We start from the raw sequence: 553,558 nt of genomic DNA on the forward strand, positions 1-553,558 counted from the left end.
TTGGGGTCAGATGCCAGCCCTGCACTTTCCTCCTCTCTCCTTGTCTAGGTGTTCCGTGTATACGAGGGCCAACAGCCAGGGACCTGCAAGGTGAGTGTCTTGGCCCTCACCCAGCCATCTCTCTCCAGGACCAAATCCACAGGTTTTCAGTGAGGCAAATGATGCACGTTCGGGTGAACAGTCTCCATGACAGACTTCACTGGGGCGAGAGAAATAGTTCTTGACCAGACTTTACAACCTGGGTCCAGGGTAGAGAGGGGACAAGAGCAAATGATGGAGACAGTAGTGTCACAGGTGTGTGAAATGTTTGTACAAGATTTTGTGGGATATGAAGTGGGGAGCTATCATTTTTATCTAGGAGGCAAGATTCAGGAATGGCTGCTTGGAAGGAGTGGCTGGTAACCTGGGTCCTGGAAATGAATTGTTTTCTCCAGGTTTGGAAGGGGAATCAGCTGTAAAGACGTTCTTTCCAGGCCCAAAAGTAGTGTGAGCAAAGGTGGGGTACAGTACAGTCTGCAGCGCTCAAGGAGCTGTGAGCATTTGGTTTAGTTGGAGCGGTGATCAGGGCCTGCCCAGGCCAGTCAGGAACGTGAACGCCAGGCCACTGAAGCATTTTAGGTGGAGAGAGGAGTCATCTTTGCATCTTAGGAAGACTGCCTCAGTCTGCCTTTTTAAATTAATTAATTAATTTCTGGCTGTGTGTGTCTTCGTTGCTGTGTTCGGGCTTTCTCTAGTTGCAGCGAGTGGGGGCTACTCTCTGTTGCGGTGCACGCGCACGGGCTTCTCATCGCGGTGGCTTCTCTCGTTTCGGAGCACGGGCTCTAGGGCTTTAGGTGCGCGGGCTTCAGTAGTTGTGGCTCTCGGGCTCTAGAGTGCAGGCTCAGTAGTTGTGGCGCACGGGCTTAGTTGCTCCGCGGCATGTGGGATATTCCCAGACCAGGGCTCGAACACGTGTCCCCTGCATTGGCGGGCGGATTCTTAATCACTGCGTCACCAGGGAAGTCCTCAGGCTGCCTTTTAGAGAGTTGATCGAAGAGTTAGATACTGGTAACAGGATGGAAGCTTTACAATATAAGGCTAGAATCTGAGCTAGATCAGTGGTGTGGGGGGAGGGGTGGAAGGAGAAGATTCTCTGTTGCCCCCTCAGTACCTCCTTCCTTCGGCTTCTGCACAGGGTTCCAAAAGATCCCAGGTGTCCACCCTGTCCAGATGGAAAAAGCCCAGCGCAGGCCAGCAAGTGCTGGATAGTTTCTTTCGGCCCCACATCCCCTGCTGATGCACCCAGCCTCAACAGTGCAACACAGTGATGCCTCTGGAAGCCCCCACCCCCTAAGAATCCTGTTTAATAAAGTGCTGATTTTTGTAGTCATTCTGGAGACTTTCCACCTTCTCCTTAGCCCCTTCACTCCTCACCTCTGAGGGACCCAGGAAGTGGTAAAGTCCTGCTTGGTCCTGACTTCCACTGCTGAGCTCCTAGCCAGCCCTGGGCAGATGGAGGAGGGGAGTGTTCTGTCCTGAGTGATCTGTCCTCCTCCAGCCCCAGAAGAGAAGGCAGCTGCAGGGAGCCCCTGCCAGTGGCTGACATCCAGTGCTCTCAGTCCATGTCTCTGGTCAGCTCTGATTGGAGTTGTGTTATCACCCTAGAGCAGGTGGTTGAGCTCAGCTCTGACTCAGCCCCTCCCACCTGCAGTGGCTGGTCCCTAGGGAGAGGGGAATCACAGAGGAGGATTTGTTTTGTCTTAGACTCCTACCTCAAATAATAAACCATTTATTTAGGGATACATTACATATGCAGTGAAACAATACAGAAAAGCAGAGGGTTTTTAATCATAATATTGGGAGGGTGGTGGAGAGAAATGGGGTCAGAGAAGGACACAAGGAGGGTTCAAAAATATTGGTTATGTTCTATTTCCTAATTGTGTAATTCCTTTATTCTTTACATTTTGCATATATGTTAGATATAGACAATATGAGAAACGTTTCACAGTTTAAAAAAAAGTCCCATCTCTTTGGACCCCTGTGAGATTCAACTTCTGGCACGATGAGATGGAGGCCACACCTGGCTCCTAAAGACAAAGCCTTTCACTCCAGGCCTCTGTGGGTGTCTCTCAGTTCCAGCAGGCCCTGTGCTGGACTCCCCAGTGCTCCAGGACAGGCAGCTACACGCAGCTTCAGCCCTTCTCAGGCTTCCTGGACCCTGGCAGCTTGCTCCTGCACGGACTGCCACAGGGCCCGAATGTTGCCCTGGCCAAATCCAGTGGCCCCCTGCCTCTGAATCAGCTCCAGGAAGAAAGTGTCCTCTGCAAAGAGCGACTTGGTGAAGACCTGAAGCAGAAACTTGCCTCTGTCACCATCTAGCAAGACCCCCTGTTGGGCCAGCAGGCTAGGCTCTAGCCCTGCAGCCAGGATCTGCTTCTCCTTGCCTGGCTGCTGGTAGTAGGCCTCAGGAGGAGTCAGGAGCTGACCCCCGGCTCCTACCACACCCTCAGTGGCTTTCATGATATTTGGTGTGTATAACCCCACGTGCTGCAGTCCAGGTCCCCCGTTCCGGGCCAGGAACTGTTCCACCTGGTCCTGTCGGCTGGTGACCCCCAGCAGGGACTCGGCCAGCACGAGGGTAGGGACAGCACTACCCATAGGGGCCCGCAGGGCGGTGAGCCTCAGCCCCCCGGGCCCGGACTCTGCTGCCACCTCCAGGCCCAGCTCCGGATCCTCACCTGGGCTCAGCGGCAGGTGGTGAAAGCCTAGACAGTCGTGGAACCAGCGCATCAGTTTTGGGGAGCTGCTGGGGGTGCAGGCCAAGGTCAGGTGGTCCACGTGGCTGACCCAGCCCGGGCCAGGTGCGGAGGGCACAGGCCTAAAGCCGGGCAGAAAGGGCCCGCAGAAGCCAGTGCGGTCCAGCAGCGTCAGGCTGAGGTTGCCGGCCGGCGAGCTGATCACGGCGTAGGTGGCGGCGCCCTGCTCATCTCGCACGCTGACGGGGGGCACCGGCACGCTGCAGCCGAGCGCCGCCAGCGCCCGGGCGGCGGCGCCCGCGTCCGCCACGTCGAAGCACAGGTTCGTGGCACTGGGCACCGCATGATGCGGGTCCAGGCCGTACAGCGGCTCTGCGGGCCCCGCGCCCTCGTTCACCAAAAAGACCGCGTCGCCGCTCCGTAGAGCCAGCTGCCGCCAGCCGTCTGCTTCCCGCACCGCTAGGGGCTGGAAGCCGAAGAGGCGCTGCAGATCCCGGGCGAGGGGCAGCCCCGCCGGCACGTGGAAAGCGATATGGCACAGACGGCGGGCGGGCGCGGCCATGGCGGTCTGGATGGCGTCCCCGGCCTGTCCCTCCCCTGGGGACAATCACTTGTCCGGGACTCGGAGACTCTCAGTCCCTGGCTTGTCGTCAGAAGCCGGTGGAGTCCAATTTTGCCTGCAGACCGCGTTCCTCGATCTTTTTCGGGGAGAAGCCACAAACGGACCACTTGGGGGCTTGCGGTTCCCTCTGCTGAAGCACGCCAAACTGGGGCTGCCTGGAGACCACCGAGTCTGAGCTGCGGCTCTAGAGAACCACGCGGAGCCAGTACAGGGGCGGGGCGAGAGAGGGGGGCGGAGCCAGTGACTGCCATTCTCCACCCTCTCGCTCAGCCTGTGTGGCCGAGAGTACACCGGGGACACAGGACTGATCCTTCCCATGACCTCTGGCTGGGCCTCACTCTTGGGCACTGACCTTCCCACGGCCTCTGGCTGGGCCACACACCTTTGGGCACTGAGCCTCCCATCCCCGGACCCTGGAGATCACAATAGCTGCCTTCACTAGGTTCCAGGCACTGGGTTCCTACTCATGCCCCAACCTCAGAGCAAAGGGAATCGGTCCTAGTCGGGGGAAGAGTCCGAATTTTCCCTCTACAAGCACGGAATTTCTTAGCAATTTCATGTTTTAGCTTAAAATTTTTGGAGAATTTTGCTTTTAATTGCCTAATGTTCCTTTAAAACTTAAAATAGAATAAAATGCTTTAAGTTACAGATTTTCACTTTTTCCCCAAAATGGTCCAGAGAAATTTATGTTATAGGAAGATAGACCATTTATTTAGCTCCTAAATGCATCTCTCTTTTGGGAAATCTTTCAGCTGCACCTTTTCAACCCCACTTCTCCCTTAACATTTTTTACGCCCTTGTCCCAAACAAGATTTGGAGAAAAAACAGTCGCTCAGGATCTGAAAGGAACAGCTGCACAGGCATCCTTTCTCACCCTCCTGACTCTATTAGGACTAGAATAAGTCCTCTTTGCTCTTTCCAGCTTCCTGACTGGGTATTAGGCCAGAGGAGCTTTCTGGGGGCATTTCAGGCCTTGCCACTGAGAACTGTGTGAGATCACTGGATTGAGGAAATTCGGAGTCTTCTGGAACTTCACCTGGTAGCTCTTGAAGGGTTTGGAAGGGCATTCCACGAAGAGCAAATGGCATAAGCAAAAGCTCAGTGAGGAATGTGAGCCAAACCCTCAGAGGAGCAATGGAGCATAAGGTTGGGGAGACAGTTGGGATGGATGCCTGTGGTCTGAGGCAATGCAAAAGAGATTCATTTGTCAGGCAGCCTGGTGTGATGACTTACTGTTGAGTTTCATTGGCAGGAGGGAGAAGGATGTGATGAGGGGACAGGGCTTAGAAAAACACCTGGCTGGGTGTTGAGGCCTACAGCCAGGAAGGCAGTACCTGGAGCAGTGGTGAAAGGTACTTGGTGCTACTCTGCACTCCAGTGAATTGGAGAACATGGACTCCAAAAGCCAGACAGACCTGGGTTTAAAAATCTACCTCCAACACTTACTAGCACATGTATAACTTTGGGCAAATTGCTTAACTTCTGAATCTTAGTTTCGTCATCTATAAAAATGGGAATAATAATAGTACCTACTTCATGGGATTGTTTTGATTAAATGAAATAGTATGTGGTGCAGCCTGGCAAAAGATCCAGGTTTTAGCCTGTGAACCTGGGCCTGACTGTGGGGTCAGGGCATACAAAGGGCTACTCCTCCGTAGTCCTGAGCACTGGGAAGGCACTGGGAGGGCTCTGGCTTTGGTGGTGGATTCTGGGGGAGGGGGCCCTGGGAATAGGGATCTGAGAGGGCTGGTACAGAAAAGACAATGCTCTGCCCCAGCTATCATGATTGGGGCCCCAAGGGAGCAGCTTCCAGGCCTTTGGTCCGGGAGAAGGAATTTCCACTCAAGGGCTCCAGGTATGGACAGAGGGAACAGAAACAGGACCCCTGACCAATCACTTCTGACCTGGGGGAGGGTAGATTTCTGGAAGCTAAGTGGGGGTTGTCTTAAAGAAAAGGATGGGGCTTCCCTGGTGGCGCAGTGGTTGAGAGTCCACCTGCCGATGCAGGGGACACAGGTTCGTGCCACGGTCCGGGAAGATCCCATATGCGGCTGGGCCTGTGAGCCATGGCCACTGAGCCTGCGCGTCCGGAGCCTGTGCTCCGCAACGGGAGAGGCCACAACAGTGAGAGGCCCGCGTACCGCAAAAAAAAAAAAAAAGAAAAAAAAAGAAAAGGGTGACCTTGTCTGGGGTACACTGCCCAGCAAGGGTACTGTACTTGACTTTGGCCCAGTGCACAGACGGCTCTGGAGACCAGTTGGGGTTAGAGAACTAGACTCTACTTCCTGCAGCCCTGCTGGCGTCTTGGCCGTGACCTGCTGGGATCAGACTGGTGTCCTCCTGCGATCGGGACCCTGCGGAACTTTCCCAAGATAGGTCCTCCGAGCCTGGCCGCGGTTGCACTCCTCCTGGAGCTATTGATAACGAGGGTGGGCGCGCAGGTCGAGACCTGAGTGAACCGGCCAATACCACTGGAGGGCGCGCGCGCGGGTCGGAGAGTTTAGGTGGTGACGCCTCTCCTATACATCCGCCTTCTACAACGACAAGGTCAGCAGAGGTGGAGGTGGGGGCTGTGGAGGGCGGAGGAGTCGAACTCTCGGAGCTCGCAGACCCGAGGCACACTCGGCCCCTACAGAAATCCTGACCCCCGCCCGCTCCCCGCTCCTTCCCCTCCCCTCTCCCCTCTCCTCCGCCCTCCCTCTCCCAGCCGCAAAGGAGGCCCCAAAGCTCACACCTTTCAGGGCCCACCCCTCCCCTCCCCTCCCTCCCCCTCCCTCCCCTCCCCCTCCCTCCCCTCCCCCTCCCCCTCCCCTTCCCTTCCCCTCCCCCTCCCCTCCCTTACCTCACCCCGCCCCTCCCCTCCCTTACCTCACCCCGCCCCTCCCAAGTTCCCTCCTTCCTTCCTTCCCCTGAAATCCGCTCCCGGAAACTCCCGCTTTTCTGGCCGCGCCCATCCGGAGCTCCCTCCCCGTTCAGGAGGCGACCTCGGATGCTCCCTCCTTTCTGGCCTTGCCCTTGCCCTCCCTCCCCGTGATTCCGTTCTTCTCCTTGAGCCCTTGACTTTTTATAAGGAGTGACCTGGAAGACCTCAGAGAAGGTGACTTTGTGTGTTTGTGTGTGTGTGTGTGTGTGTGTGTGTGTGGTAAAACACACATAATATTCACCACGTTACATTTTTAAGGTACGGTTCAGTGGTATTAAGTACATTCATGTCGCGCAACCATCACTTCATCCATATGCTGAACCCTTCCTCCACAGCTGACCATGTACCCTTTAGATAGCTCGCCACTCTCCCCTCCCCCCGCCCCTGGCAACCACTGTTCTATTTTCTGTCTCTGTTATGATTTTGACTACTCTAGGTACCTCATGTAAGTGAAATCGTGCAGTGTGTGTGTGTGTGTGTGTGTGTGTGTGTGTGTGTGACTGGCCTGTTTCACTTAGCATAATGCCTGTAAGTTTCATCCATGTTGTAGTATATGTCAGAATTGCCGAGAAGGTGACTTTTGAGTTAATTCCTGAAGGAAGTGAAGGGGCAAGAGGAACAAATGTAAAGGCCCTGAGGCAGGAATGGGGCTGGTGTATTGGAGCAAAAGTCCAGTGCAGCTGGAATAGGATAGGGAGGAGGGGGAATCGTAGCCATAAGGCAAACTTTGGCTTTTACTCTGAACAAGATAGGAAGCCACTGGAGGTCACCTTTAAGCTGAAGGGTGACCGGATCAGACTCCACATTTCTATTGAACCTCGCTGGCTGCTGAGTTGATAATAGGATGGAGGGTAGCAAGGGCAGAATGGGGAGGCCAGTGAAGAGGCTGTTGCTTCTAACATTGTCTGGAGGACTAGGGAAGGCTTCCCAGGAGAAGCTGAGACCAGAAGTTTGAGTAGGAATTGACAAGGTGAGGGGTACCTTTATGTGTCGGAGGTTGGGAGTGAAGTGTTCCAGGTGGAGGACCCGGCTTATACAAAGGTGTGGAGGTGAGAGCAAGTGTAGTTGATTGGCAATTGTTAGTACAGTTGGCCCTTTTTTAAAAAAAAGGTTTGGCCGCACTGCGCAGCATGCAGTTTATTAGTTCCCCTGACCAGGGATCGAACCCGCATCCCCTGCAGTGGGAGTGTGGAGCCTTAACCACTGGACTGCCAGGGAAGTCCCAGTTGACCCTTGAATAACACGGGTTTGAACTTACATGCGGGTCTACTCACATGCAGGGTTTTTTTTTCAGTAAATACATACTACAGTAGTTCATCATTCGTGGTGCAGTTGAATCCGAGGATGCGGAACTGCAGGTGTGGAGAGCCGACTCTAAAGTTATATGCAGATTTTACAGGGATTTCCAACTGCACAGGGGTTGGCCCCCTAACCCTACCACCCCCCACCACGTTGTTCAAGGGTCAGCTCATTAAACCCCTAGATTGGGAGCTTCCTGGGGAAGAGATATATTTTCATTTCCATAGGGCAGGGCCTCTACAGGCGCTCTGAAGACCTGCTGATACCACCCTCTCCTCCCCTGTCACTGTGAAGTAAGAGTGCCACCTGGGTTAGACTAACCAGGGCTCTGGGTCTCACCAACACTCACATCATCAGTGAGCTTGCTTTACTGATTTTCCTCTCTCTCCTATATATCTTCATTCTGTCCCTTTTAAGAGAGATCATCAGGTCTCTTTCATCTTAAAAAAAAACAAACCAAAAAGCCCTCCCTCTATCCTGCTTACTTCTACAACTATTTTTGTATAATTCTCCTACCGTTCACAGCCAAACTTATAAAAATAAGGATTTTTAAAAATTAAAGTATAGTTGATTTACAATATTGTGCTAGTTTCATGTGTACAGCAAAGTGATTCAGTTATATATATATATATTTTTTTTCAGATTATTTTCCTTCATAGGTTACTACAAGATATTGAATATAGTTCCCTGTGCTATACAGTAAATTCTTGTTGCTTATTTATTTTATGTATAGTAGTTTGTATCTGTTAATCCCACACTCCTAATTTATTCTCCTCCCGACCCCCGTCCCTTTCCCCTTTGATAACTATAAGTTTGTCTTCTATGTCTGTGAGTCTGTTTCTGTTTTGTATATATATATTCATTTGTGTTATATTTTAGATTCCACATATAAGTGATATATATTTGTCTTTCTCTAACTTCACTTAGTGTGATATTCTCTAGGTCCACCCATGTTGCTGCAAATGGCAATATTTCATTATTTTTATGGCTAATATTCCATTGTATATATGTGTATATATATATATACATATATACCACATTTTAAATAAAAGATATTTATTTATTTGGTTACACCGGGTCTTAGTTGCGGCAGGTGGGCTCCTTCGTTGCGGCTCCAGGGCTCCTTAGTTGCGGCATGCATGTGAGATCTAGTTCCCTGACCAGGGATCAAACCCGGGCCCCTGCAGTGGGAGCGCGGAGTCTTATCCACTGTGCCACCAGGGAAGTCCCATATACTACGTTTTTTTTTAATTTAACATTTTATTTCATGGAACTAACATATACAAAGTAAAAAAAGTGTCTGAGAACAAAAAAATGATTTTCCGAGTACTTTTTTCTTTCTAGTGTATCATTTATTTAATAAATATTTGTTTTACTCATACTACTTATGGGGAACTTTGCTATCTGCTAAGAACACACACACACACTTGGCATTGCCCCTACTTTTAATTTAATTATGGATAATGGCTATTTGTAATAAGAACAAAGGCTTCTATGCTTAACATACATTAACTCATTAAACAAAAATACTATAATCATGTCCACTTTGTAGTTGGGGAGACTGAGGCAAAGAAGAGTTAAATAATTTGCACGAGGCAGACAGCTGGTAAATGGAGAGGATGGAGTTTCAAATCTGGCTTAGTTTTTAGTTTTTAGTCTCTTAACCATTATAGTGCATTTATTCTCTTAGCTCCCCGCCCACCGCTGGCGCCTCTCCGCTTGTGGGATCTTAGTTCCCCAGCCAGGGATTGAAGCCAGGCCCACGGCAGTGAAAGTGCTTTCTTAACCACTGGACTGCCAGGGAGTTCCCTGCATGTATCGTTTTGAATTAGAGTTTTCATCTTTTCTGGATATATGCCCAGGAGTGGGACTGCTGGATCATACGGTAGCTCTATTTTTAGTTTTTTAAGGAACCTCCATACTGTTTTCCATAGAGACTGCACCAATTTACATTCCCACCAACAGTGTAGGAGGGTTCCCTTTTCCCCATACCCTCTCCAGCATTTATTGTTTGTAGCCTTTTTGATGATTTGATTTTTGACCATTGTGAGGTGGTACCTCATTGTCATTTTGATTTGCATTTATCTAATAATTAGTGATGTTGAGTGTCTTTTCATGTGCCTATTGACCATCTGTATGTCTTCTTTGGAGAAATGTCTATTTAGGTCTTCTGCCCATTGAAAATTAGTTTTTAAAGACATAAATTATGTAAAATTTCACTGTACATGCTTGCAATAAATATCTAAACATATAGGGACTTCTCTGGTGGTCCAGTGGCTAAGACTCCACGTTCCCAATGCAGGGGGCCTGGGTTTGATCCCTGGTCAGGGAACGAGATCCCACATGCCTCAACTAAAAACCCCACATGCCGCAATGAAGATCCCGCGTGCTGCAACTAAGACCCGGCGCAGCCAAATAAATAAAAAAAAATTTTTAAAAATCCAAACATGAAAAAACATAAAATCAAAAGTAAAATTCTCCTTCGCTGACTACCCTGCAGAAATAACCACTGTGAAGAGTTTCTTGTGTATCCTTTTTAAGCATTTTCTATGCATTTATACAAGCATATATGGCTGTCCTTTTTCCTTGATGCATCCAGTCTTTTTTTTTTAATTAATTTATTTTTTATTTATTTATTTTTTTGGCTGCATTGGGTCTTCGTTGCTGCACGCGGGCCCCCTCTAGCTGTGGCGAGCAGGGACCACTCTTCATTGTGGTGCGTGGGCCTCTCAGTGCAGTTTCCTGTCTTGTTGCAGAGCATGGGCTCTAGGCATGTGGGCTTCAGTAGTTGTGGCACATGGGCTTAGTAGTTGTGGCTCACGCGCTCTAGAGCGCAGGCTCAGTAGTTGTGGCACACGGGCTTAGTTGCTCCACGGCATGTGGGATCTTCCTGGACCAGGGCTTGAACCCGTGTCCCCTACTTTGGCAGGTGGGCTCCCAACCACCGCGCCACCAGGGAAGTCCTGATGCATCCAGTCTTGATGTATCCATTTCAATACATATAAATCTAGCATGTTATTTTTTTAAATTTAATTTATTTTTTTATACAGCAGGTTCTTATTAGTTATCGATTTTATGCATTAATGTATATATGTCAATCCCAATCTCCCAATTCATCCCACCAACACCACCCCCAGCATGTTCTTTTTAACAGATATATAATATCCTGTTGTGTGGCTGTTTTATAGCTAATTTAACCAGCCCCCTGTTGAGTATGCAAATTGTATTTCACTTTAGCTATTTATAAAATGCCACAGTAAATATCCTCTCTGTAAGTCTTTGTGAATGGGTGAAGTACATTTGTAGGCTAACTTCTTGGAAGTAGAATTGTTGGGGTAAAGGCTGTGTGTCTTTTTAATTTTCATAAATTCTGCCTAATTGCCATTCAAAAAAGTTGTACCTAATTACACTCTCACTGATAACTTTGATAGTTTAGCCACATTTATTGAAAGAGGTGTCTACAGTTGCTTTCTCCACCTCTTCACCTCCTGCTTACAGCACAACTCACTCTAACTTGGCTTCTCTCCACCACGTCACTTTAAAAGGATCTAAGGAGAGGTTGACCGCTCTCTCCTTTCTGAAACACTCTTGCCCTGGCTTTTATAATACCATACTTGCCTGGTCTTCCTCTGCCCACTTGTGAATGTTGGTGCTGCTTAGGGCTTCAGTTACCATCTGCATGCAGATGACCCCCACATTATATCCTTCTTCCTAATCTTTATCCACCTGCTTATTTGCCATCTTGATGGGCACGCATGTCCCACAGGCACCTCAGATTCAACATGCCCAACATCCTCCTCCTCTGGTGCTCCCTTCTCAGCAGCTGTTCCACTGCTGTCCAGTGGTCCTAGCCAGAAACCTGCAAGTCATTTTTGAACCTCACTGTCCCTCAACCTTCACCTCCAGTCAATCACCATGTCCCTGCCCGTTCTATCTCCATAATCCCTCTCAAACTATCACATCTCTCATCATCTCCCCACACTACCCAAGTCCAGGTCCTCACTGTGTACCACCTGGACACTGCAATGACCTTCTAATTGCCTCCCTGGCTTTAGACTTACTACTCTCCAAACCAGTCTCCACCCTGTAGCCAGAGTGAGCTTTGAAAAATGCAGATCTGATTATGTTACAGTCCTGCTTAAAACCCTTCACTAAGTTCTGATTGCACTTAGGGTAAAGACAAATAAATCTCCCCTGGCTGATTAGGCCTTGGCAACCTAACTGTTGTCACCACTAACAATTGTTAGTCACCAACTGTTGTCACTACTAATCCCCTCCTTCATACTGTAATTAGTTTCTTGAATGTTTTATGCTCCTTCCCACTCAGAGTTTTTGTCTTTGCTGTTCCTTCCTGCCTGGAATACTCTCTCTTTCCCTCCTGCCTTGACCTGGCAAACACCTTCTCAATAAGTAGGTCTCAGCATAAATTTAACTTGTTTGAGGATGCCTTCCAAGACCCTGAGACTTATGCCCAGTGCCTAACACAAGGGTTGGTACGTGTTGAGAGCTCAATAAATATTTACTAATGAACAAGCAAAGGCCTCAAGGGCCAGGTGGGTGATTACCAGACTGCAGTTTTTCACATGACCTCTGGGTGTCACCCTTGGCCTCAACTTAACCAGGTCTTGGCTGGGAACCCAGAAGGAAGGGCAGATTTGATGCCCAGCCTGGCCCCATCCATCCAGCAAACTGGGAAAGGTTATGGGAAGCCCAGCTACTTCCTGGGTCTGACACGTTCTCCATCTGCTGTGGGTCAGCTGGCTTGATAGGGTGACCGATCATACCAGTTTTCCCAAGACTGAACTGCCTGTGCTCCCAGGATGTGGAAATTTTAGTTGTAAATCTGGGACAATCCCAGGCAAATCAGGAGGATTGGTCACTGAACCGTGGACAGGGGGGTTGAAACCCCCACCAATGCACTAGACTAAGGTCTAGGCCCAGTAGGAGAGCTGGCTCCAACCCAGCCAAGCTCCTTGCAGCAACACCACTGGTGGGCTGACCTTGTAGCCTGGTGGTTGTAAGAATTTAGGGAGAGAAAGTATATATACTTTAAAGGAATATAAAGAGACCAACTTATGTCTGACAATGTCTACCATTTATTCAGTGCTGCTGGGCATAACATACTTATACATATCTTTTCTAATCCTCACAGAAACCCTAAGAGTACAGAAGATTGTTTTCCTTTCAGAGATTAGAAAACTGAGACCAGACTCAAGTAACCAGACCAAGTCACGCAGCTGTTAAGTAACATGGTGAAATTCAAACCCTTATCTGTCCGAGTACAAAGCTTCAGCTATTTTCACTGAATCTTTAGCCTGGCCATTTCCTTCCTTCTCTAGTCACCATTTGAGAGCCCCAGGAGTGTGAGTAGGAGGCAAGAGGCAGGTGTGGGTGGAAAGGGTTGAGGAAGAGGGTCTGTGATCAGGGCCTGAGTGGGGGGTAGGGGATCCACATAGCATTGACAGCTTGCCTGTCCACATCAGAGAAGTCTCTGCTGTCTTGAACTAGGTGTGGGCATAGCCTGGGGACTTCAGGGAGGCCCCTTCACAGGCTGTCATCCTGACACCAGGCTGTATATTCATCAAGAAGCCAAGGTTCCAGGATGAACCCAACCAGGCCTTATCTGATTGCAAATGGACATCTGGACATGAGAGAGGCACAGGGGAGGGGCCATCAGGAGCTAGCCATAAACTCAAGAGATAAGTGAGGGGTGGGGGGATGGGTGGGGATGTGACAAGGGTCATGGTAAGTACAGTGCCTTGCCCAGAGTTTAGGCTCAGTGAGTGTTGCAATTAATGAGATAGCCAACTGCCCCTCTTTCCTAGAAATATTTGTAAGGCTGAGTTTTATTTTTGCCCAGATGGTTGTTTAGGAATTGAACTGCTTTTGAATACAAAACAAGAGTTGGTTGTGTAGAAGCATGAGCAGAGGCCTGACTTTGGTTGTGTGGAAGAATGGGCAGAGGCCTGACTAGGCTGTGCAGTGGTCAGAGCCCTGATGAACACTTATTGGTCTGGCAGCCAGATGCCCACTCCACAGGAGGTGTGATAAGCCAGACTCTGGGATTCCTTTACATTAAAAGACAAAATGCAGGCATCCTTCAAGAATTTTAAGTTCTCCGGCAGGAAGGTGCTTTGGGCTGTGCTGTTTTACTTTATTTTATTGGTGATGTCCAAAGATTTTTAGGGTGCAAGATCTGTCCTGGATCATCTTGGCCTCAAACATGCCAGCCCCTGGCACTGGTGTGGCCTGGCACCCCATGGCCAGGTTCTTCCCTGTGGCTCCACTCTGCCAGCCAAGGCATCAGATGGGTGGTACTTGAGCAAGTCTTACCCAGAGTTGGGCCATGTCTCTGCTCTTCCCTAGCTGGCTTTCCAGCTTCCACTAGAGAACTGGGCCTTGTACATTCTAGGGAAGGCTGAGGATCTGGGCGTAAAGCAGGGGCAGAGAGAAGAGGAACCTTGCTTAAGCTGCCTTGTCCACAGGATTCCTCTTTCCTTCATTCTGAAAATACCTAGTTCCAACTGTGATGAAAGGGAAGAGGAATTTGTGAAAGTTACCAATACTGTACCATCACATTGATGTGGGACCTCTTGCCAGGAGCTCATGGAAGACAGTGACCTGGTGCAGTGGAAAGCACAAGACTTTAGGGTCAGTCAGAATTGGATTCTGTTACTTTCTTGCTGGGTAACCTTGGGAAAGTTACTCAACCTCTCTGAGTCTTGATTTCCTCAATTGATAAATAGGGATAATAATAATAATAATGATAATGTCTACATCATATGTTTGTTTTGAGGTCTAAATTTGCTGACCAATGTATATAAAAATATAATATTTATTGAGTGTTTATTATGTGGTAGGTCATGTTTAAGTGCTTTATAAGCATAATATGAACTCACATAACCCTATGAGTTGTGTACTTCCATTGTCCGTGCTTTATAGATACAAAACTGAGACTCAAAGAGCGTGAGTAACTTGCCCACACTGGTAAATAGCAGAGCCAGGATTTGGACCCAGGCAGTCAGGCTCCAGTTCACATGTACTTAACTACCAAGCCATGATGCCATATGGAGTAGGGCTGAATAAAGAATAGCTATTATGATCATAGTAATTTAGTATTAAATGCTTTTTATATCCATGGTGTTAAGTGTTAATTATTAGCATATTTGGATGCAACGTTTATCCCTTTTGTTCCTATTTCTTCCACAGCCATGGCAACAAAGGGCCTTGTGCTCACTACAGCAGAGCATCCTGTCTTTGTCCAACCCAGCCCAGAACATCAGTCTCTGCAAATAACAAAAGATGTGGCCACTCGGCCGCCTGTCGGTACCCCCACCAGAACACTGAGAAAGGTTGAGCCCTCTCCAACTGGAACTGAACTAGGAGAGCAGCAGACAGGTACTACATATTGGCTGACTGGGAGCAGGGCTTACAAAAGAGAGGTCATGCTTAATAAACCTGATTAATTTCTTTGAGTGGCAACAATGTAATCAGACAGGAGTGAAAGGAGGGATAGTAATTTATCCTAATTCCAAAGCACAGGAGTGCAGCTAAAACCAACACACAGATTTTATGGAGATGCTGCTGGGGCCTGGAGGGTTCTGGTGGCATTCAGCCTTGGGGACAGCCAGAGGGAAACTCAGTGAGTTGCTCACAGTGACCTAGTGAAGAGGAAACCCAGAGCAGGGACAGAGCACAACCTGCCTAAGCCATCTAACCTAGACACAAATCTGCCTGTTAATTCCCTTCCAGTGGCTTCCTGCCACCTATATATAATAATGTGGATGATAATAAAACAATGATGGCTGCATTTATTTGATATCTACTATGTGTACGGTACTATACAAAAAGGAAACTGAGGCAGAAAGCTTAAGAAACCTACCCAGTCACATACGTATTAACACACAGCTGGGCCTCCAACCCAGTCTGCTCTCACATTCCAGTCCATTTGCAACTGTGTTTAATGATGCATCTCTTCCATCAGACAGGAAGCCCCTCTGTAGCAGGAACTGATTCAACCTTTGCTCCTTTAGCCCTCAGTAGATGGAAATGCTGAAGCTCCTACGTCCTCTGTGCTTCTCTTTCTGAACACTCTTCCCTGGGTGAGCTCATCCTTGCTTTTGGCTTCAGGTCCCACCTCCTGGAGGAAGACTTCTAGAGAAGAGAGTCTAGAAGACTCCCTAACCTCTGACACACCCCAGATGAGCACCCCAGTCTGAGCCCATCGTATAAATTCCTTCCTTCTTGCCAGTAACTGGTTTAGGAATGGAGTTATACCCAGTGAGACTAAGAGGACACTTGCTGGGGGGCTTCTGGGAAAGGTTTTCTCACTCCTAGGAGAGAATCAGTGGAAGCGACATGCCCAGTGGCTCTCTTCCTGGGAATGTTGTCAAGTCTAGATATGTCCTGGACCTACTGAAGCTGGTGTGCTCCCAAGCTGAGAATGGAGCCAACAGCAGGGATGGCAGAGTGGAGAGCTGGAAGGAGTCTTTGTCCTTGAGGGCATGAGTGCCCTGCCATCCCTGGAGGCCACCCTAATGCTGAACAAGGGAAATTAAATATTGTCACTGCTGAAGCTACTGAGAGTGGGCTTTCTGATATTTTGTGGTAGAAAGCATCCTTACTAATATAACCAGGGCAGCATTACGACTTTTGTGGGCCCCTTCCTACAGAACAATTTCTTTCTTTTTTTTTTTTTTTTTTTTGCGGTATGCAGGCCTCTCACTGTTGTGGCCTCTCCCGTTGCGGAGCACAGGCTCCAGACGCACAGGCTCAGCGGCCATGGCTCACAGGCCCAGCCGCTCCGCGGCATGTGGGATCTTCCCGGACCGGGGCACAAACCCATGTCCCCTGCATCGGCAGGCGGACTCTCAACCACTGCGCCACCAGGGAAGCCCAAACAATTTCTTTTTTAATTATGTTTTATGACTGCATTGGTGTAAAGATGAATATATTAATATTATCTATTAACACATCTTTATTAAAACTTTTTTCTGGGACTTCCCTGGTGGCACAGTGGTTGGCAATCTGCTTGCCAATGCAGGGGACACGGGTTCAAGCCCTGGTCTAGGAAGATCCCACATGCCGCGAAGCAACTAAGCCCATGTGCCACTACTACTGAGCCAGTGCTCTAGAGCCCGCGAGCCACAACTACTGAGCCCACGTGCCACAACTACTGAAGCCCACGCACCTAGACCCCGTGCTCTGCAACAAGGGCAGCCACCGCAGTGAGAAGCCTGCACACCACAACGAAGAGTAGCCCCCGCTTGCTGCAACTAGAGAAAGCCTGCGCCCAGCAACGAAGACCCAAGACAGCCAAAAAAAAAAAAAAAATAGAAGTGTCTTTAAAAAAAATAAATAAAATAAACTTTTTTCCTGATTTAAAGGAGATTAAAGCTTTTTTTTTTTTTTTTTTGAGGAGCCCTAAGAGTATTGGGGCACTAATAGGCCTACCCATGCCTAGTAGATAGACTGGTCCTGGATACGACTCCCAAATAGTCATGTCCAGGCCATACCTCCCTTTTGACCTTCAAACCTGCATACCCCACTGCTTATTGGATAGTTCCACTTGAGTGTCTTACCTCAAATTGAGCATACCTAAGGCTGAACACACAGTTTCTCCCACACCTTTTCTTTGTCCAGTGTTCCCTGTCTGAATGAACTATGTACTGACCAGCTAGTTGTACCAGCCAGAAACGTGGGACCTCAACTTCTGCCTCACCCTGTGTCCAATCTATCACCAAATGCTGTCACTTTCCCTCTTAAAGGGCTCTTAAAAACATTTATTTATTTCCCTCTCCATTCCTTTTTTTTTCTTTTATTTATTTGACCGTGCCATGTGGCATGCAGGATCTTAGATCCCCAACAGGGGATTGAACCCGTGCCCCCTGCAGTGGAAGCACAGAGTCCTAACCACTGGACCACCAGGGAAGTCCCTCCATCTACACTCCTACCTCCACTGCTATTGTCCTAATCCATGTTACCTGGATTACTGCCATGGACCCTAATGCTCTCCCTACACTCTCCCTGTAATCTTTTATCTACACTGTCCTCAGAAAGAGTTTTTTCAAACTGCAAACCTGATTCCGTCATCTCCCTGGTTAAAACCTGATGGCTTCCTGTTGCTCTTATGACATAGACCCAAACCTTCAGCAAGGCCTCCGAGGCCCTGCCTAGCATAGCCCCTGCCTCATCTTACCCTTCTCTCCTCTTACTCTGGGCTTCAGCCACATGATCTTCCCTTAGCACCTCAAACGCAAAGGCTCCATCCTGCCATTGGATCTTTGCACATGCTGTTCTTCCATTTTCTAGTCCTCCCTCAGCTCAAATGTGCTTTCTCAAGGAGGCCTTCCCTGACTCCTAGGAAGGTCAAGTGTCACTATGTGGTATTGGGCAAGTTTCTTAATTGCTTGGTGCCGCTGTTTTCTCATCTGTAAAATGAAGATGATAGTAATGCCTAACTCAGGTTTGTTGTGAGGATTAAGTAAAATGCTGCATGGGAACCACCCTGAGGTCGGACTGGTGCAGTGCTCTGCTTGGACAATTGTCCTGCCCTCTGGCTAGCTTTCTAGATGAGGACAGTAGTGGAGAGACCCCGCCCCCACCTCCACTAACTCTAGTTCGTGATATTGGGGTGAGACAGACCCTAAAATGTTAGGGCTTCAAGAAAGAGCATCTACACAAGGGCACTCAAAGATTTCTGAGTGTCTTGAATGAGACCAAGGAGCTAGTTGTGCCAGGAAGTCATTGACAATGCCTGAGGTTAGGGTGGGGTGCTCAGAGAGACATCAAGGGAACCCTCAAAGGTCAAGGAGAGAGGAAAGGTCAGTGGGAGCACACCACAGTTTTGTCAGATCTCTGAGTGGCCCAGAGCCCTGAGAATGAAGGACATTGGTTACCATGGGGTCTCTATGTTGGGTAAACCTAGGCTCCCATCCCACCCTGTCACTTGTGGGCTGGAAGATGGGGAAATCATTTCACTTCTCCTTGCCTCAGTTTCCTTATCTATAAAATGGAGCTAATAATTTATTTTTTAGATTGATAGGAGGATTAAATGGGACTGTATTAACTTGCTTGGGCTGACATAACAAAGTAGCACAAACTGGGTGGCTTTTTATTTTTTTGCGGTACGTGGGCCTCTCACTGTTGTGGCCTCTCCCATTGCGGAGCAGAGGCTCCGGACGCGCAGGCTCAGCGGCCATGTTTCATGGGCCCAGCCACTCCGCGGCACGCAGGATCCTCCCGGACCGGGGCACGAACCCGTGTCCCCTGCATCGGCAGGCGGACTCCCAACCACTGCGCCACCAGGGAAGCCCTAAACTGGGTGGCTTAAACAACAAATTTGTTTTCTCATAATTTTGGAGGCTGGAGTCTGAGATCAAATTTTCTGTAGGATTGATTGCTTTTAAGGGCTCTCTCCTTGGCTTATTGATGGCCATCTTCCTCCTATGTCTTCACATGGCCTTTCCTCAGTGTGTGTCTCTGTCCTAATCTCTTCTTATAAGGACGCCAGTTATATTGGATTAGGGCTCACCCATATGACCTCATTTTAGCTTAACTACCTCTTTAAAGACCCTATCTCTAAATACAGTCTCATTTCAAGGTACTGGGCATAAGGACTTAAGCATAGGAATTTTGGGGGCACACAACTTAGCCCATAACAGCAATGTAGACATAGGTTAAGTAGCCAGCACGCAGCAAGGGCTCAGTAATGCTAACTCTTTTTTCTCTGTCATGGTAAAAGCAGACAATGGCAATGCACTCAGCCCCAGAACTCCACAGATAAATGTGGCTTTAAGCCATTTGGTGCCTATGACTTTCCCAAACACTGGAGGCAAGGACTTTGCTCTTCCTCTCTCCTCCTTGGGCTGGGAATTTTGATAAATCACATCGTGTCCAAAAGCAATTGGGAACTCTGGGAGTTATTTTTAGTATATTGACTTAGCTAAAAAAATCTAAAACATTACACTGCCAATCACCAAAGCAATTCTACTCTGACAGTATCTGCTTGCAGCCTTTGCTAAAATGAACCTATAATTGATTTGAGTAAGGTAGCCCAAACTCAACCCACTAACTAATCAGTGTTTACCAAGTGTGAGTTTTTGTGCCAGATGCTGTGGAAGACACAAAGAAATCCAGGACACAGTCCCTGCCTCAGGACCTAGAGGCTTTGATTGGGATGTTAGCTCCTGTCTGGAAAAGAGAATAGAAAGCAGCCCCTGATGTGAGTGAAATGAAGGATCAGATAGAGTTTGATGTGCCTGTGGGACATCCAAGTGGAGCTGCCCAGGGGCCGGTTGGATGGACACCCGTGGAGCTCCAGAGGCTGGTCTGGTGATATAGGTGTGGGAGTCATTATAATAGAGATGAAGCCACGGGGAAGGGTGGTAGCTTTGAGGGATGGTATGGTACGTGTGGAGAGAAGAGGGCCAAAACTAAGTCCCAGTTTCATGGGAGAGAAATCTGACTGGCCCAGCTTGAGTCCAGTCAGCTGGGGTTAAGGGGTTAGAGTCAAGTCAGATAAACATGGCTTCCAGGGCCCCAGGGCTCCAGCTGTGTAGGTGGATTGGGGAAAGGCGATTCTCAGGGAAGGCAGTTGGTGAGCTGAGTTGGCATCAAAAAGATGGTTACCAGAGAGAGCATGCACTGATGGAGTTGGCACTCACATTTAGTAAACACTCAACAAACATATGCAGAATCAGTGAGTATATTAGCAAATCAATGAATTAATGAAGGGATGAGTAATCCTGCCACAGACTTTTTGGTAACACTATTTTTTCTTTTTTTTGGCTGTGCCACGTGGCCTGCAGGATCTTAGTTCCCTGACCAAGGATTGAACCTGGGCCCCTGGCAGTGAAACTGCCGAGTCCTAACCACTGGACCACCAGGGAACTCCCAGTAACACTATTTTTTAAAACTGATTTGCAGTTCACACACTATAAAATTTTCAGGAATTCCCTGGCGGTCCAGTGGTTAGGACTCAGCGCTTTCACTGCTGGAGGCCCGGGTTTGATCCCTGGTCGGCGAACTAAGCCATGTGGTGTGGCCCCCCAAAAAATTAATTTTAAATTGTACAGTTCAGTGGTTTTTAGTATTACCACATATATTTGATTTCGTGCTTCCTTCCGTGAGACACAGATTTGAGTAGAGTCCTCTGTGGACATAGAGTACCAGTATGACTTCATGTTTAGTTTCCCTTACACAGAAGGCAGTTTGAGGAAAGGAACCCCCTTCCCTTCTTTGGAGGATGCCCAAGGACAGGAGCTGGAGAAGGCCCAATGTGGGAAAGCTACAGAAGGGCAGTGAGGAGTCCCGAAGTTGCACACAGCATCGTTGCACAGTGTCACTGCCCCCAACCCATCTGTGAGGCTGCAGCAGGCAGGATGTGCAACCAGCTGGCCCTGGACAAGGAAATACCCATGGACAGCAAGACCTTCCTCAACAGTGGAGGCTGGGACATTCAGAGAGCATGGACGGGCTTGGAAAGAGTTCGTATTTATTCCTTTATCCCCTCCGTTGGAAGAGTAATGGACCCTCAAAGATATTCACATCCTAATCTCTGGAACCTGTGACTGTGTTCTGTTATATAACAAAGGGGAATCAAGGTTGTTAATTAGCTGATTGATTATCCTGGTGGGTCCAGTGTAATCACAAGCGTCTTTAAAAGTGGAAGATGGAGGCCAAAGAGGAATCAGAGTCAGAGAGGGAGGTGTGACAATAGAAGCAGAAGCTGAAGTGATTCTGTGTGAGAAGTGATTCAACCATCGCTGGCTCTGAAGATAGGAAGGAGCCACATGTCAAGGAATGGGGCTGCCTCTGGCAGATGGAAAAGGCAAGGAAATGGATTCTCCCCATTTCCACAGTCCTGCCAATCAGTCAGTTGATTTTAACCCCGCGAGACCCTTGTCAAACTTTTGATCTCCGGAACTGTAAGATAACAAATTTGTGTTGCTTTAAGCTACTAATTTTGTGGTAATTTGTTACAGCAGCAATAGGAAACTAACACACCCTCCTAGACAACTAAAAGGGACAACAGCAAGATTCACTTTTAGATCTTCGTTTCTTTTTATTCCTTTTGAGTAGTCTCTATTTTCTCTAAGATCTGCTCTTTTGTCCTCCTGGTCCCCATTTTCCACTCTAGGCAGAGGACCTTTTGGGATGTTGCTGAGTCCTTGATCCCAAGAACATGCCTACCCAAATCCATTTGTCCTTCCAAGGCCTGTCCCCAAATGCCACCTTCTGCTTGAAGCCCTCATCATTTTCCCCGATGTATACGATTTCTCCCTCTCAATCTCTGCACCACACCCCTCGCTGTGACACCTGTACATTCGTGACTCGACTCTTCTAGGAGTCTACAATTATTTTTCCTTTGCTATTTTAAAATGCCAGGGACTTCCCTGGCAGTTCAGTGGTTGAGACTCCACACTTCCACTGCAGGGCGGTGTGGATTTGATTCTTGTTTGGAGAACTAGGATTCTGCATGCCGCATGGTGCGGCCAAAAAAATAAAAATAAAGCCAGCCTTTGTAATCAGGGGCAGTCATGTATGGATGTTCCTCATTATCTGTGGGGGATTGGTTCCAGGACACCCCCCGCCCCGTGTGTACCAAAATCCATGGATGCTTAAGTCCCTTATATAAAATGGCAGAGTACAGTCAGCCCTCCAATTCCACGGATGTGGAACCCGTGGCTTTTGGGGGGCTGACTGTACTTGGTCCTCAGTTTGGAGAGAGAGCTCAGCACAAGATAAAGAATGAGATATGTTTCCTTAGGACTCTAATTTAGCTGTTTCTTGCCCCTGCCAGCAGATGAAGTCAACCACCATGAAAAGACAACAATTAATCCCATGCTGAAGGCCAGCTAGTGGCTGATTCACTCACTGTGTTGGCTATCTCTTGTGCTCACCTCATATCCTCTTGGTCCTGTTTTTTTTTTTTTTTTTGCAGTACGCAGGCCTCTCACTGTTGTGGCCTCTCCCGTTGCGGAGCACAGGCTCCGGACGCGCAGGCTTAGCGGCCATGGCTCACGGGCCCAGCCGCTCCGCGGCATGTGGGATCCTCCCAGACCGGGGCATGAACCCATGTCCCCTGTGTCGGCAGGCGGACTCAACCACTGCGCCACCAGGGAAGCCCCTCTTGGTCCTGTTTTGACACCATCATTGCTGGGGAAGCAGCTTCACACATGTGTCATGTAACAGCACCTCACCTAAGCTCCTCCAGGCATCTCTCTTTCCTTCTCAGGCTTCTGTAGGAACCACCTGGCACTCACACTGGTGCTTCTGGAAGTGTGAGGGTACTAACAACTCATGAGAAAACCCTTGACCCAACAGGATAGGAGTTGAAGGATAAATTCTCCCCTCCTCTGGCCTATGGGCAGACAATTTTGAGGTGGTTTTCACAGTTCTTCAGAAGGTTCCAGCACGATCAAGCCCCAGTTTCCACAGCTGTGATCAACTCAAGTATGGACCCTTGAATTAGCTTTCCCTTCTGTGTTTCCCTATCCCTAGTCACCCCCTTTGGTCCCTGGGATTACTTCCTGTAGTGAACTACTTGCCCCTGAACAGTAATCTCAGGCTGTACCTTCTGGGGGAATCCAGCCTAAGGTGTCCACCTTGTGGCTAGAGTCATAGCTGTACCACATGACTGGACTGACCAATAGGTGAACAGCCCGAAGGCATTTTGAGTGTCAGCCTTGTAGGTCTGACCCAGATACAGAGTCTGTAGGAATCACTTATCTTCATATATCACTTCATCTAGATGCAGCAGCCTCTGAGGTCCCTTTTTCAAACACATTTTAAGGACCAAGTAAGCCATCGACAATTTCAACAAAGGCAGAAAGAGCCCCAGGCTATTCCTTACTATTTTGGAATCTTCTGTATTTTATTGCATGTATCAGGTACTCAATCTAAGTAAACTGAAATACCATACCTATTACACAGTTCCCTTCACGTGTTTCCAGAGAAACGTGTTTCTATTCCTGCCTAACACAAACAGTATGGTGAAATAATAATAATACTTTTGAGTATTTATTATGTTCCAGAACGAAGTGCTTTATGAACATTATCATAGTTATTGTTAACAACCTCCCCTTGTAATAGATACTATTATTAACGCCATTTACGGATGTGAAAATGGAGGCTCTGAGAGGTTAAGTAATTGCCTGAAGTTGTACAGCAAGTAAGTAGTAGAGCCAGGATTCAAATTCAGCATTCTGACCCCAGAGCGCAATGACAATGATCTACTGTCGTGAAAAGAAAGACTACTGGAATAGATCAATGGAATAGAATTGAGAGCCCCCCAAAAACCCATACACCTGTGGTCAATTGATTTTTGACAAGGATGCCAAGAGTATTCAGTGGGGAAAAAATAGTTTTTTCAGTAAATGATGCTGGGGCAGTTGAACGTCAACAGCAAAAGAATAAACTGGACCCCTAACTCTCACCATATAAAAAATTAACTCGGGGGGCTTCCCTGGTGGCGCAGTGGTTGAGAGTCCGCCTGCCGATGCAGGGGACACGGGTTCGTGCCCCGGTCCGGGAAGATCCCACATGCCGCGGAGCGGCTGGGCCCGTGAGCCATGGCCACTGAGCCTGTGCGTCCGGAGCCTGTGCGCCGCAACGGGAGAGGCCACAACAGTGAGAGGCCCGTGTATCGCCAAAAAAAATAAAAATAACTCAAAATGGATCAAAGACCTAAATGTAAAACTCTTAGAAGAAAATATAGTATAAATATTCTTGATGTTGGATGAGGCAATGGTTTATTGGATATGACACCAAAAGCTCAAGCAACAAAAGGGAAAAAAAGCCCAGATAAATTGGACTTCATCAAAATTAAAAATTTTTGTGATTCAAATTACATTCCCAAGAAAGTGAAAAGACAGCCACAAAATGGAGAAAATGTTTGCAAATAATATATCTGATGAATCTAATGTCCAGAATAAATAAAGAACTCATAACTCAAGAACAAAAAGACAAATAACCCAATTTTTTAAATGGGCAAAGGATTTTTTTCTGTGTGGAAGAAACCTAAATATATTGATAGGGCTTAAAATTTTTTTTAATTTATTTTTTAGTGTGATGTACTTTATTTCCTAGACTATTCAAATTTATTGGGGTTTGGGTCAGTTTTACATTATTATTTTTTATTATTTATTTATTTTTATTTGGCTGCACTGTGTGGCTTGTGGGATCATAGTTCCCTGACCAAGGATTGAAGCTGGGCCCATCCAAGCCCTAACCACTGGACCGCCAGGGAATTCCCATTACATTATTATTTTTTTATTGAAGTATAAGTATAGTTGATTTACAATATTATATTAGTAACGGGCAAAGGATTTGAATAGACATTTCTCCAAAGCAGCTCAGTATCATTAGTCATTAGGGAAATGCAAATCAAAATCACAGTGGGATACCACTTTACATCTCCTAGGATGGCTATAATAGTTTTTAAAATGGAAAATAGCAAGTGTTGATGAGGGTATGGAAAAAATTGGAACCTTCATACATTGGTGGTGAGAATATAAAATGGTGCAGCTGCTGTGGAAGACAGCAGTGTTGTAATAATAATAATTGCTATCATTTTTTGACCACTCTCCATGTGCCAGGCACTGGGCTGATTGCTTTAAATGCTTCATCTCTTTAAATCCTCAAAAAAGCCAATGAGGTTCAGTATAGGAAACAGAAACCATTCAAATGGAACAAAAAGGAACTTAATGTGGGGAATTAGATGCTTACAAAAGAGCACCTGTAGGATGAGAAAAATCTAGGATAAGCCTCAAGGAATGATCCTCAGAATACTGAAGAAGTGACTTGCCACGGAAGTTACTCTGTCACAGTAAGGTAGGTGGGGAATCAGAAGGCTGTCACTGGAATCATTGAGTTTGAGAACACATAATTGTAGATGTATTCTGAGGACCAGGAAGCTGCTGTAGCTGTTGCCACAATGGCTGTTTAACTCATCAAGCTGATGACTGGACATTGGAACAAGTAGTCCAGTTATCACCTTTGCTGCTACTATTTTTTGACCCCCACTATGCAGACTGGAACTGGAATAGTGCTGTGGTAAAACTCCATGTTACCATAACCTTGAAAACAGCCAAAAGCCTAAGTTGACTTCCATTTTATGTAAGTGCGTTAATTAATGGAACCCAATTCTCACATCCAGAACCCTAGCTGCAAGGACATTTGGGAAACATAGTTATCTCTGTGGTACAGAAGGCATGCTAGAGGGAGACAAAAATGGATTATGAGTGAAATTGACTAAATCCTGATGTATCTGCTCTTCAGGTAAAAAAATGAAAGGCTTATAAGCATCAACTACTTTGTCCAAGGTCATGCAGTCAGTCGGTGGCAGGGTTGGGATTTGAATCCAGATCTGTTTTCCCAAGACCCATATACCTTAGAAGACTATCTCTGCTGGGTTTCTGTTTGTGAGTGGGGAGTGGGAGCACTGAGCCCATGGTGAATAGACACTTTCCCAGCATCCTGACTGAGCATAAACCATTGTAATAGGCACGCAGTTATCATGTGTACCCTAGAGCACATCAGAGGTGGCATGTATGACGCTCTCTAGAGAGAAGTGCTCAATAATTTGTAAAGGATATTGAAGAAAGTGTGCAAAATAATTTTCTTTTTTTCTTTTCTCATTCAAAAGACAGCAGGCTTTGTGCTTTGATGCTTTGGGAGAGGTTTGGCACAAACCTTCCTGGCTTCTCTTTCCATTGAGAGAATAAGGCTGGAGGAAAGAGACGTGTCCCCCAAACTAAAAAGAGATTCTGTTGGTGTGGAGGAAGGAGAGGCCTGTGTTTTCCCCAAGTAAAAGGGCCTCTACCCTCCCCTCCAGAGGTGGCAGGACTCTGAGGGCGTGGCTGTGTGGTCATCCCAAGACTATGGGCCTAGGCATAGTCCTATACCCCAGGCAGGGCAGGAAGCAGCCGAGTGGCAGATCTGAGAGGGTTTGTGAGCTGTGCCTTCACAGAGACAAGCCATATGGGCAAGGGACTGATCACTGATGACCAGAGGGGACTTCTGGACACTTTGGCCCTGGAATCTTCATGTAACCCCACAAAGGTTACACAGGTTAAGTTTCCTACATACCCATTAGGAAGTTGCTTTATAGAAAATAAAGAAATGTGACATCTCTTTGAGGAGACAGAGACTTACCAGTACAAAAAGGCTTTATACAGATCTTACTCTCCTCCTCAGACTTCACTACAATCCCAACCCCCCCAACAACTCAGCAAAAGGAAGATTTATATGTAACTATTTAGTAGTATTGGATCATTGCTGTTTTCTTTCAAGTACTGTATGTCTCTGAAATAAAAGAATAAAAATAGGCATATAATGGAAAAACAGAATGCTCTCTATCCATTTGTATAAGAGAAGGAATAGTTTCATTACTTTTTTGTTTATGGGTACCGTTTTGTTACTTTTCTTTCATTTTTAAAAAATGGGGATGAAATTCATATAACATACAATTAACCGTTTTGAAGTGTCCCTTTCGGTGTCATTTAGTGCATTCACAATGTTGTAGACAACCACCTCTCTCTAGTTTCAAACTTTTTTATCACTCCAGAAGACACCCATTGAGCAATCCCTCCCCATTCCTCCTCTCTTCCAGCGCCTGGCAACTACTAATTTGCTTTAATGTCTTTATAGATTTCCCATTCTGGATATTTCATATAAAATGAACCATGCAGTGTGTGCTGGTTTCTGTCTGGCTTATTTCATTTTGCATGCTTTTGAGGTTCATCCAAGTTGTAGCATGTATCAGTGCTTCATTTGTTTTTATGGATAAATTATATTCCATGGTATGGATATACCACAATTCTAAAAATCCATTCATTCACCTTTTTGGCTATTGTGAATAGTGCTGCTGTGAACCTTCATGGACAGTTGTCTGTTGAAGTACTTGTTTACTTTTTCTTTTTTTTTTTTAATGTATTTTTTTTAAAGTCTTTACTGAATTTACCACAACACTGCTTCTGTTCCATGCTTTTTGGTTTTCTGGCCGTGAGGCATTCTGGTATAAAAACATTTCCAAACTGGAAGTTTTTCTGAGAAAGAGACAAAAAGCTCCAGTCCAGACGAGACATTTGCAAACACTAACACATGAAATATATAGTTCCACTTTACATTCAGATGGCCACCCACCTCATGTACTAGTGCTGGCTACACACATTAAAAATCTTTCATGGCTATGGACATGGTGTTCTTGCTCTTCCTAGCATTCTCTGCCCAGAAGTCTCCTCTGCTCCCTTACATCAGCATCATTAAAAAGAATTGCCCATTAACATCCTCAGGTGAGTAATTGTTGCAAAAAATCGTTAGTGGCATTAACTTTAGAAAGATTGTCAAAAGTGCAGTAGGTGTAGTTCTTGACTTACTTACAACCTGTACTTTTGTACATTACACTTCGATACCTCTAAATAAAGCATTTTGAATGTTTGCACATTTGCTGATAAGTGAGCGTTTTGATCCATCACGCAACGCCAAGCAACAGTTTGGTCTTTCCATTTTTGCTGGTGCAGTAATATTTGTCCAACTTTGAATTTTTTATGTATTTTACTGGTATTTTATATAAATAGGTGGAAAATTGAAATTGCTGATAGTGGTGATAAAATATAAACATATTGCAATTGAGGTAAAATAGTTACCATTCAGTTAAGCTGGAAGTGCTGACTTTATTCTCATTTGGATGAGAATGTAACTCAGTTCATTTTGTGTTGATTTGGATGGAAAAATAATTAAAGAATAGGTAAAAAAATGCTGGAAATATATCATCAGATATGTAATTTGAGATTTTATATATATTTATACACATATATATTTGCACATTAAGAATAGATGTCTTTCTCTTCCTTGATAAATAGAAAGTTAAATTTTCACACATTTGATTTTTATACAAGATTTTATGAACAAATCATGTATGAAAGTAGATTATTTACTGCTTACACTTTTTCCTGGGACACCACTGATCAAAACAGGCAAGGAACCTTGAGGGGAAAGTCAGAATTTTTCAGATCCTAAAGGCACAATAATAATAATAATAGTAGTAGTAGAGTAGTAACTCCTGTTTAAGCACTTGCTGTGTTTCAGGCTCTATGCTTGCTGTGTCACAAGTCTAAAATCATTTCATTCTTACAATCCTTAGTTGAAATCCTTAGTTATTATGTAGCCTCCCATTTTATAAAGTAGCATCCTAGAGTTCATAAAATTGAAATGACTTGTCCAAAGTCACAGCCAGTATGTAGAGGAGTTTATTGATTCCAAAGCCCATGTAGTAATCACTACCTTGTTTTACTTTCCTGTTTGCTCAATAGTCAAGTTTGAACAAACCTCTTTTAAAGTCAGATTATGACCAGATGATAAAACCTGTGTGAGAAAAAAAAAAAACGGCATAAGTCTCTGTGTCTTGTACGGATAGATGAAACATTTTCAGGAACAAGAAATAATAAGCTTTGTTATAACACCTCAAAATAATTTTAATAAAAGTATTGAAAAGGGAAACAACAGAACACCCAATATATTATGAGTTAATGATAGGACATTTTGCAGAAGACTGGGACCAATGAAACATTTGCTTTGCTAACCTGCAATGTATATAGGAATGCTATAGGTAAATAGAACCAACAACACAATAAGTGATTATCAAAATATTACTGTTATGTTGCATAGTTATCTGTCTCTACCTTAAGAGTGAATCTGATGCAACATTGTAAAACAACTATACCCCAATTTAAAAAAAAAGACTGAGTCTGAATGAATGTTTGCATTCCTTTTTTCTAAATTGGTCTCTTACTTACAATGTGAAAGCAGCCCTTTTCCAAACTTATCTGGAGAAGAATTTGTAAGAAATGGAAGAACTGTGTTATTAGCTAATAGCCACTGTTGCAGCTATTCCACTTGCAGAGGCAGAAATGCAAACCCCAAATGTTGACCATATGACAACATGCCAGAAAGATTTTGAAAATGGTGTACAGACCACAGGGAGGCAGCTGGGTTTCTGACGAGCAGCATACTCCATCAAAAGCCATTTCCATTCCTTCTGGAAATACATCAATTAAAGGAGCAAAGGAACATGAGGGAGGAAAGAGCAGCATGTTCCAGTCTTGGCTAACCTTCTACTTGGAGGAACCAATGCAAATTCTAGAAATAACAGCAGCAGAAGCAGAAACTGATGGCAGTAGTAACTCAGAATATGAGATCCATTAGATTAAGTCTGAATCAATCTTGCTCTATTTTTCTTGAAGATCTTTTCTAGAAACGAATGCTGTTTGTATTTGACAGTTGAGAAAACATAATGAATGTATTTATTCAGTCAGTAAACATGTACCAAGTGATGGGGATGGTGATGCTTGAGTGAGACTTGAAGTTGGGTAGGATGTGTGGCCCATGAAGGGGGTTGGGAGGAGTGTGGAGGCTGTTCCAGGCAGAGGGAACAGTATATGCTGAGGCACAGAGGCAGATGTTGATGTTAAAGGAATGATTTTCTCTCTGGAGTGGGAAGAAATTGATCTTCAGAAAAAAAAATCATGGCTCATTTTCACTTTCAGGAGATGGATAGCATTTCATGGCACAGATAGGTCGTTCTTTTGGTTGAGGAAAACAATGTGTGAATCTCAGGGGAGGGAAGAGGAATGGTCAGGGAGAGAGGAGGGCAGAAGAGGTGAGATGAAGATGGAAAAGTTGTTCTGCCAGAGAAAGTAAGAAGTGAGGGGAATTTGGAGTTTGGGGGCAGCCTGGGGGAATTGGCCTGGACAACTTGGAGAGACTGGAACAGTAAGAAGAAATGAAAAGATGGCAAGGCCAGGTCCAAGAAAGATACTTGAGCAAAATAAAGAAGTCCTTGTGAACTGGAGAACAGGACAATCAGTGATAAGGAGAACACGAGTTCTTCCCAAGGAATATACAGAACACTGCCACAGACTTCTACATTCTGTGGGGCAGTGGCTTGAGTAATCTTTATTTGGATATTAAAGAGTAACCCCAGCAGGCAGGAGGACTCAGCGTGGTTGCCAAGTGACATCGTATTCTTATATTTGTAAATTTTGCTGGCTTTTTCTGACTGGCAAACAATACTTTGTTCTTAAAGTTCTGCAGTTTGTGGGCTCCATTTTTTTATATTTAAAAATAATTTAGGGCTTCCCTGGTGGCGCAGTGGTTGAGAGTCCGCCTGCCGATGCAGGGGACACGGGTTCGTGCCCCGGTCCAGGAGGATCCCACATGCCGCAGAGCGGCTGGGCCTGTGAGCCATGGACGCTGAGCCCGCGCGTCCGGAGCCTGTGCTCCGCAACGGGAGAGGCCACAACAGTGAGAGGCCCACGTACCGCAAAAAAAAAAAAAAAAAAAAAAAAAGGAAAAAAAAAATTAAATTAGTGAATTTGTAATTTATGTTCTGAATTTAAAATGTTTTAAAACATAATATGTAAAATAAAATAATCTTTACTTTTTGGCTGCACTGCACAGCATGTGGGATCTTAATTCCCCAGCCAGAGATTGAACCCATGTCCCCTGCAATGCAAGTGCAGAGTCTTAACCACTGGACCGCCAGGAAGTCCCTAAAATGTAATAATCTTGAACAAATAAAATTATATACAAGTTTATGTTCTTAACCCAACAAAAATGAATTTCATGTATTTAAAACATTTTCCCCAATGTCTGGTTAAAAAGCACCTTCTCTCTTATTTAAATATTTCTTCGGAATTTGCAAGCCTAACCTGCAGGCTGAATCAGTTCTCTGATCTAGAGGAAGGGCATTACAGGCGAAGGATGAAGCAAAATACCTGTTACTGTGTCTCCGCTTCATTAGTCCCTTAAAAGAGACTGAACCATCCAGGCTGCATGCTCCAGGGACTATAAAACAGTGTATTCTCTATGTTCTTCGTCCTCTCCACTCCCAGTCCAACCTGTCCCTCCTGTTTGATTTGGACAGACCAGTATTCACTCCCACTTCTCTGGCCCTGGACTCTTGTTCTGTCTTCAATGCCATGAAATGAGTAAGTAGAAAATGTCAAGTAGACAGAGTGTTCAAAGCTCAGAAGGGAAGTCTAGGTTGGAAACATAAATTTGAATTATTGTTATATAGCTAGTTATTAAAGATATGGGTGTGGATGAAATTGTGTAGAGAAAGAAGGTTGAGTGAGAAGGGAAATGCAATAAAAATATTTACAGTCCCAGTCAGGGAAAATGAGTCGGCAATGGAGAAAGAGAAGGAGTAGGTGCAGAGGTGAGAGATCAACCAGAAGAGTGTGGTGCCACAGAAAGTAAGAGAAAGTGTTTCAGGAAGGAAGGGGTGACCAGCTGAGTCATACTGCTGAGACATCTAGTAAGATGGACCCTGGAATGTGTCCATAGGACTTGGCAATGTGGAGGTTATTAGTGACCTTGGTGAGGGAAATTTTGGTGAAGTGGTGTGGGTAGAAGCCAGGTTGAAGACTATCAAAAAGTGAGTAGAGGGCTTCCCTGGTGGCGCAGTGGTTGAGAGTCCACCTGCCGATGCAGGTGACACGGGTTCGTGCCCCGGTCCGGGAAGATCCCACATGCCGCGGAGCGGCTGGGCCCGTGAGCCATGGCCGCTGAGCCTGCGCGTCCGGAGCCTGTGCTCCGCAACGGGAGAGGCCACAACAGTGAGAGGCCCGCGTACTGAAAAAAAAAAAAAAAAAAAAAAAGTGAGTAGAGGGCTTCCTTGGTGGCTCAGTGGTTAAGAATCCGCCTGCCAATGTAGGGGACACGGGTTCGATCCCTGGTCCAGGAAGATCCCACATGCTGCAGAGCAACTAAGCCCGTGCGCCACAACTACTGAGCCTGCACTCTAGAGCCCGCGAGCCACACTTACTGAGCCCATGTGCCACAACTACTGAACCCTGTGCTTCTAGACCCCGTGCTCCGCAACAAGCGAAGCCACTGCAGTGAGAAGCCTGTGCACCACAACGAAGGGTAGCCCCTACTCGCTGCGACTAGAGAAAGCCCGCATGCAACAATGAAGACCCAAAGCAGCCAAAAATAAATAAATTTATTTTTTTTAAAAAGTGAGTAGAATGCAGAAAATTGAGAAAGTATGAGAAGATAATTCTTGAAAAAACTTGGCTGTTGAGGGGAGAAGAGAAATAGGGCAGTAGGTGGAAGGGGTATTGGATCAAGGGAGGGATTTCCTATTTTAATGAGAGGATCCTAGCCTTCTGAGTTCTGATGGAAACAATTCAGTAAAGGATGTATTAGTTAAGATAATTTTAGCTGCCAGATAAACCTTCCCAATTACGCATAATGGCTCAAACATGATAGAAATTTATGTCTTTTTTTTTCTTTTTTTTGCTTCTTCCTCGTTCCTTGTCAGAGTTCAGGGAATGTGATACGTTTTATTGATAATACAAGCTTTAAGGAGTTTTGTTTTTTGAATTTTATTTTATTTATTTTTTTATACAGCAGGTTCTTAATAGTCATCCATTTTATACACACCAGTGTATACATGTCAATCCCAATCGCCCAATTCATCACACCACGCCCCCATCCCCCTGCCGCTTTCCCCCCTTGGTGTTCATACTTTTGTTCTCTATGTCTGTGTCTCAATTTCTGCCATGCAAACCTTTCATCTGTACCATTTTTCTTGGTTCCACATATATGAGTTAATATACGACATTTGTTTTTCTCTTTCTTACTTCACTCTGTATGACAGTCTCTAGATCCATCCACGTCTCAACAAATGACCCAATTTCATTCCTTTTCATGGCCGAGTAATATTCCATTGTATATATGTACCACAGCTTCTTTATCCATTCATCTGTTGATGGGCATTTAGGTTGCTTCCATGACCTGTCTATTGTAAATAGTGCTGCAATGAACAATGGGGTGCATGTGTCTTTTTGAATTATGGTTTTCTCTGGGTATATGCCCACTAGTGGGATTGCTGGGTCATATGGTAATTCCATTTTTAGTTCTTTAAGGAACCTCTGTACTGTTCTCCATAGTGGCTGTATCAATTTACATTCCCATCAACAGTGCAAGAGCGTTCCCTTTTCTCCACACCCTCTCCAGCATCTGTTGTTTGTAGATTTTTTGATGATGCCCATTCTAACTGGTGTGAGGTGATGCCTCATTGTAGTTTTGATTTGCATTTCTCTAATAATTAGTGATGTTGAGCAGCTTTTCATGTGCTTCTTGGCCATCTGTATGTCTTCTTTGGAGAAATGTCTATTTAGGTCTTCTGCCCATTTTTGGATTGGGTTGTTTGTTTTTTTAATATTGAGCTGCATGAACTGTTTATATATTTTGGAGATAGATTCTTTGTCCGATGATTCATTTGCAAATATTTTCTCCCATTCTGAGGGTTGTCTTTTCATCTTGTTTATGGTTTCCTTTGCTGTGCAAAAGCTTTTAAGTTTCATTAGATCCCATTTGTTTATTTTTGTTTTTATTTCCATTACTCTAGGAGGCAGATCAAAAAAATATCTGGCTGTGATGTATGTCAAAGAGTGTTCGTCCTATGTTTTCCCCTAAGAGTTTTATAGTGCCCGGTCTTACATTTAGGTCCCTAATCCATTTTGAGTTTATTTTTGTGTATGGTGTTAGGGAGTGTTCTAATTTCATTCCTTTACATGTAGCTGTTCAGTTATCCCAGCACCACTTATTGAAGAGACTGTCTTTTCTCCATTGTATATCCTTGCCTCCTTTGTCATAGATTAGTTGACCATAGGTGTGTGGGTTTATCTCTGGGCTTTCTATCTTGTTCCATTGATCTGTGTTTCTGTTTTTGTGCCAGTATCATATTGTCTTGATTACTGTAGCTTTGTAGTATAATATGAGGTCAGGGAGTCTGATTCCTCCAGCTCTGTTTTTTTCCCTCAAGACTGCTTTAGCTATTTGGGGTCTTTTGTGTCTCCATACAAATTTTAAGATTTTTTGTTCTAGTTCCATAAAAAAATGCCATTGGTAATTTGATAGGGATTGCATTGAATCTGTAGATTGCTTTGGGTAGTATAGTCATTTTCACAATATTGATTCTTCCAATCCAAGAACATGGTATATCTCTCCATCTGTTGATATCATCTTTAATTTCTTTCACCAGTATCTTATAGTTTTCTGCATACAGGTCTTTTGTCTCCCTAGGTAGGTTTATTCCTAAGTATTTTATTCTTTTTGTTGCAATAGTAAATGGGAGAGTTTCCTTAATTTCTCTTTCAGATTTTTCATCATTAGTGTATAGGAATGCAAGAGATTTCTGTGCATTCATTTTGTATCCTGCAACTTTACCAAATTCATTGATTAGCTCTAGTAGTTTTCTGGTGGCATCTTTAGGATTCTCTATGTATAGTATCATGGCATCTGCAAACAGTGACACTTTTACTTCTTCTTTTCCAATTTGTATTCCTTTTTCTTCTCTGATTGCTGTGGCTAGGACTTCCAAAACCATCTTGAATAGTGGTGAGAGTGGGCTTCCTTGTCTTGTTCCTTATCTTAGAGGAAATGCTTTCAGTTTTTCACCATTGAGAATGATGTTTGTTGTGGGTTTGTCGTATATGGCCTTTATTATGTTGAGGTAGGTTCCCTCTATGCCCACTTTCTGGAGAGTTTTTATCATAAATCGGTGTTGAATTTTGTCAAAAGCTTTTTCTGCATCTATTGAGATGATCATATGGTTTTTTTTTTTTTGATCATATGGTTTTTATTCTTCAATTTGTTAATATGGTGTATCACACGATTGATTTGCGTATATTGAAGAATCCTTGCATCCCTAGGATAAATACCACTTGATCATGGTGTATGATCCTTTTAAAGCATTGTTGGATTCTGTTTGCTAGTATTTTGTTGAGGATTTTTGCATCTATAGTCATCAGTGATATTGGTCTGTAATTTTCTTTTTTTGTAGTATCTTTGTCTGGCTTTCATATCAGTGTGACGGTGGCCTCATAGAATGAGTTTGGGAGTGTTCCTTCTTCTGCAATTTTTTGGAAGAGTTTGAGAAGGATGGGTGTTAGCTCTTCTCTAAACGTTTGATAGAATTCACCTGTGAAGCCATCTGGTCCTGGACTTTTTGTTGGAAGATTTTTAATCAAAGTTTCAAATTCATTACTTGTGATTGATCTGTTCATATTTTCTATTTCTTCCTGGTTCAGTCTTGGAAGCTTATACCTTTCTAAGAATTTGTCCATTTCTTCCAGGTTGTCCATTTTATTGGCCTAGAGTTGCTTGTAGTAGTCTCTTAGGATGCTTCGTATTTCTGTGGTCTCTCGTCTACTTCTCCTTTTTCTTTTCTAATTTTATTGATTTGAGTTCTCTCCCTCTTTTTCTTGATGAGTCTCCCTAATGGTTTATCAGTTTTGTTTATCGTCTCAAAAAACCAGTTTTTAGTTTTATTGATCTTTGCTATTGTTTTCCTTGTTTCTATTTCATTTATTTCTGCTCTGATCTTTATGATTTCTTTCCTTCTGCTAACTTTGGGTTTTGTTTGTTCTTCTTTCTCTAGTTCCTTTAGGTGTAAGGTTAGATTATTTGCTTGAGATTTTTCTTGTTTCTTGAGGTAGGCTTGTATAGCTATAAACTTCCCTCTTAGAACTGCTTTTGCTGCATCCCATAGGTTTTGGATCATCGTGTTTTCATTGTTGCTTGTCTCTAGGTATTTTTTGATTTCCTCTTTGATTTCTTCAGTGATCTCTTGGTTATTTAGTAACGTATTGTTTAGCCCTCATGTGTTTGTGTTTTTTTCCCTGAACTGATTTCTAATCTCATAGCGTTGTGATCAGAAAAGATGCTTGATATGATTTCAATTTTCTTAAATTTACTGAGGCTTGATTTGTGACCCAAGATGTGATCTATCCTGGAGAATGTTCTGTGTGCACTTGAGAAGAAATTGTAATCTGCTGTTTTTGGATGGAAGGTCCTATAAATACCAATTAAATCTTTCTGGTCTATTGTGTCATTTTAAGCTTCTGTTTCCTTATTTATTTTCATTTTGGATGATCTGTCCATTGGTGTAAGTGAGGTGTTAAAGTCCCCCACTATTCTTGTGTTACTGTCGATATGCCCTTTTATAGCTGTTAGCAGTTGCCTTATGTATTGAGGTGCTCCTATGTTGGGTGCATATATATTTATAATTGTTGTATCTTCTTTTTGGATTGATCCCTTGATCATTATGTAGTGTCCTTCCTTGTCGCTTGTAACAGTCTTTATTTTAAAGTCTATTTTATCTGACATGAGTATTGCTACTCCAGCTTCCTTTTGGTTTCCATTTGCGTGGAATATCTTTTTCCATCCCCTCACTTTCAGTCTGTATGTGTCCCTAGGTCTGAAGTGGGTGTCTTGTAGACAGCATATATATGGGTCTTGTTTCTGTATCCATTCAGCAAGCCTGTGTCTTTTGGTTGGAGCATTTAATCCATTCACGTTTAAGGTAATTATGTATGTGTATGTTCCTGTGACCATTTTCTTAATTGTTTTGGGTGTGTTTTTGTGTGTCCTTTTCTTCTCTTGTGTTTCCCACTTAGAGAAGTTCCTTTAGCATTTGTTGTAGAGCTGGTTTGGTGGTACTGAATTCTCTTAGCTTTTGCTTGTCTGTAAAGCTTTTGATTTCGCCGTCGAATCTGAATGAGATCCTTGCCAGGTGGAGTAATCCTGATTGTAGGTTCTTCCCTTTCCTCCCTTTAAGTATATCATGCCACTCCCTTCTGGCTTGTAGAGTTTCTGCTGAGAAATCATCTGTTAACCTTAAGGGAGTTCCCTTGTATGTTATTTGCCATTTTTCCCTTGCTGCTTTCAATAATTTTTCTTTGTCTTTAATTTTTGCCAATTTGATTACTATGTGTCTCAGTGTGTTTCACCTTGGGTTTATCCTGTATTGGACTCTCTGTGCCTCCTGGATTTGGGTGGCTATTTCCTTTCCCATGTTAGGGAAGTTTTCGACTATAATCTCTTCAAATATTTTCTCGGGTCCTTTCTCTCCCTCTTCTCCTTCTGGGACCCCTATAATGCGAATGTTGTTGTGTTTAATGTTGTCCCAGAGGTCTCTTGAGCTGTCTTCATTTCTTTTCATTCTTTTTTCTTTATTCTGTTCCACAGCAGTGAATTCTACCATTCTGTCTTCCAGGTCACTTATCCATTCTTCTGCCTCAGTTATTCTGCTATTGATTCCTTCTAATGTAATTTTCATTTCAGTTATTGTATTGTTCATCTCTGTTTGTTTGTTGTTTAATTCTTCTAGGTCTTTGTTAAACATTTCTTGCATCTTCTCGATCTTTGCCTCCATTCTTTTTCCGAGGTTCTGGATCATCTTCACTATCATTATTCTGAATGCTTTTTCTGGAAGGTTGCCTATCTCCACTTCATTTAGTTGGTTTTCTCAGGTTTCATCTTGTTCCTTCATCTGGTACATAGTGCTCTGCCTTTTCATCTTGTCTATCTTTCTGTGAATGTGGTTTTTGTTCCACAGGCTGCAGGATTGTAGCTCTTCTTGCTTCTGGTGTATGCCCTCTGGTGGATGAGGCTATCTCTGAAGTTTATGTCTTGAAAACTTAGAATCTAAAGCATCAGATTTGCTCCAGACTGTAATTCAGGACCATGAACTCCTACATCTTGTGACTCACTCACCTTGAACAAGACTCCTATGGTTCCAAGCTTGTTTGCATCAGACCATGAAAGGGAAAGGAGCATGAATGATATCCAAGGGATGTTTTTATGGGTCTGGCCTGGAAGTTGCAGCTATCACTTCAGCACAGATAACATCAGTCACACGGAACCATACTCCATACCTAACTGCCAGAGAGGTTGGGAAATTTAGTCTAGCTGTGTGCCCAGGAAGAGGAAGTAATGGGTTTGGTGAACAGTTAGCAGTCTCTGCTATAGAGGGAGAAGTTAAAGATGTGTGAGATGGTGTGGGGGTCGGAGGAGGGGATAATAGAAAGAGTGAGCTTTCTGAGAAAGCAAGAGAGGTAGAAACTAGGCTCGAGAGCCCATGAAGATAGATTTTTTTTCCCAGCCAGGAAAAAGGGGTAGGGTGGTCAAGGGTATTTACAAGAGAATCATCACAAAGATAGAACAAGGAGGGTGCTGCTGAACAGAATGGAGCAAAGCTAATAAAGTTGGAGGTTCTGATAAGGCCAAGAATGGCTTCCATGGGGATTCTTACATAAATAAGCTGGAATGAGAGGGTCTTGTGATGTTTGCCCTCTCAAAAATGAGATGTTTGAACAAGTTATTTAGGCAGTGATTGGATTCTGATGATGACAAGGTCCATATGTAACCATGGACGTGGGAGGCTGAGATGGAACGGAGAAAATAGTCATTGACAGTGAGGAAGTCAAGGAAACTGAGAGCCCAGGGCATTTGAAGGTTTAGCTGTGTGGGTACCGGTACTACCCAGAAGGGTAATAGGAGTTGTAAATAAGAGGAAGTCTTGAATCATATGCCAAAGTCTTTAGAGGATGGAAAATGATAGTTTTGTTGTCGGGGCGGGGGGAAGATGGTGGTAAACCTGGGTGAGGTGAAACTTCAAAGGCACATAATTTTTCTTTTACAAGAGGGAGAAGTAGTAAAGGTCTGGAAGTTGTACATGGTGGTGAGAAGGACATTGATTTCACTTTCCAATTTTCAGTAGATGATCAATTAGAGAGGAAGCTTTGGCAGCAGGCAAGGGTTGGGGAGGGGGAGAGAGAGAGAGAGAGGGAGCGATGTGGTACTCCCAAGGGACTACCAGGCTTTAGTTAGGCAGAAGGTAGAGGTTCCAGTCTAAGAAAAACTTGGGAATGTAGGTATCTAAGGGAGTTTATAGGTTTCAGAATGGAAGTTCAAGAAGATACAAAGGAATGATTGGGGAGCAAGACCAGGAAGGAGTGCTGGATCAGTTGAGGGGATATAGAGAATAGGTGAGAAGGAGAGTTCCAAAGGTAGGGTGACCCTTTTGGATCGGATTCGTCCTGAGAATTCCTTGGTGAAAGAAGTACACACCGACTGAGCATAGCTGGGAGCCTTCTTGTGGTGATTTGGCAATAATACAGTACTGTGGCCCCTGCAGCTTCACATGGGGGTGCAGCACGTGGAGGGAGGTTAGACGACTCAGGGCATCTGCCCCCAGGTTCACGTGGAACAGCCACTCAGACCCAGAGCTTGACTCATGGTAGGTCCCTGCCTCTCTCACCACCCTCCTCTCACTTCATTGCTCTCTCTGCTCCAGACACTGCAACCACCATGTAGGTCCTCCATCCTCGCATGTTCTTCTCTTCTCACAGGAGAACATGCCCTTCTCTCTGCTCGCTCTCTCTTTTTTTTTTTGTGGCCTCGCGGCATGGCATGCAGGATCGTAGTTCCCTGACCAGGGATCGAACCCACACTCCCTGCAGTGGAAGCACAGAGTTTTAACCACTGGACCACCAGAGAAGTCCCTCTCTGCCCTCTCTTATTCATCCTTCAGATCTTGACTAAAACATCCCTCCTTCAGGACACCCCAGTCTCCCCTATTATTCTCTCTCATCACATTGTGTACTTTTCCTTCACAGAGCTTATCACAATTGTAATTTTGCAATTTTTTGTGTGCTCATTGAATTAAAGCCTCTCTCCTTCTCTTGTCTGTAAATTCTACGAGGGTCATGTCTGTTTTATACACATGGTATTCTAGTATTTGCACATAATAGGTGTGGTGGTTTTAAAATATGTCCACAAATGCTTTGACACTCCCCTTTCAAGGCAGAAGTCTAATTTTCCTCCTCTTGAATGTGGACCAGACTTAGTGACTTGCTTCTAACAAATAGAATGTGATAGAAGTGACAGTATATGACTTCTGAGGTTATAGACAGAATATGGCTTCATCCTGGTGCTTTCTTGCTCTTGGATCACTTGCTCAGGGGGAGCCAGGGCATGCTGTGAGGTCACTCAAGAAACACTGTGGTAAGGCCCACGTGGAGAGGAACTGAGGTCTCCCACCAATAGTCAGCACCAAGTTATCAGTCATGGGAGGAAGGCACCTTGAAAGTAGATCCTCCAGCCCTGGTCAAGGCTTCAGATAGATGCAGCTCTGACCGGCATCTGACTACAACCTTATGAGAGAATCTAAGACGGAACCACTGCAACAAGTTGCTCCCTATGTGAGATAATATATGATTATTATTGGTTTAAGCATCTAAGTTCTGGGGAAATTTGTAACACAACAATAGATAACTAATATAATAGGTTTTTAATGAATACTTACTGGATGAATGAATCAGCAAATTCATGAACACCTTTGTTGTTTGTTTTCTTTTTTTTTTCTGGTTTGGCATCAATCAATAATGACATCAGTAATGATTCTAATTGGTGCCTGAAACTTCCTGTTACATCTTCTCTGCATTTCACTTTGTATATATACCTTTTCATCCTTATGAATGGGAGAAAAAAACGCAAACGAGTCAGCAAAAATACTTAACCCTTAAAGACTGCATTTATCTGAGTGATTTCAGTATAAGGAAAGATTAATTATATTTGCTCTTCCATTACACACTACCAAAGATTAGTTGGCATAAAAGTAAAGCAGGGGCTTCCCTGGTGGCGCAGTGGTTGAGAGTCCGCCTGCCGATGCAGGGGACACGGGTTCGTGCCCCGGTCCGGGAAGATCCCACATGACGTGGACCGGCTGGGCCCGTGAGCCATGGCCTCTGAGCCTGCGTGTCCGGAGCCTGTGCTCCGCAACGGGAGAGGCCACGGCAGTGAGAGGCCCGTGTACTGCAAAAAAAAAAAAAAAAAAAAAAAAAGTAAAGCAGACAAGGCAAAATTCTTAAGGATCTTCAAATCATGATGAAATTTTGGTCAAGAGAGGTTTTTTTAAAAAAAATAAATCTCTAGGGTGGTTAAAGACTCTGGCTCCCAATGCAGGGGGCCCAGGTTTGATCCCTGGTCAGGGAACTGGATCCCACGTGCATGCTGCAACTAAGAGTTCACACGCCACAACTAAGGAGCCAGTGAACTGCAACTAAGTAGCCAGTGAGCCACAGCTAAGGAGCCCACCTGCTGCCATTAAGACCCGGCACAACCTAATTAATTAATTTTAAAAAATCTCTACTGTAGATTTTTTTACACAGTTTTTATGTCAATAAAGTTGACTTACATGTTACTGCATGCTTTGATCAAATGTTTGCACCTTTTGGGTTTAAAAGGCCAAGTACTTAAGGGTCATTTACCATTGCAACTGCTTTGTTTTTGCCTATGTCAGCAGAACCCCCAGGATCCTTTCAGTCTCACAGAGACAGAGGGAATTTTCAAAGGGAATCTTGACCTAGTAGGATGTAACATTCATTGTTCCCTGTTATAGCCGCAGCACAAAAGCAATGGCTGGCACACAGCAGGCATTGAAAACATATTTGTTGAATAAGTGAATGAGTGAATAAATCTCTTCACTTGTCATAATGATTGAGATGTTACAAGCTGTTTCAGTTGCCTAAGTAGGCAAGAATACACAACTAATAATGCTATCTGGCAAAAAGAGAGGAAGTCTGAATTATGTAGCATCAGTCTGACAAGTGCAGTGAACTACTGTGTTATTGTTTTCTCATATTTACATTTTCTTCACAAAAATATAATTTTTGTTTTACAACTGTGTGGTCGATTAGGGGTGTGGCAAATTCTGTGGACTGGCTCATTCATCATCTGTTCCAGTCTTATTACAGTGTGTCTTCCTGGAATGAAGAGACTGAAAAGTTTAAAACTACATTTCCCAGACTCCTTTGCTGCTAGGGTTCAGAATGAGGCAAAGGTTCCTTCATTCAAATGCATTCACCGGGAACCTGAAAATGAACAGTTAAGAGGGAGAGTTTGAGGCATCTGTTTTGCTGGTTCTGATGGTTTAGAGGGAAGCAGTTTGATCTGGACCTTGAAAGTAGATCCTCCAGCCCTGGTCATGGCTTCAGATAGCAGAGGTGATGGCTCCCTAATTTGGCAGGTAACTTCCTGGTATGGAAGAGGTGGCAGGATTCCAGAGCTAGTGCCTATGAGCGGTTACTCCCTGATTCAGCAGGTGGGTCTCCTGTTTTGGTAGGAGCAGCAGCCTCCTTCACAGCCCAGTTCTGCCAGGTGCACTGGAGAACTCACCCATGATGATCAGCCTGGAGTCTGTTTCCTTAGCCCATCTAGCAACATTGTAAGCCATTTAATACCTTGCACTAAATCCCTTTCTGCCCAAGTGAATAGTTTTCTCTGCCGCTGAACCCTAACCAAAGCAAGGGGCCAAGAATTATTATACAAGTGACAAAATGACGTATTACTATGTGGATCATTAGAATATGGATGTACTTTAATATTTATGAAATACCACATACTCTATTGTCAGGAAGATCCAGTTTCAAACAAAAATATGTGCTCTTGCTCAACATCATTAATCATTAGAGAAATGCAAATCAAAACTACAATGAGATATCATCTCACACCAGTCAGAATGGCCATCATCAAAAAATCTAAAAACAATAAATGCTGAAGAGGGTGTGGAGAAAAGGGAACACTCTTGCACTGCTGGTGGGAATGTTAATTGATACAGCCACTATGGAGAACAGTATGGAGGTTCCTTAAAAACTAAAAATAGAATTACCATACGACCCAGCAATCGCACTACTGGGCATATACCCTGAGAAAACCATAATTCAAAAAGAGTCATGTACCAAAATGTTCATTGCAGCTCTATTTACAATAGCCAGGAGATGGAAGCAACCTAAGTGTCCATCAACAGATGAATGGATAAAGAAGATGTGGCACATATATACAATGGAATATTACTCAGCCATAAAAAGAAACGAAATTGAGTTATTTGTAGTGAGATGGATGGACCTAGAGTCTGTCATACAGAGTGAAGTAAGTCAGAAAGAGAAAAACAAATACTGTATGCTAACACATATATATAGAATCTAAGAAAAAAAAAAAGGTCATGAAGAACCTAGGGGTAAGATGGGAATAAAGAAACAGACCTACTAGAGAATGGACTTGAAGATATGGGGAGGGGAAGGGTAAGCTGTTACAAAGTGAGAGAGTGGCATGGACATATATACATTACCAAACGTAAAATAGATAGCTAGTGGGAAGCAGCTGCATAGCACAGGGAGATCAGCTCGGTGGTTTGTGACCACCTCGAGGTGTGGGATAGGGAGGGTGGGAGGGAGGGAGATGCAAGAGGGAAGAGATGTGGGAACATATGTATATGTACAACTGATTCACTTTGTTATGAAGCGGAAACTAACACACCATTGTAAAGCAATTATACTCCAATAAAGATGTTTAAAAAAAATGTGCTCTTGCAACAATCTATACATTGATTCAAAAAAAAATCCTACAAAATTTGAATTCTACTGAAGAACTTTTTTGTTACTTACTAATGCTATTAGGACTGTAGTTTGCATGCTACAGAGTTCTACTGGATTTAAGCAAAAGAAAAATGAATGTATATAATGTCCTCTCCTAGAACCCAAGGGCAAGGATGCAGCTGGACCTCAGGGATGACCTGGAGCCGGTGATTGCAGTGCTATTGAAAACCCAGGAAACCCCTCTCACCAGCTCTCACCATTGTTTCTCTCTGAATATATGCTTCATTCTTTCTCTCTACTAACTTTCTGTGTATTCCAATAAACAGAGTTAAAAAAAAAAAAGCTCCATCTCCACGTATGTATCCTCCATTTAAGAGAACAGATGGACAGACTAAAACAGGAGTCTCCTAGACCTAATTCTGGAATCTTAAGGAAAGGCTATGAGTAGTCCACTTTAGTCAGGTACCCAGTGCAGCCAAGTTCACAGCTTAAGGAGGCCTTCACCTTGTTTTCCATGTAAAGGGCAGCCCTGGAGCACAACATTCTGTGGACTAGAATGTGAATGATGCCCCTTGGAGTTGTGCCACCACCCTGAACCAACCTGCTGGAGTCTGGAGTCAGAGTCCCGTTATGAGAGCCTGGTAGTGGGTGCTCTGCTCCTGGCATCATATAGATTGTGGGGAGGGGGAGGTAGATCTGGAGGAAGGGGAAGTTACCACATAAGAGGGAATTATTGGGCGCTCAGGTGACAAGCTCACTGATGTCCATTACAAGAATGATATGCTGATTTTAACTATATTAGATAAAGGGTAGGTAAACTACAGCCCACAGGCCAAATCCAGTCTGCCCCAGGTTTTTGTAAATACAGTTTTATCGGAACACTGTCATGCCTATTTATTTGCATGTTGTCTATGGCGGCTCTTTTTCTGTACTGGCAGAGTTAAGCAGTTGCAGCAGGAATCATACAGTTCACAAAGCTACAATATTTACTGTCTGGCCTCCTACAGAAAAAGTTTGTTCACCCCTGTATTAGACCCCTGCTACTCAAAATAAGGTTCCCCAAGCCAGCAGTCTCAGCATCACCTGGGAGCTTGTCCGACCTTCACTTGGAACTACTGACTCAGAACCTGCTTTTTTTTTCCCCATTGAGGCATTTTATTTGCATTGTATGTATTACATCCCTAGAAAAAGAATCCCGAGATTTTCCCTCCCGTGTGTTTTCGTCTCGCTTCTTCGTGGTTCATGCTGCCGGCTAAGGTTATCAGTATAATGAAACCAAACTGCCTGGATGGGAGCAGGTTATTCTGCCATTTTTCTAGATCTTTGAGGTGTATATCAAATATGGGGCTGATCTCCACACTTGTGTAACCTGCCTGTGAGGTTCACGACAATTTTCCAAGCCCTGTGATCATCAGTGTTTTCAAATTGGCCAATATAACCACGCTTCATCATCACAGCTAGAAACTGGACGATGGCTTTGGAGCACAGCCTAATAAGAACCTAGCATTTGCCTCTCTTTTTGGCATTGTTGATGCTCTTGAGAATATCAGTCAGAACATTCATGTGCACCATTATGACGGCACAGAAAGATGGCAGGCAGAACCTGCATTTTAACAAGAGCCCTAGGTGACTTGGAGGCACGTTAAGGTTTGAGAAGCACTATATTAAACTCCTCAGTGGCACAATCAATATTATTGAAACTTTTGTTTCACACAAGCCCCCTTTAACCTGTGGGGCATGATGCAATCTCCCAGGCACATTAGACTAGTGTGCCACCATCTCAGGATTCGATTCAGTGAGGTTTTTTTGGACTGTGTCAGGGCAGAGTATCATTGCAATCAGCCAGAATCAGTGCAGACAAAGGGATACCTGGCTACGGTTTGTTAGGTACCTACTCATTCATTCAATTATAACAAGTATTTATTGAGGGCACACTCTGTGCCAGGCATTGAACTACAAATGGTGAACAAATTGGCCCAGTCTCAGCCCTCACAGCTGTGAGGCTTTCACACATCACCTCATTTAATTCTTTCTATAATCTGTGAGGTGGGGACTTCAATCCCCATGAGTACACTGAGGCTCAGAGAGGTTAATGACTTGCTCAAGCTCATGTGACTGGTGAGTGGCGGAGCTGAAAATAGAACCTATGTCTATCTGACACCACAGTTTATGCTTTTTCCTATGTGGCACTGCTAGACATGGTTCTAGGAGATTATAATCTAAATTAGGTCTACAGCCAGAGAGCCAGTGTTCTATAGATAAGAAGCAGAGTACTCTTATCTCCCACTTCCCAGATACAGCCAAGGTGATGCTGCAAGATTGGGGAAGGCTGGAAACTAGAGGACCTTCTCTTCAAAGTGGCAGACTTGGCACCTTTATCTGTGAGAAAGACAGATGACTTTGGTTCAATTACTTCTTCCAGACACTTAGAATGAGGGATTCACCTAAGGTCCTAGGGTAGGACAAGAATAGCACTGCCCTGCACTCCAAGAGACTCTCAGGATGAATCCCATTCACTGGTGTCTCCCTGCCTTTCTGACCCTCCTCTAACCTGTTCTATACATCCCCTCCACTGACCCAGCCCTTCTTCCTTGCCTTGCTTCTCCATCATTCCATTGTACCCTCTTGAACTTCCATTCTGAGACCGACAAATATACCTCTCCTATGTCCCTATATCCTCAACTAGAGGAGAGAGATGAGGTAGGGAGAAGGAGGTGAGAGAGGCGGGAGGGACCACAATGGAGAGAGATCTTGGGCTAGGCCCGGGTAGTGAGGGAAGGGACATGAGGTTGAGGAAGTGGCTGGATAGGGGGAGGGGGAGGGAAGTGCAGGAATGACAGGCATGGAGTAGGGTGCCGTCTGCTGGAGCAGGAGGAAGAAAGCAGTGAGAAGCCTGCAGGGATGAGCGAAAAACAACAGCAAGATTATCATCCCATCCCCATCTCAATAACAGCAACCTTGTGAGATAGGTACTATTACCAATTCTAATTTATAATTGAGGCAAGTAATAACTAGATGGATTGGGTAAATGGTTCGAAAGCAGATTGAAAACAGAGGCAGGCTGGCTTCAAAATCTGTGCTCTTATCTACCATTTTATATCGTTTCACAAGGGCACCTCACGGAAAGCAGAAAGACGTGTTTCTCTTCAGATATCTCTGGTCCCGGACTAGCCTGCTTGCTTTCATTTCAAGCAGTGCATTTGCATTTTATTAATAAGCAGAAATTAAAAAACAATTACCTCAGTTTATTGTCACAACCTAAATCAAAGCACCCAGCATATGCAGTGGGTTTTTTTTTTTTAAAGAAAACTGTCAAAATTTAAATATCTAAATGTAATAAATTACTGGATTTGTTTTTCTAGCTGATTTCTGGTTCACACTGAAGAAGAATTTATTCTGACACTGTTACAACTTTATGTATCTTGATTTGACCTGTATATAGTTCTCAGTTAATGGATAATACAAGGTTTCCTGGGAGGTGATGAGGATTAATCAGATCAAATATAAGAAGGACTTCCAACCATTCAGCCCGTTCAGCAGACATGCAATGAGCAGTTCTGGTGTGCTGTGAGCAAGGAAGACAAGGAAGACCAGGGCATCAGCTCTGAGCTGTTCAAAGTGGGCCAGGCAGACCTGCAATTAGAATGGCTCCAGGATAGTATGAAGAAGCCTCCAGGAGTTGGAGCAAAGCAGGTGGAAGGAGGGAGCACAAACTGTGCCTGGGCTTGAGGGAAGGCTTTGCTGATGCTGCACAAGGAAGACCCTCTGTCTTAGTCTGTGCTCCCCTAAGTAGCCCCGGAGAAAGCACAAGGAGCTTATTTGAGGGTAATCCCAAGAAGTATGGTGAAGGGGTAGGAAAGTGAGACAGAAAAGGTAAGAAAGCCAATAAAATGTTCATTCACAAGATGGTTACAGCTATGGGCAACTAGGGCTCCATCCTGCTGGGTGCCCTTGGAGGGAATGTGTAGAATGTACCTCCAAATTGTCCCATCAAAGGATGAGGAAGCTGGGGTATTTTCCACCAACGGCCACCCCGCACTGGTTGAGGATTGCTCCTGAGGGTGCTAATTCCCTATCACCTCAGCCTGCTCCCCACATGGGCCAAGTCCTCCTGCAACAAGATAAAGCCTTCAGGCCAAGAGATGCCGGTGTGTGTAGCATAAGGCATCCATAGTCTTCAGAAGCTGCAGGTGCCTTTGGGCTGAGCCAAGGGCACATAGATGGACCACCAATACCTTTGGTTACACCCTCAATTAGTGTTTTTTTGTTTGTAACATCTTTATTGGAGTATAATTGCTTTACAATGGTGTGTTAGTTTCTACTTTATAAAAAAGTGAATCAGCTATACATATACATATGTTCCCATATCTCTTCCCTCTTGCATCTCCCTCCCACCCTCCGTATCCCACCCCTCTAGGTGGTCACAAAGCACCGAGCTGATCTCCCTGTGCTATGCGGCTGCTTCCCACTAGCTAGCTATTTTACGTTTGGTAGTGTATATATGTCCATGCCACTCTCTCAGTTCGTCCCAGCTTCCCCTTCCCCCTCCCCGTGTACTCAAGTCCATTCTTTACGTCTGCATCTTTATTCCTGTCCTGCCCCTAGGTTCATCAGAACCCTTTTTTTTTTTAGATTCCATATATATGTGTTAGCATACAGTATTTATTTTTCTCTTTCTGACTTACTTCAATCTATATGACAGGCTCTAGGTCCATCCACCTCACTACAAATAACTCAATTTTGTTTCTTTTTATGGCTGAGTAATATTCCATTGTATGTATGTGCCACATCTTCCTTATCCATTCATCTGTCGATGGACACTTAGGTTGCTTCTATGTCCTGGCTATTGTAAAGAGAGCCGCCATGAATACTGTGGTACATGACTCTTTTTGAATTATGGTTTTCTCAGGGTATATGCCCAGTAGTGGGATTGCTGGGTCGTATGGTAGTTTTATTTTTAGTTTTCTAAGGAACCTCCATACTGTTCTCCATAGTGGCTGTATCAATTTACATTCCCACCAACAGTGCAAGAGGGTTCCCTTTTCTCTACACCCTCTCCAGCATTTACTGTTTGTAGATTTTTTGATGATGGCCATTCTGACCGGTGTGAGATGATACCTCACTGTAGTTTTGATTTTCATTTCTGTAATCATTAGTGATGTTGAGCATTCTTTCATGTATTTGTTGGCAATCTGTATATCTTCTTGGGAGGAATATCTATTTAGGTCTTCTGCCCATTTTTGGATTTGGTTGTATGTTTTTTGATATTGAGCTGCATGAGCTGCTTGTAAATTTTGGAGATTAACCCTTTTTCAGTTGCTTCATTTGCAAATATTTTCTCCCATTCTGAGGGTTGTCTTTTCATCTTGTTTATGGTTTCCTTTGCTGTGCAAAAGCTTTTAAGTTTCATTAGATCCCATTTGTTTATTTTTGTTTTTATTTCCATTTCTCTAGGAGGTGGGTCAAAAAGGATCTTGCTTGTCACAAAGAAAGAAAACTACAGGCCAATATCACTGATGAACATAGATGCAAAAATCCTCAACAAAATACTAGCAAACAGAATCCAACAGCACATTAAACGGATCATACACGATGATCAAGTGGAGTTTATTCCAGGAATGCAAGGATTCTTCAATATACGCAAATCAATCAATGTGATACACCATATTAACAAATTGAAGGAGAAAAACCATATGATCATCTCAATAGATGCAGAAAAAGCTTTTGACAAAATTCAACACCCATTTATGATAAAAACCATGCAGAAGGTAGGCAAAGAGGGAACTTTCCTCAACATAATAAAGGCCATATATGACAAACCCACAGCCAACATCATCCTTAATGGTGAAAAACTGAAACCATTTCCACTAAGATCAGGAACAAGACAAGGTTACCCACTCTCACCACTATTATTCAACATAGTTTTGAAAGTTTTAGCCACAGCAATCAGAGAAGAAAAAGAAATAAAAGGAATCCAAATTGGAAAAGAAGAAGTAAAGCTGTCACTGTTTGCAGATGACATGATACTATACATAGAGAATCCTAAAGATGTTACCATAAAACTACTAGAGCTAATCAATGACTTTGGTAAAGTAGCAGGATACAAAACTAATGCACAGAAATCTCTTGCATTCCTATACACTAATGATGAAAAATCGAAAGTGAAATTAAGAAAACACTCACATTTACCATTGCAACAAAAAGAATAAAATATCTAGGAATAAACCTACCTAAGGAGACAAAAGACCTGTATGCAGAAAATTATAAGACACTGATGAAAGAAATTAAAGATGATACAAATAGATGGAGAGATATACTATGCTCTTGGATTGGAAGTACCAACATTGTGAAAATGACTCTACTACCCAAAGCAATCTACAGATTCAATGCAATCCCTATCAAACTACCACTGGCATTTTTCACAGAACTAGAACAAAAAATTTCACAATTTTTATGGAAACACAAAAGACCCCGAATAGCCAAAGCAATCCTGAGAATGAAAAATGGAGCTGGAGGAATCAGGCTCCCTGACTTCAGACTATACTACAAAGCTACAGTAATCAAGACAGTATGGTACTGGCACAAAAACAGAGATATAGCTCAATGGAACAGGATAGAAAGCCCAGAGATAAACCCACACACATATGGTCACCTTATCTTTGATAAAGGAGGCAAGAATATACAGTGGAGAAAAGACAGCCTCTTCAATAAGTGGTGCTGGGAAAACTGGACAGCTACATGTAAAATAATGAAATTAGAACACTCCCTAACACCATACACAAAAATAAACTCAAAATGGATTAAAGACCTAAATGTAAGGCCAGACACTATCAGACTCTTAGATGAAAACACAGGCAGAACACTCTTTGACATAAATCACAGCAAGATTCTTTTTGACCCACCTCCTAGAGAAATGGAAATTAAAACAAAAATAAACAAATGGGACCTAATGAAACTTAAAAGCTTTTGCACAGCAAAGGAAACCATAAATAAGACCAAAAGACAACCCTCAGAATGGGAGAAAATAATTGCAAATGAAGCAACTGACAAAGGATTAATCTCCAAAATTTACAAGCAGCCCATGCAGCTCAATAACAAAAAAACAAACAATCCAATCTATAAATGGGACAAAGACCTAAATAGACATTTTCCCAAAGAAGATATACAGATTGTCAACAAACACATGAAAGAATGCTCAACATCATTAATCATTAGAGAAATGCAAATCAAAATTACAATGAGATATCATCTCACACCGGTCAGAATGGCCATCATCCAAAAATCTAAAAACAATAAATGCTGGAAAGAGTGTGGAGAAAAGGGAACCCTCTTGTACTGTTGGTGGGAATGCAAATTGATACAGCCACTATGGAGAACAGTATGGTTCCTTAGAAAACTAATAATAAAACTACCATACGACCCAGCAATCCCACTACTGGGCATATACCCTGAGAAAACCATAATTCAAAAAGAGTCATGTACCAAAATGTTCATTGCAGCTCTATTTACAATAACCAGGAGATGGAAGCAGCCTAAGTGTCCATCAACAGATGAACGGATAAAGAAGAAGTGGCACATATATACAATGGAATATTACTCAGCCATAAAAAGAAACGAAATTGAGTTATTTGTAGTGAGGTGGATGGACCTAGAGTCTGTCATACAGAATGAAGTAAGTCAGAAAGAGAGAAACAAATACCGTATGCTAACACATATATATGGAATCTAAGAAAAAAAAGAAAGGTCATGAAGAACCTAGGGGTAAGATGGGAATAAAGACACAGACCTACTAGAGAATGGACTTGAAGATATGGGGAGGGCGAAGGGTAAGTTGTGACAAAGTGAGAGGGGGCATGGACATATATACACTACCAAATGTGAAATAGCTAGCTAGTGGGAAGCAGTCATATAGCACAGGGAGATCAGCTCGGTGGTTTGTGACCACCTAGAGGGGTGGGATAGGGAGGGTGGGAGGGAGGGAGACGCAAGAGGGAAGAGATATGGGAACCTATGTACATGTATAACTGATTCAGTTTGTTATAAAGCAGAAGCTAACACACCATTGTAAAGCAATTATACTCCAATAAAGATGTTAAAAAAAAAAGAAAAGGATCTTGCTGTGATTTATGTCATAGAGTGTTCTGCCTATGTTTTCCTCTATTCAATTAACGTTTGAATGAATGAATACTGAATCAGAAAATGGAGTTGACATTTGAGCTGGGTCAAGGAATGGAAGCTGAGTGCAGTAGGGCCAGAGTGGAAAGGTAGGACAGACTGCTATAATGGAAAGACATGTTTTAAGTTCAGATGAACATGGATTTAAATCTCAGCTTTACCATTTCCTGAGTGACCTGGAATATTACATTTAAACTCAACTTTCTCATTTGTAAAATGAGAATAACAATATCTACTTCATAAGTCTGTTGTCAGGATTAAATACAACAGTATCTGTAAAGTTACTGGCACATGGTAGGTATTCTATACATAGTGGCCAGGATTGCAGTAGGCTGTCACAAAATGGCAGTTACAGTTGTTAATCCCTGGGAGCAGGACTGATGCAAGCAAATATTTAGTTCAGGGAGCAAGTGAGCTATGTCTTGGGCATAGTGACCTGTTTCGCTTGGCTAGAGGCTGGAAATACAGGTTGAGGCCTTGCACGTCTTTTTTTTTTTTTTTTTTTTTTTTACATCTTTATTGGAGTATAATTAGTTTACAATGCTGTGTTAGTTTCTGCTTTATAACAAACTGAATCAGTTATACATATACATATGTTCCCATATCTCTTCCCTCTTGCGTCTCCCTCCCTCCCACCCTCCCTATCCCAACCCTCTAGGTGATCACAAAGCACTGAGCTGATCTCCCTGTGCTATGCGGCTGCTTCCTACTAGCTATCTATTTTACATTTGGTAACGTATATATGTCCATGCCACTCTCTCGCTTTGTCACAGCTTACCCTTGCACGTCTTTAAGACTCAGCTCAAATGGTACCTCCCCTTCACTTCTCACCACTGCATTCAGCCTTTGCTCCCACCTCCTATTGACACTGCTCTTACTAAGGCCAGCTACACCAATTTAACAGTCTATTTCAAAAGGTCCTTTCTTCCCAACTTTAACAAATTATGAAATATCACTGCATGCAAAAGACAATAGAAAATAAAATAATGCTTCTCCATGTGTTCCACTATCCAGTTAAAGAAGTGAATTATTACAATATGTGAAGCCCTCTTGTATCCCTTTTTTCCTCCAATCTTCCTGCTCTTTTCCGGAGGTAACCAAATTCCTGAGTGGATTTAGTATTTAATATTCACGTGTATATTTTTATAATCTTACTACATAAGTATACCAAAGTAATGTACGGTATTATTTTACATATATTCAAACTTTATGTAAGTGGTATCATACTATACTTATCCTTCTGCGACTTTTTTCATTCAACATTCTAGGTTTGAGATTTATCTACATTGGTGTACATCCTCTGCTTTAGTCATTTTACTGCTGTGTAGCATCATTCTAAATGTAACTAGGGACTTACCCGGTGGTCCAGTGGTCAAGAATCTACCTTCCAATGCAGGGGAAGTGGGTTCAATCCCTGGTTGGGGAACTAAGATCCCACATACCATGGGGCAACTAAACACACATGCCACAACTACTGAGCCCATGCGCCTCAAGTAGAGAGCCTGCATGCTGTAAACTTCAGAGCCCACACACCACAACTTAGGGAGAGAAAACCCACATGCCACAACTAGAGAGTAGCCCCGCGGGTGGCAACGGAAGGTCCTGCCGCAACGAAGATCCCGTGTGCTGCAACTAAGACCCGACACAGCCAAAAATAAATTAAAAAGATTAAAAAATATACAAATGTAACTAATACTTTGAACAGGCACAACATTTGGGAGGTCACGTTAAAGCAGCTTTATTTTCGTTTCCCACTGACCCCTTAAATTTATTCTACAGAGTTACTTCTTCCCTTGCTCCTAGATAAAATTTAGGGTGGGCCCCCTAAGTTTTCTGATCACTCTTGGGTAGTGAAAAGTGTTCTGGTCCCTTTAGTTACAAAACACAGTCTCAGAAGGCATTTGAATCTGTGTCATGTGGTGCTTTGGTGAGTTCTTTGGAGACTCACCTGCCCATAATGGAGATCTGTCACTGGCATTTCTCTGATGTGGCAAAAACACCTTTCTCAAATCTGGACAGCCGCATGTAAATCAATGAAGTTAGAACACTCCCTCACACCAAAAATAAACTCAAAATGGCTGAAAGACTTAAACATAAGACATGACACCGTAAAACTCCTAGAAGAGAACATAAGTAATACATTCTCTGACATAAATCGCAGCAATGTTTTCTTAGGTCGGTCTCCCAAGGCAATAGAAATAAAAGCAAAAATAAACAAATGGGACCTAATCAAACTTATAAGCTTTTGCACAGCAAAGGAAACCATAAACAAAACGAAAAGACAACCTACAGAATGGGAGAAAATGTTTGCAAATGATGCAACTGACAAGGGATTAATTTCCAAAATATATAAACAGCTCATACAACTCAATAACAGAAAAACAAACAACCCAATCAAAAAATGGGCAGAAGACCTAAATAGACATTTCTCCAAAGACATACAGATGGCCCATGGGCACATGAAAAGATGTTCAACACTGCTAATTATTAGAGAAATGCAAATCAAAACTACAATGAGGTACCATTTCACACTGGTCAGGATGGTCATCATTTAAAATGTCTACAAATAATAAATGTTGGAGAGGGTGTGGAGAAAAGGGAACCGTCCTACACTGTTGGTGGGAATGTAAGTTGGTACAGTCACTATGAAAAACAATATGAAGATTCCTTAAAAAACTAAAAATAGAGTTGCCGTACGATCCAGCAATTCCACTCCTGGAGAAAATATATATCTGGAGAAAACTATAATTCAAAAAGATACGTGCACCCCAATGTTCATAGCAGCACTATTTACAACAGCCAAGACATGGAAGCAACCTAAATGTCCATTGACAGATGAATGGATAAAGAAGATGTGGTATATATACAATGGATATTACTCAGCCATAAAAAAGAATGAAATAATGCCATCTGCAGCAACATGGATGGGCCTAGAGATTATCATACTAAGTGAAGTAAGTCAGACAGAGAAAGACAAATGCCATATGATATTACTTATATGTGGAATCTAAAATATGATACAAATGAACTTATTTACAAAATAGAAACAGACTCACAGACATAGAAAACAAACTTATGGTTACCAAAGGGGAAAGGGGGTTGGGGGGGATAAATTAGGAGTTTGGGATTAGCAGATACAAAGTACTATATATAAAATAGATGAACAACAAGGTCCTACTGTATAGCACAGGGAACTATAGTCAATATTCTGTAATAAACCATAATGGAAAAGAATATGAAAAAGTATGGCTCACACGTGCATTCTTTGCCCAGACCAACTCCTAGAGCACAGGTCTATTCTAACATGATTCCCGTACCTCTCCTCTTTCCATCTCCAGTTCCCAAGCCTTTTGTTACCCTCAATGTGGTACAAAGTAAAGAATTGAGACTGGTTTTCAAAAATCTTTTTGACAAGTCCTGCATAGTGATTCTGCATTTCACTTTGGAATGAGACTAAAACAGTTCAATTTTAACATCTGTCACATATTTGATAAAGATACTATATTTATCCAGTCTCCTGATTATCATTTAAATCATTTGCAATGTTCTACTGTCATGAATAATGCAACAAGGAATAGTCTTGACTTCTTTTATTCATATCTCACATGTACATATACATGCAATTTTATTTTGCATATATATCTAAGAGTATAGTTGCTTGACCAGAGGTATGTATATCTTAACTTTTACTAGATATTGTCAGATTGTTCTAGATGGTTTTATGAGTTTTTACTCTCTAGAGCAATGTATGAGAGTTCCAATTTCTCCACATCTTCTCCAAAACTTGCTCTTGCTAGACTTTTAGATTTTAGTCAATTTGATGGTGATGAGGTTCAGGGCAGGCCACCCCCAAATATGCCACTTTGGCATAATGATTATTTTAAATTAAATTGAATTACTTAAGAAACAGCTGATGCAAAAAGGACACTCTGGGGGACTTCCCCGGTGGTCCAGTTGTTAAGACTCTGCGCTCCCATTGTGGGGGGCCCAGGTTTGGTCCCTGGTCAGGGAACTAGGATCCCACATACTGCAACTACAGAGCCCACACACTGCAGCTAGAGAAGCCCACGCACCGCAATGAAGACCCAGTGCAGCCAAAATAAATAAATAAATAAGAAAGACACTCTGACCCTCCTTTGTATCCCTACAAACGGAAAGTAAATCTCCCAGGTGAAAGGTACCCACCCTGTACCAGGAGGTAGAGAGAAATCCTCATCATCAGCGATAGAGAATTTAGAGCCAAGAAGGCTGTATAAACAAAGCTTGTTACTTCTTTACTAAATTACTACCCCAAGACCAAACTTCTTTGTCTTGTCAATGCTTCACAAATTTATTTTTTTTCTGTTTGTTTGTTTTTGTTTTTTGTCTAAAAAGTATAAAAGTTGCCTTCTTTGGTCATGTCTTTGGGTCCTATACTTATGACACCTCTGTATATAAAAAATTAATTTTTTTCTCTGGTTAATTTGTCTTGTGTCAATTTAATTATTAGACCACTCAAAAGAACCAAGAGGAGTAAGGGGAAACTTTCCCCTCCCTGACAATGGTATGTTAACATATTTCACTCTTGTTTTAATTTTAATTTTCAGATTTATTCATCATTTATTTTGTGGTTAGAACTTTTGGAGTCTTCTTTAAGAACTCTTACTGTACCCTGAGGTCAAAAATATTCTAGATTGACCCCCTTTTTTTTTTTTTTTGGCTGCATTGGGTTTTCGTTGCTGCGCGGGTTTTCTCTAGTTGCGGCGAGCAGGGGCTACTCTTCACTGAGGTGCACGGGCTTCTCATTGCGGTGGCTTCTCTTGTTGCGGAGCAGGGCTCTAGGTGCGGGGGCTTCAGTAGTTGCAGTGCATGGGCTCAGTAGTTGTGGCACACGGGCTTAGTTGCTCCGCAGCATGTGGGATCTTCCTGGCCCAGGGACCTAACCCGTGTCCCCTGCATTGGCGGTCAGATTCTTAACCACTGTGCCACCAGGGAAGTCCCCAAAAAATTCTCGCATAGTTTCTTCTCAAAGGTTTATATACTTTTTTTTCGTATCAAGTCTGATCTACCTAACATTGATAGGGATCTAATTTCCCCCCATATGTGTAACTAATTGCTCCCAAAATATTTGTTGAATAATCCATCATTTTCCCCCCTGATTTGTAAGTCCACCTTGCTATATATTAAGTTTCCATTTAGGTGTTGGTCTCTTTCTGGGCTTTTTATTCTATTTCCTTGTGGACATTTAAGTCCTTACCTTACTAGACTTCTTGGCATTGGATCCTACTGACACTCTCCTAAACATTACTCTCCTGACCTCAGTAATCGTTCTTGTCTTTTCTCCTTTCTCTGATTGCCATGTACATGTTGGTTTTCCCCAGGGGCAATTCTCTGTTCATGGCTTTTCTCACTCTACACCCATGGAGAAAAATCTTTTTTGCCTAAAGCTAATTCAAGGAAAACATGTTTACTGACTGCATTTAAAAACTACACTTTTTGTTTTGCAATAGTTTTAGATTTGCAGAAATTTTACAAGGATTGTACAGAGACTTTTTGTAGACCTTCACCCAGTTTCCCCTACTGTTAACATCCTATGTCACCATGGTGCATTTTTTACAACGAACTAACCAACATTGGTACATTACTATTAATATAAGTATAACTATAAGTTATATATAACTATATATATAACTATAACTATAAAACTATAAAACACTTTATTTGGCTTTCACCTACTTTCCCCCAAAGCCCTTTTTATGTTCCATGATCCCATCCAGGATATTACGTTACATTTAGTCATCATGTCCCCCTAGCCTATTCTGGCCTGTGGCAGTTTCTCATACTTTCCCGTCCTTGATAACTTTGACAGTTTTGAGAAGCACTGGCCAGGTTTTCTTGCAGAATGCCTCTCAGTTTGGGTTTGCCTGATGTTTTCTCATGGTTAGAGTGTAGTCATCGGTTTTGGGGAGAAAGACCACAGAGGTGAAGTGCCATTCTCATCACATCATATCAAGGGTACCTGTTTTTAACGTGACTTATCACTGATGACGTTAACCTTGACCGCCTAGCTGTGTCAGTGTTTGACAGGTTTCTTCACTGTAAAATTGTACCCCAGCCTCTACCTCCATCACCCCTTTCTAAGTGCATTTTAAAAACTCAAATGGAATGAAAAATGAAATAAATCATCATTCAATACCATGGAGAAAAAAATTATCATAATTTAGGTTACTCACTTTATTGACCAGAAGATTGTCACAAAGAAATTGACATTCCTTTTTATCCATTAATATTTTAATGTCTGGGCATATTTGATTTATCACTTAGCCTGCTTTTAACTGTACCTGTATGCTGATGACTCACAAATCTTTCCCAGTCTTGACCTCTCCCCAGATCTGCCACTTCATGTATTCAAGCTCCTGCTAAATATTTCCCCTCTGATGTCTCAGAGACACTTCAAACTCAATATACCCCAAACTGAACTTTTCATATCCCCTCCATTACTCTCCCATCTTCTCCTTCAATGTTCTCTTGCTCAGTAAATGGCACCAAGTCTAACCATTTGCCCAAATCATAAATCCACCCTCCACCTCATAGGCTGAGTGACTTTTCTAAAACATAAACCTGTCTATAGCACCACCTCCTTGGTTATAATATTTAATCCCATTCTAGGCTTCTGTTTCCCTCTTTGGTCTCATCTCTTAGCACTCCCGGTCTGTCCTTTACCCTCCACGAGTAACAAAAGGCATGTGGTTCTTTGCACAGGTCCTGAGGTTTTGTGCCTCTGTGTTTTATTCAGGCTGTTACCCTGCCTGGATGAGTTCCCTCCTCCACCTCTGCCCTATATCTTCTTAACCTTCAAGACTCAGCCTAGCCATTTCCTCTTTCTAAGCCTCAAGGCATCTTACCCCATTCAGTCTCTCCCACTAGACTATGACTCCTGAGGGTGGGGACCATATGTGATTCATCTTTGTACCCGCCTCCCTCTCAGCTCAGCATAGGGCCTGCCAATCAGACTGAAGTCGCTCAGAAAATGTTTGTGACCAAGCCGGTCTTCCATTGTGCTCCCGGGACACTTAGAACAGTCCTTACCTCCTACCGTAATTATTAGTCAAAATGCCTGGCGTGCCACTGGAGGGGAGCTCCAGGAAGACAGGCTGAGTCTGATTCATCCTAAAGGCCCAGTGCATGGAATGCTTAATAAGTGTCTGTTGGATGAATGCTTAGAGTAGGAACATTAAAAATTGAATTGCTATGACTCTTCAACAAAACTTCAGCCAAACCATACTAAGGGAATTTTTCTTTGTCAGGAAGGCATTACCCAATCCACTTAAGTACATAAGAAATACATAGCTAAACATGGTGTGAAAATGGTTAAATAGGTAATGTGAGCATCACTGGGTAAAAAAATTTAAAGCTAAATTATTTCTCATAAAAGTAACATTACAAAGTAGGCATCAGGGCTTCCCTGGTGGCGCAGTGGCTGGGAGTCCACCTGCCGATGCAGGGGACACGGGTTTGTGCCCCGGTCCAGGAAGATCCCACGTGCCGCGGAGCGGCTGGGCCCGTGAGCCATGGCCGCTGAGCCTGCGCGTCCGGAGCCTGTGCTCCGCAACGGGAGGGGCACAACAGTGAGAGGCCCGCGTATGGGAAAAAAAAACAAAAACAGAAACAAAATAGGCATCAATTTCCTTTAGCCAGCTACAGTAATCCACAATAAGGTAGAATTAATCTATGCCTAAAGCATTACTCTTCAGAAAAAGTAAAAAGGTAATTGAAAAGTTGCAAAATTCAGCAACTGGAATCAGGAGTTCTCCAAGAATTAGGTCTAAAGGAGACTGAGAATCCAGCACTCAGAAAAGGAGAGGTTGGGCATGAATGGGAGGAGATGAGGGTAGGGGTGATGTAAGACTAAGTAGAAGAAAGTTTGGCAATCAGGACAAGAAGGAAATAGTTTGACGGTGGAAAGTGCCTGGCAAGTAAAATGAGAACCTGGCAAGGGCAGGACAGGTGACAAATCAGTTACAACAGATCTTGCCTGCCATTGTCTGGGCTTCGGAAATAAGTTGATGAGGTTTGGATTTAATAAATATTAAAATTCTAAGAACACTTAAGAACTGCCGAGGGAGGGTGTGGAACAATCATCATATGAGTAGATTTCTAAGGCTAGACTAGAACCCATCTATTATGGATGGTTTGAGACCAACACATCCATCCTGCTACCACAGAGAGAATTTAATGACCCTGCAGACCTTCTTTTCAAACTTCTGAAAGGCTGGGGTGGGCAGGGAGGAAGGTTAAATGGTGCTAACTTTCATTCTTCTGTTTTATCATGGATTCCCTGCTATGATTATTGTATTAATTCAGGTACAACTGACAAGCATTTTCTCTCTAAACAAAAGAAGAGATTTTTTTTTTGACGAATCCTTTCCAATTTTATTTTTATTTATTTATTTTTAGTTTTTATTTTATATTGGAGTATAGTTGATTCATGATGTTGTGTTAGCTTCATGTGTACAGCAAAGTTATACATATATCTATTCTTTTTCAGATTCTTTTCCTATATGGGTAATTACAGAACATTGAGTAGAGTTCCCTGTGATATACAGTAGGTCCTTGTTGATTATCTAGTTTATATATAGTAGTGTGTATATGTTAATCCAAAACTCTTAATTTATCCCTCTCCCTGACCTTTCTCCTTTGGTAACCATAAGTTTCTTTTCGAAGTCTGTGAGTCTGTTTCTGTTTTATAAATAAAATCATTTGTATCATTTCTTGGATTCCACATATAAGTGATATCATATGATATTCGTCTTTCTCTGTCTGACTTCACTTAGTATGATAATCTCTAGCTCCATCCATGTTGCTGCAAATGACATTATTTCGTTCTTTTTTATGGCTGAGTAATATTCCACTGTATATATGTAACACATCTTTTTTTTTTTTTTTTTTTTTTTTTTGCGGTACACGGACCTCTCACTGCTGTGGCCTATCCCATTGTGGAGCACAGGCTCCGGACGCGCAGGCTCAGCAGCCATGGCTCACGGCCCCAGCTGCTCCACGGCATGTGGGATCTTCCCGGACCGGGGCATGAACCTGTGTCCCCTGCATCAGCAGGTGGACTCTCAACTACTGTGCCACCAGGGAAGCCCTTTTTTTAAAAAACATGTTTATTGGAGTATAATTGCTTTACAATGGTGTGTTAGTTTCTGCTTTATAGCAAAGTGAATCAGTTATACATATACATATGTTCCCATATCTCTTCCTTCTTGTGTTTCCCTCCCTCCAACCCTCCCTATCCCACACCTCTAGGTGGTCACAAACCACCTAGCTGATCTCCCTGTGCTATGCGGCTGCTTCCCACTAGCTAGCTATTTTACGTTTGGTAGTGTATATATGTCCATGCCACTCTCTCACTTTGTCACACCTTACCCTTCCCCCTCCCCATATCCTCAAGTCCATTCTCTAGTAGGTCTGTGCCTTTATTCCCGTCTTACCCCTAGGTACTTCATGACCTTCTTTTTTTTTGTCTTGGATTCCATATATATGTGTTAGCATACAGTATTTGTTTTTCTCTTTCTGACTTACTTCACTCTGTATTACAGACTCTAGGTCCATCCATCTCACTATAAATAACTCAGTTTCGTTTCTTTTTATGACTGAGTAATATTCCATTGTATATATGTACCACATCTTCTTTATCCATTCCTCTGTTGGTGGTATTTAGGTTGCTTTCATGTCTTAGCCATTGTAAATAGTGTTGCTATGAACATTGGGGCGCATGTATCACTTATTTTTAACATCTTTATTGGAGTATAATTGCTTTACAATGGTGTGCTGGTTTCTGCTGTCTAACAAGGTGAGTCAGCTCTAAGTATACATATATCCCCATATCCCCTCCCTCTTGCATCTCCCTCCCACCCTCCATATCCCACCCCTCTAGCTGGGCACAAAGCACCGAGCTGATCTCCCTGTGCGATACAGCTGCTTCCCACTAGCTATCTATTTTACATTTGGCATGTGTATATGTCAATGCTACTCTCTCAATTCATCCCAGCTTACCCTTCGCCCTCCCCGTGTCCTCAAGTCCATTCTCTACGTCTGCATCTTTATTCCTGTCCTGCCCCTAGGTTCGTCAGAAACTTTTTTTTTTTTTAGATTCCATATATATGTGTTAGCATACGGTATTTGTTTTTCTCTTTCTGACTTACTTCACTCTGTATGACAGACTCTAGGTCCATCCACCTCACTATAAATAACTCCATTTTGTTTCTTTTTATGGCTGAGTAATATTCCATTGTATGTATGTGCCACATCTTCTTTATCCATTCATCTGTTGATGGACATTTAGGTTGGCTCCATGTCCTGGCTATTGTAAATAGTGCTGCAGTGAACATTGGGGTACATGTCTCTTTTTGAATTATGATTTTCTCAGGGTATATGCCCAGTAGTGGGATTGCTGGGTCATATGGTAGTTCTATTTTTAGTTTTTTAAGGAACCTCCATACTGTTCTCCATAGTGTCTCTATCAATTCGCATGTATCTTTTTGAACTACGGTTTTCTCTGGATATATGCCCAGGAGTGGGATTGCTGGATCATATGGTAGCTCTATTTTTAGTTTTTTTAAGGAGCCTCCATACTGTTCCCTATAGTGGCTGCACCAGTTTACATTCCCATCAAAAGAAAAGATTTAATTGTTGGTCTTTATTGCTGTCCACTTTTTGTATACAGTCTTTGCCCTACATTTACATACCCATAAGAGTAAAATTCCACTTGATAAGTATATTTGGAATTTGCAGTAACTTGAACAGGGGCTGGGTTAAAGTTGAACTTTGCTTAGCAAACCCTTTCCATCATGGATTAAAATTCAGATTTAAACAAAATTTGGGAGTACATAGGATCACAGGTATCCTTGAACACTTTGAGAGCACTGTTTCTTGATAGGAAACGGAGGTGATGGTTACCCTCTGCAGCAGCATTTTAGGAGAGATTGTCTGTTCCCATGTTTATCTTCCCACTAGACTCTGAACTCTACAAGGGCAGGGGCTCTGGTTTATTTGCTGGGTGTTCCCACCATTCAACCCAGGCTGGCACATAAAGGGTGTACAGTGAGTTTTCTGATAAAATCAGTCAATCAGTAGAAAACCTGCTGGGATTTGGAAGTCCTGTCTTAGGACAGGATGAGAACTATCTTATTTTAGGGAGTTTTACTAAAGTTTATATCCGGGTTCCAGCAATTACTGACAAATGTGTGATCTAGGATCTTCACTCAACCTCAGAGCCTCAGATTTCTCATCCGTAAAGTAAGGATAGTGGTAGTACCTATCGCATAGAGTTATTTTGAGGTTTCAGTGAGATAATGCAGTGTCCTATCAGATACCAAGTCTTCTATAAAGCAGGGTCTCTCTACCTCAGTGCCACTGACACGTGGGGTGGGACAATTCCTTGTTGTGGAGACTGGGCTGTGCATTGTAGGATGTTTAGCAGCATTTCTAGCTTCTACCCTTAGATGCCAGTAGCATCCCCAACCCCCTTTATGACAGCCAAAAATGTCTCCTGATTTGCCAAATGTCTCCTGGGAGGTAAAAATCACCCTTAGTTGAGAACCACTGCTATAAAGTTACAGTAATTGATGTGTAATTGGTGCAAGGATAGACAAATAGATCCATGGAACAGAAGAGAGAGATCAAAAACAGACTCCTGAATATATGGAACGTGATATACGATAGAGATGGAATTACATATCAGTGGAGAAGAGACAGACTGTTTAGTAAATGGTGTTGGAGCAATTGACTGAAAAAATTTACAGTTCTATCTCATACCATTCATAAAAACTTATAGAAGAAAATAGGGGAGAATATCTTCATTATTTCAGGGTAAGAAGGATTTCTTAAACAGGACACAAAAAGCACAAAACATGAAGGAAAATGTTTGTATCTTTTATGTCAAAAATTATGTAGGTCAATGGCATCATAGACAAAGTGAAAATCTAAGTGGAAGAAATTATTTGTGACCTGGTATCCAACAAAAGATATGTATTTAGAATATAATGATAAAGTACCAATCAATACCTAAAGGTTGCTGTATTAGTTTCTCAGTCATGCTGTAACAAATTACCACAAACTGAGTGGCTTAAAACAGCAGAAATATACCCCCATAGTTCTGGAGGCTAGAAGTCCAAAATCAAGGTGTCAGCAGCTCTGGTTCCTTCTGGAGGCTCTAAGGGAGAATTGTTCCATGTCTCTTTCCCAGCTTCTGGTGGTTGCCAGCAATCCTTGGCATTTCTTGGCTTATAGCTGCATAACTCTAAACTCTGCCTTTGTTTTTACATGTTCTTCTTCTTGTGTCTCTGTCTGTGTCTTAACACAGGCTTCTTAGCACACTAATCATTATATTTGGGGCCACCCTGACCTAGTATGACTCCATCTTAACTTGATTGCATCAGCAATGACCCTACCTCCAAATAAGGTCACATTCTTAGGTTCTGGCGGACATGGAGTATTTATTTACTTATTTATTTATTTATTTATTTTTGGCTGCCTTGGGTCTTCATTGCTGCGCATGGGCTTTCTCTAGTTGTGGCGATCAGGGGCTACTCTTCGTTGCGGTGCATGGGCTTCAGTAGCTGTGGCTCGTGGGCTCTAGAGCGCAGGCTCAGTAGTTGTTGTGCATGGGCTTAGTTGCTCTGCGGCATGTGGGATCTTCCTGGGCCAGGGATCGAAACTGTGTCCCCTGCATTGGCAGGAGGATTCTTTTTTCTCTTTTTTAAAAAATGTTTATTTATTTATTTTCTTATTAGTCATCCATTTTATACACATCGGTGTATACATGTCAATCCCAACCTCCAAATTCGTCACACTACCACCGCCACTCCCTGCCACTTTCCCCCCTTAGTGTCCATACTTTGTTCTCTACATCTGTGTTGCAATTTCTGCTCTGCAAACCGGTTCATCTGTACCATTTTCTAGGTTCCACATATGTGCGTTAATATACAATATTTGTTTTTCTCTTTCTGACTTATGTCACTCTGTATGATAGTCTATAGGTCCATCCACGTCTCTACAAATGACCCAATTTCATTGCTTTTTATGGCTGAGTAATATTCCATTGTATATATGTACTACATCTTCTTTATCCATTCATCTGTCGATGGGCATTTAGGTTGCTCCCATAACCTGTCCATTGTAAATACTGCTGCAATGAACATTGGGGTGTATGTGTCATTTTGAATTATGGTTTTCTCTGGGTATATGCCCAGTAGTGGGATTGCTGGATCATATGGTAATTCCATTTTTAGTTCTTTAAGGAACCTCCATACTGTTCTCCATAGTGGCTGCATCAATTTACATTCCCACCAACAGTGCAAGAGGGTTCCCTTTTCTCCACACCCTCTCCAGCATTTGTTGTTTGTAGATTTTCTGATGATGCCGATTCTAACTGGTGTGAGGTGATACCTCATTGTAGTTTTGATTTGCATTTCTCTAATAACTAGTGATGTTGAGCAGCTTTTCATGTGCTTCTTGGCCATCTGTGTGTCTTCTTTGGAGAAATGTCTATTTAGGTCTTCTGCCCATTTTTGGATTGGGTTGTTTGTTTTTTTAATATTGAGCTGCATGAGCTCTTTATATATTTTGGAGATAGATTCTTTGTCCGATGATTCATTTGCAAATATTTTCTCCCATTCTGAGGGTTGTCTTTTCGTCTTGTTTATGGTTTCCTTTGCTGTGCAAAAGCTTTTAAGTTTCATTAGGTCCCATTTGTTTATTTTTGTTTTTATTTCCATTACTCTAGGAGATGGATCCAAAAAATATCTGGCTGTGATGTATGTCAAAGAGTGTTCTTCCTATGTTTTCCCCTAAGAGTTTTATAGTGCCCGGTCTTACATTTAGGTCTCTAATCCATTTTGAGTTTATTTTTGTGTATGGTGTTAGGGAGTGTTCTAATTTCATTCTTTTACATGTAGCTGTCCAGTTTTCCCAGCACCAAAAGACAGAAGAGACTGTCTTTTCTCCACTGTATACCCTTCCCTCCTTTGTCATAGATTAGTTGACCATAGGTGCATGGGTTTACCTTTGGGCTTTCTATCCTGTTCCATTGATCTATATTTCTCTTTTTGAGCCAGTACCATATTGTCTTGATTACTGTAGCTTTGTAGTATACTCTGAAGTCAAGGAGTCTGATTCCTCCAGCTCCGTTTTTTTCCCTCAAGACTGCTTTGGCTATTCGGGGTCTTTTTTTTTTTTTTTTTTTTTTTGCGGTACACAGGCCTCTCACTGTTGTGGCCTCTCCCGTTGCGGAGCACAGGCTCCAGACGCGCAGGCTCAGCGGCCATGGCTCACGGGCCCAGCCGCTCCGCAGCATGTGGGATCTTCCCGGACCGGGGCACGAACCCGCGTCCCCTGCATCGGCAGGCGGACTCCCAACCACTGCGCCACCAGGGAAGCCCTATTTGGGGTATTTTGTGTCTCCATACAAATTTTAAGATTTTTTGTTCTAGTTCCATAAAAAAATGCCATTGATAATTTGATAGGGATTGCATTGAATCTGTAGATTGCTTTGGGTAGTATAGTCATTTTCACAGTATTGATTCTTCCAAACCAAGAACATGGTATATCTCTCTATCTGTTGGCATCATCTTTTATTTCTTTCATCAGTGTCTTATAGTTTTCTGCATACAGGTCTTTTGTCTCCCTAGGTAGGTTTATTCCTAGGTATTTCATTCTTTTTTGTTGCAGTGGTAAATGGGAGTGTTTTCTTAATTTCTCTTTCAGATTTTTCATCATTAGTGTGTAGGAATGCAAGAGACCTCTGTGCATTAATTTTGTAACCTGCTGCTTTACCAAAATCATTGATTAGCTCTAGTAGTTTTCTGTTGGCATCTTTAGGATTCTCTATGTATAGTATCATGTCATCTGCAAACGGTGACAGTTTTACTTCTTCTTTTCCAAATTGTATTCCTTTTATTTCTTTTTCTTCCCGGATTGTCGTGGCTAGGACTTTCAAAACTATGTTGAATAATGGTGAGAGTGGACATCCTTGTCTTGTTCCTTATCTTAGAGGAAATTCTTTCAGTTTTTCACCATTGAGAATGATGTTGGCTGTGGGTTTGTCACATATGGCCTTTATTATGTTGAAGAAGCTTCCCTCTATGCCCACTTTCTGGAGAGTTTTCATCATAAATGGGTGTTGAATTTTGTCAAAAGCTTTCTGCATCTATTGAGATGATCATATGGTTTTTATTCTTCAACTTGTTAATATAGTGTATCACACTGATATATTGTGATCAAATATTGTGATCATATATATATCACATTGGCATATAGTTGCTTATAGTAATCTCTCATGATCCTTTGTATTTCTGTTGTAACTTCTCCTTTTCATTTCTAGTTTTATTGATTTGAGTCCTCTCCCTCTTTTTCTTTTCTTTTTTTTTTTTTTTTTTTTGCGGTATGCTGGCCTCTCACTGTTGTGGTCTCTCCTGTTGTGGAGCACAGGCTCCAGACGCACTGGCTCAGTGGCCATGGCTCACAGTCCCAGCCACTCCACGGCATGTGGGATCCTCCCGGACCGGGGCACGAACCTGCATCCCCTGCATCGGCAGGCAAACTCTCAACCACTGCGCCACCAGGGAAGCCCTCCCTCTTTTTCTTGATGAGTCTGGCTAATGGTTTATCAATTTTGTTTATCTTCTCAAAGAACCACTTTTAGTTTTATTGATCTTTGCTTTTGTTTTCTTTGTTTCTCTTTCATTTATTTCTGCTCTGATCTTTATAAGTTCTTTCCTTCTGCTAACTTTGGATTTTGTTTGTTCTTCTTTCTCTAGTTCCTTTAGGTGTAACATTAGATTGTTTATTGGAGATTTTTCTTGAGGTAGGCTTGTACAGCTATAAACTTCCCTCTTAGACCTGCTTTTGCTGCATCCCATAGGTTTTAGATCATTGTGTTTTCATTGTCATTTTTCTCTATATATTTTTTCATTTCCTCTTTGATTTCTTCAGTTATCTCTTGGTTATTTAGTAATATATTGTTTAGCTTCCATGTGTTTGTGTTTTTTACGTTTTTTTTCCCTGTAATTGATTTCTAATCTCATAGCATTGTGGTCAGAAAAGATGCTTGATATGATTTCAATTATCTTAAATTTACTGAGGCTTGATTTGTGACCCAAGATGTGATCTATCCTGGAGAATGTTCTGTGAGCACTTGAGAAGAAATTGTAATCTGCTGTTTTGGGATGGAAGGTCCTATAAATATCAATTAAATCTTTCTGGTCTATTGTGTCATTTTAAGCTTCTGTTTCCTTATTTATTTTCATTTTGGATGATCTGTCCATTGGTGTAAGTGAGGTGTTAAAGTCCCCCACTATTCTTGTGTTACTGTCGATATGCCCTTTTATAGCTGTTAGCAGTTGCCTTATGTATTGAGGTGCTCCTATGTTGGGTGCATATATATTTATAATTGTTGTATCTTCTTTTTGGATTGATCCCTTGATCATTATGTAGTGTCCTTCCTGGTCTCTTGTAACATTCTTTATTTTAAAGTCTATTTTATCTGACATGAGTATTGCTACTCCAGCTTCCTTTTGGTTTCCATTTGCGTGGAATATCTTTTTCCATCCCCTCACTTTCAGTCTGTATGTGTCCCTAGGCCTGAAGTGGGTCTCTTGTAGACAGCATATATATGGGTCTTGTTTTTGTATCCATTCAGCAAGCCTGTGTCTTTTGGTTGGAGAATTTAATCCATTCATGTTTAAGGTAATTATCGATATGTATGTTCCTATGACCATTTTCTTAATTGTTTTGGGTTTGTTTTTGTATGTCCTTTTCTTCTCTTGTGTTTCCCACTTAGAGAAGTTCCTTTAGCATTTGTTGTAGAGCTGGTTTGGTGGTACTGAATTCTCTTAGCTTTTGCTTGTCTGTAAAGCTTTTGATTTCTCCATAGAATCTGAATGAGATCCTTGCCAGGTAGAGTAATCCTGATTGTAGGTTCTTCCCTTTCCTCCCTTTAAGTATATCATGCCACTCCCTTCTGGCTTGTAGAGTTTCTGCTGAGAAATCATCTGTTAACCTTAAGGGAGTTCCCTTGTATGTTATTTGTCATTTTTCCCTTGTTGCTTTCAATAATTTTTCTTTGTCTTTAATTTTTGCCAATTTGATTACTACGTGTCTTGGAGTGTTTCTCCTTGGGTTTATCCTGTATGGGACTCTGCGCCTCCTGGACTTGGGTGGCTATTTCTTTTCCCATATTAGGGAAGTTTTCGACTATAATCTCTTCAAATATTTTCTCGGGTCCTTTCTCTCTCTCTTCTCCTTCTGGGACCCCTATAATGCGAATGTTTTTGCATTAGTGTTGCCCCAGAGGTCTCTTGGGCTGTCTTCATTTCTTTTCATTCTTTTTTCTTTATTCTGTTCCGCAGCAGTGAATTCCACCATTCTGTCTTCCAGGTCACTTATCCGTTCTTCTGCCTCAGTTATTCTGCTAATGACTCCTTCTAGTGTAATTTTCATTTCAGTTATTGTATTGTTCATCTCTGTTTGTTTGTTGTTTAATTCTTCTAGGTCTTTGTTAAACATTTCTTGCATCTTCTCGACCTTTGTCTGCATTCTTTTTCTGAGGTCCTGGATCATCTTCACTATTATTATTCTGAATTCTTTTTCTGGAAGATTGCCTATCTGCATTTCATTTAGTTGTTTTTCTGGGGTTTTATCTTGTTCCTTCATCTGGTACATAGCCCTCTGCCTTTTCATCTTGTCTATCTTTCTGTGAATGTGGTTTTTATTCCACAGGCTGAGGACTGTAGCTCTTCTTGTTTCTGCTATGTGCCCTCTGGTGCATGAAGCTATCTAAGAGGCTTGTGGAAGTTTCGTGATGGGAGGGATTGGTGGTGGGTAGAGCCAGCTGTTGCTATGGTGGTCAGAGATCAGTAAAACTTTAATCCGCTTGTCTGCTGATGGGTGGGGCTGTGTTCCCTCCCTGTTTGTTGTTTGGCCTGAGGTGACCCAACACTGGAGCTTACCCGGGCTCTTTTGTGGGGCTAATGGCGGACTCTGGGAGGCCTCATGCCAAGGAGTACTTCCCAGAACTTCTGCTGCCAGTGTCCTTGTCCCTTGGTGAGCCACAGCTGCCTCTACCTCTGCAGGAGACCCTCCAACACTAGCTGGTAGATCTGGTTCAGTCTCCCCTGGGGTCACTGCTCCTTGCCCTGGGTCCCGATGCACATACTACTTTGTGTGTGTCCTCTAAGAGTGGAGTCTCCGTTTCCCCCAGTCCTGCCAAAGTTCTGCAATCAAATCCCACTAGCCTTCAAAGTCTGATTCTCTAGGAATTCCTCCTCCCATTGCCAGACCCCCCAGGTTTGGAAGCCTGACGTGTGGCTCAGAACCTTCACTCCAGTAGGTGGACTTCGCTGGTATAAGTGTTCTTCAGTTTGTGAGTCACCCACCCAGCAGCTATGGAATTTGATTTTATTGTGATAGCACCCCTCCTAACGTCTCATTGCGGCGTCTCCTTTGTCTTTGCATGTGGGGTATCATTTTGGTGAGTTCCAGTGTCTTCCTGCCGATGATTGTTCAGCAGTTAGTTGTGATTCCAGTGTTCTCGAAAAAGGGAGTGAGAGTATGTCCTTCTACTCCGCCATCTTGAACCAATCTTGGCAGGTGGATTCTTAACCACTGCGCCACCAGGGAAGTCCCTGGACATGGATTTTTGAAGGACACTATTCAACCCAGTACAATCTGCTCTTTGAACCTCCAAATTCACATCTGTGCCATGTGCAAAATACCTTTACCCCATCCCAACATCCCCAAAAGTCTTAACTCTTTCCAGCATCAACTCTAAGTCCCACACCTCATCATCTTAATCATCTAAATCAGGTATGGGTCAAACTCTGGGTATGCTTCACCATGGGACAAAATTCCTCTCCATCTGTGGACCTGTGAAGCTAGAAAACAAGCTTCTTGGGCTTCCCTGGTGGCGCAGTGGTTGGGAGTCCGCCTGCCGATGCAGGGGACACGGGTTCGTGCCCCGGTCCAGGAAGATCCCACATGCCTCGGAGTGGCTGGGCCCGTGAGCCATGGCTGCCGAGCCTGCACGTCCGGAGCCTGTGCTCCGCAATGGGAGAGGCCACAACAGTGAGAGGCCCGCATACCGCAGAAAAAAAAAAAAAAAGAAAAAGAAAACAAGCTTCTTCTTTCCAAATACAAGGGTAGGACAGGCATAGGATAGACACTCCTGTTCCAAAAAGGAGAAAACTGAAAGAATAAACAAGTCACTGATCTCAAGCAAGTTCAAAAACTAGCAGGACAATTTCCATTAGTTTTCGAGGCCTGAGAATCGTTATTTGTGTCTCTGTCTGCCCTCTGAGCCCAAGGAGGTCTCTTCAGCTCCTGATTCTGGGTGCATCTCTCTGGTCTCTCCCTCTGTGTTCAAGGTACTGTCCTTGGAATCATTCTTCCTTTTACTCAAAGGATAGCATATATTTGCAGCTGAGTAATTCTGGCAGCTCATTTCCTGCCTGTAGAACCCCTGAAGTCTGACAGCCTTCCTTCATTTCATTCTGTCTCTGTCCCCTTCAGTCCAGGTTGGCAGTACTTCTGTTGATATGACATTCTCAAAAACCTTTGTTAGTCTTCTGTGTATGTCAAGGGGATCCATGCCATTACACAAGAGGGTTCTCCACAGATCCCTCATGGATAACCCATCTGTATTCCTGGATTCTGCTGAGGTGGTTGATTTGATCTGTAAGTCACACATCTAAGCTCATCCACAACAGTGTGTCCAGCTACACCCTTGGCTCTGTTCCCAGAGTGTACATGTTATCTGAATATGCTGAAAATTTTCCAAAATCATCAAGTGTTTGTTCCTTTTTGTTTAATAGTTCTTTCCTCAATTTATTTCTTTCTGCTTACATTTTACTGTAAGCAGCAAGGAGAAATCAGGTCACACCTTCCACACTTTTTCTTGGAAATCTCTTGAGCTAAATATGCAAGTTCATTGTTTACATTTCTACTTTCCACCCAATAGTAAAACACAATTCAGCTAAGTTATCTGCCATTTTATAACTAGGATTGCCTTTCTTCCAGGGTCTAATAACAGGTTCCTCATTTCTATCTGAGACCTCACCAGAAGTACCTTAACCTCTGTATTTCTAAAACAGTCTCTTCATGGCAATCTAGGCTTTTTCTATCATGTGCCTCAAAATTCTTCTGCCCTCTACCCATTACCCAATTCCAAAGCCATTTCCACAATTTTAGGTATTTGTTACAGCAGCATTCCACTTCCTAGTACCAAAATCTGTATCAGTCAGGGTTCTCTAGAAACACAGAACCAAGAGGGGAGATTCTCTCTCTTCCCTCCCATCCCCCATATATGTTACTCCCACATTAGTGGGTGTAACCTCCTTTCCTTAAAGTCAACTAGTTGTAGATATTAACTACATCTACGAAATATCTTCACAGCAATACCTAGATTAGTGTTTGATTTAAAAACTAGGTGTTATAGCCTAGCCAAGTTGACATATAAAACTAACCATCACATAAACCTCGGAAAAATGGACAAATAATAAGAAGAATGGCTGATTCATAAAGGGGGAAACTGAAATAGTCAATAGCACAGTAAACTGGTACAACCACTTGGAAATCTAGTGAAGTTAAAGATTCCTGTGTAATTCAGGAAATAGGAGCTGTATCAGAAAACAGGAACCATTCTATGTTTTCCAGGTATGAAAGGTTTAATATATGAATTAGGGGCTTATACAACCATTAGAAAAGCAGGGGAGTAAAGGTTGGAGAAACCACTATCAAAGATCAGGAAAGTGGGGCCACATTTTATATAACCATTATTCTTCAGTAAAGCTGTTAATTAAAAAAAAAATCAGGAAAATGCCACCAAAAGTCTCACCTTGAAACATCAATAATTGAGTAGTTCTCAAGAGCTTACTAGGAAGATGCTATAATTCTCAATAACCTGAGAAGCTTCTACCAATTTTCTTAGCCCGCAGCGGTGAAGCAGAAGCAGATAGTTTTCAAGAGCTCCCTGGGAAGCTACTATGGCTCTCATGTCTGCCCACATATCTGCTGTAATTATCTCCAGAGAATAATGGTCTCCCCTCTTCTGCTCTCCATTTCATCTTGGAGAACTTACTATTTACATGCCTCAGACCACTAGACCCCTGGAAAATTCGTCAACGTAACAGTCTCCTGAATTTTTATGTTTATTTCCCACCTTCTGGCACTCATGTGTCTTATAAAAGCATCCAATGTATTTGATAAGCAACTTCTTGTTCATTAGGTACAGTCAGCAAGATGTCATCAAGACAGTGAATCAACTATCTATGGAAGTTGGTTAGGTGATATGGAAAGGAGATAAGATCAAAGTCTCTACAGTGTAGATTATGACAGAGATTTGGAGAGTTGTCAGACTTGAGGCAAGATACTGAAGGTGTAACTGTCTCTCCCAATAAAAGTGCACTGCTCTGGTTGTGTTTGCACATGCACACACATTCATGTGTCCCTTCCCTGCCCCCATGCACACCAGAGAGGGAGAGAGAGAGAGTGAGCGCTACCTTATCTCTGACAGTTAAGTGCTCCACTTGGTCTCTGTCACTCTTATCACACATTGAATTCAGGGAGCCCATTTCAATGATAGCATCACGCACTGTCATTTCTTTTTTTTTTTTTTTTTAACATCTTTATTGGGGTATAATTGCTTTACAATGGTGTGTTAGTTTCTGCTTTATAACAAAGTGAATCAGTCATACATAAACATATGTTCCCATATGTCTTCCCTGTTGCGTCTCCCTCCCTCCCACCCTCCCTATCCCACCCCTCCAGGCTGTCACAAAGCACCGAGCCAATATCCCTGTGCCATGCGGCTGCTTCCCACTAGCTATCTACCTTACTACGTTTGTTAGTGTGTTTATGCCCATGACTCTCTCTCGCCCTGTCACAGCTCACCCTTCCCCCTCCCCATAACCTCAAGTCCGTTCTCTAGGAGGTCTGCGTCTTTATTCCTGCTTTACCCCTAGGTTCTTCTTGACATTTTTTTTCTTAAATTCCATATATATGTGTTAGCATACGGTATTTGTCTTTTTCTTTCTGACTTACTTCACTCTGTATGACAGACTCTAGGTCTATCCACCTCATTACAAATAGCTCAATTTCGTTTCTTTTTATGGCTGAGTAATATTCCATTGTATATATGTGCCACATCTTCTTTATCCATTCATCCGATGACGGGCACTTAGGTTGTTTCCATCTCCGGGCTATTGTAAATAGAGCTGCAATGAACATTTTGGTACATGACTCTTTTTGAATTTTGGTTTTCTCAGGGTATATGCCCAGTAGTGGGATTGCTGGGTCATATGGTAGTTCTATTTGTAGTTTTTTAAGGAACCTCCATACTGTTCTCCATAGTGGCTGAACCAATTCACATTCCCACCAGCAGTGCAAGAGTGTTCTCTTTTCTCCACACCCTCTCCAGCATTTATTGTTTCTAGATTTTTTGATGATGGCCATTCTGACTGGTGTGAGATGATATCTCATTGTAGTTTTGATTTGCATTTCTCTAATGATTAATGATGTTGAGCATTCTTTCATGTGTTTGTTGGCAGTCTGTATATCTTCTTTGGAGAAATGTCTATTTAGGTCTTCTGCCCATTTTTGGATTGGGTTGTTTGTTTTCTTGTTATTGAGCTGCATGAGCTGCTTGTAAATTTTGGAGATTAATCCTTTGTCGGTTGCTTCATTTGCAAATATTTTCTCCCATTCTGAGGGTTGTCTTTTGGTCCTGTTTATGGTTTCCTTTGCTGTGCAAAAGCTTTGAAGTTTCATTCGCACTGTCATTTCTGACTTGTAGAGAATGGACAATACAGAGCCTTTCAAGGGTGCTAGTGCTCCCCTCACCAATAGAATTTTCAGAGTCTGGGTGAAAATAGTGTCCTATATTTTTAGGACACTGCTGTAAGTGACCATTTTGCCATCTTTAAAACAGAAGTCTTATCTGTTGCCCTTTCAGACCACTTAATCTGGCTTTCATTCCTATCATTTCAATGCTCTTACTTAAGATTACCAATAACCTGGTGTTACTAAATCCAAGGAACACTTCAACCTTTAGCAGCATATAACTATTTCTGTTCCTGGCTTCCATGTTGCCATTCTCTTTTGAAGAGATGTACATCTCTTCCTTGTACATCTTGACGGTTTCTTCTCTGTCCCAAGGCTGGCTCTTCCTCCAATATTCATCCTCTAATGTTAGGGTACCTTAGGACTATTTTCTCAGCTCTTGTTTTTCCTTGCCACAGTAACCTTTCTCCTTAGGTCATCTCATACATCTCAGGTCTTTACGTGGGTTGTTCTCTCTTCCTAGAATACTCTTCATTCCCTTGTTACTTGGCCAATTTCTTGTCTTCAGATGTCAGCATAAATGTCACTGCCCCAGAGGAGATTTTCTTGATGCCTTAGGCTAGGTTAGGAACACTTTTCAAGCACTCAGTATTTCCTCTTTATAATAATTACATTTATAATTACTATTCCATGTTTCATTTCCCACTAAACTGTAAGCACCTTGAGAACAGGGGTAGTGTTAATACCTAACATAATCCCTGGCATGTGAGTGGGGCTCAATAAATATTTATAGATTATTCATAGATGAATATGGAAGTAAAGGTCAAATTTGATTTAGTTCAAATTGTTGAATAACTGTGGCTCAACCTTATTTGTTGATTAATCTATACATTACCTATAATTTATAATAACTCCTTTTTCTTGTATTCTTATATACTAAGTCTCTTTCTAGGCAATATCTTCAATCCCATTGCTCTATTTGCATGTAATTATGCCAACATCATGCTGTTTTTAAAAAAATAAAGGTTTATTTTGGAATAATTTTAGATTTACAGAAAAGTTACAAAGAGAGTACAGGGAGTTCCCACATACCCCTCCACCTAGTTTCCCCCACTGTCAAAATCTTACATTACTGTGGTACATTTGTCAAAACTAAGAAACTAACGTTGGTACATTATGGTTAACTAAATGCTAGACTTTGATTTTCACCAGTTTTTCCATTAATGTCCTTTTTCTGTTCCAGGTCCAATCCAGGGTACCACATAGCATTTAGTTGCTATGTTTTTTCAATCTCTCTGGTCTGTGATAGTTTCTCAGTATTTCTTTGTTTCTCATGACCTTGATGGTCTTGAGGAATACTAACTAATTATTCTGTAGAATGTCCCGCAATCTGGGTTTGTCTGATGTTTTTCTCAAGATTAGACTGGGCTTATGGGCTTTTGGAAAGAGTATCACAGAAGTGAAGTGCCCTTCTCATCATACTCTATCGGGGTAAATGACACTCATATGACATCTCTGATGGTGTTAAGTTTCATCACTTAGTTAAGGTCAGGTTTGCCAGTTTTCTCCACTACAAAGTTACTATTTTTCCCTTTCCCTGTCCTGTCCTTTTATAGAGGGTCAGTAAGTATAGTCCACTCTCAGAGTAGAAAGGGCAGGAATTAATCTATATGTCCTAAAGGTGGGATTTGCATTTACATAATTATTTGAAATTCTTCTGAAAGGGAGACTTATCACTGTATTAATTATAGCTTTTACCACATTTAAAGTTTCTGTGAAGGGGTAACCGTCACTCATTTTTAATTTTATATTCCCGCAGAAGATAGTCAAATTATCTTTAAATCATGTTATAATTTAAAAATTAATATGATGATTGATTAGAATTGCACTTAACAATATATTAATTGGGGAAGGACTGAAATCCAGGAGTACGGTACCTGTCTCCATTTAGCCAAATCTTCTTTTAGATCTCTAGGAATTATTACGTGCTAATAACTAAGTTCTGGAAGCACATAAGCAGATATGCAAGAATCTGTTTTGTAGTTAGACACTGCAGTCCCGTGGCTTGATGGTCATTCTGAAGATGATAGAAATGATGTCCAGGCCACCCCAGGGAAGAAACTTATCAGAGATATAAAGTTTGATGTTGTTACTGAATTTTGCTACATCAAAGTAAAACATACAGAAAACAAGATTATGAAACTCAGAATGAAGTTTGGGGAAAAGGCTGCCCAAAAAATCCATTCAGTGAGGTCAGGGACCAGAATTGATTCATCTTTGTATTCCCCACTCTAGCACACGCTGGCACACATGAGCACTTGCTGAATGTCTGTTGAATAAATGAACAAATCAGTGAATAAATATTCACTTACAGTCTTGGCCTTAAATCGTTGGCCACACCAAAGACATGTTTTGATCATTGTTATGATACAGCAGCTTCCATGGATGATCCATTTTACATGCTCATATTATTTGAATGACTTGTCTGATTTTTCATTAGCGTCAAGCGTATTTCACATGCAAGTTTAAATGATGACAGAATCACTAAAAATGGCATAAATTTAACAGCATTAAACGTATGCCTACTACCAGCCCAACATATTGAGATATAATTCTATAGAAAATTGTGTTTAAAAAGCAGCATCTAAGATCACATCCAAACGGTTATTTTAATGATAAAACAAATCATTTGCACATGGTAACAGGCATATATTGTTTATGCTGCTTAGCATCCATTTTTTCTTTTTCCTAAGAGCACATATGTTTAGTTTTGAAGGAAACCACTTCTCACCAGTTCTCAGCCATGTGTTGGGTCCTGATAATTCAGGTCAGTCTGAACATCACCTCGCTGGCAATAGTGGTTGGCTCAGGGCTGGACAGGTAACCCAGTCAGAGCCCATTTGCTAGGGCTTGTTGAGGTGTGAGGATGTGGGATCTAGAACTTCTGCAGCTATTTTGCCAGCACACTGGGAGGGCCTGGAACTTGCTAAGGTCACCATATGGAGCCTGAGGATAAAGCAACACAGTGGTAGGCAGAATAGTGTAGTTGAAAGAAACCTGGTACTTACTTGGTGACTTAGTTCAAGCTGCTGGGTCAAGCCTCATGTGAAACTAGACTTATCAACAACCCCTTTATTGTTTAGTCATTTGCAGGTGAAATACCTGATAGATATACAGGCAAGGACTTGAAGGGAACAGGGGAAAATGAAGAGAGTTTTCATTTGTTGCAGTGCTGAGACAGAGAAATTTTTTTCTTTCCTTGACTTCTACTAATGTTCTTTATGTGACTGACAAGGGTTTCTGGATGTTAAAAACAAAATCTTAAAAGACAAAAGGTCATAATAGGCATAGTATTATAAATGTTGTACATTTAAAATATAGCATTTACGTAAATATTATGACAGTTCTCTTAATTCTAACTATATTAAGCATGAACAAGTAGGAACAAGCAGGAGGCTCAGTGTTAGATCACATGCCCTCAGAATGAAAGCAAAGTTACACAAGTGCATATAGTGAATATATAGTTTACCAGTGGCCTTACCAGTATTCGACCCTTTTCGAATCTTAATGGAAAAAACAAAGACTGTAAGCACTAAATTTGGGTTTGTCAGTACACTGGAAGAATAGAATGCAACTGCACAGCAAACATTTCACAAGTAACCATGCTTCATTTTGCTCTCAGATCCCTGCATCGCTGACACCTCTGCTGAACACCAACTCCAGCTCCCAGGAGTCAAGGGCTGAGCCTCGCTCTCTGGCATCCTCCTTTATGAGGTATGATCCAAAGTAGTCCCTTACCCCTTTCAGCTGTCCGAGAGCTGCATTTCAAAGATACTTTTGGTTTCTGATTACTTAGGAGAAGAGGGGGAATACAAGACAGAAGAAAGACTCCAGGGACAGAAAACGGAGGGAAAAGTGACAAGAGCCTCTTTAAGTAGAAATGCTTAAAGTGAAGGACACTAAGAAATGACAAAAATACTTTGTCTTTATAAAGACTAAGCAGTTTATAAAAGCAACACAGGCATCTTTGAAATGTTACTGGATTTTGTTAACACTGTCTCCAAAATACAGTATATGTAAATTCACCTAACAGAAGTAACCCTAGGACTGAAGAAAAGACAAGACCTTGTCATTTCAATTCCTCATTTTGTATATATGGACATTAGCCAAGGTGCCTTTAGGTGTGCTCAGTAGCAAAGCCACTCTACCCACTCCAAGGGCTGTGTCTGTCTCATTTATGGCCATGATACTGGACACTTTGAGGTTACATCTTTGAGTTTGACCCATTCGGTTTGATTCGAGCACCAAAGCCTTTATCACTTCTCAATGAATTAATATTTCTATTATTATTTATGTTTAAAACTTTTAAATATTTAGGCCCTGTACAAAAACCCCACAGCAAGAACCTGCACTCTGTTTGACCTAAAACTTGACTAAAATAGTGAATGGTTTTAGTGAATCACTGAGTTTGGAAAGATCTGAAAATGTGAGTTTTTTTCTGGTTTGTTTACAGAAGTTTCATGTATTTGACAACATAATTATATCATTTAGCTCATGCCTCCCCTTAACCCCTTCAGCACTCAGACTTTCCCTCTCAAAACAGCACATAACAACACTTTAGATTATATTCAAGTATTTGAGAAGCATTTTTTTTTTTTTTTTTTTTGGTGGTACGCGGGCCTCTCACTGTTGTGGCCTCTCCCGTTGTGGAGCACAGGCTCCGGACGCGCAGGCTCAGCGGCCATGGCTCATAGGCCTAGCCACTCTGCGGCATGTGGGAGCTTCCCGGACCGGGGCACGAACCCGTGTCCCCTGCATCGGCAGGCGGCCTCTCAACCACTGCGCCACCAGGGAAGCCCAAGAAGCATTTTTTGATTGCCCATTTTGCCCAGTCCTTGACTTCTAAGTATTCACAGTCTGCTAAACGATATGGACAGGTAAACAGACAATTTCCATACAAAGCGACAGAGATAGGAGCACTATGCTCTCTTAGCCCAGGAGAGGGAAGGCTTCCCAGGCCACAGGACAGGATAGAATAAATGGGAATTACCCAAGTAAGGAAGGGGAGAAGGGTCTTTTGAGTCAGAAGAAGCAGCATGTACCAGACTCGAGAATTAAGTTCACAGAAATCGTGGGTACTTGTTGCTAATTTAGCAAGGCCAAATCGTAGCTGGGGGAGGGGGGATAGGGTAGGTCAAGGGATAGTGACAGCACTTTACTCATTGTTTTTTAAACTGCACAAGACGCATGAATGGGTCATTAAAACAACATATTTTTTGAAAAAGGATAGAATAGAAAATATCAGAATGCTTCACATGCAATAAAGGTAACTACTGGTAAGTGAATCTGTTGTTTTATAGTTATACGTGTGTGTGTGTGTGTGTGTGTGTGTGTGTGTGTGTGTGTGTGTTGGGTCGCAATGTAAAATATATTTCTCACTGTGGGACATGGCCAAAAAAGTTTAAAAGTCACTGTTTACAGTATAGTACATTTTATTTATAGTTTACAAGGTGCTTTTAGGTATCCCATTTTTATTACACGGCCCTGCCTCCATTTTTATTTTTATTTATTTATTTAATTTATTTATTTTTGGCTGCGTTGGGTCTTCACTGTGGTGCGCGGCCTTCTCATTGCGGTGGCTTCTCTTGTTGCGGAGCACAGGCTCTAGGCGTGCAGGCTTCGGTAGTTGTGACTTAGTTGCCCCGCGGCACGTGGGATCTTCCTGGACCAGGGCTCGAACACGTGTCCCCTACATTGGCAGGCGGATTCTTAACCACTGCACCACCAGGGAAGCCCCCTGCTTCCATTTTTATTTGCCATTTACTCATTCCTTAAATATTTATCACGTGCATATTTTATGCCCAGTGCTAGGGAACTCTCTGAGAGGAACTCACAGTCTATGGGAGACAGACAAGTAAAGAGATAATAGAGAATTCCCTGGAGGTCCAGTGGTTAGGACTCCATGCTTTCACTGCTGAGGGCCCAGGTTCAATCCCTGGTTGGGGAACTAAGATCCCGCAAGCCGTGCAGCATGGCCAAAAACAAAAAAAAGTAAGGAGATAATAATAACAGCTACTGTTCATCACAATCCTCAAAGTGTGTCTTGTGAACAACTGACTTTGGAATCCCCAGGGGGAAGTGCTTATTGAAACACAGGTAATGGGCTGTACACCAGACCTGCTGCATCAGACTCTCTAGGTGAGGATCAGGGATCTGCATTTTTAATTAGAGGTTCTCAAGAAAGTCTTATACACCTTCAGTTTGAAAAAGATCCATTTCCTGAGTGTGTGCTGGAAGCCAACGTTGTGCTCAACACGTTGTGCTCAGCCACAAGGATCTTTTTTCATTTCCTTCAAAGATCCAACACGCTTGCCACACAGAGGCTTCCCACATACTGGCCTTTGATCTGGAATACACTCACGCTTTCCAGGCCAATTTTAATCTGTCCAACAGGCCTTCATTTTTTGTTTGTTTGTTTATTTATTTAGGTCTCTACGCGTGGCTTGTAGAATCTTACTTCCCAGACCAGGGATCAAACCCGGGCCCCTGGCACTGAAAGTGCTGTGTCCTAACCACTGTACCGCCAGGGAATTCCTAGGCCTCAATTGAAATGCCACTTCCTTGGGAATTGTCCCTAATCCCCTAGGCTTCAGTGGGGACTTTGGTTATATGCTTCCTGGTGGCGGATGCTGAATGGCTGCTCCCCCTTTAAAAAAGGACTGTTAAGAATAAGGTCAATTGACAACCTACAGCTGTTAACTCCTTCAGTTCCACCTCAGCTTGTGAGAGGGGGTTACCGTCTTCTCTGGTAGCCCCAGCCAGTGACTAAGACCGCGGTGTAAAAGCCTGGCCATTTCCATCCACTATGGGGTCCTGTAATGTGCAGCCTTTGCTCCAGAGCTCCCCGTGGTCCTGGCAAAGATTGTGACAGATATGTATTGTGGTCCTCATGGCTACCCCTGCCCAATCCTGCTTCCTCCTTTTCCTTTTCATAGGTTTTACTCCCCAACAAAACTTTCGCCGTCCTGACTACATCTCAGCATCTACTTACTGGAGGATTCAGCTGCCACACTTGTCTTGGTGTGGCTGGAAGATAGAAACTGAAGGGGAGAGACGTGAGACCAGGCTGTAGAGGTAAGCAAAGACGGAACAGGCAGGGCTTTATAGGCCATGGTGAGTTTTTTTTTAAAATAAATTTATTTATTTATTTATTTTTGGCTGCGTTAGGTCTTTGTTGCTGTGCGTGGGCTTTCTCTAGTTGTGCTCTCTAGTTGCGGCAAGTGGGGGCTACTCTTTGTTTTTTGTTTTGTTTTTTTTCGGTACGCGGGCCTCTCACTGTTGTGGCCTCTCCCGTTGCGGAGCACAGGCTCCGGACACGCAGGCTCAGCGGCCATTGCTCACGGGCCCGGTCGCTCCGCAGCATGTGGGATCCTCGCGGACGGGGGCACGAACCTGCGTCCCCTGCATCGGCAGGCGGACTCTCAACCACTGCGCCACCAGGGAAGACCGGGGGCTACTCTTTGTTGCTGTGCCCAGGCTTCTCATTGCGGTGGCTTCTTTTGTTGTGGAGCACGGGCTCTAGGCTCACAGGCTTCCGTAGTTGTGGCACACAGGCTCAGTAGTTGTGGCTCGCAGGCTCTAGAGTGCAGGCTCAGTAGTTGTGGCACATGGGCTTAGTTGCTCTGCGGCATCTTCCCGGACCAGGGCTCGAACACATGTCCCCTGCACTGGCAGGCAGATTCTTAACCACTGCGCCACCAGGGAAGTCCAATGCTAAATATTTTTCACTTTACCGTTAGGGCAGTTGGAAGATACTGCATGTTTTTAAGCAGTCTGGGGAGGAGTGGGGAAAATCATCAAATATAAATGTAGAATTACCACTCTGGCTGTTGTGTGTAGGAAGGGCTGGAGGACTGTGAGACTGAAGACAATTGCTGGAGCCTAAGAAGAGGGGGTGGTGTCTTGGACTGGGATGAACCAGAGATAACAAAGATTTGAGAGATATTTAAAAGGTAGAATCTCCACTATTTGGTGTTTTATTGGATGTGAGTGGTAAGGTAAAAGTCAAGGATGCCCAGACCTCTCTCTGGCTTAAGCTATTGTGTGCAGAGTGGTGCCAGATATTGAAACAGGGAGTCCTGAGGGAAGCCAGTATGGGAGGAAAATCAAGAGTTCAACTTTGGACATGCAGAATTTCAGATGCCCATGGTACACCCAGGAGCACTATAAAGTAGAGAGTCGAATATATGGTTTTGGAGTATGAAGGGAGATGCAGGCTGGTTATATCCATTTGGGTGATCTCAGCATATAGTTGGGAGCAAATGAGATCACCCAGGAGAGGTGCAATGTGTTGAGAGAGGTCTAAGACACTGACCTTAGAAACTCCAGCATAGAGCATTCTGGTAGAAGACAGAGGTTAGCAGATGAGACTTAGGATAGGGAATATGGTGTCACAGAAACTTTGAGAGGTTTTTGATTAAAAGGGGATATCAAATGCTGCTGAGTGTCCAAGCAAGGTAAGGACTGAAAAATATCCTTTTGTTTTAGTGACATGGAGGTCATTGGTGGTCTTAGTAAGAACCATTTCAATGAAGTGGTAGAGATGGAAGACAGACTGAAGTGGGCCAAAGAGTGACGGAAATGGAAGAAGTTGAGACAGTAAGTGTCACAACTCTTTCAAGAAATTTGTTTCTGGAGGAGGAGGGAAAAAGGCAGTAGTTAGGGGGAAATGTGGAGATAAGGTTTTTTGTTTTTTGTTTTTAACATCTTTATTGGAGTATAATTGCTTTACAATGGTGTGTTAGTTTCTGCTTTATAACAAAGTGAATCAGTTATACATATACATATGTTCCCATATCTCTTCCCTCTTGCATCTCCCTCCCTCCCACCCTCCTTATCCCACACCTCTAGGTGGTCACAAAGCACCGAGCTGATCTCCCTGTGCTATGCGGCTGCTTCCCACTAGCTATCTATTTTACATTTGGTAGTGTATATATGCCCATGCCACTCCCTCACTTTGTCACAGCTTACCTTTCCCCCTACCCATATCCTCAAGTCCATTCTCTAGTAGATCTGTGTCTTTATTCCTGTCTTACCCCTAGGTTCTTCATGAGCTTTTTTTTTTTTTCTTAGATTCTCTATATATATGTTAGCATACGGTATTTGTTTTTCTCTTTCTGACTTACTTCACTCTGTATGACAGACTCTAGGTCCATCCACTTCACTACAAATAACTCAATTTCATTTCTTTTTATGGCTGAGTAATATTCCATTGTACATATGTGCCACATCTTCTTTATCCATTCATCTGCTGATGGACACTTAGGTTGCTTCCATGTCCTGGCTATTGTAAATAGAGCTGCAATGAACATTTTGGTACATGACTCTTTTTGAATTATGGTTTTTTCAGGGTATATGCCCAGTAGTGGGATTGCTGGGTCGTATGGTAGTTCTATTTTTAGTTTTTTAAGGAACCTCCATACTGTTCTCCATAGTGGCTGTATCAGTTTGCATTCCCACCAACAGTGCAAAAGTGTTCCCTTTTTGGAGACAAGGTTTTATGTTTTGCTTTGTTTTTAGGAGAGGAGAGACTTGAGTGTGGTTGAATGTTGACAGGAAGGAGCCAGCGCAGAAGACAGAGGAGAAAGTGGTAATCAAAGGCACAAGATCTCTGAGAAAGTGGCATGGTGGTGGGGACAGGGCTCTAGGGCCCAGGAAGAGGGACTGACACTGGAGAGAAAAAATGTCACCCCTTTCTTTGGAACAGGAGGGAAAGAGAAAGGCGTGGATACAGATTCTGTTGAAGCTGTAGGTTCAGTGGTGGAAGGTGACTAGGGGACAGGGCAGGTGGAAGTTTGGAGGAGAGTGGAGGAGGAGGTTTGAAATCATCTTTAGATAGTGAGAAATGAGCTTTTTGATGGACTACCAGGGGTCTTATCAGGAAATGAGGCAAGCCCAGCTAATTTTTAAAACTTTTTATTATGAAAAATTTTAAGTATATACAAAGTAAACAGAATCGTATAATGAGCTCAATGTAACTATCACCAGCTTCAACTATTAACATTCTACCAATCCTGTTTCATCTTTGCTTCCACCCACTCACTTCCCATTGTTGTTTGACTATTTTGTTTTTTGCAATTATTTTTAAGGCGAGATTTACAAATATTGACATGCAAAAAAGTTAATTACATAATTTTGACACATACACCTGTATAACTCACACCTCTAATATAGAATGTTTCAATCTCCCCCCAAATCTCTATCCTCTCTTTTCTCCATCAATCCCTCCCTCTGTCCCCCAGAGGGAACCACTGTTCTGATTATTTTCACTTTAAATTAGTTTTATCTATTCCAGAACTTCTTACAAATGGAATCATACAGTATGTACTCTTTTGTGTATAGCTTGTTTTGCTTAACATTATGTTTGTGAGATTTAACCATGTTGGTGTATATATCAGTAGTTTGTTTCTTCATATTTCTGAACAATTAAAAAAATTGAAGTATAGTTGATTGACAAAGTTGTGTTAATTTCTGCTGTACATCAAAGTGATTCAGTTATGCACATATATACATTCTTTTTTATACTCTTTTCCACTATGGTTTATCACAGGATATTGAATATAGTTCCCTGGCTTTGGGTGAAATAAATAGTTTGCATAGACAGAGGCCCTGTAAGAAAATTTTTTCCAGTACCCTGAACTCCCTAGGGGCAGCTCTGGCTGGAGCATGACTGTCTGCCTTAGAGGAGGAGAGAAACAGCATATCAGAGGAGTTCTCGTCTCTCCTATTGTGATATCATTCATTCTGGCAAGAACCACTACACTCTGTATCTTTCTGAGACCTGAGAGAAGTGTAGTTGACTATTGTTCCCCATCACTACCACCAACAGAGCCTCTGAAATGGGTCACTGTATTAAAATAATTTATTCCAAGGTCACACTGCATCGTTGGTCAAAAATTTACCCCTCATTTCTATTTAAGTACACATGATAACATGACCAAAGTACATTTCAGGAAAACTGATTTCTTACCCCCCTGCAGCATGCCATCTGTTGCACAAGAACTAGTTATATATCTGAAGTGTGCTTGGGCCCATTTCAGTTTTATGCTGACTTTCTATCACATTGAACTTCGAAGACTTTTTAAGTCTGTGAAGTTGAGATGGGAACCATTGTGAAAAGTTAATGTGAATGTTCTGTTTACTCATGGCTTTTATATAATTTATTCATGCTCTTTTAGGCTAGCAAAATTATTCCCATGTTACTTTAGTATTTCTAATTAACCAAAGTGAACATCACTGGTGAGTGGCAGGGCCTATCAACTGAAGGATGTTCCCAGGAGGAAAGAGTAATTTTATTTCGAGGTCTGAATAGGTATTCAATGTATATTTTAAAATATTCATTCTCATGGAACTTGTGGCCACAAGCAAACTGCATTTGAGGTAACTACAAAGGAATTAGCTGGCTAGATATTTTTTAGTAAGGAATTCTGATGTCTTCATGGTCAACACTCCAGTCGCCATATAGGTAACATGTTGAAAGGACATCTGCATGGGTAAAAGTGAGAGAGTTGTGGTTGGAATATAAGAAGGAAAACTAATTCATAATTTAGTTATAGGTAGATGCAGGAAACTAAAGAACATGGTTAAGGTGCCCAGAAAATATGTATCCTCTAATGTGTAATTCATAGAGTATAACATTAGCCAAAAAGAAGGTATGAACATATTCAATTCACAGATTACAGATGTACCTTTTATTCCAAAATTTTTTGATATATTCTCTGATGAATACGTTACTTGTCTATTTTTCCCTCTTCAGATCTCTCACTTTAGCCCAAGCCTACTGAAAATACATGATCATTCCTAGAAATTTCACATGACTCGATTATGTTTCTAATACTACTTCTCCCATAGCACTACTTCTCCATTTCTATTTGGACCTAAAGCAACTGCTACTTATCACTAAACATGATTGTGAGTGAATTTTAATAAGTGTCTTTTCTTTAAACTCCTCTCCCCCAAATTTTAGCCATTAGTCCAAAATCAGAGTGTTCTTCTTCAACAGGGCAACTGAGACAAATTTAAACCTCTACTCAAATAAATTCCATGTCCCCTTATATTTTCAGCATTTAAAAAAGTCATACTGGGAATTCCCTGGTGGTCGAGTGGTTAGGACTCTGCGCTTCCACTGCAGAGGGCATGGGTTCCGTCTCTGGTCGGGGAACTAAGATCCTGCAAGTTGCCCAGTGCGGCCAAATAAATAAATAAATATTTAAAAAATTAAAAAATAAAAAGTCATATTGATTTGGGAAAGTGTGACGAACACTGATGGGGACAAGTGGCAAGAGTGGGTAGTATATATTAATGGCAGTGAGAGACTGCTTCGTGCTGCGATCTGCTTTAGGTGGTGGTAGCAGCCCAGAAGGAAGGACCAGAGAGAATTTCCTGAGCAGTGATCAGCCTCCTACCATCCCCTTCTTCCTCTGGTAGAGGGGTGGGCAAAGCCTTAGGTAATGAAATTATTTTTTCTTAATTAAAATTTTTTTCTTTTTTTAAGCCTCTTTATTGAGTTTAATCCTCTTTATTGAGATTGACATACAGAAAGCTGTACATGTTTAATGTATACAACTTGATGAGTTTGGAAATGAGTATATATCCATGAAACCATTGCTACAGTTAATGTCATAAACATATCCATCACCTCCAAATAACAGGACTCTGAGGTAACTAGCCTAGTTTTGTTTGAAAACCTGACAATAATGTGACCAGGGACAGATGCCTTGCGTGGGGATACGCATCTTCCGTAAGGACCACCACAATCATACTTGGCTGCCGCTAAAACCATAAGTAGGATCAAATCTCGGTCTGCTCTAGGGAGTCTGGTATACAATATGACCCAGAAAGGAGTAGCTAATGCATCAAATGAATTATTACAAGGTTTAGCTAATATATATAATGTAACAAATGCCTGGGAACATGTGTAGGAGTAGATTCTAAGGGTATCAGGCCAAAGAAAGCAAAATGTTAACTAGATCAGGAAGAATTCATTGATATGGGGCTGCTAGCTAGAGATTCCAGGTTTTGGGGGGTTTTTTGCTTTTGTTTTTCTAAATTATACATATATAGAAGCATAGTTGATTTATAATGTATCAGGTGTACAGCAAAGTGATTCAGTTATACATATATTTTCTTTTTCAGATTCTTTTCAAGATTCCAAGTTTAATGTGTTAATTTATGCATATGAAAGTGTCTCTAATAGCTCAGTGGATTGGTGGACTAAAATTTTGATTCATTGGTGGCCTGTGTTTAATGAGGGTAAGACACCAGAGCTTCAATGGCATGAAATAAAGAAGGAAATCCAAAGACTTTAGGAGATTAGTAGGTTGGAGTGGATTTATCATGTGCAAACTGCATACTCATCCCCCCACTATAATTCCTGAAAAGACCTGGAAGGCACTCCTGTCACTAAGGCATTGAGAAATTAGCGAGAAGAGAAATACTAAGGCACTGAGAAATAAATTAGAGAGGTCTGTGGTTACTTTCCTTTGTGGGAAATGTATGACCATGTAAGATACTGCCATTGAGAGAACTCCCTGACTTCACCAGAAATGATATGGGCTCTCAAGTAGCAAAGGTCAAGTGACAGCACTTAACCATAAAAGACAAGTTAGGTGTGTTTACTATAGAGGGGAGCAGTAATAAGAATTCTTATCTGTAATAAGAATGCTTTGGCTCATAGGGACCTTTGGTTGTGGTTAATTGATCATGATGTCCTTTGGAGTGAAATAGATGAACAGCCTGGTCTATGTCTGGTGGTCAAAACCTGACTTTGAGTTACCACAATGGAGAGTCATGGCCTCTTATTCAGTTTCCAACCTTAAGCCAATACACAAATGTAGAGCTCCTTAATTGAATGGGAGGGTTCTTTCCCTTCAGGAATGATTCTGCAGCATTGCTGCATGAATACATCATAAATCTCCCTCCAGGCCTTCTCCAAAGGGACCTTTATCCATTTGCTTGAGTGGGTGTGCACTGGAAAAAAAAGGAATATCCAGACCTTTCAGATGTTAATGAACACTGACTCTGAATTGATGCTAATTACTGGGGATCCAAAATGACACCGCAGCTCACAGTGAGGGCTATTGTGGTAGGTGATAGATGGAGTCTTGGCCTAATTTAAGGTGGGACCAGTTGGTCCACAGATACATCCTATGGTTATTTCCCCAGTTCCTTAATTGGAATAAACATGTTTATGAGAGTCATTGTGGTAGAAAGGCTAACGTTCTCTACCAAATTAGCAAACGAGAAGCAAACTGCATACCTGTAGGAACTGTAGATATGAGTGCCACGATCAAAGACTCCAAACATGCTGGGATGCTGATACCTATCACACCTGCATTTAATATACTTCTTGGCCTCTGCAGAAGTTGGATGGACTCTGGCAAATGACTGGATTTTCAGGTTGGGAGACATCATCATGAAAGAATGGGATTCTGTCTTCTAGCATGCAGCATATGCTCTGAATCAGAGACCATTATGTGGTGCTGTCTCCTTCATAACCAGAATCTAGAAATAAAGGGGTGGAAGTAGGAGTGGCTCCTCTCACAATTAATACCTAATAATCCACTAACAGGGTTTTTGCCTCCTCTTTCAGCTGCTTTGAGCTCTGTTGGTTTGGAGATCTTTGTTCCTGATGGGGAATACAAATACAACAATAGTTCCATTGAATTAGAAGGTGAAACTCCATTTGGCTATTTGGGCTTCTTATGTCACTGAACCAGCAGGCAGGTAAAAGAATTGTTCCACTGGATGATTGCTCCCTGATTACCATCGGTAAATCAAGTTGTTGCTACACAGTGGAGCGACAAAAATGATTCTGGAACCAGGGTATTCCCTGGGGCTACTCTTAATACTTCAACACCCAAGTAAAAGTTATGGAAAACTATAGCAATCAAAAAAGGGCTGGACTCTTGAGCCTTCCAGAATGAAGGTTCAGGTCACCCTACCACATAAAAGACTGGAATGGTTAGTGTGGTTAGTGGAAGAAGGAAGTCATAGATATCAACTATGGCCTCATGACCAACTTTCGAAATGAAGATTGTGGTAGTTTTGCCTATTTTCTCTTTACTTATTATGTGCATATTTATTAATATATTTAACTACTTTATTATTCTTTATTCCTCTCTTTATTATTTTCTATACAAATTGTTGGAGGTTAACTTTACGATTGTGTCTTTAGGTAGCAGAATATTCAGTGAAACTGACTGAATTTGAGGAGTAATTAATCTGGCCAATAATGGATATGACTGTTTAAACTGTGTCTCCTTATTTTGGGGAGAACGTGAGAATTCCACTTGTATGAAAAATAGCTGTTGGGACTTCCCTGGTGGTCTGGCGGTAAAGAATCTGCCTTACAATGCAGGGGATGCGGTTTGATCCCTGGTTGGGGAACTAGGATTCCACACACCGCGGGGCAACTAGGCCCATACGCCACATATACTGAGCTCACGCACCTCAACTAGAGCCCATGTGCTGCAAACTACAGAGCTCACGTGCTCTGGAACTCGTGCGCCGCAACTACAGAGCCCACAGCGCCCTGAAGCCTACGTGCCACAACTAGAGAGGGAAAACCTGCACACCACATCTACAGAGAAGCCCGTGCACCACAACAAAAGATCCCGCCTACCTCAGCGAAGATCCTGCTTGCCACAACTAAGACCTGACGCAGCCAAAAATAAATAAATAAATAAACAATAAATCTTAAAAAAGAGTAGCTGTTGCTTTATTGTTGTATGGAAGTTTGAATGTGGGAAGAAGGGTGCATGTGGAAATCAAAGGGATGAATTGTGCCAGTTATTAATTTTTTGCTTCTCAGATCCAAATGCACTCTTCTTTGTTCTGTTTTTGACACTGGACTCTATGAGCATTTCTACTTTGTCTGTTGGCTTGATATTAGCCTTTGTCAACAGAGAGTTCTGGAGGGACACTGCAAGGCCATTGGAGATAGAGACTTCATTTCCTGGTTCCAGTGAGCTGGTTTTTGACCACATGAGGAGGGCTGGTAGTGCTCATTTCAGCAGTCCTCACGGACCAGCTATGACCTGCATCCTCAGCATATTTCTCTTCCCACCCAGCAGGCTGCTCCCACTCTCCAGCTACAACCAAGCTGTACCCTACAGCAAGTTTTTCCACCACCTAGCTGGTCACTCCTGTAGACCAGATTCAGCCCACTTGCATAGTTTGGCAAGTTTCTCTGCCATCTACTGGGCCAGTCCTATGAACCAGCTCTGGTCTGCTACTTCCAGCAAGTTCCTTCACCACCTGCAGGCCTCATGTTCCTGCGGCAGCCAGATCCTCTCCAAAAAAGTCTGAGTCTTAGCTTAGGAGTGGGACTCTTCTACGGTCTTTGTTCTTTCTCAGCCTTAGAGATAATAACTGCTTTTTGTACTTTGCGACTTGTGTACCCCTTAAGTCCTCTTTTACCCTTTTAATAGTTAACCTTTTACCAATTAGTAAAAGGTTATTAGTTAGTAAAATATTAAATTTTCCCTGTTCTAATTACTCGTGTGGTTTCTGTTTCCTTACCGGACTCTGACTGATAGAGAGGAAATTGAATTCTTGTGTCCAAATTAACAGCTTGAAATGGATCAGTCTTAGTCCTTTAGTGTCAAATTTTAATTGCTTGCATCTATCATCATAACTGATGTTTATTTCTATTTTTAATACCTATGTATTTGGCTCTTATGCTTCCTTGACATTTCCTTTATTTACTTTTTACTTCTTTTATTAAACTGAACTTCCAATTCTAAAAGGATAATTTGGTGCAGAGACAATGTACTTGCTGTTTTATTTATTTTATTAATAAAATAAAACAGCAAGAATTGCTTAATTCTTTGTCCTTAATCTAGCAAGAACTCTCGACTAACACTGCATAGGTTCACATAATATCTCTGTCATTTACCAACCATGTTACTTTGGGCAAGTTATTTAGCTTCCAAATCAGTTTCCTCATCTGTAAAAATACATATAAAAAATTTAGCACCTTACTGACGCATAGTAAGAACTCAATTTATGTTAGTTACTATTATTTTTCTCTACATTTCCCACCTATCTCCAGCCTCTTATCTGCCTTGGGACATTTGAAGACATTGAAAAATGTTTCCAGCCAAATTCGGTGGTTTGAACTTGAAAGAACTTGAACTCAGCTCATGTTTGAGTTCTGGCATATACATATGTCTCTGCAGGACAGGATTGGAGGGAAGTTCATAGAGCTTCTGAGAGAAAAACATCATGAATGAAGAAGTCTGGCCCAGGGGCCTAAACCGATCGATAAGCCCTGGAGAGTGGTGGCAGTAGTGGTTGCAGGTGTGGGGAAAGTCTGACCATAATTTAATCCAGCCCTTTCCAACACCTTCTGGAGTGCCTGTGTGTTCTGGAAAGCAGAGGGCTGCATGGAAGAAAGTCCTGCATACTAGGGGTCCATCAGCTATGCTGAGCTTGGTCCTTGGAAGCAGGGTATGCTCTCCTATTGAATGGGCAAGAGGAGGACCACTGGAGCTTGGGACATGGGCAGCATTGTCTGGGTAGCTTGGAGGCCAGCAGTCTGAAGGTAGGCAGCTACGATGCAGACAGTTGACTGTGAGCAGCAAACCAATGGCAGATAGAACATACTTTTATCTTCTAATACTATATACACAATGCCTTGTATTACAGTTACTTGTGTTTACAGGTCCTCATTCCTTCCCTTCACTCAATCCTTAATAAACTAAAATCTGGTGTATGGCCCACGACAATATTGCAACTGAATCTCTTAATCAAATACAATTTTTTTCTATCTTTATCCTGTGTTACCTCTTCAATGCTTGTTTGTTTGTTTTGCCTTTCCTTCTTTTCATTCTTCATTTGGCTTGTATGATCCCATTCTCTGCTTCTTGTATGGCTCCACTCTCCTTTGCTTGCTTCTCCCTGTGTGTCCACCCCTTAGTTGTTGGTGATCACTTGGTTTCATTCTAGTTTCTCCCTGTCTGCTCTGCTCCCCATGTACTTGCTCTGGGTGATCCCATTTCTTCTATAAGACCCCAGTTCTTACCCTAACCAAATTCTCTCTTGTCCATTTATGCCTCGATGTCTCATAAGCACCTCATGCTTAATATGTTCCTACATGAACTTGTCATCCTTTCCTTTAAATTTCCTACTCCTGAATTTTCTATTTTGGTTATTGACTTTAACTTTTATTATGAAATTCAATTTAGAAACCTGGAAAACATGTTTTTTTAGCTGCACTGCACAGCTTTTAGGATCTTAGTTCCCTGACCAGGGATGGAACCCAGGACCTCGGCAGTAAAAGCACAGAGCCTTAACCACTGGATTGCCAGGGAATTCCCCTGGAAAACATTTCCTACTTTATTCTCCATTAAATTGTCTTTATTGCTCCAAGTCTGCCTAGTCCACCTCCTAAATAGCTCTTAAATCTGCTTTAGTGCTCCTCTCCTTTTTAACCATTTAATTTTAACCATTTAAAATAGCTTTGGAACTGTTCTCATTGCTATTATTCTCTCTCCTCTCCACACCATTGTTCATCCTATTACCACCTTTCCCCCACTTAATATATTGATACAGTCTAGTCATTTCCTACTTAAAAATCTCTGCTGGCTCCTAAGTGCCTACAAGATAAAATTTTAGCTCCTTGGAATGACTTAAATCGTCCTTTACCAGGTGGTACTAACCCTCTCATGCTCCAGTCACATAAAACTTTTTACCATGGCTTTTTCAAATCTAGATATTCATGTACCTCAATTCTGGGAAATTTTCTTGAGTCATTTTATTAATGATTCCCTACCCTCTACTTTTTCTGAGATGTCTATTATTCTGATGTTGTGCCTTTTGGACTGGTCATCTGATTTTATGATCTTTTCTCTCCTACTTTTCATCTCTAACTCATTTTGCACTATTTTTAAGAGATTTCTTTAAATTTATCTATTAATATTTGGATTTTGGCTATCATGTATTTAATTTCCAAGAGGTTTTTCTTTTCTTTTTTTTTTCAATTGAGGTATAATCTACATACAACATTATATTAGTTTTAGGTATATTCAATATTTGTATATATTGCAAAATGATCAACACAATAAGTCTAGTTGACATCCATCACCATACATAGTTATAGAAATTTTTTTCTTGTAATGAGAACTTTTAAGATTTATTCTTAGCAACTTTCAAATATGCAATACAGTGTTATTAACTATAATCACCATGCTGTACATCACATCCCCATGACCTATTTGTTTTATAACTACAGAACTTTGTAACTTTTGACTCCCTCTACCCGCAAGAGGTTCCCCCCTCCCCTGAATGCTCCTTTTATTGATTTGTTTATTAATGACATCTTATTCTTGTTTTATGGATGTGTTATTTTCTCTTGTCTCTGAGGAATTTTCTTCTCTATGCAAAGACCTTATTTTCTGAGAGATGTTTTTTCTCTGGGTGTATTTGGTTGTTTTGATTTATGTCTTTCATGTTAGAGGCTTTCTTTGGAGATATGACAATTCTTGGTTGTCTGCTCATGATTACAAGTTGAAGAGCTGATTGGAAGCTTGAGCGTGAGGTGGGGCTTATTGACTTTGAGTCTCCCTGTGGACAGATCTGGACAAGCCATTTGTTGGGGAAACCCCTGATGTTAGTGTATTTAGGTCTTTCTCTTGGGATAGTCAGATTCCCCAGAGAAGAGTCTTGCATTTCCTGTCTGAGGATTAGAGGTCCAGTGGTCACCAATGTTCTGAGAGCAGTGTGGGGGATGGGCTAGAGGAGTCTCAACATTTAGTATACAAAACATATGGTCATCTGATCTCCCTGTTTTTGCAGGGTACCCAAGCTCTTAACTGTGCCTGGCATTCCCCAATCCAGAGATCCTCATCATATCTTCTCCAGAAAAATCAGCCTCCAGGATTTTGCTGTGGCAAAGGAGGAACAGTTATGCATTCTCATGGAATTTGGGAGAAGATCTAGGGTAGTAATCACTTCTCAAACAGCTTTTATCCAACTCTCCTTTATCCCTAGTTTCGGAAGTACTTGGTGCTGCCAGTTTTCCTTAATGCCTGGACTGTAGGGTATAAAAGAAATAGTGGTGAGGAGATATAGACTTTATTATTATTATTATTTAAAAATTTTTATTTTTGGCTGTGTTGGGTCTTCGTTGCTGCACGCAGACTTTCTCTAGTTGTGGTGAACGGGGGCTACTCTTCGTTGCAGTGTGCGGGCTTCTTGTTGCGATGGCTTCTCTTGTTGTGGAGCACAGGCTCTAGGCGCAAGGGCTTCAGTAGTTGCCGCACGTGGGCTCAGTAGTTACGGCATGCGGGCTCAGTAGTTGGGCTTGCACGCTCTTGAGCGTGGGCTCAGTAATTGTGGCTCACAGACTTAGTTACTGGGTGGCAGGTGGTATCTTCCCAGACCAGGGATCGAACCTGTGTCCCTTGCATTGGCAGGTGGATTCTTAACCACTGCACCACCAGGGAAGTCCGGAGACTTTTAAGTATATCACATCTATTTAAAAAGTGTGATAATGAAAAGAGAGTATGAAATATAACAGGAGTTAGGGATGACTGAGGAGCCAAATGAAGGCTACTGTTCCCTTAGAATAAGAGATTTTGTACATAATTGAAAGGCAGAGTGAAAAGACCAAGGGGAGAGAGAGAAATTGAAACATCTGAAACACCTGAAAAATAGGGGAAAATTGTGGCTGGAAGATCCTAAAGAACCTAGAGAAGGTAGGTTTGAGGATATAGGCAAAGAGCTTAACCTTGGTAGGAAGAAGGTTGAAAGGAAAGCAGAATGCTGTAATCTTTAGAGATGAAAAGGAGGACAGATGGAGGAAACCAGCCCAATGGCCTATTGTTTTTGGTAGAATAGGTGGATAACTCATGAGAATGGCAAATAGAGTCTTGATGAAGAAGATTTGGAATGGCTACAATGAGAAGTAGATCAGAGAATTAACCAAGTTAAAAAATATTTTAGGGACTTTCCTGGAGGTCCAGTGGTTAAGACTCCATGTTCCCAATGCAGGGGGCCTGGGTTCTATCCCTGGTCATGGAACTAATCCTGCATGCTGCAACTAAAGATCTCACATGCCGCAACTAAAGATCCTGCATGCTGAAATGAAGATCCCACAAGTGGCAAAGAAGATCCCGTATGCTACAACTAAGACCCAGCACAGCAGCCAAATAAATAAATATTAAAAAAAAAAGAAACTATAGTGCAGTGATTAAAGCAGGATCCTGGTTCCTCCTTAAGAGATATAAACAACAGTATCTTTGAGTTCTTCTGCAGGAACTAAAAGTCCCCAGCCCAGGTGGAGGATGGCAACTTCAGGCTGAGCATGATTCCTGGAGCACTGCCCTGTTACCTCATCACCAACCAATCAGAAGAAAGTCATACACCCTGCAACCCTCACTCCAAATTTTGCCTATAAAAAAATTTCCCCCCAAACCATCTGGGTTTTTGAGCATCAGCAACCTGTTCTCCTTGCTTGGCACTACAGTAAACCTTTCTCTGCTCTAAACGCCAATATTTTGATTTGTTTGGCTTCACTGTGCATTGGGCACATGAACTTGTGTTCAGTAACACCTTGGTAACAATAGCAGTTACGCTGATAGTCCAAAGCAGGAACACAGCTATACACTGCAGGAGCTTTTGGCTGAATGATCAGAAGAAAAGAGATTTGGGATTTAAAACTTTTGGTTAATAATCATACCAGGCAGAAGGGAAGAGACAAGAGATAGCAAGAAGCCAGCATCCTTGTTTTTCCTGGACATAGGACTGTCTCTGGGTTCTTTAATATGATCTCTCCTTCCTTTCTCTCTCATCCCTGGATCCCTCCTTGACCTGCATTCTGTTCTCACCTGCTGGGCAGCATTTTCAGGCTGCCTTTTCAGCAAAGAGAGCCTTCACTGTTACAGAGACTATGGAGATTTCTGAAGACGCAATGCCACTACAAGCCTGTGAAAACTGAACTTGAAGTGAATAGGTGAAAACTGGGCATAGTACTTCTCTAACGGTGTTGATTCTCATCTTAGTGGCCTCTTGGATTGGCTTCTAAACAACAGCAATGGCTCCATCATTATTCAAATTGCAGTGAAATTTTAAATAACTGTGGTTGAGGTGATGTAAGTGTTGCTGCAAAGCAGGGGAAATTGAGTAAAAATCTTTTATGCTCTTTGAGATATCACAACAGTTTTTTCACAGAATGTTTTGGAGGTGGTACATGGTGATTAAGGGCAAAAGCTTGGAGTCAGTCATGTGGCTTTGAGTTATAATGCACCAATGTGATCTTGGACAGGTCAGCCTCTTCAAATCTGTTTCTTCATCTGTCATAGCTGAAATAGGTTAATCTGGTTGATATATGAGATAACATAGTGAAATGCTTAGTATTGATATATTGTGTGGCACATAGAAAGTGCTCAATAAAGGCCAGTCAGTATTATTATCATTTTAACCTGTAGCAGAATCTTAACTAAACTAACTGATCTGACTTTAACAAGGTGACTGTCTGCTTGGTTCACTTCCTATATATCTACGTGGCTGGGGCCTCCTTTAATCCACCCGTATGTTCACCTATGTTCCAGATCTCAGGACCCATTCAATTGATAGATATGGTTATATCAGAAGCCCTGGGCTAGGAGCTCATTGACTTGGGTCTAGACCATCTTGTTCTTGATCTCTTTTTGTATATGGTTCCAGTGATTATTCCTTATTCCTTTTCAGAAACAGGGGCAGACCTAAGTTTTGTGTGGCCAGGAGCCTATGCAATCTTAAGAAAAAAAACACAAAATTATGAATATAAAATTAAGTACAAAAACAAGTTGAAATCACTTCAATTAAAAGTAATAATCTTTTGCCCAAGTTTTAGGCCTGAGCCAGTTTTTAGACCTGGAATCTATGGACTGAAAGGTGACTGAGTTCCCAGGAAGAAGGACCCTGCCACATCACAGCAAATATATGCAGTAATAATTCCCCCAACTCATTCTTTAAAGAGACCTATGAACATTTATTTGAATAACTGTATACTGGGAAAAGAGGAATAACCAGATGTTTTGAGGAATTTTGGACACAGAGTTTGAATTCATATCGATACCCAGAGACGTGAGGTATTATCATGATCTCCATGTTACAGTGGAGACATATGGGTGTCAGGTAATCAATGGAATCCTGGACAAGTTCCTCACTACAGTGGGTCCACAGGAGACAAGGACTCATCCAGGCATTTCTAGTCATCTCCCTGGTCCTCAAATGTGTAATTGGAGTTGATATACTTGGCAGCTGGAGTATACCCCACATTGGGTCCTTGGCCTGCAGTATAAGAGTTATTCTAGTAGGAAAGGCCAAGTGGAAGCTTCTGAAAATGCTGTATGCCCATGTATCCTTAGTATGTGTGTGTGTGTGTTGGGGGGGAGCGGGTGGATGGAGGAAATTAGTGCCACCTTTATTTTTTATTTATATATATTTTATAGAGCAGGTTCTTATTAGTTATCTAGTTTATACATATTTGTGTATATATGTCAATCCCAATCTCCTAATTCATCACACCACCACCACTCCCCTTGGTGTCCATATGTTTGTTCTCTACATCTGTGTCTCTATTTCTGCCTTGCAAACTAGTTCATCTGTACCATTTTTCTAGATTCCACATATATGCGTTAGTATACGATATTTGTTTTTCTCTTTATGACTTACTTCACTCTGTGTGACAGTCTCTAGGTCCTCCCACCTCACTACAAATAACTCAGTTTCGTTTCTTTTTATGGCTGAGTAATACTCCACTGTATATATGTACCACGTCTTCTTTATCCATTCGTCTGTCGATGGGCATTTAGGTTGCTTCCATGACCTGGTTATTGTAAATAGTGCTGCAGTGAACATTGGGGTGCATGTGTCTTTTTAAATTATGGTTTCCTCTGGATATATGCCCAGTAATGGATTGCTAGGTCATATGGTAGTTCTATTTTTAGTTTTTTAAGGAACTTCCATACTGTTCTCCATAGTGGCTGCGTCAATTTACATTCCCACCAAAAGTGCAAGAGGGTTCCCTTTTCTCCACACCCTCTCCAGCATTTGTTGTTTGTAGATTTTCTGATGATGCCGATTCTAACCAGTGTGAGGTGATACCTCATTGTAGTTTTGATTTGCATTTCTCTAATAATTAGTGATGTTGAGCAGCTTTTCATGTGCTTCTTGGCCATCTGTATGTCTTCTTTGGAGAAATGTCTATTTAGGTCTTCTGCCCATTTTTTGATTGGGTTGTTTGTTTTTTTAATATTGAGCTTCATGAGCTGTTTATATATTTTGGAGATTAATCCTTTGTCCGATGATTCATTTGCAAATATTTTCTCCCATTCTGAGGGCCGTCTTTTTGTCTTGTTTGTAGTTTCCTTTGCTGTGCAAAAGCTTTTAAGTTTCATAAGGCCTCATTTCTTTATTTTTGTTTTAATTTCCATTACTCTAGGAGGTGGGTCAAAAAAGATATTGCTGTGATTTATGTCATAGAGTGTTCTTCCTATGTTTTCCTCTGAGAGTTTTACAGTGTCCGGTCTTACATTTAGGTCGTTAATCCATTTTGAGTTCATTTTTTGTGTATCGTGTTAGGGAGTGTTCTAATTTTATTCTTTTACATGTAGCTGTTCCGTTTTCCCAGCACCACTTATTGAAGAGACTGTCTTTTCTCCATTGTATATCCTTGCTTCCTTTGTCATAGATTAGTTGACCGTAGGTGTGTGGGTTTATCTCTGCGCTTTCTATCTTGTTCCATTGATCTATGTTTCTGTTTTTGTGTCAGTACCATTTTGTCTTGATTACTGCAGCTTGGTAGTATTGTGTGAAGTCAGGGAGCCTGATTCCTCCAGCTCCATTTTTTTCCCTCAACATTGCTTTTGCTGTTCGGGGTCTTTTGTGTCTCCATAAAAATTTTAAGAATTTTTTTGTTCTAGTTCTGTAAAAAATGCCATTGGTATTTGATAGGGATTACATTGAATCTGTAGATTGCTTTGGGTAGTATAATCATTTCGACAAATTGATTTTTCCAATTGAAGAACATGGTATATCTCTCCATCTGTTTGCATCATCTTTGATTTCTTACATCAGTGTCTTATAGTTTTCCGAGTACAGGTCTTTTACCTCCTTAGGTAGGTTTATTCCTAGGTATTTTATTCTTTTTGTTGCAATGGTGAATGGGAGTGTTTCCTTAGTTCCTCTTTCTGATCTTTCGTTGTTAGTGTATAGGAATGCAGGAGACTTCTGTGTATTAATTTTGTATCCTGCTACTTTACCAAAATCATTGATTAGCTCTAATAGTTTTCTGGTGGCATCTTTAGGATTCTCTATGTATAGTATCGTGGCATCTGCAAACAGTGACAGTTTTACTTCTTCTTTTCCAATTTGTATTCCTTTTATTTCTTTTTCTTCTCTGATTACCGTGGCTAGGACTTCCAAAACTATGTTGAATAATACTGGCGAGAGTGGACACCCTTGTCTTGTTCCTGATCTTAGAGGAAATTCTTTCAGTTTTTCACCATTGAGAATGATGTTTGCTGTGGGTTTGTCATATATGGCCTTTATTATGTTGAAGTAGGTTCCCTCTATGCCCACTTTCTGGAGAGTTTTTACCATAAATGAGTGCTGAATTTTCTCAAATGCTTTTTCTGCATCTATTGGGATGATCATATGGTTTTTATTCTTCAATTTGTTAATATGATGTATCACACTGATTGATTTGCGTATATTGAAGAATCCCTGCATCTCTGGGATAAATCCCACTTTATCATGGTGTATGATCCTTTAAGTGCGTTGTTGGATTCTGTTTGCTAGTATTTTGTTGAGGATTTTTGCATCTATATTCATCAGTTATATTAGTCTGTAATTTTCTTTTTTTGTAGTATCTCTGTCTGGTTTTGGTATCAGGGTGATGGTGGCCTTGTAGAATGAGTTGGGAGTGTTCCTTCCTCTGTAATGTTTTGGAAGAGTTTGAGAAGAATGGGTGTTTGCTCTTCTCTAAATGTTTGATAGAATTCACCTGTGAAGCCATCTGGTCCTGGACTTTCGTTTGTTGGAAGATTTTCTTTTTTTTTTTGTGGTACGGCGGGCCTCTCACTGTTGTGGCCTCTCCCGTTGTGGAGCACAGGCTTTGGACGCGCAGGCTCAGCAGCCATGGCTCACAGGCCCAGCCGCTCTGCGGCATGTGGGATCTTCCTGGACCGGTGCACGAACCCGTGTCCTCTGCATCGGCAGGCAGACTCTCAACCACTGTGCCACCAGGGAAGCCCTGTTGGAAGATTTTTAATCACAGTTTCAATTTCATTACTTGTGACTGGTCTGTTCATATTTTCTTCTTCCTGGTTCAGTCTTGGAAGGTTATACCTTTCTAGAATTTGTCCATTTCTTCCAGGTTGTCCATTTTATTGGCATAGAGTTGCTTGTAGCAGTCTCTTATGATGCCTTGTATTTCTGCAGTGTCCATTGAAACGTCTCCTTTTTCAGTTTATTGATTTGAGTGCTGTCCCTCTTTTTCTTGATGAGTTTGGCTAAATTGTTTATCTTCTCAAAGAACCAGCTTTTAGTTTTATTGATCTGTGCTATTGTTTTCCTTGTTTCTATTTCATTTATTTCTGCTCTGATCTTTATGATTTCTTTCCTTCTACTAACTTTGGGTTTTGTTTGTTCTTCTTTCTCTAGTTTCTTTAGGTGTAAGGTTAGATTGCTTTATTTGAGATTTTTCTTGTTTCTTGAGGTAGGATTGTATTGCTATAAACTTCCCTCTAAGAACTGATTTTGCTGCATCCTATAGGTTTTGGATCGTCGTGTTTTCATTGTCATTTGTTTCTAGGTATTTTTTTATTTCCTCTTTGATTTCTTCAGTGATCTCTTGGTTATTTAGTAACATATTGTTTAGCTTCCATGTGTTTGTGTTTTTTACAGTTTTTCCCCTGTAACATATTTCTAATCTCATAGTGTTGTGGTTGGAAAAGATGCTTGATATTATTTCAATTTTCTTAAATTTACTGAGGCTTGATTTGTGACCCAAGATGTGATCTATCCTAGAGAATGTTCTGTGTGCACTTGAGAAGAAAGTGTAATCTGCTGTTTTGGGATGGAATGTCTTATAAATATCAGTTAAATCTATGTGGTCTATTGTGTCATTTAAAGCTTGTGTTTCCTTAGTAATTTTCTGTCTGGATGATCTGTCCATTGGTGTAAGTGAGGTGTTCAAGCCCCCCACTATTACTGTGTTACTGTCAATTTCCTCTTTTATAGCTGTTAGCATTTGTCTTATTTATTGAGGTGCTCCTATGTTGGGTGCATATATATTTATAATTGTTGTATATCTTTTTGGATTGATCCCTTGATCATTATGTAGTGTCCTTCCTTCTCTCTTGTAACAGTCTTTATTTTAAAGTCTATTTTATCTGATATGAGTATTCTACTCCAGCTTTCTTTTGATTTCTGTTTGCATGGAGTATCTTTTCCTATCCCCTCACTTTCAGTCTGTATGTGTCCCTAGGTCTGAAGTGGGTCTCTTGTAGACAGTATATATATGGGTCTTGTTTTTTTATCTATTCAGCGAGCCTGTGGCTTTTGGTTGGAGCATTTAGTCCATTGACATTTAAGGTAATTATCGATATGTATGTTCCTACTACCATTTTCTTAATTGTTTTGGGTTTGTTTTTGTAGGTCCTTTTCTTCACTTGTGTTTCCCATTTAGAGAAGTTCCTTTAGCATTTGTTGTAGAGCTGGTTTGGTGGTGCTGAATTCTCTTAGCTTCTTCTTGTCTGTAAAGATTTTTATGTCTCTCTCGAATCTGAATGAGATCCTTGCTGGGTAGAATAGTCTTGGTTGTAGGTTCTTCCCTTTCATCACTTTAAATATATTGTGCCACTCCTTTCTGGCTGGTAGAGTTTCTGCTGAAAAATCAGCTGTTAACCTTATGGGAGTTCCTTTGTATGTTATTTGTCATTTTTCCCTTGTTGCATTTTTTTTAACATCTTTATTGGAGTATAATTGCTTTACAATGGTATGTTAGTTTCTGCTGTTTAACAAAGTGAATCAGCTATTCATATATATATATCCCCATATCTCTTCCCTCTTGCATCTCCCTCCCTCCCATCTTCTCTATCCCACCCTTCTAGGTGGACACAGAGCACCTAGCTGATCTCCCTGTGCTATGCCGCTGCTTTCCACTAGTTATCGATTTTATATTTAGTAGTGTATATATGTCCATGCCACTCTTTCACTTTGTCCCAGCTTACCCTTTCCCCTCCCCGTGTCCTCAAGTCCATTCTCTAGTAAGTCTGTGTCTTTATTACTGTCTGGCCCCTAGGTTCTTTTTTTTTTTTTTGACGTGTGAAAAAAAATTTATTAATATCAACGCTAGGAAAGAAACAGCTTTGACAATTATCTCTTTAAAACACGGAAAGAGCTCCCAGTGACCAAACCTGGAACAGTTTGAACAACAAATAGTGTGGTTTTGGATTATAGAAGTTACCTTTTTGTAAGAGACACTTATATTTATACTTTGGGATAGGAGAGGGTTTCTAAAGGAGTAAGACACAACAGCACTAAACACAAGGGGAATTTTTTTTTCTTTTTAAACACCTTTATTGGATATAATTGCTTTACAATGGTGTGTTAGTTTCTGCTTTGTAACAAAGTGAATCAATTATACATATACATATGTCCCCATATCTCTTCCCTCTTGCGTCTCCCTCCATCCCACCCTCCCTATCCCACCCCTCTAGGTGGTCAGAAAGCACCGAGCTCATCTCTCTGTGCTATGCGGCTGCTTCCCACTATTTTACGTTTGGTAGTGTATATATGTCCATGCCACTCTCTTACTTTGTCCCAGCTATGCTTCCCCCTCCCCGAATCCTGAAGTCCATTCTCTAGTAGGTCTGTGTCTTTATTCCCGTCTTGCCCATATGTTTCTCATGAGCTTTTTTTTTTTTTAAATTCCATATATATGTGTTACTTTATGGTATTTGTTTTTCTCCTTCTGACTTACTTCACTCTGTATGCCAGACTCTAGGTCCATCCACCTCACTACAAATAACTCAATTTCATTTCTTTTTAAGGCTGGGTAATATTCCATTGTATATATATGCCACATCTTCTTTATCCATTCATCTGTCGATGGACACTTAGGTTGCTTCCATGTCCTGGCTATTGTAAACAGAGCTGCAATGAACCTTGTGGTACATGACTCTTTTTGAATCATGCTTTTCTCAGGGTATATGCCCAGTAGTGGGATGGCTGGGTCGTATGGTAGTTCTAATTTTAGATTTTTAAGGAACCTCCATACTGTTCTCCATAGTGGTTGTATCAGTTTACATTCCCACCAACAGTGCAAGAGGGTTCCCTTTACTCCACACCTTCTCCAGCATTTATTTTTTGTAGATTTTTTTTTTTTTTTTTTTTTGCGGTACGCGGGCCTCTCACTGTTGTGGTCTCTCCTGTTGCGGAGCACAGGCTCCGGACGTGCAGGCTCAGCAGCCATGGCTCACGGGCCCAGCCGCTCCGCGGCATGTGGGATCTTCCCAGAATGGGGCACGAACCCGCGTCCCCTGCATCGGCAGGCGGACTCTCAACCACTGCACCACCAGGGAAGCCCCTATTTTTTGTAGATGTTTTGATGATGGCCATTTTGAATGGTGTGAGGTGATACCTCATTGTAGTTTTGATTTGCATTTCTCTAATGATTAGTGACGTTGAGCATCCTTTCATGTGTTTGTTGGCCGTCTGTATATCTTCTTTGGAAAAATGTCTATTCAGATCTTCTGCCCATTTATGGATTGGGTTGCTTGTTTTTTGGATATTGAGCTGCATGAGCTGTCTATATATTTTGGAGATTAATCCTTTGTCAGTTGCTTCCTTTGCAAATATTTTCTCCCATTCTGAGGGTTGTCTTTTCGTCTTGTTTATGGTTTCCTTTGCTGTGCAAAAGCTTTTAAGTTTCATTAGGTCCCATTTGTTTATTTTTGTTTTTATTTCCATTTCTCTAGGTGGTGGGTCAAAAAGGATCTTGCTGTGATGTATGTCATAGAGTGTTCTGTCTATGTTTTCCTCTAAGAGTTTTATAGTGTCTGACCTTACATTTAGGTCTTTAATCCATTTTGAGTTTATTTTTGTGTATGGTGTTAGGGAGTGTTCTAATTTCATACTTTTACATGTAGCTGTCCAGTTTTCCCAGCTCCACTTAAGGTAGAGGCTGTCTTTTCTCCATTGTATATTCTTGCCTCCTTTATCAAAAATAAGGTGACCATATGCGTGTGGGTTTATCTCTGGGCTTTCTATCCTGTTCCATTGATCTATATTTCTGTTTTTGTGCCAGTACCATACTATCTTGATTACTGTAGCTTTGTAGTATAGTGTGAAGTCAGGGAGCCTGATTCCTCCAGCTTCATTTTTCTTTCTCAAGAATGCTTTGGCTATTCGGGGTCTATTGTTTTTCCATACAAATTGTGAAATTTTTTGTTCTAGTTCTGTGTAAAATGCCTTTGGTAGTTTGATAGGGATTGCATTGAATCTGTAGATTGCTTTGAGTAGTATAGTCATTTTCACAATGTTGGTTCTTCCAAGAACATGGTATATCTCTACATAGTTTGTATCATCATTAATTTCTTTCATCAGTGTCTTATAGTTTTCTGCATAAAGGTGTTTTGTCTACTTAGGTAGGCTTATTCCTAGGTATTTTATTCTTTTTTGTTGCAATGGTAAATCGGAGTGTTTCCTTAGTTTCTATTTCAGATTTTTCATCATTAGTATATAGGAATGCAAGAGATTTCTGTGCATTAATTTTGTATCCTGCTACTTTACCAAATTCATTGATTAACTCTAGTAGATTTCTGGTAGCATCTTTGGGAATCTCTATGCATAGTATCATGTCATATGCATACAGTGACAGTTTTACTTCTTTTCCGATATGGATTCTTTTTATTTCTTTTTCTTCTCTGATTGCTGTGGCTAAAACTTCCAAAACTATGTTGAATAAGAGTGGTGAGAGTGGGCAACCTTGTCTTGTTCCTGATCTTAGTGGAAATGGTTTCAGTTTTTCACCATCTAGAATGATGTTGGCTGTGGGTTTGTTATATATGGCCTTTATTATGTTCAGGTAAGTTCCCTCTATGCCTACTTCTTGGAGGGTTTTTTTTAAATGGGTGTTGAATTTTGTCAAAAGCTTTTTTTGCATCTTTTGAGATGATCGTATGGTTTTTCTCCTTCAGTTTGTTAATATGGTGTATCACGTTGATTGCTTTGCATATAATGAAGAGTTGCATTCCTGGGATAAACCCTACTTGATCACGGCGTATGATCGTTTTAGTGTCCTGTTGGATTTTGTTTGCTAGTATTTTGTTGAGGATTTTTGCAGCTATGTTCATCAGTGATATTGGTTGTAGTTTTCTTTTTTTGTGACGTCTTTTTCTGGTTTTGGTATCAGTGTGACAGTGGCCTCATAGAATGAGTCTGGGAGTGTTCCTCCCTCTGTTATATTTTAGAAGAGTTTGAGAAGGATAGGTGTTAGCTCTTCTCTAAATGTTTGATAGAATTTGCCTGTGAAGCCATCTGGTCCTGGGGCTTTTGTTTGTTGGAAGATTTTTAATCACAGGTTCGATTTCAGTGCTTGTGATTGGTCTGTTTATATTTTCTATTTCTTCCTGGTTCAGTCTCAGGAGGTTGTGTGTTTCTAAGAATTTGTCCATTTCTTCCAGGTTGCCCACTTTATTGGCATATAGTTGCTTATAGTAATCTCTCATGATCCTTGTATTTCTGCAGTGTCGGTTGTTACTTCTCCTTTTTCACTTCTAATTCTATTGATCTGAGTCTTCTCCCTTATTTTCTTGATGAGTCTGGCTAGTGGTTTACCAACTTTGTTCATCTTCTCAAAGAACCAGCTTTTAGTTTTATTGATCTTTGTTATCGTTTCCTTCATTTCTTTTTCATTTATTTCTAATCTGATCTTTATGATTTCTTTCCTTCTGCTAACTTTAGGGGTTTTTTGTTCTTATTTCTCTAATTGCTTTAGGTGTAAGTTTAGGTTGTTTATTTAAGATGTTTCTTGTTTCTTATGGTAGGGTTGTATTGCTATGAACTTCCCTCTTAGAACTGCTTTTGCTGCATCCCATAGGATTTGGGTCTTCGTGTTTTCATTGTCATTTGTTTCTAAATATTTTTTGATTTCCTCTTTGATTTCTTCAGTGATCTCTTGGTTATTTAGTAGTGTATTGTTTACACTCCATGTGTTTTTATTTTCTACAGATTTTTTCCTGTAATTGATATCTAGTCTCATAGTGTTGTGGTCGGAAAAGATACTTGATGTGATTTCAAGTCTCTTAAATTTACCGAGGCTTGATTTGTGTACCCAAGATATGTTCTATCTGGAGAATGATCCATGGACACTTGAGAAGAAAGTGTATTCTGTTGTTTTTGGATGGGGTGTCCTGTAAGTATCCATTAAGTCCATCTTGTTTAAAATATCATTTAAAGCCTATGTTTCCTTATTTATTTTCATTTTGGATGATCTATCCATTGGTGAAAGTGGAGTGTTAAAGTCCCCTACTACGATTGTGTTACTGTCAGTTTCCCCTTTTATGGCTGTTAGCACTTGCCTTAAGTATTGAGGTGCTCCTATGTTGGGTGCATAAATACTTACAATTTTTATATCTTCTTCTTGGATTGATCCTTTGATCATTATATAGTGTCCTTCTTTGTCTCTTGTAATAGTCCTTATTTTAAAGTCTATTTTGTCTGATATGAGAATTGCTACTCCAGCTTTCTTTTGTTTTCCATTTGCATGGAATATCTTTTTCCATCCCCTCACTTTCAGTCTGTATGTGTCCCTAGGTCTGGAGTGGGTCTCTTGTAGAGAGCATTTATGGGTCTTGTTTTTGTATCCATTCAGCCAGTCTATGTCTTTTGGTTGGAGCATTTAATCCATTTACATTTAAGGTAGTTATCAATATGTGTGTTCCTATTACCATTTTCTTAATTGTTTTGGTTTTGTTATTGTAGGCCTTTTCCTTCTTTTGTGTTTCCTGCCTAGAGACGTTCCTTTAGGATTTGTTTTAAAGCTGGTTTGGTGGTGCTGAATCCTCTTAGCTTTTACTTGTCTGTAAAGGTTTTAATTTCTCCGTTGAAATTGAATGTGATCTTTGCTGGGTAGAGGAATCTTTGTTGTAGGTTTTTCTCTTTCATCACTTTAAATATGTCCTGCCACTCCCTTCTGGATTGCAGAGTTTCTGCTGAATGATCAGCTGTTAATCTTATGGGGATTCCCTGGTATGTTGTTTGTTGTTTTTCCCTTGCTGCTTTTAATATTTTTATTTGTATTTAATTTTTGATAGTTTGATTAATATGTGTCTTGGTGTGTTTCTCCTTGGATTTTTCCAGTATGGGACTCTCTGTGCTTCCTGGACTTGATTGACTATTTCATTTCCCACATTAAGGAAGTTTACAACTATAATCTCTGCGAATATTTTCTCAGACGCTTTATTTTCTCTTTGTCTTCTGGGACCTATATAATTCGAATGTTTCTGCATTTCATTTTGTCCCAGAGGTCTCTGAGACTGTCCTCAATTCTTTTCATTCTTTTTTCTTTATTTTGCTCTGCAGTAGTTATTTCCATTATCTTATCTTCCAGGTCACTTATCCATTCTTCTGCCTCAGTTATTCTGCTATTGATTCCCTCTAGAGAATTTTAAATTTCATTTATTGTGTTGTTCATCATTGTTTGTTTGCTCTTTATTTCTTCTAGGTCCTTGTTAAACATTTCTTGTATTTTCTCCATTCTATTTCCAAGATTTTAGATCATGTTTACTATCATTACTCTGAATTCCTTTTCAGGTAGACTGCCTATTTCCTCTTCATTTGTTTGGACTGGTGGGTTTTTACCTTGCTGCTTCAGCTGCTGTGTATTTCTCTGTCTTCTCATTTTGCCTGACTTACTGTGTTTGGGGTCTCCATTTCTCAGGCTGCAGGTTCGTAGTTCCCGTTGTTTTTGGTGTCTGCCCCCAGTGGCTCTGGTTGGTTCAGTGTGTTGTGTAGGTTTCCTGGTGGAGGGGACTGGTGCTTGTGTTCTGGTGGTTGAGGCTGGATTTTGTCTTTCTGGTGGGCCGGACGGCATCCAGTGGTGTGTTTTGAAGTGTCTGTGAACTTATAATGATTTTAGGCAGCCTCTCTTCTAATGGGTGGGGTTGTGTTCCTGTGTGCTGGTTGTTTGGCATAAGGTGCCCAGCAGTGTAGCTTGCTGGTCATTGAGTGGAGCTGGGTCTTAGCATTGAGATGGAGATCTCTGAGAGAGCTTTCGCAGTTTGATATTACATGGGGCTGTGAGGTCTCTGGTGGACCAATGTCCTGAACTCAGCTCTCCCACCTCAGAGGCTCAGGCCTGACACCTACTTGGAACACCAAGACTCTGTCAGTCACCTGGCTCAGAAGAAGAGGGAGAAAAACAATAAATAAATAAATAAAATAAACTTATTAAAATAAAAAATTTCAAAAAATTATTTTAAAAAAGTAATAAAAGAAAGTAAGAAAGAGCAACCAAACCAAAAAACAAATCCACCAATGGTAACAAGTGCTAAAAACTATACGAAAAAAACTCAAAGAAACAAAAAAAACCACAGACAAACAGAAGCCTAGGAGAAAGGGTAAAAGCAAAGTTTTACAGACAAAATCATACAAAGAAGCATACACATACACACTCACAAAAGGAGAAAAAGGAAAAAAAATATATATTAACAAAAGAAGGAAGAGAGTAATCAAATCAATAAACAAATCTACCAGTGATAATAAGCTTTAAATACTAAACTAAGATAAACATACAACCAGAAACAAATTAGATGCAGAAAGCAAACCCCAAGTGTACAGTAGATCCCAAAGTCCAACGCCTCAATTTTGGAATGATTTGCTGTCTATTCAGGTATTCCACAGATGCAGGGTACATCAGTTTGATTGTAGAGATTTAATCCACTGCTCCTGAGGCTGCATGGAGAGATTTCCCTTTCTCTTGTTTGTTAGCACAGCTCCTGGTGTTCAGATTTGGATTTGGCCCCACCTCTGCGTGGAAGTCGCCTGAGGGCATCTTTTGGGAAATCTGAGGTCTTCTGCCAGCATTCAGTAGGTGTTCTGTAGGAACTGTTCCACATGTAGATGTATTTTTTTTTTTTTTTTTGCGGTACGTAGGCCTCTCACTGTTGTGGCTTTTCCCGTTGCAGAGCACAGGCTCTGGATGCGCAGGCTCAGTGGCCATGGCTCACGGGCCCAGCTGCTCCACAGCATGTGGGATCTTCCTGGACCAGGGCACGAACCCGCGTCCCCTGCATCGGCAGGCGGACTCTCAACCACTGCGCCACCAGGGAAGCCCTGTAGATGTATTTTTGATGTATTTGTGGGGAGGAAGTTGATCTCCATGTCTTACTCCTCTGCCATCTTGAAGCTATTCTCTCTCTTTTTTTTAAATAAATATATTTATTTATTTATTCTTGGCTCTTTTGGGTCTTTGTTGCTGCGTGTGGGCTCTCTCTAGCTGTGGCGAGCTGGGGCCGCTCTTCATTGCAGTGCATGGGCCTTTCATTGCGGTGGCTTCTCTTGTTGCAGAGCACAGGCTCTAGGCACTCAGGCTTCAGTAGTTGTGGCACATGGGCTCAGTAGTTGTAGCTTGCGGGCTCCAGAGTGCAGGCTCAGGAGTTGTGGTTCACAGGCTTAGCTGCTCCACGGCATGTGGGATCTTTCCAGACGAGGGCTCGAATCTGTGTCCCCTGCATTGGCAGGGGGATTCTTAACCACTGCACCACCAGGGAAGCCCAAATGTGATATAGTCTTAAGGTGGAATATTTTACAGCACTTAAAGGAATTAGACCTCTGTGTGTCAGTATGCACAGGAAAAAGAAAGTTAGCAATGTGATGGTAGGCAGCTGTAATAACATTTAATTAAATGAAATACACACAAAACAATGTTACATATGTACACACACGTAATTTACAAATGGACTCCAAACTCAGGTTGTACTTGCTCCCAGTGATGCTATATGGAGGTGGTTAAAGTGGACTTCTGATATGTTAAGTAATAATTATTAATTCTGAGTGGTGAGTATATGGGCATAGATTGTGCTATTCTTTGTGCTTTTCTATAAAGTTTAATGTCTTCCAAATAAGGAAAAATCACCTAGTTAAATCAAACTTGTAAGAATCAAACTTGACTCTTAGTAAATATATTTAGTAACATTTCTTCATATATCCCAACTCTACTAACTATATTTTCCAGCAGTTGAGTAAATCAGAGTAATGTATTCATTGATTCAGAAAGCAAATTTTTTTTTTTTTTTTTTTTTTTTGGCGGTACGCGGGCCTCTCACTGTTGTGGCCTCTCCCGTTGCGGAGCACAGGCTCCGGACGCGCAGGCTCAGCGGCCATGGCTCACGGGCCCAGCCGCTCCGCGACATATGGGATCCTCCTGGACCGGGGCACGAACCCTGTCCCCTGAATCGGCAGGCGGACTCTCAACCACTGCGCCACCCGGGAAGCCCAGCAAATGTTTTTTGAGCATCTTCCATGTGCATGCATTATGGTGAGTGTTGGGACAGGCCTTTATATAGAAATATTTTCTGCCCTTACATAGCTCATAACCTAATCAGAGAGAAAGGCATTAAAGGGATACTCATGCCCCAAATAAACTCTGATAAGTTCTAGGAAAGAAAAGATTGGGTGCCATGAAAGTCTATAATTGTGGTACCAGATTTAAGGGGCAGTAGGGATTATGCTACTTCACAATAATCCATTTAGATATTTACAGATATAAATCAATTAACAGATGTAAACATATTTATTATCTACTACACTGAATAAGCACTAGATTTGAATTACTTCTAATAAATTATACGTATAGGCATTATTACTAGCTCACTTTTACAAATGACTTGAGTCATGATTAGCGTCACACAAGTAGCAGGGGTGATTTACACCCAATTCTGACTCTACTGCCTATGCTCTTTAATTCTGAGATTACAGCAGAAGCAAGCTACTTTGGCCCATGTCCATCTCCAGTAATTTACTCCCTTATCCTTATTTTATACTACACTCTAGAACTCTCTCATTTTAAAGGGAGAACGCAACTGAAGGAACTCTCAAGACAGTTGTTGGAACATTTTAACGTTTTAGAGATTAGTTTGTCAGCAAATCTGAAATAATAAATTTTCCTGACTGAGCAACATACCGTTGCTTACAACTCAGTTTTGTTTATTGAGGAGTTAGTGGTGAAGTTGCTGTATGTCAGGCAGAGGATAAATTATCAAGAAGAAAATAGACATGATCTTTGCTCTCATAGTGTTTACAGTCAGACATTACATAAATATATAAAAATATGTGTGCAACTTCTTATAATTAACATGAAGGTGTAGAAAGACTGAGCCAAGTGAGGAAAACATAAAAGACCTAATTTAGACTGGAGGCAGGGGATCAGAGAACTCTACCAGAAATCACACAGAAAAGTTTTTTTTTCCCCCCTAGGATGCAAGGTGCTAAAACCCTTTAATATCCACGGAGGCTGCAGCCGCCGTGGCGGTGAGATCTTGGCGCCCCATTGTCCAGTCGGGGGCTGGTGCGACTTTGCCCGGCTCCGGAGGGGACCGCCGACTTTATTCTACATTGCTGTGGTGTGAGGAGAGTTTTCATCACTGGAACTTTCCGATTTTTTCCAAGTGCCTTCCTAGCGTCTTTCTGCCAGATCTTTCGCTCCGCTGTGACCGTCGCGCGTCTGGTCAATCTACAGAGGACCCCGATTTTGAGTTTTCTCTCTTCCTCCGCTCTGCAAGCCTAGCACTTCACAGCGGCTCCTCGCGTGGCTCGCGCCCGGCCGTTGCACTTGGCCACACAGTCCACTCCTCTCCCTCCAGGCGGCAGGTGGGTTGGAGGTGAGCGAGCTGCCGAGGGTCCGGCGCTCCTCGCCCTTGGCTGGCCTCTAGGTTGAGGTCGGCCCAGGGCGAGCGCTCGGTGCGCGTTCTGGGCCGTCTGCGCCTGGCGCGCGCCGCCGGCCCGCGCTCGCTCCCGTCCCTCCTCGCGCTCGCGGCGGCCCGGACGGCGCGCGCCGCCTCTCTCTCTTCCTCAGTCCGCCCCCGTCGGCCCTCGCGGAGCGCGCACCGGACCGGCCTAGGCTGCACACTCAAGCCGGCAGGCTCGCGGGTTTGCTCGCCCCGCCCCCCCCCCCCCCCCCGGCGCCGCAGCTGGGCGCTTGCGCGGGGCGCGTGGCCGTGGCCAGGGTCTCCGCCGCAGCCGGTGCAGCCGCTGCTGCTGCCGCTGCCGCCGCCTCAGTCAGTCAGTCAGTCCCCAGCAATGGCGGAAGGAGGTGAGCGAGAGGAGCTGCTCTCGCCACCGCCGGTCTCTCCGGCCAAGCGCCTGTGCTCGTGGCCCAGTCCGCAGGCTCACCACCCTCGCGGTTCGCCCGGGGCGGCCGGCGGCGGGGTGGGGGGCGTCGGCGGCAGCTGCCTGCCCCTGGGGGCCCGCCCCCACCTGCAGCCCGAGTCCTTGCTGGACTGTGCCGCCAAGACGGTTGCGGAAAAGTGGGCGTACGAGCGGGTGGAGGAGCGCTTCGAGCGGATCCCGGAGCCCGTGCAGCGCCGCATCGTCTACTGGTCCTTTCCGCGGAATGAGCGGGAGATCTGCATGTACTCCAGCTTCCAGTACCGCGGCGGCCCTGGCGCCGGCTCGGCTGGTGGCGCCGCGGGGGCTTCGCCGGCCGAGGAGGGGCCGCCGCCACCCCCCGGGGCCGCCGCTCCGGCCGGCTCCGCCCCCGGGGCCGCCGCGGCGGGGGCGTCCCCGGGACTGGGCTCAGGGGCAGGAGCCGCCGGCGGCGGTGGTGGCGAGGGTCTACCGTTCCGCCGGGGCATCCGTCTGCTGGACAGCGGCTCCGTGGAGAATGTGCTGCAAGTCGGTAGGTGCTCGCTTGACTCCTCTCGGGTCCCCGGCTTCCTCTTCCGCAGGTGCCTTCTCTTTGCACAAGCCCTGGGCCAAGACCCCGGCTTTCTGCCCAACTCCTGTTCTCCGGTGAAAGGACAAACTAGTCACATAAAAAACTTTTCTTAACATTTCGTTCAGGTCCACTGCTGCTCTTTCCTCCACCAGCCCAGTGCCCGCTTTTCTTTTTGTTTGAAGAGCGAATAGATCTCTTTTTTACTCTTCGTTCTACACCCCAGGCCAAGGCAAGAAGGATGGGGAGGTATGGCTTTCTGGATGTAATAATTTCTGAAATGCGTTTTTCTAATTTAAGTTTAGAGAGGAGAGAATTGTTAGTGAATCTGGAGCAAGCGGTCTTGCAGGGAATGTTTGAAGGACAGGCTGTCAGTCTAGTCTTCGCAGATTGAAGCTGGGTATAATTAACTTTAAAAATGGAAAAAATCAACAAAATACTGTGCATTTCAGACAATTTTAATTACCTGCTTTACTATTTCCCCCCCCGGACCAGTGATACTTGGGAATCTAGGCTGTGGACTTAACAATAACCGAAGATGGAAATGTGACAGCTTCTCTTTTCCACACTCCCACCCAAGGAAAAAAAAAGGCACAATCTGGAGTGGGGGTGGGGTCTATCTTCCTTGTCAGACTGGGGTAAATCAAAAGCTGGTCACATTGGGTTTTTCAAATGCTTCTCATTTAACAAGTCTTCATATTTGCTTTTGTTTTATCTTTTTGTTTGTGGAAAAATGAAAAGGATTTCTTTCTCTTGTACTCCTCCAGAGCTTCTAGTCAGTTTGTTCATCTTATTAAATATACAAATACAGTAGTCCTGATTTGTGGAATGGTTAGGAAGAAAGGGAAAAAAAATGACATTGTTTAACATTGACTTGCTATGTGGGAAGTTAAAACACTGATTTTTTTTTTCTATTTGGACTGTTACAGCATTTTGGAAGTGCATCTTATCTTTATGCATTTTATTGTACAGTATATGCTCATATTTATTGAAAAAATATTGATTTTTGAAAGGAGTTGGAGAGAGGTTGTTTTTAGAATTAAACAAGCACAGGAACACACATACACAGGAACCCTAGACATCTAGCTGTCTTCTCCCCAGGTAAAACTGACATATTTGAAATTTTCTTTTCATTGTAAGAGTAGTACATTGTGGTGTTTCATAAGGTAGTCTACTTCTGATTATTGAGAGTCACTGAACCCTGTGTTTCTTTTTAAAACAACATATACCACAATTTGTTTTGCAAATGTGAAGTGTAAATTTATCTAAATTTATGCTGTGTCAGAATATAGTGACAGTAAGTTGAGAAAGTTTTGTTTATTTGAGGCTAGTCCTTTGTGTGTATTTTTGAAATAATTAATTGAATAATCAGATGATTAAGGTGTACAGCTTTAATACTGAAAACATGAAAATGAATATAGGCATTTCTTTATTCGTCTGTAGACCTTATTCTTTGTATGAGTTTCTATCAGTTAACTTTTAAGATTCTTGTTTAAAATATTTTGAATTGAAAAGTGTCAATTTAAGTGGTCATTTTATAGTAAGAAATATTGGGTTTGAAAGAATTTTCAAACTTTGGGGGCAGATGAGAGAGAGGAAGAGGTTTAAAGAGGTATATATTTTGAAAGTGACTATAATGTCAAGTTACAAATGAAATCAGATTTTGTGGGTGATCCAGGTCATATTTAAATCAGATATTTTTCTTTTATAATAAGATAGTTGGCATGCTTATTAGGGTGATGAGCTCTTGTATGATAGTTTTAGGGACTGGAGAAAGGACATATATAAGCATATTTTCTGACTCTTACTTTGGATTTCATAGATGAAGGTAGGAGAATGAATTAATCACTTTTAAGTAATGCTATTTGAGAACCATGAGCTATGTAATCTTTATTTTTCTGACTTTAATTATGCTAGTAAGCGTGGAAGAGAAGGATATTCCATTCTCTATCGTTCTGAGTTCTGTATCTTGGCATGAACCATCTTTTAATATGTAAAGTTAGAGACCCATCCCTCATCTCTTAAACCTAAAATGTGAGTATGTGACTTAATCTAGATGATAGGTTTTATAAAAGTATTGCCAAGAGATGAGTGAAAAAGTGATTTGTATGTAGCAAGATGGTAATTATGTTCTTCACTTTATAACTTCACTTCAAACTCAATATAATTACTCAGTGATATTAATAAAAATTCTACATATTTCCTTACTGTGTCCAAGCCATAGTTGTAACCTCAGAATTGGGAAGTTACTAAAGGCTGATACTTTAGGAAGGAAGGGATGTTAGGGTATTTCTATAACAACATCTTTTAAAGAAAAGATTCATAAGGGGATTTAAATAAGGAAAACAAGAATACCTTAAAATAAATAAATAAATTTAAAAATAAAGAGAACAGCACAACACAAAATTTGAAGGAAAAAAATTAGACAACAACAAAAACTTGTACAAAGTGTAGGTATATTAAATTCGGTAACTTCTGATTACTTTCCACATGGAATCTGGTAATAGGGAGTCATGGCCTGGTTGAAAAGCAAATGCTCTGTAGAAAACATCAGATTTGGTATCAGAACTAAAACTTTCCCAGCTTGATGTAAGCAAATGGGAGGACTAGGTTGTTATGCTCAAAGGATACATTTCTTTTCCATGACAGTACTGAATCAGAAGTATTGTTCCTTTTAAAAGGGGAAAATTGTAAATTAGTGTTTTCATGGATGTCTGTAAGTTTGAAGCTCTGTGAATAGACTTTTCTGATCTCTCAGTATTATGAGGGTAATAGAGTTCAGGTGTTTTAAGCATCTGCATTTTTAACCTGTTTAAGAAGCCCATGGAAATAGTGGTAGTATAAACCTTGGGAAAATACTTACTCAGGAATCTGCAGATGGTATAAGAATGGTACAACTATAATTTACTAATAATTTTAAGATGTTGACCCTTTTTTGCTATCCATCGTATTTTAAATGGATTTCTCTGTGTTTGGTAAAACTTAAAGGAGGTTTGTGTCTTCTCAGGGAAATCTGAATTGATTGAGGGAAAAGAAGCATTAACAGTTTTTCTCTTGTATGCAGAAATATTATATTTACTTGAATATTTAGATTTTCAAAAATTGGATAAAGGCATACAGGGTCCTTCAGTGCTGGTATTTCTTAATTATATAAATATTCAGAAATTATCATAGATTCTGACAGTTGAGCCCCATATTTTTAGCCTACATGTTTTCTAATAAGCACATAATTTGTATGTGGATAGTCTTCAAGACTAGAGCCACAATGCTAAGTACTACTTTATGTGGAAGAAGTGTAATTACAAAGTTGATAATAATAAAAAGGTCCATTTCAGGAAGTTATCCATAGCTTAAACGTTAACTAGTAAGTTTATAATTATAAGCATGTATATATTATCAATAAACATCTATGAAATTTTTCTATAGTACAAACTTTTGTGAAATACAGCAGTAACAAGTATTACAGGTATTGATTTTTATATATAATTTGTTTTTAATCTCTGTTATTTAGGGGAACAAAAGATATCCTCATCTAAAAAGTTTTATAGCATTGTGTGTAAGTTAGAATAGATATAAAATCATAATAAAATTTCCATGTGGGGAAAAATGACTTACTTATATGTGAGATATTCCAGCAGGGAAAGCAGCTGCATACCTTTAAGGATAAGTGGTAACATTTTTTAGAGTAGAAACTTACCAAGTTTTAAAATCACATTGCTCTTTTATTTATTTTTTTTGATCAATGAATTCTCTCCTTCCTCCTCCACCACAGTGCCTCACACACACATCTTAATATTTAGTAAATGTTTGTTAATTTCCAAAATATACAAACAGCTCAATATCAAAAAAACAAAAAGCCCAGTCAAAAAATGGGCAGAAGACCTAAATAAACATTTCTCCAAAGAAGACATACAGATGGCCAACAGGCACATGAAAAGATGCTCAATATTGGTAATTATTAGAGAAATGCAAATGAAAGCTACAATGAGGTATCACCTCACACCAGTCAGAATGGCCATAATTAAAAAGTCTACAAATAATAAATGCTGGAGAGGCTCTGAAGCGAAAGGGACCCTCTTACACTATTGGTGGGAATGTAAATTGGTGCAGCCACTATGGAGAACAGTATGGAGGTTCCTTAAAAAACTAAAAATAGAGCTGCCATATGATCCAGCAATCCCACCTCTGGGCATATATCCAGACAAAACTCTAATTCGAAAAGATACATGCACCCCTATGTCCATAGCAGCACCTTTTACAATAGCCAAGGCATGGAAATAACCTAAATGTCCATTGACAGAGGAATGAATAAAGGTGTGGTACATATATACAATGGAATATTACTCAGCCATAAAAAAGAATGAAATAATGCCATTTGCAGTAACATGGATGGACCTAGAGATTATCATACTAAGTGAAGTAAGTCAGACAGAGAAAGACAAATATCATATGATTTCACTTATATGTGGAATCTGAAAAAATGATACAAATGAACTTATTTACAAAACTGAAATAGACTCACAGACATAGAAAACAAACTTACGGTTACCAAAAGGGATAGTGGGGGTTGGGGGGAGAGATAAATTAGGAGTTTGGGGTTAACATTACAGACTACTGTATATAAAGTTGGTAGACAACGAGGACCTCCTGTAATAGCACAGGGAACTATATACAATATCTTGTAATAACCTACAATGGAAGAGAATATGAAAAAGAATATATATGTTCGTGTGTATAACTGAATTGCTTTGCTGTACACTTGAAACTAACATAACATTGTAAATTAAGTATACTTTGGTAAAAAAAAGTTTGATGAATAGTGAATGTTTAGAAGTTTAAAAACAGACTTCTCAGTATTCTAAAACTAAGAGAGATACATGAATTTTTATAACGAGTGCAGTGTTAGAAGACATGGGGAAAACGCCATACTTGCGCATATAATAAGCTGATAACAGTAAGTGGTATGAACGTTGCAACAGTGTGTATCTTTTATGTTGACTGTCTGTTTTATGTGAAGAATGGTGATTTATCAGTTTCTTCAAAACTTCAGATGAATTCTTATTGAAAGTGACTTTCTCAAGGAATAGAGCTTTAGATTTTAAAGATAATGAATAAACTAAAGATAGTGGACTTTTAGAGGTTATCTTTATTTTAGGAATTAAAAAAATGTATTATTGAATGTGAATACAAAGTCTAAATTTTGAAGTGAAAGGGCCGGAAATTTACTTAAGCCTATGTGAAACAATTTCTTTGCTCTTGTTTCAGTAATGGCTATTAAAAATCAAGACACTGAGACTTCCCTGGTGGTCCAGTGGCTAAGACTCTGTGTTCCCAATGCAGGGGGCCTAGGTTCGATCCCTGGTCAGGGAACTAGATCCTACATGCCACAACTACAGACCCCGCATGCCACAACCAAGAAGATCCGCATGCCACAACTAAAAGTCCCGCGTGCTGCAACTAAGACCTGGTGCAGCCAGATAGATAAATAAATAAATAAACTATTAAAAAAAAATCAAGACATTAACCGTCAGTATCTTATGGTTGATGGCTATATATATACACACACGTGTTAAAATGTATAGCGCTGTACCCCCAAAAGTCACATTTACTGTATTATTTTAGAAAATAATTTTTAAAAATCAAGATGTTAATATGTCAGTAAATTAATGTATAAGAGAAATACTGAAAATGCTGTAGTAGTTTCCTATGGCTGCTGTAACAAACTGCCACAAACTGGGTGGCTTAAAACAACAGAAATTTACTGTCTCACAGTTCTGGAGGCTGGAAGTCTGAAATCAAGGTATTGGCAGGGTCATGCTCCCTCTGAAACCAATGGGAAAATCCTTCCTTGCCTCTTGCTAGCTTCTGGTGGTTTGCCAGGAGTCTTTGGCATTCCTTGGTATACAACTGCATAACTCCAATCTCTGCCTTCTTTGTCACAGGCGTTCTTCCTATATATCTCTATCTTCACATGGCCATTTTATAAGGACGTGGATTATTGGATTAGGGGCCTACACTGCTCCAGTATGAGCTCATTTTACCTAATTACATGTGCAACGACCCTATTTCCAAAAAATACATCACGTTCTGAGGTACTGGGGGTTAGGACTTCAACATACCAATTTTGGAGGACACAATTCAACTCATAACAGCTTCTCATGCTTGTTTTTTGTTGCATAACAGAGTTTCATGTGAATTTTAAACTTTTATATGTTGGATATAGCTTAAATTAGAAATCACCAAATTCACTTTATTAGGTAAGCATTCTTTCAATTTAATTGATTCAATTTGCATGATAATTATTTAATATTTTTAACACATGTGGGACTTTTTTTGACAAATAAGTGGTCATTTAAAGGTTAAACCTGTCATCCATCTTTATAAAAAATGATGACTGTGCAATATAGCACTCAGGGTACATGCATGGATGAACAGATTACTGTGGGATTTTTTTCATGCATAGCATTTATAACTCGTGTATAGAAATAGGTAACCCTCAGTTGTCCAGAGCCTCTTCAGCATCTCCTCCTTCAGTCAGATCACCAGTGGCTTGAGTGTTCTGCCAGTTCTGCATCATCCACTGTACAAGAAGGTATGAGACCTCGCTGATAGCTTAAGGGCATAAAGATTGCAGTGCTTGAAGCTTATCGTGGAGAAACAGGAGGACAAACTGGAGATGCTGTACAAGCTCATCCTGGTGGAAAACAAGAGCCTGAGCTGAGGGGCACCTTGTATGGACTTTCTCTGTCATATGTACAAGGAAGTTCAGCAGCTACTGAGCTAGAGCAAGTGGGTAAACAGAATAGGGTCCTAGGCCAGCTTCCAGAAAGTACCCCAGGAGAGCAGAGAAATCTGGACAGTTGCATATCTTATAAGTCATGTAAGCTGACCTCAGTCTCTTTGCTGGGAGGGGGAAGTTTAAGGAGATACTTTCTTTTCTAGGCTGAAGTATCCTACCACTCTGTCATGTCCTACTGATGGAAGGTGCCCCTAATCCCATCACTTTATCTTGCTTTTCCTGTGGTAATGCATGTAATTTCTCAGTTCACTTTATGTGATTTGGTGTTGGGGAATTTGGAGGCACTCAGACCCTGGCAATTTTATGTGCCCCTTTGGACCAGCCTTCAAGAAGAGAGGGGCAGGCAGGAAGGAGTGGGGATCCCAGGATTACTACAGGGGGAGGGCCTGCTAATTTAGCTCTGTGTTAGCAACAGCTTCCTCTATTAGGGATAAAACATACACATGCACAAGAGCTGGGGTATAGACCATAGGTGGTGGAGAGAAAAATGATCCGTCCTTCTTGGGCCTGGAAGTCAGCAGCAACATCAGAGTGGTTGATTAGCTTTCCCTCTCTGCTTCCACTCTTCTTTCTCTCTCCTGCAATGACTGGTGATCACCCCATGGATAGAGATGCATTGTCAGAGATGAGTAAGTCTGGGAACTGAGTTACAAAATAAATTAAGATCTGGGAGAGATACCAGCCTTCTTTCCAGCTGGAGAGGCCCCAACACTGAATGGTTCTGTAGGGAATCTGATCATCAACTTGCAATACCTCACAGAGCCAGCCCATTTCCCACTCTGAGCTCCTACTGGAAACACTGCTTCTCCAAGCTGGGGGTTCTTGAGGAGAGAGGCAGAGGTGCCTGGAGCAGGTCTCTCCTGCCTGGACACCACTTGGGCTTTGGTATTGACAGAGTGGCTGACAGTTATCTTCCAACCCAAACTGGCTGGGACAGGACAAGGGCTAGCCTTGATGGTGGCCAGGCTCACCTGCTCCCAGCCTGGGATACCCCTGCTCTGGACCTCTTATTTCTCTTTATTGGTTTATTTTTCAATGCATCTTTAATTTGTAAAGAAATGAAGATATAAAAGAAAAAGAAATAGGTAACCCTAAAAGCATATGAACCATGTCTTAACCTTTTTCCAAACCCCAAGTTAATATGGTTCGGAATTGTGTTTGATATTAGAAATAGACTGCAGTCTATTCCAGATTACTTTTATGTGAATTTTCTACCTTGTGGTTTATTTATAGGGTTATTTCTTCCCTCATATAGGCAGCATGCTTCTTGGCCACTTTTAGCCTGTCATAGAGCTGGTATGCCAAGGAAATCACACTCATTTTAACATTAGGTTTAGCATTATATTATCATATGCTAAATTACTCTGATACTTTTCATAATCACATGTAGCCAACTGATTAATTTTTGGTTCTCAGTATTGAGAAAAATTGTCCTCCCTCTTAGAATGTATAATGTGATATGCTGTAAATTGGTACTCAGTACATGCTTATTGAATGAATGAGTAAACTGTTGTATAATTTAAAAAATATTTATGTAGTATGGAAATCTCTCTTCCTTGATTTATATGTAACTGGAACCTAGGAGATATACTGGCAAGATATATAAATAAAATAAAGATGTAATTTCTGCATGTTTTTGATTTTAAAAACATATATAGATTAAAAAATACCATTGAAGGTTATTATTAACTAGTTCTTGATTCATTCATTGAACATTTAGCCACTTGTTTTGTGTAAAGCTCAGTAAATAATTGTTCACTTATTTTGAGTAGAAATCATTCCAAAATACTTTGTTTTTCCCTACCTTAGAATACAAACCCAAGTTGGGCACCAAAGCCTATGCTTCTAGAACTGCATTATATTGCTGTCTGTATGTAGGTGGGAAGTTGTAAACTGAGAGGGTACTTGACCCTAAGAAATGCTCTGAAACCTGCTTTTGAAAAGCTTTTTCGGTCATTTGCTTCTTTCTCATTATAATGGAGTGATGAATGTGGTAAGCAAGGCAGTATAACATAGTTACCTTCTTTAAAAATACATTGTTGAATCAAAAGATGAAGTACCCTCTACCTAGTGGTTTTCTTACCTTAAGAACAGTTGTTTTCATATTTATTTAGTCCTTAGGGAAATGCAAATTAAAACCTAAGGAAATACTATACACACACTAGAATGTGTAAAATAAAAGACTGACACTGCCAAGTACTGACAAGGATGTGGAGCAACTAGAACTCTCTTACATTGCTGGTGGGAATGCAAAATGATACAGCCACTGTGGAAAACAGTTTCTTTCTTTTTTAAAAAAAATTTATTTATTTTATTATTTGGCTGCATTGGGTCTTTGTTGCTGCGCGCGGGCTTTTCTCTGGTTGCAGGAGCACCGGCTATAGGTGCGTGGGCTTCAGTAGTTGTGGCTCACAGGCTCTAGAGTACAGGCTCAGTAGTTGTGTCGCAAGGGCTTAGTTACTCTGTGGCATGTGGGATCTTCCCAGAGCAGGGATCAAACCCGTGTCCCTTGCATTGGTAGGCGGATTCTTAACCACTGCGCCACCAGGGAATTCCCAGAGAACAGTTTCTTATAAAATTAATCATACTCTTAATCATAAGATTCAGCAATCTATTACTAGGTATTTACTTTAAAGAAATGAAAACATATGTTCATATAAAGATTTGTACTTGAATATTCACAACAGCTTTATTCAGAATAGCCCTAAACAGGAAACAACCCATATGTCTATGAAATGGGTGAATAGATAAAGAAATTGTTGTATATGCATATAGTGGAATACTATTCAGCAATAAAAAAGAACAAACTGATGGCCTAAAACATGGATGATTCTTAAAAGCATTATGCTAAATAAAAGAAGCCAGACCAAAAAGAGGACATACAATACAATTCCATATACATGAAATTTTAGAAAGCCTTAAGCTATAGTGACAGAAAGTAAATCAGTGGGGCATGAGGAAACTTTTTTGGGTAATGGAAATGTTCTATGTTGTGATTATGGTAGTGGTTACATGGCTGTATTCATTTGTCAAAACTTAATTTTATACTTAAAATTGGTATATTTTATTAAATGTAAATTATGCCTCACAAATTGATTTTAAAGGAAAGAGTGGTGGGTTCCAATCTTGGCTTCACATTAAAATCACCTGGGGAGATTTTTAAAAAAATTGTGCCAAGGACTCACCCCGAATTAATTAAATAAGAATTTGTTGAGAATAAGGACTGAACTTCAGAATTTTTAAAAAGTTCCTTGGTTGTTTTATGTGCAGCCAAGGTTTGAAAACACTGTTCTAGAAAAATGATCACCTTTATTAGTGTTGTCAGTGTTTTTAAACTTATCATAGGCAGTCAAAACATTATGTAATATTTATTACACAAATGCTATGGACTACGTCAACTTTCTTTTCTACTTCAGTCTATTTTCTTTTATCTATCTTTAGGTTTATTAATGGATTTCAAGGAAAATTATTCTCTTACTACTTAAAATGTGTGTCTGTGTTTTGGAAAGGTCTTATGCAAAAGTGTATAAATTCTTACTGTCAAAAGACACTTGTATAAATGTAATGCCAACATATAATTTTATTCATGTTTGTTCATTCCTCCATTCATTTATAAAACTTATATTTAACATTTTTAAATATTCTGTGCAAAATAGAATATAAATTCTGTATTTAAGGAGTATACAGTTTAGTATAGGATACATGTTAAAATAGCACTTAACACAGTGTTCTGTAATAATAGAGGTAGTTACTGTGGAGGCAAAGGGTAGAAAGTGATTAGAGAAATGAGGACAGCTGGATAAATTGCTCTATTTTAATATTTTAATTATAAGTTTAAAAATTATGTCTAATATTGCAATATTAGATTGAAAACACTATTTATTGCTTACAAGTTAGATTGACCCTTCATGAAATTCTTTCTATATTGGCATTTCTCTGCCCTATAATACTCTAGCCCATAGTTGATTCAAAGGGGTAACATTGGCAGGCAGGAAGATGACAAAAATACTACAGATATTCTTTTTTTTCAGAATAAATTTTATAGATTTCTGTCTTTAGAATAGCTTTGTTTTATCTTCATAGGATCCTTTTTTTCTTTTTTAAAAAAATTGTTGCTTTTTTAAGGTACAAATATGATAGAGCTAATCAGTAAAATAGATTTTGGTCCATCCATCCATTCATTATCTTGCATTCTGTAAGCAACAGGAGAATGTATTATGCCTTTGAAAGCCTTTGGAGATAATTACATTTTTTTCCTATTCATTCATGGTTTTACTGAATGCAAGCCTGCCACGTTAATACATTCAGGAAGTCAGCCTGTTTTTATTTTGCTTAAATCTATCAACACCTGGTAAACGGACATGACTGTCGAGCATCACCAACATACATTGATGTTAGTGGTATAAAATCCTTCCCCATGTTATGGTTCTTGTGAAAAAATACTTTTGCTAATCTCTTCTCTCACTCAATATTATATTATTATTTTTAATTAAAGTATAGATGATTTAGAATTTTATATTGTTTCAGGTGTATAATACAGTGATTCAGTTTTTTATAGATTATACTCTCAATATTATTGTACTCTTTACTGTCATGTATATTTGCATTTATCTACTATATATTATATTATTATACATTATATATTATATAATATGACATGTGATATATATGTGATTATATTATATATTATCACATATATGCAGGGACTATGCAGCAGGTAGCCTCAGAATTCTGGCTCCTCACTATGTCTCAGTTTCCTCAACTATAAATGGACCAGAATGATGGTCCATTTGTTTTTTACTCAAAAAGAATTGTTTTGAGTATAAATTAATTAACATGTTAAGTATTTAGAACAGGGCCTAGCACTTATCAGGTATTACGTAAATATTCATTCACTATTATTCTTGTATCAAATTGTTGAGAGTATTCCATACTTGTTACCTTTCCTTCTTTAACTTTCTTGCCACCTCTGAAGCCTTTTCAATCTGACTTTTGCTTTTGCTCACTATATTAAAATTGATCTCTTAAAGGTCACCAGTGACCTCATGATTGCCAGACACGGTATCCTTTTTCCAGTCCTCATCCTTCATGACCTCTGTATAGCATTTTCTGTAGTCTTCTGAACCTTCCTGTTGAAACGTTTCTTCCTAGATTTTTGTTTTACTTCACCATTCTGGTTTTCCTTCTACCTTCCTTCTTTATTCTCTTACCCCACAAAAGTAGGATTACCTTCTTGCCCCAAGTTTTCTAATTAAGCAATCTTATTTATTTCTACAGCTTCAATAACTATTTTAAGAACATGAGTTAGTATCATATAATGGTTTCAGATTTGTTTCAAGCACCTCTACTTATTTTCAAATGAAATCTTACATAATATTCCAGTTTTTGCAGCAGAAAAATTTGAGATGTTTGGGGAATTGGGATGGGGCCCAAAACTCAGGCAGCTTGGCCAGCTTCTTCCCTTTGATCCCTGAAGCACTTCCAAATAATCTTAATCTTGGGATTTGTAGTCCGGAGATCTGCCTGAGATTTCTCATCTGAACAAGTGTTAGGATTTTTGTGAGATTCTAAAGAAACTAATATACATGAAAGTACTTTATAAATGTCACTGTGCAAATACTATGACTGTTAAGTGTACATCATTTTTCTCCCTCTTGAATTCAAGATCAGCATGTATAGTTGCCTGCTAGATATTTCTAAATGGATACCCTAATAGCCACTCAAAGTGAATATGTCTGATAAGGGATTAATGTTCAGAATATGTAAAGAACTCCTACAACTCAACAACAAAAAGCAAACAACCTGATTAAAAAATGATCAAAGGACTTTGAATAAACACTTCTACAAGGAAGATATGCAAATGGCCAATAAGCATGTGAAAAGATGCTCAACATCACTCCCTGATTATTAGGAAAATGCAAAAAACCACAATGGGACATCATATCCATTAGGATGACTGTTATAAAGAAAAAACCCCCAGAAAATAACAAGTGTTGGTAAGGATATGGTGAAATTGGAACCCTTGTGCATCACTAATGGGAATATAAAATGGTGCAGCTTCTGTGGAAAATGTTATGGTAGTTCCTCAAAAAACTAAACATAAAATTACTGGATCCAGCAATTCCGCTTCTGGGTCTGTGGCCAAAAGAATTGAAAGCAGGAACTCGAACAGATATTTGTACACCCACGTTATAGCAGCAGTAGTCACAATTGCCAAAAGGTGCAAGCAACCCAAGTGCCCAACGACAGATGAATGGATAGACAAAATTTAGTATATACATCCAATTTACTATTATTCAGCCTTAAAAAGGAAGGAAATTCTGACACTTGGTACAACATGGATGAACCTTGAGGACATTATGCTAAGTGAAGTAAGCCAGACACAAAAGGTCAAAAATTATATGATTCCACTTATATGAGCTACCTAAAATAGGCAAATTCATAAGAGACAGAAAGTAAAATAGAGGTTACCAGAGGCTGGGGGGAGAAGGGAATGGAAAGTTATTATTTAAGGGGTACACAGAGTTTTATTATGGGATAAAGAAAAAGTTCTAGGGACTTCCCTGGTGGTGCAGTGGTTAAGAATCCGCCTGCCAATGCAGGGGACACAAGTTTGATCCCTGGTCTGGGAAGATCCCACATGCTACGGAGCAGCTAAGCCCATGTGCCAAAACTACTGAGCCTGCGTTTTAGAGCCCGCAAGCCACAACTACTGAGCCTGCGTGCCACAACTACTGAAGCCCGTGCACCTAGAGCCTGTGCTTCACAAGAGAAGACACCGCAATGAGAAGTCCGCACACTGCAACGAAGAGTAGCCCCTGCTCGCCGCAACTAGAGAAAGCCTGTGTGCAGCAACGAAGACCCAGTGCAGCCAAAAATAAATAAAATAAAATAAATAAATTTATAAAAAAAAGAAAAAGTTATAGAGATGGATAATGGTGATGGTTGCACAGCAGTGTGAATGTACTTAATGCCACTGAACTGTACGCTTAAAATGGGTAAAGAGTACATCTTGTTTATATTTTACCACAAGAAAAAATGTTTTAAAAAAGGCTACATGTCATATGATTCAGTTTATATGAAATGTCCAGAATAGGCAAATCCTAAAGACAGAAAGTAGATTCGTGGTTTTCAGGACCTGGCGGTAGGGAAAGTAATTGCTAATGGGTATGGGTTTCCTTTTTGGGTGATGAAATGTTCTATATTAGATAATGGTGATGATTGCTCAAATCTGTGAATATACTAAATACCACTGAATTTTACACTTTAAAAGTGTGAGTTTTGTGATATATGAATTACATCACAATAAAGCTGTTATTAAAATAGCAAATATTCCAAATAGGAAAAAAAAAACTTCAAAGACATTCTTTTTCTTAGGAAATGAGGTCTAAATTCCTAAGCCTTATTATTAGAGACTGGGGTTCAAATTTCAGTTCTGCTACTTTCTAGCTGTGTAACCTTGGATGACAAGTTACTTAACCCTTCTGTGCCTCAGTTTCTTTGTCTCTAAAATGGAGACACCATCTCAGAATGTTTATATCATAGTTAAATGAGATAATGTATTCAAAGTCAACTTGGAGTTTCTTACACATTGTAGCGTAGTACTATGAATATTAATTCTCTTTGTTTTAACCTTCCCTGCCTCTTAATAGTCTATACATCTGTTCTTAAAAGTGCCTTTTCCTTATCTACTTAGTTGAAATTAAACCTTCCATTTTAGTCCTATGCATTATTCAGCAATTGTTTATTAAGTACATATTATGTGTTAGGCTCTTGTCTAGATGCTTGGAGATATGGCAGTGAATAAAAGAGAGTTCCCGCTTTCATGGAGTGTACATTTTAGTTAGGGGACAGACAGCACTTTCTACTTTCAGCTTGTGTTATAATTATTTATTACTAGGTATGATTTTCTCTTCCAGTCTGTAAGCACTTCTAGGGCAAGGACTGTATCCTACAATATATTCAGCATCCAGTACAATACCTAGTAGAATTCATAATGGACTTTTAAGAGGTCTTTGTGGAAATGAATTGAAACCATTATCTTTTTAATTTCTATGATTTTCATAATAGTGATTCCCAACACTGCTGCTTTATATTTTACTCACGTCACTTGAGGAACTTTGTTAAAATACATTCTGGGGCTCCACCCTTGTAAATTCTAGTTGACTAAAATTGGAATGGGGCTCAGGAATCTGTTTCTTTGACAAGCTCTCCAGGTTTAAATGTTTGGGATCCAGTATTCCATAGTACTTAGCACAGTGATTTACATGGAATATGCTTAGTAGATGTTGATTGAATTGCTCTATTGATTGATTTATACACTAGTTTTTTCCAAACCAGATTTGGAACTTGTGGGTCAAATTGAAGAAAATGGATAGAGTGGTTATAGGAAAGCATTATATGAAAAAGTCATTAATCTTAGCAGTACTGCATTTGCTATTAGGAAAACCACTAATATCTATCCATTGTTCTTTTTATTTATTTATTTGAGTAATTTTTAAAAATAAATTTATTTTATTTATTTTTGGCTGTGTTGGGTCTTCGTTGCTGTGCATGGGCTTTCTCTAGTTGCGGCGAGCAGGGGCAGCTCTTTGTTGCGGTGCGCGGGCTTCTCACTGCGGTGGCTTCTCTTGTTGCAGAGCATGGACCCAAGGAGTGTGGGCTTCAGTAGTTGTGGTGCATGGGCTCAGTAGTTGTGGCACACGGGCTTAGTTGCTCTGTGGCATGTGGGATCTTCCCGGACCAGGGCTTGAACCCATGTTCCCTGCATTAGTAGCAGATTCTTAACCACTGCACCACCAGGGAAGTCCCTATCCTTTGTTCTTTTTATTTCTTTATTATTTTATTTTTTATTTATTAAAAAAATTTTTTTTTACATCTTTATTGAAGTTTAATTGCTTTACAATGGTGTGTTAGTTTCTGCTTTATAACAAAGTGAATCAGTTATACATATGCATATATTCCCATATCTCTTCCCTCTTGCGTCTCCCTCCCTCCCACCCTCCCTATCCCACCCCTCTAAGTGGTCACAAAGCACCGAGCTAATCTCCCTGTGCTATGCGGCTGCTTCCCACTAGCTATCTATTTTACGTTTGGTAGTGTATATATGTACATGCCACTCTCTCACTTTGTCCCAGCTTACCCTTCCCCCTCCACATATCCTCAAGTCCATTCTCTAGTAGGTCTGTGTCTTTATTCCTGTCTTACCCCTAGGTTCTTCATGACAATTTTTTTTTCTTATATTCCATATATATGTGTTAGCATACAGTATTTTTCTTTCTCTTTCTGACTTACTTCACTCTGTATGACAGCCTCTAGATCCATCCACCTCAGTACAAATAACTCAATTTCATTTCTTTTTATGGCTGAGTATTATTCCATTGTATATATGTGCCACATCTTCTTTATCCATTCATCCGATGATGGACACTTAGGTTGTTTCCATCTATCTCCTGGCTATAGTAAATAGAGCTGCAATGAACATTTTGGTACATGACTCTTTTTGAATTATGGTTTTCTCAGGGTATATGCCCAGTAGTGGGATTGCTGGGTCATATAGTAGTTTTATTTTTAGTTTTTTAAGGAACCTCCATACTGTTCTCCATAGTGGCTGTACCAATTCACATTCCCACCAGCAGTGCAAGAGTGTTCCCTTTTCTCCACACGCTCTCCAGCGTTTATTGTTTCTAGATTTTTTGATGATGGCCATTCTGACTGGTGTGAGATGATATCTCATTGTAGTTTTGATTTGCATTTCTCTAATGATTAATGATGTTGAGCATTCTTTCATGTGTTTGTTGGCAATCTGTATATCTTCTTTGGAGAATGTCTATTTATATCTTCTGCCCATTTTTGGATTGGGTTGTTTGTTTTTTTGTTGTTGAGCTGCATGTGCTGCTTGTAAATTTTGGAGATTAATCCTTTGTCAGTTGCAAATATTTTCTCCCATTCTGAGGGTTGTCTTTTCGTCTTGTTTATGGTTTCCTTTGCTGTGCAAAAGCTTTTAAGTTTCATTAGGTCCCGTTTGTTTATTTTTGTTTTTATTTCCATTTCTCTAGGAAGTGGGTCAAAAAGGATCTTGCTGTGATTTATGTCATAGAGTGTTCTGCCTATGTTTTCCTCTAAGAGTTTATAGTTTCTGGCCTTATATTTAGATCTTTATTCCATTTTGAGTTTATTTTTGTTTATGGTGTTAGGGAGTGTTCTAATCTCATACTTTTACATGTACCTGTCCAGTTTTCCCAGCACCACTTATTGAAGAGGCTGTCCTTTCTCCACTGTACATTCCTGCCTCCTTTATCAAAGATAAGGTGACCATATGTGCGTGGGTTTATCTCTGGGCTTTCTATCCTGTTCCATTGATCTATCTTTCTGTTTTTGTGCCAGAACCATACTATCTTGATACTATAGCTTTGTAGTATAGTCTGAGGTCAGGGAGCCTGATTCCTCCAGCTCCATTTTTCGTTCTCAAGATTCCTTTGGCTATTCGGGGTCTTTTGTGTTTCCATACAAATCGTGAAATTTTTTGTTCTAGTTCTGTGAAAAATGCCAGTGGTAGTTTGATAGGGATTGCATTGAATCTGTAGATTGCTTTGGGTAGTAGAGTCATTTTCACGATGTTGATTCTTCCAATCCAAGAACATGGTATATCTCTCCATCTATTTGTATCATCTTTAATTTCTTTCATCAGTGTCTTATAATTTTTTGCATACAGGTCTTTTGTCTCCTTAGGTAGGTTTATTCCTAGATATTTTATTCTTTTTGTTGCAGTGGTAAATGAGAGTGTTTTCTTGATTTCACTTTCAGATTTTTCATCATTAGTGTATAGGAATGCCAGAGATTTCTGTGCATTAATTTTGTATCCTGCTACTTTACCAAATTCATTGATTAGCTCTAGTAGTTTTCTGGTAGCATCTTTAGGATTCTCTATGTATAGTATCATGTCATCTGCAAACAGTGACAGCTTTACTTCTTCTTTTCCGATTTGGATTCCTTTTATTTCCTTTTCTTCTCTGATTGCTGTGGCTAAAACTTCCAAAACTCTGTTGAATAAGAGTGGTGAGAGTGGGCAACCTTGTCTTGTTCCTGATCTTAGTGGATATGCTTTCAGTTTTTCCAAAAAAAGGGAAATCGACAGTAACACATTGATACTAGGGGACTTTATCACCCCACTTTCACCAATGGACTGCTCATCCAAAATGAGAATGAATAAGGAGACACAAGCTTTAAATGATACATTAAACAAGATGGACTTAATTGATATTTATAGGACATTCCATCCAAAAACAACAGAATACACATTTTTCTCAAGTGCTCATGGAACATTCTCCAGGATAGATCATATCTTGGGTCACAAATCAAGCCTTGGTAAATTTAAGAAAATTGAAATTGTATCATGTATCTTTTCCGACCACAACGCTATGAGAATAGATATCAATTACAGGAAAAGATCTGTAAAAAATACAAACACATGGGCTTCCCTGGTGGCGCAGTGGTTGGGAGTCCACCTGCCGATGCAGGGAATGCGAGTTCGTGCCCCGGTCCGGGAGGATCCCGTGTGCCGCAGAGCGGGTGGGCCCGTGGGCCGTGGCCACTGGGCCTGCGCGTCCGGAGCCTGTTCTTCGCAGCGGGAGAGGCTGTAGTGGTGAGAGGCCCGCATCCCGAGGAAAAAACAAACAAACAAACACATGGAGGCTAAACAATACACTACTTAATAACGAAGTGATCACTGAAGAAATCAAATCAAAAAATACATAGAAACAAATGACAATGGAGACACGATGACCCAAAACCTATGGGATGCAGCAAAAGCAGTTCTAAGAGGGAAGTTTATAGCAATACAATCCTACCTTAAGAAACAGGAAACATCTTGAATAAACAACCTAACCTTCCACCTAAAGCAATTAGAGAAAGAAGAACAAAAAACCCCCAAAGTTAACAGAAGGAAAGAAATCATAAAGGTCAGATCAGAAATAAATGAAAAAGAAATGAAGGAAATGATAGCAAAGATCAATAAAACTAAAAGCTGGTTCTTTGAGAAGATAAACAAAATTGATAAACCATTAGCCAGACTCATCAAGAAAAAAAGGGAGAAGACTCAAATCAATAGAATAAGAAATGAAAAAGGAGAAGTAACAACTGACACTGCAGAAATACAAAAGATCATGAGATTACTACAAGCAACTCTATGCCAATAAAATGGACAACCTGAAAGAAATGGACAAATTCTTAGAAATGCACAACCTGCCAAGACTGAATCAGGAAGAAATAGAAAATATGAACAGACCAATCACAAGCACTGAAATTGAACCTGTGATTAAAAATCTTCCAACAAACAAAAGCCCAGGACCAGATGGCTTCACAGGCAAATTCTATCAAACATTTAGAGAAGAGTGAACACCTATCCTTCTCAAACTCTTCCAAAATATAGCAGAGGGAGGAATACTCCCAAACTCATTCTATGAGGCCACCATCACCCTGATACCAAAACCAGACAAGGATGTCACAAAGGAAGAAAACTACAGGCCTATATCACTGATGAACATCGATGTAAAAATCCTCAACAATATACTAGCGAATAGAATCCAACAGCACATTAAAAGGATCATACACCATGATCAAGTGGGGTTTATTCCAGGAATGCAAGGATTCTTCAATATACGCAAATCAATCAATGTGATACACCGTATTAACAAATTGAAGGAGGAAAACCATATGATCATCTCAATAGATGCAGAGAAAGCTTTCGACAAAATTCAGCACCCATTTATGATAAAAACCCTCCAGAAAGTAGTCACAGAGGGAACTTTCCTCAACATAATAAAGGCCATATATGACAAACCCACAGCCAACATCATCCTTTGTGCTTTTTAAATGCTAGTTCTTAACATAGTGTGTCCAAAATGATTCTCCACATTTTAATAGGTAGTACGTTTTTGAAAAAGCACTGGAAAAGTCTGAAAGGATTTACATCAAACTTATAAATAATCTCTGTGAAGAGAAAGGGGAATAGGGATGACCAAGCGGAAATTTAATCTGTATTGTTTTAATTATTTTATAGTGAGAACCTATTTACATATTCCTTATATAGTAATGTAATTAAAATAAGTTAAAGACAATATGATTTATTCAGCTGCATTTTGGTCAGCATCTTTGTCTTTTAAGTTAACATGTGTTGGACAGATGTCATTTTACCTTTATAAACGTGATTTATTTTAGGGGTTCTTAACCTGGCACCTGTAAAATGGCTTTCAGGGATCCAGGAACTCCTGAAATTATTTTCAGATTTTACAAATGCATATGGACATTTTGCAGAGAAGACAGTATATAACTTTCATTTGATACTCAAAGGGATCCGTAACTCAAATAAGTTCAGGAACCACTAATTTATGCAGAAGAATCTGCTTTATTTGATAAAAATCCTGCAATAAGTTCCTCTATTGCCTTTGAGTCTTGATATGTATAATATGGGTGGATGTGATTCATTAACCATTTTTATTCTACCCATTTCAGGTTATGAATAGGATAGTTACTTTATTTTCTTATAGGTTAACACAGATCTACTGTTTGCTATTTCTACTGAATATTTCAATTTTGTCATCTCTTATATATTCTGTTTTGCTACTTATCTAAATGCTGCTAAGTTCCTTTTTTTTTTTTTGTTTTAACAGAATGATGGCTTGACATTATTGTGCCGTAGACAGCTAAGTTTTAATGATTTGCACTAGCTGAAATAATATCCTGTGAGGTTACTGAATAGAGTAGATCAGAGCTACCTCTTTATCGAATTTTCCTATGGAATCAGATTTTTTAGGTTATGTTTCCTGGGAAATAGACTCTGAGATGGAGATTTGCCTGCAGAAGGTTTATTGAGGAACAATACTTGTAATGGAGCGAGGGAAGCAAGATTAGGAGGGCAGAGAGATTGAACCGATGCAGTTGCAACTGAGACTTTAGTCAGTCCTTTTGGGAACTCTGGAGCTTGGATGACACTTCAGAGCTGTCTGGAGTTAGATGTGGGCTGACCTGACGGCGTAACCTTGGGTGGCGTAGTTTCTTTCTGTGGAAGAGATGGAACTACACAGTTCTCCTTCCCAGTTGCAGAAGGTGCTTTAAGCAGATGGCTTTCAACTGTCAGCTGGTTCAGGGTCTGCCTCAGCTACAGAGAGCTGCTTCACCTGAGGTCACAGTCTTCTAGGGGCAGCTTGCAAATGGCTGAGCAAGGTGCGGGTATAAAGGTCTAGCTATTTTTGACAGGCAGTTCTTGCTCCAGGGAACTGTACCTGGTTGTCAGGCCTGCCTTACAGTTTGACTTCTTCCTCTTCTCAGTCCTGCTTCTGTTGCCTTTCCTTCACAGGTATTGATTTCTAATAAGCATCTTGCATCCCAAATTCCCTCTCAGTATGTGCTTTCAGAGAACGCAACCCATGATACTTTGGTTGAGGGCAGTTTGTGGAGGAGGACTTGGCTGTGAGCTACTAGCAGCCAACTCTCCTGGCAGTTAGAGGAATGAATGCCTTGGTCTTGAAGGGAGTATCTGGTCACTGTATTCCTTGTGCCTCTTGGATTCATTTCATATAGTAATTTCACCCCATGTGGAAACAAATTCTCCAACATTCTGTTTGGTCTCTTATAAAATGTGGGGAATTTACAAGAGTGAGATTAGCAGATGAATTACAACCTCTTCCACTACAGCTAGTCTCCAGATAACAACTGATATTCACTGTCTCCCTCCACTAATTTCCAGTCTAGATTCTTGGCTAGCATCTCTTCCTGTCTAGGTGGCTTACCAGATGGGGTGACTGTCATGACTGAGGAGTCTGAGCCTAGTTACCATGCCCTTTTTAGGTCTTGGCCACTATACTTGTTCATTTACTGTCAACATTGGGCAAGGGGGAGTATCAAGAGATGCTCCAGTGATAACCTTGATGCTAAATGTCATGTACTTTCTGATCTTAATTTTCTTTGTGTTGGTAAATCTGCTTAATTTCATAAACACCATATGTTGCTAATGTAGCACATTATATTTATGCGACATTAAAATCAGATCTATTATGTGGGTTTTAAAGATCAAATATAACCTTGTTGAATCTGCTTTATTAATGTTTCTTTGATACATTATGGGAATGATTATTGCAGAAGTTTGTAGATTTTCACCTCTTGTGTTGTCCCTTGCAAATATTATTAATATATCATCAGGATAATTAGCAACAAAAGAAGTTACTTATCCAAAATCTTATGTTTTTACTTGTAGTATTTTAGTATAGTTTTATTTAGAACTTTAGTTAGTAGTGAGTAGTTTTTTTAGCACTTTCTCCCCATTACCTATTCACTTAGAGATTAGAACTGAAAAAATGAGAAGGAGTTGGATTTTAACTTACTGCAGTTATATAGCCATGTGATAATTATGTCATTTAGCAAACCATCAAGACAAGTTAGCATTGCTGGGAGGTTTTAGTAAGGAACCTTCCTTCTGCTCTGAAGCCAAGGCTGCTTGATGAGGCCTTGAAGGTGAGAGGGTTGGCAGTGTCCCTGAAGAGACTTAGTATTTTGGAAATGGGGGGCTCTCTTAGCAGACTTCCTTCCTTCCTTCCTTCCTTCCTTCCATCCTTTCATCCTTCCTTCCTTCCTTCCTCCCTCCCTCCCTCCCTCCCTCCCCTCCTTCCGTTTTTGCTTAACACTTTTGGTAAGATATAATTCACATACCATACAACTCACCCATTTAAGGTGTATATTCACAGATATGGGTAGCCATCACCACAGTCAATTTTAGAACATTTTTATCATCTTAAAAGAAACCCTAGGGGACTTCCCTGATGGTCCAGTGGTAAAGAATCTGCCTTACAATGCAGGGGACGTGGGTTTGATCCCTGGTCAGGGAACTAAGATCCCACATGCTGCGGGACAACTAAGCCTGCAAGCCACAACTGCTGAGGTTGTGCACCTCAACTAGAGAGCCTGTGTGCTGCAAACTACAGAGCCCATGCTCTCTGGAACCCGTGTGCCGCAACTACAGAGCCCACGCACCCTGGAGCCTGCACGCCACAAGTAGAGAAGAAAACCTGCACGCCACAGCTAGAGAGAAGCCTGCGCACCACAACGAAGAGCCCGCATGCCGCAAGGAAAGATCCCATATGCCTCAACGAAGATCCCCCGTGCCGCAACTAAGACCCGACACAGCCAAAAATAAATAAAATAAATAAATAATAAATCTTAAAAAATAAAAAAAGAAACTCTATACCCTTTAATAGCACTACCCAATCCTATCATCCCCTCTAAGCCTAAGCAACCACTAATTTCTGTCTCTATGCCTATTCTGGACATTTCAGATAAATGGAATCATATAACATGTAATCTTTTGTGACTGGCTTCTTTCACTTAGCATAATTTTTCAAGGTTCATCTGTGTTGTTGCACACATCAGTACTCCATTCCTTGTTATGGCTGAATACTACTCCATTGTATGTATATACTACATTTTGTTTATCCATTCCTTAGTTGTTGGACTTTAGTGTAGTTTCCCTTTTGGTTAAGAATAATGCTGCGATGAACATTCATGTACAAACTTTTGTGTGGACATATGTTTTCATTTCTTTTGGGAATAGAATTGCTGGGTCATATGATAACTCTATGTTTAACTTTTTGAGGAACTGCCAAACTATTTTTCAAAGTGGCTACACCCTTTTATAATCCCCCCAGCAATGTATAAGGATTTCAGTTTCTCTGCGTGCTTGCCAACAATTGTTATTACCTATCTTTTTTATTATTGCCATCCTAGTGGGAGTGAAGAAGTATTTCATTATGGTTGATTTTGATTTGCAATTCTCTGATGACTAATGATATTGAGCATCTTTTCATGTGCTTATTGGTCATTTATATATCTTCTTTGGAGAAATGACTATCCATATCCTTTGCCCATTTTTAAGTTGGGCTGTCTTTTTATTGCTGAGCTGTAAGTGTTCTTTATTTATTCTAGATAGTAGTCTCTTATCACGTTTATGATTTGCAAACATATTCTTACACTTTGTGGACTGTCTTTTCATTTTATTGGTCATATCCTTTGAAGCACAGAAGTTTTTAGTTTTGATGAAGTACAGTTTATTTTTTTCTTTGTTGCTTGTTTTCTTGATAACATTTCTAAGGAAGCATTGCCTAGCACAACAACATGAAGATTTATTCCTATGTTTTCTTCTATGAGTTTTATAGTTTTAGCTCTTCTACTTCTATGTTCCATTTTGAGTTGATTTTTGTATATGGTATCAGAAATGTCTTCAACTTCATTCTTTTGCACGTCACTATCCAGTTGTCCCAGCATAATTTGTTTAAATGACTATTCTTTCCCCAGTGAATGGTCTTGGCACTCTTGTTGCAAGTTAATTGAAAATTAATTAAATTTATTTCTGGACTCTCAGTTCTGTTCCATCGATCTATATGTGTGTCCTTATGTCAATATCACACTATTTTGATTTGTATTGCTCTGTAGTAAGTTTTGAAATTGGAAAGTGTGAAATTGGAAAGTGTGAGTTTTGAACTTTGTTCTTTTATTTCTTTCTTTTCCCAGCTTTACTGAGATAATTGACATAACATTACACAAGTTTAAGGTATACGATGTGATGATGTGATACATGTATATATTGTGAAGTGTTTACCACATTAAGGTTAGTTAACACATCCTTCACCTCACATAATTACCATTTTGTTGCTTTTATGGTGAAAATGTTAAAGCCCTTTCTCACAGCAACTTTCTTTCTTTTTTTTACATCTTTATTGGAGTATAATTGCTTTACAATGATGTGTTAGTTTCTGCTTTATAACAAAGTGAATCAGCTATACATACACATATATCCCCATATCCCCTCCCTCTTGCGTTTCCCTCTCACCCTCCCTATCCCACCACTCCAGGTGGTCACAAAGCACCGAGCTGATCTCCCTGTGCTATGTGGCTGCTTCCCACTAGCTATTTTACATTTGGTAGTGTATATATGTCCATGCCACTCTCTCACTTCGTCCCAGCTTACCCTTCCCCCTCCCTGTGTCCTCAAGTCCATTCTCTACGTCTGTGTAGAGAATGTCCTGCCCCTAGGTTTCTCATGTCCTTTTTTTTTTTTTAAGATTCCATATATATGTGTTAGCATATGGTATTTTTCTCTTTCTGACTTACTTCACTCTGTATGACAGACTCTAGGTCCATCCACCTCACTATAAATAACTCAATTTTGTTTCTTTTTATGACTGAGTAATATTCCGTCATAAATATGTAATATTCATAATACTCATAAATATGAGTAATATGTACAATATTCTATTGTACATATGTGCCACATCTTCTTTATCCATTCTTTGTCCAATTGATGGACAATTAGGTTGCTTCCATGTCCTGGCTATTGTAAATAGAGCTGCAATGAACATTGTGGTACGTGCAACTTTCAAGTATATAGTACAGTATTGTTAACTATAGTCATCATGCTGCACATTAGATTCCTGGAACTTACTCACCTTATAACTGAAAGTTTGACTAACATATCCCCTTTTCCCCCACCACTCAGCCCTTGGCAACCACCATTCTATTCTCTGTTTCTATGAGTTTGATGTTTTTAGATTCCACATATAAATGAGATCATACAGTATTTGTCTTTTTCTGTCTGACTTATTTCACTTAGCATAATGCCCTCAAGGTCCATCCATGTTGTCACAAATGGCAGGATTTCCTTCTTTTTTATGACTGAATAATACACACACACAGACACATACACACACACACACACACACACACACACACACACACACACACACCCCACATTTTCCTTATCTGTTCATCCCTTGATGGACACTTAGGTTGTTTCCATGTCTTGGCTATTATAAATAATGCTGCAGTAAACATGGGAGTGCTGGTATCTCTTCGAGATAGTGATTTCACTCCTTTAAATATGTACCCAGAAGTGGGATTGCTGGATCATATGGTAGTTCAGATTTTAATTTTTTGAGGAACTTTCATATTGTTTTCCCATAGTGGCTATACCAGTTTACATTCCTGCCAACAGTGCACCATGGTTCCCTTTTCTCCACATCCTGGACAGCATTTGTTATCTCTTCTTTTGATAATAGCCATTCTAACAGGTGGGAGGTGATATCTCATTGTGGTTTTGATTTGCATTTCCCTGATGACATTGAACACCTTTTCATGTACTTGTTGGCCATTTATATGTCTTCTTTAGAAAAATGTTTATTCGAGTCCTCCACCCATTTTTTAATCAGACTGTTTGTATTTTTGCTATTGAGTTGTATTAGTTCCTTACACATTTTGGATATTAACCCCTTATCCAATATATGGTTTACAAATATTTTCTCCCATTCCATAGTTTTCCTTTTCATTTTGTTGATTATTTCTTTAGCTGTACAGAAGGTTTTTAGTTTGGTGTAGTCCCACTTGTTTATTTTTGCTTTTGTTGTTTGTGCTTTTGGTGTCATATCCAAAAAATCATTGCCAAGACTCAGGTCAAGGAGCCTTTCCCCTATATTTTCTTCTAGGAGTTTTACAGTTTTAGGTCTTAAGTTTAATTCTTTTTTTTTTTAAATTAAAAAAAATTTATTTTTTTATTTATTTTTGGCTGCGATGGGTCTTTATTGCTGTGCGTGGGCTTTCTCTAGTTGCGGCAAGCAGGGGCTACTCTTTGTTGTGGTGTGCTGGCTTCTCATTGTGGTGGCTCCTTTTGTTGCAGAGCACGGGCTCTAGGTACGCAGGCTTCAGTAGTTGTGGTACGTGGGCTCAGTAGTTGTGGCTCCCAGGCTCTAGAGCACAGGCTCAGTAGTTGTGGCTCACAGGTTTAGTTGCTCTGCGGCATATGGGATCTTCCTGGACCAGGGCTCGAACCCGTGTCCCCTGCATTGGCAGGCAGATTCTTAAGTTTAATTCTTTTTGAGTTAATTTTTGTGAGTGGTATAAGATAGGGGTTCAGTTTTTCTTTTGCATGTGGATATCCAGTTTTCCCAACAACATTTATTGAAGAAACTATCAGTAAATATAAACGATTTTACCCATTGAGTTTTCTTGGCTCCCTTGTCAGATATCAATATTAGTTGACCATATATGCATGGGTTTTTGATTTTCTGGGCTTTTGATTTCCATTGGTCTGTAGGTCTGTTTTTATGCCACTACTATATTGTTTTGATTACTATTGTTCTTCTTTTTCAAGATTGTTTTGGCTATTCCGGTTCCCTTGAGTTTCTGTACGAATTTTAGGATCAGCTTGTCAATTTTTGCAAAAAAGCCAGCTGCGATTTTGATAGGGATTGCATTGAATTTGTAGGTTAATTTGTACAAATCAGTATCGCCATTTGTATTAGTTTTCTATTGCTGCTGTAACAAGCACCACGAACTTGGTGGCTTAAAACAACACATATTTAATATCTTATAGTTCTGGTAGTTAGAAATCTGAAATGGGTCTTTCTGGGCAAAACTCAAGTTGTTGGCAGAGCTTTGTTCCATCTGGAGGTTCTAGGGGAAAATCTCTTTCCATGCCTTTTTCCAGCTTCTAGAAGCCACATCTACATTTTGTGTCTCATGGCTCCTTCCTCCATTTTCATAGCCTATCACTCCAACCTCTGCTTCCATTGTCACATTTTCTCTCTCTGACTTTAAGCCCCTTGCCTCCCTCTTTTTTTTAAAAATTAATTAATTAATTAATTTTTGGCTGCGTTGGGTCTTTGTTGCTGCATGTGGGCTTTGTCTAGTTGCGGTGAGCGGGGATACTCTTCATTGCAGTGTGCATGCTTCTCATTGTGGTGGCTTCTCTTGTTGCAGAGCACGGGCTCCAGGGCCTGCAGGCTTCAGTAGTTGCAGCCAGTGGGCTCAGTAGTTGTGGCTCATGGGCTCTAGGGCATGCAGGCTTCAGTAGTTATGGCACATGGGCTCAGTAGTTGCGGCTTACTGGCTCTAGAGAGCAGGCTCAGTAGTTGTGATGCATGGGCTTAGTTGCTCCTTGGCATGTGGGATCTTGCTGGACCAGGGCTCAAACCTGTGTCCCCTGCATTGACAGGCGGATTCTTAACCACTGTGCCACCAGGTCCCCTTGCCTCCCTCTTATAAAGGACCCTGTGATTACATTGGGCTCATTCATATAATCGAGGGAATCTCTATATTGCAAGAACCTTGATTTAATTACATCTGCAAAGTCTCTTTTGCCAAGTTCAGAGAATCAGGATGAGGACTTTCTTTTAGGGGGGGCATTATTTTGTCTATCGTACCATTTTAACAATATCTTGGGGTATTTTCCTATTTATTACATCCTCTTTAATTTCTTTCAACAATATTTTGTAGTTTTCTAAGTACAAATTGTCTACTTGCTTGGTTGATACTCCTAAGTATTCATTTATATACTATCATAAATGGAATTGTTTTCTGAATTTCATTTCCAGACAGTTCATTTCTACTGTATTTAAATACAATTGATTTTCATATATCGATCTTGTACCTCTTTGTTGAACTCATTTATTAGTTCTGTCAATAGAGATAATTTTTCTTCTTCCTTTCCAATCTGGAACCTGTGGTCCTTATTTTTGCAAGTCACAAAACTCAGTGTTGTTTGTGCCATAGAATGTACTGGACTAAGGGAGATTTCCTGCTTTTCATTGAACTTGGAAAGGCTTTTTAATGTGCGATTAAATTATGTTATTAGAGAATGCAATCCTAGGGAAGCAAGAGTGAAAGTAAAGGGAGTGAGACAGGAAATGAGGGAGAAGTGATATAAAGGTGTGTATAGAGCCGGTTACCATTTGGTATCAAGTGGCAACTGATTGCTCAATCTCCCTGAAGTGCCATATAGAAAAGGGATGGAGAATATCCTCTGGCTCCCATTTTGCATTTAACAAGTTCAGAACTGGGAAATATTTTGCTATTAAAGGTATATTTTGCATATCCTTCTCTAACTTTAACCATTATTGATTTTACAGTTTGGGTTGTAGGGACTGTAGGATTATAGGAATTTCGCTATTGCTGTTGCTGTTCTGCATAGCCTCCAAACTTAAATACCTTAAATTCCCTGGGTATGTGATGTGGTTTTTTTCAGTTACAAGATGAGAAAAAGGGATTGGCCATAGTTCATAGCCTTGTTATAATCTGTGACAACACTTAATGGCTGGAAGCATGAAATAAAGTAAGAACAAAGATTAAGTACATTTAAGAAAAACGTTTTTTTCTTTTTCGGTATCATATTCTTTTCTCTTTCCTATTATTTTTCTGTACTATTTATTTTCTATTTTCAAGATAGGTTTTGGGAGCATAAGGAGTCGTAGTATAGCAAAATAGCTAGTTGTAAGATATAATAAAATACTTGCTCTTCCTCTTTCCTCTTCTCTCTAGTCTCTGAACCCTTAACCTTTTCTCTCTTCTGCCTTACTTTCCTGAAAAATTCAGTCCAAACCTTCGTGAAGCAAGAGAGAAAAGGAAGTTAGACAGGGAAAGAGGGAACAAAGCAGCACCAAGTGGCAGCAGCCTAAAAGGGAGTGTTAGAGCCCAGCAACTTAGATGGCCCATAGATTATTTGGGAATCCAAAAACGTCAGACTCATAGAACCGGAGAGTAGAATGGTGGTTGCCAGGGGCTAGGGAGTGAGGGAGCAGGGAGATGTTGGTCAAGGGGTACAAACTTTCAGTTGTAAGATGAATAAGTTTTAAGGATCTAATATATAGCATAATGATTATAGTTAATAATACTGTATTGTATACTGGAATTTGCTAAGAGAGTAGATCTTAAGTGTCCTTACCATACATACACATACACACACAGACACAAATGGTACTATGTGAAGTGATGGATATGTTAATTAACTTGATTGTGGTAAGCATTTCACGATGTATATGTATATTAGATCATCACATTGTATAACTTAAAAAATCGTGTTGTACAACCTAAATATATACAATTTTTATTTGTCAATCATACTTCAATGAAGTTGGAAAAAAATTAGAAAGTATTCCCCCTTCCAAAAAATTATTTGAATTGTACTTGCACTTATTTTGCAAGTTTGAGATTATTTCAAAATAAAAGGAATATATAACGATATTTAATCTCATATGAACTTTATTTAATAATGAGTGCTTCCATATTACCTATTTACTTTGAGCTGTTTAAGAGAATATTTTTTGTTTCTTAGCTTAACATTAAAGTTAAAGTTATTTGGATAATTGAGTCATTTTTAATATTTTAGTTTTTTTTTGAAGACCACAGAAAAAAGCAATTGCCTTTTTTTCTATGTTTGGGAAATAAATCTACCTGTAGAAAAATAGGAAAAAAACAAAAACAAACAAACAGAACAACAGAAGGTGACAGTAGGAAATGTACCAGAAAAAGAAAGAGATTATCACATTAACTGTAAATGAGGTAAATTTTTGAAATGAAAAAGTGTACTTTTCAGTTTTCTGGGCATTGGGGATGTTGAATTGTAGTTAGATACATAAACCCTAAGGGGCTAATATGCATAAAAGTCATAGGCAAGGTATAGCTGCCTCCAAGAGCAAAGTATATAATGCTTGACCCTTAGTAACTTCTCAGTTCTTTCTCTCTCATTTGTCAAACTACAGGACAATTAAATATACCCTGATAATATAGGCAAATAGTAAACTGGGTAGAGGTGTTTGATATTTAAAATAATCCAAATATTACTAATATTACCAAACCACCTGCCACTAAAAAAAATAATAATTCTAACCGACAATGGAACAAAACTGTCCACATTTTCACACAATTCCACCCTTCAAAAATATAAAGAAAAGTACATGGTTTTAGCTATTTAATATAAATAAGAAAAATCTTGTTTCCTTTGGCATCTTTAGAAAGTAACTAAACTACAGCAAAAGGAGGTGATTGTATAAAGAAATTTATACTGAAGCAAACATATAGGGGAAAAACCCAGCAACTTGTGTTTAGTATGCAATAAAATCAACTACAAGAGTTTATTATTCACTAGGAAAGCCTTACAAGTTTTTGGAAGAACCGCCACATCTTAACATTACAATATATTTAATAATGGTTCTTTTATTTCTTCTAAGATTATTGAGAAGTCAAATGAAGTTATGCTGAATTTATGGTTCAAAACTATTTTCCAAACACTTCACCATTATAATTTAGGATAAGTAACGCTTGAAGAAAGCAAGCCTTTTATAATATGACTTTCAATATATAGCCTTACTTTAATTCATTCTGATTCCATTACATTTTTGTTATTTTTCTATTGGCCGTGAATATTTAATAAGAACTGTGTTTCTATGTATAGAACAGCCTACACAAATCCATTTCACCCTTCATAAAATGGTCACATTAGTGTTTGAGCTTGCAAAACTAATAATTTTCAAACTTTTGAACTTAGAATGAAATGTTTAGAAAGTCTGACTATGTACAAGAGAAGGTAAAGTTTTCAATTCTCATATTATCAGAAACATCATAAAGAAAGCTAGATTTATAACACACTTCTATTCCTATGTGCATTTGAAGTATGTAGAGTAAAATACCAACACAGCTTTCATGTGTCAATAGGGGGAAATGCAAGCAAGAGTGACTTTTAAAGGATCCAGGGGGCTTCCCTGGTGGCGCAGTGGTTGTGGGTCCGCCTGCAGATGCAGGGGACACGGGTTCGTGCCCCGGTCCGGGAAGATCCCACATGTCGCGGAGTGGCTGGGCCTGTGAGCCATGGCCGCTGGGCCTGCGCGTCCGGAGCCTGTGCTCCGCAACGGGAGAGGCCACAACAGTGAGAGGCCCGCGTACCGCAAAAAAAAAAAAAAAAAAAAATTATTTATTTATTTGGTTGTGCTGGGTCTTAGTTGCAGCTCACCGGCTCCCTTGGTGGCAGCATGTGGGTTCCTTAGTTGCAGCAGGTGGTCTCCTTAGTTGCGGCTCACAGGCTCCGTAGTTGTGGTATGCATGTAGGATCTAGTTCCCTGACCAGGGATCGAACCTGGGCCCCCTCCATTGGGAGCACGGAGTCTTAACCACTGTGCCACCAGGGAAGTCCCTCATCATCATTTATTTTAAATGATACTTGGTTATCATTCAAATGATAAGCTAAAGTTTTGAGTTTTTAAAAAATTATGTCTTTCTTGGTTGTATAAACTTATAGTCTTATGATTTTTAAAGCTTTGTACATATTGTTAATTAGTATACCAATAATATATAACTTATTTTGCATAACAGTGGCAACAATAATAGTAATAACTAATACATATATAGTGAACATTTACTATTGCTAGCTTTGTGCTAAGTGTTTAACATGTTTTAACTTATTTCATTCTTAAAATAATCTTTTTGAGGTGTGTATTTTATTATTCCAATTTTACGGATGAAGACATGATTCCCACATAAGAATTTGTCCAAGGTCACACAACTAGTTAAGTGGCAAAGCTGAGGTTAGAACCAAGGCAGTCTGGTACCTGTGTCCAAAATCTTAATCATTATGCTATATTCAATTATGCATAGTGAAAAATAAAATGAATAACTTAAGTCCAAAATAGTGATTGAGAAGGGCAAAACAAATCAATTAAGTGAAAACATTATATACTGAAATTATTTTTCCTTTCCTGTCCATAAATAAGAAAATTCAGACATAGATTTTATATATAGACTATGACAAATCTTTATTGCTTTTAATGACACCCATTCTTGCCTTATACATTATATCACATCTTTAATGCATAGACTTAAAAAAAAACTAGCTGCTGCTGTACTAGAACAATAAATCTATTGTTGAGCCTAGTATATTAAATTAATATATCATGGATCTATTATATATTCCTTTTTTGTTTTTAATTTATTTTTTCCATATTGGGTCTTCGTTGCTGCGCGAGGGCCTTCTCTAGTTGCAGCGAGCAGGGGCTACCCTTCGCTGCAGTGCATGTGCTTCTCACTGCAGCGCATGTGCTTCTCACTGCAGCGGCCTCTCCCATTGCGGATCATAGGCTCCAGGCACGCAGGCCTCAGTAGTTGCGGCACGCAGGCCCAGCAGCTGTGACTCGCACGCTCTAGAGCGCAGGCTGAGTAGTTGTGGCGCACAGGCTTCATTGCTCCGTGTCATGTGAGATCTTCCCGGATCAGGGCTTGAACCCATGTCCACTGCATTGGCAGGCGGATTCTTAACCACTGCCCCACCAGGGAAGTCCCTCTTTTTTTAAAAAAAAATTATTTATTTATTTGGCTGCCCTGGGTCTTAGTTGCGGCACACGGGAATTTTGTTGCCATGTGCAGGATCTTTTTAGTTGCAACATGTGGGATCTAGTTCCTTGACCAGGGATTGAACCCAGTCCCCTGCATTGGGAGCTCAGAGTCTTAGCCACTGGACCACCAGGGAAGTCCCCCTATTATGTATTCTTACAAGATTAACTTTTTCTCCAGTAGTATAAAATGGTTGAAATTAGTGATAGTTATAATTTTTTTTTTGCGGTACACGGGCCTCTCACTGTTGTGGCCTCTCCCGTTGTGGAGCACAGGCTCCGGACGCGCAGGCTCAGTGGCCATGGCTCATGGGCCCAGCTGCTCCGCAGCATGTGGGATCTTCCTGGACTGGGGTCCCCTGCACCGGCAGGCAGACTCTCAACCACTGCGCCACCAGGGAAGCCCGATAGTTATAATTTAAATGAAGGAAATAATTCACTTTGCAGTACAGATAGAAAAACAGAGCTTCCCTGGTGGCGCAGTGGTTAAGAATCCACCTGACAATTCAGGGTGCACGTGTTCGAGCCCTGGTCTGGGAAGATCCCACATGCCGCGGAGCAACTAAGCCCGTGCACCACAACTACTGAGCCTGCGCTCTAGGGCCCGTGAGCGGCATATACTGAGCCCACGTGCTGCAACTACTGAAGCCCACGTGCCTAGAGCCCGTGCTTGGCAACAAGAGAAGCCACTGCAATGAGAAGCCCATGCACCACAGCAAAGAGTAGACGCTGCTCGCCGCAACTAGAGAAAGCCCGTGTGCAGCAGTGAAGACCCAATGCAGCCAAAATAAATAAATAAATAAATAAATTTAAAAAGAAAGAAAGAAAAACAGGTGACTTCATAAATGGGGAATATATTGTTGATTTTCTTCACCTTATTTTTAATTGTCTTTATGATTTACCAGTAGCAATTTAGTTAATTTCAGTTTTCATTACATTATGGAATTTGTTAGAAAGCAGTAGAAGGAAGAAAAGAGGCCGAACATTTAGAAGTGTTACTGATGAGTGGTTTATAAAACTCATTTTAAGAGTGATTTATGGGAATTCCCTTGCGGTCCAGTGGTTAGGACTCTGTGCTTTCACTGCCAGGGCCTGGGTTTGATCCCTGGTTGAGGAACTAAGATCCTGCAAGCTTCACGGCCCAGCCAAAAAAAAAGAGTGATTTATATGATGGTCGTAATCTAAATATGCAGTTCATTTGCTAACTGCTCCAAACCCTGTGATCCTAGAGGTTCTGGGAAGATCATAAGGACATGCTGTGGGAGAAAAAAGTGTGCAACAATCTTCATAGCTCCTTTTATGGCAGAATATTTTCTCCCAGAGTTCAGCTGCAGGAGGTAATATATCTGAAGTGCTTGTTGAAGTATAAAGTTCTGTATTGATATTAGTTGTGACTTGTCTAAGGTCATGTGTGGTATATTTGCTACAGAACTGTAAGTTAGAAATTTTTTCAGTTGTCTGCAAAGTAAAATGTATCATATTTTTAAAGAACATATTCATTTTAGCTCACTCCACTAAGAATATATTTGTAGTACTAATTTGGCACTGGGTTCTTCAGTTATTATAATGTTGCTTTTAATGAACATATATGCTATTTATTACAGCTGAGGTTGGCATTTTATCTCCTTTTTTGGGCAGATTAATTTTTTTGAGAGGAAAGTACAACTATTAATATTCACTCAACAAGTATGGTCAAAATAAAGTATAGGGTAGCCCCCAAACAGAATCCTGTTTGTTCATTTTTTTTTTTTTTTGCGGTATGCGGGCCTCTCACTGTTGTGGCCTCTCCCGTTGTGGAGCACAGGCTCCGGACGCGCAGGCTCAGCGGCCATGGCTCACGGGCCCAGCCGCTCCGCGGCATGTGGGATCTTCCCAGACCGGGGCACGAACCCGTGTCCCCTGCATCGGCAGGCGGACTCTCAACCACTGCGCCACCAGGGAAGCCCTGTTTGTTCATTTTTACAACCCTTTGGGTTACATTTTGGATTTAGCATTGAAGGCATCATCTTTCCTTTAATTTGAACATTACATCTGTGTACACACCTGTAAGCATTCTTATAATATGAAAAGCTGTCCCCCTGCATTTTTGGATATTATGAATTTGGGCAGATTTTAAAAAGAATTTTTAGGCTGAAAAATTCATATAATGAAATTTATGTTTCTTTAAAGCAGCAGTTGAGTGTAAAAGGTAAACGCTTACTTGAACAGCCTCATTTAAATATCTTTTACCTTTTTTGTGTTATAAAAACAACTGTAATTCCTAATTTGTAAAAATTTTCTTAAAATAATTTGCTAAGCAGTTGGTTAAATTTCTTTGAAAGTATATTTGTTGAATTATTCATAATTAACTAAAAGTGGTTACAGTGATATAATGTTCCATACAGCATATAATATTCCTCACCATTTTTCTTGATAGTATTGGTTAATGTTCACTCTCAGGAAGCCCCTTAGATCATGCTTTATCTCCTTTGTATTTTTGTGATCCTTATGGGGTTATGGAATATAATAATATGACCTTCTATCTTATAAAAATAGACTGAACTATTTCTGAAAGAAGTGTAATAGTCAGCAGAGCTGCAGCAAGAGAGGCTTTCACAGGGTTGATAGGCTGTGAAACTGTTGAATGGACTTTGGTTTCAAAGACATCTGTTCTAAATTAATCTTGGTCAGATACATGCCATTGTAGACAATTCAAATGCAATTGACTTTCTGACCTTAGAACAAAGAAATACCATACAATAATTTTTTTCAGTATAAAATTAATTTTTTTGAGTCTTAGTTGCTGTGGTATAGTACTGGAGCTCACTGAAAAGACAATGGAGGAGGGTATTTGACATTTTATTGATTTTTTAAGGAAAGCTTGATTTTAGGGAATTGAAAATGTGTATGGAGGAACGTAGGCCATTCTGGAAGCTAACATGTAGAAGTTGTTCCATTGGCAGCATTTTTAAATAACAGTTAATTGTTTGAATAAATCCTTGTGTTGAAATTTCTTAGTTCTACACAATGTTCTTTGTTTTTTTTTTTTTGGCTGCACTGGGTCTTCATTACTGCACTCAGACTTTGTCTAGCTGCGGTGAATGGGGGCTACTCTTCATTGCAGTGCGCAGGCTTCTCATCGTGGTGGCTTTTCTTGTTGCTGAGCACGGGCTCTAGGCATGTGGGCTTCAGTAGTTGCAACCCATGGGCTCAGTAGTTTTGGCTCACGGACTCTAGAGTGCAGTCTCAGTAGTTGTGGCGCATGGGCTTAGTTCCTCCGCGGGATGTGGGATCTTCCCAGACCAGGGCTTGAACCTGTGTTCCCTGCATTGGCAGGCGGATTCTTTTATTTTTATTTTTTTTAACATCTTTATTGGAGTATAAGTGCTTTACAATGGTGTGTAAGTTTCTGCTTTATAACAAACTGAATCAGCCATACATATACATATGTCCCCGTATCTCCTCCCCCTTGTGTCTCCCTTCCATCCTCCCTATCCTACCCCTCTAGGTGGTCACAAAGCACCGAGCTGACCTCCCTATGCTATGCAGGTGCTTCCCACTAGCTATCTATTTTACATTTGGTAGTGTATATATGTCCATGTCACTCTCTTACTTCGTCCCAGCTTACCCTTCCCCCTCCCCGTGTCCTCAAGTCCATTCTCTATGTCTGAGTCTTTATTCCCTTCTTGCCCCTAGGTCCCTCATGACCTTTTTTTTTTTTTTTTTTTTAGATTCCATATATATGTGGTACCATATGGTGTTCTTTCTTTCTGACTTCACTCTGTATGACAGACTCTAGGTCCATCCACCTCACTAAGATAACACAATTTCGAGTCTTTTTGTGGCTGAGTAATATTCCATTGTATATATGTGCCACATCTTTTTTTGCAGGGTGGGTGCATGTATCTTTTATTTTTTTATTTTAATTTAATTTTATTTTTAAACATCTTTAATGCAGTATAATTGCTTTTCAATGGTATGTTAGTTTCTGCTTTACAACAAAGTGAATCAGTTATACATATACATATGTCCCCATATCTCCTCCCTCTTGCGTCTCCCTCCCTCCTACCCTCCCTATCCCACCCCTCTAGGTGGTCACAAAGCACCGAACTGATCTCCCTTTGCTATACGGCCGCTTCCCACTAGGTATCTATTTTACGTTTGGTAGTGTACATATGTCCATGCCACTCTTTCACTTTTTTTTTTTTTTTTTTTTTTTTTGCGGTATGTGGGCCTCTCACTGCTGTGGCCTCTCCCGTTGTGGAGCACAGGCTCCGGATGCGCAGGCTCAGCGGCCATGGCTCAGGGGCCCAGACGCTCCGCAGCATGTGGGATCTTCCCGGACTGGGGCACGAACCCGTGTCCCCTGCATCGGCAGGCGGACGCTCAACCATTGCGCCACCAGGGAAGCCCCCACTCTCTCACTTTGTCCCAGCTTACCCTTCCACCTCCACGTATCTGCAAGTCCATTCTCTAGTGGGTCTGTGTCTTTATGCCCATTTGCCCCTAAGTTCTTCATGACCATTTTTTTTTTTAGAGTCCATATATATGTGTTAGCATATGGTGTTTGTTCTTCTCTTTCTGACTTACATCACTCTGTATGACAGACTCTAGGTGCATCCACCTCACTACAGATAACTCAATTTCGTTTCCTTTTATGGCTGAGTAATATTCAATTGTATATATGTGCCACATCTTCTTTATACACTCGTCTGTTGATGGACATTGAGGTTGCTTCCATGTCCTGGCTATTGTAAATAGAGCTTCAATGAACATTTTGGTACATGACTCTTTTTGAATTATGGTTTTCTCAGGGTATATGCCCAGTAGTGGGATTGCGGGATTGCTGGGTCATATGGTAGTTATATTTTTAGTTTTTTAAGGAAACGCCATACTGTTCTCCGTAGTGGCTGTATCAGTTTACATTCCCACCAACAATGCAAGAGGGTTCCCTTTTCTCCACACCCTCTCTAGCATTTATTCTTTGTAGATGTTTTGATGATGGCCATTCTGACTGGTGGGATGTGATACCTCATTGTAGGTTTTTTTTTTTTTTTTTTTTTTGGCGGTACACGGGCCTCTCACTGTTGTGGCCTCTCCCATTGCGGAGCACAGGCTCCGGACTCGCAGGCTCAGCGGCCATGGCTCACGGGCCCAGCCGCTCCGCGGCATGGGTGATCTTCCTGGACCAGGGCATGAACTGGTGTCCCCTGCATTGGCAGGCGGACTCTCAACCACTGCGCCTCTCATTGTAGTTTTGATTTGCATTTCTCTAATGATTAGTGATGTTGAGCATTCTTTCATGTGCTTGTTGGCAATCTGTATATCTTCTTGGGAGAAATGTCTATTTAGGTCTTCTGCCCATTTTTGGATTGGGTTGTTTTTTTTTTTGATATTGAGCTGCATGAGCTGCTTGTAAAGTTTGGAGATTAATCTTTCTCAGTTGCTTCATTTGCAAATATTTTCTCCCATTCTGAGGGTTGTCTTTTCGTCTTATGTTTTCCTTTGCTGTGCAAAAGCTTTGAAGTTTCATTAGGTCCCATTTGTTTATTTTTGTTTTTATTTCCATTTTTCTAGGAGGTGGGTCAAAAAGGATCTTGCTGTGATTTATGTCATAGAGTGTTCTGCCTATGTTTTCCTCTAAGAGTTTGATAGTGTCTGGCCTTACATTTAGGTCTTTAATCCATTTTGAGTTTATTTTTGTGTATGGTGTTAGGGAGTGTTGTAATTTCATTCTTTTACATGTAGCTGTCCAGTTTTCCCCGCACCACTTATTGAAGAGGCTGTCTTTTCTCCAGTGTATATTCTTGCCTCCTTTATCAAAGATAAGGTGACCATATGTGCGTGGGTTTATCTCTGGGTTTTCTATCCTGTTCCACTGATCTATATTTCTGTTTTTGTGCCAGTACCATACTATCTTGATTAATGTAGCTTTGTAGTATAGTCTGACGCCCTGGAGCCTGATTCCTCCCGCTCCATTTTTCTTTCTCAAGATTGCTTTGGCTATTTGGGGTCTTATCTGTTCCCATGCAAATTTTGAAATTTTTCGTTCTAGTTCTGTGAAAATTGCCTTTGGTAGTTTGATAGGGATTGCATTGAATCTGTAGATTGCTTTGGGTAGTATAGTCATTTTCACAATGTTGATTCTTCTATTCCAGGAACATGGTATATCTCTCCATCTCTTTGTATCATCATTAATTTCTTTCACCAGTATCTTCTCGTTTTCTGCATACAGGTCTTTTGTCTCCCTAGGTAAGTTTATTCCTAGGTGTTTTATTCTTTTTGTTGCAATGGTAAATGTGAGTGTTTCCTTAATTTCTCTTTCAGATTTTTTCATCATTACTGTATAGGAATGCAAGAGATTTCTGTGCATTAATGGTGTATCCTGCTACTTTACCAATTTCATTGATTAGCTCTGGTAGTTTTCTGATAGCATCTTCAGGATTCTCTATGTATAGTATCATGTCATCTGCAAACAGTGACAGCTTTACTTCATCTTTTCCAACTTGGATTCTTTTTATTTCTTTTTTTCTCTGATTGCTGTGGCTAAAACTATGTTGAATAATGGTGAGAGTGGACAACCTTGTCTCGTTCCTGAACTTAGTGGAAATGGTTTCAGTTTTTCACCATTGAGAACGATGTTGGCTGTGGGTTTGTCATAAACGGGCTCTATTATGTTGAGGTAAATTGCCTCTATGCCTACTTTCTGGAGGGTTTTTATCATAAATGGGTGTTGATTTTTGTTGAAAGCTTTTTCTACATCTATTGAGATGATCTTATGGTTTTTATCCTTCAGTTAATATGGTTTATCACATTGATTGATTTGCGTATTTTGAAAAATCCTTGCATTCCTGTAATAAACCCCACTTGATCATGGTGTATGATCCTTTTAATGTGCTGTTGGATTCTGTTTGCTAGTATTTTGTTGAGGATTTTGCATCTATGTTCATTAGTAATATTGACCTGTAGTATTCTTTCTTTGTGACATCTTTGTCTGGTTTTTGTATCAGGGTGATGATGGCCTCATAGAATGAGTTTAGGAGTGTTCCTCCCTCTGCTATAATTTGGAAGAGTTTGAGAAGGAAAGGTATTAGCTCTCCTCTAAATGTTTGATAGAATTTGCCTGTGAAGCCATCTGGTCCTGGGCTTTTGTTTGTTGGAGGATTTTTAATCACAGGCTCAATTTCAGTGCTTGTGATTGGTCTGTTTATATTTCCTATTTCTAACTGGTTCAGTCTTGGAAGGTTGTGCATTTCTAAGAATTTGTCCATTTCTTCTAGGTTGACCATTTTGTTGGCATATAGTTGCTTGTAATAATCTCTTATGATCTTTTGTATTTCTGCAGTGTCAGTTGTTGCTTCTTTTTCATTTCTAATTCTATTGATTTGAGTGTTCTCCCTTTTTTCTTCTTGATGAGTCTGGCTAATGGTTTATGAATTTTGTTTATCTTCTCAAAGAACCAGCTTTTAGTTTTATTGATCTTTGCTATCATTTCCTTTATTTATTTTTCATTTATTTCTGATCTGACCTTTATGATTTCTTTCCTTCTGCTAACTTTGGGGTTTTTTTGTTCTTCTTTCTCTAATTGCTTTAGTTGTAAGTTTAGGTTGTTTAGTTGAGATGTTTCTTGTTTTTTGAGGTAGGATTGTATTGCTATAGACTTCCCTCTAAGAACTGCTTTTGCTGCATCCCATAGGTTTTGGGTAGATGTGTTTTCATTGTCATTTGTTTCTAGGTATTTTTTGATTTTCTCTTTGATTTGTTCAGTGATCTCTTGGTTATTAAGTAGTGTATTGTTTAGCCTCCATATGTTTGGATTTTGTCCAGATTTTTTCCTGTAATTGATATCTAGTCTCATAGCATTGTGATCAGAAAGATATTTGACATGATTTCAACTTGCTTGAATTTACCAAGGTTTGCTTTGTGACCCAAGATATGATCTATCCTGGAGAATGTTCCATGAGCACTTGAGAAGAAAGTGTATTCCCTTGTTTTTGGATGGAATGTCGTATAAATATCAATTAAGTCCATCTTGTTTAATGTATCGTTTAAAGCTTGTGTCTCCTTATTTATTTTCATTTCGGATGATGTGTACATTGGTGAAAGTGGGGTGTTAAAGTCCTCTACTATGATTGTGTTACTGTTGATTTCCCCTTTCATGGCTGTTAGCATTTGCCTTATGTATTGAGGTACTCCTATGTTGGGTGCATAAATATTTACAATTTTTATATCTTCTTCTTGGATTGATCCCTTGATCATTATGTAGTGTCCTTCTTTGTCTCTTGTAATAGTCTTTAGTTTAAAGTCTATTTTGCCTGATGTGAGAATTGCTACTCCAGCTTTCTTTTGATTTCCGTTTGTATGGAATATCTTTTTCCATTCCCTCACTTTCAGTCTGTATGTTTCCCTACGTCTGAAGTGGGTCTCTTGTAGACAGCATATATACGGGTCTTGTTTTTGTATCCCTTCAGCCAGTCTATGTATTTTGGTTGGAGCATTTAATCCATTTACATAAGGTAATTATCAATATGTATGTTCCTATTACCATTTTCTTAATTGTTTTGGGTTTGTTATTGTAGGTCTTTTCCTTCTCTTGTGTTTCCTGCATGGAGAAGTTCCTCTAGCATTTGTTGCAAAGCTGATTTGGTGGTGCTGAATTGTCTTAGCTTTTGCTTGTCTGTAAAGGTTTTAATTTCTCCATCAAATCTGAAAGAGATCCTTGCTGGGTAGAGTCATCTTGGTTGTAGGTTTTTCCCTTTCATCACTTTAAATATATCCTGCCACTCCCTTCTGGCTTGCAGAGTTGTTGCTAAAAGATCAGCTGTTAATGGCAGGTGGATTCTTAACCACTGCGCCACCAGGAAATTGCCTACACACTGTTAAATGTGTCTTTTAAAAAAAAAAAAAAAATGAATGTAGAGTGGATGTGAAATATATATGATCTGTGAAGAAAATGATTGCTGTATTATGAGATAAATGTAATTACTTTTCAATAATCATGTGACATAATGTAAGTGCAGTACTGTGCTATAAATATTGGCAATTCTCCAGTCATTTTTAACTTAATAAGAAATTATTTCAGGGACATTGAGTATATAACATGTCTTTTAAAAATTAATACTGTCTTCTAATTTATGTAGTTACCTATTCTTAGGACTTAAATATTTACTTCCTAAATGTGATTTGGTATGTTTTTGAGTGAGGTGGGAGGGATTATGATTAATCCCTTTACTCTTGAGGATTCAAAAAGAATTATTTCTTAAAATAGCTTTGTTTTTAAAAAAATTACATACTAATTAATTGCAAGAAAATATAAAAGTACAGCAAAAAAAGGTAAAAGTCATCTGAACATCCTTCCAGATAACTTTTCCAACAACAGAGCAAAATAAACAAATGAGACCTAATCAAACTTACAAGCTTTTGCACAGTAAAGGAAACCATAAACAAAATGAAAAGACAACCTATGGGGTGGGAAAAAGTATTTGCAAATGATGTGACTGACAAGGGCTTAACTTCCAAAATATGCAAATAGCTCATACAGCTCAATAACACAAAAGCAAACAACCCAACCAAAAATGGGCAGAAGACCTAAATGGATATTTCTCCAAAGAAGACATAGAGATGGCCAATGACCACATGAAAAGATGCTCAAGAACACTAATTATTAGAGAAATACAAATCAAAACTATAATGAGGTACCACCTCACACTGGTCAGAATGGCCATTATTACAAAGTCTACAAATAACAAATGCTGCAGAGGGCATGGAATAAAGGGTACCCTCCTATACTACTGTTAAGAATGTAAATTGGTACAGACACTCTGGAAAACAGTATGGAGGTTCCTCAAAAAACTAAAAATACAGTTACCATATGATCCAGCAATCCCAATCCTGTGCATATATCTAGAGAAGACTCTAATTCAAAAAGATACAAGTACCCCAAGTGTTCATAGCAGCACTATTTACAATAGCCAAGACATGGAAGCAACCTACATGTCCATCGACAGTTGAATGGATAAAGATGTGGCATACACACACACACACACACACACACACACACACACTGGAATACTACTCAGCCATAAAAAGAATGAAATAGTGCCATTTGCAACTACTTGGGTGGACCTAGAGATTATCATACTAAGTGAAATAAGTCAGAAAGAGAAGGACAGATACCATGTGATATCACTTTTATGTGGAAACTAAGATAGGACACAAATGAACTTATCTATGAAACAGAAACACACTCACAGAAATAGAGAACAGGCTTGTGGTTGCCAAGGGGGAAAGCAGGGGGAAGGGATAAATTAGGAGTATGTGATTAAAGATACAAACTACTATATGTAGGGACTTCCCTGGTGGTCCAGTGGTTAAGACTCTGTGCTCCCAATGGAGGGGGCCCAGGTTCGATCCCTTTTCAGGGAACTAGGTCTCGCATGAGCAACTAAAGATCCTGTGTGCCGCAGCGAAGATCCTGCACGCCACAAGGAAATCCCGCACACGGTAACGAAGATCCCGCGTGCCGCAGTAAGACCTGGCACAGCCCAGTGAATATTAAAAAAACAAAAACAGCGCTTCCCTGGTGGCGCAGTGGTTGAGAGTCCGCCTGCCGATGCAGGGGATGCGGGTTCATGGCCTGGTCTGGGATGATCCCACATGCCGCGGAGCGGCTGGGCCCGTGAGCCATGGCCGCTGAGCTTGCGCGTCCGGAGGCTGTGCTCCGCAACGGGCGAGGCCACAGCAGTGAGAGGCCCACGTACTGCAAAAAAAAAAAAAAAACAAAAAAACAGAAAAACCACTATATGTAAAATAGATAACAAGGTCCTGCTGTATGGCACAGGGAACTATATTTAATATCCTGTAATATTCCATAATGGAAAAGAATATGAAAAAGAATACATTTATGTGTATAACTCAATCACTTCACTATACACTAGAAAGTAACACAGCATTATAAATCAACTCTACTTCAATTAAGAAAAAAGCAATTGGATTAAAAAAAAGTCCTATCAACAGTGAAAAAAAGAAATTCCAAATGTGTCACTAGCTCCTTGGTCTTGATTAAGTTACTTACTTTATTTAGGCAACAACATCCTTGTCTGTAATATAGGGTCATAATACCTACCTCTTAGAATTGTTGTAAGGATATTTAATGAGAGGTTACTATATGCCCACCTCTGTGCTACATGCATTATCTCATTTCGAGGAGTAGAAGCATTCATTTCCTGGGGAAACAAATGTGGGAAGGACATTCCAAGCAGAAGGAACTAAATGTACAGCTTACAAGGTAAAAGAATGTGTGAAACAATGTGGTGTTTTTGAGAAGTGATGACTATAGCACGTGTGTAAAGGGAAAGCATAAGAGAGATGATGGGAATTGAAAGGAAATTTAACTTGAACCCAGATCATTAAGGGTCTGTCTTTCTAAGGAGTTTAGAATATATCCTGTAAAGCAGGTAGCACAAATTCAGTTGTTTATGGGGAGCCAGGCAGGTAAGGTACTTGAATGAATTGAAGTGGATAAGGACTGTGGTAAACTGGAAATCACAAATCACATATGCCCTGTCTTATCTAGGTGTCCTGTCCTCTGCTCCAGCACAGTTTTCTATGTGGAAATTTGGGCCTAGTGTTGCTGAATTTTCTGATTTTTTGAAGAGAAGTTACATATCCATATTTTTAATATGAAATCATATTTTCAAAGCACCTGTGTGTGTGGAAAAAAACTCTTCATCTTTTTTTTTTTTTTTTGGCGGTACGCGGGCCTCTCACTGTTGTGGCCTCTCCCATTGCGGAGCACAGGCTCTGGACGCGCAGGCTCAGCGGCGATGGCTCACGGGCCCAGCTGCTCTGCGGCATGTGGGATCCTCCCGGACCGGGGCACGAACCCGCATCCCCTGCATCGGCAGGCAGACTCTCAACCACTGCGCCACCAGGGAAGCCCCCTTCATCTTTATTTTTTACTCAATCTGTAGGCTATCAGTTTATGGCCTCTGCTGTAGACAGATGGGAAGCCATACAAGCTTTTTAATAACAAGGGTGGTGACATGGCCAGATTTGATCTTGAGATAGATCATTCTCGCCTCAATGTGGAGAATGGATTGGTGAGAATAAAGAATGGACGTAGAAGGCTATTGTAATAGATAGAAAAAGTGAGAGAAGTGGCTAGTTTAAGGCAGTGGCATAGGGCTGGAAGTGGGAGTGGGAGATGAATTGAAGAGCTCACTTCAGTGCCATGCTTCCCAATATTTTCATTTCCACAGACCATTGTGGATTTACTGTTTGGAAAGATTTATGTCTTGCAAGTAAGACATAATAAACAACAATAACATAATAAACAACAATAACAACTAATATTATTGATCACTTACTATGTGCTAAAAGTATTCTGTGCTAAGGGCTTTATACACTTACTTAAGCCTCATAGCAGTGATATAAGATAGATAATATTACCATCTCCATTTTACAAATGAAAGGAATGAGATTTAGAAGAGTTAACTTGCTTGACTAGTAAACCAAGGGGGCAGAATTTAGATCCAGAACCTGAAATTTTTTATAGAACAAATAAATATAGGTACAATAAAGCAAGTTCTGTACTGTATAATAACAATTATAGTAATTACTAGAACTAAATTAGCTTATTTATAGGAAGTTATTAGCACAACTTTTACATAAACATTATTATGTTGAAGTTTTTCTGTAAAAATGTTTTTTGGGTTAAACCTATTTTTATGTGAATTTCTGTAAGAGATGAGATACAACTAACTCTGGTGTAGATGGGATTTAGTATAATTGTATTTGCAATAGCATGTTATTTAAATTTTCCACATGCTATAACAGATGACTTAGCACAACACAATTTGAATTTTTCACCTTATTCTTTTCAATTTTACCTCCTGATGAATTTCATTTGATTTAGCTACTTTTAGGTTCAGCCTTATTTTGAATATGTTACTGAACTAGAATAAAAGAAAGATATATTACTCTCTTCCCAGGAGCCCTAATTCTTTATGGTTTCCACTATTGCCATGATTTTTACCATTGTGAAAATTCAAATTTTTATAGAGTTTTACAGTGTAAGAATTGCAGTTCAGCTATTTAAGGCAGCAATTGCCATATTATCATAGAACTAAAATCAGAAAAGAATGGAGCTAACATTTATTGAAAACGTTTTATATGCCAGATATGTCTAAATCCATTCATCACAACAACCCTATAAAGGTAAGTGGTGTCTCTGTTTTACAGATGGAAAAAAATGCCCCCAAAGTTAAATACCTTGCTCAAATTCCCACAGCTAGTTATAGGTAAAGCCAGGATTTAAATCCAAATCTATTTGATTTCAAATAGAGAAGTTCTGTAGAATTACTTAAAAACTATAAGCAACTCAGTCCATAAATACTTGTCACCTGGGATAATATTTGCCAAACTAAAGATGACTAAAGATTGGCATCGAGATATATAAAGAACTCTTGCAATTCAGTAATAAGACAAGCAACCCAATATAATATGGGCAAAAGATGTAAACAAACACATCACAAAGATTATGCTATAAAAATGGTTAATAAGCACAATAAAAAGCACTCAACATTATTAGTCATCAGGGAAGTGTAAATTAAAACCACAATGAGATAGTATTACTACATTCCCACCAGAATGGCTAAAATTAAAAAGCCAAATATGGGTAAGGATGTGGAGTAATCAGAAGTCTTACACATTATTTTTGGGAATATAAAATGGTATAACCACTTTGGACAATGGTCTACAGATACACCTACCCTATGATCAGAAATTCCACTCAAGTATTTACTCAAAATAAATGAAAGCACATTTCAAAAATGTCAACAAAGGGACTTCCCTGGTGGTCCAGTGAGTAAGACTCCGCACTACCAATGCAGGGAGCCTGGGTCTGATCTGTGGTCGGGGAACTAGATCCCTCATGCATGCTGCAACTAAGAGTCCACATGTCCCAACTAAGAGTCTGCGTGCTGCAACTAAGAGTCTGCATGCTGCAACTAAAGATCCCACATGCAGCGATGAAGATCCTACATGCTGCAACTAAGACCCGATGCAGCCAAAAAAAAAAAAAAAGATGTCAACAAAAACCATGTACAAGAATGTTCATGGCAGCTTTAGTTGTAATAGCCCCAAACTGGAAACAGCCTTGTTGTGCATGAACAGAAGGATGGCTAAATAAACTGTTATATTCATACAATGGACTACTACTCAGCCATAAAAAGGAGCAAACTGGGGGTGGGATGAACTGGGAGATTGGGACTGACATGTATACACTACTGTGTATAAAACAGATAACTAATGAGAATCTACTATATAGCACAGGGAACTCTGCTCAGTGCTCTGTGGTGACCTAAATGGGACGGGAATCTTTAAAAGAGGGGATATATGTGTACATATGGCTGATTCACTTTGCTGTACAGAAACTGACACAGCAGTGTAAAGCAACTATACTCCAATAAAAAAAAAATAAAGTCAGCTTTGTTTGACAGTAATTTTTTTAAAAAAGAGCAAACTACTGATATGTGCAACAACATGAGTACATCTCAAAAATATTATGCTATGTGAAAAAGCCTCACTCAAAAGAGAGCATGTTGTTTGATTTTATTTATTTATTATTTATTTATTTATTTTTTAACATCTTTATTGGAGTATAATTGCTTTATAATTGTGTGTTAGTTTCTGCTTTATAACAAAGTGAATCAGTTATACATACACATATATCCTCATATCTCTTCCCTCTTGTGCCTCCCTCCCTCCCACCCTCCCTATCCCACCCCTCTAGGTGGTCACAAAGCACCGAGCTGATCTCCCTGTGCTATGCGGCTGCTTCCCACTAGCTATCTGTTTTACGTTTGGTAGTGTATATATGTCCATGCCACTCTCTCACTTTTTCACAGCTTACCCTTCCCCCTCCCCATATCTTCAAGTCCATTCTCTAGTATGTCTGTGTCTTTATTCCTATCTTACCCCTAGGTTCTTCATGACCTTTTTTTTTTCTCTTAGATTCCATATATATGTGTTAGCATACGGTATTTGTTTTTCTCTTTCTGACTTACTTCACTCTGTATGAAAGACTCTAGGTCCATCCACCTCACTACAAATAACTCAATTTCGTTTCTTTTTATGGCTGAGTAATATTCCATTGTATATATGTGCCACACCTTCTTTATCCGTGTTGTTTGATTTTATTATAGGAAGTTCTAAAATAGGCAAAACTAATCAATCATTAAAAAAAAAAATCAGAACACTGGTTGCCTCTGGAGGGGATTGAGTGGTAAGGGGCATGAGAAAACTTCCTGGGGTAATGGTAAGGTTTTATATCTTTGATTGCTTTTTAAAATTTCATTGTTCGGTGCAAGTGCATATAAGTACAATGGATTTTTGTGTATTGATCTCGTAACCTTGCTGAACTTGTTTATTTTTCTCTAATAGTTTTTGTGTAGGTTCCTCAGGATTTTCTATATATAAGATCATTCCATCTGTAAATAGAGATAGTAGTTTTACTTCTTCCCTCCCAGCTTGAATGCCTTTTATTTCTTTTCTTTGCCTAGTCACCCTTTCTCAGTCACCTTTGCAGTCTGTTTCTATTCTATCCAACCTCGGTATAATTAACTGCATTCTGGGTGTGTCCACTTACGTATCTCTTTAGATCGTCAACCTCACTATGTCCAAGACTGAACTCATTGTTTCTGTCAAAGTCTTCTTCCTCTAGAGTCCCCTGTCTTGGTAGTGACATCACATCCAACTAATTGTTTAGCCAGAAAACTGAGAATCATCCTTGACTCCTCCATTTTCCTTACCCATCATATCTAATTCACCACTAAGTCCTGATGGTCCTGCTTCCTAAATCTCTTGAATCAGTCTAAAACGTATCCTTTCTGCTACCACTACCCTTGGCCAAACTACCATCATATCTGGCCAGGACTGTTGCACTTGCTTAACTGGTTCCTCCAGAAGCTACTCTTGACTTTCACTTACCTATTCTTCACATTTTTGTCAGCATGATCTTTCTGAAAAGACAAATGTGATCATGTCACTGCCCTACTTAAAACATTCTTAAGCCTTCCTGTTCAAGTCCAGCATGGACTGAGTCCCTGCCTGCTTGCTTCCCATTACTGTTTGAATTAAGATCAAAATACGGTCTGTGAGGCCTTGCAAGTATGGCCTCTGCCTACTTTCCCAGACATTGTTACCCTGGCTTTCTTTTGCTTCCTTGAACCAGATACCTATTGAACTTTAAGTACCAAAGGGCAGGGATCATATACCAGTGTATACTCAGGGCCTGACACATGGTTAGGTACCAGTAAATGTTAGTTGAGTAATTACAGATTATGTGCCAAGGCGGAGATGGATATGTTCATTATCTTAATTGTGATGATGGTTTCATGTATGTATGTCAAAACTTTTGTCAAACTTAATATGTCAAACGTAACCTATTGCACACTTTAAACAGGTACAGTTTATTGCATGTTAATTTTTTCTCAATAAAGCTGCTAAATAAACACCTATGTTCCTTTTTAGGGTCTTGGCACATTCTTTTTTCTTTTTTATAGATTTATTTTATTTATTTATTTGTTTGTTTGTTTGGCTGTGCTGGGTCTTCGTTGCTGTGCGCGGGCTTTCTCTAGTTGCGGCGAGCAGGGGCTACTCTTTGTTGAGGTGCGCGGGCTTCTCATTGTGGTGGTTTCTTTTGTTGCGGAGCACGGGCTCTAGGCGTGCGGGCTTCAGTAGTTGTGGCACATGGGCTCAGTAGTTGTGGCTCGCAGGCTCTAGAGCGCAGGCACAGTAGTTGTGGCGCACGGGCTTAGTTGCTCCGCAGCATGTGGGATCTTCCCGGACCAGGGCTCGAACCCATGTCCCCTGCATTGGCAGGTGGATTCTTATCCACCGCGCCACCAGGGAAGCCCCAGCACATTCTTTTTATTTGTAATCTTCTTTTGCTCTTCTTTGCTCACCTAATTCCTACCTATTTTTTAGTCTTTGCTTAAATATATTTCTTCAGGATCTATCTTGGAATCCCCCTTCATATCCCCCTAGATTAATTCTGCCTATTACATATCCTATCCTTCAGAGCATTTCTCATAATTATGCATAATTATGTAGTATTTGTTTAATGTCATCTTTTCACCTAAACTGTAATCTTCATGAGGATTGGGACCATGCCTTTCTTGTTCATTAATGTATATCCTAGGGATGTATTATAGGCACTGAAATATTTGTTGACTGAATTAACAAATATGTATCCATTTATTTATTCTGCACATATCCATTGAGCCCTACCAGGAACCAGGTACTATTCTAGGTTCTGGAGTTACAGCAGTGAACAAAACAGACCAAAAAAAATCTCTGCACTCATGGAATTTACATTTAAGAGTCAGGACACAGGGCTTCCCTGGTGGCGCAGTGGTTGAGAGTCCGCCTGCTGATGCAGGGGACACGGGTTCGTGCCCCAGTCCGGGAAGATCCCACATGCCACGGAGTGGCTAGGCCCGTGAGCCATGGCCGCTGAGCCTGCGCATCTGGAGCCTGTGCTCTGCAACGGGAGAGGCCACAACAGTGATAGGCCTGCATACCGCCAGAAAAAGAAAAAGAGTCAGGACACAGTTAAATAGTCAGGTGGTGGTAAACACTGTGGAGAAAAATAGAGCAGGGAAGGGGAATAAGTGGTGCTGAGGCATGTGGAGAATTGTCTCATTGCTCTTAGAGACCTATAGGGATTAGAATCTGGTCATTGAGGGATGACCTAGGAGCTCTGGACTCCTTGGAGTGGTGGGGCATAAAGGGCATTATGAGATTAGTTTTGAAGGTCTCAAGGCAATTAGTGGAAGTTGTGAGTGTTGAACAATGGGAGGATCAGGAATCTTGCTAGGATCACACAGAATCCTTGGTTCCTTCTGTTCATCCTGCGAACAGTGATGTGGAAGTTTAGGTGTTGTATCTAGAGCACACAGAGTACTGAATGCTTCCCTTGATTGTTGCTGATAGATTTGTAAAGTACCAACCACCAGCAAGATTCTTTGGGAAAAACAAAAACAATCTACCTGACTTTAATCTCTCCCTGCTCTCAAGGAACTCACAATCTAGTTGACAAGACGTATATGTAGAAAAATAATTATGATATAAAATAGAATATAGTAAGAGTAATAGCAGAAATACAAATGTTTTACAGGATTGAAGAAGGCGAGAATAATTGCAAAGGTGTAGGGGCAGAAAGGAAGCTGGAAGGTAAAACAAGGTAGAGGAAGGACAAGATTTCAACCAGCAGAAATGATAGGAAGTTGCATCTTAAGCAAATGAACGTCTCTATTTGGATGCTTTTATTCTACCCCAAACTCAGCATGTGTGTGTGTTAAGCCAGTTATTCCCCACAAACTCTGATCTTTCTCCTAATTTCCCTGTTTGTGATCATTCTCCCTAATATTCAGACTATAAATGTTATAACCACCTTTGTTTCTCTCTTCCTCTAAAATAATAACCACCACAATGACTACCATTTATTGGTTAATCGCAGTGATCCAGACTCTGCTAAATCTTTCACATACAACTGGGTGATCTGCTACATAAAACTCAAAGTGAAAATGCAGTCTGTGTCTTATTCTCTAACAAATTAAAGCCAACCCAAGTCCCTATATGCTATATTTAGCAGAATATCACCCTTTCCCACATAATATCTGAAATATAGGCATTTCCCTTTCCACTGTATTGTCTGAAAGCTTCAGAGGGTTTGTTCATTCTAATCAGAAGGTGTATCTGATTCCCACTTCTAAGCAGGGAGGAATCTTGGTGACTCTCAGTCTGGTATTATTGTTGTTCTTTCTTGCTAGGTGGTACAGGTGTCAAATAGTCATTTCCATCATCTGGTGCTGCTGGTCCCCAAACAGCAAAATTTCACTGGCAAAAGCTTTTGGCCAAAGCTGGTAAGCTCCTTTCAAATGATGATGATTCCATGGAAAATTTACTGTCTCAGTGCTCCAGGTGACTTACGGTATCCCTCTTTATATACTTTTAGTTCCCAATCCTTTCAGGCATACAACACAATCCATTCTTTTATGAGACTCTGTTGTCACAGAGAAGTGCCTAGCTGAGTTTGAGTACCCTCTCAATGCAGAGCCCACAATCAATGTCTTTTTATGAGAATCCCCCATGAATTAAGCAATTTTTCCCCTACCATCCAAATGCAAAAGGCCTCTTACGAAGTTCCTCCCAGAAATTCTTGGTTTGTTTAAGCCAATTAATTCTCCCTGGTAACCAGGGATGGAGTGTGTTATCTTTCATTGAGTCTCAAGGTATTTTGCTAAACTCTAATCACTAAACAAATCTTCCAGCTTTCTTTATATTTATATAAAAAGTTAAACTACTTAAGTGACCCTTTTTAGGATAAAGGTCAGTTTCTCTCTATTAAAAAAAATTATTACCTACAATTCTTAAACGTTGAGGTGCATAAGCTCTCTTGGGTTATTACCCACAGTTGCATATTACTGGGCACCCAATTCCAGAGATTCTGATTGATTAAATCTAATGCCTGGTTATTCTGAAGCAGATGGTCTGCAGACCACCCTTGGGAAATACTGGACGCTGTCTCACACACTCTTGTACTTGATGCCACTATAATACAGAATTACTTGTCCCTGACCTCCCTCCTTCACCTCTTCCTCATGCCCTGCACATGTACATGTTCGTATATCTGTTTGGATACCATCCTTTCAAATCTTTCCCTCCCTGTGTATGTATTTTTGGGGGAAGAGAGGGCGTAGTATCCTCATCATTCTGCCAGACCTCTCTTCATTCTTTAAAACTATCCAGATGTCACCTTCTCTGTGACTCCCACATATAGAAAAGAAAAAAAAAAAAAAACTCCTTTCTTATGTGTTTATTTACATTACATTGTAAGTTCCTTGAGGGCAGGGACACTACAGGGTAGGAAACAAATGACATCAGGCTCTTAACTATTCTGAGAAATAAGATAGAGCCCAGAGTAAGTGATGTTGTATTTGAAACCTGAAGTTTGAATAAGAGTTAACCAGATTAAGAAGTATAAGGAAAGTATCTCAAGTAGAGAGAATAGTGTTTGCAAAGTCCTAGAGGTGAGAGAGTGACATGTTTGAGACTGAAAGAAATTTAGTAAAGTTGAAGAGTTTGGCTAGGGTTAGATCAAAGAGGGCCTTGTAACAGTCTTCAGCCAATTAGAAAGCTAACTGCAGTTTGGAGAAAGAATTAGAATTAGGGTCAGAGTGGAGGCAGGGAGGTGGGTTTTGTAAAACTATAAGCTGTTAGAAAATAATATTTATCTGGGCTCATGGAACCCATGAAAAAAGTGGTTGGATTCTACATGTACATGGAAAGTAATGAACTTTGATCTGATATTGGGAGGGTTGCTGGTAAGGCAGCAGTTGGAGACAAGGATGACTGCCAGGTTTCTGGCCTTATGGTGGTGCCATTACCAAGGTAAGGGGGCTGGAGAAGGGAGGGAAAGTATTTGGATAGTTGAGGGAAGTGCTGGGTGGGAAAGATGTTGAATTTAGTCTTTAACATGTTGAATTTGAAATATCTACGCGGCATCCAAGTGTAGATAACAAGTGGTATTTTGAAGAAAGAGGATGAGGTTTGATGCTGAGAATGGGAGAAGAAGTTGATGAAGAAAACATAATAAGAATGCCTGACAATATTGTGAGCTCAAATAGAATTGGTGAACCTGAATTTTCAATAGCACCAGTCAATCTAAATGTGTGATTTTTTACTCATCAATGTCTGTCAATCAGGTATGGAGAAGGCGAATAGTTCTAGGATTAAGGTTTTGCCAGGTAGCTGTCAAATAAAGGTAGTTGAGTAACAGGTTTTAGGATATTGACAAAAGAGCAATTAAAATAATGGACCAAGGAATCTAAGCTGGATGATAATGATAATTTCATTTATCATTATTTATTAAGTGCTTACCGTGTACCAGGCACCTAGGAGAGGAGTGAAGAATAGGTAGAGAAAATTAAATTGATTTTTTTTTTTTGCGGTACGCGGGCCTCTCACTGTTGTGGCCTCTCCCGTTGCGGAGCACAGGCTCCGGACGCGCAGGCTCAGCGGCCATGGCTCACGGGCCCAGCCGCTCCGCGACATGTGGGATCCTCCCGGACCGGGGCACGAACCCGTGTCCCCTGCATCGGCAGGCGGACTCTCAACAACTGCGCCACCAGGGAAACCCTTAAATTGATTTTTATTAGAAGTGTCATTTGTCTTTTGAGTTTATGATGTTTGGAACCATGCAAAAATGTTTTCATTTTTATGTAGTCAAATTTAACAATATTTTCTTTTATTCATCTGGATTTTGAGTTATAGCTTCTCCCTACATCTGCATTATAGAGAAACCTATGCATTTTTTTTCTATTACTTACATAGTTTCACTCTTTTACATTTAGATCTCTGATCTATTTGAAGTTTATTCTTGTGTATGGTATGAAGAGTGGATCTAATCTCTTTTTCAGTTGTCCCAACACCATTGATTAAAAAGTCCATCTTTGTCCTTGTGATTTGAAGTACCGCCTTTATCACATACTTGCGAACTGAGTCAGTTTCTGGACGTGCTGTTTTATTCCATTGGTCTTTCTGTGTACTCATGTGCTGGTACTATGCTGCTTTACTTTTAAAGACTTTGCAAGTTTTATATCTGGTAGTAATTTCTCCTCATAGCTTTCCTTTTTCAGTGTTTTCTTAGCTATTCTTTTGTGTCTGTTTTTCCATATGAACTATAATATCAACTTATCTAGCTCCAGAAAAAAAGCTTGGTATTTTTATTTGGGTTGCATTAAATTATGTTCATTTAGGGAGCACTAAAATCTTGGTGATGTTAAGATATCCTAAGAATGAGATACATCTTTGAACAAGCACTTTTGTTCTTTCCATAGTGTTTTATGGGTTTCTTCATACATTTCTTAAGTTTATTCTGAGTATTTTGCTTTTTTTGTTGCTCTTGTAATGGAGTTTTTTCTTACCTAGTCTATTTTGTTAATTTTTTTTCAAAGAGCCAGGATTTTAATTTATTAATTTCAATAACTAATTTCTGTTCTCTACCTTATTAATTTCTGCTTTCATCTTTATTATTTACTTTACTGTGTTTTCTTTCTGTTTATTTTTTGTTCTTTTTCTAGCTTTTTGATATGGGAATTTTATTAATTTTCATTATTCTTATTGATATAGGTGTTCAATGCTATGAATTTTTTTCTTTTGAACAGTGCTTTAAATGGATCCCATAGATTTTGATATGTAGTGTTTTGTTGTTGTTTTTAAAAATTCTCTAATTTCTGTTTGTATTTCGCCTTTCACTCAAGAGTTTTTTAACAGAAGGCCTTTTCATTTTTAGGTCAAAGGGACTTTTTGTTTCTTTAATTATCTTGCCTTATCAGAGCATGTTGTTTTTAATGTTGCTACTTTATGGAATTTGCTGATGTTTTCTGATCACTTTTTGTGAACATTCCATGAGCGCTTGAAAAGAAGATATATTCTCTATTATTAGAGTGTAGTGTTTTAATTATATCAGTATCTCCATAAGATCTTATTGATTATATTGTCACATTTTTCTATATCCATTCTTGTTTTTGTTCACTTCACTTGTCTTTTACTAAGAGTGCTGTTAAAGCTTTCCACTAGTAGTGGTTTCTATCAATTTCTTATTTTATCTCCTGGTGTTTCTGCTTTATATGGGTGGTTTTTGTCTTTTTTGCTGGGTAGATATAGAGATCTGTTATGTCTCCTTTTTAATTTTGGCTTTTAGCATTATAAAATATTCTTCTTTGTTTCATTTAATCATTTTCACCAAATTCTGCTTTGTCTAATATCAGGATTGCTTTTTATTTTTTCCATTTGCCTGTTATATCTTTGCTTATTTCTTTATTTTCAGTATTTCTAAATCTCTGTGTTTTAGATGTATGTAGCATAGATTTAGATTTTATTATGACCCAATTGAAAATCTTTCTCTTTCAATAAATGAATTAAACCCATTTCCATTTATTGATGTAACTAAAATGTTTGATCTCAGTGCTGTTGTATGAGTATTTTATGTTTTAATTACTGCTGTATTATATTTCCTGGGAGTTTTTCCTATGTCTTTGTTATTCTTTTAAGATTTCTTTTGGTATATGGAAAGGTCTGTTTTTTTGTTCTAGTGATTATTTTTATGTTTATACCTTTTACCATGACCACAATCATCTTTTTTTAACTTAACTTTTACTTTGTGGTTTGTCAGTTGTAAATGGTATCCTTTGAATCTCACAATTACCTTTACAGTAGTTAATGATCTTATTTTACTGTCCACTTTCTCTGTTCCTTTTCCTCACATAACATATAATATTTCTATACTATTTTAAGTCCTAATTTTTAAAAATATAGAAGCTTTCCCTTTTTAAAAATTGACATGAAATTCACACAACATAAGTACCCATTTTAAAGGATACAGTTTAGTGGCATTTGATGCATCCACAGTGTGTGCAACCACCACCTGACTCTTGTTTTCAGAACTTTTTCATGAACCCAGAAGAATACCCTGTACCGATTAACTCATCTCCCCCATCCTCTGGAAACCTCTAATCTGCTCTTTGTCTCTGTGGATTTGCTCACTCTGGATATTTCATATAAGTGGAATCATACGATATGTGACCTTTTGTGTCTGTCTCCTTTCTCTTAATGTTTACGAGGTTCGTCCAGATTGTAGCATTGTGCCTTTTTATGGCTGAATAATATTACACCGTATGGATATACCACAGTTTATCTACTCATCAGCTTATGGACATTGGATTGTTTCCACCTTTCAGCCATTATGAATAATGCTGATATAAACATTTTTGTACAAGCTTCTGGATGGAAATATGTTTTCATTTCTCTTGGATATATACTTAGGAGTGGGATCGCTGGGTCATATGGTGATTGTTTTCAACTTTTTAAGGAACTGCCAAATTGTTTTCTACAGCAGCCACACCATTTTATATTCCCACCAACGATGTACAGGGGTTCCTATTTCTCCACATCCTCTCATCACTTGTTATCTTCCTTTGATTTGATTATAGCTATCGTAGTGGGTATGAAGTGTTATCTCACTGTGGTTTTGATTTACATTTTCTTAATGATCGATGATGTTAAACATCTTTTCATGAGCTTGTTGGTCATTTGTATGTCTTCCTTTTTTTTTTTTTTGTGGTACGTGGGCCTCACTGTTGTGGCCTCTCCCGTAGTGGAGCACAGGCTCCAGACACGCAGGCTTAGCGGCCATAGCTCACGGGCCCAGCCGCTCCATGGCATGTGGGATCGTCCCGGACTGGGGCACGAACCCGTGTCCCCTGCATCGGCAGGTGGACTCTCAACCACTGCGCCACCAGGGAAGCCCTGTATGTCTTCTTTATGGCAGCTTTTCTATGGTAGTCTAAAAGTTATTATGTCATTAATTTGTGCTTTAAAATGATTTATATGGGAAAATGAACAAAATATTGTTTTGTAAAGAGTGTGATAGACTTGAAATAGATTTATTACAAAGATACGTGTCATTTTTCAATATAAACAAATGTTTAACTGTTTATTTTCTGTACTCCCATGTGGGCGCCCTGGATGATACACTTGTTATAAATAAATGAAAGCAAGATTTAATTCATATAGTACTGTTTTTTATGTTCTTTTATTCTTAAATTATTGATTTAATTTGGTTGCTTTAATACATTTTGTTAGGAAGGTTTCAAAAGGCTGTATAATCAGTCTCATATTTATATAGATATTGCTGTATAACATGTGACAATATGTAAAATTACTTTCACCAATGAATCATAAATATAACAATGTTACAGTGTTTATGTATGCCTTATATGAGCATAGTTACTCCATAAAGATTTATACTAAATTGTATATTTAGTTGATGACATTTATCATTAAGCCTGATAAAGTAGTGTCAGTTTTCAGTAAGTACTTATAGATTATTGTGTTTTTAACAGTTATGTATTTTGAAGAGTTTGTTTTCTTTTGTCACTCCCCTAAGCAGCTGTGACCTCGTAGTGTGTTGCTATAAATTGAAGGGAGAAAAAAATTAGTATAAATATTATAGGACAAGTACTATAAAGATTACAAGAAAAAGTGTCTATTTGGTGTATTATAAAAGGTTTCAATGTCTACCTTTGAGAAACGAGGGTCTACTCAACATTACTTATCCAAGGGAGGCTATCACTGTATATCGCTTTGTCTGCTTCCTTTTAGAGAACCTCATGATGCTCTAGGATATGCAGTTAGCAAAGCTTTGGATCTCACAAAAGCTTGAATACATCTTTGATTGGTTATATATTAAAGGAAATAGCCCACAGCATGGTGCCAGACAAGTGTAGAGCCCAATCAATTTGATCCTTAAGCAGGGAGAAGAATTCTATTCATCATTAAGAGGTTAGACTGTAAAATGTTGTAATTATTTCAGCCTAAATTGGTTTAAAGCTATTTTTTTCCAATAAAACTTCTCTTTAAATTTTGAGGCAGGAAGACAGTTTTCATTTTGACGACCTTTCCTACATTGCGTTTTTCTTCAAGTCCTCCCACCCTACCCTGTGGCCTACTCTGTTTGCTGTTCAAATCTGAATCATAATGTGCATCTGCAGGGATCCTGAATCATGTGACTGAGTGAAGTGTCTCTTGTCATTTATTAATGTTCTTTGAATATCTAATTTTGACATAGTATTTGGCTATATCATGAAGAAATTTGCTCCTGCTCTTGACTATTTCAGAGGTGGGTGCATATGTAGAATTTTTTTTTTTCTTTTTCATCTATACACAATTGTTTTTGTTTTTGTTTTTTAGTTACAAAATGGAACAAAGAGCACATTGGGCCTTGACAGGGATCCTTTTACTTGAAGGACCACTCCTATAATGAATGATTTTTATTCAAGTGAATATTCATATATTTCTCTGACTCTAATTTGTATGAAATGACAGACCGCAGACCATTTTATTTGATTACAGTCCCTTCACCTTCATTATCTTTTATGTCTATTTAAACTCTGGACTTGCCATATCCATCTTGACCCTCCCCCACATCTCTGTTTTTATTTTCTTTCATTGCAATTTTCCTCTTTTCTCTTCTGTGGGCATTCACAGATTGTTTTTGGAGTTCATTAAAAAGGGAGTGTGTTGTCTGGGTAGAAAATTACATTTGCATGCTTGAGAGAGGCCTAAGGGTTTTTGTGGGGTTTGGCAAGGATCCTGGCTTCTTTTTTCTTTTGGGAGGGAGGAATGAGAAAAGGGGGTAATGATAAGAGATTTTTGGAAAGGAGAAAAGTAAGAGTTGTTGAGGTGATTTCTTTCCTTATTTTTTTCCTTCCCATTTTATATATATCTAGCTCATTTTCATTTTTTTTTCCTGCATGTATAAACCACTTGACTAACAATGGAAGAGATTAGAAGCCTTTCTTAGAACTGTTTTTGAATGCACAGTAGAGTTCTGCAAAGCAGAAACCTCTCCTATGATGGTAATTGTACATTTTCTAGTGAACCTGGCAAGTTGAAATATGTATACCTATATATTTTTTCTCCTTTTCTTTGTGGTAAATGCAGGGGGTTTTGTGTAGGAAAATCGTTTCTTGAATTAATATGACATTTCATTTAAACTGGTATCTACATCTAGTTACGTTTTGAATTAGGATTTCCCACTTTCAAAACACAGGTTTTTAGGTATAATATTTAGCACTTTTTGAGGTTGATAATGTTTTTTTATTAAAGGTGATGTCATTTGTTATTTAGAACTTGTCGTTTGTGCCCATTGGGATGTTAGGAAACCATGGAACATTTATAATAAAAGGACTATATTTTATAGCAATGAAAACTCAGAAGAATTTGTCTAAGTTCATAGTTAATACATGTGGGTAGTGTAGGACTGAGGATAGTTGTGTGGGTCAGATTGATCAGGAAATTCAGGAGTTACTTAGTGCTGTATTGGATATTCATAGGAAAATAAGTTGATTTATTGTAGAGCTGGCCCATAGAGTTGAATTCTTTTTTTTTTTAAATCTGACTGACTTATTATGTACTATAACCATTCAGCAAATATTTTTAATTGAATACTGACTCTGTTCCATAGGGATTAGGTCTAGAAAAATGAGTAAGATGTAATAGTTGTCCTTAAGGAGCTTATAGTCACTATTACTTTGTATATTTGCAACTGTGTGTGTATGATATCCATAAAGTCTGGAAACAGACACTTTTATTTTATATATACATGTTTTTAAGATCCAGGAAGCCCTTGTGAAAGGTATATTTCCCTATGTTTCCAGATTTTATGGTTACCATATGGAGAGAGAGAGAGAGAGAGAGAGAGAGAGAGAGTGAGAGAGAGAGAGAGAGTGTGTGTGTGTGTGTGTGTGTGTAAACAATTAGTTATAGTATAAGTGCTAGAAAAAAGCTGTATGCAAAATAATTTGAACTACATCAACTTTTCATTCTCTATTGGATGTTCCCGTTAGCATATAAACATACTTTTATTTCTTGCTTCTTAAAAAATTCTCTTCTCTTAACTCTACTAAATTCTGTCAACTATTGTTCTATTTCTTTCCTATCCTGTTTACTTGTTAATTCCAATTTTTCTCTTCCCATTTTCTCTTAAACCCATTTCAGCCAGTGTTGACCATTCTATTCCAAATCTGTTCTCATCAAATTCACTGATGACCTCTACATTGCTAATTGTCATTTCTCATTCCTTGTCTCACTTGATTATCAGTAATATTTGATATAGACTACTCCCTCATCCTTGATTTTCTTCACAAGGTTTCCAGGATACCACACTCTCTTAGTTTTTCTCCTACTTCATTGGTATTTCCTTCTCAGTCTCTTTTGCTTGTTCTTCCTCTTCTTTTTTGTCGCTCAACTTTAGAAAAGTATTTTAAAAAATCACATAGTAAAAAAAAATGGACTCTTCTTTCTTTTGATATATACAGTTCTATGAATTTTAACACATGTATAGATTTGTGTAACCAGTACCATAATCAGGGTACAGAACAATTCTATTACCCTAAAAATCTTCCTGATGTCATCCCTTTATAGTCACACATTTATTGCCTGGAAACCACTGCTGTTCTCCATCATTATAATTTTCTCTTTGAGAGAATCTCATATAAATGGAACTATACGGTATGTAACTTTTCTAGACTGGCTCCTTTTACTCAATATAATGCCTTTGATATTCCTCTAAATTGTTGCATGTATCTTTTGTTTCTTCCTCCTTGTTAATGAGTAATATCCTTTGTATGGATGTACCACAAATTGTTTATCCATTCACCTGGTGTAAAGGACATTTGAGTTGTTTCCAGTTTGAGTTGTTTTTGACAGTTGTGAGCATAACTGCTATAAACACTGATAATCAGGTTTTTGTGTAACATAAGTTTTCATTCTCTAGGGAGAAATCCCCCCCAGGAGTAGGATTTCTGGGTAACATGGGGGGTATAGGTTTATAAGAAACTGCCAAATGCTCTTCCGGAATGCCTGTACCATTTTGCATTCCCACCAGCAATGAATGAAAGTCCCAGTTGTTCTGCATCCTCTCCAGAACTTGGTATTGTCAATATTTTTTTCTTTTTCTTGTTTTGCTTTTTGTTTGCTTGTTTTGTCATTGGCCATTCTCATAAGTGTATATCTCATTACTGTTTTAATTTGCATTTCTCTAAGGGCTAATGATGTTGAACATCTTTTCACGTGCTTACTTGTCATTTGCATGCTCTCTTTGGAGAGGTGTTCAAATCTTTTGCCTAGTTTTAAATTGGGCTCTTTGTTTTCTTATTTTGAGTTTTGACAGTTCATTATGTATTCTGTATACAAATCCGTTACTGGATATGTGCTTTGCAGGTATCTTCTCCCAGTCTTTTGCTTGTTTTTTCATCCTTTTAACAGCATCTTTGGTAGAGCAAAGGTTTTTAATATTAATAAAGTCCAACTTGTCAGTTTTTTCTTTTGTGGATTGTGCTTTTACTGACATGTCTAAAAACCCTTTCATATAGAATGGGTAAACAACAGGGTCCTACTGTTTAGCACGGGGAACAATATTCAATATTTGGGGATAAACCATAATGGAAAAGAATATAAATAAGAATGTATATATGTGTATAACTGAGTCACTTTGCTGTACAGTAGAAATTAACCCAACATTGTAAATCAACTATACCTCAATAATAATAATAAAAAAAAACCTTTGCCTAACCCCAGGTCACAAAGATTTTCTGCTATGTTGTATTCTAAATATTTTCTATTTTTACATTTTACATTTACTCTGTAATCCATTTTGAGTTAATTTTTGTACAAAACATGAGGTTTAGGTTATGGTTCTTTTTGGTTTTTTTTGCATGTAGATGTTCAGTGTCCAACCCTGTATGTTGAAAAGACTATCTTTTCTCCATTGAATTGCTTTTGCATCTTTGTCAAAATCAGTTGGTCATATTTGCATGGCTCTGTTTCAAGACTCTATTCTGTTTCATTGATTTATGTGTCAATCCCTTTACTATTACCACACAGTCTTTATTACTGTAGCTTTATAGTAAGTCTTAAAATCACTTAGTGTGATTCTTCTAACTTTATTCTTATCCTTCAGAATTGTTTTAACCACTCCAGTTCCTTTTTGAATCAATATTATATTTAAAAAAATTTTGCTAGTATTTTGATGTGTATTGTATTAAGCCTATATATCAATTTTGGGAAAATTGAAATATTTATTGTGTTGAATCTTTAGTCTGTGAACACAGTATCTCTATTTATTTAGATCTTCCTGGATTTCTTCCATCACTCTTTTGTGGTTTTCAGCATACAGATTCTGTACATGTTTTTTCTTTCTTCCTTCCTTCCTCCCTCCCTCCCTCCCTCCCTCGCTCCCTCCCTCCCTCCCTCCCTCCCTTCCTCCCTTCCTCCCTCCCTCCCTCCCTTTCTCCCTCCCTTCCTTCCTTCCTTCCTCTCTTTCTCTCTCTCTCTCTCTCTCTCTCTCTCTTTCTTTCTTTCTTTCTTGCTGTGTTGGTTCTTCATTGCTGCGCACGGGCTTTCTCTAGTTGCGCCGAGTGGGGGCTACTCTTCTTTGCGGTGCACGGGCTTCTCATTGCAGTGGCTTCTCTTGTTGTGGAGCATGGGCTCTAGGTGTGCGGGCTTCAGTAGTTGTGTCACACGGGCTCAGTAGTTGTGGTTCACGGGCTCTAGAGCACAGGCTCAGTAGTTGTGGTGCATGGGCTTGGTTGCTCCACGGCACGTGGGATCTTCCCAGACCAGGGCTCGAACCCATGTCCCCTGCATTGGCAGGCAGATTCTTAACCACTGCGCCACCAGGGAAGTCCCCAGATTCTGTACATGTTTTGTTAGGCTTATCCACATATTTTACTTTTTCAAAGTTCTTATAACTGGATATTTTTAAAAATAATTTATTTATTTATTTTTGGCTGCATTGGGTCTTCGTTGCTGCGTGGGGGCTTTCTCTAGCTGCAGTGAGCGGGGGCCAGTCCTCATTGCGGTGCATAGGCTTTTCATTGTGTTGGCTTCTCTTGTTGTGGAGCATGGGCTCTAGGCGCGTGGGCTTCAGTAGTTGTGGCACGCCAGCTCAGTAGTTGTGGCTCACGGGCTCTAGAGCACAGACTTAGTAGTTGTGGTGTACCAGCTTAGTTGCTCTGCAGCATGTGGGATCTTCCTGGACCAGGGCTTGAACCCGTGTCCCCTGCATTGGCAGGCAGATTCTTAACCACTATACCACCAGGGACGGACCAATATAATTGGATATTAAAAAAAAAATTATTTTCCATTTGTTTGCTAATATAAAGAAAGTTGATTGATTTTTGTATGTTGGCCTGTATCCAAGTCCTTGCTAAATATATTGGGTTGGCCAAAATGTTTGTTTGGTTTTTTCTGTTAGATGGCTCTAGCGGCGCTTAGTTGGTGAATTTTTGTGTAGCCATTTTAATATTGAAGATGGAGGAAAACGAGCACAGTTTCAGCATATTATGCTTTATTATTTCAAGAAAGGTAAAAATGTAACTGAAAAGCAAAAAAGATTTGTTCAGTGTATGGAGAAGGTGCTGTGACTGATCGAATGTGTCAAAAGTGGTTTGCGAAGTTTCGTGTTGGAGATTTCTTGCTGGACGATGCTCCATGGTTGGGTAGACCAGTTGAAGTTGATAGGGATCAAATCAAGACATTAATTGAGAACAATCAACATTATACCGCACGGGAGATAGCCGACATACTCAAAATATCCAAATCAAGCGTTGAAAATCATTTGCAGCAGCTTGGTTATGTTAATCACTTTGATGTTTGGGTTCCACATAAGTTAAGTGAAAAAAACCTTCTTGACTGTGTTTCCACATGCAATTCTCTACTTAAACGTAATGAAAACGTTCTGCTTTTAAAACAAAGTGTGACGGGCGATGAAAAGTGGATACTGTACAAGAATGTGGAACGGAAGAGATCATGTGGCAAGCGAAATGAACCACCACCAACCACACCAAAGGATGGTCTTCAACCAAAGAAGGTGATGTTGTGTATATGGTGGGATTGGAAGGGAATCCTCTATTATGAGCTCCTTCCGGAAAACCAAACGATTCATTCCAACAAGTACTGCTCCTAATTAGACCAACTGAAAGCAGCACTCAACGAAAAGCATCCAGAATTAGTCAACAGAAAACGCATAATCTTCCATCAGGATAATGCAAGACCGCATGTTTTTTGATGATCAGGCAAAAACTGTTACAGCTTGGCTGGGAAATTCTGATTCATCTGCCATATTCACCAGACATTGCACCTTTAGATTTCCATTTATTTCGGTCTTTCCAAAATTCTCTTAGTGAAAAAAATTTCAGTACCCTGGAAGACTGTAAAAGGCACCTGGAACAGTTCTTTGCTCAAAAAGATAAAAGGTTTTGGGAAGATGGAATTATGAAGTTGCCTGAAAAATGGCAGAAGGTAGTGGAACAAAATGGTGAATACGTTGTTCAATAAAGTTCTTGGTGAAAATGAAAAGTGTGTCTTTTATTTTTACTTAAAAACCGAAGGAACTTTTTGGCCAGCCCAGTACTTATTAGTCGAGGAGGGTTTTTTGGTAAATTCTTTGGGAGCTTCTATATAGACAATCATGTCATCTTTGAATGGTTTTATTTCTTCCTTTCCAATATATATGCTTTTTTTTTCTTCCAGTTTTATTGAGATATAATTGACATACAGCACTGGATAAGTTTAAGGTGTACAGCACAATGATTTGACTTACATACATTATGAAATGATTATCACAATAAGTTTAGTGACCATTATCTTATATAGATACAAAATTAAAGAAATAGAAAAAAAATTTTTGTGATGAGAACTCTCAGGACTTACTGTCTTAACAACTTTCGTATATAATACATAGCAGTGTTAATTATATTTATTGTGTTGTACATCACATCCCTAATACTTACTTATCTTATAACTGTAATTTTGTATGTTTTGACTGCCTTCATCCAGTTCCCCCTCATGACATTCCCTGCCTCTGGTAACTAAAAGTCTGATTTTTGTTTCTACGAGTTTGTTTGTATATTTGTTTGTTTCTTTTTGAAGTATAATTGACCTACAACACTACGTTAGTTCCTGTTACACAACATAGTGTTTTTTTTCTATACATTTCAAAATTATCACTATGATAAGTCTAGTTACGATATGTCACCTTATAAAGATAATATTGGTACTTAGTTACTGACTATATTCCCCACGCTGTACATTTCATACTTGAAACTCATTTATTTTGCTGCTGGAAGTTTGTAGGTCTTAATTTCCCTCACTTCTCTCCCCTGCCCCAGGTAGCCACCTATTCGTTCTCTGTATCTGTAACTCTGTTTCTGTTTTGTTAAAATTGTTCATTCGTTTTGTTTTTTAGATTCCACATGTAAGTGAAGTCATACAGTATTTGTCTTCCACTGTCTGACTTATTTCACTTAGCATTTCACTAGGTCCATCCGTGTTGTTGCAGATGGCAAGATTTCATTCTTATTTATGAATGAGTAATATTCTATTATATATATAATATATATGAAATATATATACACACACCACATCTTCTTTATCCATTCATCTATTGATGGGCCCTTGGGTTGCTTCCATATCTTGGCTATTGTAAATAATACTGAGATGAACACAGGGGTGCATAAATCTTTTCTAAGTGTTCTAGTGTTTCTGTTTTCTTTGGATAAATAACAGGAGAGGAATTGCTGGATCACATGGTAGTTCTATTTTTAATTTTTGGAGGAATCTCCATGCTGTTTTCCATAGTGGCTGCACCAATTTACATTCCCATCAGTAGTGCATGAGGGTTCCCTTTTCTCCACATCCTACCTAACACTTCTTATTTGTTGCCTTTTTTAAAAAATTTATTTTATTTTAATTTATTTTATTTTTGGCTGCATTGGGTCTTTGTTGCCATGCGTGGGCTCTTCTCTAGTTGCAGCAAGCGGGGGCTACTCTTCATTGTGGTGCACAGGCTTCTCACTGCGGTGGCTTCTCTTATTGCAGAGCACGGGCTCTAGGTGCGCGGGCTTCAGTAGTTGTGGCATGCGGGCTCCAGTAGTTGTGGCACGTGGGCTCAATAGTTGTGGCTTGAGGGCTCTAGAGTGCAGGCTCCATAGTTGTGGCACATGGGCTTAGTTGCTCCACGGCATGTGGGATCTTACCAGACCAGGAATTGAACCCGTGTCCCCTGCATTGGCAGGCGGATTCTTAACCACTGTGCCACCAGGGAAGCCCTATTTGTTGTCTTTTTGATAATAGCCATTTTGACAGGTGTGAGGTGATAGCTCATTATGGTTTTGATTTACATTTTCCTGATGATTAATGGTGTTGAAGATCTTTTCATGTGCTTGTTAGCCCTTTCCAATATGTATGCTTTTTATCACTTTTTCTTACCATGTTATACCAGTTAAGATTTTCCATTCTGATGATAAGAGTATACATTCTTGCCTTGTCATGGATTTTAGGAGGAAGGCATTAAATCTTTCATCATTTAGTATGATTCTAGCTGGAGGATTTTTGTAGATAATACCCTTTATCAGGTTGAGGAAATTTCCTTCTATTCCTGGTTTGCTAAGAGTTTTATTTTTTTCTATTTTTTTGTCATGAATGGATGTTGTATTTTGTCAAATGCTTTTTTTTCCTATATCAATTGATATGATCGTTTAAAGGAATCTAGACTGTTAATACAGTGGATTACATAGATTGAATTTCAAATATTGAACCAGCCATGCATTCCCAGGATAAAGCCCACTTTGTTGTGGTATATTATTCTTCTGTATTCAATATACTAACTTTTTTATTTTTAATATACTAACATTTTGATGGGAAGGTTTGTGTCTGTGTTCATGAGGGATATTGGTCTGTAGTTTACTTCCCTTCCTCCCTTTTTCTTACCTTCCTTTCTCTGATTTTATTTGCCTTTAGTACCAAATAGTGCTGGCCTCATAAAATGAGTTTGGAAGTATTCCCCCCTTTTCTGTTATCTGGAGGAAATTATATAAAACTGGTGTTATTTCTTCTTTGAATGTTTGGAAGAATTTGCCTGTGGAACCATCTGTTCTTGGAAATTCATTTTTCAGAAGATTTTTTTAAAAAAACATCTTTCTTGGAGTATAATTGCTTTACAATGGTGTGTTAGTTTCTGCTTTATAACAGAATGAATCAGCTATACATATACATATATCCCCATATCTCCTCCCTCTTGCATCTCCTTCCCACCCTCCCTATCCCACCCCACTAGGTGGTCACAAAGCACTGAACTGATCTTCCTGTGCTATGCAGCTGCTTCCCACTAGCTATCTATTTTACATTTGGTAGTATATGTAAGTCCATGCCACTCTCGCACTTCGTCCCAGCTTACCCGTCACCCTCCCCATGTCCTCAAGTCCATTTTGTAGTAACTCTGCGTCTTTATTCCCCTCCTGCCCCTAGATTTCTGTGCATTAATTTTATATCCTGCTACTTTACCAAATTCATTGATTAACTCTAGTAGTTTTCTAGTAGCATCTTTGGGATTCTCTATGTATAGTATCATGTCATCTGCAAATAGTGACAGCTTTACTTCTTCTTCTCTGATTTGGACTCCTTTTATTTCATTTTCTTCTCCAATTGCTGTGGCTAAAACTTCCAATACTATGTTGAATAATAGTGGTGAGAGTGGACAACCTTATCTCATTCCTGATCTTAGTGGAAATGGTTTCAGTTTTTCACTATTGAGAATGATGTTGGCTGTGGGTTTGTCATAAATGACCTTTATTATGTTGAGGTAAATTTCCTCTATGCCTACTTTCTGGAGGGTTTTTATCATAAATTGGTGTTGAATTTTGTCAAAAGCTTTTTCTGCATCTATTGAGATGATCATATGGTTTTTATCCTTCAATTTGTTAATATGGTGTATCACATTGATTGATTTGCATATATTGAAGAATCCTTGCATTCCTGGGATAAATCCCACTTCATCATGGTGTATGATCCTTTTAATGTGCTGTTGGATTTTGTTAGCTGGCATTTAGTTGAGGATTTCTGCATCTATGTTCATCAGTGATATTGGCCTGTAGTTTTCGTTCCTTGTGACATCTTTGTCTGGTTTTTGTATCAGAGTGATGATGGCCTCATAGAATGAGTTTGGGAGTGTTCCTCCCTCTGCTATAATTTGGAAGAGTTTGAGAAGGATAGGTGTTAGCTCTTCTCTAAATGTTTGATAGAATTTGCCTGTGAAGCCATCTGGTCCTGGGCTTTTGTTTGTTGGAAGATTTTTAATCACAGTCTCAATTTCAGTGCTTGTGATTGGTCTGTTTATATTTTCTATTTCTTCCTGATTCAGTCTTGGAAGGTTGCGCTTTTCTACCAATTTGTCCATTTCTTCCAGGTTGTCCATATTATTGGCATATAGTTGCTTGTAGTAATCTCTCATGATCCCTTGTATTTCTGCAGTGTCAGTTGTTACTTCTCCTTTTTCATTTCTAATTCTACTGATTGAGTCTTCTCCCTTTTTCCTTGATGAGTCTGGCTAATGGTTTATCAATTTTGTTTATCTTCTCAAAGAACCAGCTTTTAGTTTTACTGATCTTTGCTAACATTTCCTTCGTTTCTTTTTCATTTATTTCTGATCTGACCTTTATGATTTCTTTCCTTCTGCTAACTTTGGGGGATTTTTGTTCTTCTTTCTCTAATTGCTTTAGGTGTAAGATTAGGTTGTTTAGTTGAGGTGTTTCTTGTTTCTTATGGTAGGATTGTATTGCTATAGACTTCCCTCTAAGAACTGCTTTTGCTACATCCCATAGGTTTTGGGTAGATGTGTTTTCATTGTCATTTGTTTCTAGGTATTTTTTGATTTCCTCTTTGATTTGTTCAGTGATCTCTTGATTATTAAGTAATGTATTGTTCAGCCTTCATGTGTTTGTATTTTTTACAGATTTTTTCCTGTAATTGATACCTAGTCTCATAGTGTTGTGGTCAGAAAAGATGCTTGATACGATTTCAATTTTCATAAATTTACCACAGCTTGGTTTGTGACCCAAAATACGATCTGTCCTGGAGAATGTTCCATGAGCACTTGAGAAGAAAGTGTATTCCCTTGTTTTTGGATGCAACATCCTATAAATATCAATTATATCCATCTTGTTTAAAATATCATTTAAAGCTTATGTTTCCTTATTTATTTTCATTTTGGATGATCTGTCCATTGGTGAAAGTGAGGGGTTGAAGTTCCCTACTATGATTGTGTTACTGTCAATTTCCTCTTTTATGGCTGTTAGCATTTGCCTTAAATATTGAGGTGCTCCTATGTTGAGTGCATAAATATTTACAATTGTTATATTTTCTTCTTGGATTGATCCCTTGATCATTAAGTAGTGTCCTTTTTTGTCTCTTGTAGTAGTCTTTATTTTAAAGTCTATTTTGCTTGATGTGAGAATTGCTACTTCAGCTTTCTTTTGATTTACATTTGCATGGAATATCTTTTTCCATCCCCTCATTTTCAGTCTGTATGTGTCCCTAGGCCTGAAGTGGGTCTCTTGTAGACAGCATATATATGGGTCTTGTTTTTGTATGCATTCAGCCAGTCTATATCTTTTGGTTGGAGCATTTAATCCATTTACATTTAAGGTAATTATCGATGTGTATGTTCCTATTACCATTTTCTTAATTGTTTTGGGTTTGTTATTGTAGGTCTTTTCCTTCTCTTGTGTTTCCTGCGTAGAGAATTTCCTTTAGCATTTGTTGTAAAGCTTATTTGGTGGTGCTGAATTCTCTTAGCTTTTGCTTGTCTGTAAAGATTTTAATTTCTCCGTCGAATCTGAATGAGATCCTTGCTTGGTACAGTAATCTTGATTGTAGGTTTTTCCCTTTCATCACTTTAAATATGTCCTGCCATTCCCTTCTGGATTGCAGAGTTTCTGCTGAAAGATCACCTGTTAACCTTATGGGGATTCCCTTGTATATTATTTGTCGTTTTTCCCTTGCTGCTTTTAATATTTTTTCTTTGTATTTAATTTTTGATAGTTTGATTACTATGTGTCTTGGCATGTTTCTCCTTGGATTTATCCTGTATGGGACTCTCTGCACTTCCTGGACTTAATCGATTGACTCTTTCCTTTCCCATATTAGGGAAGTTTTCAACTATGATCTCTTCCGATATTTTCTCAGTCCCTTTCTTTTTCTCTTCTTCTTCTGGGACTCCTATAATTCGAATGTTGGTGCATTTAATATTGTCCCAGAGATCTCTAAGACTGTCCTCAGTCTTTTCATTCTTTTTTCTTTATTCTGCTCTGCAGTAGTGATTTCCACTATTTTATCTTCCAGGTCACTTATCCATTCTTCTCCCTTAGTTATTCTGCTATTGATTCCTTCTAGAGAATCTTTAATTTCATTTATTTTGTTGCTCATCATTGTTTGTTTGCTCTTTAGTTCCTCTAGGTCCGTGTTAGACATTTCTTGTATTTTCTCCATTCTATTAACAAGATTTTGGATCATGTTTACTATCATTACTCTGAATTCTTTTTCTGGTAGGCCGCCTATTTCCTCTTCATTTGTTTGGTCTGGTGGGTTTTTACCTTGCTCCTTCATCTGCTGTGTGTTTCTCTGTCTTCTCATTTTGCTTAACTTACTATGTTTGGGGTCTCCTTTTTGCAGGCTGCAGGTTCGTAGTTCCCATTGTTTTTGGTGTCTGCCCCCAGTGGCTAAGGTTGATTCAGTGGGTTGTGTATGCTTCCTGGTGGACGGGACTAGTGCCTGTGTTCTGGTGGATGAGTCTGGATCTTGTCTTTCTGGTGGGCAGGACCACGTCCGGTGGTGTGTTTTGGGGTGTCTATGCCCATATTATGATTTTAGGCAGCCTCTTTGCTAATGGGTGGGGTTGTGTTACTGTGTTGCTAGTTGTTTGGCATAGGGTGTCCAGCACTATAGCTTGCTGGTCGTTGAGTGGAGCTGGGTCTTTGTGTTGAGATGGAGATCTCTGAGAGAGCTTTCACTGTTTGATATTATGTGGAGCTGGGAGGTCACTGGTGGACCGATGTCCTGAACTCGGCTCTCCCACCTCAGAGATGCAGGCCTGACACCCCATCGGAGCACCAACACCCTGTCAGCCACACGGCTCAGAAGAAAAGGGAGGAAAAGAAAGAAAGAAAGAAAGAAAAAATAAAATTAAGTTATTAAGATAACAAATTTTAAATTATTAAAAATAAAAAATTAAAAATTAATTTAAAAAGAAGAAAAAAAAGAAAGAAAGAATAGAGCAACCAAATCAATAAACAAATCCACCAATGATAACAAGCACCAATGAAAACCATACTAAAACCAAAAACGGACAGACAGAACCCTAGGACAAACGGTAAAAGCAAAGCTATACAGACAAAATCACACGAAGCATACACATACACACTCACAAAAAGAGAAAAAGGAAAAAAATATATTATATATCTATATATTAAAAAAAAAGGAGGAAGAGAGCAACCAAATCAATAAACAAATCTACCCATGATAATAAACTCTAAATACTAAACTAAGAAACATAAAGCCAGGAGCAAATTAGATGCAGAAATCAAACCCCAAGTCTGCAGTTGTTCCCAAAGTTCACCGCCTCAATTTTGGGATGGTTCGTTGTCTGTTCAGGTATTCCAGAGTTGCAGGGTACATCAAGTTGACTGTGGAGATTTCTTCCTCTGCTCCTGAGGCTGCTGGGAGAAATTTCCCTTTCTCTTCTTTGTTCGCACAGCTCCTGGGGTTCAGCTTTGGATTTGGCCCCGCCTCTGTGTGTAGGTCGCCTGAGGGCGTCTGTTCATCACTCAGACAGGAAGGACGAGGATAAAAGAGCAACTGATTCGGGGGCTCTGGCTCCCTCAGGCAGGGGGAGGGAGGGGTTCGGAATATGCGGCGAGCCTGCGGCGGCAGAGGCCAGCGTGACATTGCACCAACCTGAGGCGCACCCAGGGAAGTTGTCCCTGGATCATGGGACCCTGCAGTGGCGGGCTGCACAGGTTACCGGGAGGGTAGGTGTGGATAGTGACCTGTGCTTGCACACAGGCTTCTTGGTGGCTGCAGCAGCAGCCTTAGCATCTCATGCCCGTCTCTGGGGTCCACGCTGATAGCCGCGGCTAGCGCCCATCTCTGGAGCTCGTTTAGGTGGTGCTCTGAATCCCCTCTTCTCGCGCACCCCACACAATGGTCTCTTGCCTCTTACGCAGGTCCAGACATTTTCCTGGACTCCCTCCTGGCTAGCTGTGGCGCACTAGCCCCCTTCAGGCGTGTTCACGCAGCCAACACCAGTCCTCTCCCTGGGATCTGAGCCTCAGTGCCCAAACCCCACCCACCCCGGCGGGTGAGCAGGTAAGCCTCTCAGCCGGTGAGTGCTGGTCAGCACTGATCCTCTGTGCGGGGAATCTCTTAGCTTTGCCCTCTGCACCCCTATTGTTGTGCTCTCCTCCATGGCTCTGAAGCTTTCCGCCCCCCGCCCACCGCCCACCGCCCACCCGCCATCTCCACCAGTGAAGGGGCTTCCTTTCCTAGTGTGTGGAAACTTTTCCTCCTTCACAGCTCCCTCCCAGAGGTGCAGGTCGCATCCCTATTCTTTAGTCTCTTTTTTTTTTTCTTTTGCCCTTCCCAGGTAGTGGGGAGTTTCTTGCCTTTGGGGAAATCTGAGGTCTTCTGCCAGTGTTCAGTAGGTGTTCTGTTGGAGTTGTTCCACGTGTAGATGTATTTCTGATGTATTTGTGGGGAGGAAGGTGATCTCCACATCTTACTCGTCCGCCATCTTGAAGGTCCTCTTTTATTCAGAAGATTTTTAACTGCACATTCAATTTATTTAATAACAGGACGATTGTGGTGACTTACTTACTCTTTGGAGGGTTTTGGTAGTTTGAATTTTTGTGAGATTTATTTGTTTAAGCAAATTTGTTGAACTTGTGTGTATAGAATTATCCCTAGTTATTCTTTATTCTTTTAATGTCTGCATGGTCTGTGGTGATAATCTCCTTTATTATTACTGAAGTTGGTAGTTTGTGTCTTCTTTTTTTTCTTTGTCGGTCATGGTAGAGATTTACCCTTTTTAAAAAATCTTCCAGAGAATGAGCTTTTGGCTTTGTTGATTTTTCTCTATTGTTTTTCTGTTTTCAAACTTGCCAAGAGTTTGGAGATTTTCCTTATTTTTCTATTATTTATTTCTAATTTAATCCATCATGATCCAAAAACGTACTTTGTATAATTTAATTCTTTTTTTTTTTTTGGCCGTGCCACGCAGCTTGCGTAATCTTAGTTTCCTGACCAGGGATGAAACCCAGGGCCCCAGCAGTGAGAGTGCCAAGTCCTAGTCACTGGACTGGCAGGGAATTCCTTGTCTAATTTAATTCTTTAAAAAATTGTTAAGCTTTGTTTTATGACTTTGGATATGAATTATCTTTCTTTCCACATGCATTTGAAAAGAATGTGTTTTGCTGTTGTTGGGTGGTATTTTATAAATCTTAATTCCATCTGGTTGGTTGATAGTGTTGTTCAGTTGTCTATATCCTTGCCCATTCTCTCTACTAGTTCTACTTGTTACTGATAGAAGAATGTAGAAGTCTCTGATTATAATTATCATTTTTTTGCTTGTATTTTGAAGCACTGTTGTTTGGTGAATAGACATGTAGGATGGTTATTTTCTTGGTGAGTTTACTCTTTCATTACTACAGAATATTCTTCATTATTGGTAGTATTTTCTTTGTCCAAAGTCTATTTTGTCTTAGGTTACTATAGCCATGCCAGGTTTATTTTGATTAGTATTTACATAGTATATCTATTTTCTATTCTTTTACTTTTAATCTTTCTGTATGTATCCTTATATTTAAAGTGAGTTTCTTGGAGTCAGTTGGATCTTGTTTAAATCTTATGGAGAATGTTGGTAGCCTAACCTAGTTACGTTCAGGCCCCAAATTTCAACCAGGATTCTCAGGAATCATTTGACAGTGATTGCAATGTCAGTTTCATTTTTAAAGCCAGTATGTGTGCCACTCAGTGACCACCTGGGACTTGGGCAGTGTTCTATTTGTTAGTTCAGTTCTCAGAGTCTTTCGTATGCTGCATGGAATCAGGTCTATACCTTTTTTGCTTGGGCTGAGCCCATGAGTTCATAAACAACTTTATGGGGTTGCTCTCCTGAGTTTCTCCATCTCTTTATTCTTCCTAGTGCTTTCTGGTTATCTGGTGCTCCTCTTTTCGTTCTCCAGCCAGAAGTTTGGGGCACTAGTTAGCCTAGTGACATTATACACAGTGTTCTGCTGTATACTTCCATATCCAGGACCAAGCAGTATGAGAACAGAGAAAGGAGAAAAACAGTGGGAGTTAGTCTTACCCTCTTAGAACCACAGCTTCACCAAATACAGAAGAAGATCCTTTCTTTAGAATTTTAGCTTCTAATGATTCCCATTACCACCAGTGTTGCTGCTGCTGCCTTTACTGCCATCACTGTAGAACTGCCTGGGAGTTGGGTTGAGAGAATGGAGGAAAAAAAAGAAAAAATGAGGGATTTTCACACTCCGTGTCTGAGCATTAGGAGTTTTCTTTACCACTTTGAGCCAGAACAAGAGAACTTCTCTTGGAGCTCTGTGTACACCAGTACTCACTGCTAGGTTTTTTGATGTGTTGAACTCAGGCTATAGGATACTAGAGGGAAAAAAAGGATAACTTTGAGTTCTTGTCTTCCTCAAACTGCCTGCTAATAATGGCTTCTCACAATCCTCAAATACTACTTCATGCATTCAGTCTAGGTGTTTTTTTTGTTTGTTTGTTTTGTTTTTTTTGCCATACGCGATGTGGCCTCACCCGTTGCGGAACACAGGCTCTGGACTCTCCCGTTGCGGAACACAGGCTCTCACTGATGTGGCCTCTCCCGTTGCGGAACACAGGCTCTGGACGCGCAGGCCTAGCGACCGTGGCTCACGGGCCTAGCCACTCTGCAGCATGTGGAATCTTCCCGGACCGGGGCACGAACCCGTGTCCCCTGCATCAGCAGGCAGACTCTCAACCACTGCGCCACCAGGGAAGCCCCAGTCTAGGCTTTAAGGCTTTCAGTAGGAGAGATAGAGTGAAGTATTACTCTCCAGAACCAACCCTGATCATTTTTTTAAACCTATTTATATTTTCAATGGTTCTTGTAAGCAGCATATCGTTGGGTCTTGCTTTTTTTTTTAAATTCTTATTAGTCATCTGTTTTATACACATCAGTGTATACATGTCAATCCCAATCTCCCAATTCATCACACCACCACCACCACCCCCCGCCACTTTCCCCCCTTGGTGTCCGTACGTTTGTTCTCTACATCTTTGTCTCAATTTCTGCCCTGCAAACCGGTTCATCTGTACCATTTTTCTAGGTTCCACATATATGCGTTAATATGCGATATTTGTTTTTCTCTATCTAACTTACTTCACTCCGTATTGTAGTCTCTAGGTCCATCCACGTCTCTACAAATGACCCAATTTCGTTGCTTTTTATGGCTGAGTAATATTCCATTGTATATATGTACTACATCTTCTTTATCCATTCATCGTCGATGGGCATTGAGGTTGCTCCCATAACCTGTCCATTGTAAATACTGCTGCAATGAACATTGGGGTGCATGTGTCATTTTGAATTATGGTTTTCTCTGGGTATATGCCCAGTAGTGGGATTGCTGGATCATATGGTAATTCCATTTTTAGATTTTTTAGGAACCTCCATACTGTTCTCCATAGTGGCTGTATCAATTTACATTCCCACCAACAGTGCAGGAGGGTTCCCTTTTCTCCACACCCTCTCCAGCATTTGTTGTTTGTAGATTTTGATGATGCCCATTCTAACTGGTGTGAGGTGATACCTCATTGTAGTTTTGATTTGCATTTCTCTAATAATTAGTGATGTTGAGCAGCTTTTCATGTGCTTCTTGGCCATCTGTATGTCTTCTTTAGAGAAATGTCTATTTAGGTCTTCTTCCCATTTTTGGATTGGGTTGTTTTTTTTAATATTGAGCTGCATGACCTGTTTATATATTTTGGAGATTAATCCTTTGTTCGTTGATTCATTTGCAAATATTTTCTCCCATTCTGAGGGGTGTCTTTTCATCTTGTTTATGGTTTGCTGTGCAAAAGCTTTTAAGTTTCATTAGGTCCCATTTGTTTATTTTTGTTTTTATTTCCATTACTCTAGGAGGTGGATCAAAAAATATCTTGCTGTGATTTATGTCAAAGAGTGTTCTTCCTATGTTTTCCTCTAGAGTTTTATAGTGTCCGGTTTTACATTTAGGTCTCTAATCCGTTTTGAGTTTATTTTTGTATATGGTGTTAGGGAGTGTTCTAATTTCAATCTTTTACATGTAGCTGTTCAGTTTCCCAGCACCACTTATTAGAGACTGTCTTTTGTCCATTGTATATCCTTGCCTCCTTTGTCATAGATTAGTTGACCATAGGTGTGTGGGTTTATCTCTGGGCTTTCTATCTTGTTCCATTGATCTATGTTTCTGTTTTTGTGCCAGTACCATATTGTCTTGATTACTGTAGCTTTGTAGTATAGTCTGAAGTCAGGGAGCCTGATTCCTCCAGCTCCATTTTTTCCCTGAAGACTGCTTTGGCTATTCGGGGTCTTTTGTGTCTCCATACAAATTCTAAGGATTTTTTGTTCTAGTTCTGTAAAAAATGCCATTGGTAATTTGATAGGGATTGCATTGAATCTGTAGATTGCTTTGGGTAGTATAGTCATTTTCACAATATTGATTCTTCCAATCCAAGAACATGGTATATCTCTCCCTCTGTTGGTATCATCTTTAATTTCTTTCATCAGTGTCTTATAGTTTTCTGAGTATAGGTCTTTTACCTCCTTAGGTAGGTTTATTCCTAGGTATTTTATTCTTTTTGTTGCAATGGTGAATGGGAGTGTTTCCTTAGTTCCTCTTTCTGATCTTTCATTGTTAGTGTATAGGAATGCAAGAGACTTCTGTGCATTAATTTTGTATTCTGTTACTTTACCAAAATCATTGATTAGCTCTAGTAGTTTTCTGTTGGCATCTTTAGGATTCTCTATGTATAGTATCATGGCATCTGCAAACAGTGACAGTTTTACTCCTTCTTTTCCAATTTGTATTCCTTTTCTTTTTCTTCTCTGATTGCTGTGGCTGGGACTTCCAAAACTATGTTGAATAATAGTGGCGAGAGTGGACACCCTTGTCTTGTTCCTGAACTCAGAGGAAATGCTTTCAGTTTTTCACCATTGAGAATGATGTTTGCTGTGGATTTGTCATATATGGCCTTTATTATGTTGGGGTAGTTTCCCTCCATGCCCACTTTCTGGAGAGTTTTTATCATAAATGAGTGTTGACTTTTGTCAAAAGCTTTTACTGCATGTATTGGGATGATCATATGGTTTTTATTCTTCAATTTGTTAATATGGTGTATCACATTGCTTGATTTGCATATATTGAAGAATCCTTGCGTCACTGGGATAAATCCCACTTGATGATGGTGTATGATCCTTTTAATGTGTTGTTGGATTCTGTTTGCTAGTATTTTGTTGAGGATGCATCTATATTCATCTGTGATATTGGTCTGTAATTTCCTTTTTTTGTAGTATCATTGTCTGGTTTTGGTATCAGGGTGATGGTGGCCTCATAGCATGAGTTTGGGAGTGTACCTTCCTCTGCAATTTTTTGGAAGAGTTTGAGAAGGATGGGTGTTAGCTCTTCTCTAAATGTTTGATAGAATTCACCTGTGAAGCAATCTGGTCCTGGACTTTTGTTTGTTGGAAGATTTTTAATCACAGTTTCAATTTCATTACTTGTGATTGGTCTGTTCATATTTTATATTTCTTCCTCGTTCAGTCTTGGAAGGTTATACCTTTCTAAGAATTTGTCCATTTCTTCCAGATTGTCCATTTTATTGGCATAGAGTTGCTTGTAGCAGTCTCTTATGATGCTTTGTATTTGTGCGGTGTCTGTTGTAAGTTCCCCTTTTTCATTACTAATTTTATTCATTTGATCCCTCTCCCTCTTTTTCTCGATGAGTCTGGGTAACGGTTTATCAATTTTGTTTATCTTCTCAAAGAACGAGCTTTTAGTTTTATTGATGTTTGCTATTGTTTTCTGTGTTTCTGTTTCATTTATTTCTGATCTGATCTTTATGATTTCTTTCCTTCTACTGACTTTGGGTTTTGTTTGTTCTTCTTTTCTAGTTCCTTTAGGTGTAAGGTTAGATTGTTTATTTGAGATTTTTCTTGTTTTTTGATTTAGGCTTGTATAGCTATAAACTTACCTGATAGAACTGCCTCCCATACGTTTTGGATTGTCATGATTTCATTGTCATTTGTCTGTAGGTATTTTTTGATTTCCTCTTTGATTTCTTCAGTGATCTCTTGGTTATTTAGTGACGTATTGTTTAGCCTCCATGTGTGTATGTTTTTTACGTTTTTTTCCCTGTAATTGATTTCCAAACTCATAGCGTTGTGGTCAGAAAAGATGCTTGATATTATTTCAATTTTCTTAAATTTACTGAGGCTTGATTTGTGACCCAAGATGTGATCTATCCTGGAGAATGTTCCATGTGCACTTGAGGAGAAAGTGTAATCTGCTGTTTTTGGGTGGCATGTCCTATAAATATCAATTAAATCTGTCTGGTCTATTGTGTCATTTAAAGCTTGTGTTTCCTTATTAATTTTCTGTTTGGATGATCTGTCTATTGGTGTAAGTGAGGTGTTAAATTCCCCCACTATTATTGTGTTACTGTCGATTTCCTCTTTTATAGCTGTTAGCTGTTGCCTTATGTATTGAGGTGCTCCTGTGTTGGGTGCATATATATTTATAATTGTTAGATCTTCTTCTAGGATTGATCCCTTGATCATTATGTAGTGTCCTTCCTGGTCTCTTGTAACATTCTTTATTTTAAAATCGATTTTATCTGATATGAGTATTGCTACTCCAGCTTTCTTTTCATTTCCATTTGCATGGAATATCTTTTTCCATCCCCTCACTTTCAATCTGTATGTGTCCCTAGGTCTGAAGTGGGTCTCTTGTAGAGAGCATATATATGGGTCTTGTTTTTGTATCCATTCAACAAGCCTGTGTCTTTTGGTTGGAGCTTTTAATCCATTCACGTTTAAGGTAATTATCGATATGTATGTTCCTGTTACCATTTTCTTAATTGTTTTGGGTTTGTTTTTGTATGTCCTTTTCTTCTCTTGTGTTTCCCACTTAGAGAAGTTCCTTTAGCATTTGTTGTAGAGCTGGTTTGGTGGTGCTGAATTCTCTTAGCTTTTGTTTGTTTGTAAAACTTTTGATTTCTCCATGGAATCTGAATGACATTCTTGCCGGGTAGAGTAATCTTGGTCGTAGGTTCTTCCCTTTCATCATTTTAAGTTATCATGCCACTCCCTTCTGGCTTGTAGAGTTTCTGCTGAGAAATCAGCTGTTAACCTTAAGGGAGTTCCCTTGTATTTTATTTTTCTCCTGCTGCTTTCAATAATTTTTCTTTGTCTTTAATTTTTGCCAATTTTATTACTATGTGTCTTGGCATGTTTCTCCTTGGGTTTATCCTGTATGGGACTCTCTGCGCTACCTGGACTTGGGTGGCTATTTTCTTTCCCATGTTAGGGAAGTTTTCAACTATAATCTCTTCAGATATTTTCTCGGGTCCTTTCTCTCTCTTCTCCTTCTGGGACCTCTATAATGCGAATGTTGTTGTGTTTAATGTTGTCCCAGAGGTCTCTTAGGCTGTCTCATGTCTGTTCATTCTTTTTTCTTTATTACGTTCCACAGCAGTGAATTCCACCCTTCTGTCTTCCAGGTCACTTATCCGTTCTTCTGCCTCAGTTAGTCTGCTGTTGATTCCTTCTAGTGAAATTTTCATTTCGGTTATTGTATTGTTCATCTCTGTTTGTTGTTTAATTCTTCTAGGTCTTTGTTAAACATTTCTTGCATGTTCTCAATGTTTGCCTCCATGCTTCTTCCGAGGTCCTGCATCATCTTCACTGTCATTATTCTGGATTCTTTTTCTGGAAGGTTGCCTATCTCCACTTCATTTTGCTGTTTTTCTGTGGTTTTATCTTGTTCCTTCATCTGGTACATAGGCTTCTGCCTTTTCATCTTGTCAGTATTTCTGTGAATGTGGTTTTTGTTCCACAGGCTGCAGGATTGTAGTTCTTGCTTCTGCTGTCTGCCCTCTGGTGGATGAGGCTATCTAAGAGGCTTGTGCAAGTTTCCTGATGGGAGGGACTGGTGGTGGGTAGAGCTCGGTGTTGCTCTGGTGGGCAGAGCTCAGTAAAACTTTAATCCACTTGACTGCTGATGGGTGGGGCTGGGTTCCCTCCCTGTTTTTTGTTTGGCCTGAGGCGACCCAACACTGAGCCTACCCAGGCTCGTTGGTGGGGCTAATGGTGGACTCTGGGAGGGCTCACGCCAGAGAGTACTTCCCAGAACTTCTGCTTCCAGTGTCCTTGTCCTCACGGTGAGACAGAGCCACCCCCCACCTCTTCAGGAGACCCTCCAACACTAGCTGGTAGATCTGGTTCAGTCTCCCCTGGGGTCACTGTTCCTTCCCTTGGGTCCCGATGCACACACTACTTTCTGTGTGCCCTGCAAGAGTGGAGTCTCTGTTTCCCCCAGTCCTGTGGATTTGCAATCAAATCCTGCTAGCCTTCAAAGTCTGGTTCTCTAGGAATTCCTCCTCCCATTGCTGGACCCCCAGGTTTGGAAGCCTGATGTGGGGCTCAGAACCTTCACTCCAGTAGGTGGACTTCTGTTGTATAAGTGTTCCCCCAGTTTGTGAGTCACCTACCCAGCAGTTATGGGATTTGATTTCATTGTGATTGTGCCTCTCCTACCATCTCGTTGTGGCTTCTCCTTTGTCTTTGGATGTGGGGTATCTTTTTTTGGTGAGTTTCAGTATCTTCCTTTAGATGATTGTTCAGCAGTTAGTTGTGATTCTGGTGTTCTCGCAAGATGGAGTGAGAGCACGTCCTTCTACTCCTCCATCCTGAACCAATCTGTGTCTTGCTTTTTAATCCATCCTGATAATCTCCTCCTTTTTATTGAAATGTTTAGACCATTTTTGAAGATCATTGATGTGGTTGTGATTAAATGTATCAAATACTATTTGTTTTCTCCTTGTCCCATCTGTATTTTGTTCTCTTTTTCTTAATTTTCAGGCTTCTTTTTGGTTTGAGTATCTTTTATGATTTCATTTTGTCTTTTTTGTTGGCATATTAGCTATAACTCTTTTTGTGCTTGTTTGAGGATGTATAGTGTATACCAAGAGTCAGCAAAGTTTTTCTGTAAAGATCCAGGTAGTAAATATTTTTCTGTAAAGGTCCAGGCAGACTGTAGTATCACTGTCACAACTATTTGACACTGTCATTGTTGCACAGAAGCAGCCAGAGACAATACGTAAATGAATGACTGTGGCTGTATTACAATAAAACTTTATTTACAAAAACAGGTGGCAGGGCAGATTGGGTCTGTGAGCTGTAGTTTGCCAGCATATGGTTATACTTTTAATTTAACACAATCTACATTCAAGTAGTACTAAACTTCATCACTTATAGTATTAGAACCTTACCACAGTATACTTCCATTTCTCCCCTACCAGCCTTTGTGCTATTGTTTTCATACAATTTACTTTTACATACGATACAAACTTTATAATACGTTGTTATTATTTTTTCTTTGAACAGTCAATTATATTTTCAGGAGATTTAAATAGAAAATTAGGTCTTTGGTTTATCTACATTGTTACAGTTTCCAGTATGCTTCATTTTTTGTATGTAAATGCAGGTTTCCATCTGATGTAATTTTCCTTCTGCCTGCAGAACTTCATTTAAAATTTCTGCTGTTGATGAATTCTTTCAGCTTTTGTAAGTCTGAAAAAGTATTTCACTTTTATTTTTGAAAGATATTTTTGTTGGGTATATAATTCTAAGTTTATTTATTTTTACTTTCAGTACTCTAAAGATGTTTCTTCATTCTCTTCTGGCGTGTACTCTTTCTGTCAAGAAATCTATGCTCATCCTTTTCTTTGTTCCTCTGGGTCTCATTAAGATTCTTTCTCTCTTTCTTTCTTTTTATAAAAATAACAGCTTTCTTGAGATATAATTCAAATGTCATAAAAGTTACCTTTTTATCAATAAAAAGTATATAATTTAGTGGCTTTTAGTATATTCACAAAGATGCACAACTATCACTGTGAATTTTATTTGTTTATTTACTTTTTTATTTTTATTTATTTTTGGCTATTTTCGGTCTTTGTTGCTGTGCGCAGGCTTTCTCTAGTTGTGGCGAGCGGGGGCTACTCTTAGTTGTAGGGCTTTTCATTGTGGTGGCTTCTCTTGTTGCAGAGCATGGGCTCTAGGTCCGCAGGCTTCAGTAGTTGTGGTGTGCGGGCTCGGTAGTTGTGGCACACGGGCTTAGTTGCTCTGTGGCATGTGGGATCTTCCTGGACCAGGGCTCAAACCCATGTCCCCTGCATTGGCAGGTGGATTCTTAACCACTGCGCCACCAGGGCAGTCCCACCATTAATTTTATAACATTTTCATCATCCAAAAGAGAAACTCTGTGCTTATTAGCAGTTACTCCCACTACTCCCCCTCAGGCAACCACTGATCTAATATGTGTCTCTGTGGATTTGCCTTTTCTAGGCACGTCATATATATGGAATGATACAATATGTGGTTTTTTGTGACTGATTTCTTTAAGCTGGAACACTGTTTCCAAGGTTCATTCATTTTGTAGCAGAACTTCACTCCTTTTCATTGCCAAATAATGTTCCATTATATGGATTTATCACATTTGTTTATCCACTCATCAGTTGATGGACATTTAACTTGTATCTGTTTCTTGGGTTTTATGAATAATGCTCATGTAAAAGTTTTTGGTGGGAATGTAAATTGATACAGCCACTATGGAGAACAGTATGGAGGTTCCTTAAAAAACTAAAAATAGAACTACCATACGACCCAGCAATCCCACTACTGGGCATATACCCTGAGAAAACCATAATTCAAAAAGAGTCCTGTACCAAAATGTTCATTGCAGCTCTATTTACAATAGCCAGGACATGGAAGCAACCTAAGTGTCCATCAACAGATGAATGGATAAAGAAGATGTGGCACATATATACAATGGAATATTACTCAGCCATAAAAAGAAACGAAATTGAGTTGTTTGTAGTGAGGTGGATGGACCTAGAGTCTGTCATACAGAGTGAAGTAAGTCAGGAAGAGAAAAACAAATACCGTATGCTAACACATATATATGGAATCTAAGAAAAAAAAAGAAAAGGTCATGAAGAACCTAGGGGTAAGACGGGAATAAAGACACAGACCTACTAGAGCATGAACTTGAGGATATGGGGAGGGGGAAGGGTAAACTGTGACAAAGTGAGAGAGTGGCATGGACATATATACACTACCAAACATAAAATAGATAGCTAGCGGGAAGTAGCCGCATAGCACAGGGAGATCAGCTAGGTGGTTTGTGACCACCTAGAGGGTTGGGATAGGGAAAGTGGGAGGGAGGGAGACGCAAGAGGGAAGAGATATGGGAACATATGTATATGTATAACTGATTCACTTTGTTATAAAGCAGAAACTAACACGCCATTGTAAAGCAGTTATACTCCAATAAAGATGTTAAAAAAAAGTTTTTGTGTTAACATGGTTTTTAAAAAATTAATTAATTAATTACTTTTGACTGTGTTGGGTCTTCATTGCTGTGCGCAGGCTTTTTCTAGTTTTGGCGAGCAAGGGCTACTCTTCATTGTGGTGGGCAGGCTTCTCATTGCATGGCTTTTCTTTTTGCAGAGCACGGACTCTAGGCGTGCAGGTTTCAGTAGTTGTGGGCATGGGCTTAGTTGTTCCAGAGCATGTGGGATCTTCCTGGACCAGGGCTCGAACCCATGTCCCCTGTGTTGGGAGGCAGATTCTTAACCACTGCAGCACCAGGCAAGTCCCTTAACATATGTTTTTATTTCTCTTGGGTAGATACCTAGGAGTGGAATTGCTGGGTCAGTATGGTAACTCTATGTTTAACATTTTCAGAAACTGCCTGTTTCTGGAACTTAACTGCACTATTTTATGTTTCCTTCAGCGTTCCAGTTTCTCCACATGCTTGTTATCACTTACTGTTGGCTCTCTTTTAATTTTAGTCATCCTAGTAGGGGTGAAAGTGGTATCTTATTGTGATTTTGATGTGCATTTTTCCAATGGCTAATGATCTTTAACATCTTTTTTTTTTTTTTTTTTTTTTTTGTTGGCGGTACGCGGGCCTCTCACTGTTGCAGCCTCTCCCGTTGCGGAGCACAGGCTCCGGACGCGCAGGCCCAGCGGCCACGGCTCACGGGCCCAGCCGCTCCGTGGCATGTGGGATCTTCCCGGACCGGGGCATGAACCCATGTCCCCTGCATCGGCAGGTGGACTCTCAACCACTGCACCACCAGGGAAGCCCTCTTGAACATCTTTTCATGTGCTAATTAAATATTTGTATATCTTCTTTGGAGAAATATCTAGTCACATCTTTTGCCCATTTTTAACATTGAGTTGTCTTTTTATTGTTGAGCTGTAAGAATTCTTTATATATTCTGTGTACCAGTCCTTTATCCCTTATATGATTTACAAAAAATTCTCCCATTCTGTGTGTTGCCTTTTTATTTTCTTAATAGTATGCTTTGAAGCCAAGAAGGTTTTAATTTTGTTGAAGTCCATTTACCTATTCTTTCTTTTGTTGCTTTTGTTCTTTGTGTCATACATGTCTAAGAAAACATTGCCTAACCCAGGGTCACAGAGACTTACTCCCATGTTTTCCTTTAAGAATGTTGTAGTTTTACAGACTCAAAGACATAGAAAACAAATTTATGGTTACCAAAGGGGGAAGGGGGAGAGTTAAATTAGAAGTATGGGATTAACAGATAAAAACTACTCTACATAAAATAGGTAAGCAATAGGTTTTACTGTATAGCACAGGGAACTATATTCAATATCTTGTAATAACCTATAAAGGAAAATAATCTGAAAAAAATAAGTTACTGAATCACTTTGCTATACACCTGAAACTAACACAATATTATAAATCAACTATACTTCAATTTAAAAAAAGGATGTTTTAGTTTTGGCTCTTGCTTTTAAGTATATGGTCTACTTTGAATTCCTTTTGGTGTATGGTATGAAGGCATAGTTCAACTTCATTCTTTTGCATGTGGATATCCAGTTTTCCCAGTGCCATTTGTAAAAAAGACTTTTTTTTCTACATTGAATGGTCTTAGCAGCCTTGTTGAAAACCAATTTACCATAAATGTAAGGGTTTATTTCTATGCTCTCACCTATATTCCATATCTATCTATCTATCTATCTATCTATCTATCTCTTTATGCTAATATCATACTGTCTTGATTACTGTAGCCAAATAGTAAATTTTGAAATTGAGAAGTATGTGTTCTCCAATTTTTTTTTTCTTAAGATTGTATTGGCTATTGGGGGTGCTTTGAATTTCCGTATGAATTTTAGAATTAGTTAATTTCTCCAAAAACGACAGCTGGGATTTGGCAGGGATTGTGATGACTGTGTGGATCAATTTGGGTAGTATTGCCATCTGAACAATACAAGACATAAGCAAAAATCCATTTATGGTGCCTTTTACATTTACCTAGGCAGTTACCTTTATCAGTGTTCTTTATCTTTGTGATCATTTGAATTAATGTCTAGTGTCCTTTCATTTCAGTCTGAAGGACTTCCTTTACTATGTCTTATAGGGCAGATTTGCTAACAGTGAATTTTGGTTTTGTTTATCTGTGACTGTCTTAATTTCTCCTTTTTTTAAATGAAATTTTTATTTTGGTAAAATACACATAACAACATCTACCATCTTAACCATTTTAAACTATACAGTTCAATGGTATTAAATATATTCATGATTTTATGCAACCATCACCACCATACATGTTCATTAAATCTTTTCGGTTTGTAAAACTGAAACTCTGTACGCATTGAACAAAGACCCCCATTGCACCCACCTCCCTAGCCCCTGGCAACCACAGTTCTACTTTTTGTCTCTATGATTTTGACTGCTGTAAGTACCTCATATAAGTGAAAATACACAGTATTTATTTTTTTATGACTCATTTTACTTAGCATTATGTCCTCAAGGCTCATCCATGTTGTAGCACATTGTAGTCTTTCCTTCTTTTTAAAAGTTGAATAATATTCCATTGTGTGTGTGTATGTATGTGTGTGGGTGTGTGTGCATATATATATACATATATAATACAATATAATATAATATATATGGACACACACCACATTTTGCTTATCTATTTATTGGTCGGTAGACACTTGGGGTGCTTCCATGTTTTAGCTGTTGTGAATAATGCTGCTATGAACATGGATATACAGATACCACTTTGAGAAGTGTAATTGCTGAATAATACGGTAATTTTTTGTTGTCTATAAGACACTCATTTGAGATAGTTGATATATAATATTGTATTAGTTTTAGATTTATAACATAATGATTTGAAATATGTATGTATTGCCAAATGAGTAACTAGAATAATTTGTTAAAATCCATCACCACAGATAGTTACAAATTTTTTTTCTTGTGATGAGAACTTTTACTCTCTTAGCAGCTTTCAAATGTACAGTACAATTTTGTTAACTATGGTTACCATGCTATACATTACATTCCCAGGACTTATTTATCTTATAACTGGAAGTTTATACCCTTTGACCACCTTCACCCATTTCACCCATTCCCCTTACCCCCTGCCTCTGGCAACCACCAATCTGGTCTCTGTATCTTTGAGATTTGGTTTCTTTTAGATTACACATATAATCATACAATATTTGTTTTCCCCTGAGTTATTTACCTAGCATAATGCCCTCAAGCTCCATCCATGTTGTCGCAAATGGCAGGATTTCCTTCTTTTTATAACTGAATAATGTTCCATTTTGTGTGTGTGTGTGTGTGTGTGTGTGTGTGTGTGTGTGTATCACATCTTTATCCATTCCTCCATTAACGGACACTTAGTTATATCAATGTGTTGGCTATTGTAAGTAGTGCTGCAGTGAACATGGGAGCTGTTTTTGAGATAGTGGTTTCATCTTCTTTGGATGTATACCCAGAAGTGGAATAGCTGGATTGTATGGTAGTTCTATTTTAAACTTTTTGAGGAACTTCTCTACTGTTTTCCATGGCGGCTGCACCAATTTACATTCCCACCGGCAGTGCACAAGGGTTCCTTTTTCTCTGCATCCTCACCAACACTTGTTATTTCCTGTCTCTTTGTTAATAGCCATTCTAACAGGTCTCATTGTGGTTTTGATTTGTATTTCCCTGATGATTAGTGATATTGAGCACCATTTCATGTACTTGTTGTCTGTTTGTGTGTCTTTGGAAAAATGTCTATAAAGAGCCCTTGCCCATTTTTTAATCAGATTGAATTTTTGCTCTTGAGTTCTTAATATGTTTTGGGTATTAACCAGATATAAACAATTGCCTTAATCAGTTGTTTTATTATGTATTATAGAATAGTTATTTTTCTAAGTCCATCATTCCTTCTACATTTATCAGCTGGCATTCTGCAAAGAGAATGTTTCCTGATAAGTGCTGGATAGTTCCTACTAAAACATCATTGTTACTGCTAATTTTTTCCCCTTTAATTAAAAAGTTCAGATAAGGACTTGGTGTGATAGTTACCTCCAGTGGTGGCAAATGAGGTTTTTCTTTTTTTTAAAGTATCTCTGTGGATGCATAGGTTTTGTTTTTTGGTTTTTTTTAATAGATATTTATTGGAGTATAATTGCTTCACAATACTGTGGTAGTTTCTGTTGCACAGCGAAGCGAATCAGCCATATGCATACACATGTCCCCATATCCCCTCCCTCTTGAGCCTCCCTCCCATTCTCCCTATTCCACCCCTCTAGGTCATCGCAAAGCACCCAGCCAATCTCCCTGTGCTACGCTGCTGCTTCCCACCAGCCAACTATTTTATATTCGGTAGTGTATATATGTTGATGCTACTCTCATTCGCCCCACCTCCACCCTCCCATCCCATGTCCTCAAGTCCATTTTCTGTGTCTACCTCTTTATTCCTGCCCTGCAACTAGGTTCATCAGTACTTTTTTTTTTTCCCCTTTATATGTGTTAGCATACAGTATTTGTTTTCCTCTTTCTGACGTACTTCACTCTGTGTGACAGATTCTAGGTCCAGCCACCTCACTACAAATAACTCAGTTTCGTTTCTTTTTATGGCTGAGTAATATTCCATTGTATATATGTGCCACATCTTCTTTATCCATTCATCTGTTGATGGACATTTAGGTTGGCTCCATGTCCTGGCTATTGTAAATAGTGCTGCAGTGAACATTGGGGTACATGTCTCTTTTTGAATTATGATTTTCTCAGGGTATATGCCCAGTAGTGGGATTGCTGGGTCATATGGTAGTTCTATTTTTAGTTTTTTAAGGAACCTCCATACTGTTCTCCATAGTGGTTGTATCAATTTACATTCCCACCAACAGTGCACAAGGGTTCCCTTTTCACCACACCGTTTCCAGCATTTATTGTTTCTAGAATTTTTGATAATGGCCATTCTAACTGGTATGAGGTGATATCTCATTGTAGTTTTGATTTGCATTTCTCTAATAATTAGTGATGTTGAGCATCTTTTCATATGCCTCTTGGCTATCTGTATGTCTTCCTTGGTGAAATGTCTATTTAGCTCTTCGGCCAATTTTTTAACTGGATTGTTTGCTTTTTTGATATTGAGCTCCAAGAGTAGTTTGTATATTTTGGAGATTAATCCTTTGTCTGTTGTTTCATTTGCAAATATTTTCTCCCATTCTGAGGGTTGTCTTTTTGTCTTGTTTATGGTTTCATTAAGTCCCATTTGTTTATTTTTGTTTTCTTTTCCATTACTCTAGGAGGTGGGTCAAAAAAGATCTTGTTGTGGTTTATGTCAGAGAGTGTTTTTCCTATGTTTTCCTGTAACAGTTTTATAGGGTCTCGTCTTACATTTAAGTCTTTAAGCCATTTGGAGTTTATTTTTGTGTATGGTGTCAGATAGTGTTCTAATTTCATTCTTTTATATGTAGCTGTCCAGTTTTCCCAGCACCATTTATTGAAAGGCTGGCTTTTCTCCTTTCTATGTTCTTGCCTCCTTTGTCGTAAATTAGGTGCCCATATGTGTGTGGGTTTATCTATGGGCATTCTATCTTGTACCATTGATCTATATTTCTGTTTTTGTGCTGGTATCATACTGTCTTGATTACTGTAGCTTTGTGGTATAGTTTGAAGTCAGGGAGCTTGATTCCTCCAACTCGGTTTTTCTTTCTCAAGATTGCTTTGGCTATTCGGGGTCTTTTGTGTTTCCCTAAGATTTAAAAAATTTTTTGTTCTAATTCTGTGAAGAATGCCATTGGTAGTTTGATAGGGATTGCACTGAATCTGTAGATTGCTTTGGATAGTATGCTCATTTTCACAATGTTGATTCTTCCAATCCAAGAACATGTTATATCTCTCTGTATCATCTTTAATTTCTTTCATCAGTGTCTTATAGTTTTCTGCATACAGGTGTTTTGTCTCCTTAGGTAGGTTTATTCCTAGGTATTTTATTCTTTTTGTTGCAATGGTAAATGGGGATGTTTCCTTAATTTTTCTGATTTTTCGTTGTTGGTGTATAGGAATGCAAGAGATTTCTGTGCATTAATTTTGTATCCTGCAACTTTACCAAATTCATTGATTAGCTCTAGTAGTTTTCTGGTGGCATCTTTAGGATTTTCTATGTATAGTATCATGTCATCGGCAAACAGTGACAGTTTTACTTCTTCTTTTCCAATTTGTATTCCTTTTATTTCTTTTTCTTCTCTGATTGCTGTGGCTAGGACTTCCAAAACTATGTTGAATAAGGGTGGTGAGAGTGGACATCCTTGTCTTGTTCCTGATCTTAGTGGAAATGCTTTCAGTTTTTCAGCATTGAGTATGATGCTTGATGTGGGTTTGTCATATATGGCTTTTTTTATGTTGAGGTAGGTTCCCTCTATGCCCATTTTCTGGAGAGTTTTTATCATAAATGGGTGTTGAATTTTGTCAAAAGATTTTTCTGCATCAGTTTAGATGATCATATGGTTTTTATTCCTTCATTTGTTAATGTGGTGTATCACATTGATTGATTTGCATATATTGAAGAATCCTTGCATCCCTGGGACAAATCCCACTTGATCATGGTGTATGATCCTTTTAATGTGCTGTTGGATTCTGCTTGCTAGTATTTTGTTCAGGATTTTTGCATCTATGTTCATCAGTGATATTGTTCTAGAATTTTCTTTTTTTGTGGTATCTTTTTCTGCTTTTGGTATCAGGGTGATGGTGGCTTCGTAGATTGAATTTGGGAGTGTTTTTCCCTCTGCAATTTTTGGAAGAGTTTGAGAAGGATGGGTGTTAGCTCTTCTCTAAATGTTTGATAGAATTCATCTGTGAAGCCATCTGGTCCTGGACTTTTGTTTGTTGGAAGATTTTTAATTACAGTTTCAATTTCATTACTTGTGATAGTTCGTTTATATTTTCTAATTCTTCCTGGTTCAGTCTGGAAAGTTGTACCTTTCCAAGAATTTGTCCATTTCTTCTTGGTTGCCAATTTTACTGGCATTTAGTTGCTTGTAGTAGTCTCTTATGATGCTTTGTATTTCTGCAGTGTCTGTTGTCACTCCTCCTTTTTCATTTCTAATTTTATTGATTTGAGTCCTCTTCCTCTTTTTCTTGATGAGTCTGGCTAAAGGTTTATCAATTTTGTTTATCTTCTCAAAGAACCAACTTTTAATTTTATTGATCTTTGCTATTGTTTTCTTCGTTTCTATTTCATTTATTTCTGCTCTGATCTTTACGATTTCTTTCCTTCTACTGATTTTTGGTTTTCTTTGTTCTTTCTCTAGTTGTTTTAAGTGTAGGGTTAGATTGTTTATTTGAGATTTTTCTTTTTTCTTGAGGTGAGAGTGTATTGCTATAAACTTCTGTCTTAGAACTGCTTTTGTTGCGTCCCATAGGTTTGGGTCATCATGTTTTTGTTACTTGTTTCTATGTATTTTTAAATTTCTTCTTTGATTTTTTCAGTGATCTCTTGATTATTTAGTAGGTCACTGTTTAGCCTCCATGTATTTGTGTTTTTCACAGTTTATATCCTGTAATTGATTTCCAGTCTCATAGCTGTGGTCAGAAAAGATGCTTGATACGATTTCAAGTTTCTTAAATTTTTTGAAGCTTGATTTGTGACCCAAGCTATGTTCTCTCCTGGAGAATGCTCCATGTGCACTTGAGAAGAAATTGTATTCTGCCACTTTTGGGTGGAATGTTCTATAAATATCAATTAGATCTATCTGGTCTATTGTGTCATTTAAAGGTTGTGTTTCCTTATTAATTTTCTGTCTGGATGATCTATACATTGGTGAAAGTGGGGTGTTAAAGTCCCCTACTATTATTGTGTTACTGTTGATTTCTCCTTTCATGGTTGTTGGCATTTGCCTTATGTATTGAGGGTGCTCCTATGTTGGGTGCATAAACATTTAAAATTGTTATATCTTCTTCTTGGATTGATAATTTGATCATTATGTAGTGTCCCTCCTTATCTCTTATAACAGTCTTTACTTTAAAGTCTGTTTTATCTGATATGAATATTGCTACTCCAGCTTTCTTTTGATTTCCATTTGCATGGAATATCTTTTTCCATCTCTTCACTTTCAGTCTGTATGTGTCCCTAGGTCTGAATTGGGTCTCTTGTAGACAGCATATATATGGGTCTTGTTTTTGTATTCATTCAGCCAGTCTGTGTCTTTTGGTTGGGGCATTTAATCCATTTACATTCAAGGTTATTATCGATATGTATGTTCCTATTACCATTTTCTTAATTGTTTTGGGTTTGTTTTTGTGGGTCTTCTCCTTCTCTTGTGTCTCCCACTTAAAGAAGTTTCTTTAGTATTTGTTGTAAAGCTGGTTTGGTGGTGCTGATTTCTCTTGGCTTTTGCTTGTCTGAAAAGCTTTTGATTTCTACATCAAATCTGAATGAGATCCTTGCTGGATAGTGTAATCTTGGTTGTAGGTTTTTCTCTTTCATCACCTTTAGTATATCCTGCCACTCCCTTCTGGGCTGCAGAGTTTCCACTGAAAAATCAGCTGATAACCTTATCGGGATTCCTTTGTATGTTATTTTTTTGTTTTTCCCATGCTGTTTTTAATATTTTTTCTTTGAATTTAATTTTTGTTAATTTGATTAATATGTATCTTGGTGCATTTTTCCTAGGGTTTATCCTGGACTTGGGTGACTATTTACTTTCCCATGTTAGGGAAGTTTTCAACTATAATCTCTTCAAATATTTTCTCAGAGCCTTTCTTTTTCTCTTCTCTTTCTCTTCTTCTGGGACCCCTGTAATTCGAATGTTGGTGTGTTTAATGTTGTCCCAAAATCTCTGAGATTGTCTTCAATTCTTTTTTCTTTATTCTGCTCTTCAGCAGTTATTTTGACCATTTTGTCTTCCAGCTCACTTATTCATTTTTCTGCCTCAGTTATTCTGTTAGTGATTCCTTCTAGTGTATTTTTCATTTCAGTTATTGTGGTGTTCATCTCTGTTTGTTCTTTAGTTCTTCTAGATCTTTGTTAAACATTTCTTGTATTTTCTCAATTTGTGCCTCCATTCTATTTCCGAGATGATCATCTTTACTATCATTACTCTGAATTCTTTTTCAGGTAGGTTGCCTATTTCCTCTTCATTTATTTGGTCTTGTAGGTTTTTACCTTGCTCCTTCATCTGTGACCTTTTTTTGCCATCTCATTTTTTTTTTTTTATGAGTGGGATTGTGTTCCTGTCTTACTCGTTGTTTGGCCTGAGGCTTCCAACACTGGGGTTTGTAGCCTATTGGGTAGAGCTGGGTCTTGGTGCTGAGATGAGGAACTCTGTGAGACCTCACTCCGATGAATATTCCCTGGGGTCTGAGGTTCTCTGTTAGTCCAGTGGTTTGGACTCAGAGCTCCCACCACAGGAGCTTGAGTCCGATCCCAGTCTCGTGAACCAAGATCCCTCAAGCTGCCTGGGGTGGCAAAAATAAATAAATTTAAAAAATAACAAAGTAAAGAATAAAATTACACTAGGAAACTAATAGGTAAGTTAGGAAGAATATAAAAATAAAAATATAGATGAATCAACAACTGGAAGGTACATCAGTACCACAATAGTGAAAAAGAAGAGCAGGGAAAAGAAAGAAAAGGTGGGGGGAAGGCCTTGACTGTGGAGGGTGGGGCCTAAATAAGGGAAAGGTTTGGGTGGTGGACGGGGCCAATGCTCAGGAGCCACAGGGCTGGAAAAGTCCCTCGGAGCTGTGGGGGGTGGAGCTTAGGCTCAAGAAACAGAAGGGGCCCCGGCGTGCCCCCCACCCCTGGTCTCAGAGTGCAGGAGACCTCACCTGGGAGCCCAGCAGGCTTCCTGGGCTCAAGTGGGCAGGGCAGTCGTCCTCTGCTCCTCTCCCACTCCTCCTGGATGGCCCCTATTGCCTGCCACTCATGATCTCCCTGGGTCCCCCCAGGACCCACACAGTCTGGAGGGTTTTTGGAGGGCAGGGGATCAGCCTGGGAGCTCAGCAGGCTCCCCAAGCCCGAGTGGGTGGGGCAGTTGCCCTCCGCTCCTTTCCCGCTGTTCCCAGAGAGTCCCTCCTGCCTGCCTCTCCTGATTTCCCTGGCCTCAGAGGTGCCAATCCTGTCTGGCCTCCACGTCTCCTACCCACCTCGGGCCCCCTACATCCTACTGGTTCACTTTGGAGTTCCACCTGTCTCCTTGGGCGTCAGAGTCCCCCACCAGCAGCCAGCAGGTGCCCTAGCTGTGGGGAGACGCTAACTCTGCGTCTTCCCACACTGCCATATTGGCTCCGCCTCCTAGGGTTCGACACATAGGTTTTTAAAAATATTTTACAGTCATAGTCATTTTTCTTTTTGATATTCATATTGTCCTTTATTTGGCTAATGGAAGTCCTTTCCAGCTGGCTCTCGTCTTCTTTTAACACTTGTCTTTGAGTGCCTCCTTGATTTCAGGCAATAAAAAATGACCCAGAAAAAAATTGGCACCTTCCCTGCCTAGTCCTGGAATTCACCATGGAACTCTGGTTACTTTTGGTGAGAAATGGTTTTTAGAAGCAAAGATCTAGGTGCTTTATATGCTTGTTGCCTCTGTGACATCATTTTTTCTAGGCCTTTTCACTACGCTGGGAAATAAGTTTTAAAATAATGAATTCACATTGATATTTCTAAATCATATTTAATATTACAGGTTTTTTTCTTTAATTTCTCTAATTTTACATTTTATCTTTTTCTGTTTCACAGAAAAGCTTGGTTCTCAATAACATTAATATGTTTACTTGCTTACTTTATCTCCAGTATACATAAAGAGGTTTTAAAATTTTTGTACCAATATTACTTCTAACAATAAAGTTACTGTGTGAAGATTTCCATACAGTTACTTCTTTCTTTAATTTATATCCTACTACGGATAAATAGAAGGAATTCATGTTTAAAAGTTACTTACGTGACTTCCCTGGTGGCGCAGTGGTTAAGAATCTGCCTGCTAATGCAGGGGACATGGGTTCGAGCCCTGGTCCGGGAAGATCCCACATGCCACAGAGCAACTAAGCCCATGTGCCACAACTACTGAGCCTGCGTGCCTAGAGCCTGTGCTCCGCAACAAGAGAAGCCACCGCAATGAGAAGAATGTGCACCGCAACAGAGTAGCCCCCACTCATCGCAATTAGAGAAAGCCCACGTGCAGCAACAAAGACCAACACAGCCAAAAATAAATAAATAAATAGTCCTGTCTACTGTATTTAAAATGATAACTTACCTTCCAATTATTTTTTATCCCCAACCCTAATATTCTTTTTCCTTTTTTTTTCCTTTGTGTAGCACCTACGATCTTCTAACATACTGCAGTTTACTTATTCATTATTTTTATTGCCATTCTTTTCCTACTAAAGTGAAAACTCCACACAGGACAAAATATTATTTCTTTAGAAATCTTTGAAAGCATCAGAAAATACCAAGGCAGGGCTTCCCTGGTGGCGCAGTGGTTAAGAATCCGCCTGCCACTGCAGGGGACTTGGGTTCTAGCCCTCGTCCAGGAAGATCCCACATGCTGTGGAGCAACAAAACCTGTGTGCCACAACTACTGAGCCTGCGCTCTAGAGCCCACGAGCTACAACTACTGAGCCAGCGTGCCACAACTACTGAAGCCTGTGCGCCTAGAGCCCATGCTTCACAACAAGAGAAGCCCATGCACTGCAATGAAGAGTAGCCCCTGTTTGCCGCAGCTAGAAAAAGCCTGAGTGCAGCAACAAAGACCCAATGCAGCCAAAAGTAAATAAAATAAATAAATTTTAAAAAATGTTCCATCTCAAAGATCACCAGACAAATGCAAATTTAAAAAAAAGAATAAATTAAAAAAAAAAGAAAAAACCAAGGCAGTGAGCATTTATGAGGTAGAAGATCTGGTAGAAGAAAGAAGCCAAGGGAGGTGAGCCCAACGTTTGGGGCCACTCAAGGTGATTGCTCTTTTCTAAAGTCAATGGCAAAGAGACTGAGAAGCTGAATAGAGCTTTCAGCGGTCTCATGGTACTAAAAGAACAAAAATTGAAGGGATGCCAAGGAGGAGAGGCCCTGGTAAACACCCCTGGCTTTTGACCTGAAGAGCTACACCCTAGGAGTAAGGGTAAACCAGAAATACGCTAGTATTCTATGATCATAGAAGGCTGTGTAGGCTGTAAAGGGTGTATTAAACTGGGACTATTTTCTGATGTACGTGGCTTGGACTGGGATCGTAATAATTTGACCAAAGAGAAGAAGTCAGATTTATGTTATATGTTGGATGTGTATTGGAGTTAAGAGCAGAAAGGAATTATTATAGTTATTACCAAAGGTTGATTTCCCTTTTTTGCTGAAAATGCACTATCCTCATTCTTTCTTCTCTATCTAAATCATAACAGTTTCTCAAATACTACTCTTTTCAAGAAGCACCTTACACGTCACCTTTTTCGACTTTTTTGCTCCCCAGCAAGTATCCAGTGAAATAGATCCTCTCACTGTTCTTTGAACACATCTACTCCCCCAACCCCCAGACACATACTTCCTTATGATGGACATTTTTCAGAATTATTTTAGCTGTCCAGCTGTCCACTTTAGAGGGAAATCCAAATATGTAAAGTTTTAGTTGGAGAGAATAACTCAGAATCCACTTCAGAAGCGAAAAGAGCTGGATTCTTCCTCTTCTTTCATTCCCCTGGCAGCTAGGATGAAGGGCATGACTTAGTCTTAGCCAATCAGTTGTTGCCACCTGAGAATGTGAATAGCAAGCTATAAAGTTTGTGAGGCAAACGTCGTTTTAATTTTAAGCAAATGTAGTGCATTTATATGTAACTGAATCACTTTGCTCTACAGCAGAAATTAGCACAATATTGTAAATCAACTATAGTTCAATAAAATAAATTTTAAAAAAGAAGAAAAAAATAGAGTAATAAGGGGACTTTTTTTAGTATAAAGATAATATATATCACAATTAGTTCTTAATTATGCATTCATGGATTGATCATTCAGTGTATGGATTAACCAGGTAATTTGTTTCTGATTTCCTTTCACCTCCCTTCTGTTGTTTACGCTTTGCTTATTTCATACCTCCAAAAGAGGTTGGGCAGGAAAACAGATCAGATGAAAATCAAAAGGATAGCAATTTTTTTCTGGTTAGCAACTGTGTTCAGAAATTTTATAAGTAAGAATATGAAACTATGACTGAGACTAGTTTTAAAAATTTCCAGTTGTTTTCAGTATTTGCTGCTTTAATATTCATTGCCTAGGTTGTTTCTTATTATAGAAGGAGGGTATTGGAATTTTAGATTAGTGAAGGAAGACATCAGTGATATTCATTATATATCCTTAATTTTTAAAGTTAGAAAATACCAATGCCATATTGTTCTGAAATAAGAATAGGGTGGATTCAGGCAGTTATGAATAATATGATAGCTGTGCTTTTATATATTGCTAATAAATGGAATTTTGATTTTTCTTTTCTTTTCATCCCTTCTCTGTGTACTATTTTAGCTGAAGGTATTGGTAAAAAGGTTTCTCTTATTCATCTATTATCTGCCTAGGAGTTACACATAAAACCTATTTGATAGATTATTTCATTTGTTAGTATCTTACTGTCAGGGGAGAAACTCAGAAGAGCACTAATATCATAGTGAAGGTTTGCCCACCTCAGTGCCACAATTTATATTACCTAGATTATCTGTTTTGCCTTTTGCTAATACTTTTATTGCTTAAAGTGTTCTCCCTTTAAAAACATGGCTAGTTTCAAACTTATTAAAAGTGGATCTTAGAAAGTACTAACATTTACTTAGGAATTTCTCCTATAGAGTGTTTGAACTTTACTTTAGATGTAAGATCCTAATACAGCATTTAAAGAAATACTCCAACTGAACTTTCCTCTCTATATTATTCATGTAAGGCATGGCTCTGTAGACCCTTATATAATACCTCCTTCTTTATTTTTATATATCAGTATTTTTATTTTATTACTATGATTTTTATTGAAGTATAGTTGATTTACAATGTTGTGTTAGTTTCAGGTATACAGCAAAGTGATTCATTGTTTTATATATATATTCTTTTCCAGATTCTTTTCCATCATAGGTTATAACAAGATATTGAATATAGTTCCCTGTGCTATACAACAGATCCTTGTTGATTATCTATTTTATATATAGTAGTGTGTATCTGTTAATCCCAAACTCCTAATTTATCTCCCCCTTTCCCCTTTGGTAACCGTAAGTTTGTTTTCTATGTCTGTGAGTCTATTTCTGTTTTGTAGATAATTTCATTTGTATCATTTTTTAAGATTCCACATGTAAATGCTATCATATGATATTTGTCTTTCTCTGTCTGACTTACTTCACTTAGTGTGATCATCTCAAGGTCCATCCATGTTGCTGCAGATGGCGTTATTTCATTCTTTTTTACGGTTGAGTAATATCCCATTTTGTGTGTGTGTGTGTGTGTGTGTGTGTGTGTGTGTGTGTGTGTGTGTGTGTGTATGCCATATCTAAATGTTGATGGACATTTAGGTTGCTTTCGTGTTTTAGCTATTGTAAATAGTGCTGCTATGAACATTGGGGTGCATGTATTTTTTTGAATTAGAGTTTTCTTCTTTTCTGGATATATGCCCAGGAGTGGGATTGCTGGATCATATGGTAACTGTGTTTTTAGTTCTTTAAGAAACCTCCATACTGTTTTCCATAGTGGCTGCAGGTGGTGCCATTTCTTGAGGTGGAGAAGAATGGAGAAGGAGCAGATTTGGAGGGAAGCTGTGCCAGGAATTAGGGTTAGGAGAAGGCACAGTAGTACAGATTTGCAAAGTATGATGTGCCTGTGAGGCATCTAAGTGGTGACATCGGGTAGGCAGTTGAATATAAGGATTTCAAGTTTAGAAAAGTGTCCTAAATTATAAATGTAAATAATTGTGGAATAGTCAGTGTAAACCTGGGGCTTCAGTTTAAAACATACAGTTCAGGGCACAGTTGAATAAAACATCTCAGCATACTTGTGTACTTCATCATCAGAAAACTTCCACTCCTGTGACTTAACCTTGGCTTTACTCTGGTTTAACAAGAATTCTTACTTCTCACTCGTAGGGATGAAAAGCTAAGAAAAAGTACTGCTCTTAGTTGATCTTCTATTAGTGGGTCCCACTAGAGGCTATTTCTTTCCTGCTACCCTAGCTCAGGTTTTGCTTGCTTCCCCTCATCTTTCAGCATCCTGCTCTTTCCATTTTAAACCAAAAAGAAAGGAAATGATTTTGTTTACATATACACTGTTTTCCTGAGATTACTTTCTGCCACTTTTTCCAGTCTGGATGGAAATTCTTTCTTTCTTTTTTTTTCCCCATGTTTGCTTTATGTCCCTTTGATTTTTTTTTAACATCTTTATTGGAGTATAATTGCTTTACATTGTTGTGTTAGTTTCTGCTGTATAACAAAGTGAATCAGCTATACATATACATATATCCCCATATCCCCTCCCTCTTGCGCCTCCCTCCCACCCTTCCTGTGGAAATTCTTTCTTGAATTCTTTTCTGCCGCTTCCTGTCCTTTGAAGGCTGGAACTGTTACAAAAGCTTATTGGCATCAGACACAAAAGATTATTCATTAACTTTTCTCTAAGACCTACAGCTCCCTCCAAGCCTGATTCTAATTTTTTTTAAAGGACCCATCCCTTTCTTTCTTCTGAAGAGACATTTTAGAATACATTTGAACAGAGCATGCACAATTTTTAAACAATTGCTTTATATGCCATATTTAGTTTGAAAGTTATTTTCCCATAGAAACAGTATTGTAAATGGTGGTTTGGTTTCCCCAGCTAACTCCAAAGCCTTTTAAACTTGTGCCACAGTGGTATTTCATTTATAATTGATAATAGCTATATCCTTGTTTCTTGGGCACAGTGACACATTTCACATAAGTTATTCTAGTATTGCATAGAGACAGGACTGTACCTAAACGGCCCCAATAATTTAACTTTGTACACTAGCAGCATAGAATCATAGCCTGTACGAGCTAGAAGGGACTTTAGATATAACACAGTCCAAACTACTTATTTTATGAGGGAGAAAACTGAGATCCTTAGAAACGAAATGACTTGTCTTCAGCAGCATCTTCTTATCTCACATCACTGAAACTTGCATATGTTGATTCCTTCGGTTAGAATTTCCAGATAAACTCCTTAATATCCATCAAAATTCAGTTCTGTGAAACTTTCTGCATCAACCTTTGTCTCTTTGGATATAGTGGGTCACTCTAATCTCTGTGTTGTCTCCGTACATTGTATATAACTTCTATAGCACTAGTTAGCTGCAAGTTGTGTGACCTTGTATAACTCACCAAATATCTCTGTACTTTAGTTTGTTCATCCATAAGATAATAATAATCATACATCATAATACCTCATAGGATTGATATGAAGACAAAATGAGTTAATGTATGTAAAGGGTTTATGACAGTGTCCGGTGCATAGTAAATGGATATAGCTATTATTATTATCATAATGCATTGTGATTTTTTACTTGAATACTTGTTTTACCTTCTGGCCTGTCAACTCATCAGCTCACCAAAGTCAGAAATATTATATATTACTCACTTTGTAAGCATTATATAAGTTTTTAATGAAACCTTTTACTTGGAGATGATTGTAAATTGGCATACACTTGTAAACAATAATATAAAGAAATCCCTATGCCCTTTACCTAATATCCCCCAGTAGTAAACCTTGCAAAACTATAGTACAATATCAAAACCAGGATATTGACATTGAGACAGTCAAAATTCAAAACATTTCTATCACCACAAGGATCCCGCGTATTGTCCTTTTATAGCCACACTCACTTCCTTCTCATATCCCTTTCCAAGCAACATTCTTAATCCCTGGCAACCACTGATCTATTCTCCGTTTCTATAATTTCATTATTTCAGGAATATTATAGAAAAGGAATAACATAATATGTAACTCAGCATAATTCTCAGAAAGTTCATCCAAGTTGTTGCATTTATTAATTATTACTAAAATTATTGTTGTGTTTGACAGTATGGATATACATACTAAACATGGCATGGATGCTACATGGTATGGATAAATATACTAAAGTTTAACTATTCGTCCATTGAAGGACATCTGAATTATTTCTAATTCCTAGCTATTACGAATAAAGCTTCTCTGAACATTCATAGACAGGTTTTTGTGTGAACCTAAGTTTTTATTTCCCTAGGATAAATGAATGCCTAGGAGTGCAATTGCTAGATCATTCTGGACATGGTGGTTGCATGTTTAGTTTTTAGAGAAACTGCCAAACTGTACCATTTTACAGTCCCACCAACAACTTAACAGGTGATCCATTTTCTCCACAGCCTCACCAGCATTCGGTGATATTGCTATTTTTTGTTTTACCCAGTCTGATAGGTATATAATGATATCTCATTGCAGTTTTAATTTGCATTTCCCTTATGGCATGTGATGTTGAACATCTTTTAATGTGCTTATTTTCCATCTGGGTATGGAAAATATTCAGATATTTTTGCTGAAATATCTGTTCATGTCTTTTTCCCAGTTGATAATTGGATTTTTTTAACAGTTGAGGTTTAAGAGTTTTTAAAAATATATTCTAAATACTAGTCGTTTGTTGGCTATGTGATTTGCAATATTTTCTCCTAATCTGTAGCTTGTCTTTTTATCCTATTAACAGGTTCTTTCATAGAGCAAAGGTAATAATTTTGATTAAGTCCAATTTACAATTTTTCCTTTTATGGATTGCCCTAAGAACTCTTTGCCTAGCTCTCAATCCTGAAGATTTTATTTTTTTCTAAAAGTTTTATAGTTTTACATTCACATTTAAGTCCATGATCCATTTGGAGTTAATTTTTGTATAAGGTGTGAGGTTTAAGCCGAAGTTTATTATTATTATTTTTTGCCTGTGGATATCCAAACATATCATTTGTTAAAAAGACTTTCTTTCCCCTATTGAATTGCTTTTGCACCTTTGTGAAAAATAAGTTAGGATTAGAGCGATATTGAAGAAAACAAGGTTAATATACAAAAGTCAATTTCTTTCCTCTAGACCAGCAATGAGCAATTGGATTGAAATGAAAAATACAACACTATTTACATTAGGAAAGAAAGAGAGAAAGAAATAGAAGGAAAGAAAGAAAAAGAAAGAAAGGAAGAAAGAAAGGGGGGGAGGAAAGAAGGAAAAAAGAAAGACTTAGGCATAAATCTAAGAAAATATATACAAGATCTATATGAGGAAAATTACAAAATTCTAAAGAAGGAAATCAAAGAAGAACTAAATAAATGAAGAGAGATTTCATGTTCATGGATAAGAAGACTCAGTATAGTTAAGATGTTAATTCTTTCCGACTTTGTCTAGATTCAGTACAAGCCGAGTCAAAATCCCAGCAAGTTGCTTTGTGGATGTTGACAAACTGATTCTAAAGTTTATATGGAAAGGCAAAAGATCCAGAAATCTTTAGTTAGAGGACTGACACTACCTGACTTAAGATATACTATAAAGCTACAGCAATCAAGACAGTTTGAGGGACTTCCCTGGTGGTCCAAAGGTTAAGACTTTGCCTTCCAATGCAGGGGGTGCAGATTCGATCCCTGGTTGGGGAGCTAAGATCCCACATGCCTTGTGGCCAAAAAACCAAGACATTAAGGAAAAAAAGAGAACAGAAGCAATATTGTAACAGATTCAATAAAAGACTAAAAAAATGGTCCACATCAAAAAAAGAACTTTAAACAAAAATTTTTTTAAAAGTTTGATATTGGCAAAAGAATAGACAAACAGATCAGTGGAACAGAAGAGAGAGCTCAAAAATAGACTCACAGAAATATAGTCAGCTGATCTTTGACAAAGGAGCAAAAGCAATTCAATAGAAAAAGGATAGTCTTTTCAACAATTGGTGCTGGAAAACCTGGACGTTCACATGAAAGAAATGGATATAGACAATGACCTTATACTTTTCACAAAAACTAAACCCAAGTGGATCATAGACCTAAACGTAAAATGCAAAACTATAAAACTCCTAGAAGTTACATAACAGAAAATGTAGGTGACCTTGGGTTTGGCAATGAGTTTTTAGTTATAACACCAAAAGCATGATCTATGAAAGAAAAAAATTGCTAAGATGGATGTCCTTAAATTAAAATCTTCTGTTTTGTGAAAGACACTGTTAAGAGAATGACTAACTAGATAAGCCACAGACTTGGAGAAGATATTTGCAAAAGATATACCTGATAAAGGACTATTATCCAAAAAATACAAAGAACTCTTAAAAGTGAACAGTAAGAAAACAGACAGCCCAATTAAAAAATGGGCAAAAGATCTGAACAGATACCTCATCAAAGAAGATATACAGATGGCAAATAAGCATATGAAAAGATGCTCAACATCATATGCCATAGGCAACTGCAAATTAAAGCAACAATGAGATACTACAGCACACCTATTAGAATGGCTAACATCCAAAACACTGACAGCAACAAATGCTGATGAGGATGTGGAGCAACAGGAACTCTTATTCATTGCTGGTGGGAATGCACTTCCAACAACTTTGGAAAATGTTTTTACAAAGCAAGACATAGCTTTATCATACAATCCAGCTATTGTTTTCCTAGGTATTTATTCAAATGAGTTGAAAACTTATGTTCACATAAAAGCTAGTACAGGAATGCTTATAGCAGTTTTTTTCATAATTGCTAAATTTTGGAAGTAACCAAGATGTCCTTCAGAAGGTGAGTGGATAAATAAACTTTGGTATATCTATACAATGGACTCTTATTCAGTATAAAAATGAAATGAGCTATCAAGCCATGAAAAGACGTGGAGGAACCTTAAATGCTTATTGTTAAGTGAAAGGGCCAGTCTGAAAAGGCTATAGACTGTATGATTCCAAATACTTGACATTCTGGAAAGGCAAATCTATAGAGACAGTAAAAAAAAAAAAAAATCAGTGCTTGTCAGAGGCTTGGGGAGTGGTGGTGGCTGGGGAGGAAAGGGTGAATTACTGGAGCACAGGGTATATTTAGGGCAGCGAAACTACTCTTTATGATACTGTAATGATACATACATGACATGGTGCATTTGTCAAACTCACAGACCTATACAACTCAAAGACTGAACCTTAATGTAAACTGTGAATTTTAAAGCATACAAATAAATATCAGTTGGTCATCATATTTGTATGGGTCTATTTCTGGCTTCTCTATTCTGTTCCATTGATTTATGTGTCTATCTCTCTAATACCTCACCATCTGGATTACTATAGCTGTGTAATGTCTTAAAATAGGATAGACTGTTTCGTCCCAATTTATTCTTCTTTGAAAAATTTGTTTTAACTATTCTAGTTCCTTTGCCTTTACATTAAAAGTTTAGAATAATTTTGTCTATATCCATAAAAAATCTTGCTGGGACTTTTATGGGATTTACAGTAACTGCATTTAGGGAGAATTGAAATCTTTACCGTGTTGAGTCTTCCAGTCCATGAACGTGGAATCTCCTTCCATTTATTTAGGTCTTTTGTGTTTTCCTTCATCAATGCCTTGTAGTTTTCAGAATGCAAGTCCTGCACATGTTTTATTAGATTTACACCTAAGTATGTCTCTTTCTTTCTTTCTTTCTTTCCTTCTTTGTTTCTTTCTTGAATTTTATTTTTCTTATAGAGCAGGTTCTTACTAGTTATCTATTTTATACATGTTAATGTATATATGTCAGTCCCAATCTCCCAATTAATCCCACCACCAACCCCCCCAGCCCCCAACATTCCCCCCTTGGTGTCCATATGTTTCTTCTCTACATCTGTGTCTCTATTTCTGCCTTGCACACCACTTCATCTGTACCATTTTTGTAGATTCCACATAGATGCGTTATTATACGATATTTGTTTTACTCTTTCTGAGTTACTTCACTCTGTATGACAGTCTCTAGGTCCATGCACATCTCTACAAATGACCCAATTTTGTTCCTTTTTATGGCTGAGTAATACTCCATTGTATGTATGTGCCATATCTTCTTTATCCATTCATCTGTCAATGGGCATTTAGGTTGCTTCCACAACCTGGCTATTGTAAATAGTGCTGCAATGAACATTGGGGTGCGTGTGTCTTTTTAAGTTATGGTTTTCTCTGGGTATATGCCCAGTAGTGGGATTGCTGCGTTACATGGTAATTCTATTCTTAGTTTTTTTAAGGAACCTCCATACTGTTCTCCATAGTTGCTGCATCAATTTACATTCCCATCAACAGTGCAAGAGGGTTCCCTTTTCTCCACACCCTCTCCAGCATTTGTTGTTTGTAGATTTTCTGATGATGCCCATACTAACCGGCGTGAGATGATACCTCATTGTAGTTTTGATTTGCATTTCTCTAATAATTAGTGATGTTGAGCAGCTTTCCATGTGCCTCTTGGCCATCTGTATGTCTTTTTTGGAGAGATGTCTATTTAGATCTTCTGCCAATTTTTTGATTGGGTTCTTTGTTTTTTAATATTGAGCTGCATGAGCTGTTTATACATTTTGGAGATTAATCCTTTGTCCATTGATTCATTTGCAAATATGTTCTCCCATTCTGAGGGTTGTCTTTTCATCTTGTTTATAGTTTCCTTTGATGTGCAAAAACTTTTAAGTTTCATTAGGTCCCATTTGTTTATTTTTGTTTTTATTTCCCTTACTCTAGGAGGTGGGTCAAAAAAGATCTTGCTGTGGTTTATGTCAAAGAGTGTTCTTCCTATGTTTTCCTCTAAGAGTTTTATAGTGTCTGGTCTTACATTTAGGTCTTTAATCCATTTTGAGTTTATTTTTGTGTATGGTGTTAGGGAGTGTTCTAATTTCATTCCTTTTTTTTTTTTTTTTTTTTGCGGTACGCGGGCCCCTCACTGCTGTGGCCTCTCCCATCGCAGAGCACAGGCTCAGTGGCCATGGCTCACGGGCCCAGCCGCTCCGCGGCACGCAGGATCCTCCTGGACCGGGGCACGAACCCACGTCCCCTGCATCGGCAGGCGGACTCCCAACCACTGCGCCACAAGGGAAGCCCTAATTTCATTCTTTTACATGTAGCTGTCCAGTTTTCCCAGCACCACTTATTGAAGAGACTGTCTTTTCTCCATTGTTTATCCTTGCCTCCTTCGTCATAGATTAGTTGACCATAGGTGCGTGGGTTTATCTCTGGGCTTTCTATCCAGTTCCACTGTTTTTGTGCCAGTACCATATTATCTTGGTTACTGTAGCTTTGTAGCATAGTGTGAAGTCAGGAAGCGTGATTCCTCCAGCTCTGTTTTTCTCCCTCAAGATTGCTTTGGCTATTCGGGGTCTTTTGTGTCTCCATACAAATTTTAAGAATTTTTTGTTCTAGTTCTGTAAAAAATGCCATTGGTAATTTGATAGGGATTGCATTGAATCTGTAGATTGCTTTGGGTAGTATAGTCATTTTCACAATATTGATTCTTCCAGTCCAAGAACATGGTATATGTCTCCATCTGTTTGTGTCATCTTTGATTTCTTTCGTCAGTGTTGTATAGTTTTCTGAGTACAGGTCTTTTACCTCCTTGGGTAGGTTTATTCCTAGGTATTTTATTCTTTTTGTTGCAGTGGTAAAGTGGAGTGTTTCCTTAGTTTCTCTTTCTGAGCTTTCATTGTTAGTGTATAGGAATTCAAGAGATTTCTGTGCATTAATTTTGTATCCTGCAACTTTACCAAATTCATTGATTAGCTCTAGTAGTTTTCTGGTGGCATCTTTAGGATTCTCCTAGTATAGTACCATGTCAAATGCAAACAGTGACAGTTTTACTTCTTCTTTTCCAATTTGTATTCCTTTTATTTCTTTTTCTTCCCGGATTGCCGTGGCTAGGACTTCCAAAACTGTGTTGAATAATGGTGAGAGTGGACATTCTTGTCTTGTTCCTGATCTTAGAGGAAGTGCTTTCAGTTTTTCACCATTGAGAATAACATTGGCTGTGAGTTTGTCGTATATGGCCTTTATTATGTTGAGGTAGGTTTCCTCTATGCCCACTTTCTGGAGAGTTTTTATCAAAAATCGGTATTGAATTTTGTCCAAAGCTTTTTCTGCATCTATTGAGATATCATATGGTTTTTATTCTTCAGTTTGTTAATATGGTATATCACATTGATTGATTTGCATATATTGAAGAACCCTTGCATCCTTGGGATAAATCCCACTTTATCATGGTGTATAATCCTTTTAATGCATTGTTGGATTCTGTTTGCTAGAATTTTGTTGAGGATTTTTGCATCTATATTCATCAGTGATATTGGTCTGTAATTTTTTTTTGTAGTATCTCTGTTTGGTTTTGTTTTCAGGGTGATGGTGGCTTTGTAGAATGAGTTTGGGAGTGTTCCTTCCTCTGCAGTTTTTTGGAAGAGTTTGAGAAGGATGGGTGTTAGCTCTTCTCTAAATGTTTGATAGGATTCACCTGTGAAGCCATCTAGTCCTGGACTTTTGTTTGTTGGAAGATTTTTAATCACAGTTTCAATTTCATTACTTGTGATTGGTCTGCTTATATTTTCTGTTTCTTCCTGGTTCAGTCTTGGAAGGTTATATCTTTCTAAGAATTTGCCCATTTCTTCCAGGTTGTCCATTTTATTGGCATAGAGTTGCCTGTAGTAGTCTCTTATGATGCTTTGTATTTCTGAGGTGTCCGTTGTCACTCTTTTCTCATTTCTAATTTTATTCATTTGAGTCTTCTCCCTCTTTTTCTTGGGTCTGGCTACAGGTTTATTAATTTTGGTTATCTTCTCAAAGAACCAGCTTTTAGTTTTATTGATCTTTGCTATTGTTTTCTTTGTTTCTATTTCATTTGTTTCTACTCTGATCTTTATGATTTCTTTCCTTCTACTAACTTTCGGTTTTGTTTGTTTTTCTTTCTCTAGTTCCTTTAGGTGTAAAGTTAGATTGTTTATTTGAGGTTTTTCTTGTTTCTTGAGGTAGGATTGTATTGCTATAAACTTCCCTCTAAGAACTGCTTTTGCTGCATCCCATAGGTTTTGGATCGTTGTGTTTTCATTGTCATTTGTCTCCAGGTATTTTTTGATTTCCTCTTTGATTTATTCAGTGATCTTTTGATTATTTAGTAATGTATTGTTTAGCCTGCATGTGTTTGTGTTTCTTATGTTTTTCTCCCTGTAATTTATTTCTAATCTCATAGCATTGTGGTTGGAAAAGATGCTTGATATGATTTCAATTTTCTTAAATTTACCAAAGCTTGATTTGTGACCCAAGATGTGATCTATCCTGGAAAATGTTCCGTGTGCACTTGAGAAGAAAGTGTAATCTGCTGTTTTCGGATGGAATGTCCTATAAATATAAATTAAATCTATCTGATCTACTGAGTCATTTAAAGCTTGTGTTTCCTTATTAATTTTCTGTCTGGATGATCTGTCCATTGGTGTAAGTGAAGTGTTCAAATCCCCCACTATTACTGTGTTACTGTTGATTTTCTCTTTTATAGCTGTTAGCATTTGCCTTATGTATTGAGGTGCTCCTATGTTGGGTACATATATAATTGTTATATCTTCTTTTTTTGTTCCTTTGATTATTATGTAGTGTCCTTCCTTGTCTCTTGTAACATTGTTTATTTTAAAGTCTATTTTATCTGATATGATTATTGCTACTCAGCTCTCTTTTGATTTCCATTTGCATGGAATATTTTTTTCCATCCCCTCACTTTCAGTCTGTATGTGCCCCTAGGTCTGAAATCGGTCTCTTGTAGACAACATATATATGGGTCTTTTTTTAAAAAATTTATTTTTGGCTGCATTAGGTCTTTGTTGCTGTGCGCGGGCTTTCTCTAGTTGTGGCGAGCGGGGGCTACTCTTCATTGCGGTGTGCACGCTTCTCATTGCAGTGGCTTCTCTTGTTACGGAGCACGGGCTCTAGGCATGGGGGCTTCAGTAGTTGTGGCTCACAGGCTCTAGAGCGCAGGCTCAGTAGTTGTGTTGCACGGGCTTAGCTGCTTCGCGGCATTTGGGATCTTCCCAGACCAGGGCTCAAACCCCTGTCCCCTGCAGTTGCAGGTGGATTCTTAACCACTGTGCCACCAGGGAAGCCCTATATATGGGTCTTGTTTTTGTATCCATTCAGCAGTGAGCCTGTGTCTTTTGGTTGGAGCATTTAATCCATTCACATTTAAGGTGATTATTGATATGTATGTTCCTATTACCATTTTCTTAATTATTTTTGGTTTGTTTTTGTAGGTCCTTTTTTTCTCTTGTGTTTCCCACTTAGAGAAGTTCCTTTAGCATTTGTTGTGGAACTGGTTTGGTAGTGCTGAATTCTCTTAGCTTTTGCTTGTCTGTAGAGCATTTGATTTCTTGGTCGAATCTGAATGAGATCCTTGCTGGGTAGAGTAATCTTGGTTGGAGGTTCTCCCCTTTCATCACTTTAAATATATTGTGACACTCACTCTCTTCTGGCTTGTAGAGTTTCTGCTGAGACACCAGCTGTTAACCTTATGGGAGTTCCCTTGTATGTTATCTGTCATTTTTCCCTTCTTCCTTTTTTTTTTTTTTTCGGTACGCAGGCCTCTCACTGTTGTGGCCTCTCCCGTTGCGGAGCACAGGCTCCAGACGTGCAGGCTCAGCTTGTCCCCTTGGTGAGCCACAGCCACCCTCTGCCTCTGCAGGAGACCCTCCAACACTAGCAGGTCGGTCTGGTTCAGTCTCCCCTGGGGTCACTGCTCCTTCCCCTGCGTCCTGATGCACACACTACTTTGTGTGTGCCCTCCAAGAGTGGAGTCTCTGTTTCCTCCAGTCCTGTCAAAGTTCTGCAGTCAAATCCTACTAGCCTCCAAAGTCTGATTATCTGGGAATTCCTCCTTCCATTGCTAGACCCCCAGGTTGGGAAGCCTGATGTAGGGCTCAGAACGTTCACTCCAGTGGGTGGACTTCTGTGGTATAATTGTTCTCCAGTTTGTGAGTCACCCATGCAGTGGTTATGGAATTTGATTATATTGTGATTGAGCCCCTCCTCTCGTCTCATTGCGGCTTCTCCTTTGTCTTTGGATGTGGGGTATCTTTTTTGGTGAGCTCCAGTGTCTTCCTGTTGATGATTGTTCAGCAGTCAGTTTGTGATTCCCGTGCTCTTGCAAGAGGGAGTGAGTGCACGTATTTCTACTCTGCCATCTTGAACCTCTTTCTTTCTTTAATTTTAATCAATACTATATTTTTTTTTTTTTTTTTTTTTTGCGGTACGCGGGCCTCTCACTGCTGTGGCCTCTCCCGTTGCGGAGCACAGGCTCCAGACGCGCAGGCTCAGCAGCCATGGCCCACGGGCCCAGCCGCTCCGCGGCACGCGGGATCCTCCCAGACCAGGGCACGAACCCGTGTCCCCTGCATCGGCAGGCGGACTCCCAACCACTGCGCCACCAGGGAAGCCCAATCAATACTATATTTTAAGTTTTTATTGTTCATTGCTAGTATAGAGAAATACAGTTGATTTTTTAATATTTATCATGTGTTATGTGACATTGCTGAGCTTATTTATTCACCATTGCTTTGTAGAATAAGAGTGATGAGAGCTGACATCTCTCCTTGTTCCCTATCTTAGGGGAAAGCATTCAGTCTGTCACTATTAAGTATAATGTTAGCTGTAGGGTTTTTATTTTTATTTATTTATTTATTTTGTCTGCACTGGGTCTTTGTTGCAACTCTTGGACTTCTCTGGTTGTTGTGTGTGGGCTTAGTTGCCCTGCAGCATGTGGGATCTTAGTTCCCTGACCAGGGATTGAACCTGCATCCCCTGCATTGGAAGGCAGATTCTAAACCACTAGACCACCAGGGAAGTCCCAAGACATAGGGTTTTTGTAGATGCTCTATTTTATTGAGGAATTTCTCCTTTGTTGCTACTTTTTTTCCAAGAGTTTTTATCATGAATCTGTGTTGCCTTTTGTCAAATACATTTTCTTCATCAATTGATAATGATTGTGTGATTTTTTTTTGGCCTGTTAATATGGTGGATCACATTAATTGATTTTCAGATATTGAATCATTTTCAAATATTGAATCAGCTTTGCATCTCTGGAATTAACTCTTCTTGGTCATGGTGTATAATTCTTCTTATATAGTGCAGAATTCTATGTGCTCATGTTTTGTTGAGAATTTCTGTGACATAGATACAAGAGTTATTGGTTTTTAGTTTCCTTTTTTGGTACTGTCTTTGGTTTTGGTATCAGGATAATACTAGCTTACTAAGATGATGTGTAAAGTGTTCTGTTCTCTTACATCTTCCTTATATAATAGATTGTATAGAATTGATGTTAATTCATTTTTAAATATTTGGTAGCATTCCCCAGTAAAAACTTCTGGGCATAAAGATTTCTGTCTGGGAGTTTTAAAATTAAGAATCCAATTTTCTTAACAATTATAGGGTTATTTTAGTTATCTGTTTCATATTGGATAGCAGTTTGTGCTTTTCAAGGAGTTGGTTTTATTTCATCCATGTTGTCAAATATATGTATGTAGAGTTGCTCATAGTATTCCCTTATTATCCTTTTGATGTTTGCATGGTCTGTAGTGAAAGTACCTGTTTCACTCCTTATACTGGTATTGTGTCTTCTCTGTTTTTTCTTTGTCAGTCTTGCTAGGGATTTGTCAATTCTTTTGATCTTCTCAATGAACCAGCTTTTTTTTTTTTTTTTTACTGATTTTTCTGCTTTCAGTTTCATTCATTCGGCTTTTATCTTCATTATTTCCTTCCTTCTGTTTTTTGGGGGTTTATTTTTCTCTACTTTTTCTAGATTCTTGAGGTGGGAACTTACGTTAAGAGTCTTGAGCTTGTTTCTAGATAGAAGAAAGAGCCAATTGAAACAGCAAGCGTAAAGTTACCATATGAGAGAGGATATAATTGATGGAGCATCATCATTTAGGGAATGGGAGGAGATGGGATCTAGATTTCAAGTACTAATTTTGAACTAGATTGCGTAGGGACATGGGTACTTTTTTATTTATTTTTTTCACCTATGTAACAAAAATTTATGATATCTACCATGTAACCATATATCAGTACAACCGTGAACAGGACAGAGTCTTTGCCCTTATGGACCTACTAGTCTAGTGTTAGTGGTGTGATAGGAGTACCATGGTAGTGGAAGTGCAGGATGCATGAAAGCACATAATAGAGACATAATTGAGACCACTGTCTTTATCTAGGACTCAGATATAGCTTCTCAAAGGAAGTGACATTTAGCCATGACTTGAAAAATTAGCCCAAGTTACCCAGGGAAAGGGGTGAGAGAGAGAGAATTTTCCAAGAGAAGAAATAGCTTATGTGATGGCCTGGAAGCAAGATAAAGAGTAGGGTGTTCAGGGAACTGAAAACTATTAGGTAAGCTGGAGCGTTGGGTTTTAGGGAGGGAGTGATATGAGAAGATGCTAGGGAAAGGTCAGGCATTTGCAACTGTCACTTTAAGGATTTTGGATTTTGTCTTAAGGGAAAGAGGTTTTGAAAGAGACTGTTGTCACATTTTTCTTTTAGAAAGGGAGGTTGGTAGTATAGAGGGAAGCAAGACCAGAGGCAAGGAGACCAGTTAGGAGACAGTGCAATAATCCAAGCAGGAAATAATGTCTGCCTGGACTAGGTTATTGTCAATGAGAATGGAGAGAAGAGGTCAGATTTGAGAGAGATTTGACATGCTGACTGATTGGATAATGGAAATAAGGAAAAAAGGCATCAGGAATGATTCCTACCTATAAACAAATTGAATGGATAAACAAGTTTGGGATGAAGAAGAAGATGTTTTAAGACTAAGTCTGTCTCTGTAAGTTTAAGTCTCTATGGAAAATCCAAGTGGTGATGAAGTTGGTTATATGAGTTTGGTAAATGAAACCATGGGATCGTGAGAGAGAGGTTAAGAGGAGAAGACAACTTAGGACAGAGGAATAGTAAAGGGATAGGCAGAGGAATAAGAGCCTACAGAGGAGACTGTTGAGCAGAAGCCAGTGAACAAGGATAGCTGACTATATGAGAGGAAATAATCCCAAGGGTTAAGGTAAAAGGTGACAGAGGTGGAACGGTTGGATTTAGCTCTGAAGAGAAACATCTATTTTAATAAAAAGAAAAATGAAAAGGAGGGCTGCAGATGGAGAAAATTTATGAGCTTAGAAGCAGAAAGCTGGTGACTCCTGTTTCTTTGTGAAGTGTGAGGTAATGTCATTTGTCACAAGTGAGATAGGATGTGGGAGGTTGGAGGTTTGAGGATGGTGGAGAGTGTTTGAAACAGCCCCGGGGGAGTAGGATAGAAAGCTGGATATGGAAAACATAGAATGGTATGAGGCAGAATTGACGGATTATTTGAGGTTGTAGCTATAATTAATATTTCAGGGTTAATTTGCACAGTGTGTGATTTTTGACAGCAATGTTCAGCAACTCTGAGTGGATTTAGAAAGGGCAAGCAATTAGATTCATCTAGAGTTGGAGTTTTATCAGTTTGGTAAACTAAAAGGATGGTTGTGCAAAAGAGAGCTTAGGGCAATAGAAAAGGATGGATGTGATAAAGTTAATTTTGTGCTTAGAGCAGTAGGAAATGACTGTTAGCTTCTAATTTCTCTGGGAAATAGGAGGTGAGATTATCAGCTAAAAATGAGAAAACCAATAGTTTTGAGGTTCTGAGTGAAAACTGAATTTTAATGTTTAGAAAAGAGTAAAGTGCAGTAACTGAAAGGGTGGGCCTGAGTGCTTATCTTCTGTGCTCAAATACAGGAGCATAAATGGTGGATTATGTAATCATTACAGTCCCTGTAATCTCAGGGACTCCTGTGATCCAGTGAGCATTATCATAAGATTTGGGATAAGAACAGGGGTTTAGGGTGCTGGTGAAGTAAGGAGGACTATGAACTTGGAGAAGAAAAATGGGTAGGAGAAAATGGTCTTAATTCCAGATTCAGCTTTTCTCAGGTTGTGATAGATGCTAAAGAATCGCGTCATTTCCCTGTTTAAAGTTCTTAAGTGGCTTTGTTTTGAACTATTGCTACTTTTCTTCTAGTTTCAGTTAAAATATCATCTCCTTAGGCTGTTCTTCAACTATCTAAAGAGGTTACTCTGCTCTCCTCCACTCTGTACAACCCTGAATGTAGAGCACATTGTTTCTTTTATAGAACTTATTACAGGAGGAAATTATTTTATTTGTCTATTCATTTATTGCCTGTCCGTCTCTATTACACTATGAGCTCCATGAGGGCAGGACACTGTCTTATTTTCTACTATATTATACTATGTACCTAAAATAGTGCCTAGCACATAGTTGTGCTCAGTAAATATTTAAGTGATTAATTCATTAATTCAAGAAAATCAGTAATATTTTGCCTGAGTTTTAAATTTTTCTTATACTGAATTAGGATGTTAGTATCAAATTAAGTATCATCTACAAATTACCGGAATAGTTAGCAGTGATATAGCCACAAAATGTTTTTAAGGAATGAAATCATCTTTGACTAAACTATATTTCTTAATGGCAATACCTGTGGGGTTAGTTGTACTTTAAAGCATTTAATATAAATAAATCTTCACATGCAAGTATCATAAGAGGGATATTGATTTAAAACTTTAAAATCAGTGGTTATATAGATTTACAACAAGAATTTGAAGAGATTTAATGCTGCAAGTGCAGGCAAAGGAGGATAGTAACCTGAGTATTTGAACAAATATATTACTAGTGGTGTTTTTTTTGCCAAGCAACATATAACAGTGCGAGTTACAAATTGATGGTAGCTGGGAGCCCACTGCAGAGCACTTCATACTTCTCATTCACATAAAATGTTTGATATAAGCTCTCAGTTTCATAGTTTGTGAAGGCAAATGAATTATCTTGTTGTTGTGCAGAGAGACTGTATACTTGGATAAGCTGATGAGCTGAACCATCCCTTAAAATACATTTATAGTGATCTTAGACATTTTAAAATACTTGCTTTTGTGAGTAGTATTGACTCAAAGTCCATTGCACATATCTACCTGTCTCTTGTAATTAATAGGGATGGTCCCTCAACCAGCGTTTGAATACTACTCTCCTCTACCTTCAACCAGCACTCCTACCAGTGCCCGTGTGTGACCTGCTCTTAGATACAGCGCTCAAAAAGTGTCTGTCCTAAATGATTTGCATGTGTTTTTCATACAAGTTGGTTTAGATTGAGCTACCACTCTCTTCTATGAAAGCTACTGAGTGTTTTCTGTGATCTCTGCTGAATTTAAACCAGGCCACTTCAGTTACAGTGACCAATCTCTATGCCAGTATGCACTCATACAGCACAACCCTATTGGTTAAACTTGTGTAGGAGGTGATTGAGAATGGGATCCCTAAGTTACTTTTATAAGGTGAATTTAAGTGGACAGTCATATAACCAGGGAAAGTTTTATGGGATTTAATCCCTCTATGATACTCTGAATTATCTGCTAATGATCCCCTCTAGCAGTTGAAAGACAGTTTCAAAACCAGTGATTAGTACAAACGGTGACTACATTTCTCACTTCAATTATTGCCCAACCTTCACCTTCCCACCCCATGCACATTCTTTTGTATCATGCTCCTTCTGATTAGGATCTTAGTCATGAAGATTAGTTATCAAACTTATAAACATCCATTTTCCTGACTTTTGAGCTTCCTTTGGCCCTCATGCAAATAAAACACAGCCTGCCTTCTGCATAGACCTTTCCTATGGATCTCTAACTACTTAATAAAATGACTTGAATTTCCTCAGTGATTCAAATGTTTTTATTGAATGTATTATCTTTGGCTTATTTAACTGTAAATATTCTTAACTATACTAAATATAACTCCTCAAAATAAAGTTCTTTTATTATGTTCCTTTTTTTTTGTTTTTGTTGTTTGGGGTGAGCCACGTGGCTTGTGGTACCTTAGTTCCCCTACCAGAGATTGAATCCGGGCCCTCGGCAGTGAAAGCACAGAGTCCTAACCACTAGACTGCCGGGGAAATTCCTGGTTCTTTGGTGTTTTGTACATATTTTTCAAACTCTCCCATCCAAAGGGGGATGTGAACCAGGGTGAGGAGCAAATGTAACATAGTATTCTAACTTATCCCTTGGAATTCATGTTGCCAAGCAGTATACCCTTGCTGACCGCAATGAATAGTGTCATCCTTTTTATTTTTTTAATAGTCCTAGACAGTCAAAGCTAGGAGATAACTAAGTATGTATATATGTATTTATTTATTTAAGTTCCCAAGGACACTGCTTATTATATTCAGAGGTTAGACTATTTGTTCAGTGGTTTTTCTACCATACCTTGGTGCCTTGAGTTGTATTCTGGCCTTGTCGGAGATGTTTATTCTGCAGCTTAACATTACTGAAGAGAAGCTTTGTCAGTAAATCTTGAAGTGGTTTTGTTTTGTTTGCTGTTTTCATTAGAGCCTACTATCTATACTTGCAGCTTCAGACTCTATACCTGTGTCATTAAATAAGCATTTACTAGTAAGGAGGAGAAAGGAGATAGTTCTTGAGGTGCTTCTCTGGGTAAAAAACTAATTACCATACTGATAGCTCAAGTGCCGGGTATAGATTAAAATCTGTACTCTCTTGGAGAAAGATATGAGGAATTGAAACTAGTTCCTGGGACTTCCCTGGTAGTGCAGTGGTTAAGAATCCACCTGCCAATTCAGGGGACACAGGTTCCAGCCCTGGTCCAGGAAGATCCCACATGCCGCGGAGCAACTAAGCCCGTGCACCACAACTACTGAGCCTGCACTCTAGAGCCTGCGAGCCACAACTACTGAGCCCACATGCCACAACCACTGAAGCCTGCGCGCCTAGAGCCCATGCTCCATAACAAAGAGAAACCACCACAATGAGAAGCCCGTGCACTGCAACGAAGAGTAGTCCCCGCTCGCCACAACTAGAGAAAGCCCACACACAACGAAGACCCAACACAGCCAAAAATAAATAATTAAATAAATAAATTTATTTAAAAAGAAAATAGTTCCTTATTTCTAATTTTGTAAGTCATGGAAGCAGTAAAACTCATTGCTGTAGTATACAGAACTTCATTGAACAGAATGATACAGGATGAATATGTTTGGCTACAAAAAGAAAAGTCATGGAGTACAAACGTGCTTTGTACAATACTTAACCAGTTGTCAGTTGAAAAGAGAGCAGAACTATGCATTCTTGTTCTACCAGTTATTGATTAAACAGTATTGAAATATCAAACTAAATTTTTTGATTTGCCCACATCTTCTTTCAATTCTGTCAGTTTTTGCTTCATATACTTTGGAGTACTATTATTAGGTACATATACATTTATGATTTTTTTTATCTCCTGCTGTATTGATCCTTTTTGTCATTGTAAAAATTTCCCTCTTTATCTCTAGTAATACTCCTTGTCTTAAAGTCTATCTTGTTTTATACTAATATAGCGATTCCACCTTCCTTACAATTATACAGAACAATAGGTAATAAACCCAACTTCTACCAGGCAAACTGGTTACTCTCATTATAGTGCTTTTCATGCAATTCTCCTGCCCCATGCATGGTCTTCTCCTCAACCTTCATGCAGAAGGATAATTATTTAGGTTGATTTCTTCAATGAAACTGGCATCATATGATACTCTGAACTTCCATGACTCTGCACTTGCTCACCACCACATCCAGGATAGCCTAGAGAAACAGTACATTGATTGCTTGAGTCTCTTCCTCTGTACCTAGGAGTACAGATGTACCACGCAAGGGAAGCCCCAGTCCTGGGGTGCCAACATTCTACCTGTATCTTTACTTCAAGGATGTATAGTGGCTTTTGAATGTTTTTCCATTATTAAGGTGAAAATTCTCCATAATTAACACCACCCTTGACATCCTGAAAACAAGGTATGAATTCTCTTGGATCCCATCTATAACTTCAAGATGCTGATGGTCCTTATAATTTCTTCCTCTCTGTAGCTCATCCTGTCCCACAATACTTGCAGATATTTTATAGATGAATATTTTTAGAAATGTGGGGAGAGCAGTTCTTTCAAAGAACTTCCAGAGCAATGGCCTACTGCCCCTTGTATATTTCTCTCACTAATTGATGTGACTGAGTCAGTTATTCTCAGCTTATCACATCCAGTATGCCCATTTATGACACATATTTTATAAGGCTCCCTTTATTCTTTTAAAACTGAATTCATAGATAATATAAACTACTTATCACATAATTTCTGAAAAATAAGTATAATATCCCAACAATATGTAAAGCAAAGATAATTTATAACAACATGATATATTTCAATATATAAATGCTTGGGCATCTGAAAGACATTAGAAAACATGATAAAGTATTCACATATTTGTACCTATTTATAATTTAATTCATTAGTATATTTAGCACTTACTATGTGCTAAGAATATAGCAGAGAATGAAAGAGATTTAAAAAAAAATGACAAAGCAACCCTGTACTCATGGAGCACACATTCTACTGGGGAGAGATAGATAATAAATAAGAGTAAATGAGGTGATAAGTGCTAAGGAGAAGAAGTAGCCCTAATGAGGAAGATGAATTTATAGTTAAAAATCATCCCACTAAAAATTTTGGGTGAACACAAACATTCAATCTATAGCAATACCGAAGAAAATTGAAAACACGTGTACACACAAAACCTTGTACATGGATGTTAACAGCATCATTGTTCATAATAGCCCCAAAGTAGAAACCACCCTAATGCCCATCAACTGATGAATAAATAAACAAAATAAGGCAAAAAAATAGTGGGATATTATTTAGCAATAAAAGGAATGAAGTGGATACTGTAAGTGAAAACACAGTCCGTATAATGGGAGAGAATATTTACAAATCATACATCTGATAAAGGCTTAATATTCAGAATATATAAAGAACTCCTACAACTCAAAACAACAAACCAAAAAACAACCTAATTTTATTTATTTTGTTTCATTTTTTTATTGAAGTATGGTTGATGTACAGTGTTTACAGGTACAATAAGTAAGTGATTCATAATATTTTAAGTTTATGTTCCATTTATGGTTATTATAAAATATTAGCTATATTCCCTGTGTTATACAATATATCAAAACAACCTAATTTTAGAATGGACAAAGGATTTGAATAGACATTTGTCCAAAGATATACAAATGGTCAGTAAGCACATGAAAAGATGCTCAACATCGTTAGCCATTAGGTAAATGCAAAGGAAAACCACAATGAGGTACCACTGCACACCCACTAGAATGGTAATAATAATAATAGTAGGGCTTCCCTGGTGGCGCAGTGGTTGAGAGTCCGCCTGCCGATGCAGGGGACATGGGTTCGTGCCCCAGTCCAGGAAGATCCCACATGCCGCAGAGCGGCTGGGCCCATGATCCATGGCTGCTAAGCCTGTGCGTCCGGAGCCTGTGCTCTGCAACAGGAGAAGCCACAGCAGTGAGAGGCCTGCGTACCGCAAAAAAATAATAATAATAGTAATGGAAATATAAGTGTTGGTGAGTATATGAAGAAATTAGAATATTAATACATCGCTGGTGAGATTATAAAATGATGCATCTGGTACGGAGAACAGTTTGGCTGTTTCTCAATAATGTTAAACATAGAATTGCCATACAACCAGCAGTTCCACTCCTAAGTATTTACCCAAAAGAATTGAAAACAGAGAATCAAATACTTGTAGGTCAGTGTTCGTGGCAGCATAGTTCACCATAACCAAAAGGTGGAAACAACCCAAATATCCATCACCTGTTGAATGGATAAACAAAATATTGTATCAATCAAATATTATTTACACATAAAAAGGAATGGAGTATTGATAAATGCTACAATATGGATAAACATTGAAAACATTATGCTAATTGAAATTATTATGCCAGTCACAAAAGGACAGATATTGTATGATTTCCACTTATTTGAGGTGTCTAAAATAGATAATTTCTGAAGACAGAAAGTAGAATAGAGATGACCAGTAGTTGGAGGGAGTGAGAAATGGTGAGTGATTATTTAATGGGTACGGAGTTTCTGTTTGGTATGATAAAAAGTTTTGGAAATAGGTAGCGGGGTGGTTGAACAACATTGTGAATGTACTTAATGCCACTGAACTGTCCACTTTAAAATGATGAATTTTATGTTATGTGAATTTTACTTCAGTTTTTAAAAAGGAATGAAGTATTATTACATATTAAAACAAGGATGGGGCTTCCCTGGTGGCACAGTGGTTGAGAGTCTGCCTGCTGATGCAGGGGACACGGGTTCATGCCCCGGTCTGGGAGGATCCCACATGCCACGGAGCAACTAAACCCACGTGCCACAAATACTGAGCCTGCGCTCTAGAGCCCACATGCCACAACTACTGAAGCCTGCGCACCTAGAGCCCATGCTCCGCAACAAGAGATGCCACTGCAATAAGAAGCCTGTGCACCACAATGAAGAGTAGCCCCCCTCCCTGCAACGAGAGAAAGCCCACACACAGCAACGAAGATCCAATGCAGCCAAAAATTAAAAAAAAAAAAAAAGTGTGGTGTTGGTGTAAAGATATAAAAATAAATCAGAGGGCTATGGCCCAAGATGGTGGAGTAGAAAGACCCTGAGCTCACCTCCTCTTACAGGCACACCAAAATCACAACTGTTTGCAGAACATCCATTGATGAAAAAGATTGGAACTTAGCAGAAAAGATCTACAATTAAAGGTACAAAGAAGGAACTACAACAAGATGGGTAGGAGGGGCAGGTTTGTTATATAGTCAAGTCCCATACCCCCAAGTAGGTGACCCACAGATGGGAGAATAATTACAATTGCAGAGATTCTCCCAAAGGAGTGAGAGGTCTGAGCCCCACATTGGTCTCCCCAGCCTGGGGGTCCTGCAGTAGGAAGAGAAGCCCCCAGAGCATTTGGCTTTGAAGGCCAGCAGGGCTTACTTTCAGGAGTTTCAGAGGTCTGGGGGTAAAAGACTTCACAAAGAGTGCATACAAAATCTCACATGCTCTGGGGCCCAGGGCAGTAGTGATAACTTGATAGAAGCCTGGGTCAGGCCCAACCTGCTGATCTTGGAGAGTCTCCCAGAGAGGTAGAAGGCAACTGCAGCTCACTGTGGGGACAAAGACAATGGTGACAGCCATTCTGGGGAGATCCTTCTACCCTGTGGACACTGGTATGAGCAAGTACCATTTTGGAATCCTCCCTCTAGCTTATTAGTACCAGGGCCTAGCCCCGCCCTGACCCAGAGGTCTGTAGGCACTCGTGCTGGGACACCTCAGGCCAAGCAACTCACTGGGCATGGACACAGCCCCACCTATCAGCAGACAGGCTGCCTTAAAACCCTCTGAGCCCTCAGCCACTTCTGGACACAGGCTCGCTCCCCAGAGTTTCGAGGACCGGGCCCCACATACCAGTGGGCAGGCACCAACCTCAGAATCCCTGCCCCCCAGCCTTACCCTGCAGGGAGCTTGTTTTAGCATCAGGACAAGCCTCACCTAGCAGGGGCAGACACTAGCCACAAGAAAACCACCATCTGTGGACCCAGTCTGCCCACTAGCAGACCAGACCCTCCCCTGGGGCTGGCTGGGCTCCAGCCCTGCGCACCAGCAACCCTGCTGTAGCCTCAGGCCCAGCTCTGCCCACCAGTAGGCATATACCAGCCACAAGAAAACTACAGCTCCACAGAATGTGGACCCAGTCCACCCACTAGCAGGACAGATCCTGCCTTGGGGCCAGTGGGGCCCTAGTTCCACCTTCTAGCAAGTCAATGCAAGCTTCAAAACACCAAGGGCCCCACAGCCAACTAACTGTGTCAGTAACCAGCACCACCCATCAGTGATCTGACATCAGGTCTGAGACCCCTGAGCCCTGCCACCAGACCCCAAGACCCGGCTCTCCTGCCAGCTGGCCAGCACTAGCCCCAGGACCTAGCTTCACCCACCAGTGGGCAGGCAGTAGCGCCAGGCTCTCCTGGACCCTGACTCTGCCCACCAATAACTCAGCACTAGCCCTGGAGTTCCACAGTCAGCCACCTAGTGACCTGGTCCCACCTATCAGTGGCCAGCAGCCTCCACACAAGGCAGGACCTAGCAACCAACTGGACTAGGGTCTAACAAAGCCTACCAGACTGCCCACATAGTCAGCCCACCACAACAGAAAGACCCATGCAGCCCTCATAGGGAGAACCCCTAGAGCATATAGCTCTGGTGAAGAGAGGGGAGTGCACTGCTGGGATGCATTGGACCTGTCCTACAAAAGACCACTTTTCCAAGGTTGGGAAACATAATTAACCTATCAGATAGATAAAAATAGAAACAACAATTTAGGCAAAATGAGGGGAAAGGGGAACATTTTCCAAACAAAGGAACAAGATAAAACCCCAGAAGAAGAACTAAATGGGGTGGAGATAGGCAGTCTATCTGAGAAAGAGTTAAGGATAGTGATCATAAAGAGGAGAAGAATGGATGCACAGAGCAAGAGGTTAGTTTTTAACAAAGAGAAAATATAAAGAACAACCAAACAGAGATGAAGAATGCAATAACTCAAAAGAAAAGTACATTAGAAGGAATCAACAGTAGACTAAATGATACAGAGGATCAGATCAGTGAGTTGGAAGGCAGAGTAGTAGAAATCACCGATGCTGATCAGAAAAAAGAATGAAAAGAAATGAGGACAGTTTAAGAGATCTCTGGGAAAACAAGTGCACTGATATTCACATGATAGGGCTCCAGAAGGGGAAGAGAGAGAAAGGGGCTGAGAGCATAACTGAAGACGTAATAGCTGAAGAATTCCCTAACTCGGGAAACAGACATCCAAGTCCAGAAAGCACAGAGTACCATACAGGATTAACCCAAAGAGGACCACATCAGGATACATTGTCATTAAAATGGCAAAAATTAAAGTTGAAGAGAGAATGTTAAAAGCAGCAAGGGAAGAGCAGCAAGAAACGTACGAGGGAAGTCCCATAAGGCCATGAGCTGACTTTCCAGCAGAAACCGCAGGCAAGAAAGGAGTAGCACAATATATTTAAAGTGAAGAAAGGAAAAACCTACAACCAAGAATACGCTACATGGCAAGACTCTTGTTCAGATTTGATGGAGAAATCAAAAGCTTTACAGACAAGTGAAAGCTAAAAGAGTTCAGAACCACTGAACCAGCTTTACAAGAAATGTTAAAGAAACTTCTCTAAGCAAAAAGAAAACAAAAAGGTCACAAATAGAAACATGAAAATTACAAAAGGAAAAAGCTCATCTATATCTACAATAAGCAGTTAAGGGATACATAAAATAATTTGATGTAAAATATGATATCAAAAGCACTAATTGTGAGGGGAGGAGAGTACAAATGCAGGGTCATTAAAATGCATTTGAAATTAAAAGATCACTAACTTAAAATAATCATATATATATGGTACTGGCACAAAAACAGACACATAGACCAATGGAACAGAATAGAGAGCCCAGAAATAAACCCATGCACCTATGGTCAATTAATCTGTAACAAAGGAGACAAGAATATACAATAGGGATGAGACAGTCTCTTCAATAAGTGGTGCTGGGAAAATGGACAGCTACATGTAAAAAAATGAAATTAGAGTATTTTCTAACACCATATACAAAAAATAAACTCACAGTGGATTAAAGACCTAAATGTAAGCTTGGAAACCATAAAACTTCGTGAAGAAAAAGTAGGCAGAACACTCTTTGACATAAGCGGTTAGCAATATTTTTTCGGATGTCTTCTAAAGCAAAGGAAATAAAAGCAAAAATAAGTAAATGGGACCTAATTAAACTTAAAACCTTTTGCATAGAAAAAAACAAAAACACTAATTCGAAAAGATACACGCACCCCAGTGTTCATAGTAGCATTATTTACAATTGCCAAAATATGGAAGCAACCAAGTGTCCATCAACAGATGATGAATAAAGATGTGGTATGTATGTGTGTGTGTATGTATATGCACACACACACAATGGAATACTAATCAGCCATAAAAAAGAATGAAATTTTGCCTTTTGCCACTACATGGATGGACTTGGAGGGTATTATGTTAGGTGAAATAAGTCAGACAGAGGAAGACAAATACTGTATATCATTTATATGTGGAATCTAATAAGTAAAACAAACTAGTGATTATAACAAAAAAGTGATTATAACATCTTTTCATTTACCTTCTGGACATTTGGATATCTTCTTTGGAAAAATGTCTATTCAGTTCCTCTGCTCATTATTTAATCAGATTATTTGTGGTGGTGGTGTTGTTGAGTTGTATGAATTCTTTATATATTTTGGATATTAATGCCTCATCCAATCTATGGTTTGCAAATAATTTCTTCCATTCTATAGGTTGCCTTTTCATTTTGTTGATTTTCTTTTGCTGTGCAGTTTATTAGTTTGATATAATCCCACTTGTTGATTTTTGCTTTTGCTTTTGGTGTCATATCCAAAAATTCATTGCTAAGACCAATGTCAAGGAGCATCTTCCCTATTTTTCCTCTAGGAGTTTTATGGTCTCCAGTTGTACGTTTAAGTCATTTAACTCCATTTTGAGTTAGCTTTGTGAGTGGTGTAAGATAAGGATCCAGTTTCATTTTGTATGTAGTTATTCAGTTTTTCCAACAACATTAATTGAAGACACTGTCATTTCCCCATTGAGTGTTCTTGGCTCTGTTGCCAAATATTAATTGACCATATATGCCGTTGTTTATTTATGGGCTCTCTATTCTGTTCCATTGGTCTAGGGGGGGTTTTTTGTTTTGTTTTTCTAATGTCAGCACCCTACTGATTTAATTACTATAGCTTTGTAGTCAAGTTTGGAATCAGGAAATGTGATGCCTCCAGCTTTGTTCTTCTTTCTTAGGATTGTTTTGGTTATTTGGGGGATCTTTTGTGGTTCCGTACAAATTTTAGTATTGTTTGTCCTATTTATGTGAAAAATGCCATTGGAATTTTGATATGCATTGCATGAACCTATAGATGACTTTGAGTAGAATGGAAATTTAACAATACTAATACTTCTGATCCATGAACACAGGATATCTTTTCATTTGTTTGTGTTTTCAATTTGTTTAATCAGAGTCTTTTAGTTTTCATTGTATAGGTCTTTCAACTACTTGGTTAAATTTATTCCTAAGTATTTTATTGTTTTTGATGCTCTTGTGAATGGGATATTATTCTTTATTTCTTTTTCAGGCATTTCATTGTTAATGTATAGAAATGCAACTGATTTCTGTGCATTGACTTTGTATCCTGCAACTTTACTGAATTTGTTGATTAATTCCAACAGCTTTTTGTGTGTGTGTGTGTGGTACACGGGCCTCTCACTGTTGTGGCCTCTCCTGTTGCAGAGCACAGGCTCCGGACACACAGGCTCAGCGGCCATGGCTCACGGGCCCAGCCGCTCTGTGACATGTGGGATCTTCCCGGACCGGGGCACGAACCCATGTCCCCTGCATCGGCAGGCGGACTTTCAACCACTGCACCACCAGGGAAGCCCCCTCCAACAGCTTTTTGATTGAATCTTTAGGATTTTCTTTATATAAGATCATAGCATCTGCAAACAACAGCAATTTTATTTCTTCCTTTCCAATTTGGATGCCTTCTTAAAAAAAAAAATCCTGTTTTATTGCTACAGCTAAGACTTCCAGTACCATGATGAATAAGGGTGGTGAAAATGAGCAGGCACCCTTATCTTGTTCCTGATATTAGAGAGAAAACTTTCAACCTGTGATCACTAAGTATGATGTTAGCTATGGGTTTTTCATATATGGCCTTTATTATATTGCAGTGTGTTCCTTCTATACCCAACTTGCTGAGGCTTTTTATCATGAAAGGATGTTGTACTTTGTCAAATGTTTTTTCTGTATCTATTGAGATGATTACGTGATTTTTATCTACATTCTATTAATTTGGTTTATTACACATATTGATTTGCATATATTGAACCATGCTTGCATCCTGGAGATAAATACCAGGTACTGGTGATGGTGTATGATCCTTTTAACGTGTTGTCAGATTTGTTTTGCTAATATTTTGTTGAGAATTTTTATATCTGTATTCATCAGGGAAATTGATCTGTAGTTTCTTTTCTTGTAGTGTTCTTATCTGGGTTTGGTATCAGGATAATGCTGGGCTTGCAAAATGAGATTGGGAGTGTTCCCTCCTCTTCAGTTTTTTGAAAGAGTTTGAGAAGGGTTGGCACTAATTCTTCTTTAAATGTTTGGTAGAACTAACCAGTGAAGCTATCTGATCCTGGGCTTTTCTGTGTTGGGAGGTTTTTGTTTAGTGATTTAATCGCCTTACTCATTGTTGATCTGTTCACATTTTCTATTTCTTCATGATTCAGTCTGTGGGTTGTGTTTCTAGAAGTTTATCTATTTCTTCTAAGCTATCCAATTTGTTGGCATATAATTATTCATAATAGTCTGTAATGATCCTGTGTATTTGTGTGGTATGGGCTGTAATGCCTCCTCATTCATTTCTGATTTTATTTATTTGAGTCTTTCTTTTTTTCTTAGTGAGTCTAGCTAAAGATTTGTCAATTTTGTTTATCTTTTTTTTAAAAGCTCTTAGTTTCTTTGATCTTTTCTATTATTTTTCTAGTTTCATTTCATTTATTTCCACTCTGATCTTTATTTCCTTCCTTCTGTTAACTTTGGGCTTCATTTTTTTTCTTGTTCCTTGAGGTATAAAGTTAGGTTTTTTCCTTGAGATCATTCTATTTTCTTAATACGTGTATTTTATCACTGTAAAATTCACTCTAAGAACTGCTTTTGCAGCATTCTATAAGTTTTGGTGTATAATTTCATTTTCATTTGTTTCAAGGTATATTTTTATTTCTCTTTCGACCCATTGGTTGTTTAGGAGTAAGGTAGTTTCTACATACTTGTAAAATTTCTAACTTTCCTTTTGATATTGATTTCTAGTTCCATGCCATTGTGGTCAGAATGATTTCAATCTTCTAAAATTTGCAAAGCAAAATTTGTTTTGTGTCCTATCATGATCTGTCCTGGAGAATGTTCTGTATGCACTTAATGTGTATTCTGCTTTTTTTTTTTTTTTTTGGCCATGCCATGGGGCATGCAGGATCTTGTTCCCCGACCATGGATTGAACCTGTGCCCCCTGCACTGAGAGTGCTGAGTTTTAACCACTGGACCACTGGGGAAGTCCCTGTATTCTGCTGCTTTTGATAGAATGTTCTATAAATGCTGTTTGGTCCATTTGGTCTAATGTATCATTCAAGTTCAGTGTTTCCTTGTTGATTTTCTGTCTGGATGATCTACTCTTTGCTGAAAGTAGGGTACTGAAGTCCCCTGGTATTATTGTATTGTTGTCTGTCTTTCCCTTTAGATCTGTTAGTATTTGCTTAACATATTTAGATACTCCAATGTTGAGTGTGTATGTATTTATGATTGTTATATCTTCTTGATGAATTGACCCCTATATCCTTATACGATGAACTTCTTTGTCTCCTCTTACCTTTTTTGGCTCAAAGTCTGTTTTGTCTTATTTAAGTATAGCTACGCCTGCTTTCTTTTGGTTTTCACTTGCATGGAATAATTTTTCACTTTCATTTTAAGCCTATATGTGTCCTTATAGTTGAAGTGAGTCCCTCATAGGTAGCATATAGTTGGGTCTTGTATTTTATCCATCCAGCCACTCTGTGCCTTTTGGTTGGTGAATTCAATCCATTTACATTTAGGGTAGTTATTGATATGTAAGTACTTACTAATACCATCTTATTAATTGCTTTCTGGCTGCTTTGTAGTTCCATTGTTACTTTTTTTTTTCTCTGTTTTGTGCCTACTTTAGTAAATTTATGATTTTCCATGGTGGTATATTCTGATTTCCCTTTCTTTATCTTTTGTGAATCTACTCTAGGTTTTTGTTTTGTGGTTACCATGAGGCTTACATAAAACATCTGATAGATAAAACAGTCCATTTAAAGCTGATAGCAATGTAACTTTGATCACATATAAATGCTCCACCCTTATGCTCCCCCCTTTTATACTTTTGGTATCACAATTTACTTCTTTCTGTATTGTGTATTCCTTAATAAATTATAGTAGCTATAGTTATTTTAAAAACTCTTTTCCTTTAAACTTTATGTTGTTAAGTGGCTGACATACCATCCTATTACCGTTAGTATTCTAAATCTGACTCTGTATTTACCTTTACCAGTTTGTTGTGTATTTTTGTATGTTTTTATGTTACTAATTAGTGTTTTTTCATTTCAGCTTGAAGAACTCCTTTCAGCATTTCTTGCAAGGCAAGTCTATTGCTGATGAAGTCCCTCAGCTTTTGTTTGTCTCAGGAAGTCTTTATTTCTCCTTCATTTCTGGATGATAACTTTGCTGGATAGAGTATTCTTGGCTGGCAATTTTTTTGTTTCAATTATTTTGAATATGTCATTCCATTCTCTCCTGGCCTGTAAAGTTTCTGCTGAGAAATCATTTGATGTTCTAATGGGGATTCCTTTGTATGTTACAGTCTTCTTTCCCTTTGCTGCTTTTAGGATTCTCTTTTTGTGTTTGTTTTTTGACAGTTTCATAATGTATATTGAAGAAGGTTGTTTTGCATTGAGATAGTGAACCTAGTTGTCCAATTTTCTCCTCAAATTTGGGAAGTTCTCAGCTATTATTTCTTTAAATAAACATTCCCCATTTCTCCAGTTATTCTAATAACTGAACATTGTTGGTGTCATATGGATCACATAGGCTTTCTTTCCTCTTTTTTTCTGTTGTTCCCTTCTGACTATCCTCTAGATCACTTATTTCTATTTTCTGTTTGGTCTATTCTGCTGTAGATTCTCTATTGAATTTTTCATTGCATTCATCAGATTCTTCAGCTCCAGAATTTCTGTTTGTTTCTTTTTTATGATTTCTATCTCTTTGTTAAGTTTCTCATTTTGTTTAGGTATTGTTTTCCTGACTTCATTGAATTATCTTTTCTGTGCTCTCTTCTAGCAAATTGAGTTTCCTCAAAACAACTATTTTGAATTTTTTATCATTTAGATTGAAGAATTCTGTATCTTTGTATTCAATTATTGCAGGATTATTGTTGTCTTTTGGTGATGACATGTTTCCTTGATTCTTCAGGTTCCTTGGAGTTCTGTTGCTGCTTTCCCATTTGGAGTAGCAGACACTTCCTCAAATGTTTACTAGTTGCCTTCAGGAGGGATATACTGTTTGTTGGTCCTGTTGTATCTGGGGCTTTCTCCGACCTTGAATGGGTACACCTGTTTCACACTTCTTGCTCATTCTTGTGGCAGAATTCTTAAGCTTTTATGTCTTCTCTGATTTTTACAGCTCACAAAGCCAATTACTGGAAACCTCTCTTTTATTTTCCAGAAGGTGGTGCTACAGCTTAAGTTTGTGGCTTCTCTTGCGCACAGACCCTGGTCTCATTATCTGAGTCCATTCCACTGGATCTCACTCTCACTGGGCTCTCATTTGGGAATATGCAGAAGGAGCTAACTGTGGAGATGGGGGCTGTGGGTTTAGCACTTGGGATCTTGGGGTGCCTGTGGGCCAGGTGGGGAGATCATTAGGTGAGGTTCTCCCAGTAGCTCATGGGTGGGCAGATAGCAGGAACCATGTCCCTTTTAAGCCCTTTGATATTCTTTTTTTTTTTTTTTTTTTTTTGGTGATACACAGGCCTCTCACTGTTGTGGCCTCTCCCGTTGTGGAGCACAGGCTCCGGACGTGCAGCCTCAGCAGCCATAGCTCACGGGCCCAGCCGCTCCACAGCATGTGGGATCTTCTCGGACCAGGGCACAAACCCATGTCCCCTGCATCGACAGGCGGACTCTCAACCACTGCGCCACCAGGGCAGCCCCCCTTTGATATTCTTAACTGCCTCTTTCCTAGTCTCCTCCTTATCCCCAGACGTGGAGGTCCAACCTCAATACTCTGGGTACTGCTGAAGAGAAACAGGTTTCTCCAGCAGTGTCTGTACAGCTAGAGTAGCTAAGCACTCACTCATCACTGTCCCTTCCCCCTACTGTATCGCCTTGGGAGAGTGATAACACTGGCAAAGTTCTAATTACTCTCTCTGTTGCATCCAAATTTGTTTTTTGTTTTGCTTTGTTTTGTTTTTGCTCCAGTGTAGTTCTAAAATCTCCCCTCAGGAGGTCTGGACTCTGCAAACATTTTCTTATCTGTGGGTGAATTCCACATTAGCACTCTTTGGGTTTTCCCCAGCTGTAGCTAAGAGGGTCTGGGACCAGTTTGCAGAACTCCTCATTGAGTTCTGTCTGCCTGTTACCTGATGCACAGGTAGGCGAGACTCCTTCCAGGTCCCTTGGGATATGATGTTGGATCTCACAACTCCCAGAGGATTTGTGGATGGATGCTGACTTTTTCTTGTTAAAAGGGGGAACAAGAAGGAGCAACATCTTATGCTCCCATGATGCTGATGTCACTCTCAGGGAAAGTCTTTCGACCTTGAGTTAGGCAAAGATTCTTCAGTACCTCAACAAAATCATGATCTATAAAAGAATATAGTGTTAAATTGGACTTTATCAAAATTAGAAACTTGTGCACTTTGAAAGACATGATTAAGAGAATGAAAACAATCCACGTACTGGGAGAAAATATTTGCAAATTGCATACCTAATCAAGGACTTGTATCCAGATAATAGAAAAACACTCAACTCACTAATGAGAAAACAAACTACCCAATTATAAAATAGGCAAAATTTTGAGTAGATACTTCACCATTGAAGATATATGGATTGCAAATATGCACATCAAAAGATGCTCAAGTTTATAAGTTATTTGAGAAATGAAAATTAAAATCACAGTGAGATACCACTACACACCTATTAGAATGACTGAAATTAGAAAGCCGGACTATACCAGTTGCTGGCAAGAACATGGGACTCTTATATTTTGCTGGTGAGAATATAAAATACAACCACTTTGGAAAACAGTTTGGCAGTTTTTTTTTTAATAACTCCTTTCCAAAATTGCACTGGAAGTCCTAGCTAATGTAATAAGACAAGAATAGGAAAAAAAAAAAGAGCTATACAGTTGGGAAGGAGAAGTAAAACTGTCTTTATTCAGAGATGACATGATCATCTACTTAGAAAATCTGAAAGAATCAATTAGAAAAAATAACCTCCTGTAACTAATAAGCAGTTACAGCAAGGTTGCAGGATACAAGATTAATAACCAAAGTTGATCATTGAACCTGTATACCAGCAATGAACAGTTGGAATTTGAAACTAAACACAAAGTACCATTTCCATTAGCACTCAAAAAAATGAAATACTCAGATTTAAATATAAAAAAATATGTAGGAGATCTATATGAGGACAACTATACAATTCTGATGAAAGAAATCAAAGTAGAACTAAATTAATGGGGTGATATTCCATGTTCATGGATGGGAAGAATCAATATTGTCAAGATGTCAGTTCTTTACAACTTGATCTAAGATTCAACACAATCCTAATCAAAATCTCAGTAAGTTATTTTGTGGGCATTGATGAACTGTTTATAAAGTTTATATGGAAAAGCAAAAGACCTAGAACAGCCAACACAATAATGAAAAAGAACAAAGTTGGGAGAGTGACACTACTCAACAGCAACACTTATTATAAAGCTACAATGTTAAGACAGTGTAGAATTGGTTAAAGTATATAGACAGATCAGTGGAACAGGATAGAGAGCCTAGAAATAGACTCACACAAATACAGTCAACTCATCTTTGACAAAGTCAATAGAGTGGTGCAAAATAGTCTTTTCAACAAATGGTGCTGGAACAACTGGACATCCATATGCAAACAAACAAACAAAACAAAACAAAAAAAACTAACATGGATATTACACCCCTCACAAAAATTAACTCAAAATGGATCATGGACCTCAGTGTAAAGTGGAAAACTGTAAAAACCCTAGAAGATAATGTAGTAGAAAACCTAGGGGACCTCAGGTATGGTGATGACTTGTTAGATAGAACACCAAAAGCACAATTCATGAAAGAAAGAATTGATAAGCTGTTTTTCATTAAAATTAAAAACTTCTGCTTTGTGAAATACACTGTAAAAAGAATGAGAAGGTGAGCCACAGACTGGGAGAAAATATTTGCAAAATATTGAATGCATATTTTAAGAGAAAGAAACCAATCTGAAAAGACTACATACTATGTAATTCCACGTATATGACATTCTGGAAAAGACAAATCTATGAAGACAGTAAAATGATCAGGCTTTGGGGGGGAGGGGGGGATGAACAGGCATAACACAGAGGATTTTCAGGGAGTGAAACTACTCTGAAAGTAGTAGTATGGTACTATGTTATACTGTAGTATGATGGTATAATGTGGATACATGTCATTACACATTTGTCAAAACACATAGAATGTACAACACAAGAGTGAACCCTAATATGAACTGTGAGCTTTAGGTACAATGTATCAGTGTAGGCTCATCAGTTGTAACAAATTACCACTCTGGTAATTTTAATAGTGGGGGAAGGATTTTAATAGTGCGGGAAGCTTGCATATGTGAGGTAGGGTGTAAAGGAGAAATTTCTGTACTTTCTGCTCCATTTTGCTGTGAACCTAAAACTGCTCTAAAAAATAAGGTCTATTTTTTTAAAAAGTTAAACAGACATCTACTGTATGATACAACCATTTTTCTTCTAGGTATTACCCAAGAGAAATGAAAGTATATATCTATACAAAAACTGCCACACAAACATTCAGAGCAGTTTTATTTGTAATAACTGAAGACTAGAAATAACCCAAACGTCTCTCAACAGATAAATGGATAAACAAAAGTGTGGTATTTCCATACAATGGAGTACGTAGTCAGCAATATAAAGGAATGAACCTTGCTGTTGATACATACATGGATGAACCTCTAAGTAACTATGCTGAGCAAAGTAGACCAGACAGACAAAAAAGAATACATACCGTAGTGGCTCCATTTATGTAAAATTCTGGGAAATACAAGCTAATTTACAGTGACAGAAAACAGATCAGTGTTTACCTGCAATCCAAGGAGAGGTAAGGAGGAACATAAGTTAGGTACTACAAAGAGGCATGAAGAAATTTTGAGGGTAATGGATATGTTCATATCTTGATTGTGGTGATGGTTTCACAGATATTTACATGTGTCAAAACTTATCTAATTGTACCCTTTAAATATGAGCATTTTACTGTAGGTCAATTATACCTCAGTAAAGCTATTAAAAATAAACTTAAAAGTTAGGAATGTTATTAACTTACATTTTTTGAAAGACAGTTGTGTTATAGTATCTGTATACTTGCATTACATATTTTTGTTCTTTAATCCTCACAGTAATCCTCTGAGGTAGTTCTTATTTCCATCTTACAGATGAGAACACTGAGGATAAGGTTAAATTAAAATGTCCAGTCCTGATCACATGCTGACTTCAGACTATACTACAAAGCTACAATAATCAAAACACTATGGCACAGCACAAAAACAGACACATAGATCAATGGAACAGGATAGAAAGCCCAGAAACAAACCCACGCACTTATGGTCAATTAATCTATGACAAAGGAGGCAAGAATATACAATGGAGAAAAGACAGTCTCTGCACTAAGCAGTGCTGGGAAAACTGGACAGCTACAAGTAAGAGAATGAAATTAGAACATTTGCTCACACCATACACAAAAATAAAGTCAAAATGGATCAAAGACCTAAATGTAAGACTAGATATACTATAAAACTCCTAGAGGAAACCATAGGCAGGACACTCTTTGACATAAATCACAGCAATATTTGTTTGGATCTGTGTCCTACAGTAATGGAAACAAAAGCAAAAATAAACAAATGAGACCTAATTAAACATAAATCCTTTTGTACAACAAAGGAAACCATAAACAAAACAAAAAGACAACTTTTGGAATGGGAGAAAATATTTGCAAATGATGTGATTGACAAGGGCTTAATTTACAAAACATACAAACAGCTCATACAGCTCAATATCAAAAAAACAAACAACCCAATCAAAAATTAGGCAGGGACTTCCCTGGTGGCACAGTGGTTGAGAGTCTGCCTGCCGATGCAGAGGACGCAGGTTTGTGCCCCAGTCCAGGAGGATCCCACATGCCGTGGAGCGGCTGGGCCCCATGAGCCATGGCCACTGAGCCTGTGCGTCCGGAGCCTGTGCTCTGCAATGGGAGGGGCCGTGACGGTGAGAGGCCCGCGAACCGGAAAAAAAAAAAAAATTAGGCAGAAGACCTAAACAGACATTTCTCCAAAGAAGACATGCAGATGGCCAACAGGCACATGAAAAGATGCTCATCATCGCTAATTATTAGAGAAAAGCAAATCAAAGCCACAAATGATGTATCACCTCACACTGGTCAGAATGGCTGTCATCAAAAAGTCTACAAATAATAAGTGCTGAAGAGGGTGTGGAGAAAAGGGAACCCTCCTACACTGTTAGCGGGAATGTAAATTGGTGCAGCCACTATGGAAAACAGTATGGAGGTTCCTTAAAAAACTAAAAATAGAGTTACCATATGATCCAGCAATCCCACTCCTGGGCATATGTCTGGAAAAGACAAAAACTCTAATTTGAAAAAAATATATACACCCCAATGTTCATAGCAGCACTATTTACAATAGCCAAGACATGTAAGCAACCTAAATGTGCATCGACAGATGAATGGATAAAGAAGATGTGGTATATATACACCATGGAATATTACTCAGCCATAAAAAAGAATGAAATAATGCCATTTGCAGCAACATGGATGGACCTAGAGATTATTATACTAAGTGAAGTCAGACAGAGAAAGACAAATATGATATCACTTACATGTGGAATCTTAAAAAAATGATACAAATGAACATATTTACAAAACAGATTCACAGACATTGAAAACTTATGGTTATCAAAGGAAAGGAGGGAGAGATAAACTAGAAGTTTGGGATTAACATATACATACTACTATACATAAAGTAGATAAACAACAAAGACCTACTGTATAGCACAGGGAACAAATAAATTCAATGTCTTGTAATAATCTATAATGGAAAAAAATCTGAAAAAGAAATATATATATGTGTGTGTGTATATATATATGTAAAACTGAATCACTTTGCTATACACCTAAAACTAACACAACATTGTAAACTATACTTCATTGTAACTATACTTCAATTTTTTAGAAATGTCCAGTTCTGGACAGTAGAGTAGTCCTAAAATTTCAAATTTACTCAGTCAAAATTAGAGGAGTCAGGATACAAACTCAGGCCACTTTGACTTCAGAATCTGTTTTTTTCATTACACCAACTATTTTTTATTAGTAGTAGAACCCTTTTTTTAAAAGATAACATATTATATAGGACCATTGTATGTAATATCAGTAAAATAAGATCTGCTCTGGTTGAAACAGGGAACTTTCCTGCACCTCCCTTGGCAGCTCTTGAAGCACTTCCTGTGGAAGTCAAAAACTTTAGAGAAAGTAGTAAATACTATATGAATACTTATTGACCTACTAATTCTGGGTGAGTCACTGTTTTTTAATTAATCAAAGATTAATGAAAAGTGATAGTTGAGTAGGATCCACGTGTTGGCATAATTCTCTCTTCTCCTCTACGGAGTTGAAAATACAAAGAGAGGAAATTAAAGAGACTATCCTCAAACTTAGTTGTGACCTTTCTTATTGACGAGGGAACTCAATTTGTGACTTTTCTGAGATTACTCAGTTAATTAGTGGCAAAGCTTGGATAAGAAATCAGATTTCCTGAATTTTACACATGATATTTTAAAAATTCATTTCAGATTAATAATAAAATGAGTTCATACAGTCTCCCTTGATTAAAATATTGAAGACCTTGAAAAAATATACTGAAAGGTATACCAACATATTTTTAGGTGATTATCATATAATTTACTTCTTACTGTGAAAAAAACTTTCTTGTTCCCTTGTTCTGCAGTAGCTGTAAGAGTGTACTAAAACAAGTGTTTAGTATTATGAAAATCACCTAACGTAGAAAAATAGTCCTCTGTGTTAATAATTTGGCATTAATTGGTATCCAGTCTTATCTATAGAAGTCTTTCTACCTTGAGCAAATTCTTTATTCTTCAATTATTATTTAACAGTTTTATTTTATTGAAAAAGGAACCATAAGTCCATGATTTTTTAAAGTTTAAATCAGTCATACTGGAGACATAGTTTTTATATCAGTTCATTTTGGAAAAGTGACCTTGTAGCATTCAAGTCAAATAAACTAGTTGTCCTCTGTTTGTGAAAGTAATTCAGTTTCCATAGTGCCTTTACTCTATCTGAGAAATATAAGGGAGGAGTTTAATACTAGATTAAATATTTGTCAATGCACTTTAGAAGTGTAATTTGGGGGGAAACAAAGGATGCCGAGTTACTTTTTTTTTGGCTTTTATTCTTAGTTTATTGTTTTATAAGCTTCCATGTTATTTAAATGTTACAGCAAGCTGATATTATTTTTTTCTTTTTTAAAATGTGCTTTTTCTTTTTTTTAAATTGAAGTATAGTTGATTTAGACGTACAAGTGTACAAGTACACTGTTTCAGATGTACAGCAAAGTGATTCAGATATAAATATGGAAACATTTGCAGAGGATAGAGCATGTTTTCTATCTTTAAGTGGTTTTATAATTCATTGTTTCTTTGAGATTAGGAGAATAGCTTGTTTAAAATATTGTTGAAATATATTAGCACCAAATATATACAGGACTGAAAGACTAATCTACAAATTGGACTCCACGTTTCAGCAAAAACTAAGCCAGTTTGGAAAATGAGTAGAAAAGAAAGAGGAGATGAGGTGAGGTAGCTGGCCCAGAATCATATTGCTACAGTTAGTTGCAGAAGCAGAACTAGAAGCTCCAGCTTCCAGAGACTACCGGTATTCCTTGGCTTACTTCCTCCATTTTTGGAGCCAGCAGCATTGCATCTCTCTGACCTTTTTTCCATAGTCACATCTCCCTTTCTGTCCTCTTCTGTTTCACTCTTTACTTTTAAGGACCCTTGTGATTACATTGGGCACACCTGGATAATCTCCCCATTTCAAGGTTCTTAATCACATTTACACAGTCCCTTATGCCATGTAAGGCATAGTCACAGCTTCCAGGGATTAGTAAGTGGGCATTATTTGGGGGAGGGGGGCATTATTTTACCCGTTACAATACTCATCACTATCCTATACTTGGTCTTCTTTGATGTCGCAGACACCAGTACTTTTACCTCTAATTCATTCCATTTCAGCTACCCACTTCCATCTCCATTATATTTAACTCTTCCTTTGAAATCTTAAGGTTTTAATAATCATGGTCTCTGGCCATTACCCCCATCCTTTTGTCTTTTCATTGTTTACTCCCACTACATGTATTGTACACTTGGTTAGAGGCACAGGGTTGTAGTGGGGAAAGGATGGACTTTCTGGAAGAAGAATTTTGAAAGGTGTCCTTAGGTTTGATCCAGGTCCTCCTATTTACAAATTATGTGGCCTTGCGAAAAGTCACTTAAGTTTACTGAACCTCAAGATATTCATATGGAAAACGATACTAATTATTATGGGGTTGTTGTAAGAAGATAGATAGGTATCTAGCTCATAAAGGACACTCAGTTTAAGGGAGCTCTTATATTTCTTTCACCTTATCAAGTGCTCCATTTTATCCGTCTTGTAAAAACTTGCTGTCCAGTTAAGATACATGGCCTCCTGAGAAAATACTGGATAGTCAGATGGTAACATGGTTTTATAATCTGTCCTTTAGAGTCCTAGTCGTGGCATATTTTAGACTGTATCAGAACCACTTGAAAGGCTTATTTAAAATGCAGACTATAGGCCCCAGGCCAAGAGATTTTGAGTCAGTGTATCTGAAAAGAGCCCTAGGAATATGCATTTTATCCAACACATTCTTGAAATGCAATTAGAGTAGTGGTTTTCAGCAAACCAACCTATCTGGGGGACTTAGATGTGGTCAATGTATTTTCTTAAATTAAGTATTCTGATCTTTTTTCTTTTTATCCTATTCAAAGGAACAGCTACTTAGATGTGGGGAAAGTTTAGTAAATTTTAGTTATAGATATGATGACACTAAATGAGGGCTAGTCACGCATGCGGCATGTTGGATCTTAGTTCCCTCGACCAGGAATCAAACCTGTGCCCCCTGCAGCAGAAGCGTGGAGTCTTAACCACTGGACCACCCCAGAAGTACCCTGAGGCTAGTCTTAAGGTAGAGTCCAACCTGGCTGAACAAAAAAGCAGAGCTGCCTTAATTAGGATCCAGGGTAGAGTATGTTTGATATGCAGCATGCCAGTTCTTTAGCAAGGGCTTGAGTTTTTTGTTTATTTTTATTGAAGTATAGTTGATTTACAATATTATGTTAGTTTCCAGTATACAACGTAGTGATTCTATATTTTATAAATTATACTCCATTTAAAATTATTATAAGATATTGACTATATTTCCTGTGCTGTACAATATATCCTTGGAGCTTATTTATTTTATACACATTTGTTTGTACCTCTTAATCCCCTACTCCTATCTTGCCCCTTCCCTTTTCCCTCTCCCCATGGTAACCACTGGTTTGTTTTCTATATGTGTGAGTCTGTTTCTGTTTTGTTATTTTCATTCATTTGTTTTATTGTTTAGATTCCACATGTAAGTGACAATATATGATATTTGTCTTTCTATATCTGACTTATTTCACTAACCTTCCCAGTCCATCCATGTTGTTGCAGATGGCAAAATTTCATTCTTCTTTATGGCTGAGTAATATTCCATTGTATATATTTACCACATCTTCTTTATCCATTCATCTACTGATGGACACTTAGGTTTCTTCTGTATCTTGGCTATTGTACGTAATGCTGCTATAAACATTGGGGTGCATGTATCTTTTTGAATTAGTGTTTTTGTTTTCTTTGGATATATGCCCAGGAGTGGAATTACTGGATCATATGGTAGTTCTGTTTTTAGTTTTTTTTTTTTTTGCGGTATGTGGGCCTCTCACTCTTGTGGCCTCTCCTGTTGCGGAACACAGGCTCCAGACGCGCAGGCTCAGCGGCCATGGTTCACGGGCCCAGCCGCTCCGTGACATGTGGGATCTTCCCTGACCAGGGCATGAACCCGTGTCCCCTGCATTGGCAGGTGGACTCTCAACCTCTGCGCCACCAGGGAAGCCCTGTTTTTAGTTTTTTGAGGATCCTGTTTTCCACAGTGGCTGCACCAATTTACATTCCCACTAACAGTGTTATTAGGGTTCTCTTTTCTCCCCATCCTCGCCAACATTTGTTATTTATGGTCTTTTGATGATAGCCATTCTGACAGGTGTGAGGGGATATCTCACTGTGGTTTTGATTTGCATTTCCCTGATGATTAATGATGTTGAGTGTCTTTTCATGTGCCTTTTGGCCATCTGTATGTCTTCTTTGGAAAAATTGGTATTCAGGTCTTCTGTTCCTTTTTTAATTGGGTTGTTTTTCTGTTTTGATGTTGAGATGTATGAGCTGTTTATATATGTTGGATATTAACCCTTATCAGTCATATCATTTGCAAACGTTTTCTCCCATTCAGTAGCTTATCTTTTTATTTTGTTATGGTTTCCTTTGCTGTGCAAAAGTTTTTAAGTTTAATCAGGTCCCATTTGTTTATTTTTGCTTTTGTCTTTTTTGCCTGGGAAGACAGATCCAAAAAAATATTGCTATGGCTTATGTCAAAGAGTGTTCTGCCTATGTTTTCTCCTAGGAGTTATATGGTTTCTGGTCTTACATTTAGGTCTTAAATCCATTCTGAGTTTATTTTTGTATATGGTGTAAGAAGATGTTCTAATTTCATTCTTTTACATGTAGCTATCCAGTTTTTCCAGCACCACTTATTGAAGAGACTGTTTTTTCCCTATTGTGAATTCTTGTCTCCTTTGTCACAGATTAATTGAACATTGGTGTCTGTGTTTATCTCTGGGCGCTCTATTCTGTTCCATTGTTCTATGTGTCTGTTTTTGTGCCAGTATCATACTGTTTTGATTACCACAGTTTTGTAGTATAGTCCCTGAAGACAGAGAGTGTGATACCTCCAGTTTTGTTCTTTTTTCTCAAGATTGCTTTGGCAATTCAGGGTCTTTTGTGGTTCCATATAAATTTTAGGATGATTTGTTCTAGTTCTGTGAAAAATGTCATGGGTATTTTGATAGAGATTTCATTAAATCTGTAGTGTTTTGGGTAGTATTGACATTTTAACAATATTCATTCTTCTAATCCAAGAGCAAGGAATATCTTTCCATATCTTTGTTATTATCTTCAGTTTTCTTCATAATTGTTTTATAGTTTTCAGAGTATAGGTCTTTCATTTCCTTGGTTAAGTTTGTTCCTAGGTATTTTATTCTTTTTGATGTGATTTTGAATGGGATTATCTCCTTTCTCTTTGTGATAGTTCATTATTAGCGTATAGAAACGCAACAGATTTCTACATATTAATCTTGTGTCCTGTGACTTTACTGAATTCATTTATTAGTTCTAACAGCCTTCTGATGGATACTTTAGGGTTTTATATATAGTACCATGTCATCTGCAAATAATGACAGTTTTACTTCTTCCCTTCCAATTTGGATGCCTTTTATTTCTTTTTCTTATATGATTGCTGTGGCTAGAACTTCCAATACTACGTTAAATAGAAAGGGCAAGAGTGGGCATCCATACCTTATTCCTGTTTTTAGGGGAAAAGCTTTCAGCTTTCCACCATTGAATATGATGTTAGTGGTGGGTTTGTCATAAATGGCCTTTACTGTGTTGAGATATATTCCTTCTAAACCAACTTTGATGAGAGTTTTTGTCATGAATGAATATCGAATTTTGTCAAATGCCATTTCTGCATCTGTCGAGATGATCATGTGATTTTTATCCTTCCTTTTATTAATATGGTGTATCACGTTGATTGATTTGTGGTTATTGAGCCATCCTGGAATAAATCCCACTTAATCATGGTATGTGATTGTTCTATATAAAACAATTGTTGAACTTGGTTTGCTAATATTTTGTTGATGATTTTGGTGTCTGTATTCATCAGAGATATTGTCCTGTAATTTCCTTTATTTTTGGAGTGTCTGTCTGGTTTTGGTATCAGGCTAATGGTGGCCACGAAGAATGTATTTGGGAGTGTTCCCTCCTTTGGGAGTGTTCCCTCCTCTTCAATTTTTTTGGAATAATTTGAGAAGGATAAGTATTAGCTCTTCTTTATATATTTGGTAAAATTCTGCTGTGAAGATGTCCAGTCCTGGACTTTTGTTTGCTGAGAGTTTTTTGATTACTGATTCAACAAGGGCTTGAGTTCATTCTACTTCTGAGTGGCCATCCATCACCCAGAGCTCCTTCTAGCTTGCTTTCCCTAATGTCCTTCTTTTCCCCTTTACTTTACATTTTTTACTTCTATGTCTATAAGATGGAGAAGAAACAGTGCTAGACTAAATTCACATTCTCGTCCTGCCACTTACTAACTGTGTGACCCCAAGAAAGTTCTTTAATCTCTGTAAACCTTAGTTTTTTCATTTGTTAGATGAAAATAAAAATAACAGTGCAAGTACTTATTATGTTAGTTCCTTTCTTTTATTTCTTCCTTGCCTTTTTTCTTCTTTTTTCTCTTCTATATACCTCTTAACCTCTTCCCAACCTATAGTTGTGGGTAGTAGCCATCAGTTTAGTCTCCAGTTTGACTGTCATTTATCACCCCGATTTACAGGAGACTAAAAGAACGCCACATTTAGAAGAAATCTTAGACGTCATCTAGACCATCCACATCAGAATCAATGCTAAGAGGAGAAATTGTTCTTGTCTTCTTCACTACTGCATTCCCACAGTGCCTGGCACAGAGTAGACAGTCAATAATGTAATTTAAATGAATGAATGGGGACTTCCTGGTTGTCCAGTGGTTAATTAAGAATCCACCTTCCAATGCAGGGGCCATGGGTTTGATCCCTGGTCAGGGAACTAAGATTCCACATTGCCACGGGGCAACTAAGCCCACATGCCGCAATGAAGAGCCCGCGCGCCACAGTAAAGACCCAATGCAGCCAAAACATTAAAAAAAAAAAAAAAAAAAAAAAAAAAAGGGCTTCCCTGGTGGCGCAGTGGTTGAGGGTCCGCCTGCCGATGCAGGGGACATGGGTTCGTGCCCCTGTCCGGGAGGATCCCACATGCCGCGGAGCGGCTGGGCCCGTGAGCCATGGCCGCTGAGCCTGCGCGTCCGGAGCCTGTGCTCCGCAACGGGAGAGGCCACAACAGTGAGAGGCCCACGTACCACAAAAAAAAAAAAAAAAAAAAAAAAAAAAAAAAAAAAAGAATGAATGAAAAAATGAACTTTATCATATGATTCAAAATCTCATTTACTAATCTAAACTTACTATATCCCCTTCAAGTACCAGACAGTGAGATCAATGCTAGGGATTATACGGTACTCATCACTATATTTTTAACACTAAGTATTGGATCTTGCATGCAAATGATGATTGGCATTAATAAAATAGGTGGTCACATTTTCCTTAGTATTTCCAATGACAGGGAACTTTTAATCTTTCAAGGTAATCAAATAAAAAGTAACCAGCTATTTCGTTCATTCAGTCTGACATTTCAAACGGTGATGTAGTGATCCATTAGTGTCTGAGTGAAATATGAGGTTTATCCATGGTCTTCTTACAACTTCAAGACTCCCAGTCATCTTCTGGTACCCCAGAGCTGATCATAAGAAAGTCCACAGGGATCCCACATGCCACGGAGCAGCTTAGCCCACAGGCCACAACTACTGAAGCCCAAGCGCTCTAGGGCCCATGTGCCGCAACTACTGAGCCCGTGTGCTGCAACTACTGAAGCCTGCGCACCTAGAGCCCATGCTCTGTGACAAGAAAAGCCACCGCAATGAGAAGCCTGTGCACCGCAACGAAGAGTAGCCCCCGCTCGCTGCAACTAGAGAAAGCCCGCATGCAGCAACAAAGATCCCATGCAGCCAAAATTTAAAAAATAACAAATAAATTTTTTTTAATTTAGAGAATGTTAAATAATGATTTAATGCAGAAGACATCTCTGACTTCTAAGGGCTTAGTCTCCAACTTGGGTTCTTAGAACAGAAAGATGAAAGATTGTAGGAAGAATGGAGCTAAAATAGCACCTATAAAACTTTATTGGTTTTATTTGCTAGATGTCTCCCTAGAGTAGACTGTGCACTCCTTAAAGGCTAGGATTGGCCAAGTGCCAGACACAAAGTATATATTTAGTGTGTGTAGATGATTAAGCAAGCCACCCTGTTAAGATGATTAATTAAGCAAGCCACCTTGTAGTTCTTATTCTTTGTAGTGTCTCACCAAGCCTCAACTGCTATGATTCAGTTGCTGTGATGAGGAATACTTTGCTCCAATCAATAATAACAACACCGATAATAATGGCTAACATTTCCATAGTGCTTACTATATGCCAGGCCCTCTACTAAGTGTTTTTATATGCATTAAAACTAATTTAAGGGAATTCCCTGGTGGTCCAGTGGTTAGGACTCCACCCTCTCACTGCCGAGGGCACGGGTTCAATCCCTGGTTGGGGAACTAAGGTTCCACAAGCCATGCAGTGTGGCCAAAACAAAAAAGAAAAATAACTAATTTAATACTTATAACAACTCTATGAGGTAGTTATTAGTCTTATTCCCCATTTTACAGATGAAGAAACTGAGGCACAGAATCATAAATAATTTGCCCAGGGTCCCATAGCTAGCAAGTAGCAAGGCTGGAATACAATTTAGGCTTCCTGATTCCAGAGTCTGTCCCTTAACCACCCTTAACTACAATACTATTCATCCCTCCAGTTGTGCTTTTTTGCCTGCCCAACATTCTTTCCCTTACCTTGTCTTCTGATAATGCTGTCCTTCATTCTTGTGAGGGAATCATTCCATGTGGTTCAGATAGGGTTGACCACTTCCCTTCTTACCACACATGAGGGTATGTGAGAGGCCCGGCTGATTGAATACCCCACCTCCTGACTAGGATGACTGATTCAGGATTCAATCAAATGCATGTGCTTTTGACTGGTAGTGTTAATCATGAGGGTTCCACAAGTCTAAAGCAGCCAATGGGTATTTATTCCACAGTTAACAAATATTTTTTGAATGCCAAGCATTATAGGCACGTAAAAAACATTAATGAATGAAGTAAATGTCCCTTCTCTTGTGGTGGCTTACACTGTAGCAGAGGGAGACAATTATTTATGCATAATAAGTAAATTGCATAGTGTGTTAGAAAGTAAGTGCTGTAGAAAAAAGGAACAGTAGAATAGGGTTTGAAGGAATTTGGAGTGCTGGGATAGCAGTGGGGAGATGGAACATTTTCAGTATTTAATGGGGTGATCTGGTAGACCTCATTGAGAAGGTAACATTTGAGGAGACTTAAAGAAGGGAAGGATATTAGCCAAGCAGATATTTGGAGGGAACGGCTAAAACAAAGGCTTTATGGTAGGACCGTGCCTAATGTTTGAAGAGCATCAAGGACTACAGCAGGGTAGTAAAAAAAGAAGTCGGAGAAGTAGGTGGGATCCAGATCACAGAGAGCCTGTGTAGACCGTTATAGGAATCTCAGCTTTGAATGAAATGGGAAACGATTGGAAGTTTCTGAGTAGAGGAGTGTCAAGGTCAGACATATTTTTAAAGGACTTCTCTGACTGCTGTATGGAGAATAGATTTGAAGAAGGAGTGGAAAGGTAGAACAGGTAGACCTGTTAGAAGGCTAGTGAAATAATCCAGGCTTGGACTAGAGTAGAAATAGTGGAAATGTTGAGAAATGGTCAAATTTTGGAAATATTTTATAAGTAAAACAAGTATGATTTCCTGATGGATTGGATGTAGGATGTGGAAATCAAGGATGACTGCAAGGTTTTTGGCCTGAGCAATTGGAAGGATGAAGTTTGCCATCAATTGCGATGGGAAGGCTACAGGGGAAACAAATTTTGGATTTGTTAAGTCTGAGATGTTTATTAAGACCTCCAGGTGTTTATGTGGACCTCCAAGTAGGGAGTTGGATGTACGAATCTGGAGTTTGGGAGAGAAGTCTTTATCTGAGATATAAATTTGAAAGTCATTGGCATATAGATGTTATTTAAAGCAAAGGCACTAATTGAAATAACCAAGGGAGTAAGTCTAACTAGAGAAAAGGACCATGGACTGAGCCCTGGAACATTCTAACATTAGAATTGGGGACAAGAGGAGGAGTCAGCAAAGAATATTAAAGGGGGGTGGCTCAATAAGATAAAAGGAAAACCAAGACAGTGTGGGGTCCTGGAAGCCCATGAAGAAAGCATATCAAAGATGAGGAAGCTGTTAATTGTGTCAAATGTGAGATAAGGGCTGAGAAATGCCTATTTAATTTAGCAATGTGGAGGTCATTGATGACTTAGATGAAGTCATTTTTTTCACTGGAGAGGTGGGGGCCCCTGATTGGAATGGATTCAGAAAGCATGGAAGGAAAAGAATTGGATACTATAAACAACTCTAGTCTTGCTCCAAAGGGAGCAAAGAAATGGGACGGTGGATAGCAGGGAAAGTAGAGTCAATAGGAGGTGCCTTTGTTTTTAAAGATGGGGAAAATTACATCAGGTTTTTATGTTGGTGAGAATGATCCATTCTTGCCATCATGAAAGCAGTCAAGACAGATTTTTTTCATGACATCATCTGAATCACTGTATCCACCCATACCTATAGTTGGAGTCACCCACTTTAACTTCCTGGTTAAATGAGTGAAGACATTTCCTTTTTTGTTTAAGCAGTGTGAGTTGAATGTCTGTCACTTTCAACGAAAAGAGTCCTAAACTGCTTTTTCTTCCTGTCTTCAAGATGGTCTTCATAATATTTTTAAAGTTAATTTTTCCTGGGTTTCTATTATTATTTCTATTATTTATTTGCTACCTATTACTTACATTGATATACATGCACATCTTCTTGTAAATAAAAAATGTTTTGCAGTTTTACAAATTGAAAATGAAATTATTATAGAGAAACTTGGAAAAATCAGCGCTATCCTCTGTTTAGTTAAAACATAGTATTTTACCGTGGTTTTATTTTGTATCGCTCAGTGTTTTATTTCAAAGCAAACATCCATTTAACCACTACCAGAACAAGAAATAGAATATTGTCAGCACCCTGTCTCACTCATACTGCCTCTCAGTCACTGTCTCCACCCTCCACACAAATAATAACTACTACCCTGGATTTAATGGTAATCAGTTTCTTGATTTTCTTTGTTTTCCCACTTAAGCATATAACCCTAAATACTACAGTTTAAATTTGCATGTTTTTTTAAACTTTATATAGGTGTACTCAGGCAGTATACTTTTTGTCTAACTTACTTTACTCAGCATTACATTTATGAGATTCATTCAGATTGTTAAATGTAGTAATACTGTCGTATAATCCACAGGTATCATGATATAGCATATTTTCAAGTCTCCAAAAATTTCTCTCAGGTGGCTTTTTGTCAATTTCCCCACCTGCCAAGAGGCAACCACCGTTTTAATATTTTTCACCTTAGATTAGTTTCCCTGTTCTAGAACATCATATAAATGGGATTATGTAACGTGTCGATATTGAGCATTATATTTGTGAGATTTGTTACATTATTCTGTGTATCGGTAGTTCATTCCTTTTTAATGCCAAGTGGTATTTGATTGTATGAATATACCACAATTTATCCATTCTTCTTTGAATAATATTTGAGTTTTTTCAGACTTTTTACTGTTGTGACTGTAGCTGCTATGAACATTTTGATACAAGGGCATGTGTACGTTTTTTTATATTTCTGTTGGCTAAATACCTAGGAGTGCAATTGTTGGGTCAAAGTATACAGAGATGTAAGTAATTATTATTTTGGAATTCATCAGTTTATTTATGGTTATTCCCACTAGCATTATATCAAAGTTGCTCACTTCTTGGCCAACATTCTGTGATGTCAGTCTTTCTAATTTTAGCCATTCTAGTGAATGTGTTGTGGTATCTCATTATGGGTTTAATTTACATTTCTCTAATGACCAGTGATGTTGAGCACTTTTTCATGTGTTCATTAATCATTTCTATATCTTCCTTTGTGAAGTAGCTGTTCAAATCTTTAGCCCATTTAAAAAAAAATTATTTATTTGGCTGCGCCGGGTCTCAGCTGCCACTTGCGGGATCTTTGTTGCGGCCTGCGGGATCTAGTTCCCTGACCAGGGATTGAACCCAGACAACCTGCGTTGAGAGCATGGAGTCTTAACTGGTGGACCATCAGGGAAGTCCCTCTTTTGCCCATTGTAAAAAGTTGGGTTGTGTGGGTTTTTTTTTAACTGTGTTTTAGGAGTTCTCTATAGATTCTGGGTACAAGCCCTTTAGCAGATGTGTTTGTCAGATATTTTCTCCTTGTCCATGTCTTGCCTGTTCATTTTCTTAGTGTCTTTTGTAGAGCAGAAAATTTGACAAAGTCTGATTTATCAGTGTTTCTCATGATTACTACTTTCTCAATAATGTTTTTGTAGCTTTTCTGACAGCCTCATCTATATCTTTAGTTAGATTTATTTCTCAATATTTGAAATTTTTATGCTGTTGTAAATGGTATTTTACAATTGCATTTTCTAATTGCTGCTCTGTCAAAATACAACTGATTTTTGTGTATTAAATTGCTATCCAGTAACCTTAAATTCATTAATTAATTTTTTGTAGATTCTTTTGGATTTTCTACCTCCACAATCATATCCTCTACAAATAATGGGAGTTTTTTGTTTTTCTTTCTAATCATTATACTTTTACTTTCCCTGCCTTTCTGCACTGGTTTGGACCTCCAGCCCAAAGTCAAATAAAAATGGTGCTAGTAATATCCTTTTCTTGTTCAATTATCTTTTAAAAATAACCATCACCACCAAAAACAAACTTTCAGCATTTAGTTTGATGTTTAATGCAAGTTTTTATTGATACCCTTTATCAGATTAAGGAAGTTCCCATGTCTTCCTATTTGCTTACAGTTTTTATCATGCTTACAGATTGAATTTTATCATTAGTTATTCTAAACCAAGAGGTTTTATCTGGACATTTAGTTTTCTGTGTTGCAGAATTTACTTAACTAATTTTTAAGTTGTCCTCATAAAATCTTTATTTAAACTATACCTCCAGGTGTTGATACATGTGGATACTTAGAGTGGGCTGAAGCCTCTGACTTCTGTGGTTGAGATTTTGGTGTCTGGGGTTTTGCTCCTTCTAGGATGTTGCTCCAGCTCAGCTTATTTTTAACTAGATGTACTCTATATTACACTTTACTTGTGCCTTAATGTAATCCAGTGAAGTAAATAGATTAGTATCATTTAATAGGACAGTATGATGGAAGGAGTAGCTCTCTCATTAGGGCTTGCCTACGATAACCCAGCTAGTGAGTGGCAGGACCCAGACTTAAATACATAGCTTTTGATTTAAAGCATAATGTACTTTCCATCATACCACAGCCACCTCTACTTGTGCCTAAGTGTTGGTTAGTTTGGAGAAAAGAGACTAGTTTAGAGACTATTGGAGGTAGTAATCTGGATAAGCAGTAATGCGGGCCTGAACCACTAAAGTGGTTGTAAGGATTAAAAAAGGAAATAGCATGCAACTTGTATTTTTGCCATTCCCTTTACTATTTTTCTATAACTTTTTCTCATTTCTATCATAGGAGTTTTTTACCATGTATTATAATTATCTATTTACATGTCTCTCTTTTTTTTTTACATTATAATATACTCAAGGACTGTGTCTAATTTTGCATCTTTATTGCTCAACTTTAGCACATTGTTTAGAAGATGTTATTTGATTGTCTATTTGCTTGGCAGAGTGCATGAATGGATAGATTATAGAACCATTTTTAGAGAACTTTGTAAACTTTGTATGTAGGAGGCAAGGAAGAGAACAAGTTGTAGAACATTCGACCAAAGTTCAACACTGAATGACCAGGATTTTTTTTTTTTTTTTTTTTTTTTTGCGGTATGCGGGCCTCTCACTGTTGTGGCCTCTCCCGTTGCGGAGCACAGGCTCCGGACGCACAGGCTCAGCAGCCATGGCTCACGGGCCCGGCCGCTCTGCGGCATGTGGGATCTTCCCGGACCGGGGCGCGAACCCATGTCCCCTGCATCGGCAGGCAGACTCTCATCCACTGCGCCACCAGGGAAGCCCAGGATGTTTTCTTTAATAGGATCTGGGGAATCAGAGGAGTATAATTCTGGGGGGAAGGGTGATGAGTTCAGTTTGGAACATGTTAAGTTTAAGTGACTTCCTTAGGAGACGTTCAGCAGGCAGTTGCAAATGTAGATCTGGAGCCTAGAAGATTTTTAGAGATAATCCTTTTGGGTGTTCCAGCAAAAGTAACCATTGAAATTACTTGACACTATGCTAGTTCTCACCATCGCTTCTCTTCTATAAGTAACTTTAACAGCCTCCTAACTAATCTCTCTGCTTCTGTTCCAGCCTCTCTTTCAATTCATCCTCCACATTCCTACCAGAATGATCTTCCTAAAACATAAATCTGATCATGATATTGTCTTATTAAAATAATCTTTTAGGGCTTCCCTGGTGGCACAGTGGTTAAGAGTCTGCCTGCCAATGCAGGGGACACGGGTTCGAGCCCTGGTCCAAAAAGATCCCACATGCCGCGGAGCAACTAAGCCCATGCGCCACAACTACTGACCCTACGCTCTAGAACCTGCAAGCCACAACTACTGAGCTGGCGTGCCTAGAGCCCGTGCTCTGCAACAAGAGAAGCCACCACGATGAGAAGCCCGCGCACTGCAACAAAGAGTAGCCCCTGCTCGCAGCAGCTAGAGAAAGCCCATGCACAGCAACAAACACCCAACGCAGCCAAAAATAAATTAATTAAATAAATTTATTAAAAAATATAATAAAAATAATCTTTTAATGCTCTTCCTTGCTTTCAGAAAAGAATCAACACTCTTTACGTGTTTCCTTTATAGTCTCATCCCTCCTTACCTCTTTGGACACGTCTCTCTATCCTCTTCTTTACACTCTATCCTGGAGCCATACAAAACTGCTCGAAGTTCCATGTAGAGGCCACCATTATAGAAGAGTAGATGGTGGAGATGGTGGTGATACTACTACTAATAGCAGTATTTTTTCAACAAATGTCAGGATTATGCCAGTCATTATTTTAAGGATTTATATATAATAATAAAATAGCTAACACTTAATACAGCACATACCATGTAGCAGCACCTTTCTAAGAGCTTAACACTTTGCCACATCAACCAGAGAAGGGTGTCTTCTTAGGTTCAGTTAAACATTCAGACTCAAGACTGTAATAGGCAAAAAAAAAAAAAAAAAAAAAAGACTGTAATAGGCTACACTTGACATTAATCTACTCAAAAGTATATAGGACATTTCAAAACTTAACTGTAAAGCTACATGAGTCAAAATAGTGTGGTATTGGCATAAAGACAAACATGCAGACCAATGGAATAGAGTATAGATCCCAGAAATAAACCTTCACATGTATGATCAAACAATTTTTGACAGGGGTGCCAAGACCATTCAATGGGGAAAGGACAGTCTTTTCAACAATTGGTGCTGGGAAAAATGGATGTCCACATGCAAAAGAAGGAAGTTGGACTCTTACCTAATACCATATACAAAATTTGACTCAAAATGGATCAAAGGACCTAAATGTAAGACCTAAAACAATAAAACTCTTAGAAGAAATCATACGACAAAAGCTTCATGGCATTGTATTTGGCAGTGATTTCTTGGATGTGACACCAAAGGCACAGGTAATAAAAGAAATTGGATTTTGTAAAAGTTAAAAATTTTGTACATCAAAAGACACTATCCACAAAATAAAAAGGCAATGCACAGAATGGGAGAAAATATTTGCAAATCATATATCTGATAAGGAATTAATATCCAGAATATATAAAGAACTCCTAAAACTCAACAACAAAAGACCAAACAACTTGATTAAAAAATGGGCTAAGGACTTGATGGACATTTCTCCAAAGAAGATATACAAATAGCTAATAAGCATATGAAAAGATGCTCAACATCACTAATCATTAGGAAAATGAATGCAAATCAAAACTCTAATGAGATACCACCTCACACCCAGTAGGATGGCTATTATTAAAAAACAAAAAACAAGTGTTAACAAGGATGTGGAGAAATTGAAACACTCGTATACTGCTGGTAGGAATGTAAAATAGTACAGCCGCTCTGGAAAATAGCATGGAATTTCATTTAAAAAATTAAAAATAGAATTACCATATGGCCCAGCAATTCCACATCTGGGTATATACCCAAAAGAATTGAAAGTAGGGTCTCAAAGAGATATTTGTTCACCCTTGTTCATAGCAGCATCATTAGCTAAATAGCTAAAATGCATAAGTGGGACTTCCCTGGCTGTCCAGTGGTTAAGACTCTGCGCTTCCACTGCAGGGGGCATGGGTTCGATCCCTGGTCAGGGAACTGAGATCCTGCATGACACAGGGCAAGGCCAAAAAAAAAAAATGCAAAAGGAACTCAAGTATCATTGATGGATAAATGGATAAGCAAAATGTGGTAATACACAAAATGGAATGTTATTCAGCCTTAAAAAGGAAGAAAATTCTATAATATGCTGTAATATGAATGAACCTTGAGGACATTATGCTAAGTGAAATAAGCCAGTCCCCAAAAGACAAATACTGTTTGATTCCATTTATATGAGGTACTTAGAGTAGTTAAGATCATAGAGACACAAAGCACAATGGCAGTTGCCAGGGGCTTGGGGGAGGGAAGAATGGAGAGTTATTGTATATTAAGTACAGAGTTTCAATTTTACAAGGTGTAACAAGTTATAAGGATGGATGGTGGTGATGTCTGCACAACAATGTAAATGTATTTAATACCATTAAACTGCACACTTAAAAATGGCTAAGATGGTATATGTCTCTTTTTGAATTATGGTTTTCTCAGGCCATATGCCCAGTAGTGGGATTGCTGGGTCATATGTACCACAGTGTTCATTGCAGCACTATTTACAATAGCCAGGACATGGAAGCAACCTAAATGTTCATCGACAGATGAATGGATAAAAGGAGATGGGACACATATATACAATGGAATATTACTCAGCCATAAAAAGAAATGAAATTGAGTTATTTGTAGTGAGGTGGGTGGACCTAGAGTCTGTCATACAGAGTGAAGTAAGTCAGAAAGAGAAAAACAAATACTGTATGTTAATGCATATATCTGGAATCTAAAAAGAAAAAAATGGTACTGATGGGGACTTCCCTGGTGGCACAGTGGTTAAGAATCCTCCTGCCAATGGAGGGGACATGGGTTCGACCCCTGGTCCGGGAAGATGGCACATGCTGCGGAGCAACTAAGCCCATGTGCCACAACTACTGAAGCCCATGCTCAGCAACAAGAGAAGCCACCGCAACAAGAAGCCTGCGCACTGCAACAAAGACCCAACATAGCCAAAAATTTAAAAAATAAGATAAATAAATTTTTTAAAAGTCAATAGATTGGTTTTAAAAAAAAAAGAATCCACCTGCCAATGCAGGGCACACAGGTTCGAGCCCTGGTCTGGGAAGATCCCACGTGCCACGGAGCAACTAAGCCCGTATGCCACAACTACTGAGCCTGCGCTCTAGAGCCCGCGAGCCACAACTACTGAGCCCACTTGCCACAACTACTGAAGCCCACGCGCCTAGAGCCCATGCTTCACAAGAAGAGAAGCCACCACAACAAGAAGCCTGCGCACCGCAATGAAGAATAGCCCCTGCTCTCTGCACCTAGAGAAAACCTGCGCAGCAACAAAGACCCAACACAGCCAATAAATAAATAAATAATTTTTTTTAAATGGTACTGATGAATCTAGTGTCAGGGCCGGAATAAAGACGTAGACTTAGAGAATAGACTTGAGGACACGGGGTTGGGGGGAGAAGCTGGGACGAAGTGAAAGTAGCATCAACATATATGCACTATCAAATGTAAAATAGTTAGCTAGTGGGAAGCAGCAGCATAGCACAGGGAGATCAGCTTGGTGCTTTGTGATGACCTAAAGGAGTGGGATAGGGAGGGTGTGAAGGAGGCTCAAGAGGGAGAGGATATGGAGATATATGTATGCATATGCCTGATTCGCTTTGTTGTACAAGAGAAACTAACACAGTATTGTGAAGCATTTATACTCCAATAAAGATCTATTTTTAAAAAATGGCTAAGACGCAATGTTATGTGTATTTTAACACAATTTGAAAGAAAACGAAGTATATAGGATAGGATCCAAAGCTTGCAAGCAAGACAGCATCAGGCATTCTTCTTCAGTGAGAGCTTGTAGCAGTTTATAGAGCTGTCTGTACAGCAGTTCAGGAGCTAATCTTTGCCCTCATTCCTCTAGGTGATGCTCAAGTATAAAGAAATGAGATCCACATTGGACAGGTCTAGGAGGTGCCCTGCCTTAAAAGGCTCATGTCCCCAAGGAGTCAGTATCTCTTATAGCAGTTCCATAGGCATCGTGTTCAGGGTTCCCATAAAGGTTGTGCCAAGTTACAAGAGTCACCACTCCAGGGAGCCCAGAGATTTGGCATACAATTAGGTATTTATAATTCTTCCAGTTCTAACCAATCAGGTGTCATTTTTAACTACAATGTTGCTTAGGAACATAGTTGACATTTTACCTTTTCCAGGTCTTCAGGGGACATAGCTAAAATTTTAATCAAAGGTCAGGGCTTCCCCGGTGGCGCAGTGGTTGAGAGTCCACCTGCCAATGCAGGGGACACAGGTTCGTGCCCCGGTCCGGGAGGACCCCACATGCCGCGGAGCGGCTGGGCCTGTGAGCCATGGCCACTGAGCCTGCGCGTCCGGAGCCTGTGCTCCGCGACGGGAGAGTCCACAACAGTGAGAGGCCCGCGTACCGCAAAAAAAAAAAAAAAAAAAAAAAGGTCAAAGTCTCATCAAGAAAGGGAGTTTTGTTAACCCTTTACCCACACACATATTAACCCATTTATACCTCACTACAACAAAATAAAGTAGTTAATATTATTATCCCTTTTTACAGATAAGGAAACTGAAGTACAGAGAAGTAATGTAACTTACTCGGTCACACAACTATTAATAAAGATGCTAGAACATGAACCCAGGCAGTATGACTCCGGCATGTACACTCTTAATCATTGTGTTAGGCAGAATAATAGCCTTCCAAAGATGACCACCTCTCAGTCACCAGTGGTAAAGAGGAATTAAGATTACAGAGGATTAAATTTACTCATCAGCTGACCTTGAGATGGGAAGATTATCCTGGATTATCCAGGTAGTCCCAGTGCAACCACAGTGGTCCTTATAAGTGAAAGAGGGAAGCAGGAGATACAGTGTCATATTGACACAGTGGAGGTACAGCCATTACTAATGCTAAAGATGGAGAAAGAGGCCACCAGCCAAGGAAAAGGCAAGAAAATGGATTTTCCCCTAGAGCCTACAGAAGGGTTGTAGCCTTGCAGACACTTTTTTTTTGGCCTCACCAAGTGGCATGTGGGATCTTAGTTCCCCAGCCAGTGACCGAACCCGTGACCCCCTACAGTGGAAGCGCAGAATCTTAACCACTGGACCACCAGGGAAGTCCTGCAGACACTTTGATTTTAACCTAGCAAGACCTGTTTTGGACTTCTGACTTCCGGAACTGTAAGATAATAAATTTGTGTTGTTTTAAGCCACCAAGTTTATAGTAATTTGTTACAGCAGCAATAGGAAACTAATACAATCACTGTATTACTGCATCTCACATACTATACTTCTTGCTGCCAGGCCATCCCACATTGCTGGTTTGCTTCTGCATATGACATTCTGCCTCCTTTGCCCACTTCTGGAAGCCCTTTTCCGGCCCCCTCTTCAGTCTAGATTGGTTGTTTCACCCCTGTGTTTCCATCTCACTCTATAGCACTTCTCATGTTGCATGTCAGGTAATGTAGATTTTAGCTACCTGTCCACCTCCTTTTCACCTTTCCAGATTTAACTCAAATGTCACTACTGCCTGGAAGTCTTTCCTGAACCCTAGCCCCTCAGCCTGGACTAGTTGTTCCTGCTCTGTTTTTCTTTAATACCACTTAGTGATCTTTGTCATAACATTTACTTTCTCAATTATAAATGTTTACTTGTCTGCTCTCCCACTAGACACTGTACCTTCTTATCTTAGTATCCTTGGTACCCAGCCTAGTACCTGCACATTTAAGAGCTTAAATAAAGTTTGATGAATGAATCAATGAATCAGTTATTCTATCACTTAGAATTGCCGTTGGAATATTGTATTCATCCTGAGGTTGAAAATCTATTTTTTCTTCATCAGAGTATGAAAAATAAAAAAAATAGCTCACTGTGGCTGCCATCACAAATATGGTAATAACCCTGCTGATCTGAGGTTTATCCCTTTCAGCATTCATTGCCTCAAATGATCATTAAATTTTAGCACTATTTCCCTAGATAACAACCTGATTGTTTTTCTTTTTCCCTTCAGTTTTGCATGAGGAAAAAATCAAATATTTTACCTGGCATAATGTTTTGGTGTAGACTGGGATTCCACTGTACAGTCTTAGACCTTTGAGCCAAAGAAACTTCTTTGGCTCTTAGTCTTTGTGGACCGTCTAGATTTTTATCTTTTAGCTACCTCTCAGGTAAGAGTATTTCTATTCATCTTCCAGGACTCTGCACTTCCATGCCTACAAAAACATTCTACAGCCCTCTTCTTCACTGTATTCTTGGTTTTGAGAGTCCCGACATGAACCACAGAGGAACTCTTGAATATAGACCTGGGTTATATGGGAGAAAATTTCATCTAGCTTTTTTGTTTCTCCTACAGGCTTCTCAGTAAGCAACTTTGCTGACTCACAGAAGGAAGCTTTTCTTTTCCTTGATGTCTATACCTTCTGAGTTCTAATGTGCTATAATTCTGAGACTAAGCCAGAGTACATTGGACTTTAGCTCAGATCATGACTTTTATAAACAAATTTAAACTCAGTTTAAAGAAGAGAAAAATAAATTACATCACACAGAGCATAAGAACCCATAAATGCACAATTCACAATTTAGATATTCCAAAGGTGATTCAGGGAATCTTTCTAAAGAAGTATACACGAGGAGGAATATTCTGGTTAGCAGTTTTGTTCTCTGTCTTTGGGGTTGGAGCAGCAAAGGAGTTAAAAGTCATATGAGAACAGTGGGGACGGGACTTCCCTGGTGGCGCATTGGTTAAGAATCCGCCTGCCAACGCAGGAGGCACAGGTTGGAGCCCTGGTCCGGGAAGATCCCACATACCGCGGAGCAACTAAGCCTGTGCACCACAACTACTGAGCCTGCAAGCCACAACTACTGAGGCTGTGTGCCACAACTACTGAAGCCCAGGTGCCTAGAGCCCATGCTCCGCAACAAGAGAAGCCACTGCAATGAGAAGCCCGCGCACCGCAACGAAGAGTAGCCCCTGCTCAGCGCAACTAGAGAAAGCCCGTGCGCAGCAACGAAGACCCAATGCAGCCAAAAATAAATATAATAAATAAATAAATTTTTAAAAATTAAAAAACAAAAGAACAGTGGGTGCAAGGAAATGCTGGCCAATTGATGGGATTGTACAGTAAGAATGTAATTTTGATTCAGAAGAGTTGCTGACACTAGAGATTTTTCCAATGGAGAACTGCTCCTTGGATCCAGTGGATGGTATGAATGCATTTAGAACCCTGAGTGAAGACCTAATGAGAATGTCTTCTTTTTGATTGGTGTTTATATGGAATCAGGTTACTGTAGAATGTGGAAAAATGCTTTTCTCCAGTTTCTAAACAAAATGAAAAGCATTGTCCTAATTGAATTTGTTTTGACATCCTTGCTGCCCCACACAGGTCAAGTCTCAAGATGGAACAAAATAATAAAGCTAGAGGGTAATATGAGGCCTTGACCAAAATATCGTAAATGTTAGGAATGGTGTTCTTACTAGCACATGAAACCTTTAAATAAAGAATGTTGTGTGGGATATACATTCATCTCCATATTAAAAAGACCATGTTGGAAATAAAATGTCATGGAGTTTAATAACAATGAGGATTAAGATTGCCTGAAAATTAGTCTTTTGATTGCTGTAAGAATTTGATTACAGTTCAAATGATATTTATGCATAGGCATTTTCTTTAAATCATTTGAGGTTCAGGCTCAGCTCAAAATGAGGGGGTCTTTAGATATTGGAATAAAGGAGTTAACTGCAGTTATAGTCGGAATACTAACATAATAATAACATTTTTTGAGTATTTATGGTATGCCAGACACTATTCTAAGTGCTATATATTACCTCATTTTAGTATAATTTCAGTATATTCTGATGACTTGATTCAGTGTATACAGTCTCAAAGAAGTAGCCAGAAGTTTTTCCTCTTGGAAAAGGATATCTGGGTAATTTTTAATTCTTTAATATAAATCTGAATACTCTTTCGAAGACCCTCAAAAATAAACAGTTCATCACTCAATATTGTGGTTGATCAAAAACACCTATGGGTATCCTTTTCTTTTTGTGTTTTGTTTTTTTAAAAAATATATTTATTTAGCTGTGCCGGGTCTCCATTTGCGGCACGCGGGATCTTCGTTGCGGCATGCAGGATCTTTTAGTTGCGGCATGCAGGACCCAGTTCCCTGACCAGGGATCAAACCCGGGCCCCCTGCATTGGAGTGTGGAGTCTTAACAGCTGGAGCACCAGGGAAATCCCTCCTTTTCCTTTTGAAAAACAATTTATTGTTTGATTTTTATTTTCCCCCATTGATGTAGACTACTAAATGGAGTAAAGTAATTTCTGAAATCATTTTACAATTGTATGTTGCCCTTTTCTCTGTTCAAATCAATAACCCAGGTGGTAATTATTAGCCTGTAACATCCCTTTTGGCAACATGTGTACCTTGTATATGTACACATTGTTTCTGCGGATAACTGCTTAAAGGGTGTAATATTTTTTCCCAATCTGTGAACTGAGAAGCGAATCTGATCTGCAGTTCTGAATAGACTGATTGTCCATCAATATACAAGACAACTTGTTCTATAAGTCTTCTGCTCCACAGAGTGGTTGGGGTAAGGGGAATGAATTTATCATGAATTTATCATTTTTAAAGTGATTATGTTTTATGCATATTAGATTTGTAAATGAATCTTCCGGACAAATCATTCCCATTTTATTTTTTCTAAATAAAATGTTTCTAAAATAACAAAAAGATAATTTAATCTTTTAAAATATACACCTAATTCCCTTAATAGAGATCCAAGTAAAAGAGTACTGGAAAACTAGGTAATGCACGGGTATCTCTAAGTGAGTACCTGGGCTTGGGAAGCCTCATTGTTCTTTAACTGTGTTGCTGGGACAGATGGAGAGCGGAGACCATTGCTTGCTGAAGCTGATGCTGAGAAGGGCCTATGGCTGTTCTTCAGAGGTTAATACAAGGAAAACCTCTTGATTTGCCAGAGGAGTCTGGGAGGGGAGCAGATGGCCACAAGAAGGGCCCTCCAGCTTACTCAGCTGCTCTGAGAAGCTTAGGGTGACCTCTCTAATACAAACAAACCAAATAGCTCTCAGGGTAATAGGGCAGCATCATTTGTATTCCCGAATAACAATACTGCTCCTCACTTTACAATCTCTTGCACCCTCACCCAGTCTGTGGGCGCCATCTGCTTCTTGTGAACTTATATAGGTGCTGGCTCTGGCCAGTTGGGATCACTATTGAATGATAACAAACACATTTCTCTGGGAAATATGTTCTTTACAAATTACTTTCACATGAATCTGGTAGGCATATAAGTATTACAATGTCTATTTGCATAATTAAGAAACTGAGGCAAAGAGGAATTGAGGGGTATTGGAATTAGACCTCAAGCACCCTGATTCTTTAGCTCTGTATATAACAGTGTGAGTCCACAGAGCCATTCCAGTGCTCTTGTTTAGGCAGTAGTTACCCAGCTTTTGAGTCAGGTTTTCTAGAAGGGAAATTAGTTATTTTGAGGATGTCACTTGCACTGTTTTAAGCCTTTGTGTGACTACCATTTTGCTAGGTGACAGAAAGGAAAAAGAGTGGCTGCTAGTATACTGCTTTGGCCTTCCAGGAGACAAGAATTAAGTGAGAAAGTCTAATCTATACTACATAGTTTCATCAAAACCAAATTTATTCAAGAGGAAAGCATTCTCATTCAAAGGAGTTACCTAGTTTGTATATCTGTGTGTGTGTATGCACTTAAACTGACTATAAGAAAAATTATTCTTTTTGTAAACCACAGCTCTCCTTTTCCCTGCCATTGGCTGAAACTACATTCATTTTCATGCATTAGCACCTGCTCAAGGGTCTGGTGAATCAAAAGAGCAATGAGCAAAGTGGTTTTAATTGCCCAAGCTTTACTAGAGGCTTTCTTGCCCTCGGAAACACAAAAGACTTTGAATGGTGTCAGAGGGCTGTACTGAGAAGTGCTTTCCTTTAGAACTTTCAGATGATTCACTCACTGTGCTGAGACATTGTCTTGTACAGATAAATTCATAAACCTATCTTCCTTCCAACTGTGAGAGCATCACAGAGCACTTGTCAGTTTCAGTTGCCTTGAACAATTGCCCAGGAAATCAGGCAAACATCAGAGTTTACTGACTTGTCATTAGAGCATCTTTGTAGAACTGTGCTTGCTAATTACTTTTATAAAATTTTGTGTACATAATTTAAACTGCATAGTCATATTCCATATATTGTACTAGCTAAGAGTGCAAATCCCAACTCAACCTTTTACAGAATGTGTGCTCTTAGACAAGTTCCTTTACCTCTCTGAGCCTCAGTTTCCTCATCTGAAAAAGGTGACTAATAAATAAACCTATCTTGTAGAGCTGTTGTGAGGGTTTAATTAGTTAATACATGGAAAGTATCAATACTTAGAACACTCTCTGGCACATAGTAAATATCCAGTAATTGTTAACTAATAAATTGCTCATAGTTTATATTTTAGAAAAGCGTTTGAAAATTGGCAGAAGCATAACAGCTGTCCATTTGAGGCATAAATATGAATTATGGAAAATAATCTTATGCTTCACTATTATTAACTTGTTACTTTGCTCACCATCCCAGCAAAATTGTTTAATTATTCACTGATTTTTTTAAATCATAAAATCAAGAATTTTATAAACATGCTTAATTCTCTGTGAATCATGAATGTGGATATATAAATTAAAGATTCAGTTTAGTGTTCATTTATTCATTCATCCATAAACAAATACTTATGAAACCCTTAAAATGTGCCTGAAATGGAAATATAGAGGTGAAAAAGACATAACCTCTGCTTTCAAGGAGTTCACAATCTAAAGGGAAAAGGCAAATATAAAAACTATTAATTACACTGATGTCAAGTGCTGTAAGAGATATGACTGATAAAAATTGAGAGCTCAGGAAGAAGCATTTAATTCTCCAGGGAGATCAGGGAAGATTCCCCAGTGTAGGTATCATTTGAGTTGAGAATTAAGGATAAGGAGGTGAGAAGGTCACACCTGGTATGGGGACATACAGGCTAAGAAAACACTACATAGTCAAGAATCTGCAAGTAGTTTAGTGTGTTTAGTGCTTTGAGAAGTTGCAGGAAGCAAGTCTGAAGAGATATAAAGAGGCCACATCATAAGTTTGAACTTTACCCTATAATCAGTGAGGAACCATTTGAAAGATTTTAAGGAAACATTTTTATAAATGTTTTTTCTATGCCAGACTCTGTGTTAGATACCAAGACTGTGAAATGAATAGGTCACAGTTTAGTAGGAATGACATGATTTTGTTTTAGGAAGATCATTCTGCTGATGTTATGGCAGGTGGGTAGAGGGAATAAGACTTGCAGGCAGGAAGATTAGTTAATCCAAACAGGAGATTATTATGATCTTGGGCTGAGGCAGTGTTAGCGGAGTTAAAGGAGAGGCACTAGAATGGAGAGATACTTAGGAGGCAGAATCCACAGGATTTAGTGAGCCTCTTGGATATGGGGCAGAGGCAGGAGCTAGGATGCATCCCAGAGCCATGGCTCCTGCCTGCTTCTCCAGCCTCATTGTATATGCCCCTTTACCCCGCTCCCTGTTGGCTTTCCAATGCTGGTCTTCTTTCCGTTCTTTGAACATTCCATGTTCCTCTTGGCCTTAGCACCTCTGCATAGCCTTCTTTTCCCCTCTGCATATGTACTTTTTGTTTTCTACCTGGAGTCCTCTTTACCACTACTCTGCATTCCCCATCCTTTCACCTAGTTAATTCTGATTTATTCTATAAAATTCTGCTCAAAATGCTAAACCAGGTCAGGTCTTCCATATTATATGCTATTCTATCATTCTGTACTTCTTCACAAATAAAATTAAATAATTTTCTGTGGACTTAGTTGTTTAATATCTGTCTCCCCAGCTACACTATAAATGCCATAAAGTCAGGGATCATTTGGTCTTTTCACAGATGTATCCTTGGGACCTAACATAGTAGATCTTAAATAGTTATTAGTTTAATGAATGAATTAACCTTAAGATACTTTTTAAAAAGAGAGAAATTAACATCTTTATGTGTTTTGGTTCTTCAAATTTCTTGTAGTCTCTAAGGGGAGACATGTGCTGTAACTTTTGGGTTACCAGATTGAATATATTTTGCATATTCTCTGCCATTTGTCCCTGTTAGGATTCCATTTTTCTATCAGTTTGGTAACTTAGTGTCGTAATAACTGACTGTATGTAAACAAAGGATGAAAATTGAATTAGTATGATTTAGCAATGTACTAATTTTTACAAAAAAAAGTTTAAGGAGCAGTACCAAACATCACTCCGATTTTCCTAAGCCAGGAAAATGAAGTTGGTGTTTGGGAAACACTATAATAGAAATAAAATGTGGTTGTTAGGAGCTTAGACTCTGAAGCCGGAATGCCTGGGTTCAAATCCTAGCTCTGCCATTTACAGGCTGTGTAAACTTAGGCAAATTGAATAATTTCTCTAAGCTTCAGTTTCCTCACAAAAAATGGGGATAATAGTACTAAACACATAACATTGTGGTGAGGATTAAATGATGCAATGTTTGTAAAAGAACACATGGTAAGTGCTCAAAAACTGTTAGTGATTAAAAGTTATTTATTTTGGTTCTTTTTAGATCAAAGTAAGCAATTTGACTGTATTCAGGAAGTATATTAATTTGAAGGAAACTCTTCACAAGTTTATTTTTCCTAGTCTTTAAAGCCTAAAATGTTTCAGAATGTGAATTTATGGTCATTTTAATTTCTGTTATCATGACTATAATCGTGTAAATGATTACAAGCTGCAAATTGCATAACATCTCTGAGCCTATTCTTCATCTGTGAAATTATTATCTCTTTGGTCCTTTATTAGTTGATTCTGGGTAAAATGCTCTCTTGTGAACTAAACTGTAAGCTCCATAGGCACAAATGTTAAAGTTTCTTCATTTAATATGATTCAGTTTATCACTTTGCTGTACACCTGAAACTATCACAACATTGTTAATCAACTATACTCCAATGTAAAAAACAAAAAAACATGATTCAGTTTAGCAACTGGGGCACCAGATAGAGTTTCATATGGAGGTGATATTTGAGCAAAGCCATGAAGAACATAGGATTTCCTTATTTGGGAAAGAGACATTTTATTTATATTTTCCTCATATAAAACTGGTCCTTGGTACTTTCTGTTTAGTCCAAGGTTGGGTCCAGCCCATGCCCTGGATTCCCCAGCACTGATGCTGGAAAAGAAATGTTAAGTAAACAATTTCAGTCTTTTCAATTTCCTCTTGTGCCACCGTTTAGTTTAGAAGGCAGGAGAATAAGAGCTCTTAAGCCATGAGCACTCCTGGAGTTTTTTGTGGGGGCTGCGTTGGGTCTTTGTTGCTGTGCGTGTGCTTTCTCTAGTTGCGGCAAGTGGGGGCTACTCTTCGTTGCGGTGTGTGGGCTTCTTATAGCGGTGGCTTCTCTTGTTGAAGAGCACGGGCTCTAGGCGTACAGGCTTCACTAGTTGCAGCACTTGGGCTCAGTAGTTGTGGTGCACGGGCTTAGTTGCTCCACAACACATGGGATCTTCCCGGACCAGGGATCAAACCCATGTTCCCTGCACTGGCAGGCGGATTGTTAACCACTGCACCACCAGGGAAGCCCCCACTCCTGGATTTTTAACAATTTCTTGCTAATCTTGAAGTTCTCAGAGCTCTTGTTGCACATTTAAGCATGACAAGCTCTAGCAAGGACTGCCTGCAAAGAACTCAGTTATTAGGGGCCTATGAGGCCATTTCTGCACACTTTTTGAATCTTTTCCCACTCCTAAATGGTACTTGGAGCATGTTGAAGGCAAGGAAAACATGGCACACTTATAGGATAACATTCTGGTAGGGGCTTACCTCATAGCAGGCATTTACAGAAGGTCATTTTTTTCCTGGAAGCTGAGACATCAGAGCCATTGTGATATGTAGTGGAGTACTGCAGTACAATTTTTTTCTAAAATTTCTAAACAATGTAGAGGCCAGGTAGGAAAGGTGCCTCAGCCACAGAACAGGAAGTTGAAATTTTTTCAAATCTTTTTCTCAGGGCAAAGCTAGCTTTGTGATTTGGGGGTGGGTTGGAGGGATGCAGTGCTTGCAAAACTAAACAGGAACTCCTTGAAAGTATATGGTGCATTCAGGGCTCACTCAGTGTTAAAGCACTTGAGGGTTTTTTTCCCCCCTGTGTATGAAGTTGATAGGGCCACAAGGGGAGCAGCTGCCTGATTGACTGACTGTTTCTTCAAAAAGCCAGGTCTCTACTAGACCCACCATCCCTGACTGCTTTGCACCAAAAGACATGCTGTAAGGAAGAAGGAAATATGGGCATTTGACCTTTACGGCCTACGGGAGCCACTAGTGAAGCAAGCACATGTTGCTTCCCTATGTGCCTGACTACTCCCCCTCCCACCAGTCCATCCATTATCTTAATCATTTCAAGACTTACAACTGATAAAAAGAGACTGTTTTAAAGTCTTTGGGGCATTTTGATAAGCAGGATGATTTCACAATATATGTGTTTTCTTTTTATATTTTAAGAAAATGTGAATGAAGGATCATCACAAAGCTGATATTCAGGAAAACTTTGTCTATAAAGTAGTTGTTTTTCCCATGAGTTCTAAGCAATTTTTGTGGTTGTTTCTGTCACATTTTTTGTTAAAAGTCCACCATGTTCCAGGCACTGAGCTAGCCATTTTATGTTTTTTTCCTTATTTTACAGTTTAAGGTGTTAAGAGTCAGAGAATGTGAGAGAGCCAAATTTCTTTTTTAAAGTAAAGCCACCCAAGTGAAATAATATCAATAGATCAAGGCAATGATCATCAATGACTACTAAAACTATTAGGTGAAAAGTTGACGAGGAACTTTATAATGGATGGAGCAGGCTAACAACACCTGAACCCCGTGCTGAATTCTAACAGCACAGGAAGAAAGATCATCGGGCATGATGTGTCTCCTGATGTGATGTATTAGAAAGTATGCAACACAACCTGTGAAGTAATTTTACCAAAACTCTGAATCTGGTCAAGTCTCTCTAGAGCTAACTATTATTTTTCAGTAAATAATTGAAGGGGAAGAGGAAGGAGAAGGAACTTGTAGCTTAAGAGACATTATCAACCAAATGTAATATCTGGACCTTGTTTGTATTCTGATTTGAACAAACTTTTCCTGTTTTTTGCTCTGTTTTGTTTTTGAAGTCAGTTGTGGAAATCTGAATACTGGATATTTGATATTAAGGAATTATTAATTTTTACTTCTTGTGGGACTTCCCTGGTGGTCCAGTGGTTAAGACTCTGTGCTTTCAATGCAGGGGGAGCAGGTTTTTGATCCCTGGTTGGGGAACTAAGATCCCACATGCTGCACGGGGTGGCACACACACAAAAAATAAGTTCTTGTCTTTTAGAAATGTATACCAAGTATTTACCGGTGAAAGGATATTTATGGGATTTACTTCAATATAATTAATTGAGGAGGACAGGGAAGGAGCTGGGAGAGGGTAAAGGTTAAACAAGTTTATCTTTGTATTGATAATTGTTGAAGCTGAGTGATGGATGCAGAGGACTCATTATACAGCGTTCCCTCTACTTCTTTGTTTGAAAATGTCCAAATAAAAGAGTTAAAAGGCAAAAAGAGCACACAGTGGATATTCAATAAATACATGCTGATTCAATAGAAATTTTTAATTTTTTATTTATTTATTTTTTATATAATGCAATGTTTCTTTTTTTTTAACATCGTTATTGGAGTATAATTGCTTTACAATGGTGTGTTAGTTTCTGCTTTACAACAAAATGAATCAGTTATATATATACATATGTTCCCATATCTCTTCCCTCTTGCGTCTCCCTCCCTCCCACCCTCCCTATCCCACCCCTCCAGGCGGTCACAAACCACCAGGCTGATCTCCCTGTGCTATGCGGCTACTTCCCACTAGCTATCTACCGTACGTTTGGTAATGTATATATATCCATGCCTCTCTCACTTTCTCACAGCTTACCCTTCCCCCCCCACCATATCTTCAAGTCCATTCTCAAGTAGGTCTGTGTCTTTATTCCTGTTTTACCCCTAGGTTCTTCATGACTTTTTTTTTTCTTAAATTCCATATATATGTGTTAACATACGGTATTTGTCTCTCTCTTTCTGACTTACTCCACTCTGTATGACAGACTGTAGGTCTATCCACCTCATTACAAATAGCTCAATTTCGTTTCTTTTTATGGCTGAGTAATATTCCATTGTATATATGTGCCACATCTTCTTTATCCATTCATCCGATGATGGACATTTAGGTTGTTTCCATCTCCGGGCTATTGTAAATAGAGCTGCAATGAACATTTTGGTACATGACTCTTTTTGAATTATGGTTTTCTCAGGGTATATGCCCAGTAGTGAGATTGCTGGGTCATATGGTGGTTCTATTTGTAGTTTTTTAAGGAACCTCCATACTGTTCTCCACAGTGGCTGTATCAATTTACATTGCCACCAACAGTGCAAGAGGGTTCCCTTTTCTCCACACCCTCTCCAGCATTTATTGTTTCTAGATTTTTAGATGATGGCCATTCTGACAGGTGTGAGATGATATCTCATTGTAGTTTTGATTTGCATTTCTCTCATGATTAGTGATGTTGAGCATTCTTTCATGTGTTTGTTGGCAGTCTGTATATCTTCTTTGGAGAAATGTCTATTTAGGTCTTCTGCCCATTTTTGGAGTGGGTTGTTTGTTTTTTTGTAATTAAGCTGCATGAGCTGCTTATAAATTTTGGAGATTAATCCTTTGTCAGTTGCTTCATTTGCAAATACTTTCTCCCATTCTGAGGATTGTCTTTTGGTCTTCTTTATGGTTTCCTTTGCTGTGCAAAAGCTTTGAAGTTTCATTAAGTCCCATTTGTTTGTTTTTGGTTTTATTTTCATTTCTCTAGCAGGTGGGTCAAAAAGGATCTTGCTGTGATTTATGTCATAGAGTGTTCTGCCTATGTTTTCCTCTAAGAGTTTGATAGTTTCTGGCCTTATATTTAGGTCTTTAATCCATTTTGAGCTTATTTGTGTGTATGGTGTTAGGGAGTGTTGTAATTTCATTCTTTTATATGTAGCTGTCCAGTTTTCCCAGCATCACTTATTGAAGAGGCTGTCCTTTCTCCACTGTAGATTCCTGCCTTCTTTATCAAAGATAAGGTGGCCATATGTGCGTGGGTTTATCTCTGGGCTTTCTATCCTGTTCCATTGATCTATCTTTCTATTTTTGTGCCAATACCATATTGTCTTGATTACTGTAGCTTTGTAGTATAGTCTGAAGTCAGGGAGCCTGATTCCTCCAGCTCCGTTTTTCGTTCTCAAGATTGCTTTGGCTATTCGGGGTCTTTTGTGTTTCCATACAAATTGTGAAATTTTTTGTTCTAGTTCTGTGAAAAATGCCAGTGGTAGTTTGATAGGGATTGCATTGAATCTGTAGATTGCTTTGGGTAGTAGAGTCATTTTCACGATGTTGATTCTTCCAATCCAAGAACATGGTATATCTCTCCATCTATTTGTATCATCTTTAATTTCTTTCATCAGTGTCTTATAATTTTCTGCATACAGGTCTTTTGTCTCCTTAGGTAGCTTTATTCCTAGATATTTTATTCTTTTTGTTGCAATGGTAAATGGAAGTGTTTTCTTGACTTCACTTTCAGATTTTTCATCCTTAGTGTATAGGAATGCCAGAGATTTCTGTGCATTAATTTTGAATCCTGCTACTTTACCAAATTCATTGATTAGCTCTAGTAGTTTCTGGTAGCATCTTTAGAATTCTCTATGTATAGGATCATGTCATCTGCAAATAGTGACAGCTTTACTTCTTCTTTTCCGATTTGGATTCCTTTTATTTCCTTTTCTTCTCTGATTGCTGTGGCTAAAACTTCCCAAACTATGTTGAATAATAGTGGTGAGAGTGGGCAACCTTGTCTTGTTCCTGATCTTAGAGGAAATGTTTTCAGTTTTTCACCACTGAGAACGATGTTGGCTGTGGGATTGTCATATATGGCCTTTATTATGTTGAGGAAAGTTCCCTCTATGCCTACTTTCTGGAGGGTTTTTATCATAATTGGGTGTTGAATTTTGTCAAAAGCTTTCTCTGCATCTATTGAGACGATCATATGGTTTTTCTCCTTCAATTTGTTAATATGGTGTATCACGTTGATTGATTTGCATATATTGAAGAATCCTTGCATTCCTGGAATAAACCCCACTTGATCATGGTGTATGATCCGTTTAATGTGCTGCTGGATTCTGTTTGCTAGTATTTTGTTGAGGATTTTTGCATCTATGTTCATCAGTGATATTGGCCTGTAGTTTTCTTTCTTTGTGACATCCTTGTCTGGTTTTGGTATCAGGGTGATGGTGGCCTCGTAGAAGGAGTTGGGAGTGTTCCTCCCTCTGCTATATTTTGGAAGAGTTTGAGAAGGATAGGTGATAGCTCTTCTCTAAATGTTTGATAGAATTCGCCTGTGAAGCCATCTGGTCCTGGGCTTTTGTTTTTTGGAAGATTTTTAATCACAGTTTCAATTTCAGTGCTTGTGATTGGTCTGTTCGTATTTTCTATTTCTTCCTGATTCAGTCTTGGCAGGTTGTGCCTTTCTAAGAATTTGTCCATTTCATCCAGGTTGTCCATTTTATTGGCATAGAGTTGCTTGTAGTAATCTCTCATGATCTTTTGTATTTCTGTAGTGTCAGTTGTTACTTCTCCTTTTTCATTTCTAATTCTATTGATTTGAGTCTTCTCCCTTTTTTTCTTGATGAGTCTGGCTAGTGGTTTATCAATTTTGTTTATCTTCTCAAAGAACCAGCTTTTAGTTTTATTGATCTTTGGTATCGTTTCCTTCATTTCTTTTTCATTTATTTCTGATCTGATTTTTATGATTTCTTTCCTTCTGCTAACTTTGGGGGTTTTTTGTTCTTTTCTCTAATTGCTTTAGGTGCAAGTTTAGGTTGTTTATTCGAGATGTTTCTTGTTTCTTAAGGTAGGATTGTATTGCTATAAACTTCCCTCTGAGAACTGCTTTTGGTGCATCCCATAGATTTTGGGTTGTCGTGTCTCCATTGTCATTTGTTTCTAGGTATTTTTTTATTTCCTCTTTGATTTCTTCAGTGATCACTTCGTTATTAAGTAGTGTATTGTTTAGCCTCCATGTGTTTGTATTTTTTACAGATCTTTTCCTGTAATTGATATCTAGTCTCATACCGTTGTGGTCGGAAAAGATACTTGATACAATTTCAATTTTCTTAAATTTACCAAGGCTTGATTTGTGACCCAAGATATGATCTATCCTGGAGAATGTTCCATAAGCACTAGAGAAAATTGTGTATTCTGGTTTTTTTTGGATAGAATGTCCTATAAATATCAATTAAGTTCATCTTGTTTAATGTATCATTTAAAGCTTGTGTTTCCTTATTTATTTTCATTTTGGATGATCTGTCCATTGGTGAAAGTTGGGTGTTAAAGTCCCCTACTATGAAAAGTCCCCTTTTATGGCTGTTAGCATTTGCTTTATGTATTGAGGTACTCCTATGTTGGGTGCATAAATATTTACAATTGTTTTATCTTCTTCTTGGATCGATCCCTTGATCATTATGTAGTGTCCTTCTTTGTCTCTTCTAATAGTCTTTATTTTAAAGTCTATTTTGTCTGATATGAGCATTGCTACTCCAGCTTTCTTTTGGTTTCCATTTGCATGAAATATCTTTTTCCATCCCCTTACTTTCAGTCTGTATGTGTCTCTAAGTCTGAAGTGGGTCTCTTGTAGACAGCAAATATATGGGTCTTGTTTTTGTATCCATTCAGCCAGTCTATGTCTTTTGGTTGGAGCATTTAGTCCATTTACATTTAAGATAATTATTGATATGCATGTTCCTATTCCCATTTTCTTAATTGTTTTGGGTTCATTATTGTAGGTCTTTTCCTTCTCTTATGTTTCTTGCCTAGAGAATTTCCTTTAGCATTTGTTGTAAAGCTGGTTTGGTGGTGGTGAATCCGCTTAGCTTTTGCTTGTCTGTAAAGGTTTTAATTTCTCCATCAAATCTGAATGACATCCTTGCTGGGTAGAGTAATCTTGGTTGCAGGTTTTTCTCCTTCATCACTTTCAATATGTCCTGCCACTCCCTTCTGGCTTGCAGAGTTTTGGCTGAAAGGTCAGCTGTTAACCTTATGGGGATTCCCTTGTGTGTTATTTGTTGTTTTTCCCTTGCTGCTTTTAATATGTTTTCTTTGTATTTAATTTTTGACAGTTTGATTAATATGTCTTGGCATATTTCTCCTTGGATTTATCCTGTATGGGACTCTCTGTGCTTCCTGGACTTGATTAACTATTTCCTTTCCCATATTAGGGAAGTTTTCAACTATAATCTCTTCAAATATTTTCTCAGTCCCTTTCTTTTTCTCTTCTTCTTTTGGAACCCCTATAATTTGAATGTTGGTGCGTTTAATGTTGTCCCAGAGGTCTTGGAGACTATTCTCAGTTCTTTTCATTCTTTTTTCTTTATTCTGCTCTGCAGTAGTTATTTCCACTATTTTATCTTCCAGGTCACTTATCCGTTCTTCTGCCTCAGTTATTCTGCTATTCATCCCATCTAGAGTATTTTTCATTTCATTTATTGTGTTGTTCATCATTGTTTGTTTCATTTTTAGTTCTTCTAGGTCCTTGTTAAATGTTTCTTGCATTTTGTCTATTCTATTTCCAAGATTTTGGATCATCTTTACTATCATTATTCTGATTTTTTTTCAGGTAGACTGCCTATTTCCTCTTCATTTGTTAGGTCTGGTGGGTTTTTACCTTGCTCCTTCATCTGCTGTTTGTTTTTCTGTCTTCTCATTTTGCTTATCTTACTGTGTTTGGGTTTTCCTTTTTGCAGGCTGCAGTTTTGTAGTTCCTATTGTTTTTGGTGTCTGTCTCCAGTGGCTAAGGTTGGTTCAGTGGATTGTGTAGGCTTCCTGGTGGAGGGGACTAGTGCCTGTGTTCTGGTGGATGAGGCTGGATCTTGTCTTTCTGGTGGTCAGGTCCACGTCTGGTGGTGTGTTTGGGGTGTCTGTGGACTTATTATGATTTGGGGCAGCTCTGTGCTAATGGATGGGGTTGTGTTCCTGTCTTGCTAGTTGTTTGGCATAGGATGTCCAGCACTGTAGCTTGCTGGTCGTTGAGTGAAGCTGAGTACTGGTGTAGAGATGGAGATCTCTGGGAGATTTTCGCCATTTGATATTATGTGGAGCTGGGAGGTCTCTTGTGGACCAGTGTCCTGAAGTTGGCTCTCCCACCTCAGAGGCACAGCACTAACTCCTGGCTGCAGCACCAAGAGCCTTTCATCCACAGGGCTCAGAAGAAAAGGGAGAAAAAGTAGAAAGAAAGAATTAGTAGAAGTAGGAAGAAAGAAAGAAAGGAGGGAGGGAGGGGGGGAGGGAGGATGGAAGGAAGGAGGGAAGGAAAGAAAAAAGAAAGAAAGAAGATAAAGTAAAATAAAAGATAAAATATAATAAATTCATTAAAATAAAAAAAATAATTATTAAGAGAAAAAAAACCAAAAAACAACAACAACAACAACAAAAAACAGACGGATAGAAAACCCTGGGACAAATGGTGGAAGCAAAGCTATACAGACAAAATTTCACACAGGAGAATACACATACAAACTCACAAAAAGAGGAAAAGGGGAAAAAAAATCATAAATCTTGCTCTCGAAGTCCACCTCCTCAATTTGGGATGATTCGTTGTCTAAAGGAGAGAAGGAAGGAAGGAAAGAAAGAAAGAAGATAAAGTAAAATAAAATAAAGTTATTAAAATAAAAAGTAATTATTAAGAAAAAAAAGTTAAAAAAAACCAGACGGATAGAACCCTCGGACAAATGGTGGAAGCAAAGCTATACAGAGAAAGTCTCACACAGAAGCATGCACATACACACTCACAAAAAGAGGAAAAGGGGAAAAAATCACAAATCTTGCTCTCAAAGTCCACCTCCTTAATTTGGGATGGTTCGTTATCTATTCATGTATTCCACAGATGCAGGGTACATCAAGTTGATTGTGGAGCTTTAATCCGCTGCTTCTGAGGCTGCTGGGAGAGATTTCCCTTTCTCTTCTTTGTTCTCACAGCTCCCAGGGGCTCAGTTTTGGATTTGGCCCCGCCTCTGCGTGTAGGTCGCTGGAGGGCGTCTGTTCTTCGCTCAGACAGGAAGGGGTTAAAGGAGCCGCTGATTCAGGGGCTCTGGCTCACTCAGGCCTGGGGGAGGGAGGGACACGGAGTGCGGGGCGAGCGTGCGGCGGCAGAGGCCGGCGTGACGTTGCACCAGCCTGAGGCGCGCCATGCGTTCTCCCGGGGGAGTTGTCCCTGGATCACGGGACCCTGGCAGTGGCGGGCTGCACAGACTCCTCCGAAGGGGGTATGGATAGTGACCTGTGTTCGCACACAGGCTTCTTGGTGGCGGCAGCAGCAGCCTTAGCATCTCAAGCCCGTCTCTGGGGTCCGCGCTGTTAGCCGTGGCTCGCGCCCTTCTCTGGAGCTCCTTTAAGCAGTGTTCTTAATCCCCTCTCCTCGCTCACCAGGAAACAAAGAGGGAAGAAAAAGTCTCTTGCCTCTTCGATAGGTCCAGACTTTTCCCCGGACTCCCTCCTGGCTAGCCGTGGCGCACTAACCCCCTGCAGGCAGTGCTCACGCCGCCGCCAACCCCAGTCCCCTCCCTGCGCTCCGACCGAAGCTCAAGCCTCAGCTCCCAGCCCCGCCCGCCCCGGCGGGGGAGCAGACAAGCCTCTCGGGCTGGTGAGTTACGGTCGGCGCCGATCCTCTGTGCGGGAATCTCTCCGCTTTGTCCGCATCACCGCTGTTGCTGTGCTCTCCTCCGCGGCTCCGAAGCTCCCCCCGCTCCGCCACCCGCAGTCTCCGCCCACGAAGGGGCTTCCTAGTGTGTGGAAACCTTTCCTCCTTCACAGCTCCCTCCCACTGGTGCAGGTCCCGTCCCTATCCTTTTGTCTCTGTTTATTCTTTTTTCTTTTTCCCTACCCAGGTACTTGCAGGGTTTCTTGCCTTTTGGGAGGTCTGAGGTCTTTTGCCAGCGTTCAGTAGGTGTTCTGTAGGAGTTGTTCCACGTGTAGATGTATTTCTGGTGTATCTGTGGGGAGGAAGGTGATCTCCACGTCTTACTCTTTACAGAAATTTTTTAAAATTAGGCTTCTACATGTTTGCTTAAATCAGATTATTGATGGCAGTTAGGTTTGCAATGGGAAAGAAATACTACATTGAACCTCTATGTAGCTTTATTCTCAGGAGTAATTAATCTTGAAAAAAGTGTTACTAGGTTATAATAAGGGAAAAAGGAACTCCCAGCAAGGAAACTTCCACGGAGCCACCCAGAACCTTCTGCCTTTCAAATGGGTTTAGGCCCGGAGCATGAGCTATACCACTGTTAATACAGCTGATGGAGCCCAAAGATTTACCTAACTCAAATGAACATGATCCCAAGAGCATCATGGACCTTAATCAAAGCCTCTAGGGAGCCATGTCTAACTAGCTTTTGAAAAATATTTTTCAGAAAGTTTCTCAGTTGTTTTAACATTGACCTGCTGTGGAGACAGATAGAATCTAAATTGATATTCAACATTTTGTCTGTAATTCCAGATTAACCTAGAAGTTCAAACCATTACCAATGCTATAAAAATTGAAATTGTAGAATTTCAGTAAACATAGAAGTTATTTTCTAATAATGTTTCTAGTTTTATAGTTGTTTTACAGTTTGTATAAATGTGGTATTGATTGCCATACAACACAGTATTATACAGAGGCAGTATAATGTAATAGTTCAGAGTATGGGCTTTTGAGCCAGACTGCCTGGCTGTGTATCTTGGTTTTGCCACTTACTAGCAGAATGACCTTGAGCAAGTTACTTAACCTCTCTGTGCTTGTTTCCTCATACATAAAATGGGAATAATAATAGTAACCAGTCAGGGTTTTCCAGAGAAACAGAATCAGTAGGAGATAACTGTATATACATATATAGTATATGTTTCCAGGCCATCAGGCTGGTAATTCTTGGTCAGAATCTGATGCTATAGTCTTAAGGCAAAATTTCTTCTTTCACAGAGAAACCTCAGTTTTGCCTATAAGGCCTTTCAGCTGATTGAACAAGACCTACCCACATTATTAAGGACAATTTCCTTTAGCTAAAGTCAGCTGATTGTAGATGTTAATCACATCTACAAAACACCTCCACAGCAACACCCAGATTAATTAGTATTTGATTGAATAACTGGGTTCTGTAGCCTAGTCAAATTGACACATAAAGCTTACCATTATACCTACTATCAAATTCATAAAAATTGTGAAAATTTAATGAGTTAATGCATGTAAAGTACTTAGAACAGAGCCAAACACATAGGAGGCACTCATAAAGGTTAGCTATTATTATATACTCTTTAAATCCCAAAAGTACTCTGGTTCTAGAAAAGATAATAAGATTTAGTGATAGTTACTATGAAATCATAATATATCTGTGCTAGATAGAACCTTGGAGGTCTTCTAGGCCAGCCTCTCATCTTAAAAATATGGAGGCCAACGTCCAATCTGTTTTTTGTTTGGTTTTTTTTCCATAAATTTATTTATTTATTTATTTTTGCCTGTGTTGGGTCTTCGTTTCTGTGCGAGGGCTTTCTCTAGTTGCAGCGAGCGGGGGCCACTCTTCATTGCGGTGCGCGGGCCTCTCACTGTCGCCGCCTCTCTTGTTGTGGAGGACAGGCTCCAGACGCGCAGGCTCAGTAGTTGTGGCTCACAGGCCCAGTTGCTCCGTGGCATGTGGGATCTTCCCAGACCAGGGCTCGAACCCGTGTCCCCTGCATTGGCAGGCAGATTCTCAACCACTGTGCCACCAGTGAAGCCCCAATCTGTTTTTCATAGTGCAGCCATAGTGATTTTGCTTTTTCACAGTAAGCAGTATACAGAGAAAGCCCTCATGTGGCTTACATCTTAATAAGATACCCATAGTTTCTGTCCCAACTCTAACCAATATTCTTATTCATTTTCATGCAGGAAAGGAATGAGAGAATTGGGTTCAGAGACTGTGCTACAGGCCAAGTGCCCCCAAACAAGTAGAAATATTTATACTCAACTTTTAGATTCAGAGGCTTGGAACCTAACGTTTTCCCACATTGGCATCATTGTCTTATTTGAAATTTTAAAGTAGTTCTTCTAGGGACTTCCCTGGTGGTGCAGTGGTTAGGAATCCGCCTGCCAGTGCAGGGGACGCAGATTCTAGCCCTGGTCTGGGAAGATCCCACATGCCACGGAGCAACTAAGTCCATGCACCACGACTACAGAACCTGCACTCTAGAGCCCGTGAGCCACAACTACTGAGCCTGCGTGCCACAACTACTGAAGCCTGTGTTCCTAGAGCCCGTGCTCCACAATAAGAGAAGCCACTGCAATGAGAAGCCCACGCAACACAACGAAGAATAGCCCCTGGCTCACCGCAACTAGAGAAAGCCTGTGAGCAGCAACGGAAGACCCAACACAGCCAAAAATTGATTAATTAATTTAAAATAAAAGTTAAAAAATAAAGTAGTCCTTCTATGGGGTCTCTTTTCATCAGGACTTAAGTCATTTCTCAAGAATATACTAAATACTCCTGAGGGCCTGAGGGAAATAAAAAATGTACTTTCTTAGCCCCTGATTTTCAACCACTGTGAAACTTGGCCACTGGGGAAGTTGTCTCATGCCCTTGACATGAAGACCCATTAACAGAAACTGCATAAAAGCATGAATAATAAATCTGTAGGACATTTACAGTTTGACAAAGCACTTTTAAGAGCTAGGCAGAGCAAGGATTATTATCCCCACCTTATTAAGGAGGAAGCTTAGGCTCAAAGTTGTAAAGTGAGTCAGTCGCCCAAAACTACATAGTAAATAACAGATCGTGGCTGCCTAATTCGTAGTGTAATGTGCTCTCTGTTGTGTTATTCTACTGGCTATGTCCAGGGGATAGAAATCTGGAGGAGTTACTTCTCAACTCTGCAGAAGGTTCTCTTCCTTAGTTCTAAAGTGAAGGCAGTCTTTAGCCATACTTAATCACATTTGAATATAACTTTTCTACTTTGCTTTGAACAAATGACAATCACTGTTTTTAAATCTGCAACTAAGTTTAACTGAGAAAAAGCCTCTGTGAAGTTTTAAAAATATACCTGAAAGCTATGAAGTTAGCAAATTAATTTTGATATTTTTCTTACTCTGGAAATTAATATTAACTTTTTCAGTAATGTGCACCTTTCTTTGGATTGGACCTAAATATGCCTTTAGTAATGTTAATTTTGCTAGATTTTATGGGTATGCTTATAAATTTAGGACTTATTCTTACTTTAATTAGCCATAATTATCTGAAACTTGAACTTTGGAATGTTTTTTCTCCTCATTTTTTAATTCCGCCAGGTCACGATGGTAGCTCTGAAACTAACATATGCACCTTTTATTATTTGGCAAATATTTCTCCAGCAAATATAAGATTATTTTAAATTGCTTTCCTATTCACAGTGTGGAGTGCAGTAAAACAAGAAAATCTATGAAATTAGCTTCACCATTGTTCCTGTCTCTATACCGTTTGGTATATTATATTGTAATCATTTATTTGTCTGTGGTTTTTGAGGATAAGGACTTTGTCATGGCATTTTCAGAGGTAGTGTAGTATAAGTAAAAGAAAATAAACTTTGGAGTCAGTCACACCTGGTTCCAAATCCTAGGTCTATCACTTTCCAGCTGAGGGCCCTTGGGCAAATTTCCTTCACCTCTGAGCCTCAGTTTACATACCTTTAAAATAAGGAAAATAATACCAACTTCATAAGGTTGTTATGACAAATTATTAAATGCACCGGACACAGTTCTGCTACATAATAGGTGCTTCACAAATATTTGACATTCCTCTCCTTTTCGTGTTAGCATCCCTAGGCTAACAGGGATACTTAAAAAAAAGTTTGTTACTGGGGCTTCCCTGGTGGCGCAGTGGTTGAGAGTCCGCCTGCTGATGTAGTGGGACGTGGGTTCGTGCCCCGGTCCGGGAGGATCCCACACGATGCGGAGCGGCTGGGCCCGTGAGCCATAGCTGCTGGGCCTGCGCGTCCGGAGCCTGTGCTCCACAACGGGAGAGGCTGCAACAGTGAGAGGCCCGCGTACTGTAAAAAAAAAAAAAAAGTTTGTTACTTAAAGTTTTGTTAAACCTTTGTTGAATGACTGAATGTTTGAATACATATTTTGTCAAAGAAGAATCATATTTAAAGAATAAACAGTTATTATAGAATGAATTTTCTATTGAATTTAACTTTTTTCAATTTAGTTGTAACTTAAAAATGTATTCTCTCTACATTTCAAAATTATTGGTGCTGTGTGCTAGTGAGTGGAGGTTAACACTGCATAGTCTCACTGCACCAAGCTCTCTGCTTTCTGCGTCTTACGAGGCTTCTTGCCTTTTAGGTATTCCATGTGGTTACCATTTTGGAAGTGTTTGTTTTGAGGAAGAAATGTTGCCCTTATCTTCCTTGTCTTTCCTTGTGGCATTCTTTTGGTTTCTCTCGTTTATAACGCTCACCTTACTCTAGATTGTACTGACGTTATTTGTAGACTTGTCTTTGGCCACAAAGAGCTCAAAATCTACTACCGAGGTTCTTAACTTATTCAAGGATCTTGAATAATCTTTTTGAGACTATGATAAAAGGTATGAAATGTACTCCCAGAAGAATGTACATATGTACAAACAAAAGTTTTCTTATTAGTTCTGGAGGTTCATGGACTCCAGGGTAAAGACTCTTTTTCTAGATTGTGTGTTTCTTAAGAGCAATACCTGGGGGACTTACCTGGTGGTCAAGTGGGTAAGACTCCACACTTCCAATGCAGGGGGCCCGGGTCCGATCCCCGGTCGCGGAACTAGATCCCACATGCCTGCCACCACTAAGAGTCCACATGCTGCAACTAAGAAGCCTGCAAGCCGCAACGAAGAGCCTGCGTGCCTCAACTAAGACCCAGCGCAGCCAAAACAGATAGATAGATAGATAGATAGATAGATATTTTTTTTTAAAAAAAGCAATACCTGGGTTTCATTGACCTTTGACAGAGCCTACTGTGTATGTAGGAGATACTCAGCAAATAGTTTCTGAATTTATGAATTTAAATGCAAAATGAAAACCTTCAGGTTTCTTACTACAGAATCTCTAAACATGTCTTTTTTGTTTCCTTAGGCTTCCATCTCAGTGGCACAGTAACTGAGCCGGCCACTACTTCTGAACCAGCAGTGACTTATAAAGTTGCCATCAGTTTTGATCGATGCAAAATCACTTCAGTGGCGTGTGGCTGTGGGAACAAAGACATATTCTACTGCGCCCATGTGGTAGCGCTCTCACTCTACAGGATCCGTAAACCAGACCAAGTCAAACTGCGTCTTCCTATCTCAGAAACCCTTTTCCAGATGAATAGGGACCAGCTACAAAAGTTTATTCAGTATTTAATCACGGCACACCACACTGAAGTTCTTCCTACTGCACAGAAGCTGGCAGATGAGATTCTATCCTCCAACTCCGAAATCAACCAAGTAAACGGTAATTGTACAACATTTTTGTTGCTAAAAATATATTTTGTTGCTTTATTGCATGTTTAGAGATTGGGATACATTTGCCATTGTAATCACTCAACCCTAATCAGTTCATTCTATCCAAACTATTTATTAACTCTGTTTCTTAAAGCATTCCAATTGTCCACCTCATAAAGGTTTGGCAGAAAAGGACAGAGAATGTTAGAGTTACATATTGATCTAGTTTATGGACTTCATTTGTCCTTACAATCCCTGCCCCAGGAGCCTGGGATATTCAGGAGTGAGAGAAAGCATAAAATAATTAGTGCCATTCAGTGAACTGAAATGGATATGAGAATTCCTTAACATTTCAGGAACCTGCATAGCATCAGGGTTATTCCAAAGAGCATCTGCTAGCATTGTGTTTATGAGCTATATAATGGGAGGGTTTATGGATGGAGAAAGATATTATGTTCACTTACTCATTCAACAAGGATATGTTGAGTACCTACACTGTGCAAGTGGTAGCGCTGATTGTTGGAGCATAAAACAGACATGGTTCCTGCCTTCAGATAGCTTATAATCTAGTAGAAAAGACAGCTAAGTCTGAAATAAATGCTTGCATTTATTATGAAGCCAGGTTGTAGATATTTAATCACAGGAAACCGTTGAAGAATTTTGAGAAGAGGAGCTATATGAGCCAATTTTTCATTTTGTTGGTTAGGTCCTACTATGTTCCAGGCATCATGCAAGAGATTTTATACATGTTTATATATGTTAATTCATTTAGTTTTCAAAACTACCCTGTGAGGTAGGTATTATAACCATTTCCATTTTATAAATAAGGAAATTATTTATAACCTAGGCTCACCTGATTTCAGAACTCAGGTTTTTAATGCTTCTCTGTACTACCTCTCTATTTTTAGAAGAAACTTTGGTATTAGTGTGAACAAGGCAGTGAGGCCAGATGAATGGCCTGTATAATACTATAGTATGTGCCAAAGGGCCTGCTTTTCCTAGTTGCCCAATAGAGCTAATCAAGTCCTACACACAGCCTCACCACTCCTCAGAAATAAGGATAGTCAGACAGGCTTCCAGGAACTCTCGCTAACTAGCCGAAATAATCTTCTGTTGTTTTATCCTCAAAGTTGTAGTGTTTACATGGTAACTGAGCTCTATTTGAGAGATACTGTTAAAGAGTAACTATATATATATATCTTCTTATCCCACATAGGGAGCCTGTTCTATTTCTCTGACCTCCTTAAGTCTAGAGTTCTTAGGGACCTGAGTTCAGCTCCAGGTCTGTAACACCACAGCTGGATTATGGCCTACTTTCATGCATCATTCCCACTAGCTCTTTCTCAGAATTTTTGCCTATATCCAAGCTCTCTTGCCTTTTTCTTGAACTAACCACCTTGGTTGAGTGCCTGTATTGCACCTGCCTTGTTCATCACCACTGTCACCAAAGCAACCCTCTTTCCCCTTTACCACTGTGCTGAAGCAATCTTTATTCCTTGTTATACCTCCCATCTCAGCATCTTATTATATGTCTGAAATTAGTCTAAGTTGCCAGAGTGAACTTGAGATGTTATTCTCAACCTTCCCCAGGAACTACTACTTCTGTACCTGTGTTTATTCCAGACTAATATTAGCTTTCTACCCCAGGTTCCCTAGTATTCCACAAGGTCTTTCTTAATATATTTCTAATAACCAGTGCTGATATAGGCAGTGATACTTAAAATGATGAGGGCGAGGAGTGGAGATATCTTAGAGGCAAGGTGGACTGGATTCAACATCCAGGTGTGTAGGATGGGTGGGGAGTGAAGAAGAGGAAGATGAGAAAAAACTCAGTTCCAGAATGTCCAGCTACGATGGCTGGATTTGACAATAATGTTGCCATTCACTTAGGGAACATAAGGGGAGGGATAAATTTAGGAGGAAGACGAATTCAGTTTAAGTTTGAGGTGCTTGTAAAACACTTAGGTGAAGATTTCTGATACAAAATTGGGTGTTGGATCTGGAGCTAAGGACAAAAGTCAGAATTTTGGAGTTATTAGCATAGAGATGATCTTTGAAGTCCTGTTTCTGTTCCCTGCTAAATCTATAAACACCTAGAACATCTTCCGTCTCCTCTTTCTCAAGCCCTACTCTTCACCAAAACAGACTTTAAAAAGCAGGAATAAAATTTCTAAAACTGCTAGCTACCTGCTTTTTTTTTTTTTAATTTTGGTTGTGTTGGGTCTTCGTTGCTGCGTGTGGGCTTGCTCTAGTTGCGGTGAGCAGGGGCTACTCTTTGTTGTGGTGAGTGGGCTTCTCATTGCAGTGACTTCTCGTTGTAGAGCACGGGCTCTAGGCGCATGGGCTTCAGTAGTTGTGGCACACGGGCTCAGTTGTTGTGGCTCATGGGCTCTAAAGTGCAGTCTCAGTAGTTGTGGTGCATGGGCTTAGTTGCTCCACGGCATGTGGGATCTTCCCAGAGCAGGGCTCCAACTCATGTCCCCTGCATTGGCAGGCGGATTCTTAACGACTGTGCCACTAGGGAAGCCCTAGCTACCTGCTTTTAATCCCAGGAATGGATCCAGGTATTGCTCTGCTCCTCATGTCCCTGAAAACTTTTATTAGTCCCTGTAAGTGGTTTTAGCTAGACTTTGCCTTGTCCCCTTTGGATTGGTGATTCGATTTGGACTATCTTTCCAACTCTTCATCTAGCACTGCTCCATGCTCTGTTTGTGATTTTCTCTGGTAACTCCATACCCCGAGATTCTCTGGCATATAGCATCCAGGCTAGGTCTTCAGTTGCTGTTTATCCATACAGAGAGTTTGGATACCAAGAGAAAATTATGATAACTTGAGGAGTTAGGTCAGGAACCATGTCTTACAAATTTCTGAGTCTCCATCACCAAGCATGGTACCTGGAAAATAATAAGGATTTGTTGAATGAATACAACAAATCCTTATTATTTGTTGTATTCATGCATATACAGGTGAGGAAACAGGGGCCAGTGTAGGAATTAGCAAAGTAGAATGAGAAATGAGGAGAAGCTAGCAAGTAACTATAAAATTGAGTTTTAAGTATAAAACTGAGTTTTAGGAAGTAAATGGTCAACAATGTTGAATATTGTGGAAGATACAGACCAGAACTAACAAACATAGAACAGCAATTTGGGGGAAATAGAGACTATGCAGAGGGAAGAAAACCTTGAAAAATTATTATTAATATCATCATAGGAATAGAAGATATTTTAACCATGAAATAAAAACTGGATACTATAAAAAGAAATTCACAGAACAGAAAGAACTAATGAATATTACAAATATAATGGCAAAAAATATATAAAACTAAGTGATGGAAAATAAAGGTAAGGAAAGTTCCTATAGAGTAGAGCAGAAAGACAAAGAGTTTTTTTTAAAAAAAGATGAAGAGATGAAAAACAGGAAGAAAAAAGGCTGTTAAAAATTAAGAGAATGGGGCTTCCCTGGTGGCACAGTGGTTGAGAGTCTGCCTGCCGATGCAGGGGACATGGGTTTGTGCCCCGGTCCAGGAAGGTCCCACATGCTGCGGAGCGGCTGGGCCCGTGAGCCATGGCCGCTGAGCCTGTGCGTCCGGAGCCTGTGCTCCGCAACGGGAGAGGCCACAACAGTGAGAGGCCCAAGTACCGCAAAAAAAGAAGAAAAAAAAAATTAAGAGAATGAGTCCTGGAATTCCAATGTTTGAAAAATAGGGATTCCAGAAATAGAAAACAGAGGTAAGGAATTCATCAATAAAATAATTAAAGAATGTTTTCTAGAACAAAAACGTGTGAGTTTCCAAAGTGAAAGGATTCTACTAAATGCCCAGCAATGGGAAAAGAAGAATCTTCTGAATAAATAAGGCTGGATCAATTGGAAATTCATTCTGGGGAAAAAAAACTTGATTCCTACCTCATGCGATACAGAAAAATTAATTGCCAATGAATTGCAGACATAAACGTGAAAAGTAAAACAATAAAGCATATAGGAGATAATATGAAAAAATATTTTCATGTTCTTGAGGTAAAAAAAATTTAAGTAGGAAAAGATTGATAAATTGAACTACATTAAAATTTTTAAACTTCCGTTTATCAAAAGGCACCATTAAGAGACTAAAAAGGCACGCAAATAGTGGGAGAAGATATTTACAATACATACAGCTGACAAAGGGCTTGTATCCTAAATACCTTAAGAACCCTTACAAATAGTAAAATGGACAGAGACACAAAAAGGCACTTGGCAAAAAGGTTATCCAAGTGGTTAATAAACATACTAAAAGGCACTTTAACTAATTAGTAATCAGGGAAATGCAAATTAAAACCACAGTGAGATTCCACTACATAGCCACCAGAATGGCTAAATTTTTTAAACTATCAGTATCAAGTATTGGTGAGGATATTGAGCAACTGGAAATAATATATTGCAGGTAGGAGTGTAAATTGTTACAGTCACTTTGGGAAACTGTTGGGTATCATCTAACTCAAGTTGAACCTGTGTGTACCCTACGACCCAGAAATTCTTCTCCTAGATGTCTACCCAATGGAAATGGGTAGCATAATATGTGAGAGCCTGAAATAGAAACAATCCTAATGTCCATCAGTAGTAGAATGGCTTAATAAATTAATACGTTCATGTAATGGAATACTATATATCAATGAAAATAAGTTGTTTTGCTAAACATAATAATATGAGTGAATCTTACAAGCATGATGTTGAGTGAAATAAGCCAGACACAAAAGAATAAATGTTGTATGATTCCATTTATGTAAAGTTCAAAAACAAGTCCCTAGTGTTAGAAGTCAGGTTAGTGGTTAATTTGGGAGAAGAGGAAGGGAGACGGTGTTTGCAAAGGGGCTCCTAGGCTGCTGGTAGTATTCTATTTTCTTGACTTCAGTGATAGTTATTATAATCACTATGTGATAATTCATCAAGCTTTACAATTAAGATTTGTGCACTTTTCATAATTCATATTTCAATTAAAAATTTTAAATTTAATTTTAAAAGCTGTGTGTGTGTGTATGTATGCATATGTGTATACACATATGTGTATGTACAGAACAAAAAGATGGGAAGAAAATACACCATGATATTAACAAGGGAATTTATGGCTGGAGGCACTATGAGTGGATTTTTATTTTCTTTATTCTTTAGTATATTTTCTATGATAAGCATGTATTGTTTTTATAATTTAAAAAAGGATGTTTAAGAATGAAAGAAAAATTGATTCCACAGACTTATCAGTTCCCTTGGAGCCTCAACCCACATGATAGTTTGTTTAATAATTATTTATAAAAACATCCTCTCGGGCTTCCCTGGTGGCCCAGTGGTTGAGAGTCCGCCTGCCGATGCAAGGGACACGGGTTCGTGCCCCGGTCTGGGAAGATCCCATATGCCGCGGAGCGGCTGAGCCCGTGAGCCATGGCCGCTGAGCCTGCACGTCCGGAGCCTGTGCTCCGCAAAGGGAGAGGCCACAATAGTGAGAGGCCCGCATACCGCCAAAAAAAAAAAAAAATCCTTTCATTTTATCTTCACTTGTTACCGTTTGTCTTATAATCCTGTGGAAATTTTCATACGAAAATGTCAAAGTATCATTTATATTGACCAAGTCCACTTTACCACTACTGAGGGTAATTAGTTTCATACTCATCTCTTTTTATAAAAAGACTAAAATGTTCTAACCAGTGAACACATATAGGGATATTTTTATCTTTTGTTTTTAACCAAAGGATCATTTTTTTTTAAAGATTTTGCCTGGGAGTTAGTGAGAGAGCTAGAGAAGCTGGTTGTGAACTCCAGGCCTGGTTTATCTAGTTAAAATTATCTTTGCTCTTATTCGTTCATTCCTAAATGCTGTACCCTTCTCTGCTATCTGACCTTTAATGTTGCTATTTCTTAAAAATTAATCTTAAATTTTCTCCTCTTATTCTATATGATCTCTGCAGGCAATCTCAGCCACCTCCTTTACCTTAATGTCATCTATGTATTATGACTCACAGATTTACTTCTCCTATATCCAACTGACTATTCTATATCAAAGACATCCGCAAATCAACATATCCAAACATGAATTTATCTTCTTCCTCAAATTTGCACAATAAATAGCACCACCATCTAGCCACTGTATTATGATAGAACACTTTTTTTCTCATAATCCACATGCATTCCAGTGCAAGACCTGTTAGTATTACCTCTCAAGTATCTTTCATCATTTTCCACTTCTCTCTGTTGATACTCTCATCACCCTAAATAAAACCACTGTAATCTCCCACCTAAATTGCTACTATAGCCTTCTAACTGATCTTTCCATATCCACTGTTGCTCCCTTCTATTCCATTCTCCACACAGCCATCCAAAGTAACTTTTCTATAACTACAGATTTTGTCATATCACTTCTTGTTTAAAATCCTTCAATGGCCTCCTGTTGCACTTAGGGTAAAATCCAGATTTCATACGGCCTACAAAACCTTGCATGATCTGGCTTTTGCCTTCATTTTCACATGATATTCCCTCTTCTTGCAATACTCTTCCTATCCTCTCCCCCTTGTTATAGATGTACTTAATTACCACAATGATTTATGGCTTCATGCTTTTTTTGAGCAAAAACTACACACAGTATTTCCTCCACTCTCTGCCAGGCTAACTCTTATTCATTCCTCATTATTCACTTAAATGTCACTTTCTCAGGGAAAACTTATTTGACCTTTCTTTACACACAGATATGTACCTGGGTGATTATTTGCTTGACATTCCTTTCCCCAACTAGTCTATCAGCTCCACAAGGACAGGGACTATATCTGCTTATTTAACACTGTCTATCCAGTGTTTGGCACAGGCCCCTGGCACATAGGAGGCTCTCAATAAATATTGAATAAACGGAAATGTCCTAGAAAATCCTTCTCAGGCCTTTTGGGTTTTTTCCCGCCATGCCTCAAGGCTTGCAGGATCTTAGTTCCCAGACCAGGGATCCAACACAGGCCCTCAGCAGTGAGAGCCCGAGTCTTTACCACTGGACCGCCAGGGTACTCCCATGACTTTGATTTCTTCAACAGCCACACCAGCTCCATATAGACTGTTACCTGGACGTCTCAAATACTGACTTACTCCCTTTTTTTTTCTGCAAGCACCCATTTTGGCAGCTCAGTTTCTTGTCTCCTGGATTCCTTATAGACCAGAAAACATTTACACAGTTTACCATCCTTTCTTTCCTATCAGATAAACAAACCCTTTTGAAGTTTTAGGTGAAATTTTACTGTTAATAACTCTCTAGGCTTTGCCTTATCCTAGCCTAATGTAAGGTACCTAATGCCGTGCCTGGCACATAGTAGGGGGCTAATCACTGCTTGCCGTTATTATAATTTTGAGCTCTCATTTTCAAAATCCCCTCCTGGTATTCCAGCAGTAATTGCGCTATCCCAGAAGTTTTCCATCGTGTGCACACTAGGTATTAATAAACTGCCTGATTTCTTCCACAGCTGCTGCTACTACCACCAGCTGGGCCCAAAAGATTCACCATTTGCTCCATACCCCTTCAAATCCTTAGAGGGGGTGTCACTCCACACATCCAGTCTGTTGACTAAGGCCATCTCCCCTGGGAGACTGGGTCCTGCTCCTGATTTTTCTTTTTCTAGTTGAACCACCCAAGGGTAAGAATTGGTATTCAAACCATCTCTGCCCCTTGCTTTCGGAGCACCATTGCTATTCTTTTCTCATCAGCAAGGTACTCAGAGGCCCAGTCCTTGGTTTATACCTAGTTTATCTTATTTTATCTCAGTTCCATCTCTGTAGAGCTAGTGAAAACTAGAATCAGAAGTGAGACTCTGTAATCTGCATTTTTAACAACAAACCCCACGTGATTAACATTTGAGAATCACTGTACTGGTGAGAACTCTTGTTATTCTCACTGTGCGGAAAATGCGTTATTCTGACTTACCCTATATTCTGTGTGGTAGAATAAACCAAGAAAGGATATGGCTATTTTCAGACACACCATCCAGCTTACATTCAGGGCCTGAAACCAGGTGGTAGATCACAGCAATATGAGGCTAGAGGCCAAAGTATAGCTTTGTAGTGAAGAACAAGACTTTGAAGAGAGACCAACATATAGATTTTAACTCATATACTTTCAATCTGTTACATTACTTACCTGTATAAGCTTTAGTTGTTTTTGCTTTAAAATTAGGATAATAATACCACCTCATAGAGTTGTTAGGAGAGTTCACTGGAATATACTCAACAGATATTCATTGAGCATCTACTATGTGACAGGCACTGTTCACATGTTGCAAATGTACCAGGAAATAAAACAATTTATGCCCTCAAGGAGCATACATTCTAGCGGGGATGTGTATAAAGAGTGCTTAGACTCTGGCGTGGAGGAAGCATTCAATAAATGGCTGTTATTAACAAATATATAAGGATAAGGAGTGTATTTGTTTTTCTTTGCCACTTTCAGTTTACAGAAGAAGTATAGGATATATTATTTGCCCACCTGGAACTTAGATTAAGGTGGTCAATAGGACATTCTATAAATATTTTGTTTGTTTGTTTGTTCATTCTATAAATATTAACTCAGTGCTGTAATGATCCAGGCACTGTGAGGTATAAAATGAGTCTGTACACTAGGCTTTAAAACCTTCAATCTAGTTGGGAATATATGAGAAGTGCACAATTCCAACGTAAAAGATAATGCAACAGGTCTTCCGAAAGGCCAAAGTGATCTTTTCTTTTTTAATATATATATATCTTTAACATCTTTATTGGAGTATAATTGCTTTACAATGGTGTGTTAGTTTCTGCTTTATAACAAAGTGAATCAGTTATACATATACATTTGTCCCCGTATCTCTTCCCTCTTGCATCTCCCTCCCTCCCACCCTCCCTATCCCACCCCTCTAGGTGGTCACAAAGCACCAAGCTGATCTCCCTGTGCTATGCGGCTGCTTTCCACTAGCTAGCTATTTTACGTTTGGTAGTGTATATATGTCCATGCCACTCTCTCACTTTGTCCCAGCTTACCCTTCCCCCTCCCCATATCCTCAAGTCCATTCTCTACTAGGTCTGCGTCTTTATTCCCGTCTTGCCCCGAGGTTCTTCATGACCTTTTTTTTTTTTTTTAGATTCCATATATATGTGTTAGTGTACGGTATTTGTTTTTCTCTTTCTGACTTACTTCACTCTGTATGACAGACTCTAGGTCCATCCATCTCACTACAAATAACTCAATTTCGTTTCTTTTTATGGCTGAGTAATATTCCATTGTATATATGTGCCACATCTTCTTTATCCATTCATCTGTCGATGTACACTTAGGTTGCTTCCATGTCCTGGCTATTGTAAATAGAGCTGCAGTGAACATTGTGGTACATGACTCTTTTTGAATTATGGTTTTCTCAGGGTATATGCTCAGTAGTGGGATTGCTGGGTCATATGGTAGTTCTAGTTTTAGTTTTTTAAGGAACCTCCATACTGTTCTCCATAGTGGCTGTATCAATTTACATTCCTACCAACAGTGCAAGAGGGTTCCCTTTTCTCCACACCCTCTCCAGCATTTAATGTTGTGTAGATTTTTTGATGATGGCCATTCTGACAGGTGTGAGATGATATCTCATTGTAGTTTTGATTTGCATTTCTCTAATGATTAATGATGTTGAGCATTCTTTCATGTGTTTGTTGGCAATCTGTATATCTTCTTTAGAGAAATGTCTGTTTAGGTCTTCTGCCCATTTTTGGATTGGGTTTTTTGTTTTTTTAATGTTGAGCTTCATGAGCTGTTTGTATATTTTAGAGATTAATCCTTTGCCCATTGATTCATTTCCAAATATTTTCTCCCATTCTGAGGGTTGTCTTTTGGTCTTGTTTATGGTTTCCCTTGCTGTGCAAAAGCTTTTAAGTTTCATTAGGTCCCATTTGTTTATTTTTGTTTTTATTTCCATTTCTCTAGGAGGTGGGTCCAAAAGGATCTTGCTGTGATGTATGTCATAGAGTGTTCTGCCTATGTTCTCCTCTAAGAGTTTGATTGTGTCTGGCCTTACATTTAGGTCTTTAATCCATTTTGAGCTTATTTGTGTGTATGGTGTTAGGGAGTGATCTAATCTCATACTTTTACATGTAGCTGTTCAGTTTTCCCAGCACCACTTATTGAAGAGGCTGTCTTTTCTCCACTGTTTGTTCTTGCCTCGTTATCAAAGATAAAGTGACTATATGTGCATGGGTTTATCTCTAGGCTTTCTATCCTATTACATTAATCTATATTTCTGTTTTTGTTTCAGTACCATACTATCTTGATTACTGTAGCTTTGTAGTATAGTCTGAAGTCAGGGAGCCTGACTCCTCCAGCTCCGTTTTTCTTTCTCAAGATTGCTTTGGCTATTTGGGGTCTTTTGTGTTTCCATACAAATTGTGAAATTTTTTGTTCTAGTTCTGTGAAAAATGCCAGTGGTAGTTTGATAGGGATTGCACTGAATCTGTAGATTGTTTTGGGTAGTAGAGTCATTCTCACAATGTTGGTTCTTCCAATCCCAGAACACGGTATATCTCTCCATCTATTTGTATCATCTTTAATTTCTTTCATCAATGTCTTATAATTTTCTGCATACAGGTCTTTTATCTCCTTAGGTAGGTTTATTCCTAGATATTTTATTCTTTTTGTTGCAGTGGTAAATGGGAGTGTTTTCTTAAGTTCACTTTCAGACTTTTCATCATTACTATACAGGAATGCCAGAGATTTCTGTGCATTAATTTTGTATCCTGCTACTTTACCAAATTCATGGATGAGCTCTAAGAGTTTTCTGGTAGCATCTCTAGGATTCTCTGTGTGTAGTGTCATGTCATCTGCAAACAGTGACAGCTTTACTTCTTCTTTTCCAATTTGGATTCCTTTTATTTCTTTTTCTTCTCTGATTGCTGTGGCTAAAACTTCCAAAACTCTGTTGAATAATAGTGGTGAGAGTGGGCAACCTTGTCTTGTTCCTGATCTTAGAGGAAATGGTTTCAGTTTTTCACCATTGAGGACTATGTTGGCTGTGGGTTTGTCATATATGGCCTTTATTATGTTGAGGAAAATTCCCTCTATGCCTGCTTTCTGGATGGTTTTTAATCATAAATGGATGTTGGATTTTGTCAAAAGCTTTCTCTGCATCTATTGAGATGATCATATGGTTTTTCTCCTTCAATTTGTTAATATGGTTTATCCCAATGATTGATCTGCGTATATTGAAGAATCCCTGCATTCCTGTGATAAACCTCACTTGATCATGGTGTATGATCCTTTTAATGTGCTGTTGGATTCTGTTTGCTAGTATTTTGTTGAGGATTTTTGCATATGTGTTCATCAGTGATATTGGCCTGTAGTTTTCTTTCTTTGTGACATCTTTGTCTGGTTTTTGTATCAGAGTGATGGTGGCCTTGTAGAATGAGTTTGGGAGTGTTCCTCCCTCTGCTATATTTTAGAAGAGTTTGAGAAGGATAGCTGTTAGCTCTTCTCTAAATGTTTGATAGAATTTGCCTGTGAAGCCATCTGGTCCTGGGCTTTTGTTTGTTGGAAGATTTTTAATCACAGTCTCAATTTCAGTGCTTGTGATTGGTCTGTTTATATTTTCTATTTCTTACTGGTTCAGTCTCAGAAAGTTCTGCTTTTCTAAGAATTTGTCCATTTCTTCCAGGTTGTCCATTTTATTGGCATATTGTTGCTTGTAGTAATCTCTCATGATCCTTTGTATTTCTGCAGTGTCAGTTGTTACTTCTCCTTTTCCATTTCTAATTCTATTAATTTGAGTCTTCTCCTTTTTTTTCTTGATGAGTCTGGCTAGTGGTTTACCAATTTTGTTTATCTTCTCAAAGAACCAGCTTTTAGTTTTATTGATCTTTGCTATCATTTCCTTCATTTCTTTTTCATTTATTTCTGATCTGATCTTTATAATTTCTTTCCTTCTGCTGACTTTGGGGTTTTTCTGTTCTTCTTTCTCTAATTGCTTTAGGTGTAAGGTTAGGTTGTTTATTTGAGATGTTTCTTGTTTCTTAAGGTAGGATTGCATTGCTATAAACTTCCCTCTTAGAATTGCTTTTGCTGCATCCCATAGGTTTTGGGTCTTCGTGTTTTCATTATCATTTGTTTCTAGGTATATTTTGATTTCCTCTTTGCTTTCTTCAGTGATCTCTTGGTTATTAAGTAGTGTATTGTTTAGCCTCCATGTGTTAGTATTTTTACAGGTTTTTTCCTGTAATTGATATCTAGTCTCATAGCATTGTGGTCAGAAAAGATACTTGATATGATTTCAGTTTTCTTAAATTTACCAAGCCTTGATGTGGCCCAAGATATGATCTATCCTGGAAAATGTTCCATGAGCACTTGAGAAGAAAGTGTATTATGTTGTTTTTGGATGGAATGTCCTATATATATTAATTAAGTCCATGTTGTTTAATGTATCATTTAAAGCTTTTGTTACCTTATGTATTTTCATTATGGATTATCTGTCCATTGGTTAAAGTGGGGTGTTAAAGTCCCCTACTATGTGTTACTGTCAATTTCCCCTTTTATGGCTGTTAGTATTTGCCTTATGTATTGAGGTGCTCCTATATTGGGTGTATAAATATTTACAACTGTTATATCTTCTTCTTGGATTGACCCCTTGATCATTATGTAATGTCCATCTTTGTCTCTTGCAATAGTCTTTGTTTTAAAGTCTATTTTGTCTGATATGAGAATTGCTACTCCAGCTTTCTTTTGGTTTCCATTTGCATGGAATATCTTTTTCCATCCCCTCACTTTCAGTCTGTATGTTTCCCTAGGTCTGAAGTGGGTCTCTTGTAGACAGCAGATATACAGGTCTTGTTTTTGTATCCATTCAGCCAGTCTATGTCTTTTGGTGGGAGCATTTAATCCAACTACATTTAAGGTAATTATCGATATGTATGTTCCTATTACCATTTTCTTAATTGTTTTGGGTTTGTTATTGTAGGTCTTTTCCTTCTCTTATGTTTCCTACCTAGAGAAGTTCCTTTAGCATTTGTTGTAAAGCTGGTTTGGTGGTGGTGAATCCTCTTAGCTTTTGCTTGTCTGTAAAGGTTTTAATTTCTCCATCAAATCTGAATGACATCCTTGCTGGGTAGGATAATCTTGATTGTAGGTTTTTCTCCTTCATCACTTTAATATGTCCTGCCACTCCCTTCTGGCTTGCAGAGTTTCTGCTGAAAGATCAGCTGTTAACCTTATGGGGATTCCCTTGTGTGTTGTTGTTTTTCCCTTGCTGCTTTTAATATTTTTTCTTTGTATTTAATTTTTGATTGTTTGAATAATATGTGTCTTGGCGTGTTTCTCCTTGGATTTATCCTGTATGGGACTCTCTATGCTTGCTGGACTTGATTAACTATTTCCTTTCCCATATTAGGGAAGTTTTCAACTATAATCTCTTCAAAGATTTTCTCAGTCCCTTTCTTTTTTTCTTCTTCTGGGACCCCTATAATTCGAATGTTGGTGTGTTTAATGTTGTCCCAGAGGTCTCTGAGACTGTCCTCAATTCTTTTCATTCTTTTTTCTTTATTCTGCTCTGCAGTAGTTATTTCCATTATTTTATCTTCCAGGTCACTTATCCGTTCTTCTGCCTCAGTTGTTCTGCTTTGATCCCTTTGAGACAATTCTTAATTTCATTTATTGTGTTGTTCATCATTGTTTGTTTGCCCTTTAGTTCTTCTAGGTCCTTGATAAACGTTTCTTGTATTTTCTCTGTTCTATTTCCAAGATTTTGGATCATCTTTACTATCATTATTCTGAATTGTTTTTCAGGTGGACTACCTATTTCCTGTTCATTTTTTAGGTCTGGTGGGTTTTTGCCTTGCACCTTCATCTGATGTGTGTTCCTCTGTCTTCTCATTTTGCTTATCTTACTGTGTTTGGGATCTCCTTTTTGCAGGCTGCAGGTTCGTAGTTCCTGTTGTTTTTGGTGTCTGTCCCCAGTGGCTAAGTTGGTTCAGTGGGTTGTGTAGGCTTCCTGGTGGAGGGGCCTGTGTTCTGGTGGATGAGGCTGGATGAGGCTGGATCTTGTCTTTCTGGTGGGCAGGTCCACGTCTGGTGGTGTGTTTTGGGGTGTCTGTGACCTTATTATGATTTTAGGCAGCCTCTGTGCTAATGGATGGGGTTGTGTTCGTGTCTTGCTAGTTGTTTGGCCTAGGGTGTCCAGCATAGTAGCTTGCTGGTTGTTGAGTGGAGCTGGGTCTTGGCGTTGAGATGGAGATCTCTGGGAGAGTTTCACCGTCTGATATTACGTGGATCTGGGAGGTCTCTTGTGAACCAGTGTCCTGAACTTGGCTCTCCCACCTCAGAGACACAGCCCTGATGCCTGGCTGGAGCACCAAGAGCCTGTCATCCACACAGCTCAGAATAAAAGGGAGGAAAAAAAGAAAGAAAGAAAGAAGATAAAATAAAATAAGGTAAAATAAAATTAAATGAAGTTATTAAAATAATTATTAAAATCAATTTTTTAAGTAATAAAAAAAAGAAAGAAGAGAGCAACCAAACCAAAAATCAAATCCACCAATGATAACAAGTGCTAAGAACTATACTAAAACAGAAAATTAGAAAAATACCAACGGACAGACAGAACCCTTGGACAAATAGTAAAAGCAAAGCTATGCAGACAAAATCACACACAGAAGCATACCCATACACACTCACAAAAAGAGAAAAAGGGAAAAATGTATATATATATCATTGCTCCCAACGTCCACCTCCTCAATTTGGGATGGTTCGTTGTCTGTTCAGGTATTCCACAGATGCAGGGTACATCAGGTTGATTGTGGAGATTTAATCCGCTGCTCCTGAGGCTGCTGGGAGAAATTTCCCTTTCTTTTCTTTTTTCGCACAGCTCCTGGGGTTCAGCTTTGGATTTGGACCCGCCTTGCGTGTAGGTCGCCTGAAGGCGTCTGTTCTTCGCTCAGACGGATGGGGTTAAAAGAGCAGCTGATTTTGGGGGCTCTGGCTCACCCAGGCTTGGGGGAGGGAGGGGTACGGATTCAGGGTGAGCCTGCAGTGGCAGAGGCCATCATGACATTGCAACAGCCTGAGCCGCGCCGTGTGTTCTCCCGGGGAAGTTGTCCCTGGATCATGGGACCCTGGCAATGGTGGGCTGCGCAGGCTCCCAGGAGGGGAGGTGTGGATAGTGACCTGTGCTCGCACACAGGCTTCTTGGTGGCAGCGGCAGCAGCCGTAGCATCTCATGCCCGTCTCTGGGGTCCGTGCTGATAGCCGCAGCTCACGCCCATCTCTGGAGCTCCTTTAAGCAGCGCTCTTAATCCCCCTCCTTGTGCAACAGGAAACAAAGAGGCAAGAAAAAGTGTCTAGCCTCTTCGGCAGCTCCAGACTTTTTCCCGGACTCCCTCCCACCTAGCTGTGGCGCACTAGCCCCCTTCAGGCTGTGTTCACCCAGCCAACCCCAGTCCTCTCCCTGGGATCCGACCTCCGAAGCCCGAGCCTCAGCTCCCAGTGCCTGCCCGCCCCAGTGGGTGAGCAGACAAGCCTCTCAGGCTGGTGAGTGCTGGTCGGCACCTATCTTCTGTGCGGGAATCTCTCCTCTTTGCCCTCCACACCCCTGTTGCTGCACTCTCCTCCGTGGCTCCAAAGCTTCCCCTCTCCACCACCTGCAGTCTCCGCCCACGAAGGGGCTTCCAAGTGTGTGGAAACCTTTCCTCCTTCACAACTCCCTCCCACTGGTGCAAGTCCCATCCCTATTCTTTTGTCTCTGTTTTTCCTTTTTTCTTTTGCCCTACCCAGGTACATGGGGAGTTTCTTGCCCTTTAGGAGTTCTGAAGTCTTCTGCCAGCGTTCAGTAGGTGTTCTGTAGGAGTTGTTCCACATGTACATGTATTTCTGATGTATTTGTGGAGAGGAAGGTGATCTCCACGTCCTACTCTTCGCCATGTTGAAGCTCCCCGCAAAAGCAATCTTGAGAAAGAAAAATGGAGCTGGCAGAATCAGGCTCCTGGACTTCAGACTACACTACAAAGCTACAGTAATCAAGACAGTATGGTACTGGCACAAAAGCAGAAATATAGATCAATGGAACAGGATTGAAAGCCCAGAGATAAACCCACGCACATATGGTCACCTTATTTTTAATAAAGGAGGCAAGAACATACAGTGGAGAAAAGACAGCCTCTTCAATAAGTGGTGCTGGGAAAACTGGACAGCTACATATAAAAGAATGAAATTACAACACTCCCTAACACCATACACAAAAATAAACTCAAAATGGTTAAAAACCTAAATGTAAGGCCAGACACTATCAAACTCTTAGAAGAAAACATAGGCAGAACACTCTATGACATAAATCACAGCAAGATCCTTTTTGACCCACTCCTAGAGAAATGGAAATAAAACCAAAAATAAACAAATGGGACCTAATGAAACTTAAAAGCTTTTGCACAGCAAAGGAAACCATAAACAAGACCAAAAGACAACCCTCAGAATGGGAGAAAACATTTGCAAATGAAGCAACTAACAAAGATTAATCTCCAAAATTTAGACACAGCTCATGCAGCTCAATATCAAAAAAAGAAACAACCCAATCCAAAAATGGGCAGAAGACCTAAATAGACATTTCTCCAAAGAAGATATACAGATTGCCAACAAACACATGAAAGAATGCTCAACATCACTAATCATTAGAGAAATGCAAATCAAAACTACAATGAGGTATTACCTCACACTAGTCAGAATGGCCATCATCTAAAAGTCTACAAACAATAAATGCTGGAGAGGGTGTGGAGAAAAGGGAACCCTCTTGCACTGTTGGTGGGAATATAAATTGATACCGCCACTATGGAGAACATTATGAAGGTTCCTTAAAAAACTAAAAATAGAATTACCGTATGACCCAGCAATCCCACTACTGGGCATATACCCTGAGAAAACCATAATTCAAAAAGAGTCATGTATCACAATGTTCATTGCAGCTCTGTTTTCAATAGCCAGAACATGGAAGCAACCTAAGTGTACATCGGCAGATGAATAGATAAAGAAGATGTGGCACATATATACAATGGAATATTACTCAGCCATAAAAAGAAACGAAATTGAGTTATTTGTAGTGAGGTGGATGGACCTAGAGTCTGTCATACATAAGTCAGAAAGAGAAAAACAAATACCGTACACTAACACATATATATGGAATCTAAAAAAAAAAAAAGGTCATGAAGAACCTCGGGGCAAGACGGGAATAAAGATGCAGACCTACTAAAGAATGGACTTGAGGGTACGAGGAGGGGGAAGGGTAAGCTGTGACAAAGTGAGAGAGTGGCATGGACATATATACACTACCAAACGTAAAATAGCTAGCTAGTGGGAAGCAGCCGCATAGCACAGGGAGATCAGCTTGGTGCTTTGTGACCACCTAGAGGGGTGGGATAGGGAGGGTGGGAGGGAGATGCAAGAGGGAGGAGATATGGGGATATATGTATATGTATAACTGATTCACTTTGTTATAAAGTAGAAACTAACACACCACTGTAAAGCAATTATACTCCAATAAAGATGTTAAAAAATGCAACAGGTGTTTAAGAGAAGTAATTATAAAGTACTAAGAAGAGTGTTACTGCCTTTTTATGCGTATGAGCATAAGATGGACATAGATTTGATGGTGGCAGTTGGGTATATAGCTAATTCAGTGAGGGGGTAAAAAAGTCCTACCAAGTGAACTAAGCAATAGGTGAATTTTGGCAGCATTAATCTCTCTGTATACTTACTTTATGGTTTCCATTTCTCATTGCAGCCGTGACTGTAGAGCTGAGGCAGTATTGATGAGAAGTAGTGTTTTCTGGCCAAAGAACAGGTTGTGGGGAGAGGAAAGGAAGTAAAGGATAAAAGCATAAGTAAAGTCATAAGGAAATGTCATTGACTTCTGCGAATACTAAGTTTCTAGCTGAAACATAGCGTAAGTATAGGAAAGGCAAGGTTAGAAACATAGTGTAAGTATAGGAAAGACAAGGTTAGAAATGAAGGAGCCTGACTGGGGAGGGTCCTGAATGCTAGGCTGAATTTGGACTTCATTTATTAAGAATAGTTTATCACTGAATACTTCTGAGCAGCGAAGTGATATGATCAGAACTCGGTTTAGAATACTACATTTGAAGAAAAGTAGCATGTAGTAGATTCCATAAACTGGATGCTTATAGTGTTAATTAGTATTTATAGAATAAATTAATATGTGAGCCCTCCTGATTCCCTGGAGAATAAAATGCACTAAAAAAGCTTAGCAGGGGCTTCCCAGGTGGCACAGTAGTTAAGAATCCGCCTGCCAATGCAGGGGACACGGGTTTGAGCCTTGGTCCAGGAAGATGCCACATGCCACGGAGCAACTAAGCCCATGTGCCACAACTACTGAGCCTGCGCTCTAGAGCCTGCGAGCCACAACTGTTGAGCCCTCGTGCCACAACTACTGAAGCCCGCACACCTAGAGCCCATGCTCCACAACAAGAGAAGCCACTGCAATGAGAACCCTGCGCACCACAACGAAGAGTAGCCCGCACTCACTGCAACTAGAGAAAGCCCATGCACAGCAATGAAGACCCAACGCAGCAAAAATAAATAAATAAATAAATTTATTTTAAAAAGCTTAGCAGAAGAGCAGCTTTTCTCTGCGGATTTCATTTAAGCAAGCCTTTGATCTAAGAGTACAAGAAGGTTGGTAGACGTACTGATGAAACACAACATGAATTTGTAACCAACTGCATGACCACACCTATAGAATATTGACTTACAGTCTTTTGTCACTTGGAGACAGGGTTCTAAAAACTTATCATAGGACTTTGTCTTTGAGGTGACAGAAGAAGATTCAGTTTTCATTCCACAAATATTTCCTAGGTGCTTGTCATATTACCAGCACTGTGCTATAGGTAATTCAACTGTGAGCAAGGAGCTAACAGGCTACTAGGGGAAAGGGATGCATAAATAACTAAAACTGTGTTTTAAGTGATGTTGCTGAGGTGAGCCCAGATATGAAAGATATCTTGAGTGCAAATTTATAAAATTATATCACCATGTATATAACTCCGCCTGTGCTTCAGGGGCAAGTTTCTTTTTTCTTTTTCTTTTTCTTTTTTTTTGTGTGGCTGCATTGGATCTTCGTTGCTGCGTGCGGGCTTTCTGTAGTTGTGGTGAGCGGGGGCTACTCCTCGTTGTGGTGCGCGGGCTTCTCATTGCAGTGGCTTCTCTTGTAGCAGAGCATGGGCTCTAGGTATGTGGGCTTCAGTAGTTCTGGCTCGCGGGCTCTAGAGCACAGGCTCAGTAGTTGTGGCACACAGGCTTAGTTGCTCCGCGGCATGTGGGATCTTCCAGGACCAGGGCTCGAACCCATGTCCCCTGCATTGGCAGGCGGATTCTTAACCACTGGGCCACCAGGGAAGTCCCCAGGGGCAAGTTTCTAGAAATTTAGAAGTGTTGACACCACTTGAGAAGCTACAATTTTATAGTGAACTTTAAAAAGAGAATTTTTTATTTTCTAAGGAAGTATTTTTTAATTTTAAAATAATATGTGTGCTTTAAGGCTTATTTGAACTTCATAGAAAAACAAAAAAGAAGAAAAAATGTCATTCTCTTAGGGAAAAAAAATACATCACTATTTTCATGTTTGTGTATTTCCTTCTGGGCTTTTTCCCCCAGGATGGTATTTGTAGACTTTGGAAGAGGATACAACTGAGAGTTTAGTGAACATGAAACTAGCATTAGCTCTCTTACATTTGTTTAGGCCCACACAATTGACAAAGCCCAGATTAAGGCAGAATACCCATCTGTTTCTGAATATATTCACAGAGGGCCCCTCCTGCTGAATGTGTAGGGTAGGAACTCAAGGGATTCATTTCATCATTCCCATTCCTCACAGGTGCCCCTGACCCCACAGCTGGGGCCAGCATTGATGATGAGAACTGTTGGCATTTGGACGAGGAACAGGTGAAAGAACAAGTGAAGCTCTTTCTCTCCCAGGGTGGTTACTATGGCTCTGGAAAGCAACTCAATTCAATGTTTGCCAAGGTAAGATATGAAAAGTTTTTTTTTTTTAAGTAAACTGGGCTCACCACACTTTTGGCTTCATGCGTTGTAGCTAGCTCACTTGACCTACCTGTACTGAATGCTTGAAAACTAACTGTGGGGAGGGGAGCTGAGCAGAGCAGACTTGAGCAGTTTGCATCCAGGGACCCCTACTGCCTCACCCTGGCAGTCCTCTTCCTTCTGCTCAGCTCTCTAAGTGAGTTAGCATTCCTGGGGGGATTAGTAATGAAGCTACCTTCCCTCTGCTTTGAACCCAAGGCTGCCCGATGAGGCTTTAAAGAGACTTAGTATTTTGGAACTGGGGACTCTCACAGCAGGCTTTCTCTCTTTTTTTTTTTTCTTAACACCTTTAGTGAAGTATAAATCACATTAGCATAAAATTCACCCATTTTAAAAAGTGTACAATTCAATGGTTTTTAATATATTCACAGATATGTACAGCTATCACCACAGTCAACTTTAAAACATTTTCATTATCTTAAAAAGAAACCCCATACCCTTTACCTATCACTCCCCTATTCCCCATGCCCCACTCCCCCAGCCCTAAGCAACCACTAATCTACTTTCTGTCTCTATAGATTTCCCTATTCTGGACTGGCTTCTTTCTCCTGGAATAGTATTTTAAAGTATTTAAAAACACATCCATGCTATAGCATGTGTCAGTACTCCATTCCTTTTTATGGCCAAGTAATATTCCATTATATGGATACCACACTTTTTGTTTATCCATTTGTCTGTTGATGGGCATTTGGATTGTTTCCATTTTTTAGCTATTATAAATAATGCTGCTATAAACATTCTTGCACAATGTTTTTGTGTGGACATATATATTTTCATTTCTCTCTAGGCATGGAATTGATAGGCCATATGGTAGCTCTGTGTTTAATCATTTGAGGAATTTCTAGACTGATTTCCAAAGTGGCTACATCATTCTACATTCCCGCCAAACAATGTATGAGGGTTCTGATTTCTCTGTATCCTTGCCAACACTTATTATCTGGCTTTTTGATTCTAGCCATCCTTGTGAGTGTGAAGTGGTATCTCATTGCCCACAGCAGCCTCTCTTGATACATGCAAAGAACTTACATACAGAACAAGAGGCCTTCTTTTTGGCTCTTTGGATATGCTGTGCTTAGTTACTTCATCTTCTCCTCCCCGTCCTCCCCTTCTTTCTCCTCCTACTTTGTCATGATGTGCAGTCACCAACTCTTGCCCCTCCTTATGTGTCAGGTTCGAGAGATGCTGCGGATGAGAGATTCCAATGGAGCCAGGATGCTGACGCTAATAACTGAGCAGTTTATGGCTGACCCACGACTCACACTCTGGAGGCAGCAAGGAACAACCATGACAGATAAGTGCAGGCAGCTCTGGGATGAGCTAGGTAAGTCCGCATATCTCAGAGAAGTGCTCTGTCTATCCTATCAGCTTGCCCCCTGGCAATAGTGTTAGTGAACACTTGCCATCAGTCATTACATGGATCTTGCTAAGTGAACTTTAGCCCAATTGGCAGAAGATTTAGGCTCTACAGAGGCTACCCAGAGTAATTCTGAACTCACTTGTGTTTCTTCCACAGCATTGTGCTTTGCTATTGACATCTGCATTCTGTTCCAGATGTTACCACATAGAAGCCTTTGGTGAGAGAAAACCTTTTGCCTTGGCTTCTGTTCCATGGCATTAGCTTGGCTCTCCAGATACTTACCAAACTCACTTTTCTTGCTTTCCCTGGATCTGCTTTTCTTTATCACCCCCAGACAAACCTCTTAGACATAAGGCAGTTTCCAAGACTTGGGCCTTGGACTTCCATTCTTTCTCTATACTCCTTTGAGAACTCTTTTTTTCCAATAGCATGGCTTCAGAGTTTCCTTTATGATGATCTCATCCTCATCTTCTTTCCACTTATCTGAGTTCCAGTCTCATATTAGCAACTGCCCTATGACCATTTCTCCTGAAAAAAATCTCCTGATCACCTCAAACTTGAGAAACCCAAAAATGAAATCAGGGCTTCTGTGAAAAGAGATTCCCCTGAACCTGGCATTGGCACCACCATTTCTTACTCTACCAAACTTGTTGTCAAGCACTCATTTTTTGTTCATTCCCTACATCCAGTCACCAAATTAATTTGATTCCTTGACCTTCAGAATGCAATTTAGTGTCCATTCACACTTTTTACTTCCCATCACCACTGATCTGGTTGAGGGCCTTGGGACTTTTTTTTTGGGAGGGGGACTTTTAGATTAAATTAGACCTGTGGCCTCCTGACTGGCTTCTCTGTTCTAGATTCTTCTCATCAAGGCCATCTTCTTTAGTCATTATTTCTCTTTATCATTCCCCTGTTCCAAGGCTAGTTTTGCAGGGCTAATACTCAGCTCCTCCCCCTGTTTGCAGAATCCTCCATACTCTGAACTCACTATCCAGTCATGGCCCCACTCTTGGGTTATACTGGAAAACTTCCATATGACATATTCTAAAAGCTGTATTATAGCTTCTCCATATTCCCTCCAGCCCAGAAAGCAATGACAAACTTTCCACTCATACAAAATAGCACAAGAAAAAAACTAAAGTTTAGGGGCTTCCCTGGTGGTGCAGTGGTTGAGAGTCCGCCTGCCGATGCAAGGGACACGGGTTCGTGCCCGCGTCTGGGAGGGTCTGGTCTGGGAGGATCCCGCGTGCCGCGGAGCAGCTGGGCCCGTGAGCCATGGCGCTGGGCCTGCGCGACCGGAGCCTGTGCTCCGCAGCAGGAGAGGCCACAGCGGTGAGAGGCCCGCATACCGCAAAAACAAACAAACAACAAAAAAAACAAACTAAAGTTTAGGATTTTAGTGAATTCCCCTGAAGCATATACATTATAGTCTTAGGGCTAAAAGCCATGGGGAATGAGGCTTAATGGCTCTGGGACTATACTTGGTTACTTTGGGGCTACTGAGTGTGGGATTTTGATTTGGGTGCTAAGGCTTCTTGATATCACCTGGGGCACTAATGGCTTTGGAGTTCTCATTAATATTGAAGAGCTACATTATTGAGCGTTATGTGCCAGACTCTGTGTTAAAGATTGTACACACATTGTTTCATGTAATTCTGATAACAAACCTATGTTGCAAAGAAACAGAGACAGCTCTGGTTACTTCTGGATACAGAATAAAATAAAGAATTATAGAAAACTGTCTCTCTGACACAATCACACTTTCTGAAGTACAGGAATGTTGAACTATTAGTCTAAAGTTACTGGTCCAACCAGTTGTGACCAGGGTCACAATGCATGGCAAGTTGGGAACAGCTTCTTACACTCTTTCCTCAGAAGGAATTGTAGGCATGGACTTCCTTCTAGGGTAACATAACAGCTTAGGGGAGACAGATGAGCTCCAAAAAGTTACTTGTTCAAGGTCACACACTAGTAAGTGGTGGCTCTAACACCGGAACCCCAATCTGTCTGAATCCAAATCAAACATCCTTCTGCAACATCTCCCTCAATTTCACCTTGTTATGTACTATTTTCCCCCAAAGTGCATGTTTCTTAAGAATTTGAAATTAGCCTTCAGAGAGTCAGTTTCATCTGAGGCCTGAGTCTCTTGGGAATAATTTCTGTGACAATCATGGGATTGTTTTGTGGATTTGGGCTTGGCCTTTGGGGCAAAGGTAGGTGAGAGGAAATAAGCAGAGCTAGATCCCAGTGCTTTTAATGCTTTTGTCATATACTTCGGTTCATTATGAAAAGCTCTTGATTGTGATATTTTCATATCTACGAAATTGCTGTATCAACCTTCCAAGAAACTCTCAGCATTCTGCAAAGACAGTGGTTCCCAAACTTCTCAAAATAACCTGGAGTACTTGTTTAAACAGATTGCTGGGCCCTGTCCCCAGAGTTTCTGATTACATAGGTTGGAGTAGGGCCTGATAATTTGCATTTCTAACCAGTTCCCTGGGGATGCTGATGCCACGGTTCCAGAGACCACATTTTGAAAAACACTGCACTAAGAGAAGCCTTATTGGGTCAGACACTAGAGCAAGTGTATTCATGCTTCCCTTAATTACTCTGAGGGTTCCTTACTGGTCACAAGGCCTGCTCCTCTGGGGAGGGCCTCGACAGGGATTGTAGGAATTTAGAGGAGTGGGCTCACTACCTTCAGTTCCTGAACCAGAGATAACAGAAGCAATCAGACATGAAGTTTTCTTATCTCTCCGTGTCTGTACACATATGCCTTTTTTTTTTTTTTTTTTTGCGGTACGCGGGGCTCTCACTGTTGTGGCCTCTCCCGTTGCGGAGCACAGGCTCCAGACACACAGGCTCAGCAGCCATGGCTCACGGGTCCAGCCGCTCTGCGGCATGTGGGATCTTCCCGGACCAGGGCATGAACCCGTGTCCCCTGCATCGGCAGGCGGACTCGCAACCACTGCGCCACCAGGGAAGTCCCCACATATGCTTTAAAAAATCTTCTTTTAAAATCTATAAAGTATCTGCTCCCATAAAAGGCCACTCCTTACATACTTGCTCTGGTTCCTATGCCATTTCCTTTTCTCAAGAATTTTGCTCCTCAGTTACTCCTTTCTCTGGCGTCATTAATTTCTCCCTCAATACTGGATCAGTTCCATCAGCATACAGATATGCTCTAATAGTTTCAGTCTCAAAAAAACAAGTGCCTTTGATGGTCCCATCCCCCTTTAATTACTGCCCCATTTCTCTTCTTCCATTCAAAACAACACTTTTTTTTTTTAACATCTTTATTGGAGTATAATTACTTTACAATGTTTTGTTAGTTTCTGCTGTATAACAAAGTGAATCAAGCTGCACGCAGTTCCTCCAGCCCGAGGACAACGGCTGCCTGGGTCCCAGGAAGCGCAGTGCCCAATCTGAGCTTCTACTCCAGGTGGGCACCCTCACAGCCTTGTCTCTCAGGGCCCGGCTAAGGCCTGCGTTAGAGCCTTATGGAAGGTCTCTGGGCAGGGCTAGGGGGGCCTAAAGGATGTAGATTGCCACGTGGATGTGGCATAGGGGGTGCAGTCACCCTGCTTCTCTGGTTGTGTGAAGACTGCAGAGCGTGCAGACAGACCTCCGTTGTGGCTGTTCAAGAAAGAAACCCGGGAGCACCCAGTGAATTTACGGACTAGTGAAAGTAATGGCCATTTACTGAGCACCTGTGAATCAGGTGCCACCAGGAGGCAGCACAAACTTGTTTTGGGATCTCACTCTCAGTGCCTGCAGTCATTCCGTCACTTCCTAAGGTACTGTTACCCATCTGAACCAGTACCCAGCAGCCTTCTGTTTCCCCAAGAATCTTCATGTAGAGTGTATATGTTGATAAGGAAGCATCAAAGCCAATATTTTACCAGTTTTACAAGCTACCCCCATTTTCAACCATTAGCTCAAAAAAGGAAGCAATGAGATCAAAACCATTCAGTGAGACAGACCTATCAAGGATTTTAAAGGCTTGATGGTTATTTATCAAGATCCTGGATTGAGAAATCCATGCGTGGATAAGTTTTTGACTTGATTTTTGAACAGAATATCATTCTTTCCCCCAAACGTTATCAGTCATGAGGTTGGAAGAATAGAAGAAATCAGAGTATGTCACATGTAGTAAGGCCATGTGGCTGACAGGGTCTTGGTGCTCGGGCCGGGTGTCAGGCCTGCGCCTCTGAGGTGGGAGAGCCGAGGTCACGACATTGGTCCACCAGAGACCCCCTGGCTCCACGTAATATCAAACGGCGAAAGCGCTCCCAGAGATCTCCATCTCAACACTAAGACCTGGCTCCACTCAACAATCAGCAAGCTACAGTGCTGGACACCTTATGCCAAACAACTAGCAACACAGGAACACAACCCCACAGAGAGTCTGCCTAAAATTAGCATGGAGGCTGCCTAAAATCGTAATAAGGTCAAGGACACCCCAAACACACCACGGGATGTGGTCCTGCCCACCAGAAAGACAAGATCCAGACTCATCCACCAGAACACAGGCACTAGTCCCGTCCACCAGGAGGCCTACACAACCCACTGAACCAACCTTAGCCACTGGGGACAGACACCAAAAACACCGGGAACTACGAACCTGCAGCCTGCAAAAAGGAGACCCCAAACACAGTAAGTTAAGCAAAATTAGAAGACAGAGAAATGCACAGCAGATGAAGGAGGAAGGTAAAAGCCCACCAGACCAAACAAATGAAGAGGAAATACGCGGTCTACCTGAAAATGTATTAGGAGTAATTATAGTAAACATGATCCAAAATCTTGGAAATAGAATGGAGAAAATACAAGAAACGTTTAACAAGGACCTAGAAGAGATAAAGAGCAAACAAACAATGATGAACAACACAATAAATGAAATTAAAAATTCTCTACAAGGAATCAATAGCAGAATAAATGAGGCAGAAGAACAGATAAGTGACCTGGAAGATAAAATAGTGGAAATAACTACTGCAGAGCAGAATAAAGAAAAAAGAATGAAAAGAATTGAAGACAGTCTTAGAGAACTCTGGGACAACATTAAACGCACCAACATTTGAATTATAGGGGTCCCAGAAGAAGAAGAGAAAAAGAAAGGGACTGAGAAAGTATTTGAAGAGATTATAGTTGAAAACTTTCCTAATATGGGAAAGGAAATAGTTAATCAAGTCCAGGAAGCACAGAGAGTCCCATACAGGATAAATCCAAGGAGAAACGCTCCAAGACACATATTAATCAAACTATCAAAAATTAAATACAAAGAAAAAATATTAAAAGCAGCAAGGGAAAAACAACAAATAACATACAAGGGAATCCCCATAAGGTTAACAGCTGATCTTTCAGCAGAAACTCTGCAGGCCGGAAGGGAGTGGCAAGACATATTTAAAATGAGAAAAGGGGAAAACCTACAAACAAGGTTACTCTACCCAGTAAGAATCTCATACAGATTCGACCGAGAAATTAAAATCTTTACAGACAAGCAAAACCTAAGACAATTCACCACCACCAAACCAGCTTTACAACAAATGCTAAAGGAACTTCTCTAGGCAGGACACACAAGAGAAGGGAAAGACCTACAATAACAAACCCAAAACAATTAAGAAAATGGTAATAGGAACATACATATCGATTACCTTAAATGTAAATGGATTAAATGCTCCCACCAAAAGACATAGACTGGCTGAATGGATACAAAAACAAGACCCGTATATATATGCTGTCTACAACAGACCCACTTCAGACCTAGGGACACATGCAGACTGAAAGTGAAGGGATGGAAAAAGATATTCCATGCAAATGGAAATCAAGAGGAAGCTGGAGTAGCAATTCTCGTGTCAGACAAAGTAGACTTGAAAATAAAGACTATTGCAAGAGACAAAGAAGGACACTACATAATGATCAAGGGATCAATCCAAGAAGAAGATATAACAGTTGTAAATATTTATGCACCCAACATAGGAGCACCTCAATACATAAGGCAAAAGCTAACAGCCATAAATGGGGAAATCAACAGTAACACAATCATAGTAGGGGACTTTAACACCCCACTGTCAACAATGGACAGATCATCCAAAATGAAAATACATAAGGTAACACAAGCTTTATATGATACATTAAACAACATGGACTTAATTAATATTTATAGGATATTCCATCCAGAAACAACACAATACACTTTCTTCTCAAGTGCTCAGAGAACATTCTCCAGGATAGATCATATCTTGGGTCACAAATCAAGCCTTGATAATTTAAGAATATTGAAATCATATCAAGTATCTTTTCCAACCACAATGCTATGAGACTAGATATCAATTACAGGAAAAAATCTGTAAAAAATACAAACACATGGAGGCTAAACAATACACTACTTAATAACCAAGAGATCACTGAAGAAATCAAAGCAGAAATCAAAAAATACCTAGAAACAAATGACAATGAAAACACGAAGACCCAAAACCTATGGGATGCAGCAAAAGCAGTTCTAAGAGGGAAGTTTATAGCAATACAATCCTACCTTAAGAAACAAGAACATCTCAAATAAACAACCTAACCTTACGCCTAAAGCAATTAGAGAAAGAAGAACAACAGCAAAAAAAAAAAAAAAAAAAAAACCCAAACTTAGCAGAAGGAAAGAAATTAGAAAGATCAGATCAGAAATAAATGAAAAAGAAATGAAGGAAACGATAGCAAAGATCAATACAACTAAAAGCTGGTTCTTTGAGAAGATAAACAAAATTGGTAAACCACTAGCCAACTCATCAAGAAAAAAAGGGAGAAGACTCAAATCAATAGAATTCAAAATGAAAAAGGAGAAGTAACAACTGACACTGCAGAAATACAAAGGATCATGAGAGATTACTACAAGCAACATATGCCAATAAAATGGACAACCTGGAAGAAATGGACAAATTCTTAGAAAAGCAGAACTTTCTGAGACTGAACCAGTAAGAAATAGAAAATATAAACAGACCAATCACAAGCACTGAAATTGAGACTGTGATTAAAAATCTTCCAACAAACAAAAGCCCAGGACCAGATGGCTTCACAGGTGAATTCTATCAAACATTTAGAGAAGAGCTAACACCTATCCCTCTCACACTCTTTCAAAATATAGCAGAGGGAGGAACACTCCCAAACTCATTCTATGAGGCCACCATCACCCTGATACCAAAAACAGACAAAGATGTCACAAAGAAAGAAAACTACAGGCCAATATCACTGATGAACATCGATGCAAAAGTCCTCAACAAAATACTAGCAAACAGAATCCAACAGCACATTAAAAGGATCATACACCATGATCATGATCAGGAATGCAAGGATTCTTCAGTATATGCAGATCAATCATTGGGATAAACCATATTAACAAATTGAAGGAGAAAAACCATATGATCATCTCAATGGATGCAGAAAAAGCTTTTGACAAAATTCAACACCCATTTATGATAAAAACCCTCCAGAAAGTAAGCACAGAGAGAACTTACCTCAACATAAAAAACGCCGTGTATGACAAACCCACAGCCAACGTTGTTCTCGATGGTGAAAAACTGAAACCATTTCCTCTAAGATCAGGAACAAGACAAGATTGCCCACTCTCACCACTATTATTCAACAGAGTTTTGGAAGTTTTAGCCACAGCAATCAGAGAAGAAAAAGAAATAAAAGGAATCCAAACTGGAAAAGAAAAGTAAAGCTGTCACTGTTTGCAGATGACATGATACTATACATAGAGAATCCTAAAGTTGCTACCAGAAAACTACTAGAGCTAATCAATGAATTTGGTAAAGTAGCAGGATACAAAATTAATGCACAGAAATCTCTGGCATTCCTATATACTAATGATGAAAAATCTGAAAGTGAAATTAAGAAAACACTCCCATTTACCACTGCAACAAAAAGAATAAAATATCTAGGAATAAACCTACCTAAGGAGACAAAAGACCTGTATGCAGAAAATTATAAGACACTGATGAAAGAAATTAAAGGTGATACAGATAGATGGAGAGATATACCACGTTCTTGGATTGGAAGAATCAACATTGTGAAAATGACTCTACTACCCATAGCAATCTACAGATTCAATGCAATCCCTATCAAACTACCACTGGCATTTTTCACAGAACTAGAACAAAAAATTTCACAATTTGTATGGAAACACAGAAGACCCCGAATAGCCAAAACAATCTTGAGAATGAAAAACGGAGCTGGAGGAATCAGGCTCCCTGACTTCAAACTATACTACAGAGCTACAGTAATCAATACAGTATGGTACTGGCACAAAAACAGAAATATAGATCAATGGAACAGGATAGAAAGCCCAGAGATAAACCCATGCACATATGGTCACCTTATTTTTGATAAAGGAGAAAAGACATCCTCTTCAATAAGTGGTGCTGGGAAAACTGGACAGCAACATGTAAAGAATGAAATTAAAACACTCCCTAACACCATACACAAAAATAAACTCAAAATGGTTAAAGACCTAAATGTAAGGCCAGACACTACCAAACCTTAGAAGAAAACACAGGCAGAAAACTCTCTGACATAAATCACAGCAAGATCCTTTTTGACCCACCTTCTAGAGAAATGGAAATAAAACCAAAAATAAACGGGACCTAATGAAACTTAAAAGCTTTTGCACAGCAAAGGAAACCATAAACAAGATGAAAAGACAACCCTCAGAATAGGAGCAAATATTTGCAAATGAAGCAACTGACAAAGGATTAATTTCCAAAATTTACAAGCAGCTCATGCAACTCAGTATAAAAAAGTCAAACAACCCAATCCAGAAATAGGCAGAAGACCTAAATAGACATTTCTCCAAAGAAGATATACAGATTGCCAACAAACACATGAAAGAATGCTCAACATCATTCATCATTAGAGAAATGCAAATCAAAACTACAATGAGATATCATCTCACACCGGTCAGAATGGGCATCATCAGAAATCTACAAACAATAAATGCTGGAGAGGGTGTGGAGGAAAGGGAACCCTCTTGCACTGTTGGTGGGAATATAAATTGATACAGCCACTATGGAGAACAGTATGGAGGTTCCTTAAAAAACTAAAAATAGAACTACCATACGACCCAGCAATCCCACTACTGGGCATATACCCTGAGAAAACCATAATTCAGAAAGAGTCATGTACCACAATGTTCATTGCAACTCTGTTTACAATAGCCAGGAAATGGAATTAACCTAAGCGTACATCGACAGATGAATGGATAAAGAAGATGTGGCACATATAAACAATGGAATATTACTCAGCCATTAAAAAAAATGAAATTGAGTTATTTGTAGTGAGGTGGATGGACCTAGAGTCTGTCATACAGAGTGAAGTAAGTCAGAAAGAGAAAAACAAATACTGTATGCTAACACATATACATGGAATCTTTAAAAAAAAATAGTGGTCATGAAGAACCTAGGGGCAAGACGGGAATAAGGACGCAGACCTACTAGAGAATAGACTTGAGGATACGGGGAGGGGGAAGGGTAAACTGGGATGAAGTGAGAGAGTGGCATGGACATATATACACTCCCAAACGTAAAATATATAGCTAGTGGGAAGCAGCTGCATAGCACAGGGAGATCAGCTCGGTGCTTTGTGACCACCTAGCGCGCTGGGAGGGAGGGAGACGCAAGAGGGAAGAGATATAGGGACATAGGTATATGTATAACCGATTCACTTTGTTATAAAGCAGAAACTAGCACACCATTGTAGAGCAATTATGCTCTAATAAAGATGTAAAAATAAATAAATAAAATAGATAGCTAGTGGGAAGCAGCCGCATAGCACCGGGAGATCAGCTCAGTGCTTTGTGACCACCTAGAAGGGTGGGTGGGATAGGGAGGAGGGGAGGGGGATTCAAGAGGGAGGGGATATGGGGATATATGTATATGTATAGCTGATTCACTTTGTTATAAAGCAGAAACTAACACACCATTGTAACGCAATTATACTCCAATAAAGATGTTAAAAAAAAGTGAATCAGCTATACGTATACATATATCCCCATATCCCCTCCCTCTTGAGCCTCCCTCCCACCCTCCCTATCCCACAAAACAACACTTCTTGAAAACCTTGTCTGCAGTCACTCTTTCTATTTGCTTACCTCCAGTTCTCTCCCGAGCCCACTGCAATTGAGCTTCCATTGCTCATTGTTGCCACTCTACTGACAAGTAGCTCTTGCTACAGTCACCAGTGACTTCCATATTGCAGTGGCCACTTCTCTGTTGTTATTTTACTTGACCTCTTAGCAGTTTTCAATAAAATTGACCATACCCATCTTGAAACGTACTCTCTTAGCTTTCATAACCCCACACACCCTCCTGGGTTTCCTCCCACATTCTGACTACTTTCTGTCAGACTGCTTTGTAGGCTCCTCTTCCTTTTCTCAATCCTTCTAAATATTGAGTATTCTGCAGTACCCACTGCCCTGTCTACATTCTGTACCTAAGTGATCATATTCAGTCCCATGGCTTTAAATATAATCTAGATGTAGGCAAGTCACAAATTTATGTCTCTAGTTCTGACCTTTCTCTTGAGCTGTAGGCTCAGTGTCCAGCTTCCCACCATGTCTAAGAAACATCTCAAACTTAACATGACCATCACAGAACTCTTATTTTTCCCGCCAAAGCCTAATTTTCCCCATCTCAGTACAGGGTCGTGAGATGTATCTAGCTGCTCAAGAAGAAAATCTGAGTCATCCTAGGTTCCCTCTGTTTTCTACCTTCTACACCCAATCCAAGTCCTGTTGACCCGCACAGTTGGAAGACTGAATAAGATAATATATATAAAGTGCCTATTATAATGCGTAGCCCATAAAAAGAAATAGTCGCTATTATTTATTATTATATTTAATATATAATAATTATGTAAAATTTTAACTTCCATAGTACCTACACTTGGTTAGAGTTTTTGATGCTTTGTTTTTTAAACATCTTTATTGGAGTATAATTGCTTTACAATGGTGTGTACGTTTCTGTTTTATAACGAAGTGAATCAGCTGTACATATACATATGTCCCCATATCTCTTCCCTCTTGCATCTCCCTCCCTCTCACCCTCCCTATCCCACCGCTCTAGGTGGTCACAAAGCACGGAGCTGATCTCCCTGTGCTATGCGGTTGCTTTCCACTAGCTATCTATTTTACATTTGGTAGTGTATATATGTCCATGCCACTCTCTCACTTTGTCCCAGCTTACCCTTCCCCCTCCCCGTATCCTCAGGTGATGCTTTTCTTAAGTTGCTGGAAAATCTGCTTTTGGATCATGGTAACACAGTCCCCATGTAACACATGCCTGTTACATGTAGGCACCTGCAGGATTTTTTGCCTTGTCTCTTTCTTAGAGATGCAGCAATCTCTTGAGTTTGTTTTAAAACAAATCCATAATGACTTAATAAAACAGAAAACTCATTTTAAACTTACAGGAGAAAGTACTCACTTTCTAGGGATCCCCTTTTTAATATTTCAGTGCCTAGGAAATGGTAACTCCTTGATGACTGTAGTTAGTTCCCTGCTTTTTTTTGCCTCTTAAGCCTCTCTCAACTCACCCAATCTGTTTTCTGTTCCTGTTATCCTATTGATTTTGCCATTCATAAGGCCAAGTTTAATGGCCTCTCTTTGGTTCTCGTCATACTTATGAAGATTAAATGTGAAAATCTTTTACTTCACTATAAACAAAAAGCACATCTTAAACTGTAAAGTAAATGTTTCTTACTAATACTGACACTCTGCCTCATTAGACATTGCTAATTGGCTTGTGTGTCACTAATTTCTCCTGGTTCTTCCATCTCTCTTATCTTTCTTTCTTAATCTCTTTTGCTTATTCCTCCTTCTCCTCTGCTCATTACTTAAATATTGGTGCTTCCTCAAAATTGTGTTCTTAGCGCTCCTCTTCCCACATCTTAAATGATGAGGTTTTCTTATCTTTTTTGTTTGTTGGTGGGTGGGACCCTATCCCTACATTAATTTTACAAGAACCAGCAAACAGTGTAACACAGACACCATAGGAAAAGACTACAATGTGAAGAAAAAAATTTTTTTCTTGAGGTTTATACAGGCCTTTAGCACTCTTAAATTCTAAAAGTAGAGAAAGTAATTTTTATGATCTGAATATTTGTGCATCTTTCTTACTGTCACACGGTTAGAAATTTTTTACCTCCTTTACCTCCTATATATTAGGGATTTCCTGCCACCTGGTGTTCAGAAAGGACACTGTAATTGGTAGGAACTCACAGTCCCAATAGTACTAAAAGCTAACATGCTAGATTACAAAAATTTTCTTCCAAAACGAAAAAACATCCAACAGACTTAATATCCAAAGAAACTAAAATGACTCATGAGAACGTCTTTGTCTTTGCTTATGTCCTTTCTCCTGTTTGGGTATATACCGTCCCTCGATCTCTCCGCCCAAACCAGTCCTATTTATCTCTTGTTCTTCTTTCAAAATGAAGTAATACATGTATACAGGTTAAAATGTCAAAGAGTTCTACAAACTTTATAATAAAAAACAATATTCCTATGCCATATTCCTTCACATTGTCAGTTCCTACTTCTCAGAAAGAGCAATTTTTAATTCTTTCAGCTGCTTTTTCTAACATGCCTCCACATTTCTAAATAACTGTTCTTTCTTGATTTTTTAATTCTAGGTATTCTTTTTTTATTCCTACAATAAAAGATGAAGATTTACCTCTCTAAGGGTCACACCATTATGTTCTTTCCCAAACAGGCTTTCTCATTCTTTTCAATGTGGATAGGTTGAGCATGTTCCACCTCTTTAAGTTCTGCTCCTTTTTGATTCACAGTTCTGTCTTTAAATAATTTCTTTCTTCTTGCATTTTACTATAAGCAGTCAAGAGAAACCAGGCTGCTCCTTCAACACTTTGCTTAGATATTTCCTCAGCTAATTTTTTTACTCACAAGTTCTACCTTCCACAAAACACTAGGACATGAACACCATGTCTGGATTATAAGCCTGTCACAGTTTTCTCAGAACCAAATAGGGAAAGAGGGTTGGATGGTGGGGGTAAGTGTGTCCATTTGTACAATATGTATATTTTTCTTACTCCCTCAGTTTTTCGCATGGAAACCTCACCCTCAGTTGTACACAGTATTCCCAATCCAGAGCCTCTCCGAATCTATCCTTCCAGTGAGTAAAGCTCTGGTTTTCTTCCAGGAGAGAGAATGAACAGGCACTGAGCTACCCTGAATAGAGGAGGAAGTCTGTGATCCTGAGACCTTTGACAAACCTCTAACCTGTTCCACTATATTTCGGCCCCACTTTCAGTGGGGCTCTGCAGCATGAATCAGTCTGCTGCTGGGCTTTCCTAACTGCTGATGGCATTTTCAACTTTCTTCTGCTATGTCAGCTATCTCTCATCCACATGCCTTCCAGATTCCCAATTTTATGACTCTTCTCTTTCATCTCTCCCATTCTATGTGTCTATGTGAGTTTATGCCTGTTCTTATCCCTCTACTTTCATTTTAGTGAAGTATCAAGAGGGACTGATGATGAGCATATGTATTTAGTTAGCCATTTTTTAACTAGGATTAACTCATGTTTATTCTTCAGGGACAAACTCAAATGTTATAACTTTTCCTGACCCCATCTACAGAGTTAATTGTTCCATCATACATATTCTCATAGCATTTTATATGTGGTTATAATAGCATTTACTATGCTTTAGTATAATTATTTTTGAGGGACTCCTAATTATAATCCCCTTAAGAACCATCATTATATAATACTATTATATTACATAGTGTAGTTTCTTTTTCATTGTGGATTTGAAAAACTGATATGAGCCAATAGAAATGAATTTTCATCACCTCTAGTTAGTACCTGAAATTGAGGCTTAAATGGTCTTTTAAAACATTCCTATTTGACTTTGAGGGGCCTTGAAATAGTGTCTGAATATACTGCCGTCTATGTATGTAATACCATCCCAAAGGATGTTTAACTTAAGACACTCTGCAGCCAGGCTTATTGTTAACTTGAGATTAAGAATACTTCTGTCTCAGCCACATAGCCAACTTTGAAAATAAGAAGCAGGTTTGCTTGCAAAGAAGGGTGATGTGGTCAAAGAAACAGTACTCATTGGTTATGTGGAATATGTGATACTCTGCTATAGTGACAGAGAAGATCCAAGAATGTGATAGTTTTAAGGCATCACAGCTGATCAACAGTATCAAAATCCAAGTACAAATAAACGATTTTCCCTGGAAAAGGGAAATACTAAATTCCACTCTGTGCCAAATAATATGCTAGGCCCTTTACATTATGGTCTCAGTTTTACAGTTGAGGGATTTGAAGCTCAGAAAGTCTAAGGTCAACTAAAATCCTTTTCTGAGCACCTTCCTTCTTATGCTAAATGCCCTTCCTCTGTGCTATTATTGTACCCTGTATATATCTTTATCTTAACACTTATCATATTCAAATGACACTGTGTTTATTTATCTATCTCCCCCATTGGACAGCTCCTCAAGGGTAGGAACAGGGTCTTATTCTCCAATACAAGGTCTTGAACAAGAACTCTCTCAATAAATGTTTGTTGGACTGCAGATCTGAGCTCGGAATTCAAGCCCAAATATGTCTTGTTCATCATCACAGGCATATATCCAGATATCAAGATAGTCACTCTGCTTTAAGAAACCTTTGGGAAGGAAAAATAAGCATTTCTGAAAACTTTAGCAGATTTGGTTTGGGGGCTGGTTTTTCTTTTTTCTTTTTTTTGCAGTGTGTGAGCCTCTCACTGTTGTGGCCTCTCCCGTTGCGGAGCACAGGCTCCGGACGCGCAGGCTCAGTGGCCATGGCTCACGGGCCCAGCCGCTCCGCGGCATGTGGGACCTTCCCAGACCGGGGCATGAACCCGTGTCCCCTGCATCGGCAGGCGGACTCCCAACCACTGCGCCACCAGGGAAGCCCAGGGGCTGGTTTTTTTTTAGATTTGGTTTTTTATATTGAGAAAAGCTGATATTTTGGAAACTTTTCCTACCAACAAAAAATGGAAGAAAAGAGTAAACTGAAAAATTAAGGCTTAGACATACATCAAAGGAGAGATGTCAAGAATGTGGGTTGCTTTCTTTTCCAGGGGCGTTATGGGTGTGCATCATTTTAAATCCACATTGCAAATTGGAGGAAAAATCCTGTTGGCTGCAGCAGCTGCAGAAGTGGAATGACCTGGATGTCTGTCCCCTGGAGGATGGGAACTATGGGCATGAGCTGCCCAACATCACCAACGCACTGCCCCAGAATGCCAGTCACCGTTCAGGTGAGCCAGATATCATTTTAGCGTCTTCATGCCTGGAACTCCAAAAGGTCGGAGGGTAAAGCCTGAGAACAAAGGTGGCTGGACAACTTTTGGACTGTCAGAATTGTCATCCTAAATAAGAAAAGCCTGTTCTTTTGTTTGTCTTGAAATGCCAAACCTTAAATAAGGGTGAGCTTGTATCTTTGACATTGAGGATGCTGTCCTTTTCCACATCTAGAGTGTCCTTACAGTGCCCAGCATAAATTCCTAGAGCCCTCTTCATGAATCCTCTTTACCCTTCAAGTTTTTCATGACTAATGGATCTTGGCCTCAGTTGGGGTTGGTTTTAGCTCAGAAGACCTACCTCAAGGGAATGATAGAAGACCTGGGAGAAAAAAAAAAAAACAACTTAAAAAAAAGTCCTGACAATTGCCTTTCTTACTTACTTTTCTCTGTTTTCCTCAAATTTTTATACAGCAGATTTCTAGGAGGGGGTCATCGTTCCGAGATATGGCTAGGACTCTTGCTCCATTTTAAGACAAATCCAGTACAGTGATATTATACCCTCTGACTTTTGAGCCCACTGACCAGGTATCACTGGACATCGACATTCACATCAGCTTTAGTGCATGTAACTCAGGCCATTTGCTGTTGGCAATTGATTGCTCTTTAGCCCATGGGGATCCTTTATTGGTAGATTTTTATCAGACATTGATTTTACATGTCCTCCCTTTTATTTTAAGTGATAAATCTACTGATATTTTTAACCTCTAGGAGGAAATCACTTAAATTATTGTTCTTGCTTGGTCTTCATCTGCTGTACCATAATTGATTAGCAGTGTATTTAAGGCAACCAAGGTAATGAGAGATGAAAAGCCTACAACTTTGCCACTTGAAGCTACCCTTTGCTGGCATTCATCTAACCTCCACAACACAGGAATGTATCCTTTTAGTATTGACTTTGGTTTGGCATAGAGAGAGTCACATGTGTATAAACACATGCCTCCTGTCTGGCAGTTTCTTCCTTGTCACAGTATACTGGTGACAGTATATTTGAGAATGTTGTTTCCTCTTAAGTCTTCTCAAGCTGTGGCTGATTTATCTCTCACATCTCTTTACCTTTGGGCCTGATGGAGCAATAGGCATCCTGCTTATTCTTCATTGCCATTTCTACATCATTGTCCTACCCTCCTTCCTAAAATACCCCCCAGCTTTAAAGTCAGTGCTGTTAAAATATGCTGTCTGCTGCCCTCCAGGTTTTGGTCGTTTGGCCTCTGGGGCAATCCCCCTCATTCCTTGAAGATTTTTGGTTACTGGCTCACTAACACTACTCTCTGCCTCTACTTCTGTCATGATTCTTGATCATTTAAATAGCCACATAGATGGTACTTTCAGTATTCTAGTCTTTCAGTTCTTTGACCTCCTCTCTTTTAATAGTCTATCTTCTATCATAACTTAGCTATGCAACCCCAAGATCATACCCTAAAGCTTGCCATTACCAATAACTACACCTTCTTCACAATCGCAATTTCAAGCAGCTCTAATTAGCACCACCAGTCTTACTAGGTTATTTTCTCTGGTATTCCAGTAATTCTTTGACCCACTAGGAATTTTGATGCTATCACTTTTCCATCCTTGTGGTAGCCTCATTTTCCTGCTTATCCCAATTAGATTCCTTGGTGCATCATTATAATCACTACCTTGCATACATACTCAACCCCCTCGTTCCCTTAGTTACACTCACATAGCAAAACCCTAACCTTAGTAGTTCAGTCTAACTTTCTAGTTACTTGGTGCTCACACCCACACAGCTGAACATGGTGGAGAGAAACATGACTATGATAACTGGTCTTATCTTAAGTTTATGACCACTAGTCTCAAGTGGGTCCATAGTATTGTCCAGACATCAACTACATTTCCCTAGTCTGTGCCTTCTTTCAGTCTTCTAAATTACTATTTCACACCATCTTTTCCTTAAAACTTTCTATACTTTCTCCCCATCCTCACTTTCATCCTGAAGACTTGCTTCCTGTTCACTGAGAATATAGAAGCAATCAGAAGAGAATTTCCAAAACTCTATCACCACATCTGCTTCTGTCTCTACCCATCTACTCTGCCTCTACTGCTGTTTTTGTTTGTGCTTCTAAGTGCATACCCTCCACTTGTTCTTGAGATCTTATTCCTTTTATCTAGGACATCACCCCAGGAACTATCTGTACTCTCTCCTGCGTCACAGGTTTTTGTGGATTATTCCTCTGAGTATACAAGCACATTGTTTTATCTTTCATCCCAAAACAAAACAAAGCAAAAAATATTCTTGTTGACCCCACATGACTCTCTGTCTACCACCTTGTTTCTCTGAGGTAGTAGAAATAAGTGGTAGAATTAAGAAAAATGCTCAGAAGAATATTATATATTTATCTTCTCTACTTCTTCTGCTCTTATTCTCTCTTCAACTCATTCCAGTCAGGCTTTCATCCCTTCAGTACTGAAACATCTCTTGTACTGGTCACTAATGCTAACCATTGCTAAATCTAGTTCTCAGTCAGAATCTTACTTGACCCATCAGCAGTATTTGTCACAATCGATCACTCTCTCCTTCAAACACCTTATTTCCAAGACACTACTCTCTTGGTTCTCCTCTTCATTGGCCCCTCCTTCTCAGTCTCCTTTACTGTCTCCCTACCACTTCCCAACCTAAAATGCTAGAGTACCCAGGGCTCAGTTATCAAACCACTTCTCTTTCTATATTTACTCCCCTGGTAATTGCATTGTTTTACTAATCATCTATATACTGACAACATCCAGATTTATATCTCTTGCCCAGACTTTTCCTCTCAACTCCAGATTTACATGTTCATCTACCTTTTTGATGTTTCAGCTTAGATATTAATAGGATCTCAGCAGGATTTCTTACCCCTCTAGCCCCACCCAAACCTGCTCCTCCTGCAGTCTTCCCTGTCTCCATATATGACAAGTCTATGTTAAAAACCTTGGAGTCATCCTTGATTCTTCTCTTTCTCATCCCAGATCTAATCCATGAGCAAATCCTATTACCTTTACCTATTACCTTCAAAATATATTCAGGGTTCATTTACTCTCATCACCTCCACTGCTTATTACTCTGAACAGATTACCATCATCTTTCACAAATTATTGCAGTGGCCTCCTAACTGCTTCCATCATAAAGTCTGTTCTCAATACTGCTGCCAGTTGTCCTTTTAAAATGCAAATCAGATCATATACCTTCAATGGCTCAATGGCCTCCAGTGACTTCTCATCTTTGCCTCATGGCCCAGAAGGCCCTCCATGGTCTGGTTTCCTAGTATCTCTCTGGCCTCATCTCCTATGACTTTCCTGCTTATTTACTCCATTCTAGGTACACTGGCCTCCTCACTACCCTCAAACACTCCAAATATGTTCCCACCAATAGCACTTGCTGTTCCTTTTGCCTAGGATGCTCTTCCCTTAGTTATATCTGAGGCTTGCTCTTCAGTTCCTTCAGGTCTCTGTTCAAATGTTACCTAATTAAAAACCATGCTATATAAAACAATAACCCCCACCCAATACCAGCTTGCCTTTCTCCCTAACTTTGCTTTAGTCTCTTCCTTAGCACTCATAACCATCTTATATATTTACTATACTATACATTCATTTAACTGTCTCTCCCCATTTGAATATAAAGGTCCATGAAGCCAAGGACTTCTTATATCCTCAATACCTAGAACAGTACCTGCCATGTAGTAGGCAGTCATTATTTGCTGACTTCATGAAATACAAAACATATTGGGAGCCTAATCCCCACTGTGGGCTGAGCAGACCCACGGTGGATTCTCAGTTTAGCAGGAGAGGGGCTCCGACTGCAGCCAGTAGAAGGGTCGTTGTGCTTCAGCTGAGGGGTGACATGAAGGAGAAGCAATTTCAGTAAATATTGTCAGTGCTTTTCTGATTTAATCCTCTGAGCCTGCACTCTGAGGAATATACAGGTTTCTGAAGAGATGACCAGATTCCAAGGACTTTTGCTTAGTAGACGAATATGTTCATTTCTTTCATGTTCAGTCTGAATCCTCTGACTTTCCCTCCCAGTATTTTTGCACAGGCTCAGTAGATGCACAACTCATTTGGGCATCTCGGGAAATACCTGTATTTCAGTTCTTGATCCCAAAATAGTTTCAACTGTTCTTAGTCTGGCAGAGAGTTAAATGATCGTTTATGTTTTCATTTCCTTAAATGTCACTTCCATGAGTCCTCCTATATCCACATTTTATGATTGTATCTTCCATTTGGTCTTCCTACACACCACCCTGAAGAATTGAGCTTACTTTGTCTACAGTTTCCCTGCAGCCCTTTTCCTGAAGAGAGATGGCATGGTAGGACTCCAATGAGAAAACAATTTAGTCTTTTGTCAGCATCAATTTTTCTTATGGGAGAACAAGGTTGTAAGCTTGCAGACACTAGTGTGATAAAGATACCAGAATACACAGGGCTTCAGCTCTTTTTCAGCTTTTATATCCATGTCACAGAAGTACTTAGTCTGATGTGGGTCATGCTGTAAAAGAAACAGGTTATGGGTTGGCCAGGGACATTACCTAGCTGCTTCTCTGGTCCTCTGGCTTCTATAGAAGCAGTTTGTATCCTCATAATTGAGCAGCTGAGCACCACGGTCCCTCCTCTCTTTCATGTGTTTCTGGGTCCTACGAGAAACTGGTCTTCAGCCATAGATCTATGTAGAAAGGTTTTCCCATAGAGGGCACAGACACACTAAAAGCTATCCAATAAAGAAGCAACACGACGAACACCCAGACAGATGGCAGAGTGACTGCTGTCACTAACTGTACACTATTCTTCTGCCATTCCTCCCACCCTGAAGAAGACACAGGAGCTAGAGCTTCAGATTACCCATCATTGAACTGCTGCATTTCTTTCTTTTCCCAGATTCTTTATCCAGACCAAGGCGGACAGTGTTCACTAGAGCCATCGAGGGCCGTGAATTGCATTGGCAGGACAGCCACTTACAGCGAATAATCAGCAGTGATGTATATATAGCTCCTGCCTGCCAGCAGGAAAGTGAGAGACTACTCTTTAATTCCCAAGGCCAGCCACTGTGGCTTGGTAAGTGTACCTGTCCTACTCTCAGAATTTCAGAGCCCTCTCTCACCTCATGCCAAGCTTGAGTGAGCCATCTGCATAGGTACCAGCAACACAACTACACTTTGGACAGTCTTCATACAGATCTTCTGGGGCCTTGACTAGGGCCTCAGGGTATTTATGTGTAGCCTGGGCGATTTGCATATGTACAAGTGAGGTACAGTAACCTCAAATAGAGGGATTTATATTGTTTCCTAAGTTTGGGGAGGGGAAAGGAGTTAGTAAATCTGAAAGAGTACTAACAAAATCATTAGACATTAGTTCACAGGCTCTCTTAGTCAGCAGTTACTGAGCAACATTGTAATCGACTCTGAAATTACATATTTTGCTGAAAAGGCATGAACTTTGAAACTTAAGTTACTCTGTACTAGTAGCTAAGGCACTATCTGCATTTGTCACCAAGCTGTCTTCCTTTCCTTATTCCTTCCATCATCATAACAGAATAGAGCTGTTCCATTGTGAGTTTAAACCCTCCTCTAGCCTCTGTCAATCTGTTCTTGACTTTATTACAGAATGCCCATTCCAAACTAGACACTTTTAAAAAATACGCATTTTCTGAGTCTTAACGACAATTGCATACATTTTTATTATCATCTCCCAATTCCCTACCTCCGTCCCTCACCCCATATCTTTGTCTTTCACAAGATCTTGCTGAATCCACCTGAAATTCCCTTTGATTATATTTCTTCTTCTCTGATCTAACACTTCTAAAACATATATATAACAAGCATGAGAAAAAATATAACCTCATTAATAAACAAAGATGCAAATCAAAACAACACTGAATTATCATGTTTCAATTGTCAAATAGTCAGAAATTTTATAAATAAAGATAATTAGGTTTTGGTAGAGGAGAGGTTACATGTAGGAGAGGTAATCTCATATACTACTGGTAGGAATGTAAATGCTTACAACATTTCAACAACATTTATCAAAAGCCTTTAAAATACATTCATAGCCCTTGATCCAGGAATTCTACCTCTAGGAATTTATCCTGAGCTATAATTAACTAAGAATAAGCATAAAGTTATGGGGCTTATTAGAGCATGGATGTATAATGTACAGAGGAGAAAATTGGAAGCAATCTAAATGTCCAGCAATAGGGGATTGATTGACTTAATGGGTGGTATGTATATTCAGTGGAATGATATGTAATCATTTTTAATGTTATAGAAGTGTATTTAATATGGGAAGATATTTACAATATGTTATTAAGTGGAAAAACCTAGTTAAAAAACAATAATTAAAATATCCCATTTTTATTAAAATTAAATAGAAAAGTCTGGATATATATTTTTTTCATAAAATGAAATATGAAACTAGAAATAATGGTTATCTCCAATCTTTATTTTGTTTTATCTATATTTTCAAATTTTCTATAACTATTTGTATAATTTTTAATGTTATCTTAAAAGAAATCACAAAATAAACCGTAAATCTCATTATAATCACTTCCCCATTTATAAGCCTTTGGTAGTCATTTGTTATACCTAAGGTAAATACAAACTCCTTAGTATGGCATCCAAAGCTCTTAACATCCCAGACTCTACCTTTCCAGGCTATCTCTAGCCACATAACCTAACTCCACACAGAACTATTTGCCGTACTCTGAAGATGTTATCTAGAATACTTTTTATGCTTTTACTTATATGCCTCTGTTTATATGTTATATATAAAGGCAACCAGGAATGCCTTCCCCTGCTTGTCTACATATTTAAAATATTACTTGCCCTACAAAGGATATAGCTCAAATATTATTTTCTTTCTGTGTATATTTCTATCATGTCATTTCTTTTCAACTGTTTTATAATGATATGTTTATGTATCATTTGTGAGCACTTTGAGGAAAGTGACCATTTCTTATTCATCTTTGTAGCTGCTTTGCCCAGCATGCTACCTGGCATTTAATAGGTTCTCAGGAAGCATAGGATTAATAAACAAATGAGGCCTTTCCCTCTATAAAGGCAGTTTGTTGCTACATTGCCTTCCTGTAGTACATGTTCACAAAGAGGTACAACATTTTATTATCATAGTTCTTTGTCCCTTTCTACACCAAACCACTACACTGGGGCTGCAGGGTGTCTCCTTGGAGGTAGTACGTGTGACTTATTCAACTTTCTATCCCTAAAAGGTAAGATACAATTTCTGGTACACAGTAGATGTCAGGTTGAATTTGAGGAACTGAACTGAATACAGTCTCCCTTTGTCAAGCATGAATTTTCCTGATTTGAAAATTTAACTCAATCAAAATATTTTCTTCTCATCTGGTAGAGCATGTGCCTACAGCCTGTGCTCGGGTTGATGCCCTGCGTTCCCATGGTTACCCAAAAGAGGCCCTCAGACTCACAGTGGCCATTATCAATACTCTGAGGTTGCAGCAGCAACGGCAGCTGGAAATCTACAAGCATCAGAAGAAAGGTATAGTGATCCAGAGCCATCTTAACTCCTTAGGCTGAGGCTGAGGAAGACCCTCAGGGGCTGCAAGGCGTAGTACTTAATTTTCATTAAGTTTCCTGGTGATACAGGGCCTAGGGGATTCTAGGTCATTCTCCTTGCTGTGTGGAGTGCCTCACTTTACCTCTATGAATATCAGTTTTCTTATCTGTAAAATGGGAATAATAATGCTGGCCTGCCTCTCTCACAGGACAGTTGAATCCACTAAGATCTGGTATGAGAAGATCTGTAAAGCTGTATCTACATATGTGTGCTGTCAGCAGGCAGCCTAAATGCACACCACATGCCTCAGAGCTGGATGATGAGCTTGTGACCAGTCTCATCAACCCAGAGCAAGACAGTGAGGGAAGCTTTACTTTGAGTTTCAGGGCCAGTGTCTGAAAGAAACTGGTGAAGAGACTAATGGAGAGACCGGGCAGGGACAGAGAGCAGTGTGTCTCTATCACTCTCTGAAACCTTGACCTGCTTGTTTCCAGAACTGTTGCAGAGAGGAACCACAACGATCACAAACCTAGAAGGCTGGGTGGGCCACCCCCTGGATCCCATTGGCTGCCTGTTTCTCACTTTGACTGAGGCCTGCCGCCTGAATGATGATGGCTATCTGGAAGTGTCAGGTACAGGGGTCAGCCCAAGGCAAGCTGAAACTGCCCTTGGGAGCTCTCTTCTCCTCCATGACAGAGGCTGTTTTACCCCTCTTGCAGCCTTTTGGTCTCTTATCCAAACTGGACCTCCCCTGAGAGGTTTTCTTGGGATTGCTCTCTTTCCCACCTTCCTTTCCCACTCTGTGGACTGGCCCTGTCCTACTCACCCATTTTACTGTGCCAGCCTCAGTCTTCCTTTGCTCCTTTCACTTCCCTACCGTGTGAATGCCTAAAGAGTAATCCAAGGGGAATAAGAAGGGCTAGGGGGATTTGAGGAGTCAGAGGCCAAGTAGTCCTCAGAGTCTGGAAGGGGGAAAAAACTTCCATCAGCAGTGTGTATACCTTGCGTAATACTCTCATGTTCCCCTTGAACATTCTCCTTTATGGTGGTTTTGTACCAAATTTACAAAACAGAAATAAAAGAGAAGTAATTTAATAAAGTCTCAAAGTAGCAAGGACTTGAGACAGAACTGATTCTTCTTTCCTTTATGCTATCACTGTATTGTATACATACATCTGTTACGGTATTTAGCACACTGCATTACAATCTGTTTACAAGTAAGTATCTCTTACTAGACTGTCAGGTCCCTGAACGCAGAAATTATGACTTACCATTGTGATCCTAGCACTTAGGGCAGTAACTCCCATTTAATAGTCTTCCATAAATATTTACCAGATGGAGGAAGGGGAAAGGAAAGAAATTAAGACTCTGGCTTTTACACCTGTGCCCTCCTCCTGAAACTTTGAACCCAAAGGTGGACCATATAAAGTACTAATAACATAAAAGTTGCACATGTCACAAAAGTAATAGTTTAACTGGATGGATTTGGATTTCTGTGGGTAGAGATACAAGGGGTGGCCCCAATGCAAGGTAGGGGCTACCCTGTCTTCCCTCTGATCCCCTGAAAAAGGACTCATCATCTTTGGTCTGTTTCATCTGCACAATGACACTTACATCTTGAAAACCTGAGGTTGTACTTGGGGTTTATTTACCATAGACATACACTTAGCTCCTTCCACATACCAGGCCCTGGAGATGCCTCAGGCAGTAAGATAAAGTCTCTTTCCTTTAAGGTTCTTACATTCTAGTGAAGAGACAGACACAAAAATAGTTAATTACTATTATATAACATTCTAGCAAAAGATTAGTATGATTGTATTCTTCCCCAGCTGGCCTAGCCAGATAATGCATTAGGAAGGAGTTAGGAATCTTTGTAACCCTGTATAACCATTTTTCAGTATATTTGTCTTACTGTTCTGGTGTTTGACTCAGCTTCCCTGTGTTAGCTCTTGACCAAGCTGTATTCCAAAGTGTGGGGGGAAGAGAGGCAGAAAAATCCATGGGGCCTGACCTACCGAATCCGGTGCCCTGTTGTCCTCAGATATGAATGAAAGCAGAGCCCCTGTGTACCAGCATGTGCCTGTGGCTGCAGGCTGCCCAGACAGCAGTGAGTCCTACCTGTCATTGGCCATGGAAGTTGCTCTGATGGGGATGGGTCAACAGAGGGTGATGCCTGAAGGCCTCTACGCACAGGACAAGGTGTGCCGTAATGAGGAGCAGCTCCTGAGTCGACTCCAGGAGCTGCAGCTGGATGATGAGCTAGTGCAAACACTGCAGAAGCAGTGCATCTTACTCCTGGAAGGTAAGTAGAGAAGGGGCTATTGTCACCGAGTCTTAGGCCTGTGACTCTGGGTTCCCCTCTTTAACAGAGCACAGGTATAGCAACATTTTTAACGTTAAAGTATAGTGAAGGTTCTTATGGCTAGCAAACACATGTGGGATCCTAAGGCTCAAGTCCAGGCAGACAAATAAAAGCATACAGATAAATAACTGGCTGGCTTATCTTCTTCCTGCAGGAGGCCCCTTCAGCGGTCTGGGAGAAGTCATCCACCGAGAGAGTGTTCCCATGCATACCTTTGCCAAGTATTTGTTCTCAGCTCTACTGCCTCATGATCCAGACCTGTCCTATAAATTAGCCTTGCGTGCCATGAGGTGGGTAGCCCTTTCCTAGCCCGAATGCCTCCACTAAACCAGAAGTCCCAGACGTTCTTTTTCTTTGTCTATCTCACTTTCTTCTCTTTCACTCTTTCTCTGTTCGATTGGACCTGCCATCAGCCTGCCCTAAAATGCTTCAGATATTTTCATACGATCTAGGATTCCTATCTAGGATGCCTCGCTGGTGACGCACTTGCTCCCTGGCTGCATTCTCAGTGAACTGTCTGAGGAAGTCTCTGAATTTTTAACAGATACAGAGCACCCAAGGCCTGAGTCTCTTTGTTCTGGGCCCAGTTTGGCAGCTTCACAAGGGGTTTGAGCCTTTCCATACCTAACTGAGAAATGGTTCCCAGGCATAGGTCACCAGATACATCTGGGGAAGTAGAAGTAAGTCTTTCTATATCAAGACTTGAGAACAATGAGCTATGGGCATCCTGTTTCCAAACTAGAATAGGATCCTTGGTTCAGGCAGGTGGACCTCTAGGATGCAGCAGAGCATACAGAAGAAGAATTTTGGTTAGGCTCTAAGGCTGAGAAAGCTCCTCAGCTCAACCAGAAAGGACTGCTGAGGATTACTTGGCATATATTTCTTATGCTTTTAAAAATAATCTTATGGTTTTTGAACTGTCTTTCAAATCCATTTGCAGTAAGAACTATTCATCTTGAGTTCTACAAGTGCCCAGGCACTCACCTCATATAAAGTACGGTACCATAGGTTTTAAAACCTTCAAAGTTCTTCATTAACCCTTTCCTGCCCAATTCCTCCCCAGCAAAGAACAAGCTGCTCTAAGGTGGCTCCAGATGGCAAGGGTCTGGGTGATAGCTTATGACTCTCCCTGGGTCTTCTAGGTTACCTGTTCTAGAAAACTCAACTTCTGCAGGCGACACTTCCCACCCTCACCATATGGTATCTGTGGTGCCCAGCCGTTACCCTCGCTGGTTCACGCTTGGACACTTGGAATCACAGCAGTGTGAACTGGCCTCCACCATGCTGACTGCTGCCAAAGGTGAGCATAGAAAGACCTAAGGCTCCAGCACCCCCAGTATGCCTGCCCAGAGAAGCTATCTGTCCTCCCCTAAGCACTTATAGTGATAGGGATCCTCACTTTGATTACTGCTATTAGAATGAACACCTGAGTCCAAGCCAAAGTTTTGCTGTAGTTACTAATTGTAGGACTCTGAGTACAGAGAATCAGATCATCTTTAAGGTAACTTCTAAATCTAACCTTCCATATGATAAAGTCACTTTACCTTTCTAAGCCTCTGGTTTAAAAATCTATAAAATGGGGGGCTTCCCTGGTAGCACAGTGGTTGAGAGTCCGCCTGCCGATGCAGGGGACGCGGGTTCGTGCCCCAGTCCGGGAAGATCCCACATGCTGCGAAGTGGCTGGGCCCGTGAGCCACGGCCGCTGAGCCTGCGCGTCCAGAGCCTGTGCTCCGCAACGGGAGAGGCCACAACAGTGAGAGGCCCGCTTACCGCAAAAAAAAAAAAAAAAAAAAATCTATAAAATGGGGATCATTGTCAATGACCTGTCAGCTTCCCAGGGCCATTGGAAGATCTACTGAAGTGATGGGGCTCCAGATCTCTTTACAGATATGAGAGTTTATGATTTTTCTAGGGCCCCTGGTCAAAAGATAAGCAGTCCAGAGTGACTCAGGCTTTTAAGCTCACATACTTCATGTTAGTTATGTAGGTTTTATCACAAAGAGAAGTGAAAATAAGCCCCTGAGAAGTTATAATAAAATACTAGCTACCATGGACTATGAATATTTTTCCAATACCAGGAAACCACATGAGTTTTTAAAAGCACTTTTTAAATTTAAAATTACTTTATGTTGTGTCTTCTTATTGCAAAAAAAATGCATGCTCATTGTAGAAAAGATAAAAGATACAGATAAATCAATATAAAAATGATCAAAAAACCAATACAAAAATTAAACAAAATATGATCAGTCAGTTTACAGAAAAGAAGATACAGATGACTTTTAAACAATTTAAATGCCTGGCCTTACTGGAGAAATACAAATTAAAATTACCCTGAGATAACATTTTTCACAAATCTTATTGGCAAAAGTAATAAATTTGACAATAGTCATCCATGTCGGAAGTGGGGGTGGCAGTGGCCTGGCATGGAGTGCCTTTTCCAAGCAGGATAAGGATGACTGCAAATCCAGGACGCTCAATGACCTCAAGCATAAGAAATATGGAGAAAATTATACCAAGGCACATCATAATCAAATTGCTTAAAACCAGTGATAAAAGGGAAAAATCTTACTTAAAAGCAACTAGAGGGAAAAAATACAGATTACATAAAAAGGACAAAAGATAAGTATGAGAGCAGGTTTCTCATTAGAGGCAGTGTAAGCCAGAAGACAGTGGAGAAAAATCTTTAAAGTACTTTTTAAAAAAACTTTTGACCTAGTATTCTATACCAGTGAAAATATCTTTCAAAAACAAAGGTGAAATAAAAATCTTTTCCAGACAACCACAGTTGAATTAGAAATCAATAATAAAAAGATATATGGAAAATCCACCGAAGTTTTGGAAATTAAACCACACACTTCCATATAACTCATTGGACAAAGGGAAAATAACACAAGAAAATTAGAAAGTATTTTAAACTGAATGAAAAAGCACAACATATAAAAATGTGTGGATTGGATCTAAAGCTTTACTTAGCAGGAAATTTTTAGCACTTAATACCTATATTTGAAAAGAAGAAAGGTTTCAAATCAGTGATCTCAGATTCTGCCTTAAGAAGCCAGAAAAGGAAGAGCAGATGAAACCTAAAGTAAGCAAAAGAAAAGAAATAATAGAGATTAGAACAGAAATCAATGAAATAAACTATAGAAAAAGACAAAATCACTGAGACAAAAAGCTGTTTCTTTGAAAAGATAAATAAAATTGAAATCTTTGTCCAGACTGATCAAGAAAAAATGAGAAGACAAAAATTACCAATATCAAGAATGGGAAAAGTGACATCACAACAAATTCTAAAGGCATTAAAATGTTAATAAGGGAATATTATGAATAACTTTATGCTAATAAATTAAACAACATAATGAAATAGACTAATTTCTTCATAGACGCAAACTACCAAAGTTCACTCAAAAATAAATAAGAATTAGCTAGGTATATACCCAAAAGAATTGAAAACATGGACTTAAACAGATTATTTGTACACCAATATTAATAGCAGCACTATTCACAGTAGCCAAAAGTTGGAAATAACTAAGGTATCCGTGAACAGGTGAATGGATAAACAAAATGGAGCATATGCACACAACGGAATATTATTTAGCCATAAAAAGGAATGAAATTCTGATATATGCTACAACATGGGTGAGCCTTGAAAACATTATGCTAAGTGAAATAAACCAGACACAAAAAGACAAACATTGTATGATTCCACTTATATGTTACCTAGAATAGCCACAGTGAAGAAATAGCAATAGATGCTAAGCTAGTGGTTGAACATTTGATGAGGAACAGGATATTTACATAGTTTCAAAGTATCGCTCTACAAATTTGGGATGATGAGAAAGTTCTGGAAATAGTGGTGATGGTTGCACAACAATGTGAATGTCTTTAATGTCACTGAATTGTACCCTTAAATGGTTAAAATGGTAAATTTTATTATGTATATTTTACCACAGTAAAAAGAAAAGAATTTCAAAGAAATTGAATTGGTAGTTAAAAACCTTTGAAAGAAAAGAAAGAAAATCCAGGACTAAATGGTAAATTCTACCAAACATTTAAGGAAAACATAACAATTCTGTATAAACTCTTGCAGAAAATTGAAGAGGAGGAAGTATTTCCCAGCTCAGTCTATAAAATCAGCATTATCCTCACACCAAAATCAGACAAAAAACTATTATAAAAAAGAAAACTCAGAATAATATCTCTCATGAGCATAGGTACAAAAATTCTTAATAAAAATTGTAACAGATTGAATCCAATAATGTATAAAAAAGGATAATATATTGTAATAAGTAGGGTTTACCCCCAAGAATGCAAGGCTGGTTTAACATTCAAAAATCAATCACTGTATTTCACCATACTAATAGAGTAAAAAAGAATACCCATATGATCATCTCAGTAATATGGAAAAAGAACCTGATAAAATCCAACATTTATTCCTAATAACAGTTAAAACCCTCAACAAACTAGGAATAGAAGGGAACTTCTTCAACATGATAAAGGGCATCTATGATACAGCTACCCTTATACTTAATGGTAAAAGACTGAATGTTTTCTTCCTAACATCAAGAACAAGGCAAAGATGTTTACTTTCACCTCTTCTATTTCAATATTATACCGATGATTTTAGCCAGTACAATAAAACACTAAAAAGAAGTAAAAGCTATCCAGATTAGAAAGGAAGAAGTAAAACTGTCTTTATTCTCTGATGACATTGATTGTCAATGTAGAAAATCCTATAGAGTCTACAAAAAGCTATTAGAACTAATAATAGATTTAGCAATGTTTCAGGGTACAAGATCAATATACAAAACTCAATGGTATTTCAATATACCAGCAACAAACAAACTGAAATTTTTTAAATTATCATTATAACATCAAGAAAACATGAAATACTTGAGAGTAAACCTAGCAAAATATGTACAAGAAAATCATACAATGAAGATCGTAAAACATTGCTGAGAGAAATTAAAACCTAAATAAATGGGACATACTGCACTCATGGATTGGAAGACAGTATTATTAAGATGTTGATTCTCTACAATTTGATATATAGATTCAGTGCTATCTAAATCAAAAATCCTAATAGGCTTTTTGGAGAGGCTTTTTGGAGTAGAAATCGATAATCTGATTCTGAAATTCGTATGGAAATTCAAAGGACCTAGAGTAGCCAGAAACAACTTTGTGAAAGAAAAATAAAATGGGACGACTAACACCACCTGAATTCAAGACTTATTATAAAGCTGTAGTAATCAGCAAAGGGTTATTGGTGTAAAGATACACAAATAGATCACTGAAAGAAAATAGAGTCCCAATACAGATCCACATATATGTGGCCAATCTATTTCAGTAAAGGGGCAAAACTAATTCAGTTGAAGAAAATGAAGGTCTTTCAACAAGTGGTAAAACATACACAAAAATTAGCTCATGATGGATCAAGGACCTAAATGTAAAAGCTAAAACTATAAAACTTTTAGAAGAAAACACAGGACAAAATCATTTTCATTTTTAGTTAGGCAAAGATTTCTTAAATACAACACTAAAAGCACAATCCATAAGAGAAAAAAATTGATAAATTCGACTTACCAAATTAAGAACTTCTGCTCTGTGAAAGTTACTATTGAGAATGAAAAGATAAGCCACAGAGGGGGAGAAATATTTGCAAATCACATATTTCATAAAGGACTTGCATCCAGAATATGTAAAGAACTCTCAAAACACAATAATAAGAAAATGAACAACCCATTTTTTTTCATTTTAACATCTTTATTGGAGTATAATTGCTTTACAATGGTATGTTAGTTTCAGCTTCACAACAAAATGAATCAGTTATATATATACATATGTTCCCATATCTCTTCCCGCTTGCGTCTCCCTCCCTCCCACCCTCCCTATCCCACCCCTCCAGGCGGTCACAAAGCACCGAGCTGATCTCCCTGTGCTATGCGGCTGCTTCCCACTAGCTATCTACCTTACGTTTGGTAGTGTATATATGTCCATGCCTCTCTCTCGCTTTGTCACAGTTTACCCTTCCCCCTCCCCATATCCTCAAGTCCATTCTCTAGTAAGTCTCTGTCTTTATTCCCGTTTCACCCCTAGGTTCTTCATGACATTTTTTTTTCTTAAATTCCATATATATGTGTTAGCATACGGAATTTGTCTCTCTCTTTCTGACTTACTTCACTCTGTATGACAGACTGTAGGTCTATCCACCTCATTACAAATAGCTCAATTTCGTTTCTTTTTATGGCTGAGTAATATTCCATTGTATATATGTGCCACATCTTCTTTATCCATTCATCCGATGATGGACACGTAGGTTGTTTCCATCTCCGGGCTATTGTAAATAGAGCTGCAATGAATATTTTGGTACACGACTCTTTTTGAATTATGGTTTTCTCAGGGTATATGCCCAGTAGTGGGATTGCTGGGTCATATGGTACTTCTATTTGTAGTTTTTTAAGGAACCTCCATACTGTTCTCCACAGTGGCTGTATCAATTTACATTCCCACCAACAGTGTAAGAGGGTTCCCTTTTCTCCACACCCTCTCCAGCATTTATTGTTTCTAGATTTTTTGATGATGGCCATTCTGACTGGTGTGAGATGATATCTCATTGTAGTTTTGATTTGCATTTCTCCAATGATTAGTGATGTTGAGCATTCTTTCATGTGTTTGTTGGCAGTCTGTATATCTTCTTTGGAGAAATGTCTATTTAGGTATTCTGCCCATTTTTGGATTGGATTGTTTTTTTGTTATTAAGCTGCATGAGCTGCTTATAAATTTTGGAGATTAATCCTTGTCAGTTGCTTCATTTGCAAATATTTTCTCCCATTCTGAGGGTTGTCTTTTGGTCTTGTTTATGGTTTCCTTTGCTGCGCAAAAGCTTTTAAGTTTCATTAGGTCCCACTTGTTTATTTTTGTTTTTATTTCCATTTCTCTCAGAGGTGGGTCAAAAAGGACCTTGCTGTGATTTATGTCATAGAGTGTCCTGCCTATGTTTTCCTCTATGAGTTTGATAGTTTCTGGCCTTACATTTAGGTCTTTAATCCATTTTGAGCTTATTTTTGTGTATGGTGTTAGGGAGTGATCTAATCTCATACTTTTACATGTACCTGTCCAGTTTTCCCAGCACCACTTATTGAAGAGGCTGTCCTTTCTCCACTGTACATTCCTGCCTCCTTTATCAAAGATAAGGTGACCATATGTGTGTGGGTTTATCTCTGGGCTTTCTATCCTGTTCCATTGATCTATATTTCTATTTTTGTGCCAGAACCATACTGTCTTGATTACTGTAGCTTTGTAGTATAGTCTGAAGTCAGGAAGCCTGATTCCTCCAGCTGTTTTTCATTCTCAAGATTGCTTTGGCTTTTCGGGGTCTTTTGTGTTTCCATACAAATTGTGAAATTTTTTGTTCTAGTTCTGTGAAAAATGCCAGTGGTAGTTTGATAGGGATTGCACTGAATCTGTACATTGCTTTGGGTAGTAGAGTCATTTTCACAATGTTGATTCTTCCAATCCAAGAACATGGTATATCTCTCCATCTATTTGTATCATCTTTAATTTCTTTCATCAGTGTCTTATAATTTTCTGCATATAGGTCTTTTGTCTCCTTAGATAGGTTTATTCCTAGATATTTTATTCTTTTTGTTGCAGTGGTAAATGGGAGTGTTTTCTTGATTTCACTTTCAGATTTTTCATCCTTAGTGTATAGGAATGCCAGAGATTTCTGTGCATTAATTTTGTATCCTGCTACTTTACCAAATTCATTGATTAGCTCTAGTAGTTTTCTGGTAGCATCTTTAGGATTCTCTATGTATAGTATCATGTCATCTGCAAAGAGTGACAGCTTTACTACTTCTTTCCAATTTGGATTCCTTTTATTTCCTTTTCTTCTCTGATTGCTGTGGCTAAAATTTCCAAAATTCTGTTGAATAAGAATGGTGAGAGTGGGCAACCTTGTCTTGTTCCTGATCTTAGTGGAAATGCTTTCAGTTTTTCACCATTGAGGACGATGTTGGCTGTGGGTTTGTCATATATGGCCTTTATTATGTTGAGGAAAGTTCCCTCTATGCCTACTTTCTGCAGGGTTTTTATCATAAATGGGTGTTGAATTTTGTCAAAAGCTTTCTCTACATCTATTGAGATGATCATATGGTTTTTCTCCTTCAATTTGTTAATATGGTGTATCACGTTGATTGATTTGCATATATTGAAGAATCCTTGCATTCCTGGAATAAACCCCACTTGATCATGGTGTATGATCCGTTTAATGTGCTGCTGGATTCTGTTTGCTAGTATTTTGTTGAGGATTTTTGCATCTATGTTCATCAGTGATATTGGCCTGTAGTTTTCTTTCTTTGTGACATCCTTGTCTGGTTTTGGTATCAGGGTGATGGTGGCCTCGTAGAATGAGTTGGGGAGTGTTCCTCCCTCTGCTATATTTTGGAAGAGTTTGAGAAGGATAGGTGTTAGCTCTTCTCTAAATGTTTGATAGAATTCGCCTGTGAAGCCATCTGGTCCTGGGCTTTTGTTTTTTGGAAGATTTTTAATCACAGTTTCAATTTCAGTGCTTGTGATTGGTCTGTTCATATTTTCTATTTCTTCCTGATTCAGTCTTGGCAGGTTGTGCCTTTCTAAGAATTTGTCCATTTCTTCCAGGTTGTCCATTTTATTGGCATAGAGTTGCTTGTAGTAATCTCTCATGATCTTTTGTATTTCTGTAGTGTCAGTTGTTACTTCTCCTTTTTCATTTCTAATTCTATTTATTTCAGTCTTCTCCCTTTTTTTCTTGATGAGTCTGGCTAGTGGTTTATCAATTTTGTTTATCCTTTCAAAGAACCAGCTCTTAGTTTTATTGATCTTTGCTATCGTTTCCTTCATTTCTTTTTCATTTATTTCTGATCTGATTTTTATGATTTCTTTCCTTCTGTTAACTTTGGGGGTTTTTTGTTCTTCTTTCTCTGACTGCTTTAGGCGCAAGGTTAGGTTGTTTATTCGAGATGTTTCCTGTTTCTTAAGGTAGGATTGTATTGCTATAAACTTTCCTCTTAGAACTGCTTTTGCTGCATCCCATAGATTTGGAGTCGTCGTGTCTCCATTGTCATTTGTTTCTAGGTATTTTTTTATTTCCTCTTTGATTTCTTCAGTGATCACTTCGTTATTAAGTAGTGTATTGTTTAGCCTCCATGTGTTTGTATTTTTTACAGATCTTTTCCTGTAATTGATATCTAGTCTCATAGCTTTGTGGTCGGAAAAGATACTTGATACCATTTCAGTTTTCTTAAATTTACCAAGGCTTGATTTGTGACCCAAGATATGATCTATCCTGGAGAGTGTTCCATGAGCACTTGAGAAAAATGTGTATTCTGTTGTTTTTGGATGGAATGTCCTATAAATATCAATTAAGTCCATCTTGTTTAATGTATCATTTAAAGCTTGTGTTTCCTTATTTATTTTCATTTTGGATGATCTGTCCATTGGTGAAAGTGGGGTATTAAAGTCCCCTACTATGAATGTGTTACTGTCGATTTCCCCTTTTATGGCTGTTACTATTTGCCTTATGTATTGAGGTGCTCCTATGTTGGGTGCATAAATATTTACAATTATTATATCTTCTTCTTGGATCGATCCCTTGATCATTATGTAGTGTCCTTCTTTGTCTCTTCTAATAGTCTTTATTTTAAAGTCTGTTTTGTCTGATATGAGAATTGCTACTCCAGCTTTCTTTTGGTTTCCATTTGCATGAAATACCTTTTTCCATCCCCTTACTTTCAGTCTGTATGTGTCTCTAGGTCTGAAGTGGGTCTCTTGTAGACAGCAGATATATGCGTCTTGTTTTTGTATCCATTCAGCCAGTCTATGTCTTTTGGTTGGAGCATTTAGTCCATTTACATTTAAGGTAATTATCGATATGTATGTTCCCATTTCCATTTTCTTAATTGTTTTGGGTTCATTATTGTAGGTCTTTTCCTTCTCTTGTGTTTCTTGCCTAGAGAAGTTCCTTTAGCAGTTGTTGTAGAGCTGGTTTGGGTGGTGCTGAACTCTCTCAGCTTTTGCTTTTCTGTAAAGGTTTTAATTTCTCCATCAAATCTGAATGAGATCCTTGCTGGGTAGAGTAATCTTGGTTGCAGGTTTTTCTCCTTCATCACTTTCAATATGTCCTGCCACTCCCTTCTGGCTTGCAGAGTTTCTGCTGAAAGATCAGTTGTTAACCTTATGGGGATTCCCTTGTGTGTTATTTGTTGTTTTTCCCTTGCTGCTTTTAATATGCTTTCTTTGTATTTAATTTTTGACAGTTTGATTAATATGTCTTGGCATATTTCTCCTTGGATTTATCCTGTATGGGACTCTCTGTGCTTCCTGGACTTGATTAACTATTTCCTTTCCCATATTAGGGAAGTTTTCAACTATAATCTCTTCAAATATTTTGTCAGTCCCTTTCGTTTTCTCTTCTTCTTCTGGAACCCCTATAATTCGAATGTTGGTGCGTTTAATGTTGTCCCAGAGGTCTCTGAGACTGTCCTCAGTTCTTTTCATTCTTTTTTCTTTATTCTGCTCTGCAGTAGTTATTTCCACTATTTTATCTTCCAGGTCACTTGTCTGTTCTTCTGCCTCAGTTATTCTGCTATTGATCCCATCTAGAGTATTTTTCATTTCATTTATTGTGTTGTTCATCATTGTTTGTTTCATCTTTAGTTCTTCTAGTTCCTTGTTAAATGTTTCTTGCATTTTGTCTATTCTATTTCCAAGATTTTGGATCATCTTTACTATCATTATTCTGAATTCTTTTTCAGGTAGACTGCCTATTTCCTCTTCATTTGTTAGGTCTGGTGGGTTTTTATCTTGCTCCTTCATCTGCTGTGTGTTTTTCTGTCTTTTCATTTTGCTTATCTGTGTTTTGGGTCTCCTTTTTGCAGGCTGAAGGTTCATAGTTCCTGTTGTTTTTAGTGTCTGTCCCCAGTGGCTAAGGTTGGTTCAGTGGGTTGTGTAGGCTTCCTGGTGGAGGGTACTAGTGCCTGTGTTCTGGTGGATGAGGCTGGATCTTGTCTTTCTGGTGGGCAGGTCCACGTCTGGTGGTGTGTTTGGGGGTGTCTGTAGACTTATTATGATTTTGGGCAGCCTCTCTGCTAATGGGTGGGGTTGTGTTCCTGTCTTGCTAGTTGTTTGGCATAGGATGTCCAGCACTGTAGCTTGCTGGTCATTGAGTGAAGCTGGGTGCTGGCGTTGAGATGGAGATCTCTGGGAGATTTTCGTCGTTTGATACTATGTGCAGCTGGGAGGCCTCTTGTGGACCAGTGTTCTGAAGTTAGCTCTCCCACCTCAGAGGCACAGCACTAACTCCTGGCTGCAGCACCAAGAGCCCTTCATCCACAAGGCTCCTTAATTTGGGATGATTCGTTGTCTATTCATGTATTCCACAGATGCAGGGTACATCAAGTTGATTGTGGAGCTTTAATCCGCTGCTTCTGAGGCTGCTGGGAGAGATTTCCCTTTCTCTTCTTTGTTCTCACAGTTCCCAGGGGCTCAGCTTTGGATTTGGCCCCGCCTGTGCGTGTAGGTCCCCGGAGGGCATCTGTTCTTTGCTCAGACAGGACGGGGTTAAAGGAGCTGCTGATTCGGAGGCTCTGGCTCACTCAGGCCGGGGGGCGGGGGGGGGGGGCGGGGGGTTAGGTAGGGTCACGGAGTGCGGGGCGGGCCTGCGGCGGCAGAGGCCACTGTGACGTTGCGCCAGCCTGAGGCGCGCCGTGCGTTCTCCCAGGGGAGCTGTCCCTGGGTCCCTGGACCCTGGCAGTGGCGGGCTGCACAGGCTCCCCGGAAGGGGGGTGTGGATAGTGACCTGTGTTCGCACAGAGGCTTCTTGGTGGCGGCAGCAGCGGCCTTAGCGTCTCATGTCTGTCTCTGGGGTCCGCACTTTTAGTCGCGGCTCGCGCCCGTCTCTGGAGCTCCTTTAAGCAGCGTTCTTAATCCTCTCTCCTCGTGCACCAGGAAATAAAGAGGGAAGAAGAAGTCTCTTGCCTCTTCGGTAGGTCCAGACTTTTCCCCGGACTCCCTCCCGGCTAGCCGCGGTGCACTAACGCCCTGCAGGCTGTGTTCACGCCGCCAACCCCAGTCCTCTCCCGGCGCTCCGACTGAAGCCCGAGCCTCAGCTCCCAGCCCCGCCCGCCCCGGCGGGTGAGCAGACAAGCCTCTCGGGCTGGTGAGTGCCGGTCGGCATCGATCCTCTGTGCAGGAATCTCTCCGCTTTGCCCTCCGCACCCCTGTTGCTGTGCTCTCCTCCGGGGCTCCGAAACTCCCCCCCCCCCCCCCCCCCGCCACCCGCAGTCTCCGCCCACGAAGGGGCTTCCTAGTGTGTGGACACTTTTCCTCCTTCACAGCTCCCTCCCGCTGGTGCAGGACCCGTCCCTATCCTTTTGTCTCTGTTTATTCTTTTTTGTTTTGCCCTACCCAGGTACGTGGGGGGTTTCTTGCCTTTTGGGAGGTCTGAGGTCATCTGCCAGCATTCAGTAGGTGTTCTGTAGGAGTTGTTCCACGTGTAGATGTATTTCTGGTGTATCTGTGGGAAGGAAGGTGATCTCTGCGTCTTACTCTTCCGCCATCTTCCCGGAAGTCCTCAACAACCCATTTTTTTAAATGGAAAAATATCTGAACAGACACTCCACCAAAGAAGATATTCTGCTGGGAAGTAAGCACATGAACATGCTCAATATCATTAGTCCTTAGGGAAATGCAAATTAAAACCACAATAAGAGAAAGGCTAAAATTTAAAAAACAAAAAGCAGCTGTAGTGAAGACTGTAGGAAAGACTGGCAAGGATAAAGAGCAACTGGAGCTCTTGTACATTGCAGGTAGAAACGTAAGTTGTACAACCACTTTGGTAAACCATTTGGCAGTTGCTTAAAAAGTTAAATAGACACCTATGCATATGATCCTTCCATTCCACTCATAGGTATTACCCAAAAGAAATGAAAGCATATATCCATGCAAAGACTTCAACATGCACGTTCATAGTAGCTTTATTTTTAACCAAAAACTGGAAACAATCTAAATATCCATCAGCAGGTGAATGGATAAAAACTGTGATATAACCATACAGTAGAATACTACTCAGTAATGAAAAGGAACGAACTAGTAATACATACTACAACATGGATGAATCTCAAAATGATTATGCTGAGTGAAAGAAGCCAGAGCAAAGGAAAAACAGTGCCTATTGTATTATTCCATTTGTGTAAAATTCTAGAAATGCACACTATGGTGACAGAAAGATGATCAGCAGTTTCCTGAGAATGGGAGCTGGGACAGGTTAGGATGGAAGGGAAGAAGGCATTACCAAGGGTCCCAAGGAAACTTTGGGGCAATGGATATGTCATCAGTAACAGGTCAAGTCACAATCTCATATTACCTAACAGGAAGGAATAAGAATTCAGTATCACTTCTTTTATATTACACCAAAAATACAAACCTTCATCTAATCATGAGGAAACATTAGGCATACCCATATTGAAGGACATTCTACAAAATAACCAGTCTAATCTGCAAAGGTGTCAAGGTTATGAATGTCAAGGGAAGACTCAGGAATTTTTCCAAATTGTCAAAGACTGAAGAGACATGACAAACTAAACATAACACACGATCTTGTATAAAATCTTTATTTGTGTTTATACAAGATCACGTGTTGCATTAAGTTTGTCATGTCTCCTTTGGTGGTAGTAGTACGTCAATATACATTTCCTGATTTTGATAGTTATGTGGCAGGTATGTAGAAGAGTGTCCTTGTTTGCCAGAAATAGACTGCAGAGTCCAAGGAGTGATTGTGTATCACGTCAGTTACTTTCAAATGGTTCGGGGGCAAGAAAATTATGATGCTTGTAGTATTCTTGAAACTTCTCTTTGAGTTTTAAATTATTTCAAAATCAAAGAAAACATTTTGATAAAACATTGTGTTTGCAAAGGTGTAGAGTGGGAGTATAGATTGATAATCCTTTGTGGAGGGCAGTTTGGCATATCTATCAAAATTACAATGTACATGTCCTTTGACCCAGCAATTTCACTTCCAGGATTTTATCTTACAAATATATTTATACAAATGTGAAATGGTATTTGTACAAAGTTATTCACTCCAACATTGTTTGCAACTGCAAAATACTTGAAACATTCTAAATAGCCATCAATAGGAGACTGATTAAATATATTACTTTAGCTCCAAAATCTCTTAACATGGAATTCCCAAACCTGAAAAACTTTGAAAATCCAAACTTTTTTCTAAGTTGACAGCAAAACCTGGCCTCAGCTGATATGAGGCATTAGTTGCTTCTCAGCACTCTTACCAGTCACAGACGTCTCTGCTGTTCACTAATATTGTTTGCCTTTTTCGTTTAGATGGTTGTTATTTTGTCAGTTTGAGTTTAATTGCCCTGTAAAAAATGCCCAGAAAATTGAAGATACTCCTGTGGGTAAGAATAAGAAGCAAAGGAAGCATCCATCTGTCATTAACAATAGCACAGAAAATAGAGTTAGTGCAAAGTTTGATCAGGTATGTCTATGAGAGATCTTACTAAAGAATAAGGTATGGGAATTAACACCACATATGACTTGAAATAATAGGACAAAGAGTTGAAGTTTTACAGGGACAACAATGACCAGAACTAATGAAGAATAGAAATTTTTCAGACGGCAAAAAATGAAGATATTGACACGACCATGATTGAATGGATTCAACAATGAAGCAATGTGAATATGCCACTGACTGGTTTGTTGTTCATGAAACAAGCTAGATGATGCCATGGAAGACTGAACCTTTATGGTGAGTACAGAATATCAGAAGATTGGCTGCATGGGACTTCCCTGGCTGTCCAGTGGCTAAGACTCCGCATTCCCAATGCAGGGGAGCCAGGTTCGATCCCTGCCTGGTCAGGGAACTAGATCCCACATGCAGCAACTGAAGATCCCGCATGCTGCAACAAAGATCCCTCATGCCGCAACTAAGACCCAGTGCAGCAAAATACGTAAATAAATTTTTTTTTCTAAAAGAAAAGGATATTGGCTGCAGAAATTTCAGAAGCATCACGGTATAAAATATCTGGACAACTATGATGAAATAGCTTCTTTTCATGAAGAAGATGAAAATTATATTGACAGTTTGTTAAGGTAATTTTTAATGAAAACCTTAGTCTCAAATATGTATATACGGTGGATGAAACAGCTTTGTTCTGTTCTGTTTTCTTAAAAAAAAATAATAATTAACAATGATTGATGAGCAAACAAGAGGTTTTAAGGACTCTAAGCACAGGTTGAAAGTTCTGGGATGTGCCAATGCAGCAGACAGGTAAAGCTAGAAAAAGCCAACATCCACAATGGTTCAAAGTCATTCAGGGAATTCCCTGGAAGTCCAGTGGTTAGGACTCCGTGCTTTCATTGCCATGGGCCCACGTTCGATCCCTGGTCAGGGAACTAAGATCACACAAGCTGTGCGACAGAGCCAAAAAAAAAAAAAGAAATTGTTCACGATTTATTTATTAGTATATAAACAAAAAAGCATGGGTAATCAAAGAGATAATTTCTACCTGGCTTAATAATCTGTACCAATGGCATGAGTTTATTGCACACAAGCTGGAATGGAAGAAAACTATACTCATTCCTGGACCACTGTTCCACACACATGCCTCATGAACTTCTTGTGACCAAGAAATTTTACTCCCAGGGAAGAGCAAATATAAATATTTATTTGTTTTCATACTAGATACTTGCAGCAGGTAACTCCCAAGTCTTTCTAAGAGAGTTATTGTAGAAGCTTGTTCAGGTATACCTTAATTATGCCATTTACACAGTTGCTGATACTTGATAAATATTTTGCAGAGACTTTGGCTTTTAAAGTGAAGTTGTATATGAAGATATTGAAGGGTTTTGTGTCACTAATGAGAAGATATATAGTGTCATTACTTAACACTAAAAGTTAATAGGCTAAAAGTCTAAAGTCACGAACCTTGCTACTCAAAGTGTGGTCAGCGGACAAGCAGCATAAACATGACTTGCGGGACTTCCCTGGTGGCGCAGTGGTTAAGAATCCGCCTACCAATGCAGGGGACACGGGTTCGAGCCGTGGTCCGGGAAGATCCCACATGCCGCGGAGCAATGAAGCCCGTGTGCCAGAAGTACTGAGCCTGCGCTCTAGAGCCCGCGAGCCACAACTGCTGAGCCCGTGTGCCACAGCTACTGAAGCCCATGCACCTAGAGTCTGTGCTCTGCAACAAGAGAAGCCCCTACAATGAGAAGCCCGTGCACCGCAACGAAGAGTAGCCCCCATTCACCACAACTAGAGAAAGCCTGTGCACAGCAACGAAGACCAAACACAGCCTAAATAAATAAATAAATAAATAAATAAATAAAACATGACTTGGAGGGGCTTCCCTTGTGGCACAATGGTTAGGAATCCACCTGCCGGTGCAGGGGACACGGGTTCAATCCCTGGTCCAGGGAGATAACCACATGCCTCAGAGCAACTAAGCCCATGCGCTGCAACTACTGAAGCCCGTGCGTTCTAGCGCCCACATGCCACAACTCCTGAGCCCGCGTGCTGCAACTACTGAAACCCATGCGCCTAGAACCCACGCTCCGCAACAAGAGAAGCCACTGCAATGAGAAGCCTGCGCACAGCAACAAAGAGTAGCCCCCGGTCGCTGCAACTAGAGAAAGCCCGTGTGCAGCAACAAAGACCCAATGCAGCCAAAAACAAAAACAAACATGACTTGGAAGCTTGTTAGAAATGCAAATTCCCAGACCCAACTAACTCTAGACCTACTGAATCAAAATCTCTGTGGGTATAGCCCAAGAATCTTATGCTTTAAAAAATTCTTCAGATGACTTTTATGCCAACTAAGGTTGTAGAAGCACTGAGTTAGAACAAGCTGACATCAAAAAAATACTGAATATTATGTTATATACCTGTTGTACATTCATTGCAAGATAGAAAAATTGCTAAAATAGTGTTAACCCAAATAAGCATGAGGCTAGTAATGATGACAATGATGATATGTAACACAGATGAAAAATAATCTCCATAGACAGTATGGGGGAAATGTATGAGCAGTTAATCGGCCTTGAATAACATGCATTTATCAGTGAAAAAGGGATTATTGCTGCTTACTTAATTGGAAGAGACTGCTTATATAGAAATCTATGTTAATGAGACACATTATCCTAGAAGTACACCTTTTTTAAGGCCATCTATTGTAGCTGCTTCATCATTAATCTCTATCCTGGCCCATCATTAAATATCCAACTCTAATCTTTGGTGACAATAATAGCAGTGCAGATGAAGCCTTTTGTCCAAGATCCTCAAGAAACCAGATGGAAGAAGTATTTACTGTATGCATATGTACAGATACTTGGCTTGGTTTGAGGTTTTATTGAATGTTTTCCTTAGAAATAAAAGAGTACCAAGTATTTATGGTCTGTATCACACTATTTCATTCATCAGTTTGTTACTGTATCAAAAAACTACAATACTAATTTTGCCATTTATCCTACCTAGTGTGAATATTCATACTTTCACTGCACAAATAGTAATGTGTTTAATTATGGGATGCTGCCTCAGACCTCCTGTATTATATATAATATATGCACAAATTATCTGTATATAACTTTAAAAATAATGAATTCTAAATGCATTCCACACCCAGAGGTTTTGAATAAGCAGCTGTGGACCTATACGTACATAAATGGGATACTATGCAGCCATTTAAAAGAACAAGAATCTCTTTATGTACTGATGTGGAATAATCTCTAAGATATACTGATATGTAGGGGGAAAATGACATGTAAATCTGTATATACTATGCTACCATTTGTGGATTTTTTTTAAAGGAGAGGAAACAAAGTATTTCCTTGTTATGCATAGAATATCCTGGAAGGTAAAACAAAAACTATTGGTTGTGTACCGAGTTAGAATTGGATGAATGTGGGTCAGAGGTAAGGGGGAGAAAGAATTTTTCATTATTTACCTTTTGTATCTTTTCAACATTGAACCATGTGAATATTTCCAAAATTTTAAATTATAAATGTAAAAAGAAACATCTCAAATTGAAATGCAAAAATTAAAAAAGAATGGGGGTGGGGGAACCCAGAACAGAATATCTGAGAACTGTAAGACAATTACAAAAGAGATATTTTGGGTTGGCCAAATAAGATGTTATGGAAAAACCTGAATGAACTTTTTGACCAACCCAATAACATATGCAGTATATTCTGCGATACCCAAAGGAGAAGAAAGAAAAGGGCAAAGGAAATATTTGAAGTAATAATAGCTGAGAATTTTCCAAAATTAGTGACAGAAACCAGAACACAGATCCAGGAAGATCAGAGAACACCAAGTAGGATGAATACCAAAAAGTTTTCTCCTAGCCATGTCCTATTCAAACTGCAGAAAATCAAAAACCAGGAGAAAATCTTGAAAGAAGACAGAGAACAAGACAACCTTACCTATAGAGAAACAAGGATAAGAATTACATCAACTTCACTTTATAAACCATGCAAGCAAGAGGGAGTGAAGTGAAATATTTAAAATGTTGCAAGAAAAAACCACCAACCTAGAATGCAGTATCCAGACAAATTAGCCTTCAAAAGTAAAGGAGAAATAAAGACTGTCTCAGACAAAGGCTGTAGACAATAAATTGCAAGAAATCCTTCATAGGGAAGAAAAATGATAGAGCTGAAACTCAAATCTTTGTGAAGAAAGGAAGAGTGTTAGAGAAGGAATAAATAAAGGTACAATAATCCTTTGGGTTTTTAAAAAAATTCTTAATTGAACTAATAGATAACTGCTTGTTCAAAATAATAATAGCAATGTATTGGGTTACTATAGTTTAAAGATAAATGAAAGCAATGATGTTATAGACAGAGGGAAGAATTGGGAATACTATTATAAGGTACCTTATGAAGTGGTATAGTTATTTGAAAATGGACTTAGATTAGTTGTAAATGTATACTGCCACTCTAGGGCAAACACTAAAGTAATTTTTTGAAGAAATAGAATCGTGAGAAGAGAAAATTGAATTATGTAAAATGCTCAGTTTAAAACAGAGAAGGCAGAAAAGAGGAAAGTTTTTTTTTTTTTAAAAAAAGAAAAATGCAGTGAATAAAAAACAGTTACAAATATGGTAGATATTAATCCAAATATATCAGTAATCATTTTAAATGTCTTTTAAATGGTATAAATATACCAATTAAAAGACAGATTGGAGAACTTACATAGTAAAAATTATTTCAATTTTCTTGATTTATTGTAAGTTTCTTTGTGGTAATAATCCCTCTCAGCATATTTTAATGACATATACCTAGTGACTAATCAACAAACACTAGTCTATAATAGAAACGATGGTTGACCTACTGCATTTACATGGCTATCTGTAGGAATGCTTATGAAGCATTTATCACCAATGCCACTTGCTAGCAATTACTTGATTTTCCATGTCAGCATAATTTTAATAAATTTTGTATCCCAAAAGAGAATGATTGCTTCCTCCCCCAAGAATTTACAGTAGAGTTTTTTGCCTTCTTGTTTATGGGGAAAAAAATAAAGGAAATTTTGAGATTAAAAAAAAAAAAAGACTGGAAAAGAAAAAGTTAATCCCCTGGTGGTCTGGTGGTTAGGACTCCATGCTTCCACTGCAGGGGGCCCAGGTTTGATCCCTGGTTGGGGAACTAAGATCCTGCAAGCCACATGGTTCGGCCAGGCGGGAAAAAAAAAAACAGACAGACTGACAGTGGATTTAAAAAGAAAAAAAGAAAAAAAAAGACCCAAGTATATGTTGTCTACAAGAAACCCAGTTTAAATATAAAGACACAGAGTGAAAGTAAAGGGAAGGGATCGATGACCTAAATATAAGAGCTAAAGTCATAAATTTCATAAGAGAAAATAGGAGTAAATCTTCATGACCTTGGATATGACAATAGAGTCTTAGATTATGATACCAAAAGCATGAGCAGCAAAAGAAAAGAATAAATTGGACCTCATCAAAGTTAAAAACTTTTGTTCAGGGGGCTTCCCTGGTGGTGCAGTGGTTGAGAATCTGCCTGCTAATGCAGGGGACACGGGTTCGAGCCCTGGTCTGGGAGGATCCCACATGCCGCAGAGCAGCTAGGCCCGTGAGCCACAACTACTGATCCTGCGCGTCTGGAGCCTGTGCTCCGCAACAAGAGAGGCCAGGATAGTGAGAGGCCCGCGCACCACGATGAAGAGTGGCCCCCGCTTGCCACAGCTGGAGAAAGCCCTCGCACAGAAACGAAGACCCAACACAGCAAAAATTAATTAGTTAATTAATTAAACCACATTAGAGAATGGCTGAAAACACTTTAAAAAAAAAAAAACTTTTGTTCATCAAAGGACATTATCAAGAAAGTGAAAAGACAACTTAAAGGATGGAAGAAAATATTTATAAATTGTATATCCGATAAGGGCTTAACATACAGAATATGTAAAGAACTACAATTCAACAACAAAACGATAAACAACTGAATTTTAAAGTGGGCAAAAGACTTGAAGAGACAGTTCTCCAGAGAAGATACACAAATGGCTTATAAGCACATGAAAAAAAACCTCAACATCATTAGTCATTAGGGAAATGCAAATCAAGACCACAATGAGATACCAGTTCACACCCACTAGAACGGCGTTTTTTTGGCCACGCAGTGAGGCCTGTGGGATCTTAGTTCCCGAAGGACTGAACCCAGGTCCCCCTGCAGTGAAGCATGGAGTCCTATGGTGAGGATGTGGAGAAACTGAAATCCTTTTACATTGCTGGTGGGAATGTAAAGTGATTCAGCTGCTGTGGAAAATAGTGTGATGATTCCTGAAATTTTTAAATAGAATTAACATATCCAATAATTCCACTCCTAGGTATATGCCCAAAAGAATTGAAAACAAGGACTCAAAACAGGTACTTTATATGCCAGTGTTCATTGCAGCATTATTCACAATAGCCAAAAGCTGGAAACAACCCAAGTGTCCATCAGCATATGAATGGATAAACAAAATATGGCATATACATACAATGGAATATTATTATTAAGTCATTAAAAAGAAATGTTCTGATAACATGCTACAACATGGGGTAACCTTGAAGACATTATGCTAAGTGAAATAATTCAGACACAAAACAGTTATTGTATGATTCCACATATAGGTCTAGGATAGACAAATTAATAAAGATAGAGAGTAGAAGTTACCAGGGGCTAAAGGGAGAAACAATGGTGAGTTACTGCTTAATGAGTACAGAGTTTCTGTTTAAGATGATAAAAATATTTTGGAAATAGATGGTGCTGGTATTTATACAATGAATGATATTTCACAATGGTGAATATGATTAACACCACTCAGTTGTATACTTTAAAATAATTAAAATAGCAAGTTTTATTTTATATATATATATATATATATATTTTTTTTTTTTTAACCACAGTTAATAGATAGGCAGTGTTAAAACAAGCAAATACACCCTAAGTACAAACACTGAACAGCACTGGGCTTCATTTATATCCTGTACCTTTAGGCAGATATTTAACTCTTCTGTGACTGAGTTTGTATGCTTTACCTTTCCATATATTTTGAACTAAAAACAGAGGCCAGGGCTTAAACAAATAAACCACATAATATGAGGTGTTGTCAGCACTCTGGCCCCCACTTTCCATACCTTGGAGACTCACTATCAAACCAACTGCACTGAAAGCAGGAAGAGTCTGGAAAAGATATTCTCTCAGGAAAGCATGCATACTCGTTGAGGCAGTTTGTTATTTTCATCTTAAAAACTATTTCTTAACCACAGTCAGCTCCCTTCAACAACTAAGTAAAGTATGGAGAAAGGTATACGATGTTAACACAAATCAAGAGAAAGCTGGAATGCCTATGTTAATCAAAAAAAAGCAGACTTCAGTACATGGGAAACTATTAGGGATAAAGAGGGGGCACTACAGGGTTTCCCTGGTGGCGCAATGGTTAAGAATCCACCTGCCAATGCAGGGGACACGGGTTCGAGCCCTGGTCCGGGAAGATCCCACATGCCGCGGAGCAGCTAAGCCTGTTTGCCACAACTACTGAGCCTGAACTCTAGAGCCCGCGAGCCACAACTACTGAAGCCCGCGTGCCTAGAGTCCATGCTCCACAACAAGAGAAGCCACCGCAATGAGAAGCCCGCGCACCGCAACGAAGAGTTACCCCCACTCGCTGCAACTAGAGAAAGCCCATGCACAGCAACGAAGACCCAACGCAGCCAAAACTTAATTGATTAATTAATTTTTAAAAAGAGGGGCATTTCATAGTGATAAAGGGGTCAGTTCTCCAAGAAATCATAATAATCCTTAATGTATATGCATCTAACAACAAAGCATCAAAATATGTGAGGCAAAAAACTGATAGAGGGCTTCCCTGGTGGCGCAGTGGTTGGGAGTCCGCCTGCCGATGCGGGGGACACGGATTTGTGCCCCGGTCCGGGAAGATCCCACATGCCGCGGAGCGGCTGGGCCTGTGAGCCATGGCCGCTGAGCCTGCACATCCAGAGCCTGTGCTCCGCGACGGGAGAGGCCGCGGCAGTGAGACGCCCGCGTACCGAAAAAAAAAAACTGATAGAACTGCAAGGAGAAATGGACAAATCCACTGAGAATTCACAATACCTCTATCAGTAATTGGTAGATCAGGCAGGCAGAAAAGTAAGGTATACTTGAACTGAACAGCACCATCAATTAACTGGATCTAATTAACGTTGGTAAAATACTTCCTCAAACAACAATAGAATGCACATTCTTTTCAAGCTCACATGGAATGTTCACCAAGATAGACCACATTCTGGACCATAAAACACACCTCAATAAATTTAGAAGAATAGAAATCATACAAAGTATACTCTCAGGTCACAGTGGAATTAAACTAGAAATTAAGAACAGAAGGATAACTGAAAAAACTCCCCCAAAATATGGAGTTTAAACAACACACTTCTAAGTAACACATGGATCAAGATGACGTCTTGAGAAATTTTTAAATATTTTGAACTAAATGAAAGTTAAAATGCAACTAATCAGAAATGTAGGATGCAGTGAAAGCAGTGCTTGGAGGGAAATTTTATAGCGTTAAATGCAAATGTTAGAAAAGGAATATTTGCAACCAATAATCTATTACCTCACACCTGTTAGAATGGCTATTATCAAAAAGATAAGAGATGTGGAGTGCACTGTTGGTGGGAATGTAAATTGGTATAGCCACTCTGGAAAACAGTATAGAGGTTTCTCAAAAAATTAAAAAATAGAAATACCATGTATGGTCCAGCAATCCCACATCTGGGCATATATCCAAAGGAAATGAAATCACTATCTCAAAGAGATATCTGCACTCCCATGTTAATTGCATTGCAGCATTATTCACAATAGCCAAGATTTGGAAACAATGTAAGTGTCTGTTGACAGATGAATGGATAAAGAAAATGTAGTATGTATACAGACATGTACATACACACACAATGGAATATTATTCAAACATAAAAAGGAAATCCAGTCATTTGCAACTTTGAGGGCATTATGCTAAGTGAAATAAGTCAGAGAAAGACAAATGTATGATCTCACATATGTGAGAATCTAAAAAAAGCTGAACTATAGAAACAGAGAGTAGATTGGTGGTTGACAGGGGGTAGGGGGTGGGAGAAATGGGGTGATGTTGGTCAAAGGATACAAACATCCAGTAACATGAATAAGTTCCGGGGATCTAATATGGTAACTATAGTTAACATGGTGACTATAGCTAACTGTATTGTATACTTGAAATTTGCTAAAAGAGTAGATCTTAAATGTTCTTGCCTCAATGAAAAAAAAGAAAAAGGTAACTGTAAGGTGATGAATATGTTAACTAACCTTATTGTGGTAATCATTTGCAATAAATATATCAAGTCACATTATACACCTTAAACTAAAACAATATTATATGTCAATTATGTCTCAATAAAGGTGAGGGGGAATAAAATAAAATAAGCTTCCACCTTAGAAAACTAGAAAAAGAAGAGCAACGCTGGCAGAAAAAAAAAAAAAGATAATAAAAAAATTAGAGCAGAAGTCAATGAAACTGAAAATAGGAAAACATGAGAAAATTAAAGAAAGCGAAAGCTAGTTCTTTCTAAAGATCAATAAAACTGATAAACCTCTAGCCAGGCTAGCCAAAAAACAAAAACAAACAAATAAAAAAAGATGCCATAAATTACTAATATCTTAAATGAAAAGAGGGGCCATCATTATTGATCCATGGATGTTAAAAGGATAATGAAGGAATATTATGAAAAACAGTATTCTCTAAAATTTGATATCTTAGATGATAAAACGGACCAATTCCTTGAAAAACACAATCTACCAAAACTCACACATGGAGAAATAAATAATAAATAAATAAATCTAGGTCTACATCTGTTAAAGAAATTGAATCAGTAATCTTCCAAACAGAAAGCACGTGGCCCAGATGATTTCACTGGTGAGTTCTATCAAATACTTGAAAAAAATGATACCAACTCTCTGCAGTCTCTTCCAGAAAATAGAAGCAGAGAGAACACTTCCTAACTCATCCTACGAGGCCAGCATTACCTAATACCAAAACCAGATAAAGACAGTACAAAAAAGGAGAACTACATACCAATATCACTCATGGACATAAATGCAAAAAATCCTCAACAAAATATTAGCAAACTGAATCCAACAAAGTGTGAAAAGAATTATACACCATGACCAAGTGGGATTTATTCCAGGAATGCAAGGCTGATTCAGCACTTGAAAATCAATTAATGTAATCCATTACATCCACAGGCTAAAGAAGAAAGATCATATGATTATACTAATAGACACAGGAAAAAAACATTAACAAAGGCCAACACCTATTCATAATTTAAAAAAAAACAAAACAAAACCTCTCAGCAAATTAGGAATAGAAGAGAACTTATTCAACTTTATAAAGAACATCTAGAAAGAACCTCCAGCTACCATCATACTTAATGGAGAGAACATAGATGCCTTCCCCTGAAGATCAGAAATAGGACAAGAATATCACCTCTCACCACTCCCATTCAACATTATACGGGAAGTCCTAGCTAATGAAATGAGACAAGAAAGGAAAGAAAAGGTATATAGGTTGGAAAGGAAGAAATAAAACTGTCTTTGTTTGCAGATGACTTGATTGTCTATGTTAAATCCCAAAGAATCAAGAACAAACTGAAACTATGACTGATTATGGTAAGGTTGCACGATACAAGGGTAATATACAAAAGTCAATTGCTTTCCTCTATACCAGCAATGAACAGTTGGAATTTTAAGTTAAAAACCACAATACCATTTACATTAGGACCCCTCAAAAAAGTACTAAGAAAAATCTAACAGAATATGTACAAGATCTATATGAGGAAAACGATAAAACTTTGAGGAAAGAAACCAAAGAAGATCTAAATGAATAGATATTCCATGTCCATTAATAGGAAGACTCAATACTGTTATTATGTCAGTGCTTCCTAACTTGATCTATAAATTCAGTAGTACAGTCTCAACCAAAATCCTAGCATTTTATTTTGTGGATATCGATAAACTCTCTTTATATGGGAAAGCAAAAGACCTAGAATAGCCAATACAATATTGAAGAACAAAGTTGGAGAACTAACACCATCTGACTTCAAGACAGTATAAAGCTACAGTAATCAAATAGTGTGGTATTGGCAAAAGAATAGACAAATAGTTCAATGGAACAGAATATAGAGCTCAGAAATAGACCCACACAAATATAGTCAACTGATCTTTGACAGAGGAGAAAAGGACAGTCTTTTCAACAAATGGTACTGGAAGAACTGTACATCCACATTTAAAAAAATGAATATAGACACTGACCTTACACCTTTCACAAAAATTAATTCAAAATGTATCAGACATAAAGGTAAAACACAAAATTATAAAACTTCTAGAAGATAACACAGGAGAAAATCTAGGTGACCTTGGGTTTGGCAATAACTTTTTTTTTTGGCCACGCCGTGCAGCTTGTGGGATCTTAGTTCCAGGACCAGGGATCGAACCTGGGCCCCCCGCATTGGAAGCGTGGAGTCCTAACCACTGGACCGCCAGGGAATTCCCAGCAATAACTTTTTAGATACAACACCAAAATTACAATCCATGAAAGAAAACACTGATAAGTAGGACGTCATTAAAGTTTAAAACTTACGTGAAAAACACTGAAAAGACAAGCCACGGACTGGGAGAAAATATCTGCAAAGCAATATCTGATAAAGGACTTGTATCCCAAATACACAAATAACTCTTAAAACTCAACAATAAGGAAAACAAACAACTGAATTTTAAAATGCACTGAAGACCTGAACTGATGCCTTACCAAACAAGATATATAGATGGCAAACAAGCATATAAAAAGATATTCAGCATGATATGTCATTTGGGGAATGCAAATTAAAACAAAAGCTAGAAACCACTACATACCTATTAGAATGGCTAAAATCCAAAACACTGACAACACCAAACACTAGTGAGGATGTGGCGCAGCAGGGACTCATTCATTCCTGGTGTGAATGCAAAAGGTCCAGCCACTTTGGAAGACAGTTTGGCAGTTTTTTTACAAAGCTGCACATAGTCTAACTATATGATTCAGCAGTCATGTTCCGAAGTATTTACCCAAATAAGTTGGAAACTTATGTCCACACAAAAACCAGCACACAAATGTTTATAGCACCTTTATTTGTAATTGCCAAGAACTGGAAGCAACCAAGATGCCCTGCAGTAGGTGAATGGATAAACAAACTGAGGTAGATCCATACGATGGGATAGCATTTACCAATAAAAAGAAATGAGCTACCCTTCAATAAATGGTGCTGGGAAAACTGGAGAGCTACATGTAAAAGAATGAAATTAGAACATTCTCTAACCCTATATACAAAAATAAACTCAAAATGAATCAAAGACCTAAATGTAAGACCAGAAACCATAAAACTCCTTGAAGAAAACACTCTGACATAAATCGTAGCAATGTTTTTTTGGATCTGTATCCTAAAGCAAAGGAAATAAAAGCAAAAATAAACAAATGGGACCTAATTAAACAACGCTTTTTGCACAGCAAAAGAAACCATCAACAAAATGAAAAGACTACCTACTGAATGGGAGAAAATATTTGCAAATAATATGACCAAGAAGGGGTTAAATCCAAAATATATAAACAGCTCGTATAACCTAACATCAAAAAAACAAAACAACCTGATTAAAAGACGGGCAGAAGACCTGAACAGACATTTTTCAAAATGTCTATTTGGAATGCTCAACAGGCACTAAAAAGATGCTCAATATCATTAATCATCAGAGAAATGCAAATTAAAACCACAATGAGATAATCACCTCACAGCTGTCAGAATGGCTGTCCTCAAAAAGAACACAAATAACAAAGGTTGGCGAGGATGTGGAAAAAAGGGAACCCTCACACACTGTTGGTGGAAATGTAAATTGGTGCAGCCACTGTGGAATATGATATGGAGAGTTCTCAGAAAACTAAAAATAGAAATACGACATGACCCAGCAATTCCACTCCTGGGTATATATCCAAAAAATATTAAAACACTAATTCAAAAAGATACATGTACCCCAGTGTTCATAGCAGCGTCATTTACAATAGCCAAGAAATGGAAGCAACCTAAGTGTCCATCAACAGATTAATGGATAAAGAGATGGTACACCACCTAGAGGGGTGGGATAGGGAGGGTGGGAGGGAGACCCAAGAGGGAGGGGATATGGGGATATATGTATATGTATAGCTGATTCACTTTGTTATACAGCTGAAACTAACACAACAATGTAAAGCAATTATACTCCAATAAAGATGTTAAAAAAAAAAAGGAAGAGATGGTATAGATAGATATACAATGGAATACTGCTCAGCCATAAAAAAGAACAAAATTTTGCCATTTGCAACAACATGGATGACTTGGAGGGAGTTCTACTAAGTAAATTAAGTCAGACAGAGAAAGACAAATATTGTATGATAGCACTTTTATGTGAAATCTAAAAAAATACAACAAACTAGTGAATATAACAGAAAAGAAACAGACTCACAAATATAGAGACCAAACTTGTGGGGAATTCCCTGGTGGTCCAGTGGTTAGGCCTCCGTGCTCTCACTGACAAGGGCCTGGGTTCAGTCCCTGGTCAGGGAACTAAGATCCCACGAGCCGCGCGGTGCGACCAAAAAAAAAACAAAGTCTATTAAATGTTTTAATTGTTTTTAAAGATGATAGAAGAAAAAAAGGTAATCTCTCAATCCTGACACCCAAAGATAACTACTACTACTAAGACGGTTTTATAATAAATATTCCCAGGTATTTCCTGTTCATATATGTGTGCACACACATGCTGTACACAAACAGACTGCTACTTATCTCTTTTATATAAAAGTAGAATCATAGGGCTTCCCTGGTGGCGCAGTGGTTGAGAGTCCACCTGCCGGTGCAGGGGACGTGGGTTCATGCCCCGGTCCGGGAAGATCCCACATGCCGCGGAGCGGCTGGGCCCGTGAACCATGGCCGCTGAGCCTGCGCGTCCAGAGCCTGTGCTCTGCAACGGGAGAGGCCACAACAGTGAGAGGCCCGCGTACCGCAAAAAAAAAAGAAAAAGTAAAATCATAGAATATTAACTATACACAAATTTTTTATCATTCCCCCAACAACCTTAAAAGGTTATTTTTTCCATTACTTCCATGAAGTAACTGATCTGGTAAATGGCTGAACTAGGTTCACTTCCCAATGTATTTTACTCCAAAGTCTGTATACTCTTACCACTGCACCTCTTGGTAAAACATAAGACCTACTTTTTGTTCTATCTTTACTTCACATTTTACCCCCTCAGAAGATACACCAATCTTTCATATACCCTACTGCCATTATACAGTGACCTTCACATCATATGGTACACATGGCATTCCTGCAATGTATTCCTTAACTCTGTGCACTCATACTTGCCTACTGGGTAGGAAGTGGTGGCCCAGCTCCTTTTTGCTCCAGGGAGCTGTACTGAGGAACAAACTGTGGGACTGGCATACTTTTTTGGCAATAATGTGGCTTCCTTCTCCTGTATAAGTAGCTCTCAAAATTCAGATGTTCTAGAAAATGACTTCTGGGACCTAAAGATCCTGAGGGAAAAGAGGGTGAGGGGTAGAGGCAGATGAAAAGGTGGAGAGAGGTGAATTCATGTGGGTGCCTGGGGAAGGAAGGAGCCTCCAGTGGGTTCAGTGGAGACAGAGCTTGACCACCCAGAAGAGATGGTGGCCTTCAGAAGCACTCAGTGCATTGATAGCCATCAGTTCAACCAGTACCTGTTGTTCCCTGTTCTTCCCTGTTCAGGGAAGCTTTAAAGAAGACCTTGTCCCTGCCCCTTCTCTCGGCACCTGTAGGAGACACTCTGAGGCTCCGCACAATCCTGGAAGCAATACAGAAGCACATCCATTCTTCCTCCCTCATCTTCAAACTGGCCCAAGATGCATTCAAGATTGCAACACCCACGGACAGTAGTACAGACAGCACCCTGCTCAACGTGGCCCTGGAGCTGGGGTTACAGGTATGGAGGACGAGCGGGCCATCCCCACTTTAGACTTCTGGCCTAGTGACAACTGGTAGAAGATAAGATCCCACGGGGACTGGAGTGGGCATGGGCCAGGACTGGTTCTTTCTCTGTCCCCAGGACACAGCTTCTAGGCTAGACACAAGGTAAGGACTCAACATTGGCCTCTGTTTTGAAGTTACGGCCAGTTAAGCAGTGTAGCCTTAGGCTCCACAGGGTCCCCATCTTCTCCGTACCCCACCCCCATTCCTCCAAGTCAAGCAAAGTGTGGTAATAAGGGCTTTATTCATTACAGGTCATCAGAGGAGTGTTCTATCTGGTAGCAGGGGTGGGGCAGAAATTAAACAAACCCATCTGTAGTTATCAGGGGAGAGATGGCTGTTTAAGGCACCAATAAATACTTGTTGCATAAATGAATGGCAAGGGGGAGTGGGGAGGGGGAGGTTATAGCCATTATGCTTAGCCAACTGGGAAGGCTGCTTTTTTGCCCAGGTGATGAGGATGACCTTATCAACCCTTAACTGGAGGCGCCGGGAGATGGTGCGGTGGTTGGTGACATGTGCTACAGAAGTGGGTGAGTCTCCCAGCTCCCTGTACCCCCAGGGGAAAGGATTCCTAGGCCCTACTCTTGGGACAGGACAACGAATTTAGAGCTCTCATATTCCTATTACTGATGGCTAGGAAAGGATGAGGCTGCTGGTAGGAGAAGATGGCCTCTGTTCAGCCTGACCAAACTCTGCCCTCACTGCTTGGACCATACCCTGCTGTCAGCAGCACTTTGACCCTCTGATCAGAGACATTCTGAGAGAGTGAATTTTCAGCCACAAGTACTCAAGTGTAGCCTTGGGAGGTAGTTGGCCCAGTGGTTTGGTCCCAGTCCCTGTCCATGATTCTGAGAAACCCCAAACAACTTGGAGGCTCGGGACCCCATCTAGAGCCCAAAGCCCCAGCACAAGACTCTACCCTGAGAGGCCCCACTTCAGCTAGAACCCCCAGGCAGATCTGCGACTCCTGCCTTGGGGCAGGCAAACCACAGGCTCTGTTGCTCCATCCTTGTGAGGGGCTTAGAGCACCTGCAGAAACCTTCAACACTCTCACCTGGGGAAGGAAGGGATGGGAAGAGACCCCAAACAGGGTCTGGGCGTCTGGGTTGTTCCCCTTGCCCTGGTTGCCTCAGATCATCTCGCGGCTGCTGAGAAGGAGGGAGAACTCGTCTCTGCAGGCCAAGTTCTGACCCCAAACGGTAGTCTGGGCAGACCTGGATCAGGTCCCGGATGGCCACGGCTGAGCTCAGGCTCTCCCTGACAGGTGTGCAGGCCCTGGTGAGCATCCTGCAGAGCTGGTACACACTCTTCACCCCCACCGAGGCGACCAGCATTGTGGCTGCCACAGCCGTATCCCACACCACTATCCTGCGCCTCAGTCTTGACTATCCACAGCGGGAGGAGCTGGCTAGCTGTGCTCGCACGCTGGCCCTGCAGTGTGCTATGAAGGATCCACAGAGCTGCGCCCTGTCGGCCCTTACACTCTGTGAGAAGGACCACATCGCCTTTGAAGCAGCCTACCAGATTGCCATTGATGCTGCTGCTGGCGGCATGACTCACTCACAGCTGTTCACCATCGCCCGCTACATGGAGCTCCGTGGCTACCCGCTACGTGCCTTCAAGCTGGCCTCACTGGCCATGAGCCATCTCAACCTGGCCTACAACCAGGACACCCACCCGGCCATCAACGATGTGCTCTGGGCGTGTGCCCTCAGCCACTCCCTGGGCAAGAATGAGCTGGCGGCCCTGATTCCCCTGGTGGTGAAGAGTGTGCACTGTGCCACAGTGCTTTCAGACATCCTACGGCGCTGCACGGTCACTGCACCTGGCCTGGCCGGCATCCCAGGCCGCCGCAGCTCGGGAAAGCTTATGTCCACCGACAAAGCTCCCCTGCGCCAGCTGCTGGATGCCACCATCAATGCCTATATCAACACCACACACTCGCGCCTGACACACATCAGCCCTCGCCACTACGGAGAGTTCATTGAGTTTCTGAGCAAGGCCCGGGAGACCTTCCTGCTGCCGCAGGATGGCCACCTGCAGTTTGCCCAGTTCATCGACAACCTGAAACAAATCTACAAAGGCAAGAAGAAGCTGATGCTGCTGGTGCGAGAGCGCTTTGGCTGAGAGAGCAGATAGCTCGCTGCTGGGGCATCCTGCACTCCCAGGTATCATCTGGTCAGGCCAAGGACACAAACATTTGTCCACCCTGAGAGGACTCTGAGCACCTGTGGCTGAAGCCAGAGGACCACAGGGCTAAGCATGGGGAGAGTCCAGCTCTAGCCAACATGCCTTGTCAAGGTTCTCACAACAGCCCACTGTTCCTGGAGGAGCTGGGCCCTGCAGACCGATCAGAAACCCCACACATGCCACCTCACGCCCCGCTATCCTGCGTGTCCTGGGCATTGGCCCTCTCTCCTTGGCAAACACAGAACACTGTTCCGTCTCAGGGATTGCTTAACCAGAGAAACAGAAGCATTTATGGTACTGTAAATACTATAGTATATGTGTTGCCAATTACATTGTAAAATTGTAACTATTTATAATTCTGGTTCTAATCTGATGGGTAGCTGTGGGTGGGAAGATAGGCTTGTTTTCTGAGGAGATTCACAACCGTTTCTCAGGTTTCCCTTGCAGAGGATATGCTATTGGCAGTGGAAGAGTGGGGGTGGCAGAGAGAAAAATGGCCATTAGAGTAAACCCCAAGTCTAGTCTATGCAGAAACTCCGGCCTGCAGATGGGCATTGACAGCCCGGTGATGGGTGAGGGGCAGGGCCTGGTCTTGACTTAGACTTTCACCTCACGAAGCCATGGGGACACAGAAGCTCTTGCTCCTGCCTCACACAGCCTCTCTCTCTGGGAGCCTGCCGAGCTCCTGAGAAACAAGGGCAGGGAGAAGGTGAAGGTCTGGGAGGCCACTGGGCTTATAATGTTCATCTTCTCTGGTCACCTTTGTGTTAGACAGCATCTGGTTTCATCTCTAATTACACTTGTGTGTGTGTGGATCTGGATGGCTACGTACGTGCATCTGTGCGCATAGATATATCTGTGCATGCCTGCATGTGCACATGTATATTTATGTGTATCTGTGTCAGGTCTGTGTCTGTGTAAAGACATGTCTGTGTACTGGATGGTGGGTTTCTGTGTGAGGGTATACACATTTGTGAACATATAAAAATACATATCTGTGTGTGTGTGTGTTGATGTTTGTCAATGCATGTGTAGTGTTTGTGTATCTGGGCACACGTAAGTGCATGTGTATAAACATGTCCGTGTCTGTGTGTAACTGTGTATATTTCCACATGTAGGTTTGTCTGTGAATTCATGTTTGAGGATCTGCCTGAATGTGTCCCTTCTCTTTTTGCCAGATCTCTCATCCACATTTCTCTTATTCTCTCACCAGCTAAACATGTTCCTTATCTCTGGGCCTCCTTTATTCACCATTGTCTCACCAAACAAGCTTCTAAGCACTAGTCTCCCTCTGCCCTGAGTGGCTCCTTCAGTGCCACATTTCTCTTCTTACCCTGTACTTGCTTTCTTCCCCTGCCTTTCTACCTCAAGCTTCCTCTGCCTGCTTCTGTCACAGTCCCATTGGTCATTGGTTTGGAGGCTGCGGCTGGAATGCATTTCGCCTTTTCCTTTCCGACTAGTTTCTAGCTCTAGTGGGCAACCCGTCTTAGCCCTGGCTGACCTCCACAGCGTATCATGTTCCTGCTACCTTCCTGACCCCTCTGCTCAGCCTGGAAGTGTAATAGGAGGTAGCACAGGCATTCAGAAGAGTCATTTAGATGCCAGTGTCTTGGTGGTTACTGTTCCATGTTTTAGTTCCCCAGTAGGGGGTGGGGTGTGACAGGGAAGGGGTGGTATAGTTAGAGTGTGAACCAAGGACCTCTTTGTCTGCTTTACTTTCCTGTCTTTGACAAACTGTTTGTGTCACTTTTTTTTTCTCCACACTAACCAGTAAGTTGCATTTGCTGTTTGTGGCTACCAAAGTCTCACCGTCCAGCTACGGGCCCAACAACCTCTCAGCCCAATAGGTTGGTTTAAAAAAAAAAAAAAAGACAACGCCACTCCCATTTCTGTATCACAATTGCCGTTTTTTAGCAAGTGTGTGAACTCACAGTGCTTTTCTATGAATAAATCCTGGATCACAGAAAAGATCATTTTTCTAAAATCAGAAATTGTGTTCTTTCAATAAATGGGGCCCTTCTCTCTTCTCCATCACCTGGCTGGGACAGGGAGCTGGTTAGGCTATACAGCACAGTGGGTTCCTAATGGTCTAAGATGTGGAATGACAAATGAAGAATTTCCTACTGCACCACACCCCTCTCCAGAGCTCACAGGCCTGTCAGAGCCTGATCCCAGGGAGTAGGTACCACCACGAAAAGCGGAAACAGCAAGATACTGAGGAAATTAGAGGGTATGCACAGAAAAGAATGCAGGGCAACTGGCCCTGTGTCCCACTCTGGTCTATACACCCTTCCCTCCCCAGACACAAAGCCCTGTCAATTTGGCCTCATATGCTATAGGGACCCCATTTCCCGGCAAATGTCACAGCTCTAGCTCCTAGGAAGATCTGCACAGCCCCATGTAGCTCTGGGGCTTGGAGATCTGAGAGCAAAATGGTGGTAAAGGTCCTGACATTAAGTCCTACATACATATTCACTGATACCCGAGGTCCCATGACTTGTGGGAGAGGATGCAGAAAGAGGCCCAGGGAAGGAAGAGGCTAAGAAGGAACTGAGGATAACAGCACAGATCTTTCACAAACAAAACCACACGCAAGACTCCAGCTCTGGAACTTTTATTCTCCTGGAAGCAATCATCTGTGTTAGTCGTACTTCAGATAAAAGGATTATGCTCAATTCTGTCGAAGCAGGCGTGAGTGTTTGTGCACGGCATCCACAAAGGCTCCCACATGTTCTGGGTCCATGTCAGGGTAAAGTCCGTGGCCCAGGTTGGCAATGTAGCGCCGCGGCCCAAAGTCATTCAGCATCTGCTGCACCAACTGCCCAATCTCCTCCTGGGGGGACCAACAGGGCACTGGCTACAGGGGCGGCCAGCACACCTCTGTCCTTCCTATACATAACAGTGACACACATACATGTAGGCATGCTTCTACTCAGTGTTACTCATACAGTCATTCAAAAAACTTTATCGGGTGCCTAGTATGGGCCAGGCGCTAAGAAAACACAAATGAACAAGCATCAATGAGAAGAAACTCCTGCCTTCCTAGAGTTCACATGGTATGAGTGGAGTAGAGGGGAGGGATAAACAGATAATAGAAGCACACACATAGTAATAAACACAACCATATCCAGAACCAGGGGAGTGCACAGAAACAAACACAGACACACACAGGGACCTGGCTGTTACCTCAGATGCATACAAGGCACAGGGGTCCAGGTTGCCCTGCAGGGTCACCGTCTTTCCCACGCAGTCCCTGGAAGTAGAGTCAGTGCCCTGTTCTGGTGACTGCACATATGGCAGTTGCATCCCCTCCACCGCACCTTCCATCACTCACCGGGCTTTCTCTGGGGCCACTGTCCAGTCAAGCCCAACCACCTCGTAGCCAGCCTGGGCCAGCTCCTCCAGGGCAAAATGTCCGTCCTTAGCAAAGATGATCTGGGGGAAAGGGCAAATCTCAGGCTGCCGAGGGCTTTGCTATGCCTCCTAATATAGCTCAGCTGTGCTTCTGCCCTCCAGTGGTCACTTCGGTCCATGCAGGACTTAACCTGATAGTTCCACGGGCCCACCTTCACTCATCGGATCCCCATCCTTACCATGGGCACTGGTGCCAGGCCTGCCTCCTGCAGCCCGGCTTTCACTCGCTTGGCCACATCACGGATGTACGGCAGTGCAAACTTACTGAAGAGTTGTGGGCCAAGATGCCCTGCATGGGACTCAAAGAGCTGCAATGCCTACAGTTAGAAAAGAAAAGCATAACACACAAAGAGGAAGTATCTCGGGCCCCACATACAGAAGGTGCCTCAGTTTTCCTTCAGTTTTCCCCAAGTGACTTCAACCCCTGAGACTACCTAAGCCTATAAGCCCAGTTCCAGTCAAAAAGGAACTGCCTTCTCCAGATCCCAGTGCTAGGTTTGGTCTTTGAATACACAGAGCATTAAGCCCCCCTGCCAGTGTCTGGGCTTAGCTGCTCCAGCCAGATCATTTCATGCCAAGCTTCTTTTGTGCCTGGTATTGAGACACCTACCCTCACAGGTATAAGGAACTGTATTGTTTCTGGTCCTGAAAGACTAAACCCCAGGGCTTCCCTGGTGGCGCAGTGGTTAAGAATCCGCCTGCCAATACAGGAGACACAGGTTCGAGCCCTGGTCTGGGAAGATCCCACATGCCGCGGAGCAACTAAGCCCGTGCACCACAACTACTGAGCCTGTGCTCTAGAGCCCGCAAGCCGCAACTACTGAGCCTGCGTGCCACAACTACTGAAGCCCATGCACCTAGAGCCCGTGCTCTGCAACAAAAGAAGCCACCACAATGAGAAGCCCAGGCACTGCAACAAAGAGTAGCCCCCGCTCGCCACAACTAGAGAAAGCCCGCGCGCAGCAACGAAAACCCAACGCAGCCAAAAATAAATAAATAAAGACGAAACCCCAGCCTATTTGTCTCTCCCTCAGGACTTACCTGGGCACCAGCAGCCACTTGTCCCACCAGATATGGGACGAGAGCATCAGTGAGGATGCGAAGCAGCTGGTGACTGGCCTGCGGTCTCTGGTAAAGCCAGCGTTTGGCCTGAGCCATGGTGCTTGAGCCGCCACCCTCAACCATATATGTCATGAGAGTCCACTGCAAAAGGCAGAAGCCAGATAGACACTTCCTTCCCTTGTCTGCACCCATACCTGCCAGAGTAACTTCTCCAAGCCCAAGTCCCTGCCCTGTTCCATATTACCGGGGCACCAGCAAAGCCAATCAGTGGCACACGCCCAGCCAGACGTTGTCGAGTGAGGGTGATGGCCTGGAACACATAGCCCAGCTCAGAGGCCACTGTTGTTGGATCCCGGAGGCGCTGTAAATCCCGCTCTTCTCTCAATGGCTCTGGGAAGCTGGGCCCTTTGCCAGGCACCATGGTCACCTCCATGCCCAGTGCCTGGTGGGGGAGAAAACGTCCAGGTTCCCAACCTGTAACTCCAGGAGGAGGAGATCTGTTCAACCCATGCCAAGAAGGAGGAAAAGGAGAATAAAACTCAGCCAAACTCCGTCTCTTCCAGCCTGTTTTCCCCTCTGTCCCATTAGGATAAGTGCTTATCTTGAGCCTTGACTGTCTTTTCCCTTTGTTACCCATTCAAGAATCAGATTTGAGCAGGTACCTGGGGTACAACAAGGATGTCGGAGAAGATGATGGCAGCATCCAGAGGGAAGCGACGCAGTGGCTATAGGGAACAGAAGACAGATTGCTAGGTGGCGAGCTGACAGCATAAATCTCTCCCTCTTTTGTGGACCCCTCACCTGCAGAGTAAGTTCACAGCAGGTCTCTGGGGAGCGACAGGTGCTGAAAAAGTCCTGGGCAGCCCGAGTTTCCCTAAACTCTGCAGACAAAAAAGGGAAAGCAGGGCTCAGCCTTGAGGAACCTCCAGAGCCCTCCTCTGCCCCTCAAAAACTTTTCACCCTCCAGAGTTTTACCTAGACTCCGAGGCCCTGACCCTGACCTGGTAAGTAGCGGCCTGCCTGCCGCATGCACCAAACAGGAGTGTAGTCTGTTTCTTCTCCCCAGGCTGCTCGCAGAAAGGTGTCATTCTTCAGCTCCGGAAAACCCTGAGGTCTGGAGATCAGGAGCGGGTAGGGTAGGTGTCAGTAAACCAGGCTGGGGGTTGGGCAGGGCTCGGGTTCTAAAGGCGGATACAGTCCAGCACAGCTATCTATCTTCTCCAGACCAGCTACCAAGCTGTGACTCCCCGCCGATTCCGCCTCCCCTCTATCAGGTGGTGTACAGGACTAGAAGGGCCGGTGCCGGGGCCTCTACCCTACACATAGTCGCAGCTTCCCCAGGCTCAAAGCCACTGGAGGGACTGGGAGACAGTGTGTGTGCGGGGGGGGCGGGGGGGGGACGAAAGTCCAGTTAGGAGAGTTTGGGGGGTCTTTGGACCAAAAAATCTCAGGAACAAGGGTACCAGTGGGCTGGTTTGGGGGCTGGAAGATCTCCAGGCTGGGGGATGGTCATGGGGGGATCAGAGATGACAGTCCGAAAAAGGGATCTTAGATGAGGATTAGGAAGTCCAGAGGGCATCTCCTAAATAAAGGTCTGGGGTACGCAGTCCAGCTAGGCGGTCCCTGGGATGAACATCTCAGGAATCCATGGTTGGAGGATTTGGGATTCCAGAGACTTGGGTTCTCCGGGGCTGGGGAAGAGGGGTATAGGGACAGATTCCTGAGCTTAAAGACTCAGGTCAGAAGCCCGTATGGCCACACTGCGTGGTGGCACAGAGAACTCACCCACACTCGTTCGCCTCCATGATAAGTTGTCAGTAAACGCGAGCACAGCGCCAGCTGTAGCCTAATTCTGAGCCTGCCCCCTGCCCAGGCTCCGCCCCTTCCTGGAATGAGCCAGGGCTGTCGCCATGTTGAAAGTCACATGATCAGACTCCAGAAACGGCTCCCGGGCTGCCCCGGCTGCTGCCCGTAGGACCCCCAGGTCTCTTCACCGTAAAGTCCTCTGTAGCGACGCAACAACAAACACCTCCCTCCCCCTCCCCCCACAAAAGAACTTCGCTGTAACTATACTTCACGTGGCGTGAGAAATTTGCTCTCCTCTGACGGCCTGGGAATCCCGGAAGACTCGTCCCAGGTCTCACTTTCACTCCCACTCTTCACGATTTTAACAATTTTATGCCTGGCCCAACCAGGCATATGGTGAATTATGGAACCAAGTTGTACAGGGAACTGAAATAATTAAATATTTATATTACCTAGAAAGAGGCGGGCACTACAATAGGTGCAGAGATTACAGTGGAGAACAAGACATTTCCTTCCTTTAAGGAGCTACAGACTGATGCGGATACAGAGAAGTCAGCAATCACAATAGTAAATGTGTTTTGTTTTGTTTTTTGCGGTACGCGGGCCTCTCACTGTTGCGGCCTCTCCCGTTGCGGAGCACAGGCTCCGGACGCGCAGGCTCAGCGTCCCTGGCTCACGGGCCCAGCCGCTCCGCGGCATGTGGGATCTTCCCAGACCAGGGCACGAACCCATGTCCCCTGCATCGGCAGGCAACTCTCAACCACTGCGCCACCAGGGAAGCCCTCAATAGTAAATGCTTTAAAGGGAAAGAGCTAGAAGCAAGTAGCAAGGGCTCCATTTAACTGGGGAAAGCAGTGGGGTATTCCAAGCAGAGGGAACGGCATGTGAAAAGAGCAGACGAAAAAGAGCAAATGGTTTAATGGGAAACAAGATCAAGCCGGTGGAATTAAAGATGCTGGAGCTGTCTACAGAGTCCAGGTCATGCAGGCCTTTGTTAAGCACATTTGTTCACTTTATCTTGTAGTAGTGTAATAGCATACAAATAGCTTGGAGAGAAGGGAAGAGAGGCACTGTGTTCCCAACTTATTAAGGAGAAAAAAATGGAAAACTGTCATAATTACATGGGATCATTTCTTTCTTTCTTGATAACTTCAATTATTTGAAAACTATATCAAAACAAACCTTCCACCCAAGTGTCCATCAACGAACAGATAAACAAAATGTAGTGTGTGTGTGTGTGTATATACACAATGGAATATTACTCAGCCATAAAAATAAATTATTCTGATACATGCTACAACATCGTTGTAACATGCTAAGTTAAATAAGACAGACACAAAAGGACAAATACTGTATGGTTCCACTTATATGAAATATCTATAATAGGCAAATTCAGAGGCAGAAAGTAGAGTAGAGTTTACCAGGGACTGGGGAGTGGGGGCAATGAGGAGTCATTGCTTAAATGGTACAGAGTTTCTTGTTTGGGGTGATGAAAAGTATTGGAAATAGATAACTATACATTTAAAAAAAACGATTAAGATTGCAAATTTTGTTATATATATTTTCCACTATTTTTTAAAATTAATGTAATATATCAAAAACCAGTGAGTAGTACACTTTAAATGGGTGAATTATAAGATGTGAGTTATATCTCAGTAAACTTTTAAAAGAAACGGGGCGGGACCAAGTTGCCTTTTCCTCCATGATTATACTTCACCAGCAGCTTCTGTTCATGTTTTTTTGCCTCCTACCTAACCACATCGGCCTTTCCTCTCGTTTGGTTCCGAATTACTGGGAGAAACTGGATAATGATCACCAGTGTCCTGGGATTAGGAGTAACCACCAGGATCAAGCCTAAATGACTCAAGACTCCTGTCAGCAGCCAAGCTGGGGAGGGGGTTATTTTCCGAAACGTGATGGGGAGCCTGAGAGGATATCTAACCGATTTTTAAAGATTCTTCTGGTTGTAGTGTGACTCACTGGGGGCACGGAGGCAAAACAGAAGGCCGAGGATCTGAGAAATAGCTGTTGCAACTTTCCGGGCCAGATAGGATGGATGGTGGCTTGAATGGGGTAGTAGCAGTGGGGATTAAATGGTAGATGTAATGGGGTTTGGAGTGGGTAGATTGATCAGGTAGAAACTACTACTGAACTTGGGTCTGGTTGGCTGCGCGGGAGGCACAGAAACAGATAACAGGATTAAGTATTCGAGTACACAGGACAATACGGCGGGAACGTGAGGGGCGTTTAGTCCAGAACTTACGGCGAAGGCTGGCCGAAGGCGGGGCTGAAGGTGATGGGAAGCTTAGTCAGCCTTCCCGGCAGAAGCTCCTGGGGCCGGATCGGCCCTGGGCTTCCCTGGGCCACTAAGCTATGGCGGGCCCGGGCCCGGGCGCGGCGCTAGAGTCCCCGCGGCAGCTGCTGGGCCGCGTGCGCTTCTTGGCGGAGGCAGCGAAGAGCCTCCGCGCTGGACGGCCGTTGCCGGCGGCGCTAGCTTTCGTGCCGCGCGAGGTGCTCTACAAGCTTTACAAGGACCCGGCGGGACCGTCGCGCGTGCTGTTGCCAGTGTGGGAGGCGGAGGGCCCGGGGCTGCGTGTGGGAGCCACGGGCCCGGCCACCTGTACCGGCTCCGGGCCCCTCCGCGCCGCCCGCGACAGCATCGAGCTCCGGCGCGGGGCCTGCGTGCGCACCACGGGCGAGGAGCTGTGCAACGGCCACGGGCTCTGGGTGAAGCTGACCAAGGTGCAAAAGACCCGGGACCAGGGAAGCCCTTGGCTGGTCCCCTCCCCTCCCCCATATTGAGCTGACATAGCGTTCAGTGCCCTTTGCCTTGGGCTGGGCTGGGCTTGCCGCCGGCAGTTCTCTGACGGCTGTCCCGTCTGGCGCGTCCCGGCAGGAGCAGCTGGCGGAACACCTGGGCGACTGCGGGCTGGACGAAGGCTGGCTGCTGGTGTGCCGCCCGGCAGAAGGCGGGGCCCGGCTCGTACCCATCGACACTCCAGACCACCTCCAACGGCAGCAGCAGCTCTTTGGAGTGGACTACCGCCCGGTGCTCAGGTCCTGCACTGGGAGGGGCAGGACTTGCTGTCATACTGCTGTGTCCTAGTGTGGCAAAGTCCGGGTGGTGGGATCTGGAGCGGAGGCAGGGTTTACAGCAGAAAGGGGCGGGGCCTGAAGGGAGCTGGGGTGGGGCTTCTGGAGGCGCAGTTTAGAGGAGCTAGAGCTCTAGGAGAAGGCTCCAGGGTCTCCTGCTGCTCGCTGATGTCTCCACATCCCGTCCCCCATTCTGTGCGCACAGATGGGAACAGGTGGTGGACCTGACATACTCGCATCGCCTGGGATCAAGGCCTCAGCCGGCCGAGGCATACACAGAAGCTGTACAAAGGCTACTGTGAGTGAGCTGGGATGGGATGGGGAGGAAGGAGCTCCAGGTCTGGGCCCGACCTAATTAGGGACTTGGGGTTGCTTAGCTATGTGCCCCCGACGTGGACCTACGAGTGCGACGAGGACCTGATCCACTTCTTGTACGACCACCTGGGCAAGGAGGATGAGAACCTGGGTAGCGTGAAGCAATATGTGGAGAGCATAGACGTTTCCTCCTACACGGTGGGTGCTGGGACTCCTCCCGCCCCAAGCAAGATGTAGTCACATCTTGCTAGATCCAGAACTCTCACCTCTAGGCCAGGGCCAAATCTGAATCCCCACAGGCCATACTCAGTCCAGCCCCCCATCTTGGAAGTCATGTAGGAACCCCTAGACGCCTCCACCCATACCAGATGTGCTTCTAACCCAGCTCCACTGTACTTTCTCTCGTGCTCCCTGGCCCAAAGCACACCCCCAGTGCAGGGAGTGGGGGTAAACACTGATTCCACCTCTCTGCCCCTCCCCAGGAGGAGTTCAATGTGTCCTGCCTGACAGACAGCAATGCGGACACCTACTGGGAGAGCGATGGGTCCCAGTGCCAGCACTGGGTACGGCTTACCATGAAAAAGGGCACCATTGTGAAGTGAGTGGGCTCCGAGTAGGACAGCGTGGGTGAGCCACATGCCTGAGAGTGTAAAAGACCCACGTGCACACTCTTAACCCTCAGGAAGCTGCTACTCACGGTGGATACCACAGATGACAACTTTATGCCTAAGCGGGTGGTGATCTATGGGGGTGAAGGGGACAACCTGAAGAAGCTGAGTGATGTGAGCATTGACGAGTGAGTGAACTGGCCTGGGGTGGGAGGTGGGACATGATCCAAGCGGTAGGATCTGGCCCACGTTGGAAGCAAAAGTTCGAGCGAGACCCCAGCAGTCCCTGAAGACAAGGGGTCTCCAAAGTGCCTCACGTTCATCCTCTCAGGACCCTGATCGGGGATGTCTGTGTCCTGGAGGACATGACCGTCCACCTCCCAATCATCGAGATCCGCATCGTCGAGTGCCGAGGTGGGGCTTAAGGCCCTAAGGAGGGAAAGGGAGCCCAGTGTGTAGATGGGGGTTAGCTGGCAGTGAGTGTGGAGAGAAGGAAATGGGCTTGGAGTTGAGGTAAAGGTGATAGCTGAACTAACTAGGATCTGAAGCTTTGGGGCCCAAGCCGGGTGGAAGGTGCTGGGTAAGAGGGCTGCCTTAAAGCCATAGAAGTGCTTGGGCTCACCTGGAAGAGGAATGGAGTTGGGACCCTCAGGCATCCCCAAACTATAGTGGTGGACACAGGAACTAGCAAAGAATATAATAATCAGAATCAGGTTATAGGAGGGGATCCCAAAGGTCCCAAGTTTCTAGGGGCTAGGGGTAACAAAAGGCTGAGCATTAAGGAGTCTTCCTCAGGTCTGAGGGCCAAAAAGGCAGCAGGCGCAGTAAGTGATCTCACTCTAACTCCTTCCTCCAGATGATGGGATTGACGTGCGTCTTCGAGGGGTCAAGATCAAGTCTTCTAGACAGCGGGAACTAGGGCTGAATGCAGACCTGTTCCAGCCCACCAGTCTGGTGCGATACCCACGCCTGGAAGGCACTGATCCAGAAGTGCTATACCGCAGAGCTGTTCTCCTGCAGAGGTGGCTGTGGCCCGGGGCCAGTCAGGCCCTTCCTTGTCCCCCGTCCTGAGCCTTGTATGTCTGTGTGGAAGAGGCCCCCAAGGTCTTATACTGTGAGCTGTTCCACTTCAAGAGGCAGAGCAGTCCCTGGGCCTTGCCTTCTCCTGTCCCTGTGAGTTGGGGAGTGAGGGGGTCTCACATCCATACCAAACTCTTTAGCTGCAGTTATCTTTACCCACCCACCCCAGATTCATAAAGATCCTAGACAGCGTCCTGCACCACCTGGTACCTGCCTGGGACCACACGCTGGGCACCTTCAGTGAGATTAAGGTGAGCCTGACACATGCAGTGCTGGTCTTGGCATTGGGCACCCCCTTTCTTCTCAGGCAGTTCACTCTTCATCAGAGAGTTCTTAGACCTACTCTAGGCCTGGGCTTTTGCTGGGCTCTGGGAACATAGGAAGAAAGCCAGACACAAATAGTGAAAATTTCGAGTTTGGGGTGCTGTTCCCCAGAGAGCATGTGAAACATACAGAGCTCGGGGAGGAGAGATAACAGCATGGACAGGGCAGGTTGCATAAAAGGTGGACACTGGGAGTTACCAGCAGCTCAAAATGACATGAGAGAAGCCTGCCCATAGATGTGAGTATGACATGGGGATGAGGCTGGGAGAAGGTGGATAGGAAGCAGGCCCTGGTAGCAGACGGCCCTGGGGCCAGACTTTGTTCCTGGTCAGTGGAGCCACTGGAAAGGTTTTATGTAAGGAAATGACAAAGTTGGATTTTTTGTTTTAGAAAGCTCTCCCTGGTGGCCAGACTAAGGGAGAGACTGGAGGCAAGGACCAGGGATGGAGTAGGCTTGAACTGGAACCATGGGATTAGGTCCAGGAATAGAGAAAGGTTCCAGGGCCTGGACAGAGGCTGACTGCCTGCTGGTCCTGGTCTGGCCACCTCTCCTCCCCAGCAAGTGAAGCAGTTCCTGCTGCTGTCACGCCAGCGGCCAGGCCTGGTGGCCCAGTGCCTGCGTGACTCAGAGAGCAGCAAGCCCAGCTTCATGCCACGCCTATACATCAACCGGCGCCTCGCCATGGAACACCGCGCCTGCCCCTTAAAGGACCCTGCCTGCAAGAACGCTGTCTTCACCCAGGTTTGGACCACCTGGGGTCAGACTGAGGGAGGGTCAGTAAGGGGCCTAGAGGGCTGGGCCAACAGGGACCTGAGCAAGGTCTTTGGGCAAGAGTGGGGCCAGGTCTTGACACAGACTTTCCCACAACTCCCTCCCCTTTCCCCTGCCCCCAGGTTTATGAAGGCCTCAAGCCCTCTGACAAGTATGAAAAGCCCCTGGACTACAGGTATGGCATGGGGGCGAGGGACCTGCTCAGGGTATACGTGTACACGTGTATACCCACGCACTGCCTCTGGTCCTCTCACCATTACCCCTCTGTAGCCTCTACTCCTGGGTGGACTCTGGGCAGGTTCATCATTCTGAGCCTTGGCCCAATGTGATGACAGAGACCCACTCCTACTTACAGGTGGCCCATGCGCTATGACCAGTGGTGGGAGTGTAAATTCATTGCAGAAGGCATCATTGACCAAGGTGAGGCCCTGAGGGACGATAACAAGGGTCCAGCCCTACTTTGAGTGGTAGAGGCTTCTGAGATCACCAGCTAACCAGATAGGGGACTTGCTTATTACCCCATTATGGGGGCTGAGGCTCTTGTGTGCCCCAGCTGAGGGCATCTATCTGTCATTTCAGGAGGTGGTTTCCGGGATAGCCTGGCAGACATGTCAGAAGAACTGTGCCCTAGCTCGGCGGACACCCCTGTGCCTCTGCCCTTCTTTGTCCGAACGGCCAACCAGGTAATCTCCCATCCCTATCTCCCAAATAGTTTCTGCTCTTCTGTCTCTGCGAACCTCCCAGGTACCGGGCTAAGCTAGAGAGGGGGCAGAGGAGAGACTGAGTTGCCTGGGGCAGCCTCTGGACAGGCAGGGAAGGAGGAGCCATGGTATATTCAGAGGGATCATTCAGGGCCCCCAGTGGAAGGTGTTCAGGGAAGTCTCTGAGTCATCTGGGGCAACAAAGTAGGGTCCATCCCATGCCGTGCTGACAGCTCTGTCTTGGGGACAGGGCAATGGCACGGGTGAGGCCCGGGATATGTATGTGCCCAACCCCTCCTGCCGAGACTTTGCCAAGTACGAGTGGATCGGACAGCTGATGGGGGCTGCCCTTCGGGGTAAGGAGTTCCTGGTGAGTAGCCTATTCTGTACCCCACCAGATTAATCCTGGCTCTTGGAAGGAAGAAGAGCCGGCCAAACCTGGGCAGCTTAGGGTGAGAAGACAGTAGTATTTGTCTCACAGGTCCTGGCTCTGCCTGGTTTCGTGTGGAAACAGCTCTCCGGTGAGGAGGTGAGCTGGAGCAAGGATTTCCCAGCTGTGGACTCTGTGCTGGTGAGTTAGGGCCTAGAACCAGTCTTTCCTCTGCCCAGCCCCCAAGGTTGCTGCTCCCCAGGGCTGTCCTGAACCTTCTCCTACCACATACATGCTCCCTCTCCAATCCCATGTACTCCAGTAGCTTCAACTACTGTCGCTATTCTGGTGACCCCTACTTCCTTACCTCTAGCCCCAACCTCTCTCCTAAGCCTGGGGCTATATATGCATTTACCTGCTGGACATCTGTCCCAACAAGGCACCTCGGGATCAACACACTCTTCATCCTCTCCCCAGTCTACTGCCCTCTAGGGCTCCCTGTCTCACAGTGGCACCACCACCCACCCCTCCCCATGCCAAGCACTTTCAGGGTCCTTCTGCACTCCTCCTTCTCGCTCACCTCCCACATTCTGTCACATCTGCCTCTGGAATCTGTCCACTTCTTCCATCTCACTACTTTCCCTCTGGTTCAGCCACTTTCATTTCTGACCCAACCACTGACTGCAAAAATTGTCAGTGTCTCCATTCTTACCCATCTGATCTCCAGCATCCAGAGTAATTCATTTCACTCTCCCTGTTTAAACCCTTCAGTAAATCCACTCTGGGCTTAGGATAAAATGCAGAGTCTGGAAAGGCCTTACATGACCCCTGTATCTCTGGACACCTGGTTCATGATCAGGCTGCCAGACAGATTCCTAAGGCCTTTTGCTCTTTCCACCTTTTTCCAAGATGTTCTCTCTCCTGACTTCCTGGTGGCCCAGCCAATTCCCAGCCATCATTTGGGTCTCAGCTTAGCTGCCACTTCCTCCAGGACACCTTCCTGATCTCCAAGCCCGGTTAGGCATCGTCTTGATGCTTTCACAGCCCTTGTACTAACCCCCTCACTGCCCTCATTGCCTGCGTGAGGACTGCCTTGCCTGGCTGCCTCTCCTGCTTCCCTGTGAGCTTCTTGAGGAAAAACAAGGACTGTCTCTACAATGAAAAGATGACCTTCCTGCCTCTCTTTAACCCCCAGGTAAAGCTCCTGGAAGTGATGGAAGGAATGGACAAGGAGACATTTGAGTTCAAATTTGGAAAGGAGCTAACGTTCACCACTGTGCTGAGTGACCAGCAGGTGGTGGAGCTGATCCCTGGGGGTGCGGGCATCGTGGTGGGATTTGAGGACCGTTCCCGTTTCATCCAACTGGTGCAGAAGGCACGGCTAGAGGAGAGCAAGGAGCAGGTACTACCCAGAGGCCAGTGGAACAGAGAGCTTTGGGCTCGTTATAGCCAGAGCCCAGCCTTATAGGCCACCAGAACCCAGTCCCAAGAATTCCGGCCCCCACCATCCCTCTGCCCCACATCCCTGCTGATCAGTGAAGTACAGAGACACAGTGTCTCCATGAGTGGAGGCCAAGGGTCCCCACCACACACTGAGCTGGGAGTTGTGCCCTCTTCCCCAGCCAGGCCCTTTCCCTCCTCCGCAGGTGTCAGCCATGCAAGCAGGTCTGCTGAAGGTGGTGCCACAGGCTGTGCTGGACTTGCTAACGTGGCAAGAGTTGGAGAAGAAGGTGTGCGGGGACCCAGAGGTCACTGTGGATGCTCTGCGCAAGCTCAGTGAGTGTGGGGCAGGGCAGCGCAGTCCCAGGGTGGGGCTTAAGGACCTAAGAATTAATTCCATCTGGTTTTGTCCCCACCAGCCCGGTTTGAGGACTTCGAGCCATCTGACACACGGGTGCAGTATTTCTGGGAGGCACTGAACAACTTCACCAACGGTCAGTGGAAAGGGCAGAGTAATGTCTGGGTTCGGACTCCACTCCTGGGATACAGAGACAGGGCGGAAGCTGAAGAACTTCTTCCACCACCAGCACATGGGCACTGATTTCCTTCTCCTCCATCTAGAGGACCGGAGCCGCTTCCTGCGCTTTGTCACAGGCCGCAGCCGTCTGCCAGCTCGGATCTACATCTACCCGGACAAGCTGGGGTGAGTGAGGATGGGGAGGGGAGGTCCAGTCGAAAGAGGCTGTGGCTGGCCTTCTGCCCTGCCCCACAAACATATTCACGTGTCAGACCCCTGCCCTGTGCCCCTGCAATTGTTTCTGATCTTTGGTCCCTCCATGCCCCCAGCTATGAGACCACAGATGCGCTGCCTGAGTCTTCCACCTGCTCCAGCACCCTCTTCCTACCGCACTATGCCAGGTGGGTTTCCTAGGTTCCAGCCTGGGGAGTGGGGGGCGGGGGGGTGGGGGAAGGGTGGCATCCTAGGGTGGAGGAGGGCTTCAGGTACTGGGTGCAAAAATTGGAGCCACAAAGCCCCTGGTTGTGAAGGAGGGACCTCTACGCCTGGCGCTGATCAGCTCCCTGCCCCCTGCAGTGCCAAGGTGTGTGAGGAGAAGCTCCGCTACGCTGCATACAACTGTGTGGCCATCGACACCGACATGAGCCCTTGGGAGGAGTGAGTCGGCGCCAGGGGGCAGCCGCGGGCCGGCAGGACTGCTCCTGCGCAGGTCCCACTCGCCTCGCCCAGGAAGCCAGCGCACTCCGCCCTTGGGTGCGGTTGGAGCGGAGCAGTGGGTTGACACTGGTGGCCCAGCCCCGCAGACCCTCAAGCCCTACACGTGCTCGGGTTGCTCCCAGCATTATTTCGCATCTGTGAGAAGAATCTTCCACAAGCCCAGCACAAGCTGCCAGGCCTGAGCTACTTGAAGGGGGCCTTCTAGCTCCTCACCCCATGGACTTCGCTTCAGGTTCCAGCTCATTTTTTTTCTCTCCTTGTTCTTCTCTGGTTTCAGCCTGGACTCAAAGCTAAAAACTCAGGGGGAGAGGGGAGGATGGAGGCTCCTCCCCGAACAAGACTCCAGGGATGGATAGGGAATGATGGCCATCCTCCTTGGTCACCTGAACCAAGAATGAAGAAACTGCTGAACACCCTCTCCCTCACATATTGGTCTTTTCCTCCTCTCCCTCCAACCCCAAGGTGTGAGTTCTGACTTTCTTTCTCCAACTAAGTCTCAACTGACAAAGTGCCACCACCATCCCTGGCTCAGAACATACATGTATCCAAGATTCAACATTAAACATACATGTATCCAACATTCATGTATTCGACATTAAACATACATGTATTAAACATACATGTATTCAACATTAAATCTATACTACCACTGCCACCCCGTATTCATCACTTCTGCATCACCTCCAGCCTGACTCCCTGTCTGCTGTCTTACCCCCAAGACTTTGCACAGGCTAAGGCCAGTTATGTCCTCTCTGAAATCTTCAATAGCTCCTCTTTACTCAACTCTAAAATAAAGCCTAGACTTTAAACCTCCACCTAGGCTTTATGCACGTCCCTGCCCCAGCCCTCCCTCCCTTAAGGGCCTCCACGACACTCCATCAAAGAAGCTCTCGTACGTGGGAAAGTTGAATAAATGGATGAATTCATTCCTTCAGAGTGCGTTTATTGGGCTCCCGAGGGATGTTAAAGAAGACCGTTCCAGGACTTCAGGGTCCTGCTGGGAGCAAAGGAGATGTGTGTCAACGTGGGAGTGGTGGGGCTTCTCAATGGCAGAAATGAAATCTGGAGCTAAGCAGGGAAATAAGGCGTTCTCTGCCCAGAAGGGGGAAAGAAAGCTGGACAGGCATCTTCTGGGATGGGTGTGGTGATTCAGAGGATGGGAGTCCACCACCTTCAGTAACCAGGTGGGCAGAAGAATCTGACCTCCTAGAGGACAGAGCCTTACAATGGCTGAGAGACACCCGAATCAGGATGTGACATAAGAGGAGGCAGCGGCACTGCCACCCACCCCCCCACCCCGCCTCCAGGTACCACACAGCTAAGGTGCAGTCTATAAGAGCTTCCGTGCGTGTAGAGTACCCCCGAGAAGTCGCGCTCTCCCATCGCTTCTCCACGCCGTCCTCTAGGGCGCGCCCTGACACTGCCCTGGTGGAAAACTCGGCCTTGGCTTTGAGCGCCTCCCCTGGGGCTGTGCGCACCCCGAAGACTGCCTCCCCGTAATTCGGAGTCTGACTCTCTAGATGAGCCTCGCCGTCAGCACTCGCCTTACGGCTCCCCGACCGCTGCGCCTTGGGTGGTCCACAGGAGACGTGCCCCCTCCTCCGGCAGCCCCTTTCCGCCCAGGGAGCTGGAGGCGCAAGAGCCCCAGAGGCCGCGACTCCCCCGCAGCTCGGCTTTCCCGCCAAGCTCCCGCCGACTTGTCCCGCCCGGTGGGCGCGCCTTCCCCCTTCTCTCCTCTTCAGGGAAGGGCGTGGCCAGCACGCGCCTGCAGGAGGTAGTCCGCTTCTGTCTGGTACCGGCCACACGAGTCTTTGGTCCCTCTTTTATTTTGTAGCTTGCTCTTCATTCATTCATTCATTCATTCAGTGACTGCATGGAACAGCTGTATCAGGCACCACATTAGGTGCAATGGATAAAACGGTGGCTAAACAGATAATTTTGGCCCTCTTGGGATTTAACCTTTAATGGAAAAGACATATATTAAACAGATAATGGCATAAACAACATTTAATAACATTTACGTAAGCGCTCCAAAGGAGAAATGAAAGGTTTCATTAAAAGACAGAACAGGATGATTCTAACCAAAGTGGCTCAGAGAAATGCTAAATCCTTAGGGAGAATAACGGTACAAAGGCCAGCTGAGAAGCATGTTAACTGGAGTGTGAAGGGAAGAAAGAGATAAGACTCCAGCCTTGGAGGCTGTTTGAGGGTTTCGCATTGAGCAGCCATGAGAGGGTTAAGCAAGGGAGTGACATGATTAGATTTGCCTTTGGCAGCTGCGTAAAGAATGAGTTGACAGGGAGAGAAACTGGAGGCAAGGAGGAATCCAAGCAGGAAATAATGGTCCCTGGAACAAGGCGGATACTCATTTCAACCATTATTTTTATTGGCTGCATTGTATTACATTGTAAGGAATTTCATAACTTTTATTCATTTAAAACCCTCTACAGATGGACATTAAGGTTGTTTACAAATTTTCGTATTGAAAATTACAAATGTTATAATAAACATCCTCATGCAGGTACTTCTCTGGTGGAGCAGTGGTTAAGAATCCACCTGCCAATGCAAGGGACATGGGTTTGAGCCCTGGTCCAGGAAGATCCCACATGCCACGGAGCAACTAAGCCCATGCGCCACAACTACTGAGCCTGTGCTCTAGAGCCTGCGAACCACAACTACTGAGCCCACAAGCCACAACTACTGAAGCCCATACGCCTAGAGCCCATGCTCCACAACAAGAGAAGCCACCTCAATGAGAAGCCCACACACCGCAACTCGAGAAAGGCCGTGCATAGCAATGAAGACCCAACGCAGCCATAAATAAATAAATAAATGAACTAAAAAAAAAAATCCTCATGCATTTATCCTTGCCTACCTATTTATTTTCTTAGACTAAGTTCCTAAAATCACTTCATCAATCTGCCAAATTGCCCTCTAGGAAGGATGTAACAGTTTTCACTCCCTTTATTATCTATTTCCTAAACTCTTACCAACCTTGGGCATTTAGTTTAATGTGCAGAAAAATTATATGATTTTTATTTTAATTTGCATTGCTTTGGTTATTTACTATATTGAACAATTGTTTTTCTTCTTCATGAACTGTTCTTTATGTATTTTTGTCCATTTTTCTATTGTTTTCATTATTCTTTTCTCATTGATTTAAAATCATCTTTGCATAGTACTAACATAAGCACAGCAAAGCACTGTGCTAGATGCTATATATGTTATCTTGTTTTATCTTCTCAGCAACTCTATGAAGTAAGTACTATTATTATGCCCATTTCCAGAAGAGAAACCTAGAGCAAAGATTAATTAGTAACTTGCCCAGGGTCACGTAAGTAGTAAATGATGAAGCTACAATTTGGATTGTTGTCTGCCAGCTCCAAAGCCCGCTGACATGTTAACTAAGGCACTATGCCCTGTATATTAACCCCCTTGTTGTGTCAGGTGTTATAAATATGTTTTTCCAGTCTGTACTTTGCCATTTAATTTCATATATGTTCTTTCCTAATATACAAAATTTAAAATTTTTATGAATTAAAATTCTTTTTCTTTATGGAAGAAACCATATATTGGATTCACACCACAGGAAGGCAATAGAGTATACTAGTTAGGAGCACATTCTCTAGAGTTAGCTTGCCTATATTCATATCCTGGCTTAACCACATGTTGACCATGGACAGTAGACAACAGTCACAGGTTTTCCAAATCCTTTGCCAGTTTCCTCAGCTTCCTTTTTTTTTTTTAACAGTAATTTTTAAAAAATATTTATTTATTTAGGCTGCACCGGGTCTTAGTTGTGGCACGCAGGATCTTCATTGTGGCACGCACACTTCTCACTGTGGCATGCAAACTCTTAGTTGTGGCATGCATGCGGGATCTAGTTCCCTGACCAGGGATCAAACCCAGGCCCCCTGCATTGAGGAGCGCAGAGTCTTACCCATTGGACCACGAGGGAAGTCCCTCAGCTTCCTTTTGTGAAGTACCTGTCCTTTACCATTGCTTTGAAATGCTGCGTTTTCACGTGCTTATCATCATTGTATGCTAAATTTTAATATATAAGAAATCTTCGTTTTGCACAGTAGTGCCAGGCTGTAAAAATGATCCTGCACTTTGAAACCATGCAAAGAGATCTTAATAATCAAGTGGGGGGAGGGGCTTCCCTGATGGCGCAGTGGTTAAGAATCCACCTGTCAATGCAGGGACACAGGTTTGATCCCTGGTCAGGAAGATCCCACATGCCGCGGAGCAACAAAGCCCGTGCACTGCAACTGCTGAGCTTGCGCTCTAGAGCCTGTGAGCCACAACTACCGAGCCCACATGCTGCAACTACTGAAGCCTAGGCACCTAGAGCCCGTGCTCCACAGCAAGAGAAGCCACCTCAATGAGAAGCCCGCGCACCGCAACAAAGAGGAGCCCCCCGCTCACCGCAACTAGAGAAAGCCCGCGCACAGCAACGAAGACCCAATGCAGCCAAAAGTAAATAAATAAATAAACAAAAAACCAAATAAATAAATAACTTTAAAAAATGATAATAATCAATGTGGGAAATTACCACTCTTCCATGACAAATGTTTTGTTAAAACATTAAAAACTCTCCTACAATTATAAATGTACAAGGAAACGAAAAACTAGTAAAACTAATAGTTATTTAGTACATTGAAATCGAAAGCATTTAGAAGATTTAAGAGTTAAATTTCTTTCTTTGTAAAACGCTTATCAAGAGCAGTTTGAATAACGCTTGCCTCTTTTTTCTTACCTTGTAATATGGAGCAAGCATCTACTCTAAGTCTTGGTAAATGGTCATACTCCTCTCTAAGTTTGGATCCCCTTCCAACATTTTATTCTTTGCACTTTCAATCTCATGAAATCTCTCTGAGACTTCTTTTCATGTGAAGTTGTTGCTGACATCACTTCCTCTGGGACAACTTCATCCTTTTTGTCACAGCCACTTTCCTCATTTATGTGGATAAGCTTGCCCTCACTAAGTCCTTCTGGCTGCATATCTATACTCTTTCAAGACAGAAGTGTTAACTTCCCCATGATACAACTCCATTTATGCTCAATTTGAATTTCACTTCCAGCATTATCACTTCTCATTTATTTGCTGCACTTTCATTTTGTTGGCCAATTCTCAATTATCCTTTTTTCTTTTTAATGTCACATGGGTTTATCACTGGAAGACAAGGAAGCAACACAACTATATTCTTTGCTGTCTATGAATGAACTGAATAAGAGATGTGCAGTGACTAATTACCAACAGACTTTAAAAAGTGACATGATCGTTCATTCATGGATGCACATCCAACATGATCCAAGTTGATTCTGACAATTTGCATTTATGGAGGAGAGAATTTTTGGAGGAACTTCACCATTTTTACTCATGTCACTTGTTCCTTTTGTATCTATTTCTGAATTTATTAGATAGAAAGTTGTGGAAAAGGATTTCCCTGATGGTGCAGTGGTTAAGACTCTGTGCTCCCAATGCAGGGGGCCTGGGTTTGATCCCTGGTCGGGGAACTAGATCCCACATGCATGTCGCAACTAAGAGTTTGCATGCCACAACTAAGCTGGTGAGCTGCAACTAAGGAGGCCTCAAGACGCAACTAAGGAGGCCTCAAACCACAACTAAGGAGCCCTCAAGCTGCAACAAAGACCTGGCACAACCAAATAAATAAATAAATAAAATATTTTTTTAAGTTGTGGAAAGATTTAAATGAGACATAGATCACAAATTTCAATAACCTCTATAAAATTCTAAGACTTTATGCTGTCAATATGGTGTTCTCCCTCTCCCTGTCCCTCCTCCCTGCCTAACTTCTTCATATTCCCAAAGTACTTATCACCTTTTAGTATATGGTACAGTTTACTCATTTATTATTTAAACTTCCTTATAATTTATGCTGCCTCTCCCTGCTACAATGAAGGCTGGATCCTTTTTTGTTCACTAATATATTCTAAGAGCCTAAAACTATTCTTGGCACATAGTAGTCACTCAATAAATAGTTGTTCAATAAATAAATGAACTGTGGCCAATAAACCATACTTTCCAATTTAAAACCAAGGAAAATCAGCCATCTGAAAAGTTTTTCAATAAAGGAAGAAAATTTAAAAATTGATTAAATCACTTATTTTTAAAGTTGGCCCATCAGTTTAGAGCATAAATGTCCAGATTCTGACCTTCAAAACCACCAACAATGAAAATTCTGTGTGCTTGAAAGGAAATATTGAATTCCTAGTTAATGAAGTTTCTTTCCAAGCTCTTTATGTAAACACTGGAGCATCATTTGGTCTCTAACTTGTCATGAATCTATTAGGAAACTGCTGGGCTTATGTACAAAAATAAAACACAAATATTTTGGGACCTGCAATTCGTTGCCAAAGTAGAGTTTCTCTTTTCACTTTTATCTTTCACTCAGCACTCTAAGAATAATAATCCCCTGCCCCACTGACAAGTCCTCAGCCAGATGGAGTAGATGAATATTGTGATGTGGCCAGTAAATTCCCAAAGAGAGATCTCTTGCAGACCGTGGGAAGAGTATTTCTGAGCCAAGGCCCAACTTTTGAAAGGTTTCTTTTGTCTCCCATAGTTTAAGGAGAACTTTAGAGCTTGACCTTCTTAAACTGTTTCCCCACCACATACAAACACATACACATAAATGTCCCTTAGGGAAGAAATGTGAACAGGAAACAAACATTATGGGGAATAGCCTGTATTCAATAAGCATTTATTAAATACTTCCTATGTAATTAATAATTAGAAGTAAATAATAAGAATGAGGCTAGGCATGAGGGCTAATAGTGTAGATTGACTTAGTGAAAAGAAGTGTTCCGAAGAAGAGATGTTATCAGCGACCCAGGCCCTCAGCCCAGCTTTCCTACCACCAAATCGGAGGACAAGGGGAAATTTCTGAGAAATTTCTAATTTGTTTAATATTATTACTTAGCATGTCCCAGATCCTGTGCTAGGATCTGTGGAGAGAGAAGTAAATAAGATACAGCCTTTGTCCTTAGGGGGCTCCCAGTGTGATACAGAAGACATGAAAAAGGAGATGACAATCCTTTGTGGTGAGTGCCATAATGTAAGGACTAGAAGCAGTGGGAGCCAGCAAGAAGTCCATGAGGCAGCAGTTCTTAAAGTAAGCTCCGTGGACCTCAGTGAGTCCCCAAGACCCTTTCAGGGGATCTATCAGGTCAAGGCTATTTTTTTTTTTTTTTTTTTTTTTTTTGCGGTACGCGGGCCTCTCACTGTTGTGGCCTCTCCCGTTGAGGAGCACAGGCTCCGGACACACAGGCTCAGCGGCCATGGCTCACGGGCCTAGCCGCTCCACGGCATGTGGGATCCTCCCGGACCGGGGCACAAACCCGTGTCCCCACATCGGCAGGCGGACTCTCAACCACTGCGCCACCAGGGAAGCCCCAAGGCTATTTTTATAATAATACTAAGACACTATCTGCCTGTTTCACTGCACTGATATCTGCACTGATGGTACAAAAGCAATGGTGGATAAAACTGCTGGTGTTTAGCATCAATCAAATCAGAGATACCAAACTGTATTAATAGTCACTGTATTCTTCACTGCCACACACTTGCAATAAAAATTAAAATTAAAATAAAAAATAAAGTAAGTTTCATTTAATGTCTTTGATGAGGCAATAAAATAATTTTATTAAATATTTGTCCTTGAGTACACATCTTTTTAATATTCTTTGTGATGAAACAGGAAGTACACATGTAAAACTTCTGTGCATATATGAAAGAAGTATGATAGTTGTCTCCAGAAAAGCACTTGGGCCATTGTTTGATTTTTGAACTACTGCTTTTTTCACAAAACACTATATTTACTTGAAAGAACAACTGACAAACTGTGGACAAAAGATTAACAAAAATGAGTGAAGCGGGCTTCCCTGGTGGCGCAGTGGTTGAGAGTCCGCCTGCCGATGCAGGGGACATGGGTTCGTGCCCCGGTCCAGGAAGATCCCACATGCCGCGGAGCTGCTGGGCCCGTGAGCCATGGCCGCTGAGCCTGCGCGTCCGGAGCCTGTGCTCTGCAACGGGAAAGGCCACAACAGTGAGAGGCTAGCGTACCAAAAAAAAAAAAAGAAAAAAAAAAATGAGTGAAGTAAGCCAGTCACTTCAAAGAAAACCACTAACAATGATAATATTTGAGCTTTCAAGAGAAAATCAGAAGTCTGGGAAACTTGTATTTGTCATCACAAGCTTGCCAACATTCTTAAGGACTTTTCTAATGAGATTGGTGGTGATATTAACAAATGTGACTTTAAAAATATTGTATAATGAGTCAACATTGGGAAGATCTACATAACCTAGTGAACCAGTATTTTACAAATGATCAATGCATCAAGTTGCAAAATCATGCATGGGTAAAATGCCCATTCAAAATGCAAGTATTATAACAGGGTACAAAATGGTCATTGATATAAATGATTCTACACTGCAACTAATCTTTAACAAACTACCACTTACTGAGTTTGGTGTGTAGTATCGAAGAATACCCACATTATCTGACAAAGGCTATGAAAATATCTTTCCCTTTTCCAACGGTGTATCTGTGTGAAGTCGGGTTTTCATCACCCAAAACAACTGATGAGAAAATTCAGCTGTTCTCTATTAAGCCAGACATTAATGAGACATGCAAAAAGATGAATGAAACCATTGCATTCTTCTCACTAATTTTTCTGCTTTGGAAACATAGTTATGTTTTCATTAAAATGTTACTGTTACCATGTAATAGGTTTAATTGTTTCAATTTTTTATGAATTACTGTTTTTAAAATTTCTCAGTTTGAATTTTTAATATGATAGATATCAACAGATATAATCTATACAAGCAAACGTTCTTTGGGGTTCCCAATCATTTTTTTTTTTTCAGAAATTTATTTTATTTATTTATTTTTGGCTGCATTGGGTCTTTGTTGCTGAGCGTGGGCTTTCTCTAGTTGTGGCGAGCAGGGGCTCCTCTTCCTTGTGGTGCATGGGCTTCTCATTGCGGTGGCTTCTCTTGTTGCAGAGCACGGGCTCTAGGCGCGTGGACTTCAGTAGTTGCAGCATGAGGGCTCAGTAGTTGTGGCTCACGGGCTCTAGAGCACAGGCTCAGTAGTTGTGGCGCATGGGCTTAGTTGCTCTGTGGCATGTGGGATCTTCCCGGACCAGGGTTCAAACCTGTGTCCCCTGCATTGGCAGACGATTCTTAACCACTGTGCCACCAGGGAAGCCCCCAATATTTTTTTTCAACTAATTTTTATTGGAGTATAGTTGCTTTACACCCAATAATTTTTAAGAGTGTAAAGGGTCCAGGGACCAAAACGTTTGAGAACTGCTGCCCTAAGGGAATAATTTAAAGTGAGTTTAAACTGAAGTAATCCCTCAACTACTTTCCTCAACTAGAGGAGAAAGTCCTCTAGCTCCCTGAAAAACATTTGCTAGTTTAAACATGAGCATTTAAAATGGGTGATAGGGGCTTCCCTGGTGGCGCAGTAGTTGAGAGTCCGCCTGCCGATGCAGGGGACGCGGGTTCGTGCCCGGTCCTGGAAGATCCCACATGCCGCGGAGCGGCTGGGCCCATGAGCCACGGCCGCTAAGCCTGCGCGTCTGGAGCCTGTGCTCCGCAACGGGAGAGGCCACAACGGTGAGAGGCCCGCGACCGCAAAAAAAAAAAAAAAAAAAAGGATGACAGATATGAAGTTGAATGCTGTTCTTCCTTCATAACTAGTTCTTACCTCAAAACCATGCTATAATTCCCAAGGCTTCTGCTTGCTTGGGCTAATACCAAGGAAAGAGAGAATCTTGCTGCAGAAGGAAAGGGTAGTTAAGTTTCAGGTCTCTTGTGGCCAAATCAATCACTTCACGGCTCAGCTCCCTTTTAACCAACTCAGTGTTTTGAGTTAAAACAAATAATTTTCCAATAACCCATCACCAGCATTCTAAAGTGAAGGAGAGGCAGGGCAAGGATAGGCTGGTTTTATGGATGTGGCTCAGGACTTTTTCTTAGTAAGTTCTAAGCTGAGCTCCTATCCTTCTGGCTGAAAGTCTGGGGAAAATTACAAGTCCTATCTTTCTCATTGGTTGCTGTATCCCCAGCATCTAGCATCTAAGATACTGGTTGGCACATATTAGGCACGCAAATAATATTGTTGAATGAAGTCAAACTCGTTTATTTTTATTACAGAAATTAGACTCTGCCTCCTAACTGGCAGGGAGCTAAGGCAACTCAAGATTTAAGAGATGGATAGAAAAAGAGGAAGCTTCCAAAAGATTAAGAAATTGCAGGAATGTGTGTGTGAGAGAATGACCATTGTTCCTGCTGTCTAATGTAGTTTAGGGAATTCTCTGGTGGTCCTGTGGTTAGGACTCAGTGCTTTCACTGCCCTGGCCTGGCCTGAATCCCTGGTAAGATCCCCGCAAGCCACGCAGCAAAGAAAAAAAAAAAAAAGAAAAAAAAAAATCAGATAAGGTAGCTTAACAATCTGTGTCAAAATTTACTGCTTAAAACAAATAAATATTTTATTATTATCTCTCACAACTGTTGGAGTCTAGACTCAGGTGTTTGGGTTCTTTCGTGCAGTTGCCCCTGCTTCCAGGGAGTCTGTTCTCAACACAGCAACCAAAGTGTTCCTTTTAAAAACTGTTATATCGCTGCTCCTCTGCATAATTCAAGGTCCTCACAACGGCCTACAAGACCCACAGGATCTGAATTCTTCACCCTCTTCCCCATTGCCTCTCTAGCCTCCTCTGCCATCATCCACTCTCACCCTGGCTTACTTTGCTTTAGCCATATTGGTCTCCTTGCTGTTCTTTGAACTTGCCATCTCTCTTCAGGGCCTTTGCACTTGCTGGCTAGTCTTCTGGGAAGGCTCTTACCCAAGATATACATTTGACTCACTCTCTCCAAGCCACTGTTCAGTGTCACCATCTCAATGAGATCTTCCCTAATCCCACACCCCCGACCAACTGTTTTGATGGCTACAAGTGGATGTTTTCCATACCATAATAGTCTGGTTCAGAAAGCCAACGCTGAGTCGCCACATTAGACCTCACCGGACATAGAAAACCTTGGCAATCCTTGGTGAGTTCTCCACTGGCTAGCCCCAAACCGCAGCTCCCAAAGAGCTCTCTTTTCGCAGAGTGGCAGTTGAGAGCAGGTCCTAGAAGGAGAACTGCCTGAAGGAGGAGGCTATGACTAGTTCCCCTGCCCTGTGAGGGACGCTCAATGGGCCTTGGTGATGTATGAACGAACGAAAAGGCTCAGGCGGCCCCGCCTCCTCGCCTCCTCCCCTCCTCCCCGCCGTGCCCTTCTCGGCCGGCATCTATCACTCGGTGCTCGTTCCTTCTCCGCGGGCCTGCCCAGTTCGTCCCATCGATCTGCCCGGCCATCGCGCGCCTGCGCCTTTGGGCTGTGAGTCGGCGGCGGCGTGGGGAGCCACGCGAGCGAGCGGTTGTGGTGCGCGGGGACGTGAGGTAAAGCTGCGGCTGGTGCGCTGCCAGACTGCGCACGAGCTGGCTGGCGGGGTGAGCCGCGCGGTGGAGGCCGCCGGGCCTTGCTGCACCGGAGGGAGGCGGGCTCCTCGAGCCTGGTTAAGGAGGGCCTGAGCGGCTGGCGGGGGTGCAGAGTCTGAGTCGCCAGCTCGAGTGCCTGCCCGACCCGGCCTCAGAGCCAAGTGCCCGAACTAGAAGGAAGCTCGGGGAGAATCCGAGCCAGCCACCTCGTGCAACAGATGGGGAAACTGAGTTTCAGGGAGGGGAAGATCTGCTAGAAGTCACAGCAAGTGAGCACCAGACCCAGGAGCAGACGCCCTGAGCACAGTGCCTAGTCCTTTACACTGAAGTCCTTCGTTCATTTATTCTGTTTTTGGTTGTTGAGGTGCAAGACAGTGAAATACAATAAGTTCTGGCTGAGAGATCAGTTATGATACGGTGTTTTATCTTACCAGTTTACAAAGGGAGAAGGCAGTGAGTGCTATGACGGAGGCAGGTCTGGGATGCCATAACACCCCCTTTAAAACTTGAGTGGCCAACGCGTCTTTGCCTTCATTCCCATCACCCAGAGTCGTGGTAGTGACACTGAGACATTTGACAGGCTGCCTGGTATCATGGATGGTTATGTTCATGATTATCACCCAGAGCCTCATTGAGAGCAGGAACCTCTGTGAACCTAGGGACCTGGGTTCTAATGTTTGAGCTTGAGTCTTACCACGGGGTTGTTGTGAGGTTTACAGATGCTCATTCCACAGAGCACTGATTGAGTGCCTGGCATCTGACGGGAGTTGTGTCAAGTACTGGGGATACAGCAGTGACAGTCAAGGAACTCATAGGAAATAGATTTAAATAAATGCGCAACACAGCCTGTAAAGGTAGAGATGATCTGTACATAGTAGAGTGGAAGCAATTAAGGAGGAAAGATTTACTTCTCCAGGAGGGTGGGAACGGATAGGAATGGCTTTTTAGGCAAGGTGGTTCTTGAACTGAGTCTTAAAAGTCTAATAGGTGATTAAATACTAGGCACAGGAGAAAGGCAACCTAGGAAGCAAGAATAGCAATACAGGGACCAGAATTATGGTTCAGCTGACACAGAAGGCTTCCATGACCTATCGAATATCAAACACGTAATGCTTGTCATGGGATTGACATTATTATGTGTGCTTTACATAGATTAACTCATTTAATATTTATACATCTATGTGAAGTAGAAACTGTAATTATTCTCATCTTAGAAAATTAAGAAGACTGAGGTGGAGAAGTTATGTAGCTTGCCCTGGATCACACAGCTAATTCATGGTAGAACTAGAATTCAGACCCAGGCCGTCTAGCTTGAGGGCCTGTGAACTTAACCACCAGTCTCCCGTCTAGAAACTGAGGACGCTGAGAGTTTTAAATGTCAGGTCCCTTATTACCTCACCTGTAGGTGGCAGAACCAGAACTCAGACTCAGGTCTTTTGACCCTTAAGGGTCCAGAGCTCTTTTCAACATAACATCAGATGTTATGGGAGTTATACAGTGCCAGATTGAAGTTAAATTCCAATCTGAGGCAGTGCCTGCTGGAATTGAAATTACTACATCTTAAAGTTGTGGATGTTGGGCAAGAGCCTTCACTTTGTGCTTGGGTGTACAGGGTGTGAGTGTTGTAGATCAGATACTGATGTGAGGAGCACAGGACTGATCACAATTACGGTAAAGGTGCAACATTATTTGCCAGTTTGGTGTTAAATAATTTTTTTTCTAAACATTGAATTTCACACTTGTTTTTGAAAGGTTACATCATTGGTTGTAAGTCAAAGAGTACTTTTATTTTAAATCAATAAGGATTTGTGATTTTGTTAACGTCTTTATTGGAGTATAATTGCTTTACAATGGTGTGTTAGTTTCTGCTGTATAACAAAGTGAATCAGCTATACATATATCCCCATATTCCTCCCTCTTACATCACCCTCCCACACTCCCTATGCCACCCCTCTAGGTGGACACAAAGCATGGAGCTGATCTCCCTGTGCTATGCGGCTGCTTCCCACTAGCTATCTATTTTACATTTGGTAGTGTATGTATGTCCATGCCACTCTCTCACTTTGTCCCAGCTTACCCTTCCTCCTCCCTGTGTCAACTCCATTCTCTATGTTTGCGTGTTTATTCCTGTCCTGCCCTAGTTTCTTTAACCTTTTTTTTTTTTTTTTTTTTTTTGCGGTACGCGGGCCTCTCACTGTTGTAGCCTCTCCCGTTGTGGAGCACAGGCTCTGGACGCGCAGGCTCAGCGGCCGTGGCTCACGGGCCCAGCCGCTCCGCGGCACCTGGGATCCTCCCGGACCGGGGCACGAACCCGTGCCCCCTGCATCGGCAGGCGGACCCCCAACCACTGCGCCACCAGGGAGGGCCAGAACCTTTTTTTTTAGATTCTATATATATATGTGTTAGCATACGGTATTTGTTTTTCTCTTTCTGACTTACTTCACTCTGTATGACAGACGCTAGGTCCATCCACCTCACTACAAATAACTCAATTTCATTTCCTTTTATGGCTGAGTAATATTCCATTGTATATATGTGCCACATCTTCTTTATCCACTCATCTGTCGATGGACACTTAGGTTGCTTCCATGTCCTGGCTGTTGTAGGTAGAGCTGCAATGAACATTGTGGTGCATGACTCTTTGAATTATGGTTTTCTCAGGGTATATGCCCAGTAGTGGATTGCTGGGTCATATGGTAGTTCTACTTTTAATTTTTTAAGGAACCTCCATATTGTTCTCCATAGTGACTGTGTCACTTTACATTCCCACCAACAGTGTAAGAGGGTTCCCTTATCTCCACACCCTCTCCAGCATTTACTGTTTGTAGATTTTTTGATGATGGCCATTCTGACCGGTGTGAGGTGATATCTCATTAAAGTTTTGATTTGCATTTCTCTGATGATTAGTGATGTTGAGCATCCTTTCATGTGTTTGTTGGCAACCTGTATATCTTCTTTGGAGAAATGTCTGTTTGGGTCTTCTGCGCATTTTTGGATTGGGTTGTTTCTTTTTTTGATATTGAGCTACATGAGCTGCTTGTATATTTTGGAGATTAATCCTTTGTCAGTTGCTTCCTTTGCAAATATTTTCTCCCATTCTGAGGGTTGTCTTTTGGTCTTGTTTATGGTTTCCTTTGCTGTGCAAAAGCTTTGAAGTTTCATTAGGTCCTATTTGTTTATTTTTATTTCCATTTCTCTAGGAGGTGGGTCAAAAAGGATCTTGCTGTGATTTATGTCAGAGAGTGTCCTGCCTGTGTTTTCCTCTAAGAATTTGATAGTGTCTGGCCTTACATTTAGTTCTTTAATCCATTTTGAGTTTATTTTTGTGTATGGTATTAGGGAGTGTTCTAATTTCATTCTTTTACATGTAGCTGTCCAGTTCCCCCAGCACCACTTATTGAAGAGGCTGTCTTTTCTCCACTGTATATTCTTGCCTCCTTTATCAAAAATAAGATGACCATATGTGTGGGTTTATCTCTGGGCTTTCTATCCTGTTCCATTGATCTATATTTCTATTTTTGTGCCAGTACCATACTGTCTTGATTACTGTAGCTTTGTAGTATAGTCTGAAGTCAGGGAGCCTGATTCCTCCAGCTCTGTTTTTCTTTCTCAAGATTGCTTTGGCTATTCGGGATCTTTTGTGTTTCCATACAAATTGTGAAATTTTTTGTTCTTGTTCTGTGAAAAATGTCATTGGTAGTTTGATAGGGATTGCATTGAATCTGTAGATTGCTTCGGGTAGCATAGTCATTTTCACAATGTTGATTCTTCTAATCCAAGAACATGGTATATCTCTCCATCTGTTTGTATCATCTTTAATTTCTTTCATCAGTGTGTTATAGTTTTCTGCATACAGGTCTTTCTTTTCCTTATGTAGGTTTATTCCTAGGTATTTTATCCTTTTTGTTGTAATGGTAAATGAGAGTGTTTCCTTAATTTCTCTTTCAGCTTTTTCATCATTTGTGTATAGAAATGCAAGAGATTTCTGTGCATTAATTTTATATCCTGCTACTTTACCAAATTTATTGATTAGCTCTAGTAGTTTTCTGGTAGCATCTTTAGGATTCTCTATGTGTAGTGTCATATCATCTGCAAACAGTGACAGTTTTACTTTTTCTTTTCCGAGTTGGATTCCTTTTATTTCTTTTTCTTCTTTGATTGCTGTGGCTAAAATTTCCAAACTATGTTGAATAATAGTGGTGAGAGTGGGCAACCGTGTCTTGTTCCTGATCTTAGTGGAAATGATTTCAGTTTCTCACCATTGAGGATGATGTTGGCTGTGGGTTTGTCATATACGGCCTTTATTATGTTGAGGTAAGTTCCCTCTATGCCTACTTTCTGGAGGGTTTTTATCATAAATGGGTGTTGAGTTTTGTCAAAAGCTTTTTCTGTATCTATTGATATGATCATATGATTTTTCTCCTTTAATTTGTTAATATTGCTTATCACATTCATTGATTTGCGTATACTGAAGAATCCTTGCATTCCTGGTATAAACCCCACTTGATCATGGTGTATGATCCTTTTAATGTGCTGTTGGATTCTGTTTGCTAGTATTTTGTTGAGGTTTTGATTTATGATCTTTTATTGTGCCTCTCTTCTGTGGTAGCTGCTGTAAAGAGATTTTTTTGAATGTCAAACAGGTTCATTTATTACCTTGAGTGTGAAAAAAAGGAGTTAATTTGGTTTGTTTCTGCAACTGGGCTCTGCAAATCTAGGTTAAGATACAAGCCTACCTTTGTGTTTATAGTGATATCTTTCAAGTTGAGAGTAATGAGAAAATGGGAGCAAGTGGCTGGTTTATTGGAAAATCGTAACTCATTTCACACTTTTCAGAGATCTAATGTGCTTGTATTTGTGCTGTTAAGTCTAGTCAGAAGTTTAAAATTTTTTTCAAGGAATATGAACTCACATATCAGAAAACAAATTGGTAAACTCTTACTCCTTTAAGAGTCAGCTCAAGCATTACTTTCCTGTAAAACCTTCCATCTTTTCTAGGAAGACTTAGGTGTTACCGTCACTATACATGCCTACTGCATCTTGGATGTATCCCTGCCATGGCATTAATGATAATGTATTGTAATTTATTCTATTTGTCTTCACTTAATTGTGAGCAACTGAAGAACAAGGGCCAGATTTTTTTTTTTCTTAATTCATATCCCTCCTCCAGCCCATCTCCCCAGGTTGGAGCTGAGAGTATATATCCGTGAGTAAGAGAATAGGATAAATGTGATGTTTATACTGCAGCTAAGGAGCCTTTCTTATTCTGGTTACTGGAGTTGGAAATGATGTATTTGTCATAAGTGGATATCAATAACCTAACTAAAAATAGGATTAGTACTGTGTATGCTTTCATTTTTGTTACTTCTTTTTCTCTTGTTTTTCTCTGTGATTGCAGTTTGTAAAAATGGAATTTCAAGCAGTAGTAATGGCAGTTGGAGGGGGATCTCGGATGACAGACCTGACTTCCGGTATTCCCAAACCTCTGCTTCCAGTTGGGAACAAACCTTTAATTTGGTACCCATTGAATCTGCTTGAACGTATTGGATTTGAAGGTGAGTTATGGCAATGAGATGTACTCATAAAACTTTTAGGGTGTTTGATCCCAGTGATTTGTCAGTTTTATGAGGGTGAGACAGGATGAATGCAAGAAGACTAGGACTCAATGTTGGCTGGAGACTGGCCTCTTTAAATTAGGAACTCAGAAGTACTCTATCGCTGTGTGAAAAAGGTTGAGAAGATAGTGCTAAGTGTTACTTTTTTAGAGCTAGTCTCCACGGTGATCTAAGATGAACCCTGGAGGGATGTCAGAACATGATATGAGGAATACAAGTGCCTCATAGTCAGTACTTACTGAGAACCTGTATGTGCCAGGTAATATATTAAGCACTAGGGTACAGAATTGAAAATATTAACTCGGACCCTGATTTCTAGAACCTTAAAGTCTATTGGAAAGATACACATGTAAACAGATTATCATCGTGAAATGTGATAAATGTTATAACAGAGGCACATTATAAATGCTTGTTATAAGGAAGTTGCTGTTTCTACTTGAGGGATTCAGAGAAGGCTTACAGAGTAGCTGACCCTTGAATTGAGTCTTGAAAAATAGATTACCAGGCCTACCAGTGTGGAGAGAGCATTCCATACAGAAGTAATAATGTATGCAGAGATGGAGTCATGATCAGCACAGCATGTTCTGGCAGCTACTTTTCATTTTATTTGGCTGTAATATCAAGTGTAAGGGGGGAGGAGTAGATGTAATGAGAGAAGTAAACAGGGATCATGCTATGAAGGGCCTTGTATTGCATGCTGATGAATGTAGATTTTTTTTCCTGAAAGCAGTGGGGAACCAGTGAAAGGCTTAAACCGAGGTTTAATATGGTTAAATTAGTGGGTTTTTTTTTTTTTTTTTTTTTTTTTTGCTGTACGCGGGCCTCTCTCTGTTGTGGCCTCTCCCTTTGCGGAGCACAGGCTCCGGACGCGCAGGCCCAGCGGCCATGGCTCACGGGCCCAGCCGCTCCGCGGCACGTGGGATCCCCCCGGACCGGGGCACGAACCCGTGTCGCCTGCATCGGCAGGCGGACTTGCCACCAGGGAAGCCCTAAATTAGTGTTTTAACTATTCTAAGTCCTTTGCATCTTTATATAAATTTTAGAATCAGCTTATCAGTTTCTACAAAAAGGGTTGCTTCAGGGCTTCCCTGGTGGCGCAGTGGTTGAGAGTCCGCCTGCCGATGCAGGGAACACGGGTTCGTGCCCCGATCTGGGAAGATCCCACATACCGTGGAGCGGCTGGGCCCGTGAGCCATGGCTGCTGGGCCTGCGCGTCCGGAGCCTGTGCTCTGCAACGGAAGAGGCCACAACAGTGAGAGGCCCGCGTACAGCAAAACAAACAAACAAACAAACAAAAAAAAGGTTGCTTTAATTTTGATTGAGATTGAATTGAATCCATAGATCAGTAGGAAGAAAATTCACATCGTAATAATATTGAGTCTTCTGATCCAGGAGCGTGGTATATCTCTCCATTTATTTAGGTCTTTTGTAATTTCTCTCAACAGTGTTTTATAGTTTTCAGTGTATAGGACTTACACATATTTTGTTAGATTTATTTCTAAGTAGTTGATATTTTTGATGTTATCATAAATGGTAATTATTCCAGTTCCCAGTAGTTTGTTGCTAGTACATAAAAATACAGTTTCTTTATGCTGACCTTGCATCCTGTAACTTTTCTAAATACACTTATTATTAATTCTTGTAGCTTTTTGTAGATTCCTTAGGATTTTCTACCATTTGACCTTTATAGGTCAAACTGTAGACATTGACATTTATAGACATTCCACCCAGTAAAGGAGAATGCACATCCTTTTCAAGTGCTAAGAACCTTTACCAAAATAGACCATATTTTTAAAAATAAAACAGGTCTCAGTAAATTTATAAAGATTAAAATCATACAAAATATATTCTCTGACCACAGTAGAGTTAAATTAGAAATCAATAACAGAGAGGTATCAAGAGAATCCCTAAGTATTTGGAAATTAAACCACATATTTCTACATAACCCAAAGAAGAAACCACAAGGGAAATTTTTTTTTTAAATTTTTATTGTAGTATAGTTGATTTACAACGGTGTGTTAGTTTCAGGTGTACAGCAAAGTGAATCAGTTATACATATATCCATTCTTTTTTTTAGATTCTTTTCCCATATAGGCCATTATAGAGAATTGAGGAGTTCCCTGTGTTATACAGTAGGTTCTTATTAGTTATCTATTTTATATATAGTAGTGTGTCTATGTCAATCCCAATCTCCCAATTTTACCCCCCCCCATCCCCTTGGTTTTCTACATCTGTGACTCTACTTCTGTTTTGTAACTAAGTTCATTCGTACCCTTTTTTTAGATTCCACATATAAGCGATATCATATGATATTTGTCTTTCTGTGTCTGACTTCACTCAGTATGACAATCTCTAGGTCTATCCATGTTGCTGCAAATGGCATTATTTTGTTCTTTTTTATGGCTGAGTAATATTCCATTGTATATATGTACCACATCTTCTTTATCCATTCCTCTGTTGATGGACATTTAGGTTGCTTCCATGTCCTGGCTATTGTACATAGTGCTGCAGTGAACATTGGGGTGCGTGTATCTTTTCAAATTATTGTTTTCTCCGAGTATATGCCTAGGAGTGGGATTGCTGGGTCATATAGTAGTTCTATTTTTAGTTTTTTTTTTTTTTTTTTTTTGAGGTACGCGGGCCTCTCACTGCTGTGGCCTCTCCCGTTGCGGAGCACAGGCTGCGGACGCGCAGGCTCAGCGGCCATGGCTCATGGGCCCAGCCGCTCCGCGGCATGTGGGATCTTCCCGGACCGGGGCATGAACCCGTGTACCCTGCATCGGCAGGCAGACTCTCAACCACTGTGCCACCAGGGAAGCCCTATTTTTAGTTTTTCAAGGAACTTCCATACTGTTCTCCATAGTGGTTGTATCAATTTACATTCCCATCAACATTGTAGGAGGGTTCCCTTTTCTCCACACCCTCTCCAGCATCTATTGTTTGTAGATTTTTTGATGATGGCCATTCTGACCAGTGTGAGGTGATACCTCATTGTAGTTTTGATTTGCATTTCTTTAATAATTAGTGATGTTGAGCATCTTTTCATGTGCTTTTTGGCCATCTGACCACAAGGGAAATTAGAAAATATTTTGAACTTACTGAAAATAAAATTTCAGTATATTAAAATTTGAGGGATATAGCTAAAGCAATGATTAGAGAAAATTTTTTAGCATTAAGCACTCTGTTAGAAAAGAAAAAAGTGTCTCAAATTATCATCTAAGCTTCTACTTTGACAAGCTGGAAAAAGAGGAGCAAATGAAACCCAAATAAGTAGAAAAAAGGAGATAAAAATAATAAGAGCAGAAATAAATGAAATAGAAACCAAAAGTGTTAGAGAAGATCAGTAAAACCAGAAGATGGGGGGTTTTTTTGAAAAAAATCAATAAAATTATTAAATTTTAATTAGACTGATCAGAAAAAGGAGAGAAAACACAAATTGTTAATAACAGGAATGAGAGAGGGAACATCACTACAGATCCTATAGACATTAAAAAGATAATGAGCAGGGGAGTTACCTGGTGGTATAATGGTTAGGATTTGGTGCTTTCACTGCTGTGGCCCAGGTTCAGTCCCTGGTCTGGGAACTGAGTTCCCACAGCCATGCAGTGCAGTCAAAAAAACAAACAAAAAAAATAATAAGTAAATATTGTGAACAACTTTATGGTGATAAATTTGACAACTCAGATTTTTTAAAAAATTGCTTTGGAAGCTTTATGAAGAATCAGTGTGGAGGAGTTAAGACTAGAAGCAGGGAGACGAATTAGGAGATTGTTACCAAAGTCCACACTAGCAATGAAGAGGGTCTGAGCCAAGGCATTTAGCACTAAGGATGGAGAAGAAGGACCATCTGAAAAAGTTGTTGATTAATGGGGATGGGTAGCAGAAAGAAAGGGAAGATTCCTTCTACTTTTTGCTTGGGTAACTAGGTGGGTAACTAGGTAATAGGAAAGGGAATATGGGACAAGGAACAGGTTTTTTGTTTTTTTGTTTTTCATTTCAGGTGACTTTTATTTTTTTTAATTAATTTTTATTGGAATATAGTTGCTTTACAATGTTGTGTTAGTTTCTGCTGTACAGCAAAGTGAATCAGCTGTATGTATACGTATATCCCCTCTTTTTTTGGATTTCCTTCCCATTTAGGTCACCATAGAGCACTGAGTAGAGTTCCCTGTGCTATACAGTAGGTTCTCATTAGTTTTCTATTTTATGCATAGTAGTGTATATATGTCAATCCCAATTTCCCAATTCATCCCACCGCCCCCTTCCCCCCTTGGTATCCATACGTTTGTTCTTTACATCTGTGTCTCTATTTCTGCTTTGCGTGTAAGTTCATCTGTATCATTTTTCTAGATTCCACGTATAAGCAATATTATACGACATTTGTTTTTCTCTTTCTGACTTACTTCACTCTATATGACAGTCTCTAGGTCTATCCACGTCTCTGCAAATGGCACAATTTCGTTCCTATTTATGGCTGAGTAATATTCCACTGTATGTATGTACCACATCTTCTTTATCCGTTCCTCTGTTGATGGACATTTAGGTTGCTTCCCAAGGAACAGGTTTGAGCGAAGACAATGAGTTTGGCTTTGGCCACAATGAGTTTGAGGTGTTCTATAGTTAGATATAGCAAATCAGAATACCAGATGGAGGTGGTGCCAGATCCTGGGCCCCAGGGTTGTGATCCAGTGTTTATTCCACTCATACCTTCTTGAGATAGACCCATGAACACTTCTTTGCAGTAGTCTGTATGACATTGACCTTAAGAGATGTGTTTTATTTTTTTAATTAAACATTTTTAAAAATATTTATTTTAATAAAATAAAAATATTTATTCGGTTGTGCTGGATCTTAGTTGTGGCTCACGGGCTCCTTGGTTGTGGCATACGAATGTAAACTCTTAGTTGTGGCATGCATGTGGGATCTAGTTCCCTGACCAGGAGTCGAACCTGGGCCCCCTGCATTGGGAGCGCAGAGTCTTAACCACTGCGCCACCAGGGAAGTCCCAAAGAGATGTGTTGTAGAAAAGGTTTTCTTTTTAGATCTCAGTCTTACCGGTGAAGGACACATCTTAATACACTTTTAAATATACTACTTCCCTGTAGTAAGTTCTTATGGATTTGTCATCTATAACTTTTTTTTTTTTACTTTTGCTATATATCTTTAGTTATGCTTGGTGATGACCTTTTGTGGTATATAGAAAATTCCTTCTCAGTGAGGCTCAGTCAGAATTTGGAGAATGTCTCCTAAATATGGGATTCTTTAGTTGAACAGTAAACTCTATGTTCACTCTGTTCATGTTGTTTGTGATTTTAGGGAAATTAACATAGCCCCACTTAGCATTAGTCTCTCTCCATACGGAAGATTCCTGGTCCAGTTATGAGACTGACTGTCCCGTGTTTATAGTTACTCCCTTCACTCTACCTAAAATGTCCTCTCCAACCTATGGAAGTGTCACCTTCTCTTTGAAACCACAAAGACTTTTAATCACAAACGGTTTTAATCAGAGCATAATCATCCTCTATGCTTTCATCACACTTTGTTTTTCTATCTCAGTACCTCTCAAGGCCTGCTTTATGCTGTAGTTAGTGGCATGGGAGACTGATCTCCCTGAGAGCAGGTACTGTGTCTAATTCATCTTTGTAACATCAGCATTTTATGTACAGTATGAACTAAAGAAATTTTTGTTGGACTTGAATTCATCATGGCCTGCCTCAGAGGCGATCCCTTCCATGAAGCCTTCCTTAATTAATCATTTCCATGTCTAATTTTTCCATATTACGTTTCTTAAGAATGGGAACCATGTTTAGTTCATTTCTGAATTCTCAGTGCCTATTTGTCCTTTACATATTAAATGTATTTGTACTTATTGGTTGAATGAGTGAGTTAATGACTGAAAGAAAGCCAAATGGGGAAAGGAAGAAAGTGAGAAGGAAAGAAGAAAGGTTAAATGATTTGAAAAAGAAAGAGGAAGAAAGAAGGGAAGAAAATAGAAAAGAGAATGATTATAGTGAAAGGGAGAGATAATTGAGCACTATCATGGAACAAGTAGTGGAAATTGTTACACTTTAGAGGTGCTAAAATCTGATCTTCAGATATCAGCAACACATGTTATATTGCAGTGGGTTACATTACCCTGCCAAAGATCCATGACAAAACCCCAAGTTTTCTGTCATTATTGATAGCTACGTGGATAAGGTGAAGGCATCTATTACGTGGAAACTGCCTGTTTCTGGGTTCATTGTGATCCTCAGTGAAGCACTAACGGCTGTCGGATGGAGAGTGGTGATAGCTCTTTCTTTGGAGTGAATGAAGAGTTAAAATGTGATCTTATTTGTATATGCTTTGATAAATGTTCTTCTAAATTCTTTACATCAGGAAGAAGTGGTGTGTAATGTATTAGTTAAAGCATGGGCTCTAATCATACAGACGCGAGTTTTATCTTAGATCTCGTTTACTAGTTTTAGTACCCTGAACAAAGTCACTTCCTTTCTTTTACTCCAAGTTTTCTCATTTGTAACATGTGATTGCTGTAAGAATTAACTGAGAGAATGCACGTAAAATACGTTGAAAAGTCTCAATAATATTAGCTGTTATTACTAAATCTAGAAACAGACCAAATCTAATTGAAAAAGTGTAACCATTGTCTAAATGAATGAGAGTTTTTCCTTCTTTTTTTCTTTCATGCTATAGAAGTCATTGTCATTACCACCAGGGATGTCCAAAAGGCTCTATGTGCAGACTTCAAGATGAAAATGAAGCTAGATATTGTGTATATTTCTGATGAAGCTGACATGGGAACTGCAGATTCTCTGCGCCACATATATCAGAAACTTAAGGTGAAAAACTATTTCTTGATTTTTATTGTTCATTGAAGATAAATATCATCTTATGTTTTCCCAATGCATTGCAGTTTACAGTGCTTTATTTCCTTAATATTTTATTTTTTATTTTGTTTTATTTATTTTGGCTCCATTGGGTCTTTGCTGCTGTGCGCAGGCTTTTCTCTAGTTGTGGCGAGCGGGGGCTACTCTTCGTTGCGGTGCAAGGGCTTCTCATTGCAGTGGCTTCTCTTGTTGCGGAGCATGGGCTTTAGGCATGTGGGCTCAGTAGCTGTGGCTCTTGGGCTCTACAGCGCAGGTTCAGTAGTTGTGGCGCACAGGCTTAGTTGCTCCGCGGCATGTGGGATCTTCCAGAACTGGGGATCTAACCCGTGTCCCCTGCCTTGGCAGGCGGATTCTTAACCACTGCACCACCAGGGAACTCCCTACAGTACTTTTTAAAAAAATATATTCTTGCATCACATTCTTTCTTGCCCATGTTTCAACTGCTTTTTAGTTTGGTTACTAGTGAAGATTTAGACAGTTGTTACAGTCACTAGTTTCCAATATTTTTCAGTCATAGTACATCTTTATAAAAAAAAATACTTCAAATATACTTCAAAAGATTCCATTTATATAAAGTTCCTAAGTAAGCAAAACTAATATATAGTAATAGAGATCAGACCAGCAGTTGACTCTGCAGATGAGGGATCGACTGGAAAGAAGTATGAAGAAACTTTCAAAAATTTCAGCTCCCCCACATGATAATATTTGAATGTTTAGTCTCCTTTGATTAAGAAATTAACACGGGTCTATGGATATGAGGGTACAGTCTCCCCAGTGGTCTGTGGCCCATAAACTGAGAAAGATCCACTGTCAGTTGTTCTCAAATTGATGTCCTTTGGAAAAAATTCATTCTGTGTGATAATGTTGCTATCTTACTTGAGTTGGGGGGCAAAATTTCTCCTACTATTTCTAGTGACTGCAAACAGATGTATTATTATTTTCAACCTACCTGTGCACTAAAGAACAAAAAATTAATGCAGATATGTACACAGCCTTTCCTTCCCTTTATTGGGGAATAATTTACACACAGTAGAATACACAGGTATTAATTATATAGTTCAATGAGTTTTGACAATTATATATACCCAGGTTATCATTATCCAAATCTAGAACATTTTCATCACCTCTCAAAGTTCCTTTGTGCTTTATTTTAGTCAATCCTGCACCTTTAGAGTCAACTGCTGTTCTGATTTCTATCACCATATATTAATTTTGCTTGTTCATGAAGTAGGTATAAATGAAATCATATAATTTTATTCTGGTTTATTTTGTTCAGCATAATATTTTTCAAATTCATTCATATGATTGCAGGTATAACTAGTTTGTTCTTGTTTATTGCTGAGTAGTATTCCATTGAATAAATATACCACTATTTACCCATTTTTCTGTTGATGGTCATTTGGATTGTTTCTAATTTTTAGATATTATGAATAAAGCAGTTATGAATATTGTTCTGCAGGTTTTTTTGTAAAAATATTATAGGTTATAGGGTTTACTTTATTGCAAACTGCCAAATAGTTTTCTAAGTGGTTGTACATTTTACACTTCATCAGCAATGTATAAGAATTGTACTTGCTTCACATCTTCATCAACACTTGGTATTGTCAGTCTTTTTAATCTTAACCATTCTAGTGTGTGTTATGTACCACTATCTCATTGTGGATGTTTTTTTTAATAACTATGTTTATTCTTTTTTTTTAATGATATTTTGTTTATTTATTTTATTTATTAGTTTTGGCTGCGTTGGTTCTTCATCGCTGCATGTGGGCTTTCTGTAGTTGTGACGAGCGGGGGCTGCTCTTTGTTGCAGTGCGCAGGCTTCTCGTTGCTGTGGCTTCTCTTGTTGCAGAGCACGGGCTCTAGGCGCACGGACTTCAGTAGTTGTGGCAAGTGGGCTCAGTAGTTGTGGCTCACGGGCTCTAGAGCGCAGGCTCAGTAGTTGTGGCGCAGGAGCTTAGTTGCTCTGTGGTATGTGGGATCTTCCTGGACCAGGGCTCGAACCCGTGTCCCCTGCATTGACAGGCGGATTCTTAACCACTGCGCCACCAAGGAAGCCCTCATTGTGGTTTTAATTTGCATTTCCTTGATGATAATGATACTGATCACCTTTTCATATGATTATTAACCATTTGTATATCTTCATGGAATGTCTGTTCAAGGCATTTGCCTTTTTTTTGAGTTGTTTGCCTTGTTATTATTGATTATAGAAATTCTTTATATATTATAGGTGCAAGGCTTTTGTCAGATATGTGTTGTGAATATTTTCTGCCAGTCTGTGACTTGCCTTTTTACATTTTTAATGGTGACTTTGATGACCAGAAGTTTCAAATGTTGATGAAATCCAGATTACTGATTTTTTCTTTTATGGTTAGTACTTTTTGTGTCCTAAGAAATCTTTGCTTACCCCAAGCTTATAAAGATATTCTTTTGTATTTACTTCTAAAAGTAAAGGTATAAAGGTTTACTTTTTTCTGTATGGATATTCAGTTGTTCCAGCATCATTTGTTAAAAAGACCTGCCTTTCCCCATTGAATTGCTCTGAAGCCTTAGTTGAAAATCAGTTGACCGATTATGTGTGTGCTATTTCTTTTTTCATTTTTAAATTTATTTATTTTTGGCTGCGTTTTTTGGTCTTCATTGCAGTGTGTGAGCTTCTCATTGCGGTGGCTTCTCTTGTTGCAGAGCATGGGCTCTAGGCAAGCAGGCTTCAGTAGTTGTGGCCCACAGGCTAAGTAGTTGTGGCTCATGGGCTCTAGAGCACAGGCTCAGTAGTTGTGGTGCATGGGCTTAGTTGCTCTGCAGCATGTGAGATCTTCCTGGACCAGGGATTGAACCTGTGTCCCCTGCATTGGCAGGTGGATTCTTTTTTTTTTTTTTTTTTTTGCGGTACACGGGCCTCTCACTGTTGTGGCCTCTCCCATTGCAGAGCACAGGCTCCGGACACGCAGGCTCAGCAGCCATGGCTCACGGGCCTAGCCGCTCCGCAGCATGTGGGATCTTCCCGGACCAGGGCACAAACCCGTGTCCCCTGCATCGGCAGGCGGACTCTCAACCACTGTGCCACCAGGGAAGCCCTGGCAGGTGGATTCTTAATCACTACGTCACCAGGAAAGTCCCTGAGTGTGCTATTTCTGTTCTCTCTACTTTGTTCCATTGGTCTTTTTGTCTCTACTTCCCGTACCACATTTAATAAAGTCTTGATTATTTTTAACTTTATAAAGTAGGTCTAGAAATCAGGTACTATAAATCTGCCAACTTTGTTCCTTTTCCTGAAGATTGCCTTGGCTATTCTAGGTTCTTTGGATTTCCTTTTCCTTAAAATTGCCTTGGTTATTCTAGGTCCTTTGCATTTCAATATAAATTTTAGAATTAATTTGCCAGTTTTTACAAAAAAAGCTTTCTGGGATTTTGATTGGAATTGCATTGAATCTGTAGGTCAATTTGGGGAGAATTGACATCTTCATATTGAATCTTCCAATCCTTGAATATCTATTTATTTAGATTTTCTGTAATTTCTCTCAGTAATGTTTTTATAATTTTCAGTATAGAGGTTTTGAACATCTTTCAATAATTTTATTCCTGTTTCATTTCAATGTAATGATATTGTAACTAGTATTTTTTATTCTATTTTCTAATTGTTTATTGCTTGTATATAGCCATACAACTGTTTTTTTGCATATTGACCTTGTGCCCTGTGACTTTCTTAAATTGTCGATTCTTTCGGATTTTCTATATACATCATCATGTTGCCTGGAAATAAAAACAGTATTATAATATATCTTCCTTTCTAATCTTAATGCCTTTTATTTCTTTTTATTGTCTTATTGCCCTGGCCAGGGCCTCCAGTGCAATGTATATAGGCATTTCCTTTCACTTTTTGGCCTCCTTTTTGTCTTTCTCTGCTTCTACCCAAGTAGGCTTTGGTGCTTCTGATTACAGTGGGGATTTCTAATACCATAATGTTGGGTGTGTTGTTTTCTTTAGTGCAGCTGCTTCTTTCTTTAGGGAAGATATGGGGAATTTCACTAAGGTCATGAGAACTCTGTTCTTTCACGGGGATAGATGCCAGGTTTACCAAGAAGCTAAGGGTTTTTAGTGGTCTTCCCAGGAGCTGTTTTAGTTACTGTCTAACAATTTAGTATGGAGGTATAAACTAAACTCTCTGTTCCCTAATCTATAAATCTTAGAAATGTTATTTTTGCCCTAGCCTAGAACTGGAGATCCTGGGAGTTTCATGCAAATAAGTTCCTATAACTCTTAGAGCCTTGAGAAATAATAGGGCCAACTATTAATAAATAGGAGAGGGCATGAGATGAACGGTAAAGTAACTGCCAAAAGGACATTTTACTCCCAAGTCACTACCTCTTCTTATGGTTTTGATCACTTCTTATTTTAGGGCTTCTCCTTATACCTAGGATCAGAATCCTCATTAAGTCATTCTGCACAGTATAATTTCTATTCCTCCCTTACCCCTTTGTTTTCACATCATTTACACGGCATCCTTTATATACAGTCCTGCCTCTGAGCTTTCTTCTCAAGCTGTGACTTTGGCTAGCAAGTCTCTGCTCTCTTTGCTCTCTCCACTTGGTTTCTCCTATACCAATGGCACCTGAAATCCTGGCTTCACATCAACTTGCATTCCAACCTGGAACAGAAAGCAGCAAAGCTAACCTGTGGAGGAACATAAATAGATGCCTGAATAGCCATTAAGAACAAAGTAAAACCTGAGCCAAAATTTAGAACCGTCTGATTGGGATCAACGTGAGCTTGTAGGAAGCACAATGGAAATACGTATAAACAGTTAAAAAAGTGAGACAGCCTGAGGAGGCAGTTTGTTAGTGTTTGCTGAAGGATGACAGGTACCTTGTTAAGGGAGAAAGTTGTACCCACAGGCTGTGCCATGGTTTAAAAGCAGTGCTACTTTGAGCCATTTATTTCTCTTCCCCTGTGCCCACAAAGCAGCGTCCTAAACATTTGGAGACTCTTTTTCAATAAGATTTTAGGTAAGATAAGAATATTCCCTTTGAGAGTTCCGAGTTTATTTGCTTTTGGTTCTTTTATCTTTACCTACTTCCTCCAGATTGAGTTCCCCAAATTTACTGTGAGGTTATCCCATGTGGCTTCTGCTTTGCTCAGAGAAAGACCACAGTAGTATATTAGCTTTATTTGGCTTGTTTAAAATATGTTTTATTGTTTTAGTTTATCATCTTTGTCATTTGCCTTGCATTTGCTAAATGTATTGCAGTCCTACTTGTATGTGGAAACTTCTGTTGTGTGTACTTATAGAATATTGGAGCTGGACATCATATCTGCTATGTTATGTTTTTTCAACATATTTCATTTGGTTTTATTCTTCTGGCACTGTTTTCTACTTCATTTTGCCTTATCTCATCCCACAATTTTGCTGATTTACTGGCTTTTCACTTTTTGTTTCAGCTGCCCAAACCTCTTTCCCTGACTTATCAAGAGAGATTATTGGCTCATTCATTCTCCCAGGCCCTGGGTGAGTGAGCTCCATTATTATAAATGGTGCTGATAATATAAAAGTTCTTAGATTTTATATTTTCTTCATAATTGTGTTTCCTGTTTGCTGAAGAATGATTCAGTCTTACCTATGTCTGAACTCATTCATTCGGCAAATATTTGTTCAGTCAACTAATAATAATGATTAAAATTGTTATTTAGGGGGCTTCCCTGGTGGCGCATTGGTTGAGAGTCCGCCTGCCGATGCAGGGGACACGGGTTTGTGCCCCGGTCCGGGAAGATCCCACATGCCGCGGAGCAGCTAGGCCCGTGAGCCATGGCCACTGAGCCTGCGCGTCCGGAGCCTGTGCTCCGCAACAGGAGAGGCCACAACAGTGAGAGGCCCGCGTACCGCAAAAAAAAAAAAAAAATTGTTATTTATTAAATACCAATTGTGGACCAGTTATTTTTTTAAACTTTTTTTTTTTTTAATATGAAATGCTTCATGAATTTACGTGTCATCCTTGTGCAGGGGCCGTACTAATCTTCTCTGTTTCGATCCAATTTCAGTATATGTGCTGCCGAAGCAAGCACTTTTAAAAACTTTTTATTATGGAAAATTTCAAACATGTACAGAAGTACATGGAGCATTACCTATATATCTGTCACCCAGCTTCAGCAGTTATCAACCCATGGCAAATCTTATTTCATCTGTATTCCCACCCAACTTGCTCCCTCTCATGTTCTTTTGAAGGAAATCTCAGACATCATGTTATTTCATCTGTAAATATTTCAGAACATTGCTATATGAGGGCTTTTTAAAAAATAAAAAAAAAAGTATAATGCCATTATACCACCTAAAAAAACAAATTAATAATTCATTAGTGGGCTTCCCTGGTGGCGCAGTGGTTGAGAGTCTGCCTGTGGATGCAGGGGACGCGGGTTCGTGTCCCGGTCCAGGAAGATCCCACATGCTGTGGAGCGGCTAGGCCCGTGAGCCATGGCCGCTGAGCCTGCGCGTCCGGAGCCTGTGCTCCGCAACGGGAGAGGCCATAACAGTGAGAGGCCCGCGTACCGCAAAATAAATAAATAAATAAATAAATAAAATAATAATAATTCATTAGTATCATCAAGTATCCAATCAGTACATGAGTTTCTAGTTGCCTCATAAATAGAATTTTTAAATCTTTTTAGTGTGTTTATTAAAATCAGGAAGCAAATAAGGACTACACATTATAATTGATTAAAATATCTCTTTTAATATATAGATTTCCCCTCCATCTCTCTTTTTTTTTCCCCTTATAATTTATATGTTGAAGGAACTGGGTATTCTTCTTGTAGAGTTTCCCACAGTCTGCATTTTGCTGATTGTGACCCTGTGGTGTCATCTTTTTTTTTTAATACATTTATTTACTTATTTATTTATACACATTATAATTGATTAAAATCTCTTTTAATATATAGATTTCCCCTCCATCTCTCTTTTTTTTTCCCCTTATAATTTATATGTTGAAGGAACTGGGTATTTTTCTTGTAGAGTTTCCCACAGTCTGCTTTTGCTGATTGTGACCCTGTGGTGTCATCTTTTTTTTTTAAATACATTTATTTACTTATTTATTTATTTATTTTTGGCTGCGTTGGGTGTCTGTTGCTGCGCAGGGCTTTCTCTAGCTGCAGCGAGCGGGGGCGGCTCTTCGTTGCAGTGCACAGGCTTCTCATTGCAGTGGCTTCTCTTGTTGCAGAGCGTGGGCTCTAGGCACGTGGGCTTTAGTAGTTGTGGGCTCAGTAGTTGTGGCGCAGAGGCTTAACTGCTCCAAGGCATGTGGGATCTTCCCGGACCAGGGCTCAAACCTGTGTCTCCTGCATTGGCAGGTGGATTCTTAACCACTGCGCCACCAGGGAAGCCCTGTGGTGTCATTTCAAAAGTACTCCTCTCTCTGTATTTTCTGTTAATTGGTAGTTGGACCTAGAGGCTAAATTGAATTCCAGTTTGAATTTTTTTGGCAAGATGCTTTTGTAGGTGGTGGTGTCTTCTGTCTTGAGGCAAATCATTTCTAATTGTCTTTTTTTGGTGTTAGCAGCTGTTAATGATCATTACCACCAGTCCCTAGTCCTTGTCTCTCTGGTCATTTGGCTGTCTGAAGCTTATTACTAGTAGGTTCCTTAAGAAGTGGTCATGATATCAGTGCTCAACAGATTATCTGCAGCCTTTGTATTCATAAGCCAATTTATGGGGATATAATATCCTTGACTCACATTTTTTCCTTAAATATCTTAAACGAATTCTTTCATTATCTTCTATTGTAAAGTGTTGCTGTCAAAACAGTCCAAGTGAAAATCTGCTTTTTTTTCCCTTATGAGTGAATTGGTCCTTTTATCTAGGCTCCCAAAGGAGTTTTTATTTTTCTTTAAAATCTTGTGGTTTTACTACATAATATGTCCCATTGATGTTCTGAATTTTATTTTCTAGATATGTAGTATGTCCTTTCCCTGTGAAGTTTCTGCCTTTTTTATTACTTCAGAGAAGTTTTTTAGAATTACAGTTTTAGGCATTCGTTCTGTTACATTGCTTTGGTTTTAGACTTTGGGACTCTTGTGTGTATGCTGGATCTTTGTTGCTTATATTCTCTTTCTGCTACTTTGCCTCAAATCCTTTTTATCTTAAAAAAAAAATTTTTTTTAGGATTTTCTTCCTTTTTTACATTCTGTTTCCCTTAAGGCAGCGGTCCCCAATCTTTTTGGCACCAGGGACCAGTTTCGTGGAAGACAGTTTTTCCATGGACCAGGGGTGGGGCGGTGGGGGATGTGGTTTCAGGATGATTCGAGCACATTACATTTATTGTGTACTTTATTTCTATTATTATTATTACACTGTGTTATACAATGAAATAGTTATACAGCTCACCATAATGCAGAATCATGGGAGCCCTGAGCTTGTTTTCACTTGCCACTAACTGATAGGGTTTTTTTTTTTTTCCTCTCCTTTTCCATTATGGTTTATTACAGGATACTGAGTATACTTCCCTGTGCTATACAGTAGGACCTTGTTATTTATCTATTTTTTTAATAGATCTTTATTGGAGTATAGTTGCTTCATAATACTGTGTTAGTTTCTGTTGCACAACAAAGTGAATCAGCCATGTGCATACACATGTCCCCATATCCCCTCCCTCTTGAGCCTCCCTCCCACCCTCCCTATCTCACCCCTCTAGATCATCACAAAGCACCGAGCTGATCTCTCTGTGCTATGCTGCTGCTTCCCACCAGCCAACTGTTTTACATTCGGTAGTGTATATATGTTGATGCTGCTCTCACTTCGCCCCAGCTTCGCCCTCCCACCCCATGTCCTCAAGTCCATTTTCTATGTCTACCTCTTTATTCCTGCCCTGCAACTAGGTTCAACTGGTAGGGTTTTGATATGAGTCTGCAAGCAGTTGATTTATTATGGTCTCTGGGCAGTCAAACCTCTCTGCTAATGATAATCTGTATTTGCAGCCGCTCCCCAGTGCTCCCTAGTGTTAGCATCACCACTTCAGTTCCACCTCAGATCATCAGGCATTAGATTCTCATAAGGAGCATGCAACCTAGATACCTCGCATGCACAGTTCACAGTAGGGTTTATGCTCCTATGAGAATCTAATGCTGCTGCTGATCTGACAGGAGGTGGCACTCAGGCAGTAATGCGAGCAATGGGGAGCAGCTATAAATACAGATGAAGCTTCGCTCGCTCGCTTGCCCACCGCTGCTCACCTCCTGCTGTGCGGCCTGGTTCCTAACAGGCCATGGACCAGGACCCCTGCCTTAAGGCATTAAGAGTTGTGTTTTATTCATTCTTGTGTTCTTCCTAGTTTAGCTGTTATTTCTGAAATGATATTTTTCTTTTACTTCTAATTCATTCTTGAGTTCTGTCATTTCATTTCTAACTTTTCTAATTCAGATTTATGTTGTTCTTTCACATTTCATCTTTCACATTTCACATCTTTCATCATTTTCTTATTTTAGATAATTTTGAAATCTTAGGCTATGAATTTAATCTGTCTTTTGAGCATGTCTTTCTGACATCTGCTTTTATGGTAGAGATGTTATTCTAACTTTTATTATTATATTTTTCAACAATAACCTTGTATAGGATTTGACTGTAATCCTTTTCTATTACTAATTTTAACCTGAAATTAGTTTTCCTAAATTTTTAGAAGGGAAGTCTGTGTCAGCATAGCTTTTCTAGCTTCATAGTTCTAGAGCCCCCTCTTTTGAGATCTTTCTCCTCTGCTTCATTATCTCCATTTTATCTGGGCTTTCTCTTTCCTTTGCACTGATTATCCCTGTGCTGCCCAGTTTGCATTCTTTTCCCAGTGATTTCTCCTCAGTGCAAGACTTCATGTTGAAAGTGAGTATTGGTTCATTAATTTCGAGAATTCATAGGGCCAAGACTACACCAGCCCCTTCAGACCTTACTGAGAATAGATAAGGGGACTGTCTTAGGAGAGTTTAATGGAAGAGTTAGTAATTGAACCTTAGTCATTTACTTCAAAGCCCATGCTCTTAACTACCATACTGTGCCATATAGTCTGGGATAAAGGTAAGAATAGAATGTATACTTTATCCTGTAGGGATACTTTGAAGGATCATTAACAGGTTGATATTTTAGAACTATTATTGCATGACTGAGGGGAGCTAGAGAGACCCTGGAAGGCTCTTGCAGTAGCCTGGTAAGAAATGAGGAAGGACAAAACCAAGGCAATGGCAGTGGTAATAGAGAGAAGGGAACAAATTGGAGAATATTTAGGAGACCTTTAAGGCTAATTAACTGGATGTGGGAGGAAAAGAAGGAGTGGTCAAGTGTGACTTCCAGGTTTCTAGCAAGAGCAACTGGTCGGATGGTGGTGACATTCACAAAGTTAGAGACTGCAGGACAAGGAATAAATTTATAGGGGTAATATGATGTGTAACTACATTTAGCTTACTAAATATACTCTGCCTTTGCAATTCCACAAATTTGGATACTTGTACATCCACCTGGAACATGTTCAATTCCCTCTATCCATACCTAAATAACTAATTCCTGATCTTCCTTAACCTGGATTTCCCCCCAAAAGCAGAGCCTGAGATAAGGGTGTGTGTATGGGTAGTTTATTTTGAGAAGTGATTCTAAGGAACAGGAGTGGGATTTTTTTTTTTTTTTTTTTCCGGTACGCGGACCTCTCACTGTTGTGGCCTCTCCCGTTGTGGAGCACAGGCTCTGGACGCGCAGGCTCAGCAGCCATGGCTCACGGGCCCGGCCGCTCCGCGGCATGTGGGATCCTCCCGGACCGGGACATGAACCCGTGTCCCCTGCATCAGCAGGCAGACTCTCAACCACTGCGCCACCAGGGAAGCCCAGGAGTGGGATTTAAAGAGTGATACAGGGAAAAAGGGAAGGGCAATCTAAGTGTGTGTTATGGACTTGGTTACCACTGTGGGCAACTGAAGCTTAGCTCTGGAGACCTTCTCAGGGGCCATGTGGAATGTACCTTAGAGTAATTGCCCAAGACTTGGAAAAGAGAAGTATTTATTTACTAGCTTCCTTTACCCGTTGGTTAAAGGTTGCCCCGTGGGTATAAATTTCCTCACACTTAAAGGTTTGTATGTGTGCCAGAATGGCTGAGTGGGTTCCCACAAGTATCCCACATGGTGGTTGCTGGAAATCTCAGGACAGAAAATGAGAGATGACTGGTGCACGAAGTGAAATGCTGTCAGGGTACATAGCTGATGCAAGAGAAATGTCTGGAATAAAAAGATGGACCCACAGAATGCGAGATGGGTCACAAGAGATGTCTTACTCATCTTTCAGGATTTGGCTAAAACTTTGATTGCCTCTGAAGCCTTCCTTAGCCTCCAAGTTAAAATTAATTGCCCCATCTAATTGTTCCCTAAGCACCCCTGTGTTTATCCTTATTATATAACTTTTTATATAAAACTGTATTGTAATTCCTGTTCGTTATCTGTTTCCCTCTCTTCCTATCTCTTGATAGATTGGGATAGAATTAGAGTCCAAGGGAACAATTTTCTTGTTTCAAATGAGAGAAACTGAAGGATAGTAAAGGATTAAACCAGCCACTTTAAATATTAAAGGCCATAAGGATCTAGGTGGTTGGAAACTTACCTTCACTGTAGAATCTACAGTGCTCAGCACAGAATTTGGCACTTATTACTGGTCAAAATTTAAATATTTTTGAATGGATGAATGAATGATTACTGAATGAATGAATGAATGGATTGATGGATAAAAAAATAACAGTTTGGCTTCAGACCTGTTAAGAATTAGATTCAAGTAGGGTATCTAGCAGGTAGTTGATAAACTTATGTAGAGTTCAGGAAGAAGATCTGAGCTAGAGATACAGGTCTAAGAGTCATCAGCTTGTAAGTGATAGCTGAAGCTATGAATGTGAACCATCTTTCCCACAATAATAAGTAGAGTAAATAAAAGACGGAGTCCAGAGGGCCTTAGGAAACACCAATACTTAATAGACAGCTAGAAGAAGAGGACCCTCTGAAAGAGAGACACTCATGATCATGGATGTTTTAAAATAATAGATAATGACTAATACATGTGGTTCTAATATTTTAAAAATATACGGCTTCCCTGGTGGCGCAAAGGTTGAGAGTCCGCCTGCCGAGGCAGGGGATTCGGGTTCGTGCCCTGGTCCGGGAGGATCCCACGTGCCGCGGAGCGGCTGGGCTGGTGGGCCATGGCCGCTGGACCTGCACGTCCGGGGCCTGTGCTCCGCGGCGGGAGAGGCCACAGCAGTGAGAGGCCCGCGTACCGCAAAAAATAAATAAATATAAAAAAGTTTATGGAAAATGTTTTCCTTTCTTCCCTATCTACCAGCCATCCAGTTCTCCTTATTAGCCAATGTTATTAGTTTCTTATACTTTGAGGGTGTTTTAGTTTAGGATGGAAGCAACTTGAACATTTTTATAAGAGAGCAAAAGAGACAGTGGAGAAGTACAAAAGAAAGGAGATAAATGATGGATAAGGTTCCCAAGGAGACAAGAAGGAATTCAGGTACAGTTTTGGGCAGGAAGAAGGCTTACATCTTCCACTGAAATGAGAGGACAGGAGGGAAGAAAAGGCTCAAATGCAGATCAGGAAGGAGAGCAGGAATTAAAATAATTCACTCCTGAGGCCTCTATATTTTTGATGAAGTAGGAGGCATAGTTGTCTGTTGAGAATGTAGAAAGAGGAAGGTGATGGGTTTGGGACTTGTGAGTAATGAAGCTTTAGAATTGCTACTGGAAAATGGGAGAGAGCTGACCAGAGACACTGAGAAGGAGGTCTAGGCAACATCAGGGGTGTAGCTGATGTTGAAGAATATAAATTTATAGTTACTTCAGTTAACACAGTTATTGGGGGGATTTCCTTTTTTTTTTCCCCCTTTCACCATTGCTCAGGTGTCTAGGTATGGAGAAGACATGTTTGGATTGATCAAGGATATGGGCAAGGTCAGCATTTGTACCCACTGGAGAGAGGAGAAGACTGAGGCTAGGAAGAATGAGATTTGGCTAAGGACTTAATGGACAAAGCCCTTCCTTCTTTTCTTTCTGGCATGATCTTGGCACAAACTTTCCTCCCAGAGCCAGTCCCTCCAGATTGGATCTGAGTCCTGGGTGAGAGTTTATACATTCATTCTTCTTCTGTGGGATAGCTAGTTTGCTTTCATTTCTTTCACTATGTATAGTGCTACAATGAACATCCTTGCACCGGTTTATTTGTGCTCTTGTTGTGAAGGTAGACACCTGAAGTGATGTGTGGGTTGTAAGTTATGTGCATCTCCAAGTTGACTAGATACTGGCAAATTGTTCTCCAAAGTAGTCATACTAGTCTACATTCCCACCAGTAGTATAAATGAAGAGTTCTGATTTCTCCGTCTTCACTAACAACTGATGTTCTAAGATTTTTATGTTTTTAGTAATATGATGGGTGTGAAATGGTACCTCAGTGTTGGGGTTTTTTTGTTTGTTTTCATTTTTGTTTTTTGGCCATGATACGCGGCTTGTGGGATCTTAGTTCCCCAACCAGGGATTGAACCCAGGCCCCTGGCAGTGAGAGCACTGAGTGCTAACCACTGGACCGCCAGGGAATTCCCCTCACTGTTGGTTTAGTTTTGCATTTTCTTGATTACTTGAGAATTTTTTGCAAAGTATATTGGCTCTTTTCCTTTTCAATGAATTTCCTGTTCATATCATTTGCCCACTTCTTGTTTGGGTTGTTTGTCTTTTCCTTGCTAATTTGTAGTATATACTCTCTACGCTCTGTATACTAATCCTTTGCTGATTATATGGGTTGCAACTTTCCCCCCAGTGTTACCCCTCTTTTCTCTTTGTTTATAGTATCTTTTGTCATACAGAAGTCTTAGCTTATTTTTGTGGTGACCTAGATCAATCTTTTCCTTTATGGTTGGTGCTTTTTGTGTCTTACTTTTAAAGTATTAAAAATAGACTCCTGCCATCTAAAACTTTACAATTTTGCTTTTCATATTTGGATTTTTAAATTAGTATTTATATGTGCATATGATATGAAATAGATATCTATTTTTATCTTTTTCCCAAATGAAGAGTTGGTTATCCCAGCACAATTTATTGAATAATCTTTTCTTCCCCAATTTATACCAAGCTCCACATATACATGGGACTATTTCTAAGCTTTCTGTTCTGTTCCACTAGTATAGTTGTCTTTTCCTTCACTGATATCCTATTGTTTTAATTACCATAGCTTTATAGAAATTCTGTCTAGTAGGATGACTTCCCTCTCCCTCACCTTATTATAATTTTTCTTTAAAGTTGTCTTGGCCACTCTTCACCTTTGACATATGAATTTTAGTATCAGCCGTGAAAAATCTTAGTATTTGATTGGAATTACAGTGATTTTCAGATTAATTTGGGAGAGTTGGCATTTTTTAATACTGAGTCTTTCTATTCCTCGAACATAATATGTCTCTCTTTATTAAGGCTATTTTTGTGTTTTTAAATAAAGTTTAATAATTTTCTATAAAAATGTCTTACACATCTTTTGTTGAATTTACTAGTAGATGCTTTCTAGTGTTGTTATTGCAATGGTACTGTTTTTAAAGGTCCACACATTATATTTGGTTATGCCTTTTTAGTCTCTTTTACTCTAGAACAGTCTCCCCTCCAACTCTTTTTTTTTCTTATGCCATTGACTTATCAAATAAAACAAGTATTTGTCCTGTAGAGTCTCCCACATCTCCAGTATGTCTGATTGCTTTCTATTGATGTCATTTAACTTATTTTTGATCGATATTTTGTTTTAGTTTTTTATTGAGATATAATTGACATGCAATATTAGTTTCAGGTATACAGTTACAATGATTTGATATTTGTATATATTGTGAAATGATCACCACAGTAAGTCTAGCTAACATTCATCACCATATGTAGTTACAGAATTTTTTCTCCTTGTGATGAGAACTTTTAAGATCTACTCTCGTAGCAACTTTAAAAAATGTGCAGTACAGTATCATTAACTAGTCACCATGCTGTACATTGCATCTCCATGACTTACTTATTTTATAACTAGAAGTGTGTACCTTTTGACTTCCTTCACCTATTTCACCTACCTCCCACCCCTTACCTCCGGCATCTACTAGTCTGTTCTCTGTATCTGTGAGCTTGGCTTTGTTGTTGTTTTAATATTCCGTGTATAAGTGAGATCATATAGTGTTTGTCTTTCTCTGTTTGACTTATTTCACTTAGCATAATGACTTTGAGGTCCATCCATGTTATTGCACATGGCAAGATTTCACTCTTTTTTATGGCTGCATAATATTCTATTGTATTCATATACCACATTTTCTTTATCCATTCATCTGTCAGTGGACACAGGTTGTTCCATATCTTGGCAATTGTAAATAATATTGCAGTTAACACTGACTAACTTGTTTCTCTTTTTCAGTATTTTCTTGTAAACTGGAGTTTGGCTCTAACTGTTGATTAGATTCAGTTTCAAGTTTTTTGGCAGTAATACTTCATATGTATACTTCATATTTCATTATATTCAGATCTGAAATCAGGCATTTCTTTAAAAAGCCTTGATTTTGATTATGATGTCAGTCATACCTCAAAAAAGTGGTTAAACAAAAAAAGAGCCCTGGTTTCTTTTTGTGGAACATGGTGTTTATGGACTACAATCTGGGCTCTAGGAAAAATAGAAGCTTTTAAATTTTATTGTAATTGATTTTTCAGTTTTTCTTTTATGGTTTGTGATTTCTGTGCCTTGCTTTAGAAATTCTTCCCTATTTTAAGGTCTTAAAGATATTTTCTTATAATCTCATGTAAAAGTTTAGTCTTGCTTCTCACATTTCAGGCTCTAATTCACTTAGAATCTCTCTGTTTATTTCAGTCTTTTTAAGTATATCTCAAAGTTTTGTAAAAATCTTCATAAAAATCTTATTTATCTTTTGTTAGATTTGTTCCCAGATTGTGTTTTCATGCTCTTTCTGTTAGTATATATACTGTATATGTAAATAATACGTATATAACTTAAAGAATCAAATAGTTCTACAAGACTTAGGGTGAAGGACAAGGGTCTCCCGCACTATCATTCCTCGTTCCTTATTTTTGCTCTTCAGAAGCAACTGCTTTCAACGCTTCTTTTTTTCCTTCTGATAATGTCCTCAATATATATTTTTAAAATAAATTTATTTATTTTCTTTATTTATTTTCGGCTGTGTTTGGTCTTCATTGCTGTGTGCGGGTTTTCTCTAGTTGGGCCAGCGGGGGCTACTTGTCCTTGCCGTGCACGGGCTTCTCATTGTGGTGGCTTCTCTTGTTGTGGAACACAGGCTCTAGGCGCGCGGGCTTCAGTAGTTGTGGCTCACGGGCTCTAGAGCACAGGCTCAGTAGTTGTGGCGCTCGGGCTTAGCTGCTCCGTGGCATGTGGGATCTTCCCAGACCAGGGCTTGAACCCGTATCCCCTGCATTGGCAGGTGAATTCTTAACCACCGCGCCACCAGGGAAGTCCTGTCCTCAATATTTTTAAGTATCATATTTATACTACTATTTTCTTTATTTTTATAATTATTTAATTAATTATTATTATTTTTTTGGCTGTGTTGGATCTTCGTTGCTGCGCACGGGCTTTCTCTAGTTGCGGCTAGTGGGCGCTACTCTTTGTTGTGGTGTGTGGGCTTCTCATTGCGTTGGCTTCTCTCGTTGCAGAGCACAAGCTCTAGGCGTGCAGGCTTCAGTAGTTGCAGCATACGGTCTCAGTATTTGTGGTTCGAGGGCTCCAGAGCACAGGCTCTGTAGTTGTGGTGCACAGGCTTCGTTGCTCCATGGAATGTAGGATCTTCCTGGAACAGGGCTCGAACCCGTGTCCCCTGCATTGGCAGGCGGATTCTTAACCACTGCGCCACCAGGGAAGTCCTTTTCTTTAATTTTTAGATAATATCTATTTAATTTCTAGTATGGAAAGTAAGGATTTGACTCATTTAACACTTTGTCCCTCTCTGTGAAAGCTCCCCCTTTCCTAATCTCCCAAATATAGTAGCATCATAATTTTTGTTAAATCAATTATGAGGGCTTATTTATAGCTGAGCCTTATAGTGTACGAGTATTATATTTCCCTTTTTAAAAAATCAACTTTATTGAGTTATAATTTGTATACAATAAAATACACCCATTTTAAATTGTACAGTTTGATTTTTTTTTAAATCAGGTTTATGGAGGTATAAGTTACATACATAAAATTCACCCTTTTTGGTATACTGAGTTTTTTTTAATTTTTTAAAAATTTTATTAGAGTATAGTTGATCCATAATGTTGTGTTACCTTCAGGTGTACAAAAAAGTGACCCAGTCACACACACACATATATCCTTTCCCCTTCAGACTCCCCCACCCACCATATAGGATATTACAGAATACCAAGTAGAGTTCCCTGCGCTACACTGTATGTCCCTGTTGGTTATCTATTTTATTATATAGTAGCGTACATGTAGTATACTGAGTTGTTTTGTTTGTTGTTTTTAATAAATTTATTTATTTTATTTATTTATTTTTGGCTGCGTTGGGTCTTCATTGCTGCACGCGGGCTCTCTCTAGTTGTGGTGAGCCGGGGCTACTCTTCGTTGCGGTGTGCGAGCTTCTCATTGTGGTGGCCTCTCGTTGCAGAGCACAGGCTCTAGGTGCACAGGCTTCAGTAGTTGTGGCACAAGGGCTCAGTAGTTGTGGCTCGCAGTCTCTAGAGCGCAGGCTCAGTAGTTGTGGCGCACGGGCTTACTTGCTCTGCGGCATGTGGGATCTTCCCAGACCAGGGCTCGAGCCCGTGTCCCCTGCATTGGCAGGTGGATTCTTAACCACTGCACCACCAGGGAAGTCCCTATACTGAGTTTTGATAAATGTACTGTGGTGGTATAACTACCACCACAATCAAGATATAGAAGAAAAGTTCTATCAATTCTTCCAAGCTCCTACTTTTTAAAAAAAATGCAGTGTTTTGTTTTTCTTAGTTATTAATTGCCTCACTTTTAAAGTTGCTTAGTTTTCTGTTTCTATTGCTCATTCATCCTCAGATCCTTTAAAAGGAACATAAATGTATCAATATGTTTAAACACATCAGGTATTCTGTCAATCACTTTTGTTTTTCCTTTGAGACAACCCTCCTGGAAGCCATCCATTCTCTCTTCAGATTTCTACTGGTTGCTCTCTAGCCTGCGGCAGATCTGTCATCCTGGGACTTCTCTTCACCATCATTCTGTGAATTCCCTTCTCTCTCCTATTGGATGAGATATTGGATACCCTGGTTCCTAGATCTCACGTTTTCCTCTTTCTTGGTTTACTCCCTCATTTCAAAGGAACCCAGTCCTTATTGGCTTTTTAAAGAGAGCATAGAAGTTAAATATTTTGAGAACTCGCATGTTTGAAAATGTTTTATTCCATCCTTACTCTTGAATGATAACTTATCTTTGTATAGAATTCTAGGTGAGAAATATTCTCTTCAGAATTTTTTGTTCCAAGACCAAACAGACAAACGTCTTTGATGACTACCTGTGCTATAGGTAGATTTTTTTTTTTCTCCAGAGTTTACCCTTTCACTGAGGTCCCATTTATGCAGGGTCTCAGTTCAAACTCCCAGGTTTCATACCAGCTTCAGGCTACATCTTTTGGCCCAATGTAACACTTTAAAACCCCAGTTAGGGCAGCCAAGGTTTCAAATTAGTTTTCATTTCCTTCTTCAGTTCTGGCACTTGGTATTTTCCTATTCTTTCTCGTAAGTTTGAATACATTTGGAGTAATTTTTTGTTATTGTCTTATCCAAAATTCTTAGGTGTTTATAACCATTTTTGGGTTCCTAGTCCATTTTCCAACACCAGAAGTCTCTGCTAAACACTTTATATGCATTGTTTCATTTAATCTTCCAACTATACTCTGAGGTAGATGCCATCTTTATCCCCCTGTTTTTTTTGTTGTTTGGAAAGATATCCTATGTTTATGGATTAGAAAAATTAATATTGTTAAAATGTCCACACTACCCGAAGCAACATACAGATTCAATGCCATCTCTGTCAAAGATCCAATGGAATTTTTTACAGAAATAGAAAAAAAATCCTAAAATTCATATGGAACCACAAAAGATCCCTAATAGCTAAAATGTACTCTTCCTGAATCATTTTTTTCTTCTTATGTGTTTTTCAATATCTTGTAATAACCCATAATGGAAAAGAATCTTAAGAATATGTATATATATATATAAAATATATATATATATGATATATGTATATATGAAACTGAATCTTTATCCCCATTTTACAGTTGAGAAAAGTAGGGCTCAAAGAGGTTGAATAACTCACCTAAAGTTCAGGTGGAAAGAAAGACTGTGCATTAGGTGCCAAAGTCTCCGTAAGTGCATTGAGTAATCGAGGGATTAATAGGATCATGTCTGCTAGGTACAGTCAGATGGCACTTATCTCAGTGGAAACTGAATTTTTATTCAAGAGTGCAGTAGTGGAGTGGGTTAGGGACATGGTAAAGAGTTAGAGAGTACTATGCGCCCTCTAGAGGAGTATCAGGAAACACTACTTGGATCTGCTTATTGAAGAGGGAATGCTTTATGAATATCACTTTCTAATTGAGTATTGTGGGAAGAATAGGAATTTGTGATGGTGGGGTGATGAGGAGGGATAGATATTACTTGTGTGAAGGAGGTAGAATAGCTCCAGAAAAAAACATGAAAATTTAATCATTCTGTGAATGATTAAATCATTCTGTGAATGATGTTGGTAGATTTTGTTGAAGAATTACTACAAAACTGAGATATGGGGGTATTTTTAGCTCCAAATTGTGTGATCTGAAGGCCTCACCCAATGTTAAGCATATACCTTTAAAACTTATACCCAAATCTATATTTTATTTTTGAAATATACTAAAGAAGAAAACATGCCAATTAAATAACTTAATTGGTATTCTTTTGTCTTTCTGGGTGGCGGCCTGAATTATATCCATTTAAGGTTAATTTGATCATTTTTTAAAAAGTTGAACAATAATGGGAGAGAACAGAAAAGCAGATGAAAAATGAAATTGAGGGACTTCCCTAGTTGCTCTGTGGTTAGGAATCCGCCTGCCAGTGCAGGGGACACAGGTTCAAGCCCTGGTCTGGGAAGAGCCCACATGCCGTGGAACAACTGAGACCATGTGACACAACTACGAGCTCTAGAGCCCGTAAGCCCGTGCACCTAGAGCCTGTGCTCCGCAACAAGAGAAGCCAGCACACCGCAACAAAGAGTAGCCCCCACTCGCTGCAACTAGAGAAAAGCCCATGCGCAGCAACGAAGACCCAACGCAGCCATAAATAAATAAATTTATTTATTTAAAAAAAAAAAGAAATCGAAAAGCAACAGTGACCTGCTTTGCAGTAACAGCTGATTATTCACACAAGATCTCTATCTGTAGCCAGTTGAGCACTTCTGAGGATAATTAAATTGGCTAAAGCTTTATAAATGAGTTCATTTGAGAAATTAGTTAATTTACTTCAGAACCTTAGCTTCTGTTCTTAGAGACTACTCTAAAGTAGGGAGTTAATTTATTAGCTAAATATGAGGATGTAAATTTTATTTTCCTTGGAGCTACCTAGAACGTTTGCTCTGAAGATTGCAAGGGAGATCTTTCATATTTACTGTGCGTGTCTGGCCTGGGTTTCTGATCCCCACAGCCACCTTGAAAGGTAGATGGTATTACTCTATTTTGCATTTGAGAAACCTGATACTCAGAGAGCTTAAATAACCTGCCCCAAATCCCACACCTGGTTAGGTGCTGAGCGAGAGCTAGAACCCAGTCCTGTATTCTGAAATGCATTTATTAATTTCAAATGCCTATGCTTTTTTCACTCAATTATGTTGCCTCCAAAAGACAAGTATCAGTAGTCCTTATAGTCTACTCTAACTCTAGACTTTTGGCTTTAGAAGAGGTTTAGTTGGTCTGGTATTTTTCAAAATTATATTTTCCTCTTCTTTTTGGGTCTGTACGGTTGGTAGTTATTTTTATATATAGAACTCTTTCAAAGTATGCAACTCAGTGGTTCTTAGTATATGTAGAACTCTTATATATATATATATATATATATATATATATATATATATATATTTTTTTTTTTTTTTTTTTTGCATTGGGCCTTAGTTGCTGTGTGTGGGTTTTCTCTAGTTGTGGCGAGCAGGGGCTACTCTTTGTTGCGGTGCACAGGCTTCTCATTGGGGTGGCTTCTCTTGTTGCAGAGCACGGGCTCTAGGCACCTGGGCTTCAGTAGTTGTGGCACATGGGCTCTAGAGTGCAGGATCAGTAGTTGTGGCACACAGGCTTAGTTGCTCCACGGCATGTGGGATCTTCCCGGACCAGGGCTCAAACCTGTGTCCTCTGCATTGGCAGGCAGATTCCTAATCACTGCGCCACCAGGGAAGCCCTAGAACTCTTAAATAAATATTTTTGTGTAAAACATTTAAAAATTAGCAAATCTCCTAACAAGACTCAAGGAACTATGTTGTATCCTTGTCTTCCAAGAGTGCTGCTTTTGCTCGATGATATCTTTCTCTAGGTGGAGGGAGATTCAGTGTTGTAGGGAGACTTTCTATCCTGTCTAGACCATATGAGCAAGAAACCTGGCTCTTCTTGAGCAAGAAGATCTCTTATCTCTTGTGCAGGAAGTAAGGATGCAATCTGTGATCAGCACATAAAGCAAAGCTGGCTGACTCCTTGGGCATTGAGCCTGACTTACATTAGATGCTCCTCTGATTGTCTGAAGTAAGTGGCCAATGGTGCCATTTTTGTGCTTTAGAAACAGTGTATTCCTTAGATACATGTTTTGGGAACAGGTTAGTGAAGTATATTTAAGAGGCCTCAGCAGACTAAATCTATAATGGAGTTCTGTAGCCTGTGTTTAAAGCACTTATCTTATATTGCAGGTCTCATGGCTTCTCTTAACTTAGGGATTGTGGAGCTGATAATTTTCTATCAAATCTAGACAGGAATCTTTCTTTGGCGTCAGGCAGACCTCATTTACCCCCTGCCTCAGTTTCACAATGAAGAAAATAGGGATAATGATACCAACACATTAGTTTTTAAAGTCCTTTAGTTAGTTATTTAAGTCCTTTGATGTAGAAAAAAAACTATTGTCACATGTCTTATGAAACAGCTAACATGCTACAACAAAGAACAAACTATGCTGATGAAATCCCCATTGGAGAGACAGCTTATTAGAAAGACTGAGCATATGTGCTATTTTTAGGTGTTCAAAAAGCTAGGTGCAAGTTGTTTTCAGTTGAGTGCTTGATGTCTTTATCAAATTACAAATCTCTGTCATGCTTTCCTGGAACCTTTCATTTTGCCCAAGGATTCGTTTTTGGCAGATTTCTATCTGCTTGAAAAAAATGAGTACAGTTTGGTCAGGGGAAGATCTGAGAGCTTGGCCCCAACTTGCTTGAAGAGTTTTTTAAGTGGTAACTTTCCTTCTTATGACTGCTTTGGTAGGCTGTGGTTGCCTGGGAGGGCCTCAGTGTATCCTCGATGATGCCTCCGGTGAGCCTGCTGGTGGCATAGGGAAAACCCCAGGAGTTACGACAGAAAAAAGTTAAAAAGTTAGATGAGGGGGCTTCCCTGGTGGCGCAGTGGTTGAGAGTCCTCCTGCTGATGCAGGGGACACGGGTTCGTGCCCCGGTCTGGGAAGATCCCACATGCTGCGGAGTGGCTAGGTCCGTGAGCCGTGGCTGCTGGGCCTGCGCGTCCGAAGCCTGTGCTCCGCAATGGGAGAGGCCACAACAGTGAGAGGCCCACGTACCGCAAAAAAAAAAAAAAAAAAAAAGTTAGATGAGGGAATTTTGGAACCTTTTTTTCCATTTCCCATACCCCCTCCGGGAAATCTCGATGGAGCTTTTCTCTTGACTGTACTAATCTAGTATATGTGTCCACAAGCTTGAAATGCTTTCATCTTACCCTTGTTGGAACTCTGGTCTGTGGGATGGGATTTCTACAGCCCTATACCACATTTGGTAGCAAGAAAACTTCCAAGTTCTGTGTGAGCTTGATTCCTTTGAGTCTCTTTCCTTCTGTAGGGAAACTTTCCTGGAATGAGGGCTGTAGGGTAGGGGGGAAATGTGATAATTAGGATTATGATAGAAAGCCCAGGCTGTCATCACAAACTCTCTTTACCTTTGGGTGACAAGCAGCCCACATAGCTTAGGTTTTTTGAAACTCTTGGTTGGGCCACCTATCCTGCTCTGAATTATAATGTAACACCATAGCCTGACCAGTGAAATGGACCCATATGTACAATTTGTGGGAAGTCAGTAAGCATTCTGTCATCATGACCAGAGAGTTCATTTGAAGAAGGCTGTAGCTACCCAACCTTCTTTCAGCTCTTACCTTGGGTATCATCTGCTCCAGCAAGCTTTCCCTAGCTTTCTAAGACTGGATTAGCACCATTTTTCTGTAATCACACAGAGGATTTAAATTATCTGTTAAATCATCATCTCCCTGCACTAGACTGCAGAATAAGAACCATATCTGGGCCTGTCATAGAGAAGATGTTCAATTTTGTTTGGTTTGGGGTTTTTTTTAAATAAATTTGTTTATTTATTTTTGCCTGCGTTAGGTCTGCGTTGGGTCTTTGTTGCTGCACATGGGCTTTCTCTAGTTCCAGCAGGCGGGGGCTACTCTTCGTTGTGGTGCGTGTGCTTCTCACTGCAGTGGCTTCTCTTGTTGCGGAGTACGGACTCTAGGCACATGGGCCTCAGTAGTTGTGGCTCGCGGGCTCTAGAGCGCAGACTCAGTAGTTGTGGCTCTCAGGCTCTAGAGTGCAGGCTCAGTAGTTGTGGCAAACAAGCTTAGTTGTTCCGCGGCATGTGGGATCTTGCTGGGCCAGGGATTAAATCCCTGTCCCAGGCATTGGCAGGCAGATTCTTAACTAGTGCACCACCAGGGAAGCCCCTCAATATTTGTTTTTAATGAATGACAGATGGAGGTAAGCTCTTTGTAAACATTTGGAACAAGCTTCTTACTCCTTTCATATAGACACAGATGTTTATGTGAGTCTAAGAGTGAGTGGATGAGATTCAGTGATTGTAGACCAGAGAGATCATAACATTGGCCGTCTGGTGTTCACTTTATCTACATCCGTAAGTTCCCACGAAGCCTTACGTTTACTGACATGGCTGGCCCTCTACCCCAAGCAGGTTATCCCAGAGGGAGGTTTACTTTCTTTTATTTTATTGAAGAGCTAGGATGGCATAGTGAAAAGAATACAGACTTTCACAAAAACAGGTAGACCTGGATTCTAATTCTTGTTCCATCACTTACTAGCTATGTCACCTTTGATGATATTACAAGTCCATTCCAAGTTTGCATTTAATTCATCTATAAAATATTTGTATTTTTCATTTATTCACAAATATGTATTGAACACGTGCTATATGCCAGGTGCTATTCTAGAAATACAGTGGTAAACCAGATAAACAAGATCCCTGCCCTCATGGAGTTACTCTTTAAGGAGAGAGAGAGAGATAATAAATAAGGAAACAATAAATAAATAATTTCAGGTGATAACAAGTGCTAAGAAGAAAAATAAAGTCAGGGGACTTCCCTGGTGGTCCAGTGGCTAAGACTCTGCACTCCCAATGCAGGGGGCCCGGGTTTGATCCCTGGTCAGGGAACTAGATCCCACATGCCGCAACTAAGAGTTCGCATTCTACAACTGAAGGTCCTGCATGCCGCAACTAAAAGATCCCACATGCCGCAACTAAAAAGAACCTGCATGCTGCAACTAAAGATCCCACATGCTGCAACTAAAAGATCCCGCACACGGCAACGAAGATCCCGCGTGCCGCAACTAAGACCCGGCACAGCCAAGTAAATAAATAAATAAATATTTTTTAAAAAAATGTCTGATAAGGGGTTAAAGAGTGGCAGAGGAAACAATAGCCAAGACATGGAAACAACCTAAATGTCCATCAGCAGATGAATGGGTAAATAAGATATGGTACATATATACAATGGAATACTACTCAGCCATAAAAAAGAACAAAATAATGCCATTTGCAACAACATGGATGCAACTAGAGATTATCATACTAAGTGAAGTAAGTCAGAAGGAGAAAGACATATACCAAACATATATTTCAAACTTATATGTGGAATCTAAAATACGACACAAATGAACCTATCTATGAAACAGAAACAGACTCACAGACATAGAGAACAGACTTGTGGTTACCAAGGGGGATGGGGGGTGGGGGAGGGATGGACTGGCAATTCGGGGTTAGTAGGTGTAAACTGTTACATATAAAATGGATAAACAACAAGGTCCTACTGTATAGCACAGGGAACTATATTCAGTATCCTGGGATAAACCATAATGGAAAAGAATATAAACAAGAATGTATATATGTGTACACCCAGTTATGTGTATAACTGAGGCACTTTTCTGTACATCAGAAATTAACACAACATTGTAAATCAATTATACTTCAATTAAAAAAAAAGTGGTGGAGGAAGGAGAGCTCTTTTAGACAGGAGATAATATTTGAGAAGAAACCATAATGATGTAGGATAGTGAGCCATAAGATCTTTCCTCCCAGAGAGAATAGCAAAGACCCTGAGGTAGGAATAAGTTTAGTATGTTTGAGAAGCAGCAAGACTAGTGTGACTGGAGCACAGTAATTAAGTAGTTGAATGGTAGCATATGAGGCCTGAGAGTTGGGTAAGAACCATATCATAAAGGATCTTATAGACTGTAGTAAGAATTTGGAATTTAGATTTTATTCTCTGTTGGGAAACCTTTGGGGGATATTGAGTGACATCATGTGGTTTATGCTTTTAAAAGATTACTTCAGCTGCTTAATGGAAAATAAAACTGTACGGGCGTACCTTAGAGGGTTCGGTTCCAGACTACTACAATAAAGTGAATATTGCAATGAAGTGAATTACATGAAGTTTTTGGTTTCCCAGTACACATAAAAGTTATGTTTACACTATACTGTAGTCTATTAAATGTGCAATAGTATTATGTCTTAAAAAACAATATACAGGGGCTTCCCTGGTGGCACAGTGGTTAAGAATCTGCCTGCCAATGCAGGGGACACGGGTTCAAGCCCTGGTCCTGGAAGATCCCACATGCTGCAGAGCAACTAAGCCCGTGTGCCACAGCTACTGAGCCCATGTGCCACAGCTACTGAGCCCATGTGCCACAACTACTGAAGCCTGCGCGCCTAGAGCCCGTGCTCCACAACAAGAGAAGCCACTGCAATGAGAAGCCCGTGCACCGCAATGAAGGGTAGCCCCCGCTCGCCGCAACTAGAGAAAGCCTACATGCAGCAACGAAGACCCAGTGCAGCCAAAAATAAATAAATAAAATAGATACAACATTAAAGAAATAAAAAATATTTTAAAAACCCACAATGTATATACCTTAATTTTAAAAGTACTTTATTGCTAAAAAATGCTAACCATCATCTGAGCCTTCAGCAAGTCGTAATCTTTGCTGGTGGAGGGTCTTGCCTTGATGTTGGTGGCTACTGACCAATCAGAGTGATAGTTGCTGAAGGGTGGAGTCACTGCGGCAATTTCTTAAAATAAGACAACAGTGGAGTTTGCCGCATTGACTGACTTTTCCTTTCACTAGCAATTTTTCTGTTGCATGCAGTGCTACTTGACAGCATTTAACCCACAGTAGGACTTCTTTCAGAATTAGAGTCAATCCTCTCAAACTGTGCTGCTGCTTTATCAACCAAGTTTGTGTAATATTCTGAACCTTTGTTGTCATTTCAACAGTCTTCACAGCATCTCCACCAGTAGTAGAGTCCATTTCCAGAAACCATTTTCTTTGCTCATCTGTAAGAAGCAACTCCTCATCCATTAAAGTTTTATCATGAGGTTGTAGCTATTCAGTCACATCTTCAGGCTCCACTTCTAAATCTAGTTCTCTTGCTATTTCCACTATACCTGCAGTTACTTTCTCCATTGAAGTCTTGAACCCCTCAAAGTCATCCGAGAAGGTAGGAATCAGTTTCTTCCAAACTCCTGTTAATATTGATATTTTGACCTCCTCCCGTGAATCACGAATGTTCTTAATGGCATCTAGCATAGTGAATCCTTTCCAGGTTTTCAATTTACTTTGCTTAAGTCCATCAGAGGAATCACTGTCTATGGCAGCTATAGCCTTACAAAATGTATTTCTTAAATAATAAGGTCAAAATGACTCCTTGATCCATGGGCTTCAGAATAGATGTTGTGTTAACAGGCATGAGAACAACATTAATCTCATACACTTCCATCAGAGCTCCTGGGTGACCAGGTGTATTATCAGTGAGCAGTAATGTTCTGAAATGAATCTTTTTTTTTTCTGAGCAGTAGATCTCAACAGTTGGCTTAAAATATTCAGTAAACCATGTTGTAAACTGATGTGTTGTCATCCAGGCTTTGTTGTTCCATTTGTAGAGCATAGGCAGAGTAGATTTAACATAATTCTTAAGGGCCCTAGGATTTCTGGAATGGTAGATGAGCATTGGCTTCAACTTAAAGCTGCATTAGCCCCTAACAAGAGTGTCAGCCTGTCCTTTGAAGCCAGACATTGACTTCTCCTCTCTAGCTATGAATGTCCTAGATGGCATCTTCTTCCAATATAAGGCTATTTCACCTACATTGAAAATCTGTTGTTTAGTGTAGCCACCTTCACTAATTATCTTAGCTAGATCTTCTGGATAACTTGCTGCTTCACCTTGTACTTTGGTGTTATGGAGACGGCTTCTTTCCTCAGACCCCATGAATGAACCTCTGTTAGCTTCAAACATTTCTTCTGAAGCTTCCTCCCCGCTCTCAGCCTTCATAGAATTGAAGAGAGTAAGGGCCTTGCTCTGGCTTAGGCTTTGGCTTAAGGGAATGTTGTGGCTGGTTGATCTTCTATCCAGATCACAAAAACTTTCTCCTTATCAGCAGTAAGGCTGTTTCACTTTCTTATTCGTGTGTTCACTGGATTAGTACTTTTAATTTCCTTTAAGAACTTTTCCTTTGCATTCACAAGTTGGCTGTGTCACAAGAGTCCAGCTTTCAGTCTGTCTCACTTCTCGACATGCCTTCTTCACTAAGCTTAATCATTTCTAGCGTTTGATTTCAAGTGAGAAACATGCAACTCTGCCTTTCATTTGAACACTTAGAGGCCATTGTAGGATTATTAATTAATTGACCTAATTTCAATATTGTTGTGTCTCAGGGAAGTCCGAGGTAGGGGAGGGCAAGCAGTTAGTAAAGCAGTCAGAAGACACACAGCATTTATCTGTTGTTTGCAATCTTAATGGATGCAGTTCATGGCACCCCCAAAAAATTACAAAAGTAACATCAAAGATTACTGATCACTGATCACCATAACAAATATAATAATAATGAAAAAGTCAGGGCTGGAGATACAAACCTGGGGATCATCAACAAATTAAATGGTATTTAAAGCCAATGTCGGGACTTCCCTGGTGGCGCAGTGGTTAAGAATCCACCTGCCAATGCAGGGGACACAGGTTTGAGCCCTGGTCCGGGAAGATCCCACATGCCGTGGAGCAGTGAAGCCTGTGCACCACAACTACTGAGCCTGTGCTCTGGAGCCCGTGAACCACAACTACTGAGCCCACATGCCACAACTACTGAAGCCCGCGTGCCTAGAGTCCGTGCTCTACAACAAAAGAGGACACTGCAGTGAGAAGCCTGTGCACGGCAACAAAGAGTAGCCCCTGCTCATCGCAACTAGAGAAAGCCCATGCACAGCAACAAAGACCCAATGAAGCCAAAAATAAATAAATAAAATTAATTAATTAAAGCCAATGTGAAATCATCTAGGGAGTGTGTGTAGCAGAAGAAGACAAGAGGGCCTAAGTCTGAGCCCAGTATTTAGATACCACGAAGCAGAGGTGGAACAAACCAAAGTGATTAGGAAAGTATGGCCACTGAAGTAGACAGAAAAATCAGGAAATTAAGATGTCATGGAAGCTGAGTGAGGAAAGTGAATCAAGGAGGGAGTGATCAGTTGTGCCAAATACTACTGAGAAGCTGAGTAAAATGAGAGCTAAGAATTTGGCAAGATGGGTGCATTCATGACTTACACCCTTGCTGGAGTGATAGGGACAGAAGCCTCATTAGAGAGAAGGGGAGGAGGAAGAGGAAATGGAGACAGTGAGACAGCTGTTTTGAGAAATTTTGATATGAGGTGAGAAGAAAATTAGGACAGAATGAAATATTTCATATCTACAAAAGAATATGTGTAATAGAAATACTCCCTTGCTTAGCTTATAAGAATGGCATTCTTTTTTTTTTAAGATGGATTATATTTTAGCATATGTGTATGCTGATGGGAATGATCTCGAAGAGGAGGAAATTGATGACAGAGAAAAGAAAGCATTCAGCTATTCAATTCAACTATATTTTTCCTAGCTACAATATACTAGTCACTGTGCTGGGCTCTTGGGATGAACAGTGAATAAAACGAAGTCCCTGCCCTTATGAAATTTATCGAGTAGATTAGAGGGAATGTGATCCAGTGTGCAAGTGGGTAGGTTTGCCTTAGATTGGGGGAGAGACAGTTAATCCATTATTACAGACAGAATATGTAATATGTAATGCATGTACATTTGTTAACTTCTTGCCACAAAGATGTTCGCTGCTTCTGTTTTCTCATTGAAATAAGAAGTGAAGCCACCAGCTAAGAGTAAGGAAGGGAGAAGATTATTGAAATTTTAAGGAAGGATGAGAAGTTATGAAATCATCTCAGAGGATGTAAGAGTTAATTTACTAGAGGGCTTGCCTGGTGGCTCAGTGGTTAAGAATCTGCCTGCCAATGCAGTGGACACGGGTTCAAGCCCTGGTCCAGGAAGATCCTACGTGCCGCAGAGCAACTAAGCCTCTGTGCCACAGCTACTGAGCCTGCGCTCCAGAGCCCGCAAGCCACAACTACTGAAGCCCACGTGTCTAGAGCCCGTGCTTCGCAACAAGAGAAGCCACCCCAATGAGAAGCCCACGTACTGCAATGAAGAGTAGCCCCCACTCGCAGCAATTAGAGAAAGCCCACGCGCAGCAACGAAGACCCAGTGCAACCAAAAATTAAATAAATAAATAAATTTAAAAATAAAATAAATAAAATAAGTCTAGCAAATACTGTTATGAGTTTTTTCCACCTGTGTTCAGCTTCTTGGATTCAGGTGTAAAGTAGGCAAAGAGCTGGGATTTATCCGACATTGGAGCTTTGCCAGATGAGTACAAGGGATAGATAGAGTGGTGAGGAAGGCAAAGATGTATATAAGGGAGTAATTATAGTGATTGACCACCATAAGCTGTGTAAGTGAGGTCAGCAGGGGAACGAGGATGTGAAAAATCAGTGTAGTGAATGAATCAAGGATCCTGTTAGAATCAGAATTGCTGGATTCAGAGTACCAAAGTAAGTGAGTTGGAAAAATAGGGGAAGGTGGTGGTCAGAGAATAGGATGTAAGCTCAGTGAGGACAGGGATTTTTGTTTTGTCCACTGCCATATCTCTAGCCCCTAAAATAGTACCTGGTCATATTAAGGGTTCAATATGTGTGTGTTTTATGAATTAATAGGATATTTTAAAATGAGACTTTGGAGATAGTGCAGTTATTGGTAATGCCAAGGAATAGGGTATGACAAAATGGTTGAGTGAGGTGGAGCAAAAAATAATCAGAAGTGAGGTCAAGGAAACCTAACATAAGGGTGTTGAAATTACTGAGGTAATAAAAGAAGGAATGAAAGAGAGGAAGATAGTTCTAAAGTAGTTTTTTTAAAATCTTAATAAATATTTATCAAAGTTATGTGTGCACATCATTTAAAGAGTTCAGCAGTTCAGAGTTTGTCCCTAAAAATTTTAGTCCCCTGTCACCCTCTCCCCATAGTCTTTATGATAAAGGTAATCACATTCTCTTCTTTTAGCTAATTATTTTGCCTTTTACCTTTGTATCTCTAAATAACATGCTTAAGTGGTTACTTTCTGTTTTAGACACTACTTATTGATTCCCTACTATGACAGATGAGGATTTTGCTCCTTCTAATATAGTTATATTGTAATTTTGGAAGATCAGTATTTAGTGTTTGACTATGTAGTTTGACCATGTAAACTGCTGAGCCTTGTGGTCATCTACAATTTTTTTCCTTTGCCACACCATTTTTTTCCCTGCAAGGTAATAATCATAGCTTGTCTTTCCTATGCTTAGTTTTCTATGAATTTATTGTTTAACCCCAACTTTTTACTGGTTGTCTAATCATCTCTCAAGATATTTAGACTCCTCAGCTATTCTGTCAATTTCATCTTCCTAAAGAAGTCTCTCCCAGAGTAGTAGTGATTGCCTTCCATGCCTGGTGTGTGTGTAGTTATCATTCTGTCATCTCCCTTCGCCATCATGAGGATTTACTTTGCCTCTTTTCTTCAATTTCCTGGAATCCATATTTTCCTTTTTCTTGGTTTACTCCCTTGTTTTTCTGAAAAACATACTAGAGCTTCCTGACAAAATTTGTTTGGGAGCTAAATTTTTTGAGACCTTGCATGCCTGAAAAATCTCTTTATTCTACCCTCATACTTGATTGTTTGACAAGGTATAGAATTCTCAGTTGAAAAGCTGATCCTTAAGAATTTTGAAGGCATTGCTCCATTGTCTTTACCTTCCAGTGTTGTTAAGTCCTAAACTTTTGTAATTACTAATCTTTTGAATCTGATCACCTTTTTCTCTGGAAATTTGTATCATCCTCTCTTTGTCCCAAGTGTTCTGAAATTTCATGATGTTGTACTTTCATGTGAATCTGTTTTATCCATGTGAGCCCTCCACTCAGTGAAACCTTTCAGCTTGGATATTCATGTCCTTCAGTTTAGGGGAACTTTAAAAAATCATTTTGTTGATGATTCTTATCTATTTTTTTCTGTTTTTCTTTTTTTTTTCTGGAAACTTACTATTCTGATAATGGATCTCTTAGACTGGTATTCTAATTTTCTTATCTTTTCTCTCATATTTTCCATTTTTTTATCTTTTTGCTCAAATTTTGTATATGGATGGAGCATGTCGACTATGAGCTTCACTGTAGGGGGTGATATGGTAATGTGGTTGGGCTCTTTCAGGGGAATCTCTTACATCTGTATCTTTAGGTTTTTTCTCTTTCTACTGGCATTCTAGGAAATGAATGAGGGTCAGGGCAGGGAGGGGAAGTGGGTGTCTCAGAATCCTGTATATATTCTTTTTTAAATCCCCCCTTTTCTCTAAGGTCCATCCCCTCTCCCTACTGCCAGCTGTGATTATGCTTCTTCCCCAGTCCAGATATCCTCTATTTTATTCTCTTCAGCCATCTACCGCGGTGGGACCTGTGCAGTAGTTGGGTTGCACAGAGTAGAAAAGAGGGATCTTTCAAAGGGCCTTTTTATTTTAACCCCTCCCTTCCCAGCTTTCTACTCATATCAATTTCTGAGCCTTTTGGGGAGTCTGGTATAAACTGAGTTGGTTCTCAGTTTTCCTACGACTGACTTAGGAGTCATTGTTTTCAATGTTGTATTCTCTCCCATTTTTCCTGTTTTTGTGCATTTATGCCCATTTAAAATATCCTATTACTATTATTCCATTGATGTTTTGGGAAAGGGAAATATAGTTGTGCCTCTTCAATCTAACATCTTTACTTAAAACTTTCACAGTCTCTAAAGGAGAAGGGTGACAAGGGAGTTCTGTAGCTGACTGCAACGAGGAGGAGTAGGTGATTTTGTCTGTTGTCATGTGCTTCATGTCATGAACTGGGGTAATGGAGTGAGAGAAATGGCCTGGAAATGATAATGAGTAAGGAGTTTACTTACTCCATCTCTGGGCCCTTTGGTTGGAGGACAGTATGAAGGACAGAGAAAATGTCCTCAACAATTCCTTCGGTTCTTTTATAATCAAGAGTGATAGACTGTTAGGACCTTAGAATTAGACATCTAATCTAATCTTTTACCCTCCACAAGAATCTATTCCCATGGAGGTTATGCTAGGCTGTGTTTGAAAACCTCCAATGGGTATTTCTCATGAGCTTCTAGATATCAGAAAGTTTTTTGTAATGTTGAACTCATCACTGCTTCTTTTTTGTTTTGTTTTGTTTTGTTTTTTTGGCCACACCATGCAGCATGCGGGATCTTAGTTCCCTGACCAGGGATCAAACCCGTGCCTCCTGTAGTGGAATCACAGAGTCTTAACCACTGGACTGCCAGGAGCACTCATCATTGCTCCTCTTAAATTTCTACTTTTTGATCATATTCTGTCCTTGAGCAATCAAAACACACGATCTTCCTCTTCCAGTGGCAGCCTTTCAGTTATTGGGTCCCCAAGTTCTTCTCTTCTCCTGTTTAAGGATTGCTAGTTCCCATAATTTGCAGACCTGTCAGCATCCCTGTAACTTCCTCTGACCTCTCTGATTTGTCAGTGTCTCTTTCAGAATGTGATGTTCAGAAATGTGGTCTGAACAGTGCAAGTCACAGTGGTATTACATTCTATGATCTGGCAGTCATTATTATAAGAGATTTATTAATTTTTTATTGAAGTATAATTAATAGACTTACAATATCATATTAGTTTCAGTTTGTACAACATAATGATTGGTATTTTTATGCATTACAAAATGATCACAGATTTATTAATTTCAATAAAGGCAAAGTCTTATAATCATATAGTACTTTTACAGTTTTCAAGTATCATACATATTATTTTGAAATACAACCTATCTTCTAGTTTTTCATTAAGTATGATTTAGTTTTAAATAGTAAGATGCCTGACCAAATTTAAATGTAACATGGGTATGTATAAAGAGGACATAGATTCGTTTAGCACCACTATTATTGTTAGGGGTGTGTGTGTGTGTGTGTGTGTGTGTGTGTGTGTGTGTGTGTGTGTGTGTGTGTGTGTGTGTGTGTGTGTGTGTGTGTATTTTGGAAGGCAATGTGATGGCAAAGGGGCAGATCACATAGTGTTTCTGAGCCTATTTTTTTGTCTATAAAATGAGTGTAACTATATTGATATTTTAGAATTACGTGAATTTAGAATTAAATGAATAAAGTATATGTAAGAGCTTTGTAAATGGTAAAATGCCGTCCAATTTTAAGTTATTTGTCTTTGCCATCAACTTAGAGGTAGCATAGCCTTAGAGAACCAGTTGAACTGACAGTAGCAGGTACAGTGTAACTAGTTTCTGAACTGGAATCTTTATGGATTGGAATTCTAAAAGTATGTGGTTAGTCAGGCTGTTGCTAAAAAGGTGTTCAGAGACACATCCTTTAATGAATTAACTTGGATTGTTGCATTCTCTTTAACCAGAATGGTTACCTGATTCTGGATTTCTGTGCCTAACTGACTTAACTGAGAATTGCCATACATGCCATACATGGATTATTCCTTTCGAATTAATTCAAGTTTATTTATTTATTTTAATTTATTTTTTAATTGAAATATAGCTGATATAAATAGTATATGTTACAGGTGTGCAATACAGTGATTCACAATTTTTAAAGGTTATACTCTATTTATAGTTATTATAAAATATTTACTATATTCCCCATGTCGTGCAGAAAGAATTCAAGTTTAATTAAATGTGCTGAGCCTCAAAATTATACTTAGGGACTTCCCTGGTGGCGCAGTGGTTAAGACTCCATGCTCCCAATGCAGGGGGCCTGGGTTCAATCCTTGGTCAGGGAGCTAGATCCCACATGCATGCCACAACTAAGGAGCCCGTCTGCCGCAACTGACAGGGCACAACCAAATAAATAAATAAAATATTAAAAAAAAATTATACTTAACATGATTTAATCTTTCCTCGTGATTCCCAAAGTGGATTAGAAACTCAGGACTTTAGGGTCACCACCATCATTAATGCCACTGAACCCAGAGCCTAGCTGTAGATAAAGAATTAAGAATAGCTTGACCCTTGTAATCATACAGTTTTATGCCATGAAGGGCTTCAGAGTTGGTACAGCCCTCTCATCTTATAGATGAGGAAACTGAGGCCCAAAGAGGGAATGACTTATCAAAGTCACATGTGGAATTAATAGGAAAAATAAACATATCTAATCTTAGAAGTTACTTTTGGGGGGTGATAAAACCTTGATTTTAGTTTCTTTTTTTTTTAACTAGTTAATTGTCTGTTTCTCATATTGTTATAAACTTCCCTCTTTCACAGCCCTCTGCTGATCTTCTTCCGAGCTTTCTGGTTTCTAAGTAAACTAGACACTATTTCTATGTCATATACTTCAGGATAAGATTAATATTCAAGGGCTTCCCTGGTGGCACAGTGGTTGAGAATCTGCCTGCCAGTACAGGGGACACAGGTTCGAACCCTGGTCTGGGAAGATCCCACATGCTGTGGAGCAACTAGGCCCGTGAGCCACAACTACTGAGCCTGCACGTCTGGAGCCTGTGCCCCGCAACAAGAGAGGCCGTGATAGTGAGAGGCCCGCGCACCACAATGAAGAGTGGCCCCCGCTTGCCGCAACTAGAGAAAGCCCTTGCACAGAAACAAAGACCCAACACAGCTAAAAATAAATAAATAAATAAAAATTAATATTCAAGTTACAGGCAGAAAATATGTAATGTAAGAGCATACTCTGTGGTCTGAAATGAGGCAATGATGCATTTATCTTGTGGAGTATTTGTGTCTGACATGAAGAAAAAGAATGAAATTATTTAATATAAATTCAGAATAATAAGTTATTTCAAAGCGAAGGTTTGATTTGAGAGAACAAAAAGCTTTTGTTATTTCTCTATTAATGTCAGTGCATTTGGAGATTAAAATTAAATTACAGATATCTAAATCCTGGAAGGGAAGTGACCAGCATTTTTATGTAGAACTCATTTAACAGAAATTAACACATTCTCAGTTAGTTTTTAGTTTCACACAGGAAAGATGAGTAGAATTCTTCTATTTGTTCTATACTGAAGAGGAAAACTTAACGTAGGAAGGTGAATCAACTAAAAATGTTATGACTATAAGTATTGAACCTACATTTTAAAATTGTAAGTGTAGCATATCACCCTCTAGCCATGCTGTCCAGGACAGCAGCATCTGATTTCTTTCCTTTCAAATATCTCTGTCTTTTCTTCTTTGGAGGCAGCAGGTTCGTTCCCTGCCTCATTGCTTTAGGAAGCTGCCAAATTACCTCTGTGATCCCTGTCCTAACTCCGAACAGTCACAATATCTACAAAGGGTACTCAGCTCTGTCAGAAAGTCTGATGTTTCTAAACATCTAAAATTGGATTTTTTTGGACTTCCCTGGTGGTGCAGTGGTTAAGAATCCACTTGCCAATGCAGGGGATACAGGTTTTATCCCTGGTCCGGGAAGATGCCACATGCTGTGGAGCAACTAAGCCCATGCACCACAACTACTGAGCCTGCGCTCTAGAGCCCGCGAGCCACAACTACTGAAGCCTGCACACCTAGAGCTCATGCTCCGAAACAAGAGAAGCCACTGCAATGATAAGCCCGTGCACCACAACGAAGAGTAGCCCCCGTTCGCCACAACTAGAGAAAGCCCACTCGCAGCAACGAAGACCCAACGCAGCCAAAAGTTTAAAAAAAAAAAAAAAGGATTTTTTTTTGCTTGTTTAAACAAAAATGTATATTTGTTGAAATATAATTCACATATCATACAATTCACCCATTTGAATGTACAACACACTGGTTTTTAGTATATTCAGAAATACGTGTAACCATCATCATACTCAATTTTAGAACATTTTCAACACCTCAAAAAGAAGCCCCAACCGTTTCACTATTACTCTCCCCCCCACCCCCACCCTGCACTCCCCGTTCACCTTAAACAACCACTAATCTACTTTCTGTCTCTGTAGATTTCCCTGTTGTGGACATTTCATATGATGGAATCATCCAGTATGTGGACTTTCACGTCTGGCTTCTTTTCATTTAGCATGTTTTCAACGTTCATGCAAGTTACAACATCCACTTGTGGCCCTCCATATCTATGGGTTCTACATCCACAGATTCAACCAACCATGGATCAACTATATTCAGAAAAAAATTCTGGAAAATTCTAAAAGCAAAACTTGAATTTGCCAGAGTTCCTTGTATGATTTAGATACTGATTTCTTGTTGATTTTTTTTATTGAAGTATAATTACTTTACAGTGTTGTGTTAGTTTCTGCTGTACAATGAAGTGAATCAGCTATATGTATACCTATATCCCCTTCCTCTTGGACCTCCCTCCCACCCCACCCCCGCTCCGTCCCACCTATCTAGGTTGTCACAGATCACCGAGCTGAGCTTCCTGTGCTTTATAGCATGTTCCACCTAGCTATCTGTTTTACACATGGTATTGTATATATGTCAGTCCTGATCTCCCAATTCATCACACCCTCCCCTTCCCCTGCTATGTCCACATGTCCATTCTCTACATCTGTGTCTCTATTCCTGCCCTGCAAATAGGTTCATCTGTACCATTTTTCTAGATTCCACATATATACGTTAATATATGATATTTGTTTTTCTCTTACTGGCTTACTTCCCTCTATATGACAGACTCTAGGTCCATCCATGTCTCTACAAATGACCCAATTTTGTTCCTTTTTATGGCTGAGTAATATTCCATTGTATATATGTACCACATCTTCTTTATCCATTCATCTGTCATTGGACATTTAGGTTGTTTCCATGTCCTGGCTGTTGTAAATAGAGCTGCAGTGAACATTGTGGTACATGACTCTTTTTGAATTACGGTTTTCTCAGGGTATATGCCCAGTAGTGGGATTGCTGGGTCGTATGGTAGTTTTCTTTTTAGTTTTTTAGGAACTTCCATACTGTTCTCCACAGTGGTGGTATCAATTTACATTCCCACCAACAGTGCAAGAGGGTTCCCTTTTCTCCACACCCTCTCCAGCATTTGTCGTTTGTAGATTTTCCGATGATGGCCATTCTGACCAGCGTGAGGTGATACCTCATTGTAGTTTTGATTTGCATTTCTCTAATAATTATTGATGTTGAGCCCCTTTTCACGTGCCTCTTGGCCATCTGTATGTCTTCTTTGGTGAAATGTCTATTTAGGTCTTCTGCCCATTTTTTAATTGGGTTGTTTTTTTTGTTTTTTTTTTAAGAAGATATTGGGGGTAGGAGTTTATTAATTTATTTATTTACCTTTGCTGTGTTGGGTCTTAGTTTCTGTCCGAGGGCTTCCTCTATTTGTGGCAAGCAGGGGCCACTCTTCATCGCGGTGCACGGGCCTCTCACCATCACGGCCTCTCTTGTTGTGGAGCACAGGCTCCAGACGCACAGGCTCAGTAGCTGTGGCTCACAGGCCCAGTTGCTCCGCAGCATGTGGGATCCTCCCAGACCAGGGCTGGAACCTGTGTCCCCTGCATTGGCAGGCAGATTCTCAACCACTGCGCCACCAGGGAAGCCCGTTTGTTTGTTTTTTTGACATTGAGCTCCATGAGCTGTTTGTATATTTTGGAGATTAATCCTTTGTCTGTAGCTTCGTTTTGCAAATATATTCTCCCATTCTGAGGGTTGTCTTTTCATCTTGTTTATGGTTTCTTTTGCTGTGCAAAAGCTTTTAAGTTTAATTAGGTCCCATTTGTTTATTTTTGTTTGTATTTTGATTACTCTAGGAGGTGGGTCAAAAAGATCTTGCTGTGGTTTATGTCACAGAGTGTTTTTCCTATGTTTTCCTCTAAGAGGTTTATAGTGTCCGGTCTTACATTTAGGTCTTCAATCGTTGAGTCAACTTTAAACAAGGACAAGGAGGTGACAGGAAGTGTGCCAACATTTACTGATGCTTTTGTTTGCCCGTAGCAGGTTAAACTCTGGGGATACAAAGGTAAAAGAGCTCCTTATGAAGCTCGAAGTCTAGATGGGAAAAAAATTGTAATCCAGTTTAGTGATTTGAGGTCAGTAATGGATCAGAAAAGACTTCATCTCTAGATGAGATAATATATTGGCTCTTCCCTTTCTGATAATTGTGACAAGACCAGAATCTTGATTGATGAATGTGTGGTGGGGTGGAAAGAGAGACTAGGGAATGCATTCTTGGCAGTTTACTCTAGCAAATTAACATTAACTATGTGGAGGGAGGATTGTGAGAAAGAAGGCTGAATTAGGTAGGTGGAGTCATATTTTGAAGACGCTTAATGTCATGCTAAGCAATTTGAACTCAATCCTGTGGAGTAATGTTCTCCAAAATGGAGTGTTCTCAAAGCCAGAGGGTGTGCAGGATGGAGTTCCAGAGGTAGATATTAGAACATCTATAAATAAATAAATAAATTAGAGTATCTAGTTCTTTTTAATTTTATCTCTTCTTTTAAATCTATTTTTATATATGTTATAGAAAGAGCATATTATATCATTTATAGTGATTTGTGTGTTTTGGGTTTTTTTTAATTTTTTAATTTTTGGCTGCATTGGGTCGTCATTGCTGTGTGCGGGCTTTCTCTAGTTGCGGTGAGTGGGGGCTACTCTTTGTTGCGGTGCGTGGGCTTCTCATTGTGGTGGCTTCTCTTGTTGTGGAGCACAGGTTATAGGCGTGTGGGCTTCAGTAGTTGCAGCACACGGGCTCAGTAGTTGTGGCTCACGGGCTCCAGAGCACAGGCTCAGTAGTTGTGGCGCACGGGCTTAGTTGCTCCATGGCATGTGGAATCTTCCCGGACCAGGGCTTGAACCCGTGTCCCTGCATTGGCAGACGGATTCTTATCCACTGTGCCACCAGGGAAGTCCCGATTTGTGTGTTTTTAAATAAATATTTTAAGTGGGAATAAGTGGATAAGTGTTTATCTTTTTTTTATTTTTTGGTTTGGAGAACACTATTTTAGGGTGTCTTTAAGCAGAAAAATTAAATAAGCAGTGGAAATTGGAGTATGGATTAGAATATGGGAAAACTGCTGTGAGAGAGGCCAGTTAAGAGACTGGAAAAGGGCTTCCCTGGTGGCGCAGTGGTTAAGAATCCACCTGTCAATGCAGGGGACACGGGTTCGAGCCCTGGTCCGGGAAGATCCCGCATGCTGCGGAGCAACTAAGCCCGTGCACCACAGCTACAGAGCCTGCGCTCTAGAGCCCGCAAGCCACAACTGCTGAAGCCCGCGTGCCTAGAGCCCATGCTCTGCAACAAGAGAAGCCACCACAATGAGAAGCCTGCGCACCTCAACAAAGAGTAGCCCCCGCTTGCCGCAACCAGAGAAAGCCCGCACGCAGCAACGAAGACCCAAAACAGCCAAAAATAAATAATTTTTTTAAGTTAAAAAAAAAAGACTGGAAAAATATTTTGAGGCCTGAACTAAGACAGTGCAGTGGAAATAAAAGAGGAGGACTTGGGATCAGTGAGATGTGAGGAAGGGGTACTGGGTAGGAAAGAGAAGACTTCAGCCCTAGGCTATGGCCAGCTTTCTGTCTTCAGATCCTAGATAGTGGTGACACTATAAGCTAAGGAGCAGAGGAAGGATATTTCGTTCTAAGCCTAAGGATTATCACATTTCTTATTTACATATTAAGTTGGTAATTCCTTCCTGCACCTGCTGGTCAAACCTTAGTAAAAACAAAGTGGCAGTTGGCTCTTTGCTGAACACTTTGGGGACTGCAGACTGGGAATCTTTTCCAAGTATTTCAACCAGAATTGAGCATAGTGAGGTCTCCGTTGTAGTTAGCCATCAGTAATTATTAAAGCACCAAACTACTCTTGGGGATTGGATTGGGATTGGACCACATAGGTAATGTAAATTGTGACCATTCACAGTCACACCAAGTAGCTGAATTCATTAGTTCCGTATGGGCAGGGGTGGAGTGTAGGGTGGTGATTTGGATCATAGCCATTGTTTGTGGAAGTGCTGCATGGGTAAAAGCATGGTAAAAAACTGCCCTGACAGTTTTTTTCCAGGAGAGTAAGTGTGTTTTTCTTTCTCCTTTCTGTAGGAAATTGTTTGCCAGATTGTGTTATTTATAACAATCTGTCATGGAACAGCTTCCAGGAAAAGAAAAGAGGCTAGTCCCCATAGCTCTCCCTACCTCCTACCCCAGCATTACCACCACACACACATACATCCGGTTTTGTTTTTTTCTTCTAGTTTTACTCAATGGTTTTGGCTTGATTGAAAATGTTCTTATAATGACAGATTTCTGGGCTTTGCCATGGCTTGGTAATTGGGTTTTCTAAACTTTGCTTTAGCCAAGACTAATTGGCAGCAGTTTGAATTTTGAATTCCTGAGTATCTTGAATACTAAAGTGCTATCTTCTACTTTCCCTTGAAGACCTTGTATGTTTCCACTTGGTGGAAAATGCACACATTTGCTGTCCTTTAGAGCTGTGCTTTTTGCCCTTGACATTGCCCTGGTTCCTCTAGAGGAGCAGGCTTGGGATAAAGCTCACTGAGGACTGTTAGAATAGTGAATAGGGAGGTCTTTGGAGATGCCAGTTGGTCTCTGCAGAAGATGAGGCATACTGTGGTGTTAGAAAAGAACTGGTCGCCCAAAACACAAGGCAGCTGAGGGTTGGTGTGTCCCAGGAACTTTCAAGTTAAGATATACAGTTGCTTCACAGTCCAAACAGTCTATGTTTATTCATGGTTTGTGGTCACATATGATCAGAAATACTTCTGGCTCTTAACAGTTTTTCCACTTTAGTAGAAGAACATTTGCATTTCTAGAATGGGCTTTTCATTTTTAGAATAAAAATTAAAAAATAGTCATTTAATTTTCTTCCTGTTACAACTTTTATTAAAATGTAAAGAAAAATAGATAGCATTACGAAGATGTAAGGATGATTTCATTTTCCTTTTAGACTTCAGTTTCTTCTTCCAGGATTTCTAGCTTTGGAAATGAAGTACAGTTTGTCAGCAGAGACTTTCCTTTGGAAGTGGAGTTGCAGAGAAGACGGGAATGTGTTTGGTCTCAGTGAGAGTGGTGCATTCTCTGGGAGCAGAGGCAGGAAGAGGGCCTGATGGAATAGCACCTCCATCTGTATCCCAGGCCCTACCCTTTCAGACTGAAGCCTTTCTTTTCACGCTGAGAACAGATGGCAACCAGACACGGGGGAGGGCTCTGTTCCTTGTGCTCCTTGGGGATTTTGCATTCAGCTTAGCAAAAAGTCATCTAAAAGCAAAGAGGTGAATGAGGCTGCAGACTGTTCACAATTATGCAGGACTTGTTTGACCTACACTATGCTGATTTATTTTTTGCAGATATTGAATGATAACAGCATTTATTTTCCAAGACAACATTGTCACCACTTGAGAGGCATCTGCATTGGGGTTGTTTTCTTCACTGTGGAGTACACTTAATAATTAAATTTATTGTGGAACAGTCAGCTTGCAGAAATCAGTCATCTTATTAAAGAAACTTAGAAAAATAGAAAGGATTTTTTTTCTTCAACCGTCATTTTCATTATAAAGAAATGGGGCAACTTCTGTACTTCTGTAAGTGACATGTCTTTAGTAAATGGTCCATACTTCCTCCTTTCTAAGCATTGTTAACAAGAAGTAGGATTCTGCAAGCTATTTCTTCCTTAGCTTGCATGTATGTGGGCTGATCTGTTAATGTTTGACAGTTCCTGGATGGTGAGCTGCAGACTTAAGGAATTTTTTTTTCCTAAGAAGATGATGTTTATAGGAACTTTTTTTTTTTTTAGCTCAGTTAAGATCCAGAAAGAATTAAGAGAGCCTTAAGTAGAAGAGTAGAAAAAAATCCAAATTTGAACTTCTTAAACTTAAGAGGCCTTCAAAAGGAATTGTTTAAGCTACAAACAATGAGTTAGATGTAGAAAAGGAAATGACAGTTCTGGTACAGATTCTGTATTCGGAATAAGAAATTGCAGGCAGTAAGATAAGGCATTCTGATGGTTGAGTCACTTCCTGAGCAAGTATGATTCTTTGCTTTCCTAGAATGTAAGTTGAAATTATCTATATTTTCCCCGAAAGCAGGAATCTTGATTTTAAATTAAAATCTTAGAAAAGTTGGAGCCACTTACAGAAATTTCCATGTAGATATTTACTTTATTCTTAAATCTGGAATAATTTCCTCCAGTGTTTTTCAGACTTTTTAAAATAGCAGAACCTGTACTGTTATGAGGATTAAATGAGTGCTTTTATACATACCTGAGGTTGTATTATAATTGTTTATTAGCTAGACTGATTTTCCAAAGAAATATGTATATTCATGTGTTAGTTATTTCCTAGTATTGTAGAAAAGTGACTTTAAGTTTTTTTTAATTAATTTTTATGGTATTATAGTTGCATTACTATGTTGTGTTAGTTTCTACTGTACAGTAAAATGAATCAGCTATACATATACATATATCCCCTCCTTTTTGGATTTCCTTCCCATTTAGGTCACCACATTGCATTAAGTAGAGTTCCCTACTTATACAGTAGGGAACTCTCATTAGTATACAGTATGTTCTCATTAGTTATCTACAGTATGTTCTCATTAGTTATCTATTTTATACATAGTATCAATAATGTGTATGTATCAATCCTAATCTTCCAATCAAAGTGACTGCTTTAAAATAAAGTATTTCATAACCATATTGAATCATCAAACTTTGCCAAAGTGCTTTTTGAACTGTAAAGAGATGTATAAATTTAAGATCATTAACTCCATCGTCACAGAAATAGACAATGTGGTAGTTTTCATACTCTGTTCCTTAGAGCCCAGGATTCCAGAGGTGCCTCAGGGACAGCAGCAGTAAGGCGTACACAAAGGGGAGGTAGGAATTCCAGACCCTCCCCCAACACAGCTCAGTTAGAACGACCCCATTTATTTTACTTGTGCTACTGCTATAAAAAAGGTTTGAGGGCAAGTGTGCAGTTTGTGTTCTTTGAAGACGTTGTAAGTTTATCCTGTGATGATTTGTGTGATCCATTGTCCTTTGTGATATTGACTTTTCCCCTTCTCCATTTGACAGACAGATGTACTGGTCCTGAGCTGTGATCTGATAACAGATGTTGCCTTACATGAGGTAGTGGACCTGTTCAGAGCTCATGATGCATCGCTTGCTATGTTAATGAGAAAAGGTCAAGATGGCTTAGAACCAGTTCCAGGTCAAAAGGGGAAAAAAAAAGCAGGTAAGGAGACTAGAGTTTGATTTATTTGTTTGTTGGGTTCTTATAATTATTATTATCATTCATGCTTTCACTTAAGAAACATTTATTGAGAACTGACTCTGCTATGCTAGAGGTTGATGATATAAAGTCAAATAAGACACAGTCCCTGATTTGAAGAGGCTTATAACTATTGATTAGATTCTGTACCATCCAAGAGGCTTTTGTCTGCAGAGAGGAGCACTCAGAACTGTTTGCATTGTGTTTAAAACTCAAATAATTGAATACATATACTAAGAAACCAAAAAATCTAATTTAAAATCAATGTTTAAAAATAATTAAAATATGATTACAAATTAAATTAGATATCTTTAAGCAATTAAAATTATTATTAAAAATTTAGTATGTTTGATTCTAGTAGTGGGTTATTTTTTTTTTAATCTTCAGAGAGTTATAGTAATCTTACCAGACCAAAAAGAAAAGGAATAATACTCTAGTCCAGCCAGGGTTATAGAATTTGTGTTATTTACTTGTTATTGATTTTTAGTTAAGGCATAGTTCATGATTGCTTTTCCCAGATTATTTCAAACCTGAGTCACTGATTCTATGACTGGGCTACTTTTAATAACTGAACTTATGGGACTTCCCTGGTGGCACAGTGGTTAAGACTCTGCGCTCCCAATGCAGGGGGCCCGGGTTCGATCTCTGGTCAGGGAACTAGATCCTACATGCATGCCACAACTAAGAGTTCGCATGCCACAACTAAAGAGCCCACGTGCCACAACTAAGGAGCCAGCAAGCAGTAACTGAGGACTCTACATGCTGCAACCAAGACCTGGTGCAACCAAATAAATAAATAGTAAAAAAAAACCAAAACTGAACTTATGACCAAAAAGCTTTGTTAGATCATACTTTTTATATAGGTTTTAGTTTTTCCTGGAATGATGTGTTTTTTCCCTGGAGTTTTTCCCTGGAATGATGTGTTCTTTAGGTTTTTCTTTAGGTTTTTTTTCAGAATTATGTAACCCATTGTCCTGTCATTATATATTGACGCAGTCTGTTGCAATTATTAGAAGCTATGTATGGCTTATTAGATCTGACTATTATTAATAGAGCCACCTGGAATGTTCATTCCTAGGATTTGAGTAATGTAGTTTGTACTTTCAGCTCTCTTCTTCAGGGCATTTGGTTAACTTGTAATTTTGGATTATAGCATTGAAACTTCTTTCTAGTTGCTTTTTGAGTTAAAGCAATCACTGGTGCAGATCAATTGTTGAATCCTCTTTCTACCTTGTTGTTATGTATGCTTCTCATGTGGATTAGTCCTTTTGTTCTTGACATAGTTTCTACTTCTGTGAGGTCTGGTTTGCTTACTCACAATTCCCTGTATTCAGCCTTTTCTACCTATACAGATAAAAACAACTGTGTATCCAGACTTTATAAACATATGTATATTTTACAAATATTAATGTTTTCTTTTTTTCACACTCCTCTACTTATAACAATTTAAAAAAATCAAATACCCTACTATAGTTACTCTTCTTGGTATTATAACTTTTTACATTACATATTAGCCTTTATCTCTTAAGTATCATTATAAATGTGTAGCTTTTCACAATTTTATTTTAAATTAACTGTAACTATTATCTATCTATTCATTTTTAAATGTTTTGATGCTTAGCACAGGGAGATCAGCTCGGTGCTTTGTGACCGCCTGGAGGGCTGGGATAGGGAGAGTGGGAGGGAGGGAGACGCAAGAGGGAAGAGATATGGGAACATATGTATATGTATAACTGATTCACTTTGTTATAAAGCAGAAACTAACATACCATTGTAAAGCAATTATACTCCAATTAAATAAATAAATAAATAAATTATGGTATACCCATTCAATGAGGAAAAAAAAATGTTTTGATGCTTAAGTTGTCACAGCGCGGTTAGTGGAAGTCCCTTTATGTTGGCTCTTCTATTCTCTTTGAAAAGGTATGATGTATACTGGTAACTTGCTGTATGGTTATAGTGTGAGTATGGAGGGCAGGGAAGCAGGAAATTGTACTGGAGAGAATACAGGGATTAGACTAAAGAGTTTGAACTTTATCCCCAAAACAGTGGGGAGTTGTTTGAGGAATTTTAAACAAGAAAATGTCATAATCAGATTTGTGTTATAGATTTTTCATTCTTAACATGAAATTTTGAACTCCTCAATATCTATATTTTGTTATGTTTGACAGCTAAGTTTCACCTAAATGAGTTTTAAATTCTTACCATGGAATGCTATGCATTTCAGTGATAAGCATTTTTTTAAAAGAATCCTGAATTTCTCATTGTGTATTTGGCGTGCCTCTTGGCTGCTCTTATGTGCCAGAACAGCTTGCAGTTCTCTCGTTCTCAGATATGGTTCAATAGTCTAGATCCCTTAGGTCCAAGTTTCCCAAATTGTGTTCTTACTGGCTTATTGGAGAATGCCTAATGGCTAGATGTTTCAGGAGCCATCGTTCTCCCTGTTGCCACTTCCTCCTCAGATTTGTAGGAGCTGTAGATACTGAGGAGGGCAGGATCAAACTTATGTTTGGATTTTTTGGACTGTTGTTTTTTTCCTGCTACAATGCTTTACACATGATGTTCTGTACCAGAAATGCTCTCCCCTTACCCACAACACATGCACTCTAAATCCAGCTTAGCCTTCAAGTTATTTGCTGAGAGAGGTCTTCCTTGACCCTCTAATATGAAATTATAGTCCCTTGTTTGCCTACATATGGCAGCCCTACTCTCTTACTCTCTCCTCTACTGGACTATAAGCTCCGTGAGAATAGGGGTCATGTCCAGTTTGTTCACTTTATCCCCAGCGTCTGGCTCAGTTATGGCTGATGGTGACCAGTCAGTAGATATTAGTGAATGGGTTGAAGGGCCTGCCTATAAAGGTAGCTCTTATTGCCCCTGAGGTAAGAGAAAGTAAATTCAAGCCCTAGATGTTTAAATCCTAAAAATTTGAGTCTGAGCTGTAGTTAGATTCATGAGTGGGTATTATAAGAGCCTGAGTTTCAGCAATATAAGTTTAGCAAACTGACACTACATTGCCTATTAATTTTTTTTTCTTTTCTTTTCTTTTTTTGCCACACCACGCAGCTTGTGGGATCTTAGTTCCCCGACCAGGGATTGAACCCGTGCCCCCTGCAATGGAAGCATGTAGTCCTAAACACTGGACAGGGAATTCCCATTGCCTATTAATTCGTGTTTAGAAATGTTTTCAAGATTTTTAAATTAAACAGCTACTGCTGTAGCATGGTTGTTAAAAGCACAGGTTCTGGAGTTCAGACTGGGTGGGCTTCAACACTCAAAAACTGTGTGGTCTTGGACAAATTGTCTAACTGACCTGAACTTCATTTTCTTTAGCTGTAAAATGAGACTGAATCCTTTGGGGATTTTTGTGTGAGAATTAAATGAGATGTTTGTAAAGCATGTGATCTGCTACTTGACACTATAGTTGGCCCTTTGTATCCAGGTTTCACAATATGGATTCAACCAACCAGTTGTGTAAAGATAATTAATTTTCACTTACCATCCCTTGCTTGTTAGAAAATCCAAGATTTCCTTCTTTCTCAATTTCAGTGAGAACATAGTATGTTTATTTTGCTTAATTACAGATTAACATGTTTACTAAGGGGCTTTTTTTTCTGGACGTTCCTGTGTGCAAATGTTTAATGCTACTATGATTTTATGACACAAATTATTGACTATTATCTCTGTAGTTCCACCGTGTCTCTTGGGATATATGAAATGGAAAAAGTTCTAGGAAATTATTTTTTAACGTATCCAGTTCACTGTAGTATTTCTAAACATAATGCCTGTCACTGGGGTGGTGCACAAATATATTTATTAGTTGAATGAACGAATGAATAAGTAAATGACTGTAGAGGAGACAGAGGAGTAAAAAACAACTGGAAAAATATATGAATAGTTGATTATGACAGAATTTTTTAAGATGGAAGTTCATAGTTTTAACTGCCTTCTTAACCTTATTTGTGTAAATCTTTCTCTTAGGATGGACATTCTAATGTTCTTGCTCTGCTTTCCAAGTGGAATTCACTTCGTTAAAGCAGAACAGAAAGAAACCTGTCCAAGTTTCTATAATTTGTATCATATTCTGAGGTCCCAGTTACTATCGTAGCTACAAAGAAGCAAATACAAGGAGGGGGGCCTGAGAGTGAGGGAAATGTGACTGAAGTGCAACATAGCTGAAAAAGTGACTTGGAAATTATTGCTCTCAGGACATTCAGTAATTCAAGGTTTTTTGTGGGCCTAAGGAGTTGGATAGGGTAAGCACTCCAAATATATCCAAAAATAACATCTCTGTATTATTTCTTTTTAAAATGTTGCCTCATAATCAGAGCTTTGCAGACTTTGTTATATTCTCAAGTTTGCATGTAATGGATGAATTGATATGTGTCAGAGTTGCTGTGTGACATTTGAAATTCTCTGCAAAATTTAGTTTCAATTGAAATTCTCTGTAAAACTTACCTTCAAATTGGCATTATTTACCCTTCCTTCTTTGGCGTTCACTTATCTTGGTAATTAGAAAAAAACAACATGTAATTTTTTATGATAGTTTCTCCCTATTCAGGTTAAAACACTGCCTACGAGATAACCAGAGACCATCTGAAGGAATGGATGCTTTCAAGAACCTGAGCTAAACACATTATACACTTGAGTAAAGCATTTGGTTTTAGGTATATAGGCAGCTGCAGCCAACAGGGAAGCATGTTCAGTTATATAGTAGCCATTGTCTGTCAATAGGAGGTAGACAAATTCATCTTTAGAGATACCATTTTTCCTAGAGCTCAACTTTTAGTTTCTCCCTTTCAAATAGGTATTAAATCATTGCTTTATTTGATTGTTGTGAAGATCAAATGAGAGCATGTATTTTGTTTAATTTTTTAAACTTAAACATTTTATTTAATGTTTTAGTTAATAGCACTAAATAGAGCTTTACAAATATTAACTCATTTAGTTCTAAAAATCCTGTGAGGTAGGTGTAGGCACTATTATCCCCATTTTACAGGTGAAACTGAGGAATGGAAGTTTATTATCTTGCTCAAAGAGATACAACTAATAAGTGGGATTCATACCCAGGTGGTCTAGCTTCAGAGGCTCTCTTCTTAATCCTTATGCTATGCTGCCTCTATGTGAAAATGTTCCTGTAGGGCTTCCCTGGTGGCGCATTGGTTGAGAGTCTGCCTGCCAGTGCAGGGGATAGGGGTTCATGCCCCGGTCTGGGAAGATCCCACATGCCGCGGAGCAGCTGGGCCCGTGAGCCATGGCCGCTGAGCCTGCGCATCCGGAGCCTGTGCTCCACAACGGGAGAAGCCACAACAGTGAGAGGCCTGCTTACCGCAAAAAAAAAAAAAAAAAGAAAATGTTTTTGTAAGCTATAAATAGATACTGTATGGATGTTAGTAGCAGATTTTATTAAATGTTCACTAGATGTTGTGGGAGATCTAAAGGAATCATAAGTCTGCCATTGAACAGTGTGTAATCTTGTTGGGGGAAAGAAATATATAACACAGAAGACAGCAATAATATGGCATCCTATCAGATCATTGTCTACCAGAGAACTCTCCACATCCCATACACAGCACAAAATCTAGTGCATAGTAGACATACAGTTAATGTTGGTTAAATGAGGATGTCCTTAAATGCTATTCCCATTTTCACAGTGAGCAAACCTAGGTTATTACTTACATTGAAACAGTTGCACTTCTTTCTGTGCCATGCAGTGGGCTTGTGGTTCATCTACTTAATTTGGCCAAGCAGTATCTTGACTGGCCCTCATTTTTTTTTTTTAACTGTTAATTTTTTGATATTTACTTGTTTAGGTTTTATTTATTTATTTATTTTTATTTTTTGCTGCATTGGATCTTCGTTGCTGCATGCGGGCTTTCTCTAGTTGCAGTGAGTGGGGGCCACTCTTAGTTGCGGTGCGCGGGCCTCTCATTGCGGTGGCTTCTCTTGTTGCGGAGAACAGGCTCTAGGCACACAGGCTTCAGTAGCTGTGGCACTTGGGCTAGTAGTTGTGGCTCATGGGCTTAGTTGCTCCACGGCATGTGGGATCTTCCCAGACCAGGGCTTGAACCCATGTCTTCTGCATTGGCAGGCGGATTCTTAACCACTGCGCCACCAGGGAAGTCCCCTACTTGTTTACTTTTGACAAATAAAAATTCTGTATTTAAGGTATACAACATGATGTTTTGACATCATAGGTAGATGTTGTGAAATGAATACCACCATCAAACTAATTAACATATCCATCACCTCCTTAACTTTTAATTTTTGACAAAATTTTACATTTATAGAAGGTTACAGGAGTAGTATAAAGATCGCAGATATCCTTTACCCAGATTCCCCAAATGTTAACATTTGCTCTAGTATTCTCCCACTTTCCCTCTTATAATATATATTCAATGTATATCTAATGAATATACAATATATTATATATGTAATTATTATTTTTCCGAGCTATTTATGAGAATAATTTGCAGATATGATTCCCTTTGCCTTTAATACATCAATGTGTATCTTTCCCCCACACCCCACAGTCTCTTAAGACAGAAAATTACATTGGTACCATACTTTAATCTATAGACTTTATTCAGGCTTCACCAGTTAACCTAATAATATCCTTTAGAGCAATACAAAAAAAAAATTGACTGCCCATGTTTTAAACATTGTGGTGAGTATGTGTTACATAGCACTCACTCCTGTATTTGGTTCTAAGAGCAATGTGAGCAGGTGCCCTCTCCCCTGACTTAGTCATACAGGTGGGGCAAATGGCTTTGTTTGATTTTCCTTTTTTGTGTGTGATTCAGTGGAGCAGCGTGACTTCATTGGAGTGGACAGCACAGGAAAGAGGCTGCTCTTCATGGCTAATGAAGCAGACTTGGATGAGGAGCTGGTCATTAAGGGATCCATCCTGCAGAAGTAAGCCCTGGGGTTTTTCTTTTTGGCAATTCTCCTTGTCTTAAAACAAAATAAAACCACCCAGTGGATGGGAAAGAGGGAATGAAAACTAGATTAAACTGTGTGAAATTGACAAAAGTATGTGAATGTTTTCCCATGAGATAGGATGGAGGCTTTTCTTCACCACACAAGCTTAGCTTTTCCCTGTGTCTTTTGCTGCCAAGGTAGAATCAAATCCTGCATAGGAGTGGGGCAGAGCAGCTGTGGAGAGAACAGGGAACAGGACTGTCTTTCCAACAGTGTTATAGAACTAACTTTTTTTTTTTAATTGTGATAAACACACAACATAAAATTTACCACCTTAACCATATTTAAGTGTACAGTTCAGTAGTGTTAAAAGTATGTTGACATTGTTGTTAAGCAGATCTCCAGAACTTTTTCATCTTGCAAACCTGAAGCTCTGTATCCATTAAACAACAACTCTCCCTTATCTGCTCTCCCCAGGCCCTGGTAGCCACCATTTGGCTTTCTGTTTTTCTGAATTTGACTACTTGAAGTATCATTTATAAGTGAAATCATGCACTATTTGTCTTTTTGTCGCTGGCTTATTTCACTTAATTAGTATAGTATCCTCAAGGTTTATCCACATTGTAGCATGTGTCAGAATTTCCTTCCTTTTAAGGCTGCATAAATTCCATTGTGTGTATACACCAAATTTTCTCTATCTGTTCATCTATCAATGGACATTTGGGTTGCTTCCACCTCTTGGCTATTGTGAATAATGCTGCAGTGAACGTGGTTGTGCAAATATCCCTTTGAGATCCTGCTTTGAATTCTTCTGGATATATATCCAGAGGTGGGATTGCTGGACTATTTGATAGTTCCTATTTTTTATTTTTTGAGGAACCTCCATACTGTTTTCCATTTTACAATCACACCAACTGTGATGAGGATATAATTTCTTCATATCCTCATCAAAGCTTGTTATTTTCTATTTTTTTGATAGTAGCCATCCTAATGGCTGCACATAGGCAACCTCGTCACATTTTCTTCAATCAGCATTTTATTGACTGCTTGCTCAGAAGCCACTATACTCAGAGCTTTACTGCCTGATGCCAGTACATAGGAATGCTTAATAAATGTTTGGAGGCTGGATGAAATGAATGTAAGAGGAGTAAATTGCGAAAGAAATGTCTTACTGATTGGTGGGTTTTTTCCTGCTTGTTTGTTTGTTTTGCTATCCAGCACAACAGAGGTAGGAGACATATTTCAGAGTATATATTTTAATGAAAATGAAATTAAACTCTAGCTTCAGTTGGCCCAATTACCCCTATAGATAAGAGTTCTGTATTAGAGCCTTGCATAGAAACACTTGTGGATTAAAGTGGATGCTTCAGATTGTATCACAGAGCTTCCTACTACTAGTTTCTAAGTAAATGTGAAAAATAAATTAATTTTAAAAATGGCAGAAATTTCAACAGTAGCAAACACAGTAAGATAATCAAACATAATAAAGCTTAAAAATTGGTGGCCAAGGAAAGAAACAAGATTCTGGTGAGGAACAGAAAAGAGTAACAGTAGGCTCCCAGCTCCACCCTATCACCACTCCCCAGAAGCCATACTGATGTGTTAATGAAACCCTACAAATTCTCACTAATAGCTCCAGATCTGGAAAGAAGCAAACTGAGTACATATCTGTACATGTATCTTCTTCTGACTGAGAAGCAATGGGAACAACTGCTGGGGAATAAATGATGAAGCAGGGAGAATGAACAATGAGGTTGACTCTTTAACAGAAACAAAAGATCTAATCCTAAAAAAATGAATAGGTGAAATAATGTGAAGCTGGAGACTGTCCTTCCATAGGAATGGGGTAACCCCTTATGTATGTGGAATGAAAGAAGAATATTTAACAGAATCTCAGGAAAGAGAAATAGTTGGACAATGACTCTACAGTACCTTGGTGAGTTCCCTATACCCTTTCCCTCCCTCCCACTCACATCATTCCCTGAAGCCATAGAAAAGTACACAGAATACAAAATAACCAGCACTCACATGGTAGCCAGTCTCAGATACATGAGGATGAGAGATAAGAATTCATCTATAATATATCAAAATAAATAAAACAAGCATGAACAAGACCAAAAGAATCAGTGTGTCAACTGTGCAAATGTATAGCAAAAATGAAAGCAAGAAAAATGCCCTGCAAAATAACAAAAATCTGCCCTGAGAAAAACATAACTCAGTAGAATAGAAAGAATTTCCTTACAAATATACAATTCTGCCACTGCAAAACAACTCAGTAGAATATGAATTTCATAAATAAGAGTTCAGTGATGAGATGATAAAACAACAAAATGAGATAAAAGAAGATATTATAGAACTAAGAAAATAAATTGAGGACCAAATAACTTAATTACAGAATTAATTAATTAAAAAATAGCAAAGAGCAGAACTGACACCACTGAAAATCAAATTATATACATAGAGGAAAAGTTTAAGATATTCAGTAATTTAGATGAAAATGAAAATAATTGAAATTAGACTCTAATATAAATAAAAGACAAAGATGATTCAATATAGTTAACGTCTCTGAAATAGAGAACTGAACATGTGACCAAAAGATGCATTCAAAGATATAAGGGATTCTTGGTAAAGTAATTTAATTTAAGGATTTTAATATAAAGTTGTAAGGACTGGGTAAATATGACTTCTGAAACCCCACTAAGACAACAGTAAAGGGATTTTAGAAGGGTGTAAATCCAGAAGGCTAAAGAAAATGAAAAAGGAAATAGCAACAACAGAAATTGGGAAACAGAAGAGCAGGACAATTTAGCATACCTGAGAAAGCTGAATGCTAAGCCAGAAGTGGGGAAAGCTGAGATGCAAGCTGATTTGCACTATAAAACTCTCAAAAGAGTTAAGATTCAACAGCACCAAGTACATCTAGTAGTGAGGCTAAAAGCAGGATTACTTCAAAGTTTGTCTAAAAAGTAGATCCTTAGATTTCCTCCCCCAAACCTCACCACTCTAGTAAAAGGCTGGAGATTTATTCTCAGAAGAGGGTAAAATAGAGGCTCTCTGGATTGGGGCACCAGGCATAGATGATGTTGGAGGTACCATGCGGAAAGTGGGGATTAAGTGAATGTATGTTCTGGGGTCCTCAGCTTCCGTCTTCCACTTGGCTCCTAAATACTAGCAGCAGGGCTTACACATGTCAAACAAGCACCTTAGAAGATTCTTCTCTGTGGTAGCAGAGTCCAAAAGGAGAGACCTAAATATATAGTCATCAGGGAGTTCCCAGCAGATAACATACTTCTTGGATCTAACTACATTGAATTTCAAAGTTGACAAAGTCCACCACATGTTCAGTGCTCCCAATCACATATTTATTGTGCCAGTCTTAGAAGTTGGACCCAAAAAAAGCAAGGATTACCAGATTTAGAGGCCAGAACAAGTAAACAGGCGGGGAAAAAAAACAATAATAAGAAAAAAATCAACTTGAAGGAAACAGAAATTATGCAGAGAGAAAAAAACTTCAAAAAGGTAACATTTATTATTAATATTTGAGCATCTGAGTGCCACTGTTGTAGGAGCTAGGGACACAGCAGTGAACAAAGCACACTAAAATCCTTGCCCTCATTGAGAGATGAGAGAATATTGTATTCATGAACCCAAAAGCAGGATGCTATATTTAAAAAGGAACATTTAGAGAACACGTAGTGCTGATATTAAAATGAAAAATTTAATAGAAAAGTTAGGAAATTTTTTTGGAAAAATTTTTCACAAAGCAGAATAAAACAACAAATTGATGGAAAATAGAGAAATGATAAGAAGATTAAAGGAGCAGCCAAGGAGGTCCAATATCTGAATATTAGGAGTTCCAGAAGGAAAAAACAGAGAAAATAAAGAGGGAAGAAATCATCAGTGAACTGTTACAAAAAACATTTCTCAGAATGAAAGAAGCTGGGTTTCTAGACTGAAAGGAAAGTGTGCAGCAAAATGCATGAAAAGAAACATAGCAAGTTATCATTGTGAAATGTTATAACCCTGATACCAAAGAGAAAATCCTGCAAGCTTCCAGAGAAGAAGGGGGATATCATATATAAAGGAATTAAAATAACTTTCAATTTCTTAACAGCAACACTAGAAACTATAAAATAAGGGAAGAATGCTTTCAGAATTCTTAAATCTATATCTAGTCAAACTATCAAATATGAGAGTAGAGTAAGAACCTTTCAGGCATTTGCTTTCCATGCATCTGTTTCAGGAAGCTACAAGAAGATATAGAACACCAAAACCCTGGCATACACTTAGAAAGAGAAAGACATAGGATATAGGAAAAAGAATCCCTAGGATAATGATGAAGGGAGATTCCAGGATAACACCTGTGTATCTGGGATAGATGGCAAACAGACCAGATTGGAATAGGTCAGAAAGATTTGAGAAAATTTTTTTCAAAATGTTCATATTTCTTCTGATGAAAATGATAGAATACTTGATGTGCGTCAACATTTTGAGAGGAGTTTTGAGCACTTAGTTTGGAGTTGATTATTGATAAGTATCTAGAAAACTAAGAAATGAAAAGACAAGTAATGCCAAGGCAAACAACAAAAATGTGCAGGAGGGACTTCCCTGGCTGTCCAGTGATTAGGACTCCAAGCTTCCACTGCAGGGGACACAGGTTCAATCCCTGGTCAGGGAACAAGCTGCATGGCGCAGCCAAAAAAAAAAAGAAAAAAAAATGTTCAGGAAAAAAACCATTAGTTGCTAAATGGCTCAGGTGTAAACTAATGTTATATATGCATAATAATGTAATCACTGACTAGCCAAAATTATGATATAATTACTTTGGAATAATGGGAGGGAAGGTTAGTCTTTTGGAAGTATGAGGGAAGAAAAGAGAGATAAACTTCCTCTTTCATAATTAATAGCTAATACCTAAAGCTGAAGTCATAATAACTTAAACATTGATTATTAAGCTAACCAAAATAATGAAACAATTATATTAGAAAGGTAGAGAATACAAGAAGTACAGGTGTATGTAGTGGGGGTAGGCTGGTGATGAAAGGAAGCTAAATCCTCATCTTCCACAGTGGGAAATCAACAGATAATGTCTGAATTGGAAAACCAAGAAATATCAATATTGGAATGTTATTAGAAATATGAGTAGGAATACTAAATGGATTCACTAAAAGAATTGAAATGGTGTGCTTCTGGGGGACAGAAAATAGGAAAGAAAGGGAATGGAAGACTGAAATTTTTCATTGTAAACCTTGAGAGACTATTTACCTCTTTATGTGCATATTTAACTTAAATTTTAATTTTTTTTTTTTTTTCGGTACGCGGGCCTCCCACTGTTGTGGCCTCTCCCGTTGCGGAGCACAGGCTCTGGACGCGCAGGCTCAGCGGCCATGGCTCACGGACCCAGCCGCTCTGTGGCATGTGGGATCCTCCCGGACCGGGGTACAAACCTGTGTCCCCCACATCGGCAGGAGGACTCTCAACCACTGTGCCACCAGGGAAGCCCTTCAATTTAAAAAGTATTAAAAACAAGAAAAGCATGTGCTACCATGGAGATTAAGCCTAAGGACCTAAAGTGAGGAGGATTCAGGGTAGTGTTATTTCTAAAGATACAGTCCAGTGAATGAAGATATTTCTGTACAGTAAGTCCCCTTCATATGAACCTTCAAGTTTCGAACTTTCAAAGATGCGAACGTGCATTCCATCAACGTCAGGCGTGACTGAAATTGCAGCTTGCCCTCCGTCTCCTATTGCTGATGATCCTTCAGCTCCACCACCATCTCCTCTCCCTCCTCCAGTCAGTAACTTCTTGCCTGTTCACTCGATGCCAGCCCCTGTACACCAGCTGTTGTACTGCACTACTGTACTCTTCAAGGTACTGTACTGTAAGATTTTAAAAGTTTTCTTTGTTTTTTATGTATTATTTGTGTAAAAAGTATTATAAACCTATTACAGTACAGTACTATATAGCCAATTGTGTTAGTTGGGTACCTAGGCTAACTTTGTTGGACTTGAACAAATTGGACTTATGAATTTGTCATCTTCATAAAGATGACAAATCTTTATGCTCTTGGAATGGAACTCGTTTGCGTGTAGAGGATTTACTGTATTTGACTTTGCTCTTGCTTTTGGAAAGTGGCGTTCCTGGTTTAGTAGGCATAGATGCCTGCTGGGGAGTAGTGCAGCTGGGGAGAGTCTTTACTCTTGCTGAATTAAAGCACTTTCTGCAGTGGACATGGCTAATGGCTTTTGTTGGATTGTTTATTTCTTTCTTACCCGATTGCAAAAACAAACCTAACTGAACTCCAAACCTTTCTATTCTGTTTTAATTTTGTGGTAATTTTAAAGATATATTTATAAGTTCTTTGATACATTTCCTCTGAAGAAAACTCCCCTCGAGCATGAGCTGGACTTAGGAGCTTGCTGCTAGTGAATAGAGTGTGGTAGAAGTGATGGGATGTCACTGCCAAAATTAGGTTATAAAAAGACTGCAGCTTCTGTCTTTGGTGCCCACTCATGCTCTCTTGCTCTCTCTTGAATCACTTACTCTGGGGAAGTCAGCTGCTGCGTTATGACACAGCTCTAGGAAAAGGAAAGCTAGCTGCCATGTCATGAGGACATTCAGGTAGGCTATGGAGAAGCCATATGGTTAGGAACTGAGGACTGCCAGCAACCATATGAATGAGCTTGGAAGCAGGTATTCTGAGACCTGTTAACAGCCATGTTGAAAGCAGATTCTTCTCCAGTAGAGCCTTGAGATGACTGCAGTCCTGACCAACAGCTTGATTGCAACCTCATGAGAGAACCTGAGTCAGAACCACCAAGCTAAACCACTCCCCAATTCCAGAAACTGTGAGATAACAAATGTTTGTTATTTTAAGGCTCTGAGTTTGAGGTAATTTGTTATACAATTATAGATGACCAATAAAATCCTAAGTCTCTAGCCTTTGAATCAAGAGGTTCTTAGAAACAATGAAGTTGAAAGACATCTGAGGAGGAGTAGGGGTGTTCAAATAGGATATAGTTCTTTTCCTTTCAACTTCTGTTTGCTCCCCACATATCCTTGAAGTAGGGAATGTCAGTGGCTGCATGTGGGATGCATCCTGCCTCAGCTGGATGCCTTTGCTGAGACCTTGGACACACCACTAGTTCAATCCAAAACATAAGGACAATGGACAGTCATCCTATGGTCTTACTAAACTTCAAGGGCTTTTGTTGTTTAAATATTGTCAACAAATAGTCCTAATTTTTCTTTCTTGTGTTCCTAGAGAGAGAGAGAGAGGCCTGGGTTAGAATAAATTTCTGAGAAGAAGAATTACCTCTTGGCCCATGGTGTCCATTGTTATAGTGCCGAACGATAAACATTGAGATAAGCTGCCTAGGTCCCCCTTGAAGGAAGGACTCGTTACTTAGCAATAGGGAGTGTAGTCCACAGACAGCCTCTAGCTGTCACCAACTTCAGGATCTATCTCATCTGTACAGCATCACATTGACTGAGGTCATGCCCTCGCTGGGGCAGCCTGCATCCTGTGACTGAATGAGGAAGAGGCATAAAGGCTCGGCCATTCTGACAGGCAATACTTGCTTCAGAACTCTGCTGGATTGGCCAAGGCTTTGTAGAGCCTACATCTCAGTTTTTCCTCCACCCAATCTTGCTTCCTCCCCTTCCTTACTCAGGTGTTGATCCCTTATAAACATCTTGCTCCTGAAATTCTGTCTCATCATCACTTCTAGAGAATCCAGTCTTCAACACACAGTAACGTGGTTTTCCCTGTGGTTTGCCTTGCCTGATAAAGCAAACTTACTCACTCTTGGAGTGATCATTCTTTCAATTGTAGAGTAAAATTTCCTGGATGGTTTTTTTCCTCTGAAAGCACACCTGTTGCACTGGCCTCTGCATGTATAAAAACGGTGATGGATGGTATCTAATAACATTTGTGCCTCTTATAACTCCTGACTGAGAATGTACCAAAAAATGTATATCCATTCAATTAGAGTCTTTCCAGCCTCACACTCCTGTAAGCATTGATTTCTTGTCTGTCCTTCTCACAAGGCCAGCAGTTCTCAACCCTGGGGAGCATATTTTAAAATGTTGATGTACCCTAGAGATTCTTATTTAAATAGTCTGGCATAGGATGAGCGTTTTTTTTAAGTTCCTTGGGTGATTCTAATGTACCAAAGTCGAAAACTACTGTACTAGACACTCCTTTCAATTTACCAGTTTGTGGCCCTATAGTGCTGCTCTATAAATATTTGATAAAGGGATAGTTATTTGGTTTATCAGAGTGCGAAGGAATTTTCCAGCTCCCTAGGAATAAATGGAAGCAGTGATGAAAATGGATCCAGCACCTGAAACTGCTGCTGGGAACTCTGATTCTCATTCTCCAGGGGCTACAGGTCACGTTCATAGCGGAAGGAGAGGGTTCCAGCTAACGGAGGCACATCTGCCCAACACCATAGATATGTTTGCAGGACCAAATAAATCAAATGGCAGCCCACTAGTTTTGTGATGTTGTAGTCAGGCCTAATATGTTGACATTTGAGCATTCAGGGCTGGGTGATTCTAGAGAACTAAATGACTTGTCAGTTAGAAAGTACTTAGCTGACTGTCTTCCTCTAAAAAGGACCCTTGTAATTACATCGAGTCCACCAGGCCACCAGGATAATCTAGAATAATCCACCCATCTCAAGATTCTTAACTTAATCACATCTGCAAATTCCCTTTTGCCATATAAGGTAACATGTTCACAGGTTCCAGGGATTAGGATGTTGACATCTTTGAGGGGCCATTATCCTGACTACCACAGTCTTCTTGGTTTTTTAACATGGTTTTCAATAGCTGTATAATCATCTGTCATATGAATATATATCATTTATTAACCATATCTAGTATTGCTGGGCATTTAGATTGTTTCTAATTACCTGGCACTAGATTTTTTTTTGCGGTACGCGGGCCTCTCACCGTTGTGGCCTCTCCCACTGCGGAGCACAGGCTCTGGACACGCAGGCTTAGCGGCCATGGCTCACGGGCCCAGCCGCTCCGCGGCATGTGGGATCCTCCGGACCGGGGCACGAACCCGTGTACCCTGCATCGGCAGGCGGACTCTCAACCACTGCGCCACCAGGGAAACCCAGATTTTTTTTTTTTTAAGTTGGGTTTATTGAGGTAGCATTTACCTACAGTAAACTTTACTCTTTGTAGTACACAGTTCTGTGTCTTTGAGAAAAGTAAGTACAAATACCTCATGTGTCTATGGTCTCTGGGATGGTATCCTCTCAGGCTAGTTACCACTCAGCCTTTAGAAATGTGTTAAAAATTTTGGAACTTCCCTGGCGGTCCAGTGGTTAAGACTCCACACTTCCAATGCAGGGGGCGCAGGTTTGATCCCTGGTCGGGGAACTAAGGTCCCACATAATGCGTGGCACAGCTAAAAAAGAAAGGGGGCGGCGGAGAGAGAGAAGGGAGGGAGGGGGAAAAGAAACAAAGAAGAAACATGTTAAGAATTTTTTTATATATAAATTTATTTTATTTCTTTTTTTATTTTTGGCTGCATTAGGTCTTCGTTGCTGCATGAGGGCTTTTCTCTAGTTGCGGCGAGCAGGGGCTGCTCTTCGTTGTGGTGCGCGGGCTTCTCATTGCTTTGACTTCTCTTGTTGTGGAGCACAGGCTCTAGGCGCGCAGGCTCAGTAGTTGTGGTGCACAGGCTTAGTTGCTCCGCGGCATGTGAGATCTTCCCGGACCAGGGCTCGAACCTGTGTCCCCTGCATTGGCAGGCAGATTCTTAACCACTATGCCACCAGGGAAGCCCACTTTAAGAGTTTTAACTGAATTCTTCTTACCTGCTTGTATGGTAACCCTGTCTTCCTACCATGCTGTGCCATATGTGAGCCAGTGTTGATATCTCATCTCTCCTTGGAGTCTCTTATCTTTCCTTAGATTTCTCACTACTTGGTTGCCCTGTGATGAGCTCAAGAAAAGTTATGATTTTGTAGATTATTCTTTGTTGTTGTTGTTAGAATGAGAGCAACTCTCTTTCCAACTTTATGAATCTTAGATGGAAGACAGAAGTCCTAGCATTTGATTTTCCCTTTTTTTTATAACAGCTTTATTGAAATATAATTCACACAACATACAATTACCCATTTAAAGTGTGCAATTCCATGGTTTTTAACATATTCACAGAGTTTTGCAACCATCACCACAGTCCATTTTTAAAGCATTTTTACTACCCCCAAAAGAAACCTGGTACCCATTAAGGTACTCCCAATTTCTCCCCAGTTCTCCCCTCCTGCCCTAGGCAAGCACTAATCTACTTTCTGTGTGTGTGTGTGTGTGTGTGTATATATATATATATATATATATATATATATATATATATATATATATTTGCCTATTCTGAACATTTCATAGAAATGTAATCATACAATATGTGACCTTTTGTGACTGGCTTCTTTCACTTAGCCTAATGTTTTGAAGGTTCATCTGTGTTATCGCTTATGTCAGTACTTCATTCCTTTTTATTGTTGACTAGTATTTCATTGTGTGGATATATCACATTTGAGTTATCCATTATTTATCAGTTGATGTTGGCACTTGATTTTAAATCATCTGTGAATCACTTAGGATTCAGTGAATCACTTAGGATTCCTATCCAGAATTTTGAAGGATCCTAAAAAGAACATAAAGCATACTTATTTCCTCAGACAACTTCTGTGCATGTTAGAGAGACATGACCAACACTGTAATAGGGAAAAGTAGACACCCATTTCAATCCAACATTTGCTTGTTGGATTGAATTAGAAAAAGCTACATACATATTTCAGGCTGTTGGACTTTTTAAAAAATCATAGTTCTCAAAAAAGTGAGAAAATTTGTTTGTTACCAAATCTGGGTAGATGGTTGATTTGGAAGGTAGTGATAAGTCAGTGGACTCATTTAATTTCACATTGTTTTTTAATGTCACTTGAGTTTGGGACTACAAGCAGGCTCTAAGTCCTCAAGAGAGGTGTTCATAAATTCAAATCATATTTGTCTTCCTGATAAACTCTGGAAAAGATATTGAGTGTCTGTTATTTCTGGTGTCAGAAGCCTATAGGGTCAACTGCCATTTCATATCAAAAGAACATTTCCTGTATTCTTGTGATTGCAGTCGGAGTGCTGTCAACATATAGCTCTTTCCTAAGTATGAAGTCAAGCCACAGAGATGCTAGGATTCTCTCCTTTCACTTAGGTGGTCATGGCCATCAGAGAGAACCTACTTTTCCTACAGCATCAGGAAAGGATGGTGATGGTAGTGTTGTCGTTGGTGGTGGTAGAGATGATGATTATGGTGATGATGATGACGATTATGATGATGATGATGACAATAGCAGCTACGGCTTTTCAAATTTTGTGCCTGGCATTGTGTTAAAGGCGTTTTTACAATAACCCTATGAAGTAGATACTATTATATGCCATTTTACAGATGAGGAAATAAATGAAGTTTAGATAGTAATAAGAAATCTCAGTGAATATTTGTTGAACGAGTAAGTGGGAAATCACCTAGTGACCAGCTATGATTGAGTCTGTAATCTAGGGCTTTGGCACTCTGTGATGAATGTTAAGGTAGAGAACAAGGATTGGCAAACTTTTTCTGTAAGGGGTAAGTAGTAAATATTTTAGACTTTGCAGACGATCTGGTGTCTGTTGCATTTATTCAACGCTGTGCTGTTATAGCACAAAAGCATCCATACATATGTAACAGGTGAGCATGGCTGTGTTCCAGTAAAACTTTATCTACAAAAACAGGCAGCAGGGTCATCCAACTGGCAGGCTGTAGTTTACCAGCCCCACTAGAGTTGGGGTTTTTTTGTTGTTGTTGTTTTTGTTTGTTTGTTTTTCTCTCTCTCTCTATAAAGAGTATCTATGATGGGACCTTGTTAACACAGCTTGTTTCTTACAGCAGTCAGGGTATAGCTGACTGGATCTGGAATTCTTTCTGTGAAAAAAGAAGCAAGGGGTTTGTTACAGATTTTTTTTCTCCTAAACCGTTTATCAAAATCAAATTTTAGGAAACAGAGGAGGGTTTCTTTATATTTTAGAAGAGCTCAACATAAAGATGCAATGAAAGGGTATCTCTTAATGTATTGAAAATATCTTATTTACAGATATTTTAGAATCATAAACTGTCACAGCTAGAAGGTCATTTGGTCCAGTCCCCTATATTTCAAATAGTGATATTGAAAACCAAAGGAAAAAGGGTTTATTCCATATCATTATCTAGTTAGTGACAGATCTGGGCCTTTTCTGTTAGCTTATGCTTTCTACTTTTCAGGAACACAGTGTTCATTAGTTTCCTCCTCTTGTTAAACCACTGTTTTGGTATTTAAAGATTTCATTAGCCTTGGTGGAATATAAGATTATGCATATAAAAGCCTAACAAATAATAGCAAACAATATCAAATTCTGAACAATTATGGCCAACAGTGTTCTAAGAACTCAGGGGAAGCATCAAACCCTAGGGGCTGAGGTGGTCAGGAAAATGTAATAGAATAATTTGGACTTGAAGGATGGATTTGGATCTGATATGGAAAGGGACATGGGAAGCTGAATCCTATGTGGGGAGAATGCTCTGAGCAAAGGTGTGGAGGCAGGGTATGCAAGACTTGTTTAGGAACAGTTTAGCCCAAATGGAAGATCCCTACTGGGGAGCACTAGGAGATAAGGCTGGGAAGTTAAGTTGGTACACAAATAGAGGGCCTTGGGCTTCACTGGTGGCACAGTGGTTAAGAATCTGCCTGCCAGTGCAGGGGACACGGGTTCAAGCCCTGGTCCGGGAAGATCCCACATGCCGCGGAGCTACTAAGCCCATGCGCCACAGCTACTGAGCCTGCGCTCTAGAGCCCACGAGCCACAACTACTGAGCCCACGTTCCATAACAACTGGAGGCCACATGCCACAACTACTGGAGCCCGTGTGCCACAACTACTGAAGCCCACACACCTAGAGCCTGTGCGCCACAACAAGAGAAGCCACCACAAATGAGAAGCCCGCGCACCACAACTAAGAGTAGCCCCCGCTCACCACAACTAGAGAAAGCCCGCGTGTAGCAACAAAGACCCAACGCGGCCAAAAATAAATAAATTAATTAATTATTTTAAAAAATAGAGGGCCAGGCTTCCCTGGTGGCGCAGTGGTTGAGAGTCCGCCTGCCGATGCAGGGGACGCGGGTTCGTGCCCCGGTCTGGGAAGATCCCACATGCCGTGGAGCGGCTCGGCCCGTGAGCCATGGCTACTGAGCCTGCGTGTCCGGAGCCTGTGCTCCACGACAGTGAGAGGCCCGCGTTCCGCAAAAAAAAAAAAAATAGAGGGCCTTGAATACTGGGGAATTATTAAAGACATTTTGAGGAGAGAAATAATATTTATAATTCGGGATTCTGGAAAGGTAGTCTGACAGCAGTACACCGGATAGACTTAAGGTATAAGACCTAAAAAGAAACGCAGCGTTGCATTGCTAGATTGACAAAATTCCAAAGGGGAAAGGATTTTGTCCTTTAGAATGCAGAAAGAACTACTTGTGGTCATCTATTGTTATGAGAAACAAGGGACCTGACTCATTTATGCATCCATTAAACACTGATGTTTATGCAGCATTAGATTTGGCAGGTTTAGACATAAAGTTCTTAGAAGCCAGAGTCATATGTTTCTATAATTACAGCTAGAAGGTGGAAATTGTCTCCTGCTTTCTCTTTACCCTCCCTGGGAACTAGTTGATTGCTCCATGTGGTGAACCGTTAGTAAGTACCATAGTCCCAGTGGTCCCTGCCAAAGAGAGCAAGGTTTGAGCATGATATGATCAAAGAATGTGGACACAGCCAAGAGGTAAGGTGAAAATGAAGAGCAGATGGAGGTATATTTTTCCTTCATACCTATTGAGCTCAAGGCCTTGGGTAAATGCTGGAGCCATTAAGGCCAGATCTTCTACCAGTTTCCTAAGACTAGTTTGCACATTTGATTGTTGGCAGATTTTTTTCTCTCCATTCCATTCTTCTAACTTGTAATCTATCCCCCAGTGATTCAGGGTCTTTGGTGTATAGCCGTAATAGGGCAGCTGGCTGGATAAATGAGCAGTAAAAATGTTCCTCCCATTCCTATGACCCTATTCCTATGGCTCCTCCTCGCCTCAGTGAGATGGTGGGATAGTTAATTAGATTCAGATTTTCAAGCACTTTTTGAATATCAGAATACAATACTTCCTGTCTTTCTTTTCAAACTGAATTTCCAAAGGTGGGGGCTAGTTGCTGTTGGGAAGTCACCAAAGTTATATTGGAAAAGGCGTTTGTGTATATAGAGAGCCAAAAACCTCTTGTTTTATAGTTTTCTTACTTTTATAGGTATTGGTTGTAAGAGAAAAGGACAGTGATGATGGAATGTACATCCCATCTGTTTTCTCTGTTTCCAGCAGAGGAGGGAGTATTTGCTTGATTGCAAAGAGAGTGTTCTGTTTTGTTGGGCTTCAGGCATATTTGGTCCTGGAAAGTGAGATAGTGTAAGACACTTGGAATAGGAGTCCTGCTGAGCCTATGGTCAGGTACAGAGGCATTCTCCCTCTGTCATCAGACAGTACTGGTGACTTCACTCCACTGGGCCCAAATTCGTACTACCTCAGTGGATTTGGAGAAAGCACAACACCTTTGCCACATGTCGAATTGATGCATTACTGACTTGGAAAGGCATTATATGTAGTGGAAAAGAATGTTACTGATAGAAAGAAATTGTACTAGAAATTAAAGTCCAGAGAATTTAGAATTTAGTCTTGAGACAAAAGCTGTATGACACTGAGCAAATCACTTTGCTTCTCTAAGCCTCAGTTTCCCCAGCTGAAATTGGCTTAGTTGTTCTTTAAAGCCCCCCTCACTGCTCAGCTCTAAAATTCCCATTTCTGAAAGACATGTGTTTTTAATAACTCATAAGTAAAGGTATTTGTGCCAAATATTTAATAAGAAAATCATGTAGCCTTTCTCCAATGTTATGTTGTTTTCTTTTGAATACTAGTCAAGGGTTTTATTACTGGAAGGGTAATGAAAATATTAAAACAAGCTTCTAAACGATATCTTTTAAAATGGAATAAAATGTTCACACGTTCATCTTGGAAAAAAGACAGAAACTTAAGTCAGAGCCTCAAAGATCATGGCCAGATCTCTATTTCTGGGACTACAGATGATGAAAAATGGGTTCACATTCTTGATTATTTTCCTGATGGTGTGGAAAGTCTTGAAATACATGCTGTTTATCTATATTAGTATCCCCACTGCTACTTACCAGCTGTAACTCCTAGAGTACTTCTCCACTTTGCAGTTCTTTGAGGGGAGGGGAGAGGAACCTTTCCCAAGGTGTCTTGTCCAGTATAGGCACTGAAACTTTAACTGTTCTATACTTTGAACTCTTACATCTATAAAGTGACATAGATAGGGTTATTTATGTATTTATTTTTAAATTTTTACTGGTGTATAGTTGATTTACAATGTTGTGTTAGTTTCAGGTGTACCGCCAAGTGAATCAGTTATACATATACATATATCCACTCTTTTTTTTTTAAGATTCTTTTCCCATATAGGGCATTACAGAGTATTGAGTAGAGCTCCCTGTGCTATACAGTAGGTTCTTATTAGTTATCTATTTTATATATAGTAGTGTGTATATGTCAGTCCCGATGTCCCAATTTATCCTACCTCCCTTATCCCCTGGTAACCATAAGTTTGTTTTCCACTTTACTTCTGTTTTGTAAATAAGTTCACTTGTACCCTTTCTTTCAGATTCCACATATAAGCAATATCATATGATATTTGTCTTTCTGTGTCTCACTTATTCGCTCAGTATGACAATCTCTAGGTCCACCCATGTTGCTGCAAATGGGATTATTTTGTTCTTTTTATGGCTGAGTAATATTCCATTGTATATATGTACCACATCTTCTTTATCCATTCCTCTGTTGATGGACATTTAGGTTGCTTCCATGTCCTGGCTGTAGTAAATAGTGCTGCAATAAACATTGGGGTGCATGTATCTTTTCGAATTATGGTTTTCTCCAGTATATGCCCAGGAGTGGGATTGCTGGAGCATATGGTAGTTCTATTTTTAGTTGTTTGTTTGTTTGTTTGTTTTTATTTTTTTGGCTGCGTTTGGTCTCCATTGCTGCACATGGGCTTTCTCTAGTTTTGGGGAGCAGGGGTTACTCTTTGTTGTGGTGCATGGGCTTCTCATTGTGGTGACTTCTCTTGTTGCAGAGCACAGACTCTAGGCACGCAGGCTTCAGCAGTTGTGGTACAGGGGCTCAGTAGTTGTGGCTTGCATGCTCTAAAGCGCAGGCTCAGCAGCTGTGGTGCACGGGCTTCGCTGCTCAGCGGCATGTGGGATCCTCCTGGACCAAAGAAATAATAGGACTCAAACCCGTGTCGCCTGCATTGGCAGGCGTGTTCTTAACCACTGCACCACCAGGGAAGTCCCCTATTTTTAGTTTTTTGTTTTGGGGTTTTTTTTGCGGTATGTCGGCCTCTCACTGTTGTGGCCTCTCCCGTTGCGGAGCACAGGCTCCAGCCGCGCAGGCTCAACGACCATTGCTCACGGGCCCAGCCGCTCCGCGGCACGTGGGATCTTCCCGGACCGTGGCACGAACCCGTGTCCCCTGCATCGGCAGGCGGACTCTCAACCACTGTGCCACCAGGGAAGCCCCTATTTTTAGTTTTTTAAGGAACCTCCGTACTCTTCTCCATAGTGGCTGTACTAATTTACATTGCCACCAACAGTGTAGGCGGCTTCCCTTCTCTCCACACCCTCTTAAGCATTTATTGTTTGTAGAGTTTTTTGATGATGGCCATTCTGACCGTGTGAGGTGATACCTCATTGTAGTTTTCATTTGCATTTCTTTAATAATTAGTGATGTTGAGCATCTTTTCATGTGCCTTTTGGCCATCTGTATGTCTTCTTTGGAGAAATGTCTATTTAGATGTTCTGCCCATTTTTTGATTGAGTTATTTTTTTTTTTTGATATTGAGCTACATGAGCTGTTTGTATATTTTGGAGATTAATCACTTGTTGGTTTCTTTGTTTGCAAATATTTTCTCCCATTCTGAGGGTTTTGTTTATGGTAGATAGGGTTATTTATGAGAACCCCCATGTCAGTATTCTTAAGTCTTTTTTTTTTTTTTTGGACTGGCTACAGAGTTCAGAGAAAAATCTTCCAGTCTCCTTTCTAGGTGGTTAAAAGCTGTGCTACCAATTCCTGATCATTTCAGGGCTTCTGCAGTACAAATCAGCTTTCCTTATGTCTGGTTTAGGATTCAGCTTTCTTAGATATGCTAAATCTCTTACCACTATCCTTTACAGTTTCTAAAATTTTGTTACTGTACTCTCCTCTCCTAATCTTTGTCCTTGGGGGTAATGCCTTCAAAAACAAAATCGAAGAACCGTTTACCGGGCTTCCCTGGTGGCACAGTGGTTAAGAATCCGCCTGCCAATGCAGGGGACACGTGTTCGAACCCTGGTCTGGGAAGATCCCACATGCTGCGGAGCAACTAAGCCCGTGTGCCACAACTACCGAGCCTGCTCTCTGGAGCCCGTGAGCCACAACTTCTGAGCCCACATGCCATAACTACTGAAGCCCACCTGCCTAGAGCCCGTGCTCCGCAACAAGAGAAGCCACCACAATGAGAAGCCCACACACCGTAACGAAGAGTAGCCCCCGCTCGCCACAACTAGAGAATGCCTGCGCACAGCAACAAAGACCCAACTCAGCCAAAAATAAATAAATAAAATAAACTTTAAAAAACAAAACAAAACAAAAACTGTTTACTGTCACTTTAATGAGCTTTCAAAAGGAATAGGGCTTAATGCCTGTGTTCAGTCTGCCATCTTTACCCAGGATCCTGTTTACTTCATTTCAGTCCCCTTATATCTTTTAGTCACTTACCACCCCTTCCTCTCGCTCTTCCTCCCTCCCTCTCTCTTTCTCTTTTTTCTCTTTCTCACCCTCATTTCCTTCTTCATCTAATCTAGACCTTATATTACTTTAGGCATTTCCTTCCATATCCTCACTCATTGTTCTTTTGTTATACCTGCCCTCATAACCCTCAACTTTGGGTTACTCTTAACATTTACTTTGTCCACTCCTACATCTGTTCTATTAAAGTCTTCAGGAGAAATATCATGCAATGTTGTAGACTGGCATCACTATAAATTCACGGTCCCAATCTTGGCTGAGCCCTAAGAACCACTCGCATTCTTACACCTGTCCTGGACCACCTTTCCGCTTCACTCAGCAGCTATTACCAACCATCCACCACTCTCCTGCTTCAGAAAATGACCCTGCTTTCTCCTTCTGTGAGAGAATCCTAACTAACAGATGCTTATTTCCCCATCATACTATCCCTTCCCATGATTTTATCTTTACTCAGACCCATCTTCAGTTCCTTTTCTGTAGCCTTAGAAGTTTCCTTTCTCCTATTTAGGACTAGACCCTTCACTTATGTCTTTTATCCCATTTTCTTATGCCTCCCGTGGAATCTTGCTTCGTCAGTTTTTTCAGCATTTTCCAGAATTTTCAACATTGCTTTCTACTATTTCTTTCTCCTACACCTGTAAACACGTTATTATAGGATAAAGTACAAATTCATAAGACCCTTAGTCATCTAACCATGCTTACTCCTCCAGCCTTATATCTTACCATTCCCCCAATACAACCTCATAGTCAACACTCCACCATATGGCTATGGAGAGTTGCTTTTTCTTCTCTGACTTATGCATTTCTTTTTACACCTCTGTCCTTTTGCTTTCATCATTCCTGGAACTCCTTCAACCGAAGTTACCCTTCCATCCCTGGCTAAATACCTGCTCTTCTTTCAAGACTCAGCTAAAATATCACTTCTCTTTGAAGCTTTTCCTGACTGTCTTTGTACTAGACAAAATTGACCCTTCTTCCTTTGTATTCTTCTATATACTATACAGATTCTAGAAAACATCTGTAACTTTTGTTGCTCTGGACTATAAGTTACATGAGGACAACAATTGTATTTTATTTGTCTTATTAACCCTAGGATCTAATACGTGCCCTAACATAAGTAGGAGCCAAATAAATTTGTTGGAAGAGGACATTAATGGAGCCAGCATGTCATCTTGTGTTTGAATGTACTCTTGGCATGGAATTTTTAAGGACAGAGCCTAGTAAGACCTTTCAGTCTTATATATTGGAGAAGGGGCTGAAACAGCATCATTCCTACCATATTCTTTTGGTCAAAGCAGTCACAAGGCCAGCCCAGACTCATGGGGTGGGAAAATAAACTTTACCTCTTAATGGGAGGAACTGCAGAGTTACTTTACAAAGAGTTGTGGGTTCAGAGAGGGGAATAATTGTGGCCGTTTTTGAAAATAATCTACCACAGTCCTAACCACCAAAGGATTTTAAGTAGGAGAATGACATGATCAAATTGCCCTTTGAAAAGGTAACTTTGGATGTAGTGTGAAGAATGGATTGGAGTTGGGTAAGAGAGGTTGTAGCGAGACCAGGTAAGGGAGGGTATTATAGTAATCCAGGAGAAGTAATGGTAATTTGGACTATGGCATTGACAGTGGAGACAAAGAAAAGTGGATAAATTAGAGAAGGATTACACAGGTAAAATATGAGGACTTGGTGTGTGTTTGAGCCTTGGTGCTGAGGTGTGGAAAGTTGTCAGGAATGACTCACATTTTGGTTTGAGCTACAGGATATATAGTGAGATAGGGAACACTGAGTTTGTGGAGGTGAGATCCAACGTTTGGGCTGAATTTGAGGTGTTTTTAAGGCATCCAGGTAAAGATGTCTTTTTTTTTTTGCCTGCACTGGGTCTTCGCTGCTGCATGCAGGCTTTCTCTAGTTTCAGCGAGCGGGGGCTACTCCTCATTGTGGCGCACAGGCCTCTCACTGTGGTGTCCTCTCTTGCTGCTGAGCACGGGCTCTAGGCATGCAGGCTTCAGTAGTCGAGGCGCGGGGGCTCAGTAGTTGTGGCTCACAGGCCCTAGAGTGCAAGCTCAGTAGTTGTGACGTCCGGGCCTAGTTGCTCTGTGACATGTGTGATCCTCCCAGACCATGGATAGAACCCGTGTCATGGCATGTGTGACCCTCCCAGACCAGGGATAGAACCCGTATCCCCTGCATTGGCAGGCAGACTCTCAACCACTTCGCCACCAAGGAAGCCCAAAGATGTCTTAAAGTAGGAAGCTTTATATATTGAGTAGGCCAAAAAGTTCCTTTAGCTTTTTCATAAGATGTTACAGAAAAACCCAAAGGAAATGATTCAGTACAATCCCTACCAAACTACCAATGGCATTTTTCACAGAACTAGAACAAAAAATTTCACAATTTGTATGGAAATACAAAAGACCCCGAATAGCCAAAGCAATCTTGAGAAAGAAAAGCGGAGCTGGAGGAGTCAGGCTCCCTGACTTCAGACTATACTACAAAGCTACAGTAATCAAGACAGTATGGTACTGACACAAAAACAGAAATATAGGTCAATGGAATAGGATAGAAAGCCCAGAGATAAACCCACGCACATATGGTCACATTATCTTGGACAAAGGAGGCAAGAATATACACTGGAGAAAAGACAGCCTCTTCAGTAACTGGTGCTGGGGGCTTCCCTGGTGGCACAGTGGTTGAGAATCTGCCTGCCAATGCAAGGGACATGGGTTCGAGCCCTGGTCTGGGAAGATCCCACATGGCGCGGAGCAACTGGACCCGTGAGCCACAATTACTGAGCCCGCGCGTCTGGAGCCTGTGCTTCGCAGCAAGAGAGGCCGCGATAGTGAGAGGTCTGTGCACCACGATGAAGAGTGGCCCCCGCTTGCCACAACTAGAGAAAGTCCTCGCACAGAAACGAAGACCCAACACTGCCATGAATAAATAAATACATAATTTTAAATAAATATATATATATAAGATAAATAAGTGGTGCTGGGAAAACTGGACAGCTACATGTAAAAGAATGAAATTATAACACTCCCTAACACCATACACAAAAATAAACTTTAAATGGATTAAGGACCTAAATGTAAGGTCAGACACTATTAAACTCTTAGAGGAAAACATAGGCAGAACACTCCATGACATAACTCACAGCAAGGTCCTTTTTGACCCACCTCCTAGAGAAATGGAAATAAAAACAAAAATAAACAAAAACTGGACCTAATGAAACTTAAAAGTTTTTGCACAGCAAAGGAAACCATAAACAAGATGAAAAGACAACCCTCAGAATGGGAGAAAATATTTGCAAACGAAGCAACTGACAAAGGATTAATCTCCAAAATTTACAAGCAGCTCATGCAGCTCAGCTCAATATCAAAAAAACAAACAACCCAATCCAAAAATGGGCAGAAGACCTAAACAGACATTTCTCCAAAGAAGATATACAGATTGCCAACAAACACATGAAAAGATGCTCAACATCACTAATCATTAGAGAAACGCAAATCAAAACTACAATGAGGTATCACCTCACATAAGTCAGAATGGCCATCATCTAAAATCTAAAAATAAATGCTGGAGAGGCTGTGGAGATAAGGGAACCCTCTTGCACTGTTGGTGGGAATGTAAATTGATACAGCCACTATGGAGAACAGTATGAAGGTTCCTCAAAACACTAAAAGTAGAACTATCATACGACCCAGCAATCCCACTACTGGGCATATACCCTGAGAAAACCATAATTCAAAAAGGGTCATGTACCACAATGTTCATTGCAGCTCTATTTACAATCGCCAGGACATGGAAGCAACCTAAGTATCCAATGACAGATGAATGGATAAAGAAGATGTGGCACATATAAACAATGGAATATTACTCAGCCATAAGAAGAAATGAAATTGAGTTATTTGTAGCGAGGTGAATGGACCTAGAGACTGTCATACAGAGTGAAGTAAGTCAGAAAGAGAAAAACAAATACCGTATGCTAATACATATGTATGGAATCTAAAAAAAAAAAAAAATGGTTCTGAAGAACCTAGGGGCAGGACAGGAATAAAGATGCAGATGTAGAGAATGGACTTGAGGACACGGGGAGGAGGAAGGGTAAGCTGGGACGAAGTGAGAGAGTGGCACAGACATACATACACTACCAAATGTAAAATAGATAGCTAGTGGGAAGCAGCCGCATAGCACAGGGAGATCAGCTGGGTGCTCTGTGTCCACCTAGAGGGGGTGGGATAGGGAGGGTGGGAGATGCAAGAGGGAGGAGATATGGGGATGTGTGTATATATATATATAGCTGATTCACTTTGTTATGCAGCAGAAACTAACACACCATTGTAAAGCAATTATACCCCAATAAAGGTGTTTTTAAAAAAACAAAAAAAACAAAGGAACTTTTTGGGCAACCCAATATATACTTGGAGCTCAGAGGTTAGCACTATGCCTAAGATAAAAATTTGTAATTACTGATATATAGATGATGACTGAAGATATGGGCACGGATGAAATCTCTTAGGAAGAGCACAGAATGAGGAGGAAAGAGGGTTAGGAACAGGCTTACGCCAGCTAGAGGATCATGAGCTTCCAAAGGAATTTAAGTCAGAGAGAAAGAGAAAAGGAAAACCAAGAGAACGTGTGTCACAGAAGCCAGAGGAAGAAAGTAACAGTAGTGTTGAATGTGGCTGTGAGGTTTGCTAAGATGATAATTTTTAAATGATCACTGTATTTTACTAAAATGGAAGTCATTAATGACTTTATCAAAGTGGGTAGAGTGGAAGATGTTAAATGGTGACAGCATGTTGGACTGTGCTTCTGAGAAATTTGGCTGTGAAGGATAGAAGTTGAACTAGAAGGAGGAGAAGGAAAGTTTGAAAAAGAGTATTTTAACTTGGGAAAAACTGAGAACGTTTTAAGGTTATATGAGCCGTATTGCATGTTAGGCAGTCCCTAAGGTGGAAGTGAGGTTGGGAGGAGGTCCTCAGCATAGCTAGCTAATAGCTGCTACCCTGACTGTAGGGGGCCTGTCATACTAGGACTAACTGTATCATTCAGTAGTTTGTCCCATTCCTACCCCTTTCTTCCCACTCCCTACTGTGCATCTAACCTTGCCAACTCTCCTCGACCAACCAGGAATATTCTGAAGTACACCCAAACTCGTCAGGACCCTACTGAAGTCTCTAATATTTGTTTCTGATGAGTCTATATCTCTTATTAGAATGTGTACTCTTCTGGACATTCAGTAAGTATTTAGTGCCTGCCATGTAGTACACTGTTCTGGACACAAAGTGCTGCTATGATGATCAAGTCTCAAATCTTCCTTCCCCGAAAGAGGTGATAGATATACACAATGCAGAATAGAACGTTAGTACTATAAGTGATTTCTCCGGTAGAATTCCATAAGTATTTAGAAAGGGAAAAAAAACCTCAGTAGATTAGGAGAATCTGGGAATTTTTTAAGGAGAAAATTACATTTGAGGCTGGAGCTTTAAGGATTTATACATGTTGGGAGTAGTGGCACACGAGTAGAGGCAGGCATTCCAGAAAGAACCACATGAGCGAAGACACAGAGAAAGGAAAGCAAAAGTAACTGAGTTACGCAGTTTCTCTGAAGCACAGAGAATAATATGAAAAGGTTTAATAAAAGCAAAGGGAAGTCTTACAGGTTTACAAACAATAAAGTAATTACTAGATTAGAGCTGTGTTTCATTCAGTATTTATATACTTAATACAGCTCAGTGCCTAGCACATCTACCACTCAGGAGAAATTTATTTACCCAACTGTTGAACCCCAAAGGGTGGGAGTGCCTGAGCAGGTTGTCTTGTAAAATCTTCCGAATATGATGTAACTCTAGCCATGCAAGAGCTGGAACCAAGCCTTGAGGGATGAACCCCTGAGTGATCCTTCACTGGGCCTTTGCCTTTCTCTCTCTACACAGCCAGCTGGGAACTGGACCTAAAGATAATGGGAATGTTGCTTCATGTTCCTTGGAGAATGAGGACTGAAAGGTGGACCTGCTGGAAGTTCATATTAGCTAGGCCAGTGGGACTGAGTGGAGTGCAAATTAATGTGTCAGTTTTCATCCTCTATACTATTCTATAGAGGATGGTAACTCTTTTTTATTAAATTCTTCAGACATAGTGGACCAGGCAGCTTGGAAGGATAATTTGGGAGAGACAACTCTTTTTCCAGGGTTTGTCTCTGAATAGGAGCCTTTTGTCAATGGAGCTATGCATATTGCTGTATCAAGCACCTCTTGGGGAAGGTGAGGGATGTTCCACGCTTCTGCAGGTTCCGGCACTCTGGGTTAAGATGACAGGGAGGGTGAGCAGCAGTGTAATCCTGCCTAGGAAGGCTTTGTTGACCTCCGTATTAATGTTAGACATGTGGTTCTCATCAGTCTATGAGGTGGTTATTTTATGTGTCAATTTGGCTATGCTCTAAATACCTAGTTTTTTCAGTCAAATATTAACCTAGGTGTTACTGTGAAGGTATTTTATAGATGTGGTTAATAATATCAACAATCTGTTGATTTTTTTTTTTTTTGCGGTACGTGGGCCTCTCACTGTTGTGGTCTCTCCCATTGAGGAGCACAGGCTCAGCGGCCATGGCTCACGGGCCCAGCCGCTCTGCGGCATGTGGGATCTTCCCGGACCGGGGCACGAACCCGTGTCCCCTACATCGGCAGGCGGACTCTCAACCACTGCGCCACCAGGGAAGCCCAACAATCTGTTGATTTTAAGTGAGGGAAATTATCCTGGTTAATCTAGATGGGTGTCATCAGTCAGTTGAAAGGCCTTTGAACCTAATCAAATCAAAGAACTAAGTCCAGATGACACAGAACCAATTCAGCAAACCCATCCTTAAGGTTCTGTTCTTCCAGGACCACTTCTGGTAGCAATTTCTATATCAGAGAAGTAGAGCTGCTATGAGTGATATAGAATAAGGGATTATTTTGCAATTGTGGAAGTTGGTAGAGCTCTGTGTGCATGTTGTTGCTTCTGTATAGTGTTGAGCCTGAAATCGCTATCAGTCAGCTAGACCAACAGTCAGAAGGAAAGCTGGATGTAGACAAGAGCAAGAACAAACAGGAACCCACATCTGTCTCTCACCACTTTTAGCTTCATTATTGTGGGTGATCTGCAGGAGAACTGACATCCTTCACCACAGAACTACACAGTGCTTGGCTCAGGATTCCAGAGAAGCTGAAGGAGGATATCTGGTAGGTTCTGGAGGAGCTGCAGGTCTGGGTACTGTTCTCTGCCTGCTAGGTGAGCTGGCATCTCAGTGACATACACAGGTTGCCATAATACGTAGCACCATCCATTGACCTTCAGAGCATTAAAAAATGTGTCTGCAGGGGCTTCCCTGGTGGCGCAGTGGTTGAGAGTCCGCCTGCCGATGTAGATGGTAGGGGACACGGGTTCGTGCCCCGGTCCAGGAAGATCCCACATGCCGCGGAGCGGCTAGGCCCGTGAGCCATGGCTGCTGAGCCTGCGCGTCCGGAGCCTGTGCTCCGCAACGGGAGAGGCCACTACAGTGAGAGGCCCGCGTACCGCAAAAAAAAAAAAATGTGTCTGCAGCTTTCCTTCTGCCTTCTAAATGTCACACAGAATATCTCTTGTAGCCATTGCTAACTCAGAACGATTCAGAGAAGAGAATTTTGCATAACATAATTCCAGATCAGCTAAGTTAATACATAAGCCAGCATACCATGTATATGTATTTCCTTAAAACAGTAACTTTCCATGGTTTTTCCATCACCTAAGAGACAAAATCCAAGCTCTTTAACATGACATCTAAGCATTGTAGGCGGCTCTCCATAATCTGGACTCTGGCTACCCCTCCAGCTTTAACCTTTATCATTGTATCTTAGGTTTTGTTGTTTGTTTTGTTTTTCATACCTGTTTGCCTTTGTATATGCTAGTTCCTCAATCTGAAATATCCTTTTCCTGCTTTGTCTGCGTAGCAGATTTCTCCTCAGCATTCAGAACCAGCCTCAGGCTATGAAACCTTATCCTATCCCTGCTCCCTTAGACAGCTCACTGCATCTTTTTCTGTTCTAGCTTCCTACACTGTTATCACATTATACATAATAGATTAACACATAGTCTTCTCTACTAGATTATGAGTTCCTAAAGGCAACGTCTGTCTATTTCAGCTGTGTGTCCCTGGTACCAAGCATGGTACTTGGCCCATGATGATAATAATAATAATAATAATAGTTATCATTTAATGAGTGCCTAATATATGGCAAATACCATGCAACACCCTTTAAGTGCATAATTTCTGATCATCCTAATAACTCTGCAGCAAGGAGATAATATGATGGGCCTCCATGTTTGTCAAATTAATGAATATATTATCTAAGATTAAAAATTGCAATAATTTTCCAATTTTCTCTTAAGGAAGTGGAACTTTTTCTTTAAGTAAAATCTTACATAGAAGCCTGAGATATGAAACACAGAACAGGGATTTATTCTGATTCAGGTTTCCTGTAGCAGCTCCCGAAGCAGCTCCAGAAAACTCTCCGACTCTATGAAGCACAATATTCCATTTTATAACAAAGAAACTGACATGAAGAAAGATTATGCCATATTTAAGTGCTGAAGCCAGAACTAGAATCCTGGCTCCTAGTCCAGTGCTCTTTTTACTACACCAAGCTGCCTTTCAACTTTGACTTAGCTCATTATTAAGCCAGTGATATCACAGAATACAAGTGGTCATTAGTCTCAAGATTAGAATAAAAACAGAAATCCTTAACAGGGCCTGAAACCTCTCCAGCCTCATCTTGTGCCTCTCTCCATCTTGTTTTCTTTGTTTTAGCGGTCCTGGGCGACTTTAGTTCCTCATACTCACCAGTCTACCTCAGAGTCTTGGCATGTACTATTTTCTCTGCCCAGAGTGCCCATCTCATTTTCTCCACCCCTTTCATCTGGCTAACTCCTGCTTTTCTTTCAGGTTTAAGCTTAAAGGGAAGCTTCCTGTCTGTCATCTTCCACCCTGGGCTAGGTCCCCCATTATATGCTTCCATAATACTCTGTGCTCGCCTTTCACAACTATTGCATACTTGCAATAATTGATTTTCCATTCAACTCTAAGCTTCATGCAGGGATCATGTCCATTTTGTTCACTTCTGTATCCCAAGTGCCTGGAGTATAGTAGGTGTTCAATGAATATAGGCTAGGGACTGTCTCGTAGAGGAGTGAAGTGACTTTTTTCTTTTTAATTAATTAATTTATTTATTTTTGGCTGCATTAGGTCTTCGTCGCGGTATGCGGGCTTCTCATTGCGGTGGCTTCTCTTATTGCGGAGGAGGGCTCTAGGCGCGTGGGCTTCAGTAGTTGTGGCACTTGGGCTCAGTAGTTGGGGCACGCAGGCTCAGTAGTTGTGGCTCGTGGGCTCTTGAGCGCAGGCTCAGTAGTTGTGGCTCACAGGCTTAGTTGCTCCGTGGCATGTGGAATCTTCCTGGACCAGGGCTCGAACCCATGTCCCCCACATTGGCAGGTGGATTCTTAACCACTGCACCACCAGGGAAGTCCAAGTGATTTGTTTTTGACATGGACTAAAATCATTTCCGTTTTTCTCTCGGTACAATGAGGAACAGCACTTAGAACTCTTAAGAACTCTTCCAGCTCTAGCAGTCTCTGCTGCTTTGGGTCCAGGGCTTCCACTTCAATACAACTGCTTTTCTTGGAGAGGATCTGAGCACTATAGCTCACTCTGCTGCATAGGCAGACCTTTGGTTTGGTAACTCCATATGCACTCCTAATGATCAACAGTCTGTCATTCCTGCGACTTACAGTGCCAACAAGATCAAGCATTTGGGGTGGTATGGCAGGTGCCTTCCTATAAAACAGCTACCAGGTAGTTATGTAATAGGTGCTTACTCCAAAATCTGTCTCATTAGAATTATAGATAACTAGTAAGTAGCCATGCTTCATAGATCACTCTCTTTCCTCTACTTATGAGCAACCTTGGTTGTTTCAAGCACACCCTGGTCTCTAGTTTCTTTTAAATTGTAATGATTAGGCAGTAGGGAATTAGCTCTGGCTCTTCTAGTGGGAGAGAAGATTCTTCTTTGTTGGAACATGTTTAAGATTGCCAAACAAAATAGAAGGTGATTTTCTGAAGGTCTTCAAAGAGAGAAGTTGTTTATGTTGTTGCATTGAATGCTTCAAGATGGCTAAGTTGTCATAGGAGGCTTTTATCCTCTTTGGAATTGTTGCTTCTGGTTCTTACGAGTCATTGTTTCAAGTTTCAGATATCCTGGCATCTGAATTCAGGAGGCATCCATGACATTTCCTTCACCTGTCAACATTTATATTTATGCAAAGAGAAGCGTATGTTAGAGTTAAGTTTCTTCTGTATTTTGAGTTTTTGTCCAATTGAATTTTCGTCATTCTGTTCCCATTCCTTGCTATTCTCCTGTCCCCAAATTTGGACTCGGTTTGGTTTGGAAAAAGTCATTCTGTATAGCCATATAAACTATTAGGACATACTCAGTTTAGGTTAGCGGAGGCTTTCTTTCTTCACTAGGTTGTTGTGGACTGTCTCAGCATATAGGCTAGTTCTCCCACTAGGCTAGAAATCCTTGCAGTCCCATTCATAGCAGTGCTGGAAGTCTAATAGTGTGTCCACATGGAGGTCGAGATGAATTTCACTTTTTCAACATGCAATTACCATAATCTGTTTCTTTACCTATCTGCCTTTTTCTACTCATTCTTCTAGGTAATGAGCGTTGTACTATGAGCATGTCAGGGAATAGAACTCCCAGTTGGCCTTTGCTATAACTTATGCAATGAACAGGATAAAAACAACTCAGTTTCTCCTGCACATATGATGATTCTGGGGAGGGAGTTTTGTCTCTATTCTACAGATTTAAAGGAAATGAGCATCTGAATCCCTTAAGATCTTTGGGGTTGGGCGTGGGGGTTATAGATCTTATTATTAACTAAAGGAACTCAGACCTTTTTTTAGAGTTATTAAGAGATTTGGGCATTTAAATTCTTAAGTTTATTCTGCTAGGGAGAAAACTGGTATGATTTTAACCATAGTAATTACTTGGTTTGGGGGGTTTGGGTGGGGTTTTTTTTTTTCAGTATTTATCTTCCCTTTCATGGATATATTTCTTTCTTTCTGGGCTGCCTTTCTGAACTGCTTTTTTATTCCCTAGCTCTGTAATTTTACATTGTCTTGTTTTGTACGATGTTGGTGGTACACATAGCTCTGTGTTCAGTTTTCTTTGAGTTAAAGCAAAGCTGTCAGAAAAATCTTGAGTCTTCAGTCCTGCATAATCCTGAAGACTAGTGTCCATATGGCAGTCTTTCTTCCAGCGTCTCTGGAGATCTTAAACCTTTGTCCCTCACACACATTACTTCGAGTTGTTAATATGAGGAGAAAATTTGGGTAAGTAAATATTGAAATGAAACACGGGTACAGCTTGGTCTTTGAACTCCTTGACATTTAAAAGTAATTTGCCCCAAACAGGCAGCTGTTTCTCTGATAGCATTTCTTAACATCTGCTTAGAAACTTGGAAGCAGAATGATAAAGAGTTCCTCTAGGCTTGTCTTAGGTCAACACTTAGAACCCCATTCCTTAGCAAATTCCTTCTTGAATGGTACTAGTGGTTGATGAACTCCTAAATAGGGTATTCAGCAAGGGAACAAGTACAAAAGCAGGGATTTTTTTTTTTAATTACAGCCAGGCATTCTACCTTTCTTGCCTTGGATTTAGATGTGAGACTGGAACAGGGCTTCATCTATATAGAACTCCTAGGATTATATACGGAGAAAAGAAAGAAGTCTCTTGAGAGACCTTATGAGGTAATAGAAAAGCCTTAGAGTCACAAATACCTACATTTCCATCCCAGTTCTACTACTGTCTACCTCTGTGACCTAGGAAGCTTACTTAACCTCTCTGAGTCTATGTTTTCCTAATCTGTAAAAGGAAGATGGAGATGTTGTGAAGATGTGAAAGCACATTGCAAAATGCCTGGCACATAATAACTATTCAGCAGATGGTGGTTCCAGTCCTTCCTTCCCTTAAGTAACTAGAATCAATTAGAGTATTGGGTTAAAGTTCACATACAGGGAATTCCCTGGTGGTCCAGTGGTTAGGACTCACCACTTTCACTGCAGGGTCCTGGGTTCGATCCCTAGTTGGGGAACTGAGATCCTGCAAACTGCATGGTGCAGCCAAAAAAAAAAGCTCACACATAGCAATATACTGAGAACAGATGTGAGTTGAGAGCATAGGAGAGTCCTGGGTTAATCAGTGTGCTATAGTCTGAGCCACAAGGATCATGTGCTATACATCTTGACTGACTCAAGAAGAAGTAGAAAACCTGAGTAGACCTAGAGCAATTAATGAAATCAACTTAGTAATTTAAAATCTTTCAACAAAGAAACATCTTTGAGGCTTCAAAATGTAAGGATGGCTTCTTTAGTGAATTCTATCAGACATTTTAAAAAGAAATAATACCAATCCTTCACAAAGTCTTCCAGAAAATGAAAGAAGGAATACTTCCCAACTTATTCTATGAGACCAGTATAACTCTTTGCTACCAAAGCTAGATAAAACACAAGACCAATATCCTTTATGAATATAGGTGAAAAAATCTTCAACAAAATGTTAGCAAAATGAATCCAGCAACCATGTCTAAGTGAGATTTATCCTAAGGGTGCAAGATTAGTTTAATATCTGAAAAACAATTAATATACTATGTTAATAGAATAAAAGATTAAAAACTACATGATTATCTCAATAGACACAGAAAAAAACATTTTTAAAAATGCACCACCCATTCATGATAAAACCTTTCAACAAGGCTTCCCTGTTGGCACAGTGGTTAAGAATCCACCTGCCAGTGCAGGGGACACGGGTTCGATCCCTGGTCCAGGAAGATCCCACATGCCGCGGAGCAACTAAGCCCATGCACCACAACTACTGAGCCTGTGCTCTAGAGCCCGCGAGCCACAACTACTGAGCCCACGTGCCACAGCCACTGAAGCCTGCGCGCCTAGAGCCCATGCTCCACAAGAGAAGCCACTGCAATGAGAAGCCCGCGCACCGTAACAAAGAGTAGCCCCCACTCGCCGCAACCAGAGAAAAACCCGCACGCAGCAATGAAGACCCAACGCAGCCAGAAATAATAAATAAATAAAATAAAATAATAAAATAAATAAATTTATTTTAAAAAAAGGCTATAAGCCAGTCAAAGCAGAGTTACACAGAGTAGAAGAAAAATGACAACCAGGCAGCTATGATCGGAATTGCCATTTTTCCACCCTACTCCTCCCCTCCTCTCCTTCAGCTATCTTTTATTTATTTTATTAAATAAAATGACTTTGAATATTATATTATAAGCATGACATTTCTTAAGGCTGAAACCAAAGATGGCAGACTAAATAGCAACTAGTCAAATGCCTTAATTTGACCTAATTTATTCAAGTCTTTGTCTATTCAACAACTATCTATTAAATATTTATTCTGTGTGAGGTACAATGCTAAGTGCTAAGACTATAAAAATAAATCTCTGCCCTCAGGGAACTTGTATTAGTCTAGTGGGAAAGAGCATAAGTAAGTAAGCTGTTACTTTACTGTATGGTAAGTTATCTAGTAGAGGTGGGCACCAAGTGTTGTGGGAACACAAATTTGGGTTGTCAGGGAAGGTTTTCTAGAGGGAGTATACCTGAGGAGAGCCCTAATGAATAATTAAGAGTAGGGACTTAGGAAGTATTCATAGAATTTTACTTCATCTTCTATGAACATGGAGTAATACATGCCAAATACTAGAGGAAAGCATGGCTAAAGTATGGCCTGCAGGAAGTGGGGCAGTTGAAGTAGAAGCAGGAAAATGTTAGTTACAAGAATTGTGGGTAGGAATTTGTAGTAAAATAGAAGAATGACTTGTCTGATTTGATGGCTCACCAATTTTCAATGTCTTTGGAAGCCTGAAGACCTCATAAAGTGTGAGAAAGGGCTTATATAAAGAGAAAAACTTTTCTGTGGTAGGATCAGAGCTGATATCCACCTTCTTGGTCTTCCCAGAGTGGGGTGTAGGCAGCATGTCTCTCACCCTTATAAAGTTTCTAATGCCTACTACCTAATAATAGGATAGAACTCATGTGACCCTCTTCTCTCTTATTCTTTTCGCAGGCACCCTAGAATACGTTTCCACACAGGCCTTGTGGACGCCCATCTCTACTGCTTGAAAAAATACGTTGTGGACTTCCTAATGGAAAATAAGTAAGAAGGAGGGGGATAGAGTCAAACCCATAGCACTTAAGCTACACTGTGACTTAATTAACAGTTTTAAACCTTGACAATAACCAGTTATAAATAACACAGTTTGTTATAGAAATGAATTCATGTTACAGCATACTGTTATTTCGTCGGTACCAGAGTCTCCTGCTTGTATTTTGGGGACCTGTGCTATGATAAACCAGTAATTTATTTTTATAAAACTAATAGTAACTTATGAAGCATCTTTCTGCAGTTTCAGGCTCTTTTTCCTTCATTCTGCAAGGGTGAGCCCCTCAACTCTGGTGCTATTTGTCTCCAAGCAGATGTCCTTTCCCTAGGCAATTATCCTGTAGATGGGCCCTCTTAGCAAAGGACCAGACTCTTACCCAAGAGGAGGAAAGAAAGAAGAGCAAGTTTTCCTCCAATTTTGGAAAAGTCCTTCACATCGAATAAAGTTTCATGAATGCAGAGAAACAAAATTTGGTACTTTCCCTGATTTTGCTTTGATAACAGAACTGTGGACCTTAAATACTTCCCAGAGACTGTGTCTGGCAGATCATAGGACGTGGATTTCCAGAGAGAAAACTTCCTTTTGTGATTGATCTCAAGGATTTTTGATAGGAAATGCAACTAGAGTCCTCAGAGGAACAGGAAGGAAAAGATTTAATAACTGCATGGTTAAGAAGAGTAGCAGCTAGTCTTCCTTGATGGCTGCTGGATAAGTTTCTGCCTTGAATGGTACTGGTAGACTGGAAAGCAATCAGGCTGGTACCACAGCAGCAAGTTCCCTCAGAACAGCTGGGGAAGGGAGTCTGAGAACCTGAGTTTAAGTGCTAAGCATGCACTTAAACTCAGGAATATTAAGGGGATATATACAGGAATATTAAGGGGAAGAGGAATTGTTCCTCCATGCCCAGTATAATATTTCTTGCAGCATCCTAACCCTCACCTGCCTACAACACCTGCTAAACCACTACAGAAAGGCCCATGTAGAGCCAATGGTGAAACAAATCATCTGGACTCCTGGAAAGCTTTCCCAGGGATTATTGTTTCTCTATTTTTTCTCACCAGGACAGTATTGCCCTGCTCCTCTCTGATTTATTATTCTGTTTTTTCATTCAATCAACACATATTTATTAAGCGCCTGTTATGAGTCAGGCATTGTACTAGATCAACTGTGGGATCCATCGTGAATAAGCAGACATGGGCCCTGCCCTCATGGAACTTACAGCCTTAGCTGCACAGTGGATTGTAGAGACTTTGCTTTTTAAATAGCAAGGAAACTTGCTACGAAGATTAGAGTGATCCAGGACCCATTTTCCACATACCAGTGTAGGCTATCCATATTATAAAAATGAAGTTAACTCTTTGCCATTAAAGGTTTATTTTTAATTAATTTATTTATTTTGTATTTATTTGGTTGCTCTGGGTCTTAGTTTCAGCTCGCGGGCTCCTTATTTGCAGCTCACCCACTCCTTAGTTGCGGCAGGAGGGCTCCTTAGTTGTGGCACGTGAACTGTTAGTTGCAGCATGCATGTGGGATCTAGTTCCCTGACCAGGGATGGAACCCGGGCCCCCTGCATTGGGAGCGTGGAGTCTTAACCACTGCGCCACCAGGGAAGTCCCTAAAGGGTTTATTTTTTATGCCCAAATGAAAATGAAGTCCTGTGAAATAGATCCTGCCCTTGACATGCTGAGAGGGGATACAATAGTGGTAGAGATCATGATTTTTTAAAAAATTCTTTTCCTATGGAAAATTTCACACAGATACAAAAGTAGAGAAAGTGATGTAATGAACTCCCATGTATCCATCACACAGCTTCAATAGTCACCAATTCATGGCCAATCTTTTTTTTTTTTGCGGTACGCAGGCCTCTCACTGTTGTGGCCTCTCCCGTTGCGGAGCACAGGCTCCGGACATGCAGGCTCAGCGGCCATGGCTCACAGGCCTAGCCGCTCCACGGCATGTGGGATCTTCCCGGACCAGGGCACGAACCCGTGTCCCCTGCATCAGCAGGCGGACTGTCAACCACTGCGCCACCAGGGAAGCCCTGGCCAATCTTTTTTTTTTTTTTTTTTAATATTTGCTACCGCCAATCTTGCTAGTGTCACACCGGATTATTTTAAAGCAAGTCATTATGATATAATTTCGTCTGTAATTATTTCAGTTGTAATTATCTATAAATATTTCAGTATATATCCCTAAAACATAAACAAATACCTCAATATTACTATCACACTTTAAAAAAAAAAATCTAACAATACTTCCTTAACACTACCAAATGGGATTGTAGCTTTTGGTGTCTGGATATGCAGACAGTTTTGCAACAAAGCTAGCCTCATCCTGGCTGTTGTAGCTCATTTGGCCACCACCAGTTAGCAGTTCCTACACCTGGCAAGTGTGTGTTCCTTGAGGACAAGCCTAAGTTTGGTGATTCTGTGGCTCCAGCACAGAAGCTCTGCCAAATGGGACTTTCCCAGAGCTTGCTGTAATAAGGAAGTATACAGAGGCTCAGCTCCACTACCTCCCCATCTCAAGATCTGTTAAAGAGACCCTTATCTCTTCTTTGCCCCATCTACCCTTTACTTCTCAGAGTTGTTGGGATTAAAGGCATTATATTGAAAATTGGTAAATTTCAATATAGAATTAGGAAAAGTATAAAGGCACAGCAGGACAAATTAGAATGGTACTTGAGGGAGATTCTTTATTCCTGGCTGGAATAGTGGAGGTTATGTCTCAAAGCTTTGAGAGATGGGATTGAACAGGTTGGTGGAGCGGTGTGTACAAGGCCTTAACAGCTGAGCAGGGAGTTACAGGTCTTTAAACAGAATAGTCCCATATGGAATGAGCAACGATTCAACCTGGCAGGGGAACATAGACTATTCCAAATGGGAAAGAGACTCTTTCAAGGTAAGTAAAAGGCATTTATAGTAATCTGACTATGAGGACACCTTTAGGGATGGAAAGGAAAAAGTAAACCTAGGAGACATAGCTTTAAGAAAGGACTGCTTTAGCAATCCTTTGTTTCACCTATGAAAATTAACATTCTGCCCTGTATATTTTTCTAGTTGTCTACATGTTAATGTCTTCCACCCAAATTCCTTGACATTAGATACCTACCTGGATTGGTAAGGCATTCAATATATGCTTGGTGAATGGAAGGAAAGGAGATGTGGTGACAGTTTAGACAGCAGAAGTAATTTTGTACATCAGTAGTTAGAGAAGAGACGAGTATTTCTGCAGTTGACTAAATAGAAAAGCTATAGGGAAAGCTGTGGAGAAAAGAAAACCTATACTGTCTTTGACAAGAGAAGTTTAGTAAGTGAGCTGTGTGACCCTGGACAGGTGTCTACCTTTCTGTACCCCACTTTCCTCATCTGGGACACATTGTACCTGACACGTGGTGGTTGTGAAAAATACTTGTAAAGAGCTTAGAGCAGTAGTTGGTGCATAGTAAGAACTTTTAATTGATCACCTGCTGTGTTGCTAGATGCTAAAGATAAAAAGATGGAGTTTCTGCCTTCAAGTTGCTCACAGTTTAGGGAGAAAGGGACAGGTTAAATTATTACAATAAAATGTGCTAAGTAGTATGAGAGTATAGTAGAGTAGTATAATAGTATACTAGAAGCACAAGGGAATTTTGGGGGGATGATGGAAGTACTCTATATCTTGATTTGGAGTAGTGATTACAGTAGTATACATTTGACAAAACTCATTGAACCGTATGTTTAAAGTAGGTACATTTTATTATATGTAAGTTAACTTTATTAAAAAAATTGATTTTAAGAGTTTAAAAAATGAATTGGACTTACCACAATTTTTTTAAAATTCAAAGCAACAGACATTTAAATATATTCTAACTGCTGTGTTGGAGGCTGAGGATACCAAGATGAATACAAAGTCTTATAGGCCATTGTCTCTGTAACCTTGAGAAAATTACATTATGAAACAAGAGAAAAAAAAAAAAAAAGCCAGAGATCCCCAGTCTTAGTAAATGGGAAAAGGGCACCTCAGGCAGCAGGAGTGTCATGACAGCTGGAAGATGTTCCAGCAACAGTGGGAGGGAGGGAGGGATTGAATGGTTTTTGAGCTGAACTAACATCAGTGGTTCAGATTAACTTTAGTGGCAAAATCCATCACTAAAACTGGGCAGAAATTAATAAGGTAATGTATTTCAATATTGATTTTTAGCTTACAGGCTATCATTTCTCAACTGGCTTAATATAGCATCCTCCTTGGTAGTCTTCTGCCTCCAGGCTCTCCCCTTTTAATCCATCCTCCACAAAACTACCAGAGGACTTTCTAAATTGCAAATCTGACTGCATCATTATTTGGTGACTAGCATTGCCACGTCCCAACATTTACCAGTTGAAGTAATGCACGGGCCCAGGAGTAGTGCCTGGGGTAATAAGGATGAGGCAGGAGTTTCCTTAGGGATGCCACTGTTTGGCTTGGATGCTGATATCTTTTGCTGAATGTCTGCTAGTCTACATGTGCATTAAGGCACTTAGCTTCATCAGTATGTGATCTTAGAACTAACCCAAGCTTTCTAAGTATCAAATAAATCTTAGAAGCCATTTAAAAAAAAAAAGAGGATTGGTAAGTTTGACTAATAACAAGTTTTAAAATTCTATATTGTGGGGGGAAAGTAAAACCAAATAAACAGTGTAAAAATAAACAGCAAAAGTGGGGGGAGGGGATATTTGCAATACCAGGATAACCCAAACACTAGTTTCCTCACATTACAAAGAGCACTTTAAAATCAATAAGGAAAAGACTAATGACTCCAGAAAAATGGGTAAAAGTTATAGGTAGTTGGTTCATAGAAAAAGCTAGTACACATATGAAAAGATGCCTACTCTTATAAATAAAAATGCACGTTAAACAGTTTTAGAATACTGTCTTTATGGCAAAGGTTTTTAAATTTTATGATAAGCTAGTAAAGCTGTGGGGAAATTCTCTTATACTGTTTTACATAAACTTTTTGTAGGGTAGTTGATGATACCTATCAAAACTTAAAATTATATACTCTTTGACTAAGCAGTTCCTCCCCGAAGAATGTATCCCACAGAAATATTTACTTAAGAGTATGGAAATATTCATTGCAAAATGTTCTTTGCAACATCCTTCATAACAGGGAAAAGTTATAACAATTTAAACAGGGTAATTAATTATATTATTGTGCAACTGTTAAAAAGAATGAAGTATAACTCTGTGTGGTGATATGGAAAGATTTCCAAGATATATTTACTAAAAAAAGCAAGTTGCAGTATTAGCGTGTATTTTCAGTGTAATATGATTCTATTTTTTGCTTTAAAGAAATAAAAAGATATACATATATATGCTTTAGAAGTTCTTTTTATCCATTTCTGAATGCAGTATGACAGATGGATGTTCCAAAGACTGTCTTGAAAATTTTAATTCAAAAATGTCTTGGATTTTATGTCCAGAGCCAGAGCAGAGCTTAGACTGAGTATTGTTACTGTGATGCTCTTGATGCTGAGTGGTGAGCTAAAAGTTTCTCCTCTTTTATAGTGTTATCTGATCTAAGCCTAAGGAAGCTGGCCTCTTAGGAACTTTTTGTTTGGCTTAGCAGGAGTTGCTCCAAAAGGAGACCGGTCCTGTAGTGAACTGAAGCAATATGCTGGCTCTCTGAGCTGAAGCCTGGAGAGACAGGAAGTTCATACCAGAATTAGTCGGTTTCCTTTACCACAGAAACCCAGAAAAAATTGTCTTTCTCTCCCTTTTCCTAACCTGCTAGACCTGCTAGCTGTTTAAGAGACCTAGAGGAAATTAATCTTCTTAAAAGGAAGAATTAAAGCTGAATACTTCCTTCCTGTTCAGAAAAACCCAAAGTTATAATTAATCTCTTGTAGTGTTTGAACCCAATCCATCTGTGCAGGACATACAGTCTTAGGGTTTGGCCTTCAGAGCAACAACCATGTACCAGATACTATTCTGGGTACTTTTCACACTTCATTCAGTCCTTAAAATATTTCTCTCATTTAGGTATTATCTTCATATTTATAAAAGAGGGAAATGAGGCTTAAAGTCATTTGCTTATTGTCATATAGTCAGCACCCCAACAAAATCAGCCACTGTTGATGAATTGATTGCTAGCAACATCTACCACATATCTCAGATGTCTCTGTGTTACAGACACACACACGTGCACACATATCTGGGGGGATAAGAGAGTAGTCACAGCTTCCTAGTCTTAGCTACACAGGGATGCAGAGGCGTACGGATGGGCCCCACAAACTAAAGTCAGGAATTGGGGATAGGCAGCCATGTTACAAGGTCAGAATCAGGGTGATAATTAAAGCCACACACAAGATGATGTTATAGACTGCTAGAAACCCGTGAGTCAGCGTAGGAAAGCAGAGAAAAGAAACAGAGATGAGAGACCATGGGAGATAGGCAGGAACCTTGGTTCCTTACTGTTCAGTTCAAGCATCCATATGACTTAGCTGTACTTGGTTTCCTGTCCTTAGATGTCCTAGAGATTGCATGAAGTATCCTTTACTTAAATAACAGAACAAAATTAAGCTAAGAATCTGTGGTTTATAACCTTCTAACCGGAGCTGTTATGTGGTAGCTGTGTACTGACATCTGAAGATGTAGATGCTCCCAAGATTAAACTAGGGTAGTCTCCTCTGGATGTCTTGGTTACATTCATTTTGATCTCTGGGACTTCTGGGAAATAACTTGCTGCTGAAAAAGGGACAAAGGCCTAGCAACACATTGTATTGACTTATAGTTAACTTAAATATAAGCCCCCCAGCTGAGCCTTGCCTAAGCTATCATAGGCGACCATGGGCCAGATTATGGTAGGAAAGATAACCTTTTTAAAGAAGACTTTTAAACTGGCATAATATTTATAATTAAAGCACTCCTAGGAAGAAGAATCATATGGAACCAGAAAGTCTAAAGCCAGAAGAAAAGATGTGTTTAGTTTGGTGAGGATTTAAAAATAATTCCTCTTTAAGTATAATGCTTAACTGGTGTGCTTGCCTTCTTTCTTCCTTCTCTGACAAATTCTTAAATATCCATTAAAGCTTACCTAGATATTACTCCTTTAGGAAGTTTTTTCTCAATTTTTTTTTCCCTTCACCCCCACTTAGAATAGATACCCTTGCTCTGTGCTACCATAGTATTCTGTGCTTTATCTCCATTAGGCATGAGATCATTCTCTCTTCTGATCTTGTATAATCTTCAATTATTACATGCATCCTATTAAACTGAATTTGCATGTCTGTTTTTACTACTTTTTTGAACCCCTTGAGGACAAAAACCAACTCTGATTCATCTTGTGACACACAGTAGATGCTCAGTAAATATAAAGGCAGCCAAACCGTCAACTTCATATGAGTGCATGGATTTACCTGTTTTGTTTCACTGTCATATCCCCACTGTCTAGAATATGCGTGGCACATTTTGGGTACTCAGTGAATAAATTCAGATGAATAAAATGTTAGTTGAATTGCCCTAAGCCTAAGCAGTCTCTCCAGCCTGTAGGATCTGAACCTGTTTTTCTTTCTCAAGACATATGCACCAACACTGAAAATTTATTCTTATAGAAGCTTTTAGTATTTTTGCTAAAAAGGGGAAAAGGATATCACAGAATACTGTATACCAAATACTTGGTTCTAAAGTCAGTACCTTTTAATCTAAAACAATTCCCTGTTTACTCTTCCAGATTATATCTGTTTTCTTTGAAGGAAAAAATAAAAAACTGAAAACAAAGCATAGGGTTAACTCAGCAATCACCTTTTCTTCCCAATTACAGCTCTGCTGAGAGAAGAGGCAAGAAAACCCAAGCCTTTAGTATTCTCCTCTGCAGACTTGAGTTCCAGGCCCTATAAAAGTAGGTTTTCTGTTCTACCTCTTTGCTAACTAATATTTTGAAGAACTGACTTGAAGTGGAAGACATTTAGAGGATTTTAATTCTCTTTTGATTTGCTTACAAAGACAGAAAAGCCAGAATGCAAAAGTAGCCAAATTTTTCCGTTTGCCGTGGACATAATTTTTAGACTTCCCCTGAAAACTTAGAGCCACAAGGAGGACCTGATCACAGATCAAGGCAAAATGCTAAAAATAACAGATTTAAGCAGAACTAAACTAAAACATTTCAAATGTTGGATTTTTAATGCTAGTAATATTAATAATGCAGAAATGTATTTAGAGTTCATTACATTTCCAAATCAGGAAAGCTCTGCTTCCTATCTCCAAAAATCAGAAGGAAAAATTATTGCCAGCTTTCTGGCCTAGAGGGATTACACTCAATCATTCACACAGTCACTCATTCGTTTATTCAAATAAATATTTATTTAGCACTGACTGAGTGTTTACTGGTAGAGAGACAGTAAGCAGAAAATTTTAAATCCTGTGGAAAGTGCTGTGGTTGCAGAAAACATGGGATACTAGTTAATATGGTATAGTGGAAAGAGTCATGGGCTTTGAGATAGATGTGGAGTAAGTTTCCGCTCTGCCAGTTATAAAAGCTGTGTTAACCTTAAGCAAGATAACTAACCTTTCTAAGCCTTGATTTCCTCACTTATAAAATGAGGACCATAATACCTACCATAAGGATTGCTGTAAGAATTTGAGATATGTGTATTAATTTCCTAGCACGGAACTCGCACATGATATGGATTCAAAAACAATACACACAGACCTACTAGAGAATGGACTTGAGGACACGGGAAGGGGGAAGGGTAAGCTGGGACAAAGTGAGAGAGTGGCATGGACATATGTACACTACCAAATGTAAAATAGATAGCTAGTGGGAAGCAGCCGCATAGCACAGGGAGATCAGCTCAGTGCTTTGTGACCACCTAGAGGGGTGGGATAGGGAGGGTGGGAGGGAGGGAGATGCAAGAGGGAAGAGATATGGGGACATATGTATATGTATAACTGATTCACTTTGTTATGCAGCAGAAACTGACACACCATTGTAAAGCAATTATACTCTAATAAAGATGTTTAAAAAATACATATAATTATTGTCTTTGCTATGAGAGTACAGAAACCTACAAGTGCTACAAAAGCCTTCCAAGGAGAGATGATATTTGAGAGCAGTCTTATGGCTCCGTAAGTTTTCACAAAGTTAACACTCCCTTGTAACTACTATTCAAGTCAAAAAATAGAACATTACCCAGTTTCCAGGCGCTCCCTTTAAACAACTATCCCCCCAACACACAAAAGTAACCACTATCTTGAGCATTAAATAAATTTAAGAAGATAAGACCAGATTTATACTTTAGAAAAATCACTGTGCCTGCAACACAAGAGGGTGGATTGAAGGAAGAAAAGACATGATCAAATTGTGCTTTAGAAAGGGTGTTCTGTCTGTAATATAAAGGATAGATTTCAAGAGGTAAGACTGGAGGAAGAGAAACCAATTAAAAGCAGCTGAAGGAATCCAGGCAAATAATGACAGTAGCTTAGACTAGGCAGTAGCGGTAGAGATGGAGAGTTGACAGTTTTGAAAGATTTGGCGGATAAAATCAGCAGTGTTTGGTGACTGGTTGTATGTGAGGAGTAGAGGAAGGAGGAAGAGTCAAGATGATTACCACATTTCTGGCTTGGGTGACTAAATGAATTTCCATATCACTAAGCAAGGTAATTAGTGTTTGGGGTTGGGGGGAGCATGTTTGAGAGAAAGATGATGGGTTCAGTTTTAGACATTGTGTTTAAGGTACCTGTGGGTCATCTAAATGGTGGCAGAGTCCATCAGGCAGTTGAAAATGTGAGACTAAACTAAAGAAGAGAGGCCTTGGCTATGCGTCTACCTTTGGGAATGAGCTGCAAAGAAACCACCAAGTGATCTATCTCAGGGAGACAAGTAGCATGAGAAAAATACAGGCAAAAAGAAAAATCCTGAGAAACACCAAATATTTCAGGGGAAACAAAGAAAGAGGTATCAGAAATAGGAACAGGTCAAGAGACTGATGCCACAGAAAGTAAGGGAAGAATGGCCGATGACTGTGAAATTTGGAAGATTCAAAAAATATTTTTAAAATACTACCAATAATTCTACTATTGTGAGATAATTGCGAACATTTTAGTGTATTTCTTTCCATCATTTTATTTATTTTTATATATACATATACACACTTCAGATTGTGCTGTAGAAATAAGTGCTTTCTGCTTTCTTTTTTTAAAAATTTTATTTATTTTTTTATAATTATCCATTTTATACATATTAGTGTATACATGTCAATCCTAATCTCCCAATTCATCACACCACCATCCCCACCCCCACGAGTCACTTTCCCCTCTTGGTGTCCATACGTTTGTTCTCTACATCTGTGTCTCTCTTTCTGCCCTGCAAACTGGTTCATCTGTACCATTTTTCTAGGATCCACATATCTGCATTAATATACGATATTTGTTTTTCTCTTTCTGACTTACTTCACTCTGCATGACAGTCTCTAGATCCATCCACATCTCTACAAATGACCCAATTTCGTTCCTTTTTATGGCTGAGTAATATTCCATTGTATATATGTACCACATCTTCTTTATCCATTCTTCTGTCGATTGACATTTAGGTTGCTTCCATTACCTGGCTATTGTAAATAGTGCTGCAGTGAACATTGGGGTGCATGTGTCTTTGAATTATGGTTTTCTCTGGGTATATGCCCAGTGGTGGAATTGCTGGGTCATATGGTGATTCTATTTTTCTTTTTTAAGGGACCTCCATATGGTTCTCCATAGTGGCTGTATCAATTTACATTCCCACCAACAGTGCAAGAGGGTTCCCTTTTCTCCACACCCTCTCCAGCATTTGTTGTTTGTAGATTTTCTGATGATGCCCATTCTAACTGGTGTGAGGTGATACCTCATTGCAGTTTTGATTTCCATTTCTCTAAAAATTAGTGATGTTGAGCAGCTTTTCATGTGCTTCTTGGCCATCTGTATGTCTTCTTTAGAGAAATGTCTATTTAGGTCTTCTGCCCATTTTTTGATTGGGTTGTTTGTTTTTTTAATATTGAGCTGCATGAGCTGTTTATGTATTTCAGAGATTAATCCTTTGTCCGTTGATTCGTTTGCAAATACTTTCTCCCATTCTGAAGGTTGTCTTTTCGTCTTGTTTATGGTTTCCTTTGCTGTACAAAAGCTTTTAAGATTCATTAGGTCCCATTTGTTAATTTTTGTTTTTATTTCCATTACTCTAGGAGGTGGATCAAAAAAGATCTTGCTGTGATTTATGTCAAAGAGTGTTCTTCCTATGTTTTCCTCTAAGAGTTTTATGGTGTCCAGTCTTACATTTAAGTCTCTAATCCATTTTGAGTTTATTTTTGTGTTTGGTGTTAGGGAGTGTTCTAATTTCATTCTTTTACATGTAGCTGTCCAGTTTTCCCAGCACCACTTATTGAAGAGACTGTCTTTTCTCCATTGTATATCCTTGCCTCCTTTGTCATAGATTAGTTGACCATAGGTGCATGGGTTTATCTCTAGGATTTCTATCCTGTTCCATTGATCTATATTTCTGTTTTTGTGCCAGTACCATATTGTCTTGATTACTGTAGCTTTGTAGTATACTCTGAAGTCAGGGAGTCTGATGCCTCCAGCTCTGTTTTTTTCCTTCAAGACTGCTTTGGCTGTTCAGGGTCTTTTGTGTCTCCATACAAATTTTAAGATTTTTTTGTTCCAGTTCTGTAAAAAATGCCATTGGTAATTTGATAGGGATTGCATTGAATCTGTAGGTTGCTTTGGGTAGTATAGTCATTTTCACAATATCGATTCTTCCAATCCAAGAACATGGTATATCTCTCCATCTGTTGGTATCATCTTTAATTTCTTTCATCAGTGTCATATAGTTTTCTACATACAGGTCTTTTGTCTCCCTAGGTAGGTTTATTGATAGGTATTTTATTCTTTTTGTTGCAGTGGTAAATGGGAGTGTTTCCTTAATTTCTCTTTCACTTTTTTCATCATTAGTGTGTAGGAATTCAAGAGATTTCTGTGCATTAATTTTGTATCCTGCAACTTTACCAAATTCATTGATTAGCTCTAATAGTTTTCTGGTGGCATCTTTAGGATTCTCTATGTATAGTATCATGTCATCTGCAAACAGTGACAGTTTTACTTCTTTTCCAATTTGTATTCCTTTTATTTCTTTTTCTTCTCTGATTTCTGTGGCTAGGATTTCCAAAACTAGATTGAATAATAGTGGCAAGAGTGGACATTCTTGTCTTGTTCCTTATCTTAGAGGAAATGGTTTCAGTTTTTCACCATTGAGAATGATGTTTGCTGTGGGTTTGTCGTATATGGCCTTTATTATGTTGAGGTAGGTTCCCTCCATGCCCACTTTCTCGAGAGTTTTTATCATAAGTGGGTGTTGAATTTTGTCAAAAGCTTTTTCTGCATCTATTGAGATGATCATATAGTTTTTCTTCTTCAATTTGTTAATATGGTGTATCACATTGATTGATTTGCGTATATTGAAGAATCCTTGCATCCCTAGGATAAATACCACTTGATCATGGTGTATGATCCTTTTAAAGCATTGTTGGATTCTGTTTGCTAGAATTTTGTTGAGGATTTTTGCATCTATATTCATCAGTGATATTGGTCTGTAATTTTTCTTTTTTTTGTAGTATTTTTGTCTGGTTTTGGTCACAGGGTGATGGTGGCCTCATAGAATGAGTTTGGGAGTGTTCCTTCCTCTGCAATTTTTTGGAAGAGTTTGAGAAGGATTGTTGTTAGCTCTTCTCTAAATGTTTGATAGAATTCACCTGTGAAGCCATCTGGTCTTAGACTTCTGTTTGTTGGAAGATTTTTAATCACAGTTTCAATTTCACTACTTGTGATTGGTATGTTCATATTTTCTGTTTCTTCCCTATTCAGTCTTGGAAGGTTATACCTTTCTAAGAATTTGTCCATTTCTTCCAGGTTGTCCATTTTATTGGCATAGAGTTGCTTGTAGTAGCCTCTTAGGATGCTTTGTATTTCTGTGGTGTCTGTTGTAACTTCTCCTTTTTCATTTCTAATTTTATTGATCTGAGTCCTCTCCCTCTTTTTCTTGATGAGTGTGGCTAATGGTTTATCAACTTTGTTTATCTTCTCAAAGAAACAGCTTTTAGTTTTATTGATCTTTGCTATTGTTTCCTACATTTCTTTTTCATTTATTTCTGCTCTGTTCTTTATGATTTCTTTCCTTCTACTAACTTTGGGTTTTGTTTGTTCTTCTTTCTCTGTTCCTTTAGGTGTAAAGTTAGATTGTTTATTTGAGATCTTTCTTGTTTCTTGTGGTAGGATTGCATTGCTATAAACTTCCCTCTTAGAACTGCTTTTGCTGCATCCCGTAGGTTTTGGATCGTCGTGTTTTCGTTGTCATTTGTCCCTAGGTATTTTTTGATTTCCTCTTTGATTTCTTCAGTGATCTCTTGGTTATTTAGTAACATATTGGTTAGCCTCCATGTGTTTATGTTTTTTACGTTTTTTTCCCTGTAATTGATTTCTAATCTCATAGTGTTGTGGTCAGAAAAGATGCTTGATATGATTTCAATTTCCTTAAATTTACTGAGGCTTGATTTGTGACCCAAGATGTGATCTATCCTGGAGAATGTTCCATGCGCACTTGAGAAAGAAGTGTAATCTGCTGTTTTTTTGGATGGCATGTCCTATAAATATCAACTAAATCTATCTGGTCTCTCGTGTCATTTAAAGCTTGTGTTTCCTTACTAATTTTCTGTCTGGATGATCTGTCCATTGATGTAAGTGAGGTGTTCAAGTCCCCCACTATTACTGTGTTACTGTTGATTTCCTCTTTTATAGCTGTTAGCATTTGCCTTATGTATTGAGGTGCTCCTGTGTTGGGTGCATATATATTTATAATTGTTATATCTTCTTCTTGGATTGATCCCTTGATCATTATGTAGTGTCCTTCCTTGTCTCTTGTAACAGTCTTTATTTTAAAGTCTATTTTATCTGATATGAGTATTCTACTCCAGCTTTCTTTTGATTTCCGTTTGCATGGAGTATCTTTTTCCATCCCCTCACTTTCAGTCTGTATGTGTCCCTAGGTCTGAAGTGGGTCTCTTGTAGACAGCGTATATATGGGTGTTGTTTTTGTATCCATTCAGCAAGCCTGTGTCCTTTGGTTAGAGCATTTAATCCATTCACATTTAAGGTAATTATCAATATGTATGTCCCTGCTACCATTTTCTTAATTGTTTTGGGTTTGTTTTTGTAGGTCCTTTTCTTGTCTTGTGTTTCCCACTTAGAGAAGTTCCTTTAGCATTTGTTGTAGAGCTGGTTTGGTGGTGCTGAATTCTCTTAGCTTTTGCTTGTCTGTAAACCTTTGATTTCTCCATTGAATCTGAATGAGATTGTTGCCGGGTAGAGTAATCTTGGTTGTAGGTTCTTCCCTTTCATCACTTTAAATATGTCATGTCACTCCCTTCTGGCTTGTAGAGTTCCTGCTGAGAAATTAGCTGTTAACCTTATGGGGGTTCCCTTGTATGTTATTTGTCGTTTTTCCCTTGTTGCTTTCAATAGTTTTTCTTTGTCTTTAATTTTTGTCAATTTGATTACTACGTGTCTCAGCATGTTTCTCCTTGGGTTTATCCTGCCTGGGACTCTCTGCACTTCCTGGACTTGGGTGGCTATTTCCTTTCCCGTGTTAGGGAAGTTTTTGATTATAATCTCTTCAAATATTTTCTCTGGTCCTTTCTCTCTCTCTTCTCCTTCTGGGACCCCTATAATGCGAATGTTGTTGCACTTAATGTTGTCCCAGAGGTCTCTTGGGCTGTCTTCATTTCTTTGCAATCATTTTTCTTTATTCTGTTCTGCAGCAGTGAATTCCACCATTCTGTCTTCCAGGTCACTTATCCATTCTTCTGCCTCAGGTATTCTGCTATTGATTCCTTCTAGTGTATTTTTCATTTTAGTTATTGTATTGTTCATCTCTGTTTGTTTGTTCTTTAATTCTTCTAGGTCTTTGTTAAACATTTCTTGCATCTTCTCGATCTTTGCCTCCATTCTTTCTCCGAGGTACTGGATCATCTTCACTATCATTATTCTGAATTCTTTTTCTGGAAGGTTGCCTATCTCCACTTCATTTAGTTGTTTTTCTGGGGTTTTATCTTGTTCCTTCATCTGGTACATAGCCCTCTGCCTTTTCATCTTGTCTGTCTTTCTGTGAATATGGTTTTTGTTCCACAAACTAGAGGATTGTAGTTCTTGTTGCTTCTGCTGTCTGCCCTCTCTGCTTTCTGCTTTCTTTATTCAGTACTATTTCATGAGCATTTTCCTGTGTCATTAAAAAATTCTTTGTGACCTAAAAAATTCTTTATGATCAGAGTTTTGCCTATATGCTATTCTATTACATATGTGTTTGATTGTTCTTCCATTGTTGGATATTTGGTTGTTCTCTATTTTTTAACATTAACATTTAACATTTTTGTGCAAAGATTCTTTTTTATTATCTGATTATGTTGTTTATTCAGCAAATATTTATTGAGCATGATGTATTTTCCTTAAGATAGAAATAGAATTATAGGATAAGATAATATGAATGTCTTCAAGACCTTTGTTATGTATTGCCAATTACTTTTCAGAAAAGATTTTACCAGTTTATACATTGTATGAGAAGCACCCTTATCACTAATGAGAATTATTTTATATCTGCTAACTTGTGAGAGAAATTGCATCTTTTTTGATATTTATTTCTTTAAAATATTTTTATATATTTTTGAACATTTATATCTATTTCCCTATTAAAAATATTAATCGTTTGTCCTGTATGTAACAATTATTTTGTCTTTTTTATTTGGTGGAGTTATTTGTTTGCATCTGATAGTCGAATCTGTTGTTCTTCTTTGTGATTTCTTATTTCTTAGGAGCTTATAATATTATGACATGAGGCAGGTGTTTCTGGGAAGGCTGTGTATGAGAGGGAAGGGGGAAAGTGAGGTTGCCGAGGCCCAGAACAGTGGACCCAGCTGCTGGTCTTCAGCCCCAAGGTTAGGATGCTCACAGTGGGTCATAGTGGCCTGTCCCACTTCTTGGCACAGCTTTGAGCTACCTCTAGTTTGAGTACAGTGCAGGAAGAGTAATTTTGTCCTCCATTGTGCTGCTAGGCCAACCGCATTATGAGAATTGACCTGATTGCTGAGCCCCAGCAGAGGCAGGTGGGACCTGGCAGGAATGCTTCAGATCCTCTCCCCAGATCCTTGTCTGGTCTCCTTAAAGGGTTCTGCCTAAAAGGGCTGTGTGCCAAGGCTTGTTTGCTTGCCTCTTGCAGTGGCAGTTCTGTTTGGCCTATAGTGTAAATATCACGGCTCCGAAATCCCCCAGCTGTCCATGCTTTGTCATTTCTTCAAAGGGAACTGACTTGTTTTCCACCAGAGGGGGCCAAGGAACATTTGCTACCCACACTGGTTTGGAGCATTAAAAGGGGAGAAAAAGCTAAGAGTAAGTGTTATTTCATTCTTTGAATTTATATGGAAATTTTTAATCTCCATCAAAGGATCAGAAGAAAAAGCACATTGAAATTCAATACAAGAGCTTCCAGCTTACACAGAATTCTTCAAAGATGTTTGACTTGATCTTCTAAAAATGACAAAAACCATGAACTGTGTAGCTCCAGGGTTCCTAATTTTGCTTACCCTCCTCAGCCTCCACCTCTGTCTTGCCTCCCTACCTACACTCCATCTGTGTGGTCCTGTGTCAGCCTGCAGAGCTTCTTTGAATAGGGGCTGGGAGAGAGGGTGGAAAGTATGAAGCAGCAGTCAGGTTTATAGGGCTGCTTATACATTAACCCCTCTCTCAGGCCACATTATCTCATCTTTCAGAGTCTTGTAACTGGTCTCTCTGTTCATTCTCCTTATTACAAGCCTATTTTCACTGCTATCAGAATTACCTTATTAAGAAATAAAACTGATCATGTCACTTTCCTGCTTAAAAACTACCACTGGCTTGTCTCAGTCCAAACTGTCTAGACTGCCACAGAAGGCTTTCGTGATCTGGCTCCATTGCCTCCTTAATCAACCTCATCTCCTACTCTTCTCCTTAAATCCATCATCAGGCTACTTTCCACTGGATTTTGAATTCTTTGAGGGCAGAAACAGTATATTTCCAAGGCACAGAACAGTGACTGGCATATTACTACAGTCTTATTAAATGCTAAGTTAATTAACTAGTGATTTAAAATTCTAACAAGGTCACAGTATGAGAGAGAAAACTAAAAATCATATGGTAGTCTTTCATTTCCTTTGCTAAGTATAAATCAGGAGCATACTCACTGTACTAAGGATCAGGTTCCTTCTTCCCCATTACAGATTGTTAGTCATTTAGACCCAACATCCTGGCTCGATACCCATGAGGAAGCACCATGCCTCCAGGGACCCAACGAGGCCAAATGAAAGAGAGCTCCGAAGCTCTTGACCAAGTTTGCTTACTGCTCGTATCTGAGTGATATAGTACAGGAATGTTTTTGCCTTCTGGAGGTTCTTCTACACATTGATCTTTGGTCTGATTTTCTTTCTGTAAGTGGTGTCCTAGACTCATCTGATTTCATGAAAGTAAATTGAAGTTAACTTTGTTGTGGAAATTCTTTGATAGCCATTGATAAATAAGTACAACTGTTATAATGTGAGGGAGCCCACTCTTAAGTAGAAGGGAAGTTGAAATCTGTGTGGGAAATACTTAGTCATCAGAATGATTTTTTTTTTTTTTTTTTTTTGCGGTGCGCAAGCCTCTCACTGTTGTGGCCTCTCCCGTTGCGGAGCACAGGATCCAGACGCGCAGGCTCAGCGGCCGTGGCTCACGGGCCCAGCCGCTCCGTGGCATGTGGGATCTTTCCGGACCAGGGCACAAACCTGTGTCCCGCTGCATCGGCAGGTGGACTCTCAACCACTGCGGCACCAGGGAAGCCCCATCAGAATGAATTTTAAATTTGCGAAGTCTGAATCAAGCCAGGAGAGTAGTACTGTAGAAGCTATGAGAAAATGAAAGACAAGAAACTTAAAGAAGAGCCTAAAGTTGTAAAATTTGATAATTTGCATAAAAATAGAAGAATCACCTGTAATTCCTTTACTGTGAGGGAGTGTAGAGTAGAAATTGTGTATATAGTCTTTGAAAAGTGTTATTCAACCTGTTAGTGTCAGAAAATGTTTTAATCCATTACCATAACAGAATAAAGGAGAAAAAAATACACTGAGCTCCATAGATGCAAGAAAAAAATTTTTTTAGTAAAAGTCAGTACCCATTCATTGATGAAAGCTCTTAGCAAGTTAGGAATAAAAGAGAAGTTCCTTAACCTGATAAAGGGTATTTATAAAACCAATAACATGTGCCAGGTATTGGCTATAAAGCATGAAGCCCAATATCTACACATAGAGGACAGTCAATAAATGGTGGCTTTGATGATAGGGGAAAAAAACTGTAACAATCATCAGTCTAAATGATAAAATAGAAAAATTCCCTTTAAAATCAAGAATAAGTAAGGATGACTGAAGGACTCGCGGGGTGGCCCACTGCGCTGTGTAAAGTTTTCTCCGCGGGGGGCTGGGTTCACATGGTACGTTCGGCCTCAGTGTGAGGGTCAGGACTCTGAGCGGCGGGCAGTCCCGGGGCTCCCATAGGAGTCTAGGGAGGGGCATGGGTCTGGGGCACCCCCATCACAGGCTCCGGCGTTCCTCCCCCTTTCTCGCGAGCCGCGTTTCCAGCCCTGGGGCCTCAGTCTCACCCCACTGGTTGGCCCAGAGCCTCTGTTTCCTCCTAGCTCTGGGGGCCGCCGTCCCCTCCTCAGAGTTCCCCCTCTCCCCATCCTTTCACCGGTGTGGCTTTGCCCCCAGGGGACTTTTAGTCATGTGCGGAGGCATTGTTTCTGTTGTTACAAATGTGAGGGGCTGCTAGTGGCATCTAGTGTGTGGAGGCCGAGGATGCTGCTGGACGGCCTACATCGCACTGAACAGCATGCGTGACAAAGCATTATCTATAGTGCCCGGGTTTGGAAACCCTGCTCTAGGGCCTTACAGTCTTCAAAGCCCTGGATGAACTTAAAGACAAGTTATCTCTGGAGTTCAAGTTTGAGTTGAAACCAGCCTCAAGTTTCACCTGTCCTCACTGACCCGTGGATTTCTGTGTGACCAGGTGGCTTTGGAAGAACTACCAATACGTCCTGGCATTTCTCTTTGCCATTGAGGAAATCAATAAGGACTCCCATCTGCTCCCCAGTCTGTCCTTGGGTTTCAGCCTCTACAATGCCTTTCCCAGAGACCAGAGGACCTTGGAAAGTGCCCTGTTTGGGCTCTCTGGAGGAAATCAGACTCTCCCTAACTACAACTGCCAGGGACAGAGAAAATCTGTGGCCATTGTTACAGGAACCGCGTTGGCATTTTCAGCCGAGATTGGAACAGTTCTGGAGCTCTACAGAAGCCCACAGGTCACATATGGTCCTTTTGATCCCATCCTGAGTGATAAAGACCAGTTCTCATCGCTCTATCAGATGACCACTACGGACAGCTCCCTGGCTCAAGGAATGATGTGGTTATTGCTGCATTTTAGCTGGACCTGGGTGGCGCTATTTGTATCTGATGATTTGAAAGGCGGGCAGTTCCTCTGGTATCTGAAAGCAGAGATGGTGAAGAAAGGTAAATGCCCTCCAGAAGCAGGACCTGCATTGATCACCTGATGGCATCTGGAGCTGCATCCGTTTCTGAGGAAAATCCAATTTACCAACAGTGCTGGAGACCACATATCCTTAGATGAAAAACAGAACCATGTGACGTGATAGGATATCCAGAATGCTGTGAATTTTCCTGCTGGTCTTGGGCTGCTGGTTAAAGTAGGAGAGTTTGTCACCAATATTCCATATGGTCAAGGCCTGGTCATCAATGAAGAGTTGATAGAATGGTCTGTTGTCTTCAAAGAGGTACAGAGTCATTTCAGTCTTGGAGATAGATATTAAGGAGGTATCTGAAGCATGTCCGGATATGAGACTGAGTATGCACCTCCTTAACTCAGCCCTAAATTCACATTTCACATTTAAACTTTTTTCTGTGTCATCTTACCCACATATATTCTGAGCTAATGCCTATAGAAAGAACAGGTCTCTGTATAAGCTCTTGTTTTAAATTTCAGGTGTGTCTGTTCATGCAGCGGTCAAGTGAATAAAATGAATGGAGTTATGAAGTTTAAAAAAAAAAAAGGATGACTGTTAGTGCTTCTATTCAGCGTTAGTATATTGGAGGTCTTAGCCAATAATGTAAGATGATGGAAAATAAGGATTAGAAAGGAAGAAAGAAAATTGTTGTTTACACAGTTGGTATGATTGCCAGAATCTACAGATAAAATATTAGTATTAAGATTGTTTATCAAGGCAATTGGCTACAAGATCAAAATACAGTGAATTGAGTTTCTGTTGACCAACAAGAAGAAGAAAATAATTGTTTAAAAGGCACCATTTATAACAACAAAAAAACTAAGATACTCCAGATTAATCTTACAGAAAATATGCAAGACCTTTATAGAAAATGTTTTATGTTTTTTTAAATAACTTTTTTTCAAAAGGCCAGAGCATTCTACCTTCTCATGGGTTATTGCCAGTTAATAGTCAAAGCACCATGTTAAGATACACACACATGCACACACATACAAACATGCAGGCACACACTTCGTAGATAAGTCTTGTAAAAGACTATTTTCTGCATTGATCAGGGAAAGGGCGTCTCAGACTCAGTACACTACCCTCCCACCTCCAGCCTGAAGCTGACAGAGAATGTAGATCCTCTGCTTCTCCAGAACTGCCAAATCCTTGTCATTTCTAATCTCTGTCAGTCCCAAGGTGGCATGACAGGAAGGAATTTGCCTTTTCCTTGGATGCACAGTTTTTGATTCTGATTGGATCCAGATAGTCAGATTTCTCATGTTTGACCACTCTTTCTTCCTAGGTCAATCACTTCCATCCGGAGCGAACTGATTCCATACCTAGTAAGAAAACAGTTCTCCTCAGCTTCATCACAACAAGGACAGGAAGAAAAAGAAGAGGATCTAAAGAAAAAGGAGCTGAAGTCCTTAGGTCAGTGCTTGAGTTGGTGCAGTAAGGTAGGGGTAACAATACCTTTGGAAGAGTGGCTGGGCAACTTAACTTAGCCCAGCCCAAGATGCCTGTCTCAAGGCATCAGGTTTTCATCTAGCCAGCAGTTAGGACAGGCTAGCTGACGCCACTCCCTGAGCTCTGGGTGGGCTTGCTCAAGCAAATCCTGTCACTGTGCTCTTCAGGGACAGGCTAATCATACCTCAGGTCCATTCTCTGGTTAACAGCTCTGGTTTGGCTGTGTTCCTCTCTAGACCTTTTTGACTTTGAACTCTGCGCACCACTTCTCAGTTCCCCTATTCTCTAGGCTCTGGGGGCCCCACCCCTGACTAAACTCAGCCTCTCCTGTCAAGGGAAGAAAGGTGAAGGGCTGTATAATGACAGTCCAACCAGAGCCAACAGACTATCACCTTTCCAGGATGTAGGGACGAGGTCAGTCTTGTTTGCTCTCATATCCTTGCCTGGTCCCTGGCCCAGTCCTGGGCTCATAGTAGATGTTCCAAAAAATGTACTTATCAAAGGAATAAATGGAGACAGTGTAGCATGATGATTAAGATATCAGGGCTTAGCATCTCAGACCTGGGTTTGAAATTTTACTCTGCCATTTATTAGCTCTATGACCTAAGGCAGGTTATTTAGTCTTCTGAGCCCCAGTTTTCTTACCATAAAATAAAAGATTTCAAATGATTGTTGTACGAGTTGAAAAACTGAGGCCCAAGTCCTGTGCTATTTCTCTCATAGCACAACTATCTGATATGATAATGGAGGCTAGCAGCACAAAGCCAACATGGCTGGTCACTAAAGCCTGGACAGTTGCTTCTGCTACTCCATGGTGTACAAGAGTCATCTATTTTATTTTCCCTAGTAGTGCTTGCTTGTCAGTCAAACTTGCTTGTAGGACCTCTTTTTAAGCATTTTTATATCATACAGTATTTCAGATGTACAGGAAAGCACATTGCCTCTTTTAATTTGACTTAGGCTTTCAGGTTTTAGTGGGATTTTCCCAGGGTACATGCGGCATGGGTGCATTGCGGGGGAAGAGGTTTAAGCTGTACCCTCTTTCAAAACTTGACTGATTCTGTATCCTCTCTGTCATGTCTCTCATGTACTTGCTCGGTTTGGGTTTTTGTTCTGAAGATATTTACAGTTTTATAAAAGAAGCCAATACGCTGACCTTTGCTCCCTATGATGCCTGCTGGAATGCCTGTCGAGGAGACAGCTGGGAAGATTTGTCCAGGTCACAGGTGCGCTGTTACGTCCACATCATGAAAGAGGGGCTCTGCTCTCGAGTGAGCACCCTAGGACTCTACATGGAAGCCAACAGACAGGTGAGAGGATGGGTTCAGAAGAGAAATCGTGGGAGTTCCTGTCCCAGGAACAGACTGAGCCTTTTGTCTTATTTCTTCATTAGATACACAGTGACTTGTTCAGAATCCCTCTCATTCCAAAGGTTGAACAAGACCTGGCATGTCAGGAGAAACCATTGGGGTACCCAAGTACAGCAAAAGGGGAAGTGAGGGGTCTGGTCCATAGAGGCAGAGCCTCTGTGGTTCCAAAGAAAGGCCAAGATCTCCAAGAAGGCTTAACTTCTTGCCTGTGGCTTGAACAGCCTTCTCCTGTTCTGCTCGGCATGGGGATATCTACAGCACTTCATAAACAAGCAGATAAATACTGTGTAATCATTACTGTGATGATGTAAACATAGGCACACAGAGGAAGCTTTCTTAAGGAGGCAAAGGAGCAGAGTATAGAGTAGCCAGATGGCAAAGCATCAAGGAAGGAATGCCCATGAGAGAGAAGTATCTGGAGAACAGCATTAGAGCATGAGGAGTCTTGCCAATCCACCCTTTTAATCCTGAGGTTTGTGAGATATGAAGAATGAGCAGCTTCTATTTAAGGGGAAGCAGTGCCCTAAAGGCAGGCCAGGTTTTAGTTAAGGCAAGGGGTGAAGAAGGGGACAGTGAAGAGGCCGAGCATGTGCAGGAGCTCTTTATTGTGTAGCAGGCACAGGAGGAAGGGAACACTGGGATTGGGATTGAATCCCTGAAGAAAACCTGACTCAAGAATCTTCAGGACCCACACCATGTGGTAGATATGGTCCCAGCCCCAGACCTCAATCTGGCCTCAACCTGGATTGGTTAAATCCAAGGGAATCCAAGCTAGAGAGTTTATGAGAAATCACAACTAGTCCAATGTTTGCTCAGGGCAGTCCTGGGTAAAGTTAGCCCCAATTTAGGGCTAAAGGTATAGAAAGCTTCCTTAATTTGACTTTGAGTTCTCTTTCTTCAATTCTATGACTTGAGTCTGTCCGACTGGTCTGCAAGCAAGTCCACAGATAGCCTGAGGCCAGAGAAGTATCCTCTGAAGTGTCAGCAGGGGCTGTGCATCAGACAGGCCTGAATGGCCTTGGCTGAAGTGTAATAGAGGAGATCCCAGGGATAGGGACTGAGGGATTAGCCTTCACATCTCCATTGTAGCCAGTCTAGCAAGGCCACCCTCAGCTAGTGTGACTACCACACACAGTGCTCCGACCAGCATTCTGCCCATGCTGGAGAATCACAGATAGACACACTATCTGTGCCTTCCTAATGGGTCCAGAGATAAAACACTCTATACCCATAACGTTTTCAGTTTTCTCATACTGGAAAGAGAATAGTGTGAATTTCCCCTTCAGCATTTTATTTTGCCTGGTGAAGAACATGGATGCCTTCTCAGGGTCTGTCCTGATTGTGGAGTTGTCTAACATTACTCCCGTCCTCACCTCGTGCATGGCCACTGTGGTCCAGGAGGGGAGCGGGAACCTAGCATGACTGTGGTCGGGCCTCAGGAAGCTTCTTGCTCTCTTTAGGCCTCCTCTCCCAAGTGCTGCCTGGGTATCTCAAAGGCTTGTCTCACAGCCTCCCAGCTGAGGGAGGTGGCATTACTTTCAGGGAGGAGACTCTCAGCTAGGAAACTGAGGATAAGATTATCTAGAAGCTGCTGTGTAAACAATCCCTGTCCTAGGGGAAATGCATCAGCCTGCCTCATCCAGACAGGAGGCTGTGGCTGCGAACTCCCCACATCTCTGCTGGACACAGGGTTCTACTTAAGGTGCTTTCAGGTGTTTTCTGGTCTGTGTTTAGTGACCAAACCTCTTTCCTCAAGGTGTCCAAATTGCTACCTGTTATCTGTCCGGAAGAATCACTGATCCATTCATCAGCCCAGATTGTCAGCAAACACCTGGTAAGTGCTAGCTTGGACAGGGCAGTTATGGGACAGTGTCTGGGTATTCTGAGGCTTGTTCGTGAGAAGCTGGTTTGGGGCTTCTCCCCAAACCAGCTTCTCCCAGCTTCTCCTCAGGTCAATCCCTGAACTTCATTGGCCCCAGGGAAATCCCAAATTGAGTTCTGGTTATAAAATCTTACCTTCCAGCCCAGGCACTCAGGAAGATTGCCTGGACAGGTGCTGAGCCCAGCCACACAGACCCTCTAAGGAAGGTCTGTTATATAGTCTTTGGACTCAGACACAGGAGCTTTCCATCTCTATCCCTCTTCTTACCCTGATTTGAGCACTGTCTTCAGGAGAGCACGTCTATATACGCAAGTGCAAGAGTGTGTAAGTTTGAATTGGTCTCAGAGATATTATATGACCTTGTGGCCCTGAGAAATACTGATGATGATCCCTCTTGCTAAAGTGTCTTTGGGAAAGATCCCATTAGACCCAGCTCAAGGGATCTGGAGGGTTGGTTTGCAGTTGGTTGAGATGGGTGGACAAGTTTTTATATTTATATTTGCCTTTTGCAGGTTGGAGTTGACAGCCTCATTGGGCCAGATACACAGGTTGGAGAGAAGTCATCCATTAAGCACTCAGTCATTGGTTCATCCTGTGTCATAAGAGATAGAGTGACTGTCACCAGTTGCCTTCTCATGAACTCAGTTACCGTGGAGGAAGGGTATGTTGCCCCCTGTACCCACTTGAGGCAAGGCCTCTGGTATCTCTGGGAGGCTTTGGAGGCCAGTCCAGCCTAGGAAAGGGGTCAGCTTGGGGAGAGGAAGAAAGGGGAAAGGATGAAAGAAGGAATAGTGCTTAGGCCTTGGTTTTAGCTCCATACTATTTAATGTGGTCTCTGAAAGCATTTCCATCAGTCTTCTCATACTTACGACAATTGTAGTCCTGGGAGAAGCTGCCTTCTCTTGCTTTGATATTCTACTTGATGGGATGGCCACAGTAGTGAGCCACTGGCAGGACTGGAATGACACTGTACCACTGTCTAAGGGTCACCTTCCCCTATCTCAGTATCCCACAGCAGCCCTGAAGAAAGCAGAGGCCTAGGAGGAATGGACATATAAGACACTTTCCATTTTTGAGGGAGAGCTTCTCTGTTACAAGTTATAGAGAATCTTTCCCCATTTTAAGACGCTTTAGAATGCCCTAAAATCTTAGTTTATGAACACCCTGAACTTGGAGTAAGACTTGAATGATGCTTAATGAGATTCTTCCTCTGTATGGACCTCAGGTTTTTTCCTTGTGTAAAATGCAAACATTAGTGGTGGAAGAGAGGAAAGATATTACCAATGGTTTTCAGACTTTTTAGAAAGGAAACTTTTTCTTAAGATAAATCTTAAGCAGAAACTCATTATTTAAAACTGGTAAAAACACAGTTGTTTGGAATACAGTGGAGAAGGGGCACTTATCCTTCCTATAGAATGTGAAAACTGATCTATAAAACAAATTTTAAAAACCACTAGGCTAGGGGACTTCCCTGGTGGCGCAGTGGTTGAGAGTCCGCCTGCCGATGCAGGGGACACGGGTTCGTGCCCCAGTCCAGGAGGATCCCACATGCCACGGAGCGGCTGGGCCCGTGAGCCATGGCCACTGAGCCTGCACGTCCGGAGCCTGTGCTCCGCAACGGGAGAGGCCACAACAGTGAGAGGCCCGCATACCGCAAAAAAAAAAAAAAAAAAAAAAGTGTGTGTGTATATATATATATATATATATATATATATATATATATATATATATATATATGATAACAAAAAGGAAAACCTCAATAAAAGAATTGGAAGGTAAATTTGAAATTTCACAAAAAGTAGAACAAAAAGATAAAGAGATGGAACATAGAAGAGAAATGATAGAAAATTAGAGGACTAGTCCAGGATGTCTAACATCTGAATACGAGTTCCATAAAAAGAGAGCTGAGGTAAGAAGCCTGTGTGCAAACACAGGTCACTATCCACAACCCCTCCCGGGGAGCCTGTGCAGCCCGCCACTGCCAGGGTCCCAGGATCCAGGGACAACTCCCCCGGAAAAACGCACAGCGCGCCTCAGGCTGGCGCAACGTCACACTGGCCTCTGCCGCCGCAGAGCCTCCGAATCAGTGGCTCCTTTAACCCCGTCCTGTCTGAGCAAAGAACAGACGCCCTCCGGCGACCTGCATGCACAGGGGGGGCCAAATCCAAAGCTGAGCCCCTGGGAGCTGTGAGAACAAAGAAGAGAAAGGGAAATCTCTCCCAGCAGCCTCAGAAGCAGCGGATTAAAGCTCCACAATCAACTTGATGAACCCTGCATCTGTGGAATACATGAATAGACAACGAATCATCCCAAATTAAGGAGCCGTGTGGATGAAAGGCTCTTGGTGCTGCAGCCAGGAGTTAGTGCTGTGCTTCTGAGGTGGGAGAGCCAACTTCAGAACACTGGTCGACAAGAGGCCTCCCAGCTGCACATAATATCAAACGGCGAAAATCTCCCAGAGATCTCCATCTCAACGCCAGCACCCAGCTTCACTCAACGACCAGCAAGCTACAGTGCTGGACATCCTATGCCAAACAACTAGCAAGACAGGAACACAACCCCACCCATTAGCAGAGAGGCTGCCCAAAATCATAATAAGTCTACAGACACCCCCAAACACACCACCAGACGTGGACCTGCCCACCAGAAAGACAAGATCCAGCCTCATCCACCAGAACACAGGCACTAGTACCCTCCACCAGGAAGCCTACACAACCCACTTAACCAACCTTAGCCACTGGGGACAGACACTAAAAACAACAGGAACTATGAACCTTCAGCCTGCAAAAAGGAGACCCCAAACACAGTAAGATAAGCAAAATGAAAACACAGAAAAACACACAGCAGATGAAGGAGCAAGATAAAAACCCACCAGACCTAACAAATGAAGAGGAAATAGACAGTCTACCTGAATAAGAATTCAGAATAATGATAGTAAAGATGATCCAAAATCTTGGAAATAGAATAGACAAAATGCAAGAAACAGTTAACAAGGACCTAGAAGAACTAAAGATAAAACAAACAATGATGAACAACACAATAAATGAAATGAAAAATACTCTAGATGGGATCAATAGCAGAATAACTGAGTCAGAAGAACGGATAAGTGACCTGGAAGATAAAATAGTGGAAATAACTAATGCAGAGCAGAATAAAGAAAAAAGAATGAAAAGAACTGAGGACAGTCTCAGACACCTCTGGGACAACATTAAACGCACCAACATTCGAATTATAGGGGTCCAAGAAGGAGAGAAAAAGAAAGGGACTGAGAAAATATTTGAAGAGATTATAGTTGAAAACTTCCCTAATATGGGAAAGGAAATAGTTAATCAAGTCCAAGAAGCACAGAGAGTCCCATACAGGATAAATCCAAGGAGAAATACTCCAAGACACATATTAATCAAACTGTCAAAAATTAAATACAAAGAAAGCATATTAAAAGCAGCAAGGGAAAAACAACAAATAACACACAAGGGAATCCCCATAAGGTTAACAGCTGATCTTTCAGCAGAAACTCTGCAAGCCAGAAGGGAGTGGCAGGACATATTGAAAGTGATGAAGGAGAAAAACCTGCAACCAAGATTACTCTACCCAGCAAGGATGTCATTCAGATTTGATGGAGAAATTAAAACCTTTACAGACAAGCAAAAGCTAAGAGGATTCACCACCACCAAACCAGCTTTACAACAACTGCTAAAGGAACTTCTTTAGGCAAGAAACACAAGAGAAGGGAAAGACCTACAATAACGAACCCAAAACAATTAAGAAAATGGGAATGGGAACATATATATCGATAATTACCTTAAATGTAAATGGACTAAATGCTCCCACCAAAAGACACAGATTGGCTGAATGGATACAAAAACAAGACCCATATATCTGCTGTCTACAAGAGACCCACTTCAGACCTAGAGACACATACAGACTGAAAGTAAGGGGATGGAAAAAGGCATTTCATGCAAATGGAAACCAAAAGAAAGCTGGAGTAGCAATTCTCATATCAGACAAAATAGACTTTAAAGACTATTAGAAGAGACAAAGAAGGACACTACATAATAATCAAAGGATCGATCCAAGAAGAAGATATAACAATTGTAAATATTTATGCACCCAACATAGGAGCACCTCAATACATAAGGCAAATAGTAACAGCCATAAAAGGGGAAATCGACAGTAACACATTCATAGTAGGGGACGTTAACACCCCACTTTCACCAATGGACAGATCATCCAAAATGAAAATAAATAAGGAAACACAAGCTTTAAATGATACATTAAACAAGATGGACTTAATTGATATTTATAGGACATCCCATCCAAAAGCAACAGAATACACATTTTTCTCAAGTGCTCATGGAACATTCTCCAGGATAGATCATATCTTGGGTCACAAATCAAGCCTTGGTAAATTTAAGAAAATTGAAATTGTATCAAGTATCTTTTCCAACCACAACGCTATGAGACTAGATATCAATTACAGGAAAAGATCTGTAAAAAATACAAACACATGGAGGCTAAACAGTACACTACTTAATAACGAAGTGATCACTGAAGAAATCAAAGAGGAAATCAAAAAATACCTAGAAACAAATGACAATGGAGACACGACGACTCAAAATCTATGGGATGCAGCAAAAGCAGTTCTAAGAGGAAAGTTTATAGCAATACAATCCTACCTTAAGAAACAGGAAACATCTCGAATAAACAACCTAACCTTGGCACCTAAAGCAATTAGAGAAAGAACAAAAAAACCCCAAAGTTAGCAGAAGGAAAGAAATCATAAAAATCAGATCAGAAATAAATGAAAAAGAAATGAAGGAAACGATAGCAAAGACCAATAAAACTAAAAGCTGGTTCTTTGAAAGGATAAACAAAATTGATAAACCATTAGCCAGACTCATCAAGAAAAAAAGGGAGAAGACTGAAATCAATAGAATTAGAAATGAAAAAGGGGAAGTAACAACTGACACTGCAGAAATACAAAAGATCATGAGAGATTACTACAAGCAACTCTATGCCAATAAAATGGACAACCTGGAAGAAATGGACAAATTCTTAGAAAGGCACAACCTGCCAAGACTGAATCAGGAAGAAATAGAAAATATGAACAGACCAATCACAAGCACTGAAATTGAAACTGTGATTAAAAATCTTCCAACAAGCAAAAGCCCAGGACCAGATGGCTTCACAGGCAAATTCTATCAAACATTTAGAGAAGAGCTATCACCTATCCTTCTCAAACTCTTCCAAAATATAGCAGAGGGAGGAACACTCCCCAACTCATTCTACGAGGCCACCATCACCCTGATACCAAAACCAGACAAGGATGTCACAAAGAAAGAAAACTACAGGCCAGTATCACTGATGAACGTAGATGCAAAAATTCTCAACAAAATACTAGCAAACAGAATCTAACAGCACATTAAACGGATCATACACCATGATCAAGTGGGGTTTATTCCAGGAATGCAAGGATTCTTCAATATATGCAAATCAATCAACGTGATACACCATATTAACAAATTGAAGGAGAAAAACCATATGATCATCTCAACAGATACAGAGAAAGCTTTTGACAAAATTCAACACCCATTTATGATAAAAACCCTGCAGAAAGTAGACATAGAGGGAACTTTCCTCAACATAATAAAGGCCATATATGACAAACCCACAGCCAACATCGTCCTCAATGGTGAAAAACTGAAAGCATTTCCACTAAGATCAGGAACAAGACAAGGTTGCCCATTCTCACCCCTCTTATTCAACATAGTTTTGGAAGTTTTAGCCACAGCACTCAGAGAAGAAAAGGAAATAAAAGGAATCCAAATCGGAAAAGAAGAAGTAAAGCTGTCACTCTTTGCAGATGACATGATACTATACATAGAGAATCCTAAAGATGCTACCAGAAAACTACTAGAGCTAATCAATGAATTTGGTAAAGTAGCAGGATACAAAATTAATGCACAGAAATCTCTGGCATTCCTATACACTAAGGATGAAAAATCTGAAAGTGAAATCAAGAAAACACTCCCATTTACCACTGCAACAAAAAGAATAAAATATCTAGGAATAAACCTACCTAAGGAGACAAAAGACCTGTATGCAGAAAATTATAAGACACTGATGAAAGAAATTAAAGATGATACAAATAGATGGAGAGATATACCATGTTCTTGGATTGGAAGAATCAACATTGTGGAAATGACTCTACTACCCAAAGCAATCTACAGATTCAATGCAATCCCTATCAAACTACCACTGGCATTTTTCACAGAACTAGAACAAAAAATTTCACAATTTGTATGGAAACACAAAAGACCCCGAATAGCCAAAGCAATCTTGAGAACGAAAAACAGAGCTGGAGGAATCAGGCTTCCTGACTTCAGAGTATACTACAAAGCTACAGTAATCAAGGCAGTATGGTACTGGCACAAAAACAGAAAGATAGATCAATGGAACAGGATAGAAAGCCCAGAGATAAACCCACGCACATATGATCACCTTATCTTTGATAAAGGAGGCAGGAATGTACAGTGGAGAAAGGACAGCCTCTTCAATAAGTGGTGCTGGGAAAACTGGACAGCTACATGTAAAAGTATGAGATTAGATCACTCCCTAACACCATACACAAAAATAAGCTCAAAATGGATTAAAGACCAAAATGTAAGGCCAGAAACTATCAAACTCTTAGAGGAAAACATAGGCAGGACACTCTATGACATAAATCACAGCAAGGTCCTTTTTGACCCACCTCCTAGAGAAATGGAAATAAAAACAAAAATAAACAAATGGGACCTAATGAAACTTAAAAGCTTTTGCGCAGCAAAGGAAACCATAAACAAGACCAAAAGACAACCCTCAGAATGGGAGAAAATATTTGCAAATGAAGCAGACAAAGGATTAATCTCCAAAATTTATAAGCAGCTCATGCAGCTTAATAACAAAAAAACAAACAACCCAATCCAAAAATGGGCAGAAGACCTAAATAGACATTTCTCCAAAGAAGATATACAGACTGCCAACAAACACATGAAAGAATGCTCAACATCACTAATCATTAGAGAAATGCAAATCAAAACTACAATGAGATATCATCTCACACCAGTCAGAATGGCCATCATCAAAAAATCTAGAAACAATAAATGCTGGAGAGGGTGTGGAGAAAAGGGAACCCTCTTACACTGTTGGTAGGAATGTAAATTGATACAGCCACTGTGGAGAACAGTATGGAGGTTCCTTAAAAAACTACAAATAGAACTACCATATGACCCAGCAATCCCACTACTGGGCATATACCCTGAGAAAACCATAATTCAAAAAGAGTCATGTACCAAAATGTTCATTGCAGCTCTATTTACAATAGCCCAGAGATGGAAACAACCTAAGTGTGCATCATCGGATGAATGGATAAAGAAGATGTGGCACATATATACAATGGAATATTACTCAGCCATAAAAAGAAACGAAATTGAGCTATTTGTAATGAGGTGGATAGACCTAGAGTCTGTCATACAGAGTGAAGTAAGTCAGAAAGAGAGAGACAAATACCATATGCTAACACATATATATGGAATTTAAGAAAAAAAAATATCATGAAAAACCTAGGGGTGAAACAGGAGTAAAGACACAGACTTACTAGAGAATGGACTTGAGGCTATGGGGAGGGGGAAGGGTAAACTGTGACAAAGCAAGAGAGAGGCATGGACATATATACACTACCAAACGTAAGGTAGATAGCTAGTGGGAAGCAGCCGCATAGCACAGGGAGATCAGCTCGGTGCTTTGTGACCACCTGAAGGGGTGGGATAGGGAGGGTGGGAGGGAGGGAGACACAAGCGGGAAGAGATATGGGAACATATGTATATATATAACTGATTCATTTTGTTGTGAAGCTGAAACTAACAATAAAAATAAAAATAAATGCTGTCTTGATACCAAAAAAAATTTTTTTAATAAATAAAGCAATTACTGATAGATATGTACTTATTGCCATTTTAAAAATTATTTTCTGATTATTTTTGTAGTTCTTCTCTGTTCCTTTCTTCTTTTAGACTTTTTCATTATGGTTTGATTTTCTTTAGTGTTATGTTTATCTTTCTCTTTAATTTCTGTGTATATATCGTAGGTTTTTGATTTGTGGTTACCATGCAGTTTATTTATATTGACCAATATATATAGCTGTTTGTATTAAGCTAATAGTCACTAAAAAAAAAAAAAAAAACTGAAAAATTAAGATGTAATATAAGCATGTTATTATCTATAGCCATGGAAGTAAATACTGAAATACTCAGCAAAAAGAAGTCAGAGTTGTCTCTGGGAAGAAGGAAATGAGTTGAGGGAACAGGGGACTACTATTATTCATAATAAAACCGCCAGAACAATATGCTTTAAACTTCATGCATGTATAACTTTAATTGCAAAAAAAAAAAAAAAAAGCCAGAAAGTTTTCTGGTACGCTGCTACCAGTGGTGTGCTGATAAATTGTTAACAACCAGTTCTCCAAAGGAAAAAATAAGTGGCCTGATTTGTAGCATTTGCCAATTCCCATGATACAAAGTTTCCCCCTATGACCAGTGATATCAGTGAACACTGAGTTGGGAAGAGACGCTACCAGTCAGCTCTCCCAAGCAGGACGAGCTGGCTCCAGCACAGCACTGATAATAGAAACCTGTCTCAAGTATTTCACCCTTTCATCAAACAGTTCAGGACTCACTCTATGCTGAAGAATGTAGTAGGCAACTGAAGACAGAAAACTACATAAGGCTCAATCTCTTTTCTCAAGGAACTTGTAAGCTATATGCAACAAGAAGTTACAAGTACTGTGATAGAAATCTGTATGGTCACAGAAGAGGAAAGGGTCAGAGAAGACTTAATTAAGGAAATGACCCTTGAACTGAATCTTGAAAAATGAGTAGAGCCCCCCCAGGCTGGAGAAAGGAATGTTCTAGATACATCAAGAATATAAAGTGTGAGAGAGCATATCTTATTTCAGAAACGGCTCCTCATTTTGATGTTAGCTCAGATTTCACCACTTAAAAAGAGGCTGTGCTGACTATCCTCTCAGAAGTAACCTGTCCCAGCACTCCCTGTTACATCTTATCTTCTTCATTATAACATTATCACTGTCAGGCCGTATCTTGTTTACCTGTCTATCACAAGATGTTAGTTTGAGAATGGTAAGTACCTTATCTTTCCGTTTCACTGTTATATCCTGAAGGCCTATGGGAACTCAATAAATATTTGTTATGTGAAAGAATGGTAAACGATTCATAATGACCACAATATAGAATTCAGAAAGAAATGGATATGACAGGAGACAAGGCCATATAAATGGACAAAAGCCAAATCATGGACTATCGTCTAAGGAGTTTAATGGGTAGTGGTAATTTAAGAGTTTAAAGAAAAGGAATAGCATGATTAAATTCCCATTTTATGAAGATCATTTTGGCTGTGGTGAGAAGGATGATCTGTAGAGGGTAAATATGGAGGCAGGAAGACTACTGAAATAATCCTGGTAAAATGGAAGAGGTCCTTAACTAACACAATAGCAGTGGAGATGGAGAGAAGTAACAGGGTGGTAAAAACTATAAAGCATGATGACTGCCTGGATATGTGAAGTGAAAGAGAGAGAAATTAAGGAAAATTCTTAGATTTCTTGCTGGAGCAATAAGGTTTCTGGTGTGCCAGTCACTAAGATAGAAATCAGTGGAGAAGGAGCAAGATTTGCAGGGTGGGAAGCAGAGAAATGACACATTCCATCTGTGACAAGTTGAGCTCGTGGCAGGCGGCCTGACGTGCAGCACTTGCTGTATAGGACTGGAGTTCGGGAAAGAAGCCTGTGCTTGAAGTACAGATTGGGGGCAGTGGGCATGGAGGTGGTAACCAAATCCGTGGATACAGCTGAGACCACCCAGGAACAGTGTGTGGCATTGAAAGAAAAGAAACCAAGACAAAACCTTGGAGAACATCAGTAATTTTAGACATAAGTAAAGGAATCTAAGGTGACTGACAAGAAACGAGCAAGGAAGGAATGTAAGGGGCAAGGGAGAGGACATTTGGTCGGTGAAGCCCAGGTTTCTAGTTGGGAAAACAGGGTAGATGGTGGTGTACTCACTGAGATGAGGAAGGGAGAGGGAGGAGCAGATTTGTGAGGAGATAAGGCTTGTGCGGGGCACATGGGATTGGAAGTACCTGTAGGACATCCAGGTGTGTGGAGGTAGCTGGTAGCCAGTTTGTGAGCAGAGGTTCGGAAAAGAGGTCAGACCCAGAGACCTCTTCCTGAATCACTGTGTTCTCCAACTTATTTTCCTTTCTCCATTTTTCTTTCTCTTCCAAATCCACCCTTCCAGCATTGGTCCTATGGATGAGAGCATGAGCTTTGGGGTCAGACTGCCCAGACTGAATCCTGGGTCTGTCACTTACTAGTCACTTAGGGGATTGGCTTTACCTCTTTGAGCCCGATTTTCTCATTATAAAATAGGGTAAAAACTGGGTTGCCTCATAGGTTTATTGGGAATACTAAGTGAGTTAATAGACATAAAGCACTGAGAACAGTGCTTCGCACAAAGAATGTTAGCTGTATCATTATCATCTTCTTCTTCATTACTTTATCTCATCTCACAGAGGTGACATGTTGCCAGTGTTGTCGTCCTAAAGAATATCTCTGATCATATCCATGTTCTATTCAAAAACTTTTGAAGAACCCCCATTACCTTTAGAATAAAGTTTCAGTCTTTTGGAAGAAGTTGAGAAGGATCAGTTTAAGTTCTGCTTTGTACATTTGGTAGAATTCCCCAGTGAAGCCATCTGGTCCTGGACTTTTGTTTGTAGGGAGCTTTTTTTAAATTACAGATTCTATTTCATTTCTAGCGATTAGTCTGTTTGAGTTATCTATTTCTTCTTGATTCAGTTTTAGAATAAAGTTTCAGCTTCAGAGTTTCTCATGTTTTTCATGATCTAGCTCCAACACTGGGTCCTGGGATGTTAGAATGAGATGGGGCCTTAGAAATCATCCAGCTCAATTTCTGTATTTTTACAATGAATAAATCTTGGCAATCCAGACTTTTTTCTTATTGTTCCTGTGCTACTCCATATCCCATTCCAGATTCCTACGTAAGACTTTGAGATGTCACCATTCTCTTAAAAACCAGAACTACACTTGCCTTTATCCATTGGATCACCTGGTTCTAGAGTAGCTCGTGAGGCTTTGTAACTTCCACTCTGTCTCCTCTTGCCTCAGACCTTCCAAGGGAGACAGTGCCATAACTTCCTTGTTTGCTCTAATTGGTAACCTCTCCCTCCCCTCCTGTGGGTGGGCAGACAAAGGAGCAGCTCTCTAAAGCCCACTGTTAGTGTCCTGAATTGACATGAACAGACTTGGTAAGGAAACTAAGGCTCTGTAAGGAACTCCAGCTTATTTATATGAGAGAAGTTCATAGAAAGACCTAGCACAATGTCCCAGAGTTAGTTGCTGTTTTGGGGGAGGTATAATCTTGGATAGCCTAATAAGATTTCTAGCTGGGGAAACAGTAGAGGTTTAGATGGTGGCTGCTACTATTTTTCCAACTAAAAAAGTTTAGGTGAAGCTATAGGCAGCCCATATGGGACTAATGACTAGGAAGGCCATTAGAGACTACCCAACGCTGCAAGTTAGCTTCTGGTGATAAGATGAGACATCTTGCATCCCATATGAAATTATTCCCATTATTTTTGGGTCATTTAGTTTAGTTTTGTTTTTTAATTTTTTTCTTTTGGCTGCGTTAGGTCTTCATTGCTGCGCGCGGGCTTTTCTTTGGTTGCGAAGAGCGGGGGCTACTCTTCATTGTGGTGTGCAGGCTTCTCGTTGTGGTGGCTTCTCTTGTTGGGAGCACGGACTCTAGGCATGTGGGCTTCAGTAGTTGTGGCACACAGGCTCAGTAGTTGTGGCTTGTGGGCTTAGTTGCTCCGCGGCATGTGGGATCTTCCCAGACCAGGGCTTGGACCCGTGTCTCCTGCATTGGCAGGCGGATTCTTAACCACTGCGCCACCAGGGAAGCCCCGGGTCATTTAGTTTTAATTACTTACAGTAAATTTAGGAAAGGTGATTAAATTGCTGTCATGTGAGACTTGATTACCCTGATGCTATTACATCTGGACTAAATGGCACAGTAGGAGCATGAAATTGTCTAGAAAGGAGTTTCTCATATTCTTAGTCTGCTTGTTTCTGCCAGCATTGGTGAGCTGCTAAGACTTTCTGGATAGTGGCTTGGACACCGGCCCAAGGTCCTCAGGGCTTAAAGGATGCTAGTAGGACTGCCTTGGGGAAGGTGTAGGCAAGACTATGCAGAGAAGCCTCCTTCCTGTCTTTCTGATTTTCTACCATTTCCAATTTATATGACAGCTGATGTTCAGCAGTCAAAAGTGTAGTGAAAACTTCATTGTCGAGGCTTCAGTGTCAATCCTGTGTTCTGCATCTTTGGTCCTCTGGTCCTGATTAACATCTCCTGCATTTCCTCCTAGTCCAAGGTGAATGACCCAAGCAGCAGTCTAGGGTAGCACCTTCACATGCAGGCAGGCTGGGGAACCAGGATTTCACCTGGATTTTCCGTGCTTTCTGCAGGCAGCAAGTGCAGCCCTCAAAGCCAAACAAGATACAGTATTGCTGCTTCTCATTGTTACCCTGAGTGTCCTCTTTACTGACACTCAACTCACTGCCCTACCCACTGAGCCCCTTACATTTCCACTCCCCTTTATCCCTGACATTCACTGTGCCTGAATTGCCTTTCTTTAGAGATCTTTACCTGTAGAAATCCTACCCATCTTCCAAGGTCCCACATGTATTCTAACTGCTTCATGCAGTTTTCTTGAATTTTCCTAGCCAGAAATTACCTCTCCCACCTCTCTGTTCCCTGTGCACCCATCACTTTACTTATGCTCATGTGACACTTACTGCATCTTTTTTTTTCCTCAACTAGACTGTAAATTCCTTGAATACAGAAATACTCCTCATATGTCTTTGTATCCCTTAACTCCCAATACTGTATTTTTTTTTTGGCTGCATCGGGTCTTAGTTGCAGCACACAGGATCTGTCGTTGCCTCGATGCGCGGGCCTCTTTCTAGTTGCGGCGGCGTGCAGGCCTCTCTAGTTGTGGAGTGCAGGTTTTCTCTCTCTAGTTGTGGCGTGTGAGCTTCAGGGCACATGGGCTCTGTAGTTTGTGGCACGTGGGCTCTCTCATTGAGGCACGTGAGCTCAGTAGTTGCAGCATGCGGGCCTAGTTGCCCCACGACATGTGGGATCTTAGTTCCCCAACCAGGGATCGAACCTGCGTCCCCTGCATTGGAAGGCGGATTCTTTACCTCTGGACCACCAGGGAAGTCCCCCCAGTACTGTACTTTTTATATACTAGATACCTTGTAAGTATTTACTGAATGAAAAATAGAGATCCCTAATTTAAGCCCTCCTACTGTAACTGACTATCTGTCAAAAGAGCCCTGTCAACTTCTAGAAAAAGTCATGAAGTAAGTGCTTTACTCCTTCAAACTCACCAAAATGAAAACAAACAAAACCAGAAGAGGAAGCTTCATCTATAATAAAACTAGATAACTGCCATGTACCCATACACAGACTAAAGAATATCTGCCAGACGCAATGAAATTTAGGTCAGATCCAAAACGAGCACCAAGATTTGACCAGCATAAGGAATAGGGACATGGACGATCTAAAGGAGAAATGGCAAACACCACTTTTGCAAAATCTCAAGGCACATAGAACTGAAGAAAAAAAACATCAAGGCAGGGCTTCCCTGGTGGCGCAGTGGTTGAGAATCCGCCTGCCAATGCAGGTGACACGGGGTCGTGCCCCGGTCCGGGAAGATCCCACATGCCGCGGAACGGCTGGGCCCGTGAGCCATGGCCGCTGGGCCTGCGCATCCGGAGCCTGTGCTCTGCAACGGGAGAGGCCACAGCAGTGAGAGGCCTGCATACCGCAAAAAAGGAAAAAAAAAAAAAAAAAAAAACATCAAGGCACATAGAAGGGAGAAAAACAGGCTGGCCTCATAGTTTTCTGTGACAACATTTAAGGCCAGAAGACAGTGAAACAACATTTAGAAATTTGGAAGGAAAACAATTGTGACCTAAGAATCCTATATGGTTGAAATATAAAATCATCAGAAATACTCCAAGGCTCAGGAGATTTGTCACCAATGAACCCTCTGGAAAACTCTACTCGAAGACATAATATAGCCAAGTAAGTAATGAAACAAAATACTGATAAATGGGTAGGCTGAGTATAAAAGTGAACTCCCTTAAACATAAAATTAAGTCTGTGGCAGTTAGAGTTGAAAAAAGATCATAATTGTTCAAAGAATTCTGTCCATGTTTCTTCAGTCACACTTTTGTTTTGTTTTGTTTTTGCGGTACGCGGGCCTTTCACTGTTGTGGCCTCTCCCGTTGCGGAGCACAGGCTCCAGACGCGCAGGCTCAGCGGCCGTGGCTCATGGGCCCAGCCGCTTCGCGGGATGTGGGATCTTCCCGGACCGGGGCACGAACCCGTGTCCCCTGCATCGGCAGGTGGACTCTCAACCACTGCGCCATCAGGGAAGCCCCAGTCATACTTTTAAAGAAACCAAATTATAAAACTTTGGCAAGATCCCCTGGACTTAAGGGACTCCTTCGGACTTTTGATTCATTCCCTACTTGTAACCATTTGCACTAAGCCCATCTTCTTAGACTACTACAGCTTATTTCTTTTAAGATTGTTACATCTTGGGAATTCCCTGGCTGTCCAGTGGTTAGGACTCCACACTTCCACTGCCGTGGGCCTGGGTTCAATCCCTGGTCGGGTAACTAAGATCCCACAAGCCACGTGTAGCACAGCCAAAAATAATAATAATAAATTTTTAAAAATAATATTGTTACATCTTTACTTTTATTCCCCCTGAGCCCTTTTTCTTAGCCTCTGCTTAGGGAATATAATTAGATTTCTGAGGAGGAAGACATTTTTCACTACTAAACCTTTATATAGTAAAGGGAGGCACATAGAACTAAAAGGAAGAAATGTTCAGCCTGCTCACTGGAGCCAGTACATTTTAATCTAGAGGACCCAAGAGCGAGAGTGACCAGAGACAGGAAGAAAGTGAGATGTTTCTTCAAGTATTGTATCTCATTACATGAATTAACCTGGATAAATCTCACAAATATGATGTTGAAGGGGAAAAAAGCAAGTTGCAGAAGGATACATAGAGAATGATAGCATTTATATAAAATTTTTAAACTTTGCAAAAGAATACTATATATTGTCTACTAATATATGTAGTAAAAATGCTTAAGAACAGTAAATACCAGAAATCCTACCCATCTTCCAAGGTCCCACATGTATTCAAATAGTCAAATAGTAGTTACCTCTGGGAGGAGAAGGAGGGAAACGTGAAATAAAGAAAAATACTTTATTTTTGTATTGTTTTTTGGTGGGTATACAGGTGTTCTGTATATTCTCTGGACTTTTGCGTATGCCTGAAATATCTCATTAAAAATAATACATGTTCTTCATCTAGAGGAACCCCTGGACCAGGGCCTCTTGGGCCAAGATTAGGAGCCTCTGGCATCTGGAGAGATACGGGCAACTCAGCCATAATCTTTGGGCTGAAGGAGACCTTTAGTCACATGCCTAAAAAGGCTACGTGTATCTCCAGTTCCTTGCTCTTTTCTCCCCAAGGTTATGAGTAAGTTTAGAAAGCGTGCCAGCTAATCCCCAGAAAAGAACCTGCTTGTCCTCAGAGTTAACTAAGAAGTTTCATGGCTCTTTACCAAACACTGCCAGTCAGCAGCTGAGGCAGAAGCCCGTGGCACCGTGGAGAGTCACTTACCACTGTGTAGGCTTGGGCACATTGCTTAACTTCTGTGAGCCCCACTTTTATCTGTAAAGATTAGAATAACTACCACCATTCCTGCAGGTTTGCTAAAAGGATTAAGTTACATAATAAATATAAAGTGCTTTGCGTAGTGACTGAGCTGTATTAGACATTAGATTTATGTGAGTTCCCTTCTCTCCTGGAATAAACTGAAGAAAGTCCTAACTAAAGCCAGAGGAGGAATGAGAATCTGGAGGCACTCCTGCTTCCCAGGTGAGGGCTTCTTCCTCCTGTCATATGTTATGGTATCTTGGCAGTGATCTTACAATAGGCCTCTGTTTTTCTCATGGCCTCCTCTCCACTGAAGCATTAGGGTTCTTGGGGTAGTTTCTCAAGGCCTGCAGCTTTGCTTAAAATTTGACACCACCAAGAAGTGAGGACCAAAAGCCCATTAATCTTAGCCATCTCTGAGCAGCTTGTTAGAGAACACAGCCAGGCATCGGCACAGCAGAGTCCTTAGTACCAAGCTGAGAGTTAAAAGTAGGATTCAGAAACTCTAGTTCTGGCACTGGGGCCAGGTCTTTTCATGAGCTGTATAGGAAGTCACCTCCCCTCCTGCTTTAAGCACTGAGGAGAAAAGGCAAAATCTTTACTGTGGATTGGCGGCCTGGAGTGGGGCTTGTTTGATATGGTAGTGTCTGTCCTTCCCCTCCAGCCTGAGCAAACACACATACTACCTGTAAAATCCTTAACGTTGGAGTTCTTTCTGGACAAGAGGAAAGCTAAATTGGCTTAAAATTTTTCCAAAGTACCTCAGCCTTGCTAGGTGACTCGTGACTGCAACAATGATCATGGGAAACAATTGAAGAAACAAGTGGTAGAAAAGATTTCACACTTACTAAGCATTTTGTCGTCTCAAAGCCTTTCACAGATCCACTGAACAAGAGCTTCAGAAGAGCCCCCAGCTTCCCATCAATCAACCACTTTTTCCCTATCACATCTGCAGACTCTATAGTGGAGGTTTATTTGTCTCAGAGGGAGTTAACACACAAACTGAATGAGACAAGCAATAAAGCACTATGGGGGGTTCCTGAGACCTTAATCAGACCTGTTAAACATAAGGAGAACCCAGGCTATCCACTGCTGTAGAAATCTGACCTCAGTCATTCCAGATTCTTCCTTCCAGAAATGGTTCCCACTTGTGTCCCAGATTCCAAAATAGCCATTTAGTACTCTGTAATTATGGCTGCTGGAGTTCCTGTTGGCGGTTTCATTTGCTGACTACGTTTACCCCAGCCTAACTCCAGAGCATGCTACTACTCGTAAACGACTAAGTAGGAAGCATCCCCTTTCTCCCACTTTGAAAAAAGAAATGAGACTTTTTCAGTGACAAACTAGTAGCCAGTTGTAAGCCTGCTATGTCTCAGAAGCCTCTGTGTCTGAGGCTTTCTATACTTCCTTACTCTTCTCTTGGGGTGAATTTTCCCCTAGGAGCAGGAGTCACCCTAACCGCTGACTGGACTGCTTTTCCTCGGGCGGAGGGCAAATTGTAAAGTGCTGGAAGGTCCCTTAATGCCCACCCACTGAGTGTATCCTGAGTCTGAGCCAAAAAACAAACTAATACTAGGACTTCCCTGGTGGTCCAGTGGTTGAGACTCACTCCACACTTCCACTGCAGGGGGCATGGGTTCGATCCCTTGTCGGGAAACTGGGATCCCACATGCCGCATGGTGCAGCCAAAAAAAACCTAAAACTGTTTCTACCCATCTCTAGCCCACACCACAGAGGTGCTGTGGCTTTGGCCTTTTGCTGCTTTCCGACAAGCTTTAACCTTCTAGAAGAATAGAGATAAAGAAGGCTCTGGAATGCCATAAAGTGCTAAAATTCCTTTTTGACAGTTTACTAAAGTTTTGGCATTTGGGAAGAATCTTTTTCTTTTTGATATTTATTTTATTTTATTTATTTTTTGGCCGCGTCAGGTCTTAGTTGCAGTACATGGGATCTTTTGTTGTGGCGTGTGGGCTTCTCTCTAGTTGTGGCGTGCGGGTTTTCTCTCTCTAGTTGTGGTGCGTGGGCTCCAGAGCGCATGGGCTCTGTAGTTTGCGGCACATGGCTCTCTAGTTGAGGCATGCAGTCTCAGTAGTTGTGGTGCACGTGCTTAGTTGCCCCACAGCATGTGGGATCTCAGTTTCCTGACCAGGGATTGAACCCGCGTCCCCTGTATTGGAAGGTGGATTCTTTACCACTGGACCACCAGGGGAGTCCCAAGGAAGAATCTGTTTTTTTAATGGCCTGTACATGATAGTTTTAGTCCTTGGAATGGCCTCTTTTCCATCCTCCACGCCTCCTGGGTTGCTTGAGGATTTTTTTTTAGTTGGTGTTTTGTTTTGTTTAAATGGATACTCACATCCTTCCTACTCACCTCTTTCTCCCCTCCAGCTGCCCACTTCTGACTCTTTAGGGTATTAAATATTCCCTTGTTAGGATAGAGCTCCTTCCACAGAGCCATCTTGGCTCAAAAAAACAACTAGGCAGGGCTTCTCTGGTGGCATAGTGGTTAATACTCTGCCTGCCAATGCAGGGAACACGGGTTCGAGCCCTGGCCTGGGAAGATCCCACATGCCGCGGAGCAACTAAGCCCGTGCACCACAACTACTGAGTCTGTGCTCTAGAGACCACGAGCCACAACTACTGAGCCCGCGTGCCACAACTACTGAAGCCCGCGTGCCTAGAGCCTGTGCTCCGCAACGAGAGAAGCCACCGCAATGAGAAGCCTGTGCACCCGTAACCAAGAGTAGCCCCTGCTCACCACAACTAGAGAAAGCCTGCGTGCGCAAAGAAGACCCAACGCAGACAAAAATAAATTTAAAAAAAAAACTAGGCAGTCCCAGGCTTCCTCTAGCCTTTTCTCCCCTTAATTTCTTTCTTTCTTTTTTTTAACCTTATTTATTTATTTGGTTGTGCCAGGACTCCTTAGTAGCGGCTTGCTGGCTCCTTAGTTGTGGCATGCAAACTCTTAGTTGCGGCATGATGTGGGATCTGGTTCCCTGACCAGGAATCGAACCCAGGCCCCCTGCATTGGGAGTGTGGAGTCTTAACCACTGGACCACCAAGGAAGTCCCCCCTTAATTTCTTTGTATGGCATTATGATTAAATGTATGAATTCTGGAGTCAGGCAGACTTAGTTTTGAAACTGCTACTTGGCAGTTATGTGGTTTTAGGTAAATGGTTTAACTTCTCTTAATCTGTTACCTCATCTGTAAAATTTTGTTATTTTTACTACATCAGAGGTAAAAATGGTACTTCCAGAATGATTTAGGAATGTCCCAGATGATTTTACTGATGAAATGGCTAGATTTGTAGGTCACTCCTGTAATGTGTATAGAATATTTAGCACAGTACCTGGCCTGAGGTAGATATGCAATAAATGCTAGTGAAGATTTTCAAAAGGACTTTTCCCCCACCCACCAAGAAGATGCTTTTTAAACACATTCAAATGCTAAGAGCCAGTGGAGCTCCTCTTGAGAGTGTTGCTTTTATGAGTAATCTTTTATGTAGCGTGGAGTTGGTTTAAAAAGCATCCTTTTTTTTCTAAACGAGTATGGTTTTGATTAACCAGGGTCTATGATGAGAGCTGTGGGGCACCCACTGTTTCCATAGCTGATCTCCTGGGAAGATTCATGGGATCTGAGCCTCCAATGAAATTTGGTATATATTCCCAGATGAGAGACAGGAGCAATGGATCAGCCCAGGGACCAGGGCCAGCTTCCACCCCCAGACCAAAGGAAGAGAGATTGGATGGAATTTAGACCTCCCAGTCTGGGGTGCCTAAAGAACTGAAGGCAGACTGGTTGCTCTTTTCAGGCTTTGGGGGAATATCATTATGAGCATATACAAACTCTGGTCTTCTCTAAAGCCCAGTCCTCTCCTGGCCCAGCTGTGCCATTCTGTCTTCTAACGATAAGCTTGTAGCCATTAACTGGACTGGCCAGCTAGTCCTAGCATATGGAGGAGCCAGAACCCCCAACCCATAGTGACAAGGATAGTGATGAGAGCCATGGACACTCCCTAACTTGGTTACTGTGTTACAGAAGCAACATCCAGGGCAGCGTCATCTGCAATAATGCTGTAATCGAGAAGGGAGCAGACATCAAGAACTGCCTAATTGGAAGCAGCCAGAGGATTGAAGCCAAAGGTAAACCAGAAACCAAATTACAATCACAGGTGCCATTTTTTACATATCACAGTAACACAGGTAATGCTCAGTGCTGGTGAGAACTGGGGAACAAGCATATGCATACACTTCAGGTGAGAACATAAATTGATAAAGCTATCTTAGGAGGGGATTGACATCACTGTCAAATTTTTTAACTTTGACTTTACAGTTCCATTTTTAAGAATTTATCTTGTTAAATAAGCTCATATATATTTATGCAGCCTTACTACCAAAAAATTGAAAACATAACAGAAAGATCTGATGACCCAGATTGGCACCAATACTTTACAGTGGCTGTTAGGCATAAGAGAGAAGGGCCAGTGATCCAACAAAGGCTCTGGAACTAGCTCTGGCCTCCTGCAGTCCTTGAGTACCTCATCTGACCTGATAGTTAAGAGAGAGAGTCCCATAGATTCTTGGCCTGGAAGAAGGTTAGCAGCTTCTTCAGAAACCATTTTCTCAGAGCCATCCTCAACTGCTTAGTGATGATGCTGTGAGCTTTACTGTTAGCGAGCTCTGCACTGTAGCTGTAGAAAGACTGTATAGTGCTAGAGAGACATGCAGACATCAGGATTTCCCTGCTGGGCTGGTCAAATTTGAATGGTCCATAATTTGGCTGGGTATTTTTAACCAAAAAGTAGACAAAGCTCACGATCAGTAAGGATGGCTCACTCCTTTTCAGATTATTCCTAAACCTAAAATAGGATGGGATAGGGGAGTTGCTGAAGGAACTAAACCCACCAATTCTGAATTGGTGTAAGCACATCATTTTCCTTCTCCCAGTAAGTAGAGGCCTTCTTCAGTTTTTTCTCCTTCCCTTTTTAAAGTTGTGTGCTTCCCTTGTGAGCTTTAGACTCAAACAGACCCGGGTTCAGATCTCAGCTGTGCAACTCACTGGATGTGCACCAGGTTAAGTTTTTAATTTCTTGGCCTCAGATTTTTGAAACTAGAAAAATTGAGACAATAATACCTATCTTGGGGCTTCCCTGGTGGCGCAGTGGTTGAGAGAGTCTGCCTGCCGATGCGGGGGACGCGGGTTCGTGTCCCGGTCCAGGAGGGTCCCACGTGCTGCGGGGCGGCTGCACCCGTGGGCCATAGCCCCTGGGCCTGCGCGTCCGGAGCCTGTGCTCCGCGGCAGGAGAGGCCGCAGCAGTGAGAGGCCCGCGTACCGCAAAAAAAAAAAAAAAAACCTATCTTGGAAGATTGTTGTGAGAATTAAATACAGTTAAATGTTTTGAGGAGTACAAACAGCTTCTGGAGCATACCAGGGGACTTAGAGCTCCATATACACACCATGCTCTTGTGCCTCTCCATGCCTTTGCACATGCCCCCTCTCTCTCTGGAATTCTTGATGACTCTGCCCAAGTGCTTTCTCTCCCTGACTCTTCCCATGATTCCCCACAGTCAAAATGAGCATTCCTTCCTCCTCTGCTCCTTTGTCAGTACCTTTATTAAAGTACATACACAAGTTATGGCTATTATTTATGAATCTACCTTCCCTACTAGACTGAGATCCTCAGGCCAAGGATTGACTTATTTCAATATGTATCCCTAGCTCTCCGAACAGGTCCTGGTTTATCGTAGATAGTGGGAAGTGGAGAGATGAGTGAATGAATTTTGGATCCATAAAGGGAATTTGGGGCCATTTCAGGGCAGAGAGTTCGGGTTCCAAGAAAGGCATTTGTGAGATAGTTGCAGTTATCATGAAATCTCTTCTGGCTTCTCTTCTAAACTTATGCTGATGAAAGAACCACATGCAACACCGATAAATGAACTGGGGAGATGTGGCTTTGGCCTGAAACCACCCTTCAACCTTTTTCTTCACTTGAGACTAGATGCAGCTCTCCTCTTCATTGCCTTTCTTCTCACATTTCAAGTGCTTTCTTCTTCTACGTGTGAGAATTGTCATTTCTAAGAGGCCTTTCCTGGGTGTCACTAGTTTACCAGTAAGGTTCTTTGTTATAAGCATCATAAACTAATAACTCCGGCTGATTTAAGCTGATAAAGAATTCATTGTAAAGGTAGGTAGCTCACAGCTCTAAGATAGTTGCAGAATCAAGCTTAGAAAATGGGTTACAGCCAAGATTTACACTCCAAATCATTCTGGTGAGGACACTGCTGCCATCCTTGCTGAACACTGGTTATCACAGCTGGCAGTGCTACTCCAGCCGCCCAGCAGGTAGATTCTCTCTGGTTCCTACTTTTTTGTGTGGTGGCCCAGCCCAAGGTTTGTGGTGGCTGCATTAACAGGTCAAGCCTAGATCCTATACCCCTGCCCTAGCTGCAGGGAAGGCTGGCATTTTTAGTTCAGTTAGTAGGAGACAGACTCCACCCAGTGTCTCACCAGAGAATCTTTGAACAGGAGTGTTAGTCAGCAGCGGTGCCCCAGCTATTGGTACTTTCTGCTGTGATCCCGTGCCAGCTGAGAGTATGAGTTTAGGTGAGAGGGCTGAGACACCAGCTTGAACTCCAGCACAGGAGGCATGGATGGCCCTGCCCTCCTAGAGTGCCACTGGCCTACAGCTATTGTTTACAGCTTTAAAATGTTCTCACGTGCATTGTCTTTATTGGATTCTCATAAAAGCCATCTAAGGTAGGGATTCATTATTGACCCATTTGTTGAAGTGGAAACTGAGACTTTGAAAAGTTGAAATTTACCCAAGGTCATAGCTAGTACATGACAAAACTGGGTCTTCAGCCTGAACTATCGACAGCCTCCAGAAAGACCAGAAGAAGAAGCCATTCCTGGCTTGCCCAGCAGAATTTGGTCGTTGATACCCTTTTTCTCCCTTTAGTCCATCTTTCTCGGACCAATAGGAAAAATATGTTTGGCCTCCATATTATGGCTCTTACTCTCCTCAGGAACATCAGGTCTTAGTTCTTTCCCCTGCTCAGCATACCACTTCACCCAAGCCTACCCTTGGCTTGCAGAGAAACTTGTTTTTTGAGCATCTGAGGCCTGTTGGTTGTTTCTTTTTTTTTTTTTGCAGTACACGGGCCTCTCACTGTTGTGGCCTCTCCCGTTGCGGAGCACAGGCTCCGGACACGCAGGCCCAGCAGCCATGGCTCACGGGCCCAGCCGCTCCGCGGCATGTGGGATCTTCCCGGACCGGGGCACGAACCCATGTCCCCTGCATCGGCAGGCGGACTCGCAACCACTGTGCCACCAGGGAAGCCCCTGTTGGTTGTTTCTTAAAAATAGGATTGAGAACACCAGCCTTTTCTCTGATTCCATGGAAGGTCTTGGAAGGGATCCCCAGAGCTTCAAAAGCAGCCGCTCAGCTGGTCTGTGGGGCTGCTTTCTTATCCCATCCCCTCCCCTGTCTCCTCATTGCATTTCTCTCCCCTGCTTTGTTCTCTCCTATTTGGGTTTATGGCCCCACACCATGTTTCTTCCACCTCCTTCTTGCTTCTTTGTCTTTGTAAATTATCTCCTGCTCAGCAAAAAGTAGAAACATCCCCTAGTGCTTTTCTTCTTTCAGTCCCTCCTGGAGCCAGGAGCTGCTTCCTTTTGTTGTTTTTACTGGCATATTTGAATGAGTGAACTGCATTTGCCACTGCCCTAGGGTGTCCCTCCTTTCTTATTTGCTGGAACCTGGAAGCTCACAGTTTCTGCTTGTTCTTCTCCCCACTTCCAGCAAAGTATTGGTGCTCCTTTCTTTTACTTTGCAAGGACCCCTCTTCATTCTGTGTGCAGAATGCATGAATGTCAACGGAATGCCAGTATTGAGGCACATCTCCCACCAGGGAGCATAGGGATGTGCCAGCCAAACCCCTAGGATGTCACGGGCTGCGGCGTCTCCTGGGCTTTCTAGCTCTAACTACATGCCCTCTCCTTAACGGTCCTGAAGGAGAGATGGCCAGAGAAGTCATCTGGACTTTAAACTGGAGAACCCCAACATTTCTTGCTCTGTCCTCTATGCTAGAGAGACCAATGCGTCCAGCACAGTAGTCAGTGCCTTCCTGCCACAGGTACTCCTGGCCAGTCACCTGTTCCCACTATCACTTATCTTTTTTTTTTTAATATTTAGTTACTTATTTATTTTGACTGTGCCGGGTCTTAGTTGCTGCACACGGGATCTTCGCTGCGGCATGCGGGATCTTTAGTTGCAGCATGCAGGCTCATAGTTGCCACATGTGAGCTTCTTAGTTGCAGCATGCGGACTTCTTAGTTGCGGCATGCAAACTCTTAGTTGTGGCATGCATGCGGGATCTAGTTCGTGACCAGGGATCAAACCCAGGCCCCCCGCATTGGGAGCGTGGAGTCTTACCCACTGGACCACCAGGGAAGTCCCCACTATCACTTTTCTTTGAGGCTGAGCCACATTGAGAATGCAAATTCCAAACCATCAGTGCAGCAGTCAAGACCTGTTAACTATGGATGACCCAGACAAACATCAGCTCAGGTCCTCACCAGCAAAGAGTCAGGAGATGGCAAAGTCCCCAGTCAGTCTTCCTCCCATGGAGGGATTTCAGGAAAAAAACATTCATCCTCAGAAGCAATGCCGTCCCCTCTCCAAATCCCAGTCATTTGCATGCCACAGAGTCACCACATCCATAGCAGTCTTCTACACCAAAAATGGGACTATCGTAACCCAGCGTAGGCCCCTCTGCCCGTTTTTAGCACTACCAGGAGAACAAGGCATTTTCTAACAATTCTGCCTTTACTCACCCCACCCAGCATGCTCGGTTAATGAGATTATCTCTGGCAAAAATCCTGGCAACCAAGTTTGACCTCCTGCTCAAGCCAACTGAAAAACCACAGCCAACAAAGTCAAAACCTGGGAAACTAATTGGACATTTCATCTGAGTCTTTTATTACTGTCAGTGAGAGAACTTGGATCTCTTCCCTGGTCCCGCAGTGATCAGTCCTTTGGCTGTGAAAGTAGACCTGATGGGTACATAGATCAAGTCCTGTCTAGCAGGAGTCCTCCCCAGCTTCCCAACAGTGCAGCTTTTCATATGTGACTTGTCATTCCCTTCTACCTCACTGGTTTTTTTCCCAACTTACTTTCCTCCCTTGTACTCTTCCCTTTAGGATCTTTCCCGACCTGATTCCAGCCCAGAACTTTTCCAGTGTGTTTATTGGAGCCTCCTTCCAGCCCTGGCCAAGCAGAACTAGTACTGCTTGTTTTTCCCCTTCAGGTTTCCTCCACCTTACTGAATCTCCATAAAAATACATCTTCCCCCAAAATGCCAGATACAGTCTTCCTCCCCTGAGTCCCAGTGATGGTGCAGGTATTTATTTGGAGCCTAGCAGAGCAGAAAAAGGTGGTGTTTGCCTCAGCCTAACCCCCATTAACCCCTCTGGTCTGGAGCACTGAGGACCAAGAAGTGTTAATGAAACTGGCACTGTCTTCAGAACATTCCAGTGTCCCTGGAAACTAGGAAGAGACTGGGTGAAGGAAGAGCAGATGTCGGAGTCTGGTTATGAGATGATGTGGCTAACTGATGGCTACAGAGGGATAAAGGGCAAAGAGGAGCTTTTGGAGGTGCCCTGGGAAGCTAGCCAGAGAAGCGTTTCCTTTGTTCTTTTCTGGTCAGTCTTACCTCAAGGTAGAGCCTGATTGACAGTCACACTCCAGGACCGGCCCCAGCCCTAGGGAATTTAGCAGCCTGAGCAGTGTCTGGGCCTCCCTCCCATTCCTCTCACTGAAGGAAGCAGATTGCTATAAAGTATAAAAAGAACACCTCCTAGGGCAGGAGTACACAGGCCAGACCCAGCCACGTCCTGTAACTTCCGTTTTAATACTTATCAAGCCTCTTTACATCAATTATCTTATTGAATCCCCACAACTTCGTGAGGAAACTAAAGCCCAAAGACATGAAATAATTTGCTCAAAGTCAAATTACCAATAGAATTCAAATCTCTATGGCTCAGAGCTCTCCTATTCTGCACTGTCACCTTTTCTTCTCACATGAGATTGCCTCTGTCAAATACAATGCTGAAACAAGAAACTCTGTGAAAGGCCTAGACCTTGGTTTCTCTTCCTACTGGAGAACATTAGAGAAATAGGCCCGAAGATGCTCTAGACCCACTAGGACCTTTGCTGTAATGCACCGGATGTGTCAGTTATATTCTCTTTGACAAGGGGATTGGAGGCCTTCTCCTCCATACATGCTCCTTTTCCCACTTCTCTACCCTCACATAACCCCCAGAACACACACACCTTCAACAAACAATTACTGCCTATCTTCCAGGCTCTGGGAGGCTAGGAGAGTAAAGATGAGTAAGATTTGCCTCTTGCTGTCCAGCTGCTCACAGTCTATTATAGAGACTCAGATGAGTAAAGAAATAAGTGCAGGGGCTTCCCTGGTGGCGCAGTGGTTGAGAGTCCGCCTGCCAATGCAGGGGACGTGGGTTCGTGCCCCGGTCCGGGAGGATCCCACGTGCCGCGGAGCGGCTGGGCCCGTGAGCCATGGCCGCTGGGCCTGTGTGTCCGGAGCCTGTGCTTCGCAACGGGAGAGACCACAACAGTGAGAGGCCCGCGTACCGCAAAAAAAAAAAAAAAAAATAAGTGCAGTAAAATTTCACAGGTATGATGGTAGAAGACTGTCAGGGTTAATTATGGACAGAAGAGAGAAATTGGTCAGTTCCTGGCACGAGGATCAGGAACACCATCTCAAAGGAGAGAATTTAGGCTAAATCTTAAAATTGTTGGCTATTTACCAAATATACAAAAGGGAAGAACCTCTCGAGCAAAGGAGAACCATGTAAACAGGCACCTGACGGCAAAAAACAATCTGATATGTTGGGAATTGAAAATCATTTGGAAAATCTAGAATATAGTGTGTAAGGGAGATATAGCAAGAAACAAAACTGGAAAGGTGAATAGAACAGAGGACATGTCTGAAATCTCAAAGTCTCCACAGCTTCAGTCAGAAACCCCCTTTCTACTGACAGAGCGGAAGTAGGCTCCAGGCTGTGGGCAGTATGAGCAGAACAAAACATCTCTTTACTATCAAACTTGGTCCTATCGTTAACAATCTTCATTTTGCTGCACCAAACCCTTCTGAGGCTGAAGTAGAGCCTCAGGAAAGTCAGAGTTTCTGCCTCACCTATCAAGGTCACTCTCAAGCCCCCATGTGTGGCAAAAAAGGTGTTGGACCTTTAGAAGCCAAGCTAACCCAGAAGGAATCCATTTTCAGCCAGGTGGTCAGCCTTTTCTGTCTGAGCCAATAGAACACTGAAAGCTCTCCTTCCTCCTACATCTGCTCCATACCTCCAGGGAACAAGCAGACAGCATGCTCCTGGTTTCCCCTACCCCTTCCAGACCATTGGTTCATTGCCTCCTTTCTATAGCTCTTACTCCTTGAAAGCTAACCCTCTTCTTAGCTTTCACCCCATCGTTGGTAAGCTCCCAGGGCACTCCCCTAAATATATTGAGGGTTCACAGTCTTCCCCTTTCCTCCCTCTCTTTTTCCAAACATCTTGGACAACTTAAACATATTCATCGCTGAACCATCCAGCCCCTCAGCTTCACCATTCCCTGACCTTCTCCACCAACCTTCACTCCCCTGCAACTTTAGCTCTCCACTTACATAACCATACCCTATCCCTGTCATTACCCCAAACCTCTGAAATCTTTCATGTGCCAGTAGCTGTGCTAGACACTGGGGCGTGATCATAAATCCACTGCCCCTGCCCTCAAGATTCTTACAGTGAAGTAGAGATAGAGATACACATCAGGTAGAGTGTTTTCAGAGAGCAGGAAATGGATGGTTCGGAAGGGAAGGCATCACATAGTGGAGGTGCTTGATTAGGGCATTTAGGGTGAGTAGGGAGGGAAAGAAAGGCATTCTAGGCAGAGGGAACAGCATGTACTAAGGTCTAGAGCTGTAAAATAACATGGCTTCTAGGTACAAATGGAGAGTGATGGAAGATAAAGCTGAGAGGTAGGCAAAGGTCAGGTCACAGAGGGCCTTACGAGTTTGGACTTTATAAAAATAATACTGACCACTATTTGTCAAACACTCAATGATTCTTTAACTCATTGAATCCTCACAATAACCCTGTCGAGTATGGAGTATTATTTACATGTGACATATGAGGCATCTCCCTTTCTCCTTTGAATATCTCCATCATTTAACTATTTAGTCTCTTTTCTTCTCACTATTTTCCCCCATTCCCTATCCTCTGGCCACACCACAGTTTTTCACAGGCCTCTTTCTTACATCTTTATGTCTTTGCTCACGTTGTTCTAACAGCCTGGAATGCCTTCCCCTTGATATACTGCCTAAAAAAACTCTATCATTCTTTATGACTCAGTTCCAGTCCCCCTCCTATGTGAAGTCTCCTGAAAGCCAGGTGTATAGAGAGTCAGTCCCCTCCTCCTGTGTGGGAAGATGCTGTCTCTTCCAAAGTCCTTTCGACAAGTTGTATTCCCAAGAGCTTCCAAAGAGCAGAGCCACATAGGAGAGGCATGAATGTTTATGAACACAGAATTAGAAGTAATCGGGTTTGAAATGACATATTTTGCTGCCATTTCTTAAACAATCTTTTCTTTTTCTTTTATAGCCAAACGAGTGAATGAGGTGATCGTGGGGAATGACCAGCTCATGGAGATCTGAGTTCTGAGCAAGTCAGACTCCTTCCTCTTGGCCCCCAGAACTACAGATGTTGGCTGGCCCACCTGTTTGACTCTGTATTTATTTCCCAATAAAAGAAGGGCTCCCAAAGGCATGCTGGAGACTTAGGGAGTAGTCCCAAGCTCCACATCAAATGGGCTCCAGAGATACACAGTGTGTGTTCATGTTGTAGAAACCATCTGGAGCTGGCGTGTGGAACAGTGGCCTAGCTCTTGTACACCGAGGGTATCAGGCAGGGGCAGCAGCTGTCCAGTGGTGAAGTTCCTAGGAGGGCTACTTTCTGACTGGCTGGCCCAGCGTCGTCCTTAAAAGCATCTCCCACCTGAAAGGACCTGAGGGTACTTCAGTCCCTGACCCTAATCAGGCTTTCTAGGCCCATAGGCCTAGCTGCTGTCATTGCGACCTCTGCATATGATGTTCCCTCTACAGCTGTCAATTTGGGCAGCCTGGCCCCTGAACCTCAGTCCAGGACTTACTGCTCTGCTCCCATACCTACCACACAGATTCCTGGCCCCTGACACCACGCCACCGCCAGCCTCACCTTCTAACCCCTGCCATTTACTTCCTATCCTTCCAGCCTCGGGTCAGTTTCTCCAGCTCAACTATTACACCTTGGAGACCCTAGAGCAATCAGGAGGCAGCCCCTGCCTAGCCAAGCCTATCCCCACAGGTTTTAGTGGAAGAAAGAGCAATAAAAGAAGCCATGGTTTGAGAGAAGCCAGACCCCTTCTCACCTCCTCTTAGTGAGGTCTGCCCAACGTGGTAAGGAAGAGCCAGCAACCTATATCATCGTTGGAAATTCTTTCTGAGTCTTCTCCAACTGCAGTCCTTTAGACCCTAGTTACACAGACTCTCCTGCTTCAGATCATTGAGAAGTGACATTTCAGTACTCACAGCTCTTCTGGATCCCTGTGCACCTTGCCTTCACCACCCCCGCTCCCAAACACACACACTCTGCTCTTGCCTCTCCCTACATTGCTTTTACAGCCTGCAGGTGTTTGGTGGAAGATGAAAGTGGTTCCTGGGGTGAGATTTCACCTCCTAGAATTATCAAAGGAAACGTTTCTCTTGATGTGCTCACTGTGGGTGGCTGTAATTATAAAGAATGATTTGAAATACTGGTTTCTACATTGCTTCAAAAATCTGAAGTCTCTCAAGTTCATTTGAGTGATCTTGCCTGAATCTTAGTTGCTTTTATTGAACTTGTCAGAGACTGGATGAGCATTCCTACCCTGGGGGATCTCCACCTCCGCCAGCCTTCTTGGTTGCTCTAGAGCTCCACATTCCTCCCACTGGTCAGGACAAGGTTCCTGAAAGTTTGTCCTAATCAGACAGGAGTTGAAATGGCCCAGCAGAGTGGTTGAAACTGATAGGACTGCAGGGGAGGTGGGAATAAAGAGCTGTGGTAGTGCCCAAGATGATCCCCTTTGGAGGTGATATTCAATTTGTGGGGCTCCGATGATGCTAGAGACAGTTCTGGCCTCGATGGAAGAAGACCTGCCCTGTGGAATGTTGTTTGGCTTTGGCCAAATCACTGTCTCTCTCTGTCCCTAAGTTTCTACATCTGCAAAATGGAAAAGTTGGACTGGGTGACTTTTAAGTGACTTTCTCAGGTTTTGTCCCTTCTCAGAGCTTTCTGACCCTTGGGGTCCAGGTGGCCCAAGAGGCCAGAAGACTGCTCCTTGACCGCAGAAAGGGGATAGAGGTGGGTGGATTTGGAGGTAGGGTGGAGTAGGGGAAGAGAAGGGATTGATTAAACTGTCCCAGAGCCTTCCCATACCCGTTTCTGATCTTCCCCACTGAGCTCATGGAACCCCTGACAGTAAAGTAGAGGAAAAGCCTCTCCTCTACCTTCCCTTGCACAAGCCCACGAGCAGCTCCTGCTCCAAGGAAAGGAGGGAGCTGGAGAAAACACAGGGTGGGCTTCCCTGGTGGTGCAGTGGTTAAGAGTCCGCCTGCCAGTGCAGGGGACACGGGTTCGTGTCCTGGTCTGGGAAGATCCCACATGCCACGGAGCAACTAAGCCCACGAGCCACAACTACTGAGCCCACATGCCACAATTGCTGAAACCCACGCGCCTAGCGCCCATGCTCCACAACAAAGAGAAGCCACCACAGTGAGAAGCCCGTGCACCACAATGAAGAGTAGCCCCCACTCGCTGCAACTAGAGAAAGCCGGCCCGCAGCAACGAAGACCCAATGCAGCCAAAAATAAATAAATAAATAAGAGTTTACAAGAGAAAGAAAAAAGAAGACAAGGTAAAAGTCCCCCAGGGGAAGACCTTGCTGAGTTTGAGTCCCAGCTGGGAGCAGCCCCCAGCTCAGGACACTGCTGTTATTGTCTCCAACAATTCCAGAACGGGCTGAGTGCCCAAGGTGCTTTGATTTCTCTTCTCTTTGCTCTGTTTGTCTGCCAGAAGGCAGGGACAGCTTTTGTTTCCTTTTGGCAGCATCTACAGAGGTTTGAAATGTAGTGAGCAACTGCATGTCCACTGGCCAGCTACCTCTCCATGGGACAGAAGGCAGAAGAGCCAGGCAGGCAAAAGAATTGATAGAATCTGCCCTGCCTCTCTCTCCCAGTGATGCTGCATGAGGGAAGTGGAGGAGAGGGGGAAGGGGGCCTTTAATGCCAAATCAAGGAGGACTCTGGGGAGGTGTTGAGGGTTTGGGGTTTTGGGAGCTTGCCAGGTCAGACACAGTTGGATGGCTACTGGTGCAAGAACCCCTCCCCCAGTAACCCATCTCCCCTACCTGCCAGCAAGAGCTCCCTGAGCCTGTAAGGGGATTGACCGCCAAGACTGCCCTCCAAGCTATTTCCAAGGCGAGAGGCTGAACTTCCCAGTTCTTCACCACGTTACTTTTGCTAGCCCACTCCCATCTGCAGTGGAAAGCGTCAGGGAAAACTCTAGCTGTATCCCAAGAGTGATCTAGGGGTCTGCACAGCCTAGTTTAGAAGCTGTTCCTATTTCCAGAGACTTGCAAAGAGTAGACTTTTTTTAATCCACAGGCATCCCTACCCCTAAGAAGGTACATAAGCCAGGTCTTGGTATGCTGCTTTTTAAATAGTTAAATGTGTCTGAGGAAGGGGGAGAGGGGTGTGGGGAAGGACCACCCAGACAGAAGGTCTAGAAAGCTCAGCTCTGATGGAGCTGACAGGGAGATAAAGAGGCTGAGCAGGAGAACACATTCTACTAGAGGTCAGGATGACCTGTCTTCAGCCTGAGCCATCTGCCACCACCCAGAAGGCTTGCATCAGGGGCTCTTCTGCCATGGATAAATGGGGAAATTCTGCCTTGATTCTTATCCTCTCTCCTTCCCTCACCATCAAGGTAAAAGGCCATTTTCTGATCTGTGGTTGCAGCCTCTAGCACTAGAGACTTGACAGGTGCTACTGGAATAAATCTGCCTAGAGGGAAGGGGCATACATTCCCAGGCTTGGTCCCTAAACATAATGGGTGGTAGTAGGGGGTTGCTAGGGCATCTGCTTCCCTCCTCCACATCTCAGTGTCATTGACTTTGCCTGGCCCAGGTAACAGAAGCCAGCCCAAAGCATGGTGAGTGAGTAGCTTGGGAAATACCAGGGAAAGAAGGCCTGCCCTGGCTCCTCCCTCATGGACCCTACCTTGGTGTGTGTGTGTGGGGGCGGGGGGGGGGTGGTTTGCTTCACTTTTCCTGGCACTGTTCCTCAGCTATATATATTATCTCATTTAATCCTTAGGGCAATGTCAGAGATTATGTGACTTGCCCAAGATCTCATAGCCAGTAAATGAAAGATCCAGACCTTGAACCATGTCTTCTCCTTTTATTTATTTATTTATTTTGCGGTATGTGGGCCTCTCACTGTTGTGGCCTCTCCCATTGCAGAGCACAGGCTCCGGACACGCAGGCTCAGCAGCCATGGCTCACGGGCCTAGCCGCTCTGCGGCATGTGGGATCTTCCCAGACCGGGGCACGAACCCGTGTCCCCTATATCGGCAGGCGGATGCTCAACCACTGCGCCACCAGGGAAGCCCCGTCTTTTCCTTTTAGATTCTGTCACCCTCCCACCTCTCCCATCCAGATGTTCTCACTTCTGGAAACCTCCCTGAGTATTCCAGCTCACAGTGGTTTCCCATGTGGTCTCTGTGCTCCCTCTTAGGCTGTGAACTTCTAAAAATCAGGTACTCTGCAACCCCAGAGCTTAGCAAAGTGGTGGCTCCATAAGAGACCTTAAGGAATATTTGTCTCAATCAGTAGTGAGATTTACTCCTTGGCGATAATGAATGATTGCTTTTCTCTTTTTGTTATTCCTTGGAGAATTTCTCTGGTTTGGGCCCAAGACACATACCAAGGTCCAGTGGAAGTGACTGTGAACCAGGCTATTCCATAGTTGAAGCAGGCTGTTTATAGAGAGAAAAGAGCAGCTTCTTCCCTCCCTGTTCCCTGGGGTCTGTGGCTTTAGCTCACCCTGGCTGAGCTCAGCTGTACTTAGGAACTCAACTTTGTTGGGGAGAAGAAAGGTCACTTTGGAGCTCAGAGCAGTCAGAGGGCACTAGGCCCTGGGTTAGAATTGTTGGAACTGCAGACCAGTTTCTCCCACCCTGGTGTTTGGACTTTACAAGGCAAGAAGTTTTCTCAGCAGGCAGGCCCTGCCCTGAAAGCATCCACAGAAGTGCCAGACTTTACCACAGTTGTTAGCAATGGTGGGCCTGCTGTGGAAACAGTCCCAAGGCCCAGGTGATTAGCAATCTATTTCTCCATGGACCTTATGTCTGCAAATCTAGCAAGAAGGAAGGAGGCCTCAAGAACTACTTACAGCAAAGCCTCTCTACCTCCAGTCCTGATGACACCCAGCCATACTCATCTTTTGCTATAGCCGCAAGAGCAATCTGGGGGCCCACACAACCTAGTTTAGAGGCTATTTCTATTTCCAGAGAATTGCTGAGGGTACACTTTCTTTATCCACAACAGGACCCTCTTCTCTATGACAGGGAGGAACAAAGTGCTATGCACATATGCTGCTTTTACTGTGTAGTCACTACTTAGCCAACACCATCACATATGTATTAGTTCCTCCAAGGCATTTTGCTGGATGAATGTACCAATGGAAGTGGCAAACCTGCTAGGTGTTCACCCGCTTGGCCTAAAGTTCCCCTTTCCCCAGAACTGAGGAGAGATCTCCAGGGAGATGATGTTAATTGACACAACTTTTCAAAAAGCAGTTTGGCAATGTGTAGCAGGAGCCATAAAAATGTTCATACTTTTTGACCAAACACCCCGACTTCTGGGAATCTGTCCTAAGGACATTCTCCAAATGATTGATACAAAGACCATGTAGTAACATGAAATGTTTGTGATGTAATCATAAACAAGTCTGGAAGAATTGACCAAGAAATTGGCCAGAGATAATAGTAGTTGTGTTAGAGTAATGAGTTTACTGGAGATTCTTTTTCTCTTTCACAGACTTTACATGCTAGTATATTGATTTTACCCTCCTCTGCCACCCAGGGTTAATCAGTCAGGAACCTGCAGAAACAGACTCAGAGGCCAGACGGTTGATGAAAGTTTAATAAAGGGACTAGTCTCTGTTTCCAAGTCACTTCCAAGACTGGTTTGTGCAACTCTCAAATGACTCAACAATTTTTTTTTTTTGCGGTACGCTGGCCTCTCACTGTTGTGGCCCCTCCCATTGCGGAGCACAGGCTCCGGACAGCCGCTCTGCGTGGCATGTGGGATTTTCTCGGACGGGGGCACGAACTCGTGTCCCCTGCATCGGCAGGCGGACTCTCAACCACTGCGCCACCAGGGAAGCCCCACTCAACAATTATTGAGCACCTACTTACTCTTTAGTGAGGGAGGCAGACTTTCAAGTACATAAATTGTATCACGTGCAATAATAAATATATGAATTGAGTGTTATAAGGCGCACAAAGAAGCAATTATCCGTTAGGAGGGGTGGTGTGACTCAAGGAAGACTTCAAAGGCGGATGGTTGATGCATGTTCAGTTTTGGGTCTTTTTTTTTTTTCCAGGCCACGCTGAGAGGCTTACAGTATCTTAGTTCCCCGACCAGGGATTGAACCCGTGCCCTCGGCAGTGAAAGCGCGGAGTCCTAACCACTGGACAGCCAGGGAATTCCCTCATGCTCCATTTTGAAGGCGGCCTGCCAAAACAAGAGGGCCACGTGTAAGAAGGCAGAAATACATGGAATAACATGGTGGCTTTAGGAAATTACATGTGGCTCTGCAGGGCTGTAAGGAACATGGGGTGGGTGTGAAGGAACTATGGGACGGAAGACTTTGATTAGATCCTGCAGGGCCCTGTGCTCCAAGTGGGCTTTGTGTTTTGCAGCTGTCATCAGATTCGCGTTTTAGAGAGATGACTGGCCTCAGTGGAGAGAGTGGACTGACGTGGGAGAGAATGGAGGCAGAGAGTTGTGAAAAGCAGTCTTTGGGTCTTGGTTGGGTCGGCCAGCAGATACCTTTTCTCAGCATTGGTCTCTCCTGACTTAACATTTGGCCAACGCATCACCTCTCCGGGTTCTCCCTCCCTCCTCCTCCCCGAGGGCAGGCAGGCGGGCGGGCGGGGAAGCGAGGAGAGGGGTGGCCCTGCCTGGGTGGTCTCCTGCCCCGCCCCCCGCGGCGCCGTTGCCCAGCAACGGATCCGGCCGCGCAGCTCCGGGTAATTTGCCGGCGACTAAGCCAAAGGGAGGGCGTAGCCCCGGCCTTTCCCTTTTTCTTGGACTACAGACGCCTCCTCGGCACAGCGGTCGCCACCTCGAGCCGCGCCGGGCGTCGCGTAGCTGTTCCTG

The 553,558-nt window shown here is 40.5% G+C and overlaps 6 protein-coding genes and 1 pseudogene across 8 annotated transcripts in view; 4 read left to right on the forward strand and 3 right to left on the reverse strand.

Moving 5' to 3' along the window:
- Nucleotides 1–1,307, forward strand: part of MUTYH (mutY DNA glycosylase) — a gene marked incomplete at its 3' end in the record, with an annotated part of 7,583 nt that extends 6,276 nt beyond the window's left edge. Inside the window, 3 exon segments of the mRNA XM_082834208.1 lie at nucleotides 49–90; nucleotides 1,175–1,267; nucleotides 1,269–1,307. Of these exon segments, the coding sequence (XP_082690334.1) occupies nucleotides 49–90; nucleotides 1,175–1,267; nucleotides 1,269–1,307 (174 nt within the window).
- An 874-nt stretch (nucleotides 1,308–2,181) lies between these two features.
- On the reverse strand, nucleotides 2,182–3,297 carry HPDL (4-hydroxyphenylpyruvate dioxygenase like; the record flags this gene model as incomplete). Its single annotated transcript, XM_082834817.1, has 1 exon — nucleotides 2,182–3,297. The coding sequence occupies one exon, from the start codon at nucleotides 3,295–3,297 to the stop codon at nucleotides 2,182–2,184; it is 1,116 nt and encodes a 371-aa protein (XP_082690943.1).
- A 41,699-nt stretch (nucleotides 3,298–44,996) lies between these two features.
- On the reverse strand, nucleotides 44,997–45,402 carry LOC309978410 (small ribosomal subunit protein uS8-like; annotated as a pseudogene). The gene has a single exon. The product of its transcript is annotated as a small ribosomal subunit protein uS8-like (transcript).
- A 67,739-nt stretch (nucleotides 45,403–113,141) lies between these two features.
- Nucleotides 113,142–370,292, forward strand: ZSWIM5 (zinc finger SWIM-type containing 5; the record flags this gene model as incomplete). The annotated part of the gene is made up of 14 exons (XM_082833899.1): nucleotides 113,142–113,758; nucleotides 291,503–291,859; nucleotides 311,709–311,857; nucleotides 313,106–313,256; nucleotides 328,413–328,592; nucleotides 333,507–333,683; nucleotides 335,991–336,137; nucleotides 336,650–336,787; nucleotides 338,197–338,457; nucleotides 338,672–338,807; nucleotides 339,660–339,817; nucleotides 367,955–368,118; nucleotides 368,614–368,695; nucleotides 369,430–370,292. The coding sequence occupies exons 1-14, from the start codon at nucleotides 113,161–113,163 to the stop codon at nucleotides 370,290–370,292; spliced, it is 3,561 nt and encodes a 1,186-aa protein (XP_082690025.1). The 5' UTR covers nucleotides 113,142–113,160.
- A 2,661-nt stretch (nucleotides 370,293–372,953) lies between these two features.
- On the reverse strand, nucleotides 372,954–376,741 carry UROD (uroporphyrinogen decarboxylase). 2 transcript variants are annotated; one of them, XM_082864896.1, is made up of 10 exons: nucleotides 376,617–376,741; nucleotides 375,833–375,945; nucleotides 375,633–375,712; nucleotides 375,494–375,556; nucleotides 375,076–375,273; nucleotides 374,811–374,972; nucleotides 373,949–374,086; nucleotides 373,690–373,790; nucleotides 373,542–373,608; nucleotides 372,954–373,188 (listed from the first exon to the last, which is right to left on the reverse strand). In XM_082864896.1, exons 1-10 carry the CDS (start codon nucleotides 376,634–376,636, stop codon nucleotides 373,027–373,029), a joined length of 1,104 nt encoding a protein of 367 aa, XP_082721022.1. In that variant the 5' UTR covers nucleotides 376,637–376,741; the 3' UTR covers nucleotides 372,954–373,026. The 2 variants fall into 2 exon arrangements, with proteins under 2 accessions (XP_082721022.1, XP_082721023.1); XM_082864897.1 differs by lacking the exon at nucleotides 376,617–376,741 and having other exon boundaries at nucleotides 375,807–375,880.
- Nucleotides 376,742–378,969: 2,228 nt separating this feature from the next.
- HECTD3 (HECT domain E3 ubiquitin protein ligase 3) lies at nucleotides 378,970–387,469 on the forward strand. Its single transcript, XM_082833900.1, has 21 exons — nucleotides 378,970–379,379; nucleotides 379,534–379,694; nucleotides 379,936–380,028; nucleotides 380,108–380,243; nucleotides 380,528–380,643; nucleotides 380,728–380,841; nucleotides 380,985–381,067; nucleotides 381,510–381,675; nucleotides 381,903–381,984; nucleotides 382,617–382,799; nucleotides 382,952–383,004; nucleotides 383,185–383,249; nucleotides 383,409–383,512; nucleotides 383,781–383,900; nucleotides 384,012–384,101; nucleotides 385,096–385,302; nucleotides 385,547–385,676; nucleotides 385,760–385,834; nucleotides 385,962–386,043; nucleotides 386,187–386,258; nucleotides 386,434–387,469. The coding sequence occupies exons 1-21, from the start codon at nucleotides 379,011–379,013 to the stop codon at nucleotides 386,516–386,518; spliced, it is 2,586 nt and encodes an 861-aa protein (XP_082690026.1). The 5' UTR covers nucleotides 378,970–379,010; the 3' UTR covers nucleotides 386,519–387,469.
- Nucleotides 387,470–398,006: 10,537 nt separating this feature from the next.
- Nucleotides 398,007–546,910, forward strand: EIF2B3 (eukaryotic translation initiation factor 2B subunit gamma). The gene is made up of 12 exons (XM_082833915.1): nucleotides 398,007–398,052; nucleotides 403,490–403,646; nucleotides 410,400–410,545; nucleotides 454,474–454,633; nucleotides 461,473–461,584; nucleotides 493,725–493,814; nucleotides 514,722–514,849; nucleotides 516,005–516,195; nucleotides 518,012–518,089; nucleotides 518,650–518,798; nucleotides 538,057–538,160; nucleotides 546,700–546,910. Exons 2-12 carry the CDS (start codon nucleotides 403,499–403,501, stop codon nucleotides 546,750–546,752), a joined length of 1,359 nt encoding a protein of 452 aa, XP_082690041.1. The 5' UTR covers nucleotides 398,007–398,052; nucleotides 403,490–403,498; the 3' UTR covers nucleotides 546,753–546,910.
- Nucleotides 546,911–553,558: the final 6,648 nt, after the last annotated feature.

This window comes from Leucopleurus acutus (assembly GCF_964270905.1).
Source record: "Leucopleurus acutus genome assembly, chromosome: 2".
Taxonomy (NCBI): Eukaryota; Metazoa; Chordata; class Mammalia; order Artiodactyla; family Delphinidae; genus Leucopleurus; species Leucopleurus acutus.

Bases quoted from the DNA above. Each gene is read 5' to 3' on its own strand.
- UROD (XM_082864896.1), bottom strand. From the start codon at position 376,636: ATGGAGGCGAACGAGTGTGG. The intron at 375,713-375,832 runs GTCAGGGTCAGG...TTTTGTCTGCAG, and splicing joins GGCAGGCCGCTACTTACCAG to AGTTTAGGGAAACTCGGGCT. The intron at 373,609-373,689 runs GTGAGTGATGGA...CTCTACTTCCAG, and splicing joins GTGGCCCCAGAGAAAGCCCG to GGACTGCGTGGGAAAGACGG.
- HECTD3 (XM_082833900.1), top strand. From the start codon at position 379,011: ATGGCGGGCCCGGGCCCGGGCGCGGCGCTAGAGTCCCCGCGGCAGCTG. The intron at 380,244-380,527 runs GTGGGTGCTGGG...GCCCCTCCCCAG, and splicing joins TAGACGTTTCCTCCTACACG to GAGGAGTTCAATGTGTCCTG. The intron at 380,644-380,727 runs GTGAGTGGGCTC...CTTAACCCTCAG, and splicing joins AAAAAGGGCACCATTGTGAA to GAAGCTGCTACTCACGGTGG.
- EIF2B3 (XM_082833915.1), top strand. From the start codon at position 403,499: ATGGAATTTCAAGCAGTAGTAATGGCAGTTGGAGGGGGATCTCGGATG. The intron at 403,647-410,399 runs GTGAGTTATGGC...TTCATGCTATAG, and splicing joins TGAACGTATTGGATTTGAAG to AAGTCATTGTCATTACCACC. The intron at 493,815-514,721 runs GTAAGAAGGAGG...CTTTCTTCCTAG, and splicing joins GACTTCCTAATGGAAAATAA to GTCAATCACTTCCATCCGGA.